General features: G+C 39.8%; 4 protein-coding genes, 1 long non-coding RNA gene and 1 pseudogene across 12 annotated transcripts; 5 read left to right on the top strand and 1 right to left on the bottom strand.

Annotated features, from left to right (window-relative positions):
* Nucleotides 1-42,511: 42,511 nt before the first annotated feature.
* On the top strand, nt 42,512-104,971 carry ELK3 (ETS transcription factor ELK3). Of its 3 annotated transcripts, XM_036458736.2 has the most exons (5): nt 42,514-42,937; nt 70,790-70,998; nt 90,964-91,746; nt 96,897-97,019; nt 102,766-104,971. In XM_036458736.2, the coding sequence occupies exons 2-5, from the start codon at nt 70,792-70,794 to the stop codon at nt 102,862-102,864; spliced, it is 1,212 nt and encodes a 403-aa protein (XP_036314629.1). In that variant the 5' UTR covers nt 42,514-42,937; nt 70,790-70,791; the 3' UTR covers nt 102,865-104,971. The 3 variants fall into 3 exon arrangements, with proteins under 3 accessions (XP_036314630.1, XP_045443599.1, XP_036314629.1); XM_036458737.2 differs by lacking the exon at nt 96,897-97,019 and having other exon boundaries at nt 42,512-42,937; XM_045587643.1 differs by lacking the exon at nt 90,964-91,746 and having other exon boundaries at nt 42,513-42,937.
* Nucleotides 104,972-105,086: 115 nt separating this feature from the next.
* CDK17 (cyclin dependent kinase 17) lies at nt 105,087-178,372 on the bottom strand. 3 transcript variants are annotated; one of them, XM_045587641.1, is made up of 17 exons: nt 178,245-178,372; nt 147,431-147,577; nt 143,833-143,997; nt 140,873-141,006; nt 138,865-138,990; nt 131,847-131,903; nt 130,330-130,444; nt 129,723-129,817; nt 129,271-129,333; nt 126,008-126,131; nt 123,103-123,223; nt 118,307-118,404; nt 117,741-117,846; nt 115,179-115,221; nt 113,861-113,951; nt 112,320-112,397; nt 105,087-105,740 (listed from the first exon to the last, which is right to left on the bottom strand). In XM_045587641.1, the coding sequence occupies exons 2-17, from the start codon at nt 147,546-147,548 to the stop codon at nt 105,736-105,738; spliced, it is 1,539 nt and encodes a 512-aa protein (XP_045443597.1). In that variant the 5' UTR covers nt 147,549-147,577; nt 178,245-178,372; the 3' UTR covers nt 105,087-105,735. The 3 variants fall into 3 exon arrangements, with proteins under 3 accessions (XP_045443597.1, XP_036311985.1, XP_045443598.1); XM_036456092.2 differs by lacking the exon at nt 105,087-105,740 and adding an exon at nt 110,073-111,791; XM_045587642.1 differs by lacking the exons at nt 105,087-105,740; nt 147,431-147,577; nt 178,245-178,372 and adding exons at nt 110,073-111,791; nt 144,734-144,806.
* A 66,973-nt stretch (nt 178,373-245,345) lies between these two features.
* On the top strand, nt 245,346-488,600 carry CFAP54 (cilia and flagella associated protein 54). The gene is made up of 68 exons (XM_045587640.1): nt 245,346-245,755; nt 255,735-255,840; nt 258,471-258,614; nt 262,306-262,477; nt 268,395-268,453; nt 274,737-274,880; nt 275,557-275,670; nt 275,787-275,888; nt 280,260-280,458; nt 281,681-281,862; nt 281,961-282,120; nt 284,059-284,144; nt 286,458-286,592; nt 288,722-288,872; nt 290,144-290,220; nt 293,229-293,357; nt 293,688-293,814; nt 296,094-296,180; nt 296,273-296,394; nt 310,256-310,432; nt 314,083-314,175; nt 314,422-314,607; nt 322,977-323,113; nt 326,589-326,736; nt 328,808-328,963; nt 333,228-333,350; nt 342,009-342,137; nt 343,444-343,561; nt 345,276-345,362; nt 346,105-346,231; nt 352,619-352,733; nt 353,294-353,391; nt 354,470-354,700; nt 355,937-356,079; nt 359,390-359,571; nt 361,088-361,315; nt 366,533-366,756; nt 366,854-366,989; nt 370,387-370,495; nt 376,876-377,028; nt 378,312-378,503; nt 380,411-380,498; nt 381,011-381,220; nt 383,470-383,536; nt 385,557-385,739; nt 388,141-388,227; nt 394,152-394,274; nt 399,746-399,799; nt 404,613-404,808; nt 407,112-407,191; nt 408,746-408,915; nt 416,140-416,245; nt 419,024-419,171; nt 420,409-420,566; nt 420,737-420,916; nt 421,029-421,155; nt 429,603-429,758; nt 431,083-431,188; nt 432,184-432,277; nt 438,227-438,325; nt 438,860-439,001; nt 439,690-439,842; nt 441,504-441,727; nt 447,246-447,416; nt 460,701-460,807; nt 462,274-462,415; nt 469,994-470,068; nt 488,369-488,600. Exons 1-68 carry the CDS (start codon nt 245,427-245,429, stop codon nt 488,486-488,488), a joined length of 9,483 nt encoding a protein of 3,160 aa, XP_045443596.1. The 5' UTR covers nt 245,346-245,426; the 3' UTR covers nt 488,489-488,600.
* Nucleotides 246,044-249,950, top strand: LOC123653128. The gene is made up of 3 exons (XR_006742766.1): nt 246,044-246,054; nt 247,245-247,254; nt 249,807-249,950. It is a non-coding gene; the product is annotated as an uncharacterized LOC123653128 (long non-coding RNA).
* Nucleotides 381,877-381,975, top strand: LOC118730998 (annotated as a pseudogene).
* A 22,442-nt stretch (nt 488,601-511,042) lies between the features above and the next one.
* On the top strand, nt 511,043-540,571 carry NEDD1 (NEDD1 gamma-tubulin ring complex targeting factor). Of its 4 annotated transcripts, XM_036456891.2 has the most exons (15): nt 511,044-511,195; nt 513,415-513,558; nt 516,284-516,378; nt 520,247-520,363; nt 522,099-522,239; nt 524,470-524,699; nt 526,493-526,694; nt 527,095-527,284; nt 530,526-530,654; nt 533,676-533,723; nt 534,998-535,200; nt 536,067-536,220; nt 537,237-537,393; nt 538,382-538,448; nt 538,893-540,571. In XM_036456891.2, the coding sequence occupies exons 2-15, from the start codon at nt 513,423-513,425 to the stop codon at nt 538,995-538,997; spliced, it is 1,974 nt and encodes a 657-aa protein (XP_036312784.1). In that variant the 5' UTR covers nt 511,044-511,195; nt 513,415-513,422; the 3' UTR covers nt 538,998-540,571. The 4 variants fall into 4 exon arrangements, with proteins under 4 accessions (XP_036312786.1, XP_036312784.1, XP_036312785.1 ...); XM_036456892.2 differs by lacking the exon at nt 520,247-520,363; XM_036456893.2 differs by lacking the exons at nt 537,237-537,393; nt 538,382-538,448; nt 538,893-540,571 and having other exon boundaries at nt 511,043-511,195; nt 535,991-536,158.
* Nucleotides 540,572-576,716: the final 36,145 nt, after the last annotated feature.

Raw genomic sequence — 576,716 nt, 5'->3', positions numbered from 1 at the left:
ACCTTTACTCTTTCATTGTCTATTTCAACATATACTTGTGTATGAAAAAGAATAAGTTAATATGGAGTTTTTACCATGTATCAGGCTCTAGACCTTATCAGGTGGGTGCTCTGATTAGCCTACAGGTACAGACTATAAGGCACAGAGAAGTTAAGTCATTCTGCCAAAGCCACACAGCAAGGAAACAATGGGACCAGGGCTTGAACTCCAGTCTGTCTGATTCCAGATTTTATGCCTTTAAAGGCTACACTCTACTGCTGGCCAATATTGTAAGGGAATGAACAAAGCTCCTTTGTCCTGGGCCTCAGAGTATGTGTGGACATCCTTGAGGCATAAGGCTGCCTGCCTTCCCTGCCTGGCACTATTACTTTTGGCTAAAAACCATGGCAACCTGGAATAACCCAAGTCCCTCTGGCCCACATTCTTGGCATGTTTGCCAAGCCACTATGTCTCACTTTGCTGATTACATCACTACCTTAGTCCTGAGCTAACTCAGAATCTCCTCTTCACATTTATGTGTAAACCTTTTCAGTCAGTCAGCCTGTCAACATAAGTTTTCCTTTGGCTTTATTTCCCCTTTGCTCCCATTCTGGCCCTCTTCTAACTTTCCATGTCTCTTCTGGAGCCCAGCTTCCCTTTGGGCTTGGAAAACCAGAGCTGACTTTGACCAGAAACCTTCTGCTCATTCGGTCTGCCAGCCTGCTCCTGAAGATGCCCTTACCTTTCTGTAGGACAGAGCACCTTCCGCTCAGATCACACTCCTGTGGAGGAATGGAAACACGCTCCTCCAAACCACATGTAAAGGGAGACATGTGGGGCATGCCCACTCCTTATCCCTTCTGCTCAGAGATCTAACATTCCGCCTGGTATGCTTGCTCTGGTTCAGGCTGGTCAGTATCACTGAGGCAATTAGGGGACAGGAGGCAGTTAATATTCTGGAGAAATACATAGTGATAACATGGGGCTGCTTATTTAGTGGGTAGCCACCTTCCAGATCCACTGAGTGATTGGGCAATCAATTTTCTCCCCAAACACTCTGGTTTTGTGTTCTTCTTCCCTGGTAGGCCAAGGTATGCTCTTAAAAAAGACTCCTTTTGCCGAAACCAGTTTGGCTCAGTGGATAGAGCGTCAGCCTGCAGACTGAAGGGTCCCAGGTTTGATTCCGGTCAAGGGCATGTAACCTTGGTTGTGGGCACATCCCCAGTGGGGGGTGTACAAGAGGCAGCTGATCGATGATTCTCTCTCATCAATGTTTCTAACTCTCTATCCCTCTCTCATCCTCTCCGTAAAAAATCAATAAAATATATTTTTAAAAAAGAGACTCCTTTTAATGAACCAAGAACATTCCTTTTTAGCCACACTGTACTAGCTCCTAAAGATCCCATCCCTGAACTGAGAACAACGTGATGCGGTGGGAAAGGTGATGATCAGGAGGCCAAGGTTTAGAACTGGCTCTGCTGGTGAGTGGTGTGTGTTGAGTAGTTACTTACACCCTTTAGGCCTGAATTTCTTTTTCTGTGTAATGCTAGTAATAATCCATGCAGGAAAGTGATTTCTACAGCATCAGTGACAATGCAGGTGTGAAGTCATATTATTCCACCAAATTTCCTATCTTGGAGGCCCATGCTTTGAGACTGATAACCTTGGCTTCTAAGAGGGGAGTTAAAATCCTTAGGCAGTTGGTTTTAAGTGTAGAAGCAATAGCAGTGACAAGGAGCAGATAGGGATGTGTGAGGCTGCCCCAGCCCTTCCCATTCATGATATGGACAATTACATGCCTCTTAATCTTAAAAGTACAATGCAAATATAATACAATTTCAAGATGTCATGCCCACTTCCCATCTAATTGCTACTTTTAAATCCCTTTTGAATGGAAATTCTAAAATCACACCAGATTAGAGTCTATTAAATTGTGAAGTGAACTTGAACCAAAAATTAGAAAATATATATTTATGCATGTGAGATACTATATGAATAGTTGTAGTATTCATTTAAGTAGATATTCATAATGATCACTTTGTAAGAAGCAGATGTAAATAATGAAGAGTGTTTATAACAGAATGCAGTGAGTTTGTAGGCCTTTCCTCAGACTTACTTGTACACTAATGCTCAGTAGAACTCTTATTACTTGGCAACAGAAGCATCTCTAGTGTGATAAAGCTGAGGAGTAAGAGCTAATACAAGAAGAAGTTGTTTGTCACAGGTCTATCAGAGAGGGTGCTTTTGACTGCAAGCTACAATAAGCCCAACGAAGTGGCTTAAGGGGTAAGAACATCCCTTCATTTACTTAAGAAATCCAGGATTGATGTCTGTGCTTCAACAATAAAATCAACCAGGGACCCAGGCCTTTCAATTCTCTTCCTCAATCATCTTCTGCATCTTGTTCTCACATTTATCTCTTCATGCTTGCAAGGTGGCTGCCATTGCTCCAAGTATTCTATCCAGCAGGACAGCATCCCCGTCAAGAAGGAAGGGAGGTGGGAGAAAAGGCACAAAAATAAAACAAAACAAAACAAAAAAACCCACTTTCGTTTCATGTGACTCTCTCATGAGGGAATCAAATCTTTTCCAGAAGTCCCCAGTAGACTGCATTATTTCTTGTAGCCAAGATTTGGGTCACATGTTAGTGCTAGTCCAATTATGAGCAAAAAGCAAGAGGCTTCTATTATGATTGATCCCTGGGGCTGGGAGAATCGCAGCCCTGAGTTGCTTTTAGGTGGACATCCCACAGTGTTAGCCACAACAAAGTAATCCAAAAGCGGGTTTACAGAAATCAAGGAATTTGAATTAAGTGAAAGCACACACATTTTTAAAATGTAAAGTAGATGTATGTTTTATTCATGAGCTAGAAAATAAGAAACAAATGTACAAAAGATGTACTGGGATATGCTAGGCAGACAGTACACAGATCACGACTGCAGAATGAGTGTGTGCCTCCTTCGAGCAGGTGAGCATCCTGGAGACAAGAAAAGGGACAAATAGCAAGCAAGCTTTTATGGTGATGTGTCTACAGAACCGAATTACTACATCCAACTGACTGGTCTCTCAGAAAAGTGGTGGAATGCCGTGGGTGTCTGCCTGGTAGCCTTTTTTTTTATCATCTGCCTTCCCACTTGCCCTATGAGGCTCTGCTCTGCAGTCAATTCCAAGACTCCAATGTCATGGCCTCTAGAGGAGATATGTGATTCTCCACTGAGCCAGTTGAGTTCTCCATCCTGGGTGTGAACCTGCAGCAGAAGCACAGAGGGGAGAACGCATTGGAGATAAGTCATTCCATGGCAATGCCCACAGAGAAATTCAGAACTTCCTACTACTGGTCGTCCCTGTCTCCAGCCAGTCCTAGGGGTTCATTTTTCAATTCTTACTTACCACTCACTTATTGAGCCCAAAATTACTTCTGGGCATACTGTGTGTGCAAAGCACTGGCCTAGGTTCTAGAGATAGAGCCACAAACAAGAATGGCAATGTTCCTGTTTTCATAGAATGAGCAGCCTAAATAGGAAAGCCAAAGACAAGCAAATTAAAAAACAATTACACACTAGACAAGTGCTATGAAAGAAAAAAGCAGGGTGGTGTGATAGAGACTAGCTAGGGATGCCACTTTAAACAGGATGGTCAGGGGAAATCTTTATGAGAAACCAACAGTCTTCCCAATGATCCTTCTTTCTTTCTTTTTAAAAAAAATATTTTTATTGATTTCAGAGAGGAAGGGAAAGGGAGAGAGAGAGAAACATTAATTATGAGAATCATTGAATGGCTGTCTCCTGCAAGGCCCCTTCAAGGAATGGAGCCCACAACCTGAGCATATGCCCTGACTCTCAAACCATGACCTCCTGGTTCCTAGGTCGATGCTCAACCACCGAGCCACAGTGGTCAGGCAATCTTTTCTTATTCAAGGATCAGTTTTCCTTGCTTGCATTCAAACATTCCTAACAGACAATGAAAGAAAGGAAATTCATCAGATCTGATCACAGCCTGGAAACACCAGCTTCTGCATCATAAGCCCTTCTGGCTCTGAATCCATGTGCCCAACTAATGTCTCGCTAACTAATTTAACTTACCAAGAAAAAAAAAATCTCAATAATATATTCATACATAGATACCATTAATGTAGGGAAGAGTTGTTCTGGATGGCAGATGGAGGTCTTCTTACTTCTTCATATTCATAAAGGAGCTTTCTGGTACAAATCTGACCTGTCTGAGCTGGGGAGAATGAGTCAGTTCTCCCAGCGCCTGATCTCATCCCTGAATGAGATGATGGCTTTTAATGGATAGAACTGAGACCAGAGTTTCTACCTGGTAACTCAGCAAAGTACCACAGCCCATGAAGTCTAGGTTGGAGACTGCACATCTCACTCATCATCTTTAATACTGGAGGGTGATTTTAAAGCCTCATGGTATTAACGATAAAACCTGGGCCTGAGGAAGTGAGAACTGGTCAAAGGTCACACAGCTAGTGAGTGTTGGGGGCCTGGCGAGGACCTAGATTAACACCTCAAGGCAGCCATGCCTCTAGCGTTTACCTGGGTCAGGAGCCCTGGTTCTGAACCCTAGCTGCTACAATCACAGAACAAAGCACCCTAAAATAAAGCATTTAAAAATATTTTTTAATTGATTTCAGAGCGAGAGGGAGGTAGAAGGAGAGAGAGAGAGAGATAGAAACCTGGGCATGTGCCCTGACCAGGAATTGAATCTCCTGGGTCAACATTCAACCACTGAGACACACTGGCTGGGCAGATAAAGCATTTTTTTTAATTCAATGTTCTAAGGACCTAGCATATGATGGGAGATGGGGCTGGAAAAGCAGATTTTAGCTGGATGGACCTTGAAGGTCTTGCTATAGCATATAGACTTGTCCTTAGAAAGGGGAGCCATGGAATTTTTAGAAAAATCTTCACCCAAGGATATGTTATTGATTTTAGAGAGAGAGAGAGAGAGAGAGAGAGAGAGAGAGAGAGAGAGAGAAGATATATTGAGTAATTGCTTCCCATGCACCTGTCTAGACCAGGGATAAAATCCACAACCTTTTGATATACAGGACAATGCTCCAACCAACTGAGCTACCCAGCCAGAGCACCACTGAAATGTTTTTAATCAAGGGAAGTGATGCAATCAGGTCTGTTTTAGAGACTTCAATCTGGAGCAGGATTAGGAGGCATGGAAACAGCTCAGGTGAGAGATGATGAAGTCTCAAACTAGGGCAATAAGAACACAGAGAAAGAGAAACATTTCAAAGCACTGCAGTGACTGGGATAGGCTTTGGGGAAGGAGGAGAGGGAGGGATCCAGTTTGGGGCTGTCCAGGCAAATGAGAAGAAGGACCAGAGAAGTACTGGGAGTAAGAGGAACTGGGAAGGAGGTGATGGATTCAGTTTTAGCCTAGTTAGTCCCAGATGTCAGTGGAACATTTACCTAGATGTGCTAGCCCTGGATCTGCTAACCCACGGTTTGCAAAGTAGCTTCTACACACAGGGAAGAGATGATGTTTTTTCAAAATCCTACTGAGAACTAGTAAAGAGGAAAGAAGTGGGGCAAAAGTGGTTTAAATAAAGATAATTTAATTGAGGTAAGAAGAAGGGGGTGCCTGGGATAGAGCAGAGAAAGGAGAAAGGATGCAATAAGAATTTTAGGAGAAGCCATGCTGGTGTGGCTCAGTGTTTGGATGACCTATGAACCAGGAGGTCACTGTTAGATTTCTGCTCAAGGCATATGCCTGGGTTGTGGGCTCACTCCCCGGTAAGGGGATGTGCGGGAGGCAGCCAATCAATAATTCTCATCATTGATGTTTCTATGTCTCTCTCCCTTTCCCTTTCTCTCTGAAATCAATGGGAAAACAAAGAAAGAAAGAAATGGCAGGAGGAAGCAGGTTAATGCCAGCCAGAAATAGGCAAGGGGCAAGAGTAAGCACAAAGGAAGGGAGGGAAAGATGTGAAGGTGTGGATGGCAAGAAACAGTGGGAAATGACAGATTTTTAGTGTGGAAAGAACACCGTTGGAAGAGCTACGGGACCCTCTCTCTTCTCGGGTTCTTTCCCTGCCTCTCTCAGGACTACTTGCCCTGGTTATTTCACATCTGCGTGAAAAGGACTTTAGGACAAGGAGCTGCCTCAGCGGGGGCTGGGGGTGTCTCCTGGTTCAGTGGGTATTCATCACTAGTCTTTACAAAGACCACTTCTACCTTTAAAATGTGCTGGGGAAACATGGAAGGTATAGGAGAGGGGCCGGTATCAAACCTCCTCCTGCCGTTTTTCTTTTTGTGTCTTCCTCCTCACCTTCTTCTTGGTTTCACCGGTCAAAAGGGCAGAACTTCCTGTCTGAATTTTAAAGCCTCTGTCACCTTGATTTTGTTCCTGGCTCAATGGAGATGAATTCCAAGTTGAAGACAAACAATTGTGCCTTGTGAAACATCATTGAGTGTTGAAAAGACCCAGAGCGTTTTTTTTGAAAACCTGTCTCAGGGAAAATTCCCAGTGGTGGAGGGGCGGGAGGGTCAAATGCATCCTGGAAGGAGGAACTTCCATAGAATGTAATTGTCTAAATAAATCCACAAGAGTGAAACATGTAAGAAAAGGGAAGCAAAGTCAGTTCCAAAGAGAGTAATAGCATTCCACAGAAGCTCCCCCCGACCCCCGCTCCCCAGCTGCAATATTTCTTGATATTAGACAACTTGCTCACGTCTTCTCAGCTGGCTGGCTGGCCATTTACATCTGTGATGACTGGCTGTCCAAGTCTCTGTCCGAATCACAAAAACTGCAGCCAAGAGTTTTTTTGGATAAACTGACATGCTGCATGCCCAGCCTCCTGCCTCTCACGGGGGTGAAAAACTACCTTGGCTTCTCACATTACTGCAGAAAAGCAGAGGGCCTGCATCTAGGAAAGGGAAAAAAAAAATGTTTCTGGAAATTTCACCCTCAGGATGGAGTTTACCTCTCCTCATAAGGACTGACGCTCAACAAGGGGCATCCAAACAGTGTGGGTCATGTGGAGACCAGCCCTCCCGGTCCCTTTTGTCAAGTCTCTGCAGAAATGGTTTTTTGGAAACTGGGATGCTCTCCTCTCCTTTGTTTCTAACTGAAACAGACAAAAAAGAACGTATTTATCATCAAGAATAGTTAGGGAGTGCCTATTGCATGCCGCCCAATTAATTGTGCTAGCCTCTGGTGTGACATTATCTTTTAAAAGTCAAAACAATTTGAAATGCACTCTCTTCTGGATACTTGAAGTCACCTTGAAATGTTGTAAATTCAAGGCTAGATGTCAGTGTCACAAGAAGATAGTTTCTTTTTACTTCCTAAAGTAAAAATTTTTTAAAGATTCCCTCTTTACAACATTATTTTTAGAATTCTCTATTAAATACTTAATTATAATAATTCATTCAAAAGTATTGGATGGGTGTACTATGTATCAGACACTAGTCTGGATGCCAAATGATTCAGTGGTAAACAATAATAATTACAGTTGGTATATTTGAGTATTTTTTAAAACATATTTTTATTGATTTCAGAGAGGAAGGAAGAGGGAGAGAGAGAGAGAAACATCAATGATGAAAGAAAATCATTGATTGGCTGCCTTCTGCACACCACCTCCAGGAGATTGAGCCTGCAACCTGGACATGTGCCCTTGACCTGAATTGAATACAGGATCCTTCAGTCTGTAGGCCAAGGCTCTATCCACTGAGCAAAACCATCTAGGCCTTGAGTATTTTCTAGGTACTCATTGTGTTAAGCACTATTTTAAAGGTTTTATGTATATCATTAATTTATTCCTAAAACACTATAATATAAATGCTAGTAATATTATTATAAATTAGAGGCCAGATGCATGAAATTTGTGCAAGAGTAGGCCTTCCTTCCCCTGGCTGCCAGCACCATCTTCCCTCTGGCACTCAGAACCCAGGCTTCCCTCGAAGCCCTAGCTTCATCTGGAAGTCATCCAGAAGGACATCCAGTCTAATTAGCATGTTACACTTATATTATCATAGATTATTACACATTAATAGAAAAAATTTTAATAAGGACGTTAGGGCACAGAGGGGTTAAGATACTTGTCCCAAGTCACACAGCTAGCTAGTAGAGGTGCTGCAATTTGAAGACAGTAGCCTGGGTCCAGCACCTGGACTCTTAACCACTTGGAGAACTTCTGCCCTCATGGAGTTTATAATCATAACAGTTCAAGCATATGGTGGTCTAGATTCCTTTGCAACACACCATGGCCTCTGAGGGGTCCACAGTCCACAGTTTGAGGGAACCAACAGAATAGAAAAAATGGGCACTAGATTTAGAGTCAGTCCAAAGACCTGGGCTCAAAATTTCAATACATCATTTAATCTTTTTGAGACTCAATTTTCTTATTAAGTTCAAAGTAACATCCCTGATGGAAAGCCTAAACGACTCATGTATATGAATTTTCTCTCTGGCCTTTGCAGAACTGCACACCTGCAAGGGATTGTGTCATTAATTGCTTTGTTTGGTCTGTGAGGTTGCCTGCAGTTCTATCAGCCTGGATGCATTGGTGATATGGAGACTCGTTACAAGGTGTGACAGCAGTGAGGCAGCTCCAGACTCGTCCAATGTGAAGCTGAGCTCCTTCATCTAAGTGTCAGCCTGTGACTATAGAAGACAGATAGCAGAAAGGATTTTCTGCTCACACAGGAATGTCCTGTGCACTGAAGGGTCATGGGTTCCATTCCCCATTAGGTACATACCCAGGTTTCGGCTTTGATCCTGGTTAGGGGCACGTGGGGAGGAAACCCATAAATGTTCCCCTCTTACATCAATCTTTCTTTCTCTCTCACCCTCCCTTCCTCTTTCTCTAAAATCAATAAAAAACAACAACACATATCCTCGGGTGAGGGTTTTAAAAAAATCAATCGTATAAAAATAAAAGCGTTTATGTGAGAGGTGGTGTCTACATTAACCTAAATCACTGGCCACAAGGAGACCCTGGCTCTGACCTCCCATCGCCAGTTCTTTTGTGTGCAGCCCCTACTTTGTTCATTCATAGTGTTCTGTGGTGGCATGTGGCTTTCACAGGCTTCCCTTTATGAATCACTTAGAATTCATCTCACTCACGTTCCTTTCTCATTAGCCCCAGGTAATCACAGTGACGCCACTTTGTGCCAATAGGACAGTGAATGCCAACACAGACTTAGGCCCTGACATCAAACAGCAGTCCCTTTTGATGGGATTAAGTGATCATCAAGGTGGCCCAGGATATGCTAATACTAATTTTTTAAAGTTGTCTTTGAAATAAGTAGACTAAATTTTAGAATTATCTCAATAAACTTTTAGGCCTACAGTGATATCTAGATCTTGGTTTGAGAACATTGATGTGATCCTGAGGCCTGTGAGCTTTGCCCTCAGATAGTCTGGATTTTAATTTTTAGAAAATATATTTTTATTGACTTCAGAGAGGAAGGGAGAGGGAGGGAGAGATAGAAACATCAAGGATGAAAGAGAATCATTAATCAGCTGCCTCTTGCACGCTCCACAGTGGGGATCAAACCCACAACCTGGACATGTGACCTGACCGGCAATCAAACCATGACCTCCTGGTTCATAGGTCAACGCTCAACTACTGAGCCATGCAGGCTGGACTGGGTTCAAATTTTGCATTCCCACGTAATCCTTGTGTGATCATGAAGGAGTTAACTCCCTTAGTCATTCAACAAACATGTAGTAATCACCTACCACACTCCAGGTTCTTTTCCAGGCACTGAGGCCATAACTGGGTACAAGACTAACAGGTTTTGCCCTATAGACCTTACCTTCTACATCTAGTGAGACAAAGCACTTAAATTTCTCCCATACGAAGCTTCTGTGTTCATAAAATGAGGATAATAACTGGACCTAACCAGAGGGTAGATGGAGGTCTAGATGAAATGGTGCATGTTTGGAAGGTGTGCTGGCTTTTCCTGTGTATTCTCCTCGTTCCACTCCCCACTCTTCTCACCCTGCTCCGGGCTTCCGGTTGGTCCCCTGGTAGAGATCAGAGGGTGGGAAAATGGGATTGGGATACTCATGCCCCAGTCCTTCCCTGCTGGACTTCTGGTAGGAGTGGCCACAGCTCCTACCAAGAGACCATCTCCTACAGCTTCAGCCCTTCCAGAAAGTGCTCCCTGCCACATCTCACCATCCCATTATTCCTCCCCCCTACCGCATTCGAGCATACACCAGTGTCCTGCTGGAGCCCTGCTCCCCAATCACACAGAAAGTGTGAATCTGGTGTCTGTGTGCGCGTGTAAAAACTAAAATATATTTTATTCATTGGCACTCCGGATCCCAGAGAAACCCAAAGAATTTATTTTAAACAAATACAGGTATAAGTTTGACCAAAGAGGAATGAGCAAGGCCTAAGTAGCATCATCTCCAAGTAGCCTTTCCTAGCTTACCCAAATATAACTACCCAGATAATAAACTGCGTACTGTGGTGTCCTAGATAATAAAACTAAAATTTAAAAGCATTTACAGAAAGCACAAATCTCATTACACAAAGTCAAATGTGCAAGAAGAGTCATGTAGTCTCTCTTTGTGGCATGAAATTAAATTTGCCTCCAATCTCCCCTTCCACTGGGTCGGCAGGATATATTGTGGCATTTCTCTTCTCTAGGGACTTTTTGGAATGTGCAACCATCTTTTTTTTTTTGGCCTTCAGCATCTCACTTCTGCTGCTGATCCACTCATTGTCCAAGTCCATGTGCAGGTCAGGCTCTGCCCCAAAAAGGGTCTCCTCTGAAGTGGCACCATTCACATCACAGACCCACGCTAAGGTTTATGGGAGTGTGTGGGTGGGCATGGAGACTCCAGGCCACCTCTTCTTCACATGAAACCATTTATTGTTAAGCTACCGTGTTTCCCCAAAAATAAGACATCTTCCGAAAATAAGACCTAGTGCATGGAAAGATAAGACATCCCCTGATGTCTTGGCCCATTCTCCCTCTCTCCTGCCTTTTCCTCCTTTCTCTCCTCTGCACACTCTCCTCCAGGCCTGTCTGCTGAGGGCTGGAGCAGTGAGGAATACACAGCTGTGCACACACTTGGTGGACCACACACACACACACACACACACACACACACACTTGCTGGCACACAGGGCCCTGCCCTGCCCCAGCTCACTCCAGCAGTTCCCCTGCTCCCCATCCTCCAGTCCTGGGATGCCCCTTTCTATGTGTCTGTCCCTCTACTAGCAGCCGCTACCCAGGTATACAGCACATACGTGAACAGGAGAAAGTCCTGCCCTCTGAGCACACAGTCAGGCTGCTGCCCAGCAAAGGCTGACTGGAAAGACTAACCCGGAAGAGGTGTTCCTACTGCACAGCAATTGTGTTAGTTTGCTGGGGCTGCCATCACAGAGTACCACAGACTGGGTGGCTTACACAACAGAATGGTTTTCTCCCAGTTCTAGAGGCTGGAAGTTCAAGATCAAAGCACTGGCAGGGTTGGTTTCCTCTGAGGTCTCTCTCCTTGGCTTGCAGATGGCCACCCCTTGCTGCCACTTCCCATGGTCTCTCTTGCGTGTGGGTTCCTGTGGTCTCTTTGTGTGTCCAAAGTCCCTGTTCTCACAAGGACAGCAGTCAGATCAAATTAGGTCCCACTCTGTGGCCTCATTTTAATTGAATCACCTCTTTCAAGACCCTCTCCCTAAATGCAGTCCCATTCTGAGGTCATGGGGGTTAGGGCTTCAACATATGAATTGGGTAAGGGGACACCATTCAGCCCATATCAGTAATATACTACCCTGTTTCCCCGAAAATAAGACAGTGTCTTATATTAAATTTTTCTCCCAAAGTTGCGCTAGGTCTTATTTTCAGGGGATGTCTTATCTTTCCATGCACTAGGTCTTATTTTCGGAAGATGTCTTATTTTTGGGGAAACATGGTAGCTTAACAATAAATGGTTTCATGTGAAGAAGAGGTGGCCTTATCTAATTAGTGTATGGACACCATATGGACACCCAGCGGGTGGTCCCTGTAAGCCCAGTGATTCCAGGCTTCTGTGTCACACTTTGGGGTGGGAACCTAGGGCTGGGTCCAGCTCCCCACCCCCTTAGGGAACCAGATAACCATTCCCCTCTCCGAGTCTTACCTGCAGCCCAGCTGCCAGAGAATGGGTTTTGTTTCCACTACCAAAAGGAGTTTCTGACCGTTGTCCCCTTACAGTCTGGGGAGTTGGCCCATTCTCCCTCTCTCCTGCCTTTTCCTCCCTTCTCTCCTCTGCACACTCTCCTCCAGGAGCTTAGCCTTTTTGCATTAGACAAGCAGATACATTGTTTTCAGTCAACTTCAGCTTTGGGATCTGCAACACCAGACCTCTGCCTGCACAAGGACCCACAGCCACTTCTCTCTTAGATATGGGGGTGGGGAGAGGGGAAAAGCAAATCAACTTCTCAATGAATGAACCTGCCAGATATGGAAAGATGTTAGCATAGTGCCATCGAGAGAGAGAAAGCGTGCTCAACAACATGGACCATCATTGTTTTTATTAATGTGACTAGAGGCCCAGTGGATGAAATTCTTATGGGGGGGAGGGGTGTCTCCTCAGCCCATCCTGCACCCTCTCCAATTTAGGACCCCTCGGGGGATGTCCGATTGCCAGTTTAGGCCCGATTCCTAGGATTGGGCCTAAACTGGCAATCGGACATCCCCCTCACAATCTGGGACCCTGGCTCCTAACTGCTCACCTGCCTGCCTGCCTGATCACCCCTAACTGCTCTCCCCCCCTCAAAAGTCGGCAGAGAGGCAGGAAAACAAAGCAGGGAAGGTAGTTGAGGTGATCAGGTCAACAGGGGGGACAGTAAGGGGCCATCAGGCCAGCAGGCAGAGGCGGTTAGAGGTGATCAGGCTGGCCAGCCTCCCCCTACCTTCCCTGCTGGCCTAGTCTCTCCCAACTGCCCCCACCCCCTGCTGGCCTGGTTGCCCCTCATTGCCCTCCTCTGCCAGCCTGGTCACCCCTCATTGCCCCCCCTGTCAGCCTGGTCACCTCACTCAGCCTGCTGTTCAGTCATTTGGTTGTCCCTCACTAACCCCCATGCCAGCCTGGTCGCCTCATGCAGCCTGCTGTTTGGTCATTACTGTGAGGGCATCCTGACCAATTTGCATATTACCCTTTTATTAATATAGATTATTGCTTTCATCACAATGGTATATAAAGTAGCAATCACAGTGTACGGTCTGAGGGAAGAGTACCGAGATGCTGGTGTCTGAAACAGTGCTGCCCAGTACAGCGTTCTGCCCTCTCTGTGCTGTCCACAAGGGCAGTCAGTAGCCACCTGTGGTCACTGGCCACTTGATGTGTGGCCAGTGCCAGTTGAAGTCTAAATAGCAACCCAGTGAGCCGCTACCCTTTGAGGCAGGGCAGGTTTGTAAGATTGTGAAGCAGCAGACAGTAGAGAATGTCTGAGCATATTTTTTTCCAAATAATGTAACAATTCCCACTTTCTTTCCTATCCTTGCCCTGAGCCCCCTTTTTGCTTCTGTATCCACTACAAACACTGGGACTGCACCCCTGCAGTGTCTACCAGCAAGCCCCCCAGAGCCAACAACAGCATTTGGAAGCCCCAGGGGGTGGTTTCCATGTTGAAACCTTGACATTGCCAGCTCATTCTGCACAGGAACATCAAGGGGTGACGCTATCCTTTCATGCCTTCGGTTTGCAACACCCCCTTTCCCAGGCTTTCTGTGGCATCTTAAGAAACATAGTGGAATCCAAATTGCTTTGTTTTCCTGCCTCTCTGCCGACTTTTGCGCCACCTCTCAAGACCCTCTGTGAGAAGCTGCAGGACACGACTCAGCCGGCCCGGGAGCCTCACATTCCATACCCGCGTCCCAGCTGCCAAGTGCTATGAAAGTCCTTCGAGCACAATTAGGATTTTTTACTAGATGCCTTCATGGTGTGCCCACTGGAAATGTGTACCTTGGCACAGCCGGGCCTCCAGGCTCCCGTCACCTTCTCACTGCAACTGTAATTGGATGTCAGCCCCTGGAAAATGGGCACCTCTTATCATTACACTCAGCATGAATCGCCCCGTTCTGTGGAGGTGCAGGGCCTGCCTCCGATGCCTGCAGACATAACAGAGCGCTCTCCCCTCTCGGCGGGCTGGAATTTTCCCTCTCTTCATCCTCTGTCCTTTCCAAATCATACAGTTTCCTTAGAGCCGCATGTTGTGAAAGTCTCTCATTCACACACCTTTGTAAATACTCTCAAGCAGAATGTGTGTGTGTGTTGTGTGTGTGTGTGTGTGTGTGTGTGTGTGTGTGTGTGTTTTAAAGTGACACTTGGCAAATGCACGGAGGTGAATGAATCTAATGGCCTCTCCCTGAGGGAAGTAGGTCTCTGATTCCCTGTCGCCTACAGGAGATAGTACAAGCTCATCCATAGTAATAAACGAGGCCCTTCGTGGTCTGGGCCCTGCTTATGTTCACAGCCTCGTCTCCCTCTGTGACATTTGCTCCAGCAATGCGGATCAGCCTATAGTTCCTCACATCAACCCTACTGCCTCATTCCTTCCTATCTCTGCTCATGCTATTCCCCTCACCCAGAACGCCCACTTGCCAACCAGGGGATCACCCTTCCCTGACACCCAGGCCAGGAGGCACCTGCTCTGAGAGCTCTTCCTCTCCCTCTCTCAGAGTTACCCCCACCCTCTGTGCCTCTTGGTGCTCTCCATCATACAGATTTCTTGTGTGTCCTCTGTCTCTCTGCACTGCGTTTTGTTTCCTGGCTCATCTCTCTCTGCTCCTAGGCTGTGAGATCATTGAGGGATAAGTGGGTGTCTTGTTCATCTGAACTTCCAATGCCCGGCTTGTAGCTGCCAATCACAGGCCACTGTGGAATTGCACGGAAGGTAGAAAAAAAAGCACCTGAGGAGACAAGGTTGTGTATTTCCCATTCTACATATTCTCTTCGAAACAGTTTTGTTGAATCGACTTGGCTTTGGATACAATTTTCATCTGCACATTTAAAGAAAAAGGTGCAAATTACCTAAGAAATACTTTATGCCAAAGCTCAATAAATGAAATGAAGCGAGGAGCCGGCAAGGGAGGAAGGGAGGAAATTAAGAAAAGTAAAAGGGTGTGGGAACACTTATTCCAGGCCTATCCTCCAAAGGTCCAGGTGAATCTGGCTGTGTCTCTCCAGCCACTTGAGCCCACCCCGGCCCAGCCCCGCCGTCTCCCACCCGGACCTCTGTGGCAGCTCCTCTAACTGTTCCCACCTGCCTCGTTATGGACCAGATATTTGTGTCTCCCCAAAGCCATATGTTGAAACCGTAACCCAGGGTGATGGTATTAGGTGGAGCTATGGGAAGTAATTAGTTTAGATAAGGCCATGAGGGTGGAGTCCCCATGATGGCATTAGCGCCCTAAGAAAGAGGAAAACCTCTCTCTCTCTCTCTCTCTCTCTCTCTCTCTCTCTCTCTCTCTCTCTCTCTCTCTCTCTTTCCTCTCTCTCTCTCCCCCTCTCTCTCTTTCTCAGACACAGCAAGAAAGTGGCTGTCTGCAAGCCAGCAAGTGGGTCCCCCCAAGAATTATTAGATATATCTGATATCACCAAGAACTACTTCTGATGTCACCTTCATCTTGGACTTCCCAGCCTTCAGAATGGTGAAAAATACATGTCTCTCGTTTAAGCTATCTGCCTCTGTATCTTGTAGTAGCAGCCTGAGCTGACTGAGACGTGTCCCACACCCTTCACTCCAATATAGAAGCTAGCGTCAGCCTTTACCAATACAGGCAGACCTTGCTTTATGGCACTTTGCTTTATTGCACCTCACAGATTTGCATTGTTTTGCAAATTGAAGCAAAAGGATTATGACTTTGCTTTATTGCAATATTGCTTTATTGGGGTGGCCCTGAACCCACAATATCTCCCAGGGATAGCTGTGTTAAGTCAGATCCAGCCATTGGGCCTTAACTGCATCCAACAAGTTCCATTCAAACTTGAATATGACCCACACTCCTTTCCCCTGCCTATGAAGACCTTCCATGATCTGACCCACTTGCTGGCTTGCAGCATGATCTGACCTCCACCTCCTTTCAAGATTTCTGTCTTTGCTCTCTCCCTCTTGTTCACATTCCAGCCACATGAACTTCTTACAGACCCCACAGGCTGCGTGTGCTATGGCATTCCTGCAGCCATTGGATGTCTGGCCCTTAATAGGAAGACATCCTGCCCTAGCCGAGTTGGCTCAATGGATAGAGAGCATCAGTTCTCAGACTGCAGGGTTGAGGGTTTGATTTCTGGTCAAGGGCATGTACCTCGGTTGCACGATCGATCCCCGGCCCTGGTCGGGGTATATGCAGGAGGCAACCAATCGATGTGTTTCTCTCACATCAATGTTTCTCTTTCTCTGTCTCTCACTCTCCCTTCAACGCTCTCTAAAAATCAATGAAGAAATACCCGTGGGCGAGGATTAACCAAAAAGAAAAAGAGAAAGACATCCTGTCATTGAGACCTTCCCTGACTTCTGTAGCTGTCACTCACAGTCATTTTCCATCATGTCACCTGTTTTGTTTTCTTCCTTGAACTTTTCATGACCTGACATGCCTTTTTGTTCATTTGTTCATGCATTTTCTGACTTCCCCAGCTAGGCTCTGTGGGGACAGGAACCTCACCTGTTTTATTAGCTGCTCTATTCTCAGCAATGGGTTTCTACAGCAGAGCCCGGCCCAAGCGGTGCTCAGAAAGGACTGGTCATTGAAAAGCTAGTATGTGCCTGGCACTGTGCTAGACACTCCCACAGACAGAGTTCATGCAATCACTTCCAGGAGGGTTTCTTTAACTGGCAGGGAATTGTCAATGATTTCCAGTGTTTGGACATACCTGGGTGAGTTCATGCATAAGGAGTTTCTTTGAAGTAGAAGTAAGTCAGAGAGTGTGACTTCAGACCCACGTCCGTCCACATCAGAGTATTTATGGATGAAGGCGAGGGCAGCAAAATTAATGTGGCCTTAAAATGGAAGCTGCGGGAAGCTGAAACCAGGTAACACAGTGACAGCCCCCCACCTGGCTCTCCAGCACGCTCCTCATCACTCAGCTCTGACACACCCATCAATGGTGCTAAGGTTTCTCCAGCATAAAGCAGGTTTAGCCCTCTAAGGCTCTGTCCTCCTCTACCTACCTGATGTACTGGCAACTGAGGCATTTCTCCAACAAAAGGTAGTTTATTTATTTTTGAGGAGGGGGGGTAATACACTTTTATTTTTAATTTTTTTAAAATATATTTTATTGACTTTTTTTTTTTTTTTTACAGAGTAGAAGGGAGAGAGATAGAGAGTTAGAAACATTGATGAGAGAGAAACACTGATCAGCTGCCTCCCGCACACCCATTACTGGGGATGTGCCCCCAACCAAAGTACATGCCCTTGACTAGAATCGAACCTGGGATCCTTTAGTCTGCAGGCCAATGCTGTATCCACTGAGCCAAACCAGTTAGGGCTTTATTTTTAATTTTTCCAATTACACTTTATGTTTAATGTTATCTTGTATTAATTTCAGGTGTATAGAATAGTGGTTAGACAATCATATACTTTACAAAGTGTTACCCCTGGTATTTCCAGTACCCAACAGACACCATACATGGTTATTAGAGTATTATTGACTGTATTTCTTTTATGTACTCTACATCTCCATGGCTATTTTCACCCGATCTCCTAATGCCCCTCCCCTTCAGAACCATCAGTCTGTTCTTTGTATCTATGAGTCTGTTTTGTTTGTTTATATTGTTCATTAGATTCCACATATTAAGTGAGTTAGTTCATATGGTATTTGTCTTTCTCTGCCTGACTTATTTCACTTAGCATAATATCCTCTAAGTCTATCTGAACTATCACAAATCATAAGATTTTGTTCTTTTTTATGGCTGAGCCATAAAAAAGAACAAAATCTTATGAGTATATATATATATATATGCTCAATGTCACTAGTCACCGGGGAAATGCAAATTAAAATCACAATGGAATATCACTTCACATCTGTGAGAATGGCTACCATAATAAATCAATAAACAAGTGTTGGTGAGGATGTGGAATAAAGAAAACCCTGATGCACTGTTCGTAGGAGTGTAATTAGCATAAGCCACTATGCAAAACAGTGTGGATGGACCTCAAAAAATTAAAAGTGGAACTGTTTTATGACCCAGCAATTCCACTTCTGGGTATGTATTCAAAGAAACCTGAAACACTAATTGGAAAGAATTTATGCTCTATGTTCATTGCAGCATTTTTACAATATCCAAGCTATGAATATGATTCAAGTGCCCATGAATAGACGGTGGGTAAAAATGGCAGTTTAATAAGGTGGTTACAGATGCAGACTTTGGGCCCAGGCTGCTCGGGTTCCAATCCCAGCTATGCTACCTAACTAGGCTCTCTGTTAAATTGGGGAAGCATCAGTATCTTCTTCCTCTTAAGGTTGTTTTGCAGATGAAACTCGTTATGTAAAAGTACTTAGCATCCTGTCATCCTGTCTGGCGTTTTATATATATTTATATATATTTGCTATTATTATTACATTGCTCTCTCGCCTAAACTTTCTCACTGGGTCTCATTTCTACCAAACTAAGGCCACACCCATAGCAGGTTGTCAAGTCCTCCATCTCAATCATTTTGTCTATGTTCTTCTTGTCTTCAGAGTGTGACTCCACTTCCCAGAGTTGGAAGTACAGCCCCCTCCCCCCTTGTCTCTGAACTCTTATAGAATTTTGTCTCTATCTACGGCCTTGCCATTCTAGTTTTTGAGGTCACTTAATCTGCTAGACTGTGAACTCTTGGATGGCAAAGATTATGATTTATTTAACTTGTATATTTTAAAAATTTCTAAATTGGCCCTTTGACCATAATAGGTACATAGTAAATGTTTGATGATTACTATTCTCATACAAGTAATAAATGCCTCCCATAAGAGGCCCAACAATACAGCAAAAGGTGGATTCTTACCCTACAGACATAGCCACTGCCACTCTTCCATTTTTATGAATGAGGACACTGAGACCTGAAGAGGTTCAATACCTTGCCCCAAGGTCACCAAGGATTAGAAGTCAGGCAATGAGTCTCCAGAGATAGAAATGATCGTTAGGGCAACTGGTAGAAGACACATTCTGGAACGTTCCCCTCCTCCCCCTGCACACCCCTAGCTACCATAATGGATCACAAAAAATCTCTGTCTTTTAATACAAAAATTTATCCCTCAACCCATGCTCCATTAGTTCAGCCAGAATGCAATCCAGAGAAATGCTACCACAATAAAAGCACATGGAGCCAGCAGGTCCTGTAATGGCCTACATCTGAGAGCCTTACACAGAAATCAGTCATGTTGTCGCCATGGTTGAGGACCCTCTTTGATTTTGGAAATGAGTCTGCTTTCATGGTCACTCCCAACCCCTTGATGTTTGCTTCTCTCCTTTTTTATTTTAACTCCGAAGACTTTAATAATTTCACCATGAAGAATGGTCTTTCATTGTGCATTTCTTCCCACTAGGTTGTGGTAGCCTTTGAAGCTAACATTTCTTTACCTTTAAACCCAGTAGAAGCTCACTCGACTTGATCTGGGCAGGGTGAGTGATGGTACTCACTCTTGCGCTTTTATAGTCACTTTCCCCTAAGACCTGTAGAAAGCTTTACAGACACTAGCTAAGCCTCAAGCACCTCTGTGATGCAGGGAAAGGCTAAGGAAAAGATGAAGATGCTCCATATGCTAGGTGTATGGCTTAAACCAGAAGTGATACTTACACTTTATGTTTTCCATTTTGATCTCTTCAGTGTAGACCTAATCAGAGAACTGCACCAAAGACTTATTGGTATCCCTTTCTTCTCTAGTTTCAAACCTCAGCTATGGCACTTTCTGTAGTGAAACCTCAGGCCCATTCTGTGGCCCTCTGGATCCTACCTCTGGACTACATAGAAGCCTCTTGGCAGGGTCTGGATCTACTCAACTACCCCTTTCCCTAATGAGGAGGAGGGCACGCTTGTCCTCGGGATTTCTAACCACACAGCCACATGGGTGGAAAGAGAGTGAGGAAGGGACTCCAAGTTGATGAGAAGGGATCCAAACCAGCTGTTGTACCAAACTTGTTCTGTTAATATAATACCTTGACTACTCCAAGCTAAAGCTCCACCTTCTTGTACTTACAGTGCAGCCCTGTGGACACCATTGATCCATAACTCATTTCATCTTAGGGAAATGGGGTGGGTGGTTGGTGAGGGTCTTAGAGGTTGTAAAACCTCTAGGTGTGTGATAGATATGCTATGAGAAGGAGGATGGCTGGGATGTTGGAACGGACGTCCCAGTGAAGTGGAGAGATGAGAAAGCCAGGGAGCTGGGGAGTTCAGGGTTCTGTGGCAAGGGAGATGAGAATCTGGAAAACCAGGCAATTACAGAAGATTGAGGTCAAGGTCAAGGTATGCCAGAAGCTAGAAATGCAACACAAGGTAGAATAACCCAAATAGACCCCTGGACAGGCTCTAGGGAAACAGTTGAAAGTTCTCAAACATGATAGAGCAATGTGGTTCGCTTGAGAAAGCCAGAGAAGATTTGAGTGGAGGTGGATCTTAACCACTGTTTTTGGTCAGGGAAAACTCTTAAGCTGGCTCTATTCAGTCGTAGGCACAAGGGGCTTTTCCTTCCATAGCACTTCCTTGTCAAGTCCCTGAGGACCCCACCTTCCTTGGGGGCTCACTAGTGCCCTGAGAAATTGTATGTTTGTTTGATCAGATAGGGTAAGCTCAACTGTGGCAACAAAGCCAAGGCTGGGGACACAGTCAGTGGTTATTCCAGCTATTGTAAATAGACAATGAGATATCCTTCGATGCCAGAGGACAAGCCAATTAGTATAGCCCTGGGCATTATGTGAGTGGATGATTCATGGTCTGAAGGTGCTGTTTCTGCTCATGCTCTGTAGCTCCTTCAGGTCTGACCCTCGTGGCTCAGACCTTACCCATCATTCTCTCTGCTCTGGTTCTCCTGAATTCTTGAAGCTCATTTGGTAGGGCTGGTGAGAAATGTTGTTCTAATGCGTGATATGTCTGCCAAATGTTTGATCCTTTCGGTGGGTCTGTTTCCATTTCCTTAATGGCCTAACCTTTTGATTTAAAAAATCAGGAAGAGCCTTTTCCAGGCTCTGTTTTCCACGGTAACATCCTTTCTCTGAGGCAGTATGTACAGAAGAGCCCAACGGCTTCAAATGGAATAGGGACATGGGGGAAATGCCAAGAAGAGAAAGGAAATATTGGGGTTATGGGGAAGCACTGGTTAATAGCACACAAGGATGTGAAATACCTTTCTCCCATAAATCTAACGGGGTAGAGACTAATCATAAAGTGGTTGTCTCACTTGGGTGCAATAACGGTCTGGGGTGACTCTGGGCAGACCTACTGGACTTCTGTATCTGAAACATGAGTTGGGTGCCCCAGGGTGAGCACAGAGGATCTGGCTCCCACCAAACACAGCCACAGGGGTGGAGGAACAGGCAGGTCTGGGAGCAGCAGCTACCCCGTGGGCCGCCAAGGACCCATAAGAAGAGGGAATCTGGAGAGTTTCTCCCTCAAATATCCTAATGTAGCGGAAGAGTCACAGACAGCTACCAGCTAAGCAGTGGGTATGAGGAACTGGATGTTCTATAACAAGACTGGGTAGGGACAGAGCCTCTGAAGGTCCCCATTCTTCTCTAGTTTAAAACCTTGCTGTGGCACTTGCCCCTCAGGCCCATTCTGTGGACCTCTGGATCCTACCTCTGGACTACATAGAAGCCTCTGTATACCTCATGATACTTCGGCCAAATGTTTGATCCTTTCTGTGGATCTTCTTCCATTTCCTTAATGGCCTACCTCTGGACTTTTTAGAAGCCTCTATATTAAGGTGACCAGACGTCCTGCTTTTGGAAAGATTCTTTCCAAAAATTTGGACTTTTTTAAAATGCCACGGGATGTGGGACAAATTGTTAAAAATCGGGACTGTCCCTCAAAAAGCGGGACATCTGGTCATCTTATTCTATATACCTTGTTCAAACATAAACAGCATGGAAGATGATGTGGCCTGGGAACACCAAGACCCCAGTAGAGCAGAACTCAATTGCCTTTTTCCTGGTTCTTATGCTCTGGAGGGTAGTTAAAAATGGGTTGTTTTCTGATTCCATCCAGTAGTTGAGGTTCTGGGTCTACGATCCAAGGTGAAGAGTTGGTGTTGAAAGGAAAGCTCCTTCTGTTTATGGAATATTGCGGTTCATACAATCCCTGTGTTTAAACTTTATCCATAGGCAGGAAAACAACCAATTTCCTCAGAGTAGAATGAGCTGAGGTGGAGTTGATGTATACAATGAAGAATCTAGGTGGACCTGCGACTCTTGTCCAAGTGGACTAAATAGGCTGAACTGATTTAAGTGGAAAATACTGGGTTAACCACAAACACACCCTGATTAAAAAAAAAAAAAAAAAAAAAAAAAAAATATATATATATATTATTGATTTTCTTACAGAGAGGAAGGGAGAGGGATAGAGAGCTAGAAACCTCAACCAGCTGCCTCCTCTACACCCCCCACCAGGCATGTGCCTACAATGAATGTACCTGCCTTTGACCAGAATCAAACCTGGGACCTTTTAGTCCGAAGGCCGATGCTCTATCCACCGAGCCAAACCGGTTTTGGCCACACTGTGATTCTTGAGAAATGAACTTACTTTCCGTGTGGAGTCTGTCTTGTCCCTCTGCCACATATCCTCTCGGGCAGCTGTTAATGTGACCCCTTTGAATTTATGAGACTCTGTGTGAAGGATTTTTATTCTGAGAGTTTATGTCCTTGACACACACCACACACACACACACACACACACACACATTTGGAGTCAGTCGGGGTCCATAACCTGAAAAGGGGTGCATGAGAAAATAAACCCGAGATCCTGGAATGCCGTTTACAGCAATCACCAACCCAAAAGCTCTTAACTTTGATTTGTGGCCAACTTTGAAAGATGTCATTTGTTGTAAATGCAGAACACATTCGTTTCGGGGGCAGGCGGAAATGTCCCCAACTTCTGGTGGTGGCGGCGGATACATCTGAAAAATGGAATCGAGTCAATTGTGCTCCCCAGGGGGACAGGTAGAGGATTCCTGTTTCCTGCCAATTCAGTGGGAAACAATGAGGAGAGAGAAAAAAAACGCGGAGCCCTCCCTCCTCTCTCTGGCCTTAGACGTGAACTCCCGATAAGATCCCGGAAAACAAGCAGCGTTTTCACCGGGCCGTTTGCCCTCTTCAGCTGAGAAAACAGCACGGGCCCCGACTCGGAACCGGGGCCACCTCTATTGTGAGCGTGGCCAGGCTGACTTCTCGTCGCCAACCGGCAAATCGCAAAAAAAAAAATAAAAAAAAATGACTGAGATAAGGAATATAATAACACGTTCACACGCAGCCTTACATTCTTACCTCTTCTATAGGAAAGGATATCCCTGCAGGAAGGAGGAAGGTGGGGCCCCGCCCCGTGTCCCACTGCTGGGCCGGGACCGCATTGTCCGGGCCTTTTGTAGGGGACACAGGAAGAGGGAACGGAAGTTTCTACAGGAAAACAGAGAAAAGTTCAAACGTAAACAGCAACCAAAAAAATTTACCAACAGTGAACTCAGTTTCCTCCCCGAGCCTCCTGCGTCCCTGGACCTCTGGGCTGGCAGATTTTAATCTCGGGCCTGGGTTCACCTTGGTAACCTCCAGGCCTGGGTGATTGTGCTGTTTCCCCGCTTAATAAGTTAAAAGGATGTGTTTTTCTATGGCATCGGAGACACAAACAACCTCTTTCCAGAGACCGTATCCTGGCCTGGCTCGAGTCCGACTGTCTTTTCCATTTGTCATTTCTGGGGAGGGTCCGGCTTCCCTGAAGCCCCGGGTGGGACAGGGCGGCTCCCTACCAGGAGGCTCTGGACAAAAGCTGAACGTGGCTGCGTGGCCGCTTCCTGTCACAAGGCAAGGCCTTGAGTTCGCAGCTCCCCAGTTTGCGCCAGGGGTGCCCCTGGAGAAGCTCACATGTAAGGAACTCGAGGAGACCTGTGTGCCTCCCGCTCCAGTGAGGGCTGGACCTGCCCTCCTACCTCCCTGCACCCTCTCCCCACCATGGCCCCAGAATCTCTGCTGCCCGCCCCGAGGCCACAGGGCTCTCTGGTTGTAGGGCTGAGTTACAAAAACCACAGCTCTCAAGGGGAGAAGCAATCCCACTGTGAAGTCCGAAGGAAGATGAAAACAGGGAACAGCTTGGAAGGACCCTTCCCCCTCTTCCTAGTCCTTGTGCATGAAACCCATGGCTCCCCTTTGCCTCTGGCAGCAGGGATGGGCCACAAAGAACAGCATAAACGTGTCACCAGCTCCCCATGGGGACTCTGGGACGGCGTCTCCTCAAGGGCAGCCTCTGAAGTGAAAGGAGCTGCTCTCCCCTTTTCCCACTGATGCCAGCAGCCTCCCGCCTTGGCCGGGGATCTTGGAAGCCGCTTCCAGCTTCCAAAGGGCTCTAATGGGGCCGCCAGACGCCGAAGGGAGCGTCCTTACTTCCCAGACGGGGCCAGTCGCACACCGCAGGAGCAGTGATTCCAGTGAACAGACCGACTTCCTAGAAGATGCCGTTATGGGAAACTAAATCACTCCCTGCCACCCCCCCTTCCCCCCAAAATAGCTCTTAAGCCCAAGGACCTTTCAGAGCGCATCAGAAGAGAGAGTTCTGAGTGGACTGCTCGAGCTTGGTAGGTGATATCTGTTTTTGAATTGCTTTTTCCAGAACAAATGACTTCCATTATGTTCAGCCAGGGACCAATTCTTCACTCAAGTATGTAAAGCAAAACAGGGCTTGTGCTCCGGATGTGTTACTCACAGCAGAAACCTTTACCGACGGCCGCCCCCAACCGGTGATTGAAGCGTGTTATATAAAGGCCCGGGTCCAAGTAAGAAGGTGAACTTGACCTCTGGAACCAGTTTCAGATGCTGGTTAAGATGGATTCAGAATGCCTCGTCGCACGGAAGGGACAATGGAATTTTCAGAAAACAGTTGATGAGAGAACCCATTCACACCACACACATTTATGGAGCAGCTGTTGCCTACGCCCTCTCATTCATTTATTCGTGTCTTTATTCATTCATACAGGGGTGGGCAAAAGTAGGTTTATAGTTCATATGGAAAACAATACAATAATAAATAGTAATACAAGGGTAAACTCTGTGTTTCCATACAACTGTAAGCCTACCTCTGCCCACCCCATCCAATAAGGGGCCAGACATTGGGTTACATCTTATGGATAACCAAGGTGGTTATCAATACATGTCAAGGTCCTGAAAACCTTGCTGGACACTCTGTTGAAGAGCCCCACCCCTGGGCCAGGTGTGAATCTCGTGTCACTTGCTGCATTTCAATGTGTTAGTAACCCCCACAGCTGTTGCTGACATAGCCCTGAATATGATGATGAACTAGAACAAGCATGTCAAACTTGCGGCCCAAGGGCCGCATGCCTTGATTATTTGGCCCGTGCTAGCCTTTGAGTTTGGCATATTGCACTAGAAGCCAATAGTCTAGGGCAATGGTCGGCACACTAATTAGTCAACAGAGCCAAATATCAACAGTGCAATGACTGAAGTTTCTTTTGAGAGCCAAAAACAGACTTCTGCCCATGGACCACGAAGTTTCAATCGCACTGTACGTGCATGCCTGCACATGGTATTTTGTGGAAGAGCCACACTCAAGGGGCCAAAGAGCCTCATGCGGCTTGCAAGCCACAGTATACCGACCACTGATCTCAATTAGGGCCTGCTGCTCTCAATTAGGTGCTACTCACAGAGAGACAGGATGTAAGGGCTTTGAGTCTGAGGCTGACCTGAGCCTAAAGGCCTGCATGGACCCCAGGATGCCCTGAGTTCCCACCGAAGGGAAGCAGCAGGAGGCAGAAGGGACCCTTCGATCCAGGCTGGATGTGAGATGGGGCTGGGACAAGCAATAGGGTTATGTTCAGGATGACGAACCAGGCCAGGGACTGCCTGGGATCTGGGTGCTCTGTCTCCCAGCTGGCCCTGTGCGGGTGTAGCTGCCTGTGGAAAGGGGCCTGACACACTCCGAGACCAGCAGGTGCCTGAGCAGGGGGTGTTGGGTGAGCAGGATCACTCCGTTCTGAGCTTCCACCTCAATGCTGGAGCTGCTTGTCACATACTGAGATCCTGTTTAGGACTGTCCCCACGTAGACTCTAGGACCTTGACTCCCAACTTTCTTCCCTTCTCTACCTTCCCAGAAACTGAGTTCTGAATCTTGGGTCCTTGTTGGCCAATTCCTGGTGAGCAGACACCCAGCTTGGTCTCCCCTGGACTCTAATGTTTTGTGTTTGCCTCCTCCCCACTCTTCATTTGTTCATTCATCATTCAAACAGTCATTCAGTAACTATGGATTAGGTACCTGTCATGGCCAGGCACTCTGCAGGTGCTGGGGATATAACAGTGAGCAAGATGGACATGGCCTTGCCCGTAAGGGGCTAATAATTTGGCCAAATAACAGAAAGGTATCAAATTGGTCTTGAAATTTCTTATTAAATAATCATGCTTAAATATAATATTTTAGAAGCCTGTGTTCTAGATTGGGATGTTAGACTTTTTTTCCAGTTTTAATAAATTGTCCAAATTATTTATAATGTTATATGCTTGTTATATTCTAATTTTATTAATATTTTATGTCTAATTGGGCTGTTATAATTTTATTAATATTTTTATATGTAATTATTAAGAAAAACGTTCAACATTTTTAGTTAAAAATCCATAGGCCCCGAATAGCAACCCTATCCAACAGATTAAGGCTTCCTGAGGATAAGAGAGATTCAAGGCATGGTCTCCTCCTGGTGGGAGGTGGGAGGGGACCTAAATTAACACTGACAGTAGCATTTCTAGAGGGAGGGTTGCCCTGTTTCAGGCACCGTGCTAAGCAAGTTGTATGGATTCTCTCATGTATCACAACCCAAGAGTTGATTACTAATATTATCCTCAATTCACAGATAAGGAAACTAAGACTCAGTGAGGTTAAATAACATGTTTTAGAGAGGAAAAAAAAACAAAAGAAAACCTTTACATGTTTGAATCTGCAACTTATTTGGCTTTGCTACACCTAAGTGCAAAGTGGTAAAGAAAATATTTAATTGCCATGGCATGGACCCTGACCAATCAGAAGAAACGCCAGGCTGAGGAGCAGAGACAGGCCTGAGGGTCAGGGTCACTGGGGGGCGGGGCAGGGAAGTCTGAGGGGCTGGGATAGCCAAGTCATGGATGGGGTTGCATCTGTTCATGGGCGATTATGGGAGTGTTTCAATATTCTAACAACACAGACAGCTGTACCTTTAGAGCCCTGCCCAGGTGAAGTGGGACCTTGTGTGGGTCACTGGGTGACTACTGGGGCAGTTGTGTTTATCTGCAAATTGGAGAGTTACTAAGAGTCAGATTGACTTTTGCAGTCTTAGTGTAAGGGATATGCTGAGATGGTGAGCATAATTTTATACAAACTTTTAGGTTACCAAAAGCTTTCTTTCCTGATTCTAGACCACAGTGCCCAAACCAGAAGTCTATGGGCTGAATTCAGCCTGCAGATATTTTATTTAAAACATACAGTGATTTCTCACTTTAAATAGCAAGAGCTAACATTTCTGTAGCACTCTAGGTAGAGACATGCATATGCTTTTCATAGGTTAACTCAATCTACATCAAACCTGAAAGGTAGGTACTATTATTACCATACCCGTTTTACAGATACAGAAACTAAGGTACAGGCAGGTTGGGTAACTTGCCTAGAGTGGCACAGTTAATTAATAAGTGGCAGAGGTGGAATCTGAACACAAGCCGTCTGACTCCAGAGTGCAAGTTCTTGATCGCTATGCCCCTCTGCCTGTCTGGTATGTCTGAATCATGTGCCGATATTTGAAAATCGAGAGCGGCAAGATAAGGACCCAGACTTACAGCTTGTCAGAATGAAAATCAGCAGTTATAACAGCCCCAAGTTTACACTCCTTCAAGGTAAAAGTCAGCCCCCTTGACTAGGGGATGTGTTACCTGGTTTTCCCCAGGTCCCGCCATTCCCCGCCGCCTTCCAACATGGAGGCTGACAGCCATTGTCCATGTGGCACCAGGCTAGCACTGCTGTTTCCTTACACATGGCCCTCTTCTCTCATTTGTGACCTGCCTGGCCCCTGTAGACATTTGTGACCCCCAATTAGACTCCTCCTAAAGACAAGATGCCCTGGCTGGTGTGCTCAGTGGTTAGATCATCAACCCACACTCTGAGGGGTCGCAGGTTCCATTCCCGGTCAAGGACATGTACCCGGGGTTGCAATTTCAATCCCTGGCCCTGGTCTAGGGCTGTGTGGGAAGCAACCAATTGATGTGTCTCTCTCACATTGATGTTTCTCTTTCTCTCTCTCCCTCCTTTCCACTCTCTCTAAAAAAAAAAATGGAGAAAATATTCTGGGGTGAAGATTAACAACAAAATAATCCTTATAATAAAAGCCCAGTGACCGAATGGAGGCACAACTAGAACGATTGGTCAACCAGTCGCTATGACACACGCGCACTGACCACCAGGGGGAAGATGCTCAACTTGGGAGCTGCCCCCTGGTGGTCAGTGCGCTCCCACAATGGGAACACTGCTCAGCTGACGGATGAGCAGCTGCTCCCACAGTGGTCCAACCTCCGCAGGCCACACTCCACACCAGCGCACGAATCCCATGCACAGGGACTCTAGTAATAATAATAAAGACAAGATACTCTTTTGCTATAACTGTATAACACAATATGAGGATGTGCAGAAGTATGTGAGGAGCTCTCTTCTCTTACGAATTAGTAGTGAGGAGAGAAACAAAGCAATGATGGGGAAATTCAAAGCAACTCCTGGAGAAAGATTGTCACATTGGGAAGAAAATCCTTGATCTCCTCAACCCAAATCATATTAAGACCTAAATTTTCTAAGTAAAAGCAAAACAAAATAATCTGATTACTAAACTAAATTCCCTACACCTACAAATAAATTTCTATAAAAGTCCAATGTTATAAAAACTATTACTATAAATCAATATAATTATCCTTTAAAACTCCTCTAATGGAATTTTCACATACAGATGCAAACCATCACCTTCTAAGGAGCCTCCTTGGAAAATATGCACTTTTTCCCATGATGCCTCTGCAAGAAACATTTTGGGACTCCCAGTGGGGACTAATCTTCAAAGCAATTTATAAGCCATGGAGTAAAATTTAATCTTCTTATTTTATATTAACTTCTTATTTTTGATCCAAAACAGTAACATCCACCTTTTCACCATTATTCAAATAATATTCTTGTTCCAAATTAAAATCCATTAAAGGATGAATATATGTTCATACTGAGAATAAAATAATTAGCTATAATGTTGGAAGGCAATTAGTGTCCCTAGGTATATTAGTGACAGGGACATCATGGATATGGAACATAGCCTCTCTAGGTGACCTCCTTGAGTGGGCCATCATTTAAAAAAATATATATTTGAATTGATTTCAAAGAGAAAGGGAGAGGGAGAGAGAGAGAGAAACATCAATGATAAGAGAGAAACATTGATCGTCTGCCTCCTGTTCACCCCACACTGAGGATTGAGCCTGAAATCTGGGCATGTACCCTGAACAGGAATCTAACCATGACCTCCTGGTTTATAGGTTGATGCTCAACCACTGTGCAAACCAGCCAGGCAGGCCATTATTTTTTTAAAATATATGTTGATGTGTTTAAGGAATTGGATAAGAGAAAAGTAAATATATAATTCTATCTTTTAATGTGTATATATAGTTACAAATAGAAAGAATGTACACAGCAACATATACACAGAATAAATGATCATTATTTCTGGGAAGCACAATTACACATGATTTTTATTTTCTTTGTTATATCCATTTGAAATAACTCAATGCTGATGGCACTGTGTTCAATGTTAGAAATACAGTATAAAAATTTCTTTTTAGCTTTGTACAATATTACAGTGAGAATATATCTATACTAACAAAAGCCTATGTAGTTCTTGCACCCTAGTGTGATGCCCTTATGTCATCACAAAATGGCCATCACAAGATGGCTGCCACAAAATGGCTGTCACAAGATGGCCAGCAGGGGAGGGCAGTTGTGGGCTATCAGGGCAGCAGGGGAAGGCAGTTGGGGACCATCAGGCCAGCAGGGGAGTGGTTAGGGGTGATCAGGCTGGCAGGCAGAAGCGGTTAGGGGCAATCAAGCAGGCAAGCAGGCAAGTGTTAGGAGCCAGCAGTCCCAGATTGTGAGAGGGATGTCCGACTGCCAGTGCAGGATCAGGCCCTAACCGGCAGTCAGACATCCCCTGAGGGCTTCCGAATTGGAGAGTGTGCTGGCTGGGCTGAAGAACACCACCACCCCCATGCATGAATTTCATGCACTGGGCCTCTAGTGTTTTTACAATGACAGAAAGATCACAGCAGACTGAACTCTGCTTTCTGCTTGAAACAAAGGAAATTCTCTTTCTCATGGGGCAGCCTCAGTGGAGTGGAAATGGTGTCCAGTGGGTTTCTGTGGAATGGGACTGAGATTGCTCCCCACTTCCTCTTGGCCTATGTGTGGCATCCAGAGGATATACAAGTTCCTTAGGATACACTTCGAGACCACTGAGAATGCCAGCTTGTGAGCCTGTCACAGCAAGCTAGGAGGTGGCCTTCCAGCCAAGGCTGGCGGGTGGAGCTGATCCTCCGAAATCCCAGACAGGGAGACCATCCCTGGGCTCTCCAAGGCCCAGGTGGGAGGGGGCCTCATCAGCCCAGGGCAGCACGCCTGGGCCCTGCCCAATGCGGAGGACCCCTGAGCCACCCTCCCTGCAGCCAGGCACACCTCTGGAAGGAGGACTGCGAGAACGTGCTTGAGAGGGAAGGAAACAATCCTGGTAGGAAGTTTCAACCATGCATCAACTGATTATTTGGGGAAAATAGCTTGTTTTAAACTGGAAAAGGCTGTTACCTTCCACTGGCAAGTTTTAAGGGCTGGTTTTTACCCCCACCATTAGCAAGAGAGGGGGCAGAAGAAACCAGTTACCAAAAAATTTAAACTACCCTTGAAAACACCTGAGCGGTAGTGTATCTTTCCACCCTGCTGGGCAAATATGCAATTATTAGTCCCTAGTGCCCAGAGTGCATTTAATCAGAGCACCCAACACCCAACACAGACTGGCAGGCAGCCCTCGGGGGCAGCCTCCAGGAGTAAGTGATGTGTCAGCAGGGGCTTGGAGGAGGGGCCAGGTGAGCTGGGGAGAGCACAGGGCCCAGGAGAAGGAGCTGGTCCTCTGGAGGATCCAGAAGGTGGGTGGACAGGTGGGCAGAGGCCAGTCTAAGAATAAGTCAAGATAGGAACAGCAAGCACTAGAAGTCAATGTGGGCATCCACAGCTAAGACAGCTAGGACGAGCAGAGACCACCTCTGCTGCCGCCTGTACCTGCTAAAGCCTATCAGCTTTCAGGGATTCCTGTGCCCTTACAATCTCTCCAAACTTCTGAAGGGCTGGCACTGAACAAGGCTCCCCTTCTAGAGGGGCTGAGCCAGAAGCAAAAGGGCCAAGGAGACAGTGAGAGACAAGAGGATGCGGGCTCCTGGCTTACTCTGGGTATGTCTCATATACCACGTGTGGATTTCTCCTGGGCATCGGGCACGTGATGGCATCACTGAGAACTCTCCTGGTTGGTGGAGGGTCCAGAATGACAGCAAGAGCAGACAGAAGCGGGCAGTCTTCCTCTCTGAGGCCAGCATCTGCTAAAAACCACCAGCACACCCAAACCCTGGGTGGAGCCAGCAGTGACGGCTAGAGCAGAAGGTATGGACAAAAATGGGGCGTTCTATGGAAAGTAACATCACAGGGTGATCTGATCATAAATTCCTGAATGTGCGGGTCATGGTGGATAGTCACACCCCAGACCCATTATTTCTCTAGTGAGAGGTTTTTGGTGAAATAATTCTGTGTGTGTGTGTGTGTGTGTGTGTGTGCACGTGTGTGCGTGTGTGTGTGTGTGTGAAATAATTCTTTATGGTCATATTGTGTCTAACAGATTGGCTTACTATCTTTCCAAGGCATAATAGAGATGTATTGCCTTAAAAACTACCATGACAACAAAGCACTATTTTATTAAATGGCTGAAATAGAACCCAGTGAGATGAGATTTTGCTGTCAAATCTAGCTGTGGCCTGGGAGCCCAAAAGGCTCCCAAGGGACCAGAAGATGGAGTGGAATCTCCTTTCCTATTAAGGAGACTCGTGGAAATAAGGCAGCTGCAGCCAGCCCTAGAAACAGAGCCCTATGCTGTGATTGTGTAGGTCAGGAATCCAAAGAAGGAAACCTGCCTGAGAAAGGGCGTGGCTCCAAAGACTGGCTGTGATGTTACTTTCCATAGTCACTACCTTTGGATAAAGAAGAAAGAGGCTGCAGGTGCAAGAGGTCCTTGAAGTGTGAAAACATTGGCCTGAGAGGCAGGAGAACTGGGTTCCTATTAAGGATGTACCATTTCCTGCATGGACTTGGCCAAGTCTCTTAGCCTATGTGTGTCTCTGTCTGTTCATGTTTCTAAGGAGAGGACTACATGAGCCTCCAGTCCTCTGCAGTAGATTGTTTATAAGGATGGCCACAATTTCTCCCACTCCTGCATGTTTGCTTCCTCTGCAATGAAATTTTGCTTTTTCTCCTGTCAAGAGAGAGCATCTATTTCTTCTCCTCTGGAATCTGGGCTAGCTCTGTGACTTACTTGACTAGCAGAATGTAGAAGTGACATTGGGTATGTCTAAGTGTTAAGATGTGTTACACTGTCATTCTCGTGGAATGATGCTGTGGCCATGTGAACAAGCTAGCCTAGTCATTCTCATTGCAGAAGAAAGATTGTGTGTGAGAGAGGCTCAGCCAGGAGCAAGCACCAACAATCAGATTTGGGCATGAAGCCGTTTTGAACCATCCAACCCCAGTTAAGTTGCCAGATGAGCTCAGTCACAAAAGTATCCCAGACAAGACCAGCAGAGGAACCGCTCTGCTGAGCCCAGCCAATATTGCTAACCCACAGAATCATGAACAAATAGAAATACTTGAATCCAGTAAATGATATTTTGTTACATAGGAGTAGATAGCTGAGCAGAATCCAATTTTATTGCTCTGAAAAAGGATTCAGACTATAAGGTCTTTTACTTGTGTGCTAGTGTTTGCTGCAGAGAACTCAAAGGTTATATATTTTATTTCCTCCCATCCTCCCCCAGCTGTTGGCTCTGCAGTCCTTCTCTTTCCCACACTGTTGTTTATGGACCTACTAGACCTTAAACTCTTTGCCACCTTTTCTTAAGACTTGGCTTGGAGGATACTGAGCAAGATAGTAAGTGGCTTGTGACTCAGTGGTCCTTCCTTCTGAACAACAGTTCCCCCTCTTTGCTGGTTCCAGGGGATATTTATTCATTCTTTCTGGTGATACTGTGTGAGCAGCTGCCATGTTCCAGGCCCAGCTGAGGAAGCGATGTGGTGAAGGTAGGTCTGGCCGTGGAGCAGATGGGTGATAGGATCCAAGTGGTCTGCCTGGAGAGGGGCTCACCCATCACCCCTTCTCAGCAGCTTTGCTGTAGCATCTCCTGCATCTACCTCAGCAATCACTCTGTCCTAAAGGCAGTTTCAGAGTTGGGGGAACTTTTAAGGCCCAATTAGTTCAACGTATTTAAAAATTATGCAGATGAAGAAACTTAAGGCCTGAGATGTTAAGGAACAGAAGGAGCTTACGGTAAAATTAGGCCTAAAATCCAGGCCTCTTAGCTCCAGATACAGAGCCCTTTATATTACATTCAAGGTCCTCTCCAGGTTCCACAGCCTCCTTCCTCCTGATTTCTGAGTTCACTCATCCTCTCAGCATTGTGTTTCAGTGTTTCAGGCACAATAGATTCCTCCTCTGGCTCAAGATTCAGACATTACCTGTGGACTCTTTCCTCAGATACATTCTAACCACCAAATGATAATGGTAATAATATTGTAATAACAACATACATTCAAAAATGTATTTATGGAGCTCCTAATATGTGCCAGACACTGCCCCAGTTTGGGAATTACAGTGAAAAAAGAGAAACAAGAACTTGACCTGTAGGGACATTTATATTCTTGAGGGAGTTATGGCAGAGAATACACAAGAAAACAAATAAGAGAACGAGAGACTGGTGTCTTACAAACTCAACAGGAAAATGTGATAGTGGTGACTAAGATGGGAGGATGGATGATCAGGCAAGGCCTCTTAACATGACATTTGAGCTGATTCCCAATGGGAGAGGAGCCAATAGCTCTTCGGGAAATGAAGAGAGCAAAGGTCCTGTGGTTGGGACCAACTTACCTTATTTGAGAAAACAGAGGAGAGGCATGTGTCTCTTAGAAGGAGCAGTGAAGAGAGAAGAAAGAGACAGATAAGGAAGAGAGGCAGAGGCCAGGGCATGCAGGGCCTTGTAGGTCATGATAAGGAGTCAGGGATCCATATACTTGAGTGGCTATGTTCTAAGTCATATGACACAATTTACATTTTTAAAAGATCTATCTGACTGCTTGGATGCGGGTCAAAAGGGGGAATTGGAAAGATGGTTTATTGAATGCTAAATGTGTGGAGTATTTTGTGTAGTTTAGCCCTAATCCTCCCAACTCTTCAAAGTAGATTTTATTTTGCCCATTCTATGGATGCAGAAATAGAGACTGAAAGGATAAAGGAACGTGCCCAAAGTCATAGAACTAAATTTGAACCTAGGGTCATATAATTCCACTGTAGCACATGGCCTTACTAAGATGGTGGTTCCACCCCTGTGCTAATACATTATCACCGTGTATTGAAGGGTGAAATTTTAGAGCTGGAAGCTACAGATTGGAAGTTCCTTGAAGGCAGGAATCATCTTGCCATTTAGTTATGTCATAGTCCCTGACATATCTGATGAATGAATGAATGAATGAATGAATGGGTGGGTGGATGGATGAATGTTTTTTTTAATCACCTGCCATCTCAGGCCTATGATTTTCAAGATAGGAGATTTTCTTTCCCAAAGAGAGAGAGAGGGAGAGAGAGAGAGAGAGAGAGAGAGAGAGAGAGAGAGAGAGAGAGAGAGAGAGAAACATCAATGATGAGAAGATGAGAATCACTGATCGGCTGCCTCCTGCACACCCCACACTGGGGATTGAGCCTGCAACCCAGGCATGTGCCCTGACCAGGAATAGGACAGTGACTTCCTGTTTCATAGGTTGACATTCAACCACTGAGCCTCTCTGGCTGGGCTGATGCTAGTTCAATAGCATGATAGCACCCCAGCTTCCTTTATCTTCAAACCACGTTCATGGTTCCTGAAAGCAGCCTTCAGAAAGGAGTTTCTCTTCTCCTTCACCTTGGTTGCACCCATAGCCTCATAGGCCCTATGAGTGTGTGTATCCCACTTATGACAGAGTTTGACTTAGACCAGCAGCTGGTCAAGACAGTGTCTCAGTTGTATTCATCCTGGAAATTACAGCAGTGACTCACAGTTTTGGACACTCTGTCACCATATTGCCATCTCCCTTCCTTTCTAACGGTACAATGTGGATTTGGAATGAATGTATGGATACAAAGTATTAATGAATTTTAATAAATTTTGAATTAAAAAAATCTAAATTTTGAATCAGGTTTTTAAAAAAATTTTCAGTTACAGCTGACATATAATATAGGGTTGAGCGAAAGTCCATTTACAGTTGTGAGTATGCAGACCAGAGTTTATTATTATTTTACTTATTAGGTATTGTATTATTTATTTGTATGACTACTGTAAACCTACTTTTGTCCATCCCTTATTATATGGTTTCAGGTGTGGAGCATAGTGGTTAGACATTTATGTAACTTCTGAAGTGATCCCATCATAGATCTAGTGCCTACCTGGCAGTATTATTATTTACAGTACTAGAGGTCTGGTGCATGAAATTCGTGCATAGGGGTGTGTGTGTCCCTCAGCCCAGCCTGCACTCTCTCCAATCTGGGACCCCTCGAGGTATGTATGACTGCCCATTTAGGCCTGATCCTGGTAGGATTGGGCTTAAAAGGGGCAGTGACATTCCTCTTACAATCTAGGGCTGCTGGCTCCCAACTGCTCACCCACCTGCCTTCCTGATTGCCCCTAACTGCTTCTGCCTGCCAGCCTGATCACTCCCTAACCTCTACCCTGCCAGCCTGATTGCCCCTAAATGCCCACCCCTGCAGGCCTGGTCACCCCTAATTTCCCTCCCCTGCAGGCCTGGGCTCTCCTAACTGCCCTCCCCTGCAGGCCTGATCTCCCACAATTGCCCTCCCCTGCTGGCCATCTTGTGGTGGCCATCTTGTGTCTACATGGGGGCAACCATCTTTGATCACATGGGGGCAGCCATCTTATGTGTTGGAATGATGGTCAATTTGCATATCACTCTTTTATTAGATAGTATTATTGACTATATCCCTATACTATACTTTATGTCCCTGTGACTGCTTTGTAAGGGCCAATTTGTACTTCTTACAAATGTACTTCTTAATCCTTCACTGGAATCAGCTTTAATTCCTTCCATACATCATTGGTTATTCACATCGCCTCCTAGTGATTGTTCGCATGTTTCAGTTAGTACTATACAACATCATTTCCAAAATTTTATTTCTATAATTCCCTTTATTATCAATGAACTGATAGATTCAACAACAAAAATTAGCACTTTTTTTTTTTGGCAGGCATTAGGATTTAGATAAGGGATGGGTGGGAGAGTGATAGGTATATCAATAACACTAGGTGGTAAGGTTCAAACACTATGCAAAGGAGTGTGCAAGAGAAATGAGCCATGCACTTTATCTGTTGTGAGTATGCTGCATCTTGGAAGACTGCTTGGAGGAGGTGGAGTTTGAACTGAGTCTAAAGGATGAATAAGGTATTTATGAGGGCTGCATGAGGAGAGAGGTTGCCTGGGTAGAGTTTTGGAGAAATACACGTTCCTGGGCTCAACCTCAGAAGCTTGGGAGTGAGTCTTGGTACGTGTGGTTGTGATGTGAAACTAGGGCTAGGAACCATCAGAGACAAAGGCTCAGGCTTGTTCAGAGACCAGAGAAAGGCCTGAAGGGCTGTCTGAGGGACTAAGATAGGGGTGTCGAACTCAATCAGAGAAGGGGCCAAAATCTAAAATCCAGCCTAAATCTCGGGCCGAATGGTTTACTGAACAGTCAGAAACTGTCATTGTGATGGAAACGCAGCGGAGTGCAGTGATGACAGCGCGGTGCGGGCCACATTGCAAGGCCTGGCGGGACGGATTTGGCCCGCGGGCCTTGTGTTTGACACATGTGGACTAAGACAAAGCAAGCCAGTTATTTTGCACTTCATCAGAAGACCAAGCAAGAGGAATTAAGTAAAGCACAATGCCTTGATTTCCTGTGAAGATAACGTTCCTGGATGTTACATTTGTTAGACACCGAGGACTTTCTTTAGAATAAGAAAGAAATGCAATTTAAATCAAACTGGAAAACAAGCCAGAATCTCACTTGTCTCCAATGGCCTATGCCAGGGTTGACATGCTTTGTCTGTAAAGAGCCAAAAAGGAAATATTTCAGCTTTACAGACCATACTGTCTCTGACTTAACTATTCAGCCATGTTCCTGTAGTGAAAAAGCAGCGTTAGTCAGTGTATGAGTGAGTGCTGTGTGCCTCTAAAGTGTTAGTTATGAACACAAATTTGAATTTCCTGTAACTTTTACATGTTACAAAATATTATTTTTTCCTTTTATTTGTTTTCAACCATTTAAAAATGTAACTTCTTATTGTTCACAATAACCAAGAGGTGGAAGCCACCTAGATGTCCATCAACAGATGAATGCTTAAAAGAAGTTATGGTATGTACAGATAATGGAACATTATTCACCCTGCAAAGGAAGGAAATCCTGTCACATGATGCAACCCGGGTCTACCTTGAGGACATTATGCTAAGTGAAATAAGCCAAAACTCATGATTCTGTATGATTCCATTTTATGTGCGGTATCTAAATAGTCAAATTCACAAAAACAAAAAGTAGAAGAGTGCTTAAAAGGGTGAAAGGTAAGTTGTGTTTAAGGGGTACAGAATTTCAGTTTTGCAAGCCAAAAAAGTTGTCACTATACTTAACATGCTATGGTACCATATACTAGTAGTTATAAAGATTAAGATGGTAAATTTTATGTTATGTTTTTTTTTTTTACCACAATTATATTTTTTAAGAAAGGAAAAATCAATTATTCTTCACTTGAAAGTCACCTAGAAACAGGCAGCTCGCCCTGTGGGCTGTAGTTTGCCAACCCTTGCCCCTGGATGGCCAGTCTAAGAGACAAAGGGATGGTCCAAATTAATACTTCTCACATGTGCCCACGAAAGACCTCTAACAACACAAAAGGGAGAATGCAGGCTCCCCCGGCATTTGCCTGCAAATCTATAAATTTCTTTTAAATACTCTTTCAAAAGAAGGTCATGAATGTTTTTGAATCCTAGTCTATAACATATTGTTTTAATGTAAAATTGGCATTCACAGTAAAAATCAGTAAAACCTGATGCTCACTCGGGCTCATAAGAGGGCCAGTGACTGAGTCAAGGTCACATAACTAGAACAAGTCAGTATGGGACTGGATCCCAAAATTCCCGCTTTCAAATGTGTGCTTTCCACCAGAATGGGCTGCCTTCCCATCAGGCTTTGGCCACCCATTCCCAGCCCTAACCCATATTCCCTCAATATTTGAGCAGTCCTCAAAATCATGATGGCTCACCACTTTTGAATTTCTACCAAAACTCATCAATTCATAAACTTAATACCATTAAGTTGTTAGTTTCATATATTATTTTTTTTGCTGTGTTCCAGAATAATTTGATATATCCTAAAACTCAGTTTTTTTCTTCTGCCCTATCTAATCATGTTTCCTCATTCATCTGTATTTTTTTTTTAAACCTTTCATAGCATCCCATTCTGTTCTACATTGTGTAATGTTTAAGTCTGAGGGACCTGAGATTTTTTTTTTTTTTGTATACCCAGCATCCATTTCCTCTTGTATTATTTGTTCAGAATTCTCTCTCCCCGCTGTGCTTTCCCCTGTCCCATTGAACTTTAGACTTGGCCATATAACTTACCGACCCCAATAGATTGTAGCCAAGGTGAATGTGTGCTGGTCCTAAGCAGAGGTTTTGAGAGGCATCATCCGACTCCACTCCTGGAGAACTACCTGCCCCAAGTCCAGCCTGTTCCTTCAGCCTGGGTCCCAGATTGAGAAGACATATGAGGCAGACCTGAATCCAGCCAGCCCAGACCTACTTGTAAGCCACTGAGTGGTGGGTTGTTTGTGACATAGTGTTATCCCAGCAAATGCTAATACGCCCCTTCTTTGGGAACCAGGACTTTGATTTTCTTCTGGAGACCCAGCCCTCCTCCACTCTCCATCCATGGAGTTTAGTTGGGCTGACGATCCTCCACTCTGCCCCAAGCACCCTCCAACACACCATACTAACTCCAATCTCCGGTACGATCTCTGCTGTTCTTATCAAAGCTGAGAGAGCTTGGCCAGCAGAAATGAATGACCCTAGGCCCTGTCATTGTAGAGGCCTCCTAAAGAAATCTTACTAATAAGCCATACAATCCCAATTCCTGTCTGTTTCACAACAAAGCCCTAGGAAGAGGAGTGTGGAGATACAATATAAAATGCCACGCCTCTTGGCTGCTTTTTGATATTGGGAAGGAAGTCATGAAAAGTAATTAGCAGTTGCTATGGACTGAATGAGGTGTCTCCCCAAAATTCATGATGAAGTCCTAACCCCCAATGTGATGGTATTAGGAGGTGGGGACTTGGGGAGGCCATTTGGTTTCGATGAGGTCATGAGGGTGGGGCTACCATAATGAGATTAGTGCCCTTTATAAGTGCACCTCCTCTCTGTTCACCCACATGTGCACACTGAGGAAAGAACATGTGAGGACTATTGAGATGTGGCCATCTACAAGCCAGGAAGAGGGTCTTCACCAAGAATCCAATTTGCTGGCATCTTGATCTTGGGCTTTTCAGCATCCAGAACTGTGAGAAATGTCTCTCATTTAAGCCACCCATCCTATGGTATTCATTATAGCAGCCCACGCTAAGGTAGCATTTTCCCTAAGAATACAAAGGACAGAAGCTGTGGATACCTAAAAGTAAAAGTGATTCCATGCCTTTAGGAAGAATAAAGTCAGCTCTGATGAAGGACGGGTGTGAACATTCTAAAACAAAGATTTTCAACCTTTTTCATCTCGTGGCACACATAATATAATTACCAAAATTCTTTGATTCATCAAAAAGTATATATTTTTGCCAATTTTACAAAGAAATAGGTATAACTTTCATTCATTCATACCAGGTGTTGGCTATTGTCATTTTTGTATTTGACAACCTAAGGAAAAATAGGTCAGTGCCCCTGACTGAATAGTCAGGTATTGCATGTTTTAAAAATTCTTGTGGCGCACCAGTGAGCCATGTTGACAATCGCTGATTTAAAAAAAAAACAGAAAAACTTTTCTTCGTTTGGTCTGGGAAATGCTAAGGCATAAGTGTTTCTTTCAGAAGTACTTTAGACAAGGAGGCATTTCCTCAAAAACAATTAAACAGCCTGATAAAAACACACACACATACCCTGTATATCTTACATATTACTATTCCACAAAGATTTGTTGTAAAAAAAAATACAATAAAAAGCATGAAAGCCACTGGTTGGAAATAGACTTAGGTTTGGGTTGTCATGTACTATAAATAAATAAATAAATAAATAAATAAATAAAGCAACATGGTGTTCTTATTTGTGTGTGTGAGATTTTATTTCTCCCGGATAAGGATAATAAATACATTCTCCCAGCCCACAGCCAGCTGCATGGTAACCAAGGACACGGAGTGAACTCTGCTGAGTGACAGGAGAAGCCTAGTAGGGATTAAAACGATAATCCCTAAAGTGGAAAATTAGCTGTGAAAAATCGGGGGTGGGGGGGCGCGATCCACAGCCCTCTTCCCCATACCTCCTCCTTGGTGCTCTGCCCTCCTGCCTTGCCCTACCCCATGCCCTTCTCGGAGGTCTGGTCGCACCTCTCAGGGAACATCCATCCACACCAGCAGGAAGCAAATGTGAACCAGCAGGTGCTCTGACTGACAGGAGCGTAGGGTGAGGGCCGGTTAGATGAGACCAGATACAAAATACAACCCTGGCCTTTAGAGGCCCACGGTAGGCAAACAAACACTCTCTCTCTCTCTCTCTCTCTCTCTCTCTCTCTCTCTCTCTCTCTCTCTCTCTCTCTCTCTCTCTCTCTCTCTGAAAGATCACAAAGACAAACAAATAAGTGGAGGAAGTAAATGAGCCGGGGCTGGAAATGTCCCCAGACCCACGCCATCAGAGGGAACTCTGGCCGTTGAGGCCAGGCGGCCAGTGTTTTCGCGAGGCCCCATGGCCCACGTGCTGCTGGGGGCACGCTCCGGGTTGAGAACCTTTGGTCCGAGCTGCCAAGGAGCGGAGGCTTGGAAATGGAGGGCTCTGGAAGGTAGGTGACCAGTTGGGGGTTGGAGCCCAGGGCTGGGGGGTTAGGGAGTTAAGCCCTCCTCCCCTTCTTCTCAGCCTCAGGGCCCTGGGCAAGCTCGCCTGCCTGTCCGAGCTGGGCCTGAGCCCTGCGGGGCGGGGCGCCCGTGAAGGACACTGCGATGTGAGGTCCCGTTTGAGATCACTGAGCCTCCCTCTTTGGCCTCGATCACTCGGCCCCCGTGGGTCGCCGGTCGTTTCCCTCCGAAGCTCCCTAGCAGGCGGGACAGGCGGGAAGGGGTTGGCCCCTGGTGTAGGCCACAGCGAACGGCCAGAAAGGTCTCTTCCAGGAGAATCCTGGCTTCCAGTGTATGGCTTCGCATCCTTTTCCCCAACGTGGGCCCCCTACTCTCAGCGCTGGCTTAAAACACACACACACACACACCACACACAAAAACAAAATAAAAAACCCAGACAGAAACCATGTCTCCTTTTCTGCACACCCAACATCTTCTCATCCTAAGCAATCACCCCCCCCCCCCCACGATAAAAGCAGCCTTTCCCCCAGAGCAACCAAACCCTGAACCCACTCCCCAAACTCCCCCCCCCCCCTCCCCTGCCAAACTCTTTCATCCCAGAAAACAGTGAGTCCAGCGGCCTCCTCACTCGGGGCCTCCCCACTCAGGCCAACCGGGCAGGGCTCGACCCCACCGCGGCGCCCAGCGCGGTGCCCAGCGCGGGGACTCCTGGGGGAGAAGAGGGATCCCCGGTTCCGCCTCCACCGAGGGGTCAGCGCCCGAGCGCGTCGTGGGGGCGGCTTCCCTTAGGTTTCTGGGCGAGTGGCACCCTCCATCCCTCCCGCCCCCCGTGGGGAGGGGCTGCGGCCGCCCGGAGAGCCTCGCAGGGTCTGGTGGTGGCTCCTCCCCTGGGGTGGCCGAGCAGGAAGCGGGGCGCGCGGCGGGCGGGGGCGCGCGGGGCGGGCGGGGGCGCGCGGGGCGGGCGGGGGCGCGCGGGGCGGGGAGCGGGGGCGCGCGGGGCCGCGGCGGCGGGGGATGCGCGGGCCTGGGCGGCCGGACCCGGCGCACAGCCGCGGCCGGGGCGCGCGGCGCGGGGCGGAAAAGCCTGTTTACACAGACTGCACACCGCCTGGGGAATAATGCAGCAAAGGAAGTGAGCCGGCTCGGCCTGACTGCTCCAACTTCCTGCTCTCACACACACACACACCAGCGGGGAAAGAGAAAAAAAAAAAAAGAGGAGCGAGAGAAAGAAAAAAAAAAAACGGGGGGGAAAAATCAGGATCTCATTACAAGAGCCACAGACCGTCTGCAGACGCCTGTCAGCATGGAAAGTCGGGGGCTTTCGCCCGGTTCCTCCTAGAAATCCGCCTCCCCCCCTCCCCGAAGAAGAAGGATCTCGGAGGCTCCCCCACATCTGGGTAAGGGAGCCGGGCTTCTGCCTGTTGCTGGGACAGTTGCAAAGTTTCCTTGGGGGCGTTTTGTTGTGGGTTTGTTTTTTTTTCCTTCTTTCTTTTCTTTGCAGTAAGTGGGGGTTGGGCGGTGGGCGCCTCGGGATGAGCTGCGGGGCCGGGGCCGGGGTTGGGGGGAGGCCGCGGGGAGGGGGCGCCGCCGGGATGCCCGGGTGCCCGCGCCGCCGCCGCCGCCCACCCGGCGGGAGCCCCGGGCCAGTCCGCGCGCGGGGCCGGGGGCTGCGGGGACCTTGCCCCGGCGGTACCCGGCCCCGGGGCTGCGCCCGGAGCCCAGAGCAGGGGCGCGCGGGGGATTGCAGGGGACACGGTGAGGTCGGGGGTGGGGGGGCCTTAGGAGGGACGATGACTGGAGCCGGCTGCGCGCCTGGAGGCTGGACCACCGCTGGCCCGCCAGCTGGGGCGCCCCTGGGGGTGGCGGCGGCGCTGATGCTCGGGTTCTGGGAGGGAGACGGGCGTGGGGAGGCCGGCGGAGGGTGCGCGGAGCGGAGCGGGGACGCGGGGCTGGAGGCCGCGTCCTCCCGATCGGCTGGTGACCCCCCGGCGGGTCACCGCACCCCGGGGCGCACGCCCAGCCGGACCTTTAAAAGCCGGCGGATCGGCCTTGGCTGGACGCTGCCGGGGAGGACGGGACGGTGGATGACGGTCTTGGCACCTCCAGCTCTTTAGGAAGAAGCGGCTCTCAGGCTTCCAGCGGAGTGCTGGCCTGCGATGCTACTGTACTTTTTTGGGGGAGGGGGAGAAATGCAAAAAAAAAAAAAATTTTTTTTTTTTGCAGAGTTCAAAGAGAAAAACAAGAGGTCTCGGTTTTAATGTTTTCTGGGCTGAATCATCCCGAGGACAAGCTGCAGTGAGGCAACGGGTGGGGGTGGGGGCAAGACGTGTTATTTCAGAAACTGCAAAAAAGGGGCTTTTTCGGAAAGGAAAAAAAAAAATAAAACGAGTGTCGGGAGAGTTTCTGGCTTGTCTGGAAACTGCAAGACTAATTGCCATGCGCTTCCGCTTTGAAACTGGCAGCAGACAGCATCTTGAAAATGACTCACTGGAGGAGCTCACAAAGAAACTGTGGTTTGCTCCTTCTCAGGTTTATGTATTTTGTGCCTTTTACAGTTTCCTTTGTAGTGCTGGAGGGGTCCTCCCGCCCCTTCCCGCCCCCCCCCACGCCTGCCCCCTCCCACCCTCCCGCGTTTGGAAGCCCCTGGCCGGTCTTTAACCCCCCCCCCCCCCCATCCCCAGCACCCCAGGCGGGAGGGGGTGAGGGGGGGAGGCTGAGTTGTTTTTGGAGTTGGCTGGGGAGAGGGTTAAAGGGATTCTGCTGCTGCAGGGGGAAAAAGTTCCCTGAATTTTCCACTGGCTGCTGCAGGAAGAGAGAGCCCCTTTAGTCATTGCTAAGTAATGTCTGCGAGCACACACCAACTAATCTCATTAGGAGTTTCCGCTGCTCCGCACAGGAGGGGTTTTGTGCAGCCACCATCGTCCAGCCACCGGAGAGGGAGACAAGTTACGGCTTTATTTACCTCCTTGGGGTGCAGCCGCCAGCCCAGCCCAGCCTTTGCGGGGTAGTGTCTTTGAACACTTTTGAAGTCACTTTGGATTTCGGACTTACAGGTTTCTCCTTCCCAGTTTGTGTGTGTGTGTGTGTGTGTGTGTGTGTGTGTGTGTGTGTAGTTTCTATTGCCTAAGCAGCTCTTACACACCCATCCTCTCGCGTCTGAGCTTCAGTCTTTGTTGGGGGGTGGGGGTGGGGGTGGGAGGACGCGGAAGCGATGGGAAACCAGGCATGTTCCAGGCATCTATCTAGTAATGAGCTCAAAATCGGTTTCTGAGCCCTCTTGCCTCGTTGCCAAGCACAATACCCTCTGATCCGTCTCCCTTTCTCTCTCTCTCTCTCTCTGTGACACATTTATTTGGGAAAGGTCAGCGATGAGTTTCAATTGATGGGCATTATAAAATACAGATTGCGTTAGGAGGGCACACGGGTCAGGCAGTTGAGAAGATGGTCCATAAGTGTTTTTAGAGTTTCCAGTAATGATCCTGCCTGCAGAAACCCCCAATGGGATTACTATGCCAACTATAGCGAGGGCCTTCTGCCTCCCCCCCCCCCCCTTTTCTTTAAACCTTTCTAGGATGGAGATGCGTAGAGTGACTGAAAGGGTGAAGAATTTGAAGGAATCCTATTGGAACTGTAGGGCTCCTTTGTTGACACGGATGTTCTGCCGTCTTGTGGGTTTCTAAGATGTTGGCATTTCTTTTATGGCGGCAGAGCTTGTCCTAAAAACGGCCTAACCAGCCGGACCAGGTTGAGTCAGTGGACAGGGGGACGGGATGTCCCTGACACTGTGCCTGGCACAGCGGAGGTGCTCACTACATTGTTACATTGGGAGCCGTGAGCAGGATAACAGGACTTCCAATAAACAGAAAAGCTTTGCAAAGCTAACAGCCTGCTGATGAGCGTTTCTTAAGGACAGAGGCTGTAAATATCCTCTCAAGACTCCATTTCCTTTGAAATTAAAAGGAGGTCATTAGAAGTCTTCATTCCAATAAGTCATTTGGATAGTCGTCACCTGGGAGTAATTTTGCCTCTCAGGGGGCATACCACAGGTATCTGGAGACATCTTGGTTGTCATAACCATCCCGGGGTGCTATTGGCATCTAGCGGGTAGAGGTCAGGGATGCTGTTACACATCCAACAACGTACACGACACCCCCCCCCCCCAAAAAAAAAAGAAAGAAAAAAAGAAAAGGAAAAAGAAAAAAGAAAAAGAATTTTTCAGCCCAAATTGTCAGTGGTTCCTAGATTGAACAACTTTGGTTCCCATTAATGATGATAATGATGATAACTCTTCTACGTGAATTCATTCAATGAAGAGGACATTTAAAACTCATCAGTTGCCCTTTTCTGCCACATATATAACATGTGTGCATGAATCTTTTCTCCTGTTTCTCTCTTTTTGGTCAGTAATATGCAATAGCGTGGCATGTAGGTGAAGACGTGGTGACGGTGTACCTTTGTGAGCGGAGTTACACCATCTCTGACCCTCACTCCCTTGGTGCTAATGCTTTTTGGAGCAGAATGGCAAGAGCCCAGATAGGGGAGAGCAGTGATTTTTTGTTGTTGTTTTTTTCAGTCCCATTTGAATTTTGAAGTTTCCTAAACATTTACCAAAGACCTCCTCTCTTAATTTAAAAAAATTTAATCATTCAAAAGTGCTTGTATACAGTAAATGTGACTCTGAGGTCATATATCGGAATTTATATTTGCAATGAGTTTTTGGAACTTGGATCTTTTCCTGAAATTGGTTTTAAAGGACTTCCAGGCAGTGCATATAAATTTAAAAATATTCCTTTCTCAGCTGTCAGATGTTGAGTTTCGTGTGTTCTGTGCTACCAATTATCTTTATGTATCTATCTGCTTCAGAAGCCAGTATGGTTGCAAAGCATCCCTATTGATAAACCCAAACACTTAAAAAAAAAAATCCCAGGGTGTCACCTGATGGGATGGAGCCCTCTTTCACTGGTGGTGAGCTGCTGCTCACTAATTAATAGCTTTGCTCCTTTGCAGCCCTAGAGGGTGACCTAACCATGTCGGTGTTTCCCAGGGTGGGGTTCCTCATTAAACTTTAAAAGAAATCGGTTCTCTGTCCGCTCTGGTTGTGTCCTGGCTGCAGGCAGCTGGCTTCTGCCCCTTCTTAAGGGCCTGCACCTACTCATACATGTGAGTGGCCCAGGCCATTTGAATGAAGGCCCCCACGCCTGTCAGATTTTTCTGTATGTTTCAGGCAAGAGTTTGTATTTGTGTGTGGTTTTTTTTTTTTTTTTAATGCCCTAGTTATCCATAATTCCTCTTTGCCTTCACAGTTTGAATTATAATACACTCGAGACCACCCTAGCATAACATAGTTTTGAAAGGTTAGTTTTTTTATTTTCTGTTATAAAAATATGGATGTGAATGATCGTAGGGCGATTTAGAGAATCCCTAAGAACAACATAAACATCCCCCACAATCCACTGTGAACGTTGGGTATATATTTTTCTGGTTTTATAAATGCCTCTGTGTGTGTACACATACACAGGTACACACACACATGCACACATGTAGCCTTTTTAATTGCAGTCACACTAGGCTTTCTGTTTTGTAACTCATTTTCACGTTACATGTCATGCAGCATTTTAGGAACTAGTATGAAAGACCAAAGTGACCACACATAGAGCCTGTATTTATTGATCTAATAAATGTGTTGACTCAACAGTAGGTTGACATAATTTCGACACGGACTTGTCCAGTGCTTTTTTGTCTTTGTGGCTCCGAGTCATGTTCTAAGAATGCTGTCCTCTTTGAAAGGCTGAATTCATATGTGGTGTGAAATTTGGGATTTTGCTGAGTTTCTCTATGATTTAAGAATGAGTCATGATTTGCAGGAGAATATCAAGATGTAGTAACAGGAAGTCCAGGACACTACACATCAAAATAGAATGTTCGGTGGTGAAAAAAAGAAACTAGGTTAAACCAAAAATACACCTTGAATTTACCCAACTACCGGAGTGGGGAGGAGGTGCCTCTTGCACACGTTGACAGCTCTTTACTTAGCACCGTTCCATTTGATAGCAGTAGAGTTTTCAAACTTTGAGGTTGGCGTTTTAAGTGGGTTTTCAGCTATTGCCCATGGCCAGTTTGAGTTGAGATCATCCAGCTTTTGGGTGGAAACCATGGTAGGGAGACCACGGAAACGCTGGTCTTGCCACTTTGCGTGCAGCCTTAGTAAATGGAGTTGTCAGCCTGTGTGTGGGTAAAGGCCTTCAAAAATGGTAAATTATCTTGTCTTTTAAAAAAATATATCTATTTTATTGATTTTTTACAGAGAGGAAGGGAGAGGGATAGAGAGTTAGAAATAAGCCCACAACCAAGGGTACATGCCCTTGACCGAAATCGAGCCTAGGACCCTTCGAACCTGGGACCCTTCAGTCTGCAGGCTGATGCTCTGTCCCTTGAGCCAAACCGGTTAGGACTGTTTTGTCTTTTAAGTAACGATTCCATGCAGATATTCGACTCCGCATGACTCCTATCTGTACCAAAATAAAAATGGCCTTTCATCCATTACTGGAAACTTATATACATGTCAGCAGTTTAAAAATAAACTTTGAGTTGGTCATTTCGATAAATTGGCATTTGGTCCGAACTGCCAGGAGGGGTTAGCTCATTGACTACATTATGTGTTTTTAATTCCATTTTCTGGAAAGTAATTACTGAATTATTGTAAGAATTGGATGGGGTTATTTTTAATGTGGCTGTGAGATTTACTTGTATATTTTTTAAGAAATTAAGGTTTTGGTTATGCTAATGTATTCTAATTTGAATTGGACAAAATGAATTTTATTTATTAACACACATGCTCTAAAAAGTTCTAATGCACACATTATCATAAGTATTCTTAAAGCTACTATATCTAGCAGAACCTAATTTTCCGTGCACAGATATGGGAGTGATAGGATATAACGCACACTTATCTGATGCTTCCTTGTAGACCTCTCGAGAAAGTACCAGGTAAGTATGCATCAGACCTACCCCATCACTAGTGTTAGGGGTCTTCTATTGCAAGCAATAGAATAAGGAATCTGAGACCCTTGGTGCCCTTTTAAAAATAAAAGTTGAGGTAGATAAAATGTGAGGTATAATTTACACACAGGGGAACACGGATTTTAGACATTAATGTATACACTTGTATAATCCCTATCCTCTCCCTCCGAACAGAGAATATTTCCATTACTCCAAACATTCCTGGCTGGTTTTTCACCCCTCATTATATTATGGCAATTTCATGATTCTACCATGTAGATTATTAAATCCCAGAACATCTTGATAAAATAATGCAGTATTTTTATTTCATCTGTGTGGTTAAAGATAAATCATGGGACTATGTGACTTTCCCTATTATATAAGAGGAAATGTCCCTTGTACACTTTTTAATATCGCTTAAGCTAGTCAAAAGTAATACAGGGTATCTTAAAAAAAAATGTGCACACACTTTTAACCCTTTATTAACTCCAAAGGGTCAAATCTGAAAAGGAAGAAACATCAATTGCGCCATCAGCTGTTAGCATGTGTATACAGTGTTGGGGATACCCTGTATGTATGCTGCAGGGAAAAGCAGATTGCCTTCAAACCAATTGGGTTGAGAGGCTATCACTTCGTCTTCCTCGACCTCAGTTTCCCTGGCTGGGGTGGGGGGTGAGGTGAGTCAGAGGCTTTCAAGGCAAAGTCCGACCTTACTACCTCTTTGGAGTAAAGAACTTGGATTGTTCTGAGAGTTGTGAAGGTATAATGTGACTTTTGCTTTCATCCCCAAACAGATGACTTTTAGACATACACTGAGTGGCCAGATTATTATGATCTCTGAACGTATAATAATCTGGCCACTCAGTGCATATCCTATATAATAAAAGGCTAATAATATGCAAATTGCCCCCTTGACCAGGAGTTCCACCAGCAGTCAGGCCGGCCAATCACCCATGTCCCCTCTCCCTGGCCAGGCTGGCCGGACTCCACCCATGCATGAATCCATGCACCAGGCCTCTAACATACACACACACACACACACACACACACACACACACACACACCGAGTGGCCAGATTATTATACAATCATAATAATCTGGCCACTCAGTTTATACAGCAATTTAAACTGTTTTGGGGTGGGAAAAGGCGTTCCCCCAAATCTTCCCCTTCAATCTCATTTTGGCCCCCTATTGTAGGGGTGTCGAACTCAATCAGAGAAGGGGCCAAAATCTAACATCCAGCCTAAATCGCGGGCCGAATGGTTTACTGAACAGTCATAAACTGTCATTGTGATGGAAACGCAGCGGAGTGCAGTGATGACAGGGCAGTGCGGGCCACATTGCAAGGCCTGGCGGGACGGATTTGGCCCGAGGGCCTTGTGTTTGACACATGTGAAATAAGGAACACCTGTGTGAGGGTCAGTGCAAGCTGCTGGATGTACCTCTCCTTTTTTTGAAGTTTGTGACAAGCACCACAATTGCCTAATTCTGGGGAGCACCAGTTACTGACTCTGGGTTGGGTGCTGAGTAGGCCCAGGGAGGGTTTTCATCACCAGGTTAACTCCCTACTCCTTCCTCCCCAGAGTCTTTGAAAACGATATCCCTCCTGGACAGCAGTGTCTGATGGGACCCCCATTCCCTCTCGCCCCCTCCCCATTCCCTTCTTCACGCACAAACTAGAGCAATCCTTTAAACACAGACCTGACCTTGGCACTCCTCCACTTCAGCAAGGATAAAGACCCAGATCCTCAGTGTGAGCTACCAGCTGTGATTGGGGCCAGCCACACTGGCCCTTCCTCAGTTCCCCCAATAGGTAATGTACCCTCTGGCCCCTGGGCCTTTCCCAGTGCTGTTCTCTGTCCTAGGAATCCCCTTTCTGCACCACGCTCCCCCCTCCCAACCCTCCCCATCAATTTTTCTCACTTTGCTTTGGCCAGTCATTAGCTCACCCATCTCTTCCTGGAGGAAGCCTTTGCAGGTCTCCCAGACTATATCTCCCCTGGTCAGCTGTCCCTGGTCTTCCAAACCCTTACCACAGGTCTATTAGTATGAGTCTTCATGACCTGAATTCTCCCTCTCTAAGTTCTTATTAGTACTGTCCAAACACAGATACTGAACAGTTTCAGATAGGGCTGGTGTCCCTCATTATTCATGAATGTTCCTTATTCCCAACTCGGGGACCAAGTACCATATCCCTCATTATGCAAATTCACTGTCCAAACTCTTGAGGGCTACCTGCACACATAGGTGTCATGATGTCACACACACCCGTCTGTAAGCTCCCTCTGGGCCTACATCTGTTTTTCTCATTCTTGTATTTGTCCCAGCACTTTGTCCAAAACCTGGCACTCATTGAATTAAAAACAATCTGAAGGGGAAAAAACTTGCCAGAAAAGCCAATTCCTCCCTCCTTCCCCCCCCTCCCGTCCTCACTTTGCCATTGAACTTGACCAAGCCCTTTGTCAACATGCATAAATCCAGCTCTTTCCTAGACAGTAAATTAGTTGGATTAATAACAGGCGTATCTTTTGGTTAACTCATAAAGACAACCAAGAAGATCCTCGGTAGATAATATCTCATTTTCCAGAAGTTCTGTCCAGACTTTTCAAGAACAGTAGATGTACAGAAGTCAGGTTAGTTTGTTAAATATCAGAGAGCCCTGCTGTTGATATCAGTGTTACACAAAGAATGGTTGGTTCACAGGTAAATAATTCATAGGAGAGTATGGCGTGAAAGAATCTCCATTCAAAGATCTTTCCATGTTAAAATGAGTCATTCTGTAGCAACCATCATGAAACCTTTATCAAGACTTTAATTGATCAAGTTTTCATAGTTCCCTTGGGCTGGATGCCATAATACAGGGTGGCATAAAAGAAGGTTTGACATTGTTTGTATGGAAAATAGTATAGTAATTCGTAAATAATAATGCAAGGGTAAAGAGTGTCCTGAGCACTCACAACTGTAGACTTCCTTTTGCCCTGCCCAGTGTCCATCATTATAAATTCTTTGTTTATGCTGACACCTGTGTAGGTAGCTTTTGTCTTTCTGTCTATAACTTTTTGTAACTTATGAGTGACATTTCTGATTGAGTTTTAAAATAAACAAAGACTCTGTCTGGGAGATGATGAAAAGATGAATGACTACCTAAATTATTTTTGGGAAAAAAGGGTCAGGATCTGTTCATTTCAGCCCGGTTTTGCCAAGGAGCTGTTTGTTGATCATCAAAGCTTGGTTTACCAGAATGTATGACTAAGGAGAGTTTTCTCCCTGCACTTAATTGTCAGCAGAGAGAGATTAAAACAACAACAACAACAACAAAACAAGCCCTGGATTTGATCCCAGGATGTGCTTCCGGGTAACTGCGGGCAGGCGTTCCCGCACACTGCCTGCACCTGTGAGTTCTCACCGTCCTCAGAATGATGACACCAGGCCCAGAAAGGAGCGTGTGCTCACAAGGCAAGGGAAGGGCTGTAGCTGTTAGAGCAGTTCCCCAGCACTGATGGCTAAGAAGAACACTTCTCTGGTGGACACTCTGTGAACTGGAAATCTAACTTCTCCGGTATGTCCTTATTGGAGTTTGGAAGGTTTGCCCTTAGAGCCTAATGTGCAAGCCCTCATTTTTGTTGTCCATTTGAAAATGAAAGAGAAAAGCAGAGAGAGAGAGAGAGAGAGAGAGAGAGAGAGAGAGAGAGAGAGAGAGAGAGAGACAGAGAGAGAGAGAGAGAGAGAGAGAGAGAGAGAGAGAGAGAGATGGAGAGATGTCTTAAGAGTGGGACAGTGTGATCTCAGTTGTTACACCTCTATGTACAGCCCCTCTTGTAGGGTTTGAGCCCTAGCTCTGTGTAGAGGATGGAATCATAAAGGAATGTTTGTTAAACATTACCCCAACGAATCATTGCTTCACTGTAAGAACTCAAGAGAACTTGGGTGTATTTCAATAATTCTCAGGATAAGAGAAAGCTGAGGTTCCCAATCACTTCAGCAAGGCCTATTGAGAACTTAGAAGAAGGGACAGGGCCCTGCAGTGGAGATGCAGCCCTTCAATCTTGTATGGCCTTGCCGTGGGAAATCCTCTGGAATCTAGAGTTTGTGAGTGTTGGTAAGGTCCTCACCTGTCTTCCAGGCACCAGACAGGGATCGTTTAGATCAGAGGCTGTTAGATGGCAGAACATGCCCCCCCCCCCCCCCCGAATATGTTTTCTTATCAATTTTAGAGAGAGAGGAAGTGGGAGAGAGAGAAACATGGATGGGTTGCCTCATCCTGACCTGCAGCCTATGTATGTGACCTGACCGGGAATGGAACCCACAGCCTTTTGGTATACAGGACAGTGCTCCAACCAGCTGAGCCACCTCGCCAGGGCTCTGCTTTGCCTGCCTTTCTTTCTTTTAAAGCCTTTTAGAACAAACTCTCCCAAGTACCATCCTGGGTCAGGATTGGAACTGATTCAACGCCAGGCAGAGCTCTGTCATCCACCTCTGAGCTGAGAGTGCAGCAGAGGGCGGTGGTGCCTGTGACGGGCTGGCTCCATCTTTGATGGCGGAGACAAAACACGGAAGCAGTGCTCAGCCAGCCGCTGGGAGGTCTTTGTGCCTCGTTCACCTGCTCAGCGGCTTTAGCCCTCTTCTCTCTGCTGCACGTACGACACGTGGATACGTTGAGTCATTTTGAAGCGTAGTAACAATTTCTGAAGGGGAATTACTTTCATTACAAGAGCAGATGCTGTTAGAAGGTGCCTTGAGCCACACACAGTGACCCACGCGGGCTGGGCCTTTCAAAAGCTCTGAGCTCTCCGGTGTGAGGATGGTCCTGTTTTCATTCAAATCAGAGCTGAACCACAAGAACGGCACCCTCCTCCAGCCATCGCCACATCCTTTTTTGTTGTTGTTGTTTTTTAACCTAAATGTTAAGAACTACTAATTTGTTTGTAGGAAAGTAGAAACGTGAAGACCTTGACGTAGAAGACCATCCATGCGTCAAAATGATGAAACTAGAGAAAGGGATGTTTTTCTTTAGAAAGAAAGGGGGGAAAGGACCATTGGTAGCAGGAGTCAGTTGGTGTCCTGTCCTGCTGATAGGATTACGTTGTACAGTTGTTGGGAGGGCAGGTAGAGGGATGAGTTGTGCGTGACATTTCTAAAAGGACCCCGCCAGGTGAGTGGGTGGCAGGTTCCCGCCTGGGAATTGAGGGCCACGAGCACACTTTGCGCTGAGCATCTGATGTGTGATGTGGATGCCACTGACAGCCATTCTCTGCGTGACATGTGTGGACGGATTACTGGCCTTCCACTGGATGACAGTTTTGTTGTTTTCTTCATTTATCTAATGCAGTTTGGGAATCAACTTTTTAAAAATTAGGTTTTAAGGATAAGGCATTGGGAGAAGGTCGTTTCCTCTTAAAATAACGCCCTGTCTCTTTTTGCCACAGTGTTCTTAGGAGTAAGTGAACTCGACAGGGACATAAGGATATTTTTTCCTGTGTTCCAGTGGGCGGGGTTTGCATGTCCATCAGGCTGGATGTTAAAGAGACATGCAGATAAAAAGTGAGATGGCTTTTGCCTGGCATTTCCCTTTAATGCCCTTATATGTTTGTGTCATGTGAAAGAGAAATTTGTTAGAGATGGTTTAAATGTAGAAGAAACTCTGCATTTGGTGTGGTCCTGTGTGTCTAGACTTGATATCCACGTACAGGGATGTAAGGTAAATGTACGCATGCGGGGGAAGTAAAAGCAAAAGGAGGGATAGTTCCGACCTCCAGGACTCACACATGTCCACCACATGAGCAGGTGATGATGTTTTGAAGACGGCAGAGTCACTGTCTTTTTATAGATCCTTCCAAAGTGAATATATTACCATACCAGATTTATGTATACATGTTTATGCGTAGCATTTCCATGCCCTACCCTGTACAAGAGTTTTGCCAAGAAGGACGCCCAAGAAAAGCAGTGAGGTGTATGTGTCCGCAGAATCTAGAAGTCTGGAAGTGCCCAGGTCTTGCTGAGGTGACCGCACCTGTGAGAGATGTCACAAACAGAGATTCTAACAGAGATGTCACAAACCAGAAGTCCATAGCCCCTTTTGCAGGAGTAGTGTATAGAGTGGGACCTGAAGATTAGATGATATTAGTATTATCTATCTAAGTCTTGATATTGCCCCAAACGAGCACATTATGGCACATGTTAAATTTCGGGGGGGCGGGGAAGGTTTAAATACTGTTAGTCATTTGTAAATTAGCAGTTCATGTATGCCATGTTGTAAAATTTTAAAACATCATATATGTCTGTCTAATGTCAAGATCAGCTATCTGGTATATACTATTTTAAAAAGATATCTGAATCCAGCCGGTGTGGCTCAGTGGTTGAGAGTTAGCCCATGAACCAAGAGGTTACCAGTTCGATTCCTAGTCGGGGCATGTGTCCGGGTTGCAGGCTCAGTCCCCAGTAGGAGGTGTGCAGGAGGCAACCAATCTATGTTTCTCTCTCATTGATGCTTCTATGTCTCTATCCCTCTCCCTTCCTCTCTCACGTCAATAATAAAATAAAAAAAAACCCAAACACATAAAAATACATCTAAAATAGTTCCAGTGGATTTATTCCAGAGAAGAGGGAAAGATAACTTTCCCAGGAATGCTGATGTTGAGGACCGTTTTCTTTCATGACTTAACCTTCCAGACATGGCGGGAGGAATGGAACTTTATCATTTCAACTTCAGTGGGGAAGACCAGAGAGTTGACAATTTCTCTGGGGAGACCACGGCTCCTCACCCTCCACAGGTCCCCGCCGGCCTTTCTGGGGAGGAAAGCTGGAGGGAGGGGGCCAGGGGTTCCCCTTTAGTAGCTTGATGTGCCAGGCGTGCCTGAAAAGCAGGCGCTGGGGCCTAGACAAGGTCTGATGGCAGTAAATGAAGATGAGAACAACCGCATGGACCGCTGGGGGCGCTGTGGGGCCTGGGTGGCTTTGGTAGGACGGGGGAGCAGAAACAGGGCTCCCCCTGGAGGGAGTTTGGGGTGGGGGACCGGAGACAGGGGCTGTGAGGGGAGGAAGGGGCAGATGGCGGTGGTGGGCCAGGCCAGGTGCAGCCACCGGGCCAGGGACGGGGGAGGGTGCACAGATGTGGCCTTTCAGTCCGGAAATGTGTGGTTCTGCAGCCGGAAGGGGATGCAAGCCCAGCGCTGCACATTTCCGGGTCCCTTGGGGGTCCTTCTGAGAGGAAAGGATGGTGTCTCGGCCCCCCCTGACCTACCCGGGACTTACTCCTGCTCGGCCGGCCATGGTGCCAGCCCAGGGTGCCTACACCCTCACGAGAGGGATGGCCATGGTCTTTGCGGGTGGCAATGAAGGAATGGCCATCGTGAAGCTGGCTTGTTGCGGGTTGCTATTGATGGACAAAGAGCCGTGTCCAGATGTTTAATGAGAAGAGGTAGGACCTGAATTTTCTTTTCTTAAACGTATTTTATCTGGCTTTTTTTTTTTCTTTTTCTTTTTTTTCTTTCTCTTCTAATGTTTCCACTGGGCGGTGCTGCAGGAATTCCTACCTTTTGCCTCAGCTCTCCCCTTCCCAGAAAGACGCTCCGAAGCATAATGGGAGGAAGTCCTGATTTAGAAAGATTTTGCAGCCCCAGCACAATAGGAGAGTCTGGAGGATGCTCTGGCAGGAAATGTTCCTGGCTGTGGAAAAACTACCCTCATTCTGTATCGTGCAGAAGCGCTGTGGCCGCACGGGGCACCCTCTCCCTGCTTTCCCCAGCTGGCCTTCCTGCCCTCCCCAGTGCACGTGGGCGGGCAGGTTTCCTTTATTGTCAGTTTTCGTAGAATGATCCCCTCCAAGTCCCCAAGCACAGACGCATTTTCTGATGGGAAGACGAATCAGATTTTAAACGTGTGTCTGTTAAGGCTTTATAGATGTCGGAGGCATTTTGCCCCTTCTTGTTTTAGAGATCATTTGTACAAGATACCGATCAGAAGAGAACTTGTATTTTTACTTTCCAAAATTACTTGTAATCACAAAAAGTCTTTTTAGTTTGATAAGACTTAGGTATTGGGAGGGGGAGGGTTGGCCACCTCCCCGTTTCACAGAGAAAGAAGGTGAGACGGAGAGAATCGGGGGTCCCTGCCTGAGGTCGCCCACCTCCAGTAACGCTGTGGACGAGATGAGGATGTCTGTCTGACCCCCTTCCCTTGGGCACAGGGCCACATCTTATTTGTATGGGTAGTAAAAAAATGGCGGTGAAAGATTTTCCATCCAAAGGGCTATGAAACACAAGGATCAGGGGGACTAGAGGGTGGGGGAATACCCCCTGGAAATTAGGAAGCAGCTCGTATGGAGCTCCATTTCAGGACACTTGGCAAGATTTTAAGTGCATTTTACTGAATGCAAAACGGTGTGTGTGCGTGCGTGTGTGTGTGTGTGTGTGTGTGTGTGTGTGTGAAGATCTTCCATGAAATGCCAGGTACTTCTTTGATAGAACCTGAAATAGGGATTCCCCAGAGGTGTTGGTTTTTATCTATTTTTATTTATTAATTAATTTTTTTCATTCTCACCCAAGGATATTTTTTCATTGCTTGTTAGAGAGAGTGGAAGGGGCGGGGGGAGAGAGAGAGAGAGAAAGAGAGATACTTTGAGACACATCGATTGGTTGCCTCCCACCTTCGTCCTGACCAGGGCCAGGAATCAAACCTGCAACTCAGGTTACGTGCCCTTGACCGGGAATCGAACCTGAAGACCCTTGGGTTTCAACCCAGTAGCAGAGTCATTGATGACTCTTCTTGAACCTGAGACCCTCTCACTACTTAGCCACACTGGCCAGGGTCCAAGGTGTTTGCGTTTAAAGGGGACACTCAGAGCCCTGCTAGGTGCTAGGTGCTGGGTGCACACAGGAACTGTCCAGTAGCATCAGTGAGGTCCCCAGCTTGTCCCTGCCACATGGGAAGTCTTTCTCCTAATTTGTGTCTTCATCCTGAGAAATGGGCTCAGGCGCTGGGCCCCTCCCTGGGGCCAGGCTAGGTCCCTTCTGACTTCCATCATCTTGTTTCTCTGTGTCGCGTTCACGCTGTGTTGGGGGTTGCGGGGCAGGGACGGGGACGGGGGTATGTCCTTCCTCCCAAGGAGGAGCTAAGTCACAGAGCGAACAGCTTCCCACATCCCCGTCTTCGGAATCGAGATCCCACCTTCACTCTGTAGTGTTGGATGCACCTGGAGCATAGCTAAACCCACACACCAGTACAGATCTTTTTTTTATTTTCTATTTTTACATGTACTTCTAAATATGTTTTTATTGATTTCAGAGAGGAAGGGAGAGGGATAGAAACATCAGTGATGAGAATCACCGATCAGCTGCCTCCTGCTTGCCCCCTACTGAGGATTGAGCCCGCAACCCAGAATGGTTGGAACCCTGACCTCCTGGTTCATAGGTTGTGGTGCGCTCAACCACTGAGCTACCCACCAGCGGGGCTTCAGGTCTTTTCAAAAGGAAAATTAAAATCAAAATGATGGGATGGGTTCAAAGTCTGTTCCTTAAGACAGCCGATAGGAACCATTGGAGTCAGCCAGGAGGCAGAGTCAGACATAAACGAGGACGTTTCCTGATTGGAGTGGGAATGCGACCGGGCCCTCGAGCTTAGAACGAGGCTCTTCTCTCAGCAGCAGGAGGTGCGCGTGGGGACGAGGCCTCTGCCAGAGGGGACGCGCGTGGGGACTGAGACTCTGGACTTCGGAGCCGGACAGGAGAGAGGAGGCTCTGTGGCCAGGCTCCTCTCCCTGCGCCTCGGTCACCACCTCCTCACGGGGCATTCACTTCCACGGCGAACCGAGGGCACTCTGCACAGTGCCTGGCCCACAGCGAATGTTCGCCAGGTGGTAGCATTTAAAGAAGAAAGGCTATTGGAAGAAGCAACGCATTTAAAAACGTTGTTGGTGTGAGCCTTCATTTTCAGAATTCCATGGCATCTCAGAATCACTGGGGGGTAATGTAGCTAGCATCTCCCTTCAAGCAGGGCTCTTGGTTTGACATTTAGAAATTACCGTGAGGGTTTTATAAGTCCTGCTGAAATTGTGTATATTTTGTATGAATATATCTTTTCCCCCCCATTTTCCTCTTAGAGAATTTCAGATTCTCCTAAAGGTCCAGCCATGGACCAAACACAGGAAGAAGGTACTGCCTGCCCCGGGGATGTGACTACGTGTGTGTGTGTGTGTGTGTGTGTGTGTGTGTATGTGTCTTCTCTGTGATCACATGCTGCAGGTTGTCTACATAAAAGAGCCGTTTCCCATACATAGTTCAGCCTCATGAGACACAGCGTGATGGTGCGAGAGAGCGTGTGATGAGCTATGACTCTACTGCATGTTCCTCTGTTACGTAATCAAAGCCTCACACGTTAGAAGTCACCAGCAGCCTTGGACCGGTAGTCGCCATATTCGCCTGAACTGCCTTCTGCTGTGTACAGGGTTATGAAAGTCATGGGTTTTCACTGGGGACTTACTGGTAGCTCTATCCCACAGAATGAGTCACTTTTCTAGTTCTATATTCTTTTGGTCCAAATGACTACTGTTAAGAGCACTTGCTTAGCATTTATTTATTTATTTTTAGAATAAAAATACTTAGAATTACAAAATACTTCGACTTGCTCAGTATTGTCGCTCCCCCCCCCCATCCCCACGTCCCCCCCCCAGTCGAATTCATAGGGCTGGTCATTCTGGGGAGGAGCCCCACCCCGGGGAGATTTATTCCTTGGGCAGCAAGTGGTGGTGTCTCGGAGAGCGGGGCCTGGCCGTCGCCGTGAGGGTTAACGCCGAGGTGACACACAGGTGAAATGAAACCGGAGCTGCCGTCACAAAGTGGGGCAGATGTAGGAGGCCAGATTTCCTGTGGCCCATTTTCCAGTTTCCTGCCTGCAACCTGCAGAACAGGAAGCCGGGTGCTGCCGGGTATGAGAACGGCAGGGCGACGTGCTCCGGGGCCAGAACGGGGAGAGACACGCAACTGGCGCGGACAAAGACACTCGCAAAGAAAGTGAACGTTTGGGTCTCAGTCCAGGAATGTCTGGGAACGGACGGCCCATCTGTTTTAAGAAAAGGCATTGTCCATAGTGTGGCAGCGAAGGCCAGGGGTGGGGCGGGGGCGGGGTGGAGAGGGACAAAGGCGGGGGGGGGGGGCCTGCGGCGGCTGAGGGGGGACCTCTGTAATGCAGTCAACAAGGAATAAAATAAAACACAGCAACAACAAACGAAACCGTATTGTCAGCAGAGCCTGCGTGTCCCCAGGAGACTCTATGGGGGCACCCCGGGAGCTGGCTTGTTCCAGATCGGAGGAACTTGTGATTTTTCCAGCCCTACCCGTCTCTCAGGACACGGTCTGCTTTTTAACCCAGTGGGTTACCTGGAAAGATCTCCCCCTGCGAGGCCCAGGCCTGCTGAGTCTGTTTCCTGGGCAGCTTGATGTATGAGGGGGGTGGATGTGGTTAACCCACGGGCTGTAATGAACTGCAGCCTCCCCTTGGGGGGGCCGGGTGACCAGTTGGCCGCTTTGATCTGGCAGGCTTGTGTTCCTTTAACTGCCCAATAAAGTCATGTCTGATGCTTTCGGAGAAGAGATTAAATGGTGATGTGTGTGCGGAAGACTACAGGCCGTGCACACACTGTGTGTGAGTGCGCGCGCGTGTGCGCGTGTGTGTGTCGCTGCCCAACGTGAGGAGAGCCAGGGCTCAGGCAGGTGGTCAGGGGACATTGGAGGAGTGGACGTGACCATTGTCCTCCCGAGGAGGGGAAAAAGAGAAAAAGAAAATGATTTGGTGTCTAGGCTTCTTTAAAAAAAAAAAATATTATATTGATTTTTTATAGAGAGGAAGAGAGAGGGAGAGAGAGTTAGAAACATCGATGAGAGAGAATCACCGATCACTGCCTCCTGCACACCCCCTGCTGGGGATGTGCCCGCAACCAAGGTCCATGCCCTTGACCGGAATCGAACCCGGGACCCTTCCGTCCGCAGGCTGACGCTCTGTCCACTGAGCCAAACCGGTTTCGGCCGTGTAGGCTTCTTGACACACAGAAGAGTCTCTGGAGTCATTCGTTACAACCCCCACTTCAGTGGTAACGAAATGAAGACCCAAAGACGCTGCGATGCACTGCAGACCGTTCTCTTTGAATGCCTGCTGAAGCCGATGGAGTGGTGGCCGGCAATAAAGAGCTCCCACTGTGGGTGCCACGGCGAGGGCTTTCCAGAAGGCAGAAGAAGGCAACGCACAAGCCTCGCCAAAGGCTTCTGATGGCCTGGGCCCCTGGCTGAGCTTGTCCCGTATGCCCGCTCATTCCCGTTAACCTGCTTCTTGGAGGTGCAGAGACATAGCGTGTGCTTCTGGGACAACCAGGTATTTGTTTACCCCGTGGATGGATCCCCTGTCTATCTTCCAGCCCGAAAAGAGCACACGCCGCACCAGGAATGTCAGGGAGCGTTGGGACATGGCCTAATGAGGGATCAAAGAGGTGCCCATCGGAGTGGGCCCACAATGGGAAGAGGCCTCTTGCCCCTCGATGTGGGATCGGAGGCCTGGCCAGGGCATGGCATGGCGGGGTGGGGTGCGGTGGGGTGGGGCGGGAAGTGGCTTGAATATGCGGATGTGGGAGGAAGTAGAACTGCTCAAACATACTTTCCCAGCCCGAGTGGATGTAGCCATCGCTTTACTTTTCCAAAGGAAGTTCCCACAAAAAAAAAGTCACCTACGAACCAATTGACTTGTTTCTAGCTTGCCCGGAGATAACACAGGGTTTCAGAAGGAAAGAGGGTGGACCACTGGGCAGTAAACGCCTGTGTTGTTATTACAGTGGCTACCCGTGATTTCCCCTGAAAAATCTCTTTCTTTTCTCCGGTGGAAGAGTTATTTGGAAAACATTGCAAACTGGAAAGGGTCCATAAGCAGGCTTCGCCACGTCGGCTTTCCGTCTCTTTTCCTGCACATTTTACTCTTTAAAAAAAAGGGGGCAGCCAAAACCGGTTTGGCTCAATGGATAGAGCGTCGGCTTGGGGACTGAAAGGTCCTGGGTTCGATTCCGGTCAAGGGCATGTACCTTGGTTTCGGGCACATCCCCAGTAGGGGGTTTGCAAGAGGCAGCTGATCGATGACTCTCTTTCATCGATGTTTCTAACTTTCTATCTCTCTCCCTTCTTCTCTGTACAAAATCAATAAAATATATTAAAAAAAAGGGGGGGGGGCAAAAGATAGATATAGAAACAGTAAAGCAACAAGCAGACTGTCATATTACAGCAGGGAGGTTGGGGAGATCTGGGGGAGATAAGAGATCAACTGAAGGACTTGTATACATGCATATAAGTACCAATAATGGACACAAAACTCTGGGGAGGGAGAGTATGAACGGGAGGGGGAGGCATTGGTATATGTACAAAAATAATAATTTAATAAAAAAAAAAATATATATATATATAAAGGGGGCAATCTGTAGGTATTCACAGAACAAATGAGAATACAAACACTCGTTAATAGATAAAAAGCTTTGAGGGGCACCGACTTGACCTCACAGAGTAGCATTTTTTTTTTTTTAACATGCGGCTATCAACAATAGCTAAAATATTTTTGAAAATACATTTCCATAATCTTAGTTCTGCCTACAAAAGTAGAGATTTCAAGTATAGGCTGCATGGCCACCAGGTATTATTATCCTTATTAACTTAATTCTTTAACATTGGACCTTGCTGAGTCACTGCGGACCTCAGGTCATATGTATTGCTGTTTCCCAATTCCTTGACTTAAGGGCAGGGTTTGTTTTATACAGTGAAATGGTTTCTGCCCTGTCTCTTGGACATGGATAATGTCATGGACACTCCGTAGATGCTGCTGTAGACAGAGGACTTGGACAGGGGACTTGAATGTAAGAGAATTTTTTATATGAAGTGTTCACATCCATCCTTATTTCTCTAATGTGCAAGTTTTAACAAGCAGAAAAGACCGGTACTTACGAAGCACCTGCTTTACTTATTTCTTACACAGTTCTCCTTTCCTTGGCCTCTCTCACTTCTGACTAATGTGTTTGTTTTTTTTTTAAGTTGGCTAATTTCTTCAGTTCTACAATGCACAGGCTTTATTTAGAAAATGAAAGACAGTCATTCTACCTCCTCAACTTCCACCTCAGTGTAACTTTAAAAATGAGCTCAGGAACATGCAAAGAGAAGTGCTAGGCTGCCGTCAATAGAAAGAAGAACAAATTAGTGGGTATTTGACTTCTAAGAATGGAAGCAAAAAACCCTCATGTTTTGCATAAAGATTCCGGGCAGCCCCATCTCACAGTAAGACATTTGGCGCCACCCTGTGGCGGACCGAAAGAATGCCTGCCTCCAAGAACAGGAAAGCAGCTTCAAGGCAGCCTGAGTAGGGCTCTCCCACAGCCCACAGCGGCAGGTCCAGGTGTGGTGGGCTTGACGCTTAAAACAATTTTGGGAAACTCTCTTTGTGCAAAAAAAAAAAAGAAACAAACAACCAACCTCCTGGCCGGAACCGGTTTGGCTCAGTGGATAGATCGTCGGCCTTCGGACTGAAAGGTCCCTGGTTCGATTCCGGTCAAGGGCATATACCTTGGTTGCAGGCACATCCCCAGTAGGGGGTGTGCAAGAGACAGCTGATCGATGTTTCTATTTCATCCATGTTTCTAACTCTCTATTCCCTCTCTCTTCCTCTCTGTAAAACATCAATAAAGTATATTAAAAAACAAACAAAAACAAAAAAAAACCTCCTGACATTAGAAATGTAAGATCATTAGGGCTCTTAGACTCGTGCAAAGTGATGGTCCCTGAATCGGCCTTGGGGTGCAGGTTCAGGGGACAAGGCGATGCTGGTGGTCCCTGGCATCGAGCTCACTAACTCTCTCGCCAGCCCTCCGAGGGAGCTCAGTCACCCTGCTGCTGAGACACTGCTGTTCTTCAGGCCCAAGGGGGGCTGTCTGTGTGCAAACTGCAGGTCGTGGCACTCCAGGCCCCACGCTGCTGCTGCTTCCTTGGCCTCTGTCACTGCTGTTCCCAACCCTGCCTTGTTATAATATCCGCCTCCTGGATTAATGGGTAAATTAAATCTCTAACCTGTCTTCATTTTTCTATCTGTCAGAGATCCAGGATGTTACCCAGTGTGAAAGTTATTATAATTTGTTTATTGACTTCCGAGAGAGGAAGGGGGAGGGAAGAAAGAAAGGAGCATCAGTGATGAGAGAGAATCCTTCATGGGCTGCCTCCTGCACGCCCCCTATGTGGGATTGAGCCCACAACCTGGGCATGTGCCCCTCCTGGAAATGGAACCCTGACCTCCCGGTCGATGCTCAACCACTGGGCCACACTGGCCAGGTTGAAAATTATTATTATTATTATTTTTTTTAACAAAGGCATTTTTCAGCTCTCAGTGTCTCAAGGAAGCCTCCCGAGACTGCTCATGCCACCCCTTTCACCGGCTCTGGCTACATTTTCCTGTGAAGCCAGTGTCGAGTTCTAAGGGGCTCCTCTTCCTGTCGGAGCCGAGGCACCTTAGCGTGGGCTGATCTCCGCAGATACGTACGTGCAGGGTTTGATCCTGCCGTTACAACGCCCTGTAGGATTTCCTGCATTCAGAGTAACCTGCTGGGTCACTCAGTAGTCACGTTGGCCGTTGGTGGCCTGTCTGCTCCCCCGGGAGGCAGGCTCCACGAGGACAGCGATCTCCGTCGTCTTCGTCCACTGAGAGGCCCCCCATCCCCGGCGTCCGGGCACCAAATGGACACTCACAAACACGGAGAGGACTGGGGAGGGGTGCGTTTTGGAGGGCACAGTGTAGTGCAAGCACATTTTCCTCACAAGGACCTACGTTGGCTCAGTCCTTGCCGTAACCCCTGGGCGAGTGTTGGATGCTTTTCCACACGACACCCTCTGTCCTGTGTAAAATTAACCGCTGCTCTGAGTGTGTGTGTGTGTGTGTGTGTGTGTGTGTGATCTGTGAATTTCATTTTACCAATCTGTGAGAATTACAAACCCTGAGGAGCCTACATCAAAGGGAGAACACAATGAAAATTTTAATGAAAATCATTTGTCAACACGGGGAAACCTATTCATTTCCCCCCTGTGCCTTTAAAAGGAGGTATGTGTATGAGTCACATTGGACAGCCCGGTTTAGACCATCTCCCTGTACCCAGTGTGGTCAGATGTAGGGTGTGTTTCTCAGAGGGAGAGCCGTTGGGACGAAGAGCAGGTAGCCTTATTCCCTGGAGAGGCCTGGAAGCGGCTCTGCCAGCTGCTGTCCTGTCCTGTTTGGTTAGCTCCGGGGGAGACGGTGACTCTTCATGGCAGGCTATGCGACACGCGACATGAGACACGCAACACGCGACATGGAGGTGAGGTTACTGTCACGTGCTAAGGGGCTCCTCTTCCTGTCGGAGCGGTGATACCTTAGCATGGACTGGCCAGGGGGAGGGGAAGGAGAAGCATTTTCTAACGAGCAGAAATTTGTTTTGGAGGAATGCTTTTATTTTATTTATTTTTTAAAAATATATTTTATTGATTTTTTACAGAGAGGAAGGGAGAGAGAGAGCTAGAAACGTCGATGAGAGAGAAACTATGCACACCCCCCACTGTGGATGTGCCTGCAACCAAGGTACATGCCCTTGACAGGAATCGAACCCGGGACCTTTCAGTCCGCAGACTGACGCTCTACCACCGAGCCAAACCGGTTTCAGCTGGAGGAATGCTTTTAAAGCATTGACGTAGCATTTCGTTCATGTGTTCTATGCATTTTCACTTTTTTTTTTTTTTTAAAGAAATTTTTTATTGGTTTTGAGAGAAAGAGAAAGGGAGAGGGAGCGTGAAACATCCGTGCTTCGTGCTGCCTCCTGCACACCCCCTAACGGGATAGAGCCCACGACCAGGGCACGTGCCCTGCCTGGAAATCGAACCAGCAACTTTGAGGTGTAGGGGATGCTGCTCAACCCACTGAGCCACACCGGCCAGGGCTCATGTGTCCTGTGTATTTTCAGCGGAGATTTTTACAAATCGGTTAAATGAGGCCAGGCGGATGGACCATTTTAGCTTAAAGCCGGCCTCTGTTTGCCTAATAATGTGCACAGCCCAGACCTCCAGTGTCAACACCGTTTTTGGACTTTTTATTAGATAGGAGCCAGAGTGTACTGTCTGAGTTACTCATACTCCTCACAATGGAGGCAGATGCACTGGATTTTATCACACCTGCGTGTTAAGACACAGGGCTTCATTGAGGAATTCATTTTGGGGGGGGAACCCGAACGTAGATTTTTATTTTATTTATTTTTAAATATTTTATTGATTTTTTTATAGAGAGGAAGGGAGAGAGATAGAGAGCCAGAAACATCGATGAGAGAGATGTGCCTGCAGCCAACGTACATGCCCTTGACCGGAATCGAACCCAGGACCTTTCAGTCCGCAGACCGACGCTCTACCACTGAGCCAAACCGGTTTCGGCTAGATTTTTATTTTTATTTTTCTGGTGAGAGAGATTCATTTGGATGGATTTGCTGTTTCGGCGTTGGCGGTCGTTGGAAGAGCAGTCATGATTCCTCCTTTTGCAGTGTCCCGGGAGGGAGCAGCATTCGTAGCCGACGGGTGTGATAGAATGCGAAGCATGATTGTATGTAAAAACAGCTGTGCTCATGGCGACACTTAATCACGATGAAAATGAGTTAAGATTTGAATTAAAATCAAACACAGTGGGTCAGTGTCCTTGCATGGAGAGCACAGCGGTGACGTCAGCTGGTGGCCCCTGCCCTCCTGGACACACACACCCCCCCCCCCTTGCCCTGAGCATACACTCAGCATTCTGATCCCACCTGGGGCTCCGGCCAGAGGGTGTGGGAGGGCCCACAGCTGTCTTTGGGGCCCACTCCACCCCAGGATTACTTCTGCCAAGTGTTGAAGGGAGTGACAGATGTTTCTCTATGTGATGATGAGCTCACAGGGAAATATTTCGGAGACTCATCTCTGAGTCATGGGTGCCTGGGATTTTCCACAGAAAAGATTGGCGTGCGCTGTGCAGTCACTGACACACCGGCGGACCAGCCTGGGAGGCCGGGCGGCTGGAGAGAGCCGGGGAAGCGGAGAGCGAGGCCCTCAGCCTCAGGCGGGACTGGCTCGATGCCTCAGCTCCGGCAGAGCCGTGTTATCCCCATGAAACTCTTCCCAGTAACATCCCGGCCCTTAGCGGTGGCCCGGCTGTGACACCTCGGCCTGGGAGAGTCCAGCGGGGAGGAAGAGAGCGTTCCACAGCCCGCCCAGCCACCAACCAAGCTCTCCTGGCGCCTGAGGGTTTCCGGGCAGCTCTGCGGTTCCTGGTTCACAGCTCCCCTCGGCCCAGTTCCTTCATTTCAGAGGTCTAGGCGGGGAGGGGCCTGATCTGGAGGTCCTCATCTCCACCACTTGCTCTTCTGCCTTTTCATTTCTGTTCTTTTACCTCTCTGTTTTCTTCTTTTTTTCAAAAATATATTTTATTGATTTTTTTTTTTTACAGAGAGGAAGGGAGAGGGATAGAGTTAGAGACATCAATGAAAATCATCTGCTGCTGCCTGCACACCTCCCGCTGGGAGTGTGCCCGCAACTAAGATACATGCCCTTGACTGGAATCGAACCTGGGACTCTTGGGTCATCAGGTCGACGCTCTATCCATTGAGCCAAACCGGTTCCGGCTACCTCTCTGTTTTCTTCCCCCCATTTCCTTCTCCTACTGTTGTCTTAGGCCACGACCATTGTGCACATGGTCACCACTGAGCCCAGCGGAACCCTCTGAGCAAGGACGAGGTCAGCCAGTCCCTCTGCATCTCGTAGGATGCTTTTTTGGAAGATGCTGGTGATTGTAAATGTAGGCACTGCGGTGTAGAGACATTGCATCCCAGTAAAGAGAGAATTTTTAAAGCATAGACACCGGGCATTGTAATAGTTAGCTTTTGCTGCAATGGTGCCGTGTAACAAACTGCCCCCTTAGACTTGATGGATTACAATAACATTTCTGTCTCTCCTGGGTTGGCTTCAGGGCTGCTACCTCAGACTGCAGGACCTGAGACGTGGCTCCAGACTTCAGGTTGAGTTCAGGTTGGGCCCATGCATCACATTTTGGAGTTGCAGCTTCACCGTGGTAACGGGAGTACAGGAGGAAAAGTATAAGCATGTGGCCCTAATGGGTTTGGCGCAGTGGACAGAGCGTCGGCCTGCAGACTGAAGGGTCCCAGGTTCAATTCCGGTCAAGGGCATGTGCCTTGGTTGCGGGCATAACCCCAGTAGGGGGTGTGCAGGAGGCAGCTGATAGATGTTTCTCTTTCTACCATGTTCCTCTCTATCCCTCTCCCTCCCTCTATGTAAAAAAAAAAATTAATAAAATATATTTTTTAAAAAGAAAAGTACAAGCATGTGAAGCTCCTGCAAACGCAGCTCAGAATCATCACACTGTAGCTTCTGTCACCATTCCATTGGCCACATCAAAACACATGGCTAAACCCAAATTTCAGTGGGATGGGGAAAAAGTACCCCATCTTTTGTAGGGCACTGTTGCACGATTACCGTATTTTTCGGACCATAAGACGCACTTTTCCCCCCCGCAGAAGTGGGGGGAAAAAGTCCCTGCGTCTTATGGTCCAAATATAGCCTACACATATACTTTAAAAAAAAAGTTTTTTTACTTGCCCGGCTCTGTGTGGTCTCTGTGTGCTTGCCCGGCTCTAAAATGGTTCTAAATGCTGCTGTTTACTTTACAGGGTTGATTACATGTGTTTATGACTGTGATGTTGGGTTTTAATGCACATAAAATATTTTAGGACACTATTTGTTTCAGAATCTTTTTTTCTTCATTTCCCTTCTCTAAAAACTGGTGCATCTTATGGTCCGGAGCGTCTTATGGTCCGAAAAGTATGGTATGTGAACAGGGAAAGGAGGGAAGTCTTGAGGACATTTACCCAGCCTGCTCCATAGCTCCCATGCACACCACCATGAGATGGGATTCCAGGAAGCGCAAGCAGCTCTGAGGAGGCATGCATGGGAAATGTGTGAAATATATTGAGGCGTTTCCGTGGTCCTCGCGTCCCCTCTGGACCACAGTGTTTCATGTCCATTGCAGGCGGGGAAGGGCAGGGGCCTACCACTCTCCCCTGGTCCTTTGCACCCTAACCTCTAAACCCGCCGGCAGCCTTCTGCCCCTTGGAGCAGATTCCTCTGAGCATCCCCTTCAGGTTTCAAAGATATTTGTAAAGCGACTTTCTGAAGTACTTAGCTAAAAACACACCCAAGAATCTGAGACAACTGCCAGCAGTTCATAGTGCCCATGATGAGAGGCACGTCGGTGGCTCATCTATATGATACAAGGCCAGTGGCCATAATGCCGTAACGACCAAAGGGCAGGTCATCAGGAGGTGCATTGATGGGTCCTGCTGGCGTCTGGGTTTCCCACAATTTCGCGTGCTGGGCATCTAGTCCTCTGATAGCTGGAGGGCTGTTCGTGTCAGGAGCTGGAGCCGGTGAGCTGCTGGGTGTCACAGCAGTTGTGCTTACAAGACTCGTGGGAAGCAACGGGGTTTTGATCCAACAAGACAATGAGTTCCAGTCTCTCAGACGGAGTGTTGATTTCCATTGTGCGGAGGGTTGATTTCCCCTTTAAGGGCCTCACATCGAATGCCATGGGGTTACTTGAGAACACGCCTCATCTGCTTTCCTTTGACTGAGAAGCCCAGGTTGCTTAGAGAAACAATAAAATGCGTTCCTTTAGCTAAACATGTGAATGGCAATGAGAAAGGAATGTTTATTGGGTGGCAAGGTGTTTTCACACCCTGGCCATGTGGAAAGGGAGGAAAAGGAGTTGTCAGCCCGAAACCTGCCCCTTTAAGCGGGCTGCTGCATGGGAGGAGTGTGGAGATGGCCACAGTATGGGGACAGATAACTCTCGTTATTCTGGCTCCCAGGTCTCCCAGGGGCGGGAACCCTCCCTGTTCCCCGGGTCCAGTCATGCCTCCTACGACGTCACTGTCCCCTCCTGGCTGTCATGGTTCTTGCTGGCCTTGCCCCAGCTCTCAGCTTGCCCATAAAGCCTCTCCGCCTACCCAAAGCTCATTTCCCATCCCCGGCCAATCCCCGGCCTCCTCGGCCCAGCACCGACGGCCCCCCCATCCTGCCCCGAGGGAACCCAGCGCACGACCTGTGTCCGCTCAACTCAGCTCCTCGGGGGTGAAGCTTTCGAGTGCAGCCCGACCACCTCTTCTTTCCTCTTTGGATGCGTGTCCATAAGAGAGATGGATTATTGTCATGGCTATTGTTGCTGTTATTATCGTGTTATCATTGCTATTATCATCATTGGTTTTAGAATCAGTACCGGTTGCCGTGAAAGTCCTCAAACGCCTTAAGTTGGGGGACCGCCTGAGGGAGCGGGGGAGGGGGGGGAGAAGGGGGGAGTGGGGATGTCCTGGAGAAGGCCCTATTTGAACGGGGTCCCGGTGAGTGAGTAGGAGCGTCCGCCAGCCTCCAACGCCAGGGAACAGCATTTTAGGCAGAAGGAACAGCACTTACAAAGTCCACACCCAAGCACAAGGAAAAAGATAACATTTTATAGGTTTTCCCTCCTCCTAGCGGAGGGGAAAAATGCTGTTCTCGCCTCCGCACGAGTGGCGGCGGGGTTTGCTCTGCCGCCTGATAGATGCCTGGGGAAGGGCGGAAGCCTCTTCCAGGGGCAGACATCTGCCCGCCGGGCGCCTGCCGCCCCCGGGCACTGAGCTGGGCGCTCAGAGTGCTGGGGGCACAGAGAGCGAGCCCACAGAGACCCTGGCTCGCGAAGTTCATGCTGCAGTCACCCCGACTGATGTCCCCCAGCCTCATTACCCCACGCAAATGCACGTATGAAGGGGTCCAGCATGCATAGCAAGGGATGGACTGGAGACTGGCCGGCTAAGGCGTTGATAGGATGGGAGGACGCAGACACCAGTGTTAAGCGGAGAACCGTTTGAACGGGGTCTAAGGTTACAGGCGGGCAGTTCGCTCATCATTTTCCTCTTTATTCCCGATGCAACCCCCCTGCCACCTGCGGGGTTGGGCGTTGTGAATATGAGGGCCTTGGGGCTGCAATACCTCAGCGGTATCGCAGCCCGAGGCACCGGACTCCGAGTGTCCTGGTGGGGTGGGCATGAACGCGAGGGTATTGGGTATTGGGTTCACCGGCAGGCACCCTCCCCCACTTTCTTCCCCTCCTCCCCGGACTTGTCCTGTGCCGGCTCTGACCCGCCCCTCCCTCCGCAGGTATGGAGAGTGCAATCACGCTGTGGCAGTTCCTGTTGCAGTTGCTGCTGGACCAGAAGCATGAGCATCTGATCTGCTGGACCTCCAATGATGGTGAGTTCAAGCTCCTCAAGGCAGAAGAAGTGGCCAAGCTGTGGGGACTCCGCAAAAACAAGACGAACATGAACTACGACAAGCTGAGCCGGGCCCTGCGCTACTATTACGACAAGGTGAGCGCGTGCCCGCCCGGGGGCTGCGGGGGGGGGGGGGGGAAGGAGGGGAGGGGGAGGGGGGAGGGGGGAGGGGGAGGGGGGAGGGGGGGAGGAGGGGGAGGGGGGAGGGGGGGGGGGTGGGGGGAGGTGAGCACCCGCTCCCCTCCGTGGTCCACGGCTGAAAGCACGTCACCGGGCACTGTGAGGCCTGTCGGAAAGCCAGGGAGAGGCGATGTATGCCCTTCGGGTTGTTTTGTGTGTGTGTTTTTTGAGAAAAACAGCGATGGCGATTTCCGCTCCCAGAATCCCTTAGGGCGTGACCGCAGGTCCGGTTCTGTGCCGTCTGCATCGTCACCGGCAGTCGCGGCAGGACTTTGTGAGCTACAGAACTTCGATGTGGGCAGGTTGTGGGGCTTCCCTCACGGTGGCCGGGGTGACAGGGTGCAGGTTAAACGGGAGAAAGTCTGTTGATCTCATCTGGCGTGTAGTTCCCGCACCCGGGCCTTTCCTGGGGGGATGGTAGCGTGGGCGTTTGGTTCGGCGCCTCTGTGTCCTCATCGTTGATAAACTGGGATTCGGCCAGTCCTGGCTCAGGATCCCTGGGAAGACGAAGCGAGTGTCATGTGGTCGGGCTTACTTAAAAGTTTTGTAAGACTCGAGGCCAGCGGGCCGCAAACCTCATTTATTAAAAGGAGTCGTGCGGCCCGTTGCCTGCGAGTTTGACATGCTTGCTTAAAACAACGCTTGGTATATGGACTTTGAAAGTTCCCTAATGTGAAGAAAAATCAAGTTCCTTAAAAAAAAAATCTATATATCTATATATCTATATCTATCTATCTATATATTTCAATTGATTTTTTTACAGAGAGAAAGGGAGAGAGATAGAGAGTCAGAAACATCGATCAGCTGCCCCCTGCACGCCCCCCACAGGGGATGTGCCCGCAGCCAAGGTACATGCCCTTGACCGGAATCGAACCTGGGACCTTTCAGTCCACAGGCTGATACTCTATCCACTGAGTCAAACCGGTTTGGGTCACATTCCTTTTTAAGTCACAGCATCGTTGCCAGAGCCAGGATAGTTGTGCGTTTTAATCATTTCTGGAAAAAGCATTGCTCTTTAGCGGCAGCCTCTTCAGACCCAGAATTGTTGACCATTTCTGTCGGGCTGTGTCGCTGCTGACCATGTAACCTCATCGACAGAAAGACTTAGCCTTAATGAGGGAGAGCTTCTGTTCTGGTTTTACCGCTCACGTCCAAAGGCGAATGAAAAACTGATTTAAGTATTGGTTCCGGATCTGGGGTGACAGGATGAATGTTATTTTATTTAACGATTCCTCCTGCCAACCGCTTTGGAATTCAGGACCGAAGGATTACACGTTCCAGGAAGTGGAGGCATCGCTAATTATAAAGGTTCCCTCATGCTGTTGTAAAGGCACGTGACTGTGGCACTGCAGGGTTCAAGGTGCTTTCCTTTAGGGTGGCAGGTGATTCGTCCCGGCTCCGTGCAGGGTCCTCTGAAGAGGTGGAAAGCACTTGTCGCGAAGGCGCTGCCTGCAAGCCTGGCAGACGGTCTGTTGTTTTGCAATTTTGACCCAGGTCCTGAGTCGCACACACCCTGGGCATTGGGACCCTCGGGGGGAAAACGGCCGTCTCGCCGGCTGGCAGGGCGCCCGAGAGCCTGAGGCTTTAGAAAGAAGTAATTGTTTTAAGTTAAGGTGTCAGAGGAAGGGAGTCTGGGCCTGGGTTTCGCCTCTGGACGCTGGGGCTGAGGACCCGGGGCCATCAGCGGGAAGGGAGATCGTGGGCTGGCAGTGACGTGAAAAGACGGGCACAGCTATTGCTGCAGAGACCACCCCTGGTCTCCCCGGAGCAGGTGTTTCAATCTCTAGAGAAAGCCATGTCAGAGGCCACTGTCACCGGCACGTTTTGGCACTTTGTGTCTCAGGCACCAGGCTCAGGGCTCCCCACCCTCCTCTCTCTGAAACTACAACAGCCCCAAGATGGCCCCTCTGGCATCGTCTCCTTTCTCAGTGAGGATGCAGGGCTTTGCTGAGAAACATGCCCGCGGTCCTGCAGCCAGGAAGCCGGGAGCCAGGGTACCCACGTCCCAGGCCAAAGGCCCACGCCCCACCTTCTGGGCCTTTCCTTCCTTTTGCCTCTGAATCTCCTGAGTTCCAGGAGGGCCGTCAGGCATCGCCAAGTGGATTGCAACCTTAGACATTAAAAAACAAACAAAAACAAACAAACATATATATATATGTATATATTATTGATTTTTCACAGAGAGGGATAGAGAGTTAGAAACATTGATGAGAGAGAAACATCGATCAGCTGCCTCTTGCACACCCCCTATTGGGGACATGCCCACAACCAAGGTACATGCCCTTGACCGGAATCGAACCTGGGACCTTCTAGTCCATAGGCCAACACTCTATCCACTGAGCCAAACCGGTTTTGGCCGCAGCCTTAGACATTTGTTTTTGATGATCAAGCACTTCAACACGGAAACATCGATTGCACACAGGGTGTCAGGTTGCACCTGAGGCCGGGGATCCCGCTCCCTGACACTGCCCCTTCCCTGTCCTGCTGGGGCTCAGCGGGAGGCCTGGCCAGGTGACCTCTGAGCAGCTGCTGGCGCTGATGGGGAGCGCAGGGGCAGCTCTCGTCCTGCATGTCGCAGGCTTGGCCCTGGCGAAGGCGCCCTGTGTCCAGCCATGGACCTGTGTGCCCATGTGCGGATACACAGTGCAAGGGTGTGCATACACAGTGTACACATATGTACACATGGCTGTTTTCCTCTTCCTCCTGAAATATTCCCAAGTGATGAACAAGAGTGACGGTTAAACTCCTGGCTTAGTTTAAAGTGAGATGAAGAGGGAGGAGGGGGTGGAGGGTGGAGGAGGAGAGAGGACAGGCTGCGAGGGGGGTGAGGAGAGGGAGGAGGAGGAGGAGGAGAAGGAGGAGGAGAAACAGCAAAAGAAGGTCACAAAAAGTACCCTGTATGTCACGTTCGAGGTGAATACCTCTTTCAGTTTTGCCCAATTCACTCTGTGTGTAAATGGAGCCATATGAAATTGCTAACGTCTGACCATTTTTGACCCACAAAAATGGCGATCTTAAATGGCCCCGGGCTTTCCCCTAAGAGACGGACTCGAGGAGGGTCTTTGTGAGTGTGAGGCCCCTGGCCACTTGGTGTGCCCCACGGTGCACCGCACGTGTGCTTCAGCCATTTACTGTCTTCTTCTCCCTCCTCTCCCTCCCCCCTCCTCTCCCTCCCCTCTGCCTTCGCCCTCCTCCCCTGACACTTACTCCAGACCTGCTGTGCTCTGGCTGTAAATAAGGTGACTCCCTACCTTGACAGCTGTGCTCTTTCTTCCTGTTGTGTTTTTCTGTCATTTGCGAGCCACCATCTCCTCGCTCTTGGCTGAAATTGCACATCCCCGGGTTTGTCCTAATAGGGAAGTGTTCCTGCCACAGCGTGAGCGTGCCATTATTTTTATACGGTATACGTTGTATTTTTAGCTCATTCCGGAATACTGGAGATGGGTCGAGAAAAGGAGTGGAAAATACGGGCGGAACTTGGCGAAGGCGTCGGAGGAGGGTGACGGATGGGCTGATAGTGTCAGGCTGGGCTGAGGCACTTGAATCATCGCTGCTCCCAAAATCGCTCTCCCTTCCCCTTCCTCCTCCTCCAGCAGGGCCGTCAGTAGCGTGAACTCTGGGCTGGAGTGTCGGGGTTTGAATCCAGCTCTGACTGGGTGCTTCACCGAATCTCTCTTGACTCTCGGCTTCCTTTTTGGTAAAATGGGTTGTAACAGAGTCTGCACCGTGGGCTTGTGCTGGGCATTAGCTCAGTTCACCCATCAGCTGAGAACATAGGCACATCAGGTGCCAGAAAGATTGCCCAGAGTCATTGTAGAGATGATGTGTCCTGTATCGCTGATCGGAAAAGCTCAGGCAGGTACAAAGGGGAAAGGGGGACCTTGCCTGCCTTCCTGCTCTGGACCACACAGAGAGGAGCGCTGGGTTGTGCTTGTCAATGACTGAAGAGGCATAGCCACCATTTCTTTACCCAATATCCTATTTAAAAAATAAAAAAAATAGAAAAAATATTTTTATTGATTTTGAGAGAGAGAGGAAAGGAGAGAGAAAGGGAAACATCAACGAGAGAGGAACATCTTTGATCGGCTGCTCCTGCAGGTCCCCCACTGAGGATGGAGCCCTCCACCCAGGCATGTGCCCTGACCTGGAATTGAACTGGTGGCCTCTTGGTTCCTGGGTCGATGTTTAACTGCCTAAGTCATATCGGCTGGGCCCAGTAGCTTATTTTAGTCTATGAAGACTGTTCTGAAAATTTAGATACGAAGATGTTTTCCTACTTAAGTGACTCTTCCTTGCCCCTCTGAACCAAAGTGCACACTGTTCTGCGCACCCCAGTTGGAGCGAGTCCCCATCTTTTCCGAGTGTCCCCTGTCCCCGGGTCTCTGAGCCGAAGTTCATCCATCGGAAAGCGGGCATCATAACAGCGCCTCCCCTTGTCGATTTGTGTAGGATTAAATGTGATGAGTGTGGGTTACAGTTAAACATGTGCATTGTACAGTATGAATTTCCGAGGGCTGCTGTAACAAATGACCACGGAGTGTGTGGCTTGCAACAGCAGATATTTCTTGTCTCATTGCTGGAGGCCAGAAGCCTGAGATCCTCGTGTCGGGGGGCTGTGGCCTGAGACTCTGGGTAGGACCCGTCCTTGCCTCTCCCTGGCTCCTGGTGCTTTAGGTTGGCCAGTAGCTGCATTGCTTTGGTCCCGGCCTCTGTCCTCACACGGCGTTCTTCCTGTGTGCCTCGGTCTTCAAATTTTCCTCTTATAACGAAGCCAGCTCTGTTGGATTAGGGTCTATCCTAATGACTCATCTTAAAAAAAAAAAAAAAATTCATTGATTTTCTTACAGAGAGGAAGGGAGAGGGATAGAGAGCTAGAAACATCAACCAAGTGCCTCCTGCACACCCCCTATCGGGGATGTTCCCGCAACCAATGTACCTGCCCTTGACTGGAATTGAACCTGGGGCCTTGCAGTCCGCAGGCTGACGCTCTATCCACTGAGCCAAACCGGTTTCGGCATGACCTCACCTTTAAATTGGTTACATCAGCAAAGACCCTCTTTCCAAAGGTCACAGTCACAGATATGGGAGTTAGGACTTCCCCGTTTCTTTCTTTCTTTTTTTTTTTTTTTTTTTTTTAAGGGGAGGGGCATCCTTCTACCCGTAACACATACCTCTAGTTCACATGCTGCCGGATTTCCATTTAGCTTTTCAGAACTGCACACAGAGTTGGGGGGCGGGGGTGCACCTTGGAGATGATGGTTCGATCCAGCAAATCCTCGGGGAAAGCTGCTCCTCATGACGGAGGCAGCAGCTAGAGTCCACAGCAGGGATGGAACTGGACTCTGTGACAGGCCCGTCCCAGGCTGCCTACCGGGTGTCAAGCACGGTGCTGGGTCTTCAGGGAGGGAACGGGTGACGATGCCGAGACCTGCCTCGGAGGTAGATGGGAAGCCAAGCGGAGCCTGGTGGCTGCAGCCCTGGGTCAGCGGTGGCGAGGAGACCCTGCACCGGCCTCTGAGGTTCCCTGCCCACCTGCGTTTCTGTGGCTGCTCACTGCCCAGGCACAGGGGAGGCGGGGCGGCCTGGGGTTTGCAGCCGAGCACCACCAAGGGCTGCTTCCCCCACTTCGATTTTGGAGAGCCTGCTGGGCAGACCCGAATAAACTGCAGCAAAGGAGCGATGCCCAGCCCTGGATGCCCATTTGCTTTATGCCTGGGCATGGACGGAAGGCCCCCGGTTAGCTTGGAGACATGCAGGCTCATGGGAGGACGCCTGAGTCTGAGCCCACGAGGGGCAGACCGCAGAGCCGGTGCAGACCTGATGGGATGTGCCATTTGTGCCTGAGCGTTTCCGTCACTCCTTCCCCAACAGCCATCGCCGCCCCTTGCCTTCAGAGGTGGGTTTGTTCATTGAGGTTCTGACGGGTTGAATTTGAGGGTAGGGTGTGTGTTTTTCCTTAAGTTTAAATAGACTCTTCCAGAAGGCACTTTGATAACCCAATAAAGACCCCCTTTTTAATAATTGAATTTTTACAGTGAGGAAGAGAGAGGGATAGAGAGTTGGAAACATCGATGAGAGAGAATCATCGATCAGCTGCCTCTTGCACACCCCCTACTGAGGATGTGCCCACAACCAAGGTACACGCCCTTGACCGGAATCGAACCTGGGACCCTTGAGTCCGCAGGCCGACGCTCTACCCACTGAGCCAAACCGGTTTTGGCCCGATAAAGATCTCTTTCAGAGGTTTTACTGATGAGTATGTTAACAACTTTTCTTTGCTCCTTAACAACATGGGATGGACTTGGTGTTTCAATCTCTCAATCTGGCCCTGGTCTTTCGCCTCCGCCTTCTCTCCCATCACTGAGCCATTCCTTCTCAAACATACCCACTCCCCTCGAGCTGCTCAGCTCCTGGCCGGGAGACAGACATGCCAACCATCTGTAACAGAGCGTGAGGTATCAAACGCCGGCTGGGTCGTGATTCCAGCATCTTCCAGGAGAGGCGGGGAGGCGGAGTGAAGGCCACCAGGAGCCCCGGACCCCGATGTGGAGGAATGAGGGTGACTGTACCAGGCTGGGAAACGTTGGGAAAGGATCTACCAGGCCAGGGAACAGCATGTGCTAAGGCAGGGAGGCGTTTGACTCTTCAGCCTCGGAGGACTTACTTAGGGAGCGAGGGGGGGGGGAGCAGAGGGATGTGGAAGATTTGGGTGGGAGATGGAGCAATGGGGTGCCTCATGCCAAAGAGTTGGAGCTTTAGGGCGAGGGCAGCGGAGAGCTAATGAAGGGCTATAAGCAGGGGGATGCCCTGATCAGATCTGCATCTCAGAAATAAAAACCTTGGCCTCCTCGGCATCGATCGTGTCCCTGATCTTTCTGGCCAATTCCCGCAAGTCCATCTCTCTCTGCTGGCAGAGTTGGGGCCGCCCAGCATTGGGGCCTGCATACACCTCTCTAGCCCTGCCTTAGGGGGCAGAGGAGGAAAACGTTGGCGTCCGCCTGCCTCTTGCCTGTGCCCAGCTCCCGTCTTGTGCTCACAGACGCGGAAGCCAGGGCTCTCGGGTTTCTGCTGCCACCGAAGGAGACCTGGAAGCTCACACCATCTCTCATCCTCTTTCGGGCCCAGCGTCCAACAGAGCCTTTGTCCTCCTCGTTGGCAGGGAAGGCTCCTCTCGGTGGGGAGGCGGGGAGGCTTGCCAGCTCCCCTCCCGTGTGGGGAGATTGAAATGTTGATACGATGATGATGAAGAAAAACCCTCCGTCTCCATAGCAACGCCCCCGCTCCTTCTCACGCTGTACCCAACAGTCTTGGTTTTAACAGGAAGGGGTTGAGGGGGAGAGCAATCAGGACAGAGCCGCCGCTGGCAGCATATTCCTGGAAGAAGAAGGCGTCCCCTCCTTAGCCGAACTGGATAGTTCACTTACAGTCGGGTGCGCCGTCTCGACGGGAGGATGTTGGCGTGAACGTTACCCACCTGATAGCGACTGCCTGTGCCAGGGAGCCGGGCCCGGGCAGAATGTTTTAATTCCCCCCCGAATACATTTTGCAAAGGCAGAAGGATGTATGTGACGGTCAGGGTGGAGAAAGAACACAAATCCCGCCGCAAGCATTTCTATCCCGGAACTTCCCAGAACCGCCTGTGATGGCTGCAAAGCAGACCCATCTCTCCTGGACTCCATCCGGGATGCTGTGTGTGGGCCCAGCCCCGGGTTTACACGTGCTTTGTGGGGTGTCTTCTCCCCGCCGCCGCCGCCCCCCATGTCATGTCAGCAACTCGGATGGTCTGAAGCATAACAGATGGCAACTGCGCTCCGCCTGGGGCCCGGGGAGAGAGCCAGGGCCGCTCTGCAAGCCTCTGGCCCCGGGAGCCGCCTGGAGACCCGACGGGGAGCTGGCGGCCGCGTGGAGCTCTTCCAGGCTCATCCCGTGACCCGGGGGAGAGCCTGCAGGGGGCCTCGCTCAGGCTTCCAAGCCAGCGTCCCCATGGCACTCAGCGTTCCCCCCCTCCCCCGCCCCAATGGGCAGTTGCTAAGAAACAGCCTGAGCCTTGAGAGTACCCCCCCCCCCCCACGATGGGTGAGGCTGCCGTGCTAGGCGCTCGGCTGCCAGCGCTCGGACAGCCTGGCCAATGCCGCTGACATCAGGCTGCGGCCCCAGCCCACACCGGGGCGCCCGCACACGCGGTCCTGCTTCTCTCTGGGCTCCTGGCTGCAGGACGTGATGGTGGTTGTGTCCGCACGCTGACAGCACGAACCTTCACAGCCCACCGCCCGCTGCCCACCTTCTGCCCCCTGGCCCTGCTGCTCCTCCCCGCCTCCCGCCTGGGCTCCAGCCACAGCTGTCTCTGTTCCTGCCCCAGGTCTGAGCTCACGTGCCCATCGCCGTGGTTGGTCATGGGCCCATTTTAGAGATGGGAATACTGAGTCCCAGAGAGGTGAAGTAACAGATCCGAGACGACGTAGCTGGTAAGCGGCAGAGCTTCCCACCTAGGAGTCTTGACCCCCCCCTCCCCAAACCCCCAACCCCCAAGGCCATGCTCAGGATTATGAAGCTGGAGGATCACCTAGGTACGGAGCCGTGGGCCCAAACCTGAACCCCATATTCCTGATAGTGCTGATTATTACCCTGGGGCAGGCAGAGAGAGGAGGCCAGCCCCCCAGTGTATGTTGTTCAATATGACAGGAGAACACTTCCCAGCGGCACCCTCAGAGCCAGCTGAACACAGGAGGCGACGGCTCTGGGGGCCTCCGAACACCCCAGACTTCCATTTGGCCAGGTGACGCTTCCTCAAGAAAACCAGGTTGGAGTGTGGCTCCCGGTGGCCGCTGGGAAAGAGTCCAAACTCCCTGCACCACCTGGGTCCCCCCTGCCCTGCAGCCCTCACTCGCATCTACCGGGACCTCATCTTTGCCTGACCGCGCCCTCTGCCTTTCCGGCAGGCCACCCAGCTCCTCCTCACGCCCGCTCTGCTCCAGGGCTCCGCTGGTGCCTGCCGCCCAGCTCATCCTCACACCCTCTCTGCTCCACTGTTCCGCTGGTGCCCCACTCACTGGCCGGCCCCCTTCTTTCTTATGTCAGCATCTCTGCGGCCTGGGGCCTGGTGCCCAGTGAGGGGGGAGGGAGGTAGGTGAGCAGACATACTGCTCTGTGGCACAGAAGGAAGTCTATCATCTTAGGATGTCGTTGCTGGCAGCACCTAACCAGCCATCCTGCCCGCCTGGCCCTCTCTGAGGGAGTGAGGACCCAGATGGCAGGTGCTGAGAGCACGGTCCCCCGTCACCTGTAGCTCTGACTCCCCCAGCCATCTGCCGGGTGGCAGGTGGCGGCTCCAAACTGGAAGTCCGCTGCTGGCGGCTCCCTGCCTGGCAGGAACAGCAGAGGAGGACGTTTCGGGGGAGCAGTTTTCAGTTTTATTTTACTAACGCTCCAGAGGCCTTGAGTAAAAATACTCTTGGATGTGGAAAGAGAGTCGGGCGGGTTCAGCGAGGGAGGAAAAATGCTGCTTACCTCCATCCCGAGCCCCCGGGGCAGAGGGTCCCATCAGGCGCCTGGCGTCGGCTGCGGTGATTTCACGCCAGGGGGTGTGGAGGCGGGTTCCCGCTGCAGCCCGCCCTGCGGTGCCAGGGCAGACAGAGGTCCCAGCCCAAACCACAGGGAACCCTCCCCCGGGAGCCGGGGCTGGAGCCCGTTCCTGCGGCACGCTATTCTTAGAAGTTGGAAGTGGGGTGAGAGTGGGTGTCTGTGCGGGCGTGCACGCTCCAAAATTAAACCTGCAGCCCGGGCTTCGCCCAGCCCAGCGCCTCTGGCATCGTGACAGCAGGCGGAGCCCTCGGGACGCTGCTAACAAGCAGGTTTGAGGGGGTACGTTTCCTGGGAGCCTCTGTGACAAAGCCCCGCACACACGGTGGCTCAGGACAACACACGTTCGCCCTGGCCAGCGTGGCTGAGTGGATAGAGTGTCAGTATGTGGACTGAAGGGCCCAGGTTTGATACCAGTCAAGGGCACGTGCCCGGATTTGTGGGCTTGATCCCCAGTAGGGGGCATGCAGGAGGCAGCCCCGGTCAATGATTTCTTCCCATCATGGATGTTTCTGTCTCTCCCTTCCTCTCCTTTCCTCTCTGAAATCAATAAAAATGTATTTATCAAAACAAAACAAAACAAAACCACCACACACGTTTATTCTCTCAGTCCTGGAGGTCAGAAGTCTGAGGTCAAGGTGTGGGCAGGGCTGTGTGCCCTCTCAAGGCTCTGGGGGCAGGTTCTTCCTGGCCTCCGGTTTCCGGTGGGTCCTGCCTCTGTCTTCACATGGCCTCTTCACGGAGTCCCTGTGTCCTTTCCTCTTATAAAGATGCCACTCATGGCAGAAACTGGTTTGGCTCAGTGGATAGAGCGTCGGCCTGTGGACTGAGGGGTCCTGGGTTCGATTCCGGTCAAGGGCATGTACCTGGGTTGCAGGCACATCCCCAGTGGGGGGTATGCAGGAGGCAGCTGATCGATGTTTCTCTCTCATCGATGTTTCTTACTCTCTGTCCCTCTCTCTTCCTCTCTGTGAAAAATCAATAAAATACGTTAAAAAAAAGAAAAAAGAAAAGAAAAAGATGCCACTCATGGGATCGAGTGCCACCCTAACTGTGGCCGGATCCATCCCGGCATCCTTAACGGATCCCATGTGCAAAGACCCTATTTCCAAAGAAGGTCACCTTCTGAGGATCTGAGGGGAGTGGATTTTGGGAGGGCACCCATAGTTCCCCTCACTGCCCGGGGGAAGGCGGCCCCAGGGAGAGGCCGATCCAGTGATGGGCCCCGGAGCCCTCTCATAGCTGCTCTGTAGGGCGGCAGGTGTGGGGTGAGCCTTGCCCACAGCCAGCTCCTAGCAGAGCCCTCTGCTGCCGGCCAGCGCTCCGTGTCCCCTCGGGCCCAGGAGGCTGGGGGTGCAGGAGGCAGGGGCTGGCCCGGGCGGCGGGGGGTGGGGTGGGGTGAGGGGGCAGGGGCTGCCACCGCCAGGGCCAGCACCCGTTGGAGGTCCAGGGGTGGGGGGGTGGGAGGTGGGGTGATGGGGTCAGAGGCCGGATTCACTTCCTCTCCTGTTCCTCTGAGCCTCGCAAGGAGCCTTCCACAGGGAAGCATCCTCCGTGCTTGTGGAGAGGACGTTGGCCTGTGAAAGGGGAGGAGCTCGGAGCCTGACTCCTACAGTGAGGACTTGTTCTGACTCTGGAGGGAGGACAGTCGGGGTTTGTGTCGGGAAAGGGTGAGTCAGCCCGCGGTCTGGGAGGGGACCCGGAGGAGGCGCTGGAGACAGGGCGTTGGCTGGGAAGCTGGCAGCCTGAGTTCACCTACCAGTTTGGGGACGCAGCTGGGAGCCCGGGGTCCCTCCGCTGGAAAGTGGGCATCCGAGTGGTGAGGGCTTACAGGAGAAGGTGCGTAACCTTCGATAAACGGTTAAGTCAGGTGCCGGGGAAGGAATTTATCGATAGATGCCTTGAAGGCTAAATGCAATGGAAAGGCCGTGTGAACAATGAGGGTGCTCTGCAGTGACATCATCGCTTGCTGAGGGAAATTCCACTGGGTCACGTTTTGAGGACCTACGTGAACTGGGCACTGACATAGGAGAATAGAAATAATTATACCACTACTAAGAGCAAGTTGTTCTTTTAGAAAAAACTACCCAGTGAGGCATCTTTATTTTGCTTATGGAAGTGAGCAAACGGAGGCCTGCAGACGTTCTATACCCTTCCCATGGTCATGGTGAGGAGAGAAGCTGGGATTTGAACCCAGGTCAGCCCACGTCACATGTGGGCCTGTGACCTTGTGTGAGCAGCTCCTAGGCCCGTGGGTGCTCAGAGGAGCCGGTCAGCGCCTCCCTGAGCTCCTGTGAGCTCCTCTGCCGCTCCTGGGGCCTTCACCAGGCTGTGTGTGTGTGTGTGTGTGTGTGTGTGTGTGTGTACATTAGCTTCCGGTTGTTTTCTTGTCATCCTTGCCTCTTGGATGTCCCCCACTCAGAGGTGGGCTTGCGATGCTCAGTCTGCTGGCATGGGACCACCAGGTTCCTGGCAACTCGTGCAAGGTATCCCATCGAAGCAGGCACCTGCTCTACCTGTGGGTGGGCAGAGGCAGTTGCATTCCTGGTGAAAGAACAGCCTCAGGGAAGGCTGGCCTTCCTTCCTAGGAGCTAGAAATACCCGTCTGACAAGGACCATGCTTCCGCTTCCTATACCCAAAGCTGCTTTCCCAGGCACCTGGGCTACCCCTCGGGCACTCTGGCACGCAGAGCCTGCGCGTTCTGGCGGGCTGAATTGAGCAGCAGCCTCTGAGCCAGCAGCAGCTGCTTTCCGGGAGGGTGTGATGGCAGAACAGAAGGGCCTCGGCTCTGGCTCTGGATAGGATTGGGTTCAGACTTCAGCTCCACCAGTGACTGATGCTTTTACTTTAAAAAAAAAAAAAAAGAAGTCGTCATGCCCAGCTGGTGTGGCTCAGCCATTGAGCATTGACCTATGCACCAAGAGGTCGCTGGTTCGATTCCTGGTCAGGGCATATGCCCAGGTTGCGATCCCCGGTAGGAGCCGTGCAGGAGGCAGCCAGTGGATGAAGTTCCTCTCTTGTTGTTTTCATCTCTCCCTCTCCTTCCTCTCTCTCTCAAAATCAAATAAAAAAAATTTTAAAAATGAGGCTGACATTGCCAAGAAATGAAAATATATAGTCTGAATTTGATAAGTAAAATACATATATTAAACATGTATTTAAAACTGTGAAAATGCAGATAAGGGAAAAAAAATTACAAGTCAGTGGTAAACCTACCACCATTAAATTTTATTATACATCTTTTGAGATAAAATTTTCTTTCTCCTTTTATTTAATAAACACGGTAGGGCAAAAGTAGGTTTACAGTTCACATGGAAACTACAATAATTAAACAGTAATACAAGCATAAACTCTGTGGACGAGGCCATACATAGATGGGGGTAAGAAGGGATGTATGTAATACTTGCAACAATAAAGAATTATTTTTAAAAAATTACAAAAAAGAATAACCTCTGTGTTTTATGTACTCACAATAGTAAACTTATTTTTTGCCCCACCCTGTATATTTATTTAATTAAAATAATAGAAGATCCCATGTGTGCTTCCACCCCCTCCCCCAATGTATATTTAGAGACATGGGCAAATGTTAACAATGGACTATCCTCTAACACAGCTGCACGGTATTCCATTGGAGGGCCCTCCCAGTACTTAACCCAGCTCTGTGGGGGTGGAGAAGTGGGTATAACCTCACTTCCAACCAAGAGCCTCAACTTCCTCAACTTTAAAATGGGGTCATAGTGCCCATGTTGCAATGTGTGTGTACAGTATGCCCAGCCCTCCCTCCCCCCATAAATTTCCTTTGCCCTTCCTGGCTACTGGTTCCTTTCACATAGGGTATCCACCCCAGCGAGATGAATGGCCCCAAAATAAATCCACCCCACTTCCCCTCCCCAGCATCTCGGTGGCAGGCACTCAGGGCCGCAGCCCGCATGGGACTCGCCCAGAGGCTGAGCCCGACGAGGCCACTGCCCCCACCGCGGAGCTGGGGTGCTCCGTTTCCTGCCCCGAGAGCTCGGGGATGTGGAGGCCAGCCGGTGCCCGGTGAGTGTCCGCACACTGTGGAGCGGGACGTGGGGGCGCATGGATCCCGCGGTGGCTCACATCCGCGGGCCCCCCCCCACTCCGCCCCCGGGACGGATCGGAATGTGTGAGGTTTTCTCCGCAGTGGATGTCAGGCCACTGGCCACGCCAGGCATGACATACTGTAAGCCTTGCGTCTATTTCTTGTCTGAACCCCACTAAGTAAAACATCATGTCTCCCGGCTTGGTCGAGATCTGTAAACCAGATGTGACCGTGCCAGGCCCCTCTCGTCGCCCGGAACCGGATAAAGCGGCAGGAGCGTGCACAGCCTTCCGGGAGGCTTGGTTTTGAGCTGTCATTTGTCACTGGAGCTGATAGCCGGTGGCTTTGTTTTGTTTATATTTACACGAGGGAATAGAAATAATACTGTGGGCTTATCACTGCGTGGCTGTCTTAGGCCTTCTGCTGCAAGCTTCCTATGAATTACCTCCCTCGAGGCAGGCCACAGGTCTGTACCCATTTCGTAGATGAGGAAACAGGCACGTGGCTGCTAAGAGACAGGGGTGGCGTTTGAACCCAGGCACTGACTCAGGCAGCGGCAGCTCTCGGGACAGGATCCAGCAGGCACTTGCGGAAAGGTCCACCCCCTCTGTCCCTGCAGGGCGTGCCGGGTTAGGAAGGGCTGGGCTGTTTGCTCAGAATCATTTTCTGCGTGACCTTTCCTGCCCGCCTAGTGAGCTGCTGCCATCCTCAACTTAGAGGACAAGATAGGGAAGATGCAAAACCAGAGGACAGGAGTCCTTCCGTTCCTGGGAGCCCCCAAAGGTGGAAGATTAGAGGGGGGGGTGGGCTGTAGCGGTACTGGTGGGGACCAGCGACTGGGGCGGGTCAGCCCTGGGGGAATGGAGCATTGGCGGACATGGGAGCTGGGATAGGAAGTCTGAGCACAGGAAGGCCTTCCTTACATAAAGAGCGGTGCCAGGACAGAGCGCTTCCACAATATGCACATACAGTGCGATTGAAACGTCGTGGCCCATGCGAAGTAGGTTTTCTGCTCTCAAAAGAAATTTTAATAGTTGCACAGTTGATATTTGGCTCTGTTGACTAGTGAGTTTGCTGATTACTATGCTAAGGGAACTGAGAGAAGGACAGATACTGCATAATGTTACTGTATGTGGAATCTGAAAAACCCAAACTCATAGAAACGGAATAAATTGATGGTTTCCAGAGGCTGGGGACTGGGGGACACTGGGGAAGTGGTTGGTCAAAGGGTACAGACTTGCTGAAACTGGTTTGGCTCAGTGGAGCAGGGGTCCTCAAACTTTTTAAAGTGGGGGCCAGATCACGGTGCCTCAGAGAGCTGGAGGGCCGGACTATATGAACTACTGTAACACCTCGGCTGCGCTCACTGCCCAAAAAACCTGGCGGGCCGGATCAGACTCCTCTGCGGGCCGCATGTGGCCCGCGGGCCGTAGTTTGAAGACGCCTGAGAACGTCGGCCTGCAGACTGAAGGGTCCCAGTTTTTCCGGTCCTAGTAGGGGGTGTGCAAGAGGCAGCTGATTGATGATTCTCTCTCTTCAATGTTTCTAACTCTCTATCCCTCTCTCTTCCTCTCTGTAAAAAATAAGATAAAATAAAAATCGAAGGGTACAGACTTCCAGCGATACATGAATAAGTTCCGGGCATCTAAGGTGCAGCATGGAGAGACTCTAGTTAACAATAGAACATACTTGAAAGTTGCTGAGACAGTAAGGACATCTTAAACGTTCTCCCCACAAAAAGGAAGTGGCGATTATGCGAGGTGATAGAGGTGTTAACTCACCCAACTGCGGGAGTCATTTTGTGCATCAGATGGTCCCACTGCACAACTTAAGCGCACAGCACACAATGTTATATGTCAATTTATATCTTAATAAAGCTGTGGGAGGGGGTAGGAGGGGGAGTTCCTCATGTTCTCTTTTCAAAACAGCTTTGTTGGAGTGTGACTCACGTATCTCCCAGTTCACCCATTCAAGGTGCCCGATGCAGGGGCTTTGGGTGTGTTCACAGAGTTGTGCGTCCATCAGCACAGAATTAGAACATTTCCACGACTCCCCTCAGTGCCCCCACCACACGCCCAAAACCCAGGAGAAGATTAATCTACTTTCTGTCTATAGATCTGTCTGTTCTGGATATTTTATTTTATTATTTTTTAATTCTCACCCAAGGATATTTTTCTATTGATTTTTTTTTAGAGAGAGTGGAAGAGAGAGGGAAAGACAGAGAGAAATGGATGCAGGTTTCTCCCCGGATCAGGGCCCTTGACCGAACCCGGAACACTTCGGTCCTCAGATCGATGTTCTGTCCACTGAGCCAAACCAGCTAGGGCTGTTCTGGGTATTTTATAGAAACAGAATCAACCGTACAACATGTGGCCTCTGTGTCTGGCTCTTCACTTGACACACTGCATTCTGGGAGCATCCAAGTCGTAACCGGTATCAGAACTTCATTCCTTTGACGACTGGAGAATGTATTATGTGAATATGCCACATTTTGTTTATCTGTTTGTCAGTTGACTGCCTTAGGGGTTGTTCTTTATTTTTTTAATATGTTATGTATTTTTTAATTTTTTTTTTTTTTTTTTTTTTTTTGAGAGAGAGAGAGAGAGGGAGGAAGAGAGAGGGAGAAAAATCAGTGAAAGAGAACCATCTGTCCGCTGCCTCCTGCGTGCCCCCTCCTGGGGATTGAGCCCCCAACCAGAGCATGTGCCGAGATCAGGATTCGAACCTCTTGCTGCATTGGATGCCTGCTCCGCCAACTGAGCCACACCAGCCAGAACTCTTTACCACCTTCTTCTTCTTCTTCTTCTTCTTCTTCTTCTTCTTCTTCTTCTTCTTCTTCTTCTTCTTTTTAAATATATATTTTATTGATTTTTTACAGAGAGGAAGGAAGAGGGATAGAGAGTTAGAAACATCGATGAGAGAGAATCATCGATCAGCTGCCTCCTGCACCACCCCCACTGGGGATGTGCACACAACCAAGGCACATGCCCTAGACCGGAATCAGACCCGGGACCTTTCAGTCCGCAGGCCATCGCTCTATCCACTGAGCCAAACCGGTCCCGGCATTCATTCATTTATTTATTTATTTATTTATTTATTTATTTATTTATTTTCTTTACCTTCTTTTTGATACACCGAGTCCTTTCAGTCCGCAGGCCGTTGCTCTATCCACTGAGCCAAACCGGTCCCGGCATTTATTTATTTATTTATTTATTTATTTATTTATTTATTTTCTTTACCTTCTTTTTGATACACCAAGTCCCGGCTCTCTGCCCGAGATGCCTTTCCATTCCCAGCGGGTTTTTTTTTTTGAGGCAGAGAGGCGTTTTTATCCTTTCTATCTCAGCCCCACATTACTTCTCGGTTTGCTTATGGAGGTAACACCTGCTCAGACATTGTGTTCTGGGTCCCATCATAAAATGAAGGGTTGGTATTAAAAACGCCACAAAACAGTCTACAAGACCTGCCAGAAGAAATGGTTCAAACTACAGTTCCTTCTTTCCTCTGTGTAATGATTTAGGCTCTAACAATTCGCTCCGTTTAGATGAGTCTCCCCTCGCTGAGGATAACGTGAAGTTTTCCCTCGGGGAGAAGAACGTTATGAGCGAAGAACAAAAATAGTTGAGAACTTGGCAGAGGAGCACGCCAGGCAAGGATGCTTGCTTCTCACCAGGGTCAGGTGGCACTGACCGAGGTTGCCCTCCCTCGACGCTTTCCAGCTGCAGGCTCGTTTCTCCCAGGCCCGGGGCATCGCCACGGGGATGCTGCCCGTGGGGCCCAGGTGGAGCTAAGTTCGCCAATGTCTCCGAAGGCGGTCAGTGGCTTTCAGGTTCTCCGGCGTTGCGTGTGGGAGGAGGTCAGAGGGAAGAAGCGGGGTTCGGTGGGGTCAACGGCAGGCCCAGGTGCCGCGATGAATGAATTGTTCGGCTCTGACTCCACCGTGCCCGGCGGTGAGCCTCCGGCATCTGGTGCGGACGGATTCCTGTGTCGCTCCCTTAAACCCCTGCCCTGAGGAATTCCTTCTCGAAATCTCGGTGGCTTGGTATATATGTATGCCCTTCCCTTCTGACTGCTGGCTAAGTTCTCTTCTGGGATGTAAGATCCAGTTCAGAGCAGGCAAGTTAGCATCGTTAGGGCCTAATGTAACGACAGGGAAGGAAAAAAAAAAAAAAGAGCTATATACCAAGCTATGACTGTAAAAGGAACATCAGAATTGAGTTGAATCTCACCTCTCTGTCTCTTGGAAAGTTGCTAAGAGAGTAGATCTTACAGGTTCTCATCACAAGGATAACATTTCGTGACTACGTGTGGTGAGGGATAGTAACTAGACTGTGGCGATCACGTCGCAGTATATGCAGGTATCAAATCATGTTGTGCATGTGACAGTCAGTGCATCTTAAATGTTCTCCCCGCAGAAAGGAAGGGGTGATTTGTGTGTCGTATGTCAGCTATGGCTCAATTTAAATAAAGATGTACCTCGCCGAAACCGGTTTGGCTCCATGGATAGAGCGTGGGCCTGCAGACTGAAGGGTCCCGGGTTCGATTCCGGTCGAGGGCATGTACCTTGGTTGCGGGCACATCCCCAGAGAGGGGTGTGCAAGAGGCAGCTGATGGATGTTTCTCTCGCATCGATGTTTCTAACTTTCTATCCCTCTCCTTTCCTCTCTGTAAAAAAATCAATAAAATATATTAAAAAAAAGAAAGAAAAAAAAAAAGATGTACCTCCACTGCGGGGTTCTTTGATTCCCTCCAGCTCTGTGTGGAGATGGGAAGTGGCGCGGGCTTTCGCACCAGTCGGCCTCGGTGGTCCTTGGGCAGATGACCCTCCGCCTCGCCTCTCTGCTCAGGTCACAGGGGTGGAACCTTCCACCTGCCAGAGGGTCCGCGTGAGAGCAACTGAGGCAGCTTGTGCCCAACCCCGGGACAGCGGGCACTCCTAGGAGCTCCTTCTGAAGCTCTCCTCCCCCAGATGGTTCTTCTCCACCTTCCCTCAGACCCACGTGCAGGAGGAGTCGTTTGTGAGGAAACCGAGTCCTGCCCCACAGGGCGGTGCTGCTGGCTCCCCGTGCCGGAGGGAGGGAGACCACCCTGGTCCCCCCCTGAGCACCTCCGAGCCCCGGGAGCATTTAAGAGAGGTTTGCTCGTGTCCCGATTTAACGCAGCTTTTCATACGAAGTCCGTTCTCCCAAAGGGGGCCTGAGGACGACGGCAGTGATTATTGGTTTACATTTAAATCCTCCTGTGTCTGGACCGGAGCCACGCACCAGAGAGCCAGAAGCAGGTACTAGCAGCATAGGATAGTGGATGAACGCCGCAAATAGCAGAGCAGACAGTTTGCTTCCCCTCCCCAGCGGCTCTCTTGGCAGAGCATTTAAAAAGGGAGATATGGCTGCCTGATTTAAGAAAAACATTGTGGGGTTTGGTGATGATAACGTACGTTTCCATGATGCCTTCCAGAATGCTTTCCCATTATTATTTCATTGAATTCTCACGCGTCCCAGAGGGAGGTAAGACAATACTGGATTACAGTGAAGGAAATGCAGTCTCTACCGCGTACCTGCCACGTGGCTGTGCAGGTGATTTAAGCGCTCCGAGCTTACTTCCCTACGTTTTAAAACGGAGTTTAATAACACCCTCCTCTTAGGAGTGCTGTGAAAACGATATGAGATAATGCAGGAGCCGTGCCAGCTGCAGAGTAAGTGCTTCACTAGTGGCAGCTGTGGTTGCATTGAGGCGGGGAGGAAACACAGGTGAGGAAACACAATCAGTTTGCCTGCGAAGATCACACCTTTAGTCACTGGCCAAACCTGAACGTAAACCTGATTCTGCCTCCGATGTTTGTCCTCTCCGCAGGACACCGTAGCCAGCCTGTGGGAATCAGGGTATTCAGCACAATCCCATTCTTTCTTTCTTTTTTAAAAATATATTTTTTTATAGATTTCAGAGAGGAAGGGAGAGGGGGAGAGAGATAGAAATATCAATGAGAGAGATTCATTGATTGGCTGCCTCCTGCACGCTTCCCGCCCCCCCCCCCCCCTGCCCCCACTGGGGATCGAGCCCACAACTTGGGCGTGTGCCCTTGTTGGGAATCAAACCCAGGACCCCACCGTCCACAGGCCAACGCTCAGTCCACTGAGCCAACACGGCTAGGGCCAGCACAGTCCCATTCTGAGGAAGCTCTTCCTCCATTCCGCCGGGGCACTGACCTTTCCCATGTCTCCTTTTGTGTGACCCGCAGAACATCATCAAGAAGGTGATCGGGCAGAAGTTTGTGTACAAGTTTGTCTCCTTCCCGGAGATCCTGAAGATGGACCCCCACGCCCTGGAGATCAGCCGGGAGAGCCTGCTGCTGCAGGACCGGGACTGCAAGGCGCCGCCCGAGGGCCGCGAGGCGCACCGGCACGGCCTGGCCGCCCTCAAGGGCACCAGCCGCAACGAGTACCTCCACTCGGGCCTGTACTCGTCCTTCACCATCAACTCCCTGCAGAACCCACCCGAGCCCTTCAAGGCCATCAAGACGGAGAAGCTGGAGGAGCCGCCGGAGGACAGCCCCCCCGTGGAGGAGGTCAGGACTGTCATCAGGTTTGTCACCAACAAAACCGACAAGCACACCAGCCGGCCCGTGGTGTCCCTGCCCTCCACGTCGGAGGCCTTCCTGGCCTCGTCCGTCTCGGCCAAGATCTCCTCCCTAATGCTGCCAAACGCCGCCGCCAGCATCTCGTCCGCCTCGCCCTCCTCCTCCCGGTCCCCGTCCCTGTCCCCCAACTCGCCCCTCCCCTCAGAACACAGAAGCCTCTTCCTGGAGGCCGCCTGCCATGACTCGGATTCCCTGGAGCCCTTGAACCTGTCGTCGGGCTCCAAGACCAGGTCTCCGTCTCTCCCCCCGAAAGCCAAAAAACCCAAAGGCCTGGAGATCTCCGCGCCTCCGCTGGTTCTCTCCGGCACTGACATCGGCTCCATCGCCCTCAACAGCCCGGCCCTGCCCTCGGGATCCCTCACCCCCGCCTTCTTCACCGCACAGGTAAGAACGGAGACAGACTCTGCTCAGGAGACGGGAAGGGCCACCAGACCACCTTCCTTTTGCCTCCAGAGGATGATCCGAGGGCCCGCGTGACAAAGTCCTGTGAGAACGTGAAGGGAAGTTACTTTCCCCACCCCCAGGCCAAGGTATCCACAGGAGACGAGGCGGGAGACGGGCTACAGGGGATGCTTGGCTGGTTTCTTGCTCTTTGTGGCCCTCGGAGCAGGTCCAGTGATGTCCTGGGGAAGCTGGAAGGGGCCAAGGGACACCTGGGGAGGCATGTGGGCCGTATGAGATTTTTTATGGCCACGTCCTCTCTGGCGGGGGAACTTGATAAGTAGCCATTTGTTTTCTGTCGACGAGACAATAGATGTAGCCCTAGCTGGTTTGGCTCTGTGCATAGAGCATCGGCCTGCAGAGCGAAGGGTTCCGGGTTCAATTCCGGTCAAGGGCACGTACCGAGGTTGTAGGCTCCTCCCTGGTCAGGGTGTGGGCAGGGGGCAACCGATCGGTGTTTCTCTCACGTTGATATTTCTCTCTGTCTTTTCCTCGCTCTTCCACTCTCTAAAAATCAATAGAAAAATATCCTCGGGTGAGGATTAAAAAAATAAATAAGATGTTAACTGTTGCAGCCCTTATGGGTCTTGTAGTCCCTTATAAGGACTAGCAGCCAGGATGACAAGGGCCAGACCAGTACTGAGTGGAAGAGCCAGTGAGAGCAGAGGTACTGTGAGGAAGCCCAGGACGGGGAAGACAGCAGGGATATCTGTGGTGAGATTAACTCGAAGGAGAAGGCAGATGCTCCTTCTTGTCCCGCTGGCAGTTTTGCCAAGGCAAAGCGCTTGCCTGGTGTTTGCTGCTTCCTCTGGGGAACCGGGTGCATTTTGGCAGCAGAGTTAAGCTCATTGGCTTTGGAGTCACAGACCTGGGTTGCGTTGCCAGACGTTGGGCACCATTTAGTGCCAGTGGGTCTTGATCCAGCATCTAGAAGGGTTCAGGAAACCTGGAGAAGGGGCTGTGCATAAGTTAAAGTCCAGAGATGAAACATAATTTTGAAAGGCATTTCGGGGAGTAGAGGAGCTTGGCTGAAGACGACCAAGTTCTCCTCGTCTCTGGACCCCTTGCTTTTTATTAACACAAATTGTCCTAAGGCGAGATAGATATACACTTCAAAGGGTAGTGTTTCCTACAGAATCCATTGTCAGAATGGGGAATAGCTTACGCCTGTTCAGGTGTTTGGCCAGTAGGAGGCGATAACTTGCAGATCAAGATGCCCTGAGCTGTCTGGCAGAAAACAATCAATTTAATGCATCCTTTTCAGGTTTGGGGAAATGCCTTTAGCCATTTGAAACAGGCAATAACATATGTGACTCAGCCCATGTTGAGCCCCCAAGTTCCATCAACCTTTCAATTAAACTCTTGCCATTATGACATGCTGGAACTGGCTTCCGGCATTGCGTTCCTGGCTGGACCCCTTGGTGGAATGGGACTGGGCACTTGCTCTCTGAGGCTGTTCCCACGTCTGTGAAATGCGTGACTGTGAGAACTGGATAGAACGGCGCCGTAAGGGAGCTAGCTACAGCTGGCATGGAGCTTTGTGGCACCAGGCGAGGACATGCTTTGGGGGTGGGGGGTGGTGGCAGGAGTAGGAACTCTGTCTGTCTCCTGCCTCTACTCATCGCTGTGATGTCCTTGCTGGTGTAAGCAGCAGCAGCATCCCATATTGGTTTTCTTTTTCAGCCCCATGAAGGAGATACTGTATTGTCCCATTTTCCCAGCTGAGGTACCTGAGCAGCAGAGGGCTGGAGTCATTTGTCCAAGGTTGCACAGCTAATAGGTGGTGGAAGCGAATGTGAGCCCCATTAGTCTGCTCCAGAATCCGTGCTCTGGACATGGGTACTCGCTGGGAAAATGCCCAGTTGTCCTTGATCGTAACAGTCTGCGCAGCATCTGCAAGCAGCTCTTCCCATTCTCCTCTCCATGGCTTCTCCCCGACACATCCGTGGCCAGGGATTTGGTGTCAGCTCAAGCTTGTGAGCTGGTGCTACGGAGGCTGCCCCCTCCCCCCGCCCTCCCCCCCTCCCCCAGAGGGGAGAGCTAAGGCAGTTAGTTACTGGGCAGAATTGTGCTCTTCAATTGGGCATTTTCCAACCAAGCAAAACTGTCCGGTGGCCAAGGACTGCTGAGTAAATGCCTCGGAAACAGTGGCCTGAAGTAGCTCCGAGAAGTAACGTGAGAAGCGGGGCAGGGTGGACAATCTCGAGATCCCCTCCCCTGGCCGACTTTGTGTTTACAATGTAAGGTTTAGAGAGGCCTCCAGCCAGGCCAGGGCCAACTCTGATTTCAGTGTCTGCTTTCCTGAGCGCCCGTTCACCGTCTCTGACCAGCCTGGGCCGGCTGCCAGCCCTGCGGTCATCTCGGAGGGAATCGGCTCAGGCGAGCCCTGTGGTTTTGGGCCTGGACACTGAATGGTGGGGGGCTCCACTCAGTGGGATGAAGGCTGGTCTGGCTGGACTGGGGAGAGGGGGAGGAGGCCCGGACTTGAGATGGGGCAGACGGTGGATGCAAAGCTCAGGATGGGGAGAGAGATGCTAGAAATGGCCTAGAACCAGGGCAGGAAAGCGTAGGAAAGCCAGGTGACCCGTGTCGAGGACAGATGGGAGTGAGCAGTCCTCAGCCAACCTGTGAGGGCTCGCGCTGTGAAGTGTGAGTGAGCAGCAGGAGTCCCAGAAGAGGGACCAGGGCTTCCTGGAGGGTGGAGGCAGAGGGCCAGGTCTGAACCGGAACAGGAGTGGAGGCGGGGCCTGGGCTGAAAGGGCCTGTGGGTGGGGGAGGGGTGTGAAGGAAGCACACCACATACTGGGTCTCTGCACAGGGTCAGGGGAGCCAAGGGCTGCCTTTGGGCAGTGGCGTCGCAGCACTTGACATCCCTTCACCTTCCAGCAGGGTCGGCTCTGCCCCCAGCATGGGTATAGGTGGCCAAGGCTGACAGGAGGGGGAGAAGGGTGGGGCGCCAGCACTGAAAGTGGCCACGAGGCTAGCTACTGTATTCCCAATACATTCCGTTAACACTTAGAAAAACAGCTAAGATGTACGTGCAAACATCTCAAATCCTGACATCGGTACACATTTTGGACTGTGGAAATACAAATGCTACTTTGTATCTAGTCAAAGGATTAAAAATGGATGGGTGTGCGTTTGTGGCCATGGATGAAAGATGGCTAGGCTTTGTAATTTAGAAGACTCTCCGTCTCTTTAGAACTTAAGAGATCTTCATTGGCGGGTAAGTGAGGAGGTAAGCTCTGGACATACTGGTTATTAAATGTTAACGTGGCTGGAACCTGGCTCTCAAGTGACACGCAAACAGTTCTTAAGCCACCTGAGCCTGCGGACGGGAGTCTCACAGGATGGAGAGGAGCCGAGCCGTCAAGCACCCGCCGACGAGGCTGGCTTGTCTGTTGTGGAACATTAAGTACTTTTCTATATACAGCGGAGAGTGTCTCCCAGGAATAGGTGAAATACATTCAGTAAGTGTGTCAGGTAGACTTAATTAATCACCAAGGACAGCAGTCTTTAATACCTGTTGAGCATTTGCTGTGCCAGGAACGGATGAAGAGCTGTCATCCTCCCCACTTTAAAGAGTAGGAAATGGAGGCGGACAGCAGTTCCCTGGCTACTAAGAGGCGGTAAGCCTGGCAGAACTCATGGGGAATTGTGGCGTCTTAACCGTCAGGCCAGATGGCCTGGCGCACTCGTGACATTGCCTCGGATTAGAACAAATGGGAAGCTTATCCCAAAACAGGTATTCATCCCAGTAACAGGGCAGCTCATTCCATCTGTAGGAAGTGCCGTGGAACCAGATTCAAATAATTTGGGATAAATCAGTGTGCCTTTCAGCAGCTTCAGTCTGAGGACCTTTGAGTGTCTGAATCCAGCGCACTGAGCAGAGCAGAACTTGAACTTTGGCTTAAGCCAAATGCTCCAGATAATGAACAAAGCTGCTCAGGCCAGTTCTAGGAAAAAACAACACCGTAACATCCAGCATGATGCAATCCGAGCTGCGCTGCCTTTGCCGCGGTGCTTACACAAAGCGCCTACTGACATCACCGTCACCCACAGCGCAGAAGCACCCTGGGCCAGGAGTTCGCCTACGAGAATCCACGCCAGCACTCACAGCTCGCAGGTTTCTCTGCCCTCTGGCTGGCAGGCAAGCAGGCCTCCTGCTGTGTGTGCACAAGCAAATGCAGCCCTTGGCACTCGCTGGGAAACCCAGAGTTTTGGCTTCACACCCAATCTGCCAAGAAAGGATCGACGCCCCTGCCCGGCCCCCTCCCTTGCCCCCCCCCCCCCCCCCCAAACCATTGCCTGGGAGACTAATTCTCATCAGCCCCACATCCGGAATCCGGAGTGGAATCTGGAAAACCCAGTTCAGAGCTTTTGAAGAAGCTGGTAAAGGCTATTTTAGCAGCAAATTCTAAAGTACCGTATTTTCCGGCGTATAAGACGACCCCCTAATTTTACAGTTAAAACATAGGCCTAGGCCTATATTTGCTGTATAAGACTACCCCCCACTTCAAAGAAAAGACTTACTTTGCCGTCAAGATCTGCAGGTAATTTTTGTGCAATTTTGGTCTTTTGCCCCCAATTTTTGGTTGACTTTTTTTCGTTTCAAAAGTCTTATATGCTGGAAAATACGGTACTAAGGGCCATGGATAGGGAAAAAGAAGCTTGGGAGGCCCTTTTAAAAATGTTTGTAACCCAAATAAAGGATGTCCACTGTAGAAAACTACGAAAATATAGATAAGAAATGAGAGTCTGAAATGGGATCCTGTTTTGTTGTACACTAAGTCTGGTTTAATATTGGGGGCGGGGGCAAACTGAATAAAGACAAAAGTTGCTACAAACTTTTTTCCACTAGAATGTTTAAGGGGAGGTAACTTGTCCATACCTCCCTTTTAAGAATTGCTAAGGCCATTGGCATGAAAGAAAATGAGAAGTAAACAGTGCACAGCCATGCAGAAATAAGAGTGGTCAAGTTTTCTGAGGTGGTGAGGCTTGTGTCTGGTTCCTGGCTGGCGCACCTAGCCGCCCTGCTGGAAGAAGTCAGGCGACACCTGCATCCAACACAGTCTCTGTGCTTGCTTTCTCAGACACCAAATGGATTGCTCCTGACCCCGAGCCCACTGCTCTCCAGCATACACTTCTGGAGCAGCCTTAGTCCTGTTGCTCCACTGAGTCCCGCCCGGCTGCAGGGGCCGAACACGCTGTTCCAGGTGAGTGCTGGGAAATGACCTTCTACTCGGTGCACGTCTCAGGGGATTGTTCCCCCATAAGCCCTGCAGAGGCAGCAGTGGGTTCTGCCCTGTGTTTGGTTAAAATGTTAAGTTTCCAAAGGGGGTTTCCTTAATGGAGCTGTGTACAAAAGACAGCCTTCAAAGGCAGGCATAATGGAGTCCTCAAATAGGAGGAAGGGTGCCTTCGGGAAGTGTTCTGGAATTTTCATTGACCATGAAAACTGGAACTTTATTAAGGGAAAGGCAAGACTTTAAAAAATGATATCTTATAAAAACCTCATAATACTTAAAAATATCACTGTATCAGTCAACAGTGAGATCACTTAAAAAATAGTCAACAATTTTTCCATGCTATAATAGAAAAGTTATCTGTGTAACTCCATGATACATAATCAAGTTCTCCTTGTTCCATTGTAAAAAAGAAAAAAAAAGAAAAAAAAGAGTATGAAGGCATTTGATTAAAACTAAGTCTTAGGGCTTTATCTGGCAAAACTCCCTGAACTAGGTAAGCACATTCATTACTCATGAACGAACTAGGATCTTGCAGTAGCATCACTTGTTATCAAGTGGAAATCACTATTTCCTCTCTGAGATCCAGACTGTTCCTCACTGACCAAGATGTTACTGTTTGAATATGTGAGTGTAGAACAGAAAGGATTCTGGGGACAGGAATGGAGCAAACTGGATAAAGTGCCAGCTCCCTCTTTGCCTAATTCTAGCCTCACCCGTCTCATCCACCCTGCACCGCTTACCTGCCCCCCACTGTGGCTCACCCAACGTCAGCTAAAGCTCTTCTGATCGTGTTGCATCTGGCACTCACCAGTTTGCACTGTGATAGACTGTGGGCCCTCAGGAGGCCAGAACTGTACCTTGTTTGCCTGTGGAGTGCCATCAGCATCTAGCACATTGCCTGGCACACAAACAATGCTCAGTAATTATCACTGATTGACTGAATGGATGGTTGCCTAAGGTTTTGTCAAGAAAGTAAGTGTTAAAAAGGTCAAGTCTCCTTGCTTTGATGAGTGGGCCATGTTGCTTATCAGGGTTAATAGTTACCTCCTCTTATACAAGGAAGGAGCTATACATGGTGGGATTTAGGGTGTTCTCTGAGGAAGGGTGGGGCTAGGGCGGTTTTGATTGCTATCTCGCTTCTCTGGTTTCCTAGTAGGTAGGAGGTAGGGTGTCACGATATCACTGTATCCCTGGAGTAATAAGGTTTCTCCTCCTGGCCCTTCTTCCCGTTACATGAAATTGAGCTACGGTTTTGCCAACAGGTTGATTCATAGCCATTCTACCTCAGGCAGGGAAACCAACCAGAAACAGCAAGCAAACAGCAGTGAGCAAATGTAGTTTCAGTAACCGTTTAGATGCAACTTGATGGAAAGCTAAGACCTTACTTCCCTCAAGCCTGCAGTTAGAGCAGCAGGTCTAGGGTCGGAGCTCAGGCGCAGAGCAGAAAGGAGCCGAGCCGAGTGGTGATGGGTGCAGTGCGCCCCCCCCCCCCCCCCCAATGGCAGCACGGGCTGCAGCACTGCTCTCATCCGAGACTGACGTAGGGCCTCTGTGGGACTCGGTAGATGTGAGTAAGGAATCCACTTCTCTCCTTACTAGAAAGTCTGCCACCTGGTTGGTGTAGGGCGCGGTGACCTCTCAGGGAAGCCATGGGAAACTGCTAATGTCAACCTTTACCACATTGCTTGGGAGTTCTTTGGCATACCTCGCCTTAGATACTAAACCTTTTCTAGCCCATGCTCCTCACAGTATCAGTGGGTAGTGTCCTCGATGATTTTGTGCATTGTCAGCATATCTGCTGCTCCAGGAACCACACTTTGAGAAACTCTGCAAGCCAGTCGTTCCCTATTTACATTTAGAATTCTGCAAAAGAAACCGCTGCATTTTAAGGCTACCTGCTCACAATTTCAATTTTACAAAATGCACCTGTCCCCTCTCCTGCAGCTATTCAAAATGCAGTGGGCAAAAGTACATTTGCAGTTGTGAAAACATGGGAGTTTATTCTTGTGTTAGTATTGACTATTATTTTCCATACACACTGTAAACCTACTTTTGCCCAGCCCTGTACAACCCAGGCAACCATGACTGGATGGCCAATAGGGCCTTGCACCCTCTTTTTGGCTTGAGTCCATGAGACGAAGGAAAAATCTTTTCAATTATTATTACTCTTCCTATAATAAGAGCAGTTGAGTGTGGTAAGTTGACATTAGCAGTTTTGAAAATAGTAAAGAACAAGGCATAGTAAGAGGAATAATATTTTGGGGGAGAATTTTTCTAAGAGTTTGAGCCAAACTGATGACATATGCCAGGGAGCAAGATCTCAAATGCTCCCTGTACTTTCTGATTTTTAAAATTAGATACTTCAAATGATAGATTTTCAAAATTCCTGAGTATCAACAGTGTCTCTTTTCAACTAATGGAAATAATTTTCTTTAAAAAATAACAAGCCTCTTTCACATATGCTATAAATGCGTAGGAGGACGAAGAAAAAAAAATACAGTAAGTCTTAAATGGCACTGGCAAATGTCCTGCTGTGATGATTAGAAAAAGAGATCAGAATCCGTAGAGTGACGATGACAGAGCTGATAAGTCTTTGCACAGAAGGTCCCCTGGTAGAATTGTTAGAGCAGATACTGAAGAAATGAGGGGAAGGAGAGAAGGGAGAGGCATGCTTTGTAATCCAGACATGACTTAGAGAGGACAAAGACATATTGTGTTAAATCTAAAAGTACACCCCTGATTTACAAATAAAGTGCCATCAGTTTCAACTGGACAGCTTAGCATTTTAAGTTTGTCTGTAGGATATCTGTTCCATTTTTGAAACAGACGATCAAATTTGGACTAGGCCTACTAGGTACAGATAGATCTTGAGACGAGATGAAGCTAATTAACTTTTCACTGAGAATAACCTGTTATTTTAAATTCAATAAATCTAACCCAGCAAATATTTGTAATGCTCTGAGGCAGGGACTTAGGGTTGATATAGTATGTGAATAATAGATATGTAAACAAAGTTCTATAAGAACCCAACAATAATAGCTCTTTCCTGGTGGGTAGTGGACAAATGCTCCAAGGAAGTGCACCTGAGCTAAGTAAGCTAAGAAGGGATTGGATTTTATCAAAGAGTAAAACACACTTTAGATTAATAGAGCTTTTGAATATGGAAGTACAGTACAGTCTGTTCAGGAAAATACTGGGTAGTAGGAGTCAAGATTGGAAAAGCAGCTGTGGGACTTGAATAGTATGCTCAGAGCTCCTACCTTAATTTCTTAAGTGATAATGGAAGGCTTTTAAAGCTGAGGTAGACAATCCCTAGAAAGATCATTAAGTGATTAAAAAACTGGAAGAGCTATTAATAACAGTAGTTAACATGCACTGTATATCAGACATAAGCACTTTTTGTGGCTTCTCATTTAATACTCAAAATAGTAATATTTAAAGAAACTAAGGCCCAGAGATGTTGCTTCCATTTACTGAGATCACATGTTATTACGTGGCAAAGCTCTTAAGTTTAGGGTTGTACTACTCATAACCACCATCCTCACTGACTTAAAAACACACACAGAAGAACAAGTTTTGTGGGGAAGAGACATTGGTGGTATTTCTAACTAATAACAGGAAATGACTAAGTCCAGTATAACTGAAAAGTTTGAGGAATGTTGCAAATTTAAGAAAAGGGACAAGGGGGTAGGTTTAGCGCCCATAAAGATGACTATGACACATGCCACAAAAGGCAGGCTAACCAAGGGAAACTGTGACAATTGAGTGTATAGAAATAAAAAAAGGGCAGAAATCACTAATATATTTTTAAAAACAGAGACTAACCCAAAAGCTGACTCTTTTGAAAACAGCAGTAAGATGGACAGAACCACTGAGAGGTACAAATAAATGAAAATGAAAATTCACAATCTGCTCTTTCTCCAATGTTTATCTGACTCAGCAATTCTCAACCAGTATGATGCAAGAATTTTTAAAGCATCAAGACATGGCTAGTGAGGGGCAGGCAGGCAGTGACCTCTTTTCCCTTACGTTGTCAAATAAAAAAATGAAATGAGCCAATACAGCAGTAGCCGTCCAGTGTGAATGAATCAAAACTGTATATATTTTTTTGGAGTACCACAGGATTTTACTGATTTAGTTTGTGTGTCATGAGATGAACAAGGTTGAAAATCGCTGCTCTAGGTCAATAGGATCAGAGGTTAGGAACACAGATGTGCAAGTAGATTTTATAACCCGCTTGAAATGGATAAAATTCTATATATATATATAAAAAAAACCCACCCAAAATCCAAAGTGTCAGAAAACAAAAACCTATATACGCTAATAACCATTAGAGAAATTGAAACAGTAATTAAACAATATCCCCCTCCTCAAGCCCCACAAAAAACCAAATTGGGTGATTTGGCATAGATAGCAGTTTAAAACTTAGCTTTTCTGCTTATTACCTATATAACCTTTAGCCAACCCTGAACTTATCTGAACTCTGTTTTCTTCACTATAAATCTGAACTCTGTTTTCTCCTTTATAAAACGGGGAAAACCAAACTTACCTTACAGTCTTTAGATCGCAAATAAAATGACAACCGTAGATCAACTGTAAGGCACCAGACACATTAAGTCACTAAAATAGCTTGAAAATTACAAAAGTGTTTACTTGTTCTTCAAATATTTATTGTACTTCTAATGTGTACCGGACTCTAGTTTAAAATTTAGTGAAGTTTAATATTAAATTCCTATTAAGCCTAGATAAATTAAACTAGAAAAGGGCCCGGGAGGTCATTCTGACACATATCCTAGACAATGAATATCTAATCAAGGCCTTTAATTATTCTTGTTCAGTTGGAATATAGTTGTTATACTTCTTTCAGACCTGAAAGTTATCAAAGCATACATACCTTTATCCTGTTTGTCATCTTAATTACCAGTAATACTGAAATTAACTTTATTAAGTTTCATCATGCATGGGTGGCCTCACTGTGAAGTTTGATATTTTGCTTTTAATTAGAAAGAATACTTTCTCAGCCCCCAAATCAAGATATTCTTGCTCTCTAAATCTTTTAAGATTAAAAACATTCCTCATTTTTAATAGTTAGAGGGAAGCAACTTTGTAGTACTCTGGAAAATTTATGGCTAATTTCAAATTACAGTATTAGAAATTACTGCTTTCTATGTAGAGTCAGTTTTGGTTTTGAAAATTAATTTTTCTCTATGTAGCTTGGAATCTTTTTGTTGTTAATCCTCACCCATTGACTTTTAGAGTGGGAGGGAGAGAGACACAGAGAGGGACACATCAATTGGTTGCCTCCCACATGTGCCCCAACCAGGGCTGAGGATCGAGTCTACAACAGAGGTACGTGCCCTTGATCAGAATCGAACCCAGGATCCTTCAGTCCACGGGCTAGTGTTCCAACCACTGAAACAAACTGGCTAGGGCAGTAGCTTGGAATTAAAAAAAAAAAAGACCAACCAGTGTTAGAACATAATTCAACAAATGAAGTACCTATTTTATATGTCTAGGCTACTATGAAAAAATAATATTCTGTGCCCTTCCGTTTGCTGTATATAATCCGGATCTCACTGCAATTACTCATTTCCAACTTACCTGTATCAGAGTGGTGATGACAGAACTGAGACACTACAGTTACGTAGGATGTAAAGAACAAGTTCTTCACAATAGACTTGTAATTGTTGACAAAATGTTTTGTCCCCTCCAGTTCCCAACACTGCTCAATGGCCACATGCCAGTGCCAATCCCCAGCCTGGACAGAGCTGCTTCTCCAATACTGCTTTCTTCGACCTCTCAGAAGTCCTGATGACATCCAGCCGCAATGAAAGACTCATTCACTGAAGAAGCAAATTTGTCCCCATGGGTTAGTTTACCTGTGTCATGAGAAGGACTTTGTGAAACCCTGTTAATTTGGTTTGCACTTTTCATAACATGGATGGTCTAGATATATGTTAGCATTTTTAAGACTTTTTTTTATATTCAAGTATATATGAAAATCTGTTTTGCATTAAGTGAATTTTAATGTTTTTTGTTTTTATATCCTCTTAGCTTTTAAGTGTTGAACACTGTTGACAGTGAAGAACTTTTCTTAATGGCTTTCAGTGTAACTAATAAGGATGTGAAGCTTTTTCGCTTTAATTCTGCATATGTTGAACTGCGCTTATATACACTATAACCAGCTGTGCCTTCCCTTGCATTTAGTTTAATGTAAATGATTTATATATTTTTTAGAGAAAATGTTTGAAAGACAAAGATTAGTATCAAACAGCTCTCTTGTAGAATTTCATTATTTTTCACAAGTAGGCAATATGAAAGCATATTCATATTACTTTTTCTCTTTTGCTTTCAATTATAAAAATTGCCTTAGAGCCTCTTTTGAACTGAAATTCAATAAATGTAATGTCCAAGTAATGTTTTTATAAGAAGAAACTAAGCCATATTTAGACAATAAACATTCATGAAAGAAAATGTTCGAAAGTGCATTTTTAAAGAAAGGAATTTTGAAAGGCTAGCCTCCCAGCTGTTTACCAGCTGTTTACAATCTTTTAGCTCCTCCCAAACAAAACCACTTGACGAAAAAGCTGCAAGTTTATTCTGTCCATCCCCCTGGAGTATTTTCTAGGTTAGCATATTCTTAGTTCAAGAGATTAGCCCTGGTTCTCCCTCTTTTCCAAGAATCACACCCCTCCAATACATTTCCTGTATCATTATGAGTTAAGGTTTCTCTAAACCCCTTGAACTATTAACATTTAAAAATCCTATGCTTTGGAAGAAGCTCACAGACTTGTGATGAAAACAACAAAGAAACAATCTTGTAATACCAAGTATCTTCAGGTGTATGGGTATAGCTTCGCTTGTGGAAACTGAGAGGTTATTACTGACTTTAGGGTAAGAATGAAGGAAACCTGATGCAACAAATATAAGATTCTTCAGAAACCTCATCAGTAATGAATTGATTATGTAACAATTTGGAACACTCAACAGTAATTCTTTTGTGTAGTGGAGTTTAGAGCAAGGATGATAGGAATGTATTTTTTGTTCCTTCAAAAAAATCAGGCACCCATCTAAGGCATCTTTCTGTGCATTATGAAAGTTCTAATGGTAAGAGAACTGGAAAGTGCCCAGTGCTTGCAGTTCAAGATCAGATTAATTATCATCCTTAGCTATAAGTAACAGAAACCAATTTGACATGTGGCTAAATAATTAATTGCTCGAAACCAGGCATTAAATAGCAGGGATAAATAAAACAAGCTTGTAAAAAAAAGTTTTTTTTGATTTTCAAAAAAATCTAAAATTTTGTTATAAATGTTGAGATTTCCAATTGGAATTGGGCATCTCTATGTGAGGGATGTATGCCCTTATATGGAGGAAAACCCCAAACATTCCAATATGCATCTTTGAAAATAATATAATGGGGTTGATTCCAGAATCCACAAACAGACACTACTGTCACGGGCTAAGGATAATTCTGGACAAAATAGCTAACCCAGCTGATATTTACTGAGAATGCGTCCTACCCAGGTTTCCAGATGCAGACAGTTGCACAGGAGAAGCTGCATAAGGCCAAAGAGCTCATCGAAGGTAGGACAGTGACTGGTGCCCAGGCCAGATCTGCTTCCCTTCTTAGCTGTAACTAACTACCAATCCAAAACTACATGTTAGGCAAAAAAAACCCCAGATAGCATTAAATATTGTCAGGTAAGAGAAGGATGCACTCCAAATGCAAGTGTCTTAGAGAAACTAATTAAAAAGGATGTCCCGTGTACAAATATCACAACCAAAATATTTTCAAATGTAAATACTGATTGGAACATTCAAATGACTGTATCTCTGATTCTTGTATTCCCTTCCAAATAATATGATTAACATACAATCTAGCTCCATTTATTGGAAATGGAAAAAATGCAGTAATTTGTGATGGGTCAAAAACTTACTGTAACACAAATAGAGAACTAGAGTTATTGAAGTATAACCCTTAGAGCTCTGCCTCATTCTATGTGTGTGTGAGTGTGTGTGTGTGTGTTTTTAAATAAACTATTTTAGTCAGACAATAGGTTTCACAGAACATATTAATTTTTTTCTTCCTTTTTATATGTCTGCTTTATCAGTGTTAAATTGCTAAGGCTAAAGTTTTATAGAACTATAATCTAAACATTGGTCTCTTTGTATACATCATTTCTCTGACTGCAAATCTTCATTCCCTTTCATATATGTATCATTTTTACTGTTATATTATTTTTGTTCAATAAATACTTTGTGATAAAAGGCAAGTGGGTCAATTTACTTCCATTTACTTGGGATAATCCAAATTTCACTTTTCCATATGAGTACATGTTAGAAAACGAGTCTTGTCAGCTAGCCTTAAATGTGGTATATTACTACCAAAACATGCTATGTATATGTAATCTGCTTTGAACAGATACTTAAAGAAACAAAAATTATTGAAAATGAATTGGAGAGAAGGAAATGGGTTTAAAAAATATCCCCTGATCTTTAAAACCTTAAGTTCTATCAACTGTCCTATATTGAGATGGAGGAGGAAAAATTACCCTTTATTCTTTTAGCTACAACTAGTATCAAACTCAATGGTTAAAGATTGAAATCTTTTCCCCTAATATTAGGAACAAGATAAGGGTATCCTCGGTTGCCATTTTTATTCAGTATAATACTGCAAGTCCTAGCCTGACGGGAGGAAAGATGGAAGAGAAAGGAACAAAAAGACATCCAAATGAAAAATGAAAAATTAAACTACTTACAGATGGTTTGATATATGTAAAATCCCTAAAGAATCTACCAAAGAAAAGTTAGAGCAAATAAACTGAGCAAAATTGTAGGATACAAAATCAACATGTAAAAATAATTTGTATTTCTACATACTAGCAAAAACAAAAACCTGAAAAATTTTAAGAAAACCATTCTAGCTTCAGTATCAAATATAATAATGAATAAATTTAATCAAGATAGCACAAGACTTGTACACTGAAAACTGAAACATTGCTACAAGAAATTAAAGACTTCCTATGTTCATGTATTAGAAGACAACATTGTTAAGATCACACACAATACTATCCAAAGTGACCTGCAGATTCAATGCAACTCCTATTACAATCTCAATGACATTTTCTTTTTCCAGAATAAGAATAATTTCATCCTAAAATTCATATAGAATTTCAAGGGACGTCAAGAGTCAAAACAATACTTGTATAAACAAAAACGACTCACACTTCTTAATTTCATATTACTCTTACAAAACCACAAGTAATCAAAACACTGCATAGGAAAAGGACATAGATTTAGACCAACAGAATAGAATAAAGAAAGCCAAAATAAACCCTCACATCTATGGTCAATTGATTTTCAACAAGAGTGCCAACACCAGAGAGAAAAGGACAGTCTTGTTAACAAATAGTGCTGGGAAAACTAGGTATTCACATGCAGAAGATAAGTTGGGCTTTCACTTGACATCATATACAAAAATTAATTCAAAATGGATTAGCGCTCTAAATGTAAGCAGTAGCAGTATAAAACTCTTAACCAGGAAAATATTCATGACCTTGGATTTGGCAATAGTTTTTCAAACATGCCACCAAAAGCAGAGGCAACAAAAGAAAAATAGATACACTGGACTTCATTAGGATTAAAACTTTTGCACATCAAAATGACACCATTTAGAGAGTGAAAGACAATCCACAGATGGAAAAAAACCGCAAATCATATGCCTCAGAAGAGTCTAATATGTAGAATATACATACAAAAAACTACAACTCAACAACAAAAAGATGATACAATTTAAAAATGGGCCAAGTACTTGAATAATTTTCCTTCAAAGCAGATACACAAATGACATGAAAAGATGCTCAACATCCATAGTTACTAGGGAAATGAAAAACAAAACCACGTTTCCATTAGAATGAATATAACAACAACAAGTGTTGGCGATTGATGAGGAGAAATTGGAACTCTCACATTACCACTGGGAATGTAAAATAGTGCAGTTCCTCAAAAAATTAAACATAGCATTACTAAACAACCAAACAATTCCAATCCTAAGTATATAAACTCAAAAGAATTTGTTAAACAAGGACTCAACAAAAGCTTCCAATGTCCACAGCAGCATTATTCACAATAACCAAAAGGAGGGGAAAAACCAAGGTCCATCAACAGATGAATGGATAAACAAAATGTCATATATTCCTATCACAATGTTATTCAGCCATGTAAAAAAGAATTTCTGAATGCTACATCATTAAACCTTGAAAACATTATGCTAAGTGAAACGGGTCAGACACAAAAGTATAAATACAATATGATTCCACTTTTATGAAATACATAGAATATGCAAATTCAGAAACAAAAAGTATATTTGAGGTTACTAGGATTGGGGGTATGGGAAAAATGAGGGCATATTTAATGGGTACAGAGCTTTTGTTTGGAGTGATAAAAATTCTGGAACTAGTGATCATTGTGAATCTAATTAATGCCATTAATTGCCTATTTATAATGGGTAAAAATGGCAAATTTTTGTTATATGTATTTTACCACTATTAAAAAAATATTAACACTCCAAAAAATCTTCATAAATTATCTTGAATTCAAAAAGACAATTAGAACATGTTAAGACTTTCAAACATAACCTGATAAAGCACCAATAAAAATGCAGCAACTTCTATATAAAGTGACATATTCATTGAGTTTATATTCCAGAAAACATCACTTGGAAGAAAAACAAAAGTAATCCTGTTTCATCTTTAAGAATCTTGTCAATTTAAGATAAATAGTAAGTGTTCAAGATTCAAAATTTCTGAGTTTCCAAAAATTTAATAAAGAACTGCCTTATGACCCAGCAATTTCTGGAACTATATCTGAAGAAACTCAAAATACTAATTCGAAAGAATAGATGCATCTTTATGTTCATCTCAGTGTTATTTACAACTAGAGGCCAGGTGCACGAAATTCATGCACGAGGGATGTAAAGGGGAGTTGTCTCTCCAATCCAGGATCCCTCTCGCAATTCAGAACCACTGGCTCCTAAACACTCACCTGCCTGCCTGCCTGATCCCCCTAACTGCTCTCCCCTGCTGGCATGATCTCCCTAACAGCCTATCTGCTCTGTGCTGCTGGCCTGATCCCCCAGCTGCCTATCTGCACTCCCCCCTGGCCTGATAACCCTAATTGCCTATTTTCCCCCCCCTCCGCCCCCCCCCCCCCCCGCACTGATCCCCCTAACTGCCTATCTGGGCTCCCCTGCCAGCCTAATCCCCCCTAACTGCTTATCTGCTCTCCATTGCCAGTCTAATCACCCTAACTGCCTATCTGCTCTCCCTTCCTCTCCACACCCTTCAGACCCCTGTGCAAGCGTGCTGAGAGTTCTTAGATGCAGCCCCACCCCTGGCTTAATTGATCATTGCATGATGGTGTCCCAGACAATTTGCATATTCCTCTATTATTAGTATAAATAGCCAAGATTTGGAAGCAGCCCCAAGTAACCATCAGTAGATGAGTGGATAAAAAAACTAGTGCATTTACACAACAGAATACTATTCAACTGTGAAAAAGAAGAAAATCTTACCTTTTCCAACAGCCTGCAGGGACCTGAAGAGCATTATGCTAAGTCAAGTCAGTCAGTCAGAGAGAGACAAATACCATAATAAAATAGAAACACACTTACAGAGAACAGACTGACAAATGTTGGGGGGGAGTAGGGATGGGAGACTGGGGAAAAAGGTGAAAGGATTAAACAAATAAATCTCACAACAATTTGGTGATCACCAGAGGGAAAGGAGGTAGGGGAGACAGAAGAGGGTAAAGGGGGGATAAATGGTGATGGAAGGAAACCTGACTTTGGGTGGTGAACACACAATATACAGGTAATATTTTTAGGACTGTACACTTGAAACCTATATAATTTTATTTACCAACTAGGGGCCCAGTGTATGAATTTGTGCAGAGGTGGGGTCCCTCTGAGTGGCCTGCAGGGATCAGGCCAAAGCCTGCAGTCCAACACCACCTGCAGCTCCTACCTGCCGCTCTCGCTCGTCCCAGCCCACTGTGCCTGCCGCGGGTTCTTGGCCAATCAGTTCCGATTGGAAGAGGCTCATGCTACCACAGCAGCTCTTGCCAGCCATGAGCCCTGCATCTGGTGCCCTCCCAAGAGGAGTGGCCAGCGGGATCGGGCTGAAACTTGCTCTCTGACATCTCCTGAGAGGTCCCAGATTGCAAGAGGGTGCAGGCCAGACTGAGGGACCCCACCAGTGCACGATCAGGCTAGGAAGGGTCCACGGGAGAGCTCTAGGGCATGTCCGGCCCATCTCGCTCAGTCCTTATCAGCCAGACTCCAGCAGCAAGCTAACCTACAGGTCAGAGCATCTGCTGGTGTCAGTGCACATCATAGCGAGCGACTGAGCAGCCTTAGCATATAATTAGCATAATTATGCTTTGATTGGTTGTTTGGTTGTTCTGCCATTCAGTCTATTTGCATATTACTCTTTTATCATATAGGATTATAAATGATGTCACCCCAATAAATTCAATAAAGATTTCAAAAAAAAATTCTGAGTTTCAATTCTCTTCACTGAAGAGTTTCCAGGATCTGAATGGTACTCAAGTATAAAAAAAACACACACAACTACCCTACGTACAAAACAAACAAATAAGCAAACAAAAACTCCCACCAAAATTCCTTAATAAAATAAACAATCTTAAGACTTCCTAGGAAGAAGAATTTTACATAACTATATTTCTTCACTTTTTATATGCAAGAATCAAACTTATGAATGTCAAATTTGCAACAAATCAAATTATATAACCCCTGAAATACAATGTATGACACATTATAATTGAATGCTATCTTTAAAACTACAGTGGAGATTACTGTAGTTTGACCAGCAGAGATATAAATATTACCACACAATGAGACTTCATTGCCTTAAGAATGAATCCCATAAAAGAAAATGATCCCCTCCTACACCACAGCCTTTTCCCCCCAGAAAGAACTGTGACAACAAAACCAGCATCTTAACAACATGAAGATTTTGTTATTATAAATTTCAAAACAAAAGGGAGGAATTTCACATAATATTTATAACCTTCAAAGTAATACATGTCTGTCAGTTAGAAATAACAGCAGTTTGTTAGGCTACAGGGTTTAACATAAAACTTATTTACAAACGTGAAAAGCAGTAGTGGTCCAATATTCACCATTACACATAAATCTGTTTCTTCCAGAAATTTTTTTTAAAAATTAAAATTTCGCTATCACGAAATATTAAAATAACACCCTAAACATGCCACAATCACTATTCACAAATAAAGTTAAAATGAAATATACAAAAATTCACTTAATACTGTTAAATAACAATAAGATTTCCTGAACAGAAATGGTAGGACCCCTGAATGTTTTACAGTGAATGAATGTCAGGAAGAAACTTAAGTTATGACTATTTTCATGATATATAAGCCAAAAATTTACATGACCATCTCAAAATATACCAATTAAGATTTGTAGTTTGTAAGATGCACTAAACAAATAGCCCTAAAAGTTAACCCAAATGCTTAGAACGTTGTTACCAACACCAAGTTGTGTTTATGATGTTCAGAGATGCATAATTTAAACTGTAATTTTGTATCTGGTAAAAAGATAATATCTACAATGCTTTAAAACAATCCTCTCAACTCTCTCTTCTTTCATATGTATTTATCATGGCTCATTTCAAAGACATATTACAGCTTTCAGCTGATTCCAAGCGAATGTTATTAAAACACACACATATAGACAACCCCCAAATAAAGTAAATTGTTCCTCAATGATATATCATCCTTTCTAATAAAAGAATTGTATTTAAAACAAACAAGACCGCTCATGTTCGGACTTGTATGGTTTTGTCTGAACTAAAAGAAAGCACGATGTAAAATAGATAAGTGTATTAGTAAAAAATATCCAATAATATGCAGTAAATATTTCTAAAATGAGGAAAGGTAAAAATAAATAATTTTGGTGCTTTAATTTTCTGGTATCTAATGTGAGATCCCCAAAATGTCAGGTGTTCACTTGCTTGAATCAACTTCAGCATCACATGTTTTCCTAAACATAATGTGCTTATCAATTTCTTAGCTACTCTATTTGCCAATGTTCAATAAAAAAATTATATAGATTATACAGCATGAACTTAAGAGTGTTCAAGATGGCTCACTTATTTTACTGTTAAGCAAAGCTGAATCTACATTCCAGAAAACACCGCAGTTTAATTTTAAAAACAAACAAAAATGCAGCAGTAAAACAATTCATGAGGAGAAACAGATGCATTCACATAATAAAGCCACTGCAACTTCTTCAGGCATTCAACTGTTGTGTTAAATAAACAGACAGTAGTTATTTAGCAGCAATGATTCCGCAATAAATAATGCACTGTGTTTCAGTCCTGCACAAAAATTGCAGCTACAGTTACATCAATAGCTGTAACCTACTGGCTCTAATGGCAGAGAAGACCTTAAAACCAACTGTACAAAAAAATTGTCACACTGTGACAACAAATATAAAAACAATCTGTAGGTCTGAAATAAAAAGACTCCACTGTGAAGAGGACAGTGTAGACAAACGGAGATTCCAAGTCCACCAAAAGAAATAATTGCCTTCAGATCTGAGTCCTTGATTGATAAGAAAGGCTGGGGGGCTGGGCTTGAAACCATGTTATCAGACTTAAAAGAGCATGCTCTGTCTTCTGTTCTTCCCATGTCCTAAAATATAAAGTCATTTTATGAGGCAGTTCGAGGTTCAATTTTATCCCACATACAGTATTTGGTGACTCTAGGATGCTAATTTTCCCACCAGCAAAGCTAATTTTCCATGGTAACAGTGATCAATACTGTCTTAAATGACCCTTTTGTCAATGGGGTCAGTCTACAGCTTCTATGCTTCGAAGTGATGAACCTGATGACTAGGGAAGCACAAGAAGTGTCTTCTGCCTCAGGTACCAGGAATGGCATGTGCAGTGATCAAGCCAGGCCACTTGTAAAAGGTCTCTGTGCCATCTGCAGCTTTCAGGATCCCTGACTTGACTGAGTCAGATTTCTCTCTGAAGAATTACTGAGCTGCCCACATCATACAGAAAAGTGAGAATGTGTAATGCTAAACATACACAGTTGTGGAATGCACTGTACATTGGTTTTTACAGCAATAATTTTACTGATCAATTTGTAAACCAAAAAGTTGGTTCCATGCAAAATTTCATGATCGACACGTGAAATGGTTTATGACAAACACACCTGTCTCTGGATAAGAAGAATTTCGAAAACCTGGGTCCTTTTGCAACTGAATCTCTTTCAAACTGAATATTGATACACCTAAAATGCATAGACAGGAATTATCAGGTGAGGTTCTAACAGTATTAAAACAAATACAACCCAACTGCAGACAAATTTTAAAAATGAACACTGATTCAACATTTATACTAGATTTATAAGGTTATAGCCCAACTGAAATATTTTCCCTTTTGTCCCAATGTTTTAAGAAAACAAAAAATAATCTCTTTAGGACCCCACCCCCTATTTCTGCTTTAAATCATGCTTCAAATATGTATTTCTCTAAGGAGACTATACATTGAATATTTCTAGGACCTACTGGGGTTAGGAGACCTAATCATAATATATATTGTTTTTCTTCTGTCCTTTTCCTCCCTCCTCTGACGGCATGAAAGTTCCTCAAACTGTTTTCAAACTTTTTAGATAAGAACAAGGATTTGGTTTGTATATAAATGCCTACCTTAAACTATGAAACTTGATATTAATAATGAAATATAAATATCATCTTAAAAACACCTTTAATTCACCTTTCTCATTTTCAGTCTCTGCCAGAGATAGTCTTTCATTAGAAACTATATTGTAAATTCCAAGTGGAAAGTCTTGATTCCAATAAGCAAACCTTGATGAATCAATATTGTCTAATAAATGAGATATAAATAAGCTTTTAAAAGCTCAGTTTCCAAATATTCTAACTTCCCAATCACTTTACTTAATTTTAAAGTAAAATATTAAGGTAATTAAAAAAAGAATGTTATGAGTAGAATCAAGCAGTTACCTCAGGCACAACAAATGGGCTGGTTTAGTAACTGACAGTAGGCTCACTACTGTCAGGGCAATAGTAAAGGAAAGTAATTTTTATGTCTTAAAAAGGAACTCTACTTTCACAAGAAAACAATCTTACATTTTGGTTGTGTTTCATTGTTGTTTTTTGCCTGAAATCCACTTTTTAACAACGCTGAACCAAAGCAATACAGATTGGGACTAATGACAATGTCTAACACCAGATGGATTTCCAACTTAAGCCCAAAAGATTAATTACTCATGCCTAAATACTATTGATTTCTTACAGAGTAGTGGTAATGTGCTCAATGTTAAATAAATTAAAACATGGGCAACCAATACATCAAGGAATTCTGATCTAATTACAAGTCGACTAGAATTTTAGGCCTAAAAACCACCAGCAACTTTGCCCTGGCTGCGTGACTCACTTGGCTAGAGCATCATCCCATGCACCAAAGGGTTGCAGGGTCCATTCCCGATCATGAGGGTTTGATTCTCAGTTGGAGCTCATATAGAAGGCAACTGATCAATGTCTCTCTTTCACATTGATGTTTCTCTCTCCCCACCTTCCCCTTCCTCTCAAATCAATAAGAAAACAAACAAAACAAAAACAACCAACAGCAATCTCTTCCTAAACCGCTAATTGACCTCAGTCTCCTGCTCTGAACAAACGAAAAGACAGAAGGTGGGGGGGGGAAGGAGGAGAACACTAAATTTTCTCTTACTTTCAGGCAAAGCATGTATTCTTGGTCCCAGACTTCGAAAGTATACATGTTTCATAGCCTCTTCTGCTGAAACCCTTTTCTTCGATTCATACTGTGAAAATGCAAAGAATTGCTTCATCAACTTTTTCTCTAAATACTGTTACAGGAGGGAAGTTAGCACTACTTTATTTTGATTACTTACTACAATCACTATATTCAAAGAACCAATTTGGAGGTTCAGATAAGCTCTAATTTGAGTTGCTATTAACTATATCGCAGCCCCAAATTTCCAGGATACGGTTGAATCTAACCTAAAAATATTGATTCCCTGTATTTTTTGAAGTGGTAAAAAATTAAAATACTTGAACTTTGGTGTTACTTTTCTTCATGAATACCAAAGGATCATTGAAATATATCTCTATGACAGACATTATTAAATTACCTATTCAATACCATTTCCCCTTTTCCTTTGATAGGTAACCTAGATTTATTTCAAGTGTCCATGCTTCAACTCCAATAGATGGATCATGAATCATGACTGTCCTGGTTTGGTCTAATTATAATAATTCTGCTCCTCAATTCCCAGACTCTCTTACAATTCATTAATGTTCTGGTCAACAAGAGTTAGTTTTGAAAAAAAACACCTTACAGGGGTTTCTGGAAAAGCTTTGGCTTTTCAAATAAAAAGGACTAATGTGGCTGACGCAAGCCACATACTCTCTCTTCTCCCTGCTTTGAATGATGATATGAATGCTACTTGGAGGTGCAGCACCTTGTACAGAAATTAAGTATAAGGAAGACAAAGAGAACAGAAGAAAACACGAATTGCAAAGAACATGGCTGTGACATAGTTGATCTCGATGCCAGCAGCTAACTGCCTCAGACTGTTCAAGGTCACAATGAGAGACCCACCAAACACATTAAGAGAGACCATAATATTTTTACTTTAGCATATACCTTAAGCATGCTAGATACTACAATAAATAATATTATTTAATTGTCATGACAGCCGAAACCAGTTTGGCTCAGTGTTAGAGCGTCGGTCTGCGGACTGAAAGGTCCCAGGTTCAATTCCGGTCAAGGGCATGTACATTGGTTGCGGGCACATCCCCGGTAGGGGGCGTGCAAGAGGCAGCTGGTCGATGTTTCTCTTGCATTGACATTTCTAGCTTTCTATCCCTCTATCCTCCTCTCTGTAAAAAATCAATAAAATATATTTAAGAAAAATTGTCATGACAAATTTTTGAAGGAGGTATTATTGATCCCATTCTACAGATGAAGAAGCTGAGTCTCACAGAAAGTAGGCCATTTAACAATTACAAAATAACGTGTAACTTACCTGAAGAAATTTTGTTATCAATTCGATTCCTTCTGAGTCTAACCTAGAAACAAACAAACAAAAAAAACAAGTGGCAATTTATTCTCTTTTATCTTAGCATATAGCAACTTTTCAAACAAAACTACTTTCCAAATGTTTTAATCTGTGAAACCTAGTGCTCTAAAACAGCCACTCTTGTTCTTTCAAATAGAGCAAAGCTGTTTTATCCTTGAAAGACTAATCTCACCACTTCTTTAAGAATAAGCCATAAATAACTGGGCGCAAAATCAAATTTCCAATATTCAAGAACAAATTAGGTTATTAAAACCTACAGAATTTTTTCTGGTTTTGTTAATCTTCACCCAAGGATATTTTCCCATTTATATTTAGAGAGAGGGAAAGGCAGGGGACAGAGAGAAACATGGATTGGTTGCCTCCTGCACATGCCCCAACCAGGGCTGGCGATCAAGCCTGCAACCGAGGTGTGTGCCCTTGACTAGAATCAAACCTGGGGACCCTCCAGTCCAAGTACTGATGCCCTATCCACTAGGCCAAACTGGCTAGGGCAAAAGTAGAGAATATTTTTAAAAATCACCATTCTGTCTCAAACTAAAGTAACCTTTGTTATCAAGAAAGCTGAAGTAAATTGCATCAATTTTCAGTGTTCCACTGAAGGAAAGAGTATAAAAGCATCAATTTCCTATTATATGGGTGAAAACAAGGAGAAAAGTGACTGTGGCCAAGATAAACAGGAAGTCTGCTGAGCATCGGATACTAGTAGCTATAAAGTGCAATTTAAATGTGTCTCAGTAACTTCATAAAACTTAATTTACAGGGCTACAAAACCAATGAATGATACATTTGTTAAAGATACATAATTATAGCGATGAATTTAATATAATAGGGAGTAGATGATTTAGGGGTTACCTTAATGGGATAATCTCCTAATCAGAAATCATAGTTCTCTCTTGCTGCCTTTCACTTGCAAAAGCACAATTATGGATAAAGAATATTTTCCCACCTGAGGGCTCCTAGTGAGTATTGTGGATACTGTGGCCTAGACATTCGCCATTTGTATCCATTCTGACAAATACATAGAGCTCCTTGGACATAGACAAACTTAGTGCTAAGATCATGGAGAATCTGCTTTAAAGAAAAGCTTTAACCTTCTACACTGGACAATAGCAAGCAATAGACACATAACAAAAATAGGATTTATGCTACTTGAAAAAGACACACAAGGTCCAGCACATGATATGATTGTTCTCAAGCAGGAATACTTAGAATGTTATTAGTTGCTACAGTAACAATAAGAACATCAACTCACATAAATACTTTAAAGATATTTTTGGTATCAGGACTGTACTGCTATTCTTCCACAGCCACAAAATAAATGAAACTAGATCAAGTGCGTTATGTTGTGAGCAATGTGAATAGCATTTAAGTAAAACAGACATTGGTACCTTGGTGCCCTATTTATATATTTTTTAAGGAAAGATGGAAAAATATAGTAAAAAATATTATTATGTGTTACTTACTAAAATATAATACATTCTGCAAATCAAATTTTGTTGGGAGTCAGGTGGGTCTGGGGGTAGGTCTCAGAAGAAACTAATTGAATAGCCAAATTGAGGATATGAGAAGTCAGAGTTTATATTCTGCAAATACAAATTAGTATATGACTAACTTTGACCAAAATACTGCTGAGTCACCTTTTGTCAGTGTCAAGATTTTACTTATAATACTATCTTAAGTTTTTTTTAAAAAAAATATAGCCCTAGCCAGGTTTGTTAAGTGGTTGCAGGCGTCTTCAAACTGCGGCCGGCAGAGGAGCCTGATCCGGCCCGCCAGGTTTTTTGGGCAGTGAGCGCAGCCGAGGTGTTACAGTAGGAATTAGTAGTTCATATAGTCCGGCCCTCCAGCTCTCTGAGGGACCGTGATCTGGCCCCCACTTTAAAAAGTTTGAGGACCCCTGGGTTAGAGCATTGGCCATGGACTGAAGGGTCTCCAAGGTACCAATGTCTGTTTTACTTAAATTACACAATTCTAGTCAAGGGCATACAAATACCCTGGTTGCAGGCTCGATTCCCAGCCCTGATCTGGGCGTGTGCAGGAGGCAACTAATGGATGTCCCTCTCTCACATCGCTGTTTCTCTGTGTGTCTCTCTCCCCCTTCCACTTTCTCTAAAAATCAATGGAAGAAATACTCTTAGGTGAGAATTAAGCAACTTTTAATAGAAAGTGAAGCAGAAATTTCATAATGGCACTGAATAAAACATTAATTAATGTATTTTCTCTGGTAAAGGGAACATTTATATAAAGTCCAAAATTCTAATACATATGTTCTATATTCACTTTGTATATAGCTGAATTCTGTGGTCACATAACTTGGTGATCCCTGGTTACTGAATTATAAAATTAATCTGACACAGGAAGGAAGACTCAATTAAATTAGTTACTAAAATATTTAAGAACTGTGTATTAAATATTAAAACCTTACTGTGGATAATGCTTCATGAGAGTAAAAAGAACCAAGTATATATTCCCCTCTTTTACTTAGAGAAAATAAAAAAAAAAAAATACCTGGGTGCATGGTTAATTAGAGGCTGTGGTTTATATTTTGGGAAGTTGTAGTTCTTGAACTCATCATTTGAAGAAACACCTGGCCAAGTTTCCTGAGATGGAGTCCCTAAGTTAAAAAAAATTACGAACATATAAATATGTAAAATATTACATAAATATGTAAAAATTTATATATATATGCAAATATGTATAAATAGGCAAAGCTAACAAAGTGTTTTAAAAAACAATTTATATTTAGTAGATGATCTGACTTTCAACTGAAACAAAAATGACACAAATTGTAAACATATGGACTTTTTTTTAGGAATATGCAATGATGCCATAAAAATGATGATGCCTAATAGGCACCTAAGCTAGAAATATTTCCTAATAATATGGTAAATGTCAATTTTCAATAATATTTCTCTTTTCTGTTCTTCCACAAAGGTGGAACTCAGTAAATTAAAATTTACCTAGAAGGATTTATATTTATCACAATTAATTTATAATTCATATAACAAATAGCTCTTTATGTTAGTCTCAAGTACCACATTTTTAAATACAATCTTTAGGAGACTTCTTGTTACCTAGCAGTCGGAAAATTAAGTGCAGTTCATCTTCCACAGTTGATCCTGGAAATAGAGGTCTTCCAGAAGCCATTTCAAAGAAAATGCAACCAACACCCCTTTAAAATATAAGAAATGATGAGTAAACCATTTACATATTATGACACACAAAAATCTTTTCCTTAAGATAGCCTCTCTGAAGAGTTTTTTTAATAGTCTGCTTTTAAAAAAACCTCCTGCAGAGATATTAACATTTATCCTATTCATCTCAATTCCCATATTGCTATATCCATTTTTTACACATCAAATATCCAGCTATCCTTTGCATGATTCTTGAAGAGTAACAGTAACAATAGCTAAAAGTGACTTAATGCTTACTATGTGTTAGGTAGTGGGTAACAGGGGTAGGCAGAAGCAAATGAATCAAGATGTTTTTATGCAGAAAGCAGAGATAGAACAGGTAGGTGCAGGGTAGAAAGTGTTCGAGTGTGTGTGTGTAAGAGAAGAGAAATGGATGAAGGCTAAATAAATAGATACTCTCTTCTAAAATTTGTGTGACTACAGCCCTCCCATTTAAGGAATCACAATCTAAAATTGTATATAATATTTCGCCCCTAACCACCTTTGCCTGCCTGCCTGGTCACACCTAATAGCCCTCCCCTGCTGGCTTTGTTGCCCCCGATGTGCATATGGCTGGGGTCCCTCAGCCCAGCCTGTGTCTTCTCGCAGTCAGGGAGCCCTCGGGGGATGACCTTGGGGGAGTGGACCTAAGCCAGCTGTTAGACATCCTTAGCTTGCGGGAGAGGCTCCTGCCATCACTGCTGTGCTTGCCAGCCATGAGTCCAGCTCAGGTCTTCTGGCTGAGTGGCACGCCCCTTGTGGGAGCACACTGACCACCAGGGGGCAGCTCCTGCATTGAGTGTCTGCCCCCTGATGATCAGTGTGCGGCATAGCGATGGACTATTCCACTGTTCGGTCAATTTGCATATTAGCCTTTTATTATATAGGATGGAGGGACTGACAGATGTCAGAGGGGAAGGGGTTGGACATAAACAAAAGTGTGGTGATGGCCAGAGGTGGTGGAGTTAGGTAGAAGAGGATAAAGGGGAAGGGGAGGGATAGGAAACATCTATAATAGTGCCAACGGTACAATAAAAGCAATAATGATATATCACTACACTATATATCTGTTAGGGGAAAAAAAGATGCATTATGAACTACGTATTTACTACTTTGATAAAATTAAAAAATTTAAAAAGAAAGAATTTTGTCCAAAAAGAAGTGTTGTTGAAAGGTTTTTTAATTAATTTTTTATTTTTTATTTTTATGGTAAAGCTAAGGAAGTTTCAAATCCCCTGTATTTGTTCTGGGGGAGAGAGCAAGCAAGTTGCAACCAGCAGCATTTTGGATAATCTGCCTGAAATGATTTAAAAGAGAAAGGGACAGATTCCCCAAGCCTACAGTTATTTGTAATTTTTTTTCTTATTCTAAATAAAGTAATTTTTGAACCTTATTAAATCCTCTCCCCCCTAAAATTAGTCCTTCAGATTCAGTAAACTTTAGGCCTCACAAAACCTGAGTTAGTCTGAGGGCTGGGGGCCCTCAAAAGAGTTCAGATTAATTCAGTATATTTATTTGCTCCTTTTAATTCCTGTTCTAGAAGGAGAGTGAGGACAAGTTTTCAACTTAATAATTTTTATAAGAATTGTTTTGGAACCTGCTCAATCTTTGGCTGTTTACAGGTTTACCTTACTGGGAACTCACAGAAACTTTAAGCCCTTTGAAGATAGGGACAGAGCTAATATTGTGTTTCTATAATACAGGCACAAAATTATACAACTTTTATAAATATTTGTTGAAGAACTGATAAATTTCAGTGCCAAGAGGCATTACTTTTCCTTCTGCTCCATTTCTTTATTGAGACTTTTGTGCAAAACATAAGGCTGAGGGGATGAGCAGGGAGAATGCAGTCAAGTTGCTTTTTCCAAACCCTTAGATACCATACTTTCATTTTAGTAGATGCATTTCTGAATGACATTTTGAATTGGGTATATTAGATTTTTCTAATATCAACTCCCTTTACTCATAGAGACTATTTTTAATGATGTTTAAACAATTCATACTATGAGGTGCAAAATTTTTTGCTTATTTCAAGAATCTTTTTGCATTCTTTCTATAGTAAAGTAATTATCGACATGGTCTATCTATTTGGGGGGTCTGCTTAAAATGGGGCACACCAGTACTAAATTTGGTTCGAACAATGACTAATTCGCACACCTGTGGCGTTAGAAGGCTATTGGACATAACCATTTTTCTCGGTCCTTTTGCTCCCACGGCACCTGCTTTAACCACAGGCAGTGTCTTGACCCTCCATAGCTTTTGTCACTGTGACCACAGGGAATCTACTGCCTGAGGGAGGCACACCGATAGCTTCCCTCCTCTTCTCCTCTCCTCCCACTCTGGAGGCCTGATGGTGGAGGGGAGCAGCAGGGTGCAGGCTCCAGAGGATGGGGAGCCTGAGGCTGGGCAGGCACTTCTTCCCAGGGTTTCGGAGTGTTGGGGCTGGAAGAAGGAGGCTGCTCCCTCCCCACTGCTGGGTGGGACATTGCAAAGGAGGAAGGGGTTAGCTGTCCCAAGGAGTCAGGAGCCAGGAGTCACCCGACTTCTCTCAGCAGCACTGAGGACACTGGGCATGCTAGAGGAACACATGGTGATCATTCTAGTGAGACTCTGCCTTGCCCGGACGGATTGCTTTCCCAGCTCCACATCTGTGTCACAAAGGCAGTTATTTTAAAATCTGATCTGCTGCCTCAGTCCTACCGCCTTGGTTTGAATTTTCTGCACCGAGAGTCATGAGCCACCAACCCCGCTGCTGGGAGTGCCAGCCACTGCTCATGGGTGGGGACCTGGGGAGGGACCCAGAGGTGCTCAATACAATTCATGGTGACCCATCATCCCTCTGGTCGTTGCGGTCGTTAAAGGGGCACTGGCCTTTTATAATGTATATGTTATACAGAAAGAAAATGATGGCACCATGATGGAAAAAATATGATAGTTCCTCAGACACTTTTAAAATAGAATTAATTAGCCAAAACCGGTTTGGCTCAGTGGATAGAGCGTCGGCCTGTGGACTGAAAGGTCTCGGGTTCGATTCCGGTCAAGGGCATGTACGTTGGTTGCGGGCACATCCCCAGTGGGGGGTGTGCAAGAGGCAGCTGATCAATGTTTCGCTCTCATCAATGTTTCTAACTATCTCTCTTCTTCTCTAAAAAAATCAATAAAATATATTAAAAAATAAATAAATAAAAAATAGAATAGAATTAATTACCATATGATCCAGCAATTCCACTAAGTATATACCCGAAAGAACTGAAAGCAAGCCTCAAAGAGATAGTTGTATACCCATGTCCTAGCAATTATTCACAACAGCCAAAAGGAGAAAACAATGCCAGTGTCCACTGAGATGAATGGATAAATAAAATGTACCCTATGCAACGATTATTCAGTCTTAAAAACCACATATCTACAACGTGGGTGAATTCTGAAGACACTTATGATAAGTGAAATAGGTCAGTCACAAAAGGACTGTATAATTCCACTGATATGAAGTACTTAGAAAAGTCAAATTCAGAAACATAAAGTGGAATGATGGTTGCCAGGGGCTGAAGGGAGGAGGATACAGGGAGTTGCCTAAGGGTACAATGGAAGGAGGATATAGGGAGATGTTTAATGGGTACAGTGTTTCAGTTTTGCAAGATTAAAAAAGTTCTGGAAATGAATGGTGGTAATGGTTGTATAACAATGTGAATGTCCTTAATCACAGAGAGCTGTACATTTAAAATGGATTAATTTTATTTACCACAATAAAAAAGTTTAAAAAAAAAGAAAAAATGTTATACAAAATAAAATTATATAATTGCTCAACCCATGACAACAGAAGGAATTATATGATTTATCACTACATGAAGGCTATACGCAATGAAATGCAACTGCATTTCAGAGGAAGAAATTGCCACCGAAGGCTAGGTTGTGTTCAAGGAGGATTTATGAAAAATTGTGTTTTTGGAAGTTCCTAGGTACAGGGCCATCAGAGAAAAGAGCAGGCATTTCAGATGGAAGGACTGGTGTGAGCACAGCAGAAGTGAGAAAGCCCAGATTATGTTTGAGATATAATGAGCAGCCAATTTAGCTAAAAGAGAACATCTGGGTAAAGGGATCCTCTGAAGTAAGTTGGAAAAGGTAGCTAGAGACATTTTATGGAGACCATTATTAGGTACCAGATGAAGAAATGTACCTTATTCTAAAGGTAATGCATAGGGAAGAAGCAAAGTTGTTTGAGTGAAGGAATGTCATGATCAAAGTAGTGTGTGAGGAAGATGGCTATAATATTTTTTTTTTAGATTACATTAAAGCAAGTAGATTTTGTTGACTACTAAATGACAATAAAAACAATAATTCTGTTTTAAATTACTATGTACCAGACACTCTTCTAAGTGCCTTATATGTATTAGTTCATTTGGCCTTAATATTATGCACAGAAAAGTCATTTAATGTCATTATTGTTACTATTCCCATTTGCTTAGATGAGGAAACTAAGGCACAGGTCTATAATCTGAATAAGGTTATTATACAGTCATAAGTGGTAGAATTCGTATTTAAACCTAGGTGATCTTACATGCCAGAATCTTAGTCACTGCTTATCTCATGGCTCTTTAAAAAATAATATCCTTAAAAGTCAAATATCTATCAGTGTGCCCTGTATTTATGGCTACATTCTTTCAAAATTATAAATAGCAATAACATCCACATATATTTACCACATGTCAATCTGTGTTGAATACTCTGAGGAACCGAGAAGCACATCAGGTGGCCGGTACCATAGTGTGACAACTTCATTTGAGTAGGTCTTTGTGGGAACTGACTTGGCTCTGGCTAGTCCTTCATAGGGAAAGAAAAAAAAAAAAAAAAAAAAAAAAGGTACAATGAATTCCCAGCCCATGTTATCACCATGACTCCAATCACTAGGATGCCTGAGATGGCTTAACAAAATTAGTTTTATAATTTTTTTTGTAAGTGCGTATGGTGTAAGGTTAGCAAATCCTTATGTAATTAAATTAAATAATAGTAATCTCACAATCAGGTATTATGTTTAATTTTATGCATATGAATACACCTGGTACAATGTCTGGGTTAATTTAAACTTAAGGTATTTTCCTGTTATCCATGAATCATGCCAAAATTATTTCCTAGCTGAATTTAAATTAATGTAAAATAGACCAATGACATTGATATGAACAATTTTATTTCTTACAGCTATAGGCTTTTGTCAGTTTTAAACCTGACTCCAACTTCCATTTGCTACACCAATTTTTATCAAAAAAAAAAAAAAAAAAAAAAAAAAAAAAAAAAAAGAGAAGCTATTGGTCCCAAACCTTTTTTCATCTCTAAACCTACTGTTTTAAATAATTTTTTTTTACTTTTCAATTACAGTTGACATACAATATTTTAGTTTCATATGTACAACATACTGATTAGACATTTATGTAACTTACGAAGTGATCATCCTGATAAGTCAAGTCTAGTACCCATCTGATACCATCCTGTAGTTTTACTGACAATTTTCTTGCAAATGTCTATTTAGAGAAGTTCCTTAGAATAAATTACATTGCTTTTCTGTGCCATTTTTAAATTTTAAGTTATATGGATAATTTTAAAATAAGACAAACGTCACTGCCTTTAAAGGGTATTATTAATTATTGTAAACGATATAAAACACCTACCATTCCTTTGCCAATTTAATATGGAATTCACTGATTATCCAGAAATAAGGGTGAGAATTCACATCTTTTCCTTTGAGCCATCGGCATAGAGTTATTTTTACTACGTCTAAGCCTAAAAATTCTGAAGGAGCAACTTTAAAAGATTTCTGAAGAAATATATAGTTTATTTCAAACAAAGAATAATTACTTTTTTAGGCTGTGAAAAGTTTAAAAAATTATTTAAAAAAGTAGGGTTAGAGATATATAACATGTGTCTGATTAAAATATTACATCTTTTAAGTGTCATAAAAGGATAATTTAATACTTTAATAAACTGGATTAAGTCACTCCAATGAAATCAGAATTTAAAATAATAGGTAGCATTCATACTATTTTTGCTTGATGGCTAAAGGGTGTAACTAGAACAATGTTGACAGTATTTCATTTAATTACAAGTTTTATTCTACCGTCCTAACTTGGAAAAATAAATTCAACAAATTATTTTCCTAACGATTTTGGTAATTAGTAAGATGAGAGCAGCTTTTTGATCGCTCTTCCTGATATGAATAGTGGTTATATGGGGAAGGGGGAATAGTGGTTATAGTGGGAATAGGGGGAAAGGACAGGGTCACAAGTTGACTTATCCTATAACCTATGGTAACAAAACAATTGCCAGTTATAGTTTCCTCAGTACCTTACTCTTCTACTCCTGAGAGAATTCTGAACTAGGGTGCTTGTTCACACAGGGTCCTGGTTCACAATCTGAATTTTAGCATTGGTATGAAATTAAATAATAATAATCTCTTTCAAATCAAAGTATTTAAATGTGATTCAGTATTATTATTTAAGCCATGTTCTATTAGAGATGAAAATGTCTATAATAGTACTTACTAAACATGAATTTCACTAATTACAATAAAAAAAGTAGAATTTTCACAGGAATCAAAAACAATTTACAGTAAAATACTCAAAGTTACCTGACCTTCCCCTATTTGCAACCAATAAAAAATACTGGTTTTCCTTTTTCATTAATGAGAAGGTCTGTAGTTTCAAGTTTCAGTGCAACACGTATGTACTACTAATGCAATCAATAATATATAACTAAAAGCAAAACACAAAATTGATTATACTATCTTATGGAACAATCAGAATTTCTTGTTGGCTTGTGGAAGATAAGATTTGCTTGGCTTGCTTTGTAGAAGTTAGAAGCAAAATTTCAAGCACCGATAGTATTCCTCTCACCAAGGTACATCTTTAATGGCCCTTGCCATTCTTGTATTGAATTTCTAACAGGCAAGCTGGATTTCTCTATCACTGCCGTTCATTTTGGGATTACGGAATAAAGAACAGTGAGTGCAACTTGGCAAAAAAGAGGGGAGAGTCTGAGGAGGTAAGAACTATGTGTAGGAGATTGTGTAATGTACTTTCTTGTTTAAACACATGACCACTTCCTTTTTAAGGAAGGAAATACAAATAGCAACCTGCCTTTCAAACAAATAGTAAAGTGTTAAAAAAGTAAAAGTATAGAAATTTCTAGAAAAATTCACCACTTAATAACAGTGAAGTTTTAATTTGTTACTAAAAGAATACAATGACTACTACCAGGTAAGTACAGTTTGGTGTCACTACCTTGATTAATACTAAGGCACTAGTAACATTACCCCTTACTGTTTCTGGATCATCAATACAAATATTAATACAGTAAAAAAGGCAAATAACATTCAGTGTAAATTTGGTAACATATTAGACTTTTGGAGACCCTCTAAAAGGGCCTTAGTGGTCTATGGATCACACCCGAGAATGGTGCCTTTTAACATTTACTAACATAACTCACCTACCAAAGTTTTTGTCGAATATCTTATTCTGTGGGCTATACAGAAAATTTTCACACCCGTATAAAAGCAGTGTCAACGGTTGTTCTAACCACCTAGAACTATTTATAAATATCTCATACATTCCATACCAAAATCAGCTAGCTTTAGTTCTCCTTTTTCATTTATGAGGAGGTTCTGTGGTTTCAAGTCTCGGTGCAACACTTTCCTTCTGTGGCAATATGCCAAACCACGTAGAATTTGGTATAAAAACAGCTATAGAAACAAATAAATAGAAATTAGTTTTACAGATGAGAAAGATTTTGATGTAAGTTATGGTAAAGAGAAAAGCAAACTGGCTTAGAATAGTAAAAAAACAAAAAGGAACCATACCCTTAAGTATAAAACCTTTTCCTTATATAGTTGTTTTCTATTTGAAACATCAATCTATATTTTTAGTCTGATAGTGTCTATGCAAATAAATAAAAATAGCAAGGTTTCATAAAGTGAAATGAAACTTTGTCTTAGTAATAGTTTGTTATTATAGAAAATGAACCTACATAATAAAAGCCTAATATGCAAATCGCCCGAACAGCAGAAGGACCGGTCACTATGATAAACACTGACCACCAGAGGGCAGATATTCAACGCAGGAGCTGCCCCTGGTGGTCAGTGCACTCCCACAGGTGGAGCACTGCTCAGCCAGAAGCCGGGCTCATGGTTAGTGAGCGCAGTGGTGGTGGCAGGAGCCTCTCCTGCCCCGACAGCAGTGCTAAGGAGCAGCAAGCCTTGCAGTAAGGAACAGCGAGCAGGGAGGTGGAAAGGAATGAGGGGTTTTGGACTGCAAAAGGGATGTCCAGCAGGCAGACATCCCCTGAGGGCTCCCGGACTGAGAGAGGGCGCACGCCGGGCTGAGGACTCCCCCAAAGCCCCCAGTGCACAAATTTCATGCACCAGGCCTCTAATTTAAAATAAACATAGCCTTGCCCTGCCTGCCAGTGTGGCTCAGTTGGTTGGAGCGTCATCCCATACACCAAAAGGTGGCAGATTTGATTTCTGGTCAGGGCACACACCCAGGTTGTGGGTTAGATCTCTGGTTCGGGAGTAAGCTGGAAGCAACCAACAGATGTCTCTTTCTCAAACATCCATGTGTCTGTCAGTCTCTCTCTCCCTCCCCCCCCCCCCCCTCTCTCCCCTTCCTGTTTCTAAAATCATTAAAAAAGACATATACATTTTTTAAAAAATAGCACATATCCTCATGAACTAATAGGCCTACCGAGGCTTACAGTTTAATTATGAAATTCTGGCAATACCACCAACCAAACTCTATCCTCACTGCCCACCCTGCCAAAAAACAGAAAATCTGACCTGGGACAATGTCTTTTAAAGGTACTGGAATTGGTGGTTTTATGAAAACTCTGATATGTCAAACAGAATGGTGCCTCACACAGCACTGGCAAATTATGTGCTATAAAAATAACCTAAACCAGCTTCTATCACCCACCTCCTGGGTATTTTACTTTCAGCACCTCCTACTCAGCCTTCAAAATATGCTATGATTCAGAACAGGGAATTAGCACTGTAGAGCTCTAAATGAACCTTTGAAAGAAGCAATTCCTAAGGCTAATGTAGACTTTTTGTGTTGATTTTGGTGGAAAAGGGGATGTGAAACAGAGTTTTTGACTCTTTGGGATTAACAAAAAAGAGGCTGAAGTAGAGGACTGAAGAGTATATCCTTTGTTTACTTGCAGGTGAAAAACAAAGCATTAGAACAGCAATTTTCAACCTTTTTCATCTCATGGCACACATAAATTACTAAAATTCTGAGGCACACCAAAAAATATATTTTGGGCTGATCTGACAAGAAAATTTATCATAATTCATTCACACCAAATGGAGATTGTTGTGTTGCCTGTTGTCATTTTTTTATTTGATAACCTAAGAGAAAAGAGGTCAGTGCCCCTAACTAAACAGTGAGGTACTGTATGTTTTAAAAATTCTTATGGTACATGGGTTGAAAATTGCTACATTAGAATCTGAGAATAAGCCAAAGCAGGAGAACAATAGACCTAAAGAAATTATAAGTAGCAGAGTTTCTACACTATTTATTTATTTATTTATTTATTCATTCATTTATTTTAAAATCACTCTTTCCATATATTCCTGTTACTTTTTAAGCTTAGAAAAATAAAAGTACAAAGTTAAATTTTCTATTTAAATAAACAAAATACTTTAAGCCAGACATGTAGAACTGCCTTGAAAGATACAAACTTCTCAAATCTTTGTCAAATTATAACTAAGAACTTATTTTCTTTCCAAATTATTGCTAATATGAAAGCAGAAAATAAACAAATAAAAACCACAAAGAGAAATATATGTAAATGAGATTCACAACTTGAAAAATAAAATATAAAATATGATTAAAACAATTCTCAGAGAATGTATATAAAAATACACTTAAAGCCCTATCCTAAAAATTTTAGCAATGTGGTATCCAATATATTCTGAATTGTATTTTAGTAGAGGAAATTGATTCTCCTTTATATCTATCAAAATTACCATTTTTAAAAAAATGTAAGTTTAAAGTTAGTATCTACAGAATTGGAACTGTCTCAAACCCACAGCCAAGACAGCCTACTTCCAGAATAGTTTCTCACAAATTGCCCACTACTTTGGATAAGTAAATCTTTGCTAAATTTGGAGTATACCACTCTGGTTGAAGAAACCGACTATAAGGACACAACTGTATCGAATGTTTTTACTTTTCCCTTACTTCTGGGTTTCAGCTGACAGTGATGATTATGCCAAACTTTTCTGGCATTACTTGCATCTTTAGATATACAGGTAAGAAAACATAATAATTACCTCACTTTTCCTCTTGACAATAGAGTGGTATTTCCAATACTTGTGCATGTTCCTGGCCTTACTAGATTAGTAACTTGAATATTGTTATATTTCATAATTAAGTACCATTTTAAATATATTGGGGAAGTTTGCCATTTAAAGAAGGCCTTTCACAGAATGAACTAGTTATTTGTATTTATTTTAAATATTTGAATTTTTATTGATAGGCTTTTGGTTTTATTTTGTTTTTAAAGCAGATTACACGTGTAAATATATACTGTATCTAAGAGAATCAGTGTTATTATGTGAAAATAAATGTCAAAAGTGGTTTGTAAGATTTTTAAAACAAAGCAGGTTCTACAAAAAAGTCTGATCTTAAAAAATAGTGTAGTGTAATTAATAAAAGTTCTGAATAAATTATTTAGAGGATAATAACTCTTTAAAATGCCAAACATCATTCTGAAGCAGAATAGTTATCAAGATAGTATTTTTCACTAAGTAATGTAGTTTGTCTATGCTTAAGGTTAGTCTCTGCTTTAAACAAAATTCAAAATTACACATTAAAACATACCTTTACATTGTGCATACTCATGATGTTTCCACAGTCATCCATGTACTGTTTTAGGTCTTTATCCTGAAAAAATATAGCACTTTACTATGTGATACCAAGGAAAGATATTGAATGTACCACATAATTTAATTAAAGACCAATAACTAAGCAAAAATGTCTCTGGGCCTGTTAGAAAACCCAATTTGCTATATTTTATTAAAGCAAAAGTAGACCTGCCCAGTGTTGCTCAGTAGTTAGTGTCAATCTGCACACTGAAGAACTGCAAGTTTACCCCAGGCTCGGTCAGGGAGCATGCAGGAGCAACCAATTGATATGACTCTCTTAAATCATTCTCTCTCTCTCTCCACCTCCCACATTCCCTTATGCTCTAAAAAAATCAATGGAAAAAATATTCTCAAAAAATATCCAATAAAAAAGCAAAAGTAAATACGGAATTTTAATTAAATGCGTACCAGATATTCGAAAACCAGAGTCAAGGATTTATCTGTGTGAACAATGTCATGTAAGGTAACTATATTTGCATGTTTTAGATCCTTTAACAGTGAAACTGCAAAACAGAAAAGAAAGTTAATATGGTAACCTGTCTTAATAATAACCTGAAGTACATTTAACATAAATTGATTATGTTTAATATTCTACTAAGTTTAAAACATTAATCCACCAAGGGGATTTGAAGTAGAAATTTTAATAAGAGTTAATTTTTTTCTTTTCTTTTATGATTCTGTGTTTGATATTTTTAATAAAGTTGTCCCCAATATGATAATACTACTCTGCTTATTATCATCTGTTCTTTCCCCTCAAATGTAAGCTTATTAAGATTTCTAAGATTAATTAGATATAAAGTACAAGGTACCTTTTTCCTTCAAATTGCTTATCAGCCTCAACCATTTTCTAGATATCTCTCTTATTGAAGAAAAAAAATGGTACCATGATAGAAATATATTTACATTCTGTATATACTAACATAGCTTTTCCCAATGTGCCATTATATAACAGTTCCAAATGTCAAATATTTGTCTATGATATAATACATTTTACTCACAAAAGATCAAATTATACCTTCTCTTATAGCTGTGCAGGGTGCACCTTCTTCATGTTCCAATCGGATCTCTTTTAATGCCACCAAATTCTCTGTCAATTTACTTCTCCCTTTATATACTGTAGCATATGTACCCTATAAAATATATATTTTTGAAAGACACAGTAAAAGATTACAAAGAGTATATCTATACCACATATATAAAAAAGAGCACTAATCAAATTTCTAAGCATATGTTAAATTCTACCTTGCAAGGAAAATTCCACAATGATTAGCATTGGCTTTCCAATACCTAAAAGGACATTCAGTTCCATATGCACAGCTTCCATACTTACAACTCAAAGTCCTTAAAATTATAAAATGTAAGAATATCTAATTTACTACTTATACTTTGCATTAGATTTATAATTGGAGATCAGTAGTTTCAGATCTTTACTTTACCTGTAATAGTATGTGGAGGTTGAGGAAACTGAACATATTAACTTAAAATTGAAATTCTAACTAACATATTGTTAAATTATAAAAATTTTACTGGTTTTCAGAATTTTCAAACATTAACTCTCCTTTAAAAAACACACACAAATAGCCGAAACTGGTTTGGCTCAGTGGATAGAGCATCAGCCTGTGGACTGAGGGGTCCCAGGTTCGATTCTGGTCAAGGGCATGTACCCTGGTTGCGGGCACATCCCCGGTAGGGGGTGTGCATGAGGCAGCTGATCGATGATTCTCTCACTTCGATGTTTCTGACTCTCTATCTCTCTCCCTTCCTCTCTGTAAAAAAATCAATAAAATATATATTTAAAAAAAAACCAAAACAAAAAAACAAACAAACAAAAAAACACACACAAATATAGTTTGGGAGAAGGGGCAGGCTAGAAGGGAACATATGTAATAATTTCAACAATAAAGATTTTAAAAAGATACAACCACAATTGTATTCTACAATTCTACAGGAGATTTCTTCTATATTGTATTCTACAGGAGGTTTCTTCTATATTGCTAGGATAACTCCCCTGTTCATTAAAACTTATTTTCTTTACCTCTCTCACTCTGGGAGGGAGACTGTTTCAAAATTAGTAGTAGTAGCAGGAAGTTCAAGAAAACCCAGGTCTTATTAGCCAGGGATTTCTTTCTGTGACAAGTATCTTTAAGATAGTATTTTGATTTTTCAGAGGTTTGAACTCATATAATTCCCGTATGACAGTACAAGTAGCAGATTGTCAGGGAGCTAACTAACAAATAGATACCTAACTAACAAATTGATACCAAGGAAGCTCAATATTCTGTGCTTCAATAAAAATTACAAGGTAATAGAAAATACTCCCCCCCCCCCTCAAACTAATAGGGTAATTTCAAGAATTTAAGGAGTTTTTCTTTCTAACATTCTGCTGTCTTTTCAGAACAAGATTAAGAACTTTTACACAATAATGCTTACTTTTTTTTTCCAGGTTGGAAAAAACTATAGACTAATAGAGGAATTTAGGTGATAAACAATAAAAAAAAAAGTCTTGCATTTTTAAAGTAAGTATTTACTTACCTCTCCAAGCTTCTCCAATTTGATGTAAGTTTCCATTTTCCCAAACCCAATTTCTGACTGAAAGCAAACAATCATATAGTTAGTATTCTTAAATTTTCAATTAATCTCTTCCTCAATTTTTGAAATTCTCCTCATTTAAAGAGGGTCTTAGAATAGACAAAATGGATTATAATTAATTGTTGAACATCTGTCAAGTTTTGCAACATACCTGATTGTTAGAATATTCAAAGGCTCAAAAACATTGAAGTTCACAATTAAAATTGTTAACCCATCTTTTACACAGATTAGTTAACATTCTATTATTTTAAGACTGAGATTTTAAGTTACTAAAGAATTCTATAAAAACACGATTTTTTAAAACAAAACTACTAAATAATTTTTCTATATATTTCCTTCACTAATCTTTGTGTTCCCTAGGAATGCCTTAGAGCAACACAGATATTTACATTAAGATTCATTAACAGTAGCAAAGTAACACTTACGAAGTAGCAACAAAAATAATTTTATGGTTGGGGGTCAACACAACATGAGGAACTGTATTAAAGGGTCTGGGCATTAGAAAGGTTGAATACCACTGCCTTAGAGCAAGAAAATACTATTTGTCTCAGTTTTTTGAATCAAAATATAATGAAAAAGACAATTTCAAGTTACAACCTATTATTGATCAGGAAATGGCTGACACAGAAGAAGCAATTTAAGTCCAAAGCTGGCGCGCGCGCGCGCACACACACACACACACACACACACACACACACACACACACAAAAAAAAGCTTTAAAAAGTGAGTTCTCAAAATCATTGCTTTTAAACTTTGAACTTGTCTATTTTGTATAGAATAAAAAAAATGAGATAAGCGGAATGCACTGAAATATGTAATGGAAACTCAATATTTAAAAATATTTATAGAGCTAAATTCAAATTTTAATAATTGATCTATAAAATAAAAAGCATAACTGAATTCCACCTATGCAGGCAGCCATAAAATTCAGACAAAAGGCAGTTTACCAATAAATTGTCAGAAACAAATTCAAAGAGTAAAGCATACCTACTTCACCACCTATTTTAATAATTGCAAACACGATTTTAAAGTTATATTCAAGTATTACTTACTGAATCTTAAATAGAATTTTTAGAAATTTTTGCTTGCATATTTATCTGCTGAACATGACAAGATTAACAACTGATATAATGACTAGTTTGTTGACATGCTCTCCTACAGAAATTATTCAGAGGACAGAGGACAAAGCTCATTTATTCAACATTCACCAAGCACATTGTAGGTACTGAGGATACAGTGAAGACAAGTGTGACTCCTGTTTTTATGAGTTCCATCTTAGATTACTTTAGAATATTTTAAATATTTTATAAAATCAGAAATAGGTAAAGGAATCAAACAAGCTTTTGTATTTTAATATAATATAAAAAAAACCCTTAATTCTGCTTTCTAAAGAAATGAAGATAATTTTTTTTATATATACTTAATGATTCCAAGAGAATACTTAGCTTTTTGGCAGCTCTAAGCAAATTCCTGGTCAGAGAGCTCTTACCACAGTAAACACATTAAAAAAATCCAAAATAAGTTATAATTTATAATAGCCTTCTTATAATTAAGTGTACTTTTAAGTAGCGTTGAGCATTACGGGAGACTTCTGATAACTTTGGCTCTTAATCACTGTATCACAACTGTAATGATGTATTAACATGCTGGCAATGCGGCTTTAACTGAACTTCAAAACAAATGAAGTATGTGCAAAAGCTTAAAGGCTGCCATTCTAAAAATGAATGTGCATATTAGAAACACAAAGGGAGCTTTTCTCAAACATCTCAATTCCCTCCCATGGAAGTTACTGTTACTGTCAGAAATGTGTTCTTAGATATGAGGGGGATTGAAAAGAGACTGAGAACCTCTATTCTACTGGATCATTTTGTCTTAGAAAAATTGCCATTACCATCATCATGACACTATCTTAATCCTGTAAATAATATGCCAAAGTTAAATTAAGTTGTGGGCAGACTTTGAACCTCATTTTCATACTCTATAATATATAAGGTGTTCCTTCCCAAAATGTATATACACATTTTGAATAATTATTCAAAAACAATGTTTATGAAAATATTTCATTTTAAAAATTAACAGCTGTTAAAGTGTATATACATTATTTGGGACACTCTTTCTGAAAGACAACAGGACTCGACATCCTATCATATTTTCTCACCTACTCTTAGAAACAAAAAGGACTACATACTATCTATATCAATAAAGCCATGACTGAGGAACGTAACACTCATTGTTTAGAAAGAAACAGATTCTTAAAATTTGTATAACCTATAATTCCAATACAATGACAAGTGTTCATATAAACATTTTCAGTCTATTTAATTTGTACTTAGTAGTCTCACAGGCTTCCACTGGGTATGTCAGCACTGTAATTCAAGAATGAATCTTGACTACCTGTAGGTGGGCTTTCCCACTAATCTAATATTCCTTTTATTATCAAGCCCTAGAGGCCCAGTGCACAGGAGACTGACTGATCAGTTGCTTTCCATATGTGCCTGGACTGGGGATTGAACCCAAAACCTAGATACATGCTCTGACCAGGAATTGAACTCGGAACCTTTTTGATGCTCCAGGATGATGCTCCAACCAACGGAGCCACCTAGCCAGGACCGCTATAGTATCTTTTAAGTTTTTCTGTAAATTTTAAAACTATTATAAAATTAAAATTTATTTAAATAAAAAGTCGAGGGGAAGGTGGGAGTGAAGGGTAGGTGGGGAGAGATTAACCAAAGAATTTATATGCATATATGCAAATCCATTGGCACAGACAATAGTGTGGTGAAGGCCTGGGATAAGGGTGTGAGGGGGGAGAGGATCAATGGGGAAAAAAGGAGACATCTAGTAATACTTTCAATAAATACAAATTTTTAAAAAAATGAGAAGCTTCAGCTAAGAAGAAGACCGAATATAAATGAATGTATAGGGATAATAAAGATTCTAAGCTTCCTAAGGAGATGGGATAGGAAGATCAATTCCTCTATATTAAAACAAGGAAAGAATAGAATGAGTACAGATGTAGGTAGATTTGTACATTTGTTACTAAAGAAATAATGGTTTTTTTCTTTATCAAGTAGGAGAAGAGACTGTCTGCTTAGAGGGAGAAGGGAAGTTACTCAGAGAAAGACAGGTAGTAGGGTAGCCACACAGTACTTTTAAGGTTAACAATCATTTATAATAAAAGCATAATATGCTAATTAGACCAGACGTCCCTCAGTCCTTCGGACATCCTTCCGGATAAAGCCAGGGCTGCGAGGAAAGCCCGGGTCCTGAGTGCCTGCCCGTGGCCAGAGGGAAGTCCAGTCCCGGGTGCCTGGGAAGCTGGTGCCAGCAGCTATGGGAAGGAAGGCCTATTCTTGCATGAATTTTGTGCATCGGGCCTCCAGTAAATTTATAAAAGAACCAATAAGCCTTATTTATGTCTTTCTCCAACAGAAAAGAACTCTGTGACTTGTTTCTTAATTCCTACCCAAAGGATTTATGTTATTTTTACTAGTCTACTTATTATACATTGCTAATATTGAAGTTTTATACTTTTAGAAAGACAAAACAAATTTTATATTTTATCTTGAAAAAATACTTTTTAGATAAAGTGTATATTATCCATAGAAACATAAGCTCTAACACATGTGAAGAATATTTTTCTTTTTCCATATCCTTTCTATTTCTCTCTAACTGGCTCCTTCATACATAAACTTAGGTTATTAAAAAATAAATTTCTAATATATTTCAAAAGAAACCACATTTTTCTAAGTTAGGTGAATAATGAAAGGGATGCATTAATAGAAATCAAAACACAGATGGCATGATTATTATGAAATCTATAAGCCATGTCAGATAAAAAACCAAGAGAGGTGGGTGGGAACACCCAATCACAATAAAAACTAAAGTCACTTGTAACATTCATCAGAGGGCACCGTTTTCCTTAATGTCATGTAGTCCGAAAAAGACAGCTTTAAAAATTACATGGTGATGGATTACACTTTTAGTCCCAATCTGAACATTTAATAACTTCAAAATGTATTCTAAGTACCAATCTTGGATAAAAATTGATAGCCAACCAAAACCAGTTTGGCTCAGTGGATAGAGCGTCGGCCTGTGGACTGAAAGGTCCCGGGTTCGATTCCGGCCAAGGGCATGTACCTTGGTTGCGGGTACATCCCCAGTGGGGGGTGTGCAAGAGGCAGCTGATCGATGACTCTCTCGTCGATGTTTCTAACTCTCTATCCCTCTCTCTTCCTCTCTGTGTAAAATCAATTAAATATATTTAAAAAAAATTGATAGCCAAAGAACACTTTTAACCAATAATAAAATGACAAAGTTGTTTACACATTGATTGGTTACTTCCTACACGAGCTCCAATGGACCAAAATGGATCCAGCCTATGTTTTCAAGCCCTATTTTTTAATATTAATCCACATTTACCCTTCATATCAGTTATAATGATACCTACATTTATACTAATGGTGGGTTTGTTTTTAAATCCGCACTAGAGGACATGTTTAGAGAGAGGAAAGGAAAAAAGGGAGAGGGAAAGAGAGAGAAACATCAACATGAGAAACTTGAATTGATTGCCTTCTGTACCCTCCCCGACTGGGGATCAAACCTGCCTTTACCGGGAATCGAACTGGCATCCTTTAGGTAAATGAAATAATGCTCAACCAACTGAGGCACGATGGCCAGGCTATACCACTGGGTTGTTTTTTAATACGTGAAGTTTCCTCTGCTTAGAACACTCTTCTACCCATTGTCAACCTGACAAATTCCTACCCATCCTTCTAGAGCCACCATCTCCTCTGTAAGCCCATGATGTACAAGGACATTTTATTTGCTATATTTTGTTGTCTCATAGCACTTTATTATTAATTTTTAAATTTATTTTTATTGACTTCAGAAAGGAAGACAAGGGGAGAGGAATACAGAAACATCAATGCTGAGAGAGAATCAGTAATTGGCTGCTTCCTGCATACCCCCTACTGGGGATCGAGCCACGTGGGCATGTGCCCTTGACCGAAATTGAACCTGGGACCCTTCAGTCTGCAGGCCAGCACTCTGTCCACTGAGCCAAACCAGCTAGGGCTCTCACAGCACTTTGTATGTAACTCTTCTATAGGACTACAGCCATCCAAAAGAAATCCTCATATATACAATCACCTGAATTTATGTCAAAGATGGCACTTCCTGAAATTTCAATAAACAGTATTGGGTCAATTGCTACATACTAGAAGATATTTGTTAAGTCATATAACTAACAAAGTCCTTTATACAGAATGCATAAAAAATTCCCATAAATGAGTAAGAAAAAGGCAAAAAAACACACAAACCCAATAGAAAGTAGACAGTAGACCTGAGCAGTTAATTCACAAGAGAATATCAAAATGCTTAATAAACATCAAAAAACATTATAAAACATTCAACTAACTGTATACCTGAAACTAATAAAAAGAAAAATTAACCCCCCTCCCAGAAATCTAATTAAAAGAAAAAATTTTTTAAAGTGTTCAGCTTAGTTTATGGGAAATTGAAAAATAAAACCACAAGGTAACTCTCATCAGAAAGTCAAATGTTTAAAAACCAACCATATCAAAAATAGGCAAGGAGAGAACTAGAACTACCAAGTACTGAAAGTATAAACTGACAGCCAAAGAACACATTGGAAACTGTTTTGACAGTATCTAGGCAAGGTGAACATATGCACATAATGTTATCCATCAATTGCACTCCTAGATATACAACCAAAGAAATGCTTACATGTGTTAACCAAAACTCAAATACAGAAAGGGTGATAGATCCTCTGTTTGGTAAGCCCAAAACTAAAACAACCCAAATGTAAGTGCCCATCAACAGAGTGAATAAAGTATAATATATTCACACAACAGAATAACGTATCACAATAAGAACAAATGAACTATAATTATATGCAACAACCTAGATAAAACATAAGCATACACTGAGCCAAAGAAGTCAACCACAAAAAGAATATATATTGTATAATACGTGTAAAAATCTTGTATAAATACACGTTTATATATTTGAAATAAATATGGCTTAATAATTTATATATTTTTAATTAAAGTTCAAGTCTAAATAAGAATAATCAGAAAAGGAATATCAAAAGCATTTTTAAAAATAAGAACAGGCATACAAATGAGGATTTCCAGATATTAAAATATACTATAAATACAATATAATCAAAACAGTAGAAAACATACGGGCAAAGTTAATCTTTAGCATTACAAGGGAGGGATAATGGCTAAAGTTGAGGAAGTGGATCTCAAAAGTAAACACAGAGGTGGCAGGAGGGGGTTTCTGGATTTCTGAAATTTTATCAATCTGGGTACTGGTTATATAGGTATGTTAACTCAGCAAAAATGCATTGAGCTATACAATTATGGTTTCTGTATATCTAATTATGGCTTATGCACTTTTCTGTACATACCCATATATATAAAAGCCTAAGCGACTATTACGACCAATCAGACAACGGACCAGTACCTATGATACACACTGAACACGAGGAGGCAACACTCAACACAAGAGCTGCCCCCTGGTGGTCAGTGTGCTCCTCCCCCCACACTCCTAGATGCCAGCCAACCTCCAGTTGTCCCTCACCCAGGCCAGCCAGTCTCGATGGGCTCCAACTGGCTGGGAGGGACCCGATCTGTGCATGAATTCGTGCACTGGGCCTCTAGTCAATATATATTTATGTATCTAATACATATTCTGTACATCTGGCAGATGTAAATAAAATTTACCAAAAATAAAATAGAACAGAGCTTAAATCCTATTCTAATATGCATATTTAAACCCTTAAGAATGGAAAACTATAAAATCCAGAAGGAAATGTAATAAAATTTAGCTATTCAAAAACTAAATATAAGAATTAGTACAAAATGTTTACACCCCTCAAAAATCAAACAAAGCACATCTAATGATGTAGGTTATAGGAGACTGAAAACTTACTAAGGAAGCTCTACGAGACCTTCGGCTCATTGGTTGGTCAAATGGTGGACTGTTTATCTGAAACTTCTCAAGATATCCATCAGGTATTCTGATATCTGCGGGCAGTGATAACCGTTTATTTAAATCCTAAAAAAAAAAAAAAAAAAAAGTTTTTGTAGTAAGTACAAACAGAAAATATAAGGGCATTTGGCTTTTGAATTCATGGGCTATAATATATTATTTCTTAGTGATATGTAACTGTGAAGTATAGTTACAGAGTTATCTATCTGTATTGATTATATATAATATGCTGAATGCAAGCATATTTATTCTAAGCAAAAGTGAACAATACAGTTTTATAGAAATGGTACTCTGTAACCCGGCTATTTCTGAACTCTTTTCAAAATGGAATTTACTTTGACATTCTTATATCATGTAGTAGGAATAGGTAAAGAGTACCACAAAATGTGATTGGTTTAAATGAACTAACCAAGTAGATACTGTATGACTTTATATACAACACAGATACAACGGAAAATTTTTATTATTGCTTATATCAATGGACAGAAATAAGCAAATGGCGTTTCTATTTTGTTTAAATATAGAATATGAACTGGAAAAAACGCGAAAGGAAATCCTGCTTATATTATCACACCAACTAACATAAATCCTACAAAAATAAATCCTATTATTCATAATAGTAACAAAACCATGAAACAAAATTTAAATGTATAGAGACTTTATAAATATTTAAGATATGTGACTTAAGTTTAGAAATATACCATGTTTTCAAGTGATAAGATTAAATAATGAAGATAATGGCTCTCCATATTAGTTTCATATTTTACATCACCCTGAACAAATCATAGTAAGATTATTCTTGGTACAAAATATTTAAAATTTATCTAGAAGAATAAAAAGAAACATGCAAAAATATTCTAAAATAAATCAGAGAATGTGTATGTGAGGTAGGGAAATACTGAGAAAAGAAGTCTTTCAAGATACAAAATACACAATAAAAACAACATAATCAACACTGTCACCTTTAAGAAAAAAGTATAGATAGCTCACTGGAAGAATGACAAAGTCTAATAAATAAAACTTTAAGATATATAACAAAGAAAATCATATATCTATATGGTATGTATAATCAGGAATACTATTTTTATTATTATTGTGACATAAATTATACAATGATATAAACAGTTATCAAGTTAACCTCAAGAGATAAAAATGTTAATTTATCATTTAGGAAACTGATACCGTTTTCCTTAACAAAAAATCAGAAGCAATCTTTATCAATGAAAATGCAATCAAAAGATACCCTAATCATCATTATCTCCACTCAACAGCACTGAAAAAAGTTAACAATACTCATTTTAAAACATGCCTAGATTTTTTTTAGAGAAAACTTTAATCTACAGTATTCTGAAATGGTAACATTCATAATCAACTTCTGTCCTCAAGCTTATATATACATTCACAAAGAAAAGGAAATGACCTCTTCATTCTTCCATGTGGAGAAATAACTTATATGTGCTACAGAGATTAGTAAGTATAATGAACCATAGAGGAAACAATACTCACATTTATAATGTAAGGCAAGAAAGAATTGATGCTTATTTTATGTATGTATACCTTTTGAAATTTTAAATATTTATAAAAATATAAAGTATACAGATGAATCTCAAAACGTAATTATAATGTTTTCCAAATAGAGTATTTTACTCATGTATCATTCTAATTTCCAGAACTTCCAAAAATTTACATTTCCCTCACAGAGAACCTACACAGTGTTTTGAAAAGTGCTAAATATAATTAATGCATGCTTGCTTTGGGATAGTAGATAATTAGAAAAAAAGAAATACAAAACTACTCTTCACTAATGCAGAGGAACAATTTTTTTTTCAAGTTTCATTTGCCTTCATGAAAATTTTCAAATAGGCATTTAAACTGTTTGATATATACATGTATATTTACACACACACACACACACACACACACAAACATTTATAGTTATTAATGTTACCTCCATTGAGATCCGTCTATGTATACGATTTCTAAGACAAACACCTGTAGGTGATTGGACTTCATCAGATGAGGTCCCAGAAGCTTGGTCACTCTCACCATCTGATCCCATTTTTAGATTTTCATGAACAATATCTGTATTAGAACATGAAACATTTACTTTGCGAGAGGTATTATTACATAATTTATTACTATTATAGCAAGAGGTAGATAGCCAATGCATAAAGAATCATAGCATAAAAAGTCGTGTACATTCTGGGTGCCGTGGTGTGCAGCCAATAGATTGAAACATAAATGTCTTAAAATACTAGTAAGCAATCCTTTTATACTCTCAGATTATGAAAAATTAGGGAAAAATTAACATTCCAGATATTACCAAGGTTGAATAATAAAATTAGAGATTGGAAATAACAATGAGAATTATTGAAGTAAGTTTTCTCACTTTTCAAACCTGGGAACTGAGACCTTAAAAGATTAAATGACACAACTTATAGGCAAGAACAGAAACATGGTCTTCTGCTATTATTTAGTTTAGTATTCTTTCCATTAAAACAATGGGTCATTGGCTCCACAGCCAAATGACTTAGTTCTTTATAGTTACTCCTCAAAACTATGCTCATGTGTCATCACTCAGTGAAGTTTTTTTCTACTCTCAAAGACAGATGACTGCTATGCTCACAATGTACCTACTGCACTGAACCGCATTTTATGGTTCATGTAATTTTACACCAAATTGTGGATAAGATCCTTGAGGGCAGGATTGGCTTATTCACTTTTGTATTCCAGGAATTTAACAAAGGGTACTTAGAAGGTGCTCAACAAATTCAAATGAATTAAATAATAACTAAAAATCAAGAAATAGACTAGATAACTGGGACTTTTTGTTTTTTACAAATGAAATGTTTTTTGCCAAACAAAAATTAGTATTTTATAATAAATTTGAACTTTTATAAACAATATTTGCTCATAAAAATATGAGAACTGCTTAACAAAAATTAAACGCAGGGATCTCATCCAGTCTTAGAATTCATACATTTTATATTTTGCATTACATTCTTGAGAAAATGTATTCACACTAAAAAAAACAGTTGCAAATGGCAATGGTTTTTTAAATAGATCGACATTTAAGAATACACTTCAAGTACAGAGATCTCTGGAAAAATTTTATACTGAGATCTGAACAAAAAATTAACATGGCAGCAAAAGTCAATGTACTTGAGACTGATTCTTGATCTTATATCTAACATCTCAGGCAACTAGTCTTCAAAATATGAAAAACCTCAAGAAAATTTTTAAAAAGAATAATACTTTAAAATGTATAGCTTAGTTTGTAAGAATGTATGCATAATATCCAGGAGCAAAAACAGAGACTTGAAAACCCAAAGTTGCTATGCACAAATTGACTTGTCACTTTCTTAGGAGGGGCTGCTGATCTTGGTTAAGAAGGTGCTTGGGTTACATACTGGAATAAAAGATGAAGCCGTGGTATCCAAGCTGCAAATGAGAGCTTCCTGCAGAAAGGCACAATACTCACAAAGTGCTGCATCTCCAGTAAAGGGCAGTCTTAAAAAACAAATATGTTCTACCACACAAAGACTACAAAGGGGCATATTAATTTCAAACTATAAATAAATATTTGAGTATTCCCTGACTCAACAAAAAAACTCATGTCATTAACAAACAATTACAGTCCCAACATGAATACTGGTTGATATTTTCATTTCCGAAACAATGCAGGCTTATATAAAAATTCCACTCATTTGTCATTGGTGTGAGCAACTTCTTTGCTGAATCAGGTAATAGTTTTTAAGTATTAGACGAATATTTATTTCTCAAATTGCTCAAGCTTTGTGCAATTCACAATGTAAAAGCTACAGACAGAAGGCATTTTTCAAATGTAATCTGCATTACTAACATTGTCAACATCACTTTCCTTTTTTTAAATGTTTATTAATTTAAAGGGGAGAGAGGGGGAAGGGACAGAGGAAGAGAGGAGAAAGGGTGGAAGGAAGGGGTGGAGAGAGAGGGAGAGAGGGAAAGAGGGGGAGAGAGAGAAGTAAGGAGAAAGAGGAAGAGAGGTAGGAAGGAGAAAGAAAATATCAACCTACTGATCTTCTCTCTATGCACCCATTGGTTGATTCTTATATACACCCACAACCTTGATGTATCAGGACAACACTCTAACTACCTGTCCAGGACTCAACATCACTTTGTTTAGACCAAGGGTCAGCAAACATGATTGTTTTGTATGGCCCTTGAACTAAAAATTAAAAATCATTTTTGCATCTTTAGAGGGCTATTTTAAAAAGAAGAATATGCAACAGAGACCATATGTTGTGCACCTGAAAAATGTACTATTTGGCCCTTGCCGGAAAAAGTTTGCCAATTCTTGGTCTAGTAGACAATTAACAAAACAATAAATCAATTCCTGATCTAAAGTGTTTTCCTATTTCTGTGGGGTAGGTACTCCCTCCATGCCAATGTCAAGTTACCAACATGACATCATTTAATATGTATTTGGGAAGACATACGTATATAAAACATTACATAGTATTGTATTTTGAGTATACAGATACAATAGAAATAAATAATCCCCAAAACACTGGTAATAGTAAAGTATAATCAAGTAATTAGGAAATAATCATTTAAGTATTCATTCCCATTGTTTTCAACCTAGCTTACCTAATTGCAAGTTTGTATAACTTAAATTTTGCATACACCTCTCAAAGGTGCTGTTTTCTTCATGGTGGACAGATTTTCAAATGTCACTGCCTCTCTAGAACCTTCCATCTTTCTGCTCTCTCTTATTCTCAACTTGATTTTTATCTTACAAATCAGATAATGCAAGACACATCAGATAATAAAGGCTGGCTGACTTCCCTATACTTGAAACCTACCAGCTATGTAACGACCTACAGTCAGAAAGTTACAAAAAAAAAACTAAACAAATAATTCAATTACCTAATCTGCTTCCATTTCTGGGCATTGCCATGAAGGAGCCAAGGCTTCCTCCAATAACACTATGCGGTCTCCGCAATGGGGGCTTCTTGAAGGACCCTGTGTACTGGTGTAGGAAGGAATGCATGCTGTGAGAGGTTGGAGGCCTGCCATTCTTCACAATAGGCTCTGTGGTTCACAGCATCCAAAAAGCATCCCATTAACAGCCCAAGGTCCAGGATCACATGAAAAAAATTCAGAAAACAAAATAGAAAACAAAAGTTATAATAGAGATCATTACATTAATTTAGGCTATCAATACAAAGTATTAGAATTAAAATAATTTATATCAAAAAAATACTTATAGAAAAACTGATTTGAAATTGTCTTAGTATTGATCTATTTCTTATATAGTCGAAATTAGTTAGCAATCACCACACTACTATAACGATAGATTTTTGATCCATTTGCTTATTTTAATATATCTCAAAACTATTTCCACACTATCCCTATATTTACTGTTTGCCTATTGCATGCTGTAGAAGATGAAAAAACATGGCCCTGGCAAGAAGGAATTTATATCCCTATATGCTAAACATTCATAAAAGTATGTCAGTTAGTTAATAAAACAGAAATATTGTATTTAAGTACAGCTCAATGCAGAGGTTCTGAAATTTATTACCCCAAATTTGGGATTTTTTAATATAGTTTTTAAAAACCACAGACATATAAACAAGCAGAAACATTCTTAAATGCTTAAAAGTTATTTAGTTATAAATATGGAAAATCCTGTTTTGTAATGTTTACAGCGAATCTCATGACTCCTTCCCCCCACCAAAATGAGTTCTGATATAGGTTAAGGACATGATGAAGTCTTCTGCGACACACCATTAGTCTTTCATATTAGAATTGTGTTTTTACTGACACAGTCAAGGAATTTAAAAAGGCAATGGGCTTCTCTGAATATCTTTTCTTCTAAAATGAAGCCAGCTCTTCTTTTGTAGCTGATAATCTGGAATAAGGGGTTTGAAGGGATTTCCCTACCTGTAAAGGATATCAGATAACCAAGAACAAGTTGGGAGGAGGGGGGCCTGGGATCCAAAGAACAAACCAAGGTATAGGCATAGGAAAAATGAACTGTTAAGGCTACCTGGTCTGCCCCTCTACTGATAACGGCTACCTAAAAGTAGAGAGGGAGGATGAGGCAGAAGGGTACTTGAGACTCACACAAGGCCCAAATCATCTAATCTGGGTAGAATACCAGACTGGAGGCAAAGAAAGTACCCAACTAGTTATAGAGAAAATCTATCTAAAATGTCCCATAGATTCTACATTCCTTGGCAGTAACTGGGCTGATGAAGAATTTAAGGATCCAGCTGGTGTGGCTCAGTTGTTGAATATTGACCCATGAACCAATAAATAACTGGTTCCATTTCTGGGTTGCAGAGGCTCAATCCTCAGTAGGGGGTGTGCAGGAGACAGCTCTCTCATCAATGTTTTTATCTCTCTATCCCTCTCCCCCCTTCCTCTAAAATTAATAAAAACATTTTTTAAAAAGAACTTTGGGATCTTCACATAGCCTAGTAAGGGTATCAATGATTTAATAATGAATGAGAAGAGGTATTTAATATAAATGCATAAATTAGTTGCAAAAACTGTGGATACCTAAGAAAACTAACTCTTCCTGGGTTTTAAGATTTCAGATGTAGAGTAATAAAATATAGTAGTATAAATATTCTGCCGACAAACAACATTTGTTTCAAATGCTCTGTAAAGCTGTCCTGGGGAACATGCTTTATAGTCCTAGTGAAATAGCTAAAAAAATGGAGATCATAAATGCATTCAATTATTCGGGGGATATTTATTGTGTACCTACCATGTGATAAGCAATATTACAAGCCCTGCACATCAAGAAGTAAACAAAACAAGTAAGATGATACTCTTTGAAACTATTAAATTTAATGGAGGTAAAGACAGGTAAGAAACTAATGAATAAGAAAAATATTAGATACTAATATGCAATATGCAAAATATTAAAATAAAGATATGCAACAGATAACAGTGGTAGCTATATAAAACTACCCATGTAATAAAATGACATAGAATTAGGTATACTCATACTTTATTCTGATGCTAATTTCCTGGTTTGCTAATCATATCTAATAAAGAGGGAATATGCAAATTTACCATAACTACAAAACAAAGATGGTGGTGCCCAAAGCCAATAAGAAGGGAATATGCAAATTGAAGTCACTCCATGACAAAAGATGTCGGGGGCCAGTTCGGGACGCTTGCCTTGTCGCCATGTTGATGACGCAGGGGTTCCACCCTGCCCTACCTGTGGAGGACCTGTGGCCTGCACGCAGGTGTGGAGGCACAAAGTGGCCAATGGGTGGGGTGGGACACCTGCCCACCTGCCCAGAGCGTGCTACCCAAGATGACGAAGCCAGGTGCCCTGTTCCGGGCTGGTGGGCAGCGTGTGGAGTGGTCAGTGGGTTGGGTGTGACGTCTAACTTTGTCACCTTGGGCAGCACACTCCAGGCTGGTGGCAGCACATGCAGGTGCAAATGGGCACAAGCAGGGGGTGGGGTTGGCTAGCCAATCTTGCGCCCTCTCCCTGCCAGCCTGCCCCTAATTGGACTCTCCAACCCCGATCAAGAGTGGGCCGCCAGCCAAATGCCCCCTCCTGGCCCCATCTCAGATCAGCTCCCCAACCCCAATCAGGGACAGGGCCCACTGGCCAATGGCCCACGGCCCCTTCCCCCAGCTGGCTCAGCCCTGATCAGGTCCTGATCAGGACAGACCAGCCAACCAACCTCCCTCCATCTCCTCCTTCCTACTAGCCAAGCCCTGATCCCCCTCCATTGGGGCTGGGCCAGCTGGACCCTACCTGTGCACAAATTCGTGCAGTGAGCCTCTAGTATAAAATAAGAAAACAGTAAGATTCGCTTATGTAATGAACTTTGTCTTCTTCCTATTTGTTGTTGTTGTTAATTTCAGACAGGAAGGGAGAGGGAGAAAGATATATAAACATCAATGATAAGAGAAAATCATTGATCGGCTGCCTCCTGCACACCCCCTACTAGGGGATCAAGCTCTCAACCTGGGCATATGCCCTTGACCAGAATCAAACACAGGACCTTTCAGTCTGTAAGCTGACGCTCTATCCACTGAGCCAAACCGGCTAGGGCTGAACTTTGTGTTCTAATAGTCAACATGCATATATAAAGTTATAAACTATAATGAAGCCTCAAACAGTAATTTCACATACTATGTACTTTTAAGCTGTTTTAACAGGTTACAAGAAAACAAAGATACTTAAACTTTAATTTAAAAATAGTTACTTAACTAGGATTATATTATACAAGGTATTCTTACGTAAGAACAAATAAAAATGGAAATATAAACGGGACAGAATTCATCAGGGTTAGAGACCAGGTACAGTAGTACTTGGAGTAAGACAGGAACATTCCAATAAGCAAGCAAGTTGTGTAGACTTGTTTCCTAAGAATTAGGGACCCATAGGGAAAAATAAACAAAAGGAAGCTATCAGGAAAGTAAATTACATTCTATTTATAAATCAAAAGTGTAAAACATTCTTCTCTCCCCGCCAAATATTTACCATTATCCTTGCTGCTATTTTCTTCAATAGTCATTTGTTCAGCCAATTCAGACAATGATTCATCAATAGTCTGGCTTCCTCGAAGTGTGAGGGATAACCTTCTCTTAAATTTTTTCATCCTATCGATTGAATGTGACTTGAAATATACTGAAAGAAGAGAATGAACACAAAATTAAAGCCATGAATACTTTACAGCTCAAGAAAAATGTTGTCCTACATTAATAATTTTCAAAACAGAAATAATGAAACATTTCAACTTCTGCCAAGTATCATAAAATTCAACCACTTCCTTAAAAAAAAAAAAAAATCCCCTCACTCCAATTAATGTTATATTTATATAGAATCATTAGAAGAGCAGGAATTCTACAAACTAGAATTTGAGATTCTAGTATCACAATTATTTTTAGGACAGAAAATTTTCCTAAAACATGTTTTTAAAAAACCAATATAGTAAAAATATCAACACTATTTTGATGCACAGGTTCTACCATTATAAATAATAACCATCATATTAGAATCAGTCAATGATACCTTTAGATAGGAGGAGGTAAAGGGGGTATAGGAGAGAATAATAATGATGTTCGACACTTTGTGAAAACAGGAATTTTCACTTAGCCAAGATATTGGGGATTTGTTTTGTGGGGGATTTTGTTTGTTTGTTTTTTGCTTTGATTGGTTACCAGGAATCTCTTTCTGTTATCATAATAATGCCAAAAGATATCAAATGCCTACTGCACACTTTCTTATTTCTTAACTTGTGTAGTCTTCCTAACTCTAAAGAGCAGACTATACCATTTCATTTTCACAAATAAACACATAAGCTCAAAATAGTTCCCTGACTGAAGTAAAACAATTAATGATAGAACTGAGATTTACAACTAGAATTAACATTTACTGTTTTCCTCCACATTTTAACATCTTTGAAATCAGGATGTATCTATTAATGGGATGTCAAAATATAATTGACAGCTTTCTTCTTCTTTTCTTTTCACCCACAAATAGGATTTTTTATTTGTCATCAGTAAATGACTGAATTTAAGCAGAGTATTGGACCGGAGACTCATATCCATCAACTCATTCAACTTTATCACTTGTCTTATCCTCAGTAACTTTTCCAGAACTGCCACCTTCACCATGAATTTCCCCAATTCAAGCTTTGGCTTCTGCTTTTGACTTTTCTAACAAAGATAGATTGACAAGCTTTTTCTATGCCTTTTCTAATGTCATCTGGAATTAATTTATTGATAAATTCTTTCAAGTCATTTGTCTGCACCTCTTGGGTCATACAAGAGGGAGCCCAGCTCAGAGTATGTCTATCTCCCTTCTCTCCTGAAACTTGTCTCTTCAACTCTTGATTGAATCAGAGGCTCTTCAATGACTTCAGACTCATTTTCTCACTAGCTTTTCAACTATTCTCAGCAGAAACCTCAGTCTGACACAAGTTGCACCATCAAGGCAGAAATGGAGGTTTAATGAGATAATATGTATATTTCACCAAGCAAGATGAATTTATAGGAGGCAGTCAGTAAATTGTAAGAAACTGTAACTGCAGAACATAGTCTTTATAATCCTTACCATTTGTTTAAAACGTACTAGGTATTTAAAGTGAAATGAGCTACTGCCAATTTCATCTACCCTTTTGTTCCGATAAAAATTTATACTGGAGACCCCTTCCTTTGTAAGTCATCAGAATTTGTGCAGGAAAGAGGTAACTCTTCAAGCTTGGGGGCTCAAACCCTGCACATCCCAAAGAAAAGATTAATCTCTGACAGGTTTCTGGGAGATAATCTCTGAGCCCTTGCAACAGTGGTCGGCAAACTGCAGCTCCCCAGCCACATGCGGCTTGCGAGCCATGGTTTGCCGCTCTGTGGACTAATGAGTTTGCCGACCACTGACCTAAACTCTCGATTCCAATAATTACAGGCTGTTGTTGTTCCTTGTGATTAAGCCCCTATCCCAGTGGTCGGCAAACTCATTAGTCAACAGAGTGGCAAACCGTAGCTCGCAAGCTGCGTGTGGCTCGGGAGGTGCAGTTTGCAGACCACTGCCTTGGAATATTCTGCCTGATAAGTCTCTTTGTATACCTTGAGATCTTGGGCCATACCAGATAATTTATGTCAATAATGTAAAATATGATAAAATGGCTGTTTTTGTGTGCCTCAGGTTTGGGCCACACTTTATCAGTTTGACCTTTGGATGGAAGAGGGATGAAAGAAGCTGCACATGAACAACCAAAGAAAATAATGTGGGTACGTCCATGGCTACAAAACTAACCCCCAAATAAAAACCCTGATCATCAAGACTCAGGTAAGCTTCCCTGACTGACAACACTGCATATATAAGGTTATCACACAAGGCAGCTGGAGGAATGAAGCACTGTCCATGAAACAGCCCACGAGGTTAAGACTCTACCCTACATGCCCTATCTCATTTGGTTTTTCTTGGACTCCACCCTACAAGCCCTATCTCATTTAATGATTTTAATCTGTACTTTTCTGTTATAATACACAATAATTGTGAGTTCAGCAGCTCTTCTCTGATTTCTGTGTCCATCAAGCATGGGTGTGGGTCTTAGGAAACCTGAACATGCTCAGTGGTTGGAGCACTGGCCCACAGATTGAAGGGTTTTGGGTTTGATTCTGGTCAAGGGCACGTACTTCAGTTGCAGGCTCAATCCCAGCCTGGTTGGGGTTAGGGCTTGTGCTGAAGACACCCAATCGATGTCTCTCTCACAGTGACTCTCCCCCTCCTGTATAAATGGTGTCATATTGTGGCCCTTTTGACACTTCCAATAAGAACGTATTTGAACATGAATTTACCTTGTAATTCAAACTTCTCTAATATTAAAGGACTTAATAGAGTGGCAATTATTTTCTTATGTTTTTGAAAGTCATGAAACAATTTCTTGTTAATATTGCATAAACTAAAGATTCTGTTTAAAAGACTTAAATTACTTCTATTTAGGAAAGAAATAATTTACATGTACAACAAATTGAGCATTTTAAAGTCTGGATTAAAATCCAATACTGAAGTGGCAGACTAGTACTTTTCCGCCCTGCTGTTGTCAATCTTTTCAAAATATCAAGTAAGAGTAATATTACCTCACAAATATGGCTTTAGTTATTTCTTTCTAACATTTCCTGCAGTGACTATGGCTTTAAACTAAACCTGTTCTAAATGAGGTGAACTCATTAACTGACATGTAAGCCAATTTTCTGTTATTTTTCCCATAAAAATTAAATTGTGTACACATCTAATGCTCTTTAGGACACTTAAATTAACCATACTTAATTATAAATAACATTTAAAAATTAAGTTTTTTCACTAGAGACACGAATTTTTTTTATTTGCATAAAATACAAAGATATTATACAAAACACAGATGAATTAAAATTTCAATCATGATTAACAGGGTTTCCCACCAAACACTTAAATATCTCAATCCTTTGGTTGAAATCTGAGGCTGGTTTTTTCCTTTAATAGTAGTGACAGTCAAACACACAAACCAGAAAGGATTTTCCTCTATCCATTAGAAAGATAATATAAGAGTACTGTGACACGTAAGATGCAAAATGTCGTAACAGAAAACTATTAGGGTTAGTCACCTCACCAAAAGCAACCAGAACCAACTGTCGTGGACTCTGCCACCTGAATAGATACTTATAACAACCAGGAGAGTGCTTGCCAAACGCTGCTCATCTAAATAGGAAAACCACGTATGTAAATTAGTTAACACAGCCCATTCCTCAGTCCTGTCCCAACAATGGAGATAGCAATCCACATTCTTAAAGCAGCTGCTTGGTGCCAGGGCAGACAGGAACCTTCACATCAAAAAATTTGAGATGAGCGTTGCACGTTTTAATCAGTCTGGTAAATCCCTTGTGAGGCTATCATAAATGGAGACACCTGCCTTCCTTTAGGCCCTTTCAGACTGCAGAGATTCCTGCACCAGCAATTATTGGAAAATAAAGAGAGGACAACAGTTTTTTGTTGTTTGAGCCAGATATTTTAAAACATCTTTGTCAGGTCACTAGTTGACTGCAAAGATAACTGAATAAAAATACTGGTGACCACATACAACCAGGAATACACATTTGCAAAAATAGTTTAGGAAAGTCACAAATGGATGGCAGCCATGAAACATCAGTGTAGTGGGAGAATCTGGTTTCCAGAGTTAATACACAATGTTCAAGTCTCAAAAAAATTGACAAAGCACACAAACAAGAAAGCATGGCCATTCACAAGAAAAAAAAAAAAAGCATGACAAAAATCATTTCTGAAGCAGCTCTGAATTGAAATTAGTAGTCAAACATGTTAAATCAAGTGTCCAAAGTATTATAAAAGGACTAAAGGAAACCAAACACAAAGAACTAAAGAAATCAGAAAAACGTATTTAAAAAAAATGAATGTCAATAAAGAAACGAGAATACTAAGATCATTAAACAGGAGAAAAGATGTCCCAGCTGCTCAAAATCCCAGCAGCTGGGCTGCAAAACAGAGATAGATCTCTTCCTGTTTTACTAACTGTTGGCTGAGCGGTAAACACATGAAGAGATTACCTGAGTCTCACAGGTGCTCAGATCCCAAGCCCTAATGAAGGTCAAGTCCTGATTCTGCACTCAAAACATTTGATACCAATAGTGATCTAAATATAACTAAAGCTGTAACAGAGTCCTGACCCAAATCAGGCTGTTTTCCTATCAAATATTGTATTTCAGCTTTTCCTCCTCAATTATTTCATGAAGATTCATGTATGTAAATGAACGTAGTTATCCTTTAAGTAGGTGTTGGCTATTCCACTGTATGGTTGTACCATGCTGCAGAAATGTTTTATGCTACCTGTTTTATCACACAGAATATTAAGAAAATCATGTACTCAAGGGTAAGATTTAAGAAAATTAATCTTTCACAGCTTCATCAAAAAACTTTTGTAATGTAAGTGAAACTATTTCTTTCCTGTAAATGTATGTAAACAAAATGTCATTGCTATGATTTGAAATAAGGAGCCAGTAGTTTACATAGCAACGTATATGCAAATGTTAAGATAGTATTTTAAAAAAAAAGGCAAATAATGCTTTAGTATTATGAAAATTTAATTTTGACTTTGCAGGTTCCAAGAAAGGGTTTTAGGATATTAATCACACTAAGATCTGATAGGTAGGCTAGATTCCAAAATTTAATTCTAAATAACCCACTTAGCAACTAAACATTATAATTCAATAAGGTTAGTGGTCAGCTTTAATAATAGGCATATAATCATATTATCAAAATTAACTATTTGCTGAGCACAGGAAGAAGAGGAAGTTTGGGGTAGGAGGATAAATTCAGGATTGAAATTACTGGAACAAATTTAAATGAGTCTGAAAATCAGAAAAAAGTGGATTGAGAGCTATATTTTTAAAACTGATTGAAAAAAGGAAAAATAAGTGTAATAAGAGAGAAGGTGAGAAACATGAGAATGTCTATAATAAATAAGTGGGTAAAGGAGAAGTCATCAAAGCAGTTCCAAAAAATAAATGGATCGAGAAACAAATTGGGACAAATGAAAGGATGTCAGAGTCAAATCTGGGCTAACCAACTCATTTTATGGTTAAGGAAATAGTTTGAAGAATCTCAAAAAAATGAAGTGATTTGACAAAGCTTCTGAAAGTGAAAAGACTTAAAATTCTATCTTAGGGAATCTCAATTCAGTTTTTCCCCCCATAATACCAAATTTCCAGACAGTTAGTAAACAACTCTTTCTTCTTCTAACTACAGAAAATTAGTCTAGCATCAGGGACAGATATCAAGAGGGGTGGGGTGGGGAATAGCACATGTACCTCTACTCCTCCAAACATTGCTCCTTTTGCAATCTTCACTATTCCAGTAAAAGCCTATCATCCAGTGTGGTTGTCTTCTCTTTCTTCATACTCTACCATCAATGCATCACCAAAACCTGTAGGTTCCTCCTTCAAATTATATCTAGAGTATTACCACATCTTATCAAGTGAACTGCTAAAATTCTGATCCAAGCCATACTTTATCTAAACTGTAAATTTAGACCTAATCAAGCATGTCAAACTCACAGCCCACATCGAGTTTGATAAGCTTGAATTCTAACTGGTCTTCTTTTTAGATTCTACTCAAGTATTATTTCCCTGGCCACCCTGTACGTAATATACACACAGATTACACTCTATCTCCCTTATCTGTTTTAATTTCCTCCATATCCTTATTGCTTGACATCCTAAAAATTGGTTTATTATTGATTCCCTCCACTAGAATTTAATCTCCTTGAGAGCAGAGACTTAATGTTTTGTTCATTGTTGTATTTAATACAATCTAGCATTTAGTACAAAACCTGGCATTCAATAGTTGAATGAATGGAAAGGAAGGAATAGAGATTAGTCATCTTTTATAACATAAGATCTTTCTCCCTATCTACAGCCAATCTATTAATTGTCTCATCAGACAGCTCTGCTTAAGTTTTCCCCTTTATGTTTTGCATTTATTCATTCAACAAACATTCACATAGAGGGTTATATCAAGTCCCAAACAATATAGGCGGTATTGAAGGTAGAAAGATAAATGAAATATAAATTCTGCCCACAACCAACTTGGGGAAGCGTTATATATTTTCCAGAATGATGAAGCTGTAGTACTGTAGATGAGTATAACTCCAGGTTAGTACATAAATGTTGTTTTGATTGTTTCAAAGCCAAACAATTCATTCAACAAAGAGAATATTCAAATTGCTCTTTACCTGAAAACTATTTCACTAATGTGATAACTTACATAAAACTTATTTTGATTGGCTGATTTTAATAAGGTTGTAATCCCTACAGATACATGAAATGAAAAAGCCTACATACACATTGTCCCTGGGATTCAATAACAATTTAGACAAAACCTAAACAAGTAACCGAGGAGCCTCTAACAGACTTATTAATGTTATATTTCAATACATTCATTGGTATAAATATCCCCCCCAAGCTTTCTGGTTGTTAGAAGATATTTTTACACTGTAAGTTATTTTAACTACTTTCTTTAAAGGTATTATTTCTGCACATTGTCTATTGGGCTATACATTAAAATTAAAGATATAATTAAAATCTGATTTCAAAATCACTCAAAATGTAGAGATTTTTATCACGAATGATCATGAATTGATTTATAGATGACAAATCCCCACTGAAAGGGCATTTGTTTGAAACAGCTGTTTAGTTTCAGTGAATTCAAAAAGTCATCTATTAGAAATGTCATCTGATGCTTTTGATAATAATGGTCTCACTCAGAGCAGAACCAAGAGAGCAATTATAATCACTTGAGGTAATGCTTCAGCTTAACAAACAAATGGTTATATACAAAAAGCAAAAGGTCCTCTGAAAAAGCAGCGAAGTTTTAGAAAGAAATTGGTATCAGAAAAATGTAACACTTCATTAATTTTTATCTTTGTAAAGGAATGAATTCTCTTTTAACAATTATTCACTACAGCAAAACTTATTTTACAAAATTCTCTGGTTTTTAAAAACATTTCAAATTGTAAAGCTTGGAGAATTACAACAAACTGTTTCTAAAACACTTGTTCTGCCAATTATCTCTAATACTTGAGAATCTTCATCTCTGGTGACTAGTGAAACATTACTATTCTAAAAAAAATTTAAATTCCTCCATTGAAATTCAAAAACAAAACAAAATCTAAATTATCATTCTGTACCTCAATTAAGTGATGAGAGCTCCTGAGTTTGCATAAAGTACTATTATTTCTCAAAGTACAACTACAGGAAGGTAATAGTAGACTGATTACTCTTGGCTTCAAATAACTTAGTCCCTTGAAAACTAGTATTTTAAACAATAAAGAAAGTGCTGGGAGTTTACAGATTTGTATAATACCTGACCTGTCTTCTTTCTAGAGCAATTCAGCTTATTTTATTTGGTTAGGAGTGAACTAAAGATAATATTGGAATAATAGCTTCAAATTCTACTTGAGGAAGGTAAAGTTTATATGAAATGTTTTCCTAGCATTAGTATGGAAAAAAACAAACAGTATTCCACCAACTTCCATTGGGCAATAATGCTTATTTTTAAAATTAGAAAATAATGGCATATAAACTAATGAAAAGAAAAACAAAACTGACGTGGGCATTTTTCAACTGCAAGGTCAGAAAAAGCGTACCCTTATACCCTGATTCATATACAGGCCAGAAACCCAGAAGTCATTCTATACTTTTCCCACTCTCTCTCTCAACTGCCCTATCCAATTGAATTATCAAATCAGATCATGAAGCCTTCATATCCGTAACATTTCTTTTCTTTGTTTAAAAATATGTTTATTGACTTCTGAGAGGAAGAGAGAGCGACAGAGATAGAAACATCAATGATGACAGAGAATCATCGATTGGCTGCCTCCTGTACACCCCCCTACTGGGGGGCAGGGGATTGAGCCTGCAACCCTTGGCCAGAATCGAACCTGGGATCCTTCAGTCCTCGGGCTGACACTCTATTCATAAGCCAAACCAGCCTGGGCATCCCTAACATTTCTTAATCCTATCCTCTTCTATTTCTATGCTTAAGCCTTTAGTTTAAACCACAGTAATTTACCTAATCACTACAAGAAGCCTCATAATTAACAAGCCTGGTTCTTTCAAAGGATTATAAAACAGACAAACCTCTGCCAATCCCAGTTAAAAGAAAAATAACATAAATGAACAATCCTATATAATAAAGAGCTAATATGCAAATGGTCATCACACCCTCACATCATCACTACATAACAAAAAGCTCAGACACTCAACACTGGAGAGGAATGGGGACCAGCCAGGAACAAATAAGCTTGCAAGAGAGGAATGGGGACCAGCCAGGCACAAATGAGCTTGTGGGAGAGGAATGGGAACCAGGCCTAGGAGAGGGACAAGCCACCCACCTCACAATCCCAGGCAACAGCACCTATGCCTATGGCCCAGGAGAGGAACAAGACGCCTGTCCCATGGTCCCGGGTGAAACTGCCCACCCATGGTCCCCTGTGGCTGTGGCCAGCCTGGGCAAAGCTGGCCTGGGTCCTTGGTGCCTGCGACCAGCCAGAGGAGGGAATCCTGGGTCCCAGGTGTGGGGCCAGGCAGAGGTGGTTAGGGGCAATCAGGCCAGCAGGAGAGCAGTTAAGGGTAAACAGGCAGACAGGCAGAGGTGGTTAGGGGCTATTAGGTAGGCAGGCATAAATGGTTAGGGATGATCAGGCAGGCAAGCAGGCAAGTGGTTGGGAGCCAGCAGTCTCAGATTGCAAGAGGCAGTCGGACATCGCCTGAGAGGTCCGGATTAGAGAGGGTGCAAGCTGGGCTGAGAAGACCTCCCCCAATACACGAATTCTGTGCACTGGGCCTCTAGTATTATCATAACAATGGTGGAAATTAATTAGGCAATATCTTGTAGAGTTAAATTAAGCATTAACATATTGTATGATCCTGCAATTCTTATTCTGGGTACAGATTCAAGAGAAACTTTTGACACGTTCACCCAGATGAACAAAATGCTCATAGCAACATGTTTATAATGGCATAAATTCTGGAAACAATTCAAATGTCCACAGGCAGAAAATAAATTATGCAGAATAGAAGATTATACAATGGTAAAAATGAATAAATTACAAACATATGTAACAAGGATGTTAGTAACATGATATTTAACCAAAAACGCAAGTCCAGAAGACAACATTAGTATATTCTTTTTATAAACAAAAAATAATATATTTTTTAGGCAAACATATAAAACATTTATAAAATGCAAAAGACTGAAATACAAAGTTAAAGATGTTACCTACCACAGGAGAGATAAGAACATATAAGAAGATTTGAGTTATTGGTCATGTGGTTTGGACCCTCAACTGACCTTTCCTCCCCTCCCCTGGCAGGTTAGACCCTCTTAAAGAGGGAAGGACCAAGGGGAGGAAGGGAGAGAATAGCTCCTAAGCATTAAGCCCCCAGGACAATGAGGTCCTGACATGCATCAAATATATCTAGGCCTCAGTGAGTCTCAGCTCTAAGCCCAGGAAAGCAGCAAAACAAGACAAGTGAGGCCATGGCTGACATTAGGACCAACCGCACTGACTACTAGTAAAGACCTCTGGCATGACAGAGACCTCAATCTTGAAAGGACATACTTGGAAAGCTGATGAATATTCTACTGGGATCCTCCCAGATAAAAACCATCGAGGAGAAGGACCCAGATGCCTTTCCTCACACCCCTCTTCTCACCCTAGGTCCTTTTCCTTGCCTCTCTCCCCCCAGATCCAAGGGCCTTTCTTTTGCCTCTGTAATTTGTTCCCTGAGCTCACTTCTTCCACCGTTGACTTCTACTACCTTTGTAACTTTCTAAATAAACTTTCTCTTATAGTTTGAGGGTTGGCTCTGAATTCTTTCCTAGCCAGAACTCAAGTACTGAGGTGGCTGAACTGAGGTCCAATCATTGGTAACAAGTGGTGCCAACATTTTACTGCCAACATTAGAAGTTAGGAAGTGCCTGAAATTGTTCCCCCTTTCAAAGGTAGGAAATGAGAGGTTATCCTCAGGCCAGGATCTTCTAATGTGGCTCTTGATTTAAACTGTGTTAACTTGCTCTGCTCCAGGATGAAAGCAATTACAACCAGATCAATGTGCTCTGCAGCTGGTTAGTCAGCTGCTCCAGAGTAGGCAGCCAGGAAAAAGCTTTGGGGCCCTCTCTGGGCACTGTGCCTCCAAAGATTCGAGTGCAGGCCAATCCCTTTGCCACAAATTCTTGAAAAGGTATTTTCAGGTCCCTAAAATAATAATTAAAATAAACATAAATAAAAAAATATCTTTTCAATTTTCCAAATTGAAGTATTCCACGTTTTAATCTACTATTTACTAGAAAATGAAATGTTTTGACTCCTGTATATGAAACTATTATATTGACTCAAAAGTCTGCCTTAGAAAAATCAGCTGATTCCTTGGAAAAGGAAATTTAAAAGAAACCAAGTGTTTTCAAAAGAAAGGGGACAAACAATATTAAAAAGGATCATAAGAGGATCCCAAAAACCTAGGTAACTATAAAGCCTTCTTAAAGGATATGGCTACAATACAAAATTTTATGGTCATTGCTGCAAGTGGTACTAACTATGGAATCACAGTATTATTCTAATTTTACTACAAAATCTATGTTAAAGTCTGAAAAAGTGCTTCAGTCCTACTACTAACCTTTAAAAATTGATGAATCAACTGCGTAGGACCAGTCCACTAACGAAGTCGGTAATTCAGGAAAATCACAAAAAGGAAAAAAGATTACACCTATGTAGCTTAAGCACTTTAACTTAAAACATTCAAATGTGCTTACCAATTGTTTGCTGTGAGACAAAAAGGTCATCATAAGAGTTCCTTAGATAAACCAGGTGCCAATATACTCTACAATTTCTCATGCATCTCTTACAAAATAAAGGTAAAACTTGAAAACACCTGTAAAGCACTAAATGCCAAAATCTTCTATATTTGTATAACCTTTCCAGGCTTTTGGTTGTCTTCCTTACATCTAAGTCCACAAGACTTTTTAGTGAGTCTTCCCAAAACTTTCGTAGAAATAATTCTCCTTATGCACTGATCTTTTATTGGCTTAGTAATATTCTAATATATTATGTAATTCCAATAATAAGTAAAACTAGCATACAATAATTTGTTGTAAAGATCAATCTAAAGAAAAACCTACAAGCCACCAGTTGGTATTAAACATGTCATGGCTATCAATTTCTAATCTTCCAGAGAGAATGAAGGCCACAAAATAATTGGAGCCGCTACTATACTCTTACTTGCCTTCTTAAATGCTATATAAAGAAGTCTCTGCAAGCATGCAACCCTCTGTCTTCAAAATACTTTGAACCAAACTTGAAACATTTTATAATTGTGGTAGAGGCAGATAATTTGAATTTCCCTTCTACAGGAAGTGCTGTTGAACTGTAATAAAATTTCTATGCAATTTTAACTAATATTCATAAACTGGAGAAAAGTTAAGCAGTAAAAAGAAAAGGGAAAAACAAACTATTATAATTAAACAAAAATTTTATTGTATAATCTTCCCATCAGCCCACCTCTGTGAATGTGATTTCCCTAAAAAAAAAAAAAAAAAAAGATTAAGTTCTATTATGAAAAGGTCTTATTTAATTCTTACAACAAATACCATTTAAAATATGTGGTATCAGCTAAGATTTGATGATTGTTTTATATATAAACTAGAGACCTGGTGCATGACATTTGTGCACTGGAAGGGTGGTTCCTATCAACTCAACCTGTGCCCTCTTGCAGTCCAGGACCCCTCGGGGGATGTCTGCCCTCTGGCTTGGCGGGCAGTTGGGACATCCTCCGAGGAGTCCTTAGCGGTGCCACAGAGGCAGGAGAGGCTCCTGCCACTACCACTGCCACTGTGCTTGCCAGTTGTGAGCCCAGCTTCTGGCTTAGTGGCACGCCCTCTATGGGAGCACAGTGACCATCAGGGGGCAGCTCCTGCGTTGAGCATCTGCCCCCTGGTGGTCAGTGTGCATCATAGCGACCAGTCATTCCACCATTCAGTCGATTTACATATTAGGGTTCTATTACCTACTAGAGGCCCAGTGCATGAAAACTCATGCACTGGAGGAGTCAAGTCCCTTAGCCTAGTCTGCCCCTTCTCACAGTCCAGGAGCTCTCAGGGGCGGGAGGCGACCTGGCAATCAGGGGAAGGCAACACCCCCATTATACCTCTGCTGCTGCCACTGCTGGCAGCGCAAGTCTTGGCTGGCCCTGGTTACCTGAACCTCGGGCAGCCCAGGGCAGCTGCCATCCAAGGCTTGCCTGTGCCTTGGGCATCAGCTGGGCAGCAGACATCTGAGGTTTGTCTACATCTTTAACCGGCCCTGGACGACTGGGGACTGAGGGCTGGTCCAGCTGCCCTGTGCACCTGCCACCCCCCGACCCCCTGGCTGGGCTAAAAGGACTGTGGGACTCCAGCGGGGCTAAGGGGACTGTGCGCCACCATCTTGTGACTTATGGGCACTACCATCTTTGTGATGATGTGACAAGCAATTCACATATTCCCTCTTTATTAGATAGGATACTAATAAAAGGGTAATATGCAAATTGGTAGGGACACTCTCACAGTAACAACCAAAAAGCAGGCTACTATGTGGGGCAACAAAGCTGGCAGGGGGGTTAGTGAGGGACAACCAAACGACTGAGCAGCAGGCTGTGTGGGGCAACCAGGCTGGGGGGTGAGGGGGGTGCAGTGAGGGACAACCAGGATGGCAGGGGGTGGGGCAGTTGGTGGCAACCAGCCAAGCAGAGGGGGGCAGGCTGGCAGGGGGGTAATTGGGGGCGACCAGGCTGGCAAGCAAGAGCCAGTGGTCCCAGATTGTGACAGTAATGCCCAACTGCTGGTTTAGGCCCGATCCTGGCAGTTGGACATCCCCCAAAAGGTCCCTGATTGAAGACGGTGCAGGCTAGGCTGAGGGGGACACCACTCCCATGCATGAATTTCATGCACCAGGCCTCTAGTATAGGATTAAGAATAAATATTTATTACAGGATTTGATCTGATGCTAGAAAATAAGCTTGTTTTTATGCTTTGGGCAAGGTTTATAGTGAGCTCCTAGCAACTTAAGTACATATTCACTTACATAACTGATTTTATAATAGCAAGCTGAAAATTTAGTAGGGATGCAAACAATCAATAGGAAAGAAAACCTAATGGTACTCAACAAGGCTCTACAAAACTCATTGGTAAGATACAGTAAAAAATGGGCATAAATTCATTATTACTGAATTCTGCAATGTATTTTACTCTGATCAACTTTACTCACATATTGAGGGAAATAGGGACCTGTCACTTAATCACAGAGAATGTTCATAAATTATCTGGAACATTAAAATGCTTCTCAAGGAGTCCACATAGACACCCCGTTTGTGGTTCCAACTGCTTCCACAAATATGTTATTTTACCAAGGAGAAAACACCTTATATATATTTTTAGCACATATTTAATTTTTTATCTGAAAATTAAAAAGAGACAGAATAAATTTTTTATTCTAACCATATTACTACAATTAAACCTTTCCTGGAACCCTACTATGTATTTATCTTCTGTGTACATATTTCACTACCATTACTATCTTTTTGATATCCTCAGTGAAATAAAAGGCCAAAGACTTCCATTTTTTTTACATCCAAAAATATTTGATATTAAGCCAAATTATTTCTCATTGTAAATTTCTAAATTAACACTATACTGTATCCCTACATTAAAACACTCTATAATACCACATCACTTCAAAATGAATTGAACAGGAATGTCAGTCTACAAAACTGAAAACATCATACTTCACATGTAACATGTGATGACTCCACTAATGTAAAGATATTCTGTGGATCAGCAAATCATTCACTCTTTTAATTACCTCCAACAATGAGAAATTTAAAGAAATTCTCACTTGAACAAAGAATTATGTAAAAATATACATTTAGATAGTTAGAAGGTCACATTCTTATAATTACTATAAGAATGAAACTTGATCTCCCTTCAAAATAATTTAATCCTATATCACATGACACATTTTCAAGTACACCAAATAAAGGATTATGCATTGTCCTTTATATGTTTTCAAAATACAAATCTTACAAAGTCTCCTACTTTCTAAATATTCAGGCACGTTTTCTTTGAGAATGTTCTTAACTTATCTGGCACAAGGTAAATATAAATTTGCTCTTCATGTTTAAATAAAGTATGTAGGCAACCTTCTAGCCTGTCACTCCAATAGGCATCTGAATTGGACAACTGAGTATGCAATTTTGTCATTCTGTAACTGATGACACAATAATAGTTTATCACATTAAAAAAAAAAAAAGCTGACACTTCATCAAAAACAAATTTTACTGGATAGTGGACAACTTTCCTTGGCAACAGGGAAAGACTTTGGCGATATGCTAAAAATGCCAGCACTAATCAACATTCTGGTAAAGTTTTTATTTGGAAAAGGGAAAGGCTGTTTAAGAAAAAAAAATTACTTAAAAAAAGTCATCAGTTCGTTTTGAAGGTATTGGAAATATCTTCACAAAAAGGTTCTTCCTAGGGCTGACTCACTTAAAAGTTGACTTCAAAATTTAAAAACTATTATCACCTTCAGGAAAGCCTTCTTGTGACTTTGGAGGAGTTATTACATTATTTGCTAAATGGAAAATTAAAAACTGCTCACATACCAGTCTAAAAGGGAAGGAGCATAACAATGAGCCCATTAACAAATTCACTTAATTTACTTCTGTAAGATTTACAGGATAAGATTTCAATCAAAAGATTAACAAAATTTGAACCATAGCCATACTTTTTTTTTCCTCAAAAATTTTCATTTTTTCTTCTAGTACTTTCTATTCTACTAATTTTACTTATTTAAGAAACCTTAGGATATTAGAAATAGGAAAACTGAAGCACTAAATTAGATGAACAGAAAATAAAGAAAAAAGGGTAAATGCACACACATTACAAATGACAAGATTTTTTTTAGAAGTTCAAAGAAAGGTTTCCCTATGAGGATAAAAATATTTGAAAAGAATAATACCTGAATTAACCAGAATTCTGACATCAAGATGCTGTTCAGTGACCTCAATGTCTCTCTTAGATAGAATTAAATAGACTCTATTTAATAAAAAATTGAGTATATGGACCTGGATCCTCTCTTTGCTTCATTACTACTTACTACATGCTCAATCTTGATCCTCAAAAGCTGAGAGATAACATATTCCTACATTTAATTAACACCTATGGTGAAATGTTAATTATATACAACTTTAGAACTGGTTGATAAAGGATTTACAGCATGGAGAAGTCCACTTGGTGTAGCAGAAATTGAGATTAGATTCAAATTCTGATTCATATAGGCAATCCAGGGAGTGAGAAGTATGACACTGAGAGAGCCATCCTTAATTTCTTCTTTGAAGTAGGGACATAACAAACAGTAACTCAAAAGGATGGGAAATCTAGAATGCATATATTGTGTCTAGCCTGTACAGTCCCATATTATAAACAGCAAATATACTGTATAATGTAAAATTACAGGCTACATGTCATTGATCTCCTTTCCTCGATCACAGTGAAAATTAGAAATTAAATAACCTTTATGGAGTGATGTGGGAATAAGTTGGTAAAATTTTTCCTAAGAAATATTCTTGATTTCAAATAGCTACCCAGTAAGCAGAATTTTCTACTAGGAAATTCTTATGTGAAGAATGTCATAAGAGACTGAATAGTTCTATAAATAGACTATATTTTGTACATGCAAAGAACTGTTGAGAAAAAATTCATCATTAAAGTCAACAGGTCTTTCTCCACGTAGGCATATAAGGCCTTTGTATTCTCACCTCACTATTACCTTTTAGCCACATCTCAAGGGATCACACATATTCCCCATTTTCTTCCAACCTCTCTGGCCACTCCTTTACTGGTTTAATCACACACACACACACACACACACACACACACACACACGAAGGGAGAAATGAGGGGAGAAACAGAACAGACACAGAAATAGACAAAAAGACAGAAACACTAGCATAACTGTTAAGTACTAGATAGAACTCTTAAGGCCCAAGTATTTTTCTTCTCACTCTATGCTTCCTTCTTAGGCAAACTTATCCAGGTACATGGATTCAATCTAAACAATAACTCCCAATTTTCTATTTCTGATCCTTTTCTTTCTCTTTTCTAAGTTGCAGACTCACATCCAAGGGCTTATTTGATTACCTTGAACTCCTTAATTGTCAAAGTTAAGCCTCATTCTTAGGAGGAAATAATTTAAATGTCAAACTCCTCACATCAAGAGAATGTACTATCTTTGTAGATGGGCCTAAGAATTAAACTTTATGAATACCCTAGAGGCCCAGTGCATGAAATTTGTGAACCTGTGGGGCCCCGTCCCAATATTCATATATTTATGTACATGTATGTATGCATATTTTTGTTGTTGTTAATCCTCACCTGAGGACATTTTTCATTGATTTTTAGAGTAGAAGGGGAGGCAAGAGACACAGAGAAAAATATGGATGTGAGAAAGACACATCAACTGGTTGCCTCCTGCACATGCCCCAACCAAATCAGGCCAAAACTGTGCAGATGACAGGATTGACTGCTGGCAGCCGGCTCAGACTCAGGCATTGAGCATATGGCAATTTTCTGTTACTTCTGGTAGAGGTCCTGCTTGTAGAAGCGGTAGATGTGGGCGCAGCTCACCTGCTGGAGTGGCCTCATCCCCACGGAGACCAAGTGGCCAGAGGCGGGCAGATGCTCTACACCTGAGCCCACAGTGTGGGGAAGCCAGTCAGGGGCGGGGCTAGCCATGGGGAGGGGCCGTGGGCAGTTGGGGGGACAGGTCAGGCCCATATTGGGGCAGTTGGCCGAAGCAGTGAGCATCATAGAGACGAGTCTTTCTGCTGTGCCAGTCACTGGGCTTTTACACATATATATATTAGAGGCCTGATATAAGAAATTCATGCAAGAGTATGCCTTCCTTCCCCTGGCTGCTGGCACCGGCTTCCCTTCGGCACCCGGGACCCAGGCTACCCTTGCAAAGGGAGGCCCTGCCCGCCCGCTGGGCCTCAGGTCGGTGGCCTGAGCCTCCGTCTGCAGGGAGATCATGAGGCAATGGCCAGGCCACCAACCAATTGCATCTCACCCGCCTTAGCTGGCCTGGAGCTGGTGGATGTCATAGTGTGGTCCCGGATGGTCATTTGGATGACTGTTCCACTGTTTGGACGTCCGGTTGACTTGCATATTATACTTTTATTATATAGGCTAGACTAGTGGCCCAGCACATGAAATTCATGAACTGGTAGGGTCCTTAGTGGCTGCCGGCCAGGTACTTCCTTCCTTCCCCCAGCTGGCCCCGCCTCTGGTTGAACTCCTGGACTATTCCCAGTCAAGGGGACAATTTGCATACTATGCTTTTATTATATAGGATTTTCAAGTACACTGGTACTAAATGAACACTGAGAAGTGAAACCATCTACACCCAGAGTTTACATCTACATTAACATCACTGTTCAACTATCTTCAACTACAAGACTTTACTATTCCAGGAAATCCTTGCCAAGGCAGATAAGAGTTGTAAATAACTTCATTGTCCATTTCAGGAAATTTCCCCAAACCCCATATAAACGAACATCTGACTATTCAACTTTTCAATAAAGAGCAGTAAATGATTGTTCACTTTTCAATGCTTTGAAAAATCTCACCTTGAAACCCTTGCTTTGCTATGTCTATCAATCCTAAACCACTATATCATGATCATTACTAATTCTAATCAAGTTCTTGCAGTAAAATACCTGTTTAAAAGATGCCATATCCTCAACAAATGTCCCAACTTTGCTCTCCCTTTCTACTTTGCTATTCTCTCTCTCTCTCTCTCTCTCTCACTCGCGCGCACACACACACACACACTCTCTTCATCCCACTGATCCTACAACTGTGTAAAGCTGGTACTCTCCTTTACTACCCTAACTAATAAACTTACCAGTTAATTTTGGTGGTATTTACCAGGAGCCAACATTCCACATCAAACCACATAGTTTCCAAAAACTCATCTCAGCACTACCCGTTTCATCACAAGTAGTGTTATAAGAAAAGGTTATAAGAAATCTTCACTCTACATTAGGCAGCATCCACTGATATTACTGGTTCCAGTTTCTTAATGAGTCTTAACATCATTAAACTAGTGAGGAGTTCTAAGGAAGATGGGAGATAAATTACAGACGGGTTTACCAATCTAAGCAGGAGTCTTAGGAGAAACAGAATTGGGGGAAATGAATTAATATATAATAATACACATTAGTAATCAGTAGAAGAAAAAAAGTACTGTTAAACATAGTATAAGTTAACAATGAAAAACTTTAAATAAGTTTTTATTACTGTAAAATTATTTTTAAGTCAAAATTTGGAATTTAGACACTGAAATGCTAAATATGTTTTCTAGAAAGTTTAAGACTTCTAATCCACAAATAATAAATACATAAGCATCTATTTTCCTTTAAAGCACCTATAAAAGCCACAGGCATGCTTACAGAAGAGTAATTTGATAGAAAAGATTAAGCATTCAAAATGCCTCAATGGCTGGAAGGATTCAAATTTTACGATCTAAATGTAAAAAGAAAACCACAAGTACTGGCAGAAAATATGAACTCCTTATAATCTTGGAATTGTGAAGTTCTAACTATATTTCAAAATCCAAAAACATAAAAGAAAAATTATTCAACCATATTGAAAAGAAAAATTCTACACTATGAAGACTGTGTGTGTGTGTGTGTGTGTGTGTGTGTGTGTGTGTTTCTCACAAATAAAGGGCTAGTCTCCCTATAGAGAACTGAAAACAAGAAGAAAATAACCAACAACCTAATGGAAAAAATAAACAAAGAACATTTCATTAGTTTTTACCTAAAGATGAGAGGGAAAGGGTGGGAAAAGATAAACTGAAGAACTCATCTTCATATATACATAACCCATGGACACAGACCATAGTGCAGTGTAGGCCTGGGAGTAGAATGGGGACAAGGTGGAGGGGGTCACTGAGGGGAAAAAAAGGGACATCGTAATACTTGCAACAATGAAGATTAGAAAAATAAAAGCAGGCCCTGTGGCCAGTTGTGTTTTTTTTAAACTTTGATTTTTTAATATAACCCAATGCAATTTTCTACAATCATCATTTTTAAATAAATAACTTACTAGAGGCCCAGTGCACGAAATTCGTGCACTTGGGGTGGGGAGGGTTCCTCAGCTTGGCCTATGTGCTCTCACAGTCCAGAAGCCCTCAGGGGGATGTCTGACTTTTGACTTAGGCCTGCTCCCTTTGGGCAGTCAGACATCCTTAGCACTGCCAGAGGCGGGAGAGGCTTCTGCCACTGCTGCCTCACTCACCAGCTATGAGACCGGCTTCTGGCTGAGTGGCGCAACCTCTGTGGGAGCACACTGACCACCAGGGGGCAGTGCTCATCATAGCGACTGGTCATTCTGCTATTTGGTCGATTTGCATATTTAGCCTTTTATTGTATAGGATCATTATATAGGATGAAAAAAAATCTCCAAAATAAAATATACACCTGTTTATATTTGCAAAGAGAAACATTGGAAGATTACACATAAGAAATGCTTATCTATAAAAATACACCCAATACTAAATAAAAAAAGATGTAAAAACCTATATACTCTATAACCACTGAAGAAACTAAATTGATAGAAATCTTCCCACTAAATAAATGGGTCAGAAGAGTCCTCTGATGAGCTTCATCAAACTCTCAAAGACCAAGAATTTCAATTGAAATTTCAAAGAATAGGAGAAGGAACACTACTCAATTTCACTAGGTTAGCATAGTCTTTGATCAAAATCAGGTACGAGTAATCTCTTCCATGAACTTAGATGTAAAAATCCTAAACAAAATATGAGCAAATTGAAAACAGGAATATATAAAAAGAATTATGAGAGGAATAAACTCTTTGTTTGCAGATGTGATTGTATAAATAGGGAATATAAAAGAATATAGTTTTAGCATTTTCTTCAGAAGTCCTTACCTTTTATTAAATTTTGGAGATTTGCTATTTTTTAAATGTATAACAAGGATCCTAAACTTTATATATGAACAAAAATAAGGGTAATATTTAAAGATTATAACCATTGCTAGGGAATTTAGATTATTATATATTCTTATATTTTAAAAATAATTTTCCAAAACTTAAAATTGAGTTCATGCAATAGAAAACAGTAAGATACTGGGAAGCTTAACAAGCAATCATGCCCTGGAATGGAGTATCCTACCATGCAACAAAGGATTACGGGTTTTATTCCTAGTCGGGACACATATCCATGTTGGGAGTTCAACCCCCCAGAAAGGGTACACTGGAAAGGCTAAATTCAATAAAAAACATATCCTCGTGTGAGGGGGAAAAAAAAAAAAAAGAATAACCAGTCACAGTCAGCTATGCTTTCCCAAATTAGGCAACTGCTTAAGCTATACCAATCAAATAATTTCCTTATTTTGCTTCCACATCCTATATAATAAAGAGCTAACGTGCAAGTGGTCATCACCCTCTCCTTCTGTCATGACTCAGCCACTCAACACTGGGGAGAGAGGAATGGGGACCACCCAGGCTGTGGCCCAGAAGAGGGACAATCGCTTGCCCTGTGGTCCCAGGTACCAGAGGCTGCGCCTGCACTGGCAGCCTGGGAGAGGGATAAGCCACATGTCCATGGTCCTAGGTGCCAGTGTTGGGGGTGCAGCCTGGGAGAGGGGCAAGCCGCCCATCCCACGGTCCCGGGCACCTGTGGCTGCGATCCAGGCAAAGCCAGCCCGGATCCCGGGTGCCTGTGGCCAGCCAGAGGGATGGAAGCCCAGGTTCCGGGTACCTGCAACCCGCTGGAAAGAATCCTGGGTTCCAGGTGCAGGGCGAGACAGAGGTGTTTAGGGGAGATCAGGCAGGCAGAGGGGTTAGGGGCAATCAGGTAGGCAGGCAGGCGAGCAGTTAGGAGCCAGCAGTCCCAAATTGCAAGAGGCAGTGGGACATCCCCTGAGGAATCCTGAATTGGAGAGAGTGCAGGTAGGGCTGAGGGACCCCCTCTCCTGTGCACGAATTTCGTGAACCAGGTCTCTAGTCTTCTATATAAAAACCTTCCCCCATCTACTGATGAACTACTAACCACCTTTGATTTAGGGTTTCCCAATTTGGCCTTTATATATAAACCTAAGAAAAAACCCCAAAACATAATAAAGCTAGAAAATTCAAAGTTTTAAAAGAGAGAAAAAAATATATAAGATGGAATGGTGGAAAGTTCTAATCAATTTGCCTTAACTTCAAACTTAATTAATATGTGACTGGTTCCTCTCCTTCACACTGCTAACCTCCAAAGTGTTTCTAAAACTCAAGAATATTTATAAAACCCAAACTCAACAGATTCCAATTCAGTTGTACAGGGACAGAGCCTGAGATTTTACATGCGCAGGCAGGTGTGTACGTCTAGTTTTGTTTGTTTTTTTTAATCAACAAAAGTGCTTCTGAAGTTCAGGTTAAGGCCACTGACCTAAAAAAATACAAGATACTAAAAATGTAAGATAATAAGTAGCAAACATCCAAGCAAATTTTGTAACAAGATAAAATGCAAAACCAATTTCTTCTTTTGATGGACAAGTTATATGACCTGTTATTCTACTTTGACTTCAGAAACCTGAGTCACAAACAAAACTCATAAAACAAGGAAAGCAAATACTGTCTAAACCAGTGGTCGGTAAACTGCAGCTCGCAAGCCACATGTGGCTCTTTGGCCCCTTGAGTGTGGCTCTTTGGCTCCTTGAGTGTGGCTCTTCCACAAAATATCAGGTGCGGGCGTGCATGTACAGTGCGATAGAAACTTTGTGGCCCATGTGCAGAAGTCAGTTTTCGGCTCTCAAAAGAAATTTCAATCGTTTTACTGTTGATATTTGGCTCTGTTGACTAATAAGTTTACTGACCATGAATCTCCTGTGGTTGGCAAACTGCAGCTTGCTAGCCACATGCGGCTCTTTGGCCCCTTGAGTGTGGCTCTTTCATAAAATACCACAGCCTCGGCGAGTCTATTTTGAAGAAGTGGCGTTAGAAGAAGTTCAAGTTTAAAAAATTTGGCTCTCAAAAGACATTTCAATCGTTGTACTGTTGATATTTGGCTCTGTTGACTACTGAGTTTGCCGACCACTGAGGTAGGGCATAATAAAACTTCAACTCAGGTAAGGGAGTACTGAGAGGCAATTTCTGGGAGTATAGTTAGAAAGGAACTCAGAAAGAGGTCTGATTAAATAGAAATTAAGATATGGAACTCATCAACATACAGGTGATAAAAACAAAGCACTAAATACGGATGAAACTGTCCAAGACACATGTAAAATCTAAGGGTTGGGCCAAAAACAGAACATTTCAGGCATCCAATACTGCTGTTATGTCATGTTATAATACTGCCACATTTAATTACATTTTTATAACATTTATAGGTACTAAACACAATGCCGTGGACACAAGAAATGCTTTAAAAGTACTTACTGATTACACCCTTGAGTAAATTGGAAAATCAAATTTATTAAGTAAAGCCATAAATAAAGGGTGTCTTTAAAATAATACAGCAAAACACACTCAAGGAATCCAAAATTTACTTCAAAAATCAATTTACTTAAAAAAAAATCAATGAAAAGCTCTCTCCCCACTAGAAGTAGCAGTACAAATCAGTTGAAATATTAAAATATGGGATTATATTACATTCTTTTAAAAGTCTATTTTTAAAATAATACTTAAAATATTATTAGTTAATTTAAAGGATAATGCCTCTAAATTTGGAGTGTTAAGTAAGAGTCCCAATATTATCAATATTTACCAAGCTGTTTATATCATTTGATATTAACACAAACTAACAACAAATATTAACCACCAATTGTAAGAATAGCAGTATTACATATATCATTTAAGAAGAACCAAATGAGTTAGTAGCTAACCTAAAATATAGTAAAAAATAAATTATTCTAGGGTCCTTTTCCCATTCTTTACAAATATTCATATAAAATTTAGAGTATTTTTGAAAGTACTTACACTAACAAATAAATGAAAACAAGAAAATTCTATTAAAAGGTTGATAAATCTTTTAAATCAACTTTTATGACAACAACAAAAAGAAAGCAAATCTTTGTTTTTCACTTTAATGGACTGTCAGGTCAATAAAATTTTCTGTTGTCTAAATGTGGACAAAAAATAAGATATATATGAACAATACTAATTTGCAACTTTTATATCATAAGGGTTGGTTCTCAGTATTAAAAAATATGCCCCAAAATGTACAATCTGGTTTTAGTTCCATTTTTCAGGGATATATAGCCATATGTCAATAAAAACACTATATCAAAATTTACACTTGAATTAAAATTACGTAAGCAATACTAAAACCAATAGGCAATTATACATATCTACATGTGAACATAAAATTTATCTACTTTAAGGCAAAAATTTCACCCAATACTGAAGTAAGCTACACAGAATGCGTCTGGGCTGTCTTCGTTTTTATGATATATGCTCAAATAATGCAAATTAATTGTAACACATGAAAAAGCAAATAAGTAAACATATAAGTAAAAATAAACATACTTGTATCACAAAACCAAGTATAATTTTTCTTTTGCTTTTCAGCACTCATATTCATTTTTGCCCATAGAACTTCAGCTGATAAATCCATGAGTAAAAATAAATCTACAAATACTTTATGTTTTTAGCATCTTAATTTTAATTCAACTTGAGGTATAAATACATCCTCCCTTATACATTTTGTATAATTTAATGCAGGGGTCTTCAAACTACGGCCCGCAGGCCACATGCGGCCCGCAGAGGAGTCTGATCCGGCCCGCCAGGTTTTTTGGGCAGTGAGCGCAGCCGAGGTGTTACAGTAGGAATTAGTAGTTCATATAGTCCGGCCCTCCAGCTCTCTGAGGGACCGTGATCTGGCCCCCACTTTAAAAAGTTTGAGGACGCCTGATTTAATGTTTTTATAAAGTAGAAAATGGAATTTAAAATATAACTTTGATGAACTTTTAAATTTACCACGTTTAGATCTCTCTACAGCACTCAACAATCACATCCCCCTGGAGGCAATGTAACATGGCTTGAACGCCCAAACAGAAATCTTCAACCTGGAGGCAATTGTTTAACTAAGGCCTCTGTTTCCTCATTTAAAAACAGGCACCATCAATAGAGAAAGAAGGACCCAAAATATAGCTTTAAAAGAATGTATTTTGTTTCCTACTATCGATAAATTAGAGTACTTGGTAGTAATAAAAAAAAAAAAAATTTTTTTTAAAGAAAAAAAATACAGGCATAATACCTACAGCAAGTATGTTAAACTTGTGGCCCACAATGAATATTTTTGCAGCCAATATAATGGTATACAAGAAATGTTTTAATAAAAAATTTGTAACTTAATTTTTACAATATTGTCATACATAATTATTAATAACCAACTACAATGTTCGCTGACTGATTGCTATAATCATATTGCATTTATTTCTCTTATGCATCTTACGCACGGGCACACCATTTCTCTCCACTAATACTAGCAGCGAACATTTTAGCAGCCAATTGCCATGTCATTAGTCTTGTACTGACTTGTTTTGGTGTGTGCAACAGGAAAGATTTCACTTTTGGAGAATAAGAAAAATAGGTTTATTTACGTAACACTTATTAGTTTGTGCAGTTATTCAGTGTCTGGTAAGTTAATGTTCAAGAAAAAATATTAATTTTTGTTAAAATGTTTTATTGTTTTATGTTAACGATTACTGATTTATTTCAGCCCTTTGTATTCAACATCTCTATCAAAATAAACCTATGTTTCTAAGAAAATTGAAGCTTTTGGGTTTTTTTTTGCAGCCCACATAAACTTAAACCTTGTTTATTTGGCCTGTGTTAGCCTTTTGACATGCTGACATGCTTGACCTACAGAATGGACTTATTGTGTTTGACAAAGTAACATTTGGTATAGTATCTAACAAAAGGTGTTAAATACGATTGTTTCTTTCACATAGCTTATATCAAAACATTTTTTTCAAAAGATTTTTCTTCATTACAGAGAGAAAGGGAGAGGAGAGAGAGAATCATCAATAATGAGAGAGAATCATTGATCGGTTGCCTCCTGCATGCCCCCTACTGGGGATAGAGTTCACAAACCTGGGCATGTGCCCTGACTGGGAATTAAACCATGACCTCGTGGTTCATAGGTCAACACTCAAACACTGAGCAACACCAGCTGGGCCAAAACGTAATTTTAAAAGGAGACTTTGGAGAGCACCATAATTTACACTCATCCGAATATGCCACAGATCTGTAAACCACTTTAAATACAGTATTTAGTAGTATGTATTACTGTAGAACACAACATTATATGAACTAGAGGCCTGGTGCATGAATTTGTGCACTGGTGGGTCCCTCTGGATGGTCTGTGGGGATTGGCTGAAACCCACAGTCCAATATCACCTGCATCTCCTACCTGCTCTCCTGCTCATCCTGCCCCACTGTGCCTGCCAAAGTCTTGCACCCAATCAGTTTGCACCACTGCAGCAGCTCTTGTCAGCCATGAGCCCTGCGTCTGGCACCCTCCCTAGGGGAACTGCCTGTGGGATCGGGCCAACACTGGCTCTCAGACATCCCCTGAGGGTCCCGAATTGCAAGAGGGCGAAGGCCAGGCTGAGGGACCCCACCAAGTGCACAATCGGGGCCGGGGAAGAACTGTAGGGGGGATCCAGGGAGTGTCTGGCCCATTTCGCTCACTCCCGATCGACTGGACCCCAGCAGCAAGCTAACCTAATAATTGGAGCATCTGCCCCCTGGTGCTCAGTGTATAATACATCATAGCGAGCAGTTGAGCAGCCTTAGCACACCATTAGCATATTATTTTTCGATTGGCTGAACAGTCAACCAGTCACCAATGACCGCACTGCACACTTAGCATATTAGACTTTTTATTATACAGGTCTAGAGGCCCAGTGCATGAAATTCATGCATGGTGGATGGGGGGTTCCCCCTCAGCCCAGCCTGCACCCTCTCCAATCCAATACAGTGGATCAGGCCTAAATAGGCAGTCAGACATCCCTCTGACAATCCAGGACCACTGCCTCCTAACCACTCACCTGCCTGCCTAACTGATCGCTCCTAACTGCCCCCCCCCCCCCGGCCTCATCACCCCCAACTGACCACCCCCATCACCGGTCTGGTTGCCCCTCACTGTCTCCTCCCCTGCCAGCCTGGTTGCCCCATACAGCCTGCTGTTCGGTCATTACCAATGTGAGGGCGTCCTCACCAATTTGCATATTAACTCCATCAACTAGATTTATAGATAGATGTGTACTGATTTTCCAACTTGGCCAACAGAGTGAAAACAGACCAGGAAAGGTATATAATATTATATATAATAATATAATATTATATATAATAATATATTTATGTAACATATATTATATATAATAATATATCAGATATATTCAATACATTTTGCTGGCCATTGGAAATTCCTCTTTTCAGGTCAATATTCTGCAGATATCAAAGCAATTACCAACTAAAAAGCCTGGGAGCAAAAATAGTAACAAAGAATTCACTCATGACAGGATTCTTGGCTTAATATTAATATTATAAACATTTCAGTATTATTTTTTAAAGCTACTCTAATAGGTCCTCTTCCTATCAGTTCAAAGAAGTTACCCACATTACAGATTAAATGCTAGTGAGCTACATCAGGTTTTCCACTGTATGCAGTTTTTACCTCACACATAATGATATGAACTATTAATTTCAAAGCTCATTTTCAAATGCCATAAATTAATTTTTTTTATCTTCATTTAAAATGCAAAATTCCTGAATCAATTTATAAACTGCATTTTAAATGATTCTTTCCCATGTAAAAATTTAAGCAAAATTACACTTTTAAAATTCAGGGAACATAAAATTATTCTTCCTTCACATGTATGCAAGAAGGCAATTTTTTAAGTAGATAAAATACTCTAAAAGAATATCTAATAAATGGGATTTAACATGTGTCTCTTTTTTTTTTTAACAATATATTCATTAAGGAAGTATACACTGTGGAAGTATAAGCTATATAAGAGAATGATGTTATAATTTTTATAAAAACTAGAGAACAGCACTAGTGGGTTTGGCTAAGTGGATAGAGCGTCTGACTGATGACTGAAGGGGTCCGGGTTCGATTCTGGCCAAGGACACATGCCTGGGTTGCGGGCTTGATTCCCAGTAGAGGGCATGCAGGAAGCAGCCCATCAATGATTCTCTCTCACTGATGTTTCTATTTCTCTATCCTCTCCCTTCCCCTCTGAAATTAGTAAGTATATATATATATATATTGTTTAAAGACTAGAGAACAACAGTAATAATGATTCAAAATGTAGTGCCTTATAAATATTCAGGACTATTAAACAATAGGGACACTACTATCTTCCCTACAGTTGCCATTATAGCTTCCATTGTCTACAATAAAGTATTTGTAGTTCTATAGTCATTCATTTCACCAATAAGAGGTAAATATTGCTGAAAATTAAGAAAAAAACAAAAGCCTTAACAGCATAAGGTATTTTATGTGCCATCTCTTTCCACCATTAATTGAATCAATATCAGAAAACTAAAGATATCAACAAATATATAATTAAAATCTGCTTAGTCAACACAACTATTCTGCTACAAAATAAAATTTAATGTATCTATTTTTTTGTATAACCAATGACTTATTAGAACAAAACTGGTGTACAAAACTTACCATACATTGAATCAATTCTTCCAATTTCATCACTCTTTACTAGGTATCTCTCTTGTTTCCTACTAGTAACCAGAGTACATCTGGCAGCCTACACTGTTTCAAATACCTAACACTAAAAGTTACTTTTTGGGCCTGAATCCAAGGATGAGAATAAATTACACATTTTACGGAAGCTTCTTTTAATAATAAACATATTGGGATATTAACAAGACTTTAATTATTCAGATACTTTTTCTCTGATTGTAAAGGTAATGTGAAAATCTGAAAAATACAGAAAGGTATATATTTTTTATCCACCCATAAATCTTTGTTAACTTTTTGGTACATTACCTACGAGTGATAATTAAACTTCTATTATCTAATCAGACACTAGTAAATATGAAGAGAAAAGTCTATCCTCGATAAACAAATGTTATGTAAGACATCAATTATTAATGATATGAACTGTTAATTTAAAAAACATCACAAGTGTGTTAAGCGGTGGTGATTGGAAGGGGTTAGGGAGTCCCACAATTCAGACATTGGTTCCTAAACTGAAATTCTTTCACAATTTTTATAGTGTCAACATTTTAATGGTAGCAAGCAACACGATATGACTGTTCTTACACAGTATCAACACTGATGCCCTACATCAAACAGGCTTTACTTTTATTTTCTTTCCATTCACACGTCAATGTGTTTTTTTGTGCTATAAAAAAATCAATAATATATCTGCATAGTAATCTTAAAAGAGATAAACTAAAAAGACAGCTATTTTCTTTGAAGCCCAGCATTTAAATTGTTAGTGTTTCTAGCACGCACACGAGACGGTTTAATCAGATAAAATAACATTTTTTATATTCCAATATTCTCTCATAACATAAAAACAAGAATACTGTATTCCCTAAATATAGCTGCAGCTTTTCCTTTTGATCCAACTGCTGTTTGTGAAACAATGTTAGAATTACAAAGGCTAAAATGTCTTCATTAACAAAACAACATCCCAACATTTCATAAGCCAACTAGTCTCAGAAGAACAAAACCAGTGATATTACCGCTAGCTAATTTTCCCCCTTAATATTTGGGTGAACCTTATTGCTAGCTCTTTTAAAGGGAGGATTTTCCTCTACTCATGGCATCAAAGGTCTTCAGATCCCATTCATTTAACAAATAAACCCAACCCACAGTAAGTCAGATCTGTTACTCTGACCATCTTACACAAGCATCCCTTAAAAAGAAATCCTTCAAGCAAAGTTTGAGGAAAGAATTGTCTTTAACTCAAGCATTCCCTGCAAGTGACAGGTCTGGCTGCTGGGAATACACTCTGCTGACCCCCAGAAATAGCCCAAAACTCCAAACAAAATTGGCCACTTTTGTATCTTAGGAAACGAATTTGCTAACTAAAGAGGTTGCTAATCCATAACCAACGACATAGCACACAATTAAAAAAAAAAAAAAAAAAAAAAAAAAAAAAAAAAAAAAAAAGACGAGCGCCACAGATTTCAGCCAAACGCTTTTGCCATTTTTTTTTTCCCCCCAGAAGAAAAGCTAATTGTTAAGGGCCATGTGACATTCTAAGATCCCAGAAAGGAAAGGGTGGGAGGGAGAGAAGAGAAGAGAGTTCAAGGCAGTTCAGGGTCACAACAAGCCCAGGCATCCTGTCATTAGCAAACACTGTTCCTCAAGCTGAAGTCAAAATACCGCTTACCCCAGAAGCAGTGGGTGAGAGAAGAGCAGGGGGAGACCGAGGGGAAAACCACGGGCCAGTCAGTGTGGCAGCCCGCGAGGGGGTGATGGGGCGATGGGGTGATGAGCGAGGAGGCGACCTGGAGCTATCCAGCCTAAGAGTTAGGGAGCAAAAGGCATCAGGCGCCGGGAAACGCTTGAGAAAAGCCACTGCGATGGAGACAATACTTGGCAGCCCCATTTCCCTCTCCTCTTCGGTTCCCGGGGTTCCCCACATTCCCTCCACCTCTGCTCGGGACCAACACTCAGGGGTGGCACCCACGGGTGGGAGGGTGCCCTGATCTTTGTCTCGGCCCGCGCCCCGCGCCCCCGCGCAGGGCTGCACCCCCTCCTTCCACCCGCGCCCCCGCCCCCGCTCCCCGCTCCCCCCCCCCCCTCCGCGCACCCCGCGTCTCCAAGGAGCCGGAGCCCCGCCACTCCACCCCGGGGACCTTTGTGTCTCGGGGGCACTTTCTGCCTCTTCCCCCCCCCCCCCCCCCGCCCTCGGACCCAGCCTCCCCCCCGCCCCCGGACACCGACGCGGCGGCGGCGGCCGGAGGCGCCTCTCGCAAAGGAGCCCGACCGACATCCCACCCCCGGAAATGCCTCGACGCCCCGAGGCCCTCGCTGCACCCCAAAGGCGACAGGCACCCGCGAGCTTCCCTCCCCCCGGGCCGCGCCTCCCCTCCCGCAACTTCCCGGCCGGGCCTGACCCCGCGCCCCGCCCGCCGGGCTCCCCGGGCCCCGGCCCCCGCCCCTCCGCCCCGGGCCGGCGGGCGGCAGGGGAAGCCCGCGCCGCCGCCGCCAACTCACCAGCAAGTGCGGGGCCGCGTCCCGCGGGGGGCGAGGCGAGGCGAGGTGAGGAGGCGCCCGGAGAGCGGCGCCGCCGCCGCCCGCGGGGACCGGATGCAGGTCCGGGTGCCGGCAGCTGGCGGAGCGCGGCGCCTCCGGGGCGCAGGCCTCCCCGCCGCGGCCGCTGCCGCTCCGCCCGAGAGTCCGGAACCTCGGGAGGGGCCGCGCGGGTCCCTCACGCGTTGCCAAGTCCCCGGGTCAACATGGCTCCCGGGCCGCGAGCCGCGCGGGCGGCCACGAATCCCCTCGGAGGGGCCGCGGAGCGAGGCGGGCGGGCGGGCGGCGGAGGCGGTGGCCGGACACGGGCTGCTCCTCCGGGGCCGGACGGTGAGGAGCCGAGGCTGCGGCGGCGGCGGCTGCTTCGCTCGGCGGCGGCGGCGTGTGCGTCGCTTTCTCACGGGGCGGCTGCGGATGGACGCCTCCGCCTCTGTCCTGGAGGAGAGCGAGCGAACGAGCGAGCGAGAGAAAGAGAGAGAGAAAGCGAGGGTGGGGGGGGAAAGACTTATTGAAACGATCCAACCAGCGGCGGCGGAGAAAAGCGACCGGCCGCCGAGCTCTCCCCACCCCCGCCTGAGCCGCTCTCCGGGGGCAGCGCGACCCCTGCCGGCGGCGGCGGGCGGAGGCGGGGCCGGCGGGCGGGGGCGGGGCCTGGCGGGCCGGGGGCGGGGCCTGGCGGGCCGGGGGCGGGGCCTGGCGAGCAGGGCGGGGTATCCCCGGGAAACCCCCGAGCTGGGGGGCCTCGGTCTCCGCCGCCTGCCTTGCGTGGGCGGGGGGGGGGGGGGGGGGGGGAGTGGGGGGGGGGGAGTAGCGGAGGCCCAGAACCAGGAGGAAAGGCGAGAAGAATCCCGCGGGATTGAGAAGCCTAGGCAGTGTCTGTGCACAGCTCCTGGGGAAGGAGTTATCTGGATAGGTCAGCCCCCTTCATCTTCCTGCCATCCACCAACAAAACAAAAACTCCTGCTTTCAATTACAGTATCCTGGGAGCTGTGTCGTTAAGATACCCTTGCCGCAGTTGTTCACTGGTTTTTCTAGAGCAGTGTTTCCCAAACTTCTCTCATGATGAGAATCACCTGGTGGAGTTGTTAAAAGACAGATTCCTGAATCCCAACTAAGAAGTGCTAAACTAAAATTTTGGGGAACATAGAGGTAAAAGTGTATACTTAACTAGAGTATACACTTTTACCTAGTCCTAGAGCACTAGTTAATACAATTTTACCTATACCTCTGCCTTAGAGCACTAGTTAAGTATACAATTTTACCTATATGTTCCCAAAAATTCTAGTTTAGCACTTCTTAGTTGGGATTCAGGAATCTGTGTTTTAACAACTCCACCAGGTGATTCTCATCATGAGAGAAGGTTGGGAAACACTGCTCTAGAGAGTTGTTGTCCAAGGACCCACACGTGGGTATGTGGATATCTTGCAACTTTCCCCCTTGATTGTATGATGGGTACCAATGCAGCAGTCAATTTTCTCTGGCAGCATTTATTTATTTATTTTTTAAACTTCAAATGTCTTTATAGTCTATTCTGGGCAATATACTAGGTCCTCAGAGGACCGAGAGCCTAGCTGGGATGAGAGATTTTTCAATAAGCAATTATAATGATCTGAGCTTTATGGGAAGGAAACAGGAGGTGCTGTGAGAATGGAGGAACTACTGCCTGCCTTGGGTGGTGAGGTTTTGTTTTCTCGAAGGAGGGCTGCGGAGGCGGCGTTGGCCCAGTTTCTGTAAATGTTTTTACTTTCTTCCTTTTCCAGGGGCTAGAAGCTGGTTCAGCAAGGAACTGCAGAGTGAAAGTGAAGACGAACTGAAGTAATACTGACCCACTTTGTTCCGCTAAATAAGGATAAAAAACAAACAACATAAGTAAAAACAAACCTAAACGCCTAGCGAGAGATAATTAGAAGATTGAAAAGAAGAGAATGGGGACCCTAGGTAGACACCCTAAACAAGAAAAAAAAAGTTAACCACATAATAGGCCTGGTGAAGTGAGATGTATTTTTCCATGTTAGTACTAGGAAATAGACAATAAGTTAAAGATCAGACAATTATCTTCTAGCATTCCTAGACGAATCCTTTCCCCTGTAAAATTAATGCCTGCTGACTCTTCCTGTTTCATTGGGCAAAGTTACATGTATATACTGTATTATCCAACAATTATACATTTTTCAATCGGACTTCTTCCATGCCTCTAAAATTACCAGGATCCATAAGTTAGCAACATTTATGCTATGCGAATATTTAACACTTGCTTATCATCCAAGAATGCAAAGGTAACACAAGCTTTTCTTTAGAAACTGTGCATTAGAAACAAAACACTATTAATGATGCTTTTTAGATTTGTCTAAACCCAAGTACTTTATAATATAGCAAGAAGAAACATTCTTTTCAAGAGGTCTTTTAAAATTAGATATTTATATAAGGCCTACTTGTATGACACATATTTTTCACATACTTTCCTTATTTAAAAAATAAGTGTATACCTTTTTTTGGGTCCCTTAGTAAATATTAAAAATTAAAATAAGTGAGGCTACAAATTGGCATCCTGAGTTTCACATCGGTAATTCCCAATACATACTATTAGATTGGAATTCTTTCATTAGAAATCAAGAATTGTTCTAATTGCCTCATCTAGAGCTGTTAAATAGCACTGTTTCCTCTTGCTATATCTTTATTACTACAATAAAGATTTAATAATTAGAACTCAGGTGATTATTTTATGATCTATTTATTCTTTCATCAGAAAATATTTACTGACTGCACATGATGTGCTATGCATTATTCTAGGCACTGTATATAAAAGTGAATAAGACAGATAAGGGAACTGTTTTCTAGGGGTAGAAACAGACAATAAACATGTAAACCACTTAGGGAATTAATAAGATAACTTAAAATCATGAGAAATTTAATAAAGAAAATGGAATGGTCATGAAAAAAAGTGAGGGTGGGATGAGAGGGAACGGGTACTTTTTATTTTTTAAAATATATTTTATTGATTTTTTTACAGAGAGGAAGAGAGAGGGATAGTTAGAAACATCAATGAGAGAGAAACATCTGTCAGCTGCCTCCTGTACACTCCCTACTGGGGATATGCCCACAACCAAGGTACATGCCCTTGACAGGAATTGAACCTGGGACCTTTCAATCTGCAGGCCGCCGCTCTATCCACTGAGCCAAGCCGGTTTTGGAAACGGGTATTTTAGGTAGTAAGGTCAGGTAAGCCCTGATATCAGCAGAGGCTGGAAGCTCTGGGTTCTTCTTTAGATCACTCAGGGAATTATTTGAAGAAAAGATCTCATGAAAAAAGAAACGTCGTACATACATACAAAGGAATATTATTTTGCCATAAAAAAAAAAAAGTGGTGCAACACCATAGATGAGCCTTGAGGACATATCAAGTGAAACAAGCCAGTCACAGAAGGACAAGTACTGCATCCTTCCATTTACATGAAGTATCCCAAATAGTCAAGTCAGACGTAGAGAACAGAAGGGTGATTATCAGGGTTGTAGGGAGGGAGGAATGGGGAGTTGAAAGTTGAGCAGGTGCGAGGTTTCAGTTATGCACGGTAAGTTCTAGAGCTCCCCTGCACAACATTGTTCCTAGATTAACAATACCGTACTTAAAAATGTAAGAGGGTAGAGCTCACGGTATCTGTTCTTATCACAATAATATTAAAAAAAAAAAAGCAAAAGTCACCATAAAAAAATGGTGAATGCTTTTATTCAGTTACTTTTCTAAATTGACTTAAAATGTATACATCATATTTTTGGCATGTTATCTGGCCTCTTTCCTAACTTGTAAGATAGATTTTTTTTGATTTTTTTATTTTTAAAAAATATATATTTTATTGGTTTTTTACAGAGAGGAAGGGAGAGGGATAGAGAGCTAGAAATGTCGATGAGAGAGAAAAATCAACCAGCTGCCTCCTGCACATCCCCTACTGGGATGTGCCCGCAACCAATGTACATGCCCTTGACCGGAATCGAACCCGGGACCTTTCAGTCCGCAGACCGATGCTCTTCCACTGAGCCAAACCAGTTTCAGCAGATAGATTTTTTTTAAACATTGTAAAATAAATTTAAATGATAAAATCACAGCATTTCCCAAACTGTGCCTAAAAGAAATTCTCTAGCACTTGGTGGAGAAAAGGAGTTGAGAAAGAATTTCAAGATCAAACCCACATGGGAAATGCCTCTATTTTATCTTCCTTTGGGAAATTCACAATGCACATTTACGTATTAAAAACAGAAGTTCTGAGATTAAAAATTTGTATAGTATAAAAATATTTTTGTAAGAATATCATATAAAAACATTTTATAAGTATAAAATTTTTTCCAGTTGAAACACTGTATCCCAAAATGTTTTGACCATAGAATCGCTTTATCATAGGATAGATATGAAAATATTGAAGGTCACGTGAGCTGATGAGCACAGTTTGGGAAACTGCTCTCTGGGAACGTTAGGCATTTACCCTTCAGCCTCGGGGAAAGGGCCCCCTTGAAGGGGAGCATTTGAAGGTCCCTGAATTTTGGACAGAGCAGAAGGAAACAAAGCCAGAAAGTCTTTGCTGTGATTCATACTTTGAGAGTGACATAGCTTGGGAAACAAATGGGAAACATATCTGGATAAGATACAGAAAAAAAGAGACGCTGGTTTCCAGTTCTCTGTATAAGTCAGTGGTTCTCAAACGAAGGCCCCTGAACCAGCAGCAGCAACATCACCTGGGAATTCCTTAGAGATGAAAATTCTCAGGCCCCACCCTAGACGAACCGAATGAGAAACTCTGGAAGGAAGCCTTGCATCTGTTTTAACAAGTCCTTTAGGACTCGGATGCACAATAACATGAGAACCACTGCCCATCAATACATTGCTTTATCGACTTACAATACAGTTTTCCACATTTTTGAATTTCTGAACCATTTCCAATTATTAATTATTGTAAGCAATTTTTCAAAGAAAGTAGTTAATTTAGCAAATTGGGGTAAAAGCTTTTTGTCTGGTTCTATTCCCTATTTTGTTAGGCCAAACCATATAATACACCTATTTGTTTGCAACCAGAGTGAAGCAAATCAAGCTAAGGGCAGCAATCAACTAACTATCTTTCCCCTAATATCACTTGAACACAATAGTTTTACATTTGGTAAAAAGGACCTACAGGCATACCTTGGAGATCTTGCAGGTTCGGTTCTAGGCCACCATACTAAAGCAAGTAGAGCACTAAAGCAAGGTGTGACCTTTTTTCAAATGGAGGGTCTTGCCTTCCATGTATAAAAAAGGTCACACCTGTGGAGTTCAATGAAGTGAAGCTCAATAAAATGAGGAATGCCTACAGAGGTAATGAAAAGAGCATTGTCAAAGGATTTTTAAAACTTGCCTTAAATGCAAAAACAGCTATCCTCACCCTAACATTTACTTTTTTTAAATAAATATTTTATACCATCCTAACATTTGCAAAACAGCTGCTTACCCTTACATAAGATGGCTGTAGCCCATCACTTAAAGGTTAATTATAGAGATTTTTTTCATAGCCTGATCTATTTAAAATCAGTATTTTCAAAGGCATATAAGTTACAAATTTGGGGTGGGAAATTTCTCCCACCTACATCTAACATTTCAAAGTAGCAATCCTGGATATAATTGTTAAGGCTTGTTAACATTCAAGATATTTGGTCCAAGCCAGGGATCACTAGGAAAAATGATGTCATGTGTCCTTACAAGGGAAACCAATCCAGGAGCCAAACCAGTCTTGGCAGTGAAGGGCGACATAATTTCCAAACATTTCGTTTTAAAATAAAATTGTTTTCTAGTTGCTGACAAAATATTTAAGGAGTGTTAGTCTCCTGGCTTGCAGGAAGGCTCCGCACCAGGCTCTATTAAGAGACTAAGAAAGGATTAAATCATTTTTCTTTTTAAACCTTGTGATATTAACTGCTCCTAACTAGATTCATGTTCTATCTACTGAAAAAAAAAAAAAAAAAAAAAAAAAAAAAAAAAAAAAAAAGAAAAAAAAAAAAAAAAGGCAGAGGTGGACTCTTAATCAAATAAAATACATTTAAAGCTTAGTTAACTTCCTAAAAATGAAGCACAACATGAAGCCACCTTTAAGATTTAACAAATTCCTCATTTTTATTTTTTATTTTATTTTATTTTTTTTTAAAAATAGGCTTGAAAATTGGGAGCCAGAGCAGTAAAGATTTTTTCCTCTTGGACATCTTAAGAGGGAGGATGTGGCAATTAGCCATTTTCCCAGGGGCTTGTCAAAATGGTCATTGGACTCTTTCCATCCTTTTAAAGAATGAGAGAAGGGAGGGAGGAGCAGTGGCCTTCTGGTTTTGTCATCGCTGAAATCTGGCCCAGTGACTTGTTTTTAAGGAAATTTGTCAGACTGAGTTGTAGATGTAATCCTTAGCTATTAGTCTTTAGCTATTAGTTCAGAAGGGCATTTTTTTTTTTTTCTCAGTAAACTAATTTGCCTTGCCCAAGCCAACATCACCTCAGGATCACTTTAGAGTTTGTATGCTCTGTAAAGAAGAGATTGAGAGCAAATATTTTGTATAACATTGGGGGGGGGAAAATGGAAAAATTTAAAAAAAAAAGTGACAAAAAGGAAAAAGACAAGAAGAAAGGTAAAAAGCAGGGGCAGACGAGAAGGAGAATAATTAAGCCCTGCAAATGTAATTTTACTTCAGCAATAAGGAAGCCACACGTGTTAATACTATTAAATGTCAGGTAATAAAAAAGCAAGTGTAGAAATACACAAAGCTGAGCAGGTCAGGGGGCTAGCCCAGCAGCAGTATTGCATAGGAACCGAGCTTTGTAATCAGTTGTGTTGGATGGGAGTTACAGCTTTGTCACCGAAAGATTTTGATAGGTTACTTAAGAGTTTCTCCACGTGTAAAATTAGGATAATAACATACCAGCCAGGTTGCAAGGATTAAATGAGATAATGAATGTAAAGCACCTGTATCACAACGTTTTCTTTTGACAGTGACCTGAACAGCAACTCAACTTAAACAAGAAGGGGCTTGTTTACCTAATAAACAAAGGGTAGCAAAGGCTTCAGGGACAGCTTACCCAACAGGACCTGGTTTCTCTCCTTTTGATTCTGCCTTTGGCATCCTTGGCTTGTCCGCCCATTAGGTCAAAAGATGGCTGCAATATTTGTATTGATAGCTCTAGCTATACTTTCTGGTTCAAGTCCCACAGAAAAGAGGGAGCAACATCCTCAGTAGCATAAGCATTAGCTCTAATTAGCCCAGCTTGAATCAATACACTGTCATCTTAGCCAAGGCAATTGAGTGATTGGCCACACATGCTTTATCCTTAAAGCCCCGGTAGAGTTTGCTTTACCTGGATCACAGGTCCACTATACCGGGGTAAATGCCAAGTGTATAATCAAAATTTCTAATCAGGGAAAGTAATTTTGATAAGGAGAGTAACGTGAACCTAGAAGGGAAGCCAATGAATAAATGGATAAACAAATTGTGGCATATTCGTGCTCAGCACAGGATATGGCTCAGCCACTAAAAAAAAAGAGAGAGAATTATGGTTATATGCAACAACATAGATGAATCCCCAAATAATTATAGTGAGTGCAAGAAGCCAGATCAAAAAAGAGTATGCATACTGTATTGTTTCATATTTGTAAAATTACAGGAAATGCAAACTAATCTATAGTGATAAAAAGCAGATTAGTGGTTGCTTGGGTCTGGGAAAGGTATAAAATATCATGAGGACACTTGTAGGAATGATAAATGTATTTTTTCTTTATTATGGTGATGGCTTTATGGCTGTATACATATGCAGAAACTTATCAAATTGGACACTTTATATATGTGCAATTTCTTGTATGCTAATCATACCTAAGTAATATTGTGTGTGTGTGTGTTTGCGCACATGTGCATGAGAGAGAGAGAGAGAGAGAGAGAGAGAGAGAGAGAGAGAGAGAGAGAGAGAGAGAGAGAGAGAGGAAGGAGAGAAAGAGAATGCTATCCTATTTAATGGCATTTGAAACTATTATCTGACCGATCTGTATGAGTCTGAATTTTCCAACAGAGTTATAAATGTAGTCTTTCTGTAATATATCTATATAGAAGTCATACCACTTAACCCGCAGGTAGTTTCTAGCCACAGGGTCAAAGAACAGGTTAATAAAAGCTACCACAAAGATTATATTTTTCTTGACAGATTTCTCTCCACAGTGGAAGTGTTAGTAGTGGGCAATAGTGAGTGAGTGTGCCATGCCTGAAACCTACTTGACCCTACATAAAATATTGGCCTCTTAAATTAGAACCTCCTTCCTAAGCAGATCGTAGTGCTCAGGAAATGTCAGCTCCCTCATCCTCCACCTCCTCAATATAAAAATAATCCAAAAGGTTGGAAATATTGTTCGTTTCATATATTTTCTGAAAATAAATCTTTCCTGTTTTTATACACTTCTGATATGTAGATGACTACACCAGTGGTCAGCAAACTCATTAGTCAACAGAACCAAATATCAACAGTACAACGATCGAAATTCCTTTTGAGAGCCAAATTTTTTAAACTTAAACTTCTTCTAACGCCACTCCTTCAAAATAGACTCACCCAGGCTGTGGCATTTTGTGGAAGAGCCACACTCAAGAGGCCAAAGAGCCGCATGTAGTTCTGGAGCTGCAGTTTGCCGACCACGGATCTACACAATTAAAGATACTTTCCCTCTAGGAAGGGAGACACTTGCTATTGGGCCCAACACCCTATTTCTTTGAGCACCCTGAAACTCAAAGCCATTAGGTAGATCACAGAATTGCTCTCCAGAGCTCGTAATAATTGCCTATCCTCAAATTCTAGTTCTATAGGAAAGCATCAGAAGTGCTAAATATTTCGGAATCACCTCTCACACACTTAGAAATACGAAGACATTTTACAAAGGCTATTTTTATTGGTTAAAAGATAACTTTCTTCCAATATAGCCTATTACAAAAAGCTATTTCACATGTTTGGATAATTCAAATAATTTAAAATTGACCAATAGTTAAGGTTGTAGGTAGCTTTCTGTGTGCATTCATGCTTTATTCTTTCACACCTTCTATTCACTGTTTGGCACACTGGAGTAAAATATTCCAAACCTCTTTTATTTTGCATAAATATTCACCATATTTAGCATGGTGCAATAAAAAACATAGAATTTGAAGTAAAATAAACACAGCTTTGAGTCTTAGCTCCACTATTTGTTGTAAGACAATGAGAATGATTAATCTTCCTGAACTTTAGTCTTCTTCATATATAAAATGGGCACAGCTCATAGGACCTTTCATGAAGATTCAACGAGACACCAAATATAAATACAATAATATTTGGCACTTAACAGGCAATGGATAAATGTTAGTGTTCTTCCTTCCACTCCAGCACACCATGACTATAAAAGTCATGGAAAAATACTCTGATGATAACGCCTCTAGGAAGGCAGAGATCTAAGTTTATAATGCTCAGGAGAAGTAATCTGTCTTCAAGGAGAAGAACTACAGTGTTTAAAAGGGAGAAAAATAAAACATTTTTGCTGGCTGATGAGCAGCCCTATTTGGAAAAAATTAGATGTTTATAACTAGTGTATTTTATTACAGGTATTCCTTAACATGCAGCACGTGAAGGGTCAGTACTAGCTATTTTGAATAAAACGCACGTACTGCATGATCTGTAAAGAGCTTTCTGCAGTCCTGGCTGGTGTGGCTTAGGTGAGTGGAGCATCATCCCATACAACAAAAGGCAGAGGATTTGATTCCTAGTCAGGTCACATCCCCAGGTTTCCGGTAATTCCCGGTTGATGTGTATATGGGGAGGCAACCAATTGATGTTTCATTCTCACATCTCTCACATTGATTTCTCTCTCTTTAAAAAAAAAAAAAAAAAAAAAAAAAAGGAAAGAAAAAGAGTTTCCTATAAAGGGAATAACAACAACAAAAACCATAGCGCAGATTCTTATTTATCTACTTTCTATACCTTATATTTATAGGTACAACTACAAACCTCTATACCTTATATTTATAAGTACAACTACAAACCTCTATACCTTATATTTATAAGTACAATTACAAACCTCAATTTATTTTATCGGAAATACACAAGCAATTTTAGAATTGGGAGCTAGAAGTCTTCTAATTCTTATAATTACTTTTCAACTATTATTTCATTCAAGTACTAGAGGCCTGGTGCACAAAATTTGTGCATGGGTGGGGTCTCTAGGCCTGTCCAGTAATCAGGGCCAATCTGTGGGACAACCAGCGAGTGGGGCGATAGAGGAGTCCCTACTGGCACCTACCTTGACTGGCAACCTGGCACCGCCTGCTCACCAGCCCTGATCAGGGGCAGCTCCTGTGTTGAGCATATTCCCCTTGGTGGTCAGTGTGCGTGATAGCGACCAGTCATTCTGCCATTCAGTCAATTTGCATATTAGGGTTTTATTATATAGGATTCCTTCAACCAATATGTCTTTGGTGTCTACAATATACTGTAAGGAACAAAAAGATAGCAGGCAATTTTTTGTCCTCAAAGGGCCTAGTGTCTATCAGAGGAGAAGGCCTGGCCATGACTCAGAAAGAACTAAGGACATGAAATAAAAGTCCAAATATGCTGCCCGGGGGAAGAGGAGGACTTGTAGTTGGGAGAAGTGGAGGGAATAGGAAATCAAGGCAGGTTACACTGCTTACCTAGGACAAGTCAACAAGTACTTACTGGTGACTAATTAGGAGTTTAGCATTAAAGACTATAGAGAATACAGAAGTACCTTCAGTGGTAATCGCTGGCCACAAGGAATGTCTTTGGCAGAATTTGCAAGGTAAGCAGGCAATCTCTATTCCTATAACTTTTGGTATGTTTATTTCAGATGCCAATTGTTTATTAATGCCAATTGTTTATTAATATTTATTTCAAATGTCAATTGTTTATTAGTAGTAATGTAGTAATTCAGTTAAAACAGGGAGCCTGTTCATATAGAGATGAAAGGCAGATGTCTCTCTTTATGGAAGTGGTTTGATAAATAATAAATGCTAATAATAAAGAGTAATCAGGACATTTTGAAATAACTTTTAGTGGTTTTGTTTTGTTTTGTTTTGTTTTGTTTTTTGCCACATTGTGAATGAGCCATCCCATTCTTTCTTTTTTCAAAAAATATATTTTATTGACTTTTTACAGAGAGGAAGGGAGAGGGATAGAGAATTAGAAACATCAATGAGAGAGAAATATCAATCAACTGCCTCCTGCACACCCCCCACTGGGCATGTGCCCGCAACCAAGGTACATGCCCTTGACTGGAATCGAACCTGAGACCCTTGAGTCCGCAGGCCGATGCTCTGTCCACTGAGCCAAACCAGTTAGGGAAGGCCATCCCATTCTTTATGAATCTTGGCTGCCTGGAAATATTTTGAAAATTAAAATTTTAAATTAGTATTTGGTTACTGCCTAGGCCCTTGTTTTTAAAGACAGAGTTATAACTGTAGAGTCACATGAAATTTGGGTCGTGTGTTTATGCCTGGCACGACTGAGAGGAGTACTAAACTTTTATTAGAAAGGCTTTTATTACTTTATTAATAAACTTTTATTACTTCACATTAATCTGTTTCTTTCCCTAGAATCAAATTTCCAACTTTCCCATCTAAAAGAATCTTACACCTCAAGTTTGGTATCTAAGTTTTTTATTTCTTCACCTAAAAAACACCATCCTTCCTTTCGTATCTGATTCATACCTTCTACTGAATTCAAATTGATGTCTCAGGAATATTTTTTTGCAAGTCATGTACTTCCAATTCACAGTTAGGCACATCTATATGGCTCACTCAAGTGACACCCAAGCCAGCAGAGCACAACAGGCTCGAATTATGTCATAACTGAGCCTGAGGGAGAAGTGATCTGTTGTATTCAATTTTAGTATATGTGCTGCTGTATTGAGCACAAAATAAAGAAGGAATTGGAATGAGAAGGAGCTTGAAGACAGTCTGAAAAAATGACAGAGGAAGGATGAAAGAAAAAAAATTATTAGGGTGTCTAAGAACTTTTTAAAATATATATATATTTTATTGATTTTTTACAAAGAGGAAGAGAGAGGAATAGAGAGTTAGAAACATTGATCAGCTGCCTTTTGCACACCCCTCACTGGGGATGTGCCCACAACCAAGCTACATGCCCTTGGCCGGAATCGAACCTGGAACCTTTCAGTCTGCAGGCAAATGCTCTATCCACTGAGCCAAACCAGTTCCAGCAGAACTTTCTCTTTTGCTTACAGAATATAAAAATGTTAATTAGGTGTTCTCTTTACCCATTACCTATTTTGGTAAATACTCTTTAAAAATTATAATATAACATTATTACAAAAGGTTTAGGAAAGAAATTAAGTAACTCACATAACTCTTCAACCCCAAGATTGTACTTTTTATCATTTGGAAGTATTTCTTTCTAGACTTTATTTCATATTCATATATGTTTTTTCTCTTTATTGACTAAGGTATTACATATGTGTCCTTATCTTCCCATTGTCCCCCATCCTCCATCCTCCCACTCATGCCCTCATCCTCCTGGTGTCTGTCCATTGGTTAGGCTAATATATGCATGCATACAACTCCTCTGGTTGATCTCTCCTCTTTACCCCCACCCTCCCCTAACTTTCCTCTGAGGTTTAAGAGTCTGATTGATGCTTCTCTGTCTCTGAATCTGTTTTTGTTCATCAATTTATGTTGTTCATTATATTCCACAAATGAGTGAGATCATGTGATATTTATCTTTCTCTGACGCCTTATTTCGCAAATGGTAAGAATTCCTTTTTTTTTTTTTTTTTTTTTTTTACCACTGTGTAGTATTCCATTATTCCATTGTATAGATGTACCAAAGTTTTTTAATCCACTCATCTGATGATGGGCACTTAGACTATTTCCAAATTTTAGCTATGGTGAATTGTGTTGCTATGAACATAGGGATGTATTGTATATATCCCTTCTGATTGGTGTTTCTAGTTTCTTGGGATATATTCCTAAAAGTGGGATCACTGGGTCAAATGGGAGTTCCATTTTTAGTTTTTTGAGGAAACTCCATACTCTTCTCCACATATATGTTTTAATAGCGTGCAGGTAATTTTTTGTAATGTTCTTCTTCATTGGTTATCACAAACACTTGTCCCTGTTGTCTTCATGACTACCCTATTTATTGGCTGCCTCACACTCTGACTGTTTCATTGGCCCTCCTCACCTCTCTGAAAAGTCTTTCCCCAAGTGTGCCTGGGAGTTGCTGCAGGGAGGGGATTCCTTACTATGTTCCTGACCTGTCAGCTGCTGTATGTATTATTGAATTATTCTTCTCCATTGCTGGAGACCACCATGTTTTCAGGCAAGCTGAGTTTGCATAAACTAGTGCTGCCTCTGCCATAATTTCTCCTGTGGACTGTTGCCCTCTTAGATAGGACTTTTGTTTTAGTTTATACCCTCAAGTTGCCTGCCTAGATTTCCCCCACTGCTGTCCCATGCTAAAGGGTTCCTGCTTGCCACAAGGGGAAATTGGGTTGGGGGCCAACAAAGGCCCTTAGTTCCAGGAAGAAGCAAACATTTTTCCTGAACTACTTATTTTTAGGGACAAAAGAGGAGTTGAGACTCTTTGGGCTTGAGAGGAATTTTTGTAAGAATCTTTATTCCAGGTAACACATAATATTATTGTAAGTGGCAAACCTCCTTTTGCTCTACCCTATTGATTGGGATAATACTTTCGACTTTGCAGAGGGATTGCAAAGTCTAGAAACATTGTGGCACACAGTATCATATTTGAAATTGATAACTAATATTATTATTATTTATTGTTCATATACTAGAAGCAGAGTTAATTCAAGTGGCAGATTGGAATTATGGACTGAAAATCAAATTTTCAACTCTGTTTTGTAGTTTTGAAGACCAATTTAAGAAAAATTATTGAACTCAAAATAGCTCATGTTATAAAAAAGACACTTATTGAGTTACATTGAAAAATATGACTTTCATATACCTGAAAATAAAATGTCTTTAAATTAGCTTTATCCTTTCTTTTCTTTTTAAAGATAAGGGTCCATATCAGCATATGGCCACAAGACATTCACTCCAGACATCACTAAACTCTAGTATAAGCTATTTTCTATGGACTGAATGTTTATGTCTTCCTTATTCACATATTAATCCTACTTCCTCCTCCCCTCAATATTATTAGGAGGTGTGGCCTTAGGTAAGTGAATAGGTTATGAGAGTGGAGGCCTCATGCATGGGATTAATAACTTTATAAAAGAGACCTCAGAGAGCTTCCTTACCCTTTCTGCCTTGAGAAAACATAGTAAAAAGATGGCTCTGTATGAACCAGGATGTGGGGCTCTCACCAGACACTGAATCTACCAGTGCCTTCATCTTGAACTTCCCAACTATCAGAACTGTGAAAGATAAATGCATGTGGTACAGAAGCCACCCCTTCTATGGTATTCTGTCAGAGCAGCCCAAATGGACTATGACAGTGTTATATACAGAGTTCAGACAACGGCAAAGTAACACTGCAAGAAAAGCCATGGTTTGGGTTCAGAGAAAAGAGACACACCCAGCTGAAAGCTGGTGTTGGCTACTTAAGATGCTTAAGTCTGCTAGTGGATTTAAAACCGGGACACCTGTCATTAAAGAACAACAACAGGCAGGAACAAGATGGGGTAATTGGCAGATTGATTTTCCAAGCGGCTGGCAATCAGTGCAAGTCTAGACAGGTAGGCAGTCAATGTTGGGAAAATCTTATTTGAAACAAAATCTTTCGTTTTCACATTTTTAAAAAGTGTAGTTGGTTATACAGTATTATATTTTGTTAGATTAGTTTCAGGTGTACAATATTCACAAGTGATTTTTTTTTGGTTGGTTGATTGGTTTTATTTTGTTTTAGTTTAGCTCCAAAGAACTTCCCTGTGTAACTGTGGGCAATCCCACTGAGGACGAACTGGAATCATCGACATAAGAGAGCTGGGCTCAGATTCCAATTCTAATACTTAGCTGTGTGATATTGGGCAATTATTTGATGTTCCAGAGTGTCTACTAATTCACTGTAAAATGAGATGGTTCTATTGGATTCACGATTCTTAACTATTTTGGGGGAGAAGGGTTTGTGGTGGTGGTGGTCATTCACCCTTTTTTATCTGATAAAAGAAAAGGATCATTTTCTTTTAAAATAAATGCACATAAATATTCCCTCAATTTTGGGCACACACTTTGATTTATTGCATTAGAAACTGGTTTCATTTACATAGAAAACAACTTAGAAACATTTTCTTTCTTTCATTCTTGGTTATTCACATAAATGGAGTAATTTAAAATAAATCCAAAGTGTGCAAACAAAGGAGAATAAGAAATTCTTCCTAACAGCAAATTTAAATGAGAGGGCTGATATTGTTTGCCTTGAAGAGAAAACATTGTCATTTGTGCTAGTCTATAAATTTATAAATTTTGACTTTTTGACAAGTGAAAGAAGCTCTAAAGTGGTTTTGTAGCAAATATAATAGTCAAGACACACTGGATTTCTCTCGGGCTCTTCAAGCTGATCCAGTTGCATCATTTCCTCTTTCCCCAGGCCAATTAATTTGGTCATCTTTGCAAAGTTTGCGTCATCAATGCTGTACATGTCAACAAGAAAATGGTTAAAATCCACATTTCAATGTTGAAGTCAAGTGAGAATAACTAACGTTTGGAGAAGTTCTGCAGTGTTTGCAGGTGTCTATAGATTTCCTCCCTGTGAGAAACTGACAAGTTTCCCCACTCTTGGATAGAGCCAGGAGAATCTTCTCCAGCATGGGAAGAGAAGCTCATATTTGTCGGTTTCCAAACTCCCTCCCCCTCCCCCCACATAGTAGCAACTTGGCCTAAAGGGCTGGTGGGTTTTCTGAGTGTGTGTGTATGTGTGTGTGTGTGTATGTGTGTGTATGTGTGTGTGTCTGTGTGTGTGTGTGTTTTGGTTAGCTTCCAAAATGATCTTATGCTGAACAAAAGCCTTACCTTATTCATGTGATCAAACAAATCAAAATGCAAGTAAGTTTCTCCTTATGAAATTACATTAGGAGAGAAATCTAATGAATAACTTCTTATCCTGCTTTTGTTTCTTGACAGAAAGCTCTTTACACCCCAATGAGTCAAAGCACTGAGTCTGGAGAAATTGATGACTTCTGCAGCAATAGGCAAATCTTCTTCAGTACTATTGGCAAGGGCTTTGATGCCTATGCAAGGTGAGTAGAAAGCCATGACTCATGGCTGTCTTTCTTCATCAAAGAAGAAAAACCAGATGCGTTGCCAAACACGGCATAGTTCCAAAATTTTACTTACAATAGGAGTGTTTACTTGAAGAAGTGTCTCTTTGCCATTTCAAGGAATTCAGGGCCTTTGTGGTTTCCATTCGGGCTCAGAAAGTAAAATTCTTTAAAAATATTACAACACATATTTGACAGATAAACATCAGAAAATGACTGGCATTTTTCTTTTCTTTTCTTTTCTTTTTTTTCAAACGAGAATGGCATAATTGCAAATCCCTCCATGTTCTGATTCAAAATAACAGATGAAGTGTCAGTAAATCCAGAGCAGAATATGTCACTTGACAAACACACTGGTTCCATATTATTCCATTATTCCAAGCCATAATTTAACTCAATCATTTAAAAGCACAAGGCTCAAGTGTGACTTCTTTTGCCTAGCAATGCAATTGGAAGCCTTCTGACAGGAAGTGTTTGAAGGCAAATGTAAGCTTTTGGAAAATTCCAGTCTTTCCAAATTGTCTTCTTCTCAAAACAAAACAAATAACAACAAAAGCACCTCATTTTCTCACATATTTTCAGTGTAGAGAAATAGAAAGGTGTTTCTTCAACTCTTTACCTGCTAGCTATCATAAGCCAGCGTCATGGTGCACAGAAGGCAATCTGGCTCTCACATCTCATAAAACAGGGCACAGCGTATCAGACTAAAGGATGCATGCTTTGAAGCACTTTTTTCTTTCAGATTCAGCTAGATCCAATATAAGTAGATATCTGTAAATATATCAGGAATCATTTTAACTTTTAATGGTTGGGCTAGGAGGGCAAAATTAAGAGTTAGTGCATCTTCCTTTGGAATTTCTAACTTGCATAATGCTATCTACACTAATAAAAGAAATATGAAAATTAACCATCAGTTCATGATGCCCACCAGCCAATCAGAAGTGAGTATTCAAATTAACCTGACAAAATGGAGGTGGTCCCCTGTCCCCCCAGCCACTTTGAGCCTCTGGGCAGCATGCATTCAGGCACAGAGTGGCTGAGCAGGGCGGGATGCCTGCTATGAGGGGGAGGGCAGGGGACAGAGTGAGCTACAGGAGGGGCACTCTGGCTGGAGCAAAGATTGAAGGCTCCCACTGGAGCAAAGATGGAAGGTGGTGGCCAGAGTGAAGGCCTGTGTCCTGTGTGTCGGAGGAAAACCAGTGCTGGCAGCCAGGGAAAGGAAGGCCTATTGTGCGAATCTTTGTGCAACGGGCCTTTAGTTATATTATATTTAGAATATGATTATATATATTAAAATGAAACATAAATTGGAAGAATAAGATTTGCAGAAGTCAAGAAGATATGCCACTTGGCTATGACAGCTGATACTTTCAGAATAATGGTTGTGTTAGCTGTAACTAATTGCCCTAGCTGTTTTACAAGTATTATCTCATTTGATTTTCATAATAATCTTGTAAGACAGGTACTCTTACTGCTCGTATTTACAGATGAGGAATTTGAAACTCAGAAAGGATTAGCAACTTGCCCAACTTTACACAGCACGTGACTGAGTCAAAATTCGAACCCAGGTCTCCTTAACTCCAAACACTGTGCTCTCAGTTACTACACACATGTGAAGGAATCAGAGCTACAGGTGAGAAAATAAATACAAGCAGAGTAAACAGAATTCTTAGCTGAAGGGTAAATATCAGATATTCACGGGAAGGAGGGTTACTTTAAAGGTAAATGAATAAAAGCATCTTTGGAGCAGGAGCCATGATACAAACAAATCCAGCTCCCTTTGCTCTAAATCTGTCTTCCCAAAGTGTCTGATGATCAGTGACTTAGGCTCCGCCATGAGTGTGTATCAGGAATGGAATCCCAGTTCACAATTCAGGTCCTTAAAAATTTTCCATTACAGACTAATGAATCTCTTTCATGTCAAACAAGCTCTTGGGGATTTGAGCAGTAGGAAACAGCCTGAGACCTGATCACACCATCTGCTGCTTCTCAGAATTCCTTCTTTTATTCACCCCTGCATCCTCTCAGGCTGGCACCGCGTCTGGCAGTTAGTGGGCACCCAGTAAATGTCAGCTGACTGATAAAATAATGAATGAGGTTTTGAAAGGCTCACCAAGTTGAGCTGGCAGGCTCTCATACCTCAGCGACTTGTTGAGAGTGTGCTACGGGAAAAATATTTAGACAAAACTGATGGTTTACTTCCCGCAGCCCCATCCCACTAGCAACATCAAGTTTGACAATGGGCAGAACCATCTGGCCGATTCCTGCATGGCAAACCTTTGGACAGCCATGTGGTTAAATTGTGCAATCCTTAATGGTGCTGACTCATGCACAACTTTTGGGCATTTTTTTTTTTTTTTTTTTTGCAACCATCTTATGCCATCATTTTCTTATCTTTAGAAAACATATTTTTTTCTACTGCCCTGGGCCATACTGAAATGTGTCCATTGGAGGCCTGATCACTTTGATAATATGATGCAATTAATTTGTGTGTTTTCTATGAATTCCTTCTAAAAACGAAAGAGAGAACCAAATTTTCTTAATTCCTTCCCACTCCCCAGACCCCCAAAACTAATACTAGGTAATCATAAGCAAAACATATTATACTGTAAATGTGCAGATTTTTTACCTTTCTTCTGAATTATTCTTCAGAAATCTGTTTTTTCCTTTGCTGTTTTCTTTTTGCATGTTGGCTCTGCAAGGTGACTGCAGGTTTTTTGTGTGCTCTTTTTTTCTGGGGAAACAGCTGTTCTTCCTGAGAATAAAAAGCTATTGCTCTCACTAAATGAGTTTGAAAACCCTGAGAGGATTTCCTTCTGTGGCCTTGTTTGTTCCCGAAACAGGCTCTTCTACTTAGCTTTCTTGCTTCTGTTGCTTTGGTGAAGAGAAATATATTTTGCTGGCATTTTTTTTTAACCAGCCCTCAATACAGTAATAGCCCTGTTTTCTTACTCGTGCTCATATAAGCCCTTGTCATGAGTGGGGGGAAAAAGATAGACTTGAACACTGTCCTAAAAGATAGCATTTGCCTTGGGAATAAACTCTAATAATTCCTTTTTCTCTTTAAATTATTTTCCCCAAAATGCAAAAGCAATCTTGGCTGACAGAAGATGCAGTTATTTAAATGTTAAATGACATGAAATCCCCCGGATGAGCTCAACTTGAGTGTCTGAAACAGCCAGGGAGTCATGCTCCAATTCCCTATTGGGAACCAGTTTTATATTAAAACATGGCAAATATTATCTAAGGAATTTTACTGCAGTGCAGCTGAGAATTCTCTCTTTGAAATGTACTGCAGTGTGTTGGGCCACATTTTGAACTTGACAGTTAAAGGGATTTATTATTCAAACTCATATTCTGATGAAAATGAAAATTAAAAATTTTTACCTCTTAAAAAGTGTGTTAAAACTGTATAATACTCCATCATTTGGTTTCTACTCACCTGTATCAAATGTTTAAATGGTTAGCCTCCTCTTGGTATATTTTATTATAGCACCAAATATATGGTGTGTGAGATATGTTATCAACATATGCTGTATTTTATATTTTAATTCAATTCAAATAATTTTATGTAAGTATATATATCCATATGAAAGCATAGGGATATATTTTTTCTTCTTTCCTGAAATTATTTTAAGAGACCCACAACACTCTACATAGTGAAATATTAAAAATATAGCATAGGAGAAACCAAGATGGCAGCCTAGGTAACTGCCTAACTGCAGCCTCACACAACAATTTCAAAAAATACAACTAAAATATAAAGTGAACATTATCCAGAACTATAGGAAAATTAGCTGACTGGAAATTCTACAACGAGAAGGAAAGAGAAAACCAGAAAGAAAATCAGAGGAGCTGTAAAAGCCTAAGGTACAGAGACACGTTGCGTGCGCGGAGAGGACGGAGCCAGAGAGGTGGGGCGGCTGAGTGCCTGGCTGGTGTTCACTAGCGGGAAGGAGATAAAAGCTCCGGACTGTGCTGAACCCCAGTTCCGACAGCACTGAACCCTAGTTCTGAGCGTGACCCTGGGGACTCAGACACATACAGAGGGAATCTGAGCTATAAGGCGGAAGTTCAGGGGAGCAGCGAAAGGCAGAGCCCCTGAGTTGCGCACATTTTGTGCAGAGGACAGACTGTTGATTGAGCCACTGGATTGCCCTGGCCGGAAGGAGACATAAGCTCCGGACTGCTCTTAACCCCACTTCCAACTGCACTGAACCCCAGTTGCGGGCTCATTGGGGGAGAGACTGGACTGTCGGGTAGCGGGCGAAACTCTAGGGCACCTTTCTCTCAGAGGTGCTTGCAGCGAGTACCAAAGAACACTGAGGAACACTGAGACTCAGGAACCTCATAGGGCGGAGCTAACCGGAAGCCAAGGCTGTAGGCTCCATCCTGAAACTCCACCCATCCAAGCTGAGCACAGAGGCTCTTGCAGTTTTCCAAGTCTAGTCGAATAAGGCTGTCTCCTGGCATAGATACAGCTGACCTTCCCACCCTACCAACTCAGGGAAGCAGCGAAAATGCCAAGACAAGGAAACAGATCACAAACAAAAGAAATGGAGGACAAAAAGTGACTGAATATAGAGTTCAAAACCACGCTTATAAGGTTTTTCAAGAATTTCCTAGGAAAGGCCGATAAAATAAATGAGACCTATGAAGATATGAAAAGGGATCAACTAGAAATAATAAATGATCAACAAGAAATAAAGAATACATTCTCTGAAATAAAAAATATTATACAGGGTCCTAAAAACAGAATGGAAGATCGCAAGAATCAAGTCAAAGATTTGGAACACAAAGAGCCAGAGGACACTCCTTCGCAGAAGCAAGAAGACAAGAGAATCCAGAAAGTTGAAGATAATGTAAGAAACCTCTGGGAGAACTTCAAGCGAACCAACATCAGAATTATGGGCATCCCAGAAGATGACAGAGAGCAAGATACCGAGAACATATTGAAAGAAATAGTGACAGAAAACTTCCCCCACCTGGTGAAAGAAATAGACCTATAAGTTCAGGAAGCACATAGAACCCCAAACAAAATGAATCCAAAGAGGACCACACCAAGACACATCATGATTAAAATTCCAAGAGCAAAATACAAAGAGAGAATATTAAAAGCAGCAAGCTAAAAGCAGGTAATTACCTATAAAGGAGCACACGATTGTGTGCTAATTTCTCAATAGAAACCATGCAGGCCAGACGGGAATGGCAAGAAATATTCAAGGTGATGAATAACAAGAACCTACAGCCAAAAATACTCTACCCTGCAAAGCTATCACTCAGAATCAAAGGCCAGATAAAGAGCTTCACAAATAAAAAAAAGCTAAAGGAGTTCATAACCACCAAACCAGAATTGTATGAATTGTTAAAGGGGGTTCTTTAGGAAGAGGAAGAAGATAAAGATAAAAATTATGAACAACAAATATGTAACTATCAACAAGAGAATCTAAAAACCAAGGGAATTAAAAAACCTGATGAACAATATTAACTGTTGAATATAATAGAATCAGAGGTATGGAAGGGGAGTGGACCGATGATTCTCGGGGAAAAGAGGAGTGGGAGGTGCGGGAAGAGACTGAACATAAACTCTGCACCTATGGATGAGGACAGTGAGGAGTGGGGAAAGGGCAGAGGGTGAAGTGGGAACCTGGTGGAGGGGAAAAAAAATGAGGAACTTTTGTAATAATATGAACAATTAAGATTTATTAAAAAAAATATATATATAGTATAGTGGGGCAGTCAGATGGCCTGTTCAATGCAGGCTTCATACTTGCTATCTGTTTGACATTATTCTAAGCCTCGGTTTTCCTTCTTTCTTTTTCACTGTAAGTCTCAGGATTGTTGTAAAGGTTACATGAGAAATGTAAAGCACTTGGCATGCTGCCTGGTGAGCTGTGATGTTAATCATTTTCAAGAGAAAAGTCATAATTTTGGAAAAAGTAAACAAAAATATAAACATAGAGATAAACATGTTGCTTTAATTGTTCAGATTAAATAGTCGAATTGATTTTTAGTTTTCTAGCTCCCAAATAGTAAGGTGAAACATAATCCATTACATAAATCTTGGGTTTAGAAGGGAAGAGGCAAACTATCTCAGAAGTAAAATTTTGGCTAGCACTCAATTCCAAAAGGAACTCATAGAGGATGCATTGAATAATATACTGAATGATACTTTCAATAACATTTTACTACAAATACTATAATGACTTTAATATGGCTGTTATTACAACCATTGGAAAAAACTAAAAGTAGTCAATGAAAATGTAGCTCAATTAAAAGATTATATAATGTATGGACTAACTATGTAGTCTTAAGGAATCCAAAATATACTTATTGAGCATCTAATTTGTGCAGGGTACTGTCTGAGGCACTGTAGATGAAAACATAGATAAATTAGACTCAATTCTTGCTGTCAAAAATTTACCAATTATTATTTATGGGAACAAGAGTTCTTATAATAAAAGGCTAATATGCAAATAGAATGAACTATGGAACAATAGGAACAACTGAACAACCAAACTACTAGTCCCTATGATGTGTGTTGACCACCAGGGGGCATGTGCGGAATATGACAGGCATCTGGCGCGATGGGATGGTCAAGCAGGTGAGTGGGGGCACCAGACCAAGGTGGGGCATCAGTTGCTGCCATCGGGGTGAGCCTCTGGTGGTTACTGAAAATTCTTTGCTTCTGAGCTCCGCAGTGCCACCCAGCACTTGCACCTGCTGCTGGTACCGGAGATGCCACTCACACCCACTGCTGGTGCCTGGTGTTGGCCCTGATGATCACTCGATGATCACTCAGTGCTGTCAGTGGGTGCAAGTGGTGGCTGCCTGGCCCTAATTGCCCCTCAGGGCTTCTCCACCTCCCCTAATCCTGAGGGGAGATCAGGGCCAGCAGCCACCTCTTGCATCTGCTGCTGGCTCTGGCCCCAATTTCTCTGCATCAGCAGGAATGGGGCCAGCAGATGGGGGGTGGAGAGGGTTGGGGGGGTAAAGGAGGGGTATGCTGCAGTGGAAGGGGCTTGGTGGGGGCACAGAGGGTGGGCCAAGACCCGCCCCTGTGCTTACTGCAGCCTCGAAGCCCACAGTTCCTTTTAAGGTGCATTAATTTGTGCACTGGGCCCCTAGTAAGAAAGCAAAAATAAACATTATGGTCAAGGAAATTAGAGTAAACCCCAAAGGAAGATATAAAATACTCTGGAAGTTCAAAGGAAGGAAGGGTCTGTTTCTCAAACACATCAGACTTGGCTTCACCTCATGGCTCTTGCACATACTGTTCTCTGTGCCTGGAATGATCGTCTTCCCACTCTGCATGCATATATCACCCTCTCCCTTCAGTTCCCAGATTATGTCTTTATCTCCTTGTAGAGGCCTTCCCTGATCACCCAACAGAGAGGACACTCCCCACTATAATTCTCTGTCTCAGCTCCTTGTTTGTTGTTGTTTTCTTCACAGCACTCAATTTATGATTTTTGTACTTATTTGTTAAATTACTTGGTTTTTATCTGTCTCCCCATGTAAAATATAAGCTCCATGAAGGAAGGACTATGTCTATTTGTCTTGTCAGCCATTTAATCTTTGATGCCTTGAACAATGCCTAGGATATAGCAGGCTTTCAATATATATTTGTTGAATGAACCAATGAAACAAGCTAATGTTACATTTATTGGTAGGATTAGGACAGGTTTCATGAGAGGAAGGAAGAAATCCTTAAAAACTGGATAGGGTATAGGTAAGAGTAGGAAGAAAAGAGATATTTCAAACAGAAGGGAAAGCATAAGCAAATGTTTTGGAGTCTAAGAAAGGCAAAGCATTTTCTGAGAGCAACAAATACTGTAAAACTTTAAAGATGAGATGCACACTTCATCTCCCTTTAACATTTCCAAATTGGTATAATTGGCACGTGTCTTATAATCACTATCTGAACATGCTACGGTTATAGCCTTTTCTCTCTCTAAAATGTTATTTGATTGATGGTGTGTCTTATAATCATTGGGTGCATTTTAGAAATGGGAAAATAGAAGTAAATCAGTTTTGCCAGAGCATTAAGTATGTGTAGGGAAGCTGAAAAAGGTCTGTTGAGAAGTTCTGCCGTGGGCATACAATAAGGCCAGCGTGGTGAGTTTATAGTATACCTAATTTATCAGCAACGGGAAAGAGTTCCTCCTGAAACTGTAATACTGTACTGTCTCTCAAACTAGTTGTGAATCTTTCCATAAAGATATAATTTTTTTCCCTTGGCCTTTTACATTTTAGCATTTAACCTCAAGAGAAAAAGTTCTCTGTGCAAGGCCCAGGAAAAGATAAATCCACCCCCACTGGACTGGAAGCTGTTGGAGGGTGTAGATGGTGTTTCTAGTGTCCGCCATACTACCCGGTATGGAGTAGAGCCTCTGTCAATAGTTACAGAATGTTAATTAATAAATAATTATTGAAGAAATGACAAATGGCATTTTAACAATTTTTAATATATTTTTTTCTTATTGATTTCAGAGAGAAAGGGAGATGGAGAGATAGAAACATCAATGATGAGAGAGAATCATTGATCGGCTGTCTCCTACATGCCGACCCCTCCCCCCACCTCCACTGAGGACCGAGCCTACAATCCTGGCATGTGCCCTTGAGCGGAATTGAACCCAGGACCCTTCAGTCCTCAGGCCAACACTCTATGCAATGAGCTAAACCAGCTAGGTCACAATTTAACATTCTTTATAGGAAAAACATTTTAAGTGGGTAATGAACATGAAGACAATGGTAAGAATTTTTAAAGCCAAATGGAGTTAAGGCTGGAAAAAAGCTTTGGAGGAGGGAAGTGTTTAGCCACTGCTTGGAAGCAGAGGAGAGATACAGGTTGACAGAGAGGAGGTATAGTAGTCTCCTTGGGAAACAGGACATTTAAGTTCTGTGAAGCTTTATCCAGAGAGTAGTGAAATATGTGTGGGGAGCAGAGAGTACACCAGGGAGAAGGAAATATACCAGGTGAGGGCAAGGAGAGGAGAGAGAGGTGAGCTGTGGAACCAGAGAGGGCCTGACTTTACTAAAAGTCAGTCAGTCATGAGCCAGAAAATATGTGTGGATATTGAAGTCATCCAGAATGTAGGCAGGACATCTCTTGCATTTGCCATGGGCAGTCTTCCTGACACTGAAACACAGGGGATATTTCAGCCCTCCTTATACCTGACCTTTTAGTTGCATCTGGCTCTGCTTGCCTCTCTTTGTTTTTAAAAAAAAATGTGATAAAATGCACATCACACAAAATTTAGCATGTCAATCACCTTTGCATGTACAGCTTAGTGGCATTAAGTACACATTGTTGTATTACCATCACCACTACCCTTTTTATCTTGCAAAAGGTATCTCAAGACTGTTCCATTTAGTGAACTTTAATAAGCACCATTTGATTTTCTGTGTCTGTGACTTCAACTGCCCAGGTACTTCGTAAAAGTGGAATCATAAATGTTTGTCCTTTGGACACAGGCTTATTTCATTTAGCATATTGTCCTGAATGTTCATCAATGATGTGTATGGGTTAGGATTTCCTTCTTTTTTAGAGCTAAATAATATTCTATTCTATGTATACTAGCGGTCCGGTGCACAAAATTTGTGCATGGGGGGGACCCGTCAGCCCAGCCTGCACCCTCTTGCAATCTGGGACCCCTCGGGAGATGTCCAACTGCCGGTTTAGGCCTGATCCCTGGGCCTAAACTAGAGTTGGACATCCCTCTTGAAATCCAGGACCACTGGCTCCTAATCATTCACCTGCCTGCCTGACTAATCACCCCTAACACTCTGCCTGCCTGCCTCATTGCCCCAACCACTCACCTGCTGCCTCATCGCCCCTAATCCCTCTGTCTGCATGCCTGATTGCCCCTGAACCATCTGCCTGCCTGCCTGATTGCTCCTAACCATTCTGCTTGCCTGCCTGATTGTCCCTAACCACACCTGCAGCTGCCTTAGCCCCCACCATCATGGCTTAGTCAGGAAGGTTATCCAGAAGGACATCTGAAATGACATCTGGAAAGCCGTTGGGCTGTCAAGTCTAATGACCATATTATGATTTTATTATTATAGATATCACGTTTTTGTTTACAACCTCTTTTTACATGGTTTCCCTTGGTTTCCTCCCTGACATCTATTTCTCTGCTTCCTTCCAGGATCACTCTCTTCCACTTGACCATTTGATGTTGAAGTTCCCTAAACTTGGTCTCATGCATCTCTCTTTTCTTACCCACTACTCTTTCCTTAAACAAGCTCACCCAAGACCATGGCTTCCCTTGCTGTTTGTCTGCCAGTGTTTCTGTGTGTATAGATTCAGGAGGTAGGGCTGCACATGGAGCAGTGAGGAAGGAAGAGGAGCATTTGTCCCACCAATCAGATCAGTAGAATCAACACTGGTGAACAAAGAGGCAACAGATGTCTTATCTAATCTGTTCTCACATCTGGATCAGGAGTTTAAATATGATTTGAAAAGTGTGAGACCAAGTAATGCTTGAGAAAATTGGCTTGTGCTGTGATTTCATAGAAAAGAATGGAGCAAGAATAGACTTGGAGATGGATGTGGTGGCAGTTCAGCCACAAGGTGACTGCTATACAGGGTTTCTTTCATGATAGGAGTGGATTTGAAGGAAAAATATGTTTATAAGAAAAAAAAGTACACAAATTTGTGGTTGAAAATTAAAGAAGAGATAAAAAGTGAAGTTAATGATTTCTCTAAGGTTTTTGCCTATAATGCAACATAAAATCTCCTTTCTGATCATGCTTGAAGTAAACAAACAACAAAAAAACTTTTCTCTAAAGATTAAGCAAAAAGACACAATTGGACCATTGAGATGTTTTCCTACCAAGTTGTCCTATCCTTTTTTTTTTTTTTTTTTTCATCCTCTAGGGCTGAAATCTATGCAAAATTCAGAAAAGAATAAAGAAGACAGGCTGACCATGGCATTCCCAATAGTCTATGCTTTCCTCCATTGTTTTCCTTTAATAATGATATTTTTTTTGGTTAACAACCTCACCTTTTCTCTGCTTTTCCTGCCCTTCAAAAACAACCTTGTTATATCTCTTTATACTTATAGTTGACAGACTTCCTGAGCATATATTTGTTTTCTTTTGGATCAAGCCTTAAAAATAATCAGTGCTACAAGTCGCAAAAGAAAAAACAACCAACTTTGAACATTGATAATGGTTGAATTACTTGGATAATATAAAATCCTTACCTTGTAAACATCATGCAACAAATATAGACTAATCAATGCAGTTAGGTTTTTTGTTTTTCACCGTATTCCTTCTTCTGGTGACAGCACTCCAAATTTCTTTGGGGGCACTATTGAAGACAGGCTAGTGACACCATTAACCAAGCTACTTTTTCAGCCACATGAAGAGGTGGGTCTGACCCAAGCTAAGCCAATCATATGCTTGCTCTCAGGAAGTTGAATCTTGAGTGGAGGAATGAAAAGACTGAAAAAAGATCACTTTCTGCTTTCTATCTGGATCCCCAATTCTGCCCAGGTCCTTTTCTTTTCTTAGCCTGGTTATCCAGCTGGGCTTTCCATCCTATGAGCTAATATATAGAATGGAAATTTTCTTTTTGGACTACCTTCGCTAGTTTCCTTTACTTTAGCATTTTACTTGAACGTTTACAAGTGCCAAGCACTACTGTAAAGGCATTGTGTGGATGACAATCATTTGATCTTCATAACAACCCTATAATTATTATTCCCCTTTGACAGATGAAGCTGAGCCTTAGAAATTTTTAAGTAGCTTGTCAAGGTTTACACAGCTAGCAAGAAATGGAACTGAAATTCGAATGTGGCTAAGATGACTCCTGGTCTATGGCATCCAATCTCTGAGAATTTTTTTTATTTTATTTTATTTTAGAAACTCATTAAGTGAGCCCCTTGGTAATGAAGTGGTGAGTAATCCACCACCAGAGGCTAGCTGGGAGATGTTGAGACACAGGCAAACTATTATATTTGTTCTCCATAGAAAAGTAATAGAATGTGTTGTTCTTTGACATTCAGAGAGAGTAGATTTGGGGAACCTGGGACTCAAAGAAGGCTGCGGATGTGCGAAGAGTGAATGCTTGCAATAGCAACAGGCTGGGATCTTAGAAGAGAGAAGTCAAGTGTCTGTTAGAATACAAATGACAGAAACCTGTACATGAAATGGATGTAAGCAATGACATGCTTATTCCAAGAAGACCAAAGGCATGAATGTGTAAGACTAAATATTTTGATGGGCGGACAATAAAGACCAGGTTTTTTCCATCTTTCCTTTTCGCATTCTTTGCTGTATTGTCTTTGTCCTTAGGTTATGAGATGCCACAGCAGTTCTATGTATCACCTTTGGACAGGGCAGTGATAGGGGACGAGACTACCTCTTTCTGTGTATCTTTTTTGGGAGGAGGGAACTTTTCCTAGAAGCAGCCCAGATTTCCTTTTACATCTTATTGGCCAAAATGCATCACATGCCTGTACCCAAGCCAATAACTACCAACCATAACTGCTAAGAAGAATCAAGGTGGGGATGGGGGAGCTTGGAGAGGGTGAATTCCTGAACAAAATCAAAGTTCTATAAGGAATGACAAATGGAGTAAACATTGCATAGCTGACCAATAAAATCTGATATATACAAGAAGATTATTTTGAGGGCCATGAATTTTAGAAGCAGTAATGACTATGGCAGACTGTAGAGCCAGAAAGATTTGGACTTGAATAATGGTTCCCTAACTTACCAGCTGTATTATAGTAAGTATAAGGATGCTCTGAATATTAAATAAAGTAATGCATGTAAAATGCCTGACATCTGTCACATATTAAGTACTCAATAATTTATAATTATTTTGATTATTTAAAAATATTTATTGATTTAAAAATATTTTATTGATTTTTTTACAGAGAAGGGAGAGGGATAGAAAGTTAGAAACATCAATGAGAGAGATACATCGATCAGCTGCCTCCTACTGGGGATGTGCCCGCAACCAAGGTACATACTCTTGACCAGAATTGAACCTGGGACCTTCCATTCCGCAGGCCGACGCTTTATCCACTGAGCCAAACTGGTTATGGCAGCTTATAGCATTTTAATCACTTTCTGTCTCAAGCTCAATCATTCTCTATTATTCCCAAATGTTTAGTAAAATTTCACTATATGGAACAGCCTTTGTGTTAGTGATGCTTTAAGGAATGGAGGATAAAAACTTATGTCTCTTATTGGGGAAAAGGAGAGTTAAAAGAGAACTGCAGACGTAGGAGGCAAGATGGTAAGAGAGATCAAAAACTGAGCTGTGAGTAGAGGTTTGGAGCAAAAGGTGAGAGACGCAGTAAATTCAAGTGTTCTTCTCAGGAGAGCAGAGTTAGTGCAGTCGGAGTTTGATTTATTCTATCTAATACTGAAGGGAGGGCTGAAGTCTTGGAAACATCTGGGCCACATGCACATTTAAAAAGACAAACAGTACAAGGCGAACATGAACACTGAGTGATGCTGTAGGAACCCAAAAGAAAGAGAAACCACCGTGGATTACAGTGGTCAGAAAAGGCCTTATGTGGCATGTGAAACTTAGGTTTACCTTTGAAGGATGTTTAAGATTAAGTTAAGGGAAGATGAGAGAGCATTCTAGATAGAAAAACAGTAGAATCATAGAATCAAGAACACGCAAAAGATACAGAAATACCAACGGGGGTTATCGCAATGGTCATAGTATGAAATGATAATGCTATGAATCAAGAAGCTGGGTACTGAGGAACTAAGTAAGGCTACTGAGGAAAGAAGGTTCTGCTTTTGCAATTTAACAAATCTGATTGTGAAATTATAAAGGTAAAAGTAGGTAAAATTATTATTTAAAAGTAATTCTAACACATAGAATCTCAAATGTAAAATATCATAGTTACTAAATTTGTCAATGTACTAAAATCTATAGTACCAATGATCATCTTCTGATAACTGTTTTTTTTTTAAATATATGTTTTTATTGATTTTAGAGAGAGAACAGGTGAAGGAGAGAGGGACAGAAACATAAATGAAAGAGAAACATCTACATCAATCAGCTGACTCCTGTATGCCCCCCTGCTGAGGATAGAGCCTACAACTGGGGCATGTGCCCTAAGCAGAAATCGAACCAGTGACCTCTTGGTTCATGGGTTGAAGCTCAATCACTGAGCAACACTGGCCAGGCTGATGATGAAATATATATATATATTTTATTGATTTTACATAGAGAGGAATTGAGAGGGATAGAGAGTTAGAAATGTTGATGAGAGAGAAACATCGACCAGCTGCCTCTTGCACACCCCCTACTGGGGATGTGCCTGCAACCAAGGTACGTGCCCTTGACCGGAATCGAACCTGGGACCTTTCAGTCCACAGGTCGACACTCTATCCACTGAGCCAAACCGGTTTCGGCTGATGATGACTATTTTTAATGGTATTCATTACCACCATAAAGTCATAAGACTATAGAAACAATAGTTGAATAGCATGAAAAAGGCTACGGAAGGTAGAGTTTTGAAATGAGGCCCCATAGAAGGTGTCAAACTGTGAAAGTAACATGATGGGTAGTTAATTTGGCTGCATGTCCAGGATGGGTTAGAGGGTGGAAAGAACAAAGAATCGAGAAATGTTTAAGATTCCAAGCATAAGGCAGCAAGGATCTGGGCTAAGTGTTCTATCTGGAAGAATAAAGGAAGGAGTGGGTTTCAGAGAGGCCTAGCTCTGCATTGATTCTTTATGCTGTCAGTCCCATCCCTGTTTAACATGGTCAGAAGCACATTAAGGGTGGCCTCCAAGAACTCCTGGGACACACTCCCATTCCCGATTATTTCCCCAACCTGTTTCCCATACCACATTCTGACATGCTTTTGGCCCCCCTCTCCACTGACTGCTCCTCTGGCAACTAACTGGTGGTTTCTACCATTTATAGGTGGTTCTTTTCAACTACAAAACACAGACAAGGCAAGACCATACGGATATCTGTTGCTTACTTAACAAGAAGCCTGTCTCAAGGCTGGTTTGGTAATTCAGCAATCTTATCAGGAAGGCAGATTCCATCCTGTCTCCGCAGTGACTCAGCAACCTCTCTTCTTGTGATGTCAAATGGCTGCAACCTTTCTAGGAAATATCCCTCACACAAAAGCATTTGCTGGAAGCAAGAGAAGAAAGGCAAAGGGTTTTCTCCTTAGTTTATTTTCCCAAGGAGAAAAAAGTCTTTCCCAAAAGCTCTCAAACGACTTCTTACATTTTACTGTTCAAGTCAAACTCATCTGCCCCCTCCTAGACCAATGACTGGCAAAGAAAAATGGTTCATATGATTGGCTTAGGCAAGTCATCATTTACCTTGTATGTTGGGCTTTTTTTTTTCTTTTCTTTTTCTGAACACAGTTGAGGCTTGTTAGCAGGCAAGAAGGGAGATGGCACTTGGGTAGGCAACTCAAGGTGTCAGCCATGGATTTGGAGTACCGAACCTCTGCTGGCTATCCCAGTCTGCCCCAATGTAATCACTTCTCAACTAATTCTTGGAACCTTAACCTAAGTGCATCCATTCCCTATTTTCTTTACTACTCCAATGGTAAGTTCTTGACCTGATTTGTCCTGAGTCCTTAAGGAAGAAAGATGTAGACATGGCCTAGCCTAGATTCTCAGGGCTAGGCAGGATGATGCTCTAGTTTACTAGTGAAGTCATTTGAACCTCTGTTACTCCTTTTACCTTATATGTTAAAAAATTGGGGACTGAGCTCTTTTGTTTGTAGGCCCTGGAGTCTGCAACTTGTTGGATTTTAAGGAGATGAATAATATAAACAGTTGAGGAGGATCTGAAAGAAGAATAGCAGGTGCCAATGTGTCTGCAGATGACAGAGCTTTTGTAAGTTTCTTATTATCATTTCTTTTCTGTGGATCATTTCACATTAACATTTTTCTCAGTGTTTTGGCATGGATAAACCTTGGCAATGTCTTTCTGAAAAAAATAATTATCATGTATTTTTTTTCTTGTTAAAGCCAAGCAGATTTTAAAAATGGTTTCAGCTCTAGTATTCACTAGGAAAATCTATTGGATGCTTAGGAAATGGGTATCGTTAGAGTTCTGTAATGTAGCTAATTTCACACCACGGACCTCTCTTTGCATCTACCTTTTATTGTCCTTCATTCTAACAATTCTAATAACCATAGATGTAAAATGGGTATACATTTCCTTATTTTTTTTAAGATAAGTTTTTGCTTTGTTCCACCCTTGGTACAATTCTGCCTTGTCCTTAAAAATATACCCATTAACTTTCATGCCCTGGAATTTCTTTTTATTTGAGAGGAAGAAGAAGCCTTGTAACTAGTAGGAGCCAACTCTGTCTGACCTAGTGAGCTTTCCTATCTTAGGGAACATGCACTAAAAAGGGTTGTTTATACATCATCCCAAGTTATGTTTATGCTAGAGCTTTTCATTTATGCCAAATAAAATTTATGAGAAAAAAATGAGCTCAGTTGAAAAGAATCCTAAGGAAGGAAAGCTTTTTAATTAAAGGGTGACTTCATCTCTAATTCTGCCTATCTTTCCTACCCCTCACCTATGTGCACGCTCAGACACATACACACACAGTCACACATGTGTGCCTTTCCTGTCCTCTGGCCACCCTGGGCCAGTCTTGGGTACTAACATCAGCCAAGGGTGCCCTGCCTCTTTGGGCATTAAAATTAGGACAGCTGAATATTCTTTAGCCTGATTTACTCCCTTCTCCCTACCATCTTGACTTATTGCTGGACTGTGAACTCACTGAGTGTGGGAACCAGACTCTGTAACTCAGCGAGGATATAAATAACAATATCTCAAGCAGTGATAGTGAGACTTGTGTTAAAGTCCTCAATTTAATTTGCTTTGAGTCATGGGGCACAGGGTTTTAAAAATAGAGGCTCTAAAAACGTTCCCTTGGTAAAGATTTCTTTAAAAACAGCAGCTCACAGCAAGGGAAAAACAAATGGCTCTCGAACACCTGAAATTATATTTAATCTCATTTATAATTAAAGGAGTTCAATTTCAATATATGCTGCGATACCATTTCTCACTAACCAAAAACATAAAAAGCAAAATCTTTGTTAACATGCTCTGTTGTTGTAGATATGGGATAGCAGATGCTCTAAGGCAGATGCACATACTCTTTGACCTACAAATATCATTTCCACAAATATGCAGGTATGTGCATAAAACATCTTCCATATAACGTTATGTATTTCTGTATTATTTATAATAGAATCAGAGTGAAACAACCTAAAGTTCCATCAAAAGGACAATGAGTAAGTAAATCATGGGACATCCACATGTTGGAATACTATGCAGCCAAAAATACTGTGGAAATTTTTAACGTACCAATGGAAACAATTTCCAATATATAATATTGAGAGGGAGAGAGGGTGTCTCAGACATGAAGTACCAGGGGCATGTGTGTGGGAGGGAGGTTTTTACTGTTTACTCTTTTGTGCCTTCACTTTTTTAACATTAAACACAGTGTTTGGCATTTGACCGATGTTCAGATTCTCTAGAAAACAGAACCTGTAGTAAAAGATTACATATCCATCACTTTAGAGAGGGGGGTAGTCCCAGGAAGTGAGAGTGAAGAGGAAAGGGGAGTGAGTTGGGGGAAGGAGAAGGAACATGGGCGGTGGGTTATTACTAGTAAGTGGGCCACAGTTTCAAAACAAAACACAGCTGATTGCTTGGTGTCCAGAGAGGCAAAAAGAAACCAGAACAGCCCCTGGATAGGATGAAAGACACTTGATTTGTTGGGTTTTCCCTTTCTCTCACTGGTTAAAGTCTATTCATGGGGACAGTAATTCCATTTACCTTTCCATGATTTTCAGCTAGTCCAGGCGGCCTCTGGTGAAGGCAGAGCCTCCAGGGCCAACTCAGCCAATGTTCACACAGCAGTCCCTCCTGGCCAGGTGACGCTGTCCTCAAGGACTCTCTATTTTCTAATGGGGGAAGCATGCCAAGTGGCTGAGGTTGGGGAGGGGGACCACATATTGTTGAGTGGTGTGCTGCATAAATGGGTTAAATACAGAAGGGTTTGGCTTTTTTAAATTAGATTTTTTATTTTTTTGGAGCAGTTTTAGGTTCATAGCAAAACTGAGCAGAAAGTACAGAGATTTCCCACATAACCCTGCCTCTACTCACAATCTCCCCCACTATCAACACTCTGCACCAATGTGATACATTCGTCATAATCAGTGAACCTGCATCATTATCACCCACATGCTGGAGAGTTTTTATTTGCTTTTATTTGTTTAATAGGTTGGCTGGTGAGTTAAAATATTTCCTACTAAGCTATAAAAATCTGAGAATTTGTAAGAACCTAAGCCATTTAAATTTCCAAACCCATAATATTTCATTGTAGTGCTAGATGATTCCACTCCATTTAAGGTTATATATGGTTGTATCTATTTCTGTTTAATACCATGCACTTTCAATAAACTAATATAAAATATGTATTGCTGAGTTGAAGACACCACTCTTGGTGGGGTGCAAGCAGATAAAGGAGTAAAATACCACATTTCTCCCAAAATTATTATAAAAACATACAGACTTAAACTGGAATGCAAGAATTAAGGAACAGTACTGGCCCGGCTGGCATGGCTCAGTAGTTGAGCATCAGCTTATGAACCAGGAGGTCACAGTTACATTCCCAGTCAGGGCACATGCCCAGATTGCAGGCTCGATCCTCAGGGGAGGGGAGGAGAGTAGAGGTGTGCAGGAGTCAGCTGATCAATGGTTTTCTCTCATCATTGATGTTTATCTCTCTCCCTCCCTTCCTTTCTGAAATCAAAACAAATACATTAAAAGAAAGAAAGAAAGAAAGAAAGAAAGAAAGAAAGAAAGAAAGAAAGAAAGAAAGAAACAGTACTGTACAATGAAAAAACACAAAATGTGCCCCAGCACAGAAATGATTAATGGCCAATCGAGAATTAAATACTGTAAGGTTTGTGCAAATTTTTTTGTACCTGGAGTGATTATGGAAGATGATGGAGAAACAGCAACTTACATTTTAGATAAAATGTGGAGAGGAGAATAAACTGTGGGGTCATTTCGGATGACAACCTGGCCCAAGTCCCAAGTTCTGAATCTTGGGACACCACCTGTTGACTGCTTTTGCTTTTGTTTTTGATAAGTGGGTGGTTTGAGGCAAGTTCTGGAAAGGAAAGTCTATGTTGTGCAAGACTTTCAGATTATTTTCAAATAAACTAGAATTTTATTCTGTAACCAAGGGGTAAGCATTGGATTTTTTGAGTAGAGCAGTTACATGCTCTACTGGGGAACAGTGACATGTCTTCAACCCACGTTTACCCCCAATTATATCAGAAGACCTTCCTCCCACCAAGCATGGGAATGTCTGTAGGGAGAAGCTGAACGTATTCTGAAGGAGCTGATTTCCCTGGATACAGATCTTGCGTATTTCTGAAGCTTGGCAGATCATCAGGAAGCTGTTTGTGAAGGGAATATTTTAATTGTTGGTTCTCTATATCATACAGCTTAAAGGTCTAAGTAGTTAAGGGGCAGTCTTCAAAGTCTGAATCTAGATTAGGTCCTGAATCTAGATTAGGTCGGTAGAAAACTATGAATCACCAGCCACTGAATGGAGGGTAGCAGCGGTTATCAGCAGCATCTAAGAAGCTAAGGCCAGCGGCTATCACATCACATCCTCTCCTTGCTGCTATCAGTTGGATGCAACAGGAAACTGACGAAGGTGCTCGGCTGTTTCCTTTCTGCTCAGACCTGACCAGTTTCCTCTGCAGCTTGCTCCCCGCTGTATTGTAAAGGAAAATCACGAAATACCAGTCCGTTTCCTCCGTTGGATCAAGCCTACCACAAGGAAGGAAAAGCAAATTTCTAAGATTAGTCAGTTTCCCTTCGCGGCTATGAACTTGGTTCAGCGCTTCCCGCTGACCCTTCTCCTTGACATGTCTCTGTGACAGCTCAGCTTTACATCACAGGCAAGGTAAGGGCTTGTGGCAAAGTGTGCAAAACATATTATGTAATTCTTGCAGGGTATCTTAGGTTCACGCATGGAAAAGCTGTCCATGTAGGACAGCTTACTTGATAAGCTCCTCGTGCTTCTTTGACTTGTATCAAACTAATTCAAGGGGGTTAAACAAAATATAGATCATTCTAGTGGATATAACCAGCAGTCAAGTTCTTTTGCTCCTTTTTTTCCAGGATAATGAAGGAGCTGTTTCCTTGAAGAACATTTGAATGGAGTTAGTTTACTGAAAGAGACAGGGTTGAGCTTCTCTGAAGAGTAAGGAGTTGTGTCTGGTGTCCTAGGAGGTAACCTGGATTTTGCTGGGTATGAGAGGGAGACCCTCTGGCCTGCTGAAAACAATGTAACTGAGAGTCTGGCATCTGAGGAATGTGTCTGGCTTGCTTTGTAGAAGTAATTCAACTTGAACATGGGAACTGCCATTTACAATATCTTCTCAGCAAACAATGTAGAGGAACAATGCTGTTGTGGAGTTCACTTTGAATGAAAGCATATTAATTTAGCAGGTGGACGATTCTTCCTCATCACATGCTTTTAATTTTCCTTTGAAATTTTTTATTTCTTTGTGTACACTTATTATTAAAATATGATTCCCCACATGTCCCTTTCATACATTTGCATGGTTTTTCATATTTATACTGTAGAAATTCCTCTGAGTCATAAAACTGTGATTACTGAAATTGATAATGTAATAAAAATGAGAACACAAATTTAAGGTGCTTTGAAATAGAAATAGTTGATAAACAGACTAAGAATAAACAAGGCAGGAGTTCAAGGTTTAACTGGAATAGCATTTGGAGCAGTCGCTGTAATAGGCATCTGACAAGTAACAGATTTGCGGGGGCTGTGGCATTTTTCTGTTTTTTTTTCTAGGGACTAATTATCTATTACTTTACAGATTTGCTAAAATAATGTGAAGCTCTTAAAAACAAGTTGGTGGATCAACCAATAGTAGCATTATTAAAGTAAAAAACAAATGAACAAACTTGCACACAAATAAGGGAACTAATATTTTTTTCAGTAACTCTATAGACTTTTTCTTAACACAAGAACAACACACCTTTTATTTTTTAAATAAATCTTACCTCTGAAGAGGTGAGTATTCCCAGATGTTTTTGCATAATTAGCCTGAATCTGTAAAATGGTTTCTATTATTTTTATTATTCATAAACTGAGTTTTAGAAGCATGTGCATCTTATTGGTTACATTGCATAATAAGGTTACATCTGATAGGTTAACTCTTGGTACCAGAAATCCTTTATATAAGTATAGGCACCTGATTTTTTTTAAAAAGTCACTTTGGAGCAAAAAGGGTAGGTAATAACTTTATTATTATTATTTTTGGTAAGTAAAACAAAATTATACCTATTTTTGTTAGATTGGCAAAAAATATATGTTTTGGTGTGCCGCAGAATTTTAGCAATTAGTTGATGTATGCCATGAGATGAAAAAGGTTGAAAATTGCTGACTCAAGGAACTGTTGGGCAACTTGTTATTAGAGCTTTGTATTCCTCTTGATAGGGAAGTTGAGGGGAGGGGGGGCAGTGGGAATAGAATGGGCTGGAAACTGGATAAAGAGAATCCTCTGGCTCTATTACAGCAGCCTCTCCTCCCATTAGCAAAGCACCCCACCCCCACCTCCACCCCTGCTTCCTCCTAGATGAGCTGAAGGAAGTAGAAATCAGAGCTCTATCATGTTCAGTGAGTTGGACCACCATCTTTCTAAATAGAAGCAGAATGCTGCTGACATCCACCCAGCCATCCCCTTATATGCCCTGCCTTTTTCCTTCCCTCCACCCCAAAACAGAAAAAGGCAGTGGGTGAATGTGTCTGCTTGTGCTGGTTAAAATGATGAATCAGGCCAAATATTTTTTTCTTGATTCCTCATTATTTTCTGCTCCTTGGTATTGTTGTCCCCAACTTTTGACAGAAAGTTAAAAGGCTCATGATGTAATCTTAGAACAGTTAAAATCTACCTATTTGGTTATAACAATGGAGGAATCTCTCTGGGCTAAGCTTCCTCTTTTGTAAGGGGTGTATTTTGGTGGATGCAACAAAGGAGATGATGATAGTAATCGTTAAGATTTCCTCAAACTGAAACATTCCATTTCAGGTTGAGTTACCAAATCCACAGGGCATACAGCTTTTCTGTGTTAATCATTTTGACTTTGGCTTCAGACAGCCATTTAAATAGAGTTCAGGTTCAACCCCTTTCTACCTATGTGATCACTAGCTAATTCTCAGTTTTTAAATTTATAATATAGGGCCGTTGTGAAAATTTTAAATAAGTGATTATATATAACATGATAAGTACTCAACGAATGCTGGTTATTATTCTCACCATTCTCGGAAACTTGAAAATGACTACCTACCGTATTTTTCGGACCATAAGACGCACTTTTTTCCCCCCAGAAGTGGGGGGGAAAAGTCCCTGCGTCTTATGGTCCGAAAAAGTCCCTGCGTCTATATGGTCCTACACATATACTTTAAAAAAAAGTTTTTTTACTTGCCCGGCTCTGTGTGGTCTCTGTGTGCATGCCCGGCTCTAAAATGGTTCTAAATGCTGCTGTTTACTTTACAGGGTTGATTACATGTGTTTATGACTGTGATGTTGAGTTTTAATGCACATAAAATATTTTAGGACACTATTTGTTTCAGAATCTTTTTTTCTTTATTTCCCTTCTCTAAAAACTGGTGCGTCTTATGGTCCGGAGCGTCTTATGGTCCGAAAAATACGGTAATTGGTTTTCCCATTCACCTCAGGCTCAGATTTCCTCCACATATACAAAATAATGTAACCAGTTCTTGCTTCACTCACACTGCAGGGTCAATATTCCTAACCCTAACTCAGTATACAATGAGGGAAAAGTTGGTGAATATGAATAAATTGCGGTTAACCCACAGTGGCCAATGAGCAGAGGCCACTTCTGCTGCTACAGTTTTATTGTTTCCATAAGTCATGTCCCAGAAACAACTTGTCTCAGCTCTCATCGAAGAGTGACTTCAATACTGAAGACCAGGACTTGATTTCAGTGGCAGTGATTTATTTTTATTTATTTATTTAAAATAAGTTTTATTGGTTTTTTAGAAAGGGGGAAAGGGAAAGGGAGAGAGGAACATCAAGAGCCTGCCTTCTCTTGCATACTCCCTACTGGGGACCAAGCCCACAACTCGAGCGTGTGCCCTGACCAGGCATCGAACCAGTGACCTCTCGGTGCATGGGATGATGTTCAACCAACTAAACTACACCAGCCAGGGTTCAGTGGCAATGATTTATAAGAGAAGTGTGGACAGAAAGCTCCTGAAAGAATAAACTTAGAGGTTCTTAATTGGTTTGGCTTTGACTATAATGGCTGATAAGATAACAATAAATGTAGCTGATTAATCAATGTAGAATCACAAAAGTCTCTGCTTTAAGAAAACCAAAAGTTTCCTTATTTTGAAGTTGTTATGAATCATTTTCATATACGTTTTGTGCTTTTTATGTACATACTAGAGGCCCATTGCATGGAATCATTCACTGGTGGGGTCCCTTGGACTGGCCTTCCCTCTCTTATAATTCAGGACCCTTCAGGAGATGTTGGATAGCCAGTTTCAGCCTGATCCCCATAGGCCTGATCCCCACAGGCCTGATCCAGACAGGAGGGAGCCCGACCCTGTGCTTTGAGCATCTGTCCTCTGATGGTCAGTGCACATCATAGTGACTGGTTGACTGGTCGTTTGGTGTCTCAGCATCTTAAGCTTTTATATGTAAACTAGAGGCCCGATGCATGGAATTTGTGCATTGGAGGCAGGGTCCCTCAGCCCAGCCTGCACCCTCTCCAATATGGGATCCCTTGGGGGATGTCCAACTGCCTATTTAGGCCCACAGGGATCAGGCCTAAACTGGCAGTCAGACATCACTCTTGAAATCTGGGACTGCTGGCTCCTAACTGCTCACTTGCCTGCCTGCTTGATCATTGCCCCTAACCACCTCTGCCTCCTAACAACCCCTAACCACCTCTTCCTGATCACCCTTAACTGCTCCCTTGCCTGCCTCATCATCCCTAACTGCTCCCCTGCCAACCTGATCGCCCCTAACCACCTCTGCCTCAGCCCCCACGCCTGGGACCCAGGCTTCCCTCCTCCGCCCAGCTGCAGGTGACCAGGATCGTGGGTGGCTTCGCCCAGGCCTAGATTTATCAGGGAGGATGTCCATAAGGTCATCTGAAAGATGTCTGGTCAAATTAGCATATTACTATTTTATTAAAAGTGTAAAAACCCATAAGCAGTATATTTTACATGTATGCCTTTAAATAAGCAATATTATTTTGTATATATTATACTATAATATTATGTATCTGAGATTTAACCATGTTGATAGAGATCTCTGTCTCTTTATTGCTGTACTAGAGTTCATTCAGTGAATACATTGTTTTGGTTGTTAGGATTAATTGTGGCTAAATATAATCAACAGAAAACAAACGAATGGGGTCTCAAGCATGGAAAGAAATTTTTCTCTCTGTTGTGTATAGTCCAAAGGTAGTTTCCATGCTTGGTACAGAGTGCCATGGGTTCAGAGACGTGTGCTCTGTCTTGGTACTCCTCTATGTATGCACCTTTGTATAATGTCACCTGAGAGTTCCAAGCAGCTGCTTGAGCTCCAGTTGTCATATCTGTGTTCCTAGAGTAGAAGGAATAAAGTAAAGATATTTCATTCCTCAACTGTGCTTACATCCCATTGACTACACCATCACGGCTCTAAATGAGAATAGAAGAAAGACTCTTTATTCTAAGTGACCACATGCCTAAAATTTGGTTGTTCAATTACTGATGAGTAAGGGGAAGGGGAATTTTGAGGTACAAATACAAGTCTTTGCCACAGTGTACATTTAGGTGATTTCCAAATTTTTGCTATTACAGACAGTGCTGTGACAAACATATACTATGTCTTCTTGTGCTCATATGAGAGAGTTTCTCTAGGGGAATATGTTTTCAACTTTACCAATTGTTCTCCAAAATGATTGTGCATGTTTGCTCCAGCCCTAAATAAGTTTGTTTTCTTACATACTCCTAACATTTGGTAATAGGTTTCTTAAAAAAAGAAGTTTTTACAATCTGATGGGATCATAAGGTGATGACTTAGCAGAGGCAGTTTGGGTAGAGTGGTGAAAACAGAAGCCAGAATGCCTGGGTTGAGACAGAGTGGGAAAAGGTCAAATCAAGCTGGTGGGTGTAAACTACTTTCCATGCAGCTCAGCTGCAGAAGGAATTGAGGTAAAGCCTTAAATAGCATTAGTGGCACATTTGTGTTACAATCAGAAAGTCTGGGGCTGTTGGAAATAAAACAATAGAGCAGTGTTTTTCAACCGCTGTTCCGCGGCACACTAGTGTGCCGCGAGATGTTGCCTGGTGTGCCGGAGGTGCAGACAAGACAAGAATTTTATAATTTTTCACTATTTTGTTTACTTAATATTTCATAATAAAGTAATTATAAAATACTTTCTTTGTGTTTATTTGATTCCTATTCAAGAGAATTACTTTATATATAGTCAATATAAGCACAGAGTTAAATTTTTTAACATTTTCTAATGGTGGTGTGCCTCGTGATTTTTTTCATGAAACAAGTGTGCCTTTGCCCAAAAAAGGTTGAAAAACACTGCAATAGAGAATATACCCAAGAGTGATGGGGATAGCAATGGAAGTGATTTCCATGGGTTTTAATTTCAGAGGTGGGGCATTTCCAAGTGATGATTGAAGTGGGCAAGGTGTGAGAGTTGATAGCTGCTGTTTTCTATTCCAGAGCCCAAGATGCTTTGAAGCCAAAATAATTATTCATTCGACAAATATTTTCAAGCACCTCATATGTGTTAGACACTGTTCCAGAAACTTGAGTTTCATGTTGAAAAAAACAGGCAAATTTTTCTCTAAAAGGGGCTGACAGACAAGTATATAAACAAATGAGATAATTTGTGATAACTAAGAAAATAAAACAGGAAAAGATGGTATTTTAGTCCAATTAATAGGAATGTAGGTGGGATATTACTCTAGTGCCCCTGAAGAGGAGGAACTGGAGGTACCGGGGTCAACAGGCAAATGGTTGGCCAAGTGATTTGGAGTCGGGTGGAGTGAGGGGTTTTGCTGATTCTGAGGAAGTGCATCTGCTGAGGGAATTATGGGTAACCTGGATGTCCTGGAAGCTGGAGATAATGTTAGCAGATTTTCTAGCTCTGTTGCTTTCTTAGCTGGAGACAGTCAAGGACAGAAGATAGAGCTATTCATGAATAAGAATGATTGCTTTTTATCTTGAATTAATGGCTTAAGAACAACAGACACTTTAGAAGGTAGTTCTTAATATGCTTCTAAACAGAGATTATTGAGTATCAGTAACTATTTCTTCTCTATAACAAATGATAAAAATTTATCAGCTTATTTTTACTTTTCCCCCCTTTTCCTTCTAGAGGATCTTCTTATGGGCCTGGACGAGAAAGGCATTTTTATTTAGTTTAGAATGGAAAATATTCATATCTTGATTAAATTATGAAACATCTCTTAATTCTGCCCCTTTTCCTTTATAGCAATCTCCTCCCCCTTTTTTAACCTTCTGAATGTTGCAGTTTCCAGAACATAACTGAAAACCAGGAAGCCAATTGCTATCAGAAAAACAAGGAACAGAAAAGAAAAGCTTTCACTTTTCAAAGTTCATCAGCTTAAAGTAGAATAATATTTCTTTATTTTATCCAGTAGAAGGGGTGATGTGGATTATGAGAGGAACTGGAATAAAAGCCTGTTGTTCTTAGCAAGTGAGTCAGTTGAGATGAAAATGTTAACGTATTTGAACAGATATGAGTCAATTCTATTCTGGAAGTGAAAAGAAGTGCGGTTTATTGTACCAGCATGTATATCACAGAAAAACCTGAAAAATATTGTTTGGGAACATGAGAGATTTGGCAATCAAATTTGCATGCCTTCCTTTCAAATTAAGATAGTAATTTTTACAAAAGCATAGGTCCAGAACATTTAGAGCAAACCTACACAAAACAATCATTTCTAGGCATATGATACCATGATTTTAATGATTTTCTTTTTCTGTTTTCAAAGCAACCAAATAGAGAGGCATAGAGACAGAATAAAAAGAACTGTGAGGTAATTCTGGCCTTATCCTTAGTTATTAGTACCCCTAATTATACTATATAATTAGCTGTGAGGTGATGGGTAAATCACTCATATTTGCAAAATAATTGGTCTCAATTGTTACTTTCCCTTTCTGGTTTAAAATAATGTGATTTGTCCCTTGCCAGTTTGGCTCAGTGGATAGAGCGTCAGCCTGTGGACTCAAGGATCCTAGGTTTGATTCTGGCCAGGGGCACATGCCTGGCTTTCAGGCTCGATCCTCAGTGTGGGGCATGCAGAAGGCAGCCAATCAATGATTCCTTCTCATCATTGATGTTTCTCTTTCTTCCTCTCCCTTCCTCTCTGAAATCAATAAAAATGTATTTTAAAAGATAATAATGTGATTTGGCGTTATATGCTACAAAGAGATGCCCTATTATGACCCTGGGTGGCCCATAAAGAACCTACAGTGGAATGTCCAGGGGCTGTGTGGGGATTTCAGTGGCACTGCTTCCTGTTTTCATACCAGATCTTCATCCAACTTTCTAGATGGATAGGCAATGGGAAGCAGTGTATGAATGCGCCAGTTACAAAGGTTGGCTAATAGATGGTATAGACTGACTGCTTGACAGCAAATAATGATTTAGACCAGAAGCCCCTCTTCAATATGATAGAACACCCCCATTTGGGGAAAAAAAAAATAGTTTGGTGGCTTTGGGTTTAAAAGTTAATTGACTACACTAGTTAACCTTTTCTTCCTGTCTAAAAGCCCACAGAGCCCTGGCTGGTGTAGCTCAGTTGGTTGAGCATTGTCACATTGGTTCGATTCTGGGTCAGGGCACATGTCCAGGTTTTGGGTGTAGGAGGCAGCCCATCAATGTTTCTCTCTCACATGGATGCTTCTCTCTTTCTCTCAAATCAATAAAGTCATTTTTTTTAAAAAAAAAACAAAACATAGAAATGACAGGATTGATTTGGAATTGCTAAACCCTTTGCTGCTCTAGAAAGCCAGAAAGAGGCCTGTTGTCTCACAAAAGGGATTTATTTATTTATTTATTTATTTATCTATTTATTTATTTATTTATTTATTTATTTATATTTTGCATCCTGTCAGCAGCAGAAACTAATACAGCTGAGTCCCTAATATAATATTATCACTCAAGGAGACAACTCAGTTTATTACTGGCAAGTTGATTGGAAATCCTCTATACAAAAGGGGATAGTAATTTCTGGATTAATTTGTGATTTTAATGAATTTGTCTAATGTGTTCAAACAGCTTATACCAGTACCACCATCTGAGAGTACACAAACAATTGGCTTAACAAAATAAAGTATCCATTACCTCACCTAACACCAAAGACCCACATTTAGATGTGAAAATGAGCACTTGATCATATAATCCTCTTGAGATACCATTCACTGCCTTACTTGGAAACTTCTGGTCTAACAGCACCTTGAAAAGGCTTCTTCAAGGGTCAGATATTGGGGATGACATCCTGTGGTCGGCAAACTGCGGCTCGAGAGCCACATGTGGCTCTTTGGCCTCTTGAGTGTGGCTCTTCCACAAAATGCCACAGCCTGAAGAGTGATGTTAGAAGAAATTTAAGTTTAAAAAATTTGGCTCTCAAAAGAAATTTCAATCGTTGTACTGTTGATATTTGGCTCTGTTAACTAATTTGCCAACCACGGGGTTAGGACATCATCGTTTATAATCAGTAGGTAAGTTAAACCAGTAGTCATTGTGTAGTACCAAGTTCCTGATATCATTAAAAAACTGGATCCATGGAGCAGATGTACAGTTCACAGTGGCCCCTGTCACTGTTACTCTGTGATTTACTGCTTTTAAAATTTTAGACTTCGCAAGAGGAATTTAGGTGGAGCAGTTTCTTGGTAACTTGCTTACTCTCTTTGGGTTTTCCAGAACCTCGAGTAAATTACTTTCCCATTCTGTGCCTCTGTTTCCACATCTGGAAAATGGACAGAAATAATAGTGTTTCTGTGAAGATTAATATAAGTAAAGTGCTTTGAACAGAGCCTGACATAATAAGTGTTCCCATACCTATCCTTTTTATTATAGAGACTATTATAGGTTTAATATTAAATATTTAATATTAAATATTAAAGCTGATGGGGTTAGTTACAAATGATAACATTTATAGGGATTGAAAAAACAACAGCCTATAATCCTATGTAGGTGAAAGGCAGCAGCTTTTATAAATCCTGAAAAAGAAACTTAAGATACTAAGAAATGTGGGCAGAGGAGGGCAGCCAGTCATCTAATTAATTACATTGCTTTGGAGCAACTGTATCAGCCTTTTATTTTCCAAGTGGCTTCTGTGGCATTTGCCCCCAGGTGAAAGCCATGAGTCTGCTCTCTAAATTAACTGGGATACTTGCCACGAGACACTTCCGAAATGTGCGCTGGGGCCAGAGAGAGAAATAGGACAATATCCCAACTAACTTCCATCTGTCATAAGGAGGATGAAAATACAATTTGTTGTCTAAACTGGGACACTGCTGAGTAAAAGCAAGCACTATAAATAATTATGCCAGGAAAAGTGTAACCTGTGACCATCCCAGGTAAATCAGGACATTATTTCCCTTGGTATAAAGGGTGGAGAGCAACTGCATCCAGAAAGCGAGCTCCCTATGCCCTAAAGCCGTGGTCTGCAAACTCATTAGTCAAGAGAGCCAAATATTAACAGCCCATGATTGAAATTTCTTTTGAGAGCCAAATTTTTTAAACTTGAACTTCTTCTAAAGCCACTTCTTCAAAATAGACTCACCCAGGCCATGGTAATTTGTGGAAGAGCCACACTAAGAGACCAAAGAGCCGCATGTAGCTCGCGAGCTGCAGTTTGCCAACCATGGCCCTAAAGGAAAGCCCACTGGGTACACAGCCTGTCTGTCTTACCCAAGAATTGTATAGATTGCCAAGAAAGCATGGAATTTCACTCCAGCTACCTAAACCTGAGATTGTAAGTGTGACTAGATAACCAAGAGTTCCTGAACATTTGAGAAAAAGAAACGGTGTGAAACAGTGATCCCCACACTGTAGAAACAAAGGAACTTCCCTATGAACCTGCAGAATTAATGCAGAAACAGAGAGATTCCAGGAATTTGTTATGTCTATAAAACAAGAATAGGTTGTTATTTTTAAAAGAAAAAATTTAAGTTCTGGGGAATTAAAAGAGAAGCATTAGCCCTCCTTTAGGGGTTGCCAGAATGAGAAAATAAAAATAAAGGACACTCAGTTAGATTTTACTTATTTCTAATTGCCTAGGCGTATGTACATTAAATAAAAGAAAAATAATGCATGGGCATAGTTACACTAAAAATTACATGTTAATGTTAAATAAATGTTAAGTATCTAAATTTCATACCCCTTCCTTTAATTATATATATATATATATAATATATATTGTTCTCCTTAATATTTCTTTGTTGTGCATGTTTTTTTTTGAAATACAGTTTCTTGCAGTTACAGCCTATATTTCATTTATATAACACTAGAGCCTTGTGCATGAAATTAGGTAGGGTCCCTAGACCTGGCCAGCGATCAGGGCTGATGGAGGCCCTCTGGCTGTCATCCAGCTGCCGGCTGCTGGCCAGGGCCTTTCTTCATTCCCTGTTGCCCCCTGTGGTTGGTGCATGTCATAGCAAGCAACTGAACTCCCTTTCTCCAGGTCGAACTCCTGAGGGGACACTTTGCATGCTAGCCTTTTATATATATAGATAGTTTCTACAATGGTTAACTTATTTCATTTTCCCCCCATCCATTAGACAATCATTGATGAGAAAATATACTCAACATTAATGATATGAGCTAGTACACTAAACTTTTAAATTTGATTTGTGAGCACATAATACTATATTTCAGGTATGACTTGTTTTCTTGTTCTTCAGGATTATGCTATGATCCCTTGATCAAGAACTTTTAAAAATATTGTGTATTGAAAAAAATGAGTATTATCAGTTTTTACTTCCTCTTTATGATGCCACTTGTTGTCATGTTGGAAGAGTGTTTACTAAGATCTCTGTGAAACAATAGAATTTTGAAGGGATGAAATTGTATGGTAAGTTCCATAATAATTATCCACTTCAAGTTAGAATATTTTTTCCTGTCCAAAAATAATGTTTTTTCCATTTATGAATAATCTTTACACTTAAAGAAATAAATATTTCATCAGTTCTTTTTATAAAAAACAAACTCAATAGTTCTTTTAGGCAATGAGGTAGTTTACCTAAATCAACTGAACTAAAAAATTGAGACTGGCATCTGGTATAGAAGGAAGGTAATTACTATGACTGTGATTATTTTATCTTCCTCATCTGAATTTATTTTTAAAAAATATATTTTTATTGATTTCAGGGAGGAAGGGAGAGGGAGACAAAGATAGAAACATCAATGATGAGAGAGAATCATTTATTGGCTGCCTCCTGCATTTCCCACACTGGGGATTGAGCCCACAACTCAGGTATGTGCCCAAACCATCACCTCCTGGATCATAGGTCAATGCTCAACCACTAAGCCATGCTGGCTTTCTCTTAATAAAAATGATGTTATCCTATTTTTTTTTTTTGTTAACAGTTGAATAAATGCTACTTTTCATATACTTAGCTGTTAGTATATACTGATTTATATCTTATTTTCCACCATTTTTGAAGCTGAGTGAACAATACCGTACTGAGATCTTCAAAATGACTTTTTTTCCCTTATTAATAAAAGTCTACTGATTAGAAAATTCATCACAAAATTTAAGCTTGAGTTTTGGCATTTGGGGTTCAAATATACACAAGTAAATAACAGATAATGGCAACCACTGCCAGAATTAAAAAGATTGAATTTAAGCCCTAGATGGTTTGGCTCAGTGGATAAGGCATTGGCCTGTGGATTGAAGAGTTCTAGGTTCGATTCCAGCCAAGGGCACATGCCTGGTTTGTGGGCTTGATTCCCAGTAGGAGACAGCCAATCTCTCTTACCATTGATTTTTTTCTCTCTATCTCCCTTTCCCTTCCTCTCTGAAATAATATATATATATATACATATATATATGTATATATATATATATGTAATAAATTCAGACTTTATATATATATACATATATATATATAATAAATTCAGACTATATATATATAGTCTGAATTTGATAATCTCATAGTAGCATTGTGTGTCTGTCACTCACAAGTCCAATTCAAATAAACAGGGATTGAACATGAAAAGATTGAGAATTAATGGACTAATGATAAATTGAACATATAATGCAAAAAAAAAAAAAAAAAAAGTGAACTTCCAGTATGCTTGCTCATGAGGCACAGTCTCCTCAAACAAAGCCAAATGTGATCTGATACAAGGTTTTTTATTTTTTAAATATATTTTATTGATTTTTTTTTACAGAGAGGAAGGGAGAGGGATAGATAGCTAGAAACATCGACGAGAGAGAAACATTGACCAGCTGCCTCCTGCACACTCCCTACTAGGGATGTGCCCGCAACCAAGGTACATGCCCTCGACTAGAATCGAACCTGGGACCCTTCAGTCTGCAGGCCGACGCTCTATCCACTGAACCAAACCGGTTTTGGCTGACAAGGTTCTGAGAAGCCTGGCATTCAGGGTTTGGTGGACTTCCAGAAGCATGGGTGTTTGGGGATTGACAGATTTTAGATGGTCACTGGAGCAAGGCTGAGGTTGACTCACTGACTCTGAGGCACTTAATGATTGGCTGCTATCTAGAAAGGTGGGGCCGTCATTGCTGGCTAACTTTAAGAACTGTGGGTTTTAGCACTGATTGGCTGATTTCCAAAAACCAGGAGCTGTCGTTGATTTGCCAATTTTCAGAAACAGAATGAGGCTGTTTTTTATTAGCTGATTTTCAAAGCATTTGCACTGATCTAAAGTTACCCCTCATTAACGGTGGTTACTTGTTCAAAACGTGGTCTTTGTCTTGCATCTTCCCACACCCAGTCACCTCCATTTATGCTGGTATTCTAGCATTCCTTGAAAAGACTAAATTTTGCTGTTGTGCCTTAGGCCTTTGCCCTTGCTATTCCTTCTTACTGGAGTGCTCAACAAGATTCTGTAAGATGATAAAAGACAATCTCATAAAAGCAAATATTCTGGCTATGTACCAGTGATAATCAAATAGAAAATATAATGAAAAAGGATCTCAGTTGCACTACAACAAAAGCACAAAATGGATGGAAATAAGCTTACCAAGAAATGCTTAGGATCTGTATAAAAGAAAACAACAAGGCTTTGCTGGAGGTTATAAGAGAAGATCAGAATAAATGTAAAGATGTGCTTTTCTTCTATGTGAAAACTCAGTATCAAGGTGCGAGTTTTCCTCAACCTAATCTATAAATAAAATGCGATCCCAATTCAAATCCTAACCGAATTTTTAGAAACTGCCATTTGCCATACATCATGCGCATATTAACTAAGTCAATAGATAAAACAACGGACCTTGGTGCGTTACTACAATAAAATGGCTTATTTCTCATTTGCAGTCAGTGCAAGAGTTTCTAGTCAGATTGACTTCCATTAAGATCATTCTGCAAGCCAGGCATCTTCCATTCTGTGATCACTAAATAGAAAATGTAGTGAAAAAGGATCTCAGTCACACTACAACCAAAGTATGAAATGGATGGAAATTAACTTAGCACGTTTATTTCTGTGGCTCTGGCTTCCTGTTAAGTCCTTGAAGTGCTTGACTGAGAACAATGACCATGAAGAAGGCAGACCAGGTTCCCTGTCACTCAGACCTGCTCACTTCCATTGGTAGGACTGGTCACATGGTCTTAGCTAGATGTAAGGGGCTGGGTGCGAGTAATCTTCCTAGTTAGAGGGCTGCTTTCTGGCAATAAAGCTACATTATAAAAAAGAGCATGAGTTTTTTTGGTGGGCAATGGCTATCTCTGCCATAATCTGCAACAATAAAAGTTGCAGGAATAAGTTTTCAAAGGATTATAAAGTTAGCAAGTATTAAGATATACTACATTATAGTAACTAGTAATGACTAAGTAACATAGCACTGTCAGAGAAAGACTCGTGTTTCAAGAGAAAAACACAGCGAGTAGAAACTGAACTACGTACATGTGGAAATTAAGTATGTAATAGGAGTGTCATTTCAAATGTGTTGGCAATGGTACAAGTTGGCACATTTTAGGAGAGAAATATGCTTTAAAGGATTTATCCCATTTGATCCACCTATTTCTTTTCTAGGCATTCTTTGTGAAACATTGGAGCAATATGTTTGGATAATAATAGGAGAATGTTTTATGTAAATTATAATAAATCCATGCCATGGTACTATTTGGTCTTTGAAAATAAATGAGGTGGAAGAAGGAGTCCCATAATATAATCTTGAGTAAGATAGTACAAATCACACAATAAGAGCTAATATTTGTTGCGTTCTTAGAATGTGCCAGGCTCTGTTACATAAGTGATTATGAGTATTCATTTTCACCAGAGTGCTGTGAGGTATATACTGATATTAATTCCACATTAAATATTAGAAAATTTTAGCAATGAGATTTATAGTAACTTGCAAAAGGTAACATGGTAGAGCTGTGATTTGAGTTGAGGTGATATTGGTTAACACCCATGCTCTCCAACAGTCTGATGTAATGACTCTGTGTGTAGTATGATACCATTTTTTATTTGTAAAAAAAAAAAAGTACTTATATGTATTTGCATAGGCTTATTTTTAGGAAGCATGGAAAGATACCATACAATATAATAGTGGTTACCCCACCTACTGGTGGTGCTTATGGAGAGTCTTTCACTTTTGTTTTTTGCATGGGTTGGTCTTTTTAAAAAACATACACTCCTTGTGACATAATAAAATCTGAAAGTAAAAGTTTAAATTTGATGACATATGTTGAAATGTCCAATGTTACATTCAATAAGTAAGAGTTAATACCCAGTGAAGTATCTTGTTTATGACAAATACTTGATAAAAACTTGTTGAATCAATGACCAGCCTCTTTTATTAGTCTGTAAACTCTTCAGGTCTATGGTTTTCACTTTATATTTCATTGATCCATACTCTATTATTGGACTCTACTCAATGGATATTTATTATATTATGTACATATAATGATTAAATTGAAATGTTCTTATTTATTTCTTGTCATAGATTTTTCTCCCTTGTTTTTATCACAGTCCTACACTTTTGCATACAATGTTGTTTATATAATACAATATATTTAATACAAACAACATTTTATATTATTGACTTAGAAAACTCAGTCTTTTGAAAAACCGTAATAGTTACAAATGCATGTTAAAAATAAATATTTTTAGTAGCATGCTATGATTTTTATTCCTAATGAAGTGAAAGCTAATAATGCAAAACGAATGTATAAGTTATCTCTGAGTTCCAAGTTGTAAAATAACATTATTTAATTTTAGAACTTATACACTGTGCTTTGAAAACCAGTTTTAATTGGAACTGGTTGAAATCTAATGGGTATCATTTCCTTGTTTTTGGAGAATATTGCATTTGAAAAAACGACGACTTTGCTTTCAATTAGAAGCATGTCTCATATGCATTTGAGAGAAATCTGGAGCCCCTGGAACATAATGTGACAATGCGGTGCACTTAGCAACTGAAAGAGCGTGGGCTGGTGACATCAAGAAATCAATTTGCAAAGAGGTGTTTGAAATTTGCAGACTTTCTTCAAGGTATTGTGAAGAGGTGTTGAAGCCACGAAGTGATGAGAGAATGACATGCATTTCACTGCTTGTATAATATTCTGTATCTCACATTTCCCTGCTCTCTCTGTTAAGTCTTTTGTTGCATTTTTTATAGTATCCAAGGAGAATAACATCACGTCTTGTGGACATGTGTATAAGAGAAAAACCTGTCTATGATGCTTGTCTCTGATAGTCAAACACCTCTTGAAAGACTTCCTTCTTTCGGGACTATTCCTTCTAAAGGAATGGACATCATAAATTGCTCAGAGATTTGGTAAATAAGAATACTTCTTATTCTGAGGTTATGGTAGTAAAAATATACCTACCTTGTAAGATACCTCCTAAAAGAACAGGAAGTAAAAGGCCTGGAAATTTTGTAAAGACACAATGAAGAGTAATGGAAAGCTACGGCCAAACGAGGTACCAATATTCTTTGAAGAAGGAAAGGAAACTCAGATTTAACATGTCCAAAAATGAATCAATCATCTGCTTGGAGGTCAAATTAATCATTTTTGCTTACAGCATTAAAAAAAATAAATCTAGTAACTTGCCCTTCTCTCAACTGGTGGATTTATTATGAGGACATTTAGTAACAGTGGCATGAAGGCAGTTGGGTTTCCGGGAGGGAACAGAACCAGAAACAGAAAACCCTCATTAACATAGGCAATACTCTGTACTCAGCTTCCACCTTTGGTTTTCTGAGACATCTTGCTTCTGTCTTTTCAGACTAGCTTTCTCTGCTTCTCCAAGCTCTGGGCAGACTTGAGGACCTTTGCATTTAGTTCTGTGCCCAGCAGAATGTCAGTAACAGATTCCTCAGGACAAAGAATCTGATTGGTTTAGCTATTAGCAGTAGAAACATAGCAGAAACAAGACTTCTAGGTGCCTGGCAAATGATTTTTGGAGGAAATGAGGCTTACATGCATTAGTTATCCACCTGATTGCTGGATAGCAAACCCTTCAAGTAATCTCTTTTAGACTTTATCTTGAATATTGACACCACGATGAGTCTTGAATTTATTTTCAATCCACCTTCCTTTACTTTTCACATTTGTCATCCATTTTCTGTTCATTCATTCAACAAGTGTTTGTAGAGTTGAACAGTGTCAGATACTGTTCTAAGCACTTGAGATACAATTACACACACACACACACACACACACACACACACACATCCCTGGTTTTTGGATTAATTTTTAATTTCATTCCACCACAGTCCATTTCAGGGCCATTGTGGTTTAATGAATTCATAGTTAATGAGTTAGAAATTAATATACAATTGAATCACTTGAAAGTATCTGTCAACTTTGAAAATAGAACCAGCTTGAAAATGTTGGAAAAACATTATTAACATTAACATATAGTTTCTATTTATTCCTAAAATATAAACACACAAAAAGGGAAATTCTAGGTAAGAGAATGAAGAATTCTCCAGTGAACCCTAGAAATAAGAATATATTATTTCAATGAATTGACGATGCTATTTGGGACATAGAATTTTAGGAACTGCCCTAGTGATATATGTGTTTCTGATTGGTTGATTGAGAGTTGAGATAAATAACACCACACACACACACACACACACACACACACACACACACTGAGGCAGAAAATAAAACTTGTGCCTATTTTAATCTGTTTCCTGGGGAACTGAAGAATCATGTAATTCTCACCTTCCAGATGTACCTGTATATTTATATTTATGTACCTGTATACTGTACTTCATATGTCATTTTTTTTGTACTTTATTGCTTCACAAGTTGAGTGAAGCCCATGTTTATTCAGTACAAATAACAATGGGTATGTTGTTATTTACTAGAGATAATCAAAATCATAGGGTAAATATGGAGTAACATCTACAAAGTTGGGCAACTATGGCCTGCAGACCAAATCTGACTCAGTGCCTGTTTTTATAAATAAAGTTTTATTGAAACACAATCACATTAATTAATTTACTATTGTCTATGGCTGCTTTGAGCAGTGACAATAGAGATTTAAGACCTGAATAGCCTAACATTTACTATCTGGCTTTAACAGAAAATGTTTGCCAACCATTTCCTAAGAAATTAAGTTACTTAAAAATATTTTGGGGAAAGATGTTTTGAAGTTTAGAACTTTTAAAAGTCTTGCCACACATAAATGCAAACAAAACCAGCAGAATTTCACTTTATTTTTTTCTTTTTGTGCTTGCGAATGTGTATGTCTCTGTGTGTGTGTGTGTGTGTGTGTGTGTGTGTGTGTGTGTATAAGTTGCAAACATTTATATGTGGTGAGAAACTGTAAAAAATATGAGAACTTTTGTTAACAGGGGGCTGATAATTTTAGCATCGAACTCATGATACTGTTGAGAGGGTTTATTATTGAGATGAGGTTGAATGTATTTCAGGAATAAAGAGAACTTTAAAATTTATTTATGAGTTTGCTGAGTCCCCAAAACAAATCTTTTGAAAGAGTGAGCTTGTCAACTTACCAATTGGTCTTTTCTATTATTATCCAAAAACTCAATGACTTACAAACTAGGCACTTCACCAACTTTAAGTCATTTCATTCTTACAACAATGAGTTACTATGAATGAGTTATTATTTTTAGAAACTGATGCACAGAGAGGTTAAATGAATTTTCCAGAGTCACACATCTAACAAGTGGTTGAGTCAGGCAGTGTGACTCTGGAGCTCATGTCCCTAAATATTCTCCTATATGCCCTATGACCATTCCAATAAATGACCTTGACAATGAATTTTGAGACACCACTATGATAATCACAATGATGGAATCAACAACAAGCAGCAACTGTCAATCTAAACAATAGAAGATAGGCATAAGTCTTTACTTATTTTATGAGTTCACTAATTAAATCTTGATGGGTTTTGTTTTTGAGTATTAACTGCTTGAAATTACTCTTGCAGTAACATTTAAAAAAAACTGTGGAAATTTTGGAAGGAAAAACTTCTTTATTTTTTTCTTTTTTTTTTTTGCTACTGAAAGGAGTGAAGTCTTGGCAAAGAGTACCATGGTGATAATGAAAATGAAACAAATAAAAATTGTTTGCATTTTCTTCCAAGTTCACTTTATAACTTGCAGTAAAAGCCAAGGCCCATATACCAGAGGGAAATTTGTTGAAGCCCTTGCATATGAAAACTGAAAAGTAGCCATTTCTGATGATGCCACCAAACAAGCAGGAGGTGTAACAAGTGTTTTAGAAAGTGAAAGTGCTCCCTAGCCAGTTTGGCTCAGTGGAAAGAACATTGGCCTATGGACTGAAGGGTCCCAGGTTTGATTCTGGTCAGGGGCACAGGCCTGGGTTGCGGGCTCAATCCCCAGGATGGGGTATGCAGGAGGCAGCTGATCAATGATTCTCTCTCGTTGTTGATGTTTCTACCGTTCTCTTCTCCCTTCCTCTCTGAAATCAATAAAAATATATTTTAAAAAAGGAAAAATGAACGTGAGTGGAAGTGAATGATACTACATGAAAGCAGAGAAGCTTTCAGAGCCAATAAATGGTTTCTTCATCATTTTTCCTCCTCTGCCCTGAGACTTGCAATGTTCCAGATATACTTGCTCCTTCAGCCCTAGTTTCCAAATTAATATAGCATCCTATATAATAAAAGCATAGTATGCAAATTGTTCCCTCCTGGGGCGGGGCCATCAGGGGGGAAAGAAGGGAGCACCTGGGCGCCGCCTGCAGCCCTTAGGGACCCTATCGTGCACGATTTTGTGCACTGGGCCTCTTGTGTGAAATATAAACTCAGCTGAGCCACATAACTCACATATATGAGCAAGAAATAACATTTTGTTCCTGTAAACCATGGAGATATGGGATTGTTTGTTACGCTATCATAATTTAGTTTAAGGAGACTAACATTGTGTTTTATACTGGCATTAGGTTGTTGCTACAACAAAAGCCTCCAAATGTATAGTACTGGCTACAGAGCAGATGGTGGGCAGCAAGGAAAGTGTGTTTTGGAGCCTAGAAAGATGGTGACTCATGTTGTCTTATGATGAATTATTTGGTAAAACTGTTATCTGCAGTAACTTGGTAGCTTAAAATATACTAAATAAACATAGGGCTTTAGATGAAGGATTGGAAAACAAAAAGCATGGATTGGTTTATTTTTCTTGTATTTGCCAAGGTACTATAAAAAAGATATGAGTGAAGAGAACTGGCTAGTTTTCAAACAGGAAAGAATGAAACAGTCCAAAAACTTCGGGACTTTGCAGAATTGAGTTTCCATCTCCATCTGGTAACAGATAAAACCAAAAGTATTTAAAATACAGTCACCTGAAAAGAACCACACTAAAAGTATGGTCAACATGTTCTTTGCATTTCGTATGGTGCAAAATGGTATAAAAAGGTTTGGGAACCATTAGACTGACATTTTATGACCAATCAGAAGAGTCAGATAAAATTTCATTAGTCTATGCTTCTTTATGCATGTGTGAGCATCATTATCTAAAGCTGATTTAAATAAAACTTCTGAGACATAGGTAATAAGAATATAGGTTTGGCTTCTCCTACAAAGACCTTCAATACTAGTACTTTAAATAGGATGGAAATTTTTATGTAATTTTATGTAATAATCTAGCTAAGAGAGTGGTCCAGGACTAATCTTATTGTTTCACAGTGTTGGGGACCCAGGCTCCTTCCATACTGCTGCCCTGACTTCCTAAGAGTATTGCTAGCATCGGCATCCAAGAGACCTGTGTGTGAGAACACACCATATGCACCGCTTAGAATTCCTTGTCTTCATTATCTACTAGGTCCTCAACAATTTGCTGCGGAGACTGATTCCGTGCTGGCCTGTTTGATTCTGCCACCTGAGGCCACCATCTGGAATTTCTGGCTCCTCTACCACTTTGAACAAAGATGAAACACTGGCTGAGACTGGTTTGGCTCAATGGATAGAGCGTCGGCTTGGGGACTGAAGGGTCCCGGGTTCGATTCCGGTCAAGGGCATGTACCTTGGTTGAGGGCACATCCCCAGTAGGGGGTGTGCAAGAGGCAGCTGATCGATGACTCTCTCTCATCGATGTTTCTAACTCTCTTTCTCTCTCCCTTCCTCTCTGTACAAAATCAATAAAATATATTAAAAAAAAAAAAAAAAGATGAAACACTGTACCACGAAGAATAAAATTTGGCATCTCCAATAGCTACCTAAGGGATTAGGGGATCCAACTTGGAAGTACAGAAAAGAAGTACTCGGGATCCAAGATGGCTGCACCCAGGTAAACACCTAGCCGCAGCTGCACACAACAATTTCAATAAAATACAACTAAAATATAAAATGGACATTACCCAGAACTACAGGAAAGTTGACTGGAAATTCTACAACGAGAAGCAAGGAGAAAACCAGAAGGAAGCGCGGAGGAGCTATAAAAGCCCAAGGTACGGAGACACGTGGAGCTCGCGGAGAGGACGGAGCTGGAGAGGAGGGAGGCCGAGTGCCTGGCTGGCGTTCCCTAGCAGGAAGGAGATAAAACTCCGACTGTGTTGGGCCCCAGTTCTGACTGCTCTGAACCCCAGTTCTAGGCCAGACCCCGGGGACCCAGGCTCATCCATAGGGAGCTGGGCTGTAAGGCGGAACCCCGTGGAAGCAGCGAAAGGAGGTCCCGGCGGCGCGCACATTGCGCACAGAGAAGGGATGGTCGGCTGTGCCGCGGGATTGCCCTGGCCAGAAGGAGACTGGGGCTTCAGTCTGCTCTGAACGCCACCTCCAACTCCACTTCCAACTGAACTGAACCCCAATACCAGGCTCATTGGGGGAGAGCATAGACTGTTTGGCAGCAGGCGAAAATCGAGGGCACCTATCTCTCAGAGGTGCTTTGCAGCGGGTACTGAAGGACCCTGAGTCTCAGGAGTCGCATAGGGCAGGGCTGACGGAAGCCAAGGCTGTAGACTCCACCCTGAAATCCTGTCCCATCTGTAACTGCGAAATGCGACAACAAAATAGATCACAAACGAAAGAAATGGAGGACAAAAAGCGACTGGATATAGAGTTTAAATCTACACTTATAAGGTTTTTCAAGAATTTCCTAGAAAAGATGGATGAGACCCATGAGGCTATGAAAAGAGATCAACTAGAATTAATAAGGAGTCAACAAGAAATGATAAGGGATCAACAAGAAATAAAGAATACATTGTCTGAAATAAAAAATATTATACAGCGTCCTAAAAACAGAATGGAAGATTGCAAGAATCAAATCAAAGATTTGGAACATAAAGAGCCAGAACACACTCCTCCACAGAAGCTAGAAGGCAAGAGAATCCAGAAAACTGAAGATAATGTAAGAAACCTCTGGGACAACTTCAAGCGAACCAACATCAGAATTATGGGGGTTCCAGAAGATGAGAGAGAGCAAGATATCGAAAACATACTGAAAAAAATAGTGACAGAAAACTTCCCCCACCTGCTGAAAGAATTAGACTTACAAGTCCAGGAAGCGCACAGAACTCCAAACAAAAGGAATCCAAAGAGGACCACACCAAGACACATCATAATTAAAATTCCAACTTGGAAGTACAGATGTGAATCTTTTTTTTTTTTTAAATTTATTTTATTGATTTTTTACAGAAAGGAAGGGAGAGGGATAGAGAGCTAGAAATGTCAATGAGAGAGAAACATCAATCAGCTGCCTCTTGCACACCTCCAACCGGGGATGTGCCTGCAACCAATGTACATGCCCTTGACCGGAATCGAACCTGGGACCTTTCAGTCCGCAGGCTGACGCTCTACCGCTGAGCCAAACCGCTTTCGGCACAGATGTGAATCTTGACAGTTGGATACAAGAGACAGGAGGAAACAGCAGGCGAATTCTCTTTATCCTCCCTTCTTATGGACTACACCAAGATTTGGTATATGAAAATCTATATAGTCTGTTGGGAGATATCCTACATAGCTGAGCAACTGGATGTGAGTTTTTTCATGACGTATTGGCCAGCATTGTATTTCCGTCTCACCTGTCCCTGGTCTTAGTGCTTTTGGGCTGCTAGAAGAAAAATAACATACATTGAGAGGCTTAAACAGCAGAATTTTATTTCTCAGCTGAAGGCTGGAAGTTCAAGACCTAGGTACTGGCAGATTCAGCGTCTAGTGAGAGTCCACGTCATGGTTCATGGATGTCTGTCCTCTTGCTGTGTCCTCACAAGGCAGAGGGATCTAGAAAACTCTCTGAAGTCTCTTTATAAGGGCACTAATCCCATTCACGAGGTCTCCACCCTCATGACTTAATCACCTCCCAAAGACCCCCACCTACAAATACCATCATATTAGGTATTAGAATTTAACATATAGATTTTAGTGTGTACGGGTCAGGGTACAACATTCATTCTATAGCATTCCACTCCTACTCCCTCAACTCATGTTCTTCTCATGTGTAAAATGCATTCATTTTGTCCCAACAGCTCCAAAAAAGCCTTAACTCATTCCAACATAAACTTTAAAGTTGAAAGTTCAAAGTCTCATCTAAATATCATCTCAATCAGATATGGATGAGACTGGAGGTATAATACATGCTGAGGCAACATTTCACTCCAGCTGTGAAACTTTGAAGCCAAACAAATTATGTGTTTCCAAAATACGGTGTAGGATAGACATTCTCATTCTGGAAAGGAGAAATAGACAAGAAGTAAAAAAGGAAAAATGACAGGTCCTAGGTAAATCCAAACCCTAACAGGGAAAACAACATGAAAGGCTTGAGGATAATCCTCTTTGGTTCCATTCCAAGCCCACTGAGGTGGCAACTCAATGGGACAACCCCACAGTAGCTCTTTGCCTGTGCCCCTTTTCCCCCCCAATCCTTCATCCATGGTGGTTCTCTGCCCTGGGTAGGCATTTCTTTCCAGGCTAGGATATTGAGTCTCCGGCTCTTCCCCGAAGTCCCGTTCTTTGAAATCTATTGTAGAAGAGGCAGCCATATGCACTTCTCCTGTGCACTCTGCACCCTGGCAGGGATGGTGCAGCACAGACGTTGCCAAAGTTTGTGGCCTGCCACTGTGGAGAGGCAGCCACGGGTGCCTGCTGGAGCTGCCTCTGAGGGCAGCTGCAGAGACCCTGTGTCCCTTGTTAGAAACGGCTCTGCCCCTGGAACTCTGGTCTGTTATGGGAGCGCCTGCACTGAGGATCTCTGAGTTGCCTTTGGAGACATTCTTCCGTTGTCTTGAACGGTAGCTCCTGGCTTCTGTTGAAATGGCTGAGCCACACTCATCTTCTTATCAAATGTTCCCTTGGCTACACTCTTAGTGTTCTCTTCCAAACACGTTTTATAATATAAATTGGCTGAGAGGTTTCCAAATCTTTAAATTCTGCTTCCTTTTTCCTTGATAATTCCACCCTGAAGTCATTTTTTTCTTCTCACTTTTTACAATAAGCAGCCAGGAGGAGCCAAGCATCACCTTCAACACTGTGCTTAGAAACAGCTTCAGCTAAATGTCCAGTTTCATTATTTGCAAGTTTTATCTTCCACAAGACATTAGAATATGAACACAATTCGGCCAAGTTCTTTGCCACTTGATAACACCGGATGGCCTTTCTTCCATTGGTCAATAACGAATTCCTCATTTCCATCTGAGACCTCTTCAAAATGGCCTTTACTACCATATGACCTGATTTCTACCAACATTCTGTTCGCGATGACTTGGCCGTTCTCTTAGAACATCAAAGCTTTCTCTACAGCTCTCCTCTCTTCTTTCTGAGCCCTTACTTGAATTTCCCTTAACAGTTGTTCACAGCAAAATAGGCTTTCTCTAGCATGCACATCAAAACTCTCCTGACCTCTACTCATAACCCAGTTCCAAAGCCACTTTCATAGTTCAAGGTATTTATACTGCAATAACATGTCTCAGTACCAGAATCTGCATTAGTCAGGGTTTGCCAGAGGAATAGAACCAATAGGACCACACAACCCCCACACACGAACTTGTATAACAGACTGATTCAACTGATTATGGAGGCTGAGCTGCTGAGTGGTCCCATGATCTGCTGTCTGCAGACTGGAGAACCAGGAAAGCTGGTGGTGTGATTCAGTCCAAGTTCAAAGACCTAGGGACTAAGATTGCAAGTGGTGTAAATTCCAGTCTGAGATCAAGGACTTGAGAACTAGGAATTTCAATGTCTGAGACGGGAGATAATGGATGTCCCAGGTCAAGTAGGGAGAGCAAATTGATGCTTCCTCTGCCTCTTTGTTCTATTTGGCCCTCAATGGCCTGGCTGATGCTGGTATTCTTTACTAAGTTTCTAGATTCAAATGTTAACATTTTGAGAACTACCTTCACAGACACACCCAGAAATCAGGATTTACTAGCTATCTAGGCATCCCTTAGCTCTGTCAGTGGACACATAAAATTAACCCTCATAGCTCCTGCCTCACTTCCCTTTTCTCTCATTCTTGTTTTTTGGGAGCTATACTACCAAATAAAGCACTAACGGTTAAGCTTTTGCCTCAAACCCTGTTATTTAGGGAACCCAAATAACCAGATATTTAGGTTAACACAGTAGGAGTGAGCTATAAAAAGTGCACCCTCAGAATGGGATTTTAGAGTTAAATCACCCACTGTCTAACAGCAATATGGAGCCAATGGTGGTGGTAGATAGAGTGGTACTAACCCTTTGTATGCAATGATTTCGCCCATAGTTTAATTGTGGTAGGTATATTTCTCATTTCCACCTGAGACCTCAGGTGCAAATGCCTTAAGGGTGGAATTGTCAAGGTAAGGGGAGATCAAATAGCTCTGGTGCTTAGTCAGTATGGGGACAATATTAAGTAAAGAGATCGTGATGTGGCTTCTTTTGAAGGCATTGAAAGTCTTGCCAATATAGTATATATACAGTCTTAAGGCAGTTAACTGACAATTTAAGTCATGCTCTGAGAGTCAGAGCAGCTTTATTGCAGCTCAGGGCAACTTCAGGGAAGACTTGGCTGAAAATCGGGCCCCAGATCTGATTATATAGCAGAGATTCTAAAAGAAAAGAAAAAAGGAAAAAAAAAAAAACCACCCCCACCAACAACAAAAAAACAACAACCACGGGCCCCAGAAACTGGAAATGGAGATATTTGGGTAGACAAGCTTAATAACTTTGAGCTTCTAAATTCCTCTGAGCTCTCCAGGCCGACAGAGATAGCCTCTAACCACTCGCCAAGAGCAGCAGCCTCCGCTTGCCTGGGGGAACATCCATTAACCTATCTAATCTGAAGCAGGTGCCTTTCAAGATGATTCCTGTTTTCCTCAAGATAATGCCTTGGACATCTTTCATTAGCTGCCTGGCTGAAAACCAAAGTCAGGTTTCAGCACAGCCTGAGCAGGAAAGTACAAGCTCTGCTCTGGGGGAAAAATAGCCCACATGCCAAAGGAATTGCAGGGTCTGGCCAACAGGTAGGTATTCGCGGAAACTGGGGGAACATGTGCAGGAGGAGTGTATGCTGTTCTGTTAGACTAGCAGGACAGAATTCAAAGCTGGATAGTGCGAAATTAATTAACATGGGGGTAGCTAACGATGATCCAGGATTCCTAATAACTGGAGATGGCTTCTCGATGCACAGATCTGATAATGTTCTACATCAAATGAGGTGGAGATGGTAGAACTTCCATGGCACCAAATGGAAGAAAGGGTCAGAAGTGTCAGTGAGGTGGGAATGGTAGAGAGGATTTATTAGGTATGTGCTCAGAACCCGCCACTTGGCTATGTTTCCTGGGATGGTCTGAGGGTATTTCCTTCACGGAGGATGTAGGAATGAAACAATGAGAGGAGCACTAGCACCTTTGGAGAAGTTGTACACACCAGGGTTGATAGTAGAAGATTTTGTGATGAAGTTTAGCTTCACAACATTAGTGGGGAAGATATAATTCTAGAACAGCAAATGCCAGGTGGTAGCAGTTAACAGAGGCTACTAATGTAATCATCGTAAGGACAGCCAGGCCACAGTGACAATGAAATTGCCTTTGCCTTCAGTAGGGGTGGGGGTCCTTTTTTCTGCCAAGGGCCACTTGGATATTTATAACAGTGTTCTGGGCCATATAAAATTACCAACTTAAAAATTAGCCTGCCATATTTTTCCAAATATCTAATGCCTGGATAAGGCCAGAACAAAAGTTTTTACAGGCCTTATATGACCCACAGGCTGGATGTTCCCCACCCTTGACTTACAGAGATGGCTATCTGGCGGTAGCTAATGGATCGAGGTATTAAAGGGGCAAGATGAATAAGCACGCGACAAAGGTACTGCTCCACGTGTATAATCAGAAAACTCAAAATGTTACCCGTCCAAAGTCCATGTGCCCAACACTCTGAAAGGCCAAAACTGAAAATGTCAGATGTGGGGGAGTAAAGTAAGATTTATTAATGGAGAAAACACCAACCAAGAAGATGGAAGACTTTATCCTCAAATCCATCTGAAGGAAGTACTGAGTTCAGGCTTCTTTTATATCAAGGGAAGGAGAAATGGGCAGGATAAGAAGTGATTGATGCCAGCAGGCATCTGAGAAAGATGGTGCTAGTTGATGTAAGTCTGAAGACAAGGTTCCTGCAAATCTTTGGTAAACAATGTGTGCTTTCCTTATCTCCTCGGGAGAGACACTATCTGGGAAGGGGCTGTTTCGTAAAACTCAAGCTGAAAGCAAAATTCCTCTAATGAGTAGCATGTCTATATGTAAGACTAAGCAGAAGCTGTAGCCTGAAGGTCATGGAACAGGCAGGCCTGAGCAAGATGAAGTCAGAGAGGCTGAACATTTCACTCAGTTACAATGACATTGCAAGCGAACATCTGATATCAATTGCTGCAATGGAAAACAGTGGTTCCTCATTTGGTTCCAGATCTTAAGCAGTTCATAAACTCAGATATAAGCTGCCTCACTCCAATCCATCTAAAATACATAAAATACAGACTAGATCTTGCTCTTCTCCACTTAGGAACTTTTCATAGTTCCCAAGTAAGTAATTATATTAGCAAACATTTCCATAGCACTTACTATGTGCCAGGCACTATTTTATGGGTTTTACATATATTAACTCATTTGTTTTCAAACAAAGCAAAATTATGAGGTAAGTAGTATTATTATTTCACCCTCATTTTACAGATGAATAAACCAAGGCACAGTGAGGCTAAGTATTGATAACTTGGAAAAACTGAGGATTCAAACCATGTTTTCAGGCCCCTCAATTTGGGCTTTAACCTCTTTATTACACTGTTTTTCTAAGATTCCCCACTGAATACAGAACCAAGTTAAAATTTCTTAGCACATCTTCCATCTACCTACTATATTTAATAATGTTTCTCTTTCTGTCTTTTTTTTTTCTGCCTTTGGATCTATTGCAGTTTGTGGTTTACCACAATGGACAGATTACTTATGTAATTTGCTGTTTATATTTATGACTGTATCTTACTCAGGCTTTTCTATCATTCAGGGATAACCTTCTAAATGTTTTATCGTATAACTTTTCATTCACTCATTCCAACAAAGATTTGAGTCATCCTCTATGCCAGTTGTTAGGCTGGGTTGCTAGGTCATCACAGCAAATAGGCAAATCCCCGTTGCAAGGGTCTTCCTGTTAATGAGTGGCAATTACTGTCCAGGGCTAAAGCATCACCTCTTCTACCATCCTCGGTTCTCTTTCCAGTTCCAAGCTCCATCTTGAGACTCTCTTAGCATTTTCTAACCCTCCATCACAGCACATTTCACGGAATGTCATTTTTTTTTAAATTTAAATTTTAATTGATTTCAGAGAGGAAGGGAGAGGGAAAGAGAGATGGATAGAAACATCAATGATGAGAGAGAATCATTAATGGGCTGTGTACTGCACATCCCACACTGGGGACTGAGCCCTCAACCTTCTATGTACCCTGACTGGGAATCCAACCATGACTTCCTGGTTCATAGATCGATGCTCAACACTGAGCCATGCCGGCTGGGCTCATAACATATCTTTTTCTCATGGTTAGTTGCGTGTCATCTGCTTCTTGTAGGGAATGGGTGGACTCATTTATTCATTGTATGTCACCCATGGTTGCTGAATGAAGGGATGAAGAAGTTAAAAAATAAAGTCTACATGAAATGGTGAGGTGGCAAGGGGAGAACTTATGCTTTTAAAAATATACCATATTTATATGTACATATTTGGGATGGACCAAATGATTAAAAGCTAAATTGGGAATAGAAAGAGTATTAACTTTATTATTTCTTTCTCTAATAGTTGCTTTAGATGAACAAAGACTCTTGGAAGGGCAAAAAAGAGCCCTGCAGCCTACAAAGACACTAATTATAAGGAAGAAGCAGTTTACATTATTTATAAGGAGCCTATTTACATTCCTTATCCCTGTCAGACACAATAGTTGAAGAGCTCCATCCTTTCACTACAGTGAACACAATAAAGTAAAGTGACAAGGAAAGAAAAAAGATATTCTAATAGCTGCATTTCATTACAAGAAAGATAATACCTCAAATATTTTTTAAAAAATGCTTCCAATATAAATCTAAATGGAAGAAAAACTCATTTTACCACGATGATGATTCAGAGTATAGCACCCACTTAAGTTATTCAGACAAGCTCCAAAATCTTCTGAAGGTTAAGCACTGTTAACAATATGTGCAAGGAGAAAAATGACTAAGATGCAATGTTTCATAATTCAAGTATTTGAAATTAATTAGTCACATTTCCTTTACCAGTGACTTTGAAATGTGCTTGTGCTATGACTGACTAAGGTTGTGAGAGCAACTAGGTCATGGGAGAAAAATCCCAACTTTATCTGTATTATTTTTATTTTCTTTCCTCCTCTCTGGTCACTTCCATTTAGTTTTATCTGGCAGTTTCACTTTCATCAATATAATTATAGCTAGAACTCAGTGGCAAATTATACCAGCCTTTTATCCTAACTGGACAAGTCTGTTACGTAAGAACAAGGATCAGAAGAGAAAGATTTACCAAGCTGATTGAAAAAAGAGAGAGAGATTTAAAAATACGTTTTTGTAAATGTCCCCAAAAGAAATATTTTTAGGGCTATATTTTTAAAAGTCTTGCCACTAGTACACATTAATGTCCAATAGTTAAGATTGAGTAAAATGCACTTTAATTTAGAATATAGTGATCATTAGGATATGTTTGAAATACAAATGAGTCAATATAAAGTAGCCATAATTGTTAGACACTGACATCACTCCCACAGTTATAAACCTCAAGAGACAAATAGAGGGAAGAGAATGAACCAGTTGCATGTACTTGATTTTTAAATTGCTTGTCACATATTTTTAAAATTTCAATTTGATTGATACACTTAGTGTTTTGGATATGGTCCATACAGCCTCTTCATTTTGAGCAGACTGGCATCAAAAAGCTTTGAAGTCAGAAGGCTAAGACCTGGTTGGTACCTGACTCCAGGGTTTACTCTGACTTTGGTCAAATGACTAAACCTCTGTAAACGTTGGTTTCGTCAACTATGAAAGGGAGATACTAAATAATACCTTAAGTTGTGAATCTATCCTATGGACTAAGATAATGTTTCAAATGTTTAGAACAATGCCTAGTGCATATTAATGATGATAATCATCATTATTAAGCGGTCTAAATTAAAAAAAAAAAAAAAAAGGTATATTGCCGAAGCTGGTTTGGCTCAGTGGATAGAGACCGGCCTGCCGACTGAAGGGTCCCAGGTTCAATTCCGGTCAAGGGCATGTACCTTGGTTGTGGGCACATCCCCAGTAGGGGGTGTACAATAGGCAGCTGATTAATGTTTCTAACTCTCTATCCCTCTCCCTTCCTCTCTGTAAAAAATCATATATATATATATATATATATATATATATATATATATATATATATATATGGTATAGCTTGAATCTGTAAGTTTTAAGTTTTGGTTCTCCTGTTCGTGGGCTATCTAGAACCTTCATCCTCCCCACATATCCCCGCCCCCCCCCCCCCCGCCGGCCCCCCCCAACCTTCAGGAGTATCCATTGTTTTCTGGGCCTGGCTCTTTCCTTCCTTCGCCCTCCAGGGGCCACTGTGTTTCCCCCGAAAGCGCGCTGGTTGGATGCCTGGTTGCCAGGACACCGTTGCCAGGCAACCGCGTCTGTACACTCCGGTGCTGCCGGCCAGGGTCTGGTGGACATGGCGGCGCTCGGCCGTATCTCGACGACCTCGTCCAGCTTGTCGGTGATCTCGGGGTCTCCGCCGGGACTGCCGGTGCCCCTGCCCCCCCTCTCCGAAACGGTCTCCAAGTCTCCCCTGCAGTCCAAGACCAGCTCCCAGGACTCGCTGCCCAGCTCCCCCTGCGGCGAGGACGCGCTGCCCCTCGCCGTGTTCTATGGGCCGCTGGACGCTAAAAACCCGCTCCTGGCCTCCCTGGAGAAGGAGATACAGGAGTTGCTGGGCTTCCTGAAGAGAAAGAAAGCTTTATCGACCACGGAGGAGAAGAAGCACGAGTTCAACCGGCGTGGGTGAGCGGAGGCGGGGGGACGGGGCGGGGGAGAAGGCCGCTGGGGGCGAGGCTGGGATGCCAGGGAGAGTTCAGATGGCGAGGATGCGGGTGGTCCCTGAGCTTGGACCGCCCGGGTCCCTGGATCTGTCCACAGAGTTTAAGAAGTGGAGACTTTTCCATCCTTAACTGTATCTTTGCTTCCTGCTTGGGCCAGTGTTTCTTATTCCTTGTTTCTGAGTGTCTCCTCATTGCTACTCCAAACCAGTACCTTTTAGGCTCGCTCACGGGTTTTGCAAAAGTTTCCTGGCTGTGGAGACAGTTTTGTGCAGGGAGGAAAAGGAGTAACTTTGAGATCGTTGACTGTTCTTGAAAAAGTTCCTGAGGCCATGAGGCATGCCATTGTGTGAACATGCGCTTTTAATTCCATTTTTATAGTCTGCTTAGGACCACAGTGACCTTTTCTTGATTTTTGCGACTCATTCGGCACATCTGTTTGCCGTTTGGAGGTTTCTATCACTATGTTATTATCTAAACTGCAAACTACCTTTTCTGTTTACGGTACTGTCTTTTTCCTCCCAGTCAAAATACAGTGCAAACTGCACAGTTATAAACCTAGACACATGGCAAAGAACACCAGAATAGTGAATCGTTTCAACTGATATTTCTATCTGTGCATTTAAAATAAAGAAGTAGATGCCGAAGCCGGTTTGGCTCAGTAGTAGAGCATTGGTCTGCGGACTGAAAGGTCCCAGGTTTGATTCTGGTCAAGGGCATGTACCTTGGTTGCGGGCACATCCTTGGTAGGCGGTATGCAAGAGGCAGCTGGTCGCTGTTTCTCTCTCATCGACGTTTCTAGCTCTATATCTCTCTCCCTTCCTCTCTGTTAAAAATCAATAAAATATATTAAAAAAATAAGATTATCAAACAATAAAAAATAAATAAAATAAAGAAGTAGATTTAAATTATGTTTATTCTTCTTTCATGTCTTTAACTATTTATTGAGCACCTACTATATACATCAGGTACTGTACTAGGAAAACATCAAATTAGCAAAATACATAAATATTTGTACCCTCACGAAACACATTATTTTTTGTGACTACAGATGGCTACTAAACACATATGTAAGGAAATTATTTCACAAGGAGGTAGTGGTGGGGAGAAAATTAGAGCAGGTAGTGGGCATTGGGGGGTGGGCACGGATATGGGATGAGTGTTGAGATTTAAAATTGGGCGATAGAGCCCTAAAATTGGGTAATAGAGCCCCACTGGTTTAGCTCAGTGGATAGAACATCGACCTGCGGACTATAGGATCCCAGGTTCGATTCCGGTCAAGAGCATGTACCTTGGTTGGGGGCACATCCCCAGTGGGGGGGGCGGTGCAGGAGGCAGCTGATCGGTGTCTCTCTCTGATTGATGTTTCTAATTCTCTATCTCTCCCTTCCTCTCTGTAAAAAATCAATAAAATATATTTTAAAATTGGGTGACAGGGGGGATGGTCAGGGAAGGTTAGGAAAAGTGGCCCTTGAGAAAGATGAGCAGAGATGGTAGCAAATGTTGAGAATTTCTGTAGAAAGGACTTGCCAAGCAGGAAGACTGGCAAATGTGAATGTCCCCGGATTAGACCGTGACTGTGGGAAGAACTGGTTTCTGGCAGGAGCGAGGGAAATCGTGATTTTAGTATTTAGATATATTCAGATTGAGATGCGATTCAACATTCAGGCAGAGCCATTATGTAGATACTTGAACATTTGGATCTGCAGGTTAGAGAAGATATACAGTTGAGATTTGTCAGCATATGGATGATATTTAAATGGTGGTGCTTAATGGAATAGTTGAGGGAGGGAGTGGATAGAAAAGAGGAGAGTCCAAGGACTGACCCCTGGGGTACTTGAACATTGACCATGGTGGGAGGGGAGGATAAAAAAAAAAATTGGCAGAGATTTAAAAGAGTAACCAAGGAAGTCAGAAAAAATAGTAAGTGTGTGATGTATTGGAAACCAGGTAAAGAAAATGTCCCAATGCCCTAACGGTTTGGCTTAGTGGATAGAGGGTCAGGATAGAGCATGGGCCTGCAGCCTGAAGGGTCCCAGGTTCGATTCCAGTCAATGAACCTTGGTTTGTGGGCGCATCCCTGGTAGGGGGTGTTGCAGTGTTGCAGGAGGCAGCTGGTGGATGTTTCCCTCTCATCGATGTTTCTAATTCTCTATCCCTCTCCCTTCCTCTCTGTAAAAAAATCAATAAGATATATATTTTTTTAAAAAGAAAGTGTCCCAAGGAGGATGCGGTGATTGATCAACTGTGGCAAATCCCGATGATGGGCCAAGGAATATGAGAACCAAGAATTAGCCAAGGAGAGCACATTACACACCTAAGCTATATGTATTTGTATTTAAAATATTTCCGTGTTTGTGCCTTAGCTAGCACTTTATCTTTCCATCTCCACTGCCAAAATTCCAGTTCAAACCACCACCATCTTGGATTTTCCCTGCAGCTATTCGATGCTCAGACATATCCTTCACATAGCAGTCAGGGCAACCTTTATGAAAAAAAAAAATTACTCACTCCGATATTTAAAGACTTCTGATTGCCTTTCCTTGCTTTTTAGAATAAAATTGAGACTTCTGATTTCCCCAGAGTCTGAGGATCTGGCCTTGCCTGCCTCTCTCATCTCAGCTCATCCTCACTTGTCTCAGGGCTCTCCAGGGACACAGATTCGACTGTTTCTCACCCTGGGGAGTTAGTACTGGCTGCCGCCTTTGTCTGAAATATTCTTGTTTTAGCTTTTCAAATAGTTGGTTTCTTCTCTTCCTTTAGGTCTTAGCTCAGTTGTTAACCTCCGTAGAGTGGCCTTTCATACCTAATTCAGGTTTGTCAATCAGTTTCCATTGTTTATTTTTGTTGTGGGCTGTCTGTCTCCAGCATTAGAATGTAAACTCCCTGTGACTTTTGAGTGATGTGTCTCTTTTTCACTGCTCTATCTCCAGCGACCATCCTGGACATAGTAAACATTCAATGCATATTTGCTTTTGAAAGAATTCAAGGGTTATTATCCTTGCATTTTAATAATCGTTAGAGTTATATATGGGAAAGTAGACCTGGATCAGTCAGTAAATACAGGACCTGCCCCATCTTTAAACAGACAATTATTAGAGGGTCACACATGTTAAGGATTGACATGGACCTTAGCAATCTAACCTCTCCTACAAATTAGGTATTTATTTTTTCATACAACAGTTTTAATTGAGTGTCTGTTATGTGCCAGGCACTGCCCCCTAGTCATGAGGTGTACAGTGGTAAACAAAATAGATATGGGAATCTGTGCTCCTGGAGCTTGCAGTCTGGAGAGGGATATAGGCTTCCAATGAGTCATTAAGTCAACACAGAAACAGCAAGTGCCACGCAGGGAGAAGTTACTGAGCACTTACCTGTGCCAGGCATTGTACGAGGTGCTGGGGATACTGCAGTGAACCAGACAAAAATCCTCGCCCTCTTGGTGCTTCTATTCTAGAGGAGGAAATAGAGAATAAACATGTTAAACAAGTCTATTTTATGGTGACCTAGAAAGTGATACATGGCTGAGGAGGAAAATGAAAGAGCGGAAGGGTTACGGGATGGGAGACAGGAGGTTGTCATTTTCAATAAGGTGGTAGGAATAGAGGCTTGAGCAGAGGCTTCAAAAGAACACAGCAGGGACATTTCAAATGAATGGTGAGGGCAGTGACATTAAGCTGAGATTAGAAGCATGGCTGGCAGTTGACCAGGCAAGGAGAGAGGATAAATAGAGAGAACCAAGCATGTGGGAAGATCTTGGCAGGAGAGAGGGACTTTGGAGGGATGGACAGAAGCTCATGGGGCATAGCTTGCTGAGTGTAGGTACAGTGGCATGAGGTGAGATCAGAGGAGTAGATAGGGCTCTGGGAGGGTTGAGAGGCCATTTATAGAGTTTGTGTTTATTCCGAGTGCAATGAGAAGCCATTGGATAGTTTTGGGCAAGGTATTAACCTCATGTGATTTTGTTTTAAAATATTATTTTGGTGGTCTTGTTCAAATGAAGCAAGAATGACAAGGTGGAGTCCAGTTAGGAATACAGGAGGTAGGATTTGCTTTTCTAAAATATTTGACAGATGGTTATTTTTTTACAATCAACATTTGTTTCCTTTTGTAACTGTAAGTCCTCCCATAGCATAAAAATTCATAGTCTTCAAAATGTAGATTTTGATCAGACCAACAATGTCATTAGATTTAGAGTCTGATAAATTTTTAAAAGGTATGCTTTTGTTATAAACACATAAGTTTTAGATATTTGGTGTATATAATTGTGCATTTCTATTTTAGAAAATCCTAAATATTCAGCAGCAGCTATAAATCAGCAATCCAAACTATATTAACATTCTTTTCTTAAATGATGTATAGTCTGTGCTATATTTTCCATGTTTAATCATTATATAAGCCATTCCCAATGATCAGTCTTGACTTGATCTTAGGGTTCAATGAAAAAAAAGAAAAAGTTCTTTTATTATATAACCTTGATTGAATTAACAAAGCTGGTATTTTTCTTTTATGAGTAAGAAACCTAGTCATCATTATGTCACCCATAAGGTTTGGAAGAATTATCTCTTTCATCTACATAATTTATGGGTTGGAGGGATTGAGCAAAAAAAGAAAAAGAGAGAATCATGGACATGCACAGCAGTGGGGTGATTGCGGGCAGGTGGGGGTGGGTGGGTGGGTGGAGGTGAAAGGGCAGAGAGGGGATAAATGGTAATGAGAAAAATAAAATAGAAATTTAAAAAGAATTCTAGCAAGATGGTGATTTTTTTTGATTTCTTATATTTATTCTACTATTGCAGCATTTCATGAAGCATCAAATGAAACAGAAAAAGGTAAAACAAACAAAACTCAAAAAGCTTCTACTTTTTAAAACTCCTATGGGCTGTATTTGCCACATTATTTGTTTGGCATTGTTATTTACTATTTGTTTCATGTGTATATTTTTTAGCCGCTAATATTATTACTCACACCAGGAAGGCAGGGGTACCTTAGGTCCCTACTTCCCTTGTCACTCAATCAATATCATTTCATTACCTTAACAAATTAATTGACATTTCTGTTTAGGTTGTATTATTAATATCCCAACAGGTATATCAAAGTACTAACCATTTTCAGTCCTTGAATTTATTTTTTTTAATTTATTTTATTTTTTAATTTTTTTTATTTTTACAGAGAGGAAGAGAGAGAGATAGAGAGTTAGAAACATCGATGAGAGAGAATCATCGATCAGCTGCCTCTTGCACACCCCCTACTGGGGATGTGCCTGCAATCAAGGTACATGCCCTTGACCGGAATCGAACTTGGGACCTTTCAGTCTGCAGGCCAACGCTCTATCCACTGAGCCAAACCGGTTTCGGCCAGTCCTTGACTTTAGATTCCTGTCTGTATAAGTTATTTTGGGCTTCCGTACAAATACTATACATTATCTGTCTTAAAAAGCAGAACTGTATTTCTCACAGTTCTGGAGGCTAGATTTCCCAGATCAAGGTTTAGAAGGGTCAGTTTCTGGTGAGAGTTCTCTTTCTGGCTTACAGATACCTACTTTGTACTCATATAACCTTTCCTCTGAGGAAGTACAGAGAGAAGGAAGAAGTAGAAAGGGAGAGAAAGAGGAAGGCAGGGAGAGAGGGAAGGAAGAAGAGAAAGAGAACTAGAGTAAGCTCAAGTGCTTTCTGGTGTCTCTTCTTAGAAGAGCATTAATCCATAACACCATCCTTATCTGGAAATGTATGATGGGATTGGACAACTGTCAAGGGAAATTTGCATTATTCCTAGAGGCATTTATAATGACTGAGAGAGTGAGGAGTAATTGTTAGCTCAGCAAATGAACAAAATAAGCAGTGATCTGCTACTCCTTGAAACTTTGATTAGAAACTATGTTGAGAATACTGTATGCTTTGTTTTTGTTTTGCTTGGTGGAATGAAGCATCACCCTAAATGGACTGATTAGGTATTTGAATTCTTAGACTGTTTATAAAAAAGAATAAAATAAAACCAAAAACTTTTTTTTCCTATTCATTCAGCCATTAATGCATTGTTTCAACAAAAGATTTATTGTGGCCGAAACCGGTTTGGCTCAATGGATAGAGCGTTGGCTTGGGGACTGAGAGGTCCCGGGTTCGATTCCGGTCAAGGGCATGTACCTTGGTTGCGGGCATATCCCCAGTGGGGGGTGTGCAAGAGGCAGCTGATCGATGACTCTCTCATCGATGTTTCCAGCTCTCTAACTCTCTCCCTTCCTCTCTGTACAAAATCAATAAAAATATATTTTAAAAAAATAAAACTCATACAAAATAATATGAGTTAAAAAAAAAGATTTATTGTGTACTTACATATACTATATTCACTACTCTTGGAGCTTGGCAATACATAATAAAGTTGAAGTCCTTGGAAGGCTCAGTTAAATATGTACTATTGGGTCTAGTAATAATTAATGTCGTTTTAAACATTCGTTTAAAATCTTGCTTGGCGTTGACTTGTATTGACATAACATTCAAACATGTGGTATCTACAGAACATGTGAAGTGCAATTAACAAGTTTTGCTTGAAAAAGTTTGTGTTTGGTTTGGTTTTTGTTGCAAAACTAGGGCTAAGAAGATGGCGGATAAAGAGCATATTCGGCACTGCATGCTTTACGAGTTCCAATTAGGAAGAAAAGCAAGTGAGGCTGCAAAAAACATCTGAAGTGCTCTTGGTCAAGATGCAGTTAGCGCCAGAAAATGCCAGCGTTGGTTTGAGAAATTTCGCGAGGAAAATTTTTCGTTAGATGACAAGAGTGGTCGAGGCCGTGTGTCCAATTTTGATCAAGAAGCTCTTCAAGCTCTTTTGGTGCAAAATCCTCAAATTACCCAACAAGAGCTTGCGACAACTTTAAATTGTTCACAAAAAACAATTTCCAATCAATTGCGTGCACTTGGCAAAGTCCAAAAGTTTGGAAAATGGGTTCCTCATGAGTTGACCGACAACAACCGTAATCAGAGTCACAATTTGCAGTTCGCTCCTCTCTCGTCAAAACCGTTTGCTGTTTTTAGAGCAAATTGTTACCAGAGATGAACAATGGGTGCTGTATGTTAATTTGAAAAGGCGGCCTCAATGGTTGGACAAAAATGAGGCTCCACAGCCCACGCCAAAACCTGACTTGCATGCGAAAAAAGTGATGTTGTGTGTTTGGTGGAATTTTAAAGGAATTCTTCATTATGAACTTTTACCATCTAACCAAACCATTAGAAGTGCAGTGTATAGTGCCCAATTGGAAAGGTTAGCCCAAGCTTTAAGAGAAAAGGAACCCGCGCTGATTAATCGGAAGGGCGTAATTCTTCACCACGATAACACACAACTGCATACTGCAAGAATCACTGCTGAAAAACTGCGCCAGTTGGAATGGGAAGTTCTCCCTCAACCTGCATATTCTCCTGATATTGCCCCTTCCGATTACCATTTGTTTCATTCTTTGCAAAACTTTCTTCTTGGAAAAAAATTTAATAATGAAGAATGCCTCAAAAATGCATTGACCGAATTTTTTGCATCAAAATCACAAGAATTTTACAACAGAAGGATTAAGATGCTTTCTGAGCGTTGGGCACAAGTAGTAGAAAACAACGGCAACTATATTGTTGATTAAATTTTGTTGTATTGTTTAAATAAATTCGATTTTAAAAAGTATTAGAAAACGACATTAATTATTACTAGACCTAATAGTTAAGAGTATGAACACACTAAGCCTCAGTTTTATAAACTGTATATTTGGGTTATTAATATTACCCATCTTAGGCTTGTTGTGAAAATGCAATGGAACAAAAAAAAGCATATTAGCTAAAGATTCAGAATAGCTAACATAATATTGAAAACAAAGTTGGAGGACTGACAATTGCTGACTTTAATCAAGACTTACTATAAAACTGCCGAAACCGGTTTGGCTCAGTGGATGGAGCATCGGACTGTGGACTGAAAGGTCCCGGGTTCGATTCCAGTCGAGGGCATGTACCTTGGTTGTGGGCACATCCCCAGTGGGGGGTGGGGGGGGCGGTGTGTGTGTGTGTGTGCAGGAGGCAGCTGGTCGATGTTTCTCTCTCATTGATGTTTCTAACTCTCTATCCCTCTCAATTCCTCTCTGTGTAAAATCAATAATAATAATAATAATAATAAAAGACTTACTATAAAACTACATTAATTGAGTGTGGTGTTGCTAAAAGTGAACAAGTAAAAGGAACAGAGCAGAGAGCCCAGAGATAGGCACACATAAATATAGTCAACCAACCTTTGAGAAAGGAGCGAAGGCAATGCAATGGCGTAGAGATACTCACTTCAACAAATGGTACTAGAACAACTGGATATCCACCTGTAAAAAAAAAAAAAAAAAAAAAAAAGTGAATTTAGACAGAGACCTTATACTATTCCCAGAAATTAACTCGAAGTGGCATGATCCATGAAAGAAAGAATTCATAAGCTAGACTTCATTACAATGAAAAATTTATGCTTTGTAAAAGTCACTGTCGAAAGCAGCCTTAAATTGGGAGAAAAAATTTGTAAAAGATATATCTGATAAAGGACTATTATCAAACTATATTAGCACAAAGAACTTTTAATACTGAATAGTAAGAAAAAACAACCTGATTAAAAGAGTGGGCCAAAAACCTTAGCAGACCAGAGAAAATATACAAATGGCAAATAAACCTAAAAAGAGATTCTTCACATTATATATCATCTGGGAGATGCAAATTAAAATAATAATGCGGCACTACGCGTTTATTAGAATGGCTACAATCTGGAAAACTGACAACAACAAACACTGTTGAGGATATGGAGAAACAGGATCTCTCATTGCTGGCAAGTACAGCCACTTTGGAAGATAGTTTGATGTTTTTTTTGTTTTTTTACAAAATTAAATATATTCTGGTAAACTGTTCTCTTTGGTATTTGCTAGGAGTTGAAAACTTATGTTTATATATAAGTCTGTACATGGATGTTTATAGCAGCTTTATTCAAATGGACAAACTTGAGAGCAAATAAGATGTCTGTCAGTAAGTGAAAGGATAAATACACTGTGGTACATCCAGACAATGGAATATTATTCAGTGCTAAAAGGAAATGTGCTATCAAGCCATGAAAAAACATGGGGGAATCTTAAATGCACATTATTTAGTGGAAGAAGCTAGTCTGAAAAGGCTATAAACTGTATGATTTCAACTGTATGACAATATGATAAAGGCAAAACTATGGAGAGTATAAAAAGATGAATGGTTATCTGGAGTTGAGGGCAGGGAGGAATGAATATTCAGAGCACAGAGGATTTTTAGGGCAGTGAATAGTAATATCATACGTTTGTCAAAACTCATAGAATGTATAACACCAAGAGTAAACCCGAATGTAAGCTCTGAACACTGGACGGACGATAATGATGTGTCAATGTAGGTTCATCAGTTGTAACTATTGTACCACTCTGGTGGGGGTTGTGGATAATGGGGGAGGCTGTGCATGTGTGGGGGCAGGAGGTATATAGGGAATCGCTATACCTTTTCTCAATTTTTCTGTGAACCTAAAAATATCTATTTTATAAAAATGCATATAAGGAGCTCCCATTAGTGCTTTACATAAAAGCAATAATTTTAGCTATAGTTATAATCTATCTATATATAAATGCCTAATATGCAAAGTATCCTCTCAGGAGTTTTGACCAACTGGGAGTTCAATCACTTGCTATGATGTTCACTGGCCACCAGGGGGCAGCATAGAAGAAAGGAAGGCCCTGGCTGGCAGCTGGCAGCTGCTAGGGACCCTACCCAGGCATGGATTTTGTGCACTGGGCCTCTAGTTTATTAGTAATTAGACATTAACAAAAAGGCACATTGGAAAGACTTAGCACCAGGTAAGTTTTTAAGGATTGCTTGCTAATTAATCGAATTTTCCTACTGTAATGATATAATTTTATTTTATGATTCTTACAGTGCCATCTCTTTGTTTAATATCTGGACCAAATATGCACCCCGGCTACCCGCTGCCTATTACAACGAAAAGCTTCTGAAGGTTGGAGATAGCCTCTGCGAAATGAAAGTAAGTGCCTCCGCAGTAAAAAGAGCCTACATGACACTCATTTGGCTAATTATATCGTATTTGGTTGATACCATACCTATTTTACATGATTTGATTATTATTGCTATTTAGAAAAGAATAAATGAATTCTGCATTTTAATGGGACACAGTAACCAAAAAAGTGGTTTTTTTTTTTTAATTTTGTAGTTGAGATTTTTCAGAGGTGAGACATTTGTGAACAGAAAGACAGCTGCCTGGGGATGGCTAGGAGCATAGGCCCTAGCTCACAGAGGGTGTGGTAGGCGCCCAACAGGAAATGCTGAGTCATCATGTTCCTTTGGTATACAAAGGAGCCCAGACACCACTTCCTGTTATTTTTCACAGGGTTGGCCTTACCCAGCAGACAACTCTCATGGCTTTTGGTCTTGCTGCTGTGTTGCCTGTGTCCCAGTGGCTGTTTTAATGACTTTCAATTCCTTGTTAATGTTCTGCGGAATGTACATATAGCAGTCATTCCATACATGCCCTCTTTCTTGCTCAGCATGGTATTCCAAATGGAGTTTGCTCCTATTTCTAGTTCCACATCAATGCCCGGGTCTTAGATTGTTGTGGACTCATGGACTTGCTAAGACTACACACACACCATCGCTGACTTTTCAGTGAATGATAATGTAAGCTTTCTCTTCAGTTCTGGCATAGGCCCCAATTACTCCAAGTTAAATATGAGTTTTTGGCTCATCTAGGACCCTTGGACCAAGATTTATTTTATCCAACGTGACTGTAGGCCAGACATTGGCCGAATATAGTGTCTTTCTCAATCTTTAATTTCACAGCATCATTTTCTTCCTACATTTCTATTTTTCTGGACTTGAATCCTTTGGTTTAGGAGGGAAGTTTATCAAATAGAGGATAAGATGAAAAAGAGCTTTCATAATGAAGAACTAAGATCTATTTTCTGCTGTCAAAATGAGAGAATCACCTTAGCTCCATGCAACTGGACCATGGTTCTTAGAAACTTGAACATACAGTTTGGAAAACTATAGGAAAAATAAAATGATGAGTTCCCACTTGTAAGCTGTATTTATGTGAAGTGGAATAACAGTTTTGACAAGAATTAGAAGAGTGTTTCCCCCCCCCCCCCATTTTTTATGCTTCTCCTCAATAGAAGGAGCTGGTGATATACAGCACAGTTTGGGGGTTGTTTGAGGAATATCCAGGTGGGTGAATAGTATATTGGTGGAGGGAGGAGGAAGAAGCATGTGAGAAGTTGATAAAACAAGTGGGTGATGAGTAGTGACTAAGGAGTCAGAATATTTCAGAGAGGTGTATATATAGATATCTTAAAATTTGGTTGAAGGAAACAAATGAAATGTTTTAAATACTTTTCACTGATGGGAAAGTGGACTGATAAAGAAGATATTTGTGATCCTGAAAATGAACTTGACTTGTTACTTTGGTTTTAGAATTTCTTTATTTTAGTTGCAGTAAAGATCATTTTGTTAGAATACTCTTGTTTGGAACATAGATTCGAGTTCATTATAGGAATCAAGTTAGAACAGAAAAGAACCAGAATTAATTAGTGACCAGTAACAAACAAGTCCATAGAAATAGAAACAAAACAGCATTTGATTGTGGATGCCTCCCAAGGGGCTAGGTAATTTGAAAGGCAATTGTTTGTCCTGGACACATAGTTACAGGAGAGGAAGCTGAGTAAGGGTTGCAATAGACACATACTTCAGAGCCCTACTCACACCCACTTCTCTGAAACTCTCCAGATCAACTGTGCCTTGGGGGCTACTGAAATAAGGCATATGACTTTATAATGGGAATATAAGCATGACTTAGAACTAACAGAATCGTAACTAACAATAGCTCAGACTTTGTTGGCTTGACCCGATGCAGTTTCTGAGACTGTTGAAAGATCAAAGAGAGATTTAGCCAGCTCATGTGTGTTTTTCTTTTCTTCTTCTCTTTCCCCTCCCTTTGCTTTCTCTCACCTGTCCTTCCTCTCCCCTTCTCCCTCCCCTCCTTCCTTCTCTTTATCTCCCCTCCCTCCCTTCCTCCTTCCCTCCCTCCCTCCCTCCCTCCCTCTCTCCCTCCATCCCTCCCTCCTTCTTTTCCTCTCTCCCTTCCTTCCTTCTCTGTTTCTCTTGCCATTCTCTTCCTCATTCCCTTTTTTTCTTCCTCATTCTCTCTTTCTCTTCCCCTCCCCATCTTTGTATTTCCTTCTTTGTTTAGAGCTTGGGAAGTATCAGAGAAGCAAGACTAGTAACACAACTCATCTCCCTCTCTGACTGAGGAGGTAGATTACCATCAAGATGATATTGAATTTGGGGATATTCTCATCTTTAAGGTTATAATAGTCTTATCTCGCAATAGGAGAATTAAATGAAATAATACACATGAATAGGAGAATTAAACAAAATAATACACAATATCTATCACATAATGTGTGTTTGGAAATGATAATGGTAGTAATAGTGTAATGGTGATAGTAATAGTGGTAATAATCAAGATTGCTATTATTTACAATAATATAAGTAGTACCTAGTGTTAATAATTTAATAATTAATGTAATTTTAATATTTGTAAGACATTTAATAAGAAAAATGGTATTTTGAAATTTTCATCAAGTGTTCTTTTTATTTTAGGAGTATAAATTGGCCCTTTTACAGTGCTATGGAAGATACCTTCAGCAGTTCAGTATCAGCTTTGATGAGAGCATAGCAGATATACAACAATTCAAAACTGTCTTTTTTCCAAACGGCGTTGAAGACCAAACTGCTGCAAATACAGTAAGATGAAAGCAGCTAAAATAGCTATAAGTTATGATTAGCTATGCAATATATCCTCTTGTTGACAGCTTCTAAATGTCTTTCCTGTGTTTAGCATAGCATTTACTTGTGTGCTACAAGTTGCTTAATAAATGTTTTCAGTGCTAGATAGGAAGGGACACTTATTAGACTTTGCGAAGATGCTTTGGAGATCACGTCACTCTAATCACTCATTCATCCAGCAGACAGTTGTCATTACAATAACGAATATTTGCAGGGTACTTTCATTTTAAAAACTTAAAACATCTGATCCTCACATTAACTGTGTGAGTTAGATACTATTATTATTTTTATTTTACAAAAGAGAAAAATAAAGCTAAGCACAGAGTCTAACTATTGGCTCTGGAGATGAAACACAGATCTTCTGATATAATATTTTATGCTTTATTTCTGGTATACCAGTGTTATGTTAATTGTTACCATTGATTCACTGGTTGAAGAGTTACCATGTGCTAGGCTCTCCTACATGCAGTATATGAATTGTCATCTTTTAGCCTCATTATAGTCTCAAAAGGAGGGTTACTATTATGCCTTTCTTACAGATGAGGCTTCTTAGAGACTAAGAAACCAGTCCACTTAAAGCAATGGACAGGGTTGGTTTTTGAACCCTAATGAATTATTAAGCTGTTATTCCAAACTTGATCTTTCAAAGCCTTGGAAACATATGGCTTAATAAGCAGAAAATCTCAAAGTATTGTATGTTTGGCTGTATCATAGGTGCATGAATGGAAATACAGGGCAATAGAAGTTGGCACCCCATTGGGGAGAGAACTGAATGAAAAGCTTAGGACTTTAGAATTTTAAGGCCCCTCCTAGCCCACTCTGGTCCATCATGTGCGCGCGCTCGCGCTCTCTCTCTCTCTCTCTCTCTCTCTCTCTCTCTCTCTCTCTCTCTCTCTCCCCCCCCCCCTCTCTCTCTCACACACACACACACACACACACACACACACACTCACACACTATTATCCTGCTTTCACCTTGTATCCCCAGCTTAGCGCCAGTGCATTGGTGAGCTCCATTGTCTACAAAGCTTTTATCTTAGTTGTCTGTGTGGCTCGTCTTTTACTTCCTTCAGGTCTCATGCACTCCCTGCTTTATTATTTTGGTATTAGTTATTGTCACCAGCTACATTTTCATTTGTTTACTTTTTAATAATAATATTACAAATATAGTAGATCCTCAATAAAGCTTTATTGACTGGATGAATAGATGAAGTGATACAGTCAGAATTAGTAGGAGCCATACATAGAATAGATTAGAAGGCAAAAGACTGGAGGCAGAAGGTAAAGCAATGAAGACAGTATAAGAGCTTGCCATCAGGACTGTTGTGATGGGTGCAAAAAGAATTTGTGTTTTTTTTTTTAAATATATTTTTATTTCAGAGAGGAAGAGAGAGGGAGAGAGAAACATTGGTGATGAGAGAGAATCATTGATCGGCTGCCTCCTGCATGCCCCACACTGGGGATTGAGCCCACAACCCGGGCATGTGACCTAGCTAGGAATCGAACTGTGACCTCCTGTTTCATAGGTCCATGCTCAACCACTGAGCCATGCTGACCACACAATAATTTTATGTTTTATTTTGCATGCTTAATTTGAGGTACTGGCATGATACTGGCATGCTGCATTTTTCAACAAATATGTATAAAAAAATAAAATAAGTAAGATTGAAAATTTAGTCCAGTAGGAACCTATCAATACAGAACTAGAGGTCTTGAGAAGTTTTGTTAGAGAAATAGATCTTGGATTTATATGCATAAAGATCATAGATGAAGCAGTAATAATGAACAATTCACTGTCAAACCATTAACAGCAAAGTTTTGTGTGAACATTCATAATCATGTATGTAATATTTAATTATCCTCTTTGTATGTACTATAAGGAGGCATTATGGCAGAGATGATATGGATTTGATCTCTGGAGCCACACTGCCTGAGTTCAAATTGCTGCTGTGCCACTGTCTAATGATGGGACCTTGCGATTTCTTTGTGCTGCAGTTTCCTCATCTGTAAAAATTGAAATAATAATAAGACCTGCCTTCTAGTGTTGTTTTGAGGTTGCTAAGATAACAAAAGACTTAGACTAGGGCCCAACACTCAAAAACTGTTAGGTATCATTATCTGTTTGTAAAAGAGAGAGAGAGAGAGAGAGAGAAAGAGAGAGCGCGCACTTAGAAGATAATTATTCCAACTTGAGATACATTCAATAAATAAATATCTTCTGTGATACCAACTACATGGTGGCTAGAAATAGTGTACATGTATCCAAGTAGGAAATATATATGGTAGATAAGGCCCATTTATATTACTAAGAGTGTCCACCCCCTACTTTTAACAGGGCTCATTAGTACTCTCTTCAGAACTTCACATCTATCCAGTTATGTCTTAGACATCTCAACTTGACATATTCCAAGCTTAACCCATCATCTTTCCTCTATAATTGCCTCCAGCCAGTCACCCATGCAGGAAATTATCACAGATGTCTTCTCCTCCCTTATTTCTTGCACATTATTGGCCACTGAATCCCATTGACTCAGACAAGACTTAAATCTTTCCCTATTTCAGGGCCCTGGTATGTCTGGACTATCTAAGACCCCTCTGATCACTCCCAGCCTCCCTGTGTGTAGCTTTGTGCCCTTCCCTCTGCTTTTCATCTTCCACACTTTTATCATAATTAATTTCTAAAGTGTAAATAAATTGTTTCACCCCTCTGCCCTTTGACTTAGCCTTTTGGCTAAAGTTTATATTCCTTGGAATGGCTTGAACACTCTTCATGTTCCGACCATGAACCACCTCTATAACCTAATCTCTTTATCTTAAGCCTTCTTACTTAATCTTTCAAAAGTCTTTCAATCCAGTGACCTCTGAAACTACTTTAAGCATTCCTAACATTGCTTGTCCCCAGAATCCTCTTCTTTTTGCCAAGAACAGGGGCCACGTCTTCCTCAACTTTGAGCCACTATTGCTCAGCAGAGTGTGGCCAGTTGAGGTGGTCAATAAACATTTGCTGAATCAATGTGTAAATGGTAATATTTATACCCGAATTAATATGTTAGAATGCTATTTGGTGAGTTTCCAAAAAGGTGACTCAATTCCATATTCTTGGAAATAGAATTTTGTACTTTCTTTTGCTTTTGAATTTTTCTGATTAAGGAAAAGTAATCTTAATGAAATGGATGCTTCGAAGACACCTATCTTTGTATGTCTTACTTTGTTAGGGATATTATAAAAAATTTGTAGACTGGTGGCTTACACAACAACTTTTTTCTAACTTTATGGGGCAGCGATGGCTCAGCCCAGGGTGCTAGAAAACCTGGTTATCTGGTGAGAGCCTGCTTTCTGCTTCTTGAAGTGTCCTTAGATGGCAAAAGGCATAGGGTCTTCTCTGGGGTCTCTCTTAGAAAGGCACTAATCCCATTTACGAGGGCTTTACTCTCATGACCTTCTATCACCATCACATTGGGGATATATTTCAACATAAGAATTTTTTTTGGGGGGGGATCCATTCAGTCTAAAGCGCTATACTAATCTATTAAATTAATTGGGCACAATTGTTTCCATTTTAGTTTTTTTTTTTAATAAATATTTTAAGGAAAGTTTTTCTAAGTTGCATCAACTTTATATTCACATTTATATTTTCCCATGCGTTTCAGTTTCATGCTTTAAATGGAAAAAACATTTGCAGCTACCAGCTGGTCTGTGACAATGATTTGAACCTGCAGAACAAAGAGTCCGTGATCCAGTGTCTGCATATCTTGTCCTCCTTAAGACTCATCATGCAGGTGGCCTTGCCACAGGAGCACCTCTGCTGGATCATCTACAACGGTATAAGCCCACGTATTTTATTTTCCATCGCGTTTTTCAGAAAGTTATGTGAATGCCAAGTTTGATGTTAACTTGATTACTTCTTGATTTAAAATATAATTGCTTCATATTATAGTAGCACACTTGCTTTTTATTTTTTACACCATTATTACATTTTAGTTTGTCCTCCTATGCAGGAACTTACAAAGCATGTCTTGGGTTTTCTCTTCAAGGAAGGGTTAGAGTCTGTGGGGATGATCAGTTTCAGGTATATAGAAAGCAGGGCCCAGAGTTAGTAAATAAATATAAGTGGAGAAGAATAAAAAAAACCACTGCAGGTTAGATTGGTTCTAGGCATCATCCATTTATTGGTCTTCTCCTCAAATTCTTTGAGCAGTGACTGTGGCTTCCTACATATCAACCTTCTTCTCCAACTTGGTTTTGAACAACAAGCATTTGTGTGTATATATGTGTGTATAGTATATTTATATACATATCTACTGTATATTTATGTACATATGTATTCATTTATATTTATATACATATATCCATTATATATCTGTCTCATGAAATATCATCTATCAAAATGTAGCATTGTCCTGGCTGGGGTGGCTCAGTTGGTTGAGAATTGTTCTATGTAATGAGAGGTCAAAGGTTCAGTTCTCCATTAGGGCACTTGCATGGGCTGTGGGAGGAGGCATGCAGGAGGCAGCCAATTGATGGTTCTATCTCATTTATGTTTCTCTCTCCTTTCTCTGGAATCCATATATATATATATATATATATATATATATATATATATATACACACACACACACACACACACACACTCACACACACACACACACACACACACACACGCTTAATATGCAAATTGTCCCATCTGGAGTTAGATCCGGAGACCAGGAGTTCAATTGCTCACTATGACATGTGCTGACCACCATGGGGCAGCACGGAACGAAGGAAGGTCCCAGCAGGCAACCAGCTAGCCAGCAGCTGGGGAAGGAAGGCCCTGGATGGCAGCCAGAAGGCACTAATCGGCCCTGATTGCTGGCCAGGCCTAAGGATCCTACCTGTGCATGAATTTTGTGCACTGGACCTCTAGTATATATATTAAAGTAGCAGCTATTTTTCCTCTTTAAAGAGTTATAATTTAAATTTAATTTCTCTTTAAAGTTACAATCAAAAGTTGTAATGAGTCATTTGCTGTTGTTCTCTGGATAATATATTCTAAAAGGAAAAATAATACAGTATGTTCTCTGTGCATAAGAGTAGGACAAACTAACTTGAAAGAAAACATATTGAATTTTAGCTCATTTATGGTAATTGAAATACATTGCCTAGCCTTTTCCTTCTTTACCCTCCCCAAATAATTTTTTGACAATTTGATTGAAAATTACATTTGCTGCCAGAAATGAGGCTGACTTTGGAAGAAAATTTTAAATTCAGTAATTGTCAAGCTTTTGTACTTGATTAATCTTAAGAGGATCTGTTCCCCAGAGTAGCTGCTGCCATCTCTCCATCTGAGATGGTCATAGGTCTTGGAAGGGACTGAGCAGGAACAGAAGTTCTGTGCTCAAGAAGTATGACAAGCCATTGGTTTGGGTCTTACAGTCAGGCCTTGCTTTAGTGGTGAAATGATATAGTCCCTGGGTGCTGTCCTTTTAAGAGCACACACAGATATATACCAGTATTCTTAGGGGAAAAAGAGGAAATGATTTTGTATCTTCTACATCCTTTTATTGGTGTGTGCTTTTCCTTTCCTTTTTATTTTTTTATTTTTGATATTTTATTGATTTTTTACAGGGAGGAAGAGAGAGGGACAGAGTCAGAAACATCGGTGAGAGAGAAACATCAATCAGCTGCCTCCTGCACTCCCCCCACTGGGGATGTGCTGGCAACCAAGGTACATGCCCTTGACCAGAATCTAACCCGGGACCCTTCAGTCCACAAGCCGACGCTCTATCCACTGAGCCAAACCAATTTTGGCCCTTTCCTTTTTTTAAAATTTATTTTTTTAATGTTTTTATTGATTTCAGAGAGGAAGAGAGAGGGAGAGAGGGAAATAAATATCAATGATGACAGAGAGTCACTAATCAGCTACCTCCTGCATGCCCCCTACTGGGGATCAAACCTGCAATCTGGGTATGTGCCCTGACTGGGAATTGAACTGTGATCTCCTGGTTCATAGATCTATGCTCAACCACTGAGTCACACCAGTGGGCTGTGTGTGTTTTTCTATATACAGGTGGTATCATGCTCTAGACTTTATTCTTTAAAAAAATATATTTTTCTGCTCAATACTGTGGTTTTAGACTAACCAGGTTCCTGTGTATAGATCTAGTTCATTAACTCTACTTACGGACTTGTATTCTTCATATCCATAGACTCCTAAGTACTGAACCTGCTTTGCTGTACCTCTATAGCTACACACATAATTCTGCAATGAATATCCTTGTACCTGTCCTTTTATAGACCTGTGTGAGAGTTATCTGGGATCTATGCCCAGGAGTGGGATTGCTGGGTTGAGGGAAATAAACATAGCTTTTTACTAACTCTAGTCCCTGTTTTAATTAATTCATCCAAAACTTACTGCCAGGCATTATTCTAGGTACTAGGGGCACAAGAGTGGGCAACAGATGAAAACCCTGTTCTCATGGTTACATTCTGCTTCAGGGAGATGAAAAACAAACAAAACGAAGTGGTCATGGCAGACTGTGCTATGGAGAAAAATAAAGCTGAAGAAGAGATAGGGAGAGCCAGGCCTGGGGTAGGACTAGGCTGCAGTTTTAACTTTTAAAAAAATGATTTCAGAGAGAGGAAAGGAGAAGGGGAGAGAGAAACATCAATTGACTGCCTTCTGCACGCCCCCTACTGGGTATTGAGCCCACAACTGAGGTATGTGCCCTGATTGGAAATCGAACCTTGACCTCCTGGTTCAGGGGTTGATGGCTCAACCATTGAGCCACACTGGCTGGGCTAGGCTGCAATTTTAAATGGAATGGTCAGGGAAGGCCTCAGTGAGATGATATTTGAGCAAATACCTGAAATGAAACATCTACATATTTGGGGAAAAGGCATTCTAACTAGAGGATTAGCAAATGCAAATATCCTGTAGTTTTAATACTTTGGATTTTAAGTAATCAAAAATAAATTGATGAATCAATTTGTCAAATTTTCAAGTTAAAACTGAGCACTCATTCTCTTTATTTTAAACTGGTTATTATATGTATAGACATGCTTGGTTTCTTAAGATATATAACCAATGTTGGTTCTTTCATAAAATTTAACTGGGTTTATGAATATTCTATAACACCTTACTTCTCAACCTGAACCCAACTAATTTAAGCCTCAAATAGATTATTTTGGTGATGGCCATCTTTGATGAAAAGAAATCACATGACAAGACAAAAAATCCATATTAGGGATTTGGTCAAAACCAAAACAAAACAAATTTCCAGAGATATCCTGAGGGTGTAAAGATTCAGCCTGGGTTCCATTCTATACCAGCTCTCTCTCCATCACACTTCTGCAGTGGGGATTTGTGAACATCTCCAAGAGCCTGAACCATTAAAGAAGGGATCAGTTCTAGTCAGGATGCACAAGGGCTGCCAAGGTTAAAGGCACATTTTTGAAAAACAGAAGGCCCTTGTCATTCTTGAGGGCAGTCTCCTGAGGCCTCCTGAAATTCCCCAGTTCCTGTCACTAACATGTTTATACAGGCTCCTAGCTTACACCTGAATCACATGTTTTGTGGAGAGGCATGCATTTCCTGTGCATGTCCTTCCTTGGTGACTTTTTTTTTTTTTTAGACAAAGAAACACAGTTATATAGTTTAGCTTTTAAGATTAAAGACAGAGGTGGACAAAATGAAGTTGAGATAAAAATGCTGGGTTTGCCCGGCCGGCATTGCTCAGTGGTTGAGCACCTGACCCAGGAACCAAGAGGTGGTGGGTTCGATTCCCAGTCAGAGCATATGCCTGGGTTGCAAGCTTAATCCCCAGTGAGGGTATGTGGAGGAGGCAGCCAATTAATGATATTTCTTTCTCATCAATGTTTCTATCTCTCCTTCTCCCTTCCTTTCTCTCTGAAAATCAATAGAAACATATTAAAAAAAAGGAAGTTGGACTTGAGCTGTTACTAGCCAAATGGTTTCTTCCCAGGTGGACCTCACATGAAATAAATAGCTTCATGTTCTGGGAGCAGTCACAGTAAGAATGCTGAGTTCTCGAATGTTAAGGACCGAAGTGTATGGTGCTATATATGTTTAAGATTTTATTCAATATTTTTGTCACTGATTTATGTGATTAATATTTATCATGCTTACAGGCATGTTTTAATCAAGTGATATGTGTCTTGGAGCAGATGCTGTCTTCTCAGAAGCTTAAAGTTTAAATGTGAAAAATGGGATTCATAATTGTTGAATTTTGATGGTTATGAATTTTAGATCCAATATTTTATAGGAAATATTTAGACTACTTGTATTATAATTACATGCATTTTTAAAGCATGTTGCCACCTTTGGTTATGTTTATAGCATGCTAATGTTCTTTATATATAGTGAGATATATACTTTCTCCCTCCTCTCAACCCTGTGATCAGCCATCTATCCTTATTTAATTAATGATCTGATAAAAAAAAAAAAAAGCATACTTGAATGATGTTAAATAGGTGTTGAAAATGCTCTTTTTTATTAGAGTGCTCAAAGGCCATCCTATATAATGAAGAGGTAATATGCAAATTGACCATCACTCCAACACACAAGATGGCTAGCCCCCATGTGGTCAAAGATGGCCACCCCCTTGTGGACACAAGTTGGCCGGCAGGGGAGGGCAGTTGTGGGCAATCAGGCCAGCAGGGGAGGGCAGTTGGGAGGGATCAGGCCTGTAAGAAATGGCAGTTGGAGGTGATCAGGCCTGCAGGGGAGGACAGTTGGGGGCAACCAGCACTGTGGGGGAGGGCAGTTGGGGGCGACCAGGCCAATAGGAGAGAGCAGTTAGGGGTGACCAGGCTGGAAAGGGAGGGTAGTTAAAAGTGACTGGGCTGACAGGGGAGGGCAGTTGGGGGTGACCAAGCCTGCAGGGGAGGACAATTAGGGGTGACCAGACCAGCAGGCGAGGTCATTTAGGGGCATTTGGGCCATCAGGTTGAGCAATTAGGTGTTGATCAGGCTGGCAGGGGAATGGTTAGTGGGTGATTAGGCTCGTAGGCAGAAACAGTTAGGAGCAATCAGGCAGGCCAGCCTTTGGGAGCCAGCAGTCCTGAATTGTGAGAGGGTTGTCCAACTGCTCATTTAGGCCTGATCCACATGGGCAGTAGGACATCCCTCTATGGGTCCCAGATTGGAGAGGGTGCAGGCTGGGCTGAGGGACACACATTTCCCCCAACTCCCATGCAGGAATTTCATGCACTGGGCCTCTAGTACCTTAATAATAAGATAAATATTATATGAGAGTGAAAATGAATATAATGCAACCTATTATGTGTTATGATTTTAAAATTATTATGAGTTTCCTTCCATGTAGAATATTATGCTATGCTGATTAAATATGTATTTTAATCTTATTTATAAATAAATCTTTTGTTTTCAACCATAAGGAAACCATAGGGACCAATAACGTTTTATATAAATTAATAAAACCACAGGGTACATAAATTATGCTACTAAATATATTCTTTTGTTCAGTATATTTCAAAACTTAAACTGTTTTTATAATGAGGCTAAAGATTCCTGTGTCAGCCTATTTAAAGTATGGTCATATTCTTTTAATGATTTTGTTACAAAACAAATTATAATGATTATAACTCTCTAACCATTATTCAACTTTCTCATGAGATTGCTTATTTTTAGAACTACAGACTTAAGCCATAGGCATTAGCATATAAAAATTTCATAATTTTACTGTAAACCAAGTTAATGATTTTTTTCTCCATTTAGGTACTATTTACATTTACACCATTTGCAGAAAACTGATGATTATTGGCCAGTCTTCCAAGGTATGCAATTTACTGACAAAATATCTTCTCTTGTATTTCCTATTTTTCTTAAGACTTTTGTTAGCATTGAATGCTTAACAAAGAAAACTTAGTGAAGTATTTAGCAAAATCTAGTGAATATGTATTATAGATTTATTATTTTTAATTTTACTTCAATATGATCATAGGTAAAATTGCAGATAACAAAGTATTAAGGACAGAAAAGCATTCCTAAAATTGATAGATATTCTCTGCTATCCCTTGGTCTCTCAGATTAGCCAAACTTGTCAACTTGATACAGAATCTCCACCTGGTAACTATATCTCTAGGTAGGGTGATCATCCATTCTGGCTTGCTCAGGACAGTTCTGGTTTATATCTATAGTCCTGGAGTAATTATTGATAGTGCTTGCTTTCACTCTTAAACGTGTCCCGATTTGAATGATAAACTATGGTTACCCTGTTTATATTGTTCTGTCGAGCTTGGACTTCCTTTTGCTTGAAGAGGTTGGACTTGAATTATGGCCCACATGCTAATGAGTGAATGAGTGAAAAAATGAATGAATGCTAGTGTATTAGGGTGAAGGAACATCTTCATTCTGTTCCAGTCATGACCTGAGGGTAAGGAGCCTTCATTTTATAATAAGACTCTTAGCCCTGCGCACAAATCTGCACAAGTAGCTTGCTGCTGTTTTCCTCAGCTGGACACCTGCCCACGGCCACTGGTAGCTCCACTGCTTGTAGCTCGCTGCCCTGGCCTCCTGGAGCTCTCTGCCCACTGCCCCGCCCTCCTGGAGCTCCCCTCCCTCATAGCTTGCTGCCATGCCCCCTCTTGTAGCTCTCCACCCCCTGCTTGTAGCTGGCTGCCCCACCCTCCTGCTGACCTGGTCATTATGCGGTAGTCATTAAGCCTCAGGGTGTAACGGATACTTTGCATATTTCTCTCTTATTATATAGGATTCCCACTCATCAGTCTTCACTGCTAGGTTTTAGCTTGAGGTTTCTGTTGACTTCCCTACAATGTTGGTAGCATTTATGTCTCTAGGAGACTTATTTATTCCCTGTATTCATTGTTCAATCAGTAGGATGCAGGCCAAGAAGGGAAAATATTCTTAACATTGAATCCATATTCAAATGGCATCTGGGACATTTCTACTTTATTTTTTATCACATGCAAAAACTTTCTAGCACTCAGGAGATACTTTTTTTCTTTCTTATTTTCTCCAAACATAGCCAAGCATCTTAGAAGTCAATAACACTTAAAATTAAAATGGAAGGAAGGATATTTGCATGCTTAATGGAAAACAATTTTGAAATCGCTCTGTTTTGTTCCTCGAGTTGAAAAGCTCTGTTGCTGACAGTGACTTGAGCAAGACAGTGCCAGCTCTTTGAGTGCGAATTAAAATGAGGGGAGACTGTCTCATGAATAATGGAAATTTGGCTAGAGACTATCCCAGTGATTCTACATTTCTTTCCAGTTGATTTCCTGAAAAGAATCTGCATGTTCCTGTTGCTCTTGCTGTAGCAACAAATGCTGCTTCACAGAGCCACCCATAGTTTGGTCTGCTATAGCATTTGTCTGCCAGCTCTTTGAAGGGCAGAGATGTCTGTGCCAAAATCTAACTTGGAATTAATAGATTCTACGATATTCTTTTGTATTTGTACTTGTTAATGCCGAGAGAATTTTAATAGGATAGTCGTTTTAAAATAATTTCTTATTAAACCCTACCTAAGAAATTTTTTTTTCTTCCCCCTTATAGAACTTGAATTTCTCTCTGACAAAATAAGGGCTAACGGAGAATAGTTCTACGGTCCCAGTTTTGTGGGATGGGAGTGTGGGGGGTAGGGGTGAGATACAAGAATTTTGGAGTGGCGGATGGTTACACAGTTGGCAGTTGAAGGCTGGGATAAGATTAATTCAGTTTTTTTTCAGTATAATAAGTTCCAAGGAAATTAATGATTTCCACCCAGAAATTTCTAAACCTTCAGCTGGTGAGTTGATTCCTTGGAGGGGGAGGTGGGACGTGGTAGGGAACCAGCCACATCTGTGCTTTCTTCTGTCTGAGGGACCTGATTCTGTAGCTGTTTTAGAGTTCAACTCTATTATAGCTTGATTCAAAAGAAGAAATAGATATGATATTCTCAGGCTTTTGTTGGTGTAACCCCAGAGAAATATAAACCCCTATCACTGTAAGATTTAGGCATCATTGCTACCCTTTGTTATTATTGGGTCCCTACTATGAGTTAGGTATATGTGTTAAAAGCTTTGTATACATAATAACACTCACTATAGTCTTATGAGGTCGGAACTATCACCATCACCATCATCATTTGTTGAATGAATGCCTACCATTTATCAGGTAGGCTTCTAAGCATTTTTCATATATTATCCAAGCATTTTCATATATTATCTCAGTTTCTAATATTATCCTTATACCAAAAATTTGAGAAAGGTATTGCTTTCTTCTTATAGATGAAAAAGCAAAGATTTAGAAAGGTTAATTTGCTCAATGTCTTACATCTAGTTAAGTATAGCTAAGGCCAGAGTGAATGCCACACTGTATTGCCTCTCAACTCCATTAGACTAAATTTCATTCCTCACGACCCATCCTATTTTGGCTCACTTACTCAAATGGAGAAGCAATATGGGAGGGGTTGGTGACATCCTGAAGACCAAAACTGGATGGAGTTCTTCCCAGATGGAAAATACTTTTGTGTCGAGGGAAGTTACAAAGCTTAAACTTGTATTCAACCAAATGAAATCTATTTACCCTTTAGAGGTAGGGCAGATTTCTGAAATCTTTTTTCCCTAAAGATATATATTACAACTTTGCTTTCACTTATGGTATAATCTGTAATTTCTTCTAAGGCATTTAAAACTGTAGTATAATACTCAGCAAGCATTAAAGAATATAGTAGAATCTATTAATTCTAAGAAAATGTTGATTTATGTTTCATTTATAAAGTTTTTGGGTTGAACAATGATTGTCAAATTATTCCACATTCCATTACATAAACTTCAAATTCAACTTCGAAATGCTCTGTTGTTTCCCTTAAAGGATGATATAAATGATGCTGCAGTGCCATCCTGTGGCTGAACTGATAAATGGTGTGTGGACTGTTTTCGGGGATTGGGTGGGGGCGGCTTTCTACGTACGCCTTAAATAGGAGGAGCTCTTCCGCCGCACCCGGAACCGAATCTCCCGACATTCCCCCTTCCCTCCTCTCCCTCCTTCCCCTCCTCTCCCCCTCCTCCTCCTTCTCCTTCCCATCTTTCCCCCTCCTTCCTCTTCCTCCTCCTCTCTCTCCTTCCCCTTCTCCCCCCTTCCCTCCTCCTCCTCCTCCCTCTCCTTCCCTTCCTCTCCCCTCCCTCCTACTCCTCCCTCTCCTTCCCCTCTTCTCCCCTCCCTCTCCTTCCCCTCCTCTTCCCTCCTTCCCTCCTCCTCTTCCTCCTCCTCTTCCTCTGTGTTTTAAAACTGATTTCAGAGAGGAAGGGAGAGGGAAAGGGAGATAGAAACATCAGTGATGAGAAAGAATCATTGATTAGCTGCCTCCTGCACACCCCACACTGGGGATCAAACCCACAACCCAGGCATGTGCTCTGACTGGAATCCAACCATGACCTCCTGGTTCATAGATAACGCTCAACCACTGAGCCACGCCAGCTGGGCTTCTTCATTTTTATTTTATTTTATTTTATTTTTGACATCTTAAAACTTTTTAATATAAAAACATTGCCAAAACAACAATATCTCTTCCACCAACAGTGTTTTGGCCCATAGGTCATTAACAGTCTCTTCAACCTTCAATATCTGATGAATTAAAAACAAATGGAATTTCATTGTTTCAGTTTAGATTTACCTGGTTGTGATGTAAGCATTTAAAATAGTTTTAAATTTCCTTTTTAAATATTATTTCCTTTAAGTTTTTGATAATATATATTTAGGCTTTTAAAATAAGAACACTTTATTTTAAAATTTTAATTTGGCTTTTCAAGGTTTTTTTTTTTTTCCTATGAAGAGAATAGTCCTACTTTAGTCTCATCAATTTTTAAAACTAATACAAGTGAAAATTAATTTCATATCCTCTTCTATTTGCTTCCGTCCCTCCTGTTTTTCCAGGTTCTTCTGTTTCTTTTCCTCCTCGTCTGTCTTCATTGTCATTACCAAAGCTAACATTTATATTTACTACTAGAGGCCCATTGCACGATGTTCGTGCAGGAATAGGCCTTCCTTCCCCTGGCTTCACCCCCAACCTCCCGGGAACTGGCATATCCCCACGCCTGAGCCACCCAGAGCTGGCAAGTCCTCACTTCTGTCGGGAGCACCACTCCAGTAGCTCCCTCCACAGCCCCCCTTCCTCTCATAGTAGGCTTCACTTGCTCCCCGCCTGCATATGCAAAGTAACCCCCGATTTTGTTGGGTTAATTTGCATACTCACTCTGATTGGCTGTGGGCGTAACAGAGTGATGGTTAATTTGCATGTTTCTCTTTTATTAGGTAAGATGTTCCAAGCATTTAGTGTATAGTAATTTATTAGATATTCAAACAGTCCAAATTACTGTTATACCAATATGGATGAGGAACATGAGGCACATGGAATGTAAGTGAATGGACCAAAGTAACATTGCTAGTATTGGAGATAGAGTTTTAGCCTTATAGGGCAGGAGAAGAGGAGAACAGAATGAGCAAAGACACGTGTATTTGGATCACTGAGGTGTGTTTTGTGGAATAGAAAGAGTTTTGGAACAGCTTAAGGATATGATGCAAGGTCCAGAGTAATGGGGTGTGGAAAAAGGCAGGAATTGTCTTTGCACGCCCTGTATAAAGGCCTGTACTTTATCATATACTCAACAGAGAACAGTTGAAGTGTTTCAAGCATGAGAGTGACACAACCAGTTTTCATATTGAAAAGATTAACTATGGTGGAGGATGTACAAGGAAGGGGCTTATAAGAAGGGGGATGGTGAGGCCAGGGAGACAAGTGAGGGTGTATCCAATACTCCAGGAAGATGTATGAGGACCTGCTTGGTTAAGGCTGATATTCCCATGGATATAATTAGAATGTAATATTCTGAGACATTTAGCTCCCAGATTCTTGTTTTCATTCCAGTAATATTTTTTTATAATGATATGTGAAGAACAGACCAAATTTCTTCTTGTATTCAATCAAATGAAAGGCTATATAATCTACCCTTTGAGCTTTTGGAATATTTTTATTTATTTTATTGATTTCAGACAGGAAGGGAGAGGGGGAGAGAGAGAAACATCAGTGATGAGAGACTCATTGATTGGCTGCCTCCTGCACGACTCCTTCTGGGGACTGAGCCTGCAACCCAGGCATGTGCCCTTCACTAGAATAGAACCCAGGACCCTTCAGTCTGCAGGCTGACGCTCTATCCACTAAGTGAATCAGCTAGGGCTGGACTGTTTTTGAGGAAAGGAAAAAGACTGAAAAAGTTAACTGCAGAATACATGTAGTCATATAGAGTTTCCCAGTATAGGGTTTGTGGGAAGGGCATGTTAAAAAATAATTTGTGGGTAAAAGCCACTCAGGTAAAATAGCACAAGAGGTTTCTCCATGTATTTCTACAGTCAGTCAGACAACAATGATGAGCCTTTCCCCATAATTTTATTTCACATTATACCTTGGGAATAATTATACCGGAAAAAAAGTGTCATTTATGGAGTGTGCCAAATACCATCCTAGCATGCTGTGTATATTGTCTTCTCCATAACAGAACTGTGGTGATGTGCCAGAATACCCATTTTAAAGATGAGAAAGTTGAGGTCTGGAGAGGTAAAATGACACAGCTAATAGGTGATAAATTTGGGCCTGAACCCCAGGTCTATTTGATTCTAATCTTCAACCGTTTCTACTAAGTATCACAGGCCCCAGACTGTAAGTCTTTTTCATTTTCTCTATGCTGCTATACCAGTTTATTTTCAAAATAATACATTGGTTCCAGGCCAGCTAATAAAAATTTTATTGTTGGAGTTAGTTCCTGTACTATTGTTGACACTTGATAGATATTAATAAAATTGAGCTGAGTTCACAGGACTTTAGGAGTTAGAAAGGAAGACATTCTAAGATGGTTAACTTGAGTTCTGCGTTCTTTAAATTATTCCTTTACTTTTTAAAATGCTTGTGTTTTCTTGACTCATTATTTTTGGTTTGAGTATTCAGCAGCATCTTGTTTCAGAACTTATAATTTGATTAGATCAAATAAAAAATCACAGTTATTGGCCTAAAATGAAAATTTATTCAATTATACCCTTTTTTTCTTTTTTCTTTCTTTTCCTAAGACCTTACAGTATCTCCTGTGGGCCAGTGTGTGCATGGAGTCCTCAGTCCCACTCCTGTCTGTCAGGTATTTGACATGGAGAGTTACTCTTTACACTGCGGTCTGCCAGTGCTACTATGACTGCCATGCTGCTGTCCATGGAGAGGTATGCTACTTTTTAATTTAGAGGATTTCAGTATTTAGAATACAATGGATGCAGCATTTTCTTCTTTAGAAATCCTGCAAGAATGAAACAGACACAAACAAACAAACAAAACCCCCCAAACTGAAGTGAAGCAAAGCCAAACATCCCAGGCTAAATTTGCAGAAATTTGCTTGGCTTCTCCTTTCTGTTATCTCTTTGCTTTTCTTTCTTTTCTCTCCTTTATTCTCTACTCACTTCCACCTTCTTTGCTGCTCTTCTGAATAAGATTTCTGATATCTTTCCTTCCTCATTGTATTCTTGTATGCAATTTGCCTCCTTCCTTATTTAGTTTTATTTTTTTTTTACATTCAATATTATTTTGTATGAGGAAGGTACTGAAAATACCTGTATCAGAATTTTACTTTCCTTATTTTTAAGATTTATTATTTCATAAAGTGAGCATATCTGACAGTTTATTAACTTTAGATCTACATAATTTAGTGGTGCTTATAAGAAATGATAGACTGGATAGCTACTGTGATATAGAGAATATAGCCCAGAGTTTAATTCACCAACTAAGTCCAACATATGGGAAAATGAAACATAAATTTGATACATTTTAATCAAATGTCTTGATATTTTTTAAATCAGTACTCTCTTATTAATTGTGAATTAAATTTCTTTTAATTGCATATAGGCCTTTGCTCGGCGTGCTTTAGCTAAAATTGATGAATTAAGGCAACTGGAATTAATGAGCTCCTCACAACAACCAGAAACATCCAGGAGATATTATAGGGAGGCCACGATAAAGGTATGAAAATTTCACGAAATAAAAGAAATGTACTGCACTCTGTGATTGATGAGCTATTTTATATGAGTAGTTGCATCCCACTGTTACTTCACATATAATTCTTCTCTTTGAGGCAGATGGCAGTGATGATCTTCAAAAGAGCAGTATTTGAGTCCAGAAGAAGAAGCAAAAGTTTCTTTAGACCAAAGATAAGAATTAACCTAAAGGAGGTACAAACTGTAAGTAAGATGTCTTTTCTTTTTCAGACTCTCTTGGTGGTGTATTTGTGTTATATACCTCCGTATCTTAAGCTCCGCATGTCATTAGTATTCTCTGCAACCAATGGCAAATAAAGAGAAGAACGCCTTCCCAGTTTGGGCACGAGGTCACTTCATCCCTTTCCAAAGCTTTTGCACCTTTGCACAACCCCGGTTGTGTGACTTTAAAGGGCAAGAGGCTGAGGAAGATCCGGGGAGAGGGTCAGACTCCCAGGCCTCGGAGTGGTTCTGCAGAAGCTCTTGTCCTGGACTGCTCCTGTCAGCTTAGAAGGCTTGGAGGTTGGAGGGAGGGTGGAAGCGCCTCTTCTCCTCCGCTTCAGTTTCTCCTTTGGGAGTGTTTAGAAACTCGCGTAGCAACAGACAGCCCCCCTGTCTTAGAGACTTATCACAAGCCTCTATTTCCCACTGCAAGCAAGTTGTAATTATCAGGGGCCACTCATGACTGCTGCTCAAGGCCAGATTGAAGAGCCATCCTCGTTTAGAAAATTGCTGGTTATTCCATAGGAGGGGTTAGAAGAGAGCTTTGGAGGACCTCACACAGGCGGCAGTGCCCAGCATGGAACTGACAGCAGTTTCTGCTTCTCACATATCAAACCTGGTCACACGGCCCCTTCCAGCCACAAGCGTTTATGCTTGTGGGGTCCTCTGCCTTTTCTCCCTCCTGCCTTTTTCCTTCTCCCACTGCCTTCCCCTTTGTCTTTTGGCATTTCGGTATTCCTCAAGGCCAGTTCTGTATTTATTTGAAGCCTTCCCTGACTGTTTTGGTGGTCTTGAATTTTCTCGTGCGAGTTTCTTTGTAGGGACTGGAAATGGTGGGAAGGGGGAAGGCGATGAGCAGTTTCTGGCAGAAGAGTGGTAGGATCTCAGGGCCTGGAAGGGATTCTAGAAAACATGTGGTTCAATCCCTGTCTATACAGATGGGAAAATAAATCCCAAAGTATGTAAATTACTGGCTCAAGGTCACGAGGCCGCTGCTGACAGCACTGGGACCAGAACCCAGGTCTCTAATCCAGTACTTTCTCACCGCTGCAGTGACTGCTGTTCTCTTAAGACATTTCTTCTTGTGACATGTAGGAGTAGTTCTCCCTTTTTAAAAACTTTAAATAAATTAATATTTAAATCCAGATTTTATTTGGACATTGTAGCTGTCTAATGCTACTTGACCATGATATATTGATGACTGAGCCCAGAAGTACATTTCATATTGTCTTTTAAAATAATATCCCTTACCAACCAGTGAGGTGTATTGGGGGGGGGGGGCGCGGGTGGTATTACCAAATGATAATGAGCTTAAGGATAGATAACTTACCGGATGAGCTGCTGAGCTGCCTGCATCTGGTATTGTTAAGTAGTAATGCTATGGTGTTTGTAAGAGAGCAGGGGACAATTCTTTTTTTCTCAATATAATTTTTTTTCCCCCTCTGAGCAAACCAAATTTAAGTATTCAAAGCTTCAAGATTGTTAATAATTAGCATATTATTAGATCTCAATTTATAATCATCCTGGTATAAAAATAAAATATATTTTCAAAGAAAAATGTTTAAAATTCTAGATAACATTACATTTAAAATAATTTATTCCTGGTTTCCTTTAAGATAATTATTATATGTAAAGTTCTGGTGGTATATCTTTTTAGGAAAAAAACATAATTGTTTAATGGGTACTTTTTACCGAGAATAGTCAACATAACCTTTTTTATAAAGTCATAGTATATTACCTTAACATAGTTTGCATAATGTCCTGTTTTACGTGTACAAAATAATGGTATTATGTTTCCTATAAAAAGTAATTGCAATATGCATTACATTTATTTTATAAAACAGTTTTGAGCTTGTAAGTCAGTTAATAACTCACAGTAAATTATTTAGTCTTTCAAAGGATTCTTTTAAAGAACTACTAATTCAGAACTACTAATGATTGACTTTTTATTGATTCATTCAATAAATATGTTTTAAAGTACTTGCTGTGTAAATAAGATAGATAGAGGTTACATTCTAGTAGATAAGTTACATAATAAATAAAGTAATTGTAGTTTATCATAAGTATTATGGAGAAATAATGGTAGCGATTGAATGAGATACAGATAAAGCCCTTAGAATGTTCCTGGTACATAGTAGGTCCTCACTACATATTAGCTGTTGTCTTTATTTACTTATTTGCTTTAAACAAATTGATTTCTGAGAGAGGAAGGGCAAGGGAGAGAGGGATAAGAACATTGATAATGAGAGAGAATCATTGATCTGCTGCTTCCTGAATACTCCCTCCCTACTGAGGATCAAGCCTGCAATCTGGCATGTGCCCTGACTAGGAATCCAACTGTGACTTTCTTGATATATATTGCCAAATTAATTTCTAAACAGGAATTCTCCAGGGTGACAACCTGCATGTACCAATTTTGCCACAAGCTATTATCATTTTGATATTATCACTTTTTTTATAATTCAGTTTTATAAAATGGTTTTTAAAATTCTATTTTTTAGATTCACCTTTTCCTTATATTTGTGTTTACTCCTTGTTTTCTTTTTTTTTGGTGAATTATCTTTCAGTCTTTGAAAGATAATCTTATCTTTCTATTAGATATTTTAATTTAAAAAATATATTTAAATGAGCTCATTGTTTTTATAGATAATATTTTGCTTGTCATGCTTGACAGCCCATTTTCTATTACTTTTATTTTAAATCTTTTTTATAGATCTTTTTTTTAAAATATGTTTTTATTGAATTTTAGAGATAGAGGAAAAGAGAGGGATAGAGAGCTAGAAATATTGATGAAGGTGAACCAGCTGCCTCCCGCACATTCCTTACTGGGGATTGAGCCTGCAACCCAGGCATATGTCCTGACTGGGAATCAATCCCGTGACACTAGGTTCATACCTGCTGGGGAGAACTTCTAAATATTTATATTTTAAAATCCTTTACTTGGTATTCATATATGCTCTGATAAATATTCTATTCTTTTTGCTAATTTTCCTATAATATTAAAAATACACACACAAGTTCACTGAAATCTATTGGGGTTTTATTCCTGCTTTTGTTTTTTCTGTCTTTCTGACTTTTCCCCAAGAAGAGGAAAGTAACAAAGGAATCATGGGGGAAATGACAGTATGTTCTAACTTGACATGGATTCTAGGAAAACCAGCCAGAGCTGCTTTTCTTATTTCTTGGTAATCTAAATACAGAGAACAGGTAATTTGTCAGAGAGGATACAGCGTGGAGGCAAGCCATCTGCAAGAGGTGAAATCATCCTGGCTGATACAAAGCAGAGTGGCTCACACAGTCACTAGCTTAGTACACCGCTGGTTAATTCTTCTTTAGAGTTAACTAACATAAGGCCAGCTATTTATGCTATGAAATGTTGTTTCAAATTTGGGTTTGAGGACCCTACATCAGATTTTCCTGCAGTGCTTTGTCGGGGTGTTTCTCAGCACCTAGAAGGGCTTAGGAATCTGGAGAGGGGCTGCTAGTAAATTAATAAAGAGATTAGACATGAAATATAAATTTGGAATACATGGGGGAGCCAGAGGAAACCTAGCTTCAGTAACCAAGTTCTCTGAATCTCTGGACCCTTAGCTCTTTATTAACACAAATTTCCCTAAGGCAAAGCAGATATACATATCAAAGGTTAAGGTTTGGTATACAGTAGGCATTGTCAGGTTGGGGCAACTGCCCTTGGCTGCTCAGCTGTTTGGCCAGCAGCAGTAATAACATGTACATTGAAATGCCCTCAGCTGTCTGGCAACAGGCAATAATATATGCATCTTTTTCAGGTTTGGGGAAATGCTCTCAGCTATTCTAGCAGGCAACAATATGATTCAGCCCTGCTGAATATGGAAGTCCTTCAATCTTTTGAGGACTTCTTGCATTTATTATGACATGCTGGAATTAGCTTCCAGCACTGCTTATTAAAATGTCCCACACAGGCCCCCTGAACCTCGGAGATGTGGTCTGTGAATCTCAAAGCACTCCTGAGAGATTCTTAGGCAACCGAAGTTTGAATATCAGTTCCTAAAGGCTGTGGTTAAGGTACCACAAAGCATAGAGATTGACGTTGCCCTAATAAAAAGACAGTGATACAGAGCCATTTTAATGCTGCTTGGGAATGCAAACATATAAAGAAATAGCAAAGTCTTTGATGTAATGGCAACATGACATAAACCTTAATGGAGTCTGGAGTAACACCTCAAAAGAGGAAAATCATAAAAGCAGCCATCTCATTGACAGGCCAACCATTCTTCTTTTATCATTAATTAAGCATAGTTTACTTATCTTTGCCTAATGATATCAGACATTATAGAACTTTTAAAAAATGGGCTGTATTTTTTTTTATTACAGTTGCCTTGGCCACGCACTATCACAGAACGGTTGTTGGATGAGATGTTTGATAGCACTGCATCCCGGTTTCTGGCTGTCTTGGAAGCTCTTTCTGATTCAAATAGGCGGACACTGCAAACTGGACCTATTGTTACAGATGAAATAGAAATTCGTGATGTTGTCTCAGAACTGTTTATAGCAGGACGGGAACTTCTAATAAGTAAATAAGTTGTTAAGATAATATTTTATTGTAGCACAGGAGTAAGAGCAGTTTTTGGTGTGTTAGTTCACACATAAGTTCATACACAATTTTTATTGACCTTGAAAATTCAGCAAACTTGTTAAACTCAATGGGTAGTTCAAATAACTTCGTAGGTTTTCTTTTAGATTGTTTTATATATGCATTCTGTCAATAATGTCAATTGTATTTCTTTCTAATTGTTAAGGTTTTTTATTTTTTCTTATATTCCTTGATTTATTATGCTGGATAGGAAAGTGGTAATAGCATTTGCCCTAGCTGGTGTGGCATAGTTTGGTTGGAGCAAATATATTAAGGTTTTCTCCCCATCTTTACTTTCCCTTTCTGACTGCTGCTTCCCCCCACCCCCCACCCCCGCAATGCCTTTGATGGTAATAGATTGGGTGGTGATATAATTTGCCATCCAAACTGTTTTTTATTATTTCTTTTTTTAATTAAAAAATTTAAATGCTGACATTATTGCAGACTTTACCCATCCCCCCTTCCACCTTTGCCCACCTCCAACTACCCCTGCCTCCCACTATTTAGGCCTTTACCACACTATTGTCTGTGTCCATGGGATATGCTTATATGTTCTTTAGCTAATCCCTTCAACTTCTTTATCTAATCACCCTTCCTCCCTATTCCCTTGGGCACTGTCCATCAGTCTGTTCTATGTATCCATGCTTTGTTTCCATTTTGTTTGTCAGTTTATTTTCTTCATTAGATTCCACATATTAAGGAGATCATATTCAATTTGCCTTTCTCTGATTGGCTGATTTCACTTAGCATAATACTCTCCAGGTCCAGGGTAAGAGTTCCTTTTTTTTCGATTATCTATGGCATAGACTGCACATGTGTCAAACACAAGGCCCGCGGGCCAAATCCGTCCCGCCAGGCCTTGCAATGTGGCCCACACTGCGCTGTCATCACTGCACTCCGCTGCGTTTCCATCACAATGACAGTTTATGACTGTTCAGTAAACCATTCGGCCCGCGATTTAGGCTGGATTTTAGATTTTGGCCCCTTCTCTGATTGAGTTCGACACCCCTAGCGTAGAGTGTAAGCTCTGTGAAGGCCTGAATTGTGTTTTTTTTTTCTTCTTCTTCCCCATTGTCTCCTTAGTGCCAGACCATGTTTGATAGTTAATATTTAGTAAATACTTACTTGTATGAATGACATTCCAATCTCTCTCCTTTCTTAGTGTCAAACACTGCTATGGATGGAATGCTTGGCTTTCCAAAAGTTTCCCTTCTGCAACTTATTATAGAAAGAAAAAATATTATTTCTATGGATGCTGCTGTAAAATTTATAAAATTAGCTTTTAACTATGAGGAATGGAGTTTATTTGAATCAGCAGCTGGACAGCTTATTGATTTTCTCCAGGTAATATGTGCAAAATCATTCATTTGCTTTTATATTGTTAAGATGACATTGAGTTGCTAATTACTGTGTGTGTGGGGGGGCGTTTATACTTCACTTAGACACTGGATGACCCAGAGTCAAAGAAAGCAGAGAAGGACTTAACTCTTCTTTTTGCAATGGAACCTCTAGTCAATGTAAAAAAGAACAAAGGTTTGGTCTACCCTTTGGAAAACTACAAAGAAGGACAGGCAGCCTATTATGCTAAAAAAAATTTTCCTGGTGAGTATTTATTTGCCTTTTTGAAAATTAAGATAATTTTATCTGATAAAACATGCACTTTAAGAGTGAGGTGAGAGAATGTTCAAGGCAGAAGGAGTAGGAGGTACAAAGGTCCTGAGGTGAGACTGTGCTTGGTTGTTGAAGGAATAGCACGGAGGTAGGTATGACTGGAGTGCACTGGTGGTGGCTGTGGAATTTGAGAATGTGAGGAGATGAGGTCAGAGGCATAGCTGGGTGCCAGATCTTGCAGCATCTTAGGCCTTGTAAGGATGGTGGATTTTATTCTGAGTGGTGGGTTTTGAGTAGCAGACGAGGTTTTACTTAGCAATTACCTTGGTTGGTAGGTGAGAGATGAGTAGGGCAGTAAAGCAAAAACCATTTGTTTGGTAAGGGAAATATACCTGCAGAATTTTCCAGCAATAAAAGTTATCCTGTCTAATAGTAGAGTAATATACAAATTAACCATCACTCCACAACAAAAATGGCGGCCCCCATAGCCGCAAGATGGTGTGTCTGGCCTGTCCGCGGGATCCACCTCCTGCTCCACCACTGCTGCAGTGCCTGGGCCTGTCAGCTCTGCTGAGGTTGTGGGGGACCAAGCAGTGAGGCTTGATCCGCTCCCAGACATGGCAGACAGAGCCTGGACAGCAGGGCATGGAGGCTTCCTTAGTGCAGTGGCAGTGGGGGAAGACCTAGGTCCTGCAAACAGAGCCTGGACAGCAGGGCTTGGGTGCTTCCTTAGAGCCGAGGCAGCGGGAATACCCCCAGGCCCAGGAGACAGAGCCCAGACAGTAGGGCTTGGGAGCTTCCTTAGTGCTGCAGTGGTGGGGAAGTCCCCAGACATGGCAGATAGAGCCCAGAGAGCAAGGTTTGGGGGCTTCCTTAGCAAGGTGGCAGCAGGAACACACCCAGGCCCCACAGATAGAGCCAGGACAACAGGGCATGGGGGCTTCCTTAGTGTGTTGGTGTTGGCGAAGCCTCCAGGCCTGGCAGACAGAGCACACTGCAGGGCATCAGGGCTTCCTTTGCATGGCACATGGTGAGGCAGGCAGAGAGGAGAGAGCAGGGTATGGGAGCTTCATCTCCATGGCTGCAGTGAAACCTTCAGGCCCCGCAGAGAGCAGAGAACCACAGAGAATGGGCCTAAGCCATCAGTAGGATATCCCCCGAGAGCTCCTGGATTGTAGAGGGTGCAGGTTGGGTTGAAGGACCCCTGTGCACAAATTTCGTGCACCGGGCCTCTAGTTGTTTAAATAATTGAAAATCTGCAGCCTCTATTTTTTAGACCAGTGGTTGGCAAACTCATTAGTCAACAGAGCCAAATATCAACAGTACAATGATTGAAATTTCTTTTGAGAGCCAAATTTTTTAAACTTCCTCTAACTCCACTTCTTCAAAATAGACTCACCCAGGCTGTGGTATTTTGTGGACTCAAGGGGCCAAAGAGCCACATGTGGCTCACGAGCTGCAGTTTGCCTATCACAGTTTTAGTCCAATGAGAATTATTTAATCTGATTTTTATGGTTTATCATGTTCTTAAGACATTGTTTGGCTGCTCAATTGTAGTAAATAATTTGTACTGAGTAATGGTACACATTTTTTTCCAGTAGTTTCTGAATAGATATTTTTGTTATTTTTATTTCAATTACCATATTTCATATATGTTTTAATATTACAAACTTCTTTACTTCCATAGTGGCCATACAGATTGTAGATTCATAATAATGATGATGATGATGATGATAACAGTCAATTTTAATCAAATAACAGCCAAGTTCAGTTAGTTTTCATATAGAAGCATCTGAAGTTTCTTACTGACATAGTATTTGCCTGGATATCAGTTGTATCATTTTTGTAGAATTTCTATGTTTCTGTGCTTTTCTATTTGAAATTTTGTAACTGATTTCTGTTTTATTTTCCTTTACTTTATGAATTGAGATTCTTGTATGAAGAATTATGGATATTCAGAAGATATTTTTCAATTAGCAGCAGTCTTGTATTCCTGTGTCTGCAACTGTTCCCAGGTGAAATAGCTATTTGGGTAATTTTTAATTGTATCAAAGGAGGCCATTATATCTAATTTAAAGTGAGAGTTAAATCTCCCAGGAATTGAATCTTTCCAAAATTCTATATATTTTAAAAAAATTTAAATATATATTTTTTTATTGATTTTTTACAGAGAGGAAGGGAGAGGAATAGAGAGTTAGAAACATCGATGAGAGAGGAACATCAATCAGCTGCCTCCTGCACATCCCCTACTGGGGATGTGCCCGCAACCAAGGTACATGCCCTTGACTGGAACCTAACCCGGGACCTTTCAGTCTGCAGGCCGATTCTCAATCCACTGAACCAAACCAGCTAGGGCAATTTTAAATCTTTATAATAATATTTTTATCCTGACATAATTTTAAGTCTCTTTTTATTATAGTCACCATTTTGGATGTCAACCTGTTTTTTTGGGAAGTTTTTAGGTTGCCTATATTCTATATAATCCTATATAATAAAAGACAATATGCAAATCGACCAAACAGGGGAAGGACCAGTCACTATGATGTGCACTGATCACCATGGGGGCTGACGCTCAACACTGGAGCTGCCCCCTGGTGGGGAGTGCTGCTCAGCCAGAAGCCTGGCTTACAGCTGGCGAGTGCAGTGGCAGTGGCGGGAGCCTCTCCCACCTCTGCAGCAGTCCGACATCCCCTGAGGGCTCTGGGACTGCGAGAGGGCACAGGCTGGGCTGAGGAACCCCCGCTTCCTAGTGCACGGATTTCGTGTATCAGGCCTCTGGTTTCTAATAATGAAGGAAACTAGTGTTTTTAATGAAGAGTTAATGTTCTTGGTGACACACTGCTTTTCAGTCCTTAAGTACAAAGCCTGATTATCATCTGGAATCACTTTGCACACCATGGCCAGTGTTTAGAAATGACCTATTCATGGGTAGGAATATTTAAATAAAAATAGTACAATACTGGTTTTAACACTGAATTCCAGGATCTCAGGCTTTCTCTGAGGTTCATCGGGAGCCCAGATTTGGGTAGTAATATCATGGCCTGTTTAATTAGTTGAGATTCTGATGGAATTTTATTTGGAAAATTTGCTTTTACTGTTATAGGAAGGTCTGAAAACCACAATTACAGAACATTTTATTAACTTTTGTTCAAGTAAGTGAAAGAGTGAGGGACTTGAGATGATCTATTGTTACAGTATTTTCTATTTCTTTTGGGTCTATTAGATTAGGTTATAACTTGCAACCGTTTATTTAATTTTTGAAAGAAAGATATTTGGTAGCAAATATGAAGATTATAGTGAGAGAGCTAAGCCCAAAAGTTTTAAACAAGGCTGAAAAGAATAAGGACTTTTTTTTTTTTTTTAAATCTGTCTGCTTTTTAAAAATCATGCCCATTTTAGTTCAGTTCAGTTCAATTCAATAAACACTTATTTATCCTTGTTATGTTCCCAGCACTGTTCTAAGGCGATACATATACAGATTAATCTTAAAGTTTCCCCAAAGGAGCTCAGTTTTGTGTTTTAATCATAAACTCATTATCTTTGTAGTTCAGATATAATAAGTATGTAATATTTTGTTTAATTTCTTCATGTCTCTTTTGCCTGGTCTATATACTTTCCCACCTCCCATTCTCTCTCCTCTTACTAGTTAACCACACCCCATTTTATTATTATTATTATTATTATTATTATTATATGGGAATTTAAAAAAAATATATGTATATGTATATATATATAAACATCTCAAATTTGGTTTCTGTACTTGCTAAAAATGTTTGAGACTTCTTTTTAGAGAGACAGAAATAGCCTAGCACATTCGTTAAGACTGAGGTCCCTAGAACTAGACTGTATGGGTTTGAATCCCAGCTCTGCTACTTTCTATTCATTTCATCCTGGAAAGTACAGTCAATCTTCTTTGCTTCAGTTTGCTCCTCTGAAAAGTAGGGATGATAGTAAAGTGGGATAATGAGATTGCTGTGAGGATGAAATGATTTGGTATATGCTTTAGTTTGTTCAGGCTGCTATAACAAAAAATGCCATAGACTAACCAGCTTAAACAACAAACATTTATTTTCTACAATTTTGGAGGCTGAGAAATTCAAGATTAAGGCACTGGCAGACTTGGTGTCTGGTGAGGACTCACCTTCTGGTTCATAGATGGCTGTCTTCTCCCTGTGACCTCGCATTCATGAGGGCTTCCCCCTTATGCCTCATTCCTTCCTAAACCACTTCCCAACGAGATTACATTGAGGGTTAGGATTTCAACACATTCAACCTCATCTATATATCTTATTATTCCTGACAATTTACTTTCTCATTTTTATTTTCAGGATGTTCAGCCTGATAAAGAAATTGTGGTGGACATGATAATGTTCTTATGGCAGAGATGCAAATTAGGAATTCAGCGGCTCAATATATCCAGAAACGACTATAGAAAATATACCCAGAAAATCAGCACTAACAAAGTATTTATTTTTTCCCTTTCACATGTTTTTTATTATTGCTAATTTAAATTGTGATAGTTAAATTGTTCCTGTTTTTCTACCTGCATAACTACTATTTTGTAAATATATTGCTGAGTGAGCTTTTCTTTTATGTGTGTTCACTGTACTTCTGTCCCAGTTTAGCTTTGGGGACTGGGGGCATGTTTCAGGTTTTTAAGGGAGGAATAAGTATGTTTCTAAGGTCAAATGAGTTTAGGTAAATTTACTAACTTTAATCTTAGAAAATCAAATAACTAAGGAGTTATATTTATTTCTGCAATAATATATTTAGAATACTAGTAAATAAAGAGATACCAGTAAATAAATAAAATATTTTAAAATAAATAAAATGCCAGTAAATAAATAAAATACCCGTAAATAAAGAAATACCAGTAAATAAATAAAAATTTCTCCTGCATTTCCAGAGTATCATATTGTGTGTGTGTGTGTATATATATATATATATATATATATATACATATATATATATATAAAATATATTTTATTGATTTTTTTACAGAGAGAAAAGAAACATCGATGAGAGAGAGACATTGATCAGCTGCCTCTTGCACACTCCCTAATGGGGATGTGCCTGCAACCCAGGTGCATGCCCTTGACCGGAATAGAACCTGGGACCTTTCAGTCCGCAGGCCGATGCTCTATCCACAGAGCCAAACTAGTTTCTGCCAGGAGAAAATATTTTAACAATAACAGTCTCCTGGGATTCTGAGGCTTGCTGAGATTAGCTACATTAGGATACCTGGGCATGATTTTATCAGATGCTCTGATGAAGTAATGATCTGGGTGCATAAATAGTATTTCCTTGTTCTTCAAGTGTGATGGCTTATTTTGTGCTAAGCTTTGGATTTTATAGGCTTGAAAGACTGTGTTCAAGGGGCATGCCATGAAACTCGAAATATTTTAGAGGACTTTGATATTGAGCATAACAGCTCCTTTTAGGAAGGGGAATCAGAGTTTTGAAGATAATCTTCACTGATACATAAAATATTCACTGATAAATGAAAATAACATGATAAATTTTCCTTATGGTTATAGATATGCAGACCAGAAGCTTAAGTGGATCTTCTTTATAAATTTACATAAATATATTGATTGTATATATAAAAGCCTAAGCTACTGTTAAGATTGGATGACCTGACAATTGGCCAGTAACTGTGATACACACTGACCACCAGGGGGCAGACACTCAATTTCTTGTGGTTCCTCCCACAACTAGCCAACTTCCTGTGGTCTCTCCCCCTGGCCAGCTGGCCCTGATTGGGACTGGGCAAAAAAGCCCTGATCTCTGGCCAGGCCAAAGGACCCCATCTGTGCATGAATTTGTGCTGGGCCTCTAGTTAAAAATAATTTTATTAGGGTCATTGAATTTTATATTGTTTAGTAGAGGCCTGGTGCACAAAATTCATGTATGAGGAGGGTCCCTCAGCCCAGCCTGCACCCTCTTCAATCTGGGCCCAAGGATCAGGCCTAAAATGGCAGTCGGACATTCTTCTCACAATCCTGGACCACTGGCTCTTAATTGCTCACTTGTCTGCCTGCCTGGTTGCCCCTAACTGCCCCCCCACTTGCTGGCCTGATCACTCCTCACTGCCTCTGTATGCCAGCCTGGTCATCCCTTTCTGCCCCCTCTGCCAGCCTGGTTGCCCCTAACTGCCCCCCTGCTGGCCTGATTGCCCCCAACTGCCTTCTTACCAATCTAGTCACCCTTCACTGCCTGCCCCCCTGCCAGCCTAATCATCTTCAATTGCCCACCCTGCTAGCCTGGTCGCTCCTCACAGCACCCCTCCCCCCACACTGGCCTGGTTGCCCCATGCAGCCTGCTTGTTCAGTTGTTTGGTTGTTCCTCACTAACCCCCCTGCCAGCCTATTCATAGGCAGCCATCTTGTGAGGGCACGATGGTCAATTTGCATATTACCTCTTTATTATATAAAATAATTAAGATGCACTAATACAGAGGGATACTATATATAACATTTTAATATAATTAGTAGATGAGGACTTCAAGGAAGTTTTAGGTTTTGAACAGTGTGACTCTTTCTATAATATAATATACTTTAATTTGATTTTGTTGTATATTTTCTCTTTTCAGTGGATTTATCTTCTGTGGCAAATAAATGAACTAATTCACTGCTACAAAATGGAAGACTTTGACATTGTAGTAGTGGCAGAGGTCACATTACGATTAAGTGAAATATTGGAGAATTTAGGAAACCCGAAAAGAACATTTAAAAGAACTCTAGGTAGAATATCGAATAAAAAGGATGAATTATATATTAATGTATATATACACATATGAGTATATAGGTACAAATTGGAATACAGGATAAATTTTTTTTTAATGGAAACTAGACATTTCAATATTGTGCTTCATCAAAGATGATTTATAAACAGAGAACGATATAAGTTTAACCAAGTGGATATTAAAAATAGTTATATTCTGTATGAATCAATGGCAGATGAAACTCTTACAGTAATATTTCTTCTCCATTCTTCATCACCACCTGCTCCCCCCTTCCTCCTTTATGTTCTTTTCTCCTTTCATTCTGTTTTATACTTCCTGCTCTTCCATTTCCTGATGAGAATGTGTGTTTTTTGAAGAGAGCATGTTTTAGTCACCATGTTATTCTTGGTTCCTACCACAAGTTTCCAGCTCTGCCTGTCCTCTGTTGCTAAACATGGCTTTGCAGGTGGAGTTTTAGAGCCATGGTTCTCACACTTTGATTGGTATCAGTATCACTTGGGAATTTGTTAAAACTGTAAGGCCCAGGCCATATTCCACTTCAACTACCCTGGACCTTTCTAGTGTTTATTGGCTTACCAGGTGATTTTGGTATGTGTTAAAGTTTGAGAACCACTCGTTAGAGGTGTCTAGCTAACACAAGCCATGGCCTGAAGTCACATTTTTTTGAAATGTCCTGTTTAAAATTTTTTTTGTGTGTGTAAAACTTGTATTAAGCAGAATTTCAAATATAAAATAGATGAAATAAATCACCATGTATGCATCATCCAGTACTAATAATTATCAACATCTTGTCAATCTTATTTCATCTCTCTCTGCAACACTTTCTTTTTTCCTGAGGTGTTTTAAAATAAACATCATGTTATTCCTCCAACAAATACCTCTTTCTCTCTTTTTCTCTCTCTCTCACTCTGTCTCTCTCTCTTTCTCCCCCCCACCCCCCGCCCCATTGGTCCACAATGCCAATATTATTATACCTTACATGATCTGTGAAAATTCCCATTTCTGATTGTAGTAAAAAAAACCATAACTTATTTGACTGTTACAATATTTTAAAAAACACCAGCAGTCTTTTTTTTTGTTAACAGCTTAACATTATTAATATCTAACAGACCTTTGTATCTACACATGATGCACACTTTATATTTAGAATAAAAACTACTTTATACCTTACAGTTTAAAATGAAATTCAGGAAACTGTTATCATTTTAGACTATCATTGTTTTTTTTCCCAATCAAAATTCAAATAAGTCTCTCTCTCTCTCTTTTCAGAAGTAACTGTAAGTAAAGGACCTAGTGAATTATTTGGGACTCCAAGCGAGCGCCGGGAAATTCTTCCAATATTACAGGTCTTACAAAATATATTCTAAAATAGTTAAAAACATGAATGTTAATTTTTGAATAATATTAACTTTGTAAATATATAATGGTTAATGATAAAGGTAATTTTGAATATTTAAACTTTGACAATTTATGGTTTCTACATACATTTAGAACTACAAGGCCATTTTCCTACCTTTTGCTGTAGAATTTTTGAGTTCTTTACACTGTATTGTGTCTTGTGAAGAGAGCTAGATTTAAGAAATCTTAAAAAGAGATTATTTTAACTGTATTAAGAGATTGAGGAGGCCTAATAACTGTCTGCCAGTGCTGTTTTCAGGGATTATTTATAGTGCTTCCTGTTTTCCATTCTAGACATACTGAAACATAAATTCAGGTGTGAGGTTTTTAAAAATTCTTAATTCAGATATGTTCCTCTTAAAAGTTCCAAGGTGGATTCTTAAGACACAAGAATTTGAGAATCACTGGGTTAGTGGGCTGGCTCTCACTCTCTAAGACCTCATTGGCAGAGATGGGAATGCTAGTGGAAATTTTGAAGTGCTGGTTTTGGCTTGTGATGGAAAATTTCTGGCAACTATTGCCACTAAATGAAATGGGTTTCTTAGGAGGTGTTCAATTTCCCACAGCAACAACAACAAAAAAACTAAACATCACTTATGAACTGTTGCTGTTATTTAAGTTATAAAAATGTGCTCTGTCCTTGCGATGATTTACTGTTATATGATGGGAAATTGTCAAAATCAATATACAAGTCTGATGTCAACAGTGTAAATGGCATCCCCTAAAATTGTGCAATATACAACATTCCCAGCTACACTGGGGCACATGGTTGAAGCAGTAGAGGTGATTCATTGGTGTGGTCAAGGGCACACTCAGTGTTGGGAGACCTGAAGTTAAGTCCGACTCTGAAATTGATTGTTTGTGTGATCTTGAATAAATAATTTTATCTCTTTTAATGCTAGTATACTTATCTGTAAAATTCTGGTACTACTTAAGTTGTATAATTTAAACAAAATATTGGTAACCCTGTGGAAATAGTACCTGGCATATGGTAGCTCTTCAGCTTTTCCCTTATGTTTTTTTTAAAAATATATTTTATTTATTTTTCACAGAGAGGAAGAGAGAGGGATAGAGAGTTAGAAACATCGATGACAGAGAATCATCGATCAGCTGCCTCTTGCACACCCCCTACTGGGGATGTGCCCGCAACCAAGGTACATGCCCTTGCCCGGAATCGAACCCGGGACCTTTCAGTCCACAGGCCGACGCTCTATCCACTGAGCCAAACCGGTCTCGGCAGCTTTTCCCTTATGTTTCATATAGAGCACTGGATCTTAAACTAGGGTCTCAGCCCATGTGGGGGGAGTGAAGTGGAGAAAATGAGTGATAATTTATTGTCAGGACAGTGCAAAATCCATATGCTCACCTAGCAGAGTCTGTAAGAGAAATAAATGATGTATCTTGCATATATACCGGCAAGTATTTTAAAAATATGAACTGCTATTATAATTATGTAAAATACTATTTGAAAGTTATATTGAACATGTGACAACTATTTTTTCAACAAATGGATAATAAAATTATAACAACTACGGAGTATCTACCTCATAGGACTGTGGAAATTTAAAAGTTAATCTTATGTGAAGCATTAAGCTTAGTACCTAGAACATGTTTTAATTAAATGTTAGCTGTGGTGATGAAGATGATGATAATAAGATGGTGGTGGTGATGATGATAGAATGTGAGTGTGTGTGGGGGGTCTTTGAAATTCTTTGATGGTAAAAAGATATCCTTAGAGATTTGGGTTTCTTGAAAAGCAGCAAACTAGGCGATCAGAAAACACTCTTGGTGCAAAAAACACCTAGAAGTTATAGACAGAATTGAACAAGTATTCTCAAGTACATTGCATAGTTCCCTAGACAGTAAGGTAAATCCCAGGGGTCAAAATAGAAAGGGGAACTGAAAACCAGAAAAACTTTTTATAAGTAGATGCTGCAGTAGGTTGATGGGCTCAGTTACATGCTTAGATAACAGCCATCCTGGGACAAGAGACGAGGCTTGGGCACAGAAAGATGAAGGCTTGGAACTGAGACTCACACATCGAGTTAGAATTTACAAAAGACTACATCTTAGGAAAAAATCTGGCTATTTGTGTAGGGAGGTATCTCAGTGGGTATTGAGAAGAGGAGTAGATGAGAGAAAGTCTCTAATGATTTATAATTTTGGGCTTGTCCTCAATTAGGTCTATTATTTGAGTTTATACTATTTGAGATTCTCAAAAACTCCATGAGACCATGATTCTTTTTATTATTATTATTATGAATTCTTTTTCGTTGGTGCACACACATGTAGTTCAAGTGCTGGACATTAAACCCATCCTGTGGCATGACATTGTCACACAAAATATAATAATCACAATAACTGGAACACGGATTCTTGGTTGAGCCAGATTTCTATAAAAAGGGTACTGTGGACAGCACTTCCATCTCTTGAATTTAACCTTTCTTGTGAGCCTGTGGTTCTTGTATCTCCATTCAAGAAGGGGAGGGGCATATATTACATATCTTGAATGGATATATTTAACCAAATTGTGTATATTTTAGGAATGCAAGGATGATTTAACATTAGAAAATATATAACACAATACATCACATTAGCAGATAAAAGGGAAAAAAAAGTATGCATCCCACTAGTTAAAGAGATGTAATAAAAGCATTTGACAAAATACAATCAGAATTCTGAAAACCATGAAAGGAAGCTATGTACATGTTTGTGAAATCTAATTTGTATTTGGGAAAAAAGGATGAGATGTATTCATTACTTTACCTTTATTAATAATACTCCATATTTAATCAAAAGGCAAATATACTTAATAATAACTATAATACTGTTGATATTGGATAGACTATTTAATTTGTTGCTTGGTTTTGAATTATTGCTAAAAGAAGTTTAGAAATGTTGCATATGAATTTTTCTCAACTTTTCTTTTTCTTTTTTATTTATAAAACCACTTTAGAAAAAACCCTTGGAACAGTTATATTTGGCTTATGAACTTCTTGACAAAGCAATCCGTGCAATAAATGTCAATTGCATGTTAGCTACTTTGCCAAATGGATTATCAGTGTTTGATCATTGCTATATCAAGGTAAGAATGGGAAACTCATAGATTTAAGTTTTACTTAACTGGGATGAGGGCTGGCCTTGCAAATAGATAAGAAAGCATGATTTGTGGTGGCTTCCCTTTCATAAGCCAGGAACATATTCAATCCCCTCATCCCAGAAGAAATCAAGAAGAGTGAGGAGTCTTTGTATTTGTCATTAAAGATGAATTTATAAGCCAGAGTGTAATGGGTTGAGAATGAGGAGGACTTAATGGCTAGGAGTAAAATAACTTGCGTGCTCATAGGGTAGAACTATTATTAGTATGTTTTTGTCACTATGTTTCTTTTTTATTTTTACTTCAACTCTATCAAAGTACACCCAGGATACAGATGGAGACATTGCCAAACCAATCACACCAAATAATTTCATCATGGATTTACATCTTGAATTAATTCAAGCTCAGCATCAAATAGCTGTTGTGCTTCTTGACCAACTGGACGGTATAGTCATCAAAGCAAACAGTTTGTTCTGAATCAGTTTTAAGCTAAGTTTAAAATTAAAATTGGTAAATTATGTTCTTGTCAACTGGGTATTTATTATTTTGTTTTTTCTTACTTCTCCAGTAAATATCAATAGATAGCTTTTATTATTCTTTACACCTTGCATAGCTAATAAGCTAGTAAACTTATAAAAATTGTTTATTTGAGCTATTGTAAATTATTGGTATTTTATGAAATCAATGAAATGACCATTTATTGAGTGCCTACCAAAATCCAAGAATCATGATAGGCTTGTCACATATGAGACACCCAGCCTCTACTTTTGAGCTTATAGATAAGCCAGTTACAATGAGGGCGATTACTAAATGTGATAGAAGTGGGTTCAAAGTTTTAGTTGTGGGCACACAAAAGATGAGTATCCATGTGGAATAAGAAAGTCAGGGATGACTACCTAGGAAGCTAGTAAATACTAGTTTTATGAAGAAGATTGAAAGGAGGCCACAATTTTGGAGAGAGAAAGTAATCTTGAGCAAGGTGGAAGCAAGCAGTTGTAAGGAGCAATTCTAGGAATGACTGGAATTCTCATGGCTGGATAAAGCGCACAGGGAATAACAGATATGTCTAGGGAGGTAGATCACAGATAGGTCTTGAAGGGCTAATGGGTTTATACTTTACCCTGAAAGATAATGAAAAACTGAGAAAGACATCTCCGACAGAGGACAGGTGATTTGAATTTAAGTTGTTTTGACAAGAATAGCTTTAAGAAAATGTGCCAGCAATAATACAAATAACGTGTTTACTTGAGTCTCAAAATAAGATTTAGTACCATTAGGCCTAGAAACTCTTCTGTTTAGGATTAAATTTTGATAAAGCCATCTTACTCTTGATATGATTATATAGCCACTATTAATATAACTACCTTTCTCCATTTTAACTTATTGAGTAATTAAAGATAGAACTAAGTGTTGTAGCCTATTATGACTTCTGATCTCTGTCTAAAGCATTCAGAAGCATATCATACATACAGCTAAATAGTATATTAGATCTTTTTATCAATATTAAAGATGATTTTATTTATATGAAATAGAAAAAGCATATTTTTGAGTTAGAAGTAATTTGAAAATTCTTATGTCCTTACATAAACTGTGGCAAATATAAGATCAGTAAAACTGCACTATAGTATATTTGTTTGAATTTTTATCTTTTGATGGATAAAAATAACATAGTGTTTTACAAATAGATAACTATTCTTCAGCTAGAGGCCTGGTGCATGAAATTTGTGCACGGGGGTGAAATGGGGGGTGGAGGGTGTTCCTCAGCTCAGCCTGCACCCTCTCCAATCTGGGATCCCTCTCACAATCCAGGACTGCTGGCTCCCAAATGCTCACCTGCCTGCCTTCCTGATTGCCCCTAATCACTTCTGCCTGCCAGCCTGATCATCCACTAACTACTCCCCTCCAGCCTGATTGATGCCTAACTGCTCCCCTGAGAGCCTGTTTGCCCCTAACTGCCTTCCCCTGCAGGCCTGGTCACCCCTAACTGTCCTCCCCTGCAGGCTTGATTGCCCACAACTACCCTCCCTTATAGGCCTGGTCCCTCCAAACTGCCCTTCCCTTTTGGCCATCTTGTGGAGGCCATCTTGTGCATTGGAGTGATAATCAATTTGCATATTACTCTTTTATTAGATAGGATAGAGGCCTGGTGCATGGGTGGGGGCTGTCTAGTTTTCCCTTGGGGTGTGGGCAGCCTGGGTAAGGGGGCTGTGGTGGTTTGCAGGCTGGCCATGCCCCCAAACGACCCAAGCAGAGAGGTCCTGGTACCTGGGATTTATTTATCTTCTATAATTGAAACTTCATAGCCTTGAGTGGAGGCCAAGGCTGGCTAGGAAGCTTGGCTTCCTCCATCACTGGGGGAAACCCAAGCCTCCTGCTCTCTCCAGCTCTGTGGTCGCCACCATTTTTGTTGGGATTTATTTATCCTCTATAATTGAAACTTTGTAGCCTTAGGCAGAGGACAGGGCTGGCCAGAGTGGGCAGAAAGCTTGGCTTCCTCCATCGCTGGGGAAACCCAAGCCTCCCTCCTGTTTTCTATGTCTGCAGCCATCTTGGTTTGGTTAATTTGCATGCTTGCTCCTGATTGGATTGTGGGCATGGCTTGTCCGTGTAGTGGAGGTATGGTCAATTTACATGTTTCTTTTTTATTAATGTAGATGTTTAGAAAATATTTCCTTTCTTGAATATGAGCTTAATTATAATGGCAGTCTCCTTCTTCCTCTTCAGTTTTTCAGATTCCAACCGTTAGCAAAAATATATCTACCAAAATTCCAGAAAAACTAAAACAACCTGAACACATTGATTGTTTTACAGGTAATTAAAACTGGGATGACCTGTCTTTCCAAAAATTTGTAAAGATAGTTTTTATGTTACCTTTTTGATAATGTGTTTGATTACTGTTTCAGAAGTCAGTGTAATGAATAAAATAAGGAAGAATAAGCTATCTAAAGCAATTTATTTGATGAAGAAAGCGCTTCTAATATTTGAGAAAGATGCAACCTCTACCTCTTCACATAACCTTTTGATGGTAACAATATATCCTTGCTTCTTTTAGTCTTGACATACAACTTCTGTTAAGTGAATGATTTACTTCCCTTTCCTAAAAATAATGTGTTGTCCTTAACATTAATTATGAAACTTCAGGTTTACCAAATCTAGTGATCTGAGAAGAAACAGTCTTGAGCAAAAGTAGGTTTATAGTTGTTCATATGGAAAAGAATACAATCCTATATAATAAAAGCCTAATATGCTAACTGATCATCTAGTCATCTGTTCAACCAATCAAAGCATAATATGCCAATGATTTGCTAAGGCCAATCAACTGCTTGGTTGCTATGATGTGCATTGACCACCAGATGCTCTGACTGGTAGGTTAGCTTACTGGTGGGGTCTAGCAGATCATGACTAAGGGAGACTGAGTGAGATGGGTCAGACATGCAGTGGAGCCCTCCTGCAGTCCCTCTCCAGCTGGCCAACCTCCCGTGTCCCTCTCTGGCCCCAGTCATGCACTGGTGGGGTCCTTGGCCTTGCCTGTGCCCTCTCATAATCTGGGATCCCCCAGGGGATGTCAGAGAGCCAGTTTCAGCCCAATCTCACAGCAGGCCGAGGGACCCCACTGGTGCATGAATTCTTGTACTGGGCCTCTAGTAATTAATAAATAATAATAATTACTTAATGAATATAATGAACATAATGAAGATAATGAATAAACTGTGTGTTTCACATACAACTGTAAACCTACTTTTGCCACAGCCTGTATATCTCCAGTCCTGAACTCTCCTGAAATAAGAAATTTGCTTTCTGTATAGATTGCTCTGTAGGTGCAACTTGGCATGGGAAGTCAAATGAAATCTGAAGAATTCAAAATAAGGGAATTTGTAGAATTTAAGTGACACTGTACCAGCATAATGCAGTTCATTCTATGGAATTAAAATACCATCTCTTCAATTGGATATTGCTAATTTATGAACCAATTATCTTGTCTCATTCTGGCCTGGAAATTATTCTGTCTTTTTGCTTACTCATTATATATTGATTTTAGAGTTTAAATTCATGAGGGAAATAACTTTTCAAGTTATGGAACCTTTTATATCTTCCCATTCCCCTTTGCATTATCCACACAAATTTGGTTGTATTGTCTGAGTGAATGGCACATGATGAGGCAGAGAATAATGCTACAAGTAGATTGGCTGATAAGGGAAAGAAAATGTAGGTCAATGTTAGGGGGAAGATGCAGAGTTAAGAAGCATTTTAGAGAGAAATTTTAGCATATTTACATGATAAGAATGAAAACCCAGAAGGAGAGAAATTGAAGATATGACAGAATGGTTAATATATAAAGTGGAGTCTAATAGAAGAGGGAAGGAGGATGAGACTGAAAGCACAGATAAAATGAATCATTTTAAATGGAGGGTGGCCTCTGATACAGAAGGGAAGGTGAAAAGAACAGATACATGTTTAATTAAGTCTGTTGGCAGAGGCAGAGTTGAGTTGATATCCTTTTACCTCAATCATCTGATAAAGTAGGAAGCAAAAATATCTGCCAAGAATAGTGAGTGAGGGTGGATAGTTGGATTGAGGAGAGTAATAATGATTGGAGAGTGGAGAGGTATGGATGAGAGAGAGGTGACTCCAACTTAAAGAAATGACAGAACGATGAAGTCCTAGCTGAGATTAAAGTCTGAATTTTTTATAAGCATGGTGGTGGGGCATTATCTTGGCGTGGTATTTTATTTTATTATTTATTTATTTATTATTGGGTACTCCTGACCTGAGGATGTTTTTTTCCCATTGATTTTTAAGAAAGAGTGGATGTGAGAGAGACACATTGATTGGTTGCCTCCTGCACACATTCGTCTGGACCGTGGATCCATTGTGCAACTCAAGCACATTCTCTTGACTGGGAATCAAATCAAGACCCTTTGGTGCATGGTCCAATGCTCTAACTACTTAGCAACACTGGCCATGGCTTGGTGTGATATTTTTAGTAGCTGTGACAGCAGACTATTTGGAACAGAAGAGTTTTGTATAGGGTTGGATTTTTTTCTTAAAGGAAAGCTCTGTCTTCCTACCACTGAGATTAGGGAACACACTGGAGATGTGGGAAGTCTGAAGTTTCCACATTCTCCTTGTGCATCTTTTCCTTTTCTTCCTTTCTGAGTCATCCTCCTTAAGGATTTTCACCAACTATTTATTTTTTAATCTTTATTGTTGAGATTATTATAGATGTCCCTCTTTTTTTTCTTCCATTTCCTGCCTCCAGTCCCAGACCATCCCCACTCTATTGTCTGTATCCATAGGTAATGCATATATGCATGTAAAATTTTTGTTTAGTCTCTTCCTACCCTCTCACTTCCCTTCCCTCTTAGAATCATCAGTCTGTTCCATTTCCATGTCTCTGATTCTATTTTATTCACAGTATTTTTCTATTCATTAAATTACTTATTCATTTATTTTTATATTCAATTGTTGATAGGTATGTATTTGTTGCAATTTTGTTGTTCATTTTCTTCTTCTTCTTCTTCTTCTTCTTCTTCTTCTTCTTCTCCTTCTTCTTCTTCTTCTTCAACACCCTTCAACATTTTATATAATACTGAATTGGTGGTGATGAACTCCTTTAGTTTTTTCTAGTCCATGAAGCTCTTTATCTAACTTTCAATTTGACAATGGTATGGGTATTCCCTTGTGGGTAACTAACTGCTTTTCTCTTGCTGATTTTAATATTCTCTCTTTGTCGTTAGCCCTTGGAATTTTAATGATGATGTGTTTTGGTGTGGTCCTCTTTGGGTTCCTCTTGTTTGGGATTCTCTGTGCTTCCTGGACTTGTAAGTCTATTTTTTTTCCACCAGGTAGGGGAGGTTTTCTTTCATTATTTCTACAAATTGCTTTTCAATATCTTGATCTCTCTCTTCTTCTGGCACCCCCATAATGCAAACGTTGGTACGCTTGAAGTTGTCCCAGAGGCTCCTTACATTATCTTCATATTTTTGGATTTTTTTTTTCTTTTTTCTCTTCTTGTTGGGTGTTTTGGTAATTCATATTTCAAATCATTGATTTGATTCTCAGAATCATCTACTCTACTCTTGAATCCCTGCATATTATTTTTTATTTCAGTCACTGTATGATCAATTTCTGATTGATCCTTTTTCATTTTTTGGGAGGTTTCTAGTAGATTCTTGAGTAACCTTATAATTGTGGTTTTGAACTCTATATCCAGTAGTTTTCTTTCTTCCATTTCTTTCATTTGTGACATGTTTATTTGTCTCTGCATTTTGGCTGCTTCCCTGTGTTTGCTTCTATGTATTGGGTAGAGCTGCTATGTGTCCTTGAGTTGGTAGAGTGGCTTTGTGTAGTAGGTGTACTATAGGGCCCAGTGGCTCAGCCTCCCCAGTTACCTAAGTTGAGCACTCTAAGTGTACACATTTATGGGCTGTGAGCACGGTCTTATAGTTGAGACTTGATTGCTGTTGGTGCTGTTGGGAAGAATTGACCTCCAGGACCAGCTGTGACTATAGTGGGAGAGCTGCTATGCAGGAGATATTCCTATGGAGCAGGACTTTTCTTCATGGTGGCTTTGATGCTCACTGAGTTTTCCCCTTGAGTGTGCCACTTATAAATGTGTAGAGTTGTAATCTGTTATGGTCTGACACTGACTCTTGGGTTTCCAAGGAAGTGCAAAGTCAGCCACTGCCTGGGGCCACCAAGCAGGAGTTACAGAGAGATCTTAAGATTTCTCCTTTTTGTATGGGGTTTAAAAGTACCCACATAAGACCCAGTTATGAAGCAGGGCAGGCTGGTGCTGGTGCCAGGTCTTGGGTCTTTTATTGATAGGTTTGGGGCTCCCTTACCCAGTTGTAGCTTGTTTGGGAAATTTTAGCCTGAGAAAGGACAGGCCATCCTTATGCAAAACACACTGCACACAGCTTGAGTGGGGTTGTAAATTGGATGAGGTGAAGTTTTAGGGAATAACCAGAGAGGAGCAAACAGATATGGAGGTCCCAGCATAGGTACAATGATCCTGCAAGCACATTCATCTGGAAGAAAGCTGCCCCTGAGTTCCTGCCCCAATGCCAGTTTCTCCTCATATGTGTCTATGATCCCCAGAGCCTCGCTCTGTTCCTGGAGCTCAGAGGAAGAGGGACCTTATAAGTTCAGATTGTGGTGCTGGCCTTTTAAGAGGAACAGCTGGATCTCCATTAGTCTGTGTGTCACTGAGCCCCAATCTGCAGTGGTTTTTATAGCCTGTATTTATTAGTTCTTCTTATTGCCCTTAGGGACTTCTTCTTTCAGCTCTGGGACTCTGAGATGGAGGTCTGGTGTGTGGTTGGGGACCCCTTTCTCCTCTGCATGGCATCTGTAGAGACAGACAATCTCCATCCCAATTAAAAAAGCACACCTGGGTGACAAATCAGCCTGTTTCATGCCCTGCACCTCCTACCAGTCTCAGTGTGTCTTCTTTACTTCCTCCTCCATTTATTTCTTAAGTGAAACTATTTTAATTAAGAAAAATTATAGCCAAAACTGGTTTGGCTCAATGGATAGAGCGTTGGTCTGCGGGCTGAAAGGTCTCAGATTTGATTCCGGCCAAGGGCATGTACATTGGTTGCTGGCACATCCCCATTGGGGGGTGTGCAGGAGGCAGCTGATCGATGTATCTCTCATCGATGTTTCAAGCTCTCTATCACTCTTCCTTCCTCTCTGTGAAAAATCAATAAAATATATATTTAAAAAAAGAAAAATTATAAACATAATGTCCTTTGAGGATAGATTCATAGCATGCATTTTGAGACCTTACTTTTTATGAGTCATCCTCCTTAAGGATTTTCATCATCTAGCAAGTACTGAATATTTGTTTAGAAGTCCTGAAATCTTCTACCTTTGCTCCTCAGTGGTAGTATTTTTTTTTATCCAGTGTTAAGGCTTAATGATCAGTCTTCAGCGTACAATGATATTATGGCTCAAACGATTGCCAAACTTTCTTTCCTTAAAAAATACAAATAGATTTCTTTCTTTTGGAAATTATTTTGTGGTGGTGCACATTACAGAATGTTTTACATTATTATGATCTTGTAATTAAGTTTTCCCCAAATCAGTAACTGATGCGTCACCCAATATGAAATGGTTTGAAAAGCCAGATCTTTTCAGAACTCTTAAATAATTCATAACCTGTTTCAGTTTTTTCAAAAGAATCCTGACCTTGTGGAGCTGGATAATATCATCAGGTGTCTATTTCATTACAAATTAATTAAAGGTGGACATACTTGTAATGAATGAGGGACAAACCTTCCTAGTTCACTGTTAGCTTTTCAAATTAGATGAAAATTTTCTTGGTTATGGGTTCTTCATTTTTCCCATTTTCCTGTCTTGACTTATGGGAGTTTATATTGGCTTTTTACACATTATATCTCAGGTTTATTTTAATGGATTGCACCTAGAATCATTTGAGATGTCTTTGATCTTCTAACAGTCATTGTGTGACTTATCATCATTGCCTTTGGAGCCCATCCACTGAGTATTCAACATCTTTGCAGATGGGATTTCTCATTGGAAAGAGGCAGTACCACTCCTCCATCTATGTGCTAATTATTACCAGGACAGGGTTGTTTACTGTTCTTTTTTGTTCAGCTTACATTTCTCCTTCTGAACATCACCTCTTTAGTAATTTCTTCTTCCCACTAGATGTAATCAGGTGGGACTTTTTCAGGGGCTTTCTTCCCTGCTAGCCCTGATGAGGACTAGTGATGGAAGCTGGCCAATTCATTGCTACCTTTTTGGAATCTGAATATTGAGCAGAGGAATAAAAAGATTAAAACTAGTTTGTGTTTATTCATTCTAATGCGTGTGTCCTGATCAGACAATTATAGTTTTGTTCTGTAGACCTGCCTATCTTTGTGGACCTGCTCTTGTCCAGGCCTGGTTTTCCTGTTACTTCTGTTGCAAAGAACCCCAAATGATGCATCTAATTTTCTCCTAATATTATTTGTTGGAACATAAACAAATAGATAGCTGAGATGATCTTAGCAGTTCCAAATTCTGGTAATAATGCTTCAATTTTAAGCAAAGGAACATTATGAGTTAGCATATTTATTTTTATAATTGACATGAACTCTAATTTTATGCTCCTGTTTTGAAACCACAACTAATGAAGAAGTTACTAGAAGTTCTAATAACTCTTGCCTTTAATATTTCCTAAATTTATATCTTGAGGTCCCTTAAATACCACTCTGTTAACTATGATAGCAGTGATTGGATTACTGAGCATAATTGTTTTATTTATTTTTATTTTACTAGAGGCCTGGTGCATGAAATTTGTGCATTGGGGGTGGGAGTTTCCCCTCAGCCCAGTCTGCACCCTCTCCAATCTGGGACCCCTCGAGGGATGTCCGACTGCTGGTTTAGGCCCGATCCCAGGCAGTCAGACATCCTTCTCATAATCCTAGACTGCTGGCTCCTAATTGCCTGTCTGCCTGGTCACCCCTAACCATCCCCCCTCTCCCCCGGCCAACCTGATTGTCCCTCACTCTTCTGTGTGCCTGCTGCAGGCACCAGGGACTGGGGGTGGAAGGCTTTTTTCCCTCTCCCAGGCCGCAGCTGCAGTCGCTGGTGCCCAGGACTGCGAGCAGGCAGCTTTTCTTCCTCCTGGTTTTGTCCAGGCCCAGCTTTGTTAGAAAGGAGGTCCGGATGGTTGTCTGGAAGACATCCATTCTAATTCGCATATTACCCTTATATTAGTATAGATTACTATTACTCTATCTCCTACTTCAAGCACTCTGGAATGTTCTGTTTTGTCATATCAGAATTATTTTTGGTGCTCTAGGCATATTTTTCTCTATCAAGCTACACATTTCTTTCCCTGATTTTTTCCCTCTTATATCTATCCTATAAATTGCATATTTTATTCTAAGCAATATTTCTTCCCAGGATTCTTAGATATGAGTTAATGTACTTTCTACCTCCTTCTGAATTATGCATAATAGTGTTAAGAACCCAGATTATACCTCAGGGAGATCTACTAGGAAACTAGTAAATATAGCACTTTATCATTGCAGTTTTTTGATAGTTTCTGTATGTCTTAATCATGTCCTTGAAGATTGCTCTATATCTTACTAAAGTGTTTTGCTGCAGTGAGGCTATTAAGCCATCATCAAATGTATTTGTCAACCTGTCCTCATAAACATTGAATAAGTTCTGAAAAGAGGCAGATCTCAGATTCTGTGATGAAAACAATAGGCAGAGAGATTTTATTTAGTCAACAATATTTTGGACTTCAGTGGTATTATTTTGGGGCACATTGCAGCACAAACCTCCATTAAAAAAACACTCAGAACTTACTTACTTTGTGAATGGGTAGAGGAGCCTCTTTCCATTGAAGTTCTGGTGGCTGATTCTTTCCCTGTGATAGGTAAAGACTCATTTCTTCTTTTAAGCTAAGTAAGGCCTCTGATTTGGCAGGCACTCTGCTGGACAGCGAGGATATAGCAGTGAGGATATAGTTATTTTCCATTATTTTCCATGTCATGGAAAACCCATTTCCTCTTGACCTCTGATTAGGGAATTGTCTATATTTCAGAGCTGCAATACTTTGGTGTTCTAGGTCATTGCTGTCATAGCCATTTTCATGTCCACGTTGATAACACTTTCACAACTTATTAGAGCTAGTTTCATGAGAATTTTTCTTTCTTGATTTTTTGGGGACTTTGTCTCTGATGATATTTCCTCCTTTCTATCTGAGAAACTCCCTTTAAAAAGCCCCTAGTCACTTTCTCATAAATGGAATCTTATTAGCATCTTAATAATTTGGTTCACTAAATTAGGGTGTTAATTTCTAACTATCATTAGGGTTTACTTTGAGTCCTATTATAGAATTAATCTGATTTACCTAGATCAAAGACTTTGTTTTAGATTTTTCTTCTATCACTTTCAATGAAACTGTGACATTTTTATTAACACTTTAGTATTTTTATTCACCTACTTCAAATCAGGCCATGGGATTCTGAATGTGGGATGATAAATTAAAATCGATCAAGACTTAATCAGAACATCTTAAACATGATTTCTTAGAATGCATAGATTATCCTCTTCTGTCATAATTTCATACATCTTTCATTCAGAATATAATTATCGAACCTAAAGAGATAACTACAACACTGTCCTTGTCATTAAGACACTCATTAGTTAGAGAGTATGGACAGTCATGTTCACAGGTGCCTTATTGCATAATAGTTATTCACACTAACATAAAGATTGTGTGAAATGAAGAGAATGAGTACATAAATCATGGGACTTATCTTGGAAGAAGTCAGCGGAGGAGATGTGTGAATGTGTCTTGAAACACAGAAGAGGGTGTAAGACCGTCCAAGAAGAGGAAAATGCAGGGCAAAGGCACAAAAGAATATAGTAGAAATTATCTGGGAACGAGTGACTTTTTTTTTCCTTATGGTTTTGGAGGTTAGGTTGGACAGAGTGGTAGCTATGGGAGGAGAAAAGAGTTCAGGGGGAGAAAAGACTGGAAAGTATAGTTGTAATCAGAATTAAAAAGGGCTGTGGAGGAGTTTGCCCTGTAGCCAGTATGGAGGAGCCATTGATGAGCTAGGCAAGTGGTCGACAAACTGTGGCTCTCAAGCCACATGTGGCTCGAGAACCGCAGTTTGCCTCTCTCTTGACTAATGAGTTTGCGGACCACTGAGCTAGGCAACTGAAAGTTTAAGAGTTTAGAGGCTGAGAGGAAAGGCAGGAGGCTGATCTGCTCATCTAAATCAGTGGTTCCCAGTCCCTGCTGCACTTCAGAATTATCCTTGGCATTTGTTAACAATAGATGGTCAAGCTGCGCTGCCAGTGATTTTTATTAAGTGGCTTTAGAGTAGGGAGAGACTATCTTAATTTTTAAATACACTTCATAGATGATACTGATCAACAGCCACGTTTGAGAAATGTCTGTGTGATAGCCCATGGCAGGAAGTTTAAAAAGATCTCAGTTGGGGTCGCGGTTATGCAGGGAGAAGCTGCTAGTGTCAAGTCAGAAGATGCTCCTTTCTAGCTGCCTGAGCATGAACACTGAGGCAAATTTTGGGAATAAATGTAGAAAGCCCAGAGCATTTGATTATTCAACTGAGATGGAGTCAAAAGCAGTCTGTGTTAATACCAAGGCCAGTGAGCGTGTGGTGCTGGCATATTTTCAGGCTCCAAACATAATCCGGAGGAAGGAAATGGCTCTAGATTCTAGACTTTTAAGGCATTGGTCCCTTTCCTTATGTTGCATAACTTTTCTTAGGCTGATTTTTACTGATTCTTTTGCAACCTGAATAATCATAGTCTCCACAGCCTGTGATGCAAATGAAGGCACATGAACATTTAATCTTCAAAATGTAATAGATTTTTTAAAGTTCTCACCTGAAGATACGTTTTTATTGATTTTCAGAGAGGGAGGGAGAGGAAGAGAGAGAGAAATAGAGAAAGAGAGAGAGGGAGACAGAAATATCCATATGTGGGATACATTTACCCGTTGCCTCCTGTAAGCACCTCAGGCTAGGGATCAAACCTTCCACCTAGGTATGTGCACTGACTGGGAATCAAACCCACCACCTTTGTTGTATGGGACAATGCCCCAACCAACTGAGCCACTTGGCCAGGGCCAAAATATAATAGATTTTATTTCCCTTCTGTTCAACTAGGAACTTCTTCCCTCAGAATTTTCCCACAGTTACCTGGGGAACCTACTTACCTTGTTCAACTCTGGCCTCTTTCTTATCAAACTGCCACTTGTTGCCTTTCCAGGGAGCCCTGCTCTGTGGGCATATCTGCCTTCTCAGAGGGCCGAGGCTGGCCTGTGGTCTGTGGCAGAGGGTCGATGGGGGAATGAGCCTCTGCCCAGCCCCATGCTGGTTGCGTCCACTGAGCTGAACTGGAACTTGACTTTCTCATAGTCTTTTATGACACAGTCCCTTCGGCTTCTGGCCCTTACTATTTTCCATCCATTTTCTTCAACCTGCGCCCCCCCCCCTCCCCCTTTGACCCCTCCCCCCCCAGTTTGATTGAATGAGTGGAAAAGAGGAGATAATGGAGGATAACAGATGCCATCTTATCTCCCTGATTGACTGGTTTATTCATTCTGTGATGCAACAGTTACATCAAGCACCATGAGTACATAAATTAGCTTTTGCCTGGCCAGTGTAGCCCAGTGGCTGAGCATCAAACTATGAACCAGGAGGTCATGGTTCGAATCCTGGTCCTGGCACATGCCTGGGTTGCGGGCTTGATTTCTGGGGTGGGAAGGGGGGCGTGCAGGAGGCAACTGATCAATGATTCCCATCATTGATGTTTCTATCTTCCCCTCTCCTTTCCTCTCTGAGATCAATAAAAATATATTTAAACAAGTAGCTTTTGATGGTAAACTTTTGATGGTCTCTGGCACATAGGCTCTGGAAGCGTAGTTATCATATATCACCCTTCTCACAAGATGGAATGTTTGTCCTGTGCAGATGGCTAAGACTCCTGAACTGTAAGTGTAGAAAAATGTTCAAGGTCTTCTGGCACAGAATAAGTGGAATTAAAACACCATGTATTGCTAGAGATAAATTTTAATCATGACTAATGATTTTTAGACCTTATGTCCACCATTTTTAATAAAAAATGAGAAGTTAATTCTGACCTCAGTTTAGGCCAAGCTTCAATATTTCAGGGAAAAAGTATGATGCTACAGTTTTATAGTCTGCACTCCCATTGGGGATGGGTTTACCCACTTAGCTTTAAATATCAATCTGATGCTTATGACTCCCAGAGCCTGTCTCTAGTCTTATCCTTTCTTTTGAGCTTGAGTCCAGCTTTCCAAATGAAAGCTTTAAATTCATCAGGTCTTCTGTAGGGGAAACAGCATGGGTTTTGTATCTGAGAGAAGTGCATTTGACATTTGGTGGACATTTTGTCTCTCCATCTTCTGGATTTTCTCTCTAGTGTTTATTAAATTTGCTAGAACTTTCAGAATAAAAAGGAATAGTAGCATTCTGTCTCCTCCTGGATGTTACTGATGAATCTTTTAGTGTTGCATGATTTTCTCAGTGGGCTAAAATTAGTATTTTTTCTCCTGCTTAAAGAAAGGGCTCTCCGAGTTTATTGAGCTTTGCCTCCAACCCCCAGCTTTATTGAGTACAATTGTCTAATGAGATGGTAATATATTTAGAATGTACAATGTGATTATTTGATATATTTATTGTGAAATGACTACCTCAGTCAGGCTAATTAACACATTTATCAACTCACATGGTTACTTTTATTGTGTGTGTGTGAGAACTCTTAAAATCTATTATTTCATAAATTTCAAGTGTTCAATACAGTCTTATGAACTATAGTCACAATGCTGTACCTTAGATCTTTAAAACTTATCTCATTTTATAACTGAAAGTTTGTATCCTTGACCAGCATCTCACCTTTCCCCAATTTTACTTCTTCCTTTATGATTTGGGTGTTTTTTACTTCATTTTCTTTTCTGATTGCTGTGGCTAAAATATCCAGTATCATGTTGAATAGGAGTGATAAGAGTGGGCACCCTTGTCGTATTCCTGATATTGAAGGGAGCACTTTCAACCTTTCACCATCGATGTGATGTTAGCAGTGGGTTTGTTATATATGGCCTTTATTATGTTGAGGTACGTTCTTTCATATGCAATTTGTTGAGAGGTTTTTATCATAACAGGATGTTGAATTTTGTCAAATTTTGTTTGGGTTCTACTGAAACGATCACACCCCCCTCCCCCATTTTCTTAATGTGTTGTATTGCATTTATTGATTTGAATCCTATTTATATTGAACTATCCTTGAATCTCAGGAGTAAATCCTGCTTATTCACTGTGTATGATTCTTTTGATATACTGTAAAATATGGTTTTCGAATGTTTTGTTAAGGATTTTTACATCTATGTTCATCAGGAATATTGGTTTGTAATTTTCTTCTAGTGTCCTTTTTTGGCTTTAGTATCAGGGTAATGCTGACCTTGTAAAATCAATTTGGAAATGTCCCTTCTCTCCAAGTTTTGGAAGAGTTTAAGAAGGGTTGGCATTAATTATTTTTTACATCTTTGGTAGAATTGACTAGTGAAACTATCCGTTTCTGTGTTTTTCTTTAGTGGGAGTTTTTTTTATTACTGACCAATTTCTTACTTGTTATTGGTCTGTTCATATTTTCAATTTCTTCATGATTCAATATTATACCATAAGAAGATTGCTCTGTGTTTTAAGTGCAGTCATATTTCAGATTTTGTTATCAAAAGTTATAATAAATTTGTAAAATTATTCAAGAAGCTATCTCTGTTGTTAGAAAATTTTAAAATGGCATAGGAATTATTAGTTCTTTGATATTTGAAATATTTTCAAATGAAATTAGTTGAGCCTGACACTTTTGTGGGAAGTATTTTTGGGATATATTTTCTAGTTTCTTCCATCATTATTTCTGTGTTTAAGTTTTCTGTTTCTTCAGTCAGTTTGCTGATTTTATACTTTCATCCTTAATGACCATTAATGTAAACTTTTTCATGGGCTTATTGGCCATTTGTATATCTTGTATGGAGAAATGTTCATTCAAAACCTTTGTCCATTTTTAGTGGGGTTATTTGTTGTTTTATATGAATTTTTAACAGTTTTTTTTATATATCCTAAATGCAGGCCTCTTATCAGATGTAATATGTATAAATATTTTGTCTCATTTTGTCAATTGTCTTTTCACCTTTTTGATGGTATCATTTGAAGCTTTTAAATTTAATGAAGTCCTAATCCCAGATCATGAAGATTTACTCCATTTTCTTCTAAGAATATTATTTTGGCTTTTACACTTGGATCTGTAACTAATTTTGAGTTAATATTTGTATTTGGTGTGATGTAGGGGTCCAAGTAAATGTCTACTGTAATTACCCCGGTACTATTGAATATATGTTGGAAAGGCTATTTCTTCTTTATCATTCATTGAATTTGAATGTTTGCATAGCTTTCTGCTTTGGAGCTCAATTAGAGTGCTCTTGCCCTTTAATTTAATTTAAAAGAGGAGTTTAACCCATTTACATGTAATATTATTGCTGATATAGTTAGTCTTATTTTGAATATCATTTAGATCTTCTGATTTCTATGTTTTCTTTCCTTTTATTGCCTTTTCTTCAGGTATACAGAATAAGTGTTTTTTGTTTGTTTGTTTATTTTGTTTTTAAACATATTTTATTGATTTCTTTACAGAGAGGAAGAGAGAGGAATAGAGAGTTAGAAACATAGATGAGAGAGAAACATCAGTCTGCTGCCTCCTGCACACACCCCACTGGGGATGTGCCCGCAACCAAGGTACATGCCCTTGACTGGAATCGAACCTGGGACCCTTGAGTCTCCAGGCCTTCTCTATCCACTGAGGCAAACTGGTTTTGGCAGAGAATAAGTGTTTTTAACTGTTCTATTTCTTCTTGCTAAGAGGAAGAAATTCTCAATAATATTCACTTAAAAACAGCATATACCAATAGTCTCATTGTTTGAAAGTTACATTTCAAGTTGCAGTACGAGTAGGTGTACAATTCACTGGTATAAATGTAGATGATTGTATAATGAACTTTTTAAGAACAATGAAATTCGATAATAGATATCCAGAGGTTTTGATTAAAAATGAAATGTCTCATATTAAATATAATAATGATAAACAAATTAGACATATATATGACACTACTGCCTTATTTAATAACTATTTTTTTACTTAGCCTTATTTAGTAGCTGTTTCTTTAATTTCTGCAAAATCACTCAGTGCTTGTATACCACCAAGACTCAAAGAACTATATATAGCAAGATAGCGTTATTTAACATCACTACAAATATAAGTGAAATTAAAGCTCTTGAAATATATTTTTCTGTTTTCACACCTTATTATAGGAAGCATATTCTTTAATTGAGAAGGTTGAAGTAGGACAAAATGCTCAATATCTGTATCAGAAAAATATGGAAAGTTCAACAAAAAAGAAAAGCAGAATCCCTCCTCCACCTATCCTGCTATCCCGAACTCATTGTTCTGTGACATTGAAACCTGCTTCATTTATTTCCGATGTTAAGGTATGTTGTCCACCATGATCTTTACTTCAGGCAAAGCAACACAAGTACTTTTATGACTGTAATGATTGATACTTTTATTGCTTTTAGGGCCTGACTAATCTTATTTGTAAGCACCGAACACTGGATTAATATTCTGATGTAGTAATTGTTCTTAGTTTCTTCATGATCTTTTCCTTTTTATGCTGTTTCCCTTTATGCTCTTTATTGACCTGCTATACCCACATATATGGTAAAGAGAAACAGTAGAGAATCATTTGTAAGTATCTTCATTACCATGACAAACTAGTAGTCATACACAGACATTCTAGTGTGACACTTGAAGAGGATAGATGACACTCTCAGAGCCAATGATAGAGATGATATTTGGGGATGGTGAATTGAGTCATTCTTTCCAAAGTTCCTCCAAGTAAATGAGGATGGTTTTAATACAAACATACAAATGACAGTTTCAGCTGTATTGTAAGTCACACATTTTTATGTATTTATTGAAGGATGTGCTCTTTTTTCCATCTCCAATGCCTTGGAACTCAGCCTAAATGTTACTATAACTTGAGATTTTAATTTCCTCACAAACATTTGGTTCTACCTAATTTATATTTTAAATATTACCTTCTCTTCTTTTGGATGATCAACAACATTCTCTTTGATGTTATATAAAAAATATAGTGTGTCTTTAATTCTCTTTAGGACATCTGCTTGAGCTTATATTGACTTGGTATAGTGGGGAGGGTATGGGCTTTAAAGTCAGAGGCAAGCTTAAAAATTCCAGCTCCACCTGCCAGCAGTAGGACTCTCTAGGAAATCTGATTATACTTCATGAGGTGTTTTGTTGTGCTTTCATTTGTAAAATATGTTTACTGTGAAAATTAAATGAAATATTATGTAATATTCTTGGTATATTAACTTTTCCCCTCATATCTTATTAAATATATGTAGTAAATTTTTCTAAAAGCAATTAATTATGTAACCATGATTACATGATTTAATTTTATTTTTTAACACAATTTTTCCAATGAGCATTGAGTATCTATCATCTATAAAGCAGTGTAAGGTAATTGAGTTATAAAAATAAGCACAAACAAACATGGTTCTAGTCTTTGAGGAGCTTTAGGCTGCTGGTAGGTGGACATCAGTGAGAAGTAATACCATCTTCTCAGTGCTTTATAATTGGGGGAATAGAAATATTGTCAGTCTTACATCTAACTGCGCTATAATAAATGCATTATTCTGATTGCTAGCCATTTTAAAGTTCAACTTTGGATTTTTCTGGATCTGTTGAAAGAATAGGGAGTCACTGATTTTAGAAATGTAGTGAAGAACTATGACTGGATAATTTACCAAGATACTTTTATTTTCCAATGTTTTGGTTTATTTTATCAAAATCTTATTTTTAAGTATTTCAAATTAGTGACTAGTTTATTTCATAATGCTTAGAAATAGAAAGATATGCGTTCCATATTTGACTTGTAATTGTTGGACTTATCACTTACCACTTTATATTAAATTTTTTTTTGTTTTTAAAAAATATATTTTTATTGATTTGAGAGAGGAAGGGAGAGGGTGAGATAGAAGTATCATTGATGAGAGAGAATCATTGATGGGCTGCCTCCTATATGCCCCACACTGGGGATCGAGCCCACAACCTAGACATGTGCCTTGACCAGGAATCAAACTGTGACCTCCTGGTTCATAGGTCAACACTCAAACTCTGAGCCATGCTGGCTGAGCCACATTATATTAAGTTATACAATATGTGTGAAACACGCAATTACTTAGTTGCCGACCCACTATAATACATTAGCAGAGTTGTATACTCTAGGAAATTACCTTCTGCTTCCTACTGAGCAGCACTAGATGGTGCTATGGTCTTAAATACATTTACTGGTTTGAGGATTCAGCCATCTTTTGTTTGATCAAAACCACTGTTAAGGTATTTGTTTCATTAAAACCTATTTTAATAGTTGAAAGTGCTGATGATATTTATACAGGTTTACTTCTGAAGTTTAATGATGAAGTGATGATTTATTTATGGTGTCATTGCTCTTTGGTAGATTCTAATCACACATTGCTTCTTATAAGTAATTATATAAACCAAGATGTTTTCATCTGTGGAACAAAATATAAAGCCTGCTTATAAATATGCTTTTAGAGAGAATTTTACTCTTCAAATTCCAGTTGACAAATAGAGCTTAGCTTAGAGCAATAATGGTCTACATCATAAACATAAACTTTCTATTTCTTCTCTTTACAAAAAATGGTAATTTTTTTTTTTGCATGAGTGGTCAAGGAAAGTTAGTTTTTCATTTTTGTGTGAGATTCATCTGATTTCTTTTCCCATCCTCCAGCTTCCAAGTTCCGTCAGGGCTCTCTGTCCTTAGAGTTCTCCTGCCTTTGTAGATGGATCCTTAATCACTTGAGAAAAATTTTTTTTGAAACACAAAGGTTTGGCCACCTGCATCAGAAATTCTTATTCACTGAGGCCATGCAGGCTTGGGTGTATGTTATTTTTTTAAAATGGTTGATTCTTTACAAAGCATACTTTAAAAAGTGATTCTGCTGCATAGTCTGAGTTGACAACTACTTGTATAGACAAGACACAATTAGGATTTTTCTGTTGACCCAGAAGAGATAGCAGGCTAAGCTATGAGAAGCCTTTACTTCTTAGAGAAGTTTGCATTTCGCTTGTCATCCAGTTCCCTTGTAATTTAGGAGTTGAGATGTACAATTCCTCTGTTCCTAACCCCCGGTCAGTATGGTGCCTAATAATGCTGGTCCCTAGATATCAACTTGCTCCCTTTCCTTATACTGAGAATAGTTCATTACAGAAAAGAATTTCCATTATTTTGACATTTTGGCAGAAGGGCCATTGTCTAGGCATTTAATCAAGTTTAAGTTTGGTCGTTTTAGTAGAATATGTATTTTGCTTTTGGTTTATGCCTATATTTAAGAATTATCAAAAGGATATCAGAAAATGCATGCACTGGAGAAAAAAAAATTATCCATACTCTTACCACTTTATTACCCCAAATCTTCCGCTATTCTTATTTACGAACAGTTTCTTCCAGGCTTTTATTTTTTTATATGTATTTTTATATTTTACATCAAATAATATGATTTAGTATCTTGCTTCTTTTTCTATTCACTTTTTTGTCATCTATTATTTAATAAAATATGAAAATCATCCCAGTGTTGGTCTTTTTCCCCAACAAGATTAAGTCATCTTTGGAGTCACTCCCTGACACTATCTGATCTTGGGCCAGTGATTAAACATCTTGGTGTCTTGATTTCCTGAAAAGCAAAATGACAAAAGTAATCCCAATTTATAGTGATGTTGTGAATATTAGAAAGCATATGTAAATTTCCTAGCAATACTCAGCAGGTAGGAACTGCTCAATTAGTAGTAGTTAAAATAATGAGTAATGAATAATATTTTAATCTTGTTAGTCCCAGGTAAACTAGCCTATATTTGCCTTTTTATTTTTATTTTTTTAAAAAAGATTAAACTTAAGTACTTGTGTAAACCTGGATACCATGTTTTAAAACTTGCATAGTTATTGTACATTTTCATCCCTTTGCCACATCCTGATAAAGGAAATTGAATGCCTTATTAAACAGACGACAGATGCTAGGCTTGTCTCTCTCCTCGGCAGGTGTCGTGGTACCGCATTTTGGGCTGCAAAGCAGAAGGGAGCCATGGAAAAGTGAGACTAAACAATAATCGTCTCCCAAACTCAGGAGAGGCGGTATGTCACATAAAAAAAAAATCTAAATGCCAAGAAATCTTACTGAACATATTGAATGATGATTTTTTCCCTTTAGGAAGTCATTATCATTTCAGTGAATTTCTCTAATTTCAACTTCTTGAATCTGACTAAAATCTAATAGTAAATGAAGAGATTTTTTTTTTACATGTAAGGTTTACTTACTATATACTTAAATTTATATTACTTTATTTTTTATACATAACTTGAAATGTTTTTTGTTAATAGATACCAGCTGATGGTAAAAGCATTTTTGAAGTGAAAGGTTTAGAAACCAATGAAAAATATGTCTTTGCAATTGCTGCTTACTCTTCTAATGGGAATCTTGTCGGTAATGCTGTTGGGGAGACAACTAAACCAATTCTGATTTATCCACCTCTTTCTGCTGTTACTGCTCGGATGTTCCTGACTCAGGTAGAAGAGATTTCTGCTCATTTGTTTTTCTTTATGTGTTTTTCCACTGAGCAGTTATTAAGTAACTTCTGATGGAGGGGAAAAACATCACAGCAGATATTCTAAAGCTCCTTAATATATATTTTCCATCAATGCAATTTAATCTCATGAAATGGGAATAATTCCTTCTCTTATGAGTTTGCTTTTTATAATAACACTTTTACCTGGATTACATATATAACACATTAATTTTAGAAATTTTGGAAAATACTGAAATGAAAAAAGAAAAAAAAAAAGAATGTTATCTGTTATTCTATCATCCAGAGAAGCAGTTCTTAACCTGGGGCAATTTTGGCCCCCAGGGGACATTTGCAGAGTCTGGAAACATTTTGGGTTGTTACAATGAGAGGGGTGCTACTGGTATCTATCCTGTTTCCCCGTAAATAACACAGTGTCTTATATTAATTTTTGCTCCCAAAGATGCACTAGGTCTTATTTTCAGGGGATGTCTTATTTTTCCATGAAGAAGAATACGGTACACATTTATTGTTAAATGAAAATAAAGGAAATTTATTACCTGTATATGGTACGGTAGTTGTCAACACAAACCAGACAAACTGTGAATCCTACAGTATCAAGAATTTACTCATTTATTCAATGACAATCATGTCATCATCTTCTGGAACATCATCATAACCATCCAATTCCTGAATTTCCTGGTGAATTTCTTGTGACTCCATTTCTTTCAGAATCAGTGGACCAAATCTCTCATGTTTAGCCTAGGTGGGGCCTTATTTTCGGGGGGAAGGCTTGTATTTCACTCAGAAGGAAATCTGTAAGTAGGTCTTATTTTTGGAGGATGTCTTATTTTCGGGGAAACAAGGTAGTGGGTAGAGGCCAGGGATGCTGGTAAGCATCCTACAATGTAAAGGACAGTGCCAGGCCCCAATAACAAAGAATTATCCAGACCAAGATGTCAGTAGTGCCAATGTGGAGAGAACCAGAGATATACTTTCATCTGTGTTTATATATATGTGTGTTATACATGCATATATACCCATATGAATTATGTCTATGTAATTTTAATCATAGTATACATATTATTGTACATTCTGCTATTTTCATTTAGTATATAACTGACATTTTCCCATTCCATTAAATTAATCTTTTAAAACATAATTTTAAACAACTGCATGGTATTATCTATCATATAGCTAGATCATGGTTTGTTTAATAATTTTTCGTTGTTGGACAAATTTAAATACCTCCCAGTCCTTTGTTGTTATAAGCAAAGCTGTGATGCATATCTTTTTATATAATTCTTTGCTGCATTCATGATTACTTTCTTAGGATAGATTTACAGAAGTGAAATGTCTGAGCTAATAGGGACAGGCAGACCTGAGTTTAAATGCAAGCTCCTCACACTAGCCACATGATAGTGGGCAAATAACCTTCATCTGTGAAGTTGGAATAATAGAAGCTACCTCCTAGAGCTAGCATGAGTATTAAGTGGAGATATTCATGTCAGATGTTTAACCAGAGCATTTGTCACCCACTAGGCACTTAGTAAATATTATTGTTGTATTTAGTTGTGGGTATGTTAATGAATTAACATTTTTGCTGAAATGGTTACCTGACTTAGAGCATATCACCAGTGAAAAAGATGCTAAGAAGAGTGTGACTCATTGACCTAAGTCTCAAGTATCTAATTTTAAACCTATTATTGACTCTAGAGATGATGGCTGTTCTAAATTTTATTACATTTCTATTGTGCTATTTTTTCTCTTAATAGTTGATTAGTATTATAAGCGAATATTTTAGTGGCTTTTGATAGGATCATATTTTTCAAAGAAAATTACATTGAGAGAATTGCTAGGATTTGTCTAGCATTGGTTTAGCATGTCATATTGGCTCATAGTTTTCTGATTTCTTTGGAATCTAATATATTCCCTAATTTGCAGTGATGGAGTTATTTCAAAAAGAGGAATAGAATATTTTATCAAGGCCTAATTTTTCTCCAGGGAGTGGTTTGACTCTTGGGATTCACTTGGCAGAACTTTCATTGAAAATTAATAAAACTAAGTCTCAGCTATACTGCTGGAATAATGAGAAATGTCATAAAGCAGTGACCTGTGTGTCTTTATTGATACCATATTTGCAGTACTTCAGTTTGTTTATGACAGTTTATGAGCATTCTGCCTCATAATGTTAAGTGGCTAAAGCAAAATTTTCTCACTTAGTAAATTTCCTTATTTACAAAAGTTTAAAGGTTCTAGCAAGAAAATAGACCTTTCTCTTGGAATTGTGATCTATTTTTATGAGAGTGGTTTTTAATTTCAGGATAGTTTGTTCTTTAAAAATACTATAAATATACTTATAGTAAGGTATGGAGATATTCCACTAACTGCCAATTATTAACATGGACTTGTGATTTTAGGTTGCACTTTTGCTCAACATTATTCTTCAGACATTAATAAATTCAGGTGAATCTTTACTAGGTATTCCCTTAATTCAGGCTATCTGAAAAATAATTTTTTTTAGGAATCTATATGAGTGATGTATTTTCCAATTTCCCTCTCTTTAAAGGCTAATTTCTTTTTATTCTTCCCCTTTAAGTTGGGAAAAGATAGATAATGTGATACGAAATATAGAAAATTAGAAGTCTGTAAGCAGAATTTTAGACAAATTTCTTGGTCTCCATTTTCCTCTCTGTAAAATGGATACATGCAAAATGCCATATACTGCAGAATTATTGAATTAGTACTAAATACAATAGTGGGCACTATGGGTGGTTGAACAAAGGAAATGTGGAATATCAAAAACTATTGTGTGACAAGCATTTAAAAATGCATTATTCCCTTTATTATAATTACTCTTTGAGGGGTATTATCACTTTCATTTTATATTGAGGAGCCTGAGATTAATTCGATTCTTCCTCTGCCAGTCCCAGTTAATTCTAGAAAAGGTGACTCAGGGAGGTTAATTTACCCAAGGTTACTTGGTAGCAGATGGCAAGCCTGACACTTGAGCCAGCTCATGCATTTTTATTGCTCGTCCAGATTCCAAGGAAGTCATGTGTTCGATGTCTAACATGTGCCCAGTTATTCTAGAGCCTACACCTCTCCCATCTTCTCTCTGCCTGGGTTTGGTGGTGTTCAGCGGGTCTTGATGATCAGTGTTGGCAGGAGAATTTGATGCTGGGACATGAATGTTTTGTCAGAAAGCACAATGATGTCAGGAGAAGGGGAAATAAAAGTTCGTACTCTTTTCCCACTTTATATATGAAGTCATTGAAATTATTTGATTAATAGAGGTTTGCCTATGACTATTCAAATAATAAAAGAAAAAGCTATCAGGTAAAAAAGATAGTTAACATAATTTTTTAAAAATGTAGCCAGCAGACACATATAGCTATTTATTTAACTTTTAGAATCTAACAGCATTTTTTTCAATTACAGTGGACATTTAATATTATTTTATATTATCATAGTTTCAGGTGCATAGCATAGTGATTAACATTTATATACTTTACGAAGTCATCTCACCCATAAGTCAAGTATCCACCTGATAATTATCCACCTGTAATTATTACAATATTATTGACTATATTCCATATGCTATATTCCCAGGACTTTTATAACTATAAATTGTAAATATCACATGATATCACTCATTTGTGGAATATAATGAACAGCACCATTTTTAAGCTTTTTAAGAAATTTCAACTCTTCCCTCTCATCCTCTAAATATGACTACTCTTTCTATATCCATCTGTTTATTGATGAATTATTTATTCACTGTCTGCTTTGTGCCAGGTTCTACACTAGATGTCATTTCTCCTTCCTTTCAAATATATATAACAACCCTTATTTAGATAATTTTGACTTATGGTTTTAGTTAAGACTTTGTAAGTAGGGGAGCCAGCCTGGCTTGGGGAATGCACCATGGGAAGGCTGCAAAGCTCTAGGTTTTATACTTTCAGTTCTCTCTAAATATGCTTTATTTTTCTTTCTCTAAAGATTTAATTTCTTTACCTCTCTATGTTTGGAGGAAAAATAGCACCTTGTTAATTTTTATATATCCCTCAAATTTAACTGTAAATAGAGACCAGCTAGCTGCCTTCTAATCTTAATTCCAAATTCCTGGGAGAGGGATTCTGGCTTCCTAATGCAACAAAGAATCTGACCTCTTTTTTGATGTTTGACCACCGTAAACCTCACCCCTCTTTTTTCCTTTGGCCGCACCAGGAAGGCAGACTGATAAGAGAGGTCTGTGGGCTTACCTTATCTTTGGTGCCAACAGGAAATTTAAACCTTCCAGGTAGCAGGAACTTTCCTTATTCCTGCTTCCCAGTCACGAATCAAGGGCCAACTCGTTTCTTCTGCTTTGTCCAAGCCAGCCCAGACTTATGTGTGCCTGCCAAACTCTCCTTGGGAGTCTTGTGTGAGTAATACATTTTCTCTCAAATTCTCCAAGTGAGTCCAGGTCATCCAAACTTAGGGTGGGGGTCCATCTTGCTTTGAAGTGGGGGCTATAAAACACTCAGCTTAGGCCAGGCACTCACTCTGGGCCAGTCAACTGTGTTACAGTACAGTGCAACCTCTGGGTATCCTCTTCTGTGGAAAAGGATGCATTCAACACATTATTTATTTCTTGTAACACCTTATTACTGAGTGCTTACTCTGGGCCAGCATTGCTCCAGACGAGTTATTCAAAACTTGAGCGTGCATCAGTGATCAGGAATGCTAGTTAAACAGATTTCTGTGTCCTACCAGAGGAAACAGGCAATTCTATGGAAATAGAAAGTAGAGTATAGTAAAAGGAATTGGAAATGTGAAGTGGGGAAATGGAAGATTGATTACAGTGTTAAAAAGAGTGCTCAGGTAAGTCCTCACTTAGAAAGTGAGGTTTGAGCAGAGACTTGAAACAGTTGTGGGAAAGACTCTTGGAAGAAGAGCATTCTGCAGAAGGACCTAGAGCAAAAGCCCTAAGATTTCCAGAAGTACACCTGGTATGCTTTATAGATAGCAAGGGGTCCAATATGGCTAGAGCAGAGGGACCCATGGAGAGTGAAGGATTGGTCAGAGAAGTAAGGCTGAATGACTGGGTAGGGGAGTATATCATGAAAAGACTTTTAGGCTATTTTAAGAACTTTGGCTTTTACTTTGAGTGAAATGGAGGGTTTTGAATAGTGGCATGATATAATGTGACTTATATTGTCAAAGGCTCACACTAAAGACTGATATATTGGAAATAGATCACAAGAGGGTAAGGGTGGAAGTAGAGAGACCTCTCTATTCCTATAATTCAGTGAGAGATGAACATGGCTTGGCCACAGTGATAGTAGATGATGTGATGAGAAGTGGCCAGATTCTGGATATGTTTTGAGGGAGGAGTTAATAAGAATTGCTGATGGAACTAATATAAAGAGAAAACTGAAAGATGATTCTAAGATATTTAGCTGACCAACTGCAAGGATATAGTTGATATTAACTGAGTTGAGGAAGTCTGTGGGTGATGTAGATAGTGGTAGGGAAGATCCGAAATTCAGCTTGGGGTATGTATGTTGAGGTAAGATACTATTAGGTATTTCTTATATATTAGACTGACTGTATATTCAGAGAGAATTGTTGAGTAGTTAGATGTATGAATCTGGAGTTTAGAAGAGACAGAGGTTTGGGCAGGAGAGGGTTTTGAGAGTAGTCATGTGCCAAAGCCATGGAGCTGGATGTTATCACCAAGGAAGTAAGTGCAGACAGAAAAGAGGAGAGGTTCAAGGACTGAACCCTAGAGCATGCCAATTATAGAGAGACTGGGGGAAAGAGAAGGAGCTTGTGCAGGCAACTGAAAAGGAATGTGGCCTTTGTAGTGAAAAGAAAATCAAGAGTGTGGTATTCTGGAAGCCAGATGAAGGTCATGTATTGAAGCTTACACTATATACTTCATCCATCATTACATGAGTCTTTAGTGCTGCTTTTTCATTTTAACCTCATCCCCTCTATCATCTGTTCTGCACATCACTACCAGTTAGCCATCTTTGAACATGCTCATATCATCACACTCTTATGTTTACTCACAAAGATTCATGATTTTATAAACCACGAGAGGCCCAGTGCATGGATTCATGCGTTGGTGGGGTCCCTCAGCCTGGCCTGTGCCCTCTTGCAATCTGGGACCCCGTGGAGGATGATGGACTGCTGGTTTCAGCCTGATCCCTGCAGGGCAACACCACCTGATTCTCCCACCTGCCGCTCCCGCTCATCCTGACTCTACTGGGTCTGTGCAGGCTTGTGCCCAGTCAGTTGTGATGAGGAGACGCTGTGCCACCACAATGGCATTCACCAGCCATGCATCTGGCGCCCATTGGTCAGCTGAGCAGTGCTCCCGCCGTGGGAGCACATTGACCACTAGGGGACAGCTCCTGTGTTGAGCGTCTGCGCCCTGGTAGTCATTGCACATCATTGTGACAGGTTGACCAATCATTCAGTTTGATCGCTTAGGCTTTTATATATATATATAGATAGTTTTATCAAGGTATCTTGTTTCACAGTGTTCACTAATTGAATAAATAACATTATTTTTCAAAAGACTATATATATTTTTTTAAAGGAAAAAAAAACATTCAATTACAGTTTCACCAACCCCATTATACATCAACTGCTATTATTTCCCATGGAAATCTTAGAATTAGATGGTGTTTTAGTGACCACTTAGTCCAAATCTTCTATGTGATCAATGCAGCCCAGAAAAGTGACTCAGTTTCCACTCCAAGTCTCTGCTCCACTGATTTTACTGAGTGTCAGGCTCTGTACAAATTATGTAACTATGCAATGCCCCATCTGAAATACATAGATGATAATAGAGCTTACTTAATAGAGATATGGTGAGGAATCAGCACAATAATGCCTGACATTTTTAAATACTTCTACCTGATTTTCAAGACCTTCTGACACCATGTCCCACTTTACCTGTCCAATCATATGGCCTACTTTTCTTTCTTTTTTTTTTTTTTTAATATATTTTATTGATTTTGTACAGAGAGGAAGGGAGAGAGATAGAGAGTTAGAAACATCGATGACAGAGAGTCATCGATCAGCTGCCTCTTGCACACCCCCTACTGGGGATGTGCCCACAACCAAGGTACATAGCCTTGACCAGAATCGAACCCGGGACCCTTCAGTCCCCAAGCCGATGCTCTATCCATTGAGCCAAACTGGTTTCGGCATATGGCCCACTTTTCCCCAAATTCTGGCCTGCCTTTCCAGTCTTTCCTAACTGCAATGCGGTGATTTCCATTACTGGACCTTTTTCAGATTCTGCCTAAACTATGGTCATCTGAATCTTATCTCTTCTTAGGGGTCAATTCAAGCCCTGCCTCCTCCTTGAAGTCTTTATTTCTTCTTTTCTAAATCTCCACAGCTATTATGTTATCATGTGCAGTTTTTCTGTAATTTCATGTGTTTTATGTCTATAACTTGATTACAGTTTCATGAGAGCATTTTCAGCTTTGAAGAAGTTTATTGGTTGGTTGATTTTGAATGTTGACCTGGCATATTTAAAAAGTTCTAGATCTGTAAATTATTCCCTGGAGTGGTATATAACCTAGCAGCATGTCATTTACATATTTAATTCAATGAATTTACTAGTATACTTTACATTTTACCTGCTTCCATCAAGGATTTGAAGTAGCATATAATTTGTGGTGAAATTTCACATTGCTATACATATAAAAATAGAATGATTTTTAGAAATATATTTAAAGAAACATATTCTACCAAAAGAAATAGGTAAGTTCATGACTTTTTTTCTTCTGAATGTTTCAGTTGTACGAGTAAAAGCCTAAAGTTTTTGCCTAAAGTTGAATGTGTTAAATTTAAAAATATATCATGGCTTCTTGGAAGCGTCTCTGTTTTATTCTTCACTCTTTTCAGCTGTGAACTCTTTGTTGTACAAAACTTCCAAAAGTGTCAGTCAGAAGCAGAAAAGAATGAAATATATTTCATATTTTTGGTTTGGGAAATCTGATTGTTTCTCTTTGAACAGATTGTTCATTATAACAGTGTCTATAATAAATGGAGTGTGCTGCTGAGATAGATGGGAATGAAATTAATTTGGCTCAGATCTGATCTTTGTTTTTCTTATGAGAATTTGAAACATCCTTACAGAGTTTCAAATTTCCATGCAATTCAGAAATAAAAGAGATTTTAAAATGGGTCTGTCTCCCTTGCCGATGGCTATCATTACCTTACTGTGGCACTGAAGACCAGAGCAGCAAATGTGAATGACTGTATATGAAATTAGTATGTTATAGGACCCTATTGGAATTCTTGTTTAAAATGTACATTTCACAAATAAAAATGTTGCATAAGATAATGTTCTTTCTGTTGTAGGTTGCCTATCAGATTGGTAACTATGAATTGGCTAAGAAAGTTTTCTCACCAGTCTGGGATTATTTTGTCACTTCACCACCTCGCAATGAACAGTCTGTGGTTTGTTTAAGCAGTATGATGACTATTACACAGAGAAAGTAATTAGAAATACTCTCTCAAAATATTAATTTGCTTTTTGAAATTAAAAGTTGGGTGTGAAGCCTAGAATTAATTTATTTGTAATTGCATGTTAAGATAGCTCATATAAAACTTTCTGATTAGCTTTTAATGAGTACATACATTTCAAGGTCTTGAGTCCTTGTTAGAAACTTCTTTGTTAGAATCAGAAAAAATATTGCACCATATGGATGGATTCTGAATATAAGTTAATGAAAGTTATGTAAAAAAATACCAAACTCTAGCCAAGGTAATGTCAATTTTACTATAAAACACAAATAGCATTGGGAATTTTAAAAAAATGTATATATATCTTTATTGATTTCAGAAGGAGAGGGAGAGAGAGATAGAAACATCAACAATGAAAGAGAATTATTGATTGCCTCCTGCATGATTGAGCCTGAAGTCCAGGCATCCCTTGACAGGAATCAAAACTGGGAGCCTTCAGTCCACAGACCTAAGCTGTATCCACTAAGCCAAACCAGCGAGGGCAGGGAGTTTTATAACAGAGAAAGGCCAAATTCAGGTTAAAGTTTGAGTCTGATAGGTGGGTAAACTATTAGGATAAAAATGCTTTTTTTTTTTTGCTTGATGAGCTCCCAGAATTACACTATCAACAACTGGGCCAGTAGAAGCCACATATAAAACCACAGGCCATACTTTGCTTTAGAGCCATTTTTTTTTTCTTAAAAGAACAAAGTTTGTCTGACCAGCATGGCTCAGTGGTTGAGCATCGTTGATCTATAACCAGGCAGTCTCGATTCAATACCTGGTCAGGACACATGACCGGGTTGTGGGCTCAAACTCCAGTATGGGGTCTGCAGGAGGTACCTGACCAATGATTCTCATCATTGATGTTCCTATCTCTCCCTCTCCCTTCTTCTCTGAAATCTATAAAAATATATTTTTTAAAAAGAAAAAAAATAAGAGAAGCTTAAGAAATTAGGATTGGTATGATTTCAGGTTGTCTTAACCACTTTGAAAAACAGCATTCTCCATCACCTGCTTGTTAATGCCTAAAATTTCTTTAATAAGAACACAAAACCCTTTACTTCTGAATCAAAGATAATGAGCTTAAAATGCAAATTCTTGTTGAGTAAAGACATGGATGATGCTTATTCAGGTTTAGATATAATTACATTTAATTAAAAAATGTAGACTTAGCATTTGCTATGTCCTAGGTACTATGCAGGATGGATTTGAGAATTATTTTTAGAGGAGAAAGAGAATATCTCATGTCATTTGTAAGAATAAGGGAGAGAAAGGAATTAAAGTTGACTGGGATTTCCAAGGTTACCCTACTGGGAGGCCTATTACATTTACTAAGGGAGCATGATAGGACAGGTAGAACACGTTTTTTGGGTGAAGATAATGAATATGATTTAAACAATTTAGTTTTCCAATGGGACATCTTTGTAGATATGAGATATCAGGTAGATAGTTGGATATTTAGTGCTGACATCTAAGGAGAGAGGTTCAAGGCTAGAGTTGTAGATTTAGAAATTTTCATTGAGGTGATCATTGAAATTTTGACAGGGAATGACTATTTAGCAGAAAAATATAATAGAAGGCTGGAATTTGAACCCTGGGTATGCATACATTTAAGAGACAGAAACAGAGATGGCACCAAGGGAGGCTACTGGAAATAAGCAGACCAGGAGGTGAAAGTTTGCTGAAGTATACTTTGAAAGGCAGTGAGAGCATCATCATGGAGGAACACGTCAGCAGTATTGAATGCTAAGTACAAGGTCAAGTTGAATAGCTGCATAATAGAACACTACAGAGAGACAGGGTAGGATGTAAACTAAGAAGAAGCTTTTATTATTTTATTTTTTTAAATATATTTTTATTGACTTCAGAGAGGAAGGGTGAAGGAGAGAGAGAGAGAAATAGAAACATCAATGATGAGAGAGAATCATTGGTTGGCTGCTTTCTGCATGCCCCCTACTGGAGATCAAGCCAGCAAACCTGGGCAAGTGCCCTTGACTAGAATTGAACCAGGGACCCTTCAGTCCACAGGCTGATGCTTATTCACTGAGCCAAAGCAGTTAGAGCTAAGAAGAGGCTTTTAGAGTTGGCAATTAGGAGACCACTGGTGAGTTTAAGAGAGTCATGATGGGACAGAAAACTTTTGCAATTGACTGAGGAATAAATGAAACTGGAGAATTGTAGCATGTGAAGTTTGGTGGTAAAGAGAAGAGGAAAGTGGGAAGAAGCTTGAGGGGGGAGGGCAAATTAAGGAAAGGATTTTAGAGGGTAGGAAAAAGGAGTCAGTAGAGAGAGAGAGACTAAAGATACAAGACGATGTAGGTGATGATGATACTGTGCTAGAGCCAGAAGGACATAGGAGCGCATGGAATGGAGAACAGGAGGTTTAGAACATTTGTTGTGGGGACAACTGAGAAGCACTAATGACTCAGTTGCTGTCACATAACATGAATTTATTGTAGTAGAGCCCAGTTCCTGTGTCAAAGAGCCACTTTTGATTCATCTTTATATCCCAGGTCCTAGAATAGTGTCTTGTACATAGTAAGTGTTCAGAAAATGATAGTATGGATTGAATAAAAAGAATGAGAATAAATAAGTAAATATAAAAATCGGACAGTGACATTTATGCAAGGGCAGGAAAATTGATTATTGCATAAAATAAGATTTGCAGAATCTAAAGTGCTACATAGGCCACTATTGACATGACTATCAGAGTCTGAGCTGGGAAGGGAAGGAGATGGAGCCAGGAGGAGCTGATAGCCTGGAATGATTGCCTATTTCAAGGTTCTGATGGTTAGCATGAGGACAAATAGAGTAGGATAGCTAAAATTCTCCAAGCAAAGATAATTTTAGAGTTTAACTTAATAATAAAACAGACACTCCTCAGGTGTGAATTACTGATGCTAGACTCTTTCTTGTTTTATAGGAATATGGTGTATGGAGAGTAGATGAACCTGAAATTTAGAAGGGAGGGTTTGCTACCAAATAAGACTAAGGAGTAAGGGAGGGAATATTGCAAACAAAGAAGGATGATTGTAGAGCTCCCAGGTTTGCCAATGGTTGGCATTGTTGACTGCAACTTAGAAAAGATAATTAGAAATAATGCAAAAGTTTTTCTCTCTCGACCCCACCCCCAGCTGATTCTACTATAAATGGCCCTCATTTTCATAAAGTTCATTAATGAGTGTCTATAGTGATTTCATTATATTGATAAAATATAACTTTATATATTAAAACCATAAAGCTTTGACAATAGTTATTTTTATGTATCTATGACAGCTTAATTCTTTTAGTTGTGAGCTTGTTAAGGATAGTCTTTGTTTTTAACTTAACACTGAACCAGAGTAGTTGTTCCAAGACTTGGGATCATTGTGTAGATACTAAGAATAAATTAGTCTAAAAAGGCAAGTTCACATGATAAATCATTCTTATATTTAAACTTGTAATGTCATTTACTCCTTTTTGCAGATTATATTCAGATATTTTGGCAGAGACTTCTTCAATCCTTTTATACCTTTTTCTCAGAAATATTTTTGTAACAAGTGACATTAAAATTAAAGAAGAAAATCTTTTCTGTGATAATATCAAAGGCAATGAGATTTTTCCTGCTCAACAAGTAAGTGAATTAAAATGACTGAGAATGTGCCAGTTTTCCTTTATTTGTTTCTTGATGTTTCAACTTCATATTTTGTGGGAATGTAAGTCCTGGCTTGCGAATGGACTGAGGAGCCATGTGTGTTTGTGCTGACTTATTTGATAGTCCATGTAGGATTCACAGGTTTATCTTTTCTCTTTTCCCCAAATTTATATGGGATCATGATGTATTTGTTGTTCTGCATGTTGGCTTTTAAACATTTTTATAATATACTACTGTAGAAGCCCGGCATGCGAAATCACACACATTCCGCAGCACTTACAGGCCCACCCATCTGTGCCAGTCTTCGGTCATTATAGCATTAGGGACACTGGGTTTTTATAATATAGATCTTGGACATATTTTCATGCTGGTACATGTCAATTACCAAATTCTTTTTTAATTATAACAATGCATTCCTATACAGAGGCAGGTATTTAACCTCTGTTCTATTGATGGTCTCAGGGAGCTTATGAACATTGTTCTATGTACATCCACAACCCGATTACACTCTTGCTTTTATTTTTTTTATTTTTTATTTTTATTTATTTATTTTTTAATATATATTTTATTGATTTTTTACAGAGAGAAAGGGAGAGAGATAGAGAGCTAGAAACGTCGATGAGAGAGAAACATCCACCAGGTGCCTCTTACACACCCCCTACTGGGGATGTGCCCGCAACCAATGTACATGCCCTTGACCGGAATCGAACCCGGGACCTTTCAGTCTGCAGACCAATGCTCTACCACTGAGCCAAACCGGTTTTGGCTACACTCTTGCTTTTAATAACAATCCTACATTTTTTTCTTCTTTTTAGATTGAAGTTACTTTTTCCACTTTAGATATATGGAGGGTTTTGCCATTTTTTGTTGTTAGGTTGTTGTTTTTAAAAAATATTTTTTTTATTGATTTCAAAGAGGAAGAGAGTTGGAGGGATAGATAAAAACTTCAGTGATGAGAGAGAATCATTGATTAGCTGCCTTCTACATACCCCTTATCAGGGATTGAGCCTGCAACCTGGGCATGTGCCCTGACCAGGAATTGAACCTTGACCTCCTGGTTCATAATCCAATGCTCAACCACTGAGTCATGCCAGCCTGGCTGTTAGGTTCTTTTGCAGTTGCTCTTTTCTACTCATGCCCTTATTCATCTTTTAATCAATAATTTGTTATGTGAATTTGTGCTAGTTTTTATGAATATGAAAGTGAAAAAAACACACACCATGATTCTTTGTCCAAGGCAGGTGCACAGTCTTGCAGAGCCCAAGCACTTACAACCATCAATCTGTTCCTACTATACATCGTATTCAGTTTCTTCTTTCAGCATCCAGTCTGAAAAGAAAGATAATTTTAAAGTACTTCAATGATTTCCAGAATGCTAGGCTAGAATTTGAGTAATAATTTGTTATGTAGAAATTTCTGGTTGCTATTTATACAGTTTTATTTGTACATAATCTTGTATGTATATACACAGAAAAATAATGAAATCTTCCTCAGGAAAAGGAAAGGAGGAATAAGATAAGATTCTTATTCTTTTTAAGTATCATTTAATCACAAAAGCCTCTCTTCACATTTTACTATAATTTTTACTTATGTAGGAGAATTATAAGGGGAATAGTTGGCTCTACTGAAAATTTGCTATTTTCTCACAAATTCAGAAGGGAAATGGGACTCTGTTAATCAAGTGGGGGCAGTATAACAGAGAAATTATATTTTAATTATTATAATTTATGCTTTTGCAACAACTCTGTTTTTTTTCTCTTACATTAAAACAGCCAAGATTTTATCTTACCAGTTACAAAGATTGGTTCTTTTTCTGTTACTAGTGGTATTTGTATTGTTTTACAAAAAATTCTGAAGTTTAATTCTAAAATTGTGGTATTATTGTGTAGCATTATTAGGGAGTTAGTGTTGTTCCTGAATTTAGATTTCTCTTTATGCCAACATTCATCTGTTAAACCATAGGGATCATATTTCCTACCTTTGTTTTCCTTAGACACATTAGCGAAGTACCTGATATTTAATTTGCGTAACAATACCTGTTTCTTTACAGATTGCTAGACTGATGGAATGTGAGAGAGTGTTAGTCGCATTGGAACTTAGCAACTACCTAAATGATTCCAGTTATGCTCTTCAAGCTGTGACTCAATGCTATGGCCTTCTTGCTCCTATAATCTATCACAACATTGTTTTGGTACCTGTCATACAGGTAAGGGTATTTCTTCCTCTTCTCCTTCCAGACAAGGGTATTTTTACAAAGGCAACTCAGCAGTGCATTTTGGAAAATAAAACAATGTATCTCTTATCAAGTACAAATAACAAGTATTTTATGAAATGTCATGAGTTAACTGAAAAACATTTAAATAATTTAAATGATATGTCTGGGCAGACATAAATAAGGACTTAAAATGTGTTTCTCTGAAAATAATCAGCCCCAGTGCTGTCTATATTTAAATACTGACAATATACTTATCCACATTTTTAAATTTCATTTCAATTTTTGTGTTCTTGTAATGTTTGAAGCAACAGTATTTATTCAAAGCATGTTGTTAAAGTTATCACCTGGGGGGGGGGTGGGATTGCTGGATGACCCAAGAAAATATGCTTGATGTCTCAGTGATGGAGGAGTTACAAGATATCCTGGCTGAAGGGATTATATTAGTTGTTCATGCTACCTCACAAATCACTGCAAACTTAATGACTTAAGAACACCCATTTACTATCACAGTTTCTGTGGGCCAGGAAGCTGAATGTGGTTTAATTGGGCTGCTCAATGTCTTAGGCTGAAACCAGGGCTGCAATCTCATTTGAGCCTTAGGATCCTCTCCCAAGCTCACTGGTTGTTGAGGAAATTCATTTTCTTGCGATTGTGTGATAGGAGGTCCTTGGTTCCTGAAGGCTGCCTACCAGTTTTCTGCCCAACATGGCACTTTGCTTCTTCAAGGCCAGCAGGGGAGTCTTCTCTGCTATGCCTGAGTCTTATATAATGAAATGCAGTCATAAGAGTGACTGCACCATCACCTTCACAGATCTTACCTCCACTCGAGGGGAGGGATTAGACAGAGCTTACACATCAGGGGGAGGGACTTGCAGACTATTTTAGAATCTGCCTAGGATAAGGAAATAGGGGAGGAGGAAGATTTTACTGCTGATGGTGCATAAAGTTACTCATCATCACCATCATTGTCATCATCATTGGCTCACATTTTGAGAGCCAAGATGATGTCAGTGAACTTATACAAAGTGTAAAAATTTTAAATTCACTATTGAGGAAATTAATCAGAGAGCTTAAATAAGTTACCAAATATTCACCTTGGAGTGGCTTTACTGGAGTATAGACATGCCTCCTCCTCCCAAATTCCCCACATCTAGTAGTTCAGCTGCTCAAGAGATAGGCCTCCAAAATCCAGCATCTAGACTAATATTTTCAATAGTTGGCAGCCTTCCATGTCACTTCTAAATGGACTGGAGCAGTATTTTCAAGTGTAGAATATTCTTCCTCCTGAATCCAAAGGAGTCTACCTGTCATTGTCTTCTCTGTTTAAGGAATGATAGATGTCAGATGTCAGACTTACTTTGGAAGGGGTGTCTCAGATATTTACTTAATGTGTCAGGCCCCTAAATCTTAATTAGGTTTATTTCTACCCTCTGGAGGGCATGCATTGTATTAAGGTCTTTAGTGCACTTGCCATTTCTTGTTCATTAGGTCTGACTGACATAATGTTACTGGTATAGTGGTCCAATGTTTTGTTTTGAGAATCACCCAGAAAGTTCATATCTTTCATAAAATATTATGTCAGAAGGTGGGAGAGTTATTGCTCTGGGGCAAGACTTTAAGTGTATATTCTTATCTGCCCAGTGTGAATGGGAACATCTAATACTTCTTTCCTAGAGTGTAGAAAAGAAAACATTAACCATATCAATGCATGCCTTGTAATGTGGTCTAGCAAAGAATCCACATTAGGATCAGCAGCTGTGCTTGGGGCTCAGGCTGGTTGAGTTCAGGATAGTCCAATGTCATTCTTTAGGATCCCACTGACTTAGGATGCCTTTGGTTACAGCTCAGAATGGCTTATAGTGTGAGGAAAGCCTTAGGAATGAAGTGCATTATTTAGAATAAGAAAAGATGAGTGGAACAGAGAGAAGATTCTAGAAATAGGCCTTAATATGTATGAGAATGTAATGTATGGCAGAATTGGCATCCCAATTTAGTGGAGAGTGAATATTTTTAATAAGTTGTAGTGAAACACTGAGATATTCATTTGAAAGAAAGTTGAGTTTGATTCTATTTGTACCATATTAAAAATATCGATATTGTAAATACCAAACTAAGCAAAAAATGTGACAAAAAATCCCAAGGGATTACCTCTGCAATCCAGGGTTGGGGAACCATTTCTAAGCAAGACAGAACTCTTAGAAGCAACAAGAGAAAAAAACATATTCGACTGTATGTACAGCAATCTATGTGTGAAAAAAGGGACCATAATAAAGATAGCACAAATTGATGAAGGGTAAGTATACATAACAAAAAGTCTTACAAATTGACACTAGTATAACAGAAAAGTGGGCACTGGATACAAATAGGTAGTTTATCGGAAAAGCAAATCCAACTGGCTGAGAGACATATGAAAGCTGCCCAAACTGAATATTCATATATGTGCACATTAAGTGAAAAATCTCATGTCAGTGGCAGGATTGAAAATATCTATAACTCCTATTGCTAGTGAGGATGTGGGGCAAAGGCATTCTCATTTCATTAATGGGGGAAATGTGAATTGTTAAAGGCATTGGATTTGGTAAAGCAATCTAATTTTAATTAAACTAAATCTAATTTTAATTAAACTAAAAACAAATATACCTGACAGCAATCCATCTACTAGTAATTTATCCCAAAGAATAACATTTTAGTGAAATTAAAATATATCTACCTGACAAAGCAATCCTTCTATTAGTAATTTATCCCACAGAATAAAATCACAGTTGGATGCCAAAACCGGTTTGGTTCAGTGGTAGAGAATCAGTCTGTGGACTGAAGGGTCCCGAGTTCGATTCCGGTCAGGGCATGTATGTTGGTTGCAGGCACATCCCCGGTGGGGGGTGTGTAGGAGGCGGCTGGTGGATGTTACTCTCTCATCGACATTTATGACTATCTCTCTCTCTTCCTCTCTGTAAAAAATCAATAAAATATATATTTTTAAAAATCACCAGTTGGAAAGATGCTACTCCAAGTTTCATCCCTTCATTCCTGGATCCATGTGTTCTACCTGCTGGGGACACAGTACCACGTAATTGTCACCGACTTAGAATGTATGCTATGCCCAGGAGGATGGTGCCTCTTCCTCATTGGGTTTCATTGGAAACTGAGCCTGTATAAGGGTACTTATTTTATTGTGCTACTCTTGGTGGTGGAGACAGAGAAAGTGAAGTAGCAGGAGGATGGCCACACTGCAAAATCTCAATTCTAAAACTGCAACATGGAGATTCTGGAAGTGGCTGACTGATGGTTGATCCACAGTAAATAATTATGCAGTATTAGGAATAATGAATTGGAGCTAAACCTGTAGACTTGGAGGGATTTTTTTCACAAGACATGGTTGAAGGAGCAATGCACAGTTCACAAAAGTGTGTATAAATCTTATTTTGTAACCTAACATAATTCTGTTATTATGTACATTTAGTATTTACACACACACACACACACACACACACACAATTATTTGAGGCAGGAGAAAATGACAACTTAATGTTAACATGATTTGTGGACATGATCTGGAAGGGCAGAAGAGGGTGATGGTGGAAGGGAGTAAAGAAGCATTTTAAAACCTGTAAGTGTACTGTGACAATAGTAATACTATTGTTGGAATGGTAGTCTGAAGCAATTAACAAACCCCCAAAAGACCAACATCCATATATTAATTTGTCCTTTGGGATAATCTGAATAAAAAATAGATTGATGCAATCTTAATTCAATTTTTCTGATGGGGTAGTATTATAATACTTATAGCAAGGAGACAGAAATAAACATCAAAATTAATTATTTTCCTGGGATATGAATATTTGGTTTTAATTTTGAAGGAAACTAGTATTTCAAGTACCTAGTATCAGTATATTTAATACGGTACATCTTTCTCCATATGGTTTTTCAAGGACTTCCTAAGACTGGATCTGATCTTAATGCTTTTTATATCCATGTAATATTCTGTCTATATCTTTTATGACACTTGACAAAATATGATTTGTTTTATAGTTATTCATGTACTTATTATTTCCATAGATTTTCAAGTTATTTTAGATGAAGGACTGATCTGAAAATTGATACCAATTTTCTTTCAAAGAATATTCCTCTATACATGATAAACAATTTATTGATAACAATAAAATTTAATGCCTTAAAACTTGCATGATTTTAATGGAATATTTTATAATGTGTAAGGATAATATTTTCAGCAAACTGTTGCGTTTCTATTTTTTAGATCTTGATAAAGTGTATGGTGGTTTTGCAAGGACTACCAAGTGTCATCCACTCAAAGAAAAATATGGCAAGTTTTGAAAGCATACAGCATATGATAGCTTGTTGTCTCTTCTACATAACAAAGGTATTTATCTTATTCTTTGCCTTGTATCATAAAATTTAGGAGCAGTAATGATTCAGAAAGTGAAGTTACTTTTATAGGAATTAATTTAAAAATTAATATCTAGAAAGCATTTTAGATCAAAAGTAGCCTAGGCATGCCAGTTGGTAAAGCATGGAGGGTGTACCTTGGGGAGGAATGGGATGAAAAGAAGGCATTTTATGGTACCTCATGCATTTTGGAAACCAGAAAGAACCAAGGGACCAGAGGCAGAGAGGTAGGCTTATTTATCTTCATTGCTTGGCTCAAAGACAAGCGTTGTATGCTTCTTCAAAGGTTTTGTTGACTTAATCCAGTGAATCTCCTCAAAGAAGGGTTGTGTCTACCTGCCTGTTTTATGTGATGCTCATAGGGCCTTTCTGATTTGGGCAGGGATCTGAAAGAATACTGCATGGGGGGGGGGGAGGGGGAAGAGACTGATTTGGTCCATCACTTTGGTTGTGACAAAGCTTGCTTCTATGGAACTGAAGCAACAGACACACCTCTAACCTCCACCTTAGCAAAGAAGTAATTATTTGCAGCTCTTTATGGCCTGACCTCAGGAGCAGAAAATCATATTCTTTCCATCACTCATTGACTTACACTGTTGGAGAGACATCTAGGACCTGGTCTGTGTAAATTCCAAGGGAACATAAGCCATAGCAGAATGAGGAGCGTAATAACTCACTAAAGGAAACTTAGAACCCCAAGGGGAAAGAGCAGACCAGAACTAAAATAATTGTGCCATTTACTCTCACCATGTTGGAAAAGACCAGAGATGATTTAAAAACAACAGCAAAAGAAGACATAAAACTTTCAAGGTAGTGCCATTAGGTGATCAAAACAAAACAAGAATATCTGTCAGTGAACAAAGAAATTTAATTTTTTAGTAAAAATTAAACAGATTCTGGTTATGGTATTTCTTGAGTCAAATGTAGAAGCTCACCAAATACCTGAAAATGTACAGAATTATTTAGCGATAAACTCAGAAGTCATAATGTTAAATGAAAGGAGTTTTGGAGGTAAAAAAGAAACAAATGGAGAAGTAATAGGCTCCCTGAAGTAATAGGTCCTATGCAAGATAAATGTAAGAACATATGTGTAGTCATATCCTGGTGAAATGCCTGAAGTCCAAGGATAAGGACAAATCTTGAAGTTTTGAGACTCAAAGAATAGGTTATTTGCAATGGAAAATAATTAATTAGTTTAAAACTTTTTTTTTTTATCAGTAACACTAAAATTAAGATGGAACAACATTGTAAAATCCTGAGGGTCTAAGAATTAATAACCAGGAAAGATACCATTCATTTCTCAGGGCAAAATAAACATTTTCAGAAGTACAGGCATTGAAAAAGTATTCTGCCTGTGTACTTATCTGAGGAAAACACTTGAGGAAATACTCTATCAAATGACAGTTGGCTCAGAACAGAAGTCCCAAGATAGGGAAAGACAAAAGAAAAGAGGAATAATGGGAGCAATGAATCTGACAATATACATATTATTAAAATTAAATAGATAATAATGATGTGACTAGGACTTTCTAATATAAATGCTAAGTAGGGTTTCTTGAAATAGAAGAATCATCCTTGAAAGGAAAACTTATTAGTAACCTAGAATTAAAACTTAAATCCTCTTTGGGGCTGAGGGAGGGTTGAGCAGTCAGAGAATCTTGATGCATGAATGTGTGTGTGTGTGTGTGTGTGTGTGTGTGTGTTTAAAATATAGTATAAAATACATATATTATAACATTACTTTCTTTTGATAGAATAAATATATTCAAAGATGGCCCAGAGGAATATGTAGCTATGAATAGAAATTTACAGCACAGTAGGACTTCTAAATTGATAGGAAGGAAAAATGAACAGAAGAATGACTGGGAAGAAGAATGCCTAATTCAGCAAAAGTTAGAAGGAAAAAGAGTATATAGGATGGAAAGAATAAAATACAGTATATTAATTACTTCACTAAGTGTGAATGGACTTAGAAGACAGAGTTTGGCAGATGGGTTAAAAAGTCAGATTTAAATGTATTTCATGTCAAGAAACACTCATAAAACAGAGTGACAAATACTGGTTGAAAAATAAATGATTAGATAAAAGTACTGGGAAGATGCAAATAAAAATAAAGGAAGAATAGCAATTTTCACATCTGAAAAAGAATTCAGCCTAGCCAGTCTGGCTCAGTGGTTGAGTGTCCACCCAGAACAGAGGCAGAGGGGTAGGGAGGGGGAGAGCAGGCTTGGGCTCCTGCCTGGGTTGCAGGCTGATCCCCTGTGGGGGCATGCAGGGCACAGCTGATCGATATTTTCCTCTCCTAGGTGATTCTGTCTCTCTATTCCTCAGAAAAAAGGGCATTCTATAGTGTTTTTCAATTCTCCTCTGTCTTACCACCCTTCTTTTATCCTTGATGCATCTGGGGATTTTCTGGTCTTAGGACAGTCTTATTGTCAAGTAATATAGATCAATTCTGAATTAAAACAAAATTTGAATGTTTTACAACAGCAAATTAAAGGATAAAAAAATAAGGTTATATAAAAATGCTACAAAGGCATTTGATAATACTTACCAATTTTTCTTAATAAAATTTCAAAATAACTTAGGAATTAAAGGAAGCTATTGAATATAGTAGTCACTCCTTATTTGTGGGGAAAATGTTTCAAGATCCCTATTGGATGCCTGAAACTACTGAACCGTATATATACTATGTTTTCCCCCATACATACATATGATAAGGTTAGACATAGTAAGAGATGAATAACAATATATAATTATAAAATGGAAAAATTATAACAATATGCTATAATAAAAGTTATGAAAATATGGTCTCTTTCTTTCTCAAAATATCTAATTGTACTGTACTCACCTTTCTTGTGATAATGTGAGGTGATACAATGCCTACATGATGAGTGAGGTGAAGTGAGGTGAATGACTTAGGCACTGAGATGTAGCATGAGGTTACTATTGAGCTTCTGATGATAAATCAGAAGGAGGATCATCTGCTTGGGGTGATCCTGGGGTATTGAGCCATCACAATGCCTATGGTTAGACATATATATATGATGTCTATGGTTGGGGAAATTTAATATTTGGGGCCAAGGTTGATCACAATAAATAAAATCACAGAAAGCAAAACCTCAGGAAAGGGGGAATTAATGTAATGATAAGACATTTACCAAAGTTTTACAACAATTATCTTACTAAATGGCAAATTTCTGAAGCCATTTAAAAAAAAATTAGGCACAGGAAATACTGACTCTTAAAAGTATGATTCATTATTTATAGAGATTCTGTTTCATGCAATAGATAAGAATATGAAATTAATTTTATAATAGAAAAGTATAATTTATTTATAATTGTAGAGGTCTCAAAGCACCATGAGAATCTAGTAAAAAGTTACTAGAAGTAAAAAGAGAATTTTAAGAGAATCTAGTCAAAAGTTATTAGAAGAAAAAGAGATTTTATAAAGTGATTATATGTAAAATACTTATAGATTTTTTTTAAAAAAAATTAACAGTAGCCAGTTAGAAATGGAGAGGGGAAAATATAGCACTTATAATGCACAATATTTTAAATTTAACAAAATGTTAAAGAACATAAATAAAAGAACTGTGAAATCTTACCAAAGGACACAGAAAAGATCTGAACATATGGTAGGTCACACCAAGTTCCTGAACAGGAAGACTTCCTCTCATAGAAATGTAAATCTTTCCTAAAATAATATTTAAATGTAATGTATTCCAAATAAGAATCCCAATGGGGGTTCTCTGAAACTGATTAGGATAATTTAAATGTCCTCAATAGATATTAAAATTTACCATAAATCCACTTCAGTAAAAAGTGGTGTTAGTATAATAATGGGCAAATGTCAGTGAAAAAAAAAAAAAAAAAAGAGAATCCAGCAAGAACCAGACCCAGGTCTACAGAAGAACTTAATATATGACAAAAGCGCTATTTTGGTTCATTAAGAAAATAATAATCCTATCTAATAAAGATGGAATATGCTAATTGACCCTCACACCATCGCAAAGATGGTGGCACCCATAGACAATAAGGAGGGAATATGCTAAATGACTTCCATGCTCTCAAGGATGGTGGTGCCCATAGCCACAAGATGGTCCCCTCAGCCCCACCACATGCCTGCCTTCAGAGTCCCCAAGTCTCCTCAGTCCCCCAGCTGCTCAGGGCTGGCCCAGGGTGCAGGCAAGCCTTGGATGGTGGCTGTCCAGCTGCCCAGGGCCACCCAAGGCTCAGGTAACCAAGGCTGGCTAAGGCTTGCACTACTGGCAGTGGCAGCAGCAGAGGTGTGATGGGAGTGTTATCTTCCCCTGATCGCCAGGTCACCTCCCTCCCCTGAGGGCTCCTGGACTGTGAGAAGGGGTAGGCTGGGCTGCCACCCCCTCCAGTGCATGAATTTTCATGCACCAGGCCTCTAGTTTATTATAATAGTTTATTTATTAACCTGTTAACTGAGCGGGACCTAAAAATATGTCAAACGTAAACAATATCGGGAACGGGTAGGACGTATGAATACGTTCTTGAAATATATGTTGCGCCCTGAGAGGGACGGTATATATTTTTTGTAATCTTTTTTTTTTTTAAATATTTTATTGATTTTTTACAGAGAGGAAGGAAAGGGGAGGGATAGAGAGTTAGAAATATCGATGAGATGAGAGAGAAACATCGATCAGCTGCCTCTTGCACACCCCCCACTAGGGATGTGCCCGCAACCAAGGTACATGCCCTTGACTGGAATCGAACCCGGGACCTTTAGGTCTGAAGGCCGACGCTCTATCCACTGAGCCAAACCGGTTTCGGCTATTTTTTGTAATCTTTATCATTGTTTGTAAAATTTATAATTTTTTAATTCGACATGTCCATTTTTTTTTGTCGGTATTCTTTTCTATTTTTTTTTTGGTAATTTTGTATTTTCCTTTGTGCTTTATATATATAAATAAACGAATATATATATATATATATATATATATATATATACACACATATATATATATATTTCATTTATTTTCATTAAGTATAAATAAAAAAATATAATATGAAATTACGTCCTCGGGCGTGATGTACTGACACGTCCTAGTGAAAGAGTACGTGCCCATTACAGGTTGCGTCATTAAAAAGGGAACTCCCCGGTTAACAGGTTAAAAGGTGCTGGTATAACTGACAATTCATCTGAAAATAAACAATGCCAGCATCCTACCTCATACTATACACAAAATAAAATCCCAAGGGATTCAAGGGTGTTTGGCCTTGAAGTAAGAGAAAATATCTCTCAACAGGACACAGAATTAAAAACACACACACCAAAACAAAAAGCAGATAGATTAAATAAGAGGAACAGTAGATGGCTTTTCAAATCCTGAAATGATATAATGAGATTTGCATTTTAGAAAAAAGAAATTATTCTTGTTGTGTAACAGCTCATCATTAAAGGGATGGGGTGTGGTGGGTAGGTAAGACCTGAGGCAGGGAATGAGTTAGAAGGTGGGAGATGATAAATTAAGCTACTGTGGAAAAGTGGAAGAGGGAATGGAAAATATTCAAGAGTTACTAATGAGCCCTAACCAGTTTGGCTCAGTTGATAAGAGTGTTGGCCTGCAGACTGAAAGGTCCAGGTTCGATTCCGGTCAAGGTCAAGAGCATGTACCTTGGTTGCGGGTATATCCCCAGTGGGGGATGTGCAGGAGGCAGTTGATCAATGTTTCTCTCTCATTGATGTTTCTCTCTATCCTTCTTCCTTCCTCTCTGTAAAAAAAAAAAATCAATAAAATATATATATTTAAAAAAGTTATTAACGAGAGAGCATTGAGAACCTGGAAACCTATTGAGTACAGGGGGATAAAACAGGGAGAGGGAAGAGTCAACAACAATTCAGTTATCTGCCCTGGGCAGTGGGGTGAATACAGTGCTATGTGTTGATGGGGAGCAATTTTGTGTGTAAAATGGAGAAAAGATCATGAGTTTTGAATATATTGAATTTGGGAGCCTATAGGATATAGGTGGTGGCCATTATATGATCATATGATTGTATTTATAGGCTTGGAGTTCAGAAGAGGCCAAATATGTATAAAGACCAAGGAGTCATTAATATATGGGCTCAGTGGGAGCAATAGAAATAGATAAAAGGGGACTCTGTGTAGGATGAGAAGGGAAGAGGATTATCTAAGAATCTCAATGGGCACTTAGTCCAAGGAGCCAATCCTGCTTCCACTAGGCAAGAGAAAGAATCAGAGTCGATTAGTCAAAATCTTTCTTAATCCTTATCTGAGGATAGGATATGTTTAGAGAAGGGATGGGGGGGGGGGCGTGAGAGAGAGAGAGAGAGAGAGAGAGAGAGAGAGAGAGAGAGAGAGAGAGAGAGAGAGAGAGATTTGTTGTTCCACTTATTTATATATTCATTGGTTGCTTCTGGTATGTGCCCTGACCAGAGATGGAACCCATAACCTTGCTGTATAATCAGATGCTGTAACCCTGCTGTATAATGCCCCCGTATTAGGACAATGCTCTAACAACTGAGCTACCTGGCCAGGGCAGGATTTTTTTAATTTAAGATTTTGCTGTAAATAGGATTTTGCTATTAGAACTAGTCTTCCAAAATTGATATGCTGAGACTTGTCGTTCCAGAAACTTCCTCCAGCATGACCAGCAGTCCCAGATTTCAAGTGTTCATTTCATATAAACACACTTTTATATGGATTTTCTCTTATAAAGCCCAATTTGTCAAATGCCAGTTTCTTTTCTCTGCTACTTTGAAAAAATTGCTACTCTTTTCAGATGGTTTAGTCTTTCTTCTACAAGCAGCAGTAGTTTTCCCCAAAGTTGCCAGAATTGCAACATGAAGTGTCACTTCTGAGACACATAGTCTTCAGTGTTTCATTATTTTCCATTGTTAAAAAACTATTATGCTAACCATCTGGCCTAGTCTTTTTGTTTCTGCTCATTTGATGTGTTAAGTACAATTGGTTCTCTTTTTCTTTTGATTTGAAATGTTCTTTTTCATTTAATATTTTCTACTGGCATATTATAACAAGGAGAAATGATTGTGTAATACTCCATCAACAGAGGACCTAAATATGTCGGAAAGCAAAGTTGAGGAGAGAGCAAACATTACGCCATTTGTGTTTTCTAATAGCAAAACTATCTCCTTCTTGCATCAATTTTATAATAAGATTGGACTGCCTTGCTTGGCATTCAAGGCCTTGAATGACTAACCCCATCTACCTTTTCAAATGCTATTTCACCATTTTCCTTCCCATCCTTAGTTTCCACAGTCAGCATTACTTTATACCACTATGGCGCTGGTCCCACAGAAGTATTTCCAGTTCTTACACCTTGCATGAAGTCAGTCTTATCAGGTTTAAGCAGCTATTCACTTCCTTGTTCAGTCACTTATTATATCCTTTCCCTGCATGGGAAGTAACACTTGTTACTCATTGTAAATACTAACTTATTCAACTTGACAGAACTCATCTACATATAACAAGTTCATATGAACTTATTTCTACCCACAGAGAATTGCGTTGTGGGGTTCTCCGTGAGTGTTTCCTTCATGTGACCCTTCACTGCAGCAAGCTCCCTACAAATTAGATTGCTGGCCAGGGAAGCTTTCTTGGAGTTGATGCTAGAATCCAGGTTTTAATGACCAGGTTATGTTAATAACCCTGACATTACTCTAATTAAAGAAGAGGAAGCTGTTCTGGGAAATGGCTCAGCTGTAAGGAAGCATGAAGTCCTGAAACCATGGTCAGAATTTACACTTGGGCCAATATTTTGTAAACTTAAAAGTGCAAGAAGATGAGTGGTCAATGATTACACTAGAGAGGTAGCTAAGGACCAGGCAGAGAAGGCAAAGAACAGCAATAACAGGAAAATATGGAGTGGGCCACTCACCTTCTTATGATTAGTGTCTGCTTCTACTGGGGTTCATGGAGAATCTGCCCAAAACAGCTTCATTCTAGCTCAGCCTACTATCAGAGTGCCTTGTCATGCATTTATGGTTGTAAATGCCCCTCCCCCAACACCATTGTTAGTAATTTTGCCATTTCACATGGAAAGCAACTCAGGACAAGAGGTGATGGTTATGTGGACTTTAAGAATGATTTAAAAAATATATATTTTATTGATCTTTCACAGAGAGGAAGAGAGAGGGATAGAGAGCTAGAAACATCAATGAGAGAGAAACATTGATCAGCTGCCTCCTGCACATCCCCCACTGGTACATGCCCTTGACCGGAATGGAACCTGGGACCTTTCAGTCTGCAGGCCGACACTCTATCCACTGAGCCAAACTGGTTTCAGCAGAATTTTTTAAAAAATGTGGATCTTTTAAGTGGAAACATTTTCTGAGTAGTTAACTTACCAAACGTATAGGGCTATACGTCCCAGAGGTACAGGGTATTCATTATTGATGAGATTCCTGTTATTTTTCCCTTATTCAAAAAGAATAAAATCGAGCAGTTTTAATTCTAGGGACATATGATCTGGAGGTTAGCTTTCAGTTTCCTTAACAGAAATGGTAATTCTTAGACCCAAAACATTGATGGGGCTGTTGAATTTATGAAAGATGATGTAAGACACATGAGCATCATCAAGAGTTTCCAACAGAGATGATTTATTAAATATTTTAAATTAGATTCTGCGTTCATGGAAGGAACATGATCTGGCAGTAATTATTATAAATTATGGAAAAAAGATGTTGGACATCACGCCAGAATGCAAATCCCTATTTGGTATGATTGAGCAAGAAGAAACACAAGAGGAGGTAACTCTTTTTTGTTCCTCATCTCTAAGCTTATATTTAGTTGAGTCTTTAAAGAGATCGTGTGTTATTAGTAAACATGTTCAAAACAGTTTTTAATTTGTTATATTTACATAAAAGAAAAGTGATATATAGTGAAGAGCTGATCCCCTCCCCCCACTTTCCCCCCCAAAATATATTTTATTGATTTTTTTACAAAGAGGAAGAGAGAGGGATAGAGAGTTAGAAACATCTATGAGAGAGAAACACCGATCAGCTGCATTCTGCACACCCCCTACTGGGGATGTGCCTGCAACCCAAGGTACATGCCCTTGACCAGAATTTAACCCGGGACCCTTCAGTCCAAAGGCCGATGCTCTATCCCATGAGCCAAACTGGTTTCGGCTTCTTTTGTGATTAAAAAAAATTAATTCATGCTAAAATACTGGAAAGCTCCCTTTCACCCCTACTGATCATCATTTACGGCTGGTAGTGAGCTTCCTGCACCCAGCTGGACATTGGACTAAAAGCCCTTGTAAAGTCTCCCAAATTGAAGATCTGATTATCCTGCGTGCATCACTGAATGTAGTGAGAACATGTCAGAGCTTTTCTCAGTATTCAAAGTAGATTTCCCAAACTCATTGTCACACCTAAATTATCTTTATTAGAAGACTGCTACTCTTTGAGACAACTTTTTAATATCTGTCTCCCAAGCTTGGTGCTTACTAGAGCCTGCTTTATTGCCTTTTCTGGAAACTATATGGTTAAATGCTTTGGTTAATCAAACTTTAATTGTCACTTAGTTGATCAGGTTTCTGAGGTGCTAGGAATTACCTGAAGCTCCTCAGTGACGGTTGTGGCTGCATCAGTTAGAGTAGCTCCGTTTCTTTCTCTGTTATACGTTGAGTTTCCATGGAAGCATTTGTTTGCCACAAAAACCTTCAACGATCAGCACAGTTTAACTGGATAACATTTTTAGCCACAATCCTTTTTCAAGGGGGTTGCTTTATCTAGAGAGGGTTTGATTAAGCTGGAGGGGATTTGAAGGTTTTTCCCCCCACCAAGTGTTCTCTCTCAGAGCCTGTCATCCAGCCCCTGCTTATCACTCAGGCTTTGCCTCAGGACACTCCTCGCATGTGTCCCTGGTGAGGCCCCCCCCCCCCCCCCCATGCCTCTGGCATTTATTAATTCACGTTGTTTAGCCATGGAGATCATGGTTTTATTTATAAGTACAGAAACAGAATTTTAAGAATGCTATTTGGGAAAATGAGAAAATGACAATTGCTGAAACATGTTGAAGTGCATCCTGAGATGTAACCACTGTTTCTAGGGTTGTTCTAAGAAGACTTCTAGGACCAAGAGGCCACAGCAGACATTGTCACCTGAAAAAATAAATGAACAGTTGCTCTTGATGGAATCATACCTTCTCAAACTGACGAAGCAATGTAGTCATTTTGTTTTCTTTCTGTATACTTGTGTTGAGCTTATATATATATATATTTAAATAAGAAAATATTTTGTTAAAAGGATGAAGGGGAGATTAGCATTTGGGTAAACCCTTTAAGGTTTACATAGGGCTTTTATATAATAAATTTAAATTTATAATCCTAATAATATTCTGTTAATAAGGGGTTGCTAACTGCTTTTTACAGATGTGACCCATAAAGATTAAGTGATTTAGTTAGGATTGCATCATTAGCTTGGATTTGAGCCTATCTCTTCTGATTCTAAAGCAGGGCTTCTCAACCTTGACACTATGGCCAATTTGGGCCATATAATTGCTGTGAGGAACTGTCCTAGGCATTGTGGAGGTTGAGCAGCATTCTGGCCTCTGTCCTAGATACATAGCACACAAGACTCCCCGTCCCTTTCCCCCAGCTGTGACAGCCAACTGGGAGGCAAATGTTGCCAAATAAGTTGGGGAGGGAGAGTGCAAAATTGAGAAGCACTGCTCTAACAGCAAAGGGTAATTGAGAAATAAAAAATGACAGCATGAGAGGTCTTAATGTGTGTGTGACTTGAAACACCGTCTACTCAAGTGAAAGATTAGTTTAATTTCAGATCATTGTGTTATATAGTAATACATTAACACAATGATTGGAATTTTGGGAGTTTGCAATTTGGAAATCTGCGTAAGCAATTGATTTAGTTTGTGGTGATAAGTATTATCACATTTTTAAAAAGCAGGTACTTCAGATCTTCCAGAAGAACAGGAGAGTACCTACATTTCTTTCAAGTGGGAGGCTCCACTTTTGGCCCCATAGTCTCTGGGGAACTGACCATACCTGTAGACTTATGTGTCCCTAATTTACCTCTCTTACTGTGTGTCTCAGTGATATCTGGGTGTTTATAAGCTGAATTTATGAATGGAACCCAATGCTCTATTATTCACACAACCAGTAAACATAGTTTATTGAAAGCTGTAATTGTCTGGGTACCTATAAACATGTAATTCCTTAAAATGTAAAGTGTTCTAGAAATGTGATTTATTTCTTTTCATATTATCAAAACAAACAAACACAAAAACCTAACATTTTACCAGGAAGCACAGTGTAATGTTACTAATTTACTGTTTCCTATGTGCCAGAAACTACTGTGTGTTTTATACATATCAAAACTCATACAATTTCTATATAACCATTATACGAAGAACTTACTGTTGTTATTCCCATTTTAGAGATAAGAAAACTGAGGCACACAGAAGCTGAGTACCTTCCCAAGATCTCATAATTTAAAGATGTCTGGGTTAGATTCTGAGCCCAGGCAATTAGGCTCCATTGGTTGTGCTGTTCATTATTCTATGCTTTGTTGTCTTTAAATGATAATTTTATAAAAATGGAGTTAATATAATTGGTGGGTTTCTGAGTCTGGGCTTTGCTGATATATGACAGCTGTTGAATAACAGAAACTTGTGCCTTGGAAACTCTTCAGCTATTTGGTAGCAGACTCCTTGGTTCTTGGGTGGGGGGAATGAAAAGAAAATAATTGAAATTATTGAAATTTTTAATCTCTAAAATATTATTATTATAATTTTAAGGCACATAATTTAGAAAGAATACTTGGGGTCCCCCCCCCCCTATTTTTTGTCTCCTCCAAAGAATTTTTCTATTTGGTTATTGATATTAAACAGTATGTATTACTTATTAATATTTTTAACCTTAGTTACAGCTGAACTCTCAGGATCAGAGGACCCTATCTTTCTTTACCCTATAGTTTTAAATTGGTCGGTCAAAGGTGCTGTGAAAGAAGGTAGGTGACTTAAATGTGTACATGCTCTTCACTCAACTTACTATTGAAGATCATTCATTCCATAGATTTTGTTGTTACTACTTAAAGGTCTAACTCAAGCATGTCAAACTCTCGGCTGGGCAGGCCACATGCCTAATTGGGACATGCAACCTGTTGGTGGTGAGTTTGACATGCTTGGTCTAACCAGGCAGAAGATTTGGGGTCTTTACTTGTTGAAAATAATTCAGACTCTTGATTGTCAAGTGATGAAAGAGACTGAAATAGGAGCCTGATTTAAAGTTTGGGAAGACAGAAACTTGATTGTGACTTATTTGGGTAGTAGATGAAACTTAATAAAAACTAGAGGATTGAAAAATGTGTTAGTGATCCTTAAGTTCAGCTGTGAAGAAACAGCAACATTATTGCTTAACTCAGAGTGCAATATAATAAAAAGTAGGATAACTAGTTATTCTGTAATTTTTTTTTCAACTAGTCATACATGAGAGGAACTTTTAAGAAATCTTTCTTAACACTGTGTTGTTTGAAAAATAAATGAAATATAGACTGAAAAGGTTATTTGATTTTAGAAAATAGTAGTTCTCACCACATTTACTCTACATTTTTTTTAAAAAAGTGAGAAATCTAAAAAACAGGTTAATAAATTTTTCTGTTAGAACAAAATGTGTATTAGTAATAGTAACCATTCAACACTAACAACAGTGTATTGGTAATTATATATGTATGAACTTCCTTGTTTTCATAGTTATGAAATTTAAACAGAGACCTAGATTCCTGGAATTTTTTTCCCAAATTATGCTGAAATGTCTAAACGATGAAAAATATTCCCTTATGGTGGAGATTACAAATCCTGTCAGTGACTTCTTGAAAAGGTACTTGTGATATCTGTTTTATTGCTACTAACAACTTAAAAAATGAGTAACATTGTCACATAAAGATATATAAGGTAGATGAAAACGAGTATAGGATATAGACAATTAGTAAAACAGCCACCTCGTAGATAGGATTTATGTCTCTGTGTGTAAAAACATAGTAAGTAAACATAAAATATATTTATACAACACAACTAAGGCATAAGATTTAGAGTATGTTTATGTATGCAGCAGGAAGTAAATTAGGCCTTTTTGCTATTGATTCAAGATGGATAATAACATCTCTGGGCTATCTGGGTCCAGTGCTGGTCATTTACATGCTCTTCTGATTCCTTTACATTAGCAAGCGGAGCCATTCCTTAGGGTTTCATTTGCAGATGTGAACGAGGAGTTCCTCAAATAGAAGTAGTGAAAACTGAAAGCTATTCCCCTTGTTCTCTGAGCCTGAATGATTCTTTTTGTCTCCAAATAAAATTATAGTGTTTCATGCCAGTTATGAGAGAGGCCAAATGAACCCAACTTTTGTTCCAACAGCTGGGTTTTACTTTCACCCCTGTGCCCAGATCTACCTCATTTTAGTAATGGGAAGCATTAGTAACATGGAATCTATTTAAAAAATGGCAGCGGAAGAGAAACATTATCATAAAAATACACAAGAAAATAGTCTTTCTAAAATAGGCACTTCTATTATTGGAACAAACGCTTGGAATATATGCGCTTCATATTTTCAAAACATAAAAGAGGAAATTGCTTGCATTAAATGAAGCAGGCTCAGATAAAAAGAACATTGGTCAGAATTAGAAAGTTCCATTACATTTAAAAAAACAACAACAAATACACCACATAGCCAAAATGAGATGTTTAGAAGCTGTAAGTAATATTCTTGATACCAAAAAAAAAAAATAAATAAATAAAAAAAAAATTAGAAGACATTATCAGTGGGCAGTGAAAATTGGACCAGGGAGGTCCAATCTAAGCAAAATAGATATTCTGAAAGAGTAAAATAGAGAAAGTGGCTTAGAAGCATTGACCAGTGGTATAATAAAAGACGTGAGGTTGAAAATTGAGTGGTATATAAACATGTTCCAACTGAAGGTAAAGATTTCAGTTCTAAGGCTGAACAGATGTTTCAGGATACTCTTCTCCAAGTCAGGAAGAGTAGACAAAGGGCAAATGCAACACCTCGATTTCTGCTTTGATAGTAATATCTGTCTTCTTTTGTGTTCACATGCTTAACAGTTTTAACAAAGAAACTTTCTCATACTGCAGCAGACACAGATGCAGCTGTATTTACTTCCAACTTTATGTTATTATAGTTTCTATTTAATGTGTTAATTCATATAAATTTTTTTTGGTATGGGGATTTATATTAAATTTTAGTTTTTTACCCCCTCAAAGTTTTATCAATTATCCTGGCAATATTTAAAGAACGTTATTTTTGTTAGTTTTTTTTTAAATTTGTAATTTATCTTTATTGTTGAAAGTATTACAGATGTCCTCATTGCTCCCCCCTCCCTCTGCACCCCACCTTCCCTCTGCAATTGGTCAACTACCTATGATTTCTTCTAAGATTTTTATGGTTTCATGACTTACATGAACTTTTTATCAATTTTGAGTTTATTCTTGTGTATGGTATAAGTTGGCTGTCTAGTTTCATTTTTTTTCATGTACCTGTCCAATTTTCCCCAACACCATTTATTGAAGAGACTGTCTTGACTCCATTGTATGTTCTTGCCTCCTTTGTCAAATATTAATTAAGTGTAATGGCTTGGGTTGATTTCTGGGTATTCTGTTCTGTTCCAGTGATCTATATGCCTGTTCTTGTGCTAGTAACAGGCTGTTTTGGATATAGTGGCTTTATAGTATAGCTTGATATCTGGTATTGTGATTCCTCTAACTTTGTTCTTAAGATTGCTCTGGCTATTTAAGTTCTTTTTTGGTTCCATATAAGTTTTTGGAGTGTTTATTCTAGATATGTGAGATATGCATTAGTATTTTAATTGAATCTATAGATTGTTTTGGGTAGTTAGAGGCATTTTAATGATGTTGATTCTACCAATCCATTAACAGTATCTTCTTCTGCTTGTTTATATCTTCCTCTGTCTCTTTTTTCAATATCTTGTAGCTTTCTGAGTACAGATCTTTTACTTCCTTGGTTAAGTTTATTTGTAAGTATCTTTTTTTTATTGTTGATGCAATGGTAAATGAGATTGTATTTTTAGTTTCTCTTTCTGAGAGTTCACTTTTGGTATATAAAAATGCCATCAATTTCTGGGTGTTAATATTATATCCTGCTACATTGCCAAATTCGTTTATTAAATCTAGTAGTTTTTTTTGCTGGAGTCTTTAGGGTTTTCTATGAATAATATCATGTCATCAGCGAATAACAGTTTTACTTCCTCCTTTCCAATTTGAATGGCTTTTTGTTAATTAGTTTTAATGCCATCTTTTCACACTCAAAGTGGATGATTCTACCAATAATTCTTATAAGTCACAATGAATATATTTCATAAACTTTTATGTTCTACATAACAAAAAGTCAAAGTTTATGGAAATAACTGTTGAAAAGACAGAAACATGATAATATAGAATATAACATACTACTTTAAAAAAGAAATAAAAAGGACATAGAAAATATACCTAATCTAATTAAGAACAACTTAATATATATATAGTCAATTTAAAGCACTCATTAAAATTTTAAAAAAGTCAATTGAAAAACAAAGCTCAGATCATTCGGACTAAAATTTGTAAAGACCACATTCTCTTACAGTACAACAAAACTGAAATGTCATAAAAAATAAATTACTGACATATAAAATTATTGGATGAAAAATAGAAATCTACCTAAAGGTATAGAGCCTTTTAAAAATGATGATAATAAGAAACCTTAATATCAATTGTACTCAAAGCAGCAGTTAGAGACACATTTTTAGCTTTAGAAGCTTTTATTACTAAACAGGAAAAATAAAACTGAATGAACTTTTACTGAACTCACAAAATTAGAATAATAAAATAAATCTAAGAAAGCAGAAAGAAGAAAATTAAAGTTGAAACTAATCAATTATAAGTTGGTTTTAAACTAATTTAATTGAGAACTGCTAGAGCTAGTTCTCTGAAGTTATAACTAAATTATGTGAATTTTTGGCTGGTATAATAAGAAAAAGCAAAATACAAGTAATCCAAGAGAAAATAATAATAAATTTGAAGTGGTTAAAGAAATATTAGCTAACAGTAATTATATTTTTATATGAATAAATTTGAAAACCTAGTTGAAAGTGGTAATTATCTGGGAAAACTTAATTTAAAATTGATTGAAGCTGTAAAAAATTGGATAGCTCAAAAAATTTTAGGATAGTTCTTTCAGATTTCATTTATTTATTTTTTAAAATATATTTCTATTGATTTCAGAGAGTAAGGGAGAGATGAGAATCCTCGATCTGCCACCTCCTCCACAATCGGGGATTACGCCTGCAACTCAGGCGTATACCCTGACTTGGAATTGAGCCATGACCTCCTGATTCATAGGTCAATCAATGCTCAACCACTAACCACCATGGCTGGGCAATCTTTCAGATTTTAAAGAAAGAAATAACTTTTATTTTACATAAAGCTACTTCAAAATATGGGTAGAAAGTCTCTTAATGAATTTATCACAACAGACTCTGATACAGTTTTATGAAAAGACAATGAAAGTAGAAAATTATGGGTTGTTTTTACTTAGCAGTATATAGGAGCAAAAATCCAAAATAATATATTAGCCTATTAATTTAGCAATGAAATATAAATTGTATTCTCAATACAAATATAGGAGTAGCAAATCTGTAAATATAGAACCAAAGGACTTGTATGCATGCATATAAGCCCCAGTGGACACCAGTGGGCTGAGGGCATGAGTGGGGGTCGTGGGGGACAATGGGAAGATAAGGACTCATGTGTAATAGCTTGATCAATAAAGAAAATAATATATAGTTATCACTGGTAGTCAAAGAGTCTTTAGTAGATGCTCAAAGTCATGTGAAATTTAGCAATCACTCCTGGCAAATTAGGATTAGAAGAATATTTTCTGTTAAAATAAGCTCTACAACAAAGAAACCTATTATTCCTTAAATTACTTAACATTGTTTTGCAAGTTCTTTCCAATGCATTAAAATAGAAATTACAATTATAATTTATGTAATTATCACATAAACGGGTCTCAAAATGCATGTCAATAAAGAATCCTACAATAAAGTACGTTGAAAATGAAAAGAAAATGATTGATATTTGCTAATAATTATAATACTTAAAATCCTCACCCAAGGATGTATTTTTTAAATTTTATTTTAGAGGGTAAAGGAGAGAGAAAAACATTGATGTGAGACATAAATATCGATCTAAATATCGATCAGTTACCTCCCATAGGTGCCCTGACCAAGGATCGAATCCGCAATATTTTTGTGTATAAGATGATGCTCCAACCAACTGAGCCTCCAGGCAAGAACACAAATAATTATTTTTTAACTTAACAAACTAATTAACTGAAAACTATCTGAACTAATAATAGCATTCTACAGGATGGCTAGATGTAAACCTGCAAAATCAATTAAAATGTACAATAGAAAAATTATCCATTTCTGTGAAGTACAAGATTAAATTTAGTAGGAGTTGTGAAGAGAGGACTTGGGTTCATATAAAGAAGACCAAATATCCTTACTAAGAGATATTAAAAGGAATGACTTGAATAAATGGAAAGACATAGTATATTGCTCATTGGGCAGATGGAATATTGTAAAGATTTCTGTTTTCTTCAATTTAATTTATAGATTTAATGTAATTCCAATCTGATTAGTTTATATGGAATAAGCTAGAATAATAAAAATATTTGAAAAATTAAAAAGAGTAAGAGGAGAAATTTATACAATACTATTAGCTAAAGGATAAAGTGGTTTTTTTTTTGAAATAATAGTAGACAGCCATTGAGTCAGAAACATGAACTAATATAAGTAATCAAATAAGGAATAAACTATGAAATCAAAGATCAGTAATTCTGACTACATAAAAATGAATAAATGCTTTTTAAAATAATACAACATAAAAAGCTGTCAAAATTAAGAGGAAGCATTCTATGAAGCATTTAATTCATTCAGTGGATGACAGTTCTGAGCATGGAGGAGAATGCTGAAAGGATTGGGAAGACAGTAGCTCAGGCATACATTCGAGACCTTGTTTTCCTGCTTTCCATTTTTTCGTGGAATACAATGACCAGTTCAAGCATTCTAGTGGAGTGGGATAGGGAGGAGGTAAGGAAGAGACCAAGCTGATTAGTCTCTTGAAAATGGCAACCAGTCTCAAGTTGCCTGTTACACAGGATGGATCTCCAATTCCATCCATCACTGGTCCAGCCTTCCTAGTTGAGACAAACAAAACATTTGCCAAAATGAATACCACACTAACTGGGAGACTCTTGTAATTGCTGCAGCTGGGCTGGAGCTCCAACTAACCACAGATCCAGGCTCCTCCTCATCAAAATTGAAACAAGAGGCCAAACTGCCAGTGGGAGCATGATGAATTTAGAACTGTAACACCTAGAACTAGCTATCTAGGCTCACCTGGTCATTTCATTAGCCTTGCATTGATATGACCCTACATTTTATTCAATTCAAGCTTTGGATCCTGTTTATCATGTTACAGCAGGGTTTAGTTGTACTTACCAAAAGAAATATAAATTTTAGGAAACATACAAATTTCAGGAAAAATAGGTGCTAATTATCATTAGAGGGTGGGATATTGAGAGACTTTAAAGTGTTTGGAGAATGGGCCATAAGGGTCCATGACAAATTTAAACACACACACACACATACACACACACACACACACACACAAACAACAAAACAAAACAAACAAACAAACAAACAAAAACAACCCAAAAAACAAAACAAAACAAAAAAACAAGATTAATATTCCCTATAGGTGATTGGGGGAAGGGAGAGAGTTTAGTAACATAGTAATCTAAAATGCTTAGCTCTTATTGATATCCAGAAGGTGATGGAACCAAAAAGACTAATCTGTTGGAAGCAGGGTAGCTTGTCTAGGGTCACTTTTATGTAGTTATCTGCTCAGTTTTATAATTATGTGTTCATGTTTTATTTTTGGTGCAATTCTATTTTTTCTGCATCACATGCCAGCTCTAAATCAAATTTTATGGTATTATTTACATTGTGCTCTTTTGAGAGGCCAACTATTCCTTGATAACCAGGAATATTAGTCTACGCATAGGACACAAACAATTTTAAAAATTCTTCTTGCATAATTTTAGTGACAACACTCATTAAAGATTTATTACTTTGGGGTAGTTTTACAAATTCTTGCAGATTCATTTAACAAATTTTTCTTTTTTTGTATTAGGAGACATGAGTCCCTAGTTGGAATGAAAAAAACGAAATATAAGGATAATATTTTGGGTCAGAAATTAGATAAATTTGCAAAGAAGTATAAAGCTGCAATAATGGAGATTGCGAAAGTAAGTTTCATAAGTTTTGAATTTTGAGCAAATGAAATGAAGAGATACATGTATCTACAGATGATTGGCAGCATTATAATTTATTATAACATGAAACAGAAGGAAATACAAGCATAATTTTATAACTATACAATTCTTAAGTTTTCAAATGAATATATTTTTTAATTTTTAAAATTTATTTGAGAGAGAGAGACAGAGAACATTGATGTGAGAGAGGAACATCAATTGGTTGCCCCTTCCATGTGCCCCCCTGAAGATTGAACCTGCACCCTGGGTATGTGCCCAGACCAGAAATTGAATCCGCCACCTTCTGGTATATAGACGACACTCCAACCAGCTGAGCCATATCGACCAGGGCTCATTTGGATATTTTTATACTCATATTTTTTCTTGTCTACAGGGATATTTTTGTTACTTTTGATAATAATTTTAAGTGAGATGTATAAAGAAATCACTGTATTTTAATCTCAATAGATAGACCTTAGAGTATGAGTTAATTATAATATTGTATTCAGAACTTAATTTTTGTTTGTAACATTTTTGTTTTTTCCTGTATTAAGACTACAGAAATACCAAAAAGAAAAAAGAAAATTAGGGGAACTCTAAGAGACTTTTTATCCAGAAATCCATGGGTTGCTGAATTGTCAGCACAAGAAAGGTATTCATTTATTATTTAGTTTATTCAGTAAACATTTACTTGAAACCCATTATTTAGGGCTTTAGAGGTATACCGCTTAACTAGAGAGCTAAAGTTCTTTGATATTTTGATAGGAATAATATTAAACAAATGTATTTTATACTTAAAATATGTACTCACTAGAAAAATTTTGAAATATTAGTTTTTTCCCAGAGCATATTGAATATGGTTTTATGAACTTACTTTATCACTAGTAGCCCATTGCGCGATATTGTGCACAGTAGGCTGCCTGCCATTTCTGTGTGAGGTGGGCCCACTGCATTCTCTCTGGGGTGCTTCGGCCACAGAGGCTGTGTGCCAGCCCCCTTGTCCCCTAAAGGCCCTCTGTGGCCTGGACATTGCCATGGTGATGAAGCAAGCATCCCACCCCAGCTGCTCCTTGCCGCTAACCAGAGTTGCTCTTTCACCGTGGTGATAAAGGCTGCTCACGCTGTCCACTCTCAGCAGCAGCAACCCCCCCCCCCCCCCCCCTCGGGTTGGGGGCCTCTGGTGAGGCTGAGAGGACTGAGTGCTGCCACCTTGTGGCTATAGGCATTGCCATATTTGTGATGGAGTGATGGTTAATTTGCATATTACCCTTTTATTTGATAGGATTATGACTGATGTTTTATTTCCTTCTAATCTAGCTAAAGTTAGAAAAATGTTTGCTTTATTTTTTTTCAAGGAACCACACAGAGAAATGAATTTTTTGTTTAATACTGAAGTTAGTTGATGAATGCAAATAATTATGTTATAATTTATTTGTCTAATCTCAGTGGCCTTTTAGTTATAGAAAAGAAAAGCTCTGTTTGGTTTGAGCTTAGGACATAGACATCAGAGAGAGTTGAAGACAATATGCAGTGACTTTGTCCCTTGTGCGCATTCTTGTGCTTCTTTATTGTCCTATTTTACATTTTTAGTTCTAAGTAAATGATAAATAAGCTTGTTATATTTGCATAAGGGTAGCCAAGTGACTTCTTGATTATGTACAAATTGGAATCATTTCTCTTCAAATATCTGAAAGTTTATATAATTTCAAAACTTCTTTGTCCCTTGGCAGAAATAAGAGAGTTGATGTTAGAAAAATAGCACATCGAATCCTGGTAGAAAACTTGAATCCTCTAATATTTAATTATATTAAAAGGAAGAGGTTCCGTCAAATATGTCTTGAAGAGATACCCTGGAAGGCTCAGATGAACTTGTATCTGGCAAATGCACATTTCAACTTGCTTTTAATAAAGCTAGGGGAACGTATGAAGATGAAATTTGGCGTTTCACATACAATGGTCAGGTATAGTATATTATCAATAAGTAATACTTTTTAAGTTTCAGGAACATGGATTGTATTTGTGTGTCCAAGGCTTCAATGTTGATAATAACTTAAGGAGGTTTACAGTGTGTTTCTATCTTTTTTTAAAATTATTATTCTGTCTTACTTGGCAATTGATATATTTAATTTTTTGTTCATTGATATATTTCTTATCTTAGACTCGTTCCCAAACAGGTGTTAGATATAAGTGCTTAGGAAGTACTAATTTGCATATATCTTGACTATGTTTACTCAATAAAGCTTTCAGTAAAAGGAGAAAATATAATTCTAAGTGAATTTAATATTAATTGCATAATAACTGTAGATATTAGTGGGCATTAGGCAAATCTCTATTTCATTTAGAGATATTTTAAGCCTCCATAAATATATATTGTAAGCTTCTATAAACCCAGATAATATATTCTCATATAGAGTTTCTCTTATTAATTCAAAAGACACTTTGAGCTCTTAATAAATGTCTTTGGCTGAAGTGTTATAGGAGATAAAAATAGAAGATAAATACATAAACAGAATACTATGCAGCCATTAAAAAGGCAATGTAGTGTCATTTGAAAAGATTTTTTGAGCATTTATTAGACACGAGATCCTGAGATAGGTGCAGTGGGCATGTAAGCATGAATAGGATATATAAGTTAGAATCTGGGAGGATAGATTACAAATGTTCATGGATAATTCTAGATAATGGTAGTAGACAAAATACTCATAAAGTCTTCTGTGTTCCCAGGAGGGTCACTTTACTCTGGCTGAGACTAACAGGAAAGATCAAATGTGGAAGGGCCACTTGGCCTGTCTCTTGATATCTAGGCAAGATTTAGAAATGTACAGATATAGAAATAGGCTTTCCTGGTGGGTGGGAAACATGAATTAATGCTCAGGTAGGAAAAACATAAGATAAGAACCCCAAGTGGTCAACCCAAAATCTAGGGTATATGATAGAGGAGTGGTATAAGATAATTTGCAAAGTAGGTTAGTTCCAGGTCATGGAGAGTCGTAACCATCTATTAAGTCTGTAGTTTAATTTATATACAGTGGGGGATTATTAAGAGTTTTTGAGCAGGGCTATAAGAAATTTCTTTGGCAGCAACATTCAGAGCACTAACTCACAAATATTTAAAATATTAAAGTAGGTTTTATTTGACATATTTAATTCAATTTTACTTACAATGTTTTTTAACAAGATTTTTCCCCCTCTTGCAGTTTCCGGTCATGTGATCCTAGTATATTCTCATTATATAATTCAGGAACAGTATTACCAACAGGAAAATTGACTCTAGAAAACTATAAAGTGATGCTTGACTTCCTTCATACAGCTAAAAAAAGAAGGATGAATTTACCATCAGGTAAAATAAGTAAACATATTATCGCCCTAACAGGTTTGACTCAGTGGATAGAGCTTTGGCCTGCGGACTGAAAGATCCCAGGTATGATTCCAGTCAAGGACATGTACCTTGGTTGTGGTCACATCCCCAATAGGAGGTGTGCAGGAGGCAGCTGATCAGTGTTTCTCTCTCGTTGATGTTTCTAATTCTCTACCCCTCTTTCTTCCTCTCTGTAAAAAAAAATCAATAAAATATATTTAAAAAATATATTATCAAATTAGCTTTAGATTTTTATTCACCAATCACACACACACATACATACACACTGGGCAGACACACAAAATTATATGCACCATTTCCCAATGACCCAGGAATTTAGGTGAGTTGTAACATTTTGTAGGAGACTCTTATTTTTAAAAATTTCAATTTTTATAGTAGTATCATATATATATTTGGAAATACCTATATTGTGTTCTGACCTAAAACAGTTTGGCTGTGTAGCAAATATAATGTTCTTTTAGAAGTGTTGGTAGCCCCCAGTGCTCAAGAGGTTATATTTTAGTGGAAGTAAATTTGAGAATAAATTCCACCAAACATACTGATGCAAGCAGACATGAAACAATCATATAGCTATCCTATACAACCGATTTTAAGGGAAGTCTATTCTTGACTTATGATCTCCAACTAGCACCTTCAGGGAGAGCTTACTCCAAGATGATTGCAATACTATTCTGATGGCAGAACCAACTAATATCGTCATCAGGCCAGGTGACAGGGGCCGCTCTGAGAGGTGGAGAGATGCAGGTGAACAGGGCTCTCCATTGGCACTGATGACATTATTTGAAACAATCACCTACCTTGAATACCACTCAATTCGCAAATAAAAAATTATAAGTTTTTTTTATGCTGTTAAAAGACCCTTACCTATATTTCTAATAATGGTATTTTAAGTGGTATGTAACTTATTGCTGAAAAAGGTACTTTATATGCTGGCTCAGTGCCTCAGGAGAGTTGATTCATATTTGAGGTACTTGACATGCTTTCTAGTTTCTTCTAGAGTGTAGATTAAATTTAACGAGTACCTGTATGTCATACTATGAATATTGAAGTATTTGAAAGTAAATTTTCTAGCCTAGAAAGAATCTTGAGTTTTATGTGTAGATTGTTATACATAGTTTCTTGATTTTTTTTTTAAACTAGCTCCCTATCTAAGATCTATATGAAGTCAGCAATAGTTAGCAATAGAATACTTTGCTATTGAGACTTCTTATTTAGCTAGAGGTCCAGTGCATGAAATTCATGCACTGGGGGGTGGGGGTGGGGATGACCCTCAGCCCAGCCTGCACCCTCTACAATCTGGGACCCTTTGGGGGATGTCCAACTGCCCATTTAGGCCCAATTTGGATCGGGCCTAAACTGGCAGTTAGACATCCCTCTCATCCCTCTAACTGGCAGTTAGACCACATGGGGATTTCCATCTTGTGCAAGAGCATGTGGGCCAATTTGCATATTACTTCTTCATCATATAGGATGCAGAGTTCAACTGATAAGAAAAGGTTTGCAGCAGGAGAAATCCTTTGTGTTTATATTAGGTCTAGTAATAATTAATGTCGTTTTCTAATACCTTTTTAAAATCGAATTTATTTAAACAATACAACAAAATTTAATCAACAATATAGTTGCCGTTGTTTTCTACTACTTGTGCCCAATGCTCAGGAAGCATTTTAATCCCTCTGTTGTAAAATTCTTGTGATTTTGATGCAAAAAATTCGGTCAATGCATTTTTGAGGCATTCGTCATTATTAAATTTTTTTCCAAGAAGAAAGTTTTGCAAAGAATGAAACAAATGGTAATCGGAAGGGGCAATATCAGGAGAATATGCAGGTTGAGGGAGAACTTCCCATTCCAACTGGCGCAGTTTTTCAGCAGTGATTCTTGCAGTATGTGGTCGTGCTTAATCGTGGTGAAGAATTATGCCCTTCCGATTAATCAGCGCGGGTTCTTTTTCTCTTAAAGCTTGGGCTAACCTTTCCAATTGGGCACTATACACTGCACTTGTAATGGTTTGGTTAGATGGTAAAAGTTCATAATGAAGAATTCCTTTAAAATTCCACCAAACACACAACATCACTTTTTTCGCATGCAAGTCAGGTTTTGGCGTGGGCTGCGGAGCCTCATTTTTGTCCAACCATTGAGGCCGCCTTTTCAAATTAACATACAGCACCCATTCTTCATCTCCAGTAACAATTTGCTCTAAAAACGGCAAACGGTTTTGACGAGAGAGGAGCGAACTGCAAATTGTGACTCTTTGATTATGGTTGTTGTCGGTCAACTCATGAGGAACCCATTTTCCAAACTTTTGGACTTTGCCAAGTGCACGCAATTGATTGGAAATTGTTTTTTGTGAACAATTTAAAGTTGTCGCAAGCTCTTGTTGGGTAATTTGAGGATTTTGCACCAAAAGAGCTTGAAGAGCTTCTTGATCAAAATTGGACACACGGCTTCGACCACTCTTGTCATCTAACGAAAAATTTCCCTCGCGAAATTTCTCAAACCAACGCTGGCATTTTCTGGCGCTAACTGCATCTTGACCAAGAGCACTACAGATGTTTTTTGCAGCCTCACTTGCTTTTCTTCCTAATTGGAACTCGTAAAGCATGCAGTGCCGAATATGCTCTTCATCCGCCATCTTCTTAGCCCCAGTTTTGCAACAAAAACCAAACCAAACACAAACTTTTTCAAGCAAAACTTGTTAATTGCACTTCACACATTCTGTAGATACCACGTGTTTGAAGGTTATGTCAATACAAGTCAACGCCAAACAAGATTTTAAATGAATGTTTAAAAACGACATTAATTATTACTAGACCCGATATATCATACCAACAGGAGAATGATTGGCCTGGGTTGCTGTACTGCCTAATCCTGGGGAATACTACTTACCTTTTAGTGTATGTGTCCTGAGAATGGCCTGTTTTGGGGTAAATTACAAAACAATGTGATCCTGTAAATGTTCTCTAAAAAAAACAAAAACAAAAAAAACACAAGACATAACGTTGGCCATAGCCCCTGCCTGGAATATTCTTCTTCATAATTTTCCCTCATAGCTGAATCATGCCCACCTTTTAAGACCTAATCTAAATGCTTCCTTCTCTAGAAACCTTCCCTGATTCATTGTGTTCATGATAATCCTGTCCTTTCTCCAAAATTATATAGCAGTTCTTATCTGAATTACTCATTTGATGCTTATCACCTACTGTGTTTTCTGGAACTTAACTCTCTATTTAAGTTAGATGTTTCTATATAACCATTCTTTATTTTTGTACTGTAGATGCTATAGAGTTTACAACATTTATTGATTCCCAAATGAGTGATGAAAATGTTTCTAAGACACAAACAGCTTCTGACCCTGACTTTCAAGGAGCTCTTACTGCTAAAGAAAGGGATCGAGCATCAACTTTGAGTCTATTGGACCATTTTATGAAAATATTTTTATATTGTAGGAGAGCGATGGTAAGGTCCTTCGTTTTTGCTAATGTGGTAGACATAAATCTGAACCCATAAATTTGGGTGTGTAAGATGTATTTATTTGCTTACTATGTGTAATTTTGGTTTCAGTTTTAAGACTAAATTTGTTGGGTTCTCTTTCAGTCATTTCTGAGGTTTGCCTGCCATGGTAATGAGGTCTTACACATTGTCAAGTTGTCAGGGAGAGGGGTGAGCTCCTTTCACCATTAGTCATCCATCTGCCTAGAGAAGAGGTGGCCTTAGTTCCTGTTTACACAGTTTTCATGGATATTCACACACCCCTCTGCTGCTTTCTTGCCACACTTAGGACATGGGTTTCTCTGGTGACACGGGTTTCTCTCTGGAAACTTGATCCTTCCTGGGGCACCATAGACCTCTTTCTTTTCTCTAGCAGGGGAAGATCTTTCTAGACCACAGGAAAGATCTGCCTTTGCCCCAGACCTCTGGTTCTACAGGCCACTTGTGTTTCTTTTCAAATGTTCTCTTTTTCTTCTTAAATATTATAGGGTGTATTATGAAACTCAAATTGGAATCATTTGATATAAATAAATTTCCTTTTTCTCTTAGTAAGGAGGAAGATACACACTTACATTCTCATATTCTCTGTGGAGAGGAGAGAATGGCTTTTTTAAAATGTCAAGTAACCCACATCATCTTGACCATGACAATGCATCCTGCTTTCCTTTCCACCAGCTTCGGGACCTAGAAGTTGTGGGTCCTGCTCATCTCTCAGAACTCAGCTCCTCTTGCTTTTGTTGAATCCAGTCTCCCCTCTGTAGTCTTGAAACCAGAGAACTTGTTTGTTTCTCAGTCCTCTGGTTCATCCTCCATGCTTTTAACTTGCTGTCACCTTAGCCTCAAATGTTATTCCCTACCCAACATCCCTATTATCACCTTCACATGACTTGTTCAACTCAACATCCAGGAACTCACTTTCTTAGAGAGGACTTCTCTCCTGACCACCCTATCTAAAAGGATGTGTTCTCTCCCCCTTGTGAGGTCCTAGTCCATTTCTTTATAACTTATTATTCATGAAATTACATTTTTATTTGTCTACTTTTCTAGTCTTGGTCTCCTCTAATAAATTGAGGCAGATCTGGTTTTCTTGCTTACTGCCACGTTACCAACACCTAGAAGAATGGGAGTGTTGCAATCAGACCACCAAAGTGCAGACTTCAGCTCACCACTTAGTAGATTCATGATCTTAGCTCCATAATCCCATTTCCTTATCTATAAATTGAATAGCATACTAGTACATACTTACTTCATAGGAACTATTGTAAGAAGGAGCTAAGATGCTGCATACAAAGGCCTTACCACAGTTTCTAGCACATATAAGGGGCACATAACAAATGGTGTTATTTTTATTATTGACATTAATATTGCAGAAAGATAAAGTTGTTCAGAGATGTGTAACATTTGGAATTTTAGGGTCTTCTGAATGTTGTGTTGGTCTTAGGTATTTTTGTTTGTCCATTTGTTTGCTTTTTTATGGTCTTAGGTTTTTGCTCACCGTGGTGGCTATTGGACTCTGCTTCAGAACTGCTGTCGGGCCCTTTGGAACTTTGCTCGGGAGCTACAGATCCTTCTTAAACAAGCAGTGGACCTGTGTAAAATATTTCCTGTTAGTCAAGATGGTTTCCTTTGCATCTCTGTATTACCATTCTATTTTGGAGCAGACCTACTTATTGACATGTTAATAGAACTACAAAATTCCAATTCTATTGAGGTAAGAGTGTTTGGGTAATTATTTTAATTGTATTCAATTAACAAATATTTTTGTACCATACGGCTTGGGCTAAGTAAAAATTAATATTTTTCTTTAGTTCTTAGTTGGTTTGTCTATATTTCATTTGCTTCTATTACTATTTGGTTCACTAAATATCTTGCATTGCTATTAATTACAAATATCTTACCCTGAAAATTTAATTTTTTAAAGGGAACAGAAAGTAACATCTATTAAGACCCAGCTTCTACATTAACTAACCGTAGTGCATTTAATCCTCATAGCAATCTTTTGATAGAGAAAGAAACAGATCCCAAAAGAGATCATAAAGTTTTTTTTAACCTTTTATTTCAATTGAATTTAGCCTATTTAAAAAAAATTTTTTTTATTACTTAAGGTATCATATATTTGTCCTCATCCCCCCATTTCCATCCCAAACCCCTCCCCATGTATAAACCCACCTCCTGTTGTCCATGACAACTGGTTAGGCTTATATGCATGCATACAAGTCCTTTGGTTGGTTTCTCCCTCTTATCCCCACCCTACCTTATCTTTCCTCTGAGGTTTGACAGTCTGATCAATGCTTCCCTGTCTCTGGGTTTGTTTTTGTTCATCAGTTTATGTTGTTCATTATTTCCCCTTGATGAGTGAGATCATGTGATACTAGAAGTACACTTATAAGAGCTGAAAATGAGACAAACAATAATGGTTATGCTGAGAGGCAAATGAATCAGCCTGCAGTGAGTTTCTTTCTGGGCTAACAGTTCTTTTGGGTCCCAATTTCAATGTCAAATAGTTACTTTGTGTACATGTCAACCATGATATTTCAGTTCTGGATGGTGGACAATGGTGGTAATGCAGGTCTGACCCTCTCTGGTTTGGTTCTGTACAATCTTCAGTGTCACACAGCTGCTGACTGCTAGTATAGTCTTCCATCTCTGGACTGTTTCTCTTCTATCTTCATGGCTGGAGCAGTCCTGTCAATTCCTCTTTGTTGCAGGAATCCACATGGTCTTGGAGTTGTTTTCTGAAAATATACAAACATATTCTCAACCAAAAGTTAATAAAAGAATATTTTCTATAAATTTGACTTGTGACCCTTTTTCATTTTTTGCCCAAACGATTTTCCTTTGGATTGTTTTGAGACCATGTATGTTTTACATGAGTGTCTTGCTGTTAGCATTATAAATGAAAGTTAATTTTCTAAAGTAAAAATTTTCTAGATGTAATTTACTTGCAGAATATTTTTCCTTACATGATATTTTTCTACTACCCCATATTTTTATTTAAATATTAGGAGGCTTTTAAAAATTTTATAATTTAGTCTTGATAGCTTTTAAATTTTATTTTTTGCACTAAAATATGACTGCTTTAGGTTCATTACATGTTATGCAATTTTACCATGACATGAACCACCAATAAAAAATTTTATCGGGTCTAGTAATAATTAATGTCGTTTTTAAACATTCGCTTAAAATCTTGTTTGGCGTTGACTTGTTTTGACATAACCTTCAAACACGTGGTATCTACAGAACGTGTGAAGTGCAATTAACAAGTTTTGCTTGAAAAAGTTTGTGTTTGGTTTGGTTTTTGTTGCAAAACTAGGGCTAAGAAGATGGCGGATGAAGAGCATATTCGGCACTGCATGCTTTACGAGTTCCAATTAGGAAGAAAAGCAAGTGAGGCTGCAAAAAACATCTGTAGTGCTCTTGGTCAAGATGCAGTTAGCGCCAGAAAATGCCAGCGTTGGTTTGAGAAATTTCGCGAGGGAAATTTTTCGTTAGATGACAAGAGTGGTCGAAGCCGTGTGTCCAATTTTGATCAAGAAGCTCTTCAAGCTCTTTTGGTGCAAAATCCTCAAATTACCCAACAAGAGCTTGCGACAACTTTAAATTGTTCACAAAAAACAATTTCCAATCAATTGCGTGCACTTGGCAAAGTCCAAAAGTTTGGAAAATGGGTTCCTCATGAGTTGACCGACAACAACCATAATCAAAGAGTCACAATTTGCAGTTCGCTCCTCTCTCGTCAAAACCGTTTGCCGTTTTTAGAGCAAATTGTTACTGGAGATGAAGAATGGGTGCTGTATGTTAATTTGAAAAGGCGGCCTCAATGGTTGGACAAAAATGAGGCTCCGCAGCCCACGCCAAAACCTGACTTGCATGCGAAAAAAGTGATGTGTGTTTGGTGGAATTTTAAAGGAATTCTTCATTATGAACTTTTACCATCTAACCAAACCATTACAAGTGCAGTGTATAGTGCCCAATTGGAAAGGTTAGCCCAAGCTTTAAGAGAAAAAGAACCCACACTGATTAATCGGAAGGGCGTAATTCTTCACCACGATTAAGCACGACCGCATACTGCAAGAATCACTGCTGAAAAACTGCGCCAGTTGGAATGGGAAGTTCTCCCTCAACCTGCATATTCTCTTGATATTGCCCCTTCCGATTACCGTTTGTTTCGTTCTTTGCAAAACTTTCTTCTTGGAAAAAAATTTAATAATGACGAATGCCTCAAAAATGCATTGACCGAATTTTTTGCATCAAAATCACAAGAATTTTACAACAGAGGGATTAAAATGCTTCCTGAGCATTGGGCACAAGTAGTAGAAAACAACGGCAACTATATTGTTGATTAAATTTTGTTGTATTGTTTAAATAAATTCGATTTAAAAAAGTATTAGAAAACAACATTAATTATTACTAGACCTAATAGTTAACACTTTAGGAACAGCTTTTTGTCCAGTACAATTAATTTCTCTAGACTATCTGATTATTTTAATTAGCCAACTTAAATTAGTCTGAAAATAATACCCTACTATTTTACTGTCAAATTTAATTCTCTAACAACAATCTTATTTTACCCTGTAAATATTAGTGGACAGGATCATTTGCCTTCTTGAGTAGGCCCTGAACATTCTGGTGCTAGGCTGGATTTAGATAGCAAAACCCACTTTCCCACACCATGGGTATAAGACAACTCAAACAAGTCTTGTTCCAGTGGGGGGGCAGCTGCTATTGGCCAAGTCTCTGTCTGTTACCTGGGTCCTGATTTGAGCTGGGCATGGAAGTGAAGCAGCCATGGGGGTAGGAGACCTCCCTCAAAAGGGGGGAGGGTTCAGATCCCTTAAAAGTTAGGGGGGTGAGGGTCTGTGCCCCATCTCTGTAGACCCCCAAGTTCTCTCCTGATGGCCCCTGTGTGACTGTGCCTGTCTTAGGTTGTTCCTTCCCTGAGGAATCTTACCTGTCTCTGGATAACCAGACATCCTCCGGAGCTAAACAGGATGATGTGAATTCAGTTCTGTCTCCTTGGAAGCCTATGCCCCCATGGCCTCCACTCCCAACACCTGCCTTGGGATCCCCTCGCCTGCTGGTGGGGCCGCAGCACTGATCACATATTTTATATCTGGTAGAACTTACATTTAAAACTTTACACATTATGCTTTAAAGCAAGAAAGTAAAATTGGTAAAATTCAAACATGCCATATCCTAAACACAATGAAAATTAGTTAACACATAATCACATTGAGTCATGGAGTAATTTCCAGATGTTAAATATATGGCAACGATAGCATAAAAGAGTAGGAGGGTAAATAAAATTAAACTGTCCTAAGTTTTTACACTTTATATAGCTATAAAGTGGTACAATATTAACTCTAAGTGGAATGTAATAAGTTAAGGATGCATTTAATAACCTCTAGAGTAACCACTAAAAAAGAAATATAGCTAAAAACCAAAGTTGTAAAATGGAAAAGGAACATATGGGACAAATAGAAAACAAACAAAAATAAGAAATCTAACCAAATTATGTCAGTAACCATCTACATATACATAAATGGCTAATATGCAAAGTGTCCCTGCAGGAGTTTGACTGGGAGATCAGAATTTCTATCACTTGCTATGACATGCTGACCAGCAGGGAGCAGCATGGAACAAAAGAAGGCCCCCACTGGCAGCCAGAAGGCCCTGATCAGCCCTGATTGGCAGCCAGGCCTAGGTACCCTACCCATGCACAAATTTCGTGCACCAGACCTCTAGTATTAAATATACACGGATTGAATATCCCAATTAAAAGGCAGAGATTATCTGACTGAATTAAAAAGGACACCTAGACTTGTCCTCAAGAAAAGAATCTGAATATAAAGAAAAAGATGGATTAAAAATAAAACAGTAGAAAGAGATATATCTGTTAAAAATATTTTTAACAGTAGAAAGAGGTATAAAAAAGCTGATGAGGCTATATTAATATTAGATAAAATAGTCTTCAATTCAAGAAACACTTGAGAGATAAAAAGGGAAATATCATTGTGGGAAGAGGCTCCATTAACCAGGAAAAAAAATACTAGTCATAAATGTGTATGTACCTTTATAACAGAGATTCAACATATACTCTGGACACCCAAAGCTTGGAACACAATACTCACACAGTAATCTTTAACTTCGGCTAAAAGAGGGTCTTCTAGAACACTTTTTTTCTCAATAGATTTGACCTTTGCATCAGGGAATTGGATATATTATTCTAAAAACTAATGAAATTAACCAGTGTATTAGAGAAACTTAATCATTTGTATATAATAAAACCTGTTTCTCCTCAAAAATTAGGTTCAATATCCTAACTTAAATAGTGACTATGCACAAGAAGTGTAGACGTTAGTCTATGCTAATATAGTAATGACTAGCCATATGTGGCTATTCAACATTATTATTATTATTTTCTTTAGAGAGAGGGGAAGGAAGAGGGAGAGGGAGGAAGATCGATGTGAGAATGAAACACTCATCAGTTGCCTCCTACACTCGCCCCACCTCGGGGTTGAATCCTAAACCTGGGTTTGTGCTTTGACCAGGAATCAGACCCTGTGACCTTTCAGTGTATGGCATGACACTCCAACCAACTGAGCCACACCGGCCAGGGCTGTTTAAGTTTAAGGTTAAATGAATGAAAATGAGATAAAATTGAAATTCTCATTGTACTAGTCACACTTCAACAGCTCAGTACCCACATGGGCTGGGTGGCTGCTCTATAGAACAGCACAGATGTAGCAACACATTTCCAACATCACAAAAGTTACATTAGGTAGCATTATGAAGTTTCATTTGCGTAATAAAAATATTCTGAATTTTTTTTCATTCAGTCTTCTTCATATTGTATTTTATATGTCACATTTAACTTTAAAAATGTGTAATTAAATCTGAAATCACACTTTTAACGTGCTTCTTGCAGATTATGGAAGAAAAAGGAGAATACAGTGTTCCAAGTTGCTATGGGAATATTAAAAATGATAATGGCGGTTCTAGCCTTACTTTTGAGCATCCTTTGGATAATGTAAATATGGTTGATTTGAAATGGATCCATGATTTTGTATTAAAATCTCTGGAACTTTTGTATCAAGTAGAAAAATGGGAAACACTAGTATCACTTGCCATTCAATTCAATATAATTTCACAGTAAGTACTGATTGTAAGGGCAATTAAAAGTGACAGACTACCCCGAAAAAAAGTTTTAACTAATGTTTGCTTTTAATTTTATTTTTACCCTGTCCAGTGAGAGATACACAGAGCAAGTGACACCACTCCTGGTGTATGCACAGCGCCAGCTCCTTCTGAGAATATCCAGGTTTGAGGGCCCAGATATTATCCAACAACCTTGTGTAAGATATGAGACCAAATATAAAGAGAAGGTGTGTTTGACTCTATTATTTATGCAGTTGTGATTTCTTACTAGTACACATTTTAACAAAGATTTAGGAATCAAATAAATGTTACTAGTTTCATGTAGGCATATTTATCATTCAAATAAAAAACATTATTGAAAGCTAGTTGTGTGCCAGTATTTTCAATAACAGGGTAAACGAAAATAAGTCCTTATCATCGCTGATTTATCCGTTAGCAACAGTCAGGACAGTGTCTAGAGCTAGTATCAGAGCCATCGCATTCATATAGTCCAAATCTTGCCCACAGGCCCCTGGCATCTGTGTGGGCTGACATCCAATGCCTGCCCCTATACCTGTCTGTGTGCCTGTGTGTTGCAGCTGCCCTGCAAGGACGCCATTGCTTCTTTTCACAAAGGTTCCCCATGGCCTTTGTATATCTTTTCCTCTTGTATATTCTATGTAGTGAGAATCCAGTCTGAATTGTTGCTTTTTGGGACTTAACTTTGGAGGGGTGGATGGAGGGTCAGATAATAAACATGTAAACTGATATATAAAAAAGATTTAAAACCAGTGGTAGTTCTCTGAAGAAACAAACTTGGTCAATAGAATAGAGATAGGCTGTGGTTGGAGGTGGAGACTTTAGCAAGTGTGATCAGCAAGCCCTCTTGGAGCAGGTAACCTTTGATGGGACGGCACTAGCCATCCAGTGAGAAAGAGCATTCTAGTCCAAAGGAAGAAGGGCAGAAATCCTGAGATGGGACAGAAAGAAGGCCCCAGGCTGCAGTGTTGGAGATGAGAGATAGGGGCTCCTCTTCTGTCTTCTTTGTTGCTTACTCCCCTTCTCCCCAATATCTTAAAGTTAAGTATGTCCCAAGACTCTGTTCTTGGTCCCCTGTCTTCTCTGTGCACGTTCTCTGACATGGTGAGTTAATTCAGTCTTGGATCTGAGTATCATCTTTATGATGATGACTATCAAAATTACATCTCAATTCTAGACCTTTCTCCTGAATTCTGTATTGACATATCTAATTTCCTGTACCAGTCAGGGTTCAGTAAGAGAAGCATAACTAGTAAGACTGATCTATCATCTATCTATCTATCTATCTATCTATCTATCTATCTATCAATCTATCTATCAATCTATCTGTCATCTATCTCTCTAGATTTATTATAAGAATTTGGTTTATATTATCATGGGGACTGACTAAGCAAGTCCAAAATCTGTAGAGTAGGCAGTCAGGATCAAGAGCAGGAAAGGACCCTACAGGTAGGACCAGAAGCTGTTATCCATAAGAAGTCACTCAGGGAGAATCCACAGGGGCCAGAACAGTTTTAGATCTGGAGGCTGTTTGGAATTTGGAATCTGGAGACCACCTGCACTGTCAAGGACTTACCTGATTGGGTCAGGCCCACCTAGGATAATCTCCCTAATTAAAGTCAATTTATTAGGAACTTTAATTAGTATCTGCCAAATTCTTTCATAGTAGCACCTAGATTACAGTTTGATTGAATAACTGGGTTGGGATTTATGTATTCTAAAAAATGGATTCTTCCCTTCATTAACCTTCATAGGTTAGCCTAGCCAAATGGACTCATTAAAATACCACACTGCCCAATCAACATTATCTCTTATTATTTAATATACTTCTCAAATTTAGCTCATCTCAAACAAACCTGTTCTGCTAATCATTATCATTTTTTTAATTTTCAAAATATATTTTTATTGATTTCAGGGAGGAAGGAAAAAGAGCAAGAGCTAGAAACATCAATGATGAGAGAGAATTATTGATTGGCTATCTTCTGCACACCCCCAACTGAGGATAGAACTCACAACCTGGGCATGTGCCCTGACCAGGAATCAAACTGTGACCTCCTGGTTCATAGGTTGACCCTCAACCACTAACAACACCACTCTTCTAGCTGCTCAGTCCAGACACCCAGGGGACACCTTCTCTTGCTTTCACATTGCACTTCAAATTGGTTTTCAAATCCCCTACCTTCAAAATGTATTCAGAACCTTACCACATCTTGCTACTTCCACAACCCCTGCTCTGATCCAAGCTATAGTTATATTTGCTTTGATCAGTGCAATGACTTCCTAATTAGTGGTTTTGCTTCCAACACCCCTGAAACTCTGCCTCCAGCTCATAATCTATTCTCAATGCAGTAGATGGAACAACCTTTAAAAACCTAAGTCAACCATGTCATCCCCCAATTTTAAACCCCAAAGCAGCTTCCCATCTGCTTCAGAGTTAAAGTGAACATCCTGTCATGGCCTTAATGCCCTACATAACTTATCCCCAGTAACTCCTCTCCTATTACTCCTCCTCAGGTTGCCCTGTTCTTTAAGACAGTTCTGCCTCAGGGTCTTTGCCTTTGCTGTTCCCCTGCTTAGAATCCTCCTCTCCCTAATATCCATATTGACTTTTACCTTGCCTTTTTGTTAAATGCCATATTCTATGTGAGTACTTTCTTCACTATGCTATTTTTGTGCTTGTTTGCTTTACTTCTCTCTATAGTATTTGTAACTCTTTAATATTCTCTATAATGTACTTCTCTATTTTATTTATTATCTCTCATCTTCCACTAAAATATGTTTCATAAGAACAGGAATTTTTGTTTGCTTTGTTCTCTGCTCTATAGTCCTTGAGCTTGGCATGTGATAAGTGTTCAATAACGTTTTGTTTAATGAAGCTGGAGAGGTGGAAAGGCCTAGGTCAACTAGGCATATATAAGGCTGTGGGAAGGAATTTTCATTTTGTTAGGCTGTATTTGCATCTCATAGTAGAAGTACCTACAGGGGACAATCAAGCAGCAGCATCTAATCAGACTAGGGGACAAGGAGGGGCTGTATTTGTAGCAATAGGTTAGCTCAAGAAATAGGAATGGAGCAACAGGGATAAGAGGATCTTGGACCTTTCAAAATAATTTCCTTCTGTTTAAAAATGTTTTGCTTTCAGATATTTTATAATTTTAGCACTCAAGTATCTATTAGAAAATAAAATTTTAAAACACTACAGGGGAAGTTAGTTCTGAAAAACTTTACCAGGGAAGTTTAAATTGTGTTAATTATGAGTAAGGTGGAAAAATCTGCCATTGGGAAAGCAGCCTATATTTTAACTACATCTCAACTTACATAATGGGAGATATATTCAGACTTGTAAATTTATAGGCTATCTGAAAATTATATTCTAATTGCTGTACATAATTTGCCTAATGCTCTTCCAGCTGTGCTGTACTAAAGAAATATGAAAAATTATGTGGCTGTTTTTTCCCACAAAAGTCTCTGCGAGTTTTTATTTGTAGCATTCTTTTGTCTCTATTTTTTATTTTTGACAAATGAAAAATAAGAAAAATATTTTAAGCCAGCCAAATTTTGGGCTATAAATACCTAAGTTATATTTTTTCCTTTTTCCTTTTTAAGATAACCTGTCGGAATTTTATTGGGAAGCAACTCGAGATTAATCCTCCACCCAGTCAACTGGCAGAAACAGATAGCGACTCAGATTACCTCCAAAAGGTCACAGTTTCAGGTCAGTACCAGTTTTATCTTGAAACCCTTTTAAAGCAAGGTTTGCTGTTGCATTCTGCATAACAGATCTTCCATAATTAAAATATTTGCAGGAGAACTGGCCTTGGACAGGAGGGTGGAACACCCCCGGGGGAAGGGTAGGAGAAGGGAAGAGATTCACATGTGGAAATGTTGGTAGGTGGGAAGAGCAGAAGTTGAAGGCATTCTCACTGGGTACTGATGATTTTCTTAATGAAGCAGGGGTTTGAAAGCAGAGCCAAGGCTGATAGGGTAGGAGATTTCAAATGTGAACGGGTGGACTGGCCCTTGAGGGAAATAGGAGAAGGGAAGATCAAAGGCCTGCAGAGTAGTGTAGAGGGTCCAGTAGAAGGAGGTTGGTGACTACAAAATTTAGGTTTTATTGTTCAGGATAAATCCAAGTGTCCCCTCATATTCAATGAACAGTGGGGGGATTCATGTAGGTCAATGATATGTGACTACTTCTAGTCAAAGAGTGTGATACTTCCTGGGTATGTTCTCTCTTTCTTGATCTTGTCTGTCAAAACTCTGGAGATCCCAAAATTTGTAATACATAATTCAGAATGTGATTCATATTATCCTCTACATCCTGAAAAAGGACTGGCAGATGTGAGGAAATGCTGGTTATCAAAATAATGACTGCCATGGAAGGGATAGAAAAGACATACCTAGTAAAATTCTAGACCCGTGTGACCAGTAGTGCTTATTGGTGACTGGAGCATTACGTCAGAAAAGCACTGTGCCTGCCTGTTGTTAAAGCTCATTTGGAAAGTCAAGGTGGTGGGACAGGCAGGAAGGCAGGTAGGATCAGGCCACAGGGATCCTTTGGGTTGAATCTCAACCAGTGGTGGAAGTATAAGCCAGTTTGAGTAATGGTTAGAGCAGGAATATTTGAATGGATAAAAATCTAAAGACTATTATAGTGGCAGGTACCATATTTGGCAACCATCAGGTGCTTTAATTTTTGCAATCTTAGGGGTAGGTATTTTTATGCTTACATTACAGATGAGAGAATGAAATGTTACTAGTAAATACTGGAACTGTGATTCAAACCCTGGTCTGATTATGGAGCCCCTAAGTACCCCACTGAGTGCTGATCCTCATTTGTGCCCTTTTAGGTTAGACTCTCCTCTAACCCAGCGTTTTTCAACCTCTGTTCCGCGGCACACTAGATGTTGCCTGGTGTGCCGTAGGTGCAGACAAGACAAGAATTTTATAATTTTTCACTATTTTGTTTACTTAATATTTCATAATAAAGTAATTATAAAATACTTTCTTTGTGTTTATTTGATTCCTATTCAAGAGAATTACTTTATATATAGTCAATATAGGCACAGAGTTAAATTTTTTAACATTTTCTAATGGTGGTGTGCCTCGTGATTTTTTTCATGAAACAAGTGTGCCTTTGCCCAAAAAAGGTTGAAAAACACTGCTCTAACCTTATAGCACCCAAGAAAATATATGCTAGATATCAGTGGTCCTGGGAAGACAATTACTTTCTTCTGGCTAATTATGATAGTATGGTAACTTTTAGATTATCCTGCATATTAATTATAGGTTTCACACTGAGTCATTATCCTGAAAATCTTGGCATTCAGATTATCACTCTTTATGACACTCAGACCTCTTGGAACAGTATTTTGGCCCACACTTTGGGGCTTATTTGGCAAATATTTAGGAGGCTTACATTTTTTTCATTGTATTCAACTCAGATCATTAACATGTTAACATGTTTAGAATCACGATGGGTCTTATACTGTATATGTCACCATGACTTGTTTGCAATTCTTTTAAAAGACCAAGCATATTCTTGATGTTTTCCACACCACATTGCTTCTTTAGAACATCATATATTTTCGTTTGGCATAATAGTGTTTGTTACTAATGTTTGATACATTTCTTTCTCCACAACAGATGTTGTAATGCTCCAGAGCCTGGAAACATTTGGTGCTCTCATTATTTAAAAGCATTCCATTCTCCCTCTAACTATTTAATAATGCATATGTAATTTGGGAAGGTCTCTGTAGGATTTGGAGAAGTGAGAATACCCGGCTTTATAGATTACTATTTGTATGGATGAGTAACTTGCCTGCTTGTTAGCTTCATAGGCGAGAGAACTCTGTGGCTATGTATTTTATTGAAGCTGTGTTTGCATTCTGTCTGGAGCCTCATTCTTGAGTGTTGACCTTATTGATAGTTAAGTTTTCTGATAGGGTTGTTCAGACTTCAGGTATGTTGGAATTTTCAGTCCTTTGGCAAGTGTGTTTTATTACTGCCTCTGGACATTTGAATTGATGTGACCAAATGTGTAGAAAGCAGCAAAAATTTCATGTACTCCCTGGGAGTTTTCCTTCGAGGACCCATATGCCAGGAGTGATTGGCATTTAAGTTTTAATGTCTACACTGTTATACTGAGAGACAATGATTCTCTTCATTTTTCTTCCCTTCTTTCTCCTCCCACTCCTCCTTATCTTCTTGTTCTCACCTATTTCAAACTGCTGTGGCTTTGAAATAGCTTCTTGAATTATCCATGGGATTTTTCATACAGGAACCTCCTTGAGGCAGATGTCAGGATAAGGCCTCTGAAGCTGTTATTTCCTTATTGTCTTTTTCTTTTAAATCTCATGTAGGCAGCCACAAAACACCAAGTAGAACCCTAATTAGACCATAAGGAAAAGGTACAGTAGGGCTTCAAAAAAGGAAAATCAAACGCCACAATAGAGTTTAGAAAATAAAAAATATATTTGAGAAAGTATCAGGAGGATAATTTTATTCTGACCCCTATTTTAGCCATGGCAGTCACCTCCCCTTCTTCCTGTCCTCCTGGCATGCCTTTGTGATTTCTGTTGTGGAATGTAATCTCTGTAAGAGCAGGGATGGGATCTGCTTTGTTCATCCCCCCAGTGCCTAGCCTGGTGCCTGGTACTGGTAAGTGTTCATATATGTTTTAAAAACACTTGACTCACAGTCATAATGTAAGCCTCCATCTATCAAGTGCTTACTCCATGGCAAGCACCATGCTGACACTTCACACACAGGTAATCTCCAGAGGTAAATAATATTCACCCCACTTTTTTTCATCCCACTTTTGACAGATGTTTGAAACAAAGGCCTAGAGAAAGTAACTGACTGTCTCAAAATATTAATATGTGAGTGCTTCCAGCTTCCTCCTGTTCCTCTGCTGGCTCCTTTCCCTGATCTCACTCTCTAAGGAGAAACAGAAAAAATCAAGGTTCATAAATTCTTGCAAGAAAAACAGAGCAGAAATTTATAATCTTCAGGGTGGTGTGCAGAAGGATGGCGGTGGGAGGAGTGGGAGTATACCTTGTCAGGATCATGCAGGACGTGCACGTTTAGGAGAGAGGGGACTTGAGGGAGCATGTGGAAGGGACAGGGCGGAATGCCAGCTTGCACACATGTCATAGTGACACACATAAGGCCCACCGAGCTTATAAACATGATAATGATCTGAGTTTCACAGATGCCAAGATTTTCATGATCACAACTCAATGTGAAACCTATAATATGCAAGATAATCTAAAAATTACCATATTATCACAGTCAGGAGAAAGTATCTTCTCATGACCACTGATATCTAGCATACTTTTTCTTGGGTGCTATAAGGTTAGCGGAGAGTCCAACCTGAAAGGGCACAAATGAGGATCAGGCCTGGAAGCTCAACAGAGCACTTATCAGCATGCCTGGTGTGAGAGGGAGGGAGGAGAGTAGTAAGATAAAGGGTCAGAGGTGAGGTAAAGTCTAAAAATTGAACATTACAGTTAGCCACATGGAAGAACTTTGGGGTAGAGTGATGGGGATGAGGAGGTCTGATTAAAGAGAGTTCCAGAGTGAATGGGAAACAATGAATACAGAACTTTTTAATGTGTTTTGTTGTAAAAAATGGTTTAGAGAAATAGAATGGTACTTTGAGGGGAAAGTACAAGTAGAGTCAAAAGAAAGGTTTTTTATTTTTTTGTTTTTTTGTTTTTTTATTTTTTAAAGTATTTACTTTTTATAAGTTCAAATATAGTCACCATGCCCCAGAAATTATAACTGGAAATCTTACCTTTTGACCATCTTCACCTATTTTGCACATCCCCACCTACCCCTGACAATCACCAGTCTATTCTACCTATCTATGTGTTTGGTTTATATAGATTCCACATGTGAGGTCATACAGCATTTGCCTTTCTTTGTCTGACTTATTTCACTTCCCATAAAACCTTCAAGGTCCATCCATATGGTCACAAATGGCAGGATTTCCTTCCTTCTTATTTCATTGTATGTATACACCACATTTTCCTTCTCCATCCATTTGTTGATGGACATCTGAGTTGTTTCCCTGTCTTGTCTACTGTAAATAATGCTGCAGTAAACATAACATTTTTAAATTTTCTTTTTGAATCAGGGAAAAAATAAAACAGCAAAATGTACTATGGGAGATATTCATCAGAGGGAAAATTAATGATTTGGGGAAAGGAAAACTGCAAGAGGGATGCTGTTGAGATGTAGATAGGCATGGGTGGATATACTGATGGGGGCTTGTGGGAAATCCCTTTAGATTGTTTCATGTTTTTTCAAGTGAGGTAAGAAGCAAGATCATTGGCCCTGAAAAAGAGAGGAAATAGGTAATTCCCACTTTTTTTCTTTTCCCCCACATAGCCAGTTTAACTACTCTTCCTGTTGCTTCAACAATGGAAAATTCCCTGTGACCCTCCCTTGTTCACATTGCTACTACCTTTGTCAAGTTCAAATCACACAATGCTGTCACTCAGCCACCAACCTTCTTCTATTAAAGTCTGCTGTCCATACAACTGTCAGCTGACTCTTCCTAAAGCATCACTTTCTTCCTGTCAGGGTCCTCCTCAAAACCCTGGCTCAGCTCCCCAGTAAAGAAGATGAAGAGCACTAACTCAGTGAGGGCTTCAGGCCCCTGGCAAACCTTTCTTTGTTCAAGAGGACTCGCCATGGCTTCTCACTGTGACCGAATCACCTCCCTTACTGCTGCTGCCATATTTCTCTTTGCACGGCTGGTTCTGTGACCAGAGGGAAGCTACTAGACTTTTCTATGTCTTCTTTCCTCATCCTACCTCTTACGGTTGAGTTTAATTTGATGAGACTATCGAGGTAAATTATTTAGAACTAGAGGTCCAGTGGATGGTGGAGTCCCTTGTCCTGGCTCTCTGACATCCCCCGAGGGTCTCGGATTGCGAGAAGGTGTTCTCCGGTGACACATCCCAGAATCGGGCTCCCTCCTGTCTGGTTCCACTCAAGAACTGCAGCTGCCAATTCACTGCTGCTCAGCAGCTCCTGTGTTGAGCGTCTGTCCCTCGGAGGTCAGTGTGTGTCATAGTTACTGGTCAGAGTGTCTGCTCCTTGGTGGTCATTGAACATGATAGCTAGATGTTTCATCTCTTGAGCTAACCTGTAAACTCTTATAGCTGCATTCCCTAAAAGTTGCAGTACTCTCAGTACCTCAGATTTTGCAGGGGGTGTTTCGACTATTCAACTTGTTAAAGAAGCAAATTCTTTGTTACTCTGTCTGAAGCCTATATTTCTTGTTTTAGTTGTTGTTGGTTTTTGTTGTTGTTGTTGTTGTTTGTTTGTTTTGTGTATGTGTATGTGTGTGTCTGCTTCATGTACATATTTTTTTGCAGCCTAAGTTTTGGATGGTCACGTCCTCTCCAGAGACCTTATAGCAACTCTATTTATCAGGACTGTTTGTTGGTATCATATTCTGTTATGACCTCATCTTCCTTGCCTCTGTTCCTGTATTGGAAAGTGTCCTTTCCTTTTCTAAAGAGAGCAATTGCCCATCTCCAGGCAATTTTGTTTCCTTTATTTTTTTGTAGGCTTCCTAAGAAAAATTGACAGGATCTAAAGTTTATGTGTGGGTTTTGTTTTGTTTTTTATAAAAATTAAAATTTTTAAGGTTTTTTTTTTTAAAAAAAAACAAAAACACACACACAAAATTTAGCCGAAATCGGTTTGGCTCAGCAGTAGAGTGTCGGTCTGTGGACTGAAAGGTCCTGGGTTCGATTCCGGTCGGGGGCATATACATTGGTTGCGGGCACATCCCCGGTTGGGGGTGTGCAAAAGGCAGCTGGTTGATGTATCTCATCGAAGTTTCTAGCTTCTATCTCTCTCCCTTCCTCTCTGTAAAAAATTAATAAAATATATTTTAAAAAAATTTGAAACATACAGAAAAAATTATCTTAATGTTGAAATATCTGCTACATACCTGGAGGCTTTTAATTTAGCATCTTTAGTTTGGGACCAATAAATTATCTGAATTAGTCTTTTGCTACTAGTTCACTTGCTGCCGCATTTCATCATGAGCGTTACTCTTCCTGTTCCTTTCAGAATACGGCTACGCCAAAGGGCTCCTCTCTGTGCCTGTGGATGTGGCAGATACGTTGAGATGTTTTAGAGAGACTTTGGAAAAGTCCAGGTATCACAACAGATCAATCCGACACAGCAGAAAGTTGCTTTCACTATTTCTTGCACAGACACAAGGTAAAAATAATTGCTCTGTATCCCTTAGTCATTACTTAGGTGGGGATGCCACCTGCAGATCTGCCTGCCACAGGTGCCTCCTCCCTCCACTTCCAAGCCCACTCACTGCTGCCTTGCACTTTCTTCCTGCCTAGTGGAGCACATCATCTCTCTCTTTATGCTAACCAAGGCACTGTCTCATCTACTTTATGCTTCCCGTGAAACTACCATACTCCCTGTGTAAAGGGGATACAAAAATAATATTTGTTCATGTTTTGATTGTACATCTAATATACATATATATATGTACACACACACACACATACACACACACACACACACACACACACACACACACACACATATATGGTTGCTGCCCTCTGAAAAAATCTATCTACAGATTTTAGTTGTACTGTCCACAGACTCACATTACATTGAGTGAACTCACATTACATTATGTTTAAAGGTCTTTCAATTGTGGCATACATTGACAGTGATTTTTAAAATTTATTAAAAATAAACATAAAAAAGGAAATAAAATTCCTAAGAATGGTGTATATCAACTCACTCTGAATCTTAACTGGTACCAAAATGTTCATTTGAAATACTGAAAGATGAGTCAAATATTCATGTGAAATATGGTGTTCAAGGAGAGCTCTATAGATACCTTGGGCTGCCTAAAAGATGAACAAGAAGGGCCTAAAGTCAATTAAGCCTGAAACATTGCTGGAGGCAAAAATAAATAAACAAATAAAATAAAACGTGTTCTACTTTGAGTACATCATGAGAAGATAGGCTTCTTTGGGAAAGACACTATCCTGGGGAAATAGAATACAGAAGGAAAAGAGAAGACCAAATATGAGATGGATTGACTCCATAAAAGAGGCCATAGGTATGAGAATACAGGACCTAAGCAGGACTACCTAAGAGTTTCTTTTATCATAGAGGTTGCTGCCCAGAGGCAAACTCACATCTTACTCTTGGAAGCTCTTAAAAAGGGGGCAAACCCCAGTGGTATAACTTCCACCAATCCCCATGAGAAGCAAAGCATTATCTCAACATTTACATTCTGGTAAAACTGTAAAGTAGCTTGAGCACAGAGCCCATCCACACACATGTGTTCTCTTAAAAATGATTATAGATAGTAAATTTAAGGAAACTAAGTCCCCAGCCTGCAAATAAGTCTCAGCTACATAAAAAATCGTTCCTCTTTCCTCCCTTTCCATTTCTATACCTTCTTCTTCACCATCAACTTCCCTTCTTTTTTCCATTTTAAATTTCTTTTTCATTCTCTTTATGAGTAGGAGATAAAGGAATAAACAATGCCAAATTTGCTACTGGAAAGGTGCAGTTTTGCCTGGGGACGGAAGAGATGCACATGCCCACACCCCCCGACCTTTCTCAGGAACACTTCAGAGTTTTCAGTTCAGTGGAGAAAAGCAAACTTCCCTATTCACAGCTCGGACTCGTAATTTCTTCATATTACGAAACTATTGGTAAGATTTACTCATTGTGTATTTATTTTCAATATGACCTCCTGCATGACATTTGGAGATTACATTTGGTGCTGAAATAATATATTTTTAAAATATATTTTTATTGACCCAGAGAGGAAAGGAGAGGGAGAGAATGATAGAAACATCAATAATGAGAGGATCATTGGTTGGCTGCCTCCTGCATGCCCCTGACTGGGGATTGGGCCCTCAACCTAGGCATGTACCCTGATGGGGAATGGAACAGTGATCTCCTGGTTCACAGGTTGATGCTCAACCACTGAGTCACCTTGGCTGGGCTTAAATATTATTTTAAAAAATAGAATTAAAAAAGGGATGAAAGAGCCTAAAATAGAATCTATCCATCATACCCTTGCAGACTGTGACAGAACAGTGTCAAGACAAGAAGCTTCCAGTACCTCCTTTTGCCCACTTCCCCCAGCCTGACTGCCACATTGCAAGATTCTAGGCCACCCTTCTGCCCATCCCTCTTTAGTAACTTAATCTCTGAACCACTGGTCAGGATGTGGCCACTGTCAAGTTCTTGTGCTCTGCCCCAATGATTCTACTTTCTTTGTCTTTCACAAATTCAGCAGTAAATACTCAACCCATGTTGTAGACCCAACATCTCCTCCTTTTTTTTCCTTGAAGCAGTCATTCTGCAATTCCCCCCTCTATTCTCTGGTGTAAAATTTACATTTAATATATTCTTTCTGCATGTATTATTTCCCCCCCAAAATCAATGTGAAATTCTTAAGTACAAAATAAAGGATAAAGTCGCTTTTCAATATATGAACCTATTGTTGGTATGTAAGTACTCAAGCAGTGGAAAGCACAGTGAAGCAATCAGAGGCTCATACCCTGTGTGCAGGATCACAAGGATGTCACAGCTCCGAATGCTGAGTGGTTCGTTGTTATACTGGTGACACGTGGCATCAGAATGTTAATCTTGGTGACATAGTTTTCTAAAATAGCAAGTAAACCTAGGTAAAATTCTAAACAAAACAGTGCCACAGTGTGTGTTTGCATTTCTGGCAAATTCAGAGCATTTTAAAAACATGCACATGTACCTTTTTTTTTTTGTAGGATGAAGTTAGGTATTAGACTCAGAATATTGCAAATGGGTTTCTCACCTTTTTCTTCACTGTGGGTGAAGGTTCTGTGCTTTGCAGGCCATCCAGTGTCTCTGATCTTTACCTACAGAATACCAGAAGATGTCCCATAGTGACAACTAACAAAACCCTTCCTAAGACTTCCAAAATACCTCTAGGGGGAAGTACAGCCTCATTAGAAACTATTGCTAAGTTGGTTGGGTATTTTAGCCACATATTCTTGAAAGTATGTGTTCATCAGAACCCCTCAGCCCCTATCCCCACCCCTCAAATTTGGGTGATATTAAATATTTGCTTTTATGCATTTGGGTGAAAGGAAGAATTTGATAGGCTATAATCTTATCACATCCCTGCTCAAGGCTTCTCTTCTAAAATAGAATAACATCCACATTTTCCCACAAGGCATTCAGATGCCTCTTTAACGCTACCATAACCTTCTTCTTCACCTGCCCAGAAAAACCATACTCCAGCCACACATATCATCTCCATATATACCCACCCCTTTCTCCCTTGCACCCCTTTTCTGCTTTTCTCTTCTTAACCATTTCTACCTGTGTGACTTTTCTTTCACTTTCTCCATGTTTCTTACCTGTTGTTAGACCCAATCTTCCACTCCACAGTGTTCCAATAGACTATTGTTGACTCTCTTTGTATATACGTATATATCAGGTGACATTTGGCGTGCAGTTAGCTTCTGTACACAATTAAAGAATAATATAATTTAAAATGTTCTTGCAGATACAAAGGAAATCTTTTTCAGGAACTGATCTTTGTTCTTTTTTCTTGATTAAAATACAGATGTTCTCCAAGCCAGCAATCAAAGAAGTCTTAAAGTTCAGGCATTGCATCAACTTGGAAATCTTCTTATCTTCGCAGGAAAGAAAAGGTAGATTTTTTTTAAAGGAGTCTACAGAACGAGAGAGAAAACCTCGTTTGAAAAAAAATTTTAATTGTGAAAAAATATTGTCTTTCGTAATTTCTAGTTCTTCAATAATATTACATTGCAACATTTATTCATCAAAAGCTACTTAGGAGAAATGGTTATAAATACATAATACACAAATGGTGTGGGTTTTTAAAATTATTTTTATTGATTTTAGAGAGGAAGAGAGAGGGAGAGAGAGATAGAAACATCAATGATGATAGAGAATCATTGATTGGCTGCCTCCTGCATGCTGCCTACTGAGATGGAGCCTGAAACCCAGGCATGTGCCCTTGACCTGAATCAAACCTGGGATCCTTCAGTCCACAGGCTAACGCTCTATCCACTGAGCCAAACCAGCTAGGGCTGGTATAGGTTTTAAAATGTTTCTTCAGTGTATTCACCTTCCCTTTTGGAAATATTTAATAATATAGGTCTCAGAAAATGGAATGCTCGATGCTATGTTTCTGTTGTAGGGCTGCTTTTAAATGCTGGTGTCAAGCTCTTGATGACATATTCAGAAAACAAGATGTGTTGCATACATGGAAAGAGTTGGGTACCTCGGTCACCAGTGCCACCAACAGCTGTTCACCTCCACGTACCAAAGACTACAGTGGGGAATTCCTGTCCAGAGTTGGCATTTGGGGGTGTCTGCAAGGGGCAGAAATATCGGCAAAGATAGCCCAGTGAGTGTGATAATGGAATGATCTGCACAATAAGCTAATAGCTTCCCTCTAAATAATCCAGGATAACCACATTTTAAGGTTCTTGATTTAATGACATCCACAAAGTCTTTTAGTTTTTGTCATGTAAGGTAATGTGTTAGTAGGTTTTGGGAATTAGGACATGGATATTTTAGGACATGGGGGCTGTTATTCAGCCCATTATCACATAACATGTGAAAGTTTGTCCTGATGCCTTATACCCAGGTAGCATCACATATATCTCCCCCCCCCCCCCCGCCCCACGATATCCTTATGATACTCAACCAGTTTCCCTGGTTGGTAGTATATCAGTATATTCATGAAAAAGCAGTATCCCGACTTTGTGAAGTACTTTTTTTTCTTTAAAAAATATATAGTATATTTACTGGTATATTGACTTTAGAGAGGAAAGGAGGAGAGAGAGATAGAAAAATCAATGATGAGAGAGAATTCATTGATTGGCTGTCTCCTACACACCCCCCACTGGGGATTGAGCATGCAACCCAGGTATGTGCCCTGACTAGAAATGGAACCATGACCTACTAGTATATAGAAGAAGTTCAACCACGGAGCCACACTGGCTAGGTACAAATGTCTTAAATATTTGATTAATATGAAAAACTTAAAAAGAAGGAACAGTATTCACTTCGGCAGCACATATATACTAACAAAACAGAAGCTTAGCATGGCTCCTGCACAAGGATGACAAGCAAGTTCAAGAAGTGTTCAATATTTTTAAAAAGTATGGAGGGCTATGGGTACAGGTATCTTTCACCTTTCAATTACATTACATTTATTGTTTACCTATAGGGTGTGATGTGGTGGGCAAAAACCTGCATAGTACTTTGAGCTGTAAAGCAATTTTTTAAAAAGAATAACTAGTTAAAAATCACATCGTCTTAAGAAAATTAGCAGCCTTTGGCAGGGGAGGTAAGATATTACCTAGTTAAAAAGTATTAAGCAGTAATGTATTAAACATTTTAAACAATGTTGTGAAGTTTGATTGTTTTGCACTCCTGGAAAAGAACTCATACACACACATGCACACACACATATGCACACACACAATCCCTACACAAGTCTGAGCTTGTGACTTAGTAGAACTTGGCAGTAGAGAAGAGAAAGGTTGAGAAAGATTCACGGCTTGGAAAAGAATTGCTGCTGCATTCCTGCCATTGGGCACCTCGGCTTCTCTGAGCCCCTGAAGTTATTATCTACTGATTTTCAACAACAGGAAGTCATTTTCAATTGTCTAGCTGCAAGTCTGCCTTCCATGGGATAGATGATACTCCAGGGGCCTTGGCTGTTCTCAGAGACTCCCTGAGTAGAGGAGACACTTCTCCCCATGGCTCAGAAGGGCAAACCCCACACCCGAATATCCACATGGAGAAGCTGAACTCAGATCTTAATTAATTAATATAGTTAATATGGTGAAACCAGCTGGTTTTTATCTAAATTAAGGCTTAGAAGAAGGTAATGTGGTTTATAGCTTTAGCTGTGGATTTTAAGACCCACATGAAAAGAAACTCAAACTCTTCTACTGGACTTAACATGAGACAGCAGTAAATTCAGAGGCATTATCTTCATCTTTGGTGGAGAGATTTACTAGTGTGCATAATATACTCCTGGTGAGGAAACACACTGTTTCAGTTTTTGGAAGGATTATGTAACCATACTCATTAAAAACTTTAAAATTATGTAACCCCTTTCCCCCCCAAAATTCCACTTCTAGGGATTTATTCTGTAGAACTAATAGGACAAGTGCTCAAATATGTATTGATAGATACCACAGTGTTTACCTCAATATTGAACGGATGAAAATGGTATGAATCTTTTATATCGTGGTATGTTCATAAGATAAAAAATATTAAAGTTCTATAAAGTAATAATGTGGCTCATTATGTCAATGCACAAAGATTTGTTTATAAAGTTATATGTATTGCATAATTCTAGTCTTAATATGTGTGTTTATAACTAGAAAAATATCTGGAAGGAAATGGGCCAAAATGTTGCCACTAATCAATGTTTAGGTGGTAGGATTATAGGTGATTTTTTAATTTTTTAAATCATTCTTAATGTTCTAGATCTTATAGGAGTATGTAGCACCTTTCAAATAACAAAGGCTACTTTAATTTTGGAAAGTTTGTGAATATGAGAGATGTATTTATATATATAAGAATATTTTTGAGAAATTATCTATGAATTGGTTTCTTTTTCTTATACTTATTTAGATTTATTAAAGTGTTGGATGTTGAGAAGAGAACCAACTGTTGCATTTTGTCTGCATTACTCTTTCAGGTAATATTTGATGTCTATCTTTCCACAGTAGCATCACCATTTACTCAGTAAAAAAAATTAATAATAATAAGGGCAGTAGTTTATCATATTCATGAAATGTCCAAGTAGGGAAATAGCATTAAGATTGATTACATGTCATAAGCCCATCTTTCCTTCTGTCGCTGAACCCCCATTTGCTGCTTTCACCTTTAGTATCCAACAGACTCTGTCTTCCCCTTGGGATTCTGGAAGGAGTTTTACAGATAAGGAAACTGAGACTCAGGTTGTTATTAAGATCACGTTGCCTGTGAGCAGCAAAGTTGGTCTGGTTGCCTTAGATTACCTCATCCCTAAATAAAGTTTTGCTGGATTCCAAGATATCAAATATACTATGTAATGAAAGCAAGAAGTAGGTTGAAGACCACAGAAGCATGAGGAGTGTTTGCAGTTCCTAGGATTGGGGTTTGACTTTACTGGAGAAAAAAGGAGCTTTTATCTGAAATACAAGACATTTTCAGATTCAAGAATGTCTCCGGGGCCTTTGCAATGTACTGAAGGCTCTGTTTACTTTGAAGTATGGGTGCCTTGTTCTGTGTATCACAGGAGTCTGATATGACAGCTGTATAGATAAGATCTTTGGAAAAGGTGTCTCTGGATGTAAGGCCAGAATTTTCAATTTTCTTATGTTCTGTTCACCTCTTGCCTGAGCTTCAAAGGGAGGAAGGAGAAGAGGCAAGGGTGTAAAGGGAACAATAACCTGATTTCGCCTCCACTTATTGCATCCTTTACCTATTCCACTCCTTGCTCTCAAAAGTAATGCAGTTTAAGTTTTAGAAAATAAGTACAGTTGACCCTTGAACAGCAAAAGGATTGGGGGCATGCTGACCCTACATAGTCGAGAATGTGTGTATAAGTCCTTACTTCCCCAAAACATAGTTGCCCCTCGGTATCCATGGGGGATTGATTTCCCCATAGACAGTAACTTCGATGGGTGCACAAATCCCTGTATAAATACATACATTGGCATACATCAGTGTATGTAGTTAGCCCTCTACATGCAATTCAAAGGCCATCTGTAATTTAAAAATAAATGTCAGTTTTTGCTTAATGTTGACATATTTCTTGATAATACTGCACCTAAATTTGGCAGGATTTATTTTTTTATCCTTTGATTCTTTTTATGTTTTTAAAGCAAATTTATAAGACTAAAAATTTAAGCAACTGCCTAACATTTTAGAATAGTTACCTTATTAATAATCTGATGAAAGTTCTTTCCAGTATTTACATAAAATAATTTTAAATGCATTTGTCACTCAGAAGTTTTTAATTTTTTAAGGTAATATAAGAAGCACTCCTAAATATAAAATTTGCTTTTGTGTATTCATCTTGTTTCCCAACATCTAGAAAATGTTGGTCAAATAAGTTACTTAAGAAATATTGGTCAAATAAACTAAATCACCTTTTCAATTAACTCAGTAAAAATTAAGAATTACCTCTACTTGACTTAGATTTTTTAAATAAGCTGTTGCCTCCTGTACTTATAGGTTGGTAAAGTAAAAAGAACATCATTTTTTGAATTAAATAGATATAACTTTGAATGTTCTTTCTACCCCCACTAGCTGTGTGACCTCAGGTAAATTGTTTAAGCCTCATTGTTTCATTTGTGAGATAATAATCCTGCTAGGGGTTGGTTAAATGAGGGTTAAATAAGATAGTGTTTATAAAGAATTTGCCATAATGCCTAATGCAAAATTGTCCCTCTCAAATGATAACAATATAATGATAATTTCTTCTGAAAATAATATGTATCCAATTACCATGGGCTTTCAAAGGCAACATCTTGAGTGTTAAAAGCATTTGGAATCTCTGCTGATATAGATAACATTGATGACAGGTGCTGTTTTTTTTTTTTTTTACAGAGTAGAGTGTGCTAGGCATATGCTAAGCATTTTAGCAAGTAATACATGTATTATACTTGTCTTTCTGTGTCATATTGCCAATGCTACATACAGCTTTTTGTCTCACCTTTTATCATCTTCAGGGTTTGCTTAGAACCACACTTCCACATCCTAAAGCTGAACGTTGCTATGCTCAGTATGAAATCACTCAGCTTCTCCCAGGCATCGAGCTCTTCTCAGATCCATACCGGGCTAATATTTGCTCTGTAGTTGCCAGTCTCTATTTTGTAATACGCGAGCTGCACTTTGCTAAGCAAAACATAATCGTAAGTAATTGGTCAAAATCAACAAATCTTAATTTGCTGTGGCCTTATTTTATGACCACTTACCTTATACTTTTCAAAATTTGTTAATATTTTGGTCAGTTCTTCTTTAACTTTTAATCTCTGTATTCAAGATTCTTATCTGTACTTCAAAATAAAATATATTAATTGAGATTCTTTGACATCATTATTTGGATTGTTTTTGGATTCAAAACCAGTGTTTATTTGATTTTGTTCTCTTTTTACTCTAGTTTACCTTTTTTCCCCTTAAGATATTTGGTGAAATGGATTAGAATGGTTCACAAGTCTCAAACAGAAGAATCTAGTACATATGTAATTCAACACATTGTCATACAGATCACATCAGTACCCAAATTATGAGGCAGTTTACTTATTGAGATAAATAAGTAATTTAGCTTTGTGTCACTTGTCTTTTCTCTGGTAAGGGTGTATTCTAAGTAAACAACTTAGTCTGTGAAAGAAAAGACAGATACTTCTTAATATCCCAGGAAATTTAAAAAATTTCAAAACAACTCTATTTTTCCTTTAAGGAAATAAACCACAATATGTATATGTCATAAATTTGAAGGTAATTATATTTTTTAAACAAGTTAGAATGTTTTAACTATTGGTCATTTAATATTTCCTCCTTGATTTTATTTTATTCCCATTTTTCTCCTATATGCTATTTTCTCCACTTTTTTTTTTTTTATCTTTTTCCTCTTGTGTGCTTCTTAATATCTATTCTGTTCCGCTTACATAATTTTCATACTTACTTTCTTTTTTTTCATGTATTGTTTTCTATTCCCTTGTTCTAAATTCACTCTCTCTCCTTGTATTGAAAATATTTATTTCTCCCTGGTATGAATTGTTAAATTATAAAGTCATGTGTTAAAGTGTAAAGGTAGATAAATGCTTTTTTTTTTAACATTTGCATATTTGGCAAGAGATTGTTTATTAGAAAAAAATAACAAAATGGTACTCTTCCCATTGTTAAGGGGATTCATTTCTGGATCTAGAAAACAGTTCTATCCCCTGGGTAACCTTTAGCTGCCTAGTCACACTCATATATACTACATATCACTGCACTGGAAAAGAAATAAGACTTTTTGTCCCTCTGAAGCTTAAGAAATTGAGAACATTTTTCTGAATAATTGAGCAATTGGCAGCAATAATGTTGTGGTTTTATTTCTCACTAAAGAAAAGAAAATCTCAAAGGTAATAGCCAACTCATTGTTTTGTGCTGTATTAATTGTGGGGGGAAAAAAGGTATTGTGTTGTTTTTATTGTGTAATTGTAGAAAATTGTGTTGTGTACTGTTTAAATGTTTAAGATCAGTTCTAATCCTTTTTAAAGCAGTTGCTATTAGCAGCTGTCAGTGGACTGACAGAATCTTCTTGGCTGAACTTTCAGGACTTAAACAGTTTTCATTTTGTGTGACACTACCCTCCAGAAAGTAGGTAGCTAAGGAGCCTGTAAAATTTGCTCTGGAACCCATTGTTGTGGATTCATGGGAAATAGTTTGCTAATTAATAGGCGTCCTAATGATCCTTCTTGCTCAGTCTTCCTTTAGTGGGCAGGACCCACGTTGTTGGAATCAAATTGTAGGACCCAAGGTGAGCTTCAGTTTTGAATTGAGATCTGGAGAAGCTATTCCGAAGTCTAGGCAAAACTGTCCTTTCGACACTAGTCTCTAGCAGTGGCTAGGTAAATTGAAATATTGATAGTCTGAAAAAAATATTAATAGTCTTGAACCCTTAATGTATACCTGTGAAATTTCAGGAAGAGTTGAACTTTGGGATTAATTCTAGGACAATAAAAACATTATGTGAAGAGTAAGTTTGGGTTTTAATCAGTAGACTATACACTCTGTGAGGGCAGTGATGTGTTAGATATTTTTTTCTTATTCAACAGTGCTTTCCATAGAATAGGCAAGTGATAAATATTAGTTTTCAATACAGACATTCTAATTAGAAGACAAATTGCTGCTGACATTGAGATGAACAAGTAGGCACTATCAGGGGCTATGGATGTGAGTTCCTTTGCTTTAAATTTGGTATTTATTTGGTAGGTCTAACAAATCTAGAGTGTTTCCACAGGCCTCAGTGATTCATACATAGATGATGAATTAATTTTTCAAGGAAGATAACTAACTGAATTTTTACTTTTGGAATATATGTGTAGCCTTGGGTTTGTGTACCAAGCAGCATGTACTTGGAAATTTAAGTTCTGATAAAATTATGAAGCATATGCTAAAAAGCACATTTTACTTACATAAAACAGTATTAGTTCCTTGCATGGAAAAAGCAATGACCATTTTACACAACATCTCCTACACTACCTGGCAAAATTTTATTATTCGGTTATTAACTTGATAAAATACATTTTGTTTTTCTGTTGGTAGATTCTGCCTCTCCTTGCATTGTACCAATATTTTGTTGCTGCAATTTGCCAAGACTTGGTCAGAAATCTAGAAGTAAGAATCCTCAAGGTATGTTACAAGTTTTTAAAACATTTGATATTCTTGAACTGTTAAAGATATTTCCATGAATTAATTTGGTGCTAATACTCATAATAATAAGTATTAATTAATTAGGAATAATATGATATACTGATATTAAAAAAACTTGCCCATTATTATAATAAAGTATGAGAAAGAGCCAGTTAGAAAGGTTTAAATGACTTTACATTGGGCCCCAGTAAAGTGAGGAACAGCTACACCTAGTAACAAGGCTTGCCCAATACTAGTCAGTCTAGAGATCACCATTTCTGAAGCATTGGTTTACTGCAAGAATAGAGACTAATGAGTCAGTTTTCTGAAGTTTCTGTGTAACTTTTGCTAAGGATCTTTATGTATCTTATGGTACACAGGATTTTTAATTGCTCAGAAACTTGAAGTGACAAAACACACAGACTAAATTACAATTTAACTATGGAACCTAGGAGTCTGCTGAGGTTCTCAGCCTTCAGGGTTCATGTGCAGTTGGCTTGAACTCCATGTGGAGTGGGAACCTCTAGCATCTCATTCTCTCTGCCCCATTTCCCATCAACTATGGTCACAAGCTCCCACTTTTGTTGAATTTGTTTTGTAAATGGATTATCTCAACATTCAGGACATTTGCTCCCTCTTCTGCATGTCCTCATCTCTGATATGGAATTCAACACTATTCCATGTTTCACACACACACTTTATCTAAGGCCTTTATATCTGTACTAGAGGCCTGGTGCATGAATTGGTGCACCAGTGGGGTCCCTTGGCCTGGATTGTGGGATCAGGCAAAAACTGGCTCTCAGACATCCCTTGAGGGGTCTTGGATTGTGAGAGGGCACAGGCTAGGCCAAGGGACCCCACTGATTGGCTGGACCCCAGCAGCAAGCTAACCTCTTGGTTAGAGCATCTGACCTCTGGTGACCAGTGCACATCAAGGCAAGCAGTTGAGCAGCCTTAGCAAATCATTAGCATATTAAGATTTGATTGGTTGAATGGATGACTGGACATTTAACATATTGAGCTTTTATTATATAGGATTGGACTTTACTGAAAATAGGGAACACTGGAAAATTTAAGATGAGGCAAAACAATCAATTAGAAATAGAATATTTGACATCTCAGAGCTTAAAATATTTTTTGGCCAATATCTCATTCTTTTGCCTCCCAGCCCATAACTTGATTAGCTGTGTGCCAGCAGATGTTTCACAACTCACTCTAAAAAAAGCTCTGATTTGTAGCACTTAAAATTTCCATGGTGTAAGTACTCCCACTATAGCTGATGTTAGCTACCAGTTGGGCATTACTGAACATGAATTTGAGATAAGACCTGCAGTAAGCTCTTGTAATTGTGAGTAGGAGGGCTCTACATACTATTGACTTAATCCTCCTTCTTCTTTGGAAATGCCCTCTATTCTTCTCAAATCTTTCCTGTTTTCTAATGAGGAGAAATTAGAATTCCCTTTAAACTGTTCTTTCCATCCAGACCCTGACCTTGGGCCTATATTTTCAGACTCAAATAGTCCATAACATTCTGTTTCTAAATAGAGGAAATACCTTGCCTAAGAGGAATGCTGTTGCTGATTAAGATAATCTATTTTAATTCTGGAATAAAGAATTCATTATTAGCCATGGTAATTTCTGAATCACCATTACTAAGAGTTATCCTGCTTTTGAATTTCAATAACACTTAACAAAAACCTGCATACAACTTTTTCATAAAAAAAAACAGTGTTCTCTTAAAGACTGCCACATTTTTTTAATGCTAGGGCCTGTATTTATTCACCTTTTAGTCCTGTATGATGTCTTGGGAAATAAATTCATATACTTGATATTCAGTAATTAATAATTGAATTGAATTTAAAATTTATAGGCATTTATCAAATGCCTACTGACCACACTTTCCTTAGTGTTTAGTGGAAATTCGCCTAGAAGGTACTTGGTAAATATGTATTGATTCACCTGGGAAACAACATTTATTGAAGACCTCTTATATAAAAGCACCATATCAGCTACTTTAATCAAAGAAGTATAACCCAATGGCCCTTGCTTATAGGGACATAAAAACAAGGAGGAGAGACAAGACATACACACAAAACAGTAACGTGTGCACCTTCCACTAACCATTTCCCAATGAGTGTGATGAGCAATGTTCTCCAGGAGTTCGAAAGAGGGGAAGACGGCTTTGAATCTCTATCTTTCACAAAGTAGATAAGATTTAGGCTTGAAAAGAGTAGACCTAACTGAATAGGAGAGAGGAGGAAGGGAAGATTCTTGGCAGACAGTAGTGTGAAAGGTTGAGGTGAGGAAGTATTGCTTTGCTTAGGCACAGGGCTGGTTCAAGTTAGACTGGAGGTTCTGAGTAGGGAGGTTGGAGAAGAGAATAACGTGAGGGTACCAAAGTCCATGACATGGAGAAAACCAGGGGCCCAGGCTTGAGTTCAACTGGGACATACTATGGAGTCTGAGTAGTAGAAGGAAAGAGGCGAGGGGGTAACCATTTGATTCTGGTTGCAGTGACCATTAGTAACATGTCAGAAAGAGATGCAGAGAGGCACTGAAAGAACAGTTTTTGGTTAAATGATTATTTGTTAACTTGACAGGACACTGGACAACTCTTTTTGTACTAGAGTCTCTTAAAAGCCACTGAAGAACTATAAATTCCATTCTGGAGTCTCAGGGTGGGAGGGGGATCAGGAGAAGGACAAGATCAGGAGAAGGACATGATCAGATGTATCTGGGAATAGTGTGAAGAGAACAGGGTGAGACACAGTGGGTCTTATTGGAAGAAACCAGGGTTTTACCAGAAGCAATGAAAAAGGACAACTGCTGCATCATTCGGAGGAAAGGAATGACCGCCTGTGTGTGCAGAGTTTGCCTGATGTTTCTGAGTAAACTGGTGTCGGTGAGTGGGAAGAGTCTCAGGAAATAGCAAATGAAGCTGCTTTTTGACACATCAAACAGTAGTAGATCATGCTGTTAAGTTTATGTAATACACCAACATCTTTCAGGGAAAGCTCTGAGACCTCCTTATGATCAGCTAGTCTGGCTCCACTTTAGAACTGCCACATCTTGACAGATTTTTTATTCAACACACTCAACATTTGTGGAAAGGATATTGTTAGATCAGTATTTGTGTGAGTGAAGGGCTTATTTATGGGTAGTTTTTCCCCCCCATCTGGCTTGTTTATGTTCACAGTACTAGCCATTTCTGTAAATACATGTCCACTGTTATCACCATTGTGTTTCTGAGTGGTCAGACTGGTAGTCCATGTACAGCAGTCTGACCAGAGAAGAGTATCTTCACACAAATTAGAGGAAATGTTCCCTCCAAGGGGCAACGAGAAAAATATTTATCTATAAGTCAGAGAAGTGTGACTCCTGAATGCCTACTTTGATGTTCTATGACACTGGGGAGATTAGAGCCCAAAGTGTCTTGGGCAAGACCCAAAATATGCAACCCAATAAACAAGAAGTTTCCTCCATTAAAAATGCCCTCCTTGCCGAAACCAGTTTGGCTCAGTGGATAGAGCATCAGCCTTTGGACTGAAAGGTCCCAGGTTTGATTCCGGTCAAGGGATTGTACCTTGGTTGCGGGCACATCCTCAGTAGGGAGTGTGCAGGAGGCAGCTGGCCAATGTTTCTCTCTCATAGATGTTTCTAACTCTCTATCCCCTTCTCTTCCTCTCTGTAAAAAAATCAATAAAAAATATTTTTTAAAAAAAACAACCCTCCTGCCCAGTTGGCATGGGTCAGTGGTTCAGTATTGATCTATGAACCAGGAGGTCATGGTTTGATTCCCGGTCAGGACACATGCCTGGGTTGTGAGCTCAATCCCTAGTGTGCGGCATGCAAGAGGCAGCCAATCAATGATTCTGTCTCATCATCGATGTTTCTATCTATCTCTCCTTCTTCCTTCCTCCCTGAAATCAATAAAAATCTATTAAAATTTTTAAAAGAAAATATCCTCCTGACCTTTTATGTTTTATGTTCATGTTATTGTCACATCTAATTTCTCCTAACTTATCTTCTTTTTATTTCTTTAAAATCCATACACTCAAGATATGTCAGTTTAGGGCCTGCCCTGTCCAAACTCTCCTATAGCAGCAGCAGCAGTAGCTGCTGCTGCTGCTGCTGCTGCTGCTGCTTCTTCTTCTTCTTCTTCTTCTTCTTCTTCTTCTTCTTCTTCTTCCTCCTCCTCCTCCTCCTCCTCCTCCTCCTCCTCCTCCTCCTCCTCCTCGTCTTCTTCTTCTCCTTCTTCTCCTTCTCCTTCTCCTTCTCCTTCATCTTCTTTTAAATAAATCTTTATTGTTCACATTATTACAAATGTTCCTCATTTTTTCCCCATCCATTGCTCCCCTCCACCAGGTTCCCTTCCCACCCTCTGCCCTTTCTCCACCCCCATTGTACTCATCCATAGGTGCACAGTTTATGTCCAGTCTCTTCCCACACACCCCACTCTCCTTTTCCCCCAGAATAGTCAGTTCACTCCCCTTCCATACCTCTGATTCTTTTATATTCACCAGTTAATATTGTTAATCAGATTTTTTAAAAATTCCCTTGGTTTTTAGATTCACTTGTTGATAGTTATGTATTTGTTGTTCATAATTTTTATCTTTGTTTACTTTCTCTTCTGAAAGAACCCCCTTCAGCAATTCATATAATTCTGGTTTGGCGGTGATGAACTCCTTTAGCTTTTTTTTTTTTTTTTTTTTTTTTTTTTTTTTAGTGAAGCTCTTTATCTGGCCATTGATTCTGAGTGATAGCTTTGCTGGGTAGATTATTTTTGGCTGTAGGTTCTTGCTTTTCATCACCTTGAATATTTCTTGCCATTCCCGTCTGGCCTGCATGGTATAACTTCTTAGCAGCCAGAGAATAAAGTCCCAAGTCCCCACTCTGGTGCACAGGCCATCATTCATACCTACCCCCCATCCCTCTGCCCCTTTCTCCCTAAGCTCCTGCCATACAGGCTGTTCCTTGAGCACACCAAGACCCCTGTGACCTTTATTGTTGAGGTCTCCTTAGCACATTTTCATGTCTCTCTCTCCCTCACATCATTCCCAAACCTTTCTCAAACACCTTTTCCTCAGAGGAGTTCCTCCTGACCCCAGTGTTGAAGATAGCATTTTTGTCAGTACCCTCAATCTCTTCTCATGCTGTGTATATATCATTATGTATCACTTACATTTCGCTAAATATACATCCTGATGGAATATGTAAACTCCAAGAGGGTTTGATGCATAAGAGGTTGTCAATAAACATGTTAAACGAATGAATGAATTTGATAACTGTTTTCTTCTTATAGTTCCCTGATTGAAAGGTCTGCTGTGTTATATTCAAAATAAACTATATACAATGTATAGTTACCAACCACTTATTGTTGTTAAGTATATGTCTTTAAAATCTACAGTGCTCATTAATTATGGGTAAGAAAATTAGTGGTTGTCTCTATGTTGTGTTCATTCACCTCCTGGCTTATTTGACTCTCCTTGGGGTGTGAGAGACTATCAGGAGTGGTTTTTTTTGTTTTGTTTTTTCTTTTAAACTGAGGTTCACCATGGAAACATAAAGGTAACTCCAATTATTTTTTAATCCTTGCAGGCTTATCATATTTTTATGTGTTTGCCTCTAATGAAGCAGTAGCCACATTTGTAAAAACATCCTTTGTTTTGAATAGTCCCCTGGTGTTGTTGTGTTGTTTATTAGTTTCTTGGTGTATCACCCATGTGCCTTCTACACTAACACGTGCATCTCCATCACCCATATTTTCTAAACATTAATTTATTAACATGTTACCAACATTGACACTTTACAAACATTAAGTACAAATCTTGGATCTCAGTTGATAATTTTATTCTAAAATTTTTATTTTACAAGTAAAACAAACTGTTTCATTTTAAATCTCATTTTTTTCCTTTCCTTTAAAGATCGAAGTCCTCACAGAATTAAGATTCTTCTCCGAAGCCTTTCATGAGATAGCCCAGATGTTTTATGGGAAGCACATGCCTTCTCTAGTCCCGACCCCTCCTAAAGCGTATTTGAAAGTGAAGGTAAATCTATTGACTTGATTCAAAGCCATTTCTTTACCTTTTGAAGGCTACTTTCCTGAAATACAGAGAATGATTCCACAAAGGTGTGCTTATAAGTCTTCGACCCTAACAGATCTCTCTGTTCTGCCTGGCTATCGCTATTGTCAGGCTGTCATCTGTCTGGAATGGAAGGGTGTCATGGGGGAGGGAGTGTGGACTTGGAGTACATTGGTACAATAAAATTCCGTATTATAGTTATTACGGTTTCAGTAGACACATCTTATTAGCCACTACCTCTTAAGTTTGGGGAATAATCTTATAATTTCTGGTTAATGTTCTTAGAACAGTTTCTCCTCATTTTTTTTTTTTTTTTGTGTGTGGATGTTTTTAACTTATATGCTTTATACCAAAGTGTTAAACATGTTTTTTAAATTTCTTATGATTTCTGTGAGAAGACATTCCTCAATTTTGTCTGATCTTTTTTGTCTTTGGGGAATTGTCTTACCTGGCTTGCTTAATTTGTATTTGTAAATCAGATAATTGAGGCATCCTTAAAAATGTATACTGGTGTTTACTTCAAATCAGAGTGAACTATTGCTTTCCTTTGCTTTAGTTTTCATGGTGATCTGGGAATCACTGGTGGTCTTGTTTGGGGAAATGCTTGGACTTTCGTGGGCCAGCAATAAAGGAAATAGAAGGAGGTCACAAGTCAGTTTCCTGGGTGAAACAGTATGTGGGAGGGATGAGACTGATAGATAATGCTGGTGGGAGTCAAATTTGGAAGACCTAAAAGAAACCGGAGAATAGGCTGTAAGTCTTGAAAATTACTTAAGATAACATTATATTTATATATAATAAATTCATTACTTCGGCATAGTCCCCTAAAATGCATCTGCTTATTTCTTAGTCTGACAGGTACAGCATTATAATTTACTGTAACATGGTAAGCATGAGGTTATCTACAGAAAATCCTAAGAGGACATTCAATAGGCAATAGGATACTTGTATGTGTGTGTGTGTGTGTGTGTGTGTGTGTGTGTGTGTGTGTGTATACATGTATTGATCTATTTATCTTTTGAGGAATCAGTTGGGTTTTGTTCATTTTCTGTAGCATGAATCAATTATTTTCTTATCTCAGTAAAATTAGAGTTTTTTCATGCTTGCTTCTCAGTCAACAGCCTTCCCCTATTGTAAACAGTTTATATTTTATTATTAAAATCATATTTTAATTTAGTTAAATATTTATTGAGAGCTTACTGAATACAGGCACTATTCCAGGCATGAGGATAGAACAGTAAAAAGACAGATAGAAAATTAAAGCCTTCCTGGAGGCATACTACTCTTGGACAGTCCAGTGAGGAAGACAATAAACATATTAAGCACATAAATATATGTCATGTGGAGATGTGCTGTGAGGACAGGCAAACTGAGTTGGGAAGACAGAGTGTCCAGAGCAGTGGGTGGCTGTTTTATTGAGGGTGATTTGGGAAGTCTCTAATAAGAGAGTTTTGAGGGTGAAAGATTTGAGAAAGTAGCTTTCCAAGAAGGAGGAGCTAAGGCCCTGAGGAGGATTCCTGCAAGATGTGGTTGAGGAAAAAAACAAGCAGACAGGTGAGGCTGGAATAGAAAGGAAGAAGAAAAGAGGAGGGGGATGCAAGAGCTAGGCCTTATAGGACCTCACAGGGCTTGGTTAGGGCTGGAATTTACTCTGAATGAACCTTGCAGAGCTTTGAATGGAGGAATGACTGGATAGGAATTGAATATCAAATGAACACCTTGCTTGCTGTTTGGGGACTAGACTGTGAAAAAGCATGAGTATAAAGAGGGGACCAGCTAAAAGGCCTTTGCAAATAATCTGAGTGAGATATGACAATGGTTGGGGTAAGAAGTGAAAAGTGGTCTAATTCTGGAGTTTGCAATAGCAGAGTTCACAGCATTTGTGGATGATGGTTTAGATGTGGGATACAAGAGAAAGGGATCAAGTATTACTACAGAGTGTTCAACATGAGAAACTGGTAGGAAGACGTTTTTATGAACTAAGATGGGGAATACTGCTGAAGCCGGTTTGGCTCAGAGGTAGAGTGTCAGTCTGTGGATTCGATTCCGGTCAAGGGCATGTACCTTGGTTGCGGGCACATCCCCAGCCCAGTGGGGGATGTGCAAGAGGCAGCTGGTCTGTGTTTCTCTCTCATCGATGTTTCTGGCTCTCTATATCTCTCCCTTTCTCTCTGTTAAAAATCAATAAAATATATTAAAAAACCAAAAACACAAGATGGTGAATACTGCTGTGGCAGGAGTAGAACAGTGAGTATGAGATCCTGGCTCGACATACAGGAAGGGATGTGGTGTTGGTAGGTACAGAGCATATATGATCTGAAATTCAGGGGAGAGGCTTGGGATTCAGGTAAATTTTGGAGTATTAGCATAGATATTTACAATAATGGGAGTGAATAGAATCAGCTAGGGACTGAGGCAGATGAAAAAGGTAGGAGTCAGACAAATGACCCTTAGGGTCATCCACATTTGGAATCCAGGAGTGAGAGAAGGAGAAAGAAGCCAGTTGGGTGGAATGAGAAACAAGAGAGAATTTTTAATGGTCACTGTTTTCACTAAAATAAATAAACAATCTGAAGCCAATGTTGGCAGGTAAATGCCAAATTTCATTTTTATCAACTATTTATCATAAGGCAAAAGTGTGGGTACATTGTCTCCCAGTGTATTGGGACTTCAAATTTTGTATTCTCAAAATTCACAGTTTTACAGGTTCAATTGGAAATTTAAAAAGTATAATTAAAAGAGGAATTGTGTTCAGGTTTAAAATTAAAATGGGTGCCAATGTTATTAGTTATTTAAAGAAATAATTAGTGAATTAGATTTCAGTTATAAAAGTACAGTAGGTCATTGAGAGGTTTTTGGAAATTGCAACTTTAAGTGCAATGATGTATTATGAAACCAATTTCATCATAAGAAAATTGATATAAGGAAGATCAGTTTTCCTATGGCATATTTCTGGTCACAAAACCAAACATCACCAAACTTATAAAGACCCAAAAACACTTCTAATATTGGCCATTAAAATAATTGTGAACTATGCATGCATGTAAGAAAGATTCATAAAAAGAAGTAAGGTCATGGTTTTCCAACCTGCTTAATCCAATTCAGGGTCATGGGTAGCCGAAGTCTATCCTGGCAGCTCAGGTGCCAGATGGGAACCCATCATGGACAGGACGTCCCTCCACCACAGGGTGCACTTACACACTGACATTCACTCAGACTGGGACAATTTAGACATGCTAAGTAACCCAATATGCACATCTTTGGGATATGGGAGGAACCCAGAGACCCCAGAAAAAAAACAAAAAAAAAAAACACAGGCATGGGGACAACATGCAAACTTCACTTAGACAATGACCCCTACTAGGGATCAATTTGTTTCTTCATCAATGTTAATGAAATGGCATTGAATGAAATGACTTTATTTGAGTACCTGCTGTGTCTGAAAAGTCTTACAGATTATTATTGGATTTTTCTTTTCTTTTCTTTTTTAAATATATTCTATTGATTTTGTACAGAGAGGAAGAGAGAAGGATAGAGAGTTAGAAACATCGATGAGAGAGAGTCATCGATCAGCTACCTCTTGCACACCCCCTACTGGGAATATGCCCGCAACCAAGGTACATGCCCTTGACCAGAATCGAACCCGGGACCTTTCAGTCCCCAAGCCGATGCTCTATCCATTGAGCCAAACTGGTTTCAGCTATCATTGGATTTTTCACAGGCTTTTAAAAATTATATCTTTTAACATCCCATTCATTGATATTCTGCTCTCATCATCAAATCTAAAATCCCATCAACTCTCTTCAAATTATATCACCAAGGTTTTCCCCCTGGATCCACTCACTTTTCATTGTATTATAGGAGATGAAGAATATCTTCAAAAAAGCAAAAAAAAAAAAAAATTTAAACACTACTAACACTTTCTTTTAATAAGAGCTCTATATGAAATCTTGGATTAGTGGTTCCGCAAAAGCAGATCCTGAGACAAAGATTCGGGGGCAAATACTGTAGTATGTTTGGGAGGTGGTTCCAGAATGAATGGTGAGTGAGTGAGAAGGCCCGAGAGGGAAGTGAGAAAAGATCATTCTATGGAACTTTAAGAACGGCCCTGCTGTGGGCAATTGGGACTCTTTGAGAAACCAGTTCCCTATACTTCTGGAATGTTCTTGTGGCCATGGATTGCCCTCCAGCAAAGAGGCACAGATAAAGTAGGACACTTTCCATAGGTGGCTACCTGTTAACAAAAGCTGCTGGTGACTTCCTGGTGATCCAGGGGATATGAGCAGGACATCAGTATTGGCATCTACAAATGCATCCAACACAATGACACCACAATCTTCTGTGACAAATAAATTGAATATTTCCTAATGCAATATTTTGTTTAAAGCCAAACATATTAATAGGTAATTCACTAAAAAAAGAAAAGAACTACAAAGAGTCATTCTGAAGAATTAACATAATTTCACCTCAAACTGGCCAAGGTATTTTTAAGGGCTAATACTAAGTGCTGTTAAACGTGAAGTAATCCTGGCATTTTCATAAAACACTAAAGGGCCAGTGCATGAAATTTGTGCACTAGGAGGGCTCCTAGTGGCTGCTGGCCAGGTCCTCCTGCCCTTCCCCTGGCCAGCTCTGCCCCCTGGTCAAACTCCTGATTGAGGGGTCAATTTGCATACTATGCTTTTATTATATAGGATGGGGAGAAGTATAAATTAAGCCTTTTTTAAAATTTTTTTTTATTTTTAGTTTTCTCAATGTCTTCTTATCTAATGAGCCTGTAATTCTGTTTCTGAGGATCTTTTCAAAAGTGATCATCAGAAATACAAAAATAGTCATTAATGTTATTTAAATAGAGCCGTATGGTGGGGTAAGGGTGGGAAGTGGTCCCTTTAGATGTCTAACAAGAGGAAATAGGTTATTCTGCTGCATTCATAGGATAGAACATTGCCTAGCTATTAGACCAAAGCTTACAAATAAGTTAATGGTGTAGGAAAGCAATTATGATATAATGTTTAGTAAAAAGGAATACAGATCCATTTATAAAAATTTAAAATAGCCCTAACTGGTTTGGCTCAGTGTATAGACATCAGCCTGTGGACTGAAGGGTCCCTGGTTTAACTCTGGTCAAGGGCACATGCCTGGGTTGTGGGCAGCCAATCAGTGATTCTCTTGTATCATTGATGTTTCTGTCTATCTCTCACCTCTCCTTTCCTTTCTGAATTCAATAAAATATTTTTAAAATTTTAAGTATATCAAAAAGAAAAGACACCAAAATATTCACATTGACAACCTAAAAAAGTTTATTTTTCTGTGATTTTTTTACTTCTTTCTACTATTTTGTCTTTGACTAGAGCATGTGTAGTACTATTAACAGTTTTATTTAAAAGAACACTCAGTATTCTTGTTTCTAATGTTAATGCTTTGTATGTTGACAGACATTTCAACCATTTGACTCAGGAAAACCTCTTACTAGTAAAGAAAATATACAGGTAAGGATAACAATCATTTATATAAACATTGGATATATTCTATGGATAAGTTTTGATTCATTTCAGTCTATTTGAGAAAATTATGTAATGTGCTCTTCAATGTCTCAAATCCTGAGGTCAGACCTAATATTGGACACAAACTGAGCTCATTTTCAGATTGGGCAAATATCACTTATTGCTCCTAAATCTTTTCACTTACACATGCATTCAGTTTGTTCATCTAGCCATATCAAGTATCTAACTTTGATATTTGCCTGGATTCCCTACACAATAACGGTTGACTTTGATGTAGGAAAATAGCCCAATTGTTCAATCTCGCTTTTATGCATGTCCTTCTCCCCAGTTTGAGACTGCCTCTCAGACAATGGTTTGGAAAGTTTTCTTCTTTTATTAAGATTTTCTTTATTGAGAAATAATGAACATATCACGTTGTCTAAGGTGCATGATGTGTAATTTTATTACTGTATATATTGCAATATGATTATCTCCACAGAGGTGACAACTCCTCTAATTTCCACCATATTCTTTACAAAGGGAGGGCCAGACTGCCCCTCTCAATATGTTTGTTTTTGTCAATTGAATGATTGGGACATAAGCTTTGATGACCTCGTAGCATTTAAACAATTTGAAATAATTATTTTTAAAGATTTCAGGACTATCGGCAGTGTCTACTGGAAAGTGTTAGAGCACATGAATGGTAATGCAATCATTATCCAAAGGGGTTATGGACAGGTAAGGGGCTCTTACGCCCAGGTGACAGGTCATGCATATATATGGAGATATATATATATTTATACTAGAGGCTTGCTGCATGAAAATTCATGCACATGGGGGGATGTGGGGAAGGGGTGCACGGTCCCTTGGGTGATGCCCACCTGCTGACTTAGGCCTGCTCCCCGAGACCGATTTTCAAAAAGAAATAATCATATCCTTAGGTAAGGATTTTTTTTTTTTAAAGGTAATGGTTGCATAAAAATTCACTGCTGGCAGGGCTGAGGGGATTGGCTGCTTCTATCTTGTGAGGGTGTGGTGGTCAATTAGCATATTCCCTCTTTATTATATAATATATATAGCTTTATTATTTTTTTAATGCTAGGAAACAATATTCTGTTTTATTAAGTAAGGTATTTGTTTTTATTAAATAAAAAAATTTACTAATTTTGAGAGACACTTCAAACTTGCTTTATTTTTGTTCTCCCCAATTTTGATAGGAATATATAAAAAGTAATTTATTAAATATAATCTTATTACATTTTTATTGTTTATTTTATTTCACAAGCTTTACATATAATTATGCTTCAGATGATTCATTGTTATGGCCTTAAAGTTTATTTTAAGTTGTAAGCAAGTTGTGTAAAATTAAAGAGCTGTTATTAGAAAGTTACAAATATATATTCACATTTCATTTTAGTGTTCCAAAATTTTGGATGTTTAAGAATATTTCTCTCTTTCTAGTCATAAATGCAACATATCCTAAAAATACTATTTTAAAAAGTGGTTTGAGGTCTAAAAGGAATGTCTGCCTGGTCATTTTTTTAAACAGAAGACTGACAGGATAATGAAATACTGATTTCTATTAGCTAATTAATTAAAACAGAACTGTTGGTCTGCTAAGAGTCTTCAGATTATACTATACAGGGGTACTTTTTTTATAGAGTGAGAGAAAGGAGTGTTAAATAGCATTTCTAATTAATTTTCTTTTGATTCTCAAGGGTTTGTGTTTAATTGTCAAGACTCGTTAAATCACTGATGTGGAGAGAAAAGAGAAAACTCCTCTCCCCACCCTCACCCCCAAACGGGCTGTTGTTTTTCTAGGTCCGGGATATCAACCATTTTCCTAGTACAACAGTTTGTTACTAGCTGCTCCAAAGGCTGGCTCTTCTGTGTGTGCTCATTTCCACCCTTCAGAAGAGGTTAAGAAGGAATGGACAATATAGCAACAGACCTCCCATTGACAACATGGCTTCACACTCACCCAAACAATGTTTACATAAAACACTTTCTTTTCTAAAATAGATAGCCCCAGCATCAGCATTTTACATTAATACAACAAATATTTCAGAAGAGCCTATTGTACACAAAGCACTACTCTGGTGCTGTCCAATAAACACATCAATTTACAATACAGACAAACTCTAAACCCTCAGGAAATGTATATTTTAGTGGGCAAGACTAGTAATAAACATATAAGTAAACATTATAAATAAGTAAAGCATATAATATGTTAGAAGGTGAATCTTTTATGCAGAAAATAATCCCAGAAGTGTGTAAAAGGGATTGGGGCATAAGGCTAGGTTGGGTGTGATCAGGTTAGTTTTCACTGAGGTGACTTAAAACAAACTAAAAACACAATTCATATGATATATGGAGAAAGAATAATCTAGAAAGAGTGTACAGTGAGAGCAAAGGACCTGAGGCAGGATAGCCTAACTTGGTAAGAAACATCTTGGCCAGTGTTACTAGAACTGTGTGAATGATTGCAGAACAGTGGGAGATGAGGTCAGAGAGGTAACAGGGTACCATTTTGAAATGGGGCCTTTGCAAATTAGGTTCTTACTCTAAACAAAATGAGGAGCCATTGGAGGGTTTGGCCTGATTTGCTTATATTTTAAAAGTATCACTTTAGCTAATCTGTTGAGCCTTTTGTGTACTATATACTGTTTTTGTGCTGTCAATCAATTACATCACTCAACCAACAGCACAAATTCCCAGACCTGTGTGTGTGTGTGTGTGTGTGTGTGTGTGTGTGTGTGTGTGTGTGTGTGTGTGTGTGTGTGTGTAGTGGGGTGGGAGGTGGAGACCAAGAATACATTTTTAGATATATTCCGTTTGAGATATCTCTCAGATATTCAAGTGAAGGTACTGAGTCAGAAGTTGATTATAATGTCTTTTAAGTTCAGAAGAGAGATTGGAGCTGGAGAGAAAAACTTTTATTTCATCAGCATCTAGAAGAAATTAAAACCATGATTAAGATGATCTAAAGTTAGGAAGTGAGGAGGCCGAAGAGGACTGAGCCCTGAGACACTCCAATATTAAGAGGTGGAGGAGCGGAGAGGAACCCGCAGGGAAGACTGACAATGAGTGGCCAGTAGAATAGGAAAGAAATCAAGGGATTTTAGTGGTTTGAAAGCCAAGAGAAGCATTTTCAGAAGAAGGACTGATTAATAGTGTCAAATTTTGCTGATGAATCAAGCACCACAATTTACTGAGTCCTAAACATGCATTTTTTTTTTCACATTTAACATCTCTGAAATTAAAATGAATTTCACAGTTGAGGCCATGTGACAGTTTAATTGGCATATGAGATACATTTTACAGATCAGCAATTTTCAACCTTTTTCATCTCATGGCACACATAAACTAATTACTAAAATCCTGCAGCACACCAAAAAATGTATTTTTTGCCAATCTGACAAAAATAGTTATAATTTTTATTAATTCACACAAGACAGCTATTGTATTGGCTGTTGTCACTTTTTTATTTGACAATCAGAAAAGAGGTCATTGCATGTCAGGTATTGCATGTTTTAAAAATTCTTGCGGCATACCATTGTACCACAGCACACTGGTTGAAAAATCACTTAGATCATAAATAATATGACATATGAGATCTAAGAATTGAACATTGGATTTGTTCCATAGTAGACCATAGGTGCTGTTGACCAAAAGATTTCAATGTGGGAAAGATAGGTTTATAAGCAAATGAAAGGAGAGAGATTAGAATATTGACAACTCATTAGGCCATACAACAGAGAGCAAGAATTGGGGGAGTAGCTGGAGAGAAAGTCAGGAATATTGGGTTTCTATTTTTTGATATGGAGAAGACAGGATGGCTGTGTGCTGATGGGAATGCCACTTAGAAAGGGAACATTTATGATGGAGGAGAATGGTTGAGTAGACCAGTGGGGATAGGTCCCACGGCCTAATGGCAGGAAGGCAGACAGAGTGGTGAGGCAAGTGCTTAGGTAGGTTGGAGAGATGGTGGAACTGTGGGGTCTGTGGATGCTACTTGACTGCTTCTATTTTCTCAGTTAAGTGGAGAAATCAAGATCATTGCCTGGAAGGAAGAGTTAAAATCTAGAAACAAAGAAAGTGTGCAAAGGGTTGTCTGGGAGAGAGGGGGAATAAATGGACTGGGTTAGGTCAGGAATTTAAAGTGGGGATGCTGATCCTGAGAGGATGATTTCCCCTAGCCTTCTTCAAGTACAGGGTGCATCTACCAAGCTAGTTTCATGTTGGTTTTTACCAGGGAAATACAAGTGCAAAAGATTGGGGTCTGGGAGTTGAGGGTATTCACCAGGCGGAGGTCTGGTGATTGAGCACAGATCTAAGCTGGGTAGGGAGCTGGCTTGTCTCCCCATCCTCCCATTCCTATTCTCGTAGCTCTAAGTTACTCACATGAAAGCAGAGTGGTCAGAAGGCATGGCTACTGAGCTATTGTAGTTGGGGGGGGTGTTGGGGGATAATGGGGAAATAAGGACACATATGTAATACCATAATCAATAAAGAAAACTTTTAAGTGTGTCCTCCTTTGCTCTCAGCCCTGTTTCACTCTCATTATGTGGCAGGGGGAGCTCCTGGGGCAGGTTACAACTTGGTGGGGAACTGCAGAGGTGCTGTGGAGCCTGGGATGGTTCTGACATCACACGTTTCTCTTGATAGACATGCTATTCATGGTACCTCATGTCTGTCCCTAAAGTCTTTTTTTTCCAGAACCAAATAAGGAATGCAAAAAGAGGACAGAAAGGCAATGATATATAAAACAAGATTTTACTTACTTGCATTTATAAATTCTTTCCCCCCCATTTTTTAGGCACTCGACGACTTAATCAATAAAGGCTTGCCTCACATTCTGCATTCAGTTGGCCTGCAACATCTTTCAAATAAGTTTTCTTTTGTTAAAGCATACTTGTTAGTAAGTATGGCTGAAACAATAAATTGCGTTCCAGAAAATATATTAAAAATAAGCTCCCATGGGAAGAACAAAATGAACATCTCAAACTTGAAAGGTAATTTTTTGTTTCATTCTTTTCTTTCTCCTTTCTGGCTCCAATTCTGCCCCTCTCCACCCCAGTAATCCCTATGAACAATATAGTATCTATTCTTCCAAATTTTCTCTAAGCTTACAAATGACACACATATGCTTATGTTTAAGTACAGGCATATCCACATTCATCTAAATATCTCCATATCCATAAATTTTATACACACACACACACACACACACACACACAGTAGGATTTGTCATTTGTTTACAAATGATATATTTTTATATTTTTCTGCATCATGCCTTTCTCATGCAAGAAAACTTCACTAAAACTGCTCCTAAGTCAACTGCTATTGCTTTAGTCCACTATTCTGGCTGTGCAATGTTCTATGATGTGAATGTTCCATGGTTGTTCAATCATTCCCATATTGTTCAATCATTCCCAATCATTCACTTTGTTTCTAGAGAACAGTTCTGAAGCACTACCTATCCATATGATGTAGTGTATATTTCTATGAGTTAAGACACCCATGGATGGAATGTATGGGCCATAGTGTATATGTATTTTGAAAATGTATTAGACTTCACCATAAAAAGAATTGTTTTCACCTTCAAGTATGATGTTAACTGTGGGTTTTTCACATATGTCTTTTATCAGATAGAGGAATTCCTAATTTGTTGAATGATTTTGTCATGATAGAATGTCATTAAATGGCATTTCTGCATCTATTGAGGTGATTCTGTAGTTTTTGTTTTTAAATAACAATACACACATATGCATTACATTATTATTTGACTTTTGAGTGCTTAACCAACCTTGCTTTCTTGGAATAAATCCCACTTGATCATGGTGTATACTTTTTATTTATTTATATATTTAAAATATATTTTTATTGATTTTTTACAGAGAGGAAGGGAGAGAGATAGAGAGCTAGAAACGTCGATGAGAGAGAAACACCGACCAGCTGCCTCTTGCACATCCCCTACCGGGGATGTGCCCACAACCAACGTACATGCCCCTGGCCGGAATCGAACCTGGGACCTTTCATTCTGCAGACCAATGCTCTACCCACTGAGCCAAACTGGTTTTGGCGGTGTATGCTTTTTTGTTTTTTTTAAGTGTTGTTGATTTCTGTTTGCTACTGCTCCACTGAAGATGTTTGAATCCATATTTATAAAAGATAGTGGCAAGTAGTTATCTTTTTAGTGGTGTCTTTGTCTAGTTTTGGTATCAGAGTAACATTGGCCTCTGTTTTAAAATGTAAGTCTTATTATTATTCAGATATGGTAAGGACAACAGATTAGGAGATGGCTGCCAATGAAAATACAGTTTGTTATTTACAGCCCCCGAGAGAAGGGATACAGCATGGAAGGACCACAGAGGGAAGAGCCATACAGGAGGCAGAGAGATCAATGAGGAAAATGTGGGTCCTCTTAGGGTGATGTTCATCCTATGTGGATGCTCATCACAGGGTTCTTCATACCCAGCTACAGGCATTTGTTTTTCTATCTTTGTCTCTCACTTTCTTCTATGACTTTAGGGAAGAAGACCCAGTCCCAGATCATCTGCTGGGCCTTTCCCAATGCTCACACCCTCCCTTATACTCAGCACCCTACTAGCTCCACATCCTCCTAATGGAGGAGACAAGCCAGATAGGAAGAAGAGAAGTCTGCTGTGCTCAGTTCCATGTTCTAGGCTCTTTCATCCTACTCATTTCACTTAGTGTCTTTAGGTGGGTAATTTTTGCAGTAATTCCTAGTCAAACAATGACTTGTAGTTTCCCCCCCTCTTCTGTAGTCCAGAAGCCAGGTTTACCACAGCAGGCAAGACCTGCGACATAAATTCCCTGAACTCTCCCTGGCTCAGAATCAGAGCCAGCTTCGTTCTGTGGGTGGGAATTTTGAGATGTTTAAGGATTTTCAATTGCGTTGTTCAAAATGATGTGACTCTCCAGTCTTAGAGCCTGTGCAAATCAATAGAAATGATACTTCCAAGAATATCTTATGGACATATTATAAATGTCTGGAAGACTCAGAATACTTTGAGGATGTTAAGGTGTTTTAGAATTCCAGGAGAGGAACCAATAGCTGATCACTTGAATAACACACCACTGACTTGTCTGATTTGTTGTAAGAATTAGCCTCAGTCTTCTAATATATCATGTTTAGAGACTATTTGAGATAGTAATATATTTATAATTATCATTGCAAGGGGTTGTTAGTGTTAAATTTATGGCTAGTTTCCCAATTAATAATGAATTTTATTAAGTAGAATTAATATTTAAACTAACCACAGCTATCCTTTCAAAATGTTGTGTCTTACAGAGCTACATTCAAAGGATAATGGAGGCATATTTGGTTATTTTAAAAAACTAAAAGAGGACCTCACTCTTAGTACACTAAAGGTGAGTTTAAGAATGTTTTCAAATCACAGTAACTCAGTTACCAAGTTGCTCACTATTCAGCCATGCACAGGCCTATTTCTTGGTTGTGCTCGCAGTTAAGAGGCCAGGTAGCTTTTCTCACATAAGCAGAAACTTTTCCCCATGAGAAAAGTTAGATACCCACAGGTGTCAGACTTTGACTATACAACCTGGTTAGGTGCGGCAGAATATATGATTCTTCATTGAATAGGATTTGGTTATTCCATACCATGTTTCTCATTTCCTAATAATAATAGTGATAACAACAGCAACAAAAATGGCTACCACTTATTCAGTGCTTACCACCTGACAGGCACTTTGCATGGTTATTTTCACAGCAGCTCTGTCATGTAGCTATTAATCATTTTTGAAGTATGTTGTGCTGAGCCATGAGAACATTGAAGCTTAGACAGTTAGAAATTTACTAACAGTGTGCAGCTAATAAAATACAGACCATGTTCTTAACCATCATCATATAAATTGGCCTAGAACTTGTATACTATTTACTACTCTAAACAAACAAGATTTTAGAGGCCCATTCCTTGAAAGCTTGGTAGGTCCCTTCCTATTTTTCCATGTCAGGTTGCTCTTTTTTATGGATTGCCCATCTCAAAGTCTCATTATCTTCACATTGCTAGTTATGTGATCACAGCTTAACTTGAAATGCAGTTGGTTCTGATTATTCACAGATTCACTATTTGCTAATTTGCCAATACGAAAATTTATTTGTAACCCCAAATCAGTAGTTATGGCTCTTTTGTGGTCGTTTGTAGACATGGGCAGAGCATAGAGAAATGTGATTTGCGTAGTACACACATTCCCAGCTGGGCCGAACGAGGCAATGCTCTGAGTTTTTGTTTCCATTCTCATACTATGAAGAAATATCTTCTTTCATGGTCTATTTATGGTCACACCTTTGGAATTTTCATGCTTTTCGGTTGCTGATTTTATTATTTAAAATGACCCACAACTCTGGTCCTAAAGTGCTGTTTAGTGTTTCTAAGTGCAAGAAGGCTATGGTTTGCCTTATGGAGAAAATAAGTTAAGTTTCAGTCAGGCATTATTTATAGAGCTATTGGTTGTGAGTTCAGGGTTAATGCACCTATAATATATATTAAATAATGTGTGTAAGCACACATTGAACAGTTACGTATTGACCAGTTGACAAAAATGTTGTGACCAGAAGCTCCCAGGAACATATTCCTGTATTTCCTCAAGGAACTGTGGTTTTCATTATTTGCTAATTCAGTGTTTGCAGCAACTTTCTGGACCATAACTACAAGCTATCCCATAAATAATCATGTATGTGATAGGTTGTACATACAACAAAGGGTAACAGTTGTACTTGCTTATTTTTGCCATGACCTGCCTTTTCATTCTCTGTTGCTTTGTGCTGTTCATTGATGATGATGTTCAGATTTCCTTTTTGGTCTTCCATTGGTAGTTACTTCAGCACAAAAAATATTTGGTGAATAATAATGAGACATTACTTGCATTATTTCTGAACTTATGTAATTGTGTGGTATTCTTTTTTAGTCAATTTTACTGACAGAAGCTGAAGACAGGCTCAACTCCCTGGTGTCAGAGATGGAGCCGCCAGGCCAGAAGGGCCTTGCCCAGTGCTCTGTGAGCCAGCTGGAGATAGTGATGCAGGCCCGGCTGCAGCTCGCTGCCATTGCCCTGCAGAGACACCAGGCGGCGTATAGGTGAGTCTGTGCACAGAGGAGTTTCTTCTTTCCCATAATCTGATAAATATATCTAAATTTTATAAATTCCTAGATAGAGTCTACCCATTTTTTTTTCAAGATAGTTTTAACATTATTATTCTTAAAAGTACGGATTACAATTTTGGTTTTTTAAAATCTTAACTTTCTTTATGATATTGAAATTCCATGCATTCAACTCCATGAATGAGATTCAGAATTTGGAAGGGGAGTTAATTTTTAGATTAACTCCCCTTCAAAAAGGAGAAGGCCCTGGCTGATGTGGCTCTGTTGGCGTGTCATCCAATACCTTGAAGGATCATAGGTTTGATTCCGGATAAGGGCACATAAACTGGGTTGTGGGTTCAGTTCCAGTTGAAGTGGGTACAGGAGGCAACCATTCAATGTTTCTTTCTCTCTCTCCCTTCCTCTCTCTAAAATCAATGAACATATCCTCGGATGAGGATGATAATAATAATGATGAAGGAGAAGTCCATCTGCAGCTTTTGTAAAGAGGCAATCAATTCAGCAGAAATCCCTTTTGTTTTGATTGGAAACATAGAATCATCTCATCACTGGGTGCCTTGATTGAAGGCCATTCTGTGATTAACCACATCTAAATTTGATTTTATGCTAAGGACAGTCTAGGTTTGGGAAATTTGTGGTCTCTAAGCGATGATGAAAATCCATAAAGTCGTCTTGGAGCAGTGATTCTCAGTGTGGTCTGCAGATCTCCAGGGGTGTCCCTAAGATCCTTTCAGGGGTTTGTAAGGTTAAAACTTTTTATAATAAAACTAAGATGTGATTGTCCTTCTTGTGTTGTTACTTGCACTGGAGATGCAAAAGCAACTGGTAAAACTTCTGTCATCTCCTCATGAGTCAAAGCTGTGGCCATACTTGTAGTTATCCCATATTTCACTGCCACACTCTTGCAATAAAAAAGGCCAGTTAACTTAAGAATGCCTTTCATGAAGCAATATAATCTGTTACATTTATAATCCCTATCCTTGAATCTATTTTTAATATTCTGTGGGAATGTTAAATGGAAAATACACCTAGAGCCCTTTTATTGTGCATCAAAGTTTGATAGTTGTCTTGAGAAAGCCAAACCAGCTGTTCTTTTATTCATGGAATGTTTTTTATTTAGGAAAAAAACAACACCCTGAAAAATATGGTTATTCAAACTTGAGTATTTGACAGGCATTTTATTGAAAAGGACCAAAATGGACAAGCTACTTCTGGGAAAACAACTAATATGTTGTATTTTTTTTTTAACCAATCATAATATCTAATGTTTCATAGGAAAACTAGAATTTTGGGAAATTTGTATTTGCCACCATGAACTTGACAATTTTGTAATGGTTAGATTTTTTGAATGAGATTGATAGTAATGTTAACAAGCATCATTTCTAAAGTTGTATAATGAAGTGTTTCAACATTTAGGGGATCTTCATGCTCAAGAAGTTAATGTTTTCTAAATGACCAGTACATGATGTTCCAAAATCCCAGTTAACAACATAGACCAGTGATTTGTAACCTTTTTTTGTCCATGGCTCATAAAAACTAATTTCTGAAATTATGTAGCACACCAAAAATATTTTGTTGACCAAAAATTAGCTATAATTTTGATTGATTAAAAAAATAGTATTCAATAGTTACTACTCTTTTTGCTCCAAAGAGACTAAAAAAAAAATCTAGGAACACCCCTAGAGATTCTCCTACACTTGTATTTAAGAATTTTTGGTACAAAGAATTAACCAATCAGATGCATCCTTATTATGCAACATGACCAATAAAATACAACTCTATTAACAAGTATATTTTTATGGTTCAAGACAGGGAATTAATACCAGACAGCTATTGTTACATTGGCTGTTATCATTTTTTATTTTACAAGGGAAAAGACGTCAGTGCCCCTGACTAAATAGTCAGGTATTGTATATTTTAAAAATTATTGATGCACACCAGTTGAAATTACTGAGATAGACCAATAGGTTTTGATATAAGGGAGTAGGAAAAGTTCATCAATATTCACAATTATTTGAAGAAGCTATTAAAATACTCCTCCCACTCTAATGATTATCTGTGCAACCTAGTCTTCTTTATATACTTCAGCCAAGACTGTATGTCTCAACATACTGAAAGTAAAAGCACATAAAATAGTCTCATATTAAGAAGATTTTCTATTAAGTCAGACATTTTATTTGAAAAAAAAAGTGAAAACAATGTTATTCGTCTCACTAATTTCTTGATGTTTTAGAAAATATAATTGTTTTTCTTTTCTTTTTTTTCCAATCCTCACTTGATTAAATGTTTTTATTGATTTTAGAGAGAGAGAGAGAGAGAGAGAGAGAGAGAGAGAGAAAGAGAGAGAGAGAGAGAGAGAGAGAGAGAGAGAGAGAGAGAGAGAGATCCTTGTAAGAAAGAAAGGTTTTGAGTTACTGCTTGGAATTTTGATCTGTAACTAATATTCTTTGTGAAATCTACAATGCAACATTTCAAAATGAAAAAAAGTAGAAACATTAATCAATTGCCAGCTGTACACATCAGAATGGGGATTGAATCTGCAACCTAGGTATGTGCTCTGACTGGGAATTGAATTTGGAACCTTTTGGTATACAGGATGACACTCCAAGCAACTGAGCCACACAACCAGGGCAGTTGTTTTTATTAAAATGCATTATTATATTAGCATATAATGAGTTTATTGTTTTTATTTTAAAATAAAGTAATAAATACTCATGAAGTTAAAAATTTCTCAGCTTAAGTTCTAATATGATATTGATGGAGCCCTTTAGGGTTTTCAATAATTTTAAGGGTATAAGTGAGTGCTGAGATTTTTAAAAAGCTTGGGAAGTATTGTTACATTCATGCCTGTCTTTTAAAAAATTAAAAATATATTTTATAGATTTCAGAGAGGAAAGAAGAAGGAGAGAGAGATAGAAACATCAATGATGAGAGAGAATCTTTGATAGGCTGCCTCCTGCATGCCCAACACTGGAGACTGAGCCTGTAACCTGGAAATTTGCCCTGACCAGGAATCAAACCATGAAGACCTCCTGGTTCTTAGGTCGATGCTCAACCACTGAGCCACACAGGCTGGGCCATGCCTGTCTTTGAATACTATGGTAGTTGATTGATGGTAAAATAGGTCTTGCATTATAATATATTATTTTCTTCTTTGAAGTTTGAAGAGAGAAGGGACTTTTACTGTATAATTTCCTATAGAAAATATACGATATGTGAATATATCTAAATATGTGTTTTTAGATAAGTATGACAATAAAATTTATGATTGTATGATTTCCTGTAGAAGCATATGGAAAATACAGAACTCTTTTCTTACACAGTGTCCCACACAACAGCACCCGTCATTCTTTTCCCAGTTCTCTACATATCTTATACTCTTTGGCATAGAGGACATGAGTGATTTTTTTTATGGAAGAAGGAAATTAGAAACTAATAATTACCAAATGGCCACTGAAATGAGTGTTACAATAGAACTTTAATTTGCGACCAGATAGAATATGCAAATAATGTGCAAGTGTATCAGAATCACTCCTATTTTAAATACATCAACCTGACCTTTGGGACAAAACCTGCAAAATTTTCAAATTATTGCCTTTTTTTTTTTTTTTTTGCAGCAGAGGTGTCATTTGGGAAAGCCTACTGTCAGGATGAATGAGTTTCTCTTAGGTGAACTTTACCCCCCATGAGCTTCTGTTTGGGAGCTGCTGGAAGTGTTGGACAGTCTCTTTCCCAAATGAGGGTTAGCTTGACATTTCATGATACTTCTAACATAATTATGTGTCAAGGAAATTGAAAGGCACATTCCCTAGGGTGGCAGGTAAAGTGAGCCGCATGGATTTTAGGAGAACAAACTGACCACTTTTGCCATGAATGGTAATAAGAAATAAATGGGATCAAAATTATTCAAATGATATTTCTACTTGTTAGGGTTGCCTCCCTCAGAATCCTGTCTTTTTCTTTTTGAGTAAGTGTTCCTGTCTATCCTTCTTTCTATGTAATGTATTGTTTAAACGGGATAACATCTGAGCCTGTTAATTTTGTGTCAGAATGAAACTTCTTTCCTTTGGGATTTTAGACTGGTTATAGTGGGTAATCCTCCTACACTCTGTTTTTCATGTGGAGGAGAGAAACTAGAAATTTTCCATTTTGCAACTAAGTAGTGCCAGGTGGATTAGTCCATATTAATACCAAGAAGATTCGTACATACTACTGTAGTATGTTTATATTTTATTAAGTTTTGGGGTCAGCAAGATTTGAAGCCTCATACCTCATTCCTCTTTTTCCCCCCAAAAAATATTTTTATTGATTTCAAAGAGGAAGGGAGAGGGAGAGAAACATCAATGATGAGAGAGAATCATCAATCAGCTGCCTCCTGGGGATCAAGCTAGCAACCCAGGCATGTGTCCTTGACTGAAATCAAATCTGGGACTCCTACGTCTTCAGGCCGATGCTCTATCCACTGAGACAAACCAGCAAGAATTCTCATACCTCATTTCTCTTGATATCAAAATTTGGGCTTCTAATTTAGAAGCATGGGTTGAGCACACCTTATTTCCCACAGGGTGTAGTAGCCATCCTGTGCTACCCTCGGAAGCTACCCAGTAAACAAGGTGTCATAGAAACACACGTGGATCCTTGAGGGAGGAGGTTGTTGGAGAGTGGAACTTTCATACCTTTATACATAATGCGTCAGTATTACATTTTTCTTGTTGTTTTCTTGATTTTTTTACTTTAAATAAAAACCAGTAAGTTTATACAATCAGAAACAATACATTAACCTACCAATATCTATGCCATTTTAATGACTCAGTAAAACCTTGGAAATTTAAAAATTAATAATTGCACGAAGTTTCTCATATCCAGAGACCTTAGATTTGTTCCTGGCCCATAGCAGGTACTCAACAAATATTTTTTAACAAATGGAAGAATACATCATTGAATCCTTATAATAACCCAATTTCATACTCTGGGAGCCTACAAACAGAGACTATACCTTCTCCCAAGCATGCGTGGACAGTGACAAAGTTGGTCATATACTAGGGCAGAAACCTCAGTAACTGACCCGAATGAGGAGGTGTACTGACGACAGTCCAAGGAAACAGGAAGCCTCTGGAATATGTATGGGGGAAGTGTCATGGTGTGATTTATATCTTAATGAGATTGCTGGGGTTGCAATCTAGAGACTATGACTGCAGGGTCTGAAGGCAGAGGACAGTCTGGCCAGGAAGCTCCTACAGCCTGGAGATGATGATGGCTTGGGCAGAGGCCTTAGCTGTGGATAAGGTAAGGCGAGGGGCTGCTAGTTGGCATCCATATTTCAGAGTTGAAGCTGACAGAGCTTGTTGGTGGGTTGAATATAGAGTGTGAGTTAAAAGGAAGCAGTGGTGATTTGGGGCTCTGCCTGTGGGATGGAGGACAAACAGAGTTGGTAGAGGAGGTGGAAGCAAGAGGAGCTGCTTTTAATCTATTCTGCCAGTTTTCTAGGGCTGCTTTAATGAAGGGCCAAAAACTGGGGTGACTTAAAACAATCCAGTTTTATTGCTTCCCGGTTTTGGAAGGTCGAAGTCCAAAATCAAAGTGTTAGAAGGGCCATGCTCTTTCTGACAGCTCCAGGTAGGGAGAGCCCTGCCTTGCTTTTTGTAGTTTCTGGGTTTTGCCAACAATATTTGGCTTAAAGATGCATCACTCCAGTCACATGGCCTTCCTCTTCCTGAATGTGTTCACATCCTCTTCCCTCTCTGGATATTTGTTCCCATTGTTTTAAATACATCAGTGAATTTAGAATAGGATCCATCCTAATGACATAATTTTAATTTGACTTCCTCAGACAGTTATTCTGAGGTACTAAGATTTAGGATGTCAACATATCTTTCTGGCAGCACACAATTCAATCTATAACACCTGTGAAGTGTGTTTGTCAATTAACTCTTCAAGTGGAGAATTAGAAAGGTGGATGCACTGTCCAATTGGATTTCATCCCATTTTTCCCCCATGTTATAAATAGCACTTTGATAAGTATCTTCGGGTAAATAAACTGTTCTGTATTTCTTTCTCTTTTTTAATATATATTTTATTGATTTTTTACAGAGAGGAAGAGAGATGGATAGAGAGTTAGAAACATTGATGAGAGAGAATCATCAATCAGCTGCCTCTTGCACACCCCCTACTGGGGATGTGCCCGCAACCAAGGTACATGCCCTTGACCAGAATCGAACCTGGATCCCTTCAGTCTGCAGGCCGACACTCTACCCACTGAGTGAAACCGGTTTCGGCTCTTTCTCTTTTTTAAAACATATTTTTATTTATTTCAGAGAGTGGGAGGGAAAGATAGAAATATGATACTTTTTGATTTCGCTGCCTCCTGCATGCCGCTACTCAGGTTCAAGCCTGAACCCAGTCATGCACCCTGACTGGGAATCTAACTGTGACCTCCTGATTCATAGATCAACACTCAACTACCGAGGCACACCTGGCCAGGCAGATTGTTCTATATTTCAAATTTTGTTTTGGAATAGATTTTCAAAAGAAGAAGCCTCCTGAGATGTATATTATCTAAATAATTTGAAAAGGGTGATGTCAATTATAAATTTATTATTATGGAGGGGAGGAGGCTATAATGGTCTAAACTGCAGACAATCATGCGTATTTCTATTTCCTTGCTTCTACTTTCTTAATTTAGTACATTTCCTTTCCCACTGGACACTGATTCAATATTAATTTAGATTTAGAGTTTCTAAGTAGATAGCATTAAGTAACAATACTACAACCTCAAAAAGCTGGAAAACCACATTCTGATTTATTTAAATACACATGTGCTCATTTTATTAGTGATATTGTCAGTAAATTTTGTTTTAAATCTTGGAAACTTTTATTTATTCATCCTTCCATTCACTCACTTTCATGTTAAAATATTTTTTCTGGCTCTACTGTCCCAAGTATTCTGTATTCTGTCCCAAGCACTAAGTTCTGGGTTCCAACAGGGAATGAGACAGATGAGCTGTAGAGCAGTTTATACATAATTAAACAGTGTGATAAATCAGAACAAATGGTTAGATCAGGGCACTGTAAGGGTGCATAGAAGGTCACCTAACAGTTTTGGGGGGTGAATGAGGCAGTGGGAATGTGCTCTGGAGGAAGTAACATACAAATGTCACAAGTGTAAAACTAATAACATTTAAAATATATTTTTTATTTTAGTGTTGCAATAGTATCTTCCACACTTAAGCTTCTCCAGGATTCAAAACTTTTTCAAAAGAAGGTGATACCAGTTGACACAGCGAGTTCCCTCTCTCTAGAAACTTCTGTACGTATGAATTTAATGCTTATTCTTATTGATTAGTTGGATAAAAACATAGGAATAAAGTAGAAAAAAACATTGAATATGGAGTATAAAGATCTGTATTTAAGCCCTGTTTATGCTGCTTTTAACTGGCATACCTTGGGCAAGTCCCTTAAACTTTTATAGCATTTTTTAATGTAAATCTCATTTGCGAACTGATGGAATTGGATGTTGTAATCACTGAAGTCCCACCAAATGTGGCAGTACAAAATTATAGGTCTGATTTTACTAGTAAATAAAGTTGTTTCACTTTACTTTTCTTTTCATCTCATGTTTTTGTTATGTTAGCATTATCAGTATGACACCCGTGCTGTTTCCTACTTTGAATTTCTCATAGTTACATTCTTCCCTATTTAAGCTCTCAAATATTTTTTGACAACTGGTTTTGCAAGGTATTTGAAATTTTATTGGATTTTTTTATGAGATCAAGTAAAAATTTAATAAAATAGCAGTTTGAAATATAAAGATTCATCATGTAGAATCTTTGCTTATTATTTTAAACTAGAGGCCCAGTGCATGAATTCATGCACAGGTGGGGTCCAGCCAACCCATCCCAGGGGGAGGGGCCATGGACAGTTGGCAGGCTGGCCCCACCCCCTATCGAAGTGAAGGGTAATCAGAGGTAAGGCCAGCTGGGAGGAGGAGCCATGGGGGGTTGGCCAGCCAGCCTGCCCCCTGGTCAAACTCCCAAACTCCAAGTTGAGGGGACAATTGCATATTAGTCTTTTATTATATAGGACTAGTGACCTGGTGCACAGATTTGTGCACATTGAAAGGAAATTAGGAGGTGGTCATCAGGGTGGAACTGGGTGAGACAGGCCAGATGTACCCTGGAGCCAACCTTCCATAGTCCCTCCCCAACATCTGCAGAGTGAGCAGGGTCCCTCCAGCAGGTGGGGTCCCTCAGCCTGGCCTGCAGGGATCAGGCTGAATTCAGCACTCTGACATCCCCCAAGGGATCCTGGAATGAGAGAGGGCATTCTGCAAAGTTGCTGTTATACAGAGTTTGGAATGCAAATGCAAGTGTGCAGTAAACCAGATTTGGGGCCAACAGTGCCCCAGCAACAACATAACCAACTGCTGAAGGTGGAATTGCGTGGCCCTATGAGGAATCAGGTTCCCTTCTCTCTGATTTTGGGGTGCAACACCTGAGAGCTGCTGCTGCCAAGTCACTGCAGCTCAGCAGCTCCTGCATTGAACGTCTGCCCCTGGTGGTCACTGTGCTCATAGCAACCAGTTGGACTGGCAGAGGGACACTTAGCATATTAGTTTCTTATATGTATAGATATTATGAATAAAATTGCTAATATTCACTGTCATTACAAGAAAGTAACACTAATTATCCTAAGTAGAGACTTGTTTCTAACTATATTAAAAGTAATAAAAGACCTAAAAAGCAATCTAATTCTGAAAATTGACTTACAGAAATGGTTGTTAATTGGGGGCTATTTTGCCTCCCCAAGAGACATTTGGCAATGTCTGGAGATGTTTTGGTTGTTACACCTAGAGGGGGTGCTATTGGCATATAGTGGGTAGAGGTCAGCTATGTTACTCAACATCCTAGAATGCACAGGACAGTTTCCCACAACAAATATCTGCCACACAGTGCCAATAGTGCCAAGGCTGAGAAATCCTGGTCTACTTGTGACTTGGCTTTTGAACAGTAACAGGAATTGTAGGCACTGAGAGATTAAGGTATGTGGATGCTAATCCAACTAGACTCTTCCATTACTCGTGCCCTTGTGGTCACCACTCTGCCACCAGACTTCTGTTGTTCACTTTTTACCATTTCTGGGAACAGCTCACCTTCCTCTTCTGTGCTTCTCACCTGTCTATCCAGACTCCAGCCCCCTGCCCATCCCCAGAGCTGCTCCTTGATAGCAGATGCTGCTAATCGGTGGGAGATGTCTAGCTATCAGAGATGCAAAGCGGGGAATTCCTGGAACAAATGGGTGTTGGTTCGAATGACTTAGAAGTGCCCAAATTTCTAAATAAGATGGGTTGCTGCTATTCCCTGGAAAAAGCTCCCTTTGCGTCTCCCTCCCAGTAGCTCTGGTCATGGGACACCCTTTGTAAAGAGTAAAAATAAGGACAGTAGGTCAGTGATGTATTTTTGGGATGTGAGCAGAATATAGTGATATAACAGAAGAGATTAAGACTGTAGGCTCTAAAGTCAGAAAGATACAAGTTTGAGTCTCACCTTCGCCAAAATATGATGAAGTTTAAGCAAACAGATAACCTTTCAAAGACTTGGGTCACCCATAGGTAAAACAAATACTAACAACTCCTCTTGGGCTTGTCAAGAGGATTAAATGAGATAATGTGTATAAAGCATGTAGCACAGTGCCTGACACGTGAGAAGCATGCAGTAGATATTAGCCAGTATTATTAATTATTATTCAGTCTTTCAGATGATATTTACAAAAATTTTGAGGACATGATGTGTTATCATTTGCAGTGATAAATTCAGACTGCAAGACTGTTTGTCAACAATGGGCATAGAAAGAAAAAGAAAAACTGAAAAGCAGTAGACCAGAATGCTAATAGAGGATTGTGAGATTATGGGTGCTCTGTGGTTTTTTTTATGTTTTATAGAAAATTCAAGAATAATTTCTAAAATTTAAAATTTAATACTATTAAATATCAGATGCTTCTTTTAACTCATAGTAAGTACATTTAGCATTAGACTAGAACTTTGCCACTATTAATGTGAAGATAACCATGATTTTAATATTGTTTTAGGTCATTGAAAGTAAAGATGATAATGAATTTTTAGATCCTATCTCCCTAAATTCTCGAGAATACTTCAACATTCATCTGTGGTTGAGGTGCCGCTTAGCATTGGTGACTGCGTTTGTTGCACAGATCCGTGGCATTGGAATCGTGAAAGGTACAAATATCCTATTTTCTTAATTGAAGTTTTTATAAAAAGTGATTTCATGTAGGTAACAAATGGTTTTTTTTTAATATAGATATATTTTTATTGATTTCAGAGAGGAAGGGAGAGAGAGAGCTGGAAACATCAATGATGAATGAGAATCCATTGATTGGCTGCCTCCTGCACACCCCCCTACTGGGAATTGAACCCATAACCCAGGCATGTGCTCTTGGTTGAATTTGAACCCGGAACTCTTTAGTCCACAGGCCAATGCTCTATCCACTGAATAAGACCAGCTAGGGCGGTAACAGAGGTTTTATTGGGATATATTTCATTAACATTAACATTTTACAGCTCTCTAGATTAATTTGTTTCCAGAATAAAAAATTCAAGTTCTTACATAAGAATAATCATTTTTGCCGTAACTGGTTTGGCTCAGGGGAAAGAGTGTCGACTAGCAGACTGAAGGGTCCCAGGTTCAATTCTGGTCAAGGGCATGTACCTTGGTTGTGGGCACATCCTTAGTAGAGGTTGTGCAGGAGGCAGCTGATTGATGTTTCTCTCTCATCGATGTTTCTAACTCTATCCCTTTCCCTTCCTCTCTGTAACAAATCAATAAAATATATTTTATAAAAAAAATAATCATTTTCAATAGTCCCTTGCTGAAAATGGCATATATGTTGCTGATGTATGCAAAGCAGGCAGCGTAGAAGGACGGGTCCGGAGCACAGGTTCTGGAGCCAGCTGCCTTGGGTTCCAATGCTCAGACTACCACTTCCTTGCTGTGTGACCTTGGCCAAGTCTATCAACCCACAAATGCCTGACTTCCTTCTCTGTACAATGGAGGCAAGTGTATCTATTTCATAGGATTATTGTTGAAATTTAATGGGTTATACTTATAAAGTTCTTAGATTACACAGGCTGGCTCACAGGAATATTAATTCTTACAGTGATGAATAAGTATCTACTTGTAAACCTATTTATCTACCCATCTCTATCAATCTCCAAAATTAAATTATCTCATGCAATTTTATTAATAGTTTTGCAGCATTTGGATCCGTAAAGTGCCTACCCCCTAAATTGCAACCCATTTATTTTTAACATATCATGTAGTCTGTTTTCTCTCTCTTTGTATCTTCCTGTTCTTCTATATTACACAATATTCCTGTGATGAACTCGGGGCATATTATGTGTACATATGTCATTACCTTCTCAGTGCATTTTAAATAACAACATTTGTTTATTTTAGAAAATGATATGACAGATTATGTTAGCCTCATCAATGAAGTGTGTGTGGAGGCAGAAAGTGCAGGCGACAAGGAGCTACAAGCTGAATTCTTGATGCAAGCTGTAATCATTGGCTTACAAGAAAAGCATTTAAAGGCAGACATCATAACAAACCTTCAGGTAGGAAGGAAACTTCATTCATGTTGATAGTCACCAAAGGATTCAGTGTAGAACAAAAGGAGCGAATTTTATATTCCAATAGTTACTGAATGCATGACAGTCAATATGGCCAGCTCTTGTTTCAGTGAATTGCAAACAATACGATCAAAGGAATAATTTTATTTTAATAGGCCATAATACATTTGCTTGAAGGAAATGAGTTTATTTCTCCGAGATCTTTTTTAACTCTGACGAGAAGCTTGCTTTTGCTGGATGACTTAACAAGGGCAGAGAAATTCAAGGAAATGCTCTCTTCAAAAACAGAAAAAAAAAATTTGTTGATTCAGTCTCACACCATTCTTATTGAACAGGTGAGAGTTCTTTTGAGTTCCCAAGACTTAGAAACTTATTATTCTGTTTCTTTTATTTTTCTTTATTCCAAACCACTTTAGCTAATTACTCATTACAATGTTTCTTTTACAGATGCTAACTTTTGGAGAAACAATTGATTTTCCTTCATCAAACACTGACTATGCAAGTCCATTACAGCCTTTGAAAAATGTCTATCTTCCTCATATCATGTTATTGGCCAAAACAAAAATGAGAATAGGTAAGAACACTTAAACAAATATTGCACTGAAGCCATTGGTGAAAAATTTTTAAGTTATTTTCAGGCACACTATTACCTGAGCATATTTATATGGGGCAATATTTATGAATCCTCAGGCTCAATTTATTTACCAAATAGTTTTTGATTATTTATTGCATGCCAGATTCTGTGTGAGGACCTAGGAGGTTATTTTAGATCAAAACAAATGTAATCTCTGGTCTTAGTGTGGGAGACAAAAATAAACAAGTGAACAAACCATATAGGAGTGCATATTATATCATGGATTCATGTGATATAAATATTGTTTAAAATAAATATTTTTAATATTTATAAAATGTAATAAAATAAATATTGTCTAAAATAAAATATATATGCGATAACAATTAGGAAATCAGCAAGGATATAGAAAGCTAATATATGGTAATGGATTAAGTATATGTATATAGTTATGAATGGTTAGTGATATGAAAGACCTGGATAAAATCTGTTGATAAAGAACAAATGAACAGGGAAGGCCTCTCCTTGGAAGTGGCATTTAACCCCACACCTTACATGTGAGTCACTAAGTATGCATTGTAGAGGCAGAAGAAGCAGTGAGTTGTAGGCTCTGAGTCAGGATGAGCTGGGTATGTTCTGGAACTGCAGGGAGACAAGGACAGACTGAACAGAGTGGGCTGGAACAGCCCAATGGGAAGAGTTAAGCTGGGATGGTTACGTTTTAAAATACAGCCCTGGCTACTGGGGGAAGAACAGGTTGGAGCCAACCAAAAGTGAACCTGCTTAGAGTCAGTGGACCAATCAGCAGAAAGCTCACAGCCCCTCAGAAACCCAGGAGGAACTCAGGGACTTTTGTTTCTGGCTCTCTCCAGGACACCCCTCCAGTGTTTGACCTAAGGAAGCCTGCCTCTAGCTCCCAGGCTCTCCTCCAGCTCAGAGGATGAAGGTCTTGTACCAACTCTCTGTTGTAACCTGTATTTGACCAGGCCTTTTTGTTTTCTGCGTTTCTGGTTTCTGGTTTCTGATGCTTTGACATCTGGTGTCTTGCTATTTAGGGAGAAACTAGCCAGTAACTAGAGATGAGCAAATTGCTTTTCATTGAACATGCCTTTCACATGCAAACTAGCCATTCCAAAGCCCACAATCCAAACCCTAATCAGCAACTTTATTTTCCTTTGCTGGGCTCTTGCACTCTGGGCCACTCTTCCCCTACCTTCATCACCCCAAGGACAGCGGGCAGACTACCAGAGAGCCCCCTGAAATTCCTTAAACTAGTCAGTACTAAACCAGCTGAGTCTGCTTTCCCTACCTCATCCATTCTGTCCCAGGAGAACCACAACGAAGGCTCTTGTCTGCCCACTTTTCCCCTCGTTCCCTCCACCTCTCACCAACCCTGGTGCTTCCCCACGTGCCCCTACGTGGGGTGCTGTGGTTCTTCTTTTTGGGGAACTACAATGAACTATCTTGCCCATGGCAATTGTTTCCTCCTCTGTGAACCTCATCCATACCTGAATAATAATGAAATCGACATTTTAAACATTACTCTGCCTCCTGGGACCCATCAGCCTGGTGGGACCCATTTACCTCCTGCACCAGTTGGTGCTCAGCTCAGAGAGGTTGGTGGTGAGACTAGAATGGAGAAAGGAGGGCAACAGTGGTGCTCAAGCCATCACCTTTTCAGAACCTTTCCCCTATTTCCCTTCTGCTCCTCTTCCACGTGATTAGTATTGATCCCTATTTTTATACTAGAGGCCTAGTGCGCAAAATTTGTGCACGAAGGATGGGTGTCCCTCAGCCCAGCCTCCACCCTCTCCCATCTGGAACCCCTTGAGAGATATCTGCCCTCCCTTGCAGGTCTGGTCCCTCCCTACTTCCTTCCCCTGCTGGCTATCTTGTGGTGGCTATCTTGTGTCCACATGGGGGCAGCTATCTTGTGTATTGGAGTGATGGTCAATCTGCATATTACTCTTTTATTAGATAGAATAGAGGCCTGGTGCATGGGTGGGCATTGGCTGGTTTGCCCTGAAGGATGTCCAGGATCAGGGTGGGGGTTTCCTTGGGGCATGGGATGGCCTTAACAAGGGGCCTCTGGTGGTCTGCAGGCTGGCCACACCCCTTTGCAATCCAAGCAGAGGCCCTGGTATCTGGGATTTATTTATCTTCCGTAATTGAAACTTTGTAGCCTTGAGCAGAGGCCAAAGCAGGCCAGGGTGGGCATAAAACTTGGCCTCCTGTTCTCTCCAGCTCTGTGGATGTCGCCATTTTTGTTGGGATTTATTTCTCTTCTATAATTGAAACTTTGTAGCCTTGAGTGGAGTCCAGGGCCGGCCAGGATATGTGGAAAGCTTGGCTTCCTCCATTTCCAGGGAAACCCAAGCCTACTGTTCACTTGATGGCCATAGACATCTTCGTTGGGTTAATTTCCATACTTGCTCCTGATTGGCTGGTGGGCATGGCTAGTGGGTGTAGCAGAGGTATGGTCAATTTGCATGTTGCTCTTTTATTAAATAGGATGATCATCACCCTCATTATCAGATGTTAATTTTATTACTACAGGTAAACCGCTTCACCTCTATATTGTTGAGTGTCCTTATTTATAAACTTAGGCTGGCTTTGCTGACCTCTAGAATTCCTTCCTGCAATCTGATCCCATGAGAGCTATTTTTCTGCATCTTCAGTCCATAGTTTGTTATATTATTAGTATGTTTGATTTCTACAAGAGCTTAAATACAGGTTGTGTTACACTGTACAGGTTTTGTTAAATCAAGTGTATTATTCTCTGCTTTCTTGCCTCAGTAATCTTGAAGATGTGTCGCTACTCACAGGCAATGTTGGTTCTGTTTCTTAGACTCACTTGAAGCAGAACAGTTGCTTTCTGTTATATTATATTAAACACAGACTTAAGAAACAAAACCTAAAGCAGCTTTTCTGTCAAAACAATGTCAGTTTCACAATATTATTTTCGCAGAGTTGATGTTTATTGGAAAAAGGAACACTTCAATATTATGAAGCATAATATTATATAATCTGACTTAATGCTTTCTAGGCAATCTGCCTGTATAGTGATAGAGAAGACTGCATTGCAAGAACAGAGACACTTAACAATTACATTTTCTTGTGAAAGCCTCACACAGAAAGAGGCATTTTGAGTTTATTTTTCTAAAACAAAAAAATAAGCATTATGGTTATTTATTTTCCACTAATGACTACACCTTGAGCTTTCTTATTGGATTTTTTAAAAAGTCAATTAGTGACCTTATGATAGGAGTGAAGAAAGTTGCAAAAATGATGCTAGGGAGTGAAAATACAACAGGGAACCAAGCCAATCACCATCTGCCCTTAAAATAACTATTTTCTAGTTAGAAAAAGAAAAACAGCCAATCATTTCTATACAGTTTTTTTCCTAATTTGAACAAAACTCTAGAAGACAATTTAAGTACTATTATTATGTGTTATACTAGAGATCCAGTGCATGAAATTCATGCATGGGGTGTGTGTCCCTCAGCCCAGCCTGCACTCTCTCCAATCTGGGGCCTAGATTGGAAAGAGTGCAGGCTAAATGGGCAGTCAGACATCCCTCTCACAATCCTGGACTGCTGGCTCCAAACTGCTTGCCTGCCTGCCTTCCTGATTTCCCCTAACCGCTTCTGCTTGCCAGCCTGATCACCCACTAACCAATCCTCTGCCAGCCTGATTGATGTTTAACTGCTCCCTTGCCAGCCTGATTGCCCCTAACTGCTCTCTCATGCAGGCCTGGTTCTGCCCAACTGCTCTTCCCTATAGGCTTGGTCCCTCCCAACTGCCCTCCAGTCCTGGCCATCTTTTGGTGGCCATCTTGTGTCCACACGAGGGCAGTCATATTTGACCACATGGGGATAGCCATCTTGAGTGATGGTCAATTTGCATATTAGTCTTTTATTAGATAGGATAGTACTATATTATATAGTGTAGATATAACATATAGAGTACATATATTTAAGTGCCCTGATGACATGAAGATTAATAAAGTGTTATAGTATAACTAGAGGAGCAAAATTTGTGCCCTGGGATAGGGGTCCCTCGGCCCAGCCTATGCCCTCTCACAGTTTTGGATCCCCTGCTCCTTATCGCCTGCCTGCTCTCTGCTTCTTACTGCTCAGCTCTCTGCTCCTTAGCACTGCATTGGAGGCAGGAGAGACTCCTGCCGCTGCTGCATTTGCTTTCTGTGAGCCCGGCTTCTGGCTGAGCAGTGCCCCCCCTCTGGGAGTGCACTGACCACCAGGGGGAAGCTCCTGCATTAAACATCTGCCCCCTGGTGGCCAGTGCCCATCATAGTGACTGATCATTTTGGTCATTCCACTGTAAATGCTCGATTAGGTTTTTATTATATAGACTAGTGACCCAGTGCACAAAATTCTTGCAAGGGAGGGGGGGTTCCCTCAGCCCAGCTGGCCCCCTCTCACAGACTGGGAGCCCTCAGGGGATGTCCTACTGACGGAGTCTGGCCACCCTCTGTGGGAGACGACCGGCTAACCAAGGGAATGCACCGGCCCCATTACCCGCTGCTGCAGCCTCCAAGATGTTTTCATCAACACAGACTCTAGTCCCTTCACTATGAAAAATGACAACTTTCTTTAGGAATTTTCAAGATGTTTCTTTCATAGGATATGACATTTATTTATTTGTTTGTTTGTTTTTTTTAACCTCACCTGAGTATATGTTTCCATTGATTTTTAAAGAGAGTGGAAGAGAGAGGAAGAGACAGAGAGAAACATCAATGTGTGAGGGACACTTTGATTGGTTGCCTCCTGCATGACCCCTGATCTGGGCCCCAGATAGGGAGGAGCCTGTAACCTAGGTACATACCCTTGATCAGAATCAAACCTGGACTGTGCGGTTCACAGGCTGAGGCTCTATCCACTGAGCCAAACAAGCTAGGGCAGGATGTGACATTTCTTAGCCCCTCCAGCAGTGGACCTTCATTTTTTTCTCCAGGAGTGTGGTGGAAAAACCCTAGATCACCTTCTTGGATTCTTATAACCCAAGTTACCAAAACACTGCCTAGGTGTACAGGGAGCTTAGCCAATGAGCAGTCAGAAAAAGTATTTACTCTCTAACTGGTTTGGCTCAGTGGATAGACCCTGGGTCTGCAGACTGAAGGGTCCCAGGTTAGATACCTGTTAAGGGCATGTACCCTGGTTGGAGACACATCCCGAGTGGGGAGTGTGCAGGAGGCAGTTAATTGATGTTTATCTCTCATTAATATTTCCAACTGTCTATCCCTCTCTCCTCTTCTCTGGAAAACAATCAATTAAAATATATATATATATATATTAAAATTTGTTTCCTCTGCAGCTCATTAGGCCCCTGCATTGTGTCCACTGGGCTAGATAGAAGCAGGTCCCCACCACCCGGTGGTGGCCACCAGGGTCTCTGCACCCCCCATAGCCTGGCAGCCAGCCCCCCATCATTGGTGCCGGGCTGGGGGGCATGCAGGGATCCCTGAACTGCACCCCAGAGGCTGGCAGCCAGCCTCTCATTATGGTACTGGTCTGGGGGTGTGGATCTGAACTGTTGTTTGGTGCCAGAGCATGCGCTAACAGTTGCACCCATAGGCCTGGAGTGGCCAGGAGGCATTCTGGGACTCTTGCTGCTCAAGGCCTAAGTGTGAGTCTACGGGCCAGGAGCATCCTGGATCCTGAGGATGTTCTCAGGGTCCCAGGCTACTCAGGGTGTGCGTATACAAATTTACCACCATCTTTGTTGGGTAATTTGCATACTCACTCTGATTGATTGGTGGACATAGCAGAGGTACGGTCAATTTGCATGTTTCTCTTTTATTAGATAGGATTATTAATAAACAGTGTTATGGTATAATTTGAAACAATAGCGAAAACTATAAAAATGGGAGATATATTGAAACATGAGATTGTATTAGACAAGGGACATTTGCATATCTTTCTTGCCTGGCATCTCTGATGACACTTGGTAATTGATGGGGTTAAGAGAATAGTCATTAGAGAAGGAATTCTGGTGTGATTTCCATGAGCAAGTCATTTAACTTCTCTGTGTTTCAGTTTCCTCTCCCATAAGATGTGGATAAGAAAAGTATGTACCAGTCTCACCGGCTGTTGTGGGCTGAAGCAAGTGGAATGCGTAACAAGTTTAGAAGGGCATCAACTTTTTTCTAAGAGCTTTGTAGGTGTTAGCTATTCTCATTATTCCATGCCTGCCTACTTTATGCTCCTGGGAGCTGGGAGCAAGCCCTGGTTTTTTTTCATCTCCACATTCTCAGCAGTTTGCTGCCATCATGTATCATTTGAAGTAAAGGCTTGGTAACTTCTCCTTGGATAAGAAAGAGGGAGAAAGGCATAGTTTTCCACCATCCTGTTGTTTATATAGCAGATTCCTGAACTAAACATTTATAGAAAGTCCTAGGTTTCTTAAAAGCCCTTTGTAGGCCATCACATCCTGGAACTGAAAATTTTAAGAACCTGAAGAGATCTCAGATTTTTCTAGTTCTGCTGGTTTGTTTTTGAGTGAAAGACACACAAGGCCCAGAAACAGGCAGGGATTTGTTCAAAGCCTCTACTAACATGGTAGTGCCAGTGACTGGCCTGACCCAATAATTTAGCTTGTATTCAGCAACTGTTTCATCCTGCAATACTACATTGCCTTTCTGTTCATATCCCTTTATTATGTATGGTAAACTGCCCTATCAACATAGTTTTTCTTCTAGTTGCCTTCTACTCTTTATCCCCAAATTTTTATTCTTTAAAATTACCAAATTCAAGGCGGTCGTCAGCTGTTGGCTTCGACAGTCACATTCTCTGAGAAAGCTTTCTGACCTTTGCCAGGTCTGGATCAGTGTTAGTGGACTGAAAGGGTCCACTTGCCAGCACATATCAATGCCCAATCAAACACAAACAGGAGTTTGCAGCCAAGGAAGTAAGGGTTTATTAGTTGAGGAAATGGCATCAAGCCCAGAGTCACAGTTAAGCCAGGGGTCAAAGACCTGGCTCACCAATGGCTCCTAGGGGGTAGGTTATATAGGAGATGAAGGGAGCTAGGTCCTGTCAAGATCACGGTCTCTACTGATTGGTTGGCATTAAGGTAGGAGTTAGCTGATAAGTGCATATGGTGCTGATATCAGCCATGGCATTGCTTTGTCTGGTTTTCCAAAGATGGTTGGTGGAGTCATTCCACTTTTCTGGGTCTGGAGCTAAAACTCATCTGAGCTCTAGCTAGATGCAATCTATAGTTTGATTGCAACTCTGTCTCTGTGGCAATATACCCATGGCTTTGTTCCAAAGATTGTGTAATGCTGTCCAGGGCCTCATTGTCCTGAGGGCTTAATGATTAAGGGAGTGGACATTCAAACAGGGATGGGGAAGGGAAGGAGAAGGAGATGACTGAGTCAGCGTGCTGGATGAGGCCAATTTGAATTCAAAGGAAGCAAAGGAGAAAAGATCACATTAAAGAAATATTTGTGCACAGATACACCAGTTCTCCTGCTACCACATTACCCTTGCTTTCCCTGCAATGCAATTGACCACACGGTATTTTACTCACTTGTCTGGCCATTAAACACTAAGCTCCATGATATCTCTCTTAAAGAGACTGACAGTATCATGGTGTGTGGGCCCTGCAGCCTGACTGCATAGGCTCAGATTATAGTCCTGCTACTTACTAGTTGACCTTGGCAAGTTGCTTGGACCTCACTGTGCCACAGCTTACTCCTCTGAATGATGGTATCCAGTTGGAGTTGGAGGAGTTGGGAGGATTACATGAGATAATGCTTATTATGTATCTGGGGTGATGCCTGGCATGTAGGAAGCACTTAATAAACCTTAACCTCCTTTCTCATTTTTATCTAGTGCCTAAACACTCAGAAAATATATTTTTGAATAATATCTGTATTTGAGGCCACATAGATTAAATCTAATGCCTCTCCCATACAGAAACCATTTGTTATGTAATTAATGATGGGACCACATGTGGCCCTCATCCATAATGGGTTACCATCTCGTTAGGATGACAAAATATGCATAGCAAGCAGCCACTTCAGAGCTGAGTAGAAGCAACATTACTGCCTATTAATATGTGCACATTTTATTGGAAAGAGCATAAAACTTTAAAACTTCCAGATGTTTCCCTACTACAACCTCATCTTAGGAACATGGGAACTTGTTCTCCAGAGCATTATAAAATTTTACAACTGAATGAAATATTTTAGAGATTACTCTTCCTTTTTAAAAATGAGAATAATGGAAATTTATCTAACAATTAAGTTTTAAAAGACTATTGCTATAGTTCACTGAAATACTTGGATATTGAATTTCTTTAAAGATTTTCTTAGATACTAAAAACTAAAGACCACCAGGTTCTTAGTTGATGCCATAATGTGAGAGAAGTCTAGTCACCTATTTTGACACTATATTTTACCCTTCCTATCCACTGTCTTTCTTTAGGACATATAGTGGCCAAGAAAATCTACTATACCAGTAAAAAGAAGGATTTTTCAAAGTGGTCACCTGCTCTTCAACTTTTTGAAACAGCATTGAAGCTCTGTAAAATTTCAGCAACAGAGGAACATGAGGTGGAAGCTGAAATCCTTTTTAAGAAAGGTAAGATGTATTTGGGGTCAGAACTAGGATAAAGTTTGTGGAGGATTTTTGTCTCTCCCCCCCCACCCTCACCCTATTTACAGTAGGCTTCTTGAAAATCTAGTCAATGAATATTAAAAAAAAATCCAAATGTTTACAAAGGGCTTGGTAATGACAAAATACAAACTAAGTTTTAGATAAAGAGAGCACTGCTTATCTTTAGTTCATATCTAGAAAAAAAAAAAGGTACGCCTTAGTTTCTGTTATAATCACAATTACCCCTCATTGGTTTCATGATTGACTAAAAAATATCAGCATCAGCCATTTAACTATAAATAAGTTCCTTAAATAATGCTTGGAAGATACAGCATTTCATTATGTAGCTGAACATTTTAATTTTTACAAAAAAATACACATCCATTTAAATTAAAGTGCTATGACATATTTATATTTGTAACTTTTATACAACACATATTTCCATAGTATGTCCATAAGGTTTTATTGTGGCCATTTTAGCCATGAGAAAAATGGTGATGTTTGTGAGTGTTCTCCTTTGGAGCATCTAGTAGATGCTAGGCACTCTAGTCAATGCTTCACATCTCATATCTCTGATTTTTACAGCAGCTCTACAAGGTAGGTATGGCCATTCCTGGTTGACAGATGAGGAGAATGTGGAGCAGTAACTTTTCAGAAATCAGCAGCTTCTAAATGATAGTGCCCAGACGTGAACGTAACATGGGGTGGCTCTATTGCCCCATCTACAAGCTACACCAAAACTGTTGATCCTTTTTAGAGTAATTATAAGATTTCCCTTTCCTGCCCTTTTTGTTACAAAAGCGTCATTCCAGTCCCTACCTTTGACAGTTGCAGCTCACCATGAAGGCTGGGCGCTGAGTGAGAATGGGAGCACTTCCATCATCGTGGTGGTTTTCAAGATTTTGCTGAGTTTTAAGGACTTTTTGTTTTTAGAGATGTTTTCTGTGGTATCTGTGATAGCAGACAGAGGAAAGAGGAATATGTACATAAAAATGGGAACGAGTGCCCAAGGAAGAAGAGCAAGCACAAAGTAAAGAGAGAAAAGGAAGATGATAGAAGCAGTCATGTCTGGAAAGCCAATGAAGGTTGATGCAGTGTTGCTACCTGAAGTCAGAGGTGTCTTGAGATGCCCGGGGAAGAAAACAAAAGCTCCTTCCCTATGGGCTTCTCTTTCAGCAAGAAACAACAGGTGAACCAACGGGTGACAGCATGCCCAGTTTTCTGAATTCCCAGCCTGAAATATTTGTTCTGAAGTTCTAAATGATAGAAAAGAGAAAACCCATCCTTGTCCATCTTTTTCTTCTTTCAGGCAAAATAGAATGTCAAATGTTGATCGAGGATAAATCTCCAAATTTGCCACTTGACACTTTATATGAAGCTATACAAATAAGCTTGAGCCATGATCAGAACTCAGGGTAAAAGACTATCTCTCACTATTGAAACGATGTGTGTGTTGTGGTTTGAGCCCGTGTTCTGGTAAGACACTGTATTGTACTGCCCACAGTAGGGCTAGTTTCCTGGTGTCCGTAGACCAGCAGGTTTACCGATTTCCTTTTCAAGCTGGTTGCTCTTGACTCTGACCCAGTGATGGTTGATGATGTGATTATCACAGTAGCACACTGCACTGTGCCTCCTTGTACTCAGATCAATCTCCTGTCAGTCCTAGGATTACAGCGGCTTCCCTGGATGTGAAATTGTATCTAGAAGGGAACTTGCGGATATTCACTCTGGTCAGTAGTACCAGGGCTGGCCAACTTAATTCTGTAAAAATAAATCACCTCAAGATTCAAAGAAAGCCGCCATTATTACAATGACACTGATCTAAATTGCCCCAACTAGCAGGTTTCTTAATGAGCCCACATACCAAATCCCTGCTTTCTGCATAAGTCTAGGTGTCTCTTTTGATATTAGTGTAAGGGGGTTGAAAGAGGCTTGTTTTTAAATGTTTATTGATTTGAGAGAGATGGATTTGTTGTTTCATTTATTTATACATTCACTGGTTGTTTCTTCTGTGGGCCATGGCCAGGGATCAAATCCTCAACTTTGATGTATCCAGAAAACACTTTAACCCACTGAGCATCCCGGCCGGGCTGAGGCTTGGTTTTTAAGGCAGGTTCCTTTAGACTTGACCTTCATGTCTTTACTGCCTAGTTGGCTGAATTATTCTAGACTGGCCTTGATGTTATTGGCCAGTAAGGACAAGTTTCGATGCTCAGCTCTCTTCCAGAGTTTCTCCTTTCAGTAGAGAGGCAGATGCTAGTGTCTATGCAAAAAGTTCTGTGTGAAGAGAGTGGAAGTTTGGGACAGATGCTGGTTTAGTCTGTTTTTACCTTTCAGAAATTATTGGCAAATAATGGTAATTATGAGTGGTAAAGCTATTTATTAAGTACAATGCTATATATCATTTCAGGTTGATAAGGGACTCCTACCTAGAGGTTGCCTTATTATACCTACATATGAGAAGGGTAAAGCACAAACTTTCATCAGCACCATTAACACCTAAGGTAATTACCTTTTGAGCTGGTTATGTTACTGTGCTATTGAAATAATGAGACTGATTTTCCTGTGTGACTTAGAGAAATTAATTCAGTACTTTGTGATCATACTCAATAAACATAAGTGTCTCTTTCAATATTTCATGTAAAGCTCTGGGAATAGGCTTCATTTAGACATTTTTTGTCTGTTAAAAATGTTATCTATGAAGTGTAGGTGCATGTATGTACTCTAAGTCATTAGTATTGATCAGGAAATTACAGGAAACGAAATTTAACTTCAGTGATGGGCAGGTAAGGTTCTCATTACTGATGTATCTACAAATAGATCCCCTCTTGATAGAGTCATTAATTCAGACATTACACATCTATCAAGCACCTACATGACCCAGGCAGTATTCTGGAAAGTGATTAAGCAGTGTACAATTCAAACTCTGTTCTTGTTTTCATGGACCCTCCAAGAGATATTTTTAGAAAATTTTAATGTCAAATCTCTACTTTTTGAGAACATAAACATGATTTTAAACCATTAGGCAAATGGGCTTTCAGACAGTTGAGTTAGTCATATGGTAGATGCCTTTGGTGGATAGCAACTAATATTTTTTTTCCTATTAAAAACTATACTTACATAGAGAAGTTATTCTTTGTGGTGTATAAACATGTTTATTTCCAGTAAGAGAAAACAGATTTTTTCCATAGCAAGTAGCAATACAAAATAATAGGATATTAGGATAATTATATAACATCGTTTTGGCCTTTACTGGACAAGTGTTTATAATGAAGAGCTTGAGCAAGTTAGGATTTGAATGAGAAGAATATTATAAGTCCATACAATATGATCATTATTTCCTATATATGTTGACACAGTATAAATATTTTAGCAATTCATATAATTACTAGAAACACAGAAAGCAGCTATAATAAAAAATTTCACCTGAGCACATTTATACCATTGAAATATAACATTTGACATTTGTCTACATACCATCAATGCTTTATAAACCCTTAAGAAAGCATTATAGTTTCACTTTTATGCAATCTGTATAGCAGAATGAGCCTAGCACTGTTTTTTTGTTTGTTTGTTTATTTTTCTAGCACTGGTTTTAATTTGAATCTGAGCTTCATGGAAAGCTAGCAATATAATTGGAGCCTTTTCTAAGCTTAGTTTTTTTCATCTGGTGAAATGGTACTATGATATCTCTTAGACTAACTAGGAGAATTAATGTAATGGGCTTGGCATGTAATAGGTACTCAAAGGAACTGTTTTCCATCCCTATGTAATTTCAGTTAAACATTTACATTCTAAAGTATTTTCTACATAGTAATTATTTAATAATTATTTCTTAGCTAACTTGAGTTGATTTTTTCTTTTTTAAAAATTTAATAAATTTTTATTGTTCAGATTATTACAATTGTTTCTCTCCTCCCCCCCCCCCCCCATAGCTCCCCTCCACTTGGTTCCCACCCCATCCTCTGCCCTTTCCTCCCCAACACTATCCTCATCCAGAGGTGTACAATTTTTGTCCAGTCTCTTCCTGCACCCTTTATATCCCTTTCTCCCTGAGAATTATCAGTCCACCCCCTTTTTATGCCCCTGATTCTATTATATTCACCAGTTTATTCTGTTCCTCAGATTTTTAATTCACTTGATTTTTAGGTTCATTTGTTGATAGACATGTATTTTTTGTTCATAACTTTTATTTTTACTTTTTTATTCTTCCTTTTCTTAAAGAATACCTTTAAGCATTTTATATAATATTGGTTTGGTGTTGATGAACTCCTTTAGCTTTTTCGTATCTGTGAAGCTCTTTATCTGACCTTCCATTCTGAATGATAACTTTGCTGAGTAGAGTAATCTTGGTTGTAGGTTCTTACTATTTATCACTTTGGATATTTCTTGCACCGTCTGGCCTGCATAGTTTCTGTTAAAAAATCAGCTGACAATCATATGAGTGCTCCCTTGTAGGTAATTAACTCTTTTTCTCTTGCTCCTTTTAATATTCTCTCTTTATCTTTTGCTCTTGGCATTTTAATTATGATGTGTCTTGGTGTGGTCCTCTTTGGATTCCTTTTGTTTGGGGTTCTGTGTGCTTCATGGACTTGTAAGTCTATTTCTTTCACCAAGTGGGGGAAGTTTTCAGTCATTATTTCTTCAAATAGGTTTTCAGTATCTTTCTATCTCTCTTCTTCTGGCACCCCTATAATTCTGATGTTGGTATGCTTGAAATTGTCCCAGAGGCTTCTTACACTATCTTCAACTTTTTGGATTCTTTTTTCTTTTTGTTTTTTCTTGAGTATTTTTTGCTTCATTGTATTTTAATTCTTTGACTTGATTCTTGCGTTCCTTTATTCTGCTGTTGGATCTCTATATAATATTTTTTATTTCAGTAAGTGTATGTTTAATTTCTAGTTGGTCCTTTTTCATATCCTCAAGGGTCTCACTAAATTTATTGGCCTAGGAAATTCTTGAAAAACTATAACCATGGTTTTGAATTCTATATCCAGTCATTTGTTTTCCTCCATTCCTTTTGTTTGTGATCTGTTTCTTTGTCTCTGCATTTTTGTGGCTCCCCTGAGTTTCCACCTGACAGTCCACATTCCCCCTTAAGAGCATGTGTCCACAGAGGCTTGCCTGGAACTGGGATTCAGTGCAGTCAGAAGCTTCTGACTTGCTTCTGCTGAGGAAAGACAGTGGCAACCTCCACAGTCAGTCTTCTCTGTGTGCACTCATCTCCAGACTGCTGCCTGCCTTGGCTCCCCTAGTCTCCATGTGCCTTTCTCTCTACCTGACAGTCCAGACTCTCCCATATGAGCCTGGGTCCATGGGGATTTGCCCAGAACTGGGGTTCAGTGCATTCGGGGGCTTCCTTCTTCCTCCCGTCAGAGAAAGCCAGCCAGGCACTCATCCGCCCTTCCTCTCTGCATGTGTGTCTCCATACCTCAGCCTTTTGCAGCTCCTCAGATTCTCCATGAGCTTTTCTCTTTTCTTCTAGTTGTAGAATCTCCACTCAGCCAGCTTTCCTGTAGTTCTGGATGATGTCCGTTCTGTCTTTTATTTGAAGTTTTGAAATTGTTGTGTGAGGCAGCAGTTTAGGTGCTTACTATGCCGCCATCTTAGTTTCTGAGTTGATTTTCTTGAACATTCATTTATTTATTCATCTATTAACCAAACACTAATTGAGTGCTTAATATATGCCTGGCATGTTACTCTCTTTCCCCAAGGAGCACAGAGGAAGGAAGAAAATAATTATATCACAATATAATGAGAACTATAATCAAGATATGTAAAGGTAGGAAAGTGGAGCATTGTAGGGACTAATTTGCCTTGGCCAGTGTGGCTCAGTTAGTTGGATCCTCAACCTGTATATTGAAAGGTTGTGCATTTAATTCCTAGTCAGGGCATATATGGAAGACAACCAATCTATGTTCTCTCTCACATCAGTATTTCCTTGTTGTTTATGGTGTTTTTAGAGACAAGTTTTTAATTTAATAAAGTTAATTTTATAATTTTTTTCATATATTGTGTTTTGGTGGCATATCTAAGAACTCTTTGCCTAACCCCAGATGTCGAAGTTTTTTACCTATGTTTTCTTCTAGAATTTTTATACTTTTAGCTTTTTAGTTTGTGATCTATTTTTTATACATACTTGCGTAAAATATGAAGTATTTAAACTCATCATTTTGCACAGAGATCCAGTTGTCCCAGCACCATTGAATTTCCTTGGCACCTTTGTCAAAATTAATAGATCATAAATGTAAATAGAGATTATAAATGTAGATATATAGACTTCCAGTACTCTTCCACTGATCTATAAGCCTGTCTTTCTAAGAATATACCCTTGTCTTGGTTACTGTAGCTTTTAGTACACTTTAAAATTGGGAAGTGCATACTCTCCAATGATGTTTTTCCTATTTTAAGTTGTTTCGGCTACTTTGAGTCCTTTGTATTTTCACTTTAGGATCTGCTTGTAAATTTCTATAGAAAACTAAGTATTTTTAGAGTCTCCGTTGAATCTATACATCAACTAGGGGATAATTGCCATCTTAACAATATCGAATTTTCTAATTCATAATATGAATGGTTTCTGCATTTATTTGGATATTAGCTAATTTTTCTCAAACAATGTGTTTTACTTTTAGTGTACAAGTTTTATACATTTTTGTTACATTTATTTTTATTGTGAATGGAATTTTTCTTAATCTCATTTTTAGATTGTTTATTGCTGTGTCCTATGACTTTGCCAAACTCATTTATTAATTCTAGATGTGTGTGTGTGTGTATGTGTGTGTGTGTGTGTTGTGTGTGTGTGTAATGTGGGATTTTCTACATATAGGATCAAGTCTTTTTTAAACAAAGACAATTTTACTTCTTCCAATCTAGATAAACATTTTTTTCTTTTTCTTGCTTGTTTTCATGGATTAGAATCTCATATACAATGTTGAGCACTTGCCCCATTAAAAAATGTCCACCATATAATTTTCTAGTCCAAATTTTTCTATTCTGAGCTCAAGCCTGACCTTCTCAATAAAACTTTCCTCTCTATTCAAAATGAGATTTTTTTAAATGTCTGTGACACTAACTGTTCTCACATTACAATCCTTTAATGTTGTTCTGCATTCTTCACTTAATGCCTAATTAGTCTTGCTTTCAGAATTTAAGTTGGTTAAATTTTCAACCTTACATAGCCGATACTCTGAAAAGGCAACCCAGAGCCTAAATATTTTCATATGGCCAATCATAGGGTCTTCATATTTTGGGGCAGGGCTGTATCGCTTAGATTCCCCCATAGGCAGATCTCTGCAGGTATCATTTGAGGACAGGACACATTTGTACATTGAATTTCCTGTTATGGCATCAGCATTATTCTTTGCTTTTTCCTTTCCTTGGGAATCTTATAGCCAGCAGTAAAAGAAAAACATTTTTGTTATTGTCCATTTTATTCTGTGGTTTTATTTAAGATTATAGAATTGGCCAAAATATGAGCATCCAAAAATTAGAACCAAACAGTCTGATAGTTTTGTCCTGATTAGTTAAATCTTAAAAATTGACTATTGCCCTAGCCTGTTTTGCTCAGTGGATAGAGCATCAACCTGTGGACTAAAGGGTCCTAGGTTTGATTCCAGTCAAGTGAATGTACTCGATGTTGGGCAACCAATTAATATGTTTCTCTCACATTGATGTTTCTCTCTGTCTTTCCCTCTCTATTAGACTCTCTAAAAAATAATAATAATAAATAAAATTGACTATTAGTGCTTATTTTAGTTATCTTTAAAAATGTAAAACACATTTTATATGGTGGGTGGAGTTCTTTTCTCCCTGTTTCTTTCTGTAGCATTGGTTTTCTTATGTCTAAAAACAGAACACACATGCACACACTCAATGTAAAATATATCTTCATTCATAGATACCATCTTCCCTTTAATAGTTTCCTATTTAGAAATATGATAGCCAATACCTATAAAATCTTTAAGTAGTATTCTTATTTCTGATATCATTACAAATAATAGATTCAATTTATGAATTTTATATTAAAATGGTAAATATAGTTATAAGTAAACACATAATTTAAAATATCATTGGTGTTCATTTTGTTATTATTCAGATAACGCAATTATCTATTAAAAAAAATTAGAAAAAAATGGTTAGAAATAATTCAATCACCCTTAAAACCTAGGGAACACTGTTAATTTTCCCTGCTTGTATATACAGGGGATATGTGTATGGGCATATCTTTACTAAAATGGGATCATATTTTACATCTTATATTGTAACCTACACTTTTCTGCCCCAATATACTTTTGACATCTTTTCATGTCAATAGATAGTAGACATTGTTATTCTTAATGGCTACATACTATTCTACTAAATTGTCATCTTCAAAAGATGAGAAAATTGGTCATGAAACTTTATGATATCTTTATATATATCTTTATTATAAAACATTATCCACATTTTTTTAGATTTCTTTCAGAAGGCATAGTTCTATTAAAGAACCAACAGTAAACAGATTTGAAATGTTCAGTTCACTGGCCTGGATTGCAATAAGAGCTGCTGCACAGGTTGGTGTGATATTTATTTAATCTTCTTTTTGTTGTAATATCTGTATTTTTCACCTACCAGCTGTTAAGGTAACACAATGTATTTGAATAAGAGAAAGGAAGTTTTCATGTCCTTCGGAATTTGGGTTAATGATGTTTCTTTGGTAAGACTTATTCTTTTAATATAGATGGTGTTTTTAATCACTGTTAGCCAGACCTGGCTTTGTTTGTTTCAACTTTTATTTTAAAAAATATATATCAGCAGACACACACGCACACATATTTGACATTTTGGCAAACCTCTATCATAGCTAGGTGAGGTAGCCTCTTTAAAGTGAGTTATACATTAATTAAATGGCCAACAGTGATCATTTATTTGACTATGATGTATTACACATGTTGGGGATAACATTATTTTTGATGTTGTCTTTATATTGTCTTCCAATGTGTGATGAATGCTATTTTATTAATTCTTTCCTTAACATTATTTACATAATGAGTGATCTATGAATCAGAAAGCTTACATTTATAATTATAATTATGCATTTACTTAAGGTCAGTAAAGCTGTGTTGGCAATTAACTTGCTTATTGGAAAGAAGAACGTTAGGACTGATCAAGTCAGTCAAGAGGCATTGCTTAACATCCCAGAATTTGCCACTGTGGACCTTTTGTCTTCATACACAGATTATTTGCATGGTATGTTGAGTATATATGAATTCTGATTTTTTTTATATTATTGCCAAGATTTATCATCTTCAGATTTTAGTGGCTGTCAATTCCTTAGGGAAGTGAAATGATATTTTATTTTAATTTGCATTTCTCTGATTTTCAGTGATACTAAAAAATTTGGCTATCTGGGTTTTCTTTTCTATGAGTTTCCTGTTGAAATTCTCTTTCCACTTAAAAAATATTTTTATTGATTTTAGAGAGGAAGGAAGAGGGAGAGAGAGATATAAATATTAATGATGAGAGAGAATCGTTGATAGGCTGTGTCCTGTGCATGCCCCACATTGGGGATGGAGGCACAACTTGGCATGTGTCCTGACTGGGAACCAAACCATGACCTCCTGGTTCCTGGGTGGACACTCAACCACTGAGCCACACCAGGTCTTTTTCCACTTTTCTATTGGTCTGTTTGATTTTTTTTTATTGGTTGATGCAAGGGTAATATATATTAGAATAAATTTACATGTGCTTTAAATATCTTTTCTAGGTATAAGGTTTATATTTTAACTTTGTGTTTATTATTTTTTGTGGCACAAATTTTTAAAAAAATCAAATGTAGCCCATGTGTTGGTCTTTCCTTTATAAATTGGACTTTTTCGTGTTGTTACTTTTCAAGAAAAGCATAATAATACGTGTTGTTATTTTTGTTTACTTTCAGATAAGTACCAAGTTGCCTTCCAGACTACTGATAGCATACCTGAGGACACAGATGCCATAAAAAAGACTCCAACTAAAGTAGATATTACATGGATCCTTCTACTACGCTACTACATTCACCTGCAAAGGATTAATAACATGAGCAAGCTTCTAGGTAAGTCTTTGATGTGTTAAGAAAGAACATACATCCTTCCTATTTCTGTTTAGGTCATGTTTCTTATTTAGAATTATAAAATACTTTTGATAGCTTCTCATCAGAAGACAAAAATTTCAGAAGTTCTTAACCTGAGACACACAGACCTTTGAATGCAATAATATTCCAATATAATTGATTTCCTTTGATACTCTATATATTTTATTTCATGCACTTAAAAACATTATTGACTGCCAAATTGACCCATGGCTTAAAACATAGGTGATCACCCTAATTGGTTTGGCTCAGTGGATAGAGTGTTGGCCTTTGGACTGAAGGGTCCTCTGTTTGATTCCAGGAAAGGGAAGGTACCTAGGTTGCAGCTTGATCTCCAACCCTGGTTGGGGTGCATGCAGGAGGCAACCAATCAATTTGTGTCTCTAACATTGATGTTTCTTACTCTCTGTTCTCCCTCTCCCTTCTACTCTCTCCAAAAACCAATGGAAAAGTGTCCTTGGGTGAGGGTTAACAACACAAAAGAACCAAAGTGATCATAATTTGACAAGCTTATAAAATGAAGAAGGTAAAAGTTTAGCTTTATGGAGAGAATCTTTTAGTATCTGGTATGTACAAGAGAAGAAATGTATGACGAGATAGGAATATTTATCTCCATGGGGTTGTTTTATTAAGTTTTTTGTTTTGTTTTATCATTGATGTACCTAAAGAATATCCAGAAAAACTGGTAAAATCTTCTTTATATCAGTCCCTTTTGTGGTTTCATGACAGTATATATTATTGTTTTTAATCTGTGCCCATGAACTTTGTGATTCAATTAGACCCACCCCAGGCTAATAGTCGCAGAGTGACTAAGCACAGTTATCAGGAGTTTGCTAACTCCTGAAAAAGGCATTCAGAAGGTATCAGGGGTAAAAGGTGCATTGCAATAGGTGGGAGAACGATGTAAGTTCATGATGAAGGAAGTGGACATGAGCCAGTGCAGGAGTCCCTGCCCCATATCAACTCAGCTCACCTCTGAATTCACCTGCTGGCACTTCCCAAGTCAGGTGCCCACAGTGTACTGCTTTTCTGCTCTGAGTTTTCTCTTAAGTTACTGAGGCCCAAAGAAAGGACCATCTACCAGGATTCCACACATCCAGGAATCGCCTTTAATGAATGAATGGGGGGTACTGCTTGGTTAACCTTCCAACTTCCCAGTCCCATGATGGATAGTTCTTTTCTCCGAAGGCCCCTGTGAGGACTGAGCCTTTATTGTTCATAGTTGTAGCCCATTATTTAACTCACTCTAATTGGCTCTTTTCTTTCCTCTATCACACTTTGCCAATTCCCTCACTTATGCTCTTTAGATCACTTGAAATAAATTACCTGCACCTAAATTCTTACTTTAAGATCTTTAGGGGAAGGGGAAGAGCCTCCAACAAGATAGAATATCTTACATTATTAAAACTTAGAGACTGAATTAACAACCTTACATGCTTCTGAGATTTCCTTTCCTTTCTGTGGCAAGAGGCAATTCCATAAGTGTATAAGCTCTAAAAATGGAGGACAGTTATTGGGAGCTGAGGTAGGAGGTACAGATAGTGGTTAGTGAATAAAACCCAATAATATTGAGACCATTCTGCTATCTAAAACATCTCTAAACCATGGTATTTTTCTTCCTTCAGCATCTCCAAAGCCAGGTTCTGGAATTTCTTTGCCAGATGATACACTTCTCACGTCCCTTTTCAACTCTGGGTTGATTTTGCGCCAAAAAGAAATGCATAACTTCCTTAAAAGATTTTTACTTCTGTATTCTTCCTCTTGTATTGATGAATTTCCAAGAGAACTATTTCAAGGATTGGAATCCCCATTTTTTTCAGAAAGAGTCATATTTGAGATATCAGCCAAGGTAATGTTTTAAAACATTAGAGATTGTCATAAAACTTCTAAAGCCATCCTTTTGTTTCTGAAGGGAGAATATTCATCTCAATGCTGGCACAAAGATTTCTAGGTTCCCTCAGAGTGGGAGGCCACTTCTGTTTCACCATAACTAGGAGCCAACCAAACATCCTGATTTTTAGGAAAGTTCACATTTCAAGTGTTCTGTTTGGCTGCTCCCATAAATCTTCAGAATGCCTCAGAATTTTCTTTATTCCTGCAAATAACATATATTTGGCAGTCATGTTGCTAAGAAGTTACACAAATTTCAATATTATAACTATATGAAGGACGCTAGGCTGACAGTTCATAAGTTCTTGCCCAATTTCTTTGTTTTTAATACATAATAAAAATCATTCATTGTGTGTGTTTTTTAAGAATCATACATGTGAGTAAGTAGGGTAAATTTTTTAAATAAATTAAAAGTTTAAAGTTTGTTGTTGTTGTTTTTCAAAATGTTATTACCTTAGATGGACTTTCCCAAAATATGTAATGTGGAATTTTTTTAAGTAACTTATTGAAGAGAAATAAAGAGAGTATAAATGAAGTTTTACTTTTTATTTTTTAAAGCTTCTAGGGTCTTGAATAATAGTAATGTTTCAATAAGCTACCAAAATAGATGGATTGGAAGATACTGAAAAGTATAGGGTTGTATTGAAAGTAGAAATGTGTGTTTGCAGTTTGGTATCTTCAACAAACATATGCTGAATACTAACAGTATACCAGGTAGTCCTAGTTGGCAGAGAAAGAGAAATCAATAAGGCCTCCTCCTTGCACATTGTTTGTTGTGGTAGCAGAGAAGCATTGGTATAGTTAGAACAGAAGAAAATCTCAGAACTTCATCGATTTTTTAAAAGAGAAAATGGCAGGGTTAGTAGCAGATGGAATGTAACAATTTAAATCTATTAGTTATTTTGTGAATAGTGGGTAGGGCTGATTGGCAAAGGATAGATGAAAGAGAGTTATCTAAGAGAGATGATGAAGTCTATGATCTCAGAAATGGGAAGGAAAGGGTAGATATAAAAGATATTGCTTAAGTAAAATTGGAAACAAAGCAACACCTAGTGTCCCTATGAAGACAGAAAGTAAAGAAGAGGAAATGCTTAAAGTCCAATGATGGAACTTCTGTCTGTGATCCTCGGGGCATGGTATCTTGGTTAGCAGATATATACAGAGGCCAGAGGCTGAGAACATTGTGGAGGAGGTTGGTTTATTCTGCTCTACAGATAAAGAGTTTGAGATTCTAATAGAAAATTCATGTGGACATAGTGTATTGTACGTTTCCATTGGGTATATGTGAAATGAATAAATAAGTCAATTGCATAGAATTATTTCAAAACTAGAAAAAAAAGTACTCATTTATCTTGAATTATTTTGTCTTTGGACATCACTATTATAGCACTTTAATTTTTGCAATTATAGTCTTGCCCATGCCAGACCTGTCCATGTTTCTATTGTCAACCATCTCGGAGAAGCGGCCTGAAAAACTGGCTTGTTCCAAATTGAGAACCTTAGCTCATCTTGTCCTACTAGAAAATAATAACTTATATCCTACTATCATAGTAACCTTATGTTTTAGGTAGATAATACTTTTTAAAAATCTCTGTTTTGAGCAAGAGAATGGGGGTGACTGTTAATATACTGTGATTTTTTAAAAAATGTAGTGGGAGGACCCACCAAGGAATATTTAAGAATTCAGTTAAAGAAGTAATTGCCAGTTGGGGTTATGGAGTTGTCCCCAGGGCAAGGTATTGGAATCCACATGGGAGAATTTTTTAAATTATTTCCTAGATACTGGGGTATTGGCAGCACTGTCATTTTCTGCCCAGATTCTAAATAATTTGAGAAATAAGAGAGTAAAACAGATTGGGATTAAAACACGCTTTGCCTTTACGAATCATAAAGTTGACATTTTAGGATATAGTGTGATATTTACTGGAAAATGGGCTTCCTAGTAGTCAGTAGCAAAGTAGACGCTTTACCAATCCAGCCACGTGTTGTTTTGTTTTTGCTTTGTTTTTGGTCACTACAGGCCTCCTTAAAATCTGTGGGGACACAGTTCCCTTTAAAATATGTCATATGAAGGAGCATAGAATATTCACTCCCTACAAATCATTCGCTCCTAAGGCTCCTAAGACGTAAGAGCAGAACTATGCATATGCAAAATTCTTTTCTCCAAATTCATCAATCAAGAGATGAATGAGAGGAGATGGTAAGGGCAGGGATGTAATGTCAATGCCTGGACTTTCCCAGGGATGGAAGCAGGAGATAGTGGGATGAAATGGTTTCCAGCGAACACCAGATTCTGATTCATTCCCCGACCCCCCTGGGAACTGAGACTGCCTTTGAGGATTCTAGTGTCCAGCTGCCTCAAGCGTTTGGAGTAGGGGCCAGAGAATGCGAAGGGTCAGAACTGTAGTGTAAACAGGTGCATTCGTGTGAATATTTTACAGGAATTTGGAAACTAGTATGTGTGACTTCTTCAACACTGTTCTGAAAGGAGCTCTGCTTGAGTGTTTTGGTAGTAAAGGCAGACTTTCATTGCTCAGTTTCTCAGGACATGCTCCAATGTACAGCCCTGAATACATTGCAGCTACATGAGACATCGCTAGTGGCAGCAATGTTATCAAAGGGTCGTTTCACCCTCTTTGCTCTTTTTTTTTTTTGGATATAATTAGTGTAACACTCGCCAAGGATAGTCAGCTGGGGATCACTCACTGCTGCTTGGCTGACAGGTGTAAGCCACCTAATCATGTGTTTGTTTCATTGGGGGAGACAGCTAACGCACAAAGACTTTTAAATTTAAAAAAAAAAAAAAAACTCCAAGCTTGGTTGGTTTTTGTAATGACAATTTTTTTTTTGAGCCTTTAACCATTCTGGAGACTGTTTCAAGCAAGCTCCTTCCATGATTTGCTACTTAAATCCGCTTACCTGCCCTCCCCCTACCCCCAGGAAGGAGTAGATGCCTTATCAGAACTGTCCTCGCTGTGTGTCCTGCCCCTCAGTTTTGAGGGTCTGCATGTTGTAAGGTCTGTTGAAGCTGTGTGATGGACAAAGGTGCCACACAAATCGGGTTAACAGTTCCCCCTAGAAGGATCTGATTAAAATTGTGCACAATGCTGAATTACCCATGTTTAGACTGAGCCTGTGACAGTCTGTGGAAGGTCAAATATTTGTGGAAAGTGATTTGTTGTGTATAGAACTGTGGCAAATAAGAGTTTTCCTGGCAGGTCTGAATTTCATTCCTTTCAAAGAATAAATCAAACATAGCAAAGTACTCAGTTCATATAGTATATCTCATCTATTAGCAGATGTAATTAATCCCATTAGCAGCTAGATAATGTTTTTAAAGATACTGGAAAGTTACATGCCTATTTTGATAATGATTTCTGTTAAAATTCTCTATTGCTAGACCTTCATGCCAATGCCAATAAACACTGTATATATTAAAGAGAAAGCTACTTGATTATTTTCTCCATTTAGCCAGTTATTAAATATAATTTCTTTGCTGAAAGAGTTATCAGACCCCTGAAAGACATGCAGATATGAAAAATATGATAAATTATTTTTGTGACTCAATTGTTTATCTGATTCTTTTGGTGAACTGCCTGACATAGAATTAATTTTTTTTAAATATGTTTTTGTTGATTTCAGAGAAGAAGGGAGCAGGAGAGATAGAAACATCAATGATGAGGGAGAATCATTGATCGGCTGCCTCCTGAAGATCCCACATTGGGGATCGAGCCTGCAACCAGGGCATGTGCCCTGACCCAAATCAGCCATGTCCTCCTGGTTCATTGGTCAAGGCTCAACCATTGCCACACCAATCGGGCAGAATTAATCTTAATTAAGCACTTTAGAATGATTATTTAACTCTGATACTTTTGATTATTGTATATTTTGATTGTGCTTTTAGTATCATAGTGCTAACAAGTGAGGATTCTGGCTTATCATATCCTTTTATGATCATTTCTAGACATTTTTGAAGTTTTCACATTTAATATTACCTTTCAGTCAAGACACATTTTTTCTTTTATCAGTAGACAACTTGAAAGGTCAATGTCTTTATTTCTCTTTTTATTTTATTTTGAAGACTTGCATTGACAGCCTTGTATCTTGAATATGCTCAGAAATAAGGGAAGGTACAAAGCCTTATAGAAACAACAGGCATTTTTTTCTGGCCACTGATATGTTCTCCTTGGTCACCGAGCCTTGAAATAACTTTGGTGTCAAGAGGGTGGTAGAATTGCTTCCCCTCCACCATGATGTAATATTGGAAATAACAAGAAGTTAATTTTGAAATTAGTTCACACTCCATTGAAGAAGGTTCTTTTTAGGCTTCAGATATTATTAACACTATTATCATCTCTCTGGCTAGACTTATTTTGTTGATATCAGTCAACTTAAAAAAAACTAGTAATTTGTGAAATTGCCAATTACATTCTAGCATTTACGATTCTTGAAAACTTTTGATTCAGGGACAAAGTTTAAAGAAACTGGGTCCAGATTTACAAAGGGAATGAGAACAATGGATTTAACATTTTAGAGCAAAAGCTATATCTTATTTTGCTATGGCACTGCAAAAAATGCTATTGGGAACAGATAATAAATGATGATCATACTTGCAGTAAATTCTCTAGTAAATAAATCAGAAAAAATGTAGAAGAGGATGTTCTTAGAATCCATGGTGACCTTGAGAGTGAAATGATGGAATGGACATTTTCATTTCTAGATCTTTAATTTGGGAGACTCATCAAAGTGGAAAACATTTGCTGAAACCGGTTTGGCTCAGTGGGTAGAGAGTCGGCTGCGGACTAAAGGGTCCCAGGTTTGATTCTGGTCAAGGGCATGTACCTTGGTTGTGGGCACATCCCTGGTAGGAGATGTGCAGGAGGCAGCTGGTTGATGTTCCTCTCTCATCGATGTTTCTAACTCTCAGTCCCTCTCCCTTCCTCTCTGTAAAAAAAAAAAAAAAATCAATAAAATATATTAAAAAAACAAACAAAAACAAAGTAGAAAACATTTATCGAGTCCTCTGGGTTTCAAAGCATATTTTTCTTTCTTTTTTTTTTTAAAGAACAAATCTTTATTGTTCAGATTATTACAATTGTTCCTCCCTTTCCCCCTATAGCTCCCCTCCATCCAGTTCCCACCCAACCCTCTGCCCTTACACCCCCCCACTGTCCTCATCCATAGGTGTACAATTTTTGTTCAGTCTCTTCCCACACCCCCACACCTCTTTCCCCCTGAGTATTGTCAGTCAGCTCTCTTTATATGCCCCTGATTCTATTATATTCACCAGTTTATTCTAAAGGAGAATCCTCTCCATGGTAACCAGGTACAGTTTTAAGATCCACATCTATAACAAAAGCTGAAACAATTCACAGATTTATCCAATGTAGCCCATGTTGACTGTATGAAATGAATGTTTGAAATAGTGAATGAATTCATTACCAGCAATTAAACTGATGTTTTGGTTTGTTCCCCAGGGGACTCGTGACAGTTCCATAAATTCCATTTTATCATTAAAGTTGATTTCCAGCCAAAGTACTATGGAGTCGGTTTCATCAGATATGGCAATACAAGCTTTAAACAAAGAGCTTTGTTTTCAATGGTACATCCCTCCCCTGGAAAGACCTCCAAGGGAAGTAGAACCTATGGTAAGAAAAATAATTACAAAGCTGAATCTTATATTTAGAGATAATGGTTAACTTTCAGAGTAGAAAATATTCTCTGATACAGACTGAAAAACACAGCAATATAGAACCTATCTTGTCTAATAGAATAAATCTGACCAAGAAAATCCTAGGAAAGTCTTCAAGCTGAGATCATTTTCCTTTTGCCTAATCTTAAAGGGAAATTTTCCAAGGTGTCACCATTATATAATGTTTGACATTTTTTTTTTTTTTTTGTAATTACTCTTTATCACATTTAAGGAAGTCTTTTTTTCTACTGACACTTTGCTAAGGATTTTCATCATGAATATTTTACTGGGTCTATTAAGATGACTTTGTGATTTTTGTCTTATAATATGTTAATGTATTTTTTAAAATGTTAAATCAACCTTGTGTTTCTGAAATTAACTTGAATTGGTCATAATGTATTAATTTTACTGGATTCAGTTTTTACTATGTTTTGTATTGGATTTTCGCCACTGTTCTCAAGAGTAATATTGTGCTATAAATTTTCCTTTTCATACTGTCATTGCGAGATACTATTTTGTTTCAAGCTTTTGCCAGACTCATAAAAATCTGTTGATAAATATAATCATGTTTTTCTCTTCCTGGTGAAATTTGTAGTAACCTTTACTTCAAATATTTGGTAAGACCACATCAGGAAAACCATTTGTTCTTAGCTGTGTGGGAGTGTGTGTGTGTGTGTGTGTGTGAAAAAATAAGACTAGTGATATAATTCTCAATAGTTAGAAGTAGTTGTTAAGCACTAGTCTTTACTAATGTACTGGTTCAGAGTTGGTAACAGTTCTGTTTGGGACAAGATATGTTCTAATAATTAGTAATTATGCCAAACCTCTATTTATAGAACATTTAGGTTTTCTATTTTGAATTAGTTTTGTTTAAGTTGCTTTTTCCAGGAATTTCCCCATTTTATTCAAAATTTTTATCATTTTTAATCCACTATGTTTGTAGTGAATTGCCCCTTTTCATTTCGTACATTGGCTATTTGTGTACTTTTTCTTGATCATTGTCACTAAAGGTTCTTATTGGTTAGTTTTATTTTATTAATCAATATATACTACTTTTCCGTCCTAACTACTGACTTCTTGAGATAGCTGTTTAGCTCAATATTCATTCCTTTCTTTCCTAATATATGCATTTTAAGGCCATAAATTTCTCTCTAAACATTGCTTTGGATTTATCCTACACATTTTCATAGTATTATCATTATTCAGTTAAAAATCGTTTTTCAATTTTTATGATTTCTTCTTTGACTCATGAACCATTTCAACATGTGTTTCTTAAATTCTGAACTACATGAGTGTTTCTAGTTATTGTTTTTTATTTTTTCCTAGATTATGTTGCTCTGAGGTAGTAAAATGTGCTCTGTATGATTGATATTTGTTGAAACTTGTTTTTTCATCCAGGAAAGAGTTTATTATGTAAATATTCCATTTCTCTTAAAAAGAATGTGGTGCTCCTCAGATGTTGAGGCAGTTGTTCATATATATCTCAAAGGTCAGCTTGGTTAGCCTTGTTCAAACATTCTATATTCTTGCTGATTTTATATTTTTGTTTATCTTTTTATTTTTTTTTTAAATAAATTGCTAAAAGAAGTATGTTTAAGTCTCTCACAGTGATTGTTGTCATCTACCGTTCCTTTGTAGTTCTGTCAAATTTTGCTTTACACCATCTTTGGGAGTATTCTTAGGTACAGTCTGATTGCTAATTGTTATCTTCTTGGTGAATTGAAAATGTTATCATTGTGAAGTGACTCGTAGCCTTTTTGTAATGATGTGGAGTTTTCCTCATAAACTCTGTTTTATTTGATGCTATTGGAGGAAAATAGCTTTCTTGTGGAATTATTCTCAATGTATCTTTTCCAACCTTTTACTTTCAACCCTTTTGTGTAGTTACGTTTTAATTTTGTTTTTAAATAAGAGGTATGCATTAGTATTATCTTTTTAAATCCACTATGTCTCTAAATATTTCTACAGACAATTTAACAATATTTTATTTTGATTGGAGATATTAATACATTTACATTTAATATAAATACTAATATTTTAAATCTACAATGTTACTTTGTGTTTTTACTTGTCTTAGATTTTCTGTTTTTAATTTTCTTCTTTTCTTTTGGATTAATTATTTTTTATCATTAATTTGTTTCTATGTGAGTTTTTAAATTATTTACTCCTTTTCTGTGCTTATAGTGGGTACTGTCAGGAAAACATACATACTTAACATAGTCTAAAGTTAATAAATGTTTTTACCCCTCTAAAGGCTTATATGATACTAGAGGCCTGGTGCACAAAATTCGTGCACTTGGAGGAGGGTCCCTCTGCTTGGACTGCACTCTCTCGCAGTCCAGGAGCCCTCAGGGGATGTCCGACTGATGGCATAGGACTGCTCCCTATCCCACCACTGTTACTACGCTAGCCAGCCTTGAACACGGCTTCTAGCTGAACAGTGCTCCCACTATGAGAGCACACTGACCACCAGGGGACAGCTCCTGCATTGAGCATCTGCCCCCTGGTGGTCAGTACATGACATAGCAACCGTGGTTCTGCTGTTCAGTCAATTTGCATCTTAGCCTTTTTTAATATAGGATAATGTCTTATTATGGGCAAGGCCTCTAATTCAGTTTTGGTTTTTTTAGGTAAAGGGAGGGGCAGAATTTTCACTTGGGCCTGAAGCTAAAATTGTCCTTAGCTCAAAAATCTGCATACCACTGAGATACATGTTGGTGAGGCTCATTCTGAACCCACACACCGTTCTATTATTTGTATAAGTATTGGGAACTATCATATCTCTTCAGTGAAAGGAACCTTTTGTTATGTTATAATGAATAACTTTATCTCATGAGTTGTGTTTTGGCTTCAAGCCTGTATCCAATATTCATGCAGCAACTTCAGCTCTTCTGTCCAGTATTTACCTGGCATATCTTTTATTTTATTTCCTCTAAATCTTTTTATGTATGAGATAGGAATAACCCATGGACACAGACAATAGTCTAGCAAAGGCCTGGAAGGGGCGGGTGCAATATGGAGATCAATGGGGGGGGTGGGGGGGGTGGGGGGAGGCGCGGGAGAACTAAAACAAAGGGACATGTGTAATACTTTCAACAGCAAAGATACATTTTAAATAAAGGAAAATATCTTAGTTGAAGAGAGTTTTATGTGAAATAATGTAAGTAATTGCTCTACACTAAATTTTATATTCTCAAGTCCTCTCAAAGAGATATTAGTTGACCTTATGTTCATTAACTGCAGGACTGACTTCTGCCATGCTACCCAGCACTGACTGCCACGAGGGCTGCGATCAGACCCTGCTTTTCTGTCAGGGCCTGATCACAGCCCCCTTGGCAGTCAGTGCTGGATCACTAAGGCAGCGTTTTTCAACCGCTGTTCCACGGCACACTAGTGTGCCGCGAGATGTTGCCTGGTGTGCCGTAGGTGCAGACAAGACAAGAATTTTATAATTTTTCACTATTTTGTTTACTTAATATTTCATAATAAAGTAATTATAAAATACTTTCTTTGTGTTTATTTGATTCCTATTCAAGAGAATTACTTTATATATAGTCAATATAGGCACAGAGTTAAATTTTTTAACATTTTCTAATGGTGGTGTGCCTCGTGATTTTTTTCATGAAACAAGTGTGCCTTTGCCCAAAAAAGGTTGAAAAACACTGCACTAAGGTGTCCTCAGCATGGCAGTCCATGCTGGGTTGCCAGGACTGACTTCCACCTTGCCGACCCAGCACTGACTGTAGGACTGACTTCTGGTGTTCGTTCGAGCCTTTGGTTGTTTTGGACATTAAAGACCTTGGCTCCTTATGTATATAGATTACCATGCATTTTCAACCCCAAATAGGATTATTTTAAAGTAGTTTTATACAAGTTGTTTTCCTGTATATTTTTGTACATATTCATTATTTGCTTTTTTTTTTTAATGTTTTATTGCATTTTAGACATTCCAATCTAGGATCTTTTTTCTTTATTTTTGTACAAGTATGTACTTTGGTTGGGCTCTTCTGGAGGCAAGCAATCTTAATTTTTGTTTGCCTAATAAATGTTATTGTCTTACATTTATTTGTGAAATAAGTTTTTATAGAATAGAGAATTCAAGATTGGAAATGAATTTATTTCAGTATATGGAAAATGTCATCTACTCTTTTATATTGCTGCTGTTGAGAATCAAACAGGTGTTGCTTTAAAAATGTTCTGACTTTCTTCACTTGTTGTTATTGAATATTCTTTTTGTCTTTACACAGTTTGACTGGGAATATTTATTTATTTATTTATTTTGCTCACATGAGTGTAATGGTTTAGAACCAAATGGCCTGGATTTGAATTCCAGCTCTGTCACCAAATAATGTTTTGAACTTCAGTATATTAGCTGACTTTTCTTAGCATCTGTAATTTAGAGATAACTATGTAACCACTTCACCTCAATAAATAGTAATTGTCATTTATTATATAAAATTATTTTGCTGTTTTAAAGTTTGACAACTTTAAATATTTATGTAATAGACTTGCTAAACATTATTTAGAAGCACCTTTTAAAGATTAGCAACAATATCTCTTTATAGAGTGTTTAGCTACCGACCTTGTGCAGAAAAGAGAATAAACTGTGCCTAAGCAGCAAAATTAAAGTTCATAGCAAATTGGCAGGAAAAAAAAAACTTACTTTGCCTATAAATGTTCCTAACAAATTTGTATCACACATGTAACTCCTTTTTTTAATACTTAATATATTTACCTTTTTCGATATCTATGATATCTGTGTCCATATAGCATGGCTACACATTTGTAATAGAGCTAACTGAGGGGCAGGAGGAGAGGGAGGCACGTGTTGGGGAGCAAGTTCAATATCAGTCCTTAAACTCTTGGAGATTGAAGAGTGATTCAGATTCTAGGAATGTCTTGAAGAGAGGTCAAGCTTTTAAAAATGGAGCTGTTGGTCATTACAGATTTTACAGAGGAACTTTTTATGACAAGAATTCCTTTATTGTTTTGCTCTCTAAGAAGAGCCTCGGGCTTTTCCCCATAAAACCTATAAATTTTGCCCTGTTATCATCATTATTTGTGTGTTTTTTTTGTCTTCTGCACTGGCCTGTTTCTGCATTTCTCAGCTCTTGAGTGCTGTCCCCTCCAGCAGTGCCTCTGGTAGCTTCTGCTGCTCCTTTGACTTTTGTGACTCCTGTTAGACTGCGAACCTCCTGGGCTTACCTCTCTTTGCTCTCCAGCACCCTTTCCCAGTTAGCACCCCCCCCCCCCCCCATTCTGCTTCCTCAAGCTGGAGACCCTGCTAACTCTTGGTCAATTACATATTTCTTCTTACTCATACAAAAAGAGAAGCTTTAAGACAACACTTCCAGGAGCATTTAAAGCTATTTAAGTACTTGCCTTTCCACCCCATTCCAAGTCAAATCTTTGCCAGATATCCCATATACATTTTGAAATAATAAGTCTATCATCTGTTTTGAGAAATGTAGTGCCATCATTTTCAGATCATAGTTCTGAAAATATCCCTGGGTCATGGAATCACTATGGTGGGTGCTGAGTGGTAATTTTTAGAAAAGAAATTAGATACAAGAAAAAAATATTATCATGCACCACATTCAGTAAGTGAAAATGCTTTCTGAAACCGTTGTCTCATGATGGACATGTTAAAATAGGAAATGTCTTAGGTCACTCTTCAGCATATACCAGGATTTATTTATTTGCTGGCAAGAGAACCAACAACGTGACATGGGTACATCCATTCATAGTGGGCATGGAAAGAGAGAGATTACATAGTTGGGAAGCAGAATGTTTACCCAAGCAGCTGGCTTTTTAAAAATGAGGAAGAAAGTACCAACTATAAAGTTCATTTCACAAGGTCATAGAAATATCACACCCATAGCCATCTGGAACAGGATGATCTGAGAAGTTAATGCTAAGACTACATCTGCGGTTCATAATTAGAACAACACGGTTTCACCCATCAACAGCCATGTCTGACAATTAACATGGAAGCACGAACTGGTGTAAACAGAGATTAGAAGCAGAGCACCAAGTAACAAATTCTGATTGAAACAGGTTGCTTGAGTGATTTTTCTTAAGCCACAAGCAAAGAATCAGAACATACGGTTTTCCCATTTCTTCGTTCAGGGCCTTCCCCCCCCCCCCCCCCTTTGACAATTAGTATGTATCTCTTGGGCCATGATAAAAGATGTAGTTGCTTCCATAAATTTTAGCAAAAAAAAAAAAAAAGAAAAATTAAATAAAATCAGGAAATACTGACTTGGGTAGGCCAGATCTTTTCAATCCTAAGATTCTATATTTTTGGAAGGTAACACTGAAATTTGTTTGACTATTTGTATGGTTTACTCAAGCATACATCGACTGCTCATTTTAATAGACCTTTGGTTTCATATTGAATAACTGGCTGAAGCTCATAAAACACATAAGGGAATAGCATTAGTGAACACTTACTATGTTCTAAGCCCTTTACTTATTATTAACTTCATAACAACTCTCTGGGGTAGATTCTATCTATCATTAGCCCCGTTTTATAGAAGAGAAACTGAGACACAGGATGGAGGAATGCCAGTTGGCATGAAGTCAGGACTGGAACAGTCTGACTCCAAGTCTGCATTCCTAAGGGAGGTGCTGTGTGGAGTTTTCAGACCATGGTCTGGCTGCAAGCACGTGTAGCCTCTGGGAAGGATGGTAATGGAAATTAATGTCTGACTTAGGGCTTTGGAGTTTCCAGGGACTTAGACAGTCATTGGACAACACTGTAAGTTAACATCGCTTAATTCATCTTCTCCGTCCACTTTACTTTACCTTCCACACTGAAGCAGAAATGCCTGTGGCAACTACGGATGCTAGTGGCAACAGAGTAGAAATCTTGGGACTGGGGATCTATATAATAAAAACCTAAGCAACTGTTACAGTGGAACAACCAGAATGACCAGTAGCTATGATGCGCACTGACCACCAGGGGACAGATGCTCAATGCAAGAGCTGCCCTTCTGATGGTCAGTGTGCTCCCACGGGGGAGTACCACTCAGCCAGAAGCTGGGCTTAAGGCTGGCAGGAGCCTTTCCCTCCTCTGCAGCAGCACTTAAGGAACAGTGAGCTGTAAAGAGTAAGCAGGTGGGTAGTAAGCAGCAAGGGATCCTGGACTCTTGTTCAAGAGGGATGTCAACTACCAGTTTAGGCCTGCTCCCCAGAGGGATCAGGACATCATGGGGATTGGGCCTAGGCTGGCAGTTGGACATCCCTCAAAGAGTCCATGACTGGAAGAAGGCACAGGCTGGACTGAGAAACCAACCCACCCCACCCCCAGTATATGAAATTCATTAGTTTCAATATAAAATTTTCAGATAATTCAGAAGGCTAAATATCTCATACCATAATACTTTAGAGTTAAGTTGATAACTTGTTAAGTATGAGGGTAGAAATTATCTGATCCTATTTGACAAAATTAGTAGAATATAGTAGAACCACATTGTAAGCTCTTCGCTAGAACTTTGATACAAATGAAGCATCTTTTGATCAATTTTAGTATTTCCTAGGGACAGATACCAGAAAGATTTTTAGGTACTGGCATTTTCATGAACCTCCCAGACATGGGCTTTTAAAAGGAAACACACACACAAAGAAATACAACAACAATGACAAGAATGGCTATTACAAGTAAGAGAGATGTACAGCTAGAACTGAGCCTTAAAAAGATATGACTAGTCCTAGCTGGTTTGGCTCCATGGATAGAGCATTGGCTTGTAGACTGAAGGTTCCCAGGTTCGATTCCAGTCAAGGACACTCGCATGAGTTGTGAGCTTGATCCCCATTAGGGGAGCATGCAGGAGGCAGCTGATCAATGATTCTCTTTCATCATTGATGTTTCTATCTCTCTCTCCCTCTCCCTTCCTCTGTGAAATCAATAAAAATATTTTTAAAATAATAAAAAGATATGACTGTGACCAAAGGTCTGATTGCCTGTCCAAATTTGTCTCAAGATGACCCCTTGGGATTTTTATCTTTATTCTACCTTATCTCACTGTTTTGAGCATCCAGAATTCCTAAGAGGATGCTTATATAGTAAGCTACAGTGGAAACCTTCTCTGACTTCTCTTGGTATCACCCAAGTCAAATGTCAGATCTGAAAGGAAACTAAGAAAGCATGAACTTAGTTCAATACTCTCATCTTAAAGGTCAGGAAGCACAGGCCCATATAAGCTGAGCAACAATGCCACACTTCAGTGACAAAAATAGGAACAGGAACCTAAGTACTCTAATTCTTAATATTGATTTCTTTATAAGACACATCTAGCTCCATTACTAACTAAGCAAAAAAATGCTGGCAGGATGGCCCAGGCTGGCCCACAGTGTGTTTCAGACCCTAAAACACGACTAGATTAATTATTAGCACATGTCATTCAGGCATGGCCAGTGGCCAATAGCATGACTACAGGTCCTTGAAATGCTAATAGGGCTGCAACAGATAGATTGATACAGGAAGTAAAAAAGACCTGAAATGTCTAACAAAAGGTCATAATTTTAATGTTTAATTCCTTTTTTCTTTTAGGGATCAACTTTTAGGATGAAAATTATTTCCCTTCAAAATGTGGGAGACATTGATCTACTGTGTTTGGCAATCCTGCATTGCTTCCGAGAAGTCTAATCCATCCTGATTTCTAGTTCTTTGACTTTTTGCCTCGGGAAGATTTCTCAGAGCTTCTGAAATCTCAGGATGCGCCTGGGTGTGGGTCTTTCATCCATTGTGCTAGATAGTTTGGGTTCCCCTTTCAATCTTGAAAATATATTCTTCAGTTATTGGAAATTCTTTTCCTTTGATAATTTTCTCAATCTGATTTTATCTATACCTTCTGGAATTTCTCTCGAGATTGAGTGTTTTCTTTTCTCATACTCCCTATTTATGTTTTTAAATGTAGGCTTACTTTATATTCTTCAAATATTTTATTGATTATTAAGTTGTTATTATTATATATATTTTTTTAATTTTAAGAGCTCTTTCTCATCTCTTTTATTGCTTCATGTTAATAGCACTGTGCTCTTGTTTCACAGATGCAATATTGTCTTTCTTCTCTCTGAGGAAATTAATTATGTTCCACTGAAATTTTCTTCTGCCCTCTGTATTATAACTGATTCTCCAAGTTCCTTTTCATTTCACATCTAGTGACTGTTGGCTATCATTCGTGTGTGGAGACACCGAGAAGCATGTTGAGTCAGGCTTAATGATCTATTCTATAGGCTTCATTGCAGGGTAATTGCAGTAGCCAGCAGTGTCATTGGAGGATGCTGAGATTTCAATCTCTGTAGGTCTTTTTTCTTTGGTCAATTTCCTGTAAGAGGATTTTTTAAGACTCCTGTCTGGTTTCATACATTCTGGGAAGGGGCTGAAGAGGGGGAAGGGGATCTTTCTTGCTCGGAATACAGGTTCTCACTTAATTCCATTGTTCTCCAGTTCAGCATTCACTCATGTACCTAATGTTCCTGAGCATAGATCTTTTATGATTTAATCTCAGCAGAGAGCAAAATGGAAGAGGTTCTGCTAGCAGGGAGGAGGCTAGGGAAGGGAAGGGAAGCAGGGAGTCTCCTGGTATCATGGACTCAGAGAAGGGATGGGAAGGTGGTTGTCTAAGATCTCTAATGCCTCCAATCCGATCTCCATGCTTGTTATTGGCGACCCCTCCAAAGGCAGTTTTGGCACAGCCTTTCCCCTCTGCTGAGTCAGCTATACTCTTCCAAGTGTTTTCCATCATTCCAAGTGTTAACATCTCGTCTGCCTCACCTCTTCATTTATTCTTTCTGGCTTTGTGGATTTATGCCTTTAAAAAGTCCCTTTACTCTTATTTTAGTTTGATTTGTGAGGAAGCAGAGATAAAAGCAAGTACTTAATTAGTCCATTTGGACTGGCAGCTCTGGGCCTCAACTTTCTTACCTCTAAAATGAGAGACGTAGAAGCATACCATTTCTAAGGTACTATGAATCTCAAATTCTATGAACCCATGACTGTAAACAAGTGCTATATTGTGTAGGTCTGATTTTAAGAACTGTCAGAATTCAAACAATATGAAAACTACTGGAGCCTGAATCATTAGGAGAAGTTTCATCTTAAAGGTGGGGACTGGAACGTTATGTGTGTGTTGAATAAATGGAGTGAAGAGTAAGAGAATAGCGTGAATGGATACAGAGAAACAGCTATGACTGCTATAGGAACAGTTTGGGAAGTACCAAGAAATAGAGTTAGCTATTCACTAGGTGGACATTTAGAACTTGCTGTAGAGGGCTCTCAAAGGCTGGATTTAAACTTACCTGCAGTAGGAAATGTCACTTTTTAAACATAATATATTGTTAGTACCAAATAGTATTTCTTTTCATCTCATAACTTTTGCACAGTTCTTGTTCATATCATTTCTTCTTATAGTGAATGGAAAGAAATGCCTTCTTTTTTCTCTTTCAAAGAAACACTTTTTAATATATTTTATTGATTTCAGAGAGGAAAGGAGAGGGAGAGAGAGCTAGAAACATCAATGATGAGAATCATTGATCGGCTGCCTCTTGCATGTCCACAACCTGGGCATGTGCTCTTGACCGGAATGAAACCCAGGAGCTTTCAGTCCATAGGCTGATGCTCTATCCACTGAGCCAAACTGGCTAGGGCTAAAGAAACACTTTTTTAAAAGGTTAACTAGAGGCTCAGTGCATGAATTTGACCATGAGTGGGGTCCAGCCAACCTGGCCCCAATCGTGGCAGATTGGAGCTAAGCCTGTCAGGAGGAGGAGATGGCAGGAGGTTGGCTGGCCAGCCCACCCTGATTGTGGCAATCAGGGCCCGGCTGGCTGTGGGGAGGGGCCACGGGTGATTGGCTGATAGAGCCCACCTCCGTTTGGGGTGAGGGGGCCAATGGGAGGGTCAGTGGCAGAGGGAGGGTACATGGGAGGTTGGAAAGCCAGCCCCGCCTCCAGTTGGTGTTTGAAGAGGTGATCAGGGACAAAGCTGGCTGTGGGGAGAGGTAGTGGGCCAATCAAGGTGGTGGGGGCCCATAAGACGTGGGGCTGGCCTGGGGAGGGGTTGCAGGCAGTTGGCTGGTCAGCCCTACCCCTGATCAGTGTAGGGAGGCCCATCAGTGTGGGACCTGCATGGAAAAGGGTTGAGGGAGGTTGGTCGGCAGGCTCTACCCCCAGATTGGGCTGATTCACTGTCCACAGTGGGTGTCATAGTGACTGGTCTTTCTGGTTGTTCTGGTAGTTCTAGTGTTCTGGTTGCTGGAGATTATATATATATATATATATATATATATATATATATATATATACACATGTATATATATATATGTGTGTGTATATATATATATATATATATATATATAGAATAGAGGCCTGGTGCACGAAATTCATGCATGGGGAGGGTGTTCCTCAGCCAGCCTGCATCCTCTCCAATCTGGGACCCCTCAAAGGATGTCCTACTGCCAGTTTACAGGGATTGGGCCTAAACTAGCAGTCGGACGTCCTTCTTATAATCCAGGACTGCTGGCTCCTAACTGCTTACCTTCCTGCCTGCCTGCCTGATTGCCCCTAACCACTCTGCCTGCCAGCCTGCTCACCCCCAACTGACCCCCTCTGGCCTGCTCGCCTCACCTTTCCTCCCCATTGGCATGCTTGCCCCCAACTGCCCCCCTGAAGCCTGCTCACTCCAAAATGCCCCCCTCTGCTATCCTGATCACCCCCACTTATGTCCTGTTCACCCCCAACTGGCCCCCCTGCTGGTCTGCTTACCCCCAATGGCCCCGCCTCCCACCATCCTGATCACCCACAACTGCCCTCCCCCTTTGGCCTCTAACTGCCTCTACCTTGGCCCCGCCACCATGGCTTTGTCCAGAAGTGGGGTCCAGCCAACCTGGCCCCAATCGTGGCAGGTAATAATTAGCATATTACCCTTTTATTAGTATAAATAGAGGCCTGGTACACTGGTGGGTATTGGCTGGTTTGCCCTGAAGGGTGTCCCAGATCAGGGTGGGGTTTCCCTTGGAGTGTGGGGAGGCCTGAGCAAGGGGCCTGTGGTGGTTTTTAGGCTGTGTTTCACCCTTGGGGTGAAGGTCCCTGCTGGGGTGCCTGGCCATCCTGGGTGAGAAACTGATCACTGTTTGCAGGCTGGCTAAGCCTCCCAGCAGGGACTCTCACCCTGGGGGTGTTGCCAGCCTAGGTGAGGGACTGAGGGCTGTTTTCAGGCTGGCCACACCCCTTTCAGGGTGAGGGTCCCCACTGTGGTGGCTTGCCATCCTGGCTGAGGGCTGTGTGTAGGTTGGCCACTCCCCCTAGTGACCCAAGCTCCTGGCCTCTCCTGGGGGTAGGGGCGGTAGATTGAGGGCGATCTGGGAGGGAGGGGAGGGAGGAGGAGATAGAGAGCGATATAGAGAGATCAGCGATCTTCTCTCTCTCTCTCTCTCTCTCTCTCTCTCTCTCTCTCTCTCTCTCTCTCTCTCTCTCTCTCTCTCTCTCTCTCTCTCTCTCTCTCTCTCTTTCTCTCTCTCTCTTTCTCTTTCTTTCTTTCTTTCTTTCTTTCTTTCTTTCTTTCTTTCTTTCTTTCTTTCTTTCCTTCCTTCCTTCCTTCCTTCCTTCCTTCCTTCCTTCCTTCCTTCCTTCCTCCTCTTCCTTCCTTCTTCCTTTCTTCCTTCCTTCCTTCCTTCCTTCCTTCCTTCCTTCCTTCCTTCCTTCCTTCCTTTCTTTCTTTCTTTCTTTCTTTCTTTCTTTCTTTCTTTCTTTCTTTCTTTCTTTCTTTCTTTCTTTCTTTCTTTCCAGCCTTCTTGAGTAGAGGCCAGAGCAGCTGGTATCGGGGATTTATTTATCTTTTCTAATTTTATAATTGAAGTCTTGAGTGGAGGCCAGGGCCGGCTGGAAGGAGGTATCTGGGATTTATTTATCTTCTATAATTGAAACTTTGTAGCCTGGAGTGGAGACTAGGGCGGGCCAAGGCAGGTGGGAAGCTTGGCTTCCTCCATCACTGGGGGCAACCCAAGCCTCCTGCTTACTCTAGTTCCGTGGTCACCACCATATTTGTTGGGTTAATTTGCATACTTGCTCCTGATTGGCTGGTGGGCATGGCTGGTGGGTGTAGGGGAAGTACGTTCAATTTGCATGTTTCTTTTTTATTAGTGTAGATGGTATTATGTTGAGAAGTGCTGCCACATTTCTTGAGGCAGAGGGTGATTTTGATGTCTCGTTTTATATAATTTTAATTTTCTTACAGGTTTTATTGTTGTATGCATATAACATGAAGCCCCTGAAGATTTTAGATGTTAGCAACGTCAGTTACAACAGTGCCTTTGTTGGTTCCTTCTGGGTTCCCCTGCAAAGGCGAGTATAGATGGATTATCCATAATCTAGCTTTCACTGTGGATCTTGTCATAAGAACAGGCTGTTTCAGTAATATACAAGGTAACCCACAGGAGAATTTTTTGGAGATATATTTAAAAAACAACAACAATCTTTCTTTTACCTATTCTGCCTACCCTTCAGGGTTATTGCTAGGAGTATGATTTTGAGGTGGTCAAAAGTACAGATTCTGAATCCAGCCTTCTTTGGTCCAAATGCCAGTTGTGCCCCTTAGTACCTTTTCAACCTTGAGCAGGTTACTTAACCTGCCAATGCCCCAGTCTCCTCTTCAGTAAAATGGGAATGGAATAATAAGAAAAGTACTTAGGGTTGTTGGTGGAACTGTTCCTGACCCTTGGAAGTTTATACGGAGTACATGATGTTGTCTATACTATGTTTTGCCTAATATTTGTGGCGTGTTTAAAAAGTAACTTAATGTAGCTCTGTGTTGGGTTGCAAAATTAAGCCCAGACTCCACCACATCACTTGTCTTACCTTTTCCTCTTTACCTATTTTATATTGTTCTCTAGTTAATACTCTCTGATTCAGCTCATACCTAGTTTCTCTCTTTCCTCATCCCGCATTACCAAACTCCTTGTTTCTTACTCTTTTCATCACCTAGTTAATTTAGTTTTGATTCTGCTGCCTTTACGACCCCAGCCTCCATTTCCTTGCTTGTAAGATGTCAAGAATACTTATTCTGCCTACCTCTCAGGGTTATTGCTAGGATCAAGCCAGGCAATGCTTTGAAAGCACCTACTTTACAAGGTCAAGTCTCATTACTAACTCTGTCAGTGTCAGCTCAGTGCCTGCTAGGCACTTAGTAGGTGCTTTGGGAACACAGACTTGGTACTTCTCTGGAGAGCCTTGTCCATACTCTGTGATTTTCATTTCAAAGGACTGTTGGGTATCAGCACAAAAGAGAATAAAATAAGCGATATTTAAAGAGCTGGCATACTCTTAATTATTGTGCAAATTTTTAAATGAAATGGCAGAAGACCTTGACATAGTACACATGATAGCAGAGCTAGGCAACAAAACTAGGAGGTTAGGTACTTGCCTTTTACATCCAGAAACACAGCAGGATTTTTTTTCCCAGAACCACATGATGGAAATAATTACAATTTCTGCAAGGTAATCAAACTGATAGGATTCTTTTTTATCCCAAAATGTTCTTCATTTTGGTGTGTTGGTGATCAATAGTAGGGTTATTAAAGTTAGGGACATGCCCTTGTCACTGAGGCCTTCCCAGGGGAGGGTAGCTGACAACCTCTCATCAACCTCTCTCTTTTCTCGTGTTTCATGAATGAAGGAATTAGGTTTAGGGATACCAGAAACGAAGTGTTAAATAATGGAGGAGTTCCTTTACACATATGATTAATTCTGGGAATAAGTGAATGCCTTTCACAGCTTTTCAAATAAAATACACCTATGTTTGTTATTTTTAGTGTCATTACAATTCATGAGAAACTATCAAATCTTATGCAAATCGCTGAGATCTCGTTGCCAGCAGTTCCTGAAGTTTCTCAGGATGAAAACGTATCTGAAGCACAGGAAATGGAAGTGAAATGGATTGATACAGAGCTGGAAGTAAGTGATTAAGTAATCGAAAACTTTTCTACTGAAGAATGGATGTCCTTATGCATAATTCCTCAAATTAGTTTTTACTTCATCGGAGCAGAACTACGTAACTCTACTTGAGCCTTATGGTGGTTCTGCCCTCTTTTTTCTCTACATAAAGTACCAGGTATGACCCAAGTTTTGGATGCATATGTAGTGTTTCCTTCAAAGTTCTTCTAAGCACACCTATTATAAGAATCTTTCAGTCGATGGAAACACAACCAATCTAGACATATCATTCAGGTATAGCTGTGAATCTGAAGAAACAATGCTCTGCAACTTTATAACATAACTTGTCATTTCTCATTCTAAGTCTATGTGAGCATGTTGATTACCCAAGTAATGTGTGAAGGAAAACTAGAAAATACAGAGAAGCATATATCTTTCAGACTTTTACAATGCATATATTTTTCCTAATTAAAAAAGATACTATCCTGCCCAGCCGATGGTTCAGTTAGATGGAGCATTGTTCTGTACACCGACAAACGCTGTGGGTTCGACTCCCAGTCAGGGCACATACCTAGGTTGCAAGTTTGATTCCCTGTCGGGGCACTTGCAGGAGGCAACTGATCAGTGTTTCTCTCTCACATCAGTGCTTCTCTCTCCTGCTCTTTTCCTTCCTCATACTTTAAAATAACTTAAAAAAATCCTGCAGTGAGTATTTAAAAAATTAGATATTATCCTTACAGTGTGTTATTAATATGATCACAGAGTTTATACTGTTGAGTGGTTTTCTTTAAAAAATCTTTATTGTTGAAAGTATTACATATGTCCTCTTTTCCCCCATTGACCCGTTCTAGCATGACCGCCCCGCGGCCCCACCTCATCCTTCTCCCCTGTCCCAGGCCTCCACCATTCTATTGTCTGTGCCCCATAGGTTATGCATATATGCATACAAGTTCTTTGGTTGATCTCTGTCCACCCTCCCAGCCTCCCTTGCCTTCCCTCTGTTCCCCTGGATCTATTTTGCTCAACAATTTATTTTGTTCATTAGATTCCACATATGCATGAGATCATGTAATACTTGTTTTTCTCTCACTTGAGTGGTTTTTATGATCACTGATGTGTTCTGGTGCACTCTAAACAGGAAGTGGATATATGGAGATCAAAATGTCAGCATCATTATTGCCTCCACTCCCCTTCTGCCCCTGCCAGTCTTACTGCACCAAGGAGCAGAGGATAGGAGTCCTGCAGGCAGGGTAACTCAAAAAATATAAACTCACATGACCCAGAAGGGGCTGAGTTTAGCATGCCCTGTTGCTTTTCCCAAACCAGTCAGATAAGAATTAGTGATGGGTCTAAAAACAGCTAGAAGCAGCCTCTTCCTTCAGGAATGGAGTGGAAATTCCTCACCTCTTATGGAAATAGAGGAGCAGGGAATGCTGTTCTTTCCTAATTACTTGCTCTGTAAATTTCCATTTTGTACATTAATCTAATTTCTTGAGATATATATATATATATATATATATATATATATATTCTGTAGTTACTGTGGTAATTATTTAAAAATATCAAATGGCGGTACAACATTTACAATGAAGAAAAAAAAAAAAACAGTCTTCTGTCTAACTTTATGGACTGGATTCCAGTCCATTGGGTCCCATCTCTGTTTATTTTCCTCAGAAAGATCTTTTAGGATCTTCCCTAACTTTTAGTCAGCTATATCATTTTTCTTAAATCACTTTCTGCTAGATTAATATTCAATTGGTTACAAAACATTTTTAATTCTTAAAGATACAGACTGGTGCAGCCACTATGAAAGACAGAATGGCGTTTCCTCAAAAAGTTAAAAATGGAACTCTCATTTGACCCAGTAATTCCACTTCTAGGACTATATCCCAAGAAGCCAGAAACACCAATCAGAAAGGATATATGCACCCCTATGTTCATAGCAGCACAATCTATAATAGCTAAGATTTGAAAACAACCTAAGTGCCCATCAGCAGATGAGTGGATTAAAAAAACTGTGGTACATCTACACAATGGAATATTATGCCACTATAAAAAATAAGGAACTTTTACCATTTGCAACAGCATGGATGGACCTGGAGAGCATTATGCTAACCGAAATAAGCCAGTGGGAGAAACATAAATATCACATGATCTCACCCATATGTGGGATATAATGTGTCATTTGATGAACATAATTTGATGAACAAGAATAGATCCAGAGACAAATGGCAGGGAAGGGGGTGGTTAGAGAGCAACCAAAGGACTTGTATGTATGCATATTAGCATCACCAATAGACACAGACACTGGGGCAGTGGGGGCGTTCCCAGGGTGGGAATGGCTGTGGGGGGGTGTCAATTGGGGAAAAAGGAAACATATGTAAAACCTTAGACAATAAATATATAAATAAGAATAGGATGTATACGGCTCTTTTTGTTTTCCTCATCCATTCACTCCTTATGAGAAAGTGTAAATGTTGGCAGTTCTCCTGATTTTCAGACTATACTTGTCGGCATTTTTCCAGTCTGAGTTTATCAGGACTGTGAGTGCATTTTTTATTATAGTGAAAGCAATACGCCTAGCTGTAAGAGAATTCATCAGGCAAGAACAGTTAGCCTTTGCCAAATGCACCTTTCCAGAATTTAAGTCTTCTGTGCTCTGTGCTTCTACTTATCATAGAAACTAGAGTGTCTCTCAGCCCAGCCTGCACCCTCTTGCAGTCTGGGACCCTTGCTCCTTCCTGCCTGCTTGCTCACTGCTCCTTACTGCTTGGCTTGCTTTTCCATAGTGCTGCTGCGGAGACAGGAGAGGCTCCTGCCACCTCTGTTGCCCTTGCCCTCCATTAGCCCGGCTTCTGGCTGAGTGGCACTCCTGCTGCGGGAGCAGGCTGACCACCAGGGGACAGCTCCTGCATTGAGCATCTTCTCCCTGGTGGTCAGTGTGCATCATAGCAACCAGCCTTTCTGGTGGTTCCACTGTAATGGTCCTTAGGCTTTTATTATATACAATAGATGATGCCTTAGACTTTTAGTTATACATCCTTTCCAGGGCCATCAACTATTACAACAAGAATTACCAGGCATTTAATGATACTAATGAAATACTATGTACTGATAAATCTCCCAGTGGATCAGCCATCTCAAACTCATGAGGTTTCACTTATATATAATTCTTATCCTAAATCATATGGTTGCCCTTTCATGTCTGTTTTGCAGAGAAATGTGTCTCTCGTTTCATTTCTACACTTCCTTTGCAGATCACTTACAATCACAGCCTTTCAGTCATAGACCAAACTCTGCAGGTTGCTGTCTCTGACCCATGGTCGAGAATATTTTTTTGTTTAAATCATCCTTGAATCATTTCTTTATAGATTATATATGGAAAATGATAATTTTTCCCTGTGCCCATTTCTTTCTTTGGCTTAGATTGTTTAAGACAGGAGAGTGAGCATCCAGAGAAGTAATAGTTTTAGGTTGTGCTCTTCCTAAAGCTACAGGATTCAAGTCCTTTCCTAGAACTAATTTTTCTCTCCTTCCTAAAAATGATCCTTTCACTCAAGTATTGCTCTGAGATGGAGAGATGAGCCCCTAGGTTGGAGTGAAAGTCAGCAGAATTTCCCTGGGGATCACATGTATATATCAAATTGACCACAGTGAGCCCAGTATCTGAGTCAAGAGGTTGGCTATACATATAAACAAATTAGGAATAAATGGGAGGGGGAGCAAGGGAGCATTTGAATATAGGCAGAGAGAGAACCAGAGGACCTATTTTGCCTTAACCAAGGTTTGGAGTTTGCTTTCATGACCTGACTTAAATGTTTTTGTGAGTGGGTCAGTCCTTGAGGAGCACAAACTCCTTTCATCCTGATGTTATCCTCTGTATTTTTTAATTTGTTTTATTACCCAACTTAGAGCTTCTTCAGCTTTAAGTGAGGCATTTTTAGATGTGTTTTAGTTCTGTAAATTCTTTATAAGACAATGTCATTCAATGGAAGAAAACTAATATTTGTTTAGGTGAATTGGCAAATTAGTTCATAACATTTGAAAGTTGAGAAATGAAAGGAACATACAAAGTTTTCTTTTTTCCCAGAATACTAACCAGCATGTAAGGGAGGGGGGAGCAGCTAAATTCTATAGGGTAATATCAGATAAATCCCACTGACTAAATCTGCCAGTTCGTTGTCATGACAACCTTCACTGGGAGCTAATTAGAAGTTAACTGGAGCACTTGAAGAGATCAATTCTGATGGAGAATTGGACAGTATTTCATAGCCTCTATAATCTAATATATTTATATCTATCACAATATAGATTTTTGGTGGGTTATTAAATATAAGGGTCTAAAAAATGTGTTTTTTATTGATATAGGGAATAGTAAATCTTGTTCTCTTTCTCATTCCCTTCGCTTTTTTTTTTTTTTTTCTCCCCAAATCCCTGTGGTCTGGAAGAAGCCAAAAACTTCAGAAAACAGACTGTAATTTAAGATGTATCTGGAGGGCTACAGAGCAGGTGTTCCAGACACTTCTGGCTTGAAAGCCTTGTATGTCCTTCTTCACAAATGAACAACACCAGCTTGGAATGACTGAGTTATTTTATCTTATCATTCACAGTTTTAGGGATATCTTCAAAGTTCATCAGGTACTTGAAAGCATATCAAAGATGCTAACCATCCTGGTTTTAAAACAAAAACTCCCTTTTGGAGTGATAGCATACTGATAATGACAATCTTAAACTATGTTTACTAAGTCATTCAAGGTTAGTTCAGCAGACATGTCCAGAATGACTGTATTGAACAAGGCAATTAGAATTCACGTGTTGTCAGATTATCCCAAATAGCAAAGTACTCTGAAAATATAGAACAAAATAAAATTGGACATTAGCATCAATTAACAAATTATTTTTTAGACAATTATTTGCAAAATTTTTCCAGGCTTGGTGAGAGAAGGACACATAGAAATCAGTACGATTAGGTCCCTGTCATGGAGGAGCTTATTATTGTAGGAGCATGGTTTAGGTACCCAGATGTCATTCATAATGAGCCAGCTGCCTGGTGGCCCCTTTTAGCAAGAAAAGTGTGGTGTTTAAGGAAACATCAATCTGATGTTCAAAACCATAGAAAACAATCAAAATCTCTGTGGTGCCTCTTGTAAGAACATCCAAGAGGGAATCATTTTTGGGAATACACAGAAAAACTCCTTAAGTCTTATTTTCCCCACTGTCTTGCTCTTAATCTCTCTCTGATATCCACAGCTACTCTTCAACATCTGTCTCATTTGGCTCAAACTCTTAAAACTTTCCCTCCAACTCAGTCTGTGTGGAGTGTTTGATCTCCTCTCTCCTTCCTACTCTGGCTCAGGTCTTTATTATACAGTTCAGCTTAGTCTCTCTGACTGCTTCCAGTTATTTTATCTTCCCCATTATCTGAATTCTATACCATACAAAAAGGTTGTGGAATTCTTCCTTCAATGATGATGCCAATTATTCTAATTTATTGTTTATTTATATCTCATTCATATTGGAGTGTGTGGGGGGGGTGGGGAGAGAGAGGAGAGAGAGAGAGAGAGAGAGAGAGAGAGAGAGAGAGAGAGAGAGAGAGAGAGAGAGGGGGGGGGGGGAGAGAAAGGAGCGAGGGAAAGTTGGAAGGAGGTAGGGATAGAGGTTTAAGTTAGACTTTGTACTTGCTTAAATAGTTCAGACAGCATTTTATAGCTCCTATAAATTAAAAGGCCATTTTCCATTGGGTCCCAAAATACCTTATGCCCTTACCAAATTGTTTCAGCAGTTATTTGTATGTTTCTTCTTCTCTTTTGAATTTATATTCCTTGGCTCAGGGGTCTTATTTATAATTTTATCTCCAATATCTTTAGTGAGTGAAACACAGTGCCTTTTCAATACTTGCCCGTGAAACTTTTAGTTGGAGACTTGTGGAGTGCACTCATTCCTGACAGAGTGAAGTCATGGGACTGAATCTCATATTCAAGGGACAGTGAACCACCTGTTGTGGCAGGAGGACAGGGTGAATGTGGTGGGAGATGGGGCTGGCAGATGGTGGAACTATGTGCTTTCTCCTCTGACTTCCCACAGTGCTGGCAGTCTGTCTCTCCTTCCCCTCCCACCAGACCATAACGTCTCTCTGTCTTGTTCACTTCCTATTACCACTCCACCGCACTTAGGATGCATTTAGGAGAGGTTGAACGAGTAAGTGGTGAATGGACATTGCTCTGCAGGAAAGGGTCGTGGAAAATCAGGGCAGGGTGTGTGCTGGAGTCAGAGAAGATGGGGCAGCAGCTGGAAGGGCACCTCATGATCCACACTATATTTACTAAATTAATCCTGCTGGCATGTGAAGAGGGATGGGGGAAGCAAGAGTTCAGAGGATGGAAAACAATTTAGGAAGCTTTTTCCATATTGTAGGTGAAAGATGATGAGGATTTCAACTAAGTCAAAGAAATGTAATACTAATTTGTGGTGATGAATTCTTAATCTTTTTCTTGTCTGTGAAACGCTATCTGATCTTTAATTTTAAATGATAGCTTTGTTGCTTTTTTATTTTCAGGTTTTAACCAGCAGTGGTCAGTTGTAATGTACGAATTCATGTACTTTTATTCTTTTTATAATTCCTAATTGCTACTACATGTACATATTAATATTGCCATAAGAGCAAATTGTTGCTTCCTTCAGGGATGGATACTGGCAATACTGTGCGGCAGGCATAGTTTTTCTCTGATAATGTTATAGTTATGACTCTTTTCATTGTCAGTAAATAAATTCTTTCACAAGCTCCAGTGAAATAGACTTGCTGGGGAGGAAAGATTTGGCAGCATCCGGTAAGTAAGCTTGTGCACTGCTAAGGACTCGAAACAGTGCACAGTGGACCTTAAAAAAGTGGACTGGATTGTCAGGAGCCATCACTGTGCTCAGTGCCACAGTGAGGAGGAGGTAAATTCTCACTCATCTCTGATTCTTCCTCTTATTTATCTAACATCTGGCCGATGACTGCCTTCTCCAACTCCATAACAGGACTCCTCAGCTCACATAGCCAGTACTGCCTACAGCTCTCTTCTGTTGTCCTTTCTTATGGGGAGGATCTGACCGATTCAGCCCTGCCTGTGGGTAGACCCCTCATCAGTCAGATGTATTCACATATACAGTAGGGTGTGTGGTTGGGCCGTCAACAATAGAGAACATATGATTTTGACCTTTGCTTCCTATTCATTTGCTCTTTCCATTTCTTTCCCAATTCCCAACCATTCTTCCCTGCTTAAATCCATGTCTGGACTCTCTTCCAGGACTCTCTGTTGAAAAGAAAAGTGATTTTTCAAAGTCTTATTTTCATGTGGATTATTTTACTTGTCATTATTCTGTAACATGAATTTTAACAGTAAATGTGCATGCGAAGAATCCTAAAAATATATTATTTTTAATTAAATCTTACCATTTGTGGCCATCCTGTAGTTTTCAAATACCTCTAAGTCTCAACCTGAAAATTGAACTTAGGTGATAAGTCAAGAAAATACAAATGAAATGAAAAGTTTATAATTAAAATGTCTAATATTTACCAATAATATCAACCTTACTATATTGTTTTCTTATTTGTAGAAAATGATTATTGAATGTTGCTCAGAAATAATAAGTCTGTTTATGACTGATAGAGAGACACAACCACTATCTAAGGTATGTATCTCTTTTAAAGCTATATTTGATTCACTCATAAGTATCACTGTTGCTATGGAAATGGAAATTCAGAAAACAGCTATTATAAGAGTATCAAGGGTCTAATCCTTCTTAATCAATGTGAGTGATAAACATGAATTTATTAGAGCATGTTATTTTGTTTAAAAATATTCTTTAAAAATCAGCTAATACAGAAAATTATGAAGAGAATAATGTTAGTCATTTCAGATCTACCATTCAGAGAATATCCACTAGTAACATTTTGAAGAATTATCTCAAATGTTTTCCACATATCTATAAACTTTAGAATTTTTGCATCAATAGGAAGACCTCTCATAGGATATGACATTTGAAGTAAGACCTGAAATATTGCATGATATTTTCCCCACTATATCATTAGTTTCTTGGGGGAAGAGGGACAATGCTAACTTAATCTTTAAATTCTTAGTTCCATATATATTATATTAATTAGTTACTGCTTCTTCAATTGAATGGAATTCTATTTAGTGTCAAACACCTGAAATTTTATATTTGCTTTTTTTATATTTATTTGGCCATGCATATTCTTTCTCATTTTTTAAATAGGGAATTTAATTTTCTAGTATAGAAATACATAGATTTACTGTAGCAAGCCATTGGTAATAAAATAAAACTTAAACATAATTTTGATCAAACTGGTTAAAAGCAGGTCACTAAAAAAGGACACATGATTTTGTATGGGTCTTGGCTTTTGACAGACTAGACTTGAAATCCCAGCCTTAAATCTTGTTTGTCATATGACCCTAGGCAAGTTTTTTCAAATGGAAAATAGAGTAATAATGCCAATATTCCACAGTTGTGATTACTAAAGCAAATGATATATGTTTAATATTTGGCAGACAGCCTAGGCCAAACAAATGTTTAGTCAATATTAGCTATTTCATTGAAGTCATCATCATCATCATCATCATCATCCCTACCATGGTCCTGCCTTCCATGTGTGAGTGTGTGAATTCTTCATCCCCTAGTTATTTAATTTTAACAGACTTTTAGGATCCAAATTTGTTTTGAAATATTGATCGACCAAGAGAAGAAAAGTGTTAAAGGTAGAGATAGAACTAGAACCCATTTTCTTTGCCTGTAAAGTAAATCACTGCTGAATCCTAGAGGAATTAAGTCAGTGTGCAAGAACCCAACACAAGACCCCAGTGGTGAAAGGGTCATCCGGTCCAAGAGAAGGTGGCTCCCAGGTGAAGCCCACGCTAATGCTTCCACTGAAGTCAGACGTACCGAGTAGTGCTGGCCTGGGTATAGGCGTTAGGAGCTTGTTCCAAGAAACAAATTGTTAGACAAAATTACATGCCTTAGTGAAGTTGTTTTTATCACCGGGATGAGATCTTGCTGTGCAATTTGGTTCTGTACTGAACATACCTATTGCAATCACCTTTGTCTGTTATTGCCTCTTTCTAATTAAAATGGATATTGCACACACAGCTTGTGACAAAAAGGAACTGAGAATAGCAAGGAGATGAAGGAAGGGAATGAGTGCTCCACGTTAACCTTCTCAGTGATTACTCACAGAATATAAATGACCAAGAGGTGCAATTTCTGGTCAACTAATAATAAAACTTTCTTTTAATTGCCTGCATAGGTTCAAGTTATTGCAGTTTCCAAGTTGCTAGGTAGGATTCAAACATGATGCTAAAAATATTCTTTCTGTTCTTGCTGTGATTGATCATAGGAAGGACAGGCTGCCATCAGTAATTATCCACCTCCAGCTGAATGCAGAACATTGGTGTAGATACTTTTCTTGTTGAGAAGGCAGCATAGGTTAAGGTTCCTGTACTCAGCTAATTTTATATTTCACATTGATTCACATGATACAAATAAATTTACCTAATCAGTGTATCAGTGGTGTGTGTGTGTGTGTGTGTGAACTGAACTGACTAGAGTCACACAGAATAAGTTTGGAGAGGAGATTCCAAGAAGAGATCTGGTTTAAGGTAGGAAGATTGATCTAGGCAAAGTGATAAGATACATTGTGTAAGGAGATTACCAAAGAGCTTTTCTTGGCTGCATAAGTTCAGTAGGATATTTTTTGTAGTTCAGGATTTTTATCTAGACCCAGAATAAAATCTGACAATAATGACACTAATCACTAAAATGATTACTACTAATAGTGGTAGTAGTAATAATATTTATTATTAATATTTGTTGAGCACAGGGCACATGAAAACATTGTTCAGTGTTTTATCTCACCAGAAGCCCAGTGCACGAATTTGTGCACCAGTGAGGTCCCTCAGCCTGGCCTGCAGATTGGGCCAAAAATGGCTCTCTGACATCCCCTGAGGGGTCCCGGATTACGAGAGGGCACAGAGACCCTCCTGGTACAGGATTGGGGCCTGGGAGGGGCACAGGAGGTTAGCCAGCCAGGGAGAGATCATGGAAGGGCTCCAGGGCATGTCCAGTCCATCTCACTCAGTCCAGATTGGCTGGACCCCAGCAGCAAGCTAACCTACAGGTTGGAGTGTCTGCCCCCTGATGGTCAGAGCATGTCATAACAACTAGTTGACTGGTTGACTGCCCCCTAGTGGTCAGTGCACATCATAGTGAGTGGTTGAGTGCCTTAGCACATCATTAGCATATTATGCTTTGATTGGTTGAGTGACCTACTGGTTGACTGGACACTTAGCATATTAGGCTTTTATTATATAGAATTTAATATAAGAATCCTATTAAATTGATTACTACTATTATCCTAACTGATGCACAGGCAATTAAGCAGCGTGCTCAAGGTCTCCCAGCTTCTAAGTGGAGGAGGCAGAAGTCAAATACAGTTCTGCTTAAAAATCCAGGATCTGTGTCTTTAATTAAATTATACCCACTAAATATTCTATTGGAATAGCGGGAGCAGGTGTTACAGGAAGTTGAGAAGTAAGAGGAGCAAAAGTAAGAGTGGGAAAGTGAAAGTTGCAAGTGTAGATGAATCTTTAAGGTGGTCTGGGTCAGAAGTTTGCAGAGAGACTCGGAGACTAGGGAAGAAATTAGGACAGGAGTGTTGGGAAGGGAAAAAGGGTCAGGAGGGTGGGGGTTGCCTGTCTAGAAGAAAGAAGGACAAATGATGGAACACAGCCTTTAGGGAGCAGGGTTGGGGCAGAAAGACATTGATAACACAAGTGAGATCGTTGCTTGGAAGCTGAGGAAAGATACTTCTTTTCTCTAGGTCCTGGGGTAGCAGATTGAGGTGGGAAAGGGTGAGAGAAGCCGGGGCAGTTTATACGCAGTGGTTCTAATTTCTCAATGAAGTGGAGGCAAGTTTTTCTACCTCTGGAGTATGTTAGAGGATTGAGAGTATGGTCTGAGAGAGAGAGAGGTAGATGAAGATTTTGGACAGTCACAGTCTTTGAGTGTGATGGGCAGGAAAGTTAACCAAGGAGAAATAAAAGGACATTGGGCCACCTGGAGATTTAAGAGTCATTGGTTTGTTGGGACTCCAGGCTGTTTGGCTTGTGATGTTTCTTTAGCAACACTTGGCTTCCTGGACATAGGAGCGAGGCAGATGTGAGAGTAGAAGAGGCCAATGGAGGTGAGAGTGCAGTGAGACTGCTAACAGTATGTGGGAGGCTCCTGTGGATGAGAGCAGCTCCATGCTTTTCTTAGTCAACTCAAAACTTCTTCTATTTGCTCTGAAATAACACCACTGCAGCCTGATGCTTGCCATTTCCCCCCAACCTCTAGTTGAACATAAGTTTATACAATATGTTTTCTTAAAAATATTTTTAATTTGATCTAAAAAAACTGTAATAACAGTTAAATTCTAATAACTTTCACTGCATTTTTATGTACATTATTCATGCGGATTTCTTTTCACAGGGCAAATTTATGTTCTCATGCTCTCTTATTTTTTACTAGAGGCCTGGCACATGAAATTTGTGCATGGGTACAGTCCCTACGTCTGGCCTGTGATCAGGGCTATCTTCCCAGGCTGCCTGCCGCTGGCCCTGCCCTCTGCTGCCACTAACCCCAGGTTCCCCGTTCACAATCTGGCAATCAAAGCCTGATAGCCAGGGAAAGGGAACAAGAGGTCAGCTTTTCCTGCCTGCTCATTGCCATGCGTTTCCCTCTGTGTGGGGGGCAACTGACAGGATGGGGGCCTTGGTCTGGCAATGCCTGCATCCCCCAACCTCCACCCCAGTTCCCCATTTGCCATCAGGAGATCGGAGCCTGCCAGCCAGGGGGAGGGACTGAGAGGTGGTCAGTGTGCCTCATAGTGACTGGTCGAGTGAGATCTTTCTGATATCTCTGCTCTTAGGATCATTTTGCATATTGCCCTTTTATTATATAGGATTCTTAAAATGGTAATTTTTGTGCCTGTTTATGATCAGATACTGACATCAACCACATGCTGGTCACCAAAATAATTATTATCTTTAAGACGTTTTCAGTAAGAACTTTAGAGAAGGTTAAAGAACAGCTAGAAGGAGACACAGAGTCACAAAATGTTTACATATCTTCATTTGTTTAGTCATTCACATCTTTAATTTTATGTCTGAGGTATTAATTCTATCATATGACTAACTATGCTCTATAGACTCTTATGTTCTTACTAGAGGCCCAGCACACAAATTCGTGCACTGGTAGAGTCCAACTGGCCTGCTCCAATGGGGATGAGGGTGCCCGCTCCTGGCCAGGGCTGGCTAGGGCGAGGGGCTGCAGGGGTTCTGGTTGTTCCACCATTAGGTCGATTGGCATATTACCCTTTTATTATCTAGGATGACCCCTGCCTATCAGCTGAAATTATTGCTTCACAATGCTAGTATCTTATCTTTTACTAGATTATCATACAAAAATTGGTAATAACACATTAAACCTATATTGCTCTAACTCAGAGTCCTTCTTTCATCACTTTCTTTCAAGCCCATGGTTTATGTCTCTGTCCTTAATTTTTTAACCAAAATATGTTATAATGAAGTGCTTTCTGGCAACCTGCTTAGGAAATTTTTTAAATTAGTCATCACCTCTCCCCAAATATGCTGGGTAACTGTCATGTAGTTGCTGAGTGTGTCTACACCCAGAGAGGAGATGATAAACTAGGTTGACTCTCAAGGTACCCTTTGAAATAACCTATGCAGTTTTTCTAGGTGTTGGATGGGGTGGCATGCACCCCTACTTATGTGGGATAGCTTCCATTTCACTTTTTCTAGGATCTTAAATCCTAGAGAGTAGAACTAGTCTGTTTAATTTCCTTTGGCTAATTTTATTACATTACTTTGTGCCTCTTCCTTTTAACACAGTACACCAAATGGTGTCAGTGACAGTACTCTTTTTAAACTCTCCTTCACATCATTGGGCACAAGGTTCCACATATTCCATAGAAGTTGCTTACTAAGTCTCAATAAAATTAAATCTATTAATATAATTTTTGTTGGTTCAATTAAGTCTTCTTTCCTTCCTTCCTTCCTTCCTTCCTTCCTTCCTTCCTTCCTTCCTTCCTTCCTTCCTTCCACCAGACAAGAGTTTTATGTTGTTGTTTTTTCTTCTTCTTCTTTGTTTTATAATTCAGACAGTCAAGAGCTGTCTGAATAGATTTTCGGGGCATCTAGAATTACATCTTTCTTCTGTGAGTCATTATCATTCTGTCCTCAAGTGAAGAGTATCCTTTGTATGTAAGTCTGTGAGACATCCACTTAATATTCTCATATTCTCTTGAAGACAATGTCCGATGACATCAGTTCCACACTGCTTTTCAAACTCAGCACCGGCTTGGATTCCATCTTCCCTGTCCACTTCTAACTGTCATATTTGGCTAAGGGAGAAAGAAAGCCCTTAAGGAAAGGCCAGGCTATTGATGTGCTCTTCAAAACGCTAAGAAAAGGCTAAGCTGTTTATAGCATTTTCAAAATGCTCATCTCTCAGAGACTTGCCTGCAATAGTGTCAAGGTGAAACACACTCTCCTTCATCAAGGAACCCGGAGCCTTTGTGTTATCTGTGCTCAAAGTATTGGTCCTGCTTTTATGAGGCATGAGATTTGGAGGTATAATGGTGCTTGGGTATAATTTCAACTAAAATATAATCATAAACCTGATGTTGTATGCTTACTATAAAAGAGGCAAGAAGTTTGTTCACTACTTGATAAAGCCTGGATTCATTTAGGATATAAGTGTATTTCAGAATCAAAGGGAAAATTTCCCTGAAATTTAATCACTTGTATAACTTCCAAGGAGGTGAGAGGCAGGGGTATCATTAGCAAATCTGTTCACTGCTTTCTATTTTGCTGAAATAGAAAGCTAAGTGTTTACTTTCATTTGCTTCATTCATTTTGCTAAATGGGTTTGTCTTGATTAAAAAACTGGGCCTCTAATGGTGGGACTAGGTTTTCATTTCAGGAGGATATTGGTTTTTGCCTCATATAGTTGAGTCAATTGGCAATCTTTTGGAAATTTTCTGGTCACATTTTTCTTGTCACTAAATAAATTTCCAAAGAAGGAGCAGGTGTACACTTACCCATTTTTCTTGTTAATACATTCGACAAGTGGTTGGTTTTTTTTTTTTTATCCTCAAAAGAAAATGGGAACTTTATTATAAGAATCAGAGGGGAGAGGGTTGAGGATAGTTTTTACATATTTTTAAGAGGTTTCTACTAGAGAACCATGAAAAACCAAATCTCTCTTGGTTATATGTTACCTTGGACAAATTATCATGGACATCAAGGATATAGCAGACAATCAGCGATTATATTGTTACTAGAGGCCCAATGTGTGAAATTCACACGAGAGCATTCGACAGGTATTTGAGATTTTTGAATCTCAGGCAGATAATGCCATTAAGTTCTTTTTTCAACTTCTCTTGAGAGCAGAGTAGAGTGGGAAGAGCACCCCAGGACATGGTAGCCCCAGTTTTTCCCTTGTGGGCAAGACATTAACCCTTAAACACCCAGGTGAATCAGGTTCTGTTGAAGGTCTTGAAAGCAATGTGTCTCAATGGATGAGAACATGATTCAATTCTTGTTTCCACCATCCATTGCTGTGTGACCAGGAGCAAGCTACTTCATTTCCTCTCCGTGCATTGGTAATAACTACTCTGCTTGTAGGATTACTATGGGGTGAGGTGAGCACGCCAGTGGTAAGCATTCACTGCATGGTGGCCGTCTTTATCTTTCCCAGACTTAAAATAATGTGAAATGAGTCATTTTTTTATTTGACCATTTGCAGCTCCCTTCATTAGTGGCCTTTGGCCTGTATAAATGTTTGCTAATTTTGAAAAGACTAAAAGGACATTTAATAGATGTGTTCTAAGTATTATTTTTCAACCATCCTTTTTTAATTATTATTTTTTTTGTTTTGAGAAAATTGCAGATTCACATTCAATTATAAGAAATAACATAGAGCCGAAACCGGTTTGGCTCAGTGAATAGAGTGTCGGTCTGCGGACTGAAGGGTCCCAGGTTTGATTCCGGTCAGGGGCATGTACATTGGTTGCAGGCACATCCCCAGTAGGGGGTATGCAGGAGGTAACTGGTCGATGTTTCTCTCTCTCATCGGTGTTTCTAGCTCTCTGTCCCTCTCCCTTCCTCTCTGTAAAAAATCAATAAAATATATTTAGGTAACATCTTGCAAAGCTATAGTCCAATATCACAACCTGATTCTGACTGTAATAAAGTCAGGATGCAGAACAATTTCATCCTTACAAGGACCCCTCCTTGTCCTTTCACAGATATTCCAACTTCCACCTCGCTCCTGTCCCTGACCCTAATCCTTTACAATTACTCAGCTATTCTCCATTTCTATAAATTTGTTATTTCAAGAATGTTGTATTAAAGGGACCATATAGTATGTAACCTTTGGGGGCTAGCATTTATTCACTTAGCATAAGCCCCTAGAAAACCATTAAACTATGCTTTAATATATATATTTATATTTGATTTTTTTTACAGAGAGGAAAGGAGAGAGATAGAGAGCCAGATACATCCTCCTGCACTCCTCCTACTGGGGATGTGCCTGCAACCAAGATACATGCCCTTGACTGGAATCAAACCTGGAGCCTTTCAGTCAGCAGGCCGAGGCTCTATCCACTGAGCCAAACTAGTTAGGGCTAAACTATGCTTTTGATGAATCAAAAATCCTTATGAGTAGTGACACATTTTATTTTGGCAACAGAATTATCATTAACCAGAAGTGCCTAATGGCATACAGTGCATAGTAAATGTTCAGGGAGGTTCAGTGGTGGATTCTGATTCTTCCTACCTCTGCCCTTCCTCCTCCTCCTCTCTGTCCTTCTCCTCTTTCCTTGCCCTCTTCTTCCTCATGCTCTCTTATTAAGGCTGATTGCTCAAGTTGAGAATTCTAAAAAGACTTAAAATAATTTACCTTCCTTATAAATTACAAACTATCAGAAATTGCTTGTCAGTGTTGGCCACATTATAAGAATGATTTGCAGGTGCTTGCAATGTATACTGATGTGAATAAAGAAGTCAGCATGAGCAGCTCTGCCCTCCAGGTTGCTCCTGCACTGGTTGCATAAGAAATAAATAAACCTTTCTGCTAATAATAAAGCCCAGCATGCTTTGATTCTAAGCAACAAAGTCCCATGAATAAAAAACAAACTTCAGTTCATGTTCTTTATAAATCCTTTGTTCTAAAAAAGATCCTCCTGTTTTAGTTGCCAGACAGTAAGTCCAATGAGCACCTTCCTAATAGCATCAAGAAATGCCAAGTACTGTTCGAGCTCAAGAGATTTCATTTCTGTTTCTCTGGTAGACCCAAAGCAAACCCAAACCAACTCTTTAGGTGGGAACCCAGCTTCACTGTGTTTAGTTATAAGCATATTTTCCTATAACTTTGCTGCTAAGATTCAAATCAGGTGGAGTAAAATCCTTACTCTGATGGAATTTCCCTCTATTCAGAAATAGGGCTAGGCATGCATGTTTGAGTCAGAAAAGGGTAGGCTAGGCTGTGCTAACAAATAACCCTACATTCCTATGGCTATGAAGGTTTCTTCCTCATGCAAAGTCCAGTGAAGGGAACTCTCCTTGAATCTGTAACTATACTGTCTAGACTACATGGCCTTTAAGGTCACCATCGCAGGAGAAGAGGGCTGGGAAATTTACAAGGTGCTTTAAGTAGGGTGACCATACATGCACATTGCCTGTGACAGCCACAATGCATGCGTATTGATTTGGAGTAATGGTTACTATTTTTCCTTTTATTATTAGAAGTGTCCCAGTTTAGACAATACACTAGGGTGACCCTTTCTAAGAGCCAGCAACCATAATTTCTGTCCATATCCTATTGACCTCCTCCTAATGAGCAAGGATGTAGAGGATTGTAGAGGAGCAAACATGTATGTTAGTGAACACTAAAAATTTCCAGCACAACAGACATTTTTAGGAATGCCATCACATTTTAAGAAGAATTAACTCTATAACTTTAATTATCAAAATTGTGTTGAGTAAATATGATATAAATATGATATTTCTATGATCTAAACTATCTGATTTAATCACACACTGTGGTAGACTGAATCACGCCTAAGATATCCACATCCTAATCCCCAGAACCTGTTGCCTTACAGATATGAAATCAAGGTGGGGAGATTATCCTGGATCATCCAGGTTGTCCCAAAATGTAATCAGAAGTCCTTTACAAAAGAGAGCAGAGGGGGATGTGACAATAGGAGAGAAGGTGATAAGATAATGGGAGCAGAGGTTGAAGTGATACATGTTGAGGATGGAAAAAGGGGCTGCAAGTCCAGGAGCACAGGTGGCTTCTAGAAGCCTCTAAAAGGCTCAGCAACAGATTCTCCCCTTCGAGCCTCCAGAAGAAACCAGTCCTGCTGGCATCTCAACGTTGATGCAGTGAAACTGATTTCAGATTTCTTATTTCCAAGACTGGAAGAGAAGCACTAGGTTTGTTGTAAATTTGTTATAGCAGCAATATGAAATTAATACATACATTCTGAAATGACTTTAGACTTCTGTTTGAGGTAATATATTATAGATACTATTCTTATTCTTATTGTATGTGTGAAAAATAGAGGCCTGAAGAGTTTCAGTGACTTGCCCAAGTTCCCTCAGCTAATCTGAGAGCCAGGATTCATACCTAGGCAGACTGGCTGCTTGAACATGTCCCCAACCACTGTGCTCTCCTGTCTCCCTCTGCTGCCCAACTGTCCTCCAAACTCCCTCACACCAGCCCTGTCAACCACAAAATGCCTCTGCTCCTTGAACTCCCACCTAACTTCAGTCTCCTCCTCCGTGGAATCAGTAGTAATCTAGACAGTTTTCTAGCTCCAGTTTTGGAAAATTTATGAAAATTCTATTCTTCCACAGGAAATTTAGGCTTCAGGTGAGACTATTGAATTTTTTCATATTCAAGCTTATGGGAAGATATTATTACTGAATCTTCTTCCTACTCTTTAGTTTCTAATTCTCTTCCTCCTACCCTAGAGAAGGGGATGATCCCAAGAATAATCCAATAACGTGATTAATAGAAGTCATCCTGGAACTGTATTAAACTTGTTTGGCCATAACCCAAGCAGAGAAGCATCTGGAAATTTGGTATATGAATTCTTAATTAGTTATTACTCTAAATCTCTCCTTAGCTTATATCAGTTATATACTAGTATGCATTTTGCCATATGGCCACTTGTTTAATAGTTCTGTTGTTAACCACTGAGTTAAATGTTTATGCCTGCCATGGCCCTTGCACTGAGCCCCCAGATCTCCCCTCCAGGACTGAAGACCTTATTTTCCTAGCGCTGGTGATGTGCTGCCTGACACCGCTCTGCTCTTATCCCCCTCCAATAATTGCCCATGGCTAAAGGATGTAGTCTCTTTCTTGGGGAAAATCTGCATCCAGTTACTGGTTGATATGGGGTATGAAGATCTGACCTCCCCTACCAGGATTAGGGACAACTTTGAAGGGCCATCCCAACTACAAATCTCCCCATGGGGTTGGCTGAGTCATTTGTTGTGTGGGACTGCATTGCAGCCTATTTCTCTCTGTCTAATTCTGCTTTCTTTCCTTTCTCCATGAGTGTTGATCCCAATGGTACTCCCATATAAATGTCCTGAAAGCCACATTCCCTCTTGAGAGTCTGCTTCTCAGGAACCCAAACTGCATGGTGATAAGGATATAAGGGTGCTCAGTTAATCCTATTTTGTGGGAGTTAGAAGTGTTCTAAAGGAATTAGGAAACATAATGGCTTAAAGTTTATTTTTTAATGTAGAAGTAGGAAGTAAACATCACACATGTCACCCACTCATGATTAAAAATACATTCTGAATATGACCCATAATGTGACCCTTTTCCTTTAACCTCTATTTTAACAGTTAATTTACAAATGAAATGAACTCTATAAAACAAAGACTTCATCCCATTTCCAATCCTCAATAAATGCAGCCTTCCTTTCTTGCTGAAAATTTTTCCAGCGTATAAAGAAATAACTTGAGAAAGCTTTAAAACCATTTTCTGAAAATAAAGGCAACAATGTAAAGTAAAATGGAATCATGTATAAGCACTACCTCTGAATTCATACCTTCACATCTCCACAGAGAATGAGGAACAGACATTCAGTTTTACAACACATCATATAATAAAAGCCTAATATGCTAAGTGTCCAGTGGTCCAGTAGGCAGTTCAACCAATCAAAATGTAATATGCTAATGACATGCTAAGACCACTGAACTGCTTGCTGTGACATAAACTGACCACCAGGGGGCAGACATTCGATGCAGGAGCTTCCACCTGATGGTTATTGCGCTCCCACAGGAGTAGCACTGCTCAGCCAGAAGCTGGGCTCACAGCTGGCAAGTGCAACAGTGGTGGCAGCTTTTCCCACCTCCGTGGCAGTAGGGATCAGGTCTAAGCAATCAGTCAGACATCTGCTGGGGGCTCCCAGACTGTGAGAGGGTGTAGGCCAAGCTGAGGGACTCTCCCCCTGTGTGCACAAATTTTGTGCACTGGGCCTCTAGTCATAATAATAAAAGGCTAATATGCAAATGTCATCACTCCCTCATGCATAATAACCAATCAGCAGGAGGTGGGGCTTAACAGGAGACCTGAGGCTGTGTCCCCCACACAGCAGGGCTTGATGGAGATGGGGCCATCTGGGTCTGGGTCTCACATGATTTCAAGGAATGTGGGGGTGGGCTGGGACTTGACTCTGGATCCCGTGGCATGCCCCAGACTCTGACAGGAGGAATATTTTCATATACATTTTACTATTTTTCTTTTATCTCTGATACTTCTATTAAAGAGAAAGGGCAAATACCAATATTAAATATCTCCTCTAATTAATTCCCTCTTAATGTGCATGAATTTCATGCACCAGGCCACTAATTGAATATAAATGTTTCTGTTGGATCCTCTACCCAAGAAAATTTTTCTTTCCATCCTTCCCCCAAGTCCTGAATCACTGGCCATGAACATCCATCTAGCCTTTATGCCCTGTGCACTTCATGGTTGATTGCACAACTCATGCTTTCTGTTCTGATTAGAGCTTTTGATATTTTAAAGAGGATTTTCCCTGTTCGAAGTCCTTTATTATAATAGTTCTGTGTATGATGAAAAAAAAATTCCTGGAAAGAGAGAGAGAGTAGCTATTCTCTCTGCACAATGGGTGTTAGATTTCAAAGGCTCTTTTTTTTCTGGCCCTTGGACTCCTGAGCAGTCCAAATAAGTCTGGATATGTATAGCCTAAACGTTTACTTTTTCTTAAGGGTCTCTTTTGGTCTTAAATGATTGAATAGTTTTCTTGAATAGTTTTCTATAAAAAACATGTATCCATAATGATGATTTCACTGCCAGCTCTATCATTTTTCATCAAGTAGTGCCTGGCTGGGCTTGGGGTAGGATATGAAGGGCAATGTGTGCAGAATAGGGGCCGATAAGGAGGAGGGATGTGGAAGAAGCCCCAAAGCTCCAAAGACATTTAGTAGCTGAGTATTGCCTTAATTTACATAATCCCAGATGGGTCACTTGTGTGGTTTTCCTAACACCAACCAGTTCCACAATTCTCTGAGTCCAACTGGGTGTCCAACAATTCAACTCATTTCCGAAACTACCACCTAGAGTTAGTGCAGACTCCACAGATTAAGAGCTCAATCCAAGACTGTTCCACCTCAGATACCAGCTGAAAACGAGGACCCAAGCTACCCACACTTCTGCCCAGCATACTATGATGTGGGAGTTCCCATGATGCCCCCTCAGGTTCCATAATTCACTAGAAGAACTCACATAACTCAGGAAATCACTTTAGGTATGATTACCAGTTCACTATAGAGGATAGTACTGTGGAACAGCCAAATAAAGAAATGAATAGAACAAGATATAGGGGGATGGGAGGAGCAGAGCTTCCATACTCTCTTTGGATTTCCACCCACTAAGAAGCTCCCTGAAACCTGTCAGCATGGCATTTTTATAGAGGCTTCATGATGTAGGTAATACTGATTAAATCATGAGCCATTAATGATTGAACTCAACCTCCAGCCCCTCTGCCCCCTCAAAGTTGAAGGTGTAGGGATGATTTTTTTTTTGCTTGTTTGTTTTTAGAGAGAGTGGAAGGGAGATGGAGAGACAGAGAGAAACATTCATTTGAGAGAGACACGTTGATTGGTTGCCTCCTGTACAGCCCCAACCAGAACCAGAGATAGAGCCTCCAACTGAGGTATGTGCCCTTGACTGGAATAGAACATGGGATCCTTTAGATAGCACTTAAGAGAAAATTTTCAGCACCTTTAGGAGCTCTATGCCAGGAAACCTGGGTCAAAGACCAAATATTTATATTTACTGTAAACTATGTGCATAACCTAAAATGGATTTTTAAAGATGCATCCCAGTAGATACAGTCTCCCTCAACAGATCTTCTCTCCTGGAGGTACTCTGCATAGAGGCCATTGTGCAAAAATACTTTTGGCATCTACTTAGATGTGAGAAGGGAAACAAAGTTGGCAATCATAGAATCACTGAGAAGTTGCTGAAATTACTTTGACTGGACAGACACATTTGGTTTTCTGTGCTTTTGGAACATCGTGTCTGAGCAAGGATTGGCCTTTATTAAAAGATGACCTCTGCTCAAGAGCTCAAGGAAGCACCATGCTCAGCCAGGAGTCAGTGCCTGGAGAGCTTCAGTGACAATGGTGGTGGTGATTTAAGAAGAATGTGTTCTATTCTTAGACAGTGTAACATTTGAACCAATTTTCTGCACAAATGCGTTCTCTCCCGTATCCTATCTTAATTTCTAATGTTCTTGTTCTCTGCAAAGTGTTTTTATAGTAATGTTATTTATTTAAGATTAATTTTAAAATATTCCTGCTATCTTTCCAATATGACACTTTAATCTCATATTATGGTAAAAAAAAAAAAAAAAAAAAAAAAAAAAAAAAAAAAAAAGCCGAAACCGGTTTGGCTCAGTGGATAGAGCGTCAGCCTGCAGACTGAAAGGTCCCGGGTTTAATTCTGGTCAAGGACTTGTACCTTGGTTGCGGGCACATCCCCAGTAGGGGGTGTACAAGAGGCAGCTGATGGATGTGTCTCTCTCATCGATGTTTCTAATTCTCTATCCCTCTCTCTCTTCCTCTCTGTAAAAATTCAATAAAATATATATTTTTAAAAAACAGAAAACAAAAACAAAAAAAGACATTTCTTTTCTGTCATACTTAGTTGTTTTTTTTTAATACAAAAATTAAAGTAATGCAAAAGATAAATCTTATTCTCAGAAACGTGTGAAATTTCCTATGGTATGATAGAACTGTATATACAAGCCTTTCTGACCTTCCTAAGAGTTGGTGTTGTATCTATTAGATTGTGGTGAATATTATCCATTGTTTTTTTTGTGTTTTTTTTTTTTGTATTGGGATTATCTTCATCATATAAAAAGTACAGTGAAACCAAATATATCAACTTCCCTCTCACCTAGAACTTTTATTAGGTGGATAAGCAATCATTCATGATTTATATTCTTAAGTAAGGTAGTGTCATATGATTCTTTTTACTTTGGAATGCATGTTTTTCACCAGTTTGAAAACAAAAATCCAATGAATCATTAACTTTAAACACTCAGCTGAGCTACTAAGAAGACATAGAAACCATGGTAGTGAAACTTATATGTGAGAATGCTGGGTGAAATTGCTTTCCCACACTGAAACTATCAAATAATTCCTCTCATGGCTGTGACTCTCTGTGTTTTAAGGTACTTGAAAGGAGGCAAAGCTAAAGCCACCTGTATCACAAAGCCCACAATTTTATATTCACTTACCAATTATCAGGGCAGAGAGACCTAGTTGATTGGTAGAAATCTGGCTTTGTCCCTTTTTCTTGGTCACTAACACTTAGAAGCAATAAAAAGGCAACTGACAATGGTGTGCTGAGAGAAGCAAGAAGAGGTCTCAAAGTAGGGCTCAATAAAAACTCAGTGGATTGAGAAAAATTATAGATACTTTCAAGACTATGATTTCTCTGCCAATCAAGGAAAATCATTGGAGCAAAGGGACAGAAGTAATAAAATATTTCATTATGATAAAATCTAATATTCATGCAGAAACACATTAAAAAAACAACAACACAGTATAGCATTGGCAAGTAACCTGTAATTCTCCAATGCCTTTGGAAACTCTCCTCAACAAACTCAAGTCCAGGCCTGATTTTAATGAAACCCTGCAGTTTGCCCCCAAATTGCCCAGATGTCTGAAAAGGTAGGAATAATAGCACAAGGGTAAGTTCTGACATCTTAGGGTCATTAGTGTTCTCCAGAGGATGGAAAAAAATTAACAACTCCAGGATGACAGCTTTTTATTTCATCTTTCTGACCCGAAGTGTTCACTTGCAGCCTCATCAATAAACCCAGCAATTAATCTCCATCCTTTTACAAATGGCCACTTGTTTCTGCAAGTTCATTGTTAAGGGTCAGAGGCCAAAGTGCTCTATCTGGATCCAGTATATAAATTATGCCATAAAGATACTTCTCATGTTATCTAAAACTAATGTGGCCTCTTTGTGTTTTTATCTTAAATACTGTAATCTTTAATATGAGAAAAAATTCTATAATAACAGAAATACAGCTCCAGAGAAAAGACACACAAATGTTTTAATGACAATTATTCTTACTACTTTGAAAATTATCTAACAAAGGGTATTATTGGATGTGAGGTCTTTCATTGCCATATAATAAACTGAATGTTTAGTGCAATTATATAGCAATGAGGTGTAACCAGAGTAATCATGGTAATCACATATATGTCAACATATTAATAAACAAATTAATATTAGCTCTCTAAGATGTCCCTAACTTTTAATAAAGAAAGATAGTCATTAAATGGCAAAATAACAAGATTATAACATTCCATGATAATAATATGCTGCCCTGGGTGTGAAACCCCTCATTTGTTTCTGATTGAAGTATTAATTGTCAGAACCTATTTGGAAAGTAATCTGATAAGAAATGTTAAAAAAGTAAATGTAAACACCCTTTGACCAGAACAACCATCTTGAGGAATCAGTAATACAGAAATTAAAGCACTTGCACCCAGGAGATATATAAGTAGACAAGCATGCTCAAAAACTAGAAACTACCTCTTTAATGAAGGATGGCCCAGGCCAGGCATTGTTATAGAACCATTAAAAATGGTGTGTTCAATAGTGACAATACAACATAGCCTTGATTAGGTGTTTGTGATAGGCACTCTTCTAGGTACAGTTTACTCATGAACAGCACAGATTTGAACTGTGTGAGTCCACCTATATGTGGAATTTTAAAATAAACACCTACAGTACTGTAAATATATCTTCTCTTCCTTATGATTTTCTTTTTCTAGCTTGCCTTATTGTAAGAATATAGTATTTAATACATAGAACATACAAAATATGTTACTCAACTGTTTATGCCATCGATAAGGTGTCTAGTCAACAATAGGCTATTAGCAGTTAAGTTGTGAGGGAGTAAAAAAGTTTTATGCAGATGTTCAATTGTATGGGAGGATTGGCATCCCTAATCCCAACATAGTTAAAGGGCCAATTCTATTTACTATGTGTAAACTTACTCCATTCTTGTAACAACAATACTATATAGTAATTCTTATTATTTCCATTTTATGGGTTAGAAAATTAACATTAAAACACATAAAATATCTTACCTAACCTCATATATCTGGTATGAACCAAATGGTCTTATTCCAGAATTCATACTCCTGACCTCCATGTGGCTATTCTGCCTCCCTGAATTGATTAAGGAGGGATTTCTCTTATATATTGGTAATTTAAAAAGCAATGAATTGAAATTTGGTTATTTTAGTTCAAAAAATAAGGAAAGAAAGAAAAGGAAAAGACCCATGTTATTAATAATATACATTTGTATGAGGATTTTAACAATTTTGGAAGAATTCTCAAATTGGTGGTATTAATTAGTCTAAAATTTAGTGATGAAGAGGATATCATTAGTTTTTATATTCACCTCTTTCTTATTTGAAGTTATAGAATAACTTTTATCACTTTTTAAATCCAAAAAGTAAAGAAAAACAAATAGAAAACTAGTCTCCACTTTTAGGTTCACTATGTTTTCTGGAGAATAATAGGTTCATTTAACAAGTAGACAAGGAATTAATAATCCTTGTCCTCTAATTTTTTTTTTTTAACCAGGATTCAGGCTCACAAGAATCTAAGTCATTAGAGTCATTCGACATGACATCATTCATCTTCAAAAGTATCTAGATGTGCATGAAGTGTGTCTGCAGTAAACATTCATTTCCTTCCCTTCATGTTATTCTCCCCTTTCTGCCCTCCTCCCCATCAAATAGTCAGTGCTACAATCACAAAAGCTGTCTTATTGCTTTTTGTTAGGCTCTCAGATGACTTTGGCTATACTAGTCCTTGGCGTGGTAATAGTACCTTTCAAAGAGAGTGAACCCCTAACCTAATTTGCTTCACTGTGGCAGGACTTAAGCTCAAAATGAGAGATGGAGATTTGTCAACTGAGCAGTCTATTCAGAAGCCAACGTCCTTCATTTAGAATCATTCTCAATGATTATGCCCACACAAATAGTCCACATTTCTAGAAGTATCTGCTGTTTTATAGGCTCAATTTTACAGATTCATCAGTATGAATCAGTATGCTGTTTTATAGACTCATAGATGTGAATCTTAATAGGATATAAAATGATATATGTGACATTTCAGCAGTGTAAAGCTGCAATCTTACCTTAGGCAAGAATTATATATCTTTCACATAAAATTATTATATGGAACTGGTATTTGTGTATTTTGAGAACTTTACTTCAGTCAACAGTTCAAAACAATGCATTTCATAAACATTTTTATGCTTTTTCTCAGGTTCCATTTAAGGTCTCGCTGCCATCCATACTCAATCTCGAGAGACTTTTTGATCTTGCTAATGGTTGTATCCTATCAGGAGGAAGCCTTTTCAACTGGATTGTGTCGCTTATTCTCTGAACATATTTACATATTAACCTCATAAAGGATTTCATTCTTATTGTTTTTCTTGGTTTGAAATAAGTTTTGAAATGGTCCTCTTACAACAAACAAAATAAAATTGTTTTCTTACACAAGCTCAATTTCCTTAAAAACTATAGTTTTGAGTAATGTTTTACATTGCATTTGAATTAAATGACAATGCTGTTGCTTATGAAGACATCTTATGGAGCTATCCATAGAAAACGTGTTTGTGCACAGTATAACTATTCCCATGTTTATGTAGTTTATGTTTAGTTTGTCCTTAGATGTGTCCATATTGCAAGACTGAATTAGGCCAGTGGTTATAAACTGGGGGGAATTTTGCATCTAGGGTGACATTTGGCAATCTCTGAAGACATTTTCTATTATTATAACTGAAAAGGGGATGCTATTGGCATCTAGGGTAGAAGCCAGGGATGATGCAAAACATCCTACAGTTCCCAGGAGGGCTCCCCACAACCAAGAATTACCTGGCCCAAAATGTCAGGAGTGCCAAGGAAGATAAATCCTGGATTAAATCTCAGCATGTGGTAAGTTCAATTTGGGAGTTTGCCTGTGGGGTTTGGGAAGGAATCTGCAGTAAATGAGACCTTTCATATTTTATATTTCTGAGAGCCAACATTGCACAGTATTTTAGAGCAGCTGGTGTGCTGTGGCATGCTGGTGTGCTGCAATAATTGTTAAAACATGCAGCACCTATTTAATCTGCTTTATATATAAAAATGACAACAGCCAACACAGTGATAGCCATCCAGTGTGAATGAATCAAAATTATACCTATTTTTTTTGTCATATCATCAAAAATGATAATAAATTTTTTGGTGTGCCATAGGATTTTAGTCATTAGTTTATAGGTGCCATGAGATGAAAAAGGTTGAAAATCGCTGTTTCAGAGCTCGGGCTATGTATGGATTTACACATATCTGAGTCTGAATAGTAGCCTCATCTCTTCCGAGTTGTGTGACTTTGGGAAAGTAGCAAATTATTAAGCCGTTGTTTTCTCACCAGTAGAATAGGAATAGGAATATTGCTGTGTGGATTAGATTGAGATGGTGTGAGAAGGTACCAAACATAATACCCAAGGTAGTAATGTGCTAAGAGTTTTCATTTCCCAGCCTAATTGGAAGAGGATCATGCATTTCTGACTCATTCTGTTTAGCATCAAAGTTCCAAAATTTGAGGACAGCCAAGCTAGAATTGTAGGATACTCCATAGAAGAAATGAGTCCGAGCAAACTTTTAATAATAAGGATTTTGATGGTAGTCATGCTGCTGTAAAAGAACTGAGGTATAAAAATGAAAATATGATACAAAGGACTTTCCTACAACCAGTCTGGAGTGGACAGTTATAATAGAAAATAATAATTTTAAGGGTGGAACTAGAGTGAAGGCTATAGGCTTGATTCATATGTAATAGGGAACCATGACTAGTGATTAAGGAGAGAAGTGGCAAGTTCCAGGCACTAATAGAGAGTCAAATCATGTTGAGTGAATAAAAGGGGATGAATGAATGAATGAATGAATGAATAATGGTCTGGCTTGCAGGGAAAATAAATATGCAAAATTTAATGGAAAGGGAAGAAACAAAGGCAAGAAGGCCAATAAGAAAGAGAAGGAAACAAAATGTTGCAGCGAAAAAGGAAAAGAAAGGAACAAAATACTTTACACTGAACTCAGAAAAATAATTGCCTGATGACTATACTCTGCTATGAAATAAAGTTTGGGTTAAACAGAAAAGCCATTCAGATAGTGATGACTCTACTTGGGCTTATAAATTTCTTGCTCAGATAGAGAATGTATTCAAGGGCTTTGTGTTTCTCCCAGGGGAAATCTAACTTATTACTCAAAGTTTGCCACCAGGAGCAAAAAGACACAAATTACTTTTGACATAGGTGTGGAAATATAGCATGACTAATAACTAAGGTGATTTGATTCAACCTAATGTTAATTTACTGAAATGTATTTATATGTCATCCATTCTTCATCACTATTAAGTTTTACTAATTGCATGCTTTCTGTTTTTATTTTTAAATATTAGTGGCTATAAAGGCATATACTGTTGAATAGAACCCTGGAACAATGCCCAGCATATAATAGAGGTCTCTGATATTTTTTGAATGAGTGAGAGGATGGATGGATGGATGGATGGATGGATGGATGGATAGATGAATGGATGTGACCCACATAAGATGGCACTGTGGGGCTCTAAAAGAAAGGGAAGCAAAGTTTTCACCACCACCTTCACCATCACTAGCTCTATCATTACTGTCTACCCTTCCCATGGCAGGCACTATATTAGTAAGTACTTCATATGCATTATCTCCTTATGTCCTCTCAAGAATTATGACCATGGTGCACATAGAATTTCCCCTTGTTACAGATGAGGAAATAAAAATGTAGGTAAGTAACTTTTCCAATGGTCACAGTTAGAGGTAAAACCAGGATTTAAATCCCAGCCCTGTCTGACTGGAGAATCTGAACTCTTTGATGCTAAACTGACTTCCTGAGCTCTTGTGCCCACTCCATGGTGCAGAGAAACTTGAAAGTCAGGGGAGAAGAAGACATGGCCCAGCCTTAAGCTCAAATTGGAACACCCATGGTCTGCCCTAGGAGCATATCTTTTAAATGGCTTCCAGACCTAAATGGATGTCCCAAGAAAGCAATGAGGTGTCCTCCATGTTATCTGTGCCAGTATATTGGTTTCCTCCGGGGAGGGAAGGTCCCTTTCAAGTATTACAGATATTATTTCAGCCCATTTTTACTTTTTGTCATCGTTAGTACCTTATAGTTGCTGTTATTCTCGGGTGTTATTTGGACTGAAAGAAACTCTGTCTAAAACTGTGCCAGACCCTGCAGTCAGTTTCCCCATAGTAAGCCATCATCTCAGAAATCTCCCATTTCTTCTAAAATAGTAATGGCACTCACAGCGTTGAAACTTTCTGCCAAGGCAGTGAGGCAATGGTGATGAACTGGGCTAAAGCAGAAACAAAAAAGGAAATTCAAAACCTACCAGGATGGAGGATGAGTTTATTTCCAGAAACCTTTCAGTTTTTTTTCTAAAGACCAAATTACACAATTTGCAGCTGCTTTTTTTGTGTGTGTGTGTGTGCTACACAGTATCTGCAAATGCTTTATAGCAGACACCTGCAAGTTTTCTACTTGTTTTAATTATAGCAGAGAATGATGGGAGGCAAACTGAAAGGGGCGGGGGGGAGGGAAGCAGAAAGAGAGGGGAGAGAAGCAGGAGCCAGGGGATAGGAGGCAGAGCAGCAGCTAACTGAAGAGTAACAAAACCCCAGTGCCTCCCGTAGCTTTCTCCATGCCAGCCTCCAAGAGATGGCTTTAGAAACTGACCACCTGCCGGCCCTTGAGAGGCTTAAATGCTGCAGTCTAGGTTAACCTCATGTGCAGGCACCAAACATTCTCTTTCCCATTAAAAAAAAAAAAATATATATATATATATATATATTATTGATTTTTTTTACAGAGAGGAAGGGAGAGAGATAGTTAGAAACATCGATGAGAGAGCAACATCAATCAGCTGCCTCCTGCACATCCCCTACTGGGATGTGCCCGCAACCAAGGTACATGCCCTTGACCGAAATTGAACCTGGGACCGTTGAGTCCACAGGCTGATGCTCTATCTATTGTTTTAGGCACCCCTTCCCATTTGACTGCTCTTCACTGAATTGCAGGCTTGGAAATGGTACCTTTCTGGAAACTTGGTTTCTGCCTCTGGACTGCAATGCCCTTTTAGACAACCTCATAACAAATCTCTCCATCCCAGTTCAAATGACAGAGGACAGGGCTACCAGAACTCATAAAGCACTTCCTGGTGCCTGCTTATTTGGCTTTTAACCCTGTCCTTGGCACGTAGTTTTGTATTGTTATATTTTCACAACACAGTCCTACTGTGTGAACCCACATTCTTTTGGGTTTCATTTAACTTGAGACTGGGTACATCCCTGTTTGCTCTAAGGTATCCTGGAATTTTACAGGATGTCCACAACACCTGGAAAATTAGGTTAAGTATGCATAATCTATACTATAAAAGGGTAATATGCTAATTAGACTGGGTGTCTTCCGGATGACCTTCTGGATGACCTTCCAGATGTCCTTCCTGACAAAGCCAGGCCTGGGAGAAGCCTCCCATGGTCCAGGGTGCTTATGGCTGCGGCTGGCCTAGGCAAACCTGTCCCCAGTCCTTGGTGCCTGTGGCCTGCCCAGGCGAAGCCAGCCCAGGTCCCAGCTGCTTGTGGCCAGCCAGAGGGAGGGAAGCCCTGGTCTCGGGTTCCTGTTACCGTCCAGAAGAGAGAAGCCTGGATTTGGGGACTGAGGCAGAGGCAATTGGGGGCAATCAGTTTAGCATGGGTGCAGTTAGGGGCGTTCAGGCAGGCAGAGGTGGTTAGGGGTGATCAGGCAGGCATGGGTGCAGTTAGGGTTGATCAGGCCAGCAGGGGAGCAATTAGGGGTGAGTTGGCAGGCAGGCAGAGGTGATTAGGGATAATCAGGCAACCAACCAGAGGGGTTAAGAGTGACCAGGCAGGCAGGCAAAGTGGTTAGGCACAATTAGGCAGGCAAGCCGTTAGGAGCCAGTGGTCCCAGATTGCAAAAGTTATGTCCCACTGCTGGTTTAAGCCCGATCCAGCAGTCAGGCATCCCATGAGGGGTCCTGGATTGCAAGAGGGTGCAGGCTGGATTGAGGTACCCCCACACTGCATGAATTTTGTGCACCAGGCCTCTAGTATTATTATAAACATATTCCACCCATAAAAAATAAAATATTATTTTTAACTTATTTTTGTATGTGAGCACAGGATTGGACAAGCCCCTAACTGTGGGTTAGGGGAGAAAACAGTGGGCCCAGAATTCCACAGTTTAGCTACTCTTTCTCATTCTCTCATGTTTGAAATGCTTATGGGATATCCCCAATGAAACTCTCACTGGTGTGCCCAAACAAACTTGTGCAAAAATGTTCCCTGATGCATTGATTACAGTAGTAAAAATACTAAAGCTTCTAAGTATTCCTAATGTGGAGAGTGGATAAATATATAATCATATCTATACTAATAATAGAGGAATATGCAAATTGTCCAGGACGCCATCATAGTAACAGTAACAACCAAACAGCTGCTGTGTGGGGGTGACACAGTTGGCAGGGGGGTTAGTGAGCAACAACCAAATGACTGAACAGCAGGCTGTGTGAGGCGACCAGGCTGGCATGGGGGGGGGGGGCGGGCAGTTGAGGGCAACCAGGCAGGTGGGGGGTTGTTGGGGGAAATTAGGCCAGCAGGAGGGCAATTGGGGGCAACCAGGCCAGCAGGGGAGCCAGTTAGGGGTGATCAGGCAAGCAGGCAGGTGAGCAGTTAGGAGCCAGCAGTCCCAGATTGTGAGAGGGTTATCCTGGATTGGAATGTATGCAGGCTGGGTTGAGGGACACACACCCCCTCCAACCCGGTCTCTAGTAGTAGAATATTATACAAAAGCTATAAATAAATAATAGACTACTATAGGGCAGTTATGAATGAATGCTCATTTCTCATATATCAGAGACTATATCAATCTGGATACTCTTCAAAAGCAGGTTGAGCAAGACAAAAAAATGAACATGTATAGGAAGGTACCATTTGTATGAAATTAAAAAAAAACAGGTAAAATGACATAATGTAAGTATTTTTGGTTGTATAAGTATATGCTAAAAAGATTTTTTTTTAAACACAATGGTCAACACCCAAATCAGTTTTGTGCTCACCTGGATGAAGAAGGGGGAATACACCTAAGAAAAATGCCCAAAAGGTCGAGTTTGTACTTGTAAAATTTTTCTTTTTAATTTGTAGGTTTGCTACATTTGTCTCTACTTTTTTGCATGCTGTGATATTTCATAAATTAAGTAAAAACTCACAGTTGATCTTCCTCATCTTGTTGGCTTGAATGTTTTGTACGACTATTGGCTCACCTATCAGAAAATAACCATTAAATGTGAGTTATGACTGGTCTCATTACACAACTACAACTGATAGTTCACATCTGGTTCTATTTTGGGGTTTTTTAAATGACAACTAAAAATCATTTTGAAGCTAATGTCAAGCCATAAATATGCCCAATTTTAGAAAACTCAATCTGTGAAAATATTAATTTTTAATATAAGATAGTAGAGCCTCAGTAACTGTTTAATTAAATTGAGGCAGATTCCCAATATAATTTATATCAATTGTGGGTTACCTAGCTACACTTTAAATGATTTGATTTTCTGAAATTAGATATATGCAGCATATTTTTACACGACTGCTACTTACATGCAATGAGGTACAGTTGTAAAATCCATCCACTCTCATAATTTCAATTTTTTTAAAATATATTAAGAAGTTTCTCTTACTAAAGAGACATTTTCTATTTTTCCTTTACATTTCAGTAGAGCTTTATGAGTTGCAACTTTGACACTAAAATTTCCATGGCAACGTATTATTTTTTGCTCTAAAAACAGGCTTGATTAAGAAGGCTTTGGTGACAGCAGTTTTCTTTATAATTAAACTCATTAGTTAAAATGATGGGTTAAGAGGAACAGGACTTTTATTGCAACAAGGACATTTTCAACAGGAGCTTGGGAGATAACACACAATTAATTGCTATTAAATTGCCTTTGGTCCTGTTTGATATTTAAGACAACATTTATACATTTTGTATTTAATAGCTTAGAAAGGAAAAGGTCTGAAGCCACATCACCCGGAACCCTCCCTTTAAATTGTCCACAAGTGTGAAAACTCAGTAGATTTCTAATTTGAAGATTTCTAAGTAGCTTCACAACTTTCCTAATTTAATTCTCCCCCCACAAGATTCATAAGAATTTTTTGAAATGATTTCTTTTCTCATCATTATTAAAGCAATTCAGGACTAATATTGAGAATTTGAAAAACATTTCAAGGTACAAAGTGGAAAATAAAATTTAGCCAAAATCCACCACTCTGAAACACTGTGTTAACATTTAAATATATTTCCTGTGGCATATCTTATTATCTTCCCTAATAACCAAGAAAAACAAACAGACAACAGCCTTCAGACTAAAAGTGTTATGATCTGAGGCAACTCTCCAAATTCCCTGGGGTGTGGCACAGACCGGCCTTGTCAGAGCCTATTGTTGGGAGAATGCCCGAATTGAGTTGAGTTGGGAGTATTTAGACTTTGTGGTTTGGTTCATTCAATGCAGTTTTAAAAAATCGGCAAATAATTAGACCCAAAGGAATTGTCTAGAGTTCTCCTTTCTACTAAAAGGTAATTATCCATAGGAGGAGGGGAAAAAAAATCTTTGTTTTGTCCTTTGGAGGCTGGTCATTTAATTTCTTTTTTATAAACCCATTAGTATGTCCCTGACACACTTAGCTTATCTGTTCATGCATACATTTGTTCAGTTGATAGATTTAATTCATTACTATGTGCCTTTGCTTCCTGGTAAAATGTCCTTTATCACTTTATAAAAAATATACTTTTTTGCCAAGACCGGTTTGGCTCAATGGATAGAGTGTCGGCTTGGGGACTGAAGGGTCCCCGGTTCGATTCCGGTCAAGGGCATGTACCTTGGTTGTGGGCATATCCCCAGTAGGGGGTGTGCAAGAGGCAGCTGATTGATGACTCTCTCTCATCGATGTTTCTAACTCTCTATCTCTCTCCATTCCTCTCTGTACAAAATCAATAAAATATATTTAAATAAATAAATAAAAAATAAATAAATAATATACTTTTTTTATTGTTGGCAATATTACAGTTTCCCATTTCCTTCTTCTTTACCTCCCTCCACTCAGCTCCTACTATCTCTCCCACCCCCTGGCACAGATCTTCACCACCCTATTATCGGTGTCCATGGGTTATGCATATCTATAATATATATATAAAAGCCTAAGCGACTGTTACGATGTGCACTGACCACCAGGTGGCAGACTCTCAAAGCAGGAGCTGCTCCCTGGTGGTTGGTGCGCTCCCACAGCCAACCTCCTGTGGCTGGACTACTTCCCACAGTCCCTCCTCCTGGCAGGCCAGCCCTGATGAAGCTGTGCAAAATAGCCCTGGCCAGCCCCTGATCGCTGGCCAGGCCAAGGGACCCCACCCATGCACGAATTCATGCACCAGGCCTCTAGTAAGCATATAAGTTCTTTGGTTTCTCTCTCCTCATGCCTCAACCCCCACATCCAGGCATGTCAGTCTGCTCCATACCTCCATGCTTCAGATCTTATTTTGTTGGTCAGCACATTTTGTTCATTAGATTCCATAAGTAAGTGAGATCACGTGATATTTGTCTTTTTCAGATTAACTTATTTCACTTAGCATTAATAGTCTCCAGGTCCATCCATGCTATTTCAAAGGGTAAAAGATTTTTTTTTTACAGCTGCATAGTATTCCATTGTGTAAATGTCCTGCAGCTTTTTTCTCCATTCATCTACTAATGCACACTTGGATTGCTTAAAATCTTAGCTATATCTTATATAAAAGGCCTGGGGCCATCACACCGTAATACCCTCACAACCAAACAAGCAGTGGTTCTCATGCTGGGTGGGGCAGGGATCGAGCTACCAGCGGTGGAGGGCTACAAGAGCGGAGAGCTATGAGAGGTGGAGGGTGGGGCAGTGAGCTACAAGTGGCAATGGGTGGGGTGGCCAGCTGAGGCAAGCGGAATAGAGCTACTCGCGCATGATTTTGTGTGCTCTGGGCCTATGGTTATAAATAATGCTGCCCTGAATATATGGATCCATAAATTCTTGCTAGTTGGTGTTGCTGCATTTTTAGGATATGTTCAAAGAAGTGGGATCACTAGATCAAATGGCAGTTCCGTGTTTTTTTTGTTTTGTTTGTTTGTTTGTTTTTTTTTAGGAAACTCTCTATGGCTTTCCATATTGCTTGCATCAATTTGCATTCCTACCAGCAGTGAATTAGTGTTCTCTCTTTTTTTTTTTTTTTTTTTTTGTACATCTCTGCCAACACTTGTTTGTTGACTTATTGATGATAGCTATTCTGACAGGTGTGAGGTGATATCTCATTGTGGTTTTAATTTGCATTTCTCTGATAATTAGTGACTTTGGGCATTTTTTCACATGTCTCTTGGCCATTTGTATGTCCTCTTTGCAGAAGTGTCTATTCAGGTCCTCTGCCCAATTTTTAATTGGATTGTTTGACTTCCTTTTGTTGAGTTGTATGAGCACTTTATATATTTTAGAGGTTATCAGATATATCACTGGCAAATATGTTCTCCCATGCAGTAGATGCCCTTTTCATCTTGGTTTCTCTTGCTGTGCAGAAGCTTTTTATTTTGATGTAATCCCACTTGTTTATTCTTTCCTTTGTTTCTCTTGCCCCAGGAGATGTATTGGCAAAAAATCTGCTTCTTGAGCTGTCATTTTACTGCCTGTTTTCTTCTAGGATTTTTATGGTTTTATGGATTACATTTAAGTCTTTTATCCAATTTGAGTTTATTCTTTTGTACGGTGCAAGTTGGTCTCACTCTTTTTAGTTAAAAAATATTTTATCAAGTGGCCAATATATGCAGAGACTGTGTACATGAGGAACAGCACTTAGGCAGTCTTTTCCTTTAAAAAAAAAAAATAACATATAGCTGAAATCGATTTGGCTGAGTGGATAGAGTGATGGCCTGTGGACTAAGGATCCCAGGTTCGATCCTGATCAAGGGCATGTGCCTTGGTTGTGGGCACATCCCCAGTGGGGGGTGTGCAGGAGGCAGCTGATCAATGTTTCTAACTCTCTATTCTTCTTCCTTCCTCTCTGTAAAAAAATCAATAATATATAGATATATTTTTTAAAAATAACATATAATGACACCAGCTCTTCATTCCAGGTTCAGCGCAGGCATTTCTCCTACTATGGACATGTGTTTACCACTTCCACCAGTGCCTCCATGTAACATACATATTCTTATCATGCCCACTGTATTTTATACATGCTTATTTTTATGTCTGTCCCTCTCCAGGGAGCAAGATAGGTGGAATACAAGGAAATATATTTTCCCTTTTTTACAAGTTTTTTTTATTTTATTATTATTACGTTTTGGGTTACATTTCTCTGACTACAACTGAAGTTAAATGTTTTTCACATTGGTTATTGGTCCAATTAATTTTTTTCTATTTCATGCCTCTTTAGGACCTTTGCTCAAATTTTTACTTGTATGTTTATATATTTGTATTTTTGTATTGATCTCTAAGATCTCTCACTATCAAGGCTATTAATCCTTTTGATATGTTTTGGCATTTTTTTTTCAAGTTTTCATTTGTCTCGATTTTGTTTACCGTTTGATAGTTCTTGTTTTTTTTATTATTATTTTTATCGATTTCAGATGAGAGAGAATCATTGATTGGCTTCCTCCTGCACACCCCAATTGGGAATTGAGCCATCAACCTAGGCATGTGCCCTGGCTGGGAATGGAATCATGACCTCCTGGTTAATAGATTGATGCTCAACTACTGAGCCACAAAGGTTGGGCTGATAGTTCTTATTTTTAAAACTGATAATCAAGTCCAGATTGTTTAGTTAGTTATATTCAGACTTGGTAAAAAAAAAAAAAAAAAAAAAAAAAAAAAAGTAGATAGATAGGTAGGTTACAAGCATGCATTAAATACAAAGGTAAGATGACTTAAACTATATAAGAAAAATAAAGCAAAGAAAGCAAACAAAGCTAGGAAAGTAAGATGGAGCCAAGAGTTAATTATTTAAAATATTATGTTACGATGACCTTTACATTTATGAGGGGCCAGCCTCAGATGTGCTATACTGCAGCTTGTGTTGCTAAGTACATACAGAGCATTATCAGATCAGATCAACAGTGTTATCAGAAAAAAGCATATTATTAATACAAACAAAGCAGAAGCACTGGTATTCCTGGTACTAATTCCAGAAAATATTTTCCTATGGGTCCTTATGAGAAGACGAATGACCCAGTGCATGAAATTTGTGCACAAAGGGGGAAGGTTCTCTCAGCCCAGCCTACACCCTCTCCAATCAGGGACCCCATGAAGGATATCTGACTGCTAGTTTACATTGGTATTGGCCCAATTAAACTAGCAGTTCAACATCCCTCTTGAAATCTGGGACCACTGGCTCCTAACCGCTCACCTGCCTGCCTATCTGATCGCCTTTAACTGCCCTCCCCTGCTGGCCTGATCTTGCTCCCACTGTCCTCCCCTGCTGGCCTGGTTGCCCCCAATTGCCCTCCTCTGTTGGTCTGATCACCCCTAATGGCCTTTCCCTTGGCCCCCACCACCATGGCTTTATCTGGAAGGAAGTCGGATATCCAGAAGATGGCCAGTCAACCTGGTCTAATTAGCATATTACCCTTTTATTAGGATAGATAGATTATATAGGATAAGATTGCTTAAATGGGGGTGTGGGGAAGCCTTTTTCAGCAGGAGGATATGCTCTTGGCAGACAAAAAGACATAATTCCTATATCTGGACTGATAACCAGCCATATGCACTATACTGCCAAACTGGTAATTAAAAAATTAAGCCGCTTTCTTACACCTTACACCAAACAGCTGTTGCCCTTAAAACCTCTCCTCAGCCCCCACCTTAGGTTCTGCCTTTGCAGTTCACTGTTCTGATTGGTCAGTTTCTATGCCAGTCAGCATCAAAAGCTCCACCTCCTAAGCAGCCATTGGCTCCTCCCAGTTCACCCAGATTTAGTTCTGATTGGCTGGTTTCTATGCCAGTCAGTGTCAAAAGCTCCACCTTCTAGGCAGCCATTGGGTCTCCACAGTTCACCCAGGTTTGGTTCTGATTTGGATCAGTTTCTTTGCCAGTCAGTGTCTCGGGGCTGATTAGCATCCCCGTGGAGGCCCAGAGAGAAAGAGAGGCATTGCTGCTGGCCAGGCCCAGAGAGAAAGAGAGGCAAGGGCTGATCAAAAGCTGCCATGGAGGCTATGGATCAGACCCTGCTTCTCTCTCTAGGCCACTCTCTGGGCCTGATCCACAGCCTCCTCAGCTGTCAGTGCATTAATTAGTTTTAAACTAACTGGGAAGGCAGGTAGCAAGCAAAAGATTATCAAGGAAAGGAATATTTTACTCTATCTTACAAACAGTCCTGTTTTTGTCTGAGGAAAAAATACTTCAATGTGGCTTTTTTTTTTTTTTTTTTTTTTTTTTTTTTTTTTTTTTTCTGAGAGCAATTTCACTGGTTAAAAATGTTTTTCAAATATATTTGGGGTGGCGAGGAAAAATACACAAAAATGGCTATTTTCAAAACTTCAAAGGCTGATGCCTTGAATGGCTTGAAGAGTCACATAGTAAATATTTTAGGCATTGTGTCTCTGTTGCAATTTGTCAGCCCTGCAAAAGCAGCCACAGACAACACGTGATGCTTTGAATGGCCTAATTTAAGTTGGCTTATCAATCTTGACACCGTATTCAGAATGAACACAATATACAGCTAACACTGCAGCAACTCAGGCACCATGGATATAAGAGTTTCTTCTTATAAGTCAAGTTCTGTAAGTCAAACTCTAAAGCAGAGAAGAGGGAAAGGAGGCTGCAGGAGCTGAGAATTATTGGAAATAGCACTTTGTGTGTATGTTTTCCAGATTTCTAATTGAGGGAAAATAATTTTTCTGAAAAAAACAATATTTTTGGCTGATTGGGGATTATAGCTTTTATAGGATAATGAATTTAGAGGTTTGAAGGAATTATAAAGGTTATTCATTTCAGTTACCTACTGCAAGCTTAAATTTACATGAACATGTCTCCATTAAGGAACAATCAGCCCATACCCAAGTAACATCATGGTATAGTGGTTAAGAGAGCCAGCAATTAACATTCAGTCTTGTGATAGGAGTCCTGGCTTTCCTGTTTACCACCTACATAAACTTGGACAAAATTTCTTAACCTCTCTACACTTCAATGTTTACATATGCAAATCAGGGGTAGACAATGCACCAGCAAAACTGGCTAACAGTAGCTGGGCCCTCAATACCGTTATCTCTTACTATTATAACGTCTTATTACATATCTTTCAGGAAAGTTCATCTCTGCCTAGGAAGATAAGAGGGGTTTTATTTGTTTTTTAGTAAGAGGAACTCACTTCTGGTAACAGAGTAGCTTTTATGGAACAATATAATCACAATTTTCATCTTTTGACTAAAGCATAAAAATCAGTATAAGCAACTATAAAATCAGAATTCATATAACTGTGTGAAGCCCCAGGGGAATAACTGAAAATATGCAGAAACTGGAGGGGACATGATCCTTGAAATAAGGGAAGCAAACAGGTGAAACCCACATTTAAACAGCTTTTCCCCGAGGGTCTCCTCATCTGCTAAAGCACATAAGGATGGAGCTCAATCGGAAAGGGGCTGACTAGTGTAAAATTACTTTTAGCTCAACAACTGAACAAAAACAGGCCGAGGCCAGATTGGTCATAATTTGCTGACCCCTGACTGAAAAGACTACCAGAGTTTTCAGCAAAAGATTTGCTTCCTGGCATGAGCTCTCTTCCCTCTTCTCTGCACTCTCACTCAATGTGACCCTATCACATTCTTTCAAATTTTTGTCTCCAAACCAGAATCCTTCCCTAACTCCAAACTCCTATAGCCACTTTTCTGTTTAACATTTCCATTTAAAGGCTTAAATGCATTTTAAACTAATCACAGTTTGCTAGGGAATGCCACTTCCTTAAAAATAGGTCCAGCTCCAAGCAGCAGGCACCTTGACATTTCCAGGGAATTGACCCCAATGCCCCAGGACGATGCTTCAGCATTCCCTATATTCTAGCATGTTTAAAATGAAAAGGAAGTATTCTGATTATGTGTTTTCTCCGTGTCCATAGATGAATAAAAATGAGAACTAAATCAAGAATGCAATGTCAGCCGAAACTGGTTTGGCTCGTGGTAGAGCGTCGGTCTGCCAACTGAAAGGGCCCAGGTTCGATTCCGGTCAAGAGCATGTACGTTGGTTGCGGGCACATCCCCGGTAGGGGGTGTGCAAGAGGCAGCTGGTCGATGTTTCTCTCTCATCAATGTTTCTAGCTCTCTATCCCTATCCCTTCCTCTCCGTAAAAAAATAAAATATATATTAAAAAAAAAAAAGAATGCAATATCAGTCTGGCCAGTGTGGCACAATGGTTGAGCAGTGACCTATGAACAAGGAGGTCATGGTTCAATTCCTAGTCAGAGTACATGCCTGGGTTGTGGGCTTGATCCCCAGTTGTGGGGAGTGCAGAAGACAGCCGATGGATGATTCTCTCTCATAATTCATGTTTCTATATCTCTCTCCCTCTCTCTTCCTCTCTGAAATCCCATATAATAGAAGGCTAATATGCAAATTGACCGAACAGCAGAACGACTGGTTGCTATGACATGCACTGACCACTAGTGGGCAGATGCTCCCTCAAGAGCTGTCCCTTAGTGGTCAGTGTGCTCCCACAGGGGAAGCACCTCTCAGGCAGAAGCCGGGCTCATGGCTGGCTAGCACAGCATAGGGAGCAGGCCTAAGCCATCAGTTGGATATCCTGTGAGGGCTCCAGAACTGTGAGAGGGTGCAGTCCAAGGTGAGGGATCCCCCCACCACTCCCAGTGCACAAATTTTGTGCACCAGGCCTCTAGTCAATAATAACATACTAAAATCTTTTTTAAAAAAGAATGTCACATCAGACAGAAATTGTTTAGCAATATATTAGCTTTTGGAGATTTGGTGAGAAGAAATAGTCATGCTTCTGTATCATGATTGCAAAGAAAGTTCTAGGTCTGATATGGGTCTTGCCTCTTCTGGCCTTTGATGATGTATCTAAATACTCCAGATTTTGTTTTGAGTTTTAAGTCTTGCTCAGCTGGCCTCTTGCACACTCAAGGCATTTTAGCTCCCATTGGGGCAGTTTAACTTATTTCCTATTCCTTGAAAGTCTGTATCTCTCCAGCTTGTTTTTAATTTATTCAGATAAGATCTATCTCCTTATTAAGTTCCTTTGGCTTCTCATTGTCTCTTGTGTTTTGAAAGTATACATTTTCAAATTAAAAATGAATATGCACATGCACTTAGTTCTTTATTTATTCAATATGCATTTTAAAAATTATTATTGCTATACTCTAGACACAGTTCCAGGCTCTGAAAATACAAATATCCATAAGCTGTGGCCCAGCCCATTAAGGACAATGGAAAAGTAAACTTACAATTCACAAAACAATCCTGTAGGTATTAGAATAAAACTTAGATAACATGTTCAGGAAGAGAAGGGTATAGCAGGGTTTCACCGAGGGGATGGTGCAGTTACTACATTAGGAAAAGAAAGAACAAAACAGAGAAGGAAGGTAAAAGTGAGCATCTGTAGCCCAAGATGCTGTTAGTTGAGCCACAGGAACGCTTACTTCTGGAAAGGGGAAGAATTGAGAAGATGTATCGGGTAGATGAAATGCCTAATGAGACCATAAATGAGGAGAATTGCTTCTTATAGCTTATGAGAAGATAATTTTTATCAGATAATGAAATTGTTTTCAGTCTTCAGAATGAAAATGAATCCCTTGCTAATGCAAATCATACTAATAAAGGGAATGAGAGAGAATGTCAGAATTACACTTGGCTAGCAGTAGGCAGAAACCAACCTAAATAGTCTAGGAAAAAAAACTAAAGATAATGAAGTAATCAAAATAATTGCTTAATAGGGAATGTGGAAGATCTGAAATGTTAAATTACAAATGTTCAGTTTCGTGAAAAATGAAGTGACCTTAAGGAACAGATTAAAAGTCCAAACTCATACCGGGTAAAAGCGATGCTTTTCATTAGCAAAGCTGGGGATTAATTAAATCTGAGGAAGCTCTTTGAAATCCACAAGTATGCGTTACATTAGAATACAATACAACTGGTGCATTGGTATCATAATGAATGATTAGCATGGACTTCTTTATTAAATGTGTTCTGGCATAAACCACAGAGTGGATGTGAACGAAAGAGCAGAAAAACATGTTATTTAAAACCAAAATTGACTTTGTTTTTTGTTAAATCTTTATTGTTGAAAGTATTACATAGGTCCTTCTTTCTCCCCCATTAACCTCTTCCAACCCGCTCTGTCCCTGGACCCAGCTCCTCACCACCCCATTCTTTGTGGTTTATGTATGTATGCATACAAGTTCATTGGTTGATCTCTTCCCACCCACCCTCCCCTTTCTTCCCTCTTATGTTCAACAGTCTGTTCAAAATTTATTTTAGCAACCCCTGCTTTCAAAATCAGAGTGGGGTGGGGCGGTGCCTAGTTTATCTTGCGGAAATATATTGTCCTTTTCTCCCTTTAAAATTGCCTTGAAATCCATTTCAAGCATGATGGAGGACACTGTGTCCCCTCACCAACACCTCTAGGGAACTAGGCAAGGAGGTGGAGGTGAGTGGCTTATGGGTAATTTTTCAGTTACCTCTGAATCAGTGCTCTTGCTTCAGTCATATAATTTTAGAGGCTGGTAGCAGAGCTTAGTGCTGCTCAAGGTGGGCACATGGACTTCAAAAAGATTGAATAAGGTAAAACCTGTGAAGTTAGATTGGATATATTGGAACTCCTTAATAAGAGCACTGATGAGTCAATTCTTTTGGTTGCAACTACTGGAAATGCAAGTCAAATTAACTTAAGGAATTATTAGTTCATATTAATAGGAAGGAGAAGGGAAGATCCAGGGTCTTAAATGATATTAATATTTTTCTCCCCATCTTTCCCCATAATCTCTGTCCTCCTCTATTTTGGTCTCATTCTTTCCTACTGAAGACAGGCTTTCTGTCCATAGAGAAAGACAACCTTTTAGGGAGCTCCAGGCTCACATCTTCTCATCCTTATAAATCTAGAGGAAGGAGGGAAATCTCTTTTCTCACTTCAGAATGTATCACTTTCTGGGAAGGACTCTGTCTGGCCAGGCCAGCCAGGGTCATGAGCCTATACCTCACCTATGCCAAATATGTAATATGAATGGTCATGCCACTAGAATCACATGGTTTGAAAAAGGAGAAATGAATCTAAAAGAAAAAGTGGAAGAGCTGTTGTTTCCAGAATATATGGTTGGATTCGAGGCAACCAAAAACAACAGATGTCTACAATCTGTTGAATGGTTCTGGTAGAAGCCATTTTGCAGTTCAAACCCAGTCAGTCTTTTAGACTCAGCACTGAAAGATATTGATTTAAAAATTAAATTAAATGCCCATAGAATAGTCTTCATTTTGACCAGGCTCACCTATAAACTAAACATATGGATTAAGTTGTTTGTCTTTCCTAAGGGTGACACAGATAGTCAAGAATACGTACTAATAACTATGGATGATGTCAGATGGGTACTTTACTTATTGAGGTGAACACGGTATATGACATATAAATGTCTAATCACTGGATTGTACAATTGGAACTAATATAATATTATTTAGCAACAGTAATTAAAAATAAATTTTAGAAAAGTAGACTTTCTGCTCCCTTATGATTATTGAAGCTTGTTTTTGACATGCAATAAGATTACAAAGTAACTTATTTTTAAAAATAAATTGAACATTTTCCAATGTGTTCACTGGGGGAGGCTGTATATTTAGTCTAGCAGGGATGTTATTGCACAAGACATTTTAAAAATATATTTTTATTTTTAGAGAGGAAGGTAGAAACATAGAAACATCAATGATGAGAGAGAAGCATTGATTGGCTGCCTTCTGCATACCCCACCCTGGGGATGGAGCCTGCAACCTGAGCATGTGCCCTGACCAGGAATCGAACTAAGACCTCCTAGTTCATAGATTAGTGCTCCACCACTGAGCCATGCGAGCTGGACATGCACAAGATCTTTTTGAAATTTCTCTTCTGAATTTGCCTTAGAGATTGAATGGGTAAAAATTCATGCCTTTTAAGGATAAATTTGAATTTTGAAATAAATGTAGCGACCCACAGGTTGAGAACCGCTAGCAGAGTTGTTTAAGACCATTGGAAAACACAGATATTTACATTACAATTCATTAACAGTAGCAAAATTACAGTTATGAAGTAGCAACGAAAATAATTGTATGGCCGAAACTGGTTTGGCTCAGTGGATAGAGCATCGGCCTGGGGACTGAAGGGTCCCGGGTTCTATTCTGGTCAAGGGCATGTAGGGGGTGTGCAAGAGGCAGCTGATCAGTGTTTCTCTCTCATCGATGTTTCAAACTTTCTATCCCCCTCCCTTCCTCTTTGTAAAAAATCAATAAAATATATTTTTTAAAATAATTGTATGGTTGGGGGTCACCACAACATGAGGAACTGTATTAAAGGGTGGAGGCATTAGAAAGGTTGAGAACCACTGGTCTAGAAGTGTCGAGGGTAAACGGGGTGAGGCTACACTGATCCTATGACACGCCTTAGAAATAAGTTATGCCCTCTGTCCCCAGCAAATTCCAGAAACTTGCTTGCTTACTTTTTTATACCTCCCTCATCAGAATGGAAGGCAGCTCGTATAATGTATAACTGCAGTCAGTATAGTGTTATAGGCTGTCTGCAAATTTTATTACTGTATTAAGGGCTGAAGCAAAATTTTCCAGTTATTACATTCTCGGCACTAAAATCTTTGCTCTCCTTGTCAGTCTCTTGTTTCTTTGGCAGTTAAAAAGCTCTCTTTTATTTCTGCGTCAGAAACCCTGCACCTTGCTAACCTCTTTGTCTATTTCAATCACCTCTTCTCACTTTCAGAGTTTGTTGATTGATTGCTTCTCATGGGGTATGTCTGGCTTTCCAGCCCTTTGTCTAAATTTAAAGCAGTAGAGCCATCCTTCAGAAAGTACAGTGTTCAATCAATTGCATTTGCTCATAAATGTCTTTTTTTTTTTTTTTTATAACAAAAGTCTCTTGATTCTGACTCCTTATTTCCATCCCCACTGCCTCTGCCTGAGTCCAGCCCTCTTCATCTTGTCTAAAATATGTCGATTAGCTCTTAACTAGTCGGCATGCTTTCAGACTTCCTACTGGTAATCCATTTTCCACTTTATTGCTATATTCTAAAAACAGATTCTGAAAAACAGACTCATTCACTCATTCATCCATCAATTATTTTAAAAGGAAATCCTTTGTGAGAGGCTTCATGCTAGGTCTTGGGGACAGAAAGACATATTTTTCATATGTAGGCACGGTACTCCTGAATTCTGAGTCTAGTGTGTATGGGGGGATGGGCAATGAAGAGACAGATTGACATCCATGGGGGTGGGCACAGGATGCTCTGGCAACACTCAGCAGGAAGGGACAACTTCTCAGTCCCTGCCCTCTGATCACATTGGAGAGAGGCAGAGGGACATGTTCTAGGCGGCAGCAGGGGAAAAGGTTAGACAGGATGGTGCATGGCACATCCGGTCAGTTAGGCAGGACAGGTGGCCAGAGAAGAAGAGAAGAGTTGAAGACATCAGCATGAGATGGTGGTGAAAGGTCTTCTGAGCCATGAGAAGGAATTTATTCTAGGGGTCTGTTTTAAGTAGAGCAGTTAAGTGATCAAATTTGCATTGTTATGAAAAGCTTTGAGTTTCAAGGGTAGTTCGAGGAATAAAGACTGAAGCCAGGAAAGCAAATTAGGAGACTGTTTCAAAAATCCAGTCAAGATTCAAAGAGTATCTGAATCAAGATAACAGCAGTGAGGATGGGAAGAAGTGAACAGCTTTGTGAGATATTCATCAATAAAGCAGACTGGGTTTAGTGATTACCCATTTGGTATATTGTTATCTATTTCCATTTTTCCTTTTTGTTTCCCTAGTGTTTGTTTTCTGTTATTGTTTGGTATATAAGTGCTACACTGCTCCCTGTCACTATGGATTAGTTTGCATTAAATCTAGACCGATAGCAGATGTAGATCCTCTAACTTCATCTTTGTAAAATAATTATTTTGGCTAAATCATTTGCATTCCAATATAAGTGTTTGAATTAGCCTGACAATTTGCATACACGCAATATAACTGCTGGGAATTTTGTGAAGATTAAGTTGAATAAATAGGTTAATATGGGGAAAAATAATAATATTCCAGCAATATTATTTTCCATCTAATTAATATAGCAGAATGTTCTACTTCGGTCTTTAAGTTCTCTCAGCAATGTTTTCTGGTTTCAAATGTATAATTACTGCACACTTTAAAGGTATCTGTAAGTAATTTGTACTTTCGGTTATTGTTGGTAATGAATTGTAATTTTTATTTCATTTTCCAATTATTTATCACTAATATATGGAAATACTATTCTATTTTTGTGTATTGACTTTGCATAGGCCTTGATAAATTCACTTATTAGTTCTAGGAACTTTTCTCTGTATTCCTAATGATTTTCTAGTACACTAATGATTTTCCAGTATATCTTATAAATAGAGCTTTACTTCTTCTCCATTCTGTATGTCATTCGTTCACTCATTTGTTAGTTCATTCATCTATTTGTCTTATTGAACTAGTTAAGGCCTCCAGATGAATACTGAATAGTAGTATTGAGACAGGGCATTTTTGTCTTATTCTTGATCTTAGGAGAAAAACATTCAGTCTTTCATCATTAAGTATAATGCTATCTGTGGGCTTTTCACAGATGTTCTCAAACCAGTTGAAGATGTTTCCTCCCTTTTTCCCCCCCTTAGTTTGCTGAGACTTGTTATTCATAGATGGATGCTGAATATTACAAATGCCTTCGTTTCATTTATTACATAATTACGTGGGTTATTTATCTTTATTTTGTTAATGTAGTGAGTTATAGTAAGTGATTTTTAAATGTTGAACCAGCCTTACATTTCTGGAAAAAATTTCACTTGGTCATGATATATAATCCTTTTCATATGTAACTGGATTGATTTGCATATATATGTTTGTATCTAAATATGAGGGCTATGACTCTATAGCTATTTCTTCTAATGTCTTTGCTTGTTTTTTGTGTTTTTTTTCCGTAACAGAGAAAAACTGCCCTTTAAAAAGTGAGTTTAGAAAATATCCCTTCCTCTTCTAGTTTTGGAAAATTTTCATATTGAATTGATATTCTTTCTTATGTGTTTGATAGAATTATGCAGTGAAGCCATCTGATTCTGGGGTTTTCTTTGTGGGAGGGTGTTCTTAATTATTAATTGAAATTATGTAGTACATACAGCACTACTCATATTATCTATTTTTTTCTTGTGACATTTTAATAGATATCTTCTAAGATATCTGTTCATTTTGTTGAATTCCAAATTTAATGACATAAAGTTGTTCCTATGCTTCCCTTATTATCTTTTAAATATATTTGGTTCTGTACTGATAGACTCTTTCTATCCTCAGGTTGATAATTTGTGTTTTCTATTTCTTCTTGATAGGTCTAGCTAGAGGTTTATCAATTTTATTAATCATTTCAAAGAATACTGTTGTTTTTTTTCAATTTCATTGCTCTCCATGCTAATCTTTATTTTGTGTTCAATTTGTTCCCCTTTTTTTAGGTTCCTTTACAGAGTGCATACATTACTGATTTTGAATCGTTCTCCTTTTGAGGTTCCTCATCAATCCTTACAACTTGGTTAGGACTTCTATTTCTGCTCTGAAAAAAAATTGCACTTTTATTAGTTTTCCAGTTAAATTGCAAATTCAGTACAAATAACTGGGGCTTATGTACCTAGCTCAGAAGCAGAGGCCAGTCCATATGTACTTCAATGCCAGAATAATAACATTTTGCAGAATAAATGTGTTATGCCCAGACTTCGTGATCCCCAAGGACCACCAGGGAGCCGAGTCCGATGCAATAAACAAAAGAGCCTGTACCATGCTAGCAATGGGCTCCTCCCACTCATGCCGGCAGCATGGCTGAAGAGAGCGAATTTCTCCCCGTCCAGGAGTTTTGAGGGCTAGGGATAACTCCGCCCTACGGGGCGGAGTTGGGAGCTCATCCTCGCCCCGCCCTGCCCTTTCAAAATGCCCTATATTTATTATAAATATTCTAAGCAAAAGTTGTTAGTAGAGCTTGTGAGGCCCAGAACTTCAGAATTCAGTTCAGCTCCTTTTCCACCCTGAGAAGCATACTCTTTAAAAGAATTGCCAACCCGATGATGTTTGATGTTTCTGACTTGGCCTCATGCTGTGGAAGAAAGATCAGGGGTTTCAAAGTCAGATAACTCAGATGTTTACATTTTTTGGGTTGTTTCTTAGCCTTTCTGAGCATGTCTCTGGCTTGCATGTGGTATTACTGGCTCTCCACCCTTTCCTCTTCAGGAAAGCCTATCTGACACCCACATCCATCTTCCTTTCTCTCATTAGGGGCTTTCGTATGTACTTAACGGACCTTTCCTTTGAAGCAATTGTCAAAATTTCACTTCTCATGTAAGCATGTAATTATTGATTTAGCGTCCGCCTACTGCCTTTGCAACCTTGGCCTGAGACAGTAGGCTAACCGGGGCCAGGGACCAGGAGCGTTTCTGGTACCCGGGCTACCTCCATCCAGAGGGGGCCCAGAGTCCAGCACAGAGTCCATACCTGCAGCCAGAGAACTAATGAATGACAAAGGGGTTGCCGCCTGGGTGTGGAGGGAGGCGCCCCGGCCCGCAATTCCCACCCAGCCCCTGAGAAAACAACCCCCACGGGGAGGCCCAACCCAGAGATCCCCATCCACCGCCTGGGGCCGCGCCGGGCCCCGTGACGCCCCTCGGGGGTGGGACTTCCGGCCGCTGAAGTTGAACTGTCAGGGCGGGAGCCGGAAGCCCAGCGCGGAGCGGGCCTGGCCGCGGCGCCCGGTGTGCCCCGGCGGAGAGGTGAGGTTCCGGAGGGCCGGGGGCAGCGGGCCTCGCTCACTGTGACCTTGCATGTCCCCGAGCCCCGCCCGCCCTCCGGCCACCTCGGGGGCTGGGGCGGAGGCCCCGGGCTCCCCGCGCCCGGCCATCCCGCGCTCCGGACGGTTGCGGGCGGGGTTGGCGCGGAAGTTCCCGGAAGCCGCGGGCCGGGCCGGGGGCGCGCACCCGGGCCTGGGTCTGCCCCCCACGCCGGCCTCAGAGGCGGCCGGGCCGGCTGCGGGGTGTGGGTGGCCGCCCTGGGGGGTGCGCTGCCTCCGAAAAGTTTGCAGCTGCTCCGCAGTCCGCCCCCCCCCCCTTTTTTTTTTTTTGCAAACCTCTCCACTGAGACTCATTTAGGAGGCGCTCCCAGGCATTTTTACAAGGGAACCCCCTTGTAAACAAGTTCCTGCAAGCAAAATGCATTTTTGGTGAATGCAAGTTGGAGAGAACTTTTACTGGTTTAAAACTAAGTGATGTTTCATGTTGCTGTGGTCCCCACATTCGGGCTGGCAGGCCCTTTGTTGCCCCTCTGTGTCCTGACTGCTTTTTCTAGGGGACCCGCTTTGCAAGGCTGATGCAATTCATGCCTCCCTGTCCTTCATTGTGTGCAGTTCTCCGAAGACCGAGCTCGATGGGCAGATGGTCCCCTTCCCTGCTCTGCTCCACTTTCAGAGAAGGAAACAGGCATCAAGTGGTTTGGCCAAAGTCACTGTCACCCAAACTTGAACCCATCTTTTCTGAGCCCCGGCTTAAGTGATCTTTCCACTACACCCCACCACTCACCTGGGATGGTGTAAGATTATAGTTGTGTTGACTGGGTGTAGAGATCGCCTTTCTTACCCTTTGTTCCTCGAGTAGGGAACCAACGGGCCTCTTATTACATGTTAAGGCATGTAATAAATCCAAACACTGTGCCCCTGTTGCAACAGATGACTGGCTGTTAGTAGCACTGCATGATCTGGTAACGGAAGCATAATGAATCACATAAGTAAGTGACTTTTCTAGTTGTCACACGTTTTAGCTTTTTTTTGTAAACACATGAACTTTTTTTGTGTCTTGAGAATTGAAGGGCCCTATAAGTTATTATTCCTCTAAGTTGTCCTTGGAAGTATATTGGGCCTAAGAGCACTGTTTTGTTGATGACTTGGGAACCTGTGGGTGACATCACGAATGCTGTGCCTTACTCTTGCACTGTCCACAGCAGCAAGGCATGGGGCATATATTTCTAGGTCCCCTTCTCTTCCCTTCCCCTTCCTCTCAAGTATTTTTGAAGCACTTTTTTTTCTTTACACCTATCATACGATACTGATACTGTTTGCTGGTCTTTCAAGTGTCTGTCTAGAGTAGCTCTTTGGCTTCCTGCCTGTAGATTGCTTTAATTTGTGAAGTCACTTGATCAGCATTGTGTGTGAACTATATAACTGTGAATAAATAATGTGAGTTGTAGACCAATAATTGGTTTAGGGACGAGTGACATCTTGGCTGTATTTGCTCAGTTTGGAATTATTTGCAAAAACTATAGAGTGTCTGGATTTGGGCCTGCAGGAGTGTTATGGGTTAGGATACATTTTTAGAAAGATTAGGAGGTTGCCAATCCAACACGTATTTTTGAGTACCCCCTGTGTGCCAGGAATGTTTCAAGAGTGAACAAGACAGAATACCTGTCCTGAGGATCTTTTTTCAAGGTGCCGGGAGGGAAGGAGCAGGCAGACATTATGAGTAAAATTAGAATTGTAAAGAGGAGCAAGTGCCATGAAAAAGTGAAACAGGATCATGGGATATAGAGCAACTGGTATGGGGCTGCTTTAGTCATGCGTACCAGAGTAAGCTTTTCTGAGGAGGAGACATTTGGCCTGAGACTGGAATGATAGGAGGAGATGACCATAGGAATTCTGGGGAAAGAGCAAAGAGGGAGCAAATGGAAGACACACAGGCAAGAAAGTCTGGAGGGGGGAGGGGTGGTCCAGGGAAGAGATTTGCACCTGGCTAGGTACCTCATACAAAGCTAAGAAAGTTGGATTTCATTATAATTGCTGTGGAGAGCCAGGGGAAGGGTCAAAGATCACTCCAGCCACTTTGTAGCAAGCACACTCTTGGGGACAGAAGTGGACACTTGGATTAGATGCTTCATTAACTTTTTTTTTTTGCCTAACTTTAATTTTTTATTTTATTTTAAATACATTGTTTTAAACTATTTGTAGGTGCAGTCATGCAGGAAAATCTCAGATTTGCTTCATCCGGAGATGATGTTAAAATATGGGATGCTTCATCCATGACATTGGTGGATAAATTCAACCCACACACATCACCACGTGGAATCAGCTCATTATGTTGGAGCAGCAATAGTATCCTTTAAAAAAAGCCAACGCTCTTTGTTAGGTTTAAAAACCAATGGAACTTTTTTTGCATATGACCTATAATGCATAGCTATATAAAGTAAAAGAAACAATGTACTAAACAGTATATCGTGAATACACACAGATTTCTCTTGATTTCATTTTTTAAAAATTTAGTTTTAGCCCATTACATTGAAAAACACTGCTATTAATATATATATATACACACACATAAATGTTAATTATTATATCCAGACCACAGAATTCATTTTGTTATCTAGAGTTTGTTACTGAATCAAATAGAAGAAGGGTGGTAATGATGGGGGAAATTCTGAAAAGGTTTTTTAATGAGTTTTTGAATCCATGTTTGAATATTTGTGGCTCTTGTCTGGAAATTAGTGATAGAACTCAAAGACAGAAACAAAGGTTGGGTGAGGAGATAAAAATTAAAATTGACCTACATCCCCATCTTACTAAAGTGTTCTTGTGTTTTTCACTCTATCTATGATGAACATAGTCTCATTTCCTAAATATTCAGAGAAGTTATTGATTTTTTCTAAGCTTTCTATGTTTCTGATTCACACCCCCCTTGTCTTAGTAAACTCCTATATGTGGGTAAAATAAATGAGGCAGTGAAGCTAGGAAATCAGGATTCCTCAGCCCCTCGCACTGTTGACATATTGGGCCAGGTGGTCCTTTTTTACGGGCCTATCCTGTGTATTAAAGGATGTTCAGGAGCCTTTTTGGCCTCTACCCACCAGATACCTGTAGCCCTAGTTGAGAACCGCTGTTGTCAACAAAGTACTCATCACCTTTTGCTATGCTAAAAATTATCATTTGTTTGTCATACAGTTTCTTAAACAACAAATTAGGTTTATACACGTCTGATCAATACCAAAGTATTAATATTCTTCTTCTTGATGAAAATGTGATTGATTCATAAACAAAACCATTAGAAGTTTTCATGCTCAATCTAATTGTTAATGCAAATACGCTACAAAAATATGACGAATTTTCTTATTGAATTAAATTTACTCCATCATTCCTTGAATTTGTATTATGATAGCAAAGTTAATTACTTCAGTGCTCTATTCATCAAACGCATGGTGCAGTTTGAAGTACTCTCCAGATGTGTAGTGGGGGGAACTGTTTTAAGGAAAGGTATAAATACGTGAGGTTGCTTCTTTATTACTGGATTTTTATTATGTTTAGAGGTTAATTTTTCTCCGTTACTTATTGCACTAGAGAAAAATAGCATTACTTAGTAAGACGTATTATTTTTGGTTTATTGTATTCCAGGGAGTTTTAGTAACAGTTGTCATTTACCAATAAACCATTTAGTGGTCTGTGAATAAAACTGATGTGACTATGAGGATTATCGTATGACTTGGAAACTGGTCTTATTTCTGTGTGGTTTCCCTGTACAGTAGATGTGCACTGAGAGCCTTCCTATAATCTTACTCCTGATGAAGTTTTGATCCCTTCCATGGAGGTTAGTTCTTGATGAAAGAGGACTTCCCACACTCAGAAACCTGGGGGCCACTTTGCATGGGTTCCCAAGGCGGAGTTCATGGTGATGTGCCAGGGAGATTAGTTTCTATGCATTTGGTCCTCGAGATAATGTTCCTCACTTTCTCATGACTTCTAACACTACATGAGAAATACAAGAGGTTCCTATTTTAGCCTCTCATAATCTTTCTGTTTTTTCATGTCTGTACTGTAAGGAGAAAAGTATCAGTAAATAAGGAAGAAGCCAAATAAAGAGAAATTGTGTATTTTCCTCAATGCTGTAATACCTAGGTGGAAATGATTTTGTTTAAATTGTGTGTCATAAAATCACAACCCACGGTCTATTCACAAAATACAGGAATGTTATATAAATCATCCAAAAGTAATGCACTTAGAACCCTGCTTGTTTAAAAGCATTAATTTAAACTTCTGATATTTTAATTCGTTATGACTTTCAAAATGAAACTCTTATTCTCGGTTATATTGTATTTAATTATTTTAGTTTTAAAATATATTGCTTTGTATTTCCTGATTGTTCCACATAAAGATAAATATAGTTGTAAATTTATTTGAAGTAAAACATTTAGAAATGTAATTATATTAAGTTTTAAGTAATTTAAAGTTTAATTTAAAATAGAACTCTTCTATAACATAAGTAATTGCTATTTAACCACCTTTATTTATATTTGCTATATTTACTGTAACATTTATTCTTAATATATTTAAGATTGAAACATTCTACCACAAAAATTCTAGTGAGAAAATACCAGCTTTTATTTTTTAGTGGACAATTAAAAAACTAATATAGGTGTTTGCTTCTTAACTTAAATGGGTACCAAGCACTGTGTTAAAAACTGTCTTGAACAGTGTTTATAGATGAAAAGGCTGATTCATAGATGCCGATGGTGCTTTGATTATACTTTCATCTTGAAGTATAAAATTAGACCTTCTGGCCTACTCTTTGAAAATGGAGTAGTGTTTCACATGGGTTAAATAGCTTTTAAGTAATAGCATAGCCAGAAAAGATAGTTCTTTCCTGTGGTGGTAGTAAAGAGATTTAGTAATTAGCAAGCTGAGCCATTTTGAAAGCTAATGTATAAGCGATGTTCATTTGCTTTTCTTCTTAGGTTAGTGTGCTTGCTTTTATCATTACAATTCTCGTATTAAAGTCTAATGCTAGAGAGATGCTCATGGATTGTTTTATGCTCCTTAACTCTTCATTTAGATAACTTTCTAGTGACAGCATCTTCCAGTGGCGACAAAATTGTTGTTTCAAGTTGCAAATGTAAACCTGTTCCGCTTTTAGAGCTTGGTGAAGGGGTAAGTGAAAAAACAAACAAACAAAAAACCTAAAAGAAAATCTTAGTTTTACTTGGGTGGCTACTGCTTATTTATTGTGGTGCTTGCAACTAAATATAAAGGTGTTTAAAAGCATTTTTGTTAACCTAAGCTCAAAATAATACCATAACACTTCCTGGTGAGATGGGTACCGAAACATCTTTAAGTAAAATAGTACTGAACCTTAGGGGAGCAATCAAGGATTCAGGTTTTGTCAACTAGGCTCTTGCTTTCTCCATTTTTCCTCTGTCTGGGAGGTTCCCTGGTGGTGGTGCCTTTTTAAGGACCAAGTCCCACTTAAGCCACTAGTTTGATATGACCATAAAGCCCGAATGATGCAGCCCTGCCTTCACTGACATTGGGCTGAGGACTGTATCAGCTAAGGCCCCTTATCTGACACAGCATTCTGCTTTTGCTTCTGTCACTGTACTGAAGGGCCTGCCTGAGCCTCCCCAAGCTCACCTGGAAAAGATGGCTTTGTCAAAGCAAGCGTTGGTCCCAGAGCATTTAAATGAAGCGTTCATTGAATATTGTTTGCTTATTCTTCTGTTTTTTATAAAGTAATCTTTCTGATTCAAGCTATAGCTGGCTACCTCATTTCCAATCTATTGGAAGCTCTTTCCAAGCTATTTCTTTTTTAAATAAAACATGATCTAAATAAAAAGGTACAGATGTTTTTTATTTTTTTATTTTTTATTTTAAGTTTCACATTTTCCTAGCAGACTGGCCCTAAAACATTATGAATAGTCCTAATTTTACACTGGAATAGGTAAGGGAGCCCAATTAGAAAGAACAGCTGGATAGCTGATCTAATTTGTAAAGGACTTTTGATTTCTGTCAGTCCTTTCCTAAAGATATCCAGTGCGATTGTCCCAAAATTCATTTCCAGCCCATATATATTGAGGCTGTGGCAGAGAGCATGCTAATGGTAGAAATGGAGTTTGAGACGTTCTGCCTATTCAAACTCAGTTACTTAAAATTGAAGCAGAGAGCATCCCTGGTTGATAAAATCAAAGGGTATATCCTTTCAGAGAAAGCAAAACATCTTAGTCATCATCTTTGAATCTTTAAATCCTGTCAAAGACTTTTGACGTATATTGAATTAAATAGCATCTAAATAATTTTGACTTCCTCTGGTATAATATGTATTATGCTACTTTTACATCATGTCTTAGAACCAGTTTGGTACCTTTTTGTTTTTGTTATTAAAGTATGAAAATAGATGATATTCACAAATTGACAAAATTCTACAATTTTTGTGAATATTCCATATCAGTTGTAGTTAATTCTCTTTCCCTTCCTTAAGAAATCACATCAGGATGCATGTGGCTGAAGTGGTCATTATAGTTATAATTTGAATCTGCTTTAATTTACTTATAAAAGTATTTTGCAAACTTTGGTTCTTTAGCCTTTATCAGTAATTTATTATAACATATTAGTGTGTTGAAAACCCTTGTTTTGTAGGATCCAAGTTCTTTTACTCATGTGCTATTTGAGATATTAACCTTTCCTTGTAGAAAAATATGATTCTTATTTAAATATTAATTTTTGAGTAGAACTTTTTAAGTTTATATTTATTTTCTTTGATTTTTGTATTTTACTTCTTAAAAGTGGGCAGATTGGTATTAACAGTATTAAAATGGGTGTGATAGGCTAGTATATAACCTAGAAATTTGACCAGCTGTTATTTTTAGATTTTAAAAACAACCATTACTTGTGTTTTGGGATGTAGGAATCCTGTAATAACTACACGATTTCTGTTAATTATTTAAGTTCATTAGCTACATTAATAATATATTAACAAAAATGTATTATCATCAGGGTAAGCCAGCTATAAACATAGTTTTTATTCTGAGCCCTTAAGAATAATTTGAATTGTTTTTGATAATTAGAATCCTAATATATTTATCTTTGATGGATAGCATTCTTGTCTATTTTCTTTAAAGGTCATTTTTATAGCTCTTAGAAACTGTCCTGATTTGCAGTGATAACTACATTCTAAATCTTATTAGTTTGTTCAGACCAAATTTAGTTTCTATGTATGTATGTACAGTGCTTAGAAGAGAATTATACCTACTATACTGACACATTGACCTAATGTGCTCTTGTTTATATGTGTTGGTAATTTTGACTCTTGGTTAAAATTTAAGAGCAGTAAGAAGCTTGAGTGTAGGAGCCACCTGCACCTTTTTAAGAATCTGAGTAGAGGATGCTTTTGAGATGCGTGGATTCTCAAGGTAGGTACAGTAGTTCTCGTTCTCATCTCTCATTTCTCAGATAAAGAAACATGGGCTCATAAAGGTGAGATGACTTGTCTAAACCTGCATGGCTTGCCTTTAGATTTTAACCAAGTCACAAATATGTCCCCTTTGGAATCATTTCTCTATTTTTCCCTCATAGCATTCAACTGGAGGTAAGAAAATTAATGTAACTGCATAGTGTGCCTGAAGGTTAAATAGGAAAATACATGCAGCATTATGTTCTGACAGATGGGCACTGTCAGGTAGATGATGCTCAGATAATTATTGTGAGAAAAACTTGGTAGCCTCTGTATTTTTAGCCACTTATGTTATAAATATATATTGAGCATGGATATGGTCTTTGCTCTTAAAGAAACTGACATTCTGGTGGAAGACAGACAGTAAACTAGGAAACAAAATACCCAGATAGTGATGTTGTGTCGAGAACTAAAATAGTTAAGATATTGAGATAGCAAGTTACCTTAGGTGGCCAGGCGAGTACCCCTGAAGAGATGGCCTTTAAGGTGCTGTTTATGGACCAGAAAAAACTGTTCAGCCTAAGTTCAGGGCAAGAATAGCTATTGTAGGAGCCTTGAGGAAAATACAGGGTTATTTTTAAGGAATGCAAGAACATCATTGTGGCTGGAGAATTAGTGGGTGAAGAGAAAAATGAGAGATGAATGGAAGGGGCCAGATGAATAGGGCTTTGAAAGCCAGGTTAATGATTCTGGAATTTATTCTAGGGTTCATTAGAAGCCATTGAATGTTTTTAAATGGGAGAGACATGATCAGATTTACATTTCTTAAAGGTCACCCTACTTACGGAGAACAGAATGCGTAGGAGTAGAGGCAGGATAACCTGTTAAGAGGCTGCTGTTGTGGTTCCCATGGGGTTTGGAGTAGAGTGCTAGAAGTAGTGCTAGATACTGGGAGGGCCAGGTGGATTTATTTTAGTGCTGGAGTTTGGAGAATTTATGGTAGACTTGGGGCAGACAGAACGAGGAATCAAGGCTAATTCTGGAATTTTTATCTTGAAAAACTGGGTGGATGGTGTCTTTACATACATGGGGAAGAATGTAAGAGTCAAGTTCTGATGACTCGATGTAGAAGAATTGGATTTCTGAAGGGGAGCTTTGCCACAATACGTTGGGCAAATATCTTGTCTTCAATGGAAACCTTTCCTCATCTGTAAAATGAGGGACTTAGACATCCTTGAAAGTCTTCTCTACCATTAACGTTTTCTGAACTGTGGTTTGATTGTGACTCAGGGTATCCTGTGGAAATGCAAGAGCAGGTTTTGGTAGGAGACATATTAAGGGCAGGTAAGCCCTGATGGGAGACCAAGACTTGCTGGTATTTTCTAAGCTTCCTCTGTCACCTCTGTGTATGGCAGAGAACATGAATCTGGTTGATTTCTTAAAGTATTTTTTAGCTCCTTACAAGCTATTGGATCCATGTGGGAGATAAGAGGTGAATCTTTAGAATAAGTATTAGCATGTTTATAACATTTAGTTCAACAAGTATTAAGTGCTTGCTAAGTATTGAATAAGACTTAAAAGTCATCTCTGGGCTCTTTAAATTAAGATAAAAAAATTTTTTTTCTTTAATAGCAAAAGCAGACATGTGTCAGTTTAAATTCCACATCTATGTATTTGGTAAGCGGCGGCCTGAATAACACTGTTAATATTTGGGATTTAAAAGCTAAAAGAGTTCATCGATCTCTTAAGGTAAGGAAGTTGGGTGGTGGTGTTTTCTGTTACTGAAATGGGTATCTCACAATGTGCTTAGTTACCAAACTTTTCTTTTAATGTTGAGCTTTTATGATAAAGGTAAGGTGCTTCAGAATTGAAGTGAGATTTGTTAGGGAAAATAAAGATTCAATTCTTTACAAAGTCATGTAAATTGTATTGGACATCATATCCTTAATTTCCTAGATGGGAGCAATGCCCTAAATGTCCTCTTTCTTCTCATCAGATATAGTTCGTTTGATTTAGAAAAGGAATAAAATGTAGAGACATCTCCAGACATGCTTGAAGGACCATTTGAAAAGGTTGTCATGTAATAGTTATTTTAATATAAAAATAGTGTAATATAATAGTTACTATTCTTGGTATTACATTAATATAATTATTAGATTCAAAGGTTAGTTTGTTTATATTAGTAAGGTATGACACCAAACTGTTAAAAACTACACTCCTAGTCCTGATCCCTTTTCTGTGTTCCTGCTACATTTCTCTGACTTGATGTTGGAAAACAGTCCTTGTGAACTCAGTTTATTCAAAACCAGTTTTGTTGTCTCCATATGGATGGATTTCCCTTTTGATTTGGGGGACAGCCTAATATAGAGGGGGGGCAAATAGGCTTGGGGTTTGACCTGGAATTGAATCCGGCTTTTTCATTTAGTAGTTATGTGAGCTTGCACAGGTTTCTTAACCTTTCTGTGCCTTTTAGTCAACTCACCTGTAAAATGGGAAAACTGACATTTTCTCCAAGATGGTTCTATGGGTTAATAATAATATATAATTCTGGGTGGTGTGCCTCGGTTGGTAGGAGTGTCCTGTATACGTAATGGCCACGGGTTTGATTTGTGGTTATGGCATAAGACCTAGGTTGTGGGTCGATCTTGTCGTTTTTGGGGGGCATACTGGAGGCAACCAATTGATATTTCTCTCTCCTTTCCCCCCTCTCTCTCAAAACAAACAAGCAAATAAATAAAGTCAATGAAAATGCCCTCTGGTGAGGATTAAAATAAATAAATAACAACAATAATATATCAAGCTCCCAGCATTAATAGGTGCTCGACAAAGGGAAGCAGCTGCTGTCACCTCTCACACATGCTTTGTCCTCCTGGCTTTGGGGCTTTTGTTCCTTACTCTTCCATTTTGCTGTGTCTGGTCCACTTGCCCTAGTTTAGCTCTCTTTTCTTTAAGTTTGAACTCCAACTTTATATCTTACATAAAGCTTCCTCTGTCAACTGAGTTCACAGGTGCCTCTTTCTCTTTTGTCTTGACACTTTTGCCTCTACCACCACTCACTTAGCTTTGTTCTGCCATTTTCATGTTAATGTAAATATCCTGTCTTCTCAATTGAACAGTAATACTTTCAAGGGCAGGGACTCTCCTGATAGTCAACTCCCAATAAATGTTACTTGTCAGTGGAAGTGAATTCTTTCAGGGTGACATATTGCCATTTAGAAAATTACCTTTTCGTTCTGTCTTTCATTTCAGAGTGCCTGAGCTTTTTTATGGTTCTGAAAAACAGAGGTTCCCTGGGAAGACTTGGTGTTGATCAGACAGTTTTCTGCATATTTGAGTAATTTTTAAAATTTGAGGAAAATGTTAAAGCAAATATTAGATTGACAAATGGATAATATTTATAAAACACAATATTTACAAAAACTTGAAAATTTGCTTTTTGGAAGGTTTGATGGCACTGTATTTACTTTCATTTTTTTTCTTTCAGGATCATAAAGATGAAGTAACTTGTGTAACATATAATTGGAATGATTGCTACATTGCTTCTGGATCTCTCAGTGGTGAAATTATTTTGCACAGTGTAACCACTAATATATCTACTACTCCTTTTGGTCATGGTAGTAGCCAGGTAAGTATGGGTTTATTCAAAATAAAGTTGATAGGATATATTTTGAACTATTATATAAACCAATGACTTTTAAGTTTTAAAAATTAAGTATTTAAAATAAACTTGATTGAAAATAAGCTAATTCGTACTAAATTGAGTATACTTACTTTATTGAGTTCAGTTAGGCCATTGAATATAACATGCTCCTATATATATATGTATATATATATTTTATAACTATATATAACAAAATACAAATAGCGTTATCAGGTTAACCCCAAAACATGAATATTAATCTTCCTATAGACATTACAATTATAGAAGTGTTGCATAGCTCAAATTATGTTAGCTATAGGACAGGTACATAAGTACTCTGATGGGCATGTGATAATTAAGTGTGTTTAGGCACAGGATAAATGGAGTTTTGTTTTTTTTTGTTTCTTTAAGTATATCATAGTTAATGTATCAAAACTTATTCATGTATTTCAGGTTAATACAGGAGTACATAGGGAAATGTTTTGTTGTTGTTCATCCTCATCTGAGGATATTTTTTCTATTTTTTATTTATTTATTTTTTTTTTTAGAGAGAATGGAAGGGAGGGAAGAAAAGATGGGGGAGAGAGAGAAACATTGGATATGAGAGAGACACATTCATTGGTTGCCTCCAACATGTGCCCCAACTGGGGCTGGGGATCGAACCTGCAACCCAGGTATATGCCCTTGACTGGGAATCAAATCTAAGAACCCAAGGTGCATGACCGATTGATGCTCCAACCACTTAGCCACACTGAGGAGGGTTATAAGAAAACTTTTTATAAAGGAACTGGATGCCCCATGCACAAAATTTGTGCAAGAGTAGGCCTGCCTTCCCCCAACGAGCACCAGCTTTCCACCCTCTGGCAGCTGGCAGGCACCTGGTTCCCGGGCTTCCCTCACAGCCTCAACTTTGTCCTGAAGGATGTCTGGTCTAATTAGCGTATTATACTTTTTTTTTTATTATAGATATTAGCCAAATTTTTTCTTCATGAAAATGTCTATAACATTTTTAAAAGAATTAATTTAGTTTCTAAAGAAATCTAACTTTCCATGAAATTCTCCACAGAAATTTCCAATAAGGTGCAATTTCTTTTCATTCTTTCTTTTAATTATAATCACTGTGGCCATAATTATTATTAGATAAAAGATGGGACTGCCTCACTTTTGAAAAGTGGTTTTTTAAATCATTATATTGAGTAGTATATATTTAGTGTTTAAGGAAAATATATTAGATATTAAAAATGCATAGAAAAATGTATTTTTTTCATGTTTCATTTGTATTGGGGGATAAAAGAGATATACATATAAATGATAATATGAGTGATTGATAAAAAAAATAAGTTTATGGTGATTTAGAACAGTGAGATAAAATTATCCTTTTGGGAATAAATTGGGGATATTAACGGAGGAATGACTTCAGATGGGTGTGAGGCTTAATTGTTTGTTTCATTTTTACTACAATATAAACTGGCCTCCTTGCCAATTACCTGATTCTAACTTTTGTATTCTAGTTGGAACCATATCATGTTTTTTTCTTTGTCCTCAACTATTGTCCAACCTTTATGTTGAAAAGATCCCCCTCAATAACATGGTAATGGATGAATACTAAATTTAGAGATAACAAAGACTTCAATAGGCTAATACAGAACTTTGGGGGAGAGATATTATATATTTCCTTAGATGACCAAATGCTTTCTCCATCCCTAGTCCAGAATATTGACTCTTCATTTTTTGTGGTTTAGTTGCCTTTTTATTACGCTTTAGTTGTTGAATTTCTAGCACATCAGAAGCTCAGAATCAAACAAATATATTTAAATATTTAAAATACAAATATTGCTTGTTCTCTGCTAGTGTTTCCTTATTGGTGATTTGGCTGGGCCTTGTATTTAGGGATATTCTAACCCTAATGAATCATTGTGTTGTATTTTTTTCTACGGAAAAAAAAAAGAGGAGATTGAGTTAGCTGTGCTCCAAGTTAGTAATATCATGACAAATATTCAATTACTACTTATAGAATATCGGTACGTTTTGGGATCATCTTATATAGCCCACTAAATGATTTTATGGTATTGATTGAAACCTGTTACTCTCTGTACCAGAAAAGTCCTAAATCCTGTGTGAGTGCTATGCCTGCGGTTGGTTGTTATTTATATAGTTCATATAAATGTTCTTATGAATGCTTACAATTACAGGAAGTTTATTCTTATTTTTATAGCCTGTTCGGCACTTGAAGTACTCCTTATTTAAGAGGTCGCTGCTGGGCAGTGTTTCGGATAACGGAGTAGTAACTCTCTGGGATGTGAACAGTCAGAGTCCTCACCATAACTTTGATAGTACTCATAAAGCTCCAGCTTCAGGCATCTGCTTTTCTCCTGTCAATGAATTGTTGTTTGTAACAATAGGCTTGGATAAGAGAATCATTCTCTATGACACTTCAAGTAAGAAGTAAGTGTGGCATTTCTATCTCATTAGCAGATATATTATATTTGTGATTTGTATAGAACTATAATTAATTAATATTCCGGAGCTTTCAAATTTGTGTACTTGATATCTGGTAAGGCATATATTCTTTTCTTACTCGCATGCAGAAAAAATAGATGAGGTGTGGGTATTATTTTTTAATTAATATTCTGTTTCCTTTTTTAAAAATTTGAATTTACTGGGATGACATTGATTAATAAAATGACATAGGTTTGAGGTATACAATTTTATAATACATCATCTGTATATTGCATTGTGTGTTCACCACCCCTAGTGATGTCTTTTGTCACCATTTATTCTCCCTTTTCCCTCTTCTACCTCTCTACCTTCCTCTGCCTTTCTATCTCGTAATCATCATACTGTTGTTTGTCATGCCTATGAGGTTTTTTTTTTTTTTTTCTTAACCTTTCACCTTTTCACCCAGTCCCCCAACCTTCCCTCCCCTTTGACAGCTGTCAGTCTGTTCTCTGTATCTGTTGAGTCTGTTTCTGTTTTGTTTGTTAGTGTATTTTTGTTCATTAGTTTCTTCTTATTAGTGAAATCCTGTGGTACTTGTCTTTTTCTGGCTGACTTATTTAAGCACTTCTGGATTGTGAACATTGAAGCATAGCCTGCTAATGATTTCACATCTTTATTTTAACATGTATGCACGTTATTCTTTTTAAAAATATAACTAAATATGGTTAATTTGCTTTAAAATTAATTCCTTCTGTAAAGCAGGATGACTGAAGGATCAGCATTTTGGGCTGAGCGATTCTTGGTTGTGAAGGACTCTCCTGGGCACTGTGGGTTGTTCAGCAACAACCCTGGCCTCTACCCACTAGATGCCAGTAGCACTTTCCTAGTTGTGACATCCTAACGACCGCCAGTTGAGAACCTGTGGCCTAGAGCTAAAAGGCACATAATCTAAGTATGTGGGTTTGTCGTGCCTTCCTGTACTTCTTAGATTTATAAGGGTGCTTGGTTAGCTTTTAAAAAAAGCTGAAAAAATGCTACAGGTGTATTCAAGACACCTAACAATATGCAGAATCCTGTTTAAAAAAAAAAAAAAAGGTAAAAAGGTAATGTTATTACTAGAGAAGGACCTACTGTCAGCCCTTATTAGAAATTTACTGTTACTTACTTTACATTCTTTTGTCTTTTTACTATTTTTTTTAAACTAATTTACTAAGGGTCCTGAGTCAGTAAGGCATTTCTCTCTTATATCAGACACTCCAGTAAAGAGCTCAGCTTCAGCAGATCGGTATCCGTATTTCTCTCCTTGCTTCCTGAGGATCAAGCCACATGGGCTCAGTTAGCTTTTCGGTCAGGAGATACAGAACTAAGAACAAAGTAGCAGCTGCTCTCCTGTGAAAGGTCATAGTCCTCTGGAGGCTTCAGCAGATCGATAAATGGAAAGGGATACTGGGAGCCTCCTTAGTGCCGAGGCTAGAGCCCTTTTATTTGTGGAGTAGCACCCAGGAATTCTGTCATATTCATTGCCAAGGTAACAATTACTTAAATAGGTACTGCTTCTAGAACATGTAGAGTGAATAGAATATAGGGTGACGTGTTTAGCTGTTCCTCCATATGCCATGGCACTGGAAATGTCTCTTAATTCTAAATTTATGCTTTAAAATAAATGTTTGGAATGTGTATGCTACTTGCCCAATTCTAAGTAAGTTTGGTTTTGATACGCTGTAGTTATTTATATGTCACATAAGCTTATATACCTGTATTCACTCATATATCTACATAGACTTGCTCTCTTTCCAAAGGCTAGTGAAGACTTTAGTGGCTGACGCCCCTCTAACTGCAATAGATTTCATGCCTGATGGTGCCACTTTGGCTATTGGATCTTCCCGTGGGAAAATATATCAGTATGATTTAAGGATGTTGAAATCACCAGTTAAAACCATCAATGCTCATAAGACATCTGTGCAATGTATAGTATTTCAGTACTCCACTGCTCTTTCTAAGGTAAGATTTTTTTTTTCTGAATTTTTTATTTTACTAAATAAATCTAGCTCAGAATATAGAAATTTTATGTTGTCAATCAAACACAGTGTAGTTTTGCTACATAATCATTTTGATATAAAAAACATTTAATATGATTTTAGTATAAAGCCATCTGATGTTTGGTTTTAAAACTTTTAAAAAAATTTTATACTTAATTCTCACATGTCCCTTTTTTATATTTTAAAAGGCTTTTTTTTTTTTTTTTTTGGCTCAGAGGGAAACTCTCAGCTATACTTGCAAGCTTAAAATTTGTAAGGAAAATATATATACATATTTTTACTCTAATAGGGAATTTATAAAATATTAATAACAGTAGGGAGCATTAGAAACCTGAGCTTTTAAATATTCCATTACATTTCAGTCAGGTTTAAATAAAGACTCTTCAAGTAAGGCCTCAGCTGTGAACAAACGGACTGTTCCTGCTAGCGCTGCTGGTGGGGGAGCGCTGAGTTCCGGAACTGTCAGAGAAGCCACTGCCCCTGCCACGGCGCTGCCTCAGCCCATGACGACAGCCGCGGGGAGAGGCACAGCTGCTGCCCAGGACAAAGCAGGTAAGTGGTGCTTATATGTAACACCCTAAATATATAATTATACCTTATTCAGGAACCTAGGACTCAAGTTCACTTAAGTACTTAAATATAATTATTAGTAAATATCATTGAAGAAGTGAACATTTTAACTTCAGCTACAGTTTCTTTAAAATTTAATGAAAAAACATTTATTTTAGCCTGGTTAACTGAACTTCTGTTGTAAAATATTACTTATCTTAAAAAAAACAATGATGTCAACTCAAATTATTCATTCTTTTTAAAAAATATATATTTTATTGATTTTTTACAGAGAGGAAGGGAGAGGGATAGAGAGTTAGAAACATCGATGAGAGAGAAACTTCTATCAGCTGCCAATGAGAGAGAAACTTCCATCAGCTGCCTCCTGCACACCCCCTACTGGGGATGTGCCTCCAACCAAGGTGCATGCCCTTGACCGGAATCGAACCTGGGACCCTTCAGTCCGCAGGCCGACGCTCTATCCACTGAGCCAAACCGGTTAGGGCCAAATTATTAATTTTTAATACTAACTAGACTGGGTGACTTTATATTGTGCCTTCAGGTTAATCAGTAGAGAATGCAATTTTGATGTCATGATTTGATCTCTAAGGTCTTTTTCTTTTTTTAAAAGCTACTAATGGCTCCTTTTATATCATATTTTAGAATGGAAGGTAAATCAAGTGATGAAATGAATATATTTAAGTATTAAATAGTGCCTGGCTCATATTAAGCCACAAGCTAGCAGTTGGTTAAATAAAAATAAATGAAAATATTACAATTTTAAATAATTTTTTTCTATGTTAATAATCAAGCATTTCTTCAAGAGGAATTTATTAGACATTGTGAAAGTATAAATGATGATAAGCTTCTCCATACCTACTATAGAATATATTCTTTGCCTGCAATAAAGATCATATTTCCTAAATTCCTTAAAACCTTCTGGTTTTTATTTTAAGAAATATGCTACACTGTCAACATGCAACAGATATTTTAAAATGTCTACATGATACATATGCCAGTATGTTTTCAAAATATTCTCATTAGAAATGGATATACCCATTCATGTCTTTTAAAATTTTTAGGACAAGTACTTGACATGGATAAAAATATTTGTGGTGCCTTGTCAGTCAGAGTTTACTATTTCCAAGAATAAACTAAAGTTTAATTTGTTAACATTTATAATCTGGAATAATGTCTTTAAAGTTGTAAGTATATTCACTACAAATTTTCTGTGAATAGCTACATTGTCTTCACATAGAAATTATTACATATCACATGGAAAAATAAATGCTATCCATTTAAAAGAAGAAAGTCTTTTTGAAAATTACTTTAATGTTTGTCAAAAAATGTTTAACTATATTAAAATTGCCATTTTAAATTTTAATTTACTATTTTATGCCTAATTTTAAAAAAGTAAACAAAATATTTTTCTCAATTACTGTAAATTTTATGAAGACTGCATTTATTTAGTTTTTAATAAGGAGGCTGTGTTTAACAATGACAGCATTTATTAGGAGTTGAAGACTTGGGTCTGCAGGGTCGCTGATTAACAGCTCTTTCCTGATTAGCAGTTTCTGGCAAAGTGAATTTTTCCTCTGCTTCCATAGTTAGAAATTCTGTTCATTAATTTTATTTTGAAGTAATTTCAAACTTACAAAAAAGTTTCAATAATATATAAAGAACTCCTGAGCTCAACAGTCCAGTAGATTCGCCATTTTATAAATTTTGCCACATTTGCTTACTAAATTTCTCTCAAACACACGCACACACACACATATTCCCCCCCACCTCTGAAACATGTAGAGTATATTAGGTTTAAGTCTCTCGTCTATCACTTCTTACCAGGAAGACTTTGGGCAGTTTTCTTAACCATTTTGAATCAATCTCATTTTTCTCTTCTACAGATGATAACTTTTAGGGTTATTGTGAAAATCAGAGAAAAATGTATCAAAAGTGCCTGGCACATGGTGGGCACTCAATAAATATGGAGTGATTAATAATATTGTTATCATGATCATCATTGCTATTTCCATTTTAAGCTTCTTGTAAAATCCAAAGTTTGACAAAAAGTTCATGTTGCTTCTACTAAAGTGGTCCTGATTTAGTTATTGAAAACAATCTCTGCAGTGTTGTTACTACTGCTTATTTTCAGAAGGAAAGAGCCATTTAAGGAATGAAAAAACAGCTCTCTGCCTTTTTATTGTCTACTTTACTATTCTCTCTGAGTTTGGGATTCTGGTTTCCTTCCTCGTAGTAAACGTTGTGAGGTCAGTGAAGTCATTTGAGGTTGATCATGCCTAGAGCAATGTTAAGCTCCCCCTTTTAGTGAAGAAAAAGAAGAGGGAAAAATATCTATTCACTGCACATTGGGGAGAGAACTGACATAACTTGAATCCTGCTGTCTGTTAGGCATTGTGCTACATATGCCTTACAGACTTTTTTTATGATTATCATTTGAGATAATAAACTAAGTTATACGTTCAGAATATTTTTAAGACAGAAGTAAATATGTATATTATTTTAGAAAAGTTTCAAAAAATGGCTACAATAATTCATATTTATTCCCATATATGAATAAATGAGTTATTTGATTTTTGGAGAGCCCTTTATTCCATGAAAGTGATGGTTAAATGAATTATTGTTAAATTTTGCTTCCCCTCCCCATGCTCACGGTTGTAATATTACCAATAATATGGGTAATACATTATTTTTTATTAACAAAATCACATATTTTTAAAAAATTATTTTAAAATTAATTTTATTGGGGTTGCATTGCTTAATAAAATTATATATTCCTTCAAATGTACTGTTCAATAATACATCATCTATGTATTGCTTTTACCAACCCAAATTAAATCTTTTGTCATCATATGTTTGACACCTTTTATCTTTCACTATCCTATACCCCACTCCACCCCACTTCCATCTGGTAACTACCATGCTGTTATCTGTGTCTATGAGTTTTTGTTTGTTTTTCTTTTTATTTTAATTTAAATTCTTCATTGTTTAAAGTATTACATATGACTCCTTTTCCCCCCATTGATTTTTCCCCAGCCGTTTTCATCCCCAGCACATGCTCTCACTCCCTGCTGTCTGTGTCCATGGGTTACAAGTCATTTGGTTGATCTCTTACCCCTGTTTTTCTTGTTTGTTTATTTGTTTCTTTCATTTTTATATTTTTAGAACCTCGCTTCTGATCAATTTATTTAGATGTAATAACATTTTCATATCTAATTTCTATAAGGTTTGTCTCGAAGCATCAATACAGATATTTTATCTAAGGAAGTAGACAGTGGAAAAAATCAGGATTTCTCCAGTCTTGATGATACTAGAGCCAGTAGTCTGGGGGACATGTTCTCACCTATCAGAGATGGTAAGTCTGTTCAGATCAGAGCATCATGTTCTCTTGCTGGTAGTCTTACACTTTTATTCTGGCTAAGAGATGTGGGAAGCAGCTTCAGTAGAACTCTTATGATAACAGTTTGCTCATTTTCTCAATCCCTGGGGTGGTATTTTTTTCCTTTGACATGATATGTTTGATAACTATATTACAAAATATATGCTGGTAATTTTTATATGGGAAATTTGCAGATAGCTCTGAAGTTAGCATTTTAATTTAAAAGTTTCTTAAAGCAAGTTTTAAGAAACTTTTTAAGAAACAAGTTTTTTTAAGAAACAAGTTTCTTTTTTTAAGAAACAAGTTTTATAAAAGTTTCTTAAAGCAAGTTTTTCCTTCATAGGCCATCTTTTACTTGTATTCATTTTTTAAAAATATATCTTTATTGATTTCAGAGAGGAAGGGAGAGGGATAGATCGTTAGAAACATTAATGAGAGAGAAACATCGATCTGCTGCCTCCTGCACACTCCCTACTGGGGATGTGCCAGCAACCAAGTCATATACCCTTGAACAGAATCGAACTCAAGAACCTTCAGTCCGCAGGCTGACGCCATATCTACTGAGGCAAACCAGCTAGGGCTGTATTTACTTTTTAATAAAATTTTTTAAAATATTAGATATTGATAGAAAAAAGATATCTTAAAAGACATTTGTTTCTGTGATTATTAATATTTAATTAATATTTATTAAATATTTTCATGGAGAAATATGGCTAAGTAATATATTGCTTCATCTTTTACATTGTTTATGAAACTCTCTCTCTCTCTCTCTCTCTCTTTTTCATATACACACACACTTCCCATTGTCAATAGTTATTCCCATTTTTTAAAAAAGTAAAAACTTTGTCAGCTTGTTGAATGGAAATATTATTTATCATAGTATTCACACTGTATGAACTAGGCCCATTGTTTGGCTGTGTTCTTTTATTAATGTTCATTCTTGTTAACCTTAATGGGATAGTTCCACTGCTAAAAGTACAATATGAGTGAATTTCTAGGGGATATTTTGGCAGGTTTAAATACTCATGTTGGCCTGTTAATTCTATTTCTCTAAGTTTACCTAAGAATATTCTGAAAAGCCCGAAAGATTTGTATGTTTACTGTATATAGTGAAAAACTGGAATGAATTTAAATGTCAACAATAGCAGGTTGTTTAAATTGGTACATGTGTCTCTGATTTTTTAAAATTTCATTTTTTACTTCAAAATTATCTATTATTATTTTCCAGATTTTCTCCAATTAATTTCTTAATTAGAAACAACAAATACATAAGTCATTATATAGAATTACTGAGTGTCTTCTGCCTTACCCTAGCCTGAAAATACTTCAGTTGCCAGGTCAAACTCCTTTTATCTTCCACCTAATGAAAAAGGGAAAGGTTCCTTTCTTTCAAGACAAAGAGAGGTCAGGCTGCATAGTTAGAGGAAAGAGAGGACGGATGTGGCTGAAGGAGGGAAAAGTGGCTTGCACTGGAGTTGAAACAGGTTTCTGAAGTAAGAGCCCAGTTGGGGATTTTGGCTTATGAGAACCCCTGGAGTTAACTATTGAGTTGAAGACTGTAGGAAGGGGCTTTGTGGAGGATTGTGAGTTATGAATGAAATCCTCTTTAATGGTATTCCAGATAAGTAAAGAAATTCCTCTTTAATTACTTTAGCTATTAAAAAATATTATTAGTATATGAACCATATGCCTTTCATTTATTAGATTTTTGTATTATTAATGAAAAGAAAACATGGATGCTAAATATAGTACTGCTTTTATTATCAAGAGATTTACAAGGATGAAACTCAACTAGTAAAAGGCTTAATCTGTTTTGGCTCAATTTCTTTATCTTTTAAATACTTCTGCTTTTTTAGGGGAAAACTAATAACTTTTCAAAGTGTATATGTGCTATACAATTACTAAGTGTGTGTATATATATTTAATTAGTATTTATCAAATATATATATATATATACACATACACACACACACACAGATAGATGGATGGAAGGATAGGATAGATGTACGATAGTCCAACTAATATGATAATCATTTATGACAATCAAATTTATTGGCCATTAGAGATTCTGGTGAATTTGACCATTTTTCCTATTAACTCATTAAAATGCACTTAAGCAATGTTTGGTTGGTAATTGGTAAATGAATATTTCTGCCATTGAAATAGATTTTAATAAAACTTTAAAACCTTATGTTTTATACCATTGTAAATCTTGCAAAATGTTTTTATGTTATTTCAGTTGATTCTCAATAAAACCTTGAGAGATGAACAGGGCATTATTCCCTTTAAATAGATGCAGAAACTGAAGTTTAATTGTATTAACGTTTGTCCAAGGTCACAAACCTATTAAGTGATATAGGCAGAATTGAATTATAGATCTTTGGTCCTCACTATAGTGCTTTTCCTAGAATACTTGTGCCATTAAAATAACTACACACACACACACACACACACACACACACACACACACACGTGTGTGTGTGTGTGTGTGTGTGTGTGTGTGTGTATGTATATATATATATATATATATATATATATATATATATAAAGGTAATATGCAAAGTGTCCCCTTGGAAGTTTGACCAGGAGAATGGGAGTTTGATCTCTCACTATGATGTGCACTGACCACCAGGGCATGGCATGGAACATGGCAGGTGACTGGTGCCAGGGCGCTGATAGATTGAGAGGATGAGGAGGAGGAGGAGGTGGTGAGGCAGGAAACCTGATCAGCCCTGATTGCTGGCCAGGCTAAGGGACCCTACCCATGCACGAATTTCACACACCAGGCCTCTAGTGTCATAAAATTGTCTTTTTATATTTGCGCTATGAAGCTAAAAGAATGAAAAGGGGAGTTTATGTGAGGACTAGCTTTAACTTTATTCAGATTTTCTTTTTAAAATTATTATCTTTGAACTCTGGGGGAATGAATAGTAATTCTAAGTTGCTATAGCATCTTTTTTACTGTGTTTTAAATTTGATTTTCTAATTTTCTTACAGATGTTATGGTTAACAAGGGAGGTGATGAGTCCGTAGGCAAAGGAGATGGTAAGAACTATTGAGAAGTGATTTAGTGAAAATTGTAAGTGATATTGTGTTATCTATCCCTGTGTGACAAATTACCATTTTGAATTTTAAAAGAGCATTTATCATCTCATAAAATGTGGGTTAAGCATGGCTTAGTTTGAGTGCCTTGGCTTTAAGTCTCTTGGTGCTTTAATCAGAGTGTCACCAGGGCTGCAGTCACATCCAGACTTAACTGGGCAAAGAGCTGCTTCCAAGCTCATTCATGTGTCTATGCACAAAGACATTTATCGGTTTATTCCCCTGTGGGCTTCTCCACAGGGAAGCTGACAACGGGCCAACTGGCTTCCCTTAGAGCTGGTGAGCAGGAGAGTGAGAGAGGGCACCCAAGATGGAAAACCACAGTGTGTTTGTAACATAAGCTTGGAAGGTATTCTCTGTGTTAGAAGCAAGTTACTAGGTCCAACCCACATTCAAAGGGAGGGGACTACTCGAGGGCATGGATCCAAGCCAGAAGTCAGGGATCATTAGGGCCTTCTCAGAGGCTGCCTGCCAAGACATATACCACTGGGTGAACCAAATGAACACTCACATTGTCAAAAACTGATACTGATTAAAATGTTCATTGTGTTTTTCAGTTTTCAAAGTATTTTCATATACAATATCTCCTTTAAGCCTCACCACTCGGGAAATAGATATCATTATTCACATACTAGAGGCCCAGTGCATGGTTTTGTGCACCGGTGGGTTCCCTCAGCCTAGCCTGCGTCCTCTCGCAATCTGGGACCCATTGGGGGATGTTGGACTGTCAGTTTCAGCCTGATCCTCCTGACAGTCCAACATCCCCTGAGAAATGTAGTAGTGCATGAAGCGGCAGGTGGCTGGAGTGGAGCCCAAGCCCAGGCTGGGCACCCCATTGCTCATCACGGCCCTGGTGTGCCTGCTGCCAACGCCACTTGTAAGCGCTCCTGCTATAGGGATGCACTGACCACTAGGGGGCAGCTCTTGCATTGAGCATCTGCCCCCTGGTGGTTAGTGCGTGTCATAGACCAAACAGTTGACCAGTTGGTTAGGGTTTTATATATATATAGATTTGCAGATCAGAATGCAGTCACAGAGAGTTTTACAATGTTTTTGTGCCAAATAAAGACTAGAGCTGACAGATGAACCTAGTTTCTGGATCCAAATCCTGTGTCTTTCCATCATATTAGCCTGTCTGTCATATAAATGCTTTTGTTAAATATCCAACATTGGAGAACATCATATGCAAACACAGCATTTTTCCTCCTCTTTTTCAGGCCTTGACTTTTTAACACAATTGAACTCAGTGTTTCCTTCACGAAAAAATCTAGGAGCCTCAGGCACTTCAGTATTACATTCTAGTCCCTTTAATGTCTTTATGGGATCTCCCAGTAAAGAAGAAAATGAACATCATGATCTGACAGCTGAACCTAAGAAAACGTATCCGGGAAAACAGGAACCTAAAGATTCCCTCAAACAGGTATCTGCCTGAAAGTGGTACTGAGCTCACTGTGTGTTATCACTAGCAAGCATGATCAAGGCCGTCACTACGTTTGTCCTAACTAGTGACAGTGCTGTGCACTCACTAGGTAAAAAAATACTCTTCAATCTTGGTTCACGTGTTAAAAACTAAAGGATACTCTTGAAATTTATCTCTGGATATGATGAGGATAGCAATAGATGCCTATTCTATTTTTTTTTTTTTTTTTATAGAACAAGAAACTTGATATAACTGTCTGTGTAGTAATATTTTATACATGAATTTTTTAGGTTGCATTTCCATTATGGCAGAAAGCACCAAGTTAGTGGTCAAGGCAATTACCCTAAGTCTTAGAGTAAATTGATGGTGCTTTAATACAGTACTAAAAATAGAAGTTAATTTATTACGAAAAGATTTAAAATGATCAAATATTACCAGGAAGTCTGAATCTGTTGTTCAGTATATCCATTTATTTTTAGGATGATATTGTAAAGATAACATTCAAGAAGTATAAAATGTCTTTTAACTAATTTTTCAAATATTTCTGACTAATTATAAATGATAGATTGTGTGTGTGTATGGGGGGGAGGTGTTTTTGCCTGTGATCACTATTTTAAATTAAATTCAACAGCCAGATGCTTAGTAAATGAACTTTTCTTTATCATGTTATTATTGATATTGTTTTTAATAAGTAAACTTGACTTATTTGCCAGTAGTCCTAGCAATTTTTTCTCTCTTTCTATATCCCTTTTTATTTTCCCTTTACCTGACCCTACCCACTGGATAAAAGAAAGTTGGTACAAATTATGTGGATGATATGGGTAAAGCCAGAATTTATATATTAATTATTTATTTTAAATGTAAAGTTTGCAAAGTTGATCTCCGGTGCTGATACTGGAAGTCTAAATACCTCTCCATCATCTAACCAAGCAAGAAGTCCTGAGAAATGTGAAAAGCCCGAAAAAGAAAAGGAAGCCCGGTTACTATATGAACCCACAGTCAATGGATCCTCAGCTCCAAGTAAGTATATAAAACTTGCTAATATTTGAAAGTGTTAAGTTCGAAACCCTCACTATTTAACTTGAAAGGAGTGATCACAGACAAAATTTTAAATGTTCAAGGAGTTTAAAATTTATGACATTTCTCTAGTGTAACCCTCTTACTAGAAGACAATAAAATAGACATGAATGATTAAATATAACCATATTTATTTGACACTCTTGGTGTGAATTTCATTTTCAATCTCATCTGTAGGTGTCTTGATATAAATACGGTTCAGATAGGAATATGGTATAGAACCCTGTGAAAATGGGTCAATTACCTAAAAGTTGTCTTTTTTAAAATCAAGATGAAGATTTATTTGCAAAGATGTTCATCCCAACTGTATTTGTGGTTTTTTTAATGTTATTTTTTGATTTGTCTATTACAGTTGACATTCAATACTATTTTATATTAGCATCTTTTTCTGCCCCCATATTATAAAGTCCTATTTGTAGAGTTAATACCGCAGACCCTAAAAACTTGATCCACACTTACTAGTAAAGGGATATTGGGCTCAGCTATAAGAGTTATCCATCCAAACAACTCTTTGTGTAGAAGCAGCTCTTTTATAAAGATATCCGTGTTTTACCTTAGGGTTTCTATAGATACATTGCATTAGCTTAAACTCTGGGGCTTTGCCTATAGCACTACTTTACTCATGTACTCTGTAGGTTTATCTAGTTTATGCTGAAGCTTGTCACATTCATCTTTTATAAGAGGTTTAGAGATTCTTTAAGATCAGTTCCTCTGTCATATGTTACTACATTAGTCAGTTGGCAGTTCATATATATATATATAGATAAATGACTATTAGAAATAATGTCATAGAAAGTTTTTTAAGATTTGTATTCCAAACAGCGCATTTTTCTAAATGTCACAGGAACACTGTTCTTTACGAGTTTTTCAAGTTTTCCATTGCCAAATCTTATTTAGAAATGTTTGATGACTCTTAGTCCAAGTTGACTATTAATATATTCTCCATTGTTTTGTTTTAGATCCAAAGTTAGCATCTTCTGTCACAGCTGGCGTTGCCAGTTCACTGTCTGAAAAAATAGCTGATACCATTGGAAATAATCGGTCAAATGCACCATTGACATCCGTTCAAATCCGTTTTATTCAGAACATGATACAGGAAACATTGGATGACTTCAGGTAGTAACCGTAAAACTTATAAACAACCCAATGCCAATGGACAGGAGAATGTATACATCAGTATAAATCAGTGAATTACAGATAGGTAGATCATGAATCCTGAAAATGTGATACTGGATTATTTTCTAAAGGTACACTACTCAAGACTACAGAGTATGTGGTACCCTTTTTGTAATGCTCAGAGCAAGCATTTGAAAATGTATTCAGTAGAGAGAGATTCTATGTTATACAAATGTACTGTAAAGCAAATTTTTTTTTTTTTTTTTTTTTTTTTTTTTTTTTGCTTAAGCAAAATTCACCAGAGTAGTATTGTCTTCTTTTTTGGGCTTCTTCCAAGAGTTAATCAGAGAGGAGCATGCAGGCAGTTTCTATGATTTTGGTACTGTTCTAGCTTAGACATTTTATGGTAGGTAACTGAGTGTTTCTTTTATTATTATACTTAATATTCGTAGTTTTCATGTATTCTTTTGTAAGCATGAATTAATAGCATTTTATTGAATAAACTATTATAACCACCCAAATAATATCTTCCCATTTTATCTAGATGTATTTTTTAATAGCTAAAACATAGATAATAGTTAAAACAATGTAATGTAAATCTGTGTCTCAATAATTTCTGTATTAAGGAATGTAGTGTAGTATAGTGGAAGTAGATAGCCTGGCTTTATATTTTGGGTATGCTCTTTACTGATTATATGACTTTGGGTAAGTTAGTTATAACTGCTCTGTGGCTCAGTTACTTTATTAGTAAAAAGGAGGTAATAATTATAACTAGTGGTGAAGCTTAAATAAGTGCTTACATTTAAAGTACAAGAAAGTGCCTATCACATAGTAAATAAGTGCTAGGTGCATTGTTATTTTTATTAGTGTAATAATAGTTGCTAATACCCAATAATTTGAAAAATGAGAAAGCTTAAGTAGTTTCTTGAATGATATAGAATTGGTAAAACTGTTACAATTCTAACAAGTATTTTATATTCTTCCCTAGAGAAGCATGTCATAGGGATATTGTGAATTTGCAAGTGGAGATGATTAAACAGTTTCATATGCAATTGGTATGTATGACACATGTTATATTAAGTGAGTGTAGTTGTAGATCTGCAAAATCCATTAAAGGGCGATATGGTTGTTAGTTGCATATATCTAGTTCCTGTGATAAATAAACAAGGAGTTTTAGAAATTTAATACTAAGTAAAATAGTTTTTAACTAGTTACTCTTCTTTTTAACATTTTATAATTAAGGCAACTTTTTACAACTTTTTTTCTTTAGTAAGTACGCAAAATGCTCCTCAAATGTGCAAATATAGGCCTCCCAAATAAGTAAGTTTTACTAGTGGTCTTTGATTTACATGAACAAAATAGTAAGAGTGGTTAAATCTGAGAAATATCATTTCGCTTGCTAATTGAACATGAGGGAAATGATTGCTGACAGTACGTAAAATATGCCAAATAAATGTGACATGCCAAGTAATTTAAAAAACATTTTTGTCCTTTTCTAGAATGAAATGCACTCTTTATTGGAAAGATACTCAGTAAATGAAGGTTTAGTGGCTGAAATTGAAAGACTACGAGAAGAAAACAAAAGACTGCGAGCCCACTTTTGAAATTACACTGAATACCTTAATGTTTTTTAATTTGGGAAGTTTTTGGCAACACAGAACTACATGGAATCAGTGTTGTTTTTATGGCTCTGGGAAAAATTTTCAAGCAAAAGGGTGATGGGATTTTACACCAACCACTGTTTTTTCTCTCTGACTCAAAAATATTTATATTTTTATATTAAAAGCTGTACAATGTATAATTTGCCTATAGGAAAGTCAGTAGGATCTTTATTTTTCTGAAAGCTTTAGACAACACTAAGTGCCCTTTTTCATAAGACAATTGTGAAAAAAATAGGTTATGGGTGTTTTAAAATCACCTTTTTTAACAGATATATTTTTTGATTAACATTTGCCTTTCCAATTTTTTTTGGATGTTTGGGGATTAAAGAGTTTGATATTCATTCTATTTTTATGGAAAAAGTAATTTTAAAATGGCAATTAGTGTTTCTAAGCAATTGACTAATAAAACACAAGGTTAATTACTAATGATTTTGTTAATGAAGTCAAGTATGACTACTATTTATTATTTGTACATTTGATATGACAGTTTTTTGGAATTTTGAATTGCACACATTATCTTTTATCTATTGCATTTATGTTATTGGATTGTACTTCTAACAAATCTCTATTCTGTTTTGGTTTATTTTTGTTTTGTTTTATTTTTAGCAAACTTCCTACCTATGAAAACTTTTAAGGATTTGAAAGATTTGACCAGAGTTGCATATCTACTAATTATCTCATGAATTAATAATAAGCAAAATTATACTACAAAGTTTTAATGAACATGGTTCAACTTATAATCAGTGAAAATTTCATAGTAGATACTAAATATTACTGTATTAGTGCAATTCTTTTTCTCCCAAATGAGAAGTGTGGATTTCTTTTTGTGTTTGTGGTTTATATCCTTAACTTTCTCTAATTCTTTATGTGCTATATTTAACATTTTTATATTATTGACCTTACCATCAAATTTAGAAAGGGTGATTGTCTAAAAGATTTATAACTCTTTGACAATAAGTGGATGTGTACATCTACCTGTTGTGATCTGGAGCTTTAATCATTATAAGATTAGGCAGATTATTGGCTTGTTTACCTTCTTGTAGTCTCTTGTTCCAAAGACTTAAACTATGTACATTTCATATATTACTCCTGTCCAGTTTTGACTTCTGATGAAAATACTAAAATAAAAGAGCAATTGAGTTAGCTTACTAACTTTATGATTTTCTAAAGCAGTGGAAAATTTTAAGGATATTTTTAATAAGTATAAGCATACTAATAACTACTTAAAGGATTAAAAGCAGAAATACTACTTTTTTCCTATTGTGGCTTAGAGAATACATTTGTATGGAAGCATAAAAGGGTGCTACTGTGATCTTTTTTCCTGGCAGATTATGAAGCATTATGACTTGTAACAAGTTTCCTTATATACCATTATCAAGCAGACTTAGAAAACAAAAGTGTGTTTTGCCTACATGCTTTATTTAAATTCATTAATATTTTCCTGCTGCCTTTTTCTGTACATGCACTTGATGTTTATTGAAAGAGGAGGGATAAATAAAACAATTTTAGTAACTTTATGTGTATAGATGAAACATTTTTGTCATATAATTTAAGAACTAAATAAGTACAAACAAAATTTTTATATATGGAAAACCTGAAATTAAATTTTGCCTCGTACCAAGATGAAATAATAGGGATTGAGTTTGTCCATCTGAAACTTTTTTAAAGAGACAATATATGTGAAACAGTTTTCAAATAATGAATATTACACAGTATGGGACCGTGATCCCTGAGATACGAAAGCAAATGAGACCCAAGGAACTCAATGAACCTTAAGCACAAGAAATAACACCAAAGCATATACAATCAAATTTCTTAAAACCAGTGACAAAGGAAAATTCTTAAGCAGTGAAAGTCAAAAGAACAGAGGAACAAAGATAATGTCAGAGATAGTGGAGCAACAACCTCTTTAAAGTATCAAAAGAAAATACCCAACTTAGAATTCTATATCCAACAAAATTTCAAAAATTAAAATTAAAACTTTTACAGAACTATAGAGACTGAAGGAATTCATCATAAGGAAATGGTAAATAATGCCTGTAGTGAGAAGGAAAATGATACCAGGTAGAAATCTATTCAAATAAGTGAAGAGCACCAAAAATTGTGTATATATGAACAAATGGATTTTTTTTCATTAAATTATGTCTAAAGATTAATTTACTATTTAAAGCAAAAATGATAAGCTATTGTGTGATTGATACATAAGTAAAGCAAAATGACGACAATATTACTTGAAAGTAGGCTATGATAAAAGTGTATAATATAAAACCTAAAGCAATCACAAAAAGAAAAGCAGTTAAAACTAATAAATCAACAAAGATAGTAACATATAGCCATAATAATCCAAAAGAAAAAAGGAAAAGAAGAAAGGGGAACAAAAAGAAAATATATAGTTAAGATAGAAAACTTAAACAGCACTATCAGTAACTATGTTAAGTCTAATTATCAGGTGCTCTTATTAGACTGTCTTTTATCCAACTTCGAGAGGCCTGGTACATAAGATTTGTGCACTCGGGCAGGGAAGGGATCCCTCAGTCCGCCTGTGTCCTCTTGCAGTCCGGGAACCTTCTGGGTGTGTTTAGGCTCATTAGACATCCTTAGTATTGCTGCATGCATGGCTGAGTCTGGCTTCTGGGGAGCACACTTACCACCAGGGTGCAGCTCCTGTATTGAGTGTCTGCCCCTGGTGGTCAGTGTGCATCATAGTGATGGGTCATTCCTTGTTCAGTCAATTTGTGTATTAGCCTTTTATTATATAGGCTAGGATATACTGAATCTGAGAAATTCACTTTAAATATAAAGACAAATAGATTTAATATAAAATAAATTTTAAAAATATATTGAATTAAATGCAAATGAAGACAAATTATTGTTTGTAGGCATCAGCTAAAGCAAATACTTTCAGGGACATTTATATCAATAAATATCTGTATTAGAAAAGGAAAGGACTCAAGTCAGTGACTTCAGCTTCCAACCTGCACTAGAAAAATAATAGCAATTGAAACACAAAGTATACAAATGAAAGGATAAAGATTAAAGAAGAAATGATGCAATAAAAATCAATTGTGAAAATAAGTAAAATGAGAAGCTAGTAGTTCTTTTAGATCAACAAAATTGACAAACCTTTAGCCAGACTGATGAATAAAAAAGAAATAATATCAGGGATGAGAGAAGTAACATTGCTACAGATTCTGCAGATAATTCTGACAAAATGCCAAACCTAAATGGCTGCACTGGTGAATTATTTTAAATGTTTAATGGCCAAATACTTTAATTCTTAACAAATGCCATCAGAAAATAAAGGGATAATTTCCAACTCATTCTTTAAGGCCAGCATTATTCTGATACCAAAGTCAAAATTATACCTCAATATTTATAAACACATGCAAAAGTTATAAACAAAATGTTAGCAATTTGAATCCAACTATGTATAAAAAGCATAATGTATTTTACCTAGTGAGGTTTATCTCAAGAATGCAAATTTGGGCTAACATTAGAAAAGTAATGTAATTGACTATATTAACAGACTAATGCTGTGGGTGATTGGATACAGCTCTTAAGAGTCTTTGAATGAGAATGAGCATACATTGCATTTGAGAGGAACAAGAATTATTGTGGGCCAGAGAGCAGGGAACAGTAGTACATTATTGTCACCAGTCCTTCATCTCTACCTGTATTCCTGTCCTTTGCTCTTTGACTTTGCTGTTTCTGCTAAAAGTGGCTGAGTACATTTCCTCACTTTGTGAACGTTAGATTTGGCCATATGGCTTGCTTTGAACAATAAAGCCAAAAGTAGTTGGTCCGAAGGTTGTGGGTTATTGTTAAGCTGAACAATAAAGCCAAAAGGATGGTATGCCAATTCCAAGTTTAGGCTTTCAGATATCTTACATGTTCCTATGTGCTAGCTTGTACTTCCAACATGAACATTAAAAACATGAAAAGCAACCTAGGCTAGCTGCTGGTCTCAAGAGGAACAGGAGACATGTAAAGCATAATTGTCTCAGCCAAGCTGCTCAGCCAAACTCAGCTTTACTGCAGCCTAACTGACCATCACACCTATGGGAATAAATGCCACTGAGGTTTTTTGACTTTATTTTGCAGCAGTAGGTAACTGGTAAGTATCTTGACTCACCTCTATTCCAGCTGCTGTTATTTAGAGCTTTATCATGCCTTGCTGGGGTATTTGCAAGGCATGATTAGGCCTCTGTTTCCCTCTATTGGCCCAGGCGTCTTCAAACTAGGGCCCGCGGGCCACATGCGGCCCGAAGAGGAGTCTGATCCGGCCTGCCAGGTTTTTTGGGCAGTGAGCGCAGCCGAGGTGTTACAGTAGGAATTAGTAGTTCATATAGTCCGGCCCTCCAGCTCTCTGAGGGACCGTGATCTGGCCCCCACTTTAAAAAGTTTGAGGACCCCTGCTTCCTTCTTGTCTCTTGTTTACACCTCTACAAGAGTTGTCTTTACCCAAAAGGCAATCTAATTATCTATAGGAAAAGGCCATAGTCTTGTGTGTCATCTGTTCCTTCATTAAGACTTCTCTCCTGCTATTACATATACCCTGTCCCTGATATTCTAGTCTCAGGTTCCAGAAAGCACCAGGCCATTTCATGGCCCTAGGCCATCACTCTCATTCTTCTCTTTGCTTGGCAAATGCCTACAGATCCTTCAGGATACTTCTTACATGTCACCCCCTTTGTCACATTTTTTTTCCATGACCAAAAAACAAGCATGCTGTCTCTGCATCCAAAAATTTATTTTCTACCCCTGTTATAACTTTTATAGGATTGAGATGAGCCCTAGCCAGTTTGACTCAGTGGATAAAGCCTTGGCCCATAGACTGAAGGGTCTCAGGTTTGATTCTGGTCCAAGGCACATACCTCAGTTGCAGGCTCAGTCTCTGTCTGGGTCAGGGCATGTGCAAAAGGCAACCAATTGATGTGTCTCATATCAATGTTTCTCTCGGTTTCTCCCCTCCCTCCCTTTCACTCACTCAAAAAAAAAATCAATGGAGGAATATTCTTAGGTGAGGATTAACAAAAACAAAAAGAATTGAGATGATTTGTATCCAGAGGCTATTTTTGAATGCTTTGTGTAGGTGCAATATCCAGGATGATCCTATGACCTCCATAAAGGTTCAGTATCTTCTCATGTCTAATTTTATCCATTGAAAGGGGGAATAAATGTAGGGATTGTTATAAATTATTCAGTCCTATAATTCCTGGATGGTGTTTATGAGATACGTGATAAACTGGAAATTTGATTAACCGTGATCCTTCCTTTTTCACATATGTCAAATGATGGCATGTATTTTAGTAGGATAAATTTATGAACATAGAAAAATGACAATAATGTTTGAAGATAGTTGGCATGCCCTTGATGTAGATATTGTGAGTCCTTTTAAATTAAAATGTCAAAATTCAATCCTGCTTCATTTTGCATTCAGACAAATTGAATTTTTTCACAATATATTTGAAGCACAGCTTATGTCAAAAGACACTATTTGAATGCTAGTGAAATGAGAAAACATCCCCCCCCCCTCATTTTTAAAATCATACACATTAGATATTTATCTGCTAAAATGAGACTGAAGAATATCTGGAAGTCTAAATATTGCTACCATTATTGAACTCTTTTTAACAAAGGCGATGACTTTGGCAAAAAAACAAAGTTGTCTAAATTTAATAGGAGGGAACTTCTGGGACATGGTCCAGCAAAGGAGCCTGTGCAAAGAGCAGACCAGAGAGGAAGATGGGGGCAGATCAGGAAGGGCTTGGTCAGACATGTCACCTTTTGTGACCTCATGTTATATAAATGCTTATACCTGCAAACATCTCCTTTCCCACTCTTACTCATTTTTCAGGACCTACCTAAAATTACCACATTCTGTGGTGGAGCTTTGATCACTTTCTTAGGAGCTAGTAGCTGTTACTCTGTCCCATGGAAATGTTTAGAAATTATTTTCACATCAACTTGTAGCTATTTGTTTGTTGACCTGCTCCCTTGCTTTCCTTGTGTCAAGAATCATGGCTGACTTGCTCTATATCTCTAGACCTGGATCTACAGTATGGGACTTGACACATAGTAGGTACTCCATAAATTAAACTTAAATGAATGAGTGAGGAATGAAAATGGGCTGCTGAGTAATATAACAACATCATTGTAGAGATATAGAGCAAGAGAAAACAGGAAAACAACAATGTGAACAGAATCCAATAACAGAATTTTTACAGTTTTATCAAAATGTGGGGATGGAAATGCAAAGGAAAATGATTGTGAATAAGTCTACAAAGATCAGATGACAGAGCATCTTGAAATTTCCAGGCTAGAAAATAAAGGCTTCATGGAGCTTTAAATTTAATGGGAACTAGATATAAACTTAAAAAATTCAAATTTTATAAAGCTCTATAAAGGAAATATGCAGTGTACGTTAATAACAATTAGCAAGGAAACCTGTTCTAGCTGGGGTCACCTGAATAAGTGACATTTGAGATGAGACCTGAAGGTTGAGTAGGAGTCAACTCTGAAGGTAAAGACTGGCACATGATCAGGTTGGAGAGGAAATTCAGAATCAAATCATGCAGAACCTTGCAGGCTACATTATCATTTTGGTCTGTATCCTATAAACAATTGGGAGAAATTGAAAAATTTTAAACACGGTGGGCTTGCTGTGGGCAGAAAAGTCTGATTTGATTTGTCCCTTTTAAAAAGGTCCCTGAATAATAAAAAGAGTATAAGAATAGATTCAGGGAGAGGAGACTAGTTAGGAGACTAGTTAGACTAGTCAGAGAGGAAGGGAAAGGGAGAGAGAGAAACATCAATGATGAGAGAGAATCATCAATTGGCTGTTGCCTGCACACTGCCCAGAGGGGATGGAGCCCACAACCCGGGAATGTGCCCTGACTGGGAATTGAACTCTGACTTCCTGGTTCGCAGGTCGACGCTCAACCACTGAGCCACACAGCTGGGCAGGATATCTTTTAATGGTGCAAGGAGTTAGGAAGTAATTTGATTTAGGAAGTGGCAGAGGAACTTGAAAGAACTGGACAGATTCAAGACATTTTATGCAGACTCATTTGAGAGGCATTCTCTGGTTTTCCCCCTCCCACTGTCAGTTGTCCCACTGAAAACTTGTCAGTGTTGGTCAGATGGCAGAGGTATCGGAATGTAGTCCTTATTTCATTTATTAATAAAGCACATCTTAAGCACCTGCTATGCAATGGTTACTGTTTTAGGTACTGGATATAAGGAAGAAAACAGATGAGTCATGACCCCAAAGTAGCAAACATTAAATATGTTTAATTAATTTCCAGTATTTTATTTTTGTATATTGCATCAAATGATAGTTTTCTAGGATGTTGTAATAAAAAAAAAAAGTAAAGTAACATTTTTTATTATATAATGTGAAGACTCAGAAGGATTTAGAAAAGCCTTGCAAGGACATGGAATACAGATGTCAAGATTTAGTCAATTTGTTAGCCACATGTTTTCAACATCGTAATGCTCTTACATCTTGAAAGTTTGTGTTTATAGTACCTACAGTGTATTGTAACGGGATGGGAGTCAGGTTGCTGGTTCTAGTCTTCTTCCAGATTCTCTGTTCAGGATGCTATTAATACTATAGTTGAGGCTTTTGTTCTGAACTTAAGAATTTTCACTTTGTCTTGGTATTCATCAATCTGATGTTTGATGTTATGTCTGTCTATTGTTTGCCATGCAAGCATACTTTTACCTTTAGCATAATTCTGGAATAATGGATGGTTTCGTGTTGTGGTTCTTGTTAGCTGCCTTATTCGGAGATTAAGTACTTTTTTATCCAATCAATTTATTCATTCGGTTTATTCTGTGATTCAAAGTCCACGGTCTTTTATTAAAAACCTATGGGGCTTCAGAATTTATAACTTTTTATTTAATGAAGGTAAGAGTTTATATTCTTTATGTCGTCTGGTGGGGTCTGTGGTGGCATCCTGTAATCATACACATTAGTTGCTCCTTAGCAAAATAGAGGAATATTCACATTAAGGGGCATAAGTAAAGACTCTGAGTGACCTCATGTCCATGCAGGTCATGTCTGTTTTGTCACCAAATGAGCTACAAAGAGACCTTGCTTTTTAAGGTCTGGATTTGGAATCTCAGATAAGGGAATGTTTGCCCATGAACAAGGTGAACAAAATGTAGTGTCTGCCTTCAAAGGATACAGACACTCCATGTTTTCTTCATTAAGCCTTTTTTTCTATTTGTTGTAAGCCAAGTCAAATGTATTCAGATAAAACACAAAGGCAGCAATGACTTGTTGGCTCAATAATTGAAAAGTCTAGCAGACAGATTTTGGATACTGCTGAATTCAGAGCTCATTTGGCTGGGTTTCTCTTGATCTTTCACAGGCTTTTTGTTCCAAAGGTTTCAGTCTCTCTGACTCTGTATGCTGTAGGTTAACCCTTTATGGCGGCTGAGATGGCTAGAGCAGCTCATTCTATTGCCTGTTTCCCAGGGAAGAAAAAGCACCCCTCTTCCTGTTGGAGCATTCTGGGCAAAGTCTCCTGGTGTTTCATTGGTTCTGATCTGGCAACATGCCCATCTTTGGACCAATTGCTGAGGCTGGGAGTTGAAGTGTGCTGATTGGCCTGGGCCATGTGATCCATTCGAGCACAGGAGGGACAAGCAAGTGAGCTGAACAGGTGTGACTTTCTCAAATAAAAACTTGGCGTTGTTACCAGAGGAAATGGGAACTACCGGATGGCAAGGAATAAATAATGTTGCCTCATAGGATAACACTGGGTTTTCTTTCTTTTGTTTTTCAGGGAGAGAGAGAGAGGAAGAGAGAGAGAGAGAAACATTGATTTGTTGAGAGGGTAAGAAACCTTGATTTGTTGTTCCATTTAGATGTACATTCATTGGTTGATTCTGCCTTGGTTTGAATCTTTGCTTCTATCACTTACTTGGATGAGTTACTCATTCTCTTTGTGCCTCCATTTCCTCTTGTGTGAAAAAAAAAAAGTGTACAAATAATGATAGTGTTATTGTTTTGGGAATCTCATGAATTAATACATGCAAAGTACTTAGAGCGGGGCTTGACACATAGTAAGTGCACTAAAAACATTAGCTGTTATTATTCCTTAGAGTAACACTAACTCTGAAATTCCCCATTGTGAAGTAAGCATTTTTACTGCCTGGGTGTTAGCATTTCTGTGCCTTTAGCAGATATTGCTGCTGCCCTGTGTACATTATTATGGATAATACCATTTGTCTTATTGTCAGGTTAAAGTTTAAAAAAAAATAAGCCAACCATAATTTTTTTTCCAGAAAACATTTATTTTGACACAAGAGATTCCAGTCAGCCTTACAAACTTAGAAAGTGGAACTCCTTCCTGAACTGATAGAAAAATGAATCCAATTTCAAATCCCAAATCAGACTCCTGTGTTTGTTGCTATTCTTTGCCTAAAGGACAGAAATCTGATGTTTTTGCAGTGTACATAAAACAAAATTTAAAATCCATATATAGCACACAGTTTACCACCCAACCCTGACTGAGGTCATGAATATCACAAATTCTTTAAATTTCTCAAACATGAGATAAATGTCAGATCATTCTATAAATTGACTTTATGAAGTATTTCAGAGCCGAGCTTTCTGACATTCACACCAACGTTTCCATAGTAACTAATATGTTCAGAAGGGGAAAAGCAGGAGGAGATGAAAAACAAAGGAGACATCCAAATAAAAGAGATGCATAAGGGAAGAGTAGAAGGTTCTAGAAACTAAACCATTGCTTCTTGAATGAGACAAGCATTCTTGCTGACATTGGTGACTTTCCCTGCTGTTGATTCAGGGGTCCTTGCTGAAAAACCGCCCAAAGTGTGACCAGTTGACACCTGGTTACACTTGGACAGTGACCCCTTAATGCTAATTTGGACGATTCCATCTTCATTTTATATTAACCTTAATTTTTTCTCTAGTTGGAGGTCCCTTTTTCGTTACCAGGGTAACAGTGAAGTAATTTGTGCCTATCACTGAACTGTCAAAAAAAAAAAAAAATTCAGTACCAAGTCAATTTAAAGAATGGCTAAAAACAGTATAGGGGAAACATAGGTGTTAGTGATCGTCACAGTTTGCAAACATTGAGATGAATGCAGCTAAAATACAGGTTCTGCTTCAAATCTTTATTAAGGGGAGCCCTATCAATTGCATTTCAAAGCAAATTTTAGTGATCAGTTATTCTCTTGTGATGTTGAGAGCACAGTATCCTTTTCTCACTGATGGCCAACAAATTTAATTCATTAAAATATATATTTAACCCCAAACTGTTTGTAAGCTAAATGAGGTAAATGGGCTAGAAATGTTTATACACAAACTAATTATTTTTGGGGAAATATAATCATGGGCATCTCATCCAGGGAACTGGGCATCTGTAGGAAGAAAAAAAATGGCCCCATCTAAATCTTCACATCCCAAACCCTTAAACCTGAGTTACCTAACATGAAAAAAGAGACTTTGTAGATGTGATTAAGTTGTGGATATTGACACAGGAAGAGTAACCGGGATCACCTAGGTGAGTCCAATGTAATCACAATAGCCTTGTAAGAGGGAGGCAGGAATGTCAAAGGAGATGTGATAGAAGCAGAGGCCCAAGTGATGCGGGCCCATGAGCCAAGGAGTGCAGGCAGAACCTTAGATGCTGGAAGAAGCAAAACACAAAACACAAAACAAAATAAAATAAAAACGGATTCTTCCCCAGAGCGTACAGAGGAATGCAGCTCTGCTGACACCTTGATTGTAGCCCAGTGACACTGGTTTCAGACTTCCAACCTCTAGAACTATAAGAAGAGAGATGTGTTGTTTGAAGCCAGAGTGTTTGTGGTAATTTATTACGGCAGCCATAGAAAAGTAATATAGCACCGTTCGCAGTCTTTGGTCCCACCAGCTCCTCTAAGACTGTCTCATTTGAGATACACTCTTATTTGTCAGAAGTATTAATAAATGGAACCTTGGATTCTTGGCTGAGCATTCTGAATGTCGCTGACTGAGGGTCCCATGTGTTGGTCTCCTGTGTGTGTGTGATACTTCAGGAGCCTTATATCCGGCTACCATGTAGGGTCTGGTCATGGCAATGCCAGCTGCTGAGGTGATATAGACCTTTGAGCTTTGGCTTGAAAAAGTGCTTGCAGGTCCTGGGTAAAAAGTCCTTCCTGGGAAAGAGAACTCTGTGCTCCTGATCTGTCTCTCTATGAAGGTGCACCTGTTTGCTGGGTAAATTGCCTTGTCTTTCAACTAGATGGTATATGTCTCAGTGCTTTATGGACACCTGTAAATCCCATCTGGGCACCCAGTAGATGCTATGAGAAATAGCGATGCTTCCTTCTCCAAGCTGCTTGGCTGAGTAGGTTTTATGTTTTGCCAATTGGTTTACTCTTATCACACAGGTGCTGTGTTAAACACGTGTTGCATATATATTATCTCATCCAATGCTTTCAACAACCCTGAGGGAAGTCTGATTTTTTCATTTCACAGCTGCAGGAACAGAGATTCAGTAACTAGACTGAGAGTGACAAGGTGAGAAAGTGGCAGAGCTGAGCTCTGAACCTAGGTATGTCTTCCTGCCCCCTACTAATTGCTGCTTTGCTGCCGGCCAGAGGACCATGGGTGGATGTCCATGCCTTTCTCCCCTATGGCTCTCAGTAAATCCCCTGTGCTCTCTGAATTCCAGCATTGGCTCCCACTCTTACTCATGCAGAGGGTCAGAGGAAGGGGACAAGGAGCTTGGAGGTGTCTGAGGGCCTGAGGCCAGAAAGAAGAGGGGCACTTTGGCTCCTGGGAGTATTTGTGGCTTTTAGACATTAGTTATTTTAGGCAGGAGTCTGATACCTGTAATATATTTTCTTGGTTTATTTTTCTCTATCTTTTTCTGTGGTCAGCAGAATTGTAAGATGGCTCACAAGATTCTCACTCCCCTGGTTTGCATGTTCTGTTGCTATGGACTGAATGTTTGTGTCCCACCTGAATTTACATGTTGAAGGCCTAATCCTCAATGTGGTATTAGCAGGTGGAGCCGTTGGTAAGTGATTAAGTCATGAGGGTAGAGCCCCTCCTGCTGGGATTGGTGCCCCTTATAAACACAGACAGGAGAAGAGATGGCTCTTTCTTTTGGCCATCTGAGGATACAGCAAAAAGGCAGCATAGTTGATTCACTTCTTAGCACCTTGACCATGGACTTTCCAGATCCCAGAACTGTGAGAAATAAATATATTTAAGCCTTCTGGTCTATGATCTTTATTACAGCAGCCTGAACTAAGATACCTGTCTACTCCCTCCCCTCTGTGAATATGATGGGAGATCATTCCCACTTTCAGGTTCTTATCAATGAACTTCAAGTTAATCAAACAGAAGGTTATCTAGGTGGGACTGATTTAATCAGGTGAGGTTTTTTTGTGTTTTTTTGTGTGTGTGTGTTTTGTTTTTTGTTTTGTTTTAATACTGGATATAGGAGAGGGTCTGAGAAAGGAACCTAATGGCCAGGATTGAAGACTGGCCTCCAGGAGTTGACAGTAGTCCTTGGTCAATAGCTAGCAAGGCAACAGGGATCTCAGTCCCATAACCACAAGGAAAAGAGTTCTGCCGACAATTTGAGGGAGCTTGGAAGTAGGTATTTCTATAGTGGAGTCTCCAACACCATGTGAGATCCTGAGAAGAGTATCCAGGGCTCGGATGCCCAATCCATGAAAACTGTGATTCAACAAATGAGTGTGGAGCTTCTAAGTTTGTGATTATTTGTTACATAAGAATGGAAGGCTACTACATCTTCCTGAGATTCATTTAAGAGAAAAAAATATTGGTCTCAGTGGGCCAAAACAGAAAAAGGTAACAGACTGCCCCTGTTCGAATGGAGTTAAAAGCTTAAAGCACTTAAAAAAAAAAAAAAAAAAAAAAAAAAAAAAAAAGTCGAGAAGAGTGTTATCATTTGCCTAGGCTTTGTTTTTACAAAGGTGTGACTCTCTTCAGTAACATAAGTTTCTTTCAGGGGGAACTTTGAGAGAAAGCTTGTTAGGGCCTCTGAAACTGCTAGCAACCTCTAAACATACCCACAAAAGGGGTGGGGGCTAGCTAAAACCTAACATGCCATTGTAAGCTTTTAATGAGAAAGGTCTGGGTTGGAGGGAGTTCCCTGAGCAGGCCCACCCACTTTTTCTTGGGAAAGGGGGCCCATCCCTTAAAGATGCAAGCCCTTCCCAGAAGGACCGCTTATCCTGAAGGTTCCACGCCAGCCCCAGGAGCATGTGCATCCTGAGAGGCAGGGCTTCGCCCTTTCCATCACTTCCACCCTCCTCCAAACATCCAGGGGATGGTTCTTGCAGTCACTTCATTTACTCATCAAGTTCTCATCGAGCTATTACTATAGGGAAGGCTGTGCTCTGCGGACGGGGGACCCAGAAAGGAATCACTCCTTTCTCCTGCATGAGGTGAAGGAGTGGATGCAGGCACCTGGTAATAGGAAGCACCAACATTTCCCTGGGGGCTGAGCAGGGGCGAGGAGCATGCGTGACTTCATTTCTGCTTACCCTACATGCATCAAATTGGAAAGTACACTCCAAGAGGGCAGAGATCTGGGCCCACTGGCATTGCTCGGGTAGTGCTACTACAGTGCTAGGAAAACGGTGGGCAGCTCAAGGCATATTTGTTGAGAATGAATGAATGAATGAATGAATGCATGCATATACAGTTACAACTGATAACTGTGGCTTAGATATATCTTAAGGGGTTTAGAGAACTTAAAAAACCCGTCTCTTGTGGCCCAAGCGCAGTTTCCTCTACTCATTAGTCCACACTGGCTCCCTGAGGGCTCAAGCGCTGGACCAGGGGCGGGGCTGGGGCTGCGAGAGTAGCCGCGGGCGCCCTCTGTCGGCGCTGCGGTGGCGCAGCGGCCCTGCGAGCGGGCGCACAGGTGCGCGGCTCCGGGAAGGCGGGAAGCGGGAGGCTGGGAGCGGGGAGCGGAGCGAGGCTGCTGCGGTGGACCTCTGACTATCTGCCGGTCCTTACGTGTTTGCTTCAGCATCTGGGGTTGCTGAGTCGTTCCAAAGGTAGGACTGGATATCACCTGTGAGTTTTGGGGGCGTCACCCTGGGCCTCTTTCGCACTTTGGGCAGCAGGGTGTGTGTGTGTGTGTGTGTGTGTGTGTGTGTGTATGTCAGACAAGGGGCGGGAGAACTTGAAGAATTGCCCTGGTGGGTGGGAACTTGAGCAGGTCTAGTAACTTTGGGTCCTTGGCTTCTGTCCCTGGAGGGAGGGAGAAAAGGAGGGAGGGAGGTTGGAGAGTGAAGATCCACAGCCAGCACCTGAGATGCAGGTAACTGGAAGCAAGAGGATCATCTTTGCTTCTTTTTTTTCCTTGAACCTCTTGTAGTCCCGTCCAGCGCAGGGAACTGTTTTTAGAGAACCGCATCCCTCTGATATTTGCATCTGACTGATTGTAATTATACTCTAGCGTTACTCAATTCTTTTAGCTTCCTCCCGATTTTTTTTTTTTAAACAAAGCAAACATTCACCCACTTCAGAGGCCAATTTACAATCAAGAAGACGTCTTCATTCTCTCTTTAGAGAGAGAATTTCTTTGTTTTTTTGTTTGTTTTGTTTTTGTTTTGTTTTTCGGGGTTCTTTTGATTCACCCCTCCCCATAATGATATGCTTCATTTATTTATATGTATTGTATGTTTGCCTATTGAAATTCTAAACACACACAGACAACTTTCCTACTTTCTGCCCCTAACACTCCCACAAGAAATACTTAATTTCTTCCCCAACTGGAATACTATATTGTCTGGATGGGGAACTTTAGCTCCATTTATTACGAATGAAGTATATAAAACAGGTCAAAGGAAAAAAGAAGAGAGGTGGTGAATTTATTCTGAGAAGATAGGACAGTGCATTGGCTGGTCTAGATGTTTTGTTTCTCTCTGGGAGTATGGAAAAATATGGCTTGAAGAGGTAGACCCTCTACTCTCAAGCAGTTCGCCAAAAGAGCCTGGGAGGACATTTAATTCAGATTACCATTCTTTTTATAATATTCAGCATGTCCTGAATCATTATATTCCTGATATTGAACACAAACTTTTAATCCCGCCTACCAAAATGTTTTGCACCCATTTGAACACTTCAGAACCAAAACTCTAAATTACTATTCATTGAAAACTGGTTTGACACAAAGCAAGAAGCATGAATAAAACTTTGTAAACCTTTGCATTTCCAAGTTTGTGTTCAAATCTTTAGGAAAGTCATTAGTGAAGTTTCATTCAATTCCCAAATGCCACCTCCAGAGGGCACAGCTGTCTCAAAAAAACCCCAAAACAAAACCAAAAACCAACTAAAAATATTTTTGTTACGTTCCTACAGTTTTGGACAAGTAAGGGACTCTCTAGTCCATAATTGTGATTCGTGAAATATTATTACCTAGTATATTTTAATGTTCATTACACATTATAGTATTCTATTATTTTCAACACTTATTTAATATTGATAATATTTTAAGTTTTTATACATTGTAGAATTAAACCCAATATCGTTACATGGCCCTGATTTTGAAATCTCTGATTCCCTTGTTTTGATGAATAACTTCAGACAGATTGAAGGAGCACCGATTAGTTTAAAAAAATCCTTTAAAAGTTTGTTTCAACCTAATTTTGTATTTCCAAGAGATTGTACTCAATAGTCCAGGTCTCCTTTAAAGAAGTGTGAAATATGCACTATCTTCCATATAACCTTATTTGGATTTAGTGCCCAACATATTCTTCTGTTTTAATTCTGTTTTTTAAATTTAAATTTAACTGATTTCAAAGAGGAAGGAAGATGAAGTGTAGATGAGAGAGAATCACTGCCTCCGGCACGCCCCACACTTGGGATGGAACCTGCAGCCTGGACCCTGGCCAGAATTGAACCATGACCTCCTGGTTCATAGATTAGCATTCAACCACTAAGCCACACCGGCCAGGCCCAACATATTCTTGTAGAGTCTGCTCTCATGTCCTGAGTAAAGGCTTTGGAAACCCTTTTATGACTGAAGCTACATTAAAACATCTGGGGGATTTGTTTTTGCAACACCAAAATATACGGTGACTTTTTACTTAAAAATGTGTTTTATTCACCATCTGCAAAGGAGGAGAGGCTGACGTGAATTTGCTCAGAAAAGCATGGAGCTGTTATCTTCTAGAATGTACTTTAGACGATTCATTCTTTCTCTCCTTTGTCTCGGGCATCTCTGCTGTGGTTAGCGTGAAACTGAATCCTGTGAGGCTCAAATCTCTGAGGGAAAACTAAGGATTCACGCCAGCAAATTGCATCTATATCTTCCCTGTGTTTGCTTTCAGCTTTCACTTGCTACTCACTTTGGACTATTTTTCTTTTCCTTTCCCAGTTAACATCACACACGAGGAAACTGGCAACTGGATGCGAAAGGGACTGTAAGTATGTAAAATTGCTCAACTTCTATTTATATGAGAACGCTTTTTTTTTGTTTTGTTTTGTTTGGGAAGCTTATTTCCATGTTGGCACGGGGAATTTGGAAACGAATACAGGATAGGTGTTGAAAGTGTTTAACTTGCCTGTTTGCTTCACATAAAACGGGAAAGAGCCAGAGCAGCCACCACACACAGGGTGTTTGTTCTGTGAGGAGCCAGGAGTAGGAAATGATGTCAGCTCAGCAAGCCCAGGGACCCGGAGAGGCCTCGATGAAATAGCCCTAAAGTCAGATTAAGCCCTGGATGAGCCATTCAAGGCTCATGTGCCTGGCACAGAAGTAGAACGATCAAATCCACAAATGTTCCCTCTTCTCTTTCAATTAAAAATCTACATGTTAGTTGAACGATTGATTCCTTGGCTATTTGTCTTGTCTCGCCAGTGAGCCGATTGGTGAAAGATCTTTGATAGCAAACACCCGTGTCTGACATATTTTTTTTCCTATTCCATCAGAGTAACCAGCCCAGCATTAGACCACATTGGCCTTTCACAGATGCTTGTCGATTCGTTGTTAGCTGTGGCTCTGCTGACCAGAATTCCCTCCCATTTGTGACATTCAAACTGTGTTTCTCCACTGTTTTCCATGAAGCTTCTGGCATGCTCAGCATCTCCTTCGGTGAATGGAGGTGCTGCTGTAATCGTATACTAGTAGGTGGTTTGCAAGACATTTATCATAAGCATTTGGGACTTAAGGTGCTGCCATTCTTCTGAATTAGATAATAAATCTGAGGGTAGTATAGTGGAAAGAATTCAAATGAAGGTGAAGTTACGTAGGACATTTAAAATGGAAAAGTAAGGAAACCAAATGCTTCAGTAGAACAGAAATGGCTAACATAAAAATATGCTTTCAGCCCTAGATGGTTTGGCTGAGTAGATAAAGCATCAGTCCATGAACTGAAGGGTCCTGAGTTTGATTCCCGTCAAGGCACATACCTCAGTTGCAGGCTCAGTCTCCTGGCCCTGGTTGGGCCTTGTGCAGGAGGCAATCAATCGATGTATCTCTCTGACATCGATGTTTCTCTCTCTCTGTCTTTTCCCCTACTTTCTATTCTCTCTAAAAATCACTAAAAAATATATCCTGGGGTAAAGATTCACAAAAAAACAAACAAAAATGCTTTCACCTACAGAGCTCCCCCATTCATATATCATGAACTTCATATATTCATCTGTAAATGTTCACTGTCCCATACAAGCTCCTGTATCATTGACCTTGAGGAATACATAAGAGCCTTGAAAAGTCATCAGGAAATGTGCTTCAGGAGAGGTATCAGGCCTGTGCCTGTGGGGCCCCTGACCTTGAAGGGAGGTTTTGACTTCGGAAGTCATCTGCCCATGAAAAAGCTGTGCGATTCTGTGTTGAGCTCACATCACACTCATTTTATAAGAACCAAACACTGTTTTACAAATGCTGAAGGAACAAAAGGAAATGTGAGATGATGACTCACAGGCTGGAAATGTAACATCATTTGATTAAGGGTGTGCTACCTCGGTACAGGGTCCTATTTCTTAGCCAAGGGACGTGGGTTAACTGCTCGAGTAGCTCTGATTTTCTGTCTCTGGCTGTTGAGTCTAGTTGGAAAATGTTTATAATTCTAATCCAATTAGAAATGCATTCAAAGAGCTAATGTTCCTATTTGCAGGAATTTAGAAGTAAATTAGTAAAATAAATGGACCTTTGGTAAAGTGAATAATAACCTAATTTTGAAAGTATGGATGTTCTTCTATGGCTTTTGCTTAGAAGGCAAAACTTTTGGGGAAATTCTGTTTTCCCTGTACAGGATATAGTTGAAGATCTAGATTAAAGTTTTCCTTCTCCCAGTTACCAACATGTCTCCAGAGATAAGTCATTTATTTTATTTTATTTTTTTTTAAAAAGGTAAGCAATCTAAACAGTTCTTTCTCGGTATCAAAGCATCCCCTGGCTACCTGTAGATGAGTCAATTCCCAATCAGGGTCAGTGTTGCAGGTGGATTGATGTTCAAAAAACGTTCAGACAGTTGTCCATCACCTTCCCTTGCTTGTGTTCGGTCATTGTGAGTCCTCTGTAGTCAGGGGCCGACTCCACGCAATCAGAGCCTAACAGCCAGGGCAGGGCTGTGGCGTTTAATGTGAACGGCCTCCTGGTGGTGCCAGAAGGACACTCGCTCTGCACAGAGAGGCCACAGGTTTGGCAGGCAGAAAAGAGAAGGGATTGACTCTCTTCGCATGTCCCACAGCGCCTTTTCCAAGCCTGTGTGATTACGTTGGCTGTGATGTGGATGGGCCCCTCCAGTTCAGCTTCAGTCTCAGAAAGTGGTTGGAGGCAGGGCGCACATTCTGGAGTTTGCTAATTCCTGAGGTGACACTTTCAAGTCCCCAGGTTTGATGTTCCACACAAGCCCCAGAGAAAATGGTTTTGGACTCTTTGATCCCACAAGAGAAATCCATTTGTCTCCTATCTTGCAGTTCATGGTTTTTTGTTCCTTCGTCGATTTAGCAGATGTTTTCTTACTCAGGCCAGCATCATGGTGGGCGGAAGGTCATCAGGAGATGTAATAATATAAATAACAAGCTGGTGGAATTTCACTTGGTGTGGAGCGATAATCTTAGTAGGTGAGAGCAAAGATTGGCTACAGTTCTCAAGCTGGTGGACAGCTTGGCACGGTCCAGAGCTTTTTAAAAATGTCATTCTGTCTCATTTCTTTCCTTTTTTTTTTTTTATTGATTAAGGTATTATACATGTGTGCTTATCGCCCCATTCTCCCCTCCCTTCCCCAATCATGCCCTCACCCCCCAGTTGTCTGTGTCCATTGTTTAGGCTTACTTTTAAAATTACCCTCTGTTTGCCAAGGAGAGAAAACAGAGGCTAAGAGGGAAAATGCTCTGAACCGGTTTCTTTGGGTTAGCTCCCCCCACCCTTGGTGCTTTCAACCTGTCCAGTTCTCTAATGATGTTACTGGGAGAATTAAAGACATCCTGTAAAAGCAAAACAATAGCAAGGAAGATGGGCAGCAGCCGTAACAATGGACTGAATTCTCCAGATGGCTTGTGGAATGGCAGCAAAGACAAAGAACTTTTTTTTCTTCTTTATAAAAGCTGCCGTTACCTTTTCTTCCCTTTCAGACCCTTTTCTTCCCGTTCTTGGCTTCTTTGCAGGTTTCAGCATCTGATCACAGAATGGAGATTTTTAACGTCTCCATTTGTTAATAAATAAGATGATACAACTGTTACTAATTTACTGCTTGCCTAGTGGAGGGTTTAGAGTGGCCCTTTTGAAAGTTTTAGAAAGAACTGTGATGTTAAGACTTTTCTTTCTTTTTTTTTTTTTTTAAACCCATTGAATCTGATTTTTCTCTTAGCCAAAGTACTTTGCCTATCTCCCCCCTAACCCCCCTCGCTGGTTTTTCTTTTTAAGGTATTTGAAAGTTGTTCTACAAATATGGCTTTTAAAAAAAATCATGTTTCTCAATGAAAAACAACAACCCTGAAATGAAAGCCAACGGAAACCGTTCGGGAACAGACTCACAAAGTGAAGCTGACATGCTGAAGGGGAAAGAGGGAGGGGCACGTCCTGCTCCCCAGTAATCAGTCCGGGCCATTTCAGTGCTAAGTGACAGGATCAAGAAGAAGAATTTTGAAATTGATTTTTAAGACTGTCTGAAAAAGGAGGCTGAAGTGAATATTAAGTGATTTCTTTGGGGCTGTCAGAAATAATAACGGGAGAAGAGACGAGCCCCGTCTTGCTGCTGATGGTGGGATCAGGGAATTTAAAGTCGGTGCAGATTGGAGATGAAGCTTTGCACCAGTTTTTAAGAAATGTTAATGAGCAGAAGGGGAAGGGAGCAGCAAAGGAAGCTAACATGAGTAGGTAGGAGCCAGAAAGGAGAGAAGGAAAGAGGTGGCTCCTTTGCTGCTGCGGTACTGTGATAGGTGTGGGCTGTGCTCTGTGCCCTGTGAGAATGAGAGATCTCTGCTCCCGGGGGAATGTGCCTTATACGGCGTTCAAGCAGTGAGGATGGGTTTGTGTGGACACAACCATCCTCTCTCCTAGCCCCCTCCTCACCAGGAGCTGTATTCATCTATCTATTCAGTTGGCTGGTTGGAGTGGGCCTCAAGGCTGGCTGTTGGACAAGCCCATATGGCATGAGGATTGGATTCATGTCTTTGGTCTCATTAGCACCATGTTGGAACCAACAGAGTTAATGAACTAATTAATACAGAGATGCATTGGGTGTTCTCTGGGATTTGGAATCAGTTTCCTTTAATTTGGCCACAGCAATTACCACAAGTCCATAGGTACCAAGTGTTGGAAAAGATCTGGCAGGATCCAAAAGTAGATGAAGAATTTGAATAAAAGGGGAAAAGAACACCCACCTTGTTAGGATTGTGCTTTTCCTGTCACGGCATTGGGAAGGACTGATACTGCATTCTGATGACTTTCTCTGCACTCTGTTTTCAAAAAAAAAGGTCTTGATTTCCATTTCTTTCTTTTGGTTTTAATACATTTTATTTATTTATTTATTATTTATTATTTATTTTTATTTTTTTTACAGAGAGGAAGAGAAGGAGAGATTTAGAAACATCGATGAGAGAGAAACATCAATCAGCTGCCTCCTGCACACCCCCTACTGGGGATGTGCCCTCAACTAAGGTGCATGCACTTGACCAGAATCGAATCTGGGACCCTTGAGTTTGCAGGCCGATGCTCTATCCACTTAGCCAAACCAGCCAGGGCCACTTCTTTCTTGTTATCTGATCTATGGGCTGGAAAATTTAACCTTCTTCAACATTCTGCTCATGTATGTTACGTGCTATTGAGTGGGCTGGTGACCCCATGAATGAGTGATATGCACAGATCCTATTCTTAACAGCCTTCTCAGGTCCCAGGGACTCAGACCTATGGAGTCAATCCATCTTGTACTGGGCCTTCCTCTTTTCTACTGCCTTCTGCTTTTCCAGCATTATTGTTTTTCCAACGAATCTTGCCTTCTCATGATAAACCCAACATAGGAGAGCTTCAGTTTTATCATTTTTGTCTCCAGCAGTGTTTAATTTGCTCTAGGACTTTCTGTTTATCAATGTGGAAATAGACAGCAAGCATAAATCCCCCTACCTTTTGGGAATGGTATCCTGACTTTCTATTTGGAGACTTACCCACCTTCCCTTTGCCTCCTGGGATTGTACATCGAGGTTAGTTGGCCTTTCTGAAACCATGAGATGGGCAGTTTTGTGATTCCATCTAAGCCAGTGGTTTTCAACTGAGGATGGATCTGCCACTTGGGAGACATTTGGCAATGTTGGGAGACACTTTTGGTTGTCTCTACTAGAGAGAATGCTACTGGCATCAAGTTTGTAGAGGCCTGCAATACAACAAAGAACGATCTGGTCCAAAATGCCAGTAGAACAAGGTTGAGAAACCCTGATATAAGGCAATGTAGACTTTCCCTTCTGGTACTTTGAAACACCAGTAATGTGGTATAAGCAACAAATCCCAAAATGATTTGAATTCATTCATTCCCTTAACAATGCTTCATTAAGACTGTCAAGTTTCTCATGTTAGCTAGACCTCCTCAAATCTTTCTGGGCTCCCATGTTTGTTTGGTTTTTTTTCTTTCTTTCTTTCTTTCTTTCTTTCTTTCTTTCTTTCTTTCTTTCTTTCTTTCTTTCTTTTCTTTTCTTTGTTCTTTCTTTTTTTTTTTTTTTTTTTTTTTTTTTTCTGAACTAGGCCTCAAGCCTTTCGCTCTATTCCATGAGCTCCACTATACCCTTTTGATGAAGTCTTTTCTGATTGATCAACCGGAATAAATTTCTGTTGCTTGTAATTAAAGAACTCTGAACTGATGTGAAATATAATAGCTGATTGTTTAATATATGTGTGTCAAAAGAAACCTCATTAACAGATGGTACCTTGTAAATCTTATCTATGCTTATTAAGTAGTTCTCTGGCCATTGGGGGTCTAGTTAGAGCAAGCACAAGCAGTAGAACAGAGAACCCCATGCATTTCAGGTTTTCATCACTGCAATGATAAGGAGAGTCAATAGGTAGTTTGACAACTCTCTCCCAACCAAGGAAATAACATTTTCCAGGATGATAAGGCATCAGTGGCTGCAGATCAAGTGCAAATGCCTAACAGTAGGATTTTAAAAAAGTAGAAAGTGACCTGCTATCTTTGAAACTGTGCCTGCTTTTGACCTCCTTGGGAAGCCAGAGGCCACCAATCTATAATTTCTTTTCTTTTTTTTTTTTTTTTTAAAAAAATCATTCTCCTCATTTCAAGCTTCGTTTAAAAATAATGAAAGCACAAACGACAGTACCTTATTCACAGGCATAGATGTTTAAAGATTTTAAAGTTCAGGGCTGATGCTAGCTTGGTGCTCTAACTTTTTCAAATTAAGACAATCCAGGGAACAGTCTTGATTACCAAGGCTGGGCTAGGGAGTGTGAGTGGTTGCCTGAACCTCGTTAGCTGTGGGAGACCTCAGGGGCTGCCTCATAAAAGAAACTGTTTTGTCTAAAGGTTCTCTTTTTACTAAGTGCGTGGGTTGGAATATGTTAAACTGTTTTTCAGCGAACAAAATCATAAAGATATGTGAGCCTACAAATAGAGGATCGTGCTGGAGATCTCATGAGGTTCATTGTACTTCTCAGAGAGGGTTTCTTTTTTAAGATGCCAGCAAAATGCCATGGTATTTTATTTTTGTCTCCAGTAAATTGCTCTGGAAATTTAAACAAATTAAATATCCTGTTTTGTGTTTTTGAGACTCACTGGGGGAAACTCAGGCTCTCTGGTCTGATGTTTCAGGTGGGCAGTAAGAAGATACGTGTGTAATCACCTTTTTTTGAAATACGTATGCATATGCTGGGGTTAGGAAGGGTGCTTGGGCCATTCAGTATCACCTGGAATTGCAAGCAGTTGTGTTTAGTATTTTAAGAGGAAGAAAACAGAAGTGAAGTTTTAGGAGGGTGTGTGTGTGTGTGTGTGTGTGTGTTATGCTGTAAGATGTGAAATCTCTTCTGTTGCTTTTTATAATTTAGGAATTGCTTTCTAATATAGCATATTAGTGGTAATTAAAATCCATTGTTGAAGCCATTTTGAAACAAATTTAAAACAAAATAATAATGATCATCATTCAAACAGAAAGCAATGAGAGAAAATTAGCAATGGAAACTTAGAGCCTGCCTTTGGAATTTAATGGGGCTCTATTTTCCTTCAGTCTCCCCTCACTCTAAATCATTTTCCCTTTATTTCCAATGTTGGTACATGAAAACTGCTGTGAGACACACAGCCCTTCCCCCTCACACAGTGTTTCTCTGGGATGGAAGGATTGTTTGCCTTCAGTGCCTTTTTGCTAGGAAGGATGGAACCATCTGGAAGGCTGTGCCTCTGGGCCCGAGAGATAAAATTAGCCCAAGTGGCTAATTTCAGTACTTCTCCTCTTCAACAGGGTCTCTTTGACAATATCAACTGTCTGGCTTGGTTACATTTCACGAAAACATCTCAACCCCCCACCAGCTTGAACTCTCTGTAGAAATATTACATTTAAAGGCCAAACAGAACCCAAATGAATGGATGATTGCGGCACCTTTCAAATGTCACTTTAAAAAGAATCTATGAAGTGAAGGCTAAAGTCCTTTGGGAAGGAAAAGAAATGAACTGTCACTGTATCCTCCCTTTGCTTAGATATTGGCACCCCCCCCCCCCCTCCTCCTGCCTGCTTCTTCATCTCTCTCCCAATTTCCTCCATCCTTTCTCCCACCCCCTTGCCTCACACACACCCCTGAGCTACATGCAATTCTGGTTCCGGTGTATACCCTGGAGGCTGAACTATGCAAGAAGTGTCATTCTCTGAGGTGTGTGTGTGTGTGTGTGTGTGTGTGTGTGTGTGTTTTGGAGTGTCATTGTTTCACTGGAGGGTCTTGTTATTCTTGTGTGAATGGAATGTCAGAAATGAATTTTACCGTGTAATTTCCCAGGCATTGACAGGCCTTTGCTATCTGCCATTGGATCGTGGTTTTACCTTTGGTTTCCTGCCATGTTTAGACCTATCCCTTTGAGTCCCCGTAATTTTATCTCTTAATGTGGCCTCCTCTGATGGAAGTCTCTGCTACCAGGTGTGACTTTTGTAACTTTAAGGTATGGAGTGATTGCTCCCACGGGCTTTGCTTTTCATTATTTTTAAAATCCCAAATGTTATGAATCCTGTCACTTGAGCAGTGTTGACTGTGATTAATCCCGTGTGCATTATCTATTTTTGTCCTCAGTCTTCACTGACACGGAGAGCCCAGCCTTATTTTCTGAAATGTAGGACTGAGTTCTCTTTGCCAAAAGAGACAGTTCATAAGGGAAGGACTGGAGTAGGAGAAGAAAAAAAAAAAAGTAGTGTTTTTAATAAAGAACCCACATTTAATTGGAAAGAAGGAAAGCTGAAGTTTTTTATGCCCTACATAGTGAAGATTTTGGAAAATCCTACTGCTCTGAAGTCAGGAGATGGATTTTATAAAGTATAAGCCGATTGTTTTGAACTGAGTGTTAAAAGCTCTGCTGTCAGAGTTGACAAGTTCCCGAATTCAATTTTCAAACTAAAACTCAGAAAACTGAGGAGATGCTGTGTCTCCTCAGTAGCTTATCAAAAGAAGTGCCGTGGCAGGTCCCCTGCTGTCTCTAGCCAGCCAGGTGGAAGGAGGCGGGTGCCCCCACCAAGTGATCTCTGCTCCCCCTGGTAGATGATGCATTTTTGAGATGGGTTACCACATGGAGGGCTCAGCAGCTCATGCTGGTTCAGATTGGATGACCATGACAGGTCGCTCAGCTCATCTCTCCAAGAGTGGGGAGAGCATTATGCCACTTTTCAAGAAGCTTCAAGCACCAGTGATCTTTGCCCCGGACTTATTGGTCTTCATGGTCGGCAGACAAAGGATTACAAAGCGTAGATATTAGCACACTAGTCATTGCTCTTCCAGAACAGTGCAAAGCTATGTAGAATTTCAGGCACAGCTCTCGCCAACTCTTGCACCCTCTTTCTTTTTTCTTTTTTTTTTTTGGGGGGGGGGTTAGGGTGGGGGTGGGGGCTGAAGGGGGTTAAAAATGAGCTAGTTATAGCTCTTGAATTCTCAAGAATTCCCTGAGGCATGTAGACAATAACTGGTTGTCCTAAACAAAGAAGGTGTGCTACAACTACTACCGTGTTTCCCCAAAAATAAAACATCCTCCGAAAATAAGACCTACTTACAGGTTTCCTTCTGAGTGAAATATAAGGCATCCCCCCGAAAAAAGGCCCCCCCCAGACTCTGTCTCAGAATGAAAATTAATTTGCCTTAAACTGGTTGCTAGGGTTGCCCCGACTGGCATCTAGCAACCAGTGACATTACGTGGAGTCCTGATGTCACTGCTGTGTGGAGGCGGAGCAGAGTTGGAGTGAGTGGTGAGTGCGGGGCAAGAGAGAGGAGGAGACTTTTGCAGATGCGTGTACAAGAACAGGAGGATTAGAGCGGATGGGAGGAGGTGAAGGTGGTGAGTGCTGGTATGTCTCTGGTGACACTACCTGATGCTCACGGCCGCTCTCATGATGACTGAAAGTTCTCAGTCAGTGGCAGACCCTGCTCCAGCCCAGATGCAGGCCCCAGCAAGCCCAGTGACAGTCCCCAGGCAGGCCCCAGCGGATAAATGTCTGATAAAGGGGTAGGGGGGATGTCTGATGAAGGTGTTCAATGGCACAGGGTGGGGGGAGGGGGATCACTTAAAATGACACAGGGGGGATCAGAGGGGGGAATCAAAATGACACAGGAGGATCAGAGGGGGCAATCAAAATGACACAGGAGGTTCAAAAGGGGTTACTAAAATGGTAATCCCCCCTCTGATTCTCCTGTGCCATTTTGATTCCTCCCTCTGATCCCCCCTGTGTCATTTTAAGTGATCCCCCTCCCCCCATCTTGATACCCCAATTCCTTTTTTTTAACCCTAAAAATGAGCGCAAAAAGAAAAAGCTACTCCGTGGAGTACAAGAAAGGAATTGTGGAAGACTCTTGGGGCCAAAATCTTACTACTTTCTGCAAAGAGAAGATGTTGAGTATCCAATTGGTCTGAAAATGGCGAGCAGAGTATGGTAACCTCATTAAACAAGTGGACAAAGGAAATGCTAAAAAGGGCAAGTGTGGATCAGGTCGGCAACCATTATTTTCTGAGCTAGAAGACCTGATCTGTAAATGGGTTGTTGACAGGAGAGCAGAGGCTTTGGTTATGAATAGGGCTCAGATTCAAGAATTTGCTCTTGCAATGGCACCACAGTTTGACATAGCCCCTGAAGACTTCAAAGCATCACAACACTGGCTGGATAATTTCCTTCAGTGAAGTGAACTGTCTTTAAGAAGAGCTACAACATTGTTTAGGTTGGAAGATACTCAAGTTATTAAGCGAGCACTTGCATTCAAGTCCTTTATTGATGATGCTGACTTCTCTAAATACAATCTTTCCAACATGATTGCTATGGATGAAACTGCAGTGTTTATGGGCCAATCATCTCAAACAACAATTGAACAGCGGAGTGCCTCCTTAGTGTACATTCCCTCCACTGCTTACAAAAGTGCATGTGTTTCCTGTATTTTGGCAATTCGTCTGGATGGCACTAAAATCCCACCTTTAATCATTTCTAAGGGCAAGAAGGAAAAGATTGAATGTGTTTTGGGCGTTTTTATTCTTGAAACTGAAAAAGCCTGGGCCAGACAGCAGTTATAAGGAAGTGGGTCGATTTAATGCTGCTGCTTGTTATGCGAGGGAGCCAAAGAGGTCTATAAGTCTGAGATGCAGCCAGCACTCACCATGCTAAAGACATGAAGACATTTCTTCACGAAAGAAAAATAGATCAGATAATGATTGCACAGAAATGACGGCCTATCTCCAGAATCTTGATATTGCAATAAACAAGCCATTCAAAGACAATTTGCGCATGGAAATTAATGACTACATTGAAAATAGAATGGAGAGAAATCAGTGTGGAAACTTTGTGAAACCTAAACTGCAAGAAGTTATGACTTGGGTGAAGAATTCATGGGAGAAAAATCACTGACAGTTGCATTGCAAATGCACTGCAAGCAGGCTACCTTAACAAGAAGTACTCATTTAAAGACAGTGCTATTGCTAAACATGAGAGATTTGGTCCACTGATTCTGAAAGAAATGGAGTCACAAGAAATTCACCAGGAAATTCAGGAATTGGATTGTTATGATGATGTTCCAGAAGATGATGACATGATTGTCATTGAATAAATGAGTAAATTCTTGATACTGTAGGATTCACAGTTTGTCTGGTTTGTATTGACAACTACCGTACTACCGTACCGTATACAGGTAATAAATTTTTTCTTCATGGAAAAATGAGACATCCCCTGAAAATAAGACCTAGCGCATCTTTGGGAGCAAAAATTAATATAAGACACTGTCTTATTTTTGGGGAAACAGGGTATGTTAATACGTGCTTGTATTAAGTACTTACAGTGTGCCATATACTGCCTTAGAGTCTATTTAAATTTCGTAACAACCCATGAATTAGGTAATGTCATCACCACTGTATAGATGGGGAGAGTAAGGCTTAGAGAGTTTACTCAAGACTTCCCAAGTACTAAGCACTAAAGCTGGGATTCAGACTCAACTCTAACTGCTAACCTGCCCTCTTAACATTGTGCTGTAAAACTATCTCCAAAGTGATGACAATGATGAGTTCAGGGTAGAATTTCTTCCTACAGAGTTTTTCAAAAGTAAATAAATATCATGACCTTTTGAATACTCTTCAGGTTGTGTGATTCTATTAAGTCTTTAAAGTTCCATAGGCTTTTATTTTGTATCTATTTGGTCTTTGACAATTCAGATTTATCAGTTGTTGTATCTTGTTTATATTCCTGTAACTGTTATAAAACCTGATTAAATTGAAATTTTATTACCTGGAACTCTCAATTAGCCAGATGTTTGCTTATTTGTTTCCCCCTCTGTATTCCACTCTTAGAAGGAAGAAGAAAATCACACACACACGCTAAGTTCATAACAGATTTTTTTTTAAAGGTTAAACGTATCCAATGGTCCTGGGCTTTTAAATGTTTTACCTAAGGCCTACCTATAACTACAGTAGGTTCTCAGGTTACTTCAGAAATATGTTCCTACAGTGTGACATAATGCAATTTTTGCCATAAGTCAGAAGTCAGGACCCACCTACATAAGCACCTATGTCACTCACATGGAGGTCATACACAGCAGTAATGAAGTGAAAAAGAAAAAAGAAAAAAAAAAAAGCAAAGAAAGATAAAAATTCCTGTGGTAAATAAATAATAAAAAACATAAAGCACACATGTACATAAGTTGAAATGACAGAATTTTTTTTTTTTAATAAATAAATGGGAGATGGCGATGTAACCATGAAACAACATACGTTGTGTCCGACGTAACCCGAGGACTGTCTGTAGTTAGATGCTAAAATATGATTATATCTCCTTCTGACTTGGGAATTCTTAATCAACAGCAATATCTGCTAAAAATGTTAAGGGGGTTGTATGAATAAGGGTAAACTAATGTCTGTGACAAAGAGTCCCGGTATCTTTATAGGCCATCATCATAATAAAAGTTGACTTCTTTGTCCATCTCACAATGCCATGGGAGTCAGTGGTAATCATGGGGAGGGATGGTGGCTCTGATCCATATACTCCTTCAGATACCTGAACTCTTTCTATCTTGTGGCTCTGATATGCCTCTAGAATCCCAATTTTCTATTGAAACTAAGGAATGGGACTGGCAAACAAATGAAGGTAGCCAAACCAGAAGATTAAAAGTGGTGCACAGTCCTTCTGTCCACATATCAAAGGCAGAGACTCAGTCACATGATCCCTTAGCTGCAAGGGAGTCTGGAAAATGTAGTCCAGCTCTTTGCCCAAGGATAAAACAGGAAATAGAGTTTAGTGTCTATCTAGAAGATCACTGTCTCAGCAGCAACTTAAAATCCTGATTTTTATGGCCCTTTTACAATCCTGATATTGTAAAACCGTTAGGAGATATTTAATTATCATTGAAATTTGTGGTTTCCGAAACATGGGCCTATAAAAAAATATTCCTGGAACTTCCCTTAGACCCACACAAAATCAGAATGAGAGGGGAGTGTTGAGGGTAGAAACAGGCCAGGAATCTACTTTTTTTTAGAAGCTCTCCAGATGATGTGGGTGTAGCCAGTCTGGTTCCCATTTGGTGTTTGGGAATCACTGCTCTAGAAAATGTACTTGATAAGGCAAGAATATGGATGAATTCATTTTAGGATGATTATTTTTTCAGTAATTCCATTAAAAAATATTTATTGTTGAGATTGTTACAGATGTCACTTCCTGGCGTCCCCCCCCCTGCCCCCATTACCCTTTCCACCTGGTTTCCACCTGGCCCCAGGCCTTGGCCATCATATTGTCTGTGTCCTTAGGTAATGCATATACATATATAAGATCTTTGTTTAATTTCTTCCTGCCCACCCCTCAATCCCCTTCCTTATGAGAATCATCAGTCTGTTCCATTTCCATGCCTCTGATTCTATTTTAGTCACCGATTTATTCTATTCATTAGATTTCTTACTCATTTATTTTGATATTCAATTGTTCATAGGTATGTATTTGTTGCCATTTTCTTGTTAATATTTTTTATTTTTCTCCCCCTCCCCCTCCCGCTCCCTCTCCCCCTCCTCCTCCTCCCCCTCCTCCCCCTCCTCCTCCTCCTCCTCCCCCTCCTCCCCCTCCTCCTCCCCTCCTCCCCCTCCTCCTCCTCCTCCTTCCCTTCCTCCTCCTCCTCCTCCTCCTCCTCCTCCTCCTCCTCCTCCTCCTCCTCCTCCTCCTTCTTCTTCTTCTTCTTCTTCTTCTTCTTCTTCTTCTAGAATACCCTTTAATATTTCATATAATACTCATTTGGTTGTGATGAACTCCTTTAGTTTTTCTTTTGTCAGTGAAGCTCTTTATCTGATGTTCAATTTTAAATGATAGCTTTGCTAGATAGAGTAATCTAGGTTGTAGGTCCTTGCTATTCATCACTTTGAGTATTTTTTGCCTCTCCCTTCTGGCCTGCATACTTTCTGTTGAGAAATCAGTTAACAATCATATGGGCATCCCCTTCTAGGTAACTAACTGCTTTTCTTTTGCTGCTTTTAAGATTCTCTCTTTGTTTTTAGCCCTTGGCATTTTATTTCTGACTAGAGGCCTGATGCATGAAATGCATTCAAGGGGGCTCAGCCCCTGCCACCATGGCTTTTTCTGGAAGTTGTCCAGTCTAATTAGCATATTTTAAATATTTTATTGATTTTTTTACAGAGAGGAAAGAAGAGGAAGAGTTAGAAACATTGACGAAAGAGAAACATCAATCAGCTGCTTCCTGCACACTTCCTACTGGGGTTGTGCCCGCAACCAAGGTAACATGCCCTTGACCAGAATCTAACCAGGGACTTTTGTGTCCGCAGGCTGATGCTCTATCCATTGAGCCAAACCGGTCAGGGCTAATTAGCATATAATGCTTTTATTATTATAGATGTGTCTTGGTGTGGTCCTCTTGGATTCTTCTTGTTTGGGACTCTGTGCTTTCTAGACTTGTAAAAGTCTATTTCTTTCACCCAGAAGGGGAAATTTTCTGTCCTTATTTCTTCAAATAGGTTTTCAATATCTTGGTCTCTCTTTTTCTGGCACCTACAAAATGCAAAACTTAGTATGCTTGAAGTTGTCCCAGAGGCTCCTTACACTATCTTCATATTTTTGGATTCCTTTTTCTTTTTGCTCTTCTGGTTGGGTGTTTTTTGCTTCCTCATATTTTAAATAATTGATTCTCAGAATCCTTTACTCTACTGTTGAATCCCTGTACAGTCTGTATATTATTCTTTATTTTAGTCAGTGTGTACTTAATTTCTGACTGGTCCCTTACCTTTTTTTTTGTTTTTGTTTTCTAGAAGATTCTTGAGTAATCTTATAACTATGGTTTTGAACTCTATATCCAATAGTTTGCTTTATTCCATTTATTTCATTTGTGACATGTTTCTTTGTCTCTGCATTTTGGCTGCTTCCCTGTGTTTGTTTCTATGTATTTGTTTCTATGCTATGTCTCCTAGAGTTGGTAGAGTGGCCTTGTGTAATAGGTGTCCTATAGGGCCCAGTGGCTCAACCTCTCCAGTCTCCTGAGTTGGGCACTCTAGATGTACTTTGTGAGCTGTGAGTACAGTCTGTTGTAGTTTATAATTGATTGCTCTAGGCCAATTGGCTGTGAGGACCAGCTGCAACTACAGTGGGGGAGCTGCTGTACAGGAGACACTCCTATGGAGCAGGACTTGCTTCAATGGGGCTTTGATGCTCACCAAGTCTGCCCATTGAGTGTGTTACTTATAGACATATAGAGTTGGAATCTGGTATGGTCTGACACTGACCACTGGGTATACTGGCTTTTGGATCTCCAGGGTGGTGCAAAGTGAGCCACTGTATGGGGCTACCCAGCAGGGAATGCAGAGAGATCTGCAGATTCCTCTTCTTTGTTTTGGGTTTGGAAGTGCCCAGATGAGGTCCAGCTATGAAGCAAGGCAGGCTGTTGCTAGTGCTGGTGCTGGGTCTTGGGCCTTTTATTGATAGGTTTGGGGCTCCCTGACCCAGCTATAGCTTGTTTGAGAGATTTTTTGCATGAGCAAGGACAGGCCATTCTTATGCAAAAGGTGCTGCACACAGCTTGGGTGGGGTTGTAAATTGGATGGGTCTTAGGGAATTTAGGGCAGAATAAACAGAAGTGGCTACTAGTCGGCCCTGTGACCTGGGAGGTCCCAGCATAGGAACAATGATCCCTGAGAGCTCCTCTGTCTGGGAGAAAGCCATCCCTGCATTCCTACCTTGATGCCAGACAATCCAGTTCCTTCTAGAAAGTGTCTATGTCCCCCAAAGCCTCCCTGTGGTGCTGGAGCTCAGAGGAAGCAGGACTTTATAAGTTCAGTTCATGGTTCTGGCCTTTTCAAAGGAACAGCTGGGTCTCCAGAAGTGTCATGTCATTAAGCCCCTTCTGCACTAGTTTTTACATCCTGTAGTTATGGGGACTTCTCTTCCCAGATCTGGGACTCTGGGCTGGGCTTCTGGTGTGGGGCTGGGAACCCTTGCTCCTCCAGGCAGCCTCTGCAGAGATGATCTCTCTCCCAATTAAAAAAGTGTCACATGTGGGTATTGGACCAGCCTGTTCTGCATCTCTGCACCTCATACCAGTCTCAGTGTGTTTTCTTCTTTACTTCTCTGGTTGTAGGACTTCCATTTTTCCAGCTTTCCAGTGGTTCTGGATGATGATTGTTCTGTACTTTAGTTGCAATTTTGATGTGGTTGTGGAAGATCAAATATAGGCGGTTACCAACACCACCATTAAAAAAAAATAAAAAAATCTCTGGATGATTTTTAGCAAAAAGGACAAGGAGAAAAAATGGTGGTCTTCAGTTAATTAGTAAAGTAAATGAATCCACATCTCAGTCTATCCCCACCATTCTAATTAGTTTTCAAACTGTGGGCAGTTGTTTTGAAAGTTCATGGAGTACCTCACAGATAAAACTATTCCATTTCCCAGTGAAACACCCAATATAGGAGAAGGGTGTCCTGGAAATTTTGGACACTGACTACCTATATTTTATTATAATATAAAAAAGTCCTCCATGTCTCATTTCAACCTTTTTTGATCTCCTAGCAAGCACAATTATAGATTCCTACTTATGTAAACTACCCGCATACAGGAAGGCAACATTGCAGTAGTAAAACTGCTTTCTAAAGCAAATAACCACTGGGTTTTAGTAAATATCACATCGTGTGATTCCTGTTTTGGTTTTTTAGTATATGAAGTTGCCTTTGTGTTTGTTTTTAACCCACGTTTCTCCCATGAAATTCTCCTGCCCCATGAGAATTTTTAATGGTGTGTGGCTTTTGAGGGATAAAGGTAACCTCTTGTAGCCAATAAAAAAGTTGTAGCGGTGAAATTGGTCTGATCAGTCTGCAGGGCCATTCCAGGTGAGATCGGGAGTCGCAGGGTGATATTTCAGGTTTCCTCGTTTGTGTTACTATCAGGTTGGATTTATGAAAGATAGCAGAAATTTATCACCTTTCTCTGTTATTCCAAAACTATAATTTTCTAGTGTCTTGGTTGCTTGTGAACATTTCTGATAAAATGGATAGCCCTCTGAGCCTTCATAACATGGATTTAGGACCTTAAATTATATATTGCTGTGATCCAAGCAGAGGACAACAAACCTCAGGCGGCTGCTGCACCTGCACACTGAGGGCAGCATTGCAAACCATCCTGCACAGAGTTTTAATCACAGTACCTCCACAGTTACTCTACATTGCCTACCTAATACCCCCCCCCCCCCCTTCCCTAGCCTTTCATTCAAGTACCCTCATAATCTGACCTGTTCTGAAAACGTCTGGGGAGCTTTCTAGACATTTAGCCTATAGAGTTTTACCCAAAATACCTACTCTAGACAATTTGTCATCATCCTCTAGAACAGTTTTTCTCAACCTTTTTAATGCTGCGACCCTTTGATATAGTTCCTCATGTTGTGGTGACCCCCAACCATAAGATTATTTTCTTTGCTACTTCATAACTATAATTTTGCTACTGTTAATGAATTGTAATGTAAATATATGTGTTTTCCAACAGTGTTAGGCTACAGCATCAGTCTTAGGCTGAACTGCTAGCAGGATTGCATAAGACCATTGGAAAACAGAGATATTTATGATTTATAACAGTAGCAAAATTACAGTTATGAAGTAGCAACAAAAATAATTTTATGATTGGGGATAACCACAACATGAGGAACAATATCAAAGGGTTGCAGCATTGAAAAGGTTGAGAATCGCTGCACTATAATGTCTTAAGTTTCCTATCCCTTTATTATTTTTTAAAATATTTCTTTATTGATTAAGGTGTTACATATGTGTCCTTATTCCCCCATTATCTCCCTCCACGTCCCCAATTCATGCCCTCATCCCCCTTCATCTGTGTCCATTTGTTATGCTTATATGCATGCATACAAGTCCTTTGGTTTATTTCTTCCTCATACTCTCACCTTCCCTACCTTCCTTCTGAGGTTTGATGGTCTGATCCATGTTTCTCTGTCTCTGGATCTATTTTTGTTCATCAGTATATGTTGTTCATTATATTCCACAAATGAGTGAGATCGTGTGATATTTATCTTTCTCTGCCTGGCTTATTTCACTTACCATATGCTCTCCAGTTCCATCCATACTGTTGCAAATGGTAAGAACTCCTTTTTTACTGCAGTGTAGTATTCCATTTAGTAGATGTCCTGCCCTTTTATTTTTGTACCCCATCTCTTCCCAAATGAAATTCAATCCATTCATTAAGATTTGGTTTGAAATATACCAGACTCTTAGACCTTTCCTATTCAACTTAACTATGGCAACAGTTGCCTCTTATACCATTTCCCATGACACATTTAGTTCGGGATATGCAGGTTAGGCTTTCCACTAGAGTATAAGCTCCTGGAGATTAAGATCCTACTTTATTTATCTCTTGTTCCCTATAAGGCTTTCATCATAGTGAGTATTTGGTAATTAATCTTCACAACAAATAGCATCAGTTGAGGATAGTAATGCACAGTGCAGACCATGACCTTAGATTATTAATTTAGAGTCTATTTTACCAAAGTGGAATCATAATATAAGTTAGTTTGGGGGGAAAATATCCAGTTACATATACATAGGTTGCTTCACGGCAGGGCTTTTCAGAGCCTTTAATACGCTTATGGGATGTAATGTGTTAATGTGACAATCTAAGAGGGAATGTTGTCAGCATCATATTTCATATTCTTTGAACCACAGAATCTTTCTTGTGAAGCATATGGATGAACCTTTGCTTTCTCTACATTAAATGAATTAAGTATGCTGTTTGCTTTAGCTAAGAATTTATAATAATAAAAGCATAATATGCTAATAAGACCGCATGTCCTTCCGGATAAAGCCATTGCTGCCAGAGAAGCTTGGTCCTGGGTGCTAGAGCGAAGCTGGTGCTGGCAGCTGGGGGAAGGAAGGCTCACTCTTGCTACAGTTTCATGAATTAGGCCCCTAGTTATATGTAGTTAAGGAAAACCCTGATGATCTAAATAAAACCAGCAATGCCGAAACCGGTTTGGCTCAGCGGTAGAGTGTCGGTCTGCGGACTGAAAGGTCCCAGGTTTGATTCCGGTAAAGGGCACATACCGTGGTTGCGGGCACATCCCCAGTAGGGGGTATGCAAGAGGCAGCTGGTCGATGTTTCTCTCTAATTGACGTTTCTAGCTCTCTATCTCTCTCCCTTCCTCTCTGTGAAAAATCAATAAAATATATTTAAAAATAAATAAATAAATAAATAAATAAATAAATAAATAAAACCAGCAATAACGAAACATGCAACTAAGAGTTATGCCCTTGTCAAACATCTGTGTTAGATACCCAAAGGCCTTTGTCTTCATAGCAATTTTCCTGAAGGTCATTCACCATTCAGACTATTTATGTAAATTTCCACTAATGCAAGCTTTATTTAATGATTTGCTGAATAAAGTCAACGATTATGGTTTGTTTGTGTGTTTTTTTGGGGGTCATTATTGATTTATCTGTTCCACACCTTCCTTCCATGGACACAGATTAAAAAAAAAAAATCGGGTCATTGCGTGTTTAGATTTCTCTCCTTAAATGAGGTCTATTAGCATCAGCAATCATTTGTCAAGGCTATAATTGCATGCCCTGTACAGTGGGTGAGATTGAATTTCAGAGCAAGAGGAGTTAAAGGATCTTATATATTGAAGTTAAACCTATGATTTTTTATGAACTTTGGGGCACCTAATTAAGTGATTAGTAACAAGCAGGAGTTTCCAAATGTCAAGTGTATAATTATGAAATAAACAAGAGCTGGTTTTTCCAATAAACGTCTATGCTGTGCCCTATTAATTCTCAGTGGTCCCCAAACAAAGCCTTTTGGTGGAGTACAAAATTAGGATGGATTTCCATTGCCGAGAGCAAGAAATCTTGTCTCCTGGAATGTAACCACTAAATATATTGGGTAAGAGTAACTTGTAAACTAGAAAATCTATGGATGAATATTAATTTCGTCTCTCAACCTACAGGTTATACAGACATTCAATTTCCCCCTTTTTATATTGTTATTTTGCTCCTTTTGGCTTCTCTTATTGTGGAGCTTCACTACCACCATTTTCCTCTCATTTTAGAATTCAAAATAGTTGCTTTTAAACTAAAGAATGAATTTGATGGGGGTGAGGAGTAGGGAGTTGTAAAATAAGTCAAATATATTAATATGTAGTTGAGTATAAAGTCTCCTTTGTTAGGGCTGATAATAGAAAGTTGACAACATTTCAGACTATAAAATATTGTCAAGTTATTATGGTTGAGAGATTTCATTTTTTAGCCACATCATCGTTTACCTTTGGTGTCTGTTCAGATAGTCAGTGTTTGACAAATTCCCATAGGTTTTAGCCAATCAAATATTAGAGCCTATGATATGCTTGGGAGGGTGGCAGACACAATGAAAATAAATGTTCTTATCTCTCTAGAAAGTTTACAAAACTATTGAGAGGGCAAAGTATAAAGTATACAGAGAGTGGAAATATTTAGCAATTTTTTGTGATTAATTTTTTGATCATTTGTTATACAAGTAATACATAAATATGTTCTTTTACTTTAAAATATTAAATTGCACATATGGCTTATTTTTCTCTCAGATAAAATGTGCAGATAAAATGGGATAGGTAGGTTGACTGATCAATTGATCTAGTTCTTTTCTTTTAACTACCTTCATATCAACAAACTTGTTAGCATTGATATGTTCCAGCTTGGCTGCATTAGGTAGAGAAACCTAAATAACCATGGTTTAAACAAGGTGCTTATTTTTCTCTTATGAAAGAGAAGGCCAGTGGCAGGCAGTATCGGGATGCTATGGCAGCTCTATGTACTGGTAGTTAGCCAGGCTCTTGCCAGCTTACTGTCTTGGCAAGTGTTGTCCTCAGGGTCCAATATGTTTGCCACATTTCTAGAACCACGTCTGAATTTCAGGCAGTGGGACTGAAAATATGGAGGAGAAAGGTATGTCTCTTCCTCAATGATCAACATTTAGAGTCCTGTGGCCATCATTAGCTGTAAGGGAGGAGTGAGAATTTTCTTTAAAGCTGGGT

This window comes from Pipistrellus kuhlii, unplaced genomic scaffold, assembly GCF_014108245.1.
Source record: "Pipistrellus kuhlii isolate mPipKuh1 unplaced genomic scaffold, mPipKuh1.p scaffold_m20_p_3, whole genome shotgun sequence".
Classification (NCBI taxonomy): Eukaryota; Metazoa; Chordata; class Mammalia; order Chiroptera; family Vespertilionidae; genus Pipistrellus; species Pipistrellus kuhlii.
Note: the sequence above shows the minus strand (reverse complement) of the source record. Positions and strands in the feature narration are given on the sequence as shown.

What these genes read in the sequence shown, in the direction of transcription:
- CDK17 (XM_036456092.2), bottom strand. Translation starts at nt 147,548, where the DNA reads ATGAAAAAATTTAAGAGAAGGTTATCCCTCACACTTCGAGGAAGCCAG. An exon ending in CAGAAATGGAAGCAGATTAG is followed by an intron (nt 141,007 to 143,832) that starts GTAATTGAATTA and finishes GTTCTAATACAG; the next exon opens with ATATTGTTCATGAAAATCTA. An exon ending in CTAATTAACCATGCACCCAG is followed by an intron (nt 115,222 to 117,740) that starts GTATTTTTTTTT and finishes GTTTGTTTCTAG; the next exon opens with GTTAGACTCAGAAGGAATCG.
- CFAP54 (XM_045587640.1), top strand. Translation starts at nt 245,427, where the DNA reads ATGGCGGCGCTCGGCCGTATCTCGACGACCTCGTCCAGCTTGTCGGTG. An exon ending in CTTCACATAACCTTTTGATG is followed by an intron (nt 296,395 to 310,255) that starts GTAACAATATAT and finishes ACCTTATTATAG; the next exon opens with GAAGCATATTCTTTAATTGA. An exon ending in GTTTCACATACAATGGTCAG is followed by an intron (nt 354,701 to 355,936) that starts GTATAGTATATT and finishes CCCCTCTTGCAG; the next exon opens with TTTCCGGTCATGTGATCCTA.
- NEDD1 (XM_036456891.2), top strand. Translation starts at nt 513,423, where the DNA reads ATGCAGGAAAATCTCAGATTTGCTTCATCCGGAGATGATGTTAAAATA. An exon ending in ATTATGTTGGAGCAGCAATA is followed by an intron (nt 513,559 to 516,283) that starts GTATCCTTTAAA and finishes CTCTTCATTTAG; the next exon opens with ATAACTTTCTAGTGACAGCA. An exon ending in CAATGGATCCTCAGCTCCAA is followed by an intron (nt 536,221 to 537,236) that starts GTAAGTATATAA and finishes GTTTTGTTTTAG; the next exon opens with ATCCAAAGTTAGCATCTTCT.
- ELK3 (XM_036458736.2), top strand. Translation starts at nt 70,792, where the DNA reads ATGGAGAGTGCAATCACGCTGTGGCAGTTCCTGTTGCAGTTGCTGCTG. An exon ending in TGCGCTACTATTACGACAAG is followed by an intron (nt 70,999 to 90,963) that starts GTGAGCGCGTGC and finishes TGTGACCCGCAG; the next exon opens with AACATCATCAAGAAGGTGAT. An exon ending in CCGCCTTCTTCACCGCACAG is followed by an intron (nt 91,747 to 96,896) that starts GTAAGAACGGAG and finishes TTGCTTTCTCAG; the next exon opens with ACACCAAATGGATTGCTCCT.